At 50.2% G+C, this 541,334-nt stretch overlaps 7 protein-coding genes and 3 non-coding genes across 19 annotated transcripts; 4 read left to right on the forward strand and 6 right to left on the reverse strand.

The window, feature by feature from the left end:
• The first annotated feature begins 9,547 nt into the window (after window positions 1-9,547).
• On the forward strand, window positions 9,548-149,949 carry OSBPL1A (oxysterol binding protein like 1A). Of its 2 annotated transcripts, XM_029068555.2 has the most exons (28): window positions 9,548-9,688; window positions 11,211-11,296; window positions 14,314-14,388; window positions 16,683-16,794; window positions 19,391-19,476; window positions 21,228-21,372; window positions 24,076-24,137; window positions 24,221-24,265; window positions 25,327-25,400; window positions 25,519-25,582; window positions 27,818-27,916; window positions 29,708-29,833; window positions 39,252-39,333; window positions 58,074-58,180; window positions 98,502-98,664; window positions 114,969-115,137; window positions 125,422-125,497; window positions 130,902-131,036; window positions 132,107-132,204; window positions 133,580-133,762; window positions 134,475-134,582; window positions 137,407-137,496; window positions 138,279-138,405; window positions 140,078-140,194; window positions 140,957-141,080; window positions 141,737-141,827; window positions 143,984-144,004; window positions 148,627-149,949. In XM_029068555.2, exons 1-28 carry the CDS (start codon window positions 9,568-9,570, stop codon window positions 148,727-148,729), a joined length of 2,889 nt encoding a protein of 962 aa, XP_028924388.1. In that variant the 5' UTR covers window positions 9,548-9,567; the 3' UTR covers window positions 148,730-149,949. The 2 variants fall into 2 exon arrangements, with proteins under 2 accessions (XP_028924388.1, XP_028924389.1); XM_029068556.2 differs by lacking the exon at window positions 143,984-144,004.
• LOC114813599 lies at window positions 115,622-115,760 on the reverse strand. Its single transcript, XR_003761316.1, has one exon. It is a non-coding gene; the product is annotated as a small nucleolar RNA SNORA7 (small nucleolar RNA).
• Window positions 149,950-150,077: 128 nt separating the features above from the next.
• CABYR (calcium binding tyrosine phosphorylation regulated) lies at window positions 150,078-169,783 on the reverse strand. Of its 3 annotated transcripts, XM_029068559.2 has the most exons (6): window positions 165,375-165,454; window positions 158,480-158,664; window positions 155,772-155,825; window positions 153,923-154,315; window positions 151,336-151,931; window positions 150,080-150,170 (listed from the first exon to the last, which is right to left on the reverse strand). In XM_029068559.2, the coding sequence occupies exons 2-5, from the start codon at window positions 158,625-158,627 to the stop codon at window positions 151,348-151,350; spliced, it is 1,179 nt and encodes a 392-aa protein (XP_028924392.1). In that variant the 5' UTR covers window positions 158,628-158,664; window positions 165,375-165,454; the 3' UTR covers window positions 150,080-150,170; window positions 151,336-151,347. The 3 variants fall into 3 exon arrangements, with proteins under 3 accessions (XP_028924391.1, XP_028924390.1, XP_028924392.1); XM_029068558.2 differs by lacking the exons at window positions 151,336-151,931; window positions 165,375-165,454 and adding an exon at window positions 169,477-169,783 and having other exon boundaries at window positions 150,078-150,170; window positions 153,062-154,315; XM_029068557.2 differs by lacking the exon at window positions 151,336-151,931 and having other exon boundaries at window positions 150,078-150,170; window positions 153,062-154,315.
• A 1,217-nt stretch (window positions 169,784-171,000) lies between these two features.
• Window positions 171,001-253,347, reverse strand: TTC39C (tetratricopeptide repeat domain 39C). Of its 2 annotated transcripts, XM_029069295.2 has the most exons (14): window positions 253,219-253,347; window positions 214,677-214,725; window positions 213,351-213,479; window positions 207,097-207,211; window positions 199,142-199,496; window positions 196,759-196,927; window positions 187,348-187,441; window positions 182,275-182,382; window positions 181,522-181,631; window positions 180,972-181,095; window positions 177,826-177,923; window positions 176,585-176,689; window positions 174,471-174,509; window positions 171,001-173,654 (listed from the first exon to the last, which is right to left on the reverse strand). In XM_029069295.2, the coding sequence occupies exons 1-14, from the start codon at window positions 253,269-253,271 to the stop codon at window positions 173,565-173,567; spliced, it is 1,638 nt and encodes a 545-aa protein (XP_028925128.1). In that variant the 5' UTR covers window positions 253,272-253,347; the 3' UTR covers window positions 171,001-173,564. The 2 variants fall into 2 exon arrangements, with proteins under 2 accessions (XP_028925128.1, XP_028925129.1); XM_029069296.2 differs by lacking the exons at window positions 199,142-199,496; window positions 207,097-207,211; window positions 213,351-213,479; window positions 214,677-214,725; window positions 253,219-253,347 and adding an exon at window positions 199,050-199,116.
• An 8,285-nt stretch (window positions 253,348-261,632) lies between these two features.
• LOC114813654 lies at window positions 261,633-261,770 on the reverse strand. The gene has a single exon (XR_003761371.1). It is a non-coding gene; the product is annotated as a small nucleolar RNA SNORA7 (small nucleolar RNA).
• A 3,180-nt stretch (window positions 261,771-264,950) lies between these two features.
• Window positions 264,951-394,497, reverse strand: LAMA3 (laminin subunit alpha 3). Its single transcript, XM_029069416.2, has 71 exons — window positions 394,420-394,497; window positions 391,932-392,102; window positions 390,593-390,684; window positions 387,368-387,483; window positions 385,376-385,494; window positions 380,700-380,790; window positions 378,293-378,355; window positions 377,517-377,654; window positions 376,754-376,888; window positions 371,114-371,160; window positions 369,528-369,627; window positions 368,747-368,799; window positions 367,752-367,857; window positions 365,258-365,357; window positions 362,926-363,082; window positions 359,105-359,237; window positions 357,416-357,558; window positions 353,593-353,690; window positions 352,066-352,219; window positions 350,418-350,578; window positions 346,477-346,585; window positions 344,375-344,472; window positions 342,647-342,791; window positions 342,267-342,393; window positions 342,010-342,149; window positions 341,197-341,312; window positions 340,402-340,613; window positions 339,191-339,395; window positions 335,999-336,143; window positions 334,745-334,885; window positions 332,344-332,505; window positions 330,288-330,389; window positions 329,586-329,669; window positions 321,548-321,778; window positions 314,956-315,069; window positions 311,669-311,778; window positions 308,933-309,013; window positions 308,220-308,326; window positions 306,837-306,887; window positions 306,278-306,429; window positions 304,758-304,868; window positions 304,526-304,637; window positions 303,736-303,903; window positions 301,643-301,839; window positions 300,776-300,892; window positions 300,164-300,318; window positions 298,693-298,834; window positions 296,611-296,713; window positions 294,985-295,101; window positions 294,699-294,878; window positions 293,400-293,542; window positions 291,307-291,477; window positions 290,135-290,286; window positions 288,509-288,671; window positions 287,630-287,763; window positions 285,407-285,554; window positions 284,202-284,321; window positions 282,088-282,221; window positions 281,816-281,933; window positions 281,267-281,404; window positions 279,849-279,985; window positions 278,634-278,768; window positions 275,618-275,771; window positions 274,077-274,246; window positions 271,950-272,133; window positions 271,508-271,648; window positions 269,193-269,352; window positions 268,961-269,094; window positions 267,041-267,134; window positions 266,083-266,202; window positions 264,951-265,214 (listed from the first exon to the last, which is right to left on the reverse strand). The coding sequence occupies exons 2-71, from the start codon at window positions 392,055-392,057 to the stop codon at window positions 265,069-265,071; spliced, it is 9,162 nt and encodes a 3,053-aa protein (XP_028925249.1). The 5' UTR covers window positions 392,058-392,102; window positions 394,420-394,497; the 3' UTR covers window positions 264,951-265,068.
• Window positions 394,498-431,980: 37,483 nt separating this feature from the next.
• On the forward strand, window positions 431,981-432,118 carry LOC114813369. The gene has a single exon (XR_003761091.1). It is a non-coding gene; the product is annotated as a small nucleolar RNA SNORA7 (small nucleolar RNA).
• A 5,183-nt stretch (window positions 432,119-437,301) lies between these two features.
• On the forward strand, window positions 437,302-464,751 carry ANKRD29 (ankyrin repeat domain 29). 3 transcript variants are annotated; one of them, XM_029069897.1, is made up of 10 exons: window positions 437,302-437,487; window positions 443,061-443,171; window positions 445,100-445,198; window positions 447,058-447,156; window positions 449,676-449,774; window positions 450,727-450,825; window positions 460,216-460,314; window positions 461,233-461,328; window positions 462,134-462,232; window positions 464,269-464,751. In XM_029069897.1, the coding sequence occupies exons 1-10, from the start codon at window positions 437,467-437,469 to the stop codon at window positions 464,350-464,352; spliced, it is 906 nt and encodes a 301-aa protein (XP_028925730.1). In that variant the 5' UTR covers window positions 437,302-437,466; the 3' UTR covers window positions 464,353-464,751. The 3 variants fall into 3 exon arrangements, with proteins under 3 accessions (XP_028925730.1, XP_028925732.1, XP_028925731.1); XM_029069899.1 differs by lacking the exon at window positions 437,302-437,487 and adding an exon at window positions 438,881-439,053 and having other exon boundaries at window positions 443,061-443,182; XM_029069898.2 differs by lacking the exon at window positions 437,302-437,487 and adding an exon at window positions 438,915-439,053.
• Window positions 464,752-472,033: 7,282 nt separating this feature from the next.
• On the forward strand, window positions 472,034-524,694 carry NPC1 (NPC intracellular cholesterol transporter 1). 2 transcript variants are annotated; one of them, XM_039912704.1, is made up of 26 exons: window positions 472,034-472,147; window positions 494,797-494,919; window positions 496,048-496,154; window positions 496,756-496,931; window positions 499,872-500,039; window positions 500,814-501,063; window positions 502,038-502,114; window positions 504,297-504,667; window positions 505,618-505,844; window positions 506,839-506,939; window positions 509,167-509,269; window positions 509,930-510,119; window positions 510,614-510,796; window positions 510,988-511,102; window positions 512,311-512,438; window positions 512,530-512,670; window positions 513,205-513,294; window positions 514,545-514,735; window positions 515,571-515,686; window positions 516,480-516,609; window positions 519,860-520,060; window positions 520,934-521,165; window positions 521,761-521,874; window positions 522,756-522,918; window positions 524,153-524,203; window positions 524,320-524,694. In XM_039912704.1, exons 1-26 carry the CDS (start codon window positions 472,079-472,081, stop codon window positions 524,340-524,342), a joined length of 3,840 nt encoding a protein of 1,279 aa, XP_039768638.1. In that variant the 5' UTR covers window positions 472,034-472,078; the 3' UTR covers window positions 524,343-524,694. The 2 variants fall into 2 exon arrangements, with proteins under 2 accessions (XP_039768638.1, XP_028924174.1); XM_029068341.2 differs by lacking the exon at window positions 524,320-524,694 and having other exon boundaries at window positions 524,153-524,250.
• Window positions 524,608-540,307, reverse strand: RMC1 (regulator of MON1-CCZ1). 3 transcript variants are annotated; one of them, XM_029068342.2, is made up of 20 exons: window positions 540,168-540,306; window positions 537,406-537,482; window positions 536,761-536,845; window positions 535,015-535,071; window positions 533,704-533,790; window positions 532,352-532,492; window positions 531,718-531,821; window positions 531,419-531,508; window positions 531,209-531,314; window positions 529,292-529,403; window positions 529,038-529,082; window positions 528,742-528,795; window positions 528,127-528,255; window positions 527,477-527,583; window positions 526,292-526,411; window positions 525,903-525,980; window positions 525,667-525,771; window positions 525,509-525,577; window positions 525,193-525,418; window positions 524,608-524,788 (listed from the first exon to the last, which is right to left on the reverse strand). In XM_029068342.2, the coding sequence occupies exons 1-20, from the start codon at window positions 540,267-540,269 to the stop codon at window positions 524,709-524,711; spliced, it is 1,974 nt and encodes a 657-aa protein (XP_028924175.1). In that variant the 5' UTR covers window positions 540,270-540,306; the 3' UTR covers window positions 524,608-524,708. The 3 variants fall into 3 exon arrangements, with proteins under 3 accessions (XP_028924175.1, XP_028924176.1, XP_028924177.1); XM_029068343.2 differs by lacking the exon at window positions 537,406-537,482 and having other exon boundaries at window positions 540,168-540,272; XM_029068344.2 differs by lacking the exon at window positions 524,608-524,788 and having other exon boundaries at window positions 525,195-525,418; window positions 525,509-525,555; window positions 540,168-540,307.
• Between the last annotated feature and the right edge of the window lie 1,027 nt (window positions 540,308-541,334).

Here is a 541,334-nt window from a genome sequence, read left to right on the forward strand (position 1 = left end):
TTAAAGGCCAACATACTCGCTGCACCTCCATCTTGTCTATCTCACCACCAACCCCTTGCTCATGCTTCCCTCTGGAACTCCCTCCCCCTTCATATCCGACAGACTCTCCCCACCCTCAAAACCTTATTTTTTTTTAATTTCTCAATAGTATCTGTTAAGTGCTTACTAGGCACCAGGCACTGTATTCAGCACTGAGGACAATACAAGCTAATCAGATGGGACACCGACCCTGCCTCACGGGGGGTTTACTGTCTTAATCTCCAGTTTACAGATGATGTACCGGAGACATAGAGGAGTGAAGTGACTTGTCCAGAGTCACACAGCAGGCAAGTGGCAGAGCCGGAATTAGAACCCACGTCCCTTTGGCTCCCAGACTTGTGGTCTATCCCCTAGGCCACGCTACTTCTCTTTTCCCCCTCAGTTCTCTTCCATCTCTCTTGTCCCCTTTCTCATTCATTCAGTCATATTTATTGAATGATTACTGTATGCAGAGCACTGTACTTAGCCCTTGGGAAAGTACAATACAGCGGGAAAGAGAGACATTCCTTGCCCACAATGAGTTCACAGTCTAGAGGGGGAAGATATACATCAATACAAATAAACACATCAATATAAATAAATAAAATGACAGATATATGCATAAGTGCTGTGGCGTTGGGGGTGGCGGGGAAGAACAAAGGAAGCAAGTCAGGGTGATGCAGAAGGGAGGGGGAGGTGAGGAAAAGTGGGACTTAGTCTGGGAAGGCCTCTTGGAGGAGACGGGCCTTCGGTAAGGCTTTGAAGGGGGGAAAGTGGTGGTCTGTCGGATTGGAGGAGGGAGGGCCTTCTGGGCCAGAGGCAGGACGTGGGCCAGGGGTCGGCAGCGGGACAGGCGAGATGGTGGCCCAGTGAGAAGGTGAACAGCACCAGAGGAGCGGAGCATGTGAACTGGGTTGTAGAAGGAGAGAAGGGAGGTCAGGTAGGAGGTGATGGAGGGCTTTAAAGCCAATGGTGAGGAGTTTTTGTTTGATACAGAGGTTGATAGGCGACCACTGGAAGTTTTTGAGGAGTGGGGGGACGTGTCCTGAACGTTTCTATGGAAAGATGATCTGGGTAACAGGGTGAAGTATGGACTGGAGAGGCGGGAGGCCAGGTGGTCAGAAGGGAGGCTGATGCAGTCATCTAGGTGGGATAGAATGAGTGATTTTATTAACGTGGTAGCTGTTGGGATGGAGAGGAAAGGGGGCAGTTTTTAGTGATGTTGCAAAGGTGAGACCGACGGGTTTTGGTGACGGATTGGAAGTGTGGGTTGAATGAGAGAGCGAGAGGAGTCTGGGATAACGCCAAGATTACAGGCCTGTGAGACGGGAAGGATGGTGGTGCCGTCCACAGTGATGGGACAGTCTGGGAGAGGTCAGGTTTTGGGGTGGGAAGATAGGGAGCTCCGTTTTGGACGAGTGCATACACATTATAAACCTGAAATGGAGAAGAGTGAGAACATAGACACTAATGGTGAAATGGAACGTAAGTATTCAAATAAGTTGGCAGGTAGACGCTTCAAGGCTAAGGTGACTGGTGAAAGGGCATATGACCAGGCAGGAGGATATTAGTCAGTGGTATTATTCATTGTCGTATTTATTAAGCGCTTACAGTGTGCAGAACCCTGCACTAAGCGCTTGGGAAAGTACAGTAATGAACAGTGACATTCCCTGCCCACAATGAGCTCACAGTCTAGAGGCGGGGAGATGGTCAATATATTCAATAGTATTTATTCAATAGTATTTATTGAGTACTTACTATGTGCAGAACACTGTACTAAGCGCTTGGAATGAACAAGTCGGCAACAGATAGAGACAGTCCCTGCCGTTTGACGGGCTTACAGTCTAATCAAATAAAAATAAATATATATAAATATAAATAAATAAATTACAGATATATACTGTGGGGCTATATTACAGATATCTACTGTGTACTGTAAGGCTGGGAGGCGGGGGAAGAGCAAAAGGAGTGAGTTTATCGAGTGCTTACTGTGTGCAGAGTACTGTACTAAGCACTTGGGAAAGAAAACAGAGTTGGTAGATGGAATTCCTGCCCCCAAGGAACCTACAGTCTACAGGAAGAGACAGGCGTTAACATAAATTACAGATCAATTGTATTTACTGAGCGCTTACTGTGTGCAGAGTCCTGGACTGAACACTTAGCACAGTATAACAGAGTTGGTAAATACGTTGCCCTGGCCTCGAGCTGAGCGGGGAGAGAGGGACATGAATGTAAATTAGATTAGGAATTGTGCACAAGTGGTGTGGCGTTGAGAGAGAAGGTCAATAAAGGGAGCAAATTCAAGTGCAAGGGTGAAGCAGAAAGGAGTGGGAGAAGAGGAAAGGAGGGCTTAAGTCGGGGAAGACCTCTTGGATGTGCTTTTAAGGCTTAGAAGGTGGGGAAGAGGGATCCGTCCTTTGGATGTGAAGAGGGGAGGGCCTTTTGGCCAGAGGGAGGACGAAGGCCGGGGAATAGACGAGATTGAGGTGCAGATAGGAAAACATTACCGAACTACGTCGTGTGTGTCTCCCAGCAGAGGATTGAATGATTTTCCCCCTCATGGCCCTCGCTGAGAAGCCCTGACAAACCCGGGCAGACATCGGGAATGCCTCTTGGATTCCCTGTTGGGGCTGGACGATTATAGGTTAGACGGCTTTATGCTATTCTCCAGGCAATATTTTATAATTGCAAGTCACAAACTTTCACAAAGCTTGAAAAGTGATTTATTAAACACAGAAGCCAGAAACAGAGACTGTTCAACTGTTCGGGATTCATAATGAACATAGAATAGCAATTCCAAGAGTGCGATATGATTCAAGTCATGCAATATTTAAAATCATTCCGTGATTTACCGAAGCCGAGGCAAAATCCAGCCCCCAGATTCTGTTTGTCAGTGTCCCCGAAGTTCTTCCAGTATCTTGTGTCTGAGAAGTACTCTTTAGAAACAAGCTGAGTGTAGACTTGTGTCTGGTCCGAGTTGGTTCCCTGTACCCCTGATATTAATGTTTCTTAGTCTAAAGGGATCAAACCACGGTAAAAGGCCAAGTTTCTAAATACAGTTCACTCAGTGTTAGTGGGAAAATTGGCAAGCTCAGCAGTCGAATTCTGTTTTACAGCTTTTGAATTGTTTTGAATTTTGAATTGTTTTTTCCTCTTCCTATTCTGGTGCCTCTAGGCACCAGAGTTCAATTCCTCCCAGATTTAGGGATCTGGGGGCCTAAAGGGTTGCATATTGGCATATTTCAAGCACTTAGTACAGTGGTCTGCAGATAGTAAGCGCTCAGTAAATGCTATTGAATGAATGAAGGGTCATTTAGAACCCACAAAAGGCATGGCTTCCTTTAGATTCACAAACACTTCTCACCTCAGGGTGTCTGGAGATGGCATTGTTCTTTACCATTTCTTATTGAGGAATGGCAGTATTTAGAGTTGGATTTTTTTTTCCTGATGTGCACTGCTATATTTTTGTAGGCATGCTTTTTAGTTTTAATGTTAAGGTAGAATGTGTTGCGCTTTCTTTCAGCACGTAAAATAAATTATTTAGTGGTGCCCAATTCCCAGAGTGCTAAAATGTACTTCAGATAAATTGGTAAGCTTTATTTTGGGCAACCGTCCGAGTGATCTAAAATTTATAGCACATACTTCAAAGTAATCACACTAATTTGTGTGTAAATATCGCAAAGGTTTAGTAATGATAAAAAGCTATATTTTAAGATGTCCTCTAACACTGTATTTGTGATGTGTAATTTCACAAATGTTTTGAAGATGTAATCTGGCATTGTATTTGTGATGTGTAATTTTACAAATGTTTTGAAAATGTACACAACAGTACATAAGGCATGTTGGTGTGTGAATTATTTGTGCCTCTAAATCTGTGTGGGTAAGCAGAAGTTCTGCTTGGGTAAATTTATAGCACATACTTCAAGTTGTCACACTAATTTTGGTGTGATTACTGCAAAAGTTTAGTAACGAAAAAAGTTATATTTGAAGATGTAACCTAACATTGCGTTTGTGATGTGTAATTTTACAGATGTTTTGAAAGTGTAATAATAATGTTGGTATTTGTTAAGCACTTACTATGTGCAGAGCACTGTTCTAAGCTCTGGGGTAGATACAGGGTAATCAGGTTGTCCCACGTGAGGCTCACAGTTAATCCCTATTTTACAGATGAGGTAACTGAGGCACAGAGAAGTTAAGTGACTTTCCCACAGTCACACAGCTGACAAGTGGAAGAGCCGGGAGTCGAACTCATGACCTCTGACTCCGAAGCCCGGGCTCTTTCCACTGAGCCACGAGTACATAAGGCATGTTGGTGTGTGAATTATTTCTGCTTCTAATTATGTGTGGGTAGCTACTTGGGTATTAAGTGCACCTGGAAGATAATTTTATGGGCTTTTGTTATATAAGTAACATTGGCAAGATAATCAGTGGTATTTATTGAACACTTACTATGTTCAGAGCATTGTACTGAGTGACTGGGAGAGTACAGTACAACAGGATTAGCAGAAACATTCCCTGCCCATAACAAGCTTAGAGTCTAGAAGGGGAGACAGATATTAATATGAATAAGTAATTTGTAGTGTATAATTTCAAGATATGTACTTAAGTGCTGTGAGTTTGGGGTGAATACCACATATCCAAAGGAAACAGATGCAGGCAATTGGATGGCACAGAAGGTAGAGCGTGGGTAACACGTGGGAAGCAGCGTGGCTCAGTGGAAAGAGCCCGGGCTTGGGAGTCAGAGGTCATGGGTTCGAATCCTGGCCCTGCCACTTGTCAGCTGTGTGACTGTGGGCAAGTCACTTAACTTCTCTGTGCCTCAGCTACCTCATCTGTAAAATGGGGATTAAGACTGTGAGCCTCACGTGGGACAATCTGGTTACCCCATATCTACCCCAGCGCTTAGAAAGTGCACTGCACATAGTAAGCGCTTAACAAATACCAAACATTGTTATTATTAGAGCAAGCTGGGGAAAAGAGAGCTTAATTAGGGAAGGTCTTTTGGAGGAGATGTGAAATTAATAATACTTTGAAGGTGGAGAGAGTGGTGGTCTGGTGTGTAGGGAGGGGGAGGGAGTTCCTAGCCAAGGGGAGGATGTGGGGAAGGGGTAGGTGATTAGTGAGGTGTGAGGTAGGATGGGGTGAGCTGATGCAGGGCTTTAAAGCTGACGGGAAGGAATTTCCGTTTGATGTGGAGATGGAGGGGCAACCATTGGAGGATCTTTAGTGGAGAGACAGGGACTGAACTTTTTTTTGATCAAAATACGTGCAACAAAATGAAGTATGGATTGGAGTGAGGAGAGGCAGGAGGCTGGGAGGTCGGCGAGGAGGCACATGCAGTAATCGAGGCGGGACAGGAGAAGTGCTGGGACCAGCGCGGTAGCAGTTTGGATGGAGAGGAAAGGGTGGATTTTAGTGGTGTTGTGAAAGTAGAACCGTCAGGATTTGCCGACAGTGAATATGTGGGTGGAATGAGAGAGACGTGTTGAGGACGAGGCCAAGCTCATGGCCTTGGGAGATAGGGAGGATCTTGGTGTTGTCTACGGCGAAGGGGAGGATGGGGTAGGATGGGTGGATGGAAGATAAGGGGTTCAGTTTTGGACAGGTTTAGTTTGAGGTGTTGGCGGGTTCGTCCGAGTTGATACGTCTTGAAGGCAGGAAGAAACGTGAGATCGCAAGGAAGGGGAGAGGTCAGGGCTGGAGATGTAGATTTGGGAATCACCTACATAGAGGTGGTAGTTGAAGCCGTGGGAGCGAATGAGGTCACCAAGGGAGTGAGTGGTGATGGAGAACAGAAGGGGATCAAGAACTGCCCTTCGAGGAACCACAACAGTCGGGATGGGAGGGAGAGGAGGAGCCCACCAAGGAGACCGAGAACGAGAGACCGAGAACGAACGGCCAGAGAGATAAGAGGAGAACCAGGAGAGGACAGAGTCCATGAAGCTGAGGTTTGAGAAAAACATGGCCTAGCGGCTAGAGCACAGGCCTGCGAGTCAGAAGGTCAGGAGTTCTAATCCCGGCTCCACCATTTGTCTCCTCTGTGACTGGGCAAATCACTTCACTCCTCAGGGCCTCAGTTACCTCATCTCTAAAATGGGGATTGAGACTGTGAACCTGCCATGGGACAGGGACTGTGTCCAATCAGATTTGCTTGCATCCACCCCAGCGCTTAATACAGTGCCTGGCATATAGTAAGCACTTCACAAATACCCCAGTTATGATTATTAAGGTTGGGTAAATTTTCAAGGAGAAGGGGGTGGTCTACGGCGTCGGAGATAGCCGAGAGGCCGTCAGATTTGGTGAGAAGTTCATTCACTCGATTGTATTTATTGAGTGCTTACTGGGTGCAGAGCACTGTACTAAGCACTTGGAAAGTACAATTCGGCAACAGATAGAGACAATCCATACCCAGCAACGGGCTCACAGTCTAGAAAGGGGAGATGGACAACAAAACAAGTAGACAGGCAGGTAACAATAGGGATGGAGAAGAAAAGGTGAATTTTAGCGATGCTGTGGATCAGTCAAACAGATTTATTGAGGGCTCATTGGTGACCTTAGGGCTGTTTCTGTGGAGCGAAGGGGGCGGAAGCCAGATTTGGGGGGATGTAGGAGATGCTGATGCAGTCGTAGGAAGCGAAGACAGACATTATTAGCCAAAAGGAGCTAACCCCAAAGTAACTAACCCGGGACTTGTAATTTTTCCAAAGCCCAGCATGGCTTAGTGGATAGATCTCGGGCCTGGGAGTCAGAAAGTCATGGATTCTAATCCGAGCTTCACCACTTGTCAGCTGTGTGAACTCGGGCAAGTGACTTCACTTCTCTGGGCCTCAGTTCCTTCATACGTAAAATGGAGATTAAGACTATGAGCTCCAGGTGGAACAGGGACTGTGTCTAACTTGACTAACTTGAATCTACCCCAGTGCTTAGAACAGTGCTTTGGCACATATTAAGTTTTTAAAAGGCACCATTGTTATTATTTTATCAGTTTTCTTCTCTTCTCCTCTCAAAGGCCCTTTAGAGGTAGTGAGGCAGGACTTGTTCTTCCTGTCTTGGTGATGAGGAAACAGGGCCAGAGAAGTTGTGACTTCCCCAAGGTCACACAGCAGGCCCAAAAGCAGAGCCATGACTAGAACCTAAGGTCTGGCCCCCGGGTCTGGCATCTCCCCACCAGTCCTATTGAGCGATTTTTTCCAGGAAAATTCACAGGCAGGTTCCAGGGTGACTGACTGGGCCTGGGACTCGGAAGGATGTGGGTTCTAATCCCGGCTCTGCCCCCTGTCAGCTGTGTAACCATGGGCAAGTCACTACACTTCTGTGTGCCTCAGTTACCTCATCTATAAAATGGTGCTAAGAGTGTGAGCCCCGTGTGAGACAGGGACTGTGTCCAACCTGATTAACTTGTATCTACTCCAGCGCTTAGTACAGTGCTTGGCACCTAGGAAGTGCTGAACAAGTACCATAATTAGCGTTATATCCCGGTCAGACCAGGAACCAAAAATAGTCTTGTGACCCCCAAACCAGGTAGTTTCTCTACCTGACCATACTGGATTTTCTATGAATATGTGCTCTTTGGGTGAATGTTTACTTAAAAAGCCTAATCCACAAGTTGAGCAAGTATTTATCAGTGTTGATTTAACAGTAAAACAAGCACTACCATTCTCACTAATCTCATTTCTGATAGAAGGTTAGATTAGGCAGAAGTCTAATGGTCATCAGGTGAAACAGCTCAAATTCCCAAAGCTATTGAGTACAGGTGATATTTTAACTCTTGTTTTTGAATAAATTATACCATATAAACTCATGCTGCTAAAATAGCAGTTTTTTTTAAGTGCTATTTGTTAAACTCTTACTGTGTCAAGCAGTCTTCTAAACCCTGGGGTAAAGACAAGATAATCAGGGCCCACAATGGGACCTGAGTCTAAGGAGGAAGGAGAAGAGGTATTGAATCCCCATTTTGCAGATGAGGAAACTGAAGCACAAAGGAGTAAGGTGACTTGCCCAGGGTTACACAACAGGCAAGTGGCTGAGTCAGGATCAGAGCCCAGGTCATCTGGCTCCCAAGCCTGTTTTGTACCTGCTCGGCCACAGGGTCATCCATCATTTGATTTTTTTGTGTCTGTATTTCAGTAAGAGGGTGAAATGATTCAGGGCTCAATTTCTCCATTGTGTGTCAACAGAGAATGAAGTTTGCATTTTCATCATTTTAACATTAATCTGTAAAGAGCAGGTACTTCAGAAATCGGGCATTCAGGAAGAGAAATCAGCTCTCTTCCAAGTGTGAAAATTGCATTCCATGGGCCAGACTTTATTGTGAGTTTTAAAAATGCCCTCCCTTCCAGATATCTTTTATTCATTCAGTCGTATTTATGAAGTGCTTACTGTGTGCTGCACACTCTACTAAGCACATGGGAGGGTACAGTGTAACAATAGAGAGTACAGTGTAACTGTAAACAGACACATTCCCCGCTCACCATGAACTTAGAGTCTAGAGAGGGAGCAGACATTACTATAAATGAAATTACAGGTATGGACATAAGTGCTGTGGGGCCGGGAGTGGTGATGAATAAAGGGAGCAAGTCAGGGCCACGTGGAAGGGCGTGGGAGAAGAGGAAAAGAGGGCTTAGTTAGGGAAGGCCTCTTGGAGGAAATGTGCCCTCACTAAGGCTTTGAAGGAGGGGAGGTGACTGTTATATTGTGCTCTCCCAAGCGCTTTGTACAGTGCTCTACACACAGTAAGTGTTCAATAAATACGACCGATTGGCTTTAGAGAACAACACTTGGAATAGAGAGGGCATACCGATGGAGCGCCCTCCTACCCTGCCTCACCTCACTTGGAAGCTGATCTTTACTTCTGCTTCCTCTCATGTGATATCTCTTCCCATTGGGCGAAATCCATCTGGGTTCTAATTCCAGCCCTGCCACTTGCCTGCTTTCAGACCCTGGGCAAATCCCTTAGCTTCTCTGTGCCTGTCTCCTCATCTGTAAAACAGGAGTTAAATTCCTGTTCTTCTTTATGCCTCTCCCACCCTCCAGAACAGGCCTGGGACCCCATATGGGATGAGGACCATGTTCGATAGTATGCCATATCTACCCCCAGCACTTAGTATGGTGTTTGGCATGTAGTAAGCACTTAACAAGTACCATAATAAATATGGAATTTAGGTGGAAATGCACCACAAGTTCTGAATATTTAGCAATTTCTCGTGGCCACCAAAAAGTGGAGAATCCACTGACCGAGGGAATTTTGTCCAGAATATGACATCCAGGATCCACTGCTCTCTATGGAGAGCATGCCATCACATCCTCCACATTCCTGGGCAGGAAATGTGTCTGTTATGGTCATATTGCACTCTCCCAAGCACTTAGTACAGTGCTGTGCATGCAGTAAGTGGTCAGCAAATATGATTGAATGAATGAATTGAAATGAATGCATGAATTCCCGAGGGATTCTGTGAGCATAAACTTGACTGTGTTCTTAAAGGGTGGGGAAAGAATCATTATTAAAAGTCTTTAGCAAACGATCAGTAATCTGTGTCCTTTCAACTAGAAATGAGCACAGAGGCAGAACAACAACTTCTCCACGATGCCCGGAATGGAAAAACAGAAGAAGTCAGACAGCTGTTGGAAACCGTGGAGAGAAAGGAGGTGGTTGCTAACATCAACTGCAAAGGTGGAGTTAGAGTTCTTTCTTGCGGACAGGCCCGGCGTTTCTGGCCTACACTGTTAAATTCATTTCATGATGGCGACCTCCCTCAATGGATGTAACGTCTCTTGGGCGAGGGAGTTTTCCCCGAGCACATTCTGAGCTTGTTTTCATGGCCTTCCCCGTACACAGAGGGAATCCCCTGTCTCCTTCTCAGAGCCCACAGGGAATTTATGGTCTCCCTGAATACTTGTAGGATCGTGATTTCCCTGAATGCGTCTACGTCTAGCACCTCTCGACTTTGGGCAAACCAGTCCCATCATTTATTGCCTTACCCTGCCTTTTCTTCTGCAGTTGAAATGAAGAGCCCTCATTTCTCTTTTGTTTGAGGGAGAGTTAGGAGAGGGTAAATCCGTTAGTGAGAGGAACTGGCCCTTTGTGTTACCTTCACCTTCCAGGCTACTTTGAAGTTTGATTCTCCACGGTTTGGAAGAGTCTGTGCGTTAGACTACCCCTTTGTAAATTCCCGTAGAGGCAAATATAGTTGGGATAGTCAAACATCCCCGAACCCTGGTTAGTATCTTTAATTGGTTTCTGGGAAAACTGAGGATTAAGTGAGGTGATGTGTAATTCCCATAAGGAATAATGTAAAGTATATTCATGTCTTCACAAGATTCAAAAAAGGGACCAAAACAATATAAATACATGAAAACTTGGCAAAAATGCTACAGTAGCATGGTCAGATAGCTCTGTAGGTATGCACCAATAATAGGTTTTTTAATTAGTTTTTCTCAAATGCATAGATTTTTAAATACATCATTTTCTCCTATCTTTCACTGCCTATTCAGCACAAAGGCACTGTGGTCTAACCAGTTGCCTAGAGTTTCATCATAATCTGTGTTAAATAGATCTGCCATTACCTAATGCCCATTTGAAATGGGCTTTACTCACTTTATTCGAGTCACTGAAAATACTGGAAATATTTAAGGGGAGGGGGAGGGAAGTCTTTAAACCAGAATGGATTGTAAGCTCTTTGTGGACAGGGAGCATGTCTTCATATCTCTATACTTTACCAAGTGCTCAGGACGGCACATTGTACCCAGTGGTTACTACTGTCATCAGTGGTATTTATTGAGCGCTTAATGTATGGAGGGCACTGGAGTGCTCTGGAGTGGACCGACAATGATATAACAAACACATTCCCTGCCCATAAGGAGCTTCTGGTCTAGAGATGAGTTTACAGTCTAGTCCTCAACTTCTAAAGCAAGCTTTGCTGGGTTATTTCAAAGTGAGTTTGTCCTAGAAGAAAAAGCATTAAAATCCAGTCATCCTCAGCCAATCAATCGTACTGCAGTAAAGTGGTTAAAAAAAACAAAATCCCTTTATACTTGTCTCACTCCACCTTTCAGAAAAAAATAGTTGAATCGGCCTTATGGGGACAGATTGTTTGATAAGTACATTTAATTTCTTTTTTGAAGAAAAATCCAACTGTGTGTATGTTTTTTTGGAAATGAGAAACTTGGTTCACCTTGTTTGGTTCCATTTTCAGGTAGAAGCAAATCTAACTTGGGTTGGACACCGCTTCACCTGGCGTGCTATTTTGGACATGGCCAAGTGGTCCAGGATTTGCTGAAGGTACATGGGCCCACTGCCACCCTTCATTTTTACCTCGCAACAAACGTAAACTAGTAGCCTCTGTCCCGAGCTACAAATTCCTGCATGGCCTCATGAAGCCCTTTGCTTTAGTTCGTTTGGATAAAATGTTATGTGAAACAGCTCTGCCTCTCCTCATCATGACCTAGTGGAGGAGACAGATTGGGTGAACCTTATTTTGTGGGAATCTCTCTTAGGAGGGGCCTTAATTTTAAAAGAGTATTAACCCACGCAGTGGCTTGGGACTCATGGACAGATTAATCATCTGGAAGCTTTGCTGTGAAGGGGCGCTTGAGTGGATGCCTTGAATCCAATTATTCATTCTTTCATTCAGTCGCTCTTATTGAGCGCTTACTGTGTGCAGAGCACTGTACTGAGAGTTTGGGAGAGCACACTATAAGAATAAACCGTCGCATTCCCTGCCCACAGTGAGCTTACAGTCTTGGGGGGTGAGACGGAAATTATGAAAAATAAACTACAGATCTGTACATAAGTGGGGCTGGGAGGGGGTGATGAATAAAGAGAACAAGTCTGGGCGACGCAGAAGGGAGTGGGAGAAGAGGAAAGGGGGGCTTAGTCAGGGAAGGCATCTTGAGGGAGATGTGAATGGAGAGAAGCAGCATGGCTTAGTGGAAAGAGCCCAGGCTTAGGAGTCAGAGGTCGTGGGTTCTAATCCCGGCTCCACAGCTTGTCAGCTGTGTGACTTTGGGAAAGTCACTTCACTTCTCGGTGCCTCAGTTACCTCATCTGGAAAATGGGGATTAAGACTGTGAGCCCCAGGTGGGACAACCCGATGACCCTGTATCTACCCCAACGCTTAGAATGGTGCTTGGCACATAGGAAGCACTTAACAAATGCCAACATAATTATTACTCTTATGTGCCTTCAATAAGGCTTTGAAGTGTAGTGGAGAGAAATCGTCAGAGTTGAGGAGGGAGAACGTTCCAGGCCAAAGGCAGGACGTGGGTGAGAGGTCAACGGTGAGATAGAAAAGATAGAGGTACATTGAGAAGGTTGGCGTTAGAGGAGCGAAGTGTGTGGTTAATTCCAAGCCCACCTCTACCTCTTAGGTTTCCAATGATACAATTTTAAGTGGGGGCTGAATCAGGGGCTGCTTCTTGCGTGGCCCACGTGGAGTTCACAAATAGTCCGTAGGTTTCAGGAGGCTCTAAGGATGTGTCACAAACCACGCAAGGCAAACAATCTTTTTTAAAAGTGAAACTCACTTGCAAAAGACCCCCCAAAGAGGTATTTTGGGCAGACTTAAGGATTTTTCTTTCCTCCTTCCCTTTCCTGCATCCCCATCAGTCTCACCAACAAGGAGATCTGAAACAGGGCCCAGCTTTTGCCTTGTTAATAATAAACAATAATGGTGATGATAATTCATTCAATAGTATTTATTAAGTGCTTACTATGTGCAGAGCACTGTACTAAGCGCTTGGAACATACAATTCGGCAACATATAGAGACAATCCCTGCCAAATGACAGATGCACAGTCTTGAGAAGCAGAACGGTCCAGTGGCGAGAGCCTGGGCCTGGGAGTCAGAAAGACCCGGGTTCTAATCCGTCTTGGGCAAGTCACTTCTCTGTGCCTCAGTTCCCTCATCTGTAAAATGGGGATTAAAATTGTGAGCCCCATGTGGGACAACCTGATTACCTTGTATCTACCCCAGTGCTTAGTACGGTGCCTGGCACTTAGTAAATGCTTAACAAACACCATTAAAAAAAATAACTGTGGTATTTGTTAAACGCTTACTGTGTGTCAAGCACTGTTCTAACTACTGGAGGCGACATGAGAGAATCAGGTCAGACATAGTCCCTGTCCCACATAGGGCTCACGGTCTAATTAGGAAGGTGAACAGGTATTGAAAACTCATTTTGCAGATGAGGTGACCAAGGAACAGAGAAGTGAAGTGACTTGCTCGATTTCACAGCAGGCACGTGGCAGAGCCAGGTTGAAAACCCGGGTCCTCTGACTTCCAGGCCTGTGCTCTTTCCACTAGGCCACACTGCTCCATTGCAACCCTGATCTATGGTTGGATGGGAGAGCAGGGATGAACCTACCCCCAAGCCCATTGCGGTCTGGGCTTCGGTGGAGGAAGGGAGGGTCTGGGATCCCAGTTCAGATCCTGGTAGGGACATGAGGGGGACTCCCTCCCTTCCCAACCTCTGACTTCTGCCTGTTGCCTCTGATGAGCTCGGCGGATGGCCGCAATATCGAATTCTTCCGAAATTGCAGTCAGGAGCCGCGGTTGATGGATGGCTGGTGCCCTCTGTGGGGAAAATCGCTCTCCCCAAGCAGTGGTTGTGTCTCTATCTCCAGATCCTCCTCTTCTCTCCTGGGCAGAAGCAGGGATAACCCCAACAGTGTCGTAATAAAATACCAAACAGTCACTTCCTTTAACGTGTGCCAAACCCCCAGTCAGGCCGAGGGGGTTGGCATAGGTACTTCTTTCCTTAGAGCATCCTCCCCATCCATTCAGATTATTCTTGCCCAGTATAAGGAAGATAATCATAATTGTGTCATTTGTTAAGTTCTAAATGCTCAGTACTAAGTTTGGGCTAGATATAAGATGATCAGGTTCCAAAATGGGGTGTCAGTCTAAATGGGAGGGAGAGCAGGTATGGAATTCCCATTTTGCAGACATGGGAACTGAGGCACAGGAAAATTAAGTGACTTGCCCACGGTGACACTGCAGACAAAGTGGCGGAGCCTGGATTTGTAACCCAAATCCTCTGACTCCCAGGCTTGTGCTCTTTCCACTCGGCTATGCTCTTCCTCAGAACAGAAAACAGCGATTAATTAAAAAGAGAAAAACCCTACAGCGACATCTCAGTTCTCTTACCTATGGATTGGGTTTTTTTAATTTTACCCTCACTCTTTGCATTTGCATTTGACTCTTATCTCCTGATAAAGGACATAAGAATGGCATTCCTGCAGACTTTTTACATGAACTGTGGCATTCATCTCATATAGGTGTGTTTCTGTTTTTGCCAGGCGGGAGCAGAAGTGAACGTGCTGAACGACATGGGAGATACTCCGCTCCATCGGGCAGCCTTCACCGGGCGGAAGGTGAGAAGCCTGATCCCGGTGTAGAATGGGACCTCAGCAATTTGGAAGATGATAACATTTTAGATATCCAACTAATAGGAACATACTTGAGGAAGTTGTCTACACTTCCTCTCCTCCAGTTCCCTCCTTGACACCCTCCAATCTGGCTTCCGCCCCCCATTGCCGCAGAAACTGCCTTCTCAAAGGCCACCGATCTCCTTCTTGCCAAATCCAGCGGCCTCTACTCCATCTTAATCCTCCTCAACCGCTCAGCGCTGCTCAACACTGTCGACCCCCCTGCCCTTTCTCTTGGAAGCAACTTTGACTTAACTGATTCGGTCCTCTCCTGGTTCTTCTTCTATCTCGGGCTGCTCCTTCTCCGTGTCTTTCATGGGGGGCTTCTCTGCCTCCCACATCCTAACTGGGGGGTCCCTCAAGTTTCAGTTCTGGGTCCCTCTTCTGTTCTCTGTCTACACGAACACCCTTGGTGAACTCCTTTGCTCCTATGGCTACAACTACCATCTCCATATAGGTGATTCCCAAATCTACGTCTCCTGGCCCTGATCTCTCTCCTCCTCTGCAGTCTCGCAGTTCTTCCTGCCTTCAGGACTTCTCTACTCGGGTGTCTCGCCGACACCTCAAACGTAACCTGTACAAAACTGAGCTCCTTTATCGTCCCATCCAAACCCTGCCCTCCCCCTCATTTTCCTGGCACTGTCGACAGCACCACTATCCTCTCAGTCTCACAACCTGTAACCGTGGCATCGTTCTCAACTCATCTCTCTCATTCAGCCCACATATTCAGTCTGTCACCAGGTTCTGTCAGTTCATCCTTCCCAATGTCGATGAAATCCACCCCGTCCTCTTCATCCAAACCGCTGCCATATTAATCCAATCACTTATCCTACCTGCCTTGATTACTGTACCAGCCTACTTGCTGACCTCCCTCGGAAGAGTATAATATCAACATAAATACAGTGCTCTGCACACACTAAGCCCTCAATAAATACATTTGACTTGATTGACCTAGCCCAGCGCTTAGAACAGTGCTTGGCATATAATAATAATAGTGATATCTGTTAAACGCTTACTATGTGCCAAGCACTGTTCTAAGCGCTGGGGTCGATAGGAGGTAATCAGGTTGTCCCACGTGGGGCGCACAGTCTTCATCCCCAGTCTACAGAGGAGGTAACTGAGGCACAGAAAAGCGAAGTGACTTGCCCAAGGTACCACAGCAGACAGGTGACGGAGCCGGGATTAGAACCCATGTCTTCTGACTCTCAAGCCTATGCCCTTGCCACTAGGCCACGTGGCCTTTCTTATAGGAAGCAGCTAACAAAAACCACAATTATTACTGTCGCCCAACAGTAATGTGCTCTCCTAAGACTCTTGATATGTTCAGATACAGAAATTTGCAACAGCCAAAGTGTTCCATCAGTAGACTCAAGAAAAAAAAATTGGCATTTAGTCATTCGATTCATTCTTCTTTTTCCCTGAGGCGCCAAATACTAATGTCGTATCTCCTAGGTCCAGAGGAGTGAGTTGCTTCTTCCCATATAGTCCCATTTGTTTCAAATGATCGCACAGCCTTAGGGCAAGTTCTCAAGTTAAGTGTCAGGGAAGTCTGTGATTAATTATTCTGCTCGCCTTAGGTTAAGCTGGGTATTTACTGGATTTGGAATCAGTTCTTAGGTTGTGAACTCCCTGAGGGTAGGGGACTCCCCCTCTGAACTGCAAGCTCACTGTGGGAAGGGAATGTGTCTGTTTATTGTAATATTGTACTCTCCCAAGCACTTAGTACAGTGCTCTGCCTCCAGTAAGCATTCAATCAATACGATTGAGTGAATGCATGACTCTTGTTTCCAGGAATAAAAGAGCCAGATGGGACGGTGTTCCATCCAGAGTAGCTGCTAAATCTAAACTTGATAGAGGCTCATGTTGACACCTCAGGTCTCCACCATAGTTTTTTACCATAGTTACTAAATTGGAGAAGTGATATATTGCTAGAATCAATCAATCCATGGTTTTTAATAATTATGATATTTGTTAAGCACTTACTATGTACCAAGCACTGTTCTAAGCGCTGGGGTAGATACAAGGTAAGCAGGTTGTCCCACGTAGGACTCACAGTCTTCATTACCATTTTACAGAATCGATGAGGCACAGAGAAGTCAAGTGACTTGCCCAAAGTCACACAGCTGACAGGTGGTGGAGCCGGGATTAGAACCCACGACCAGTTTAGAGGGTCACTTTCAATACTCTGGTACTTTAGTAATTTTTTCTTTTCTCACTCTTTTTTTGGGGGGGCCTTTCAGGAATTGGTAATGCTGCTTTTACAGTATAATGCAGATACAGCTGTTGTCAATGGGAGTGGACAGACTGCCAAAGATGTTACTCATGACAAAGAAATAAGAAACATGCTGGAAGGTAAGCACCCCCCCCCCCCCCCCCCCCCCCCCCGTAGTCAGGGAAAGTGCTACCGGGTTATTCTCAACTTACCTAGCACCTATTAAGTGGACTTTGTATCGATGTCTGTCTCTCCCATCTCTAGGCTGCGAGCTCCTTGTGGGCAGGGAATGTCACTGTTTATTGTTGTATCGTTTCCCAAGTGCTCACTATTCCCAATATTGCTGTATTGTTTCCCAAGTGCTCAGTACAGTGCTCTGCACACAATAAGCCCTTAAATGCAACCGAATGGATGAATGAATGGACTGCACACAGTAAGCGACATTCGCTAAAATTCACCTTTTCTTCTCCATCCCTATCGTTACCTGCCTGTCTACTTGTTTTGTTTTGTTGTCTGTTTTCCCCTTCTAAACTGTGAGCCCATTGTTGGGTAGGGATTGTCTCTATCTGTTGCCCAATTGTACTTTCCAAGTGCTTAGTACAGTGCTGTGCACGCAGTAAGTGCTCAATAAATACGACTGAATGAATGAGTGTATGAATGGTTACCACACTGATCCAAGCACTTAGCCTTTCCCGCCTTGCTTAGGGCATCTGCCTTCTCACTGACCTCCCCGCTTCCTCTGTCACCACTCCAGATCATACTTCACTCTGCTGCCCAGAACATTTTTCTACCCTTGTCTAGTCCCCAAGAACCTCCAGTGGTTGCCCATCCACTTCCGCATCAAACAGAAACCCCTCCCCGTCAGCATTAAAAGACTCAATCAGTTCGCCCCCCGCCCCCAAAACGTTACCTCAGCAAGCTCCTCCTACAACCCAGCCAGCAGGCTTCACTCCTCCAAAACCAACCTACTCACTGTACCTCGACCCTGACTATCTCGCCACCAGTCTCCCTTTGGCGTGGAACTCCTTCCCCCTTTATATAATAATAATGGCATTTGTTAAGTGCTTTCTATGTGCAAAGCTCTGTTCTAAACCTTGGGGGGGGGGGTTACAAGGGAAGCAGCATGGCTCAGTGGAAAGAGCCTGGGCTTCGGAGTCAGAGGTCATGAGTTCGACTCCCGGCTCTGCCACTTGTCAGCTGTGTGACTGTGGGCAAGTCACTTCACTTCTCTGGGCCTCAGTTACCTCATCTGTCAAATGGGGATTAACTGTGAGCCTCACGTGGGATGACCTGATTACCCTGTATCTACCCCAGCGCTTAGAACAGTGCTCTGCACGTAATAAGCGCATAACAAATACCAACATTAATACAAGGTGATCAGGTTGTCCCACGTGGGGCTCACAGTCTTAATCCCCATTTGACAGATGAGGTAACTGAGGCACAGAGAAGTCAAGTGACTTGTCCAAAGTCACACATCTGACAAGTGGCGGAGCGGGGATTAGAACCCATGACCTCTGACTCCCAAGCCTGGGCTCTTTCCACTGAGCCACGCTGCTTCTCTTTTTTATCCGACAGACCCCTGCTCTCCCCATCTTAAAAGCCTGATTAACATCACATCTTCTCCCAGAGACCTGTCCCGTGTAAGCCCTCATTTCCCCTACTCCCTTCTCCCCTGCCCTGGCACTTGGATCTGACCCCTTTAAGCCCTTGATATTAATAATAATAATAACAGTGGTATTTGTTAAGCGCTTACTATGTGCCGAGGACTGTTCTAAGCGCTGGGGTAGATACAAGGCAGTCAGGTCCCACATGGGCTCACAGTCTCAACCCCCATTTTACAGTTGAGGTAACTGAGGCACAGAGAAGTTATTCACCCCATCCCTACAGCACATACATGTGTCTGTAATGTATTTATCCTAATGTCTGTCTCTCCCCGCCACCTGAACTGGGAAAGTGTCTACCAACTCTGTGATGTTATAGTCTCCCAAGTGCTTAGTACTGTGCTGTGCACACAGTAAGTGCTCAATAAATGCCACTGATTGATTACCAACATAATTGGTAGAAAGCAACACTTATAAAAGTCTTCATGTGGCTTTCCATTCTCTCTTGTTGGGCATTTCCCCCAAGGGATTTGTAAAGCGCTTACTATGCGCCAGGCACTCAACCAAGCGCTGGGGTAATCAGGTTGGACACGGTCTGTATCCCATATGAAGATCAAATTCTTAATCCCAATTTTACAGGTGAAGTAACTGAGGCACAGAGAAGTTAAGTGACTTGCCTTGGCAGCCAAGTGGCAGAGTCGGGATTAGAACCCAAGTCCTCCGACTCCCAGGTCCGTACACTTTCCACTAGGCCACGCTGCTTCTCCATGAACATCCGTGTGTCCGCTAAAATTAGAGAAAATGTTCCTGAGTTTCATTTCTAGCCCTTCTGCTTCTCCTTGTAAACCTGTTCTTTTCAGGGCACGTGTCCGCTAACTGTGTTGTATTGTGCAGTGCTCTGCATATAATAAGCACTCAAAAATACCATTGATCGATGGCTGGATTTCACTGTAGACAGCTCCATCCGTCTGCCCGTTCCAGGCTCAGAAACCACATCTAGAGTGCGTCTTTTTCTTTCTTTCGTTATTGTTGCATTGCATTCATCAACTTCATGTTGAAATTCGCTAGAGTCTTCATCAGTGACAGAAGAGTAGTACTTCTATTGACTTTTCATTTTTTTTTTGGTCCCCAACAGCGGTAGAAAAAACCCAACAAAGGAAACTTGAAGAATTGCTTCTGGCAGCCGCACGGGAAGGAAACACAGCCGAACTCACAGTATTGGTAAGCATCGGCCTCAATTTATTCTGTGGGTTGCGCGGTTAGCGAAGACCGTCCGTTCCCTGGAAACCATCAGCAAAGTAACACTTGGGGAGTGATCTGGGTAGAACGGAGAGCTCTAGAGCAGAAATGCAACAGAAGAAAGAAGGCCCCTGAAGTCAGTTATGAAACGGACTTTTTTTGATTGCCTGGGGTTGGGAGGCCATTCTTGAGTGTGTCTGTAGTGGAAGAAAACTGTTACCTTAATGGTTTGATTTCTTTTTTACTGAGCGCTTACTATGTGCATGACACTGTACTGAGCACTCGAGAGAGTACAGTATCACAATAGATACATTCCCTGCCCACAGCGAGTTCATAGTCTAGAGGGGGAGACATAAATAAATACATAAATTGCAGATATATACATCAGTGCCTTGGGGTGCTGAATGAAGGGAGCAGTTCAGGGTGATGCGGAAGGGAGTGGGAGAAAAAGAGAGGAGGGCTTAGACAGGGAAGGCTTCTTAATAATAATAATGATGGTATTTGTTAAGCACTCACTATATGCAAAGCACTGTTCTAAGCACTGGTGGAAATGCAAGGTGATTAAGTTGTCCCACGTGGGGCTCACAGTCTTAATCCCCATTTTCCAGATGAGGTAACTGAGGCCCAGAAAGGTTAAGTGACGTGGCCAAAGTCACACAGCTGACAAGTGGCAGAGCTGGGATTAGAACCCATGACCTCTGATTCCCAGGCCCGTGCTCTTTCCACTGAGCCACGCTGCTTCTCTTAATGAATCCAGGAATGCTCCTAGTTGCCTGTGCAGGATCCAGTGGATTAGGAAGAGGTGAAGGAGGAAAGTGCGATCCCATCAGTCTTCCCACCTTCTGTCCCTCAGCCCCCAAACTTCCTGAACTTCCCCAAATTCCTGTAGCCATCATATCCCTCTTGGCAACAGGACTCCAGACAGTGTTGGGTCCCGGGCCTTCAACTATTAATCAATCAGTTAATCATATTTATTGAAGGCTTACTGGGTAAAGAGCCCTGTACTAAACTCATATTATTACTAATAATGATTGTGGTGTCTGGTAACTGCCTTCTATGCCAAACACCCACATTTTCAGTCTTCACCAAATGCTGTTGATTCTACTTTTATAACCCCTCTAGAATCTGCCCGTTGCTCTCCATCCTGTCACCACACTGATCCAGGCCCATATCACATCCTACCCGAACTACTGTATCAGCCTCTTCCCTGCCTCCTGTCTCTCCCCACTCCAGACCATTTTTCACTTGGCCGCCCGGATCATTTTTTTTTTTTAAATGGTTCCGTGCATGTTCGTCTCCCCTCCTCAAAAGCCTCTAGTGGTTACCCATCCATCTCCGTGTCAAACAAATGGCATTAAGGCACCCAATCAGCTCTCCCCATTGTACCAACCTCCCTCCATCTCGTCTCTCGGACCGTCAACCCCTCGTTCCCGTCTTCCATCCCCACCTCACCCTCGGTCTGTTTGCCAGGCACCCTACTGAGGGCCGGGGTAGATGCAAGATAATTAGGTTGGACACAGTCCCTGTCCCAGTCTTAATCCCCATTTCGTAGACGAGGAACCCGAGGGCCGGAGAAGTGAAGCCCCTTGCCCGAGGTCTCCCAGCAGATAAGCGGCGGAATCGGGCTCAGAACCCGGGTCCTCTGCCTCCTAGGCCCGGGATCTTTCCACGACCCCGTGCTGCTTCCTTGCGCATTGGAGTTGGTTCCCTGAAACCGCCTCTCTGGTTTGCAGCTGAACAGTGCCACCCCGCCAGACGTGAACTGTTCGGACCCGCTGGGGAATACGCCGTTGCACTGTGCAGCCTACCGGGCCCATAAGCAGTGCGCGCTGAAGCTCCTGAAGAGCGGGGCCGATCCCGGCAGAAGAAACCAAAACGGTAAGTCCCGACAGCTCACTCCTCTCCAGCGATGGCATTTGTCGAAGGGCTCGCTGCCTTAGTGGCTAGAGCCCCAGCCCGGGAGTCAGAAGGTCATAGGTTCTGATCCCGGCTCCGCCACCTGTCTGCCGGGTGACCCTGGGCAGGTTGCTTCCCTTCTCTGGGCCTCAGTTCCCTCATTTGGAAAATGGGGATGAAGAATGGGAGCCCCTTGGGGGGATGGGGACTGGATCCAACCTGATTACCTTGTATCTACCCCAGTGCTTGGCATATGGGAAGCGCTTACCAAATAATAAAAATAATAATGATATTTCTTAAGTGCTTACTGGGTACAGACCACTATACTAAGCGCTTGGGAGAGTACAATCCAACAATAAACAGTCACATTCCATGCGCACAACGAGCTTAGAGTCTAGAGACGGTGAGGCAGACATCAATATAAATAAATCAATTACAGATAGGGACAGAAATACTCTGGGGCTAGGAGAAGGAAGGATCACAGGGAGCAAGTCAGAGAGACGGAGAAGGGAGTGGGAGAAAATGAAAGGCTTTGAATGGGAGGAGAGTAATTTTGGTTAGATTTGAGAAGGGAGATTGTATCAGGCCAGAGGCAGGATGTGGGTGAGGGGTCGGTGGCGGCGGGTTAGACAAGATCGAGGCACAGTGAGGCGGTTAGCACCAGAGGAGCGAATTGTGGGGTCTGGGTTGTAGTAGGACAGTAGCGAGGTCAAGTAGGAGGGGCCAAGGTGATTGACTGCTTTAAAGCCAATGGTGAAGAATTTTTGTCTGATGCCGAGGTGAATGGGCAGCCACTGGAGTTTTTTTTGAGGAGTGGGGAGACTCGTCCCGAACATTTTTGTAAAAAATGATCTGAGCAGCAGAGAGAAGTATGAACTGGAGTGGGGAGAGACAGGAGACTGGGAGGTCAGCCCGGCCGAGTAAGGAGTCCAAGGGAATTTATTGAGCGCTCACTGTGTGCAGAGCACTGTACTGAGCCCTGGGGAGCGTACAATATAACAATAGACACATTCCCTGCCGACAGTGAGCTTACAGTCTAGAGGGAGCTAAGTGTTCCCAATGCCCAAAGGGAACACAATTCTCGTCTAAATATAAAGATCTGAGCAAATTATTCCGAGACTACGTAACACGTTTCAGTTGATAAAGCCAAAGGTTTTGAGTACGTGTGAAGAAACCAGTCCAGACAGCTTCCTGGCGGGGAGTCCTGGGCCCATGATACCCTTGTCCGGGAGCTTGGTCCCAAAGATAGTTCTGAACTCTAGCTGTTGCCCCATGACCGCAGCTCAAAGCATAATCCAACATCCCCCAAAATGGAAAATCAGCGGCTGTGGGGAAGCAGCAGAGAGGCCTCTACTCTCAGGTCATCCCCCCCAAGAAATAGGGTGAGATTAGAGGTGGCAGAGGCGCGGAACTCAGGGGAGGGAGCTAAGTGTTTCTAGACTTTGGAGCCTATTCAGATTTTCAGTAGTCTGCCTGGTTCCCTGGGTCAGTAAAGAAGCAGCAGAGAGAGATGGGTTGTAATGATAATAATAATGATGATGATGGTATTGGTTAAGCGCTTACTATGTGCCAGGCACTCTACTAAGCACTGGGGCGGGGCAAACAAATGAGGTTGGACACAGTCCCTGTCTCATGTGGGGCTCAAAGTCCTAATCCCCTATTACAGATGCGGGAACTGAGGCCCAGAGAAGTGAAGTGACTTGCCCACGGTCACACAGCAGACAAGTGGCAGAGCTGGGGTAGAAAAGGCAGGGAAATGATAGGTGGTTTATGAGGTGGAAAAGAAGAGAGGATTTTTTCGATGGTATTTTTAGGTACTTACTATGTGCAGGCACTGTACTAAATGCTGGGGTTGGATACAAGCAAATCGGGGTGGACCCAGTCCCTGTCCCATGTGGGGCGCCCTATCTTAATCCTCATTTTACAGATGAGGTAACTGAGGCCCAGAGAAGTGAAATGACTTGCCCAAGGTCACACAGCAGACGGGTGGTGGAGGCAGGATTAGAACCCAGGTCCCTCTGGCAATGGGCCAAGCACTGTACTAAGCGCCGGGGTAGATGCTGGATAATCAGGTCCCACATAAGGCTCACAGTCAAAGTAGGAGGGAGCCTGAAGCCCCATTTTGCAGATGAGGGAACTGAAGCCCGGAGAAGTGAATTGACTTGCCCAAGGTCCCTCAGCAGACAAGTGGCAGAACCGGGATTAGATCCCAGGTCTGTGCTCTATCTACTGTGCCACGCTGCTTCTGTCTATACCAGCGTTGTGCCTGTATTGCACTCCCAAGCACACAGTAAGTGCTCAGTAAAAACCATTGATTTAATTCACAACCGAATGTGTCTTCAAGAGTAGTACTAATTGTATTGTTAACCACTTACTATGTGGTAAGCACCGGGATAGACGCAGTCTAATCAGATTGGACACAGCCCCTGTCCCACGGGGTCTCACAGTCTTAAGGGTAGGGAGAACAGATATTTAATCCACATTTTACAGATAAAGAAACTGAGGCACGGAGAAGTTAAGTGATTTGCCCAAGGTCACACTGCAAGTGAGTGATGGAGCCAAAATTAGAGCCCAGGTCTCCCCAACTCCCAGCCCTGCGCTCTCTCCATCAGGTCACGCTCCCTCCCATGAATGCGCATACTGACGGAGGCATAGAATACCGCTGTCTTATCTCATCTCTTACAGATCAGCGGCCCATGGACCTGGCCCAGGGAGCCGAAATGAAGCACATGCTCGGAGGTAGTAAGGTATGTGTGAGAGTGGGCTTTCGTCAATCGCAGATGTTGAGGGAAGAAAAGACACTCGATTAATAGGAAAATGTCTCTTACAGGTTTTCTACAAACTTCTGAGACGTTACGAAGGCCCTCTCTGGAAGGTACGTGTGTTTTAGCCTCCCGCCGACGTATCTGCCGTCGGAAACAGCATTTTGAAAGTGTTTCTGGAGTCTGGGGCGGTTCTGACAGAACTCTTGCTAAGTGGACCTGGACCAGGTGTTTGGAAAAGGAATGTTGTTGGGTTATGTGGTCTGCAATCTTCCTCCATTCTTGGACCCTAACCCAATTTCTCCAAAAGGGAGAACGCCTTTCCTCGGGGTGCATTGAGATGGGATTTGCGCTACCATAGAAATGATTTCCTTCTATTCTCAGGATTAATGTCTCTTCAGAGAAGGTAGTCGAAAGACGTATTTGCTCAAACAAACACACTGAATTTGAAGTGTGATAATGCTGAGGGGGTGTATAATAATAATAATAATGTTGGTATTTGTTAAGCGCTTACTATGTGCAGAGCACTGTTCTCAGTGCTGGGGTAGATACAGGGTAATCAGGTTGTCCCACGTGAGGCTCACAGTTAATCCCCATTTGACAGATGAGGTAACTGAGGCACAGAGAAAATGAAGCTACTTGCCCAAGATCACACAGCAGACAAGTGCCGGAGTCCGGTTTAGCACCCGGGTCCTTCCGACTCCCAGGCCTGACCTCTATCCTCTAAGCCACGCTGCTTCTCTCGTCTTCTGTAGGACTCTAGGAAGCCCCTGGTTGGGCAGCCCTTACACGCAGTTAATTGGAGTTCTTGATGTACTGAACTCTCCAGGATGTCAGAGAGCCAGTTTTGACTATAATTGCTATTGTTCTTTTATGATATCAAAACTCACATTTAGTCCTGGATCACGTGTTAATAAAAACTCTGGCCGACTGACCTCTGCGGAGCCCGCTATTTTGTTGTTAATGATAATAATTACGGTATTTAAGTGCTTACTATATGTGAGGCACTGCACGAAGCACTGGGGTGAATACATGCAAATCGGGTTGGACCCAGTTCCTTTCCCACACGGGGCTCCCAGTCTCAAATCCCCATTTTACAGCTGAGGTAACTGGGGCCCAGAGAAGTGAAGTTACAGATGGCAACTCTAAACCGTTCATCGTTTCCTCCCCACAGAGCTCAAGGTTTTTTGGTTGGCGACTTTTCTGGATAGTGTTAGAGCATGGAGTCCTCTCGTGGTATAGGAAACAGTAAGTTTTGAGACCTCACTGGTCGTGCCTTGTCATTTGGGAACGGAACGCTTCGGACAGAGATTTGATTCATCCCAACTGCTACCGGGAGGTAACAGTATTTCCTTTCTCTCTGAAGGGCTGATGCAGGGAGTAACGCTCACCGCCAAGGCTGCAAGCACTTGACCCAAGCCCTCTGCACGGTAAGAGAGGAAGGAGAGCGGAAACGATTCTACATTCCCATCCGGCCACGCTTTCCCGAGACCGCCGGGCTCTTGAAAACTCCATTCGGCCAAAGAAACTAGATGATCTCACCCACCCGTACCATTTCCAACCGTAATCTTTCCCTGTGGCCCCTTGGTCAATCAATCTGTGGCATTTACTGAGTGCTTTCTGGGTGCAGAGCACTGAACTAAGCGCTTGGCAAATAGACTACAGTAGCCCCTGCCCATATACAGTCTAGAGGAGAAGATTTAGACGTGAAAAGAAATTTCAGAGAGGGAAAGTGGAAGACTCTAAGGATTCGAGTGCTGAGGGGCTGCCAGTGGGATGAGAATCAAAGTGGTTAAGGGGTACAGACCCAAGTGTGTAGGCCGTGGCAGAAGGGAGGGCGAATTAAAGTGGGAATTCATTCAGTCATATTTATTGAGCGCTCACTGTGTGCAGAGCACTGTATTAAGTGCCTGGGAGACTACAGTACAACAGTAAACAGACACATTCCCAAACTAAAATGATCTCAAGGTCTCCAGCGGGTGGGGATACAGATTATTAACATAAAGAAATTACAGGTATGTACAGGAATCTATTTAGATATTTAATACCTATATTTAGATATTTAATACATACACCCATTGGCATCAAATCAACTCAAATGCCTGCAAACACAGACCCTTAGGATAACCAAATTAAAAAGAACGGGAAGGTGAGGCAGAGTACATTAAATCTTTTGAAGGCCCTACTACCAAATTTCTTTTGGGCTCACCTTCATTTTTTTTTCCCCAAGTTCTGAGCATGCGGATAAGGCCTTATTTTGGGGGCTGCTCTATGGCGTATAAGTGTCTCCTCAAGCTAGCTCGGGTTCAAATTTCAGCCCAAGTTAATCACTCAGTCGTATTTACTGAACGCTTCCTATGTGCAGAATGTTGTACTGAGCACTCAGAAGACTACAATATAATAATAATAATAATAATGTTGGTATTTATTAAATGCTTACTATGTGCAGAGCACTGTTCTAAGCACTGGGGTGATGCAGGGTAATCAGGTTGTCCCACATGAGGCTCACAGTCTTAATCCCCATTTGACAGATGAGGTAACTGAGGCATAGAGAAGTTAAGTGACTTGCCCACAGTCACACAGCTGACAAGTGGCAGAGCCGGGATTCAAACCCATGACCTCTGACTCCCAAGCCCGGGCTCTTCCCGCTGAGCCTCGCTGCTCCCGTGACAGAGTTGGTTGACACGTTCCCTACTGTGAGCTTACAGTCTAATTAAAAATGATTTGACATGTTGCCATTGTTCCTGACTAATTTGGGGGGAATTAATCAGTGGTATTTATTTATTGAGCCCATACTGTGTGCAGAACCCTGAACTGAGCGCTTGGGAGAGGACAGTACAACAGAGTTGGTGGGCGTGGAACCCTGCCTTCTAATGTTAGAATAGTCTTTTCTGGAAGTTTTTAAGACTAAGATAAACAGGGACCCGTCTGGGGTAATTCTAGTGTGGTCCCTCCAGTTAATAGACTGAGCTCAAGGATGTTTTCGGGCCTTTGATTCTGGGAATAATTATCTTTTTGAGTTCTTCTAGTGCTTTTATTTGTGCAGCATATTGTCACATAAGATTAGATTCTGTCATCCTCTTGATTCTATTTATCGTGATAATGTTGTCTTGTTTATCTTTCGTTCTGTTTTGCTCTGCCATATGTCTCGCCCGATTAGACTGTGAGCCCATCATTGGGCAGGGATGGTCTCTATCTCTTGCCGAATGGTACATTCCAAGCGCTTAGTCCAGTGTTCTGCACATAGTAAGGGCTCAATAAATACTATTGAATGAATGAATGGATTAGCTTCTTCCTAAGCATGCAGCCTATAATTCTGTAGGGGAGTATCGGATGTGTTTTAAGCCAGTGTTGAACGTGAAATTGTTGTCAGGCCCATGTAGCCAATTTTATTTTCAGATTAATTCCGTATATTTGGGGCCTGCCATTCTTTACTAGAGTGTTGTCAGTCTTCCGGTTAACTTCCATACTCCCCTCCCACTATGAACTTTCATTTTAAGGTTTCCCCTCTTTTTTCTTTCAGCTGTTTTCTCAAATTGTCCAGCAAGAGCAAACTGAAACCCATTTGTATTTCCAGAGTTTCACAGGCAGATATGTTCAGAGATGTACAGTGTTATAAGAGATTGGATGTTTCATGTCTACTACTGTTTTCCTTTTTATCTAAGGTAAAGTCCACTGACAGCTGCCTTTTCTTTGTTAAATGCTTCGATGACAGTATTCATTGTTTCCGAGTTCCTAAAAATAACCTTCAGCAGTCGAGAGAGGTAACTTTTCAGATTCAAGCTCCTTTTTAAAAAAAAAAATAGCTATAAATTTGGGGGCAAACAGAATTTCTCTTGATTTAATTTGAGGGACGTTGAAGTCTTGCTGTGGGGACGTCTCTTGGTCTCGTCAGACCTGGAGACGGTAGAAATGATAAAAAAGTTGTGGTCTTCTGTTTTTTGTCTTTTGTTTTTAATCTAGATCGTGTAGGTAGGTTTTTTCTCCCTTTTTACAGGTATTTTTGGCCCATGGAAAAATCACCATTGGGATCATTACAATGATTTTTTTTTCCACATCTACTTTTTTCCACCAAATGCTTTTTGCAATTTTTAAGTTATTATTTTGGCACTGTAAGGAGCACATCAGTGGTTCTTTCTGTGTTTTGTGCTCAGCAAAGATGTACGGCGGCTAAAGTAACTGGCGACTCAGCGGCAGAGTTAAGATTTAAGGGGTTGGTGGCTCCCATAGACTGTAGTATTTACTGAGCACTTACTGCATGCAGGGCTCTGTACTGAGTGCTTAGGGAAGGACAGTACGGTGGTGTAAGTAGAGACGATCCCTGCCTGCAGGGAATATATAGACTAGAGGGGGAGTATTTTGCCTTCAAGGTGTTGGCTTGGAGTAACTGTGAAAGAAAACCAGACCACATTTAGGTATCTCTGTGCCTTTCACAGTAAAAGTTCAGTATTTTGAGGATTCCAAATTCTAGAATCTCAAATCTTGGCTCTGTCCAGGTTAAATCTCATTGTATATCTGGATTAATCATATTTTACCTCATATTGTTTTTTGAGGTGGTCAGACTCATGTCATCTGTTTACCTTTTTTCATTATTAACCATTGGTTGAGCATTTCTGATGTGCAAAACACCATATCGTAAACCGGGATTATCACATGGAATTCACGAAAAGCAATGTATAAACCTTGATATTATCTCTAAAAGCTTAGTGAAAACACATTCATCTAGTAATTTTTGTCCCTCTGGTAGTCAGTTTCTTTAGGGTGCCTGAATGACACTGTTGTCCTGATAATCCTGTACGACTGTCCTAGGAATGATGAGAATTTGGAAATGAGTTTTCTTTTTCAAATGCAACTAAAACAAATTCTCATCTGAACCAAGGTCGCAAGTCATTTTTTTAAAGTAAACTATTGTTTCTGATGCTGGTATTGATTTACTAATAAAAATAACAGTGGTATTTGTTAATAATAGTGTTGGTATTTGCTAAGCATTTACTAAGTGCCAAGCACTGTTCTAAGTGCTGGGGTAGATAGAAGGTAATCGGGTTGTCCAATATGGGGCTCACAGTCTTCAGCCCCATTTTACAGATGAGGGAACTGAGGCACAGAGAAGTGAAGTGTCTTGCCCAAGGTCACACAGCTGACAAGTGGCAGAGGCGGGGTAGGAGCCCACGACCTCTGACTAAGCTCTTACTGTGTGCCACGCACTGTACTAAGCGTTGAGGTAGATGCACGCTAAGCAAGTCTGACACAGTCCCCCATCCCACATGGGGCTCCCAGTCCAAAAAGGAGGGAGAACAGGTAGTGAGTTTCCATTGTACAAATGAGAAAACTGAGGTGCAGCGCCTTGAGGTGACTCTCGCACGCAGACAGGTGGCAGAGCCGGCGGGATTAGAACCCAGATCCCCCTACCTGCAAGCCCTGGCTCCGTCCATTAAGGCCAGGCTGCTTCCCCGATTTTCGTTCTGCTGCTTGTTGTTTCCTACTCTTCTAGGATGCTCAGATTGCTCTTTCGTTGCTCTGAATGGTTTTTTTCTCAATACTCGGTTTGCTTTCAGAGCTGGATAGAGGCCATAGAAGAGCACTCCGCATACAGTACCCACTACTGCTCCCAGGACCAGCTGAGCGATGAGGAAGAGGACCAGGATGGCATCTCGGCAGGAGATTTGAAAGAATCTCTGAAGGTAAATACCGGGTGGGAATCTGAAATCCATCCGCGCCTCCATCCCTAATTGCGTGCTCTTACCAAGAATTATAAAACCTGTGGGAGTCCTTTCAGATCAGCATTCATTGATTCAATCGTGTTTATAGAGCACTTACTCTACGCAGAGCACTGTACTAAGCGCTTCCCATCACGGGAGTGGAAATGCTATTTCTCTTCTCTTGCTTTATTGTTCCCTTGATGTTTTGGTGGTCTGGATCACCCCGATTCCTTTGTCTTCTTCTGTATGATGTCTTGAAGGTGATACTGATAATAATTGAGGTCTTCATTAAGCATTTACTATGTGTCAAACACTGTTTTAAGTGCTGGGATAGGCACAAGGTAATCATGTGGAACACAGTCTCCATCCTACATGGGGCTCACGGACTAGGTAGGAGGGAGCAGCCCTGTTTTACCAACAAGGGGACTGAGGCCCAGAGAAGTTAAGTGATTTCGCCCAAGGTCACACAGCAGGCAAATGACAGAGGCGGGATTGGAAACCAGGTCCTCTGACTCCCAGGCCTCTCCCCTTTCCACTAGTCCACGCTGTACTATTCCGTCGTACATATTGAGCGCTTGATGTGTGCAAAGTACTGTACTAAGCGCTTGCGTGGCTCAGTGAAAAGAGCCCGGGCTTTGGAGTCTGAGGTCATGGGTTTGAATCCCGGCTCTGCCACTTGTCAGCTGTGTGACTTTGGGCAAGTCACTTAACTTCTCTGTGCCTCTGTTACCTCATCTGTGAAATGGGGATTAAGACTGTGAGCCCTGTATGGGACAACCTGATTCCCCTGTGTCTTCCCCAGCGCTTAGAACAGTGCTCTGCACATAGTAAGCGCTTAACAAATACCAACATTATTATTCAAAGCCCTTCTGAGAGCGCACCTCCTCCAGGAGGCCTTCCCAGACCAAGCCTTTTCCTCTGCCCCTCCCCATTCTTCCTCTCCCTCCCTCTGCTCCCCTCCCCACAGCACTTATCTATATTTCTATATATTATTTATTACTCTATTTTATTAATGATCTGTGATTCTATTTATTGCGATGGTATTGATGCCAGACTGCTTGTTTTGTTTTGCCGTCCGTCTCCCCCTTTTAGACTGTGAGCCCGTCGGTGGGCAGGGATTGTCTCTTGCCGATCGTACATTCCAAGCGTTTAGTTCAGCGTTCTGCACACAGTAAGCGCTCAATAAATACGGTTGAGCGAATGAATAATCGCTGCTTGAACTAAAAGAAACTGTCTGCTCTCCTTCTCCAGTAGAGGGGGCATGAAGCATTTGACTGAGGCTTTCTATAACCTCATGGCCGGTTTTGCGTGTGAATAATAGAACCCCAGTGATGGACCTCCAGATCTTTGGTTATTTAAAACCGCTTGTAATCTGCCCTTTTAAGAGATAAAGCGGTGAATCGGTATTCTGAGATTCCCCCCTCCCCCACCCACTGGGGTCTTCAGTGCCCACATTAATTGATTCATCGATCCGGGGAAGCTCACAATCGTTCAAAGGAAACGGAGCGTTTTGGGGGCCGTGCTCTGGGAAAATGCATCTGGTACACGTGGGAATTCAAACTTGGTGAACCACGAAAGGATGGCGAATCAGAAGTCTGGACCCTAAAGCAACCGAGGCAAGACGAATACGTTGAAACTCATCTTTGGTCTCCGGTTTTTACCTGAAGGAAAATGAGTCGATAACCTCCAGGGCACTTAGGGTTAAATGATAAAAGTTTAAATTGTTTATAGTCATGTCTGTCTCCCCATTTAGACTGTAAAGCCATTATGGGCAGGGAACATGTTTGCTAGGCCTGTTGTATTCTACTCTCCCAAGCGCTTAGTACAGTGCTCCGCATACAGTAAGCGCTCAGTAAATACCGTTGATTGATTGACGTTACACTCTCCCAAGAGCTTAGTACAGCGTGCTGCATACAGTAAGGGCTTAGTAAATACCGTTGATGGATCGATCACATTACGGTCGGACTGAGGACTAGTGGACTTGGTTTATAAAATCATCAAAGCATTTTGTCCAGGGAGTCTGTGGGAGAAATCTAATCTAAGAGGGTGGGCGATGAGAAAGCCTAAGAGATTGTGGCTGTGTCTTATCAGACGTGACCCGTTGACTCCTACAACGATCCAGTCCGTACACTCCGCTTCTCTAACGCCAACCTGCTCTCTCTACTTTGACCTTGATCCCTCACCCGCGTCCTCCCTTGGGCCTTGAACTTTCCCTCCCCCTTCACACCAAACACTCCCGCCCTCGCCTCACCTTCAAAACCCCTCTCGAATCAAATCCCCTCCATGATGTCGTTCCCAACTAAGTCCTCATTTTCCCCCCTGCATCCCCACCTCTAGACTGTAATCTTGTTGTGGGCAGGGAATGTGTTAACAATTAATAATTCAATGCAATAATTGACAGTTATTAACAATAATTGTGGAATTAGTTAAGCACTAAGTGCCAGACACTGTACTGAGCGCCGGATTGGAGCTAACAAGTCAGAGTGAACACAGTCCCTGTCCCATGTAATGCCTCACAGTCTCGATCCCCATTTTACAGATGAGGTAATTGAGGCCCAGAGCAGTGAAGTGACTTGCCCAAAGCCACACAGCAGATAAGTATTAGAGCTGGGATTAGAACCCATGGCCTTCTGACTCCCAAGCCCATGCTCTGCATTGTGCTCTCCCAAGCATTCAATACAGTGCTGTGCACACAGTAAGTTCTGCAGAAATATGATCGACTGATTGTGCTCTCAAGGCACTTCAGATGTGAGACTGTGGGAAGCCTTTCATCCAGTCAAGATTGAACACAGCTACCGACTCTATCATACTGTCTCCTCCCAAGCGCTTAGTACAGTGGTCTCCCGACAGTAAGCGCTCAATAAATACCACAGCCTGATTGATGGGTTGACACAGATGACCTCATCAGATCAGAGTCCAAAATGCACCTAAAAATAGACGTATTTTCAAAACCCTGAGCAGCATAGATTCAGAAACTGGACGAGGGAGATCTTGAGTCCCGAATAAGTAAGTTCTTCCCCCGTCGGGTGATGTAAGGAAGATCTCTTAAGAGGGCAGCTACCAAAATAGGTCAACACCGGCTGACAGATGTGTTGGGAATCCTCCGTGAAAGGGTGATCTGGATGAGGAAGTCGTTCTCTTCTGTCCGCTCTAAGCAGATTTTACGGTCTGAATGGGACGAACATCCACCTGCCCGGTGATAATCTGTCCATTGGGTTGGTAATGGGAGAAGTGATTAAAGAACCTCTCTTATTACACTAATAACCCCATTCTTGTTCTCCCTAAATCCATTCATCAGCTTTAGAGCAACACAAACACTGAATCCAGTGTAAAATAGGCACGACAGATGAATCCCCTGCAACTGACCTAGTAAATATCTTTTCAAACCAGTCACTGATTGAACGGTGAATCTTTCTTAGAGCATGTAAGGCAGTCGGGTATATGAATGAATCAGTCAGTGGCACTTAATTGAGAGCTTTCTGTGTGCTGAGCACCGTATCGACTGCTTGGGAGAGTACAATGCGGCAGGGTTGGTCGGCAGGTTCCCTGCCTACAACTAGCGTACAGCCTTGAGGCAGATGCTAATAAAGCTCAATAATTCATAGATATGTACATAAGTGCTGGAAGGTTGAATAATAGTAATGTCCTAAGGTCACAGATCCAGTATATAAAATATTTGTTTATATTAACATCTGTCTCCCCCTGTAGACTGTGAGCTCAATGTGGACAGGAATATGTCTGCTGTTGTCTCATACGCTCCCAAGTGCTAGGTACAGTGCTTTGCAAACAGTGAATCCTCAATAAATACAATCGAATGAATGACTCCATGCCAAACAATAGTGATTGCCTCAGTCCATTCAAAGTTCATATCCCACACAGAGTATAGATTTTGGCAAAGAAACCATCTGCTTTCATCAGAGAGAGAAAATGAGAAGCTAAAACATGGGTGCGTAGCAGAAATTACTGAGAAATATCTCTCTTCGGTTCAGGCATCGACGGATGAAAGGTGTCATGTTTTGGTTGCCGTTCAGTGCCCGGAGAGTTGCCCGGTCTGGTTCTCTTTCGGGCGGAGTTAAGCGCTCCAGTTTGAGGGGTCAACGTATTGCTGTTCTTTTCCTGTTTTCCGAGAAGGCCTTTGGGGGCATCCCTAACATGGCAGCATGAATAATTCGGCTGCCGCTGAGCTAAGCTGACTTCATTAGGGCTTAAACATTTTATGATGTGAAATTGGAGAGGCTGATGTTCACCTGTGCCCTCTTGAAGGAATCAGATGAAGCCATCCGTCTGACAGGAGAGGACTCCCTGATTGAGCCAGGGGAATCCTGCTTGAGGGTAGATTCTGTGGGCCAGCGTGGGGTACTAGGTGCTCTACGAAGCGCTTGGGAAAGATCAGTACAACAGAGTCGCAGACCCGCTCCCTGCCTACAACGAGCTTACAGGCTAGAGGGAAGCAGATAGGACGCAGTCCCTGTCCCATGTGGGGCTCCCCATATAAGTAGGAGGGAGAACGGGAATTGAATCCCCATTGTACAGATGAGGAAACTGAGGTACAGAGGAATGAAATGACTTACCCAAAGTCACATAGCAGGCAAGCAGCAGAGCAGGCAAGCAGCAGAGAAGGCCATCTCTGGACTGTAAGCTCCTCGCGGGCAGGGAACGTGTCTACCAACTCGGTTATGTTGTGCTCTCCCAAGCGCTTAGTACCGGGTTCTGCACGCAGTCAGCACTCAACAAACACGACTGACTGAAACCCATCGAGCATAATGGTAATAATACTAATGTAGGTATTTGTTAACCCTTACCCTGTGCCAGGCACCGTATTAAGTGCTGGGGGAGGTACAAGCTAATCAGGTTGGACACAGTCCTGTCTCCCGTGGGGCTCACATTCTCAATCCCCATTTTCCAGATGAGGGAACTGAGGCCCGGAGAAGTGAAGTGACTTGCCCAAGGTCACACAGCAGACAAGTGGCGGAGCTGGGATTAGAACCCAGGTCCTTCTGACTCCCAGGCCTGGGTTAATAATAATGTTGGTATTTATTAAGCGCTTACTATGTGCCGAGCACTGTTCTAAGCGCTGGGGTAGACACAGGGGAATCAGGTTGTCCCACGTGGGGCTCACAGTCTTAATCCCCATTTTACAGATGAGGGAAATGAGGCACCGAGAAGTTAAGTGACTTGCCCACAGTCACACAGCCGACAAGTGACAGAGCTGGGATTCGAACTCATGAGCCCTGACTCCAAAGCCCGTGCTCTTTCCACTGAGCCACGCTGCTTCTCTAGTGGACAGTGGGTTCTGTCCACTACTGCACCTCCGCTCTGCTGTGTGACCTTGGTGAGTCACTTCACTTCTCTGGGCCTCCGTTCCCTCATCTGGAAAAGGGGGACTAAGCCTGTGAGTCAGCACAAGGTATCTACCCCCGGTGCTTAGAACAGTGCTTGGAACATAGTAAGCGCTTAAAAAATACCGTCACTATTATTATCAACGGCACATACCCAGTTCTCCCTTCCCCACCCATAGTTTACGTAGCCATTATTTACTTATATAAATATTGGTCTTCCCCCTTTAGACTGTAAGCTTCCTGTGGGCAGGGAACATGTCTACCAACCCTGTTGTATTGTACTCCCCTGTTGTATCATACTCTTCCCCTCTTCAAAACCCTACTTAAAACTCACCTCCTCCAAGAGGCCTTCCGAGACCGAGCTCCTCTTCTCCCTCTACTCCCTCTGCCACCCCCCCTTTACCTCTCCGCAGCTAAACCCTCTTTTTCCCCTTTTCCCTCTGCTCCTCCACCTCTCCCTTCGCATCCCCACAGCACTGTACTCGTCCGCTCAACTGTATATATTTCCATTACCCTATTTATTTTGTTAATGAATTATACATCACCTTGATTCTATTTAGTTGCCATTGTTTTTACGAGATGTTCTTCCCCTTGACTCTATTTATTGCCATTGTTCTCGTCTGTCCGTCTCCCCCGATTAGACTGTAAGCCCGTCAAATGGCAGGGACTGTCTCTATCTGTTGCCGACTTGTTCATTCCAAGCGCTTAGTACAGTGCTGTGCACATAGTAAGCGCTCAATAAATACTATTGAATAAAATACTATTGAATGAATACTCTTCCAAACACTCAGTACAGTGATTTGTACTGACAAGCAGCATGATCTAAGGGAAAGAGCACAGGCCTGGGAGTCAGAGGATGTGGGATCTAATCCTGGCTCTGCCACTCATCTGCTGGGAGACCTTGGGCAAATCACTTTACTTCTCTGGGCCTCAGTTCTCTCAACAGTATAATGGGAGTGAAGACTGCGAGCCCCGTGTAGGACAGGGACTGTGTCCAATCTGATTAGCTTGTGTCTACCCCAGTGCTTTGAACAGTGCTTGACCCATAACGCTTAATAAATACCATAGTTAGTAGTAGTAGTAGTACTAATTCATATTTATTGAGCATTTACTGTGGGCAGAGCACTGTACTAAGAGCTTGGGAGAGGGCAGTACAACAATAAACAGGCACATTCCTTGCCCACAATGAGCTTACAATCCACGCAAAGTGAGTCCTTAATGAATAGCACTGATGTACTATAGCCAGTGGACCCAGCTGATTGGCTAACGTCACCTTGGGCTCATCTTGGGTCCAGCTGGAAATCGGTAATTTCTCCGCTGCAGACTTCTGGTTATGGTGGGAACATTAGCCTGCATTTGATCAAATGGTGTAGAATCGAACAACCAATGGTATTTATTGAGCACTGACTCTATATAGGATACTGTACTAAGGGCCTGGGAGAATACAATCCAATGGAGTTGGTGCACAAGGAATAGTAGCAATATTGTCAGGATTCCAAAAAGCCTGAACTAGGAATTAATTCCCATTTTTGAGATTGTCAGCAGACCCACATGGGCTTGATCTTGTCACTCTTCTTTATAGCGAAACGAGTGTGCTCATTTCCGAGTTATTTCAAGACTAAAACAGTTTGCCCAGTGAACTGGTGGTGCAGTCGAGTTCAATCTGGGACCTCTCGTGAATACGCCAGAGAGAAAACGTGATTCTAGCAAGTCTCTGATGGAAAAGGGAACTCTGGTTTTTGCATCGAGAGAAGGAGTTCTAGAAGGTAGCTAGTCCACTGGCCAAGAGGATGAAATCTCTATTCTTCCTCTTTTAAAATTCCTCCTGGCATGGGAATTTTCCTTATCGGGCCACTTAGGTGAGGGCTGAGAGGAAGAGTTGATTCTCTTTTCCCGACTTCTCGTTCCCCCCTCACCACACCCCATCTTGCCCCTCTCTAGCCAGCCTACACACTCTGCCGTGTTTGCCTCTCTCTTTCTGTCGACCCCTTGCTCATGCCTTCCCTTCTTTCCCGCACTCCCTCCCCTTCCCTTCCCATCCGGCAGACCTCTACACTCCCCCATCTTCGAGGTTCTCCTGAAATCACATCTCCTCCTGGAGGCCTTCCTTGATTCATTTCTTATCTCCCTACTGCATAACCCCACAGCTATCACTTAAGCATGTCTGCATTACCCATGGACCCACTCCACCACCGTTGCACTTTATATACATATTCATTCAGTCGCATTTGTTGAGCGCTTACCATATGCAAAGCGCTTATCTTTATACTTCTTCTCCCATTCTGCGATTTTTGTCTGTCACTTACTCCTCGAAGGTCGGGATCATGCCTACTTACTGAATTATAACTTCTCGGTGCCTCAGTTACCTCATCTGTAAAATGGGGATTAAGACTGTGAGCCCCACATGGGACAACCTGATTCCCCTGTGTCTACCCCAGCGCTTAGAACAGTGCTTGGCACATAGCGCTTAACAAATACCAACATTGTTATTTTACTCTTCCAAGCATTTAGTACAAATCTCTAGACCGTAAGTTCGATACAGGCAGGGAATGTGTCAGTTTAGTAAAATCAATTGCATTTATTGAGCGCTTACTGTGTGCAAAGCACTATAGTAAGCGCTTGGCCGAGTACGCCCAAATGGCAAACAGACTCATTCCAGGCCCACAACGAGCTTGTTATATCGTACAGTCCCAAGCGCTTAGTACAGTGCTCTGCACACAGTAAGCACATAATAAATATGATTAACCGACTACTCTGCACTCGGGAAGCACTCGCTAAAAACTGTTTATTGATTCTCAGATTTTTCAGCTGAAATCTGCTGATGGTTTACCGACGCTCGGAATATGAAATGACGTTTAATGTTTAGAAGGGCATTGCCATACTTTGGAATCGCCGTGCCGGAAACAATCAGTCACATTTATTGAGCGCTTACATGCGCAGAGCCCTGTACTAAGTGCTCGGAAGAGGACGAAATAGAATTGGTAGACCTGTTCCCTGCCCACCATGAACTTACAGTCTAAAGGGGGACTAGGCATGGAATCCATGCTACACGTATTCAGGGGGACCATAAACTCCTTGTGGGCTCTCGGAAGGAGAGGGGGAATCCCTTCCTGGAAAGGGAAGGCCATGAAGACAAGCCCAGATAGTGCTGGAGGATGACTACCTCACCCAAATGACATTACATCCATCGAGGGAGGATGCCACCGACAGTGAAAGCCAGAAACATTGGGCGTGTCCGCAAGAAAGAACTCTAGACTGTAAGCTTGTTGTGGGCGGGGAATCTGTTTATTGTTAGATTGTGCTCTCCTGAGCACTTTGAACAGTGCTCTGCACACAGTAAGTGCTCAATAAATAGGATCGAATGAGTGAACTCTACTTTTGCAGTTGACGTTAGCACCCGCTTCCTTTCTCTCCACGGTTTCCAGCAACTGTCCGACTTGTTGGGTTTTTCCATTCCGCGCATCATGGAGAAGTCATTGCTCTGCCTCCCTGCTCAATCCGCCTCAGAGTGTAGGACCGGAAGGCAAGGGACCCAGGTTCTAATCCCAGCTTTGCTACTTGACTGGTGGGTGACCTTGGGCAAGTTACTTGACTTCTCTAAGCCTCATCTGTAGACGAGACTGTGATTCGTGTTCTCCCTCCCTCTTAGACTCTCTCAACTCCATGGAGGCCAGGTACCCTGTCCGATCTGATTCTCTCGTATGTGTCCCAGTTATTAGCATGGTGCTTTGCACCAAGTAACGGCTTAATAAAGGCCAAGGTTACTAATTTTATGAATGGGTAGGGGACAGTTTAGAGACTCGAAACCACTTTCATATGTAAATCACTTCTAGGAAGTGGAAAGGCTGAGCATAAATCACAAGATTTTTAATGTTCTAACCCTCTTTTCCTTCCGGTATGGAAATCTAGCAATTGGTGTTTAAATTGGCCCTTTCTGCATGAAAATCCTTTGAGTCATTTTAAGACCGAAACCAAGTGAAATTACTGATTGGAACCATTAAGGTTCAGTGCGTGCAAAAGACTTCATTTTTCAGTGTTCTTTACTCTGATTTTATTTCCAGAATGCACAGGCGTGCCAACAGAGACTTGATGAAGAGATTTCCACCTTTCTCAAAATGATAAAAGAGTGTGATACAACCAAAGGTAAAACCAATATTTTTATTATAAAATATTTTAAGAGCTGCTCACTGTTGAAATTCAGGCATAAGCTGTTGCTCAGTATCGTCAAATCATCCAGTTGATTTTTGTTTGTCACTGTTTCATTCCTGAAAACCAAGTGCTTTTTAATAATATTAATTAGGGATGATTATGGTTTAGGGGCTGATAAGCATGCTTTAATTTTCTTAGGAGACTATTTTTTCAAAGAAAGCGGGATGATTGAAACAGATCTCTTGAGGTTTGAATAGTCTACTAGTATTTCCAAGAACCATATACAATACAGAGATAAAATATTGAAGCTTGTGACCCGCCTGAAACTTTGCTAATCTCGATGTCTTGCCCTCTCGGTATTAAGAGTTCGATATAATAGGTGGGTGAATTGCTCCTTTCAAAATCAAGGAAGCTGGTGTAAACAGGAGAAGAGTTAACAGTCCTACCCAATGAAACACATTCATTCATGCATTCAGTTGTGTTTACCAAGCACTTACTCTGTTCAGAGCACTGTACTAAGCGTTCGGGAGAGTACACTATGATAATAGACAGACACATTTCCTGTCCACAAGCATCTTACAGTCTAGAGACCAGCTTAGTCTTAGGCATATGCTCTATCTTCCTGAGCTTCGTACATGGGTAACATAGCTATATTCAGACTTCAGGCATATTCTGAGATCAGCATCACATACACTGATGAAAGGCTGAGGTGTGACCCTAAACTTAAAAGCCACTTGATTTTTCCAAGACCCCAGAATGAAAAAGAGAGAGAGAGAGAGAGAGACCCTTCCAGGGCCTGAATTGAAATGTCTCTTCTTTTTGTCTCTCTCTTGCTTCTGATAATAATGTAAATAATAATAATGGTGATATTTATTAAGCACTCTACTAAATGCTGGGACACAGCATAATCGACGTACACATAAGCCCTGCCCCTCTTAGGGCTCACTCTTAGTAGGAGGAAGAACAGATATCGTATTGTAATCTCCCAAGTGCTTAGTACAGTGTTTTTCACCCAGTAAGTGCTCAGGAAATAGGATTGAATGAATGAGTCCCCATTTTCCAGATGAAGGAACTGAGGTCAGAGAAGGTCAGCGACTTGCCCAAGATCACATAGGCAAGTGGCAGACCCGGGGTGATGATGATGATGATTATTAGTTATGGTATTTAAGCACTTATTGTGTGCCAAGCACTATTCTAAACACTGGGATAGATACGAGATTATCTGTTTGGACCCAGTCCCTGTCTCCCATGGGCCTCAGAATCTAAATAGAAGGGATAAGGACTCAATCCCCATTTTTGCAGATGAGGAAACTGAAGCCCAGGGAGGTTAAGTGACTTTCCCAGGGTCACCCAGCAGGCAAGTGGCCGAGCCCTTGATTAAAACCCGGGTCCTCTGACTCCCAGGCCCGGGCTCTTTCCATTAGGCCACGCTGCTTCTCGGGGAAAGTCCTATGCAGGACAGGCTTGTAGATGATACCGAGGGGGATTTGGGCGTAGCTTAGCCGGGCTCCCGGTTAACCCCTGCTGAAAAGAGGCTCTCTATTCTCCTTACCCTGCGATGACAGTTCAATCTCATGGGACTGTTGAACAAGCTCCATTCCAGAACTGAACTGTAGAAAGACCTGAGGCAGGTCGCACGGATTTCCGAGAACAAAGGAGGTTTGATTTCACTGCCAAGAAACTGTGCCAAAGAACCCAGGTTCACGTGTTCCTAAGAGGAAAACCAGTGCCCACAGCCCACTTCTTCTGGCTGATGTAGCCTGCCGGGGACTTTTCAGAAAGGAAGACCCGAAATAGCTTGTGTTCGCCGGATCTCCTAGGCTCTCAGCCCGAGCTCTTCGGCGGCGTTAGGAGTAAGGAAAACTGTGGGTTCTTAACATCGGGGCAACTAGCCTGAGAGTCAGTACCAGAGACCAGGGTCGGCCCTTCCTCCGAATCGCCATTGGCTTAGGTGTGCCGTCGCGTGCTTGTTTCGGGATAAGGAGAAGAGGCATTTTGGTCTCGATGCGGCCACCAAAATCAGGTCTGGGAAATTCGATTTCGTCTGAAGGATGGCTGTCAGTCAAAGGACCAGATAATGAGAGCTGACTGTGGGTGGCGCACTGTGCCAGGCGCTTGGGAAAGGACAGTACAACAGAGCTGGTAGACAGGATCCATGGCCATGAAGAGCATACACCCTCCAGGGGGAGATAGCCGTTAAAATAGATTACACATAGGCCAGATGGTGGAGCGTAAGAGTATTTACAGAAGTGCCGTCTGGGGACTGGGATGAGTATAACAATGGCAACTAAATAGAATCAAGGCGATGTACAATTCATTAACAAAATAAATAGGGTAACGAAAATATATACAGTTGAGCGGACGGGTACAGTGCTGTGGGGATGGGAAGGGAGAGGTGGAGGAGCAGAGGGAAAAGGGGAAAATGAGGCTTTAGCTGCGGAGAGGTAAAGGGGGGATGGCAGAGGGAGTAGAGGGGGAAGAGGAGCTCAGTCTGGGAAGGCCTCTTGGAGGAGGTGATTTTTAAGTAAGGTTTTGAAGAGGGAAAGAGAATCAGTTTGGCGGAGGTGAGGAGGGAGGGCGTTCCAGGACCGCGGGAGGACGTGACCCAGGGGTCAACGGCGGGATAGGCGAGACCGAGGGACGGCGAGGAGGTGGGCGGCAGAGGAGCGGAGCGTGCGGGGTGGGCGGTAGAAAGAGAGAAGGGAGGAGAGGTAGGAAGGGGCAAGGTGATGGAGAGCCTTGAAGCCTAGAGTGAGGAGTTTTTGTTTGGAGCGGAGGTCGACAGGCAACCACTGGAGTTGTTTAAGAAGGGGAGTGACATGCCCAGATCGTTTCTGCAGGAAGATGAGCCGGGCAGCGGAGTGAAGAATAGACCGGAGCGGGGCGAGAGAGGAGGAAGGGAGGTCAGAGAGAAGGCTGACACAGTAGTCTAGCCGGGATATAACGAGAGCCCGTAATAGTAAGGTAGCCGTTTGGGTGGAGAGGAAAGGGCGGATCTTGGCGATATTGTAGAGGTGAAACCGGCAGGTCTTGGTAACGGATAGGATGTGTGGGGTGAACGAGAGGGACGAGTCAAGGATGACACCGAGATTGCGGGCCTGCGGGACGGGAAGGATGGTCGTGCCATCCACGGTGATGGAGAAGTCTGGGAGCGGACCGGGCTTGGGAGGGAAGATGAGGAGCTCAGTCTTGCTCATGTTGAGTTTTAGGTGGCGGGCCGACATCCAGGTGGAGACGTCCCGGAGGCGGGAGGAGATGCGAGCCTGAAGGGAGGGGGAGAGGACAGGGGCGGAGATGTAGATCTGCGTGTCATCTGCGTAGAGATGGTAGTCAAAGCTGTGAGAGCGGATGAGTTCACCGAGGGAGTGAGTGTAAATGGAGAACAGAAGAGGGCCAAGAACTGACCCTTGAGGAACTCCAACAGTTAAAGGATGGGAGGGGGAGGAGGCTCCAGCGTAGGAGACCGAGAATGATCGGGGTCTAGAGACCCCGTGCTCTACCCCTGGCGGCGTGCTGCCGATCGGGCCTGGAAGTCCGAGGACCTGGGTCCGGCTCCACTGCTCGTCTGCTGCGTGACCTTGGGCAAATCACTTCACTTTGCTAGGCCTCAGTTTCTTTTATTCATTCCCCCATCCCGACTCCACAGCACTTAAATACATATCTGTAATTTATTTATATTAATATCTGTTCTCTCCTCTAGAGTGTAAGTCCGATGTGGGCAGGGATTGTCTCTGTTGCCGAATTGTGTTTTCCAAGTGCTTAGTACAGTGCTCTGCACAGAGTAAGTGCTCAGTAAATGAGATTGAATGGATTGAATGAATGAATGAATGAATCTACCCCTGCATGTAGCGTAGTACCTGACACAAGTGCTCAACAGAGACCGTTATTATTCATTCCTATTGCACGATAGAATGCTGCTCCTCTTCTCTGTCCTCTCTTGGATAAAACATGCATAGTATCCTGTCAGTCGTATTAATCGAGCACTTACTATGTGCAGAGCACCGTACTGAGTGCTTGGAAGTATCCTATTCCAACTACATTTTAAATGAAACCCATTTCCAGCGAGCCATGTGGCTTACCCTCTGATAGCCTGCGATCCTAAATTCCAGTTATGTTGTTGGGGGTGGGAAAAGTCACCTACAAAAGGTTGGGCAGAAGAGTATTTTCTGGGTTGCTTTCTGTAATGCACATGAGTAGAGCCCACAGTCTGATACCCTGACTTAAATTCGCAAAATTGGGTAACAGATGCAGTTGAGTAATTTGAAGGTTAGAAAGCATCCGGCAGTTCCCATGCCTGAAAACCAAACCAATTCCTGGAATGTAATATTCTTCTTAAAAACTAATTAAATGGAAGGTAATTCAGAAGCCGTGTTCACTGAGGTTCGGGGTCCATCTTATAAAGCGGGCAAAGCTTATAAATTCTTCCTCGTGGGAAAAGTTAAATACCAAACTGCGTTGTCATCCGGAGCATTAGAGATCCAATCCAGAGGTCATCCATATATAGAAAGTGGTATCTTCTGGTCAGATCCTAGTTTACTTTTGCCCCTAGGTCAGTAAACCCATGGTCTTTACTGACTGTCTACCGTGTGCTGAACACTGTGCTGAGAGCTGCAGGGAGCACAGAAGAGGTAGAAGGTGTGATCCCCATCCTCAAGGAGCTTAGAATTTACTGAGGGACGCAAATGCAAACTTTCTTTCAAGTATGAGGAAGGAGAGGCTGTTGCAGAGGGAGAGCTGTTGGAGGTAGAGATAGATATGGATAGGCGCTACGTATCACAGGACAGCATTGATAAAAGTTGTAGGAGAGCCTGAGATATTGAAAATGGGTTCAGTCTTGAACAGATTTCCAAGGTCTTACTCTGTTTGAATTCCCGGCAGGGTGCAAACACTATTCGATTTCAGTCGAACCACCTAGTCGGGGGTGTCAAATAGAAGAAGAATGGCCAAAATCAAGGCAATCGGAGAAACGAAGATGGAATAATCTGCCCCGGAAAGTTTCCATAATTAACTTATTATGGTGCTTATTTGTACCAAGCACGGTTCTAAGCGCTGGGGTACATGCAAGTTAATCAGATGGGACACAGTCTCATAACTGCGGCATTTATTCAGTACTTATTACGTGCCAGGCACTGTACTGATCCAGTACAGTCAGGTTTTGCCACAGTCCTTGTCCTAAGACATGCTTGCAGTTTAGGAGGGAGAGCAGGTGTCCAATTCCCATTTAGCAGATGAGGAGCAGCATGGCATAGTGAATAGTGCACGGGCCTGGGAGTCAGAAGGACCTGGGTTCTAATTCCGGCTCCGCATGTCTACTGCGTGACCTTAGGCAAGTGGCTTCACTTCTCTGGGCCTGTTCCCTCATCCGTAAAATGGGACTGACAGTGTGGGCCCCATCTGGTACAGAGACCAGATTAATCCAACCAGATTAATTTGTATCTACTCCAGTGCTCAGAACAGTGCTTGGCATGTAGTAAGCGCTCAACAAGTGCCATTATTATGGTTTTGAGGCTTATTAAGTCTTTAAGTTGTTAAGTCAAGTTTCAAGACAGGGCATTTTTTGCAAGAAGCCAGACTTCAGGAGACTCTCCTAAGGCGGGAGCTTGGATTTTAGAAAGCAAACACGTCTCACCTCTCCTCTCCAAATCCTCGCTCCTTCCCCTCCCACGTTGTTTTTCCGTCTGTTTCTTTCAGCACTCTCACACTCCCCCCACTCATCCTCTTTCTTCCACTGCTAAATCTAGTGACTTGCATTAGCCAGAAGATTGAGTGCGATTGCTTTCTTCCTCAAGGCCAAAGCTTGAGGATTTTAGGGTGACGATCGGGATAAATATCGTTGCTTGTTAAACACTTACTATGTACTGAGCCCTGCACTAAGCACTAGAGTAGAGAGAAGATCGTTGGGTCGGCCGCAGCCCTGACCCTAGTGGACCTCACAGCCGAAGGCAGAGGGAGAAGAGAAGTTGAATCCCTATTTTGCAGGTGAGGGAACCAAGACCCACAGAAGTGAAGTGACTCGCCCGAGGTCACCCAACAGGCAGTCCTGGTGGCATAGCCGTGATTAGACTCCCGGGCCCCGTGTTGTCTCCACTAGGCCACTCTTAGATTTTGCAGTCATCAGGACGGAGAAGGTAGGAGGGCTAAATGAGTCCCCTAAGGGAGGGAGACTGAGAATGAGCGGCCAGAGAGATAGGAGTAGAACCAGGAGAGGACAGCGTCAGCGAAGCCGAGGTTGAATTGTACTTCTAGGAGAAGGGGATGGTCTATAGTGTCGAAAGAAGTCGAGAGGTCGAGGAGGATTGGAATAGAGTAGGGTCTCTTAGGTTGGTTACCTTTGAGAGTGCGGTTTCTCTCCTGACTGGTCCATACTTTATTCTGCTGCCCGGATTATTTTTCTAAAATAATTTTCAGTCCACGTTTCTTCACTCAAGATCCTCCAGGAGTTCCCTGTCCACCTCTGCATCAAACCCCTTACCCTTGGCTTTAAACCACTGAGTCACCCTATCTCCCTTATTACGATAAGATTTACTGATTTACTCACTGATTTCCTACCACAACCCCTATAACCTATCCGTTCATGTTACTTCTTCTGTAAAATGGGGATTAATTAGTTCATTCATTCATCCATTTAATAATGTTGGTATTTGTTAAGTGCTTACTATGTGCGGAGCACTGTTCTAAGCGCTAGGTAGATACAGGGTAATCAGGTTGTCCCATGTGAGGCTCATAGTCTTAATCCCCATTTTACAGATGAGGTAACTGAGTCACAGAGAAGTTAAGTGACTTGTCCACAGTCACACAGCTGACAAGTGGCGGAGCTGGGATTCGAACCCATGACCTCAGACTCCCAAGCCCAGGCTCTTTCCACTGAGCCGTGCTGCTTATCCATTTGTATTTATTGGGTGTTTACCATGTGCAAAGCACTGCAGTGAATGCTTGGGAGAGTACAATATAACAATAAATAGACACGTTCCCTGCCCACAACAAGCTTACAGTCTAGAGAGGGAGACAGACATTAATAAAAATAAATAAATGACAGATATTTACACGAGTGGTATGGGGCTGGGAGGGGAGATGAATAAAGGGAGAAAGTCAGGGCAACGCAGAAGGGAGGGAGAGAAGAGGAAAGGAGGGCTTAGGGAAGGAAGATTGACTGTGAGCCCCTCGGTACAACATGATTAGCTTGTATCTACCCCAGCGCTTAGTACAGGGACTGGAACATAGTAAGCCCTTGACAAATGCCCTAAAACAAAGGCCTCAAGCATGAGATGCCTCTGGAGATCTTTGGTTCAGCATAGGTACAGCCTGGTTCACCATCTCAGGCTTCTTAAGACTGTGCCAATCCACAGTCCATTGCTGGTTCTGAGGATCCATTTATTCCCGTTGGCACTTGTCGTTTTAAATGTGAGTCCTCCCGTATCAGCCACACTCAGAGCTACCCCTGACCGAATGAATCAAGGACTTTAGATGCTACTCAGTCTGAGGAGAAAGGATCAAAGACCTAGCCCTATTTTCTTCATGCTTGATGGGGAAATAACTGGGAAAGCCCTTCCAATTCCTATCAACCAGCCCGGAGGCGGAATGACTGCAAAGTCTTGATAAACTTTAGGACAACCACAGATTTTTTCGTCCAGGTCTGCTGTTGGTGTTAAATGCTTTTATGCCGCCTAAAGACATCACGGGAGGTCTCGTTCCCTGAATTTACCCATTACCGGACTGGCAGCCCTACAGAGTGTTGATGATACATTACGTGTGGCAAGCAGCTTTTCGATGGTAATTAATAATTATGATATATAGGTGCTCACTATGTGCCGAGCACTATACTGAGCGCTGTGGTAGATGCAGATTAATGTCAGCCACGGTCCCTGTCCCACAGAGGGCTCACTGTCTAAGCAGGAGAAAATAGGATTAAATCCCCATTTTATAGGTGAGGAAACTGAGCCACAGGGCAGTTAAGTGACTTGCCCAAGGTCACACAGCACACAAGTGGCAGAGCTGGGATTAGACCCCAGGTCCTCTGATTTCCAGGTCCGTGCTCTTTCCAGTAAACTATGCTGTTTCCCTCCATCCTTCTCTTCCAGCTAATCCTGGGGTTTTCTTAAATGCCATTACCTCAGTAGGAAAACAGACCCTTTAAAATCCCCACGTGGGGTAATATATTCCCATCATTTTTGTCAATTTATGCCCTTAGCAATTTAAAGTGGTTTCACAGTAGATTTTAGCCAAAGTTGGTCAATTCTCAAGCTAAGGAATACACATTTGGTGAGTTAATATTTTCTCATAAAACTGTAGTTTTAACATAATGCAGTGTATTTTGATTCCCATTATTAAAAACATATTGCCCCTTTCTTGAGGTCCAGATTTATATAACTTTTTTATAAAATGTGTTGCGGGCCACCTGATATCAAGTATGAGTATAATTTTGCCTTTCTTACTCTTTGATGCTTAATTTTTTTTTCCATCCCGTGAACTTCAAATTTAGATTTTGGACTTGAATTCATGTTGCCCAAAATAATTTGTCATTGGGGGAAAGAAGAGGATCCTTGGTATTTTAAGGGACTCTAGGTGGCTTTGAGCCAATTTGGCGTAGTCCTCAAGTCTCCTCTGGATTATATCTGTCTCCAGGGAGCGAAATAGCTTGGGGACAGCAGGGCTGACAGACTTGAATAGCTCTGGGGCAGCAGAGCTGACAGACTTGAGTAAGCGCAGCTCCTTACACCTCTCTGTGATGTAGTGCACCAGTAGCTGAAATCCTTAACTTCCCTCTCGGGTTTCCCTCTCCCCTTGACTAACTCTGCTATCGCTTCCAGGAACTAAAAATATCAGTTACGCAAAGAATTAATAAATGGCCGATGTGTTAGGGGAGCCCTCTGGCGTATACTGTCAGTGATTCAAAAGAAACACAAGTTCGTTCAGTCATGTTTATTGAGCACTTACTGTGTGCAGAGCACCGTACTAAGTGTTTGGGAGAGGACAATATAACAGACACATTCTCAGCTGGCAAGGAGCGGCTGAGGGAGACAGACATTAATATAAATAATTGAATGACAGATACGGACCTAAGTGCTGTGGGGCTGGGAGTGTGGATAAATAAAGAGAAAAAGTCAGGGTGACGCAGAAGGGAACGGGAGAAGAGGAAAGGAGGGCTTAGTCAGGGAAGGCCTCTTGGAAGAGATGCACCTTCAAAAAGGCAAAGTAATTCAGAACCTTTTTTTGTCCAGCTGTCAGATTTGCTCTTGGTGAACTCTTTTGGCTGGCTGACAGTGTTTGTATGGGTTGTTCGGATCTCTCTATCCTTTGTCGTGAGTGCATCCTTCTCTTTTCTTTTTATGGTATGTAAGCACTTACTGCATGCCAGGCACTGTACTAAGCACCGGGGTAGATACAAGGGTGGGCACGGTCCACAGCCGTCATGGGGCTGGCATTCTTGACCCCCATTTTACAAATGAGGTAACCGATACACAGAGCAGGGTAGTGATTTGCCCAGGGTCGCACAGCAGACAAGTGACGGAGCTAGGACCTCGGGGTGAAAATTAGGAGGTTGGCCCGAGCGTTGAGGGTTTTCAGAGGCTGTAGTGATGCTTCCAAGAACACGATTCTTCTAGGACTCTAATTTTTGGAGAGCTGCCAGGGGTGGCAAATGGCTATTTGATAACGGTGTGTGAGGGGAGTAGAAATCTGGGTCAGGGAGTTTCGGCGCCAAGCCCACATTGCTCTTCCCCAGTGCAAGGCCGTCCTTGGCATCCAAAGAATCCATCCGGCAAGCTCCCAAAATTCGTTCGCTCATTCAGTCGTATTTATTGAGCGCTTACTGTGTGCAGAGTACCACACTCAGCGCTTGGACAAGTACATTATAACAATAAACAGACACTTTCCTTGCCCTCAACAAGTTTACAGTCTAGAAGGGGAGACAGACATCAAAAGAAATAAATAAAAAGAGATCTGGACAGAAGTGGTGTGGGCCCGGGATGGGGAAGAACAAAAGGAGCAAGTCAGGGTGATGCAGAAGGGAGTCGGGGAAGTGGAAAGGAGGGGCTTTCCAGAAAGGCCTCTTGGAGGAGATGTGCTAAGGCTTTGATGGGGAGAGTAATTATCCGTGGGATCTGAGGAGGGGAGAGCATTCCAGGCCAGAGGTAGGACGTGGGCTAGGGTCTGGTGGCGAGATAGGCAAAATTGAGGCACAGTGAGGTTAGCCTTAAAGGAGTGAAGTGTGTGGGCTGGGTGGTAGAAGGAGAGTAGCGAGGTGAGGTAGGAGGGGACAAGGTAGTGGACTGCTTTAAAGTCAATCTCCCGGGATGATCTAGCCGATAAGAATGCCTTCGATTAGGATGACAGAATGATGGTAGGTAAGCGCTTACCGTGTGCCAGACACTGTACTAAGCCCTGGGGTGGATCCAAGCAAATGGGGTTGGACGCAATGCCTGTCCCACGTGGAGCTCACAGTCTCAACCTGCGTTTTCCAGAGGAGGTAACCGAGGCCCAGAGAAGTGAAAATGACTCGCCCGAGGTCACCCAGCAGACGAGTGGCAGAGCAGGGATTAGAAGCCATGACCCTGTGACTCTCAGGCCCGGGCTCTATCCACTAGGCCTCGCTGTCGAAGCAGTGAAGCCTCAGTGGGCCCAGGCAGACAAGAAGGAGGATATAGAGGAAGCCCTGTTGGGGAAGTCTGCGCTGGCCCTCTCCTCACCTGGGCCGGTAGAGCTGCGGGTGGTACAGCACAAGCGCTCAATACAGCCTTCTGCACCCGGTAAGCGCTTAATAAATATGAACGAACGAACGAGACGTCGCCGCCACGCTTCACCTCCCCTATGCCCCCAGTTCTTCCGGCAACTGATGGCTGTGGTGACTCACTAGCAATCGATCAAACGTATTTATTGAACGCTTATTAGGTGCAGAACACTGCATTAAGCACTTGAGAGAGGACGATACAGCAGAATTAGCAGACGCGTTCCCTGTCCGCAACGAGCTTACAGTCTTGTGGGGGAGGGAGACATTAATATGAATAATTTAGAGTATATCATTTAAAGAGGCACAGAAGTGCCGTGGGGTTGGGAGCGGTGCGAACAGCAAGTGAGATAAGGTGACAGACCAAAGCGTGGAGATGAGACGGAAGGGAGCTGGGGGAAAGAGGGTTTTCTGCCCTTTCCTCTCCACCCAAACAGCTACCTTACTGCTACAGGCTCTCGTTATATCCCGGCTAGACTACTGTGTCAGCCTTCCCTCTGACCTCCCTTCCTCCTCTCTCGCCCCGCTCCGGTCTATTCTTCATTCCGCTGCCCGGCTCATCTTCCTGCAGAAACTATCTGGGCATGTCACTCCCCTTCTTAAACAACTCCAGTGGTTGCCTATCAACCTCCGTTCCAAACAAAAACTCCTCACTCTAGGCTTCGAGGCTCTCCGTCACCTTGCCCCTTCCTACCTCTCCTCCCTTCTCTCTTTCTACCGCCCACCCCGCACGCTCCACTCCTCCGCCGCCCACCTCCTCGCCGTCCCTCGGTCTCGCCCATCCCGCCGTCGACCCCCGGGCCACGTCCTCCCGCGGTCCCGGAACGCCCTCCCTCCTCACCTCCGCCAAACTGATTCTCTTCCCCTCTTCAAAACCCTACTTAAAACTCACCTCCTCCAAGAGGCCTTCCCAGACTGAGCTCCTCTTCTCCCTCTACTCCCTCTACCACCCCCCTTCACCTCTCCACAGCTAAACCCTCTTTTCCCCCTTTCCCTCTGCTCCTCCCCCTCTCCCTTCCCATCCCCTCGGCACTGTACTTGTCCGCTCAACTGTATATATTTCCATTACCCTATTTATTTTGTTAATGAATTGTACATCGCCTTGATTCTATTTAGTTGCCATTGTTTTTACAAGATGTTCTTCCCCTCGACTCTATTTATCGCCATCGTTCTCGTCTGTCTGTCTCCCCCGATTGGACCGTAAGCCCGTCAAACGGCAGGGACTGTCTCTATCTGTTGCCGACTTGTTCATTTCAAGCGCTTAGTACAGTGCTCTGCACATAGTAAGCGCTCAATAAATACTATTGAATGAATGAATGAAAGGGTTTCATCGGGGAGAGCTACTGCTTACTGTCCTGGTCTCCTTTGGCAATGAACTCTGAGACCCGTCGTGTCCCTGGGGGGCTGTGTTGGCCACCTGACCTGGCGTCAACCAGAAAGGAGTTGTCCAAACGTCCAAACCTGTCTCTCTTCAGCCATCTTTTATACCTGCATGTGCGAGCCCCTGTGCGTAGGACTCCCTGGGCGTGCCGGGGGCTGGCCCGGTGCCCAATGGCACTCGCATCCTCCCCTCCCTGCCGGCCACGTCCCCACGGGGCACCAAGGGTGAGGAGGGCGGGGCAGAAACACACGTCAAAGGGTGTTTGAGGGCAAAGCAACCACAACGTGGCGTAGGGGCTAGAGCACGGGCTGGAAGTCAGAGGGTCATGGGTTCTAATCCCTGCTCCTCCACGTCTGCTGTGTGTGACCTTGTGCAAGTCACCTTCACTTATCTGGGCCTGGGCACACAGTAAGGGCTCAGTGAATACCGTCACTGATTTTTTGCTTTAACGTTGCTATGGATCCATACGGAGAATTCCTATCAAGCATTCATATTTTAAATGCCAGAACTGAGGAATGTTACCAGTGAGACACCTGCCATGCGGATGTTACAAGCGAATCCAAAATAGACTTCTCTGGGCCTCAGTTCCCTCATCTGTAGAATGGGGATTGAGACTCTGAGCCCTGTGTAATAATGCTGGTATTTCTTTAGCACTTTTGCCAAGCGCTGTTCTAAGCTCTGGGGGGGGGGGGGGGGGGGGCGGCGGGCTATGAGGTGATGAGGTTGTTCCACAATGGGGCGCACAGTCTTAATCTCCATTTTACAGATGAGGTTACTGAGGCACAGAGAAGTTCAGGGGCTTGCCCAAAGTCACACAGCTGACAAGTGGCAGATCTTGGATTTGAACCCATGACCTCTGACTCCCAAGCCTGGGCTCTTTCCACCATGTGGGACAAGGACTGTGTTCAACCTGATTAGCCTCTGTCTATCCCAGTGTTTAATACAGAGCTTGGCACATAGTAAGCCCTTAACAAATAGCATTAAAAAATCCATCATTCAATGGTATTTATTGAGCGCTTATTGTGTGCAGAGCACTGTACTAAGCAACTGGGAGAGCACAGTAGAACAGAGTTGGTAAGCTTGTTTCCTGCCCACAAGGAGCTTTCAATCTAGAGAGGGTGACAGGCATTGAAATTAATTATGGCGTAGCAGATAGAGCACGGGCCTGGGAGTCAGAAGGTCCTGGGTTCTAATCCCAGATCCACCACTTCTCTGCTCTGTGACCTTGGGCAAGTCTCAGTTCTCAGGGCAACTTCTCTGTGTCTCAGTTACCTCATCTGTGAAATGGAGATTGAGACTGTGAGCCCCATATGGGACAGGGACTGCATCCAACCTGATTTGCTTGTATCCACCCCAGTGCCTAATAGAGTGCCTGGCACATAGTAAGCGCTTAACAAAACCATAATAATTATTATTATTAGGTAAGCATTGTAGGGCTGGGGGTGGGGTGAATAAATGTACTTAAAGGTTACAGACCCAGGGGCAAGGTGGATGCAGGAGGGAGTAGGGAAAATGAGGGCTTAGTCAGGGAAGGCTTCTAGGAGGAGAAAGGATTTTAATAAGGGGGAGGGCGTTCTAGGCCAAAGGCAATAGGTGGGCAAAGGGTGGGTGGTGAGGTAGGTGAGATTGAGACCCAGGGAACAGGTCGGCCGTAGAGGAGCAGATTTCTCCAGCACGTCTCTCACCTTACTTAAGGGCATTTCCCATGAGAAAATAGAAAATCTTCCAAATAGAGTGAAGAACAAAATCACTATCTGCGTTCTCCGTGTAAAAGGAGTCATTGCAGGAAAGAGCCTATGGACTTCTTAATGCCAGCTAGGTTCGAATTGAACCTATTTTTCTCTTCTGCCCTATTAAAAAAAAAAAGTGCATCAAGTCATGAAGGAAACTCTGGGGTAAGCCTGTTTCAGCTCTCTTTTCCTTCAGAATGAAAAGTTTCAGGTGATTACTGGAGACATTTCATTTAGGCAGAAATGTTTTCTCAGGCAAGAATTTTTAGCACTGTAGGGGAAACTAGAGCTAAAAGGAAAGCTTGTTTTTCTTGGCAGCCTTGTCAAATATGGTAATCCAGACATTCCCGTTTAAGTCACGAGGGGCTCGGTCTCACCACATGTTTAGAGGTGAAAGTGTATTTGGAACAGATAAAATGATCATAATCCTATCTGTGGTATTTGTTAAGTGCTTGATCTGTGCCAAGCCTCGGAGTGAGAGTTGGGGTAGATACAAGATAATCAGGTCTCAAATCGGGTTCAGAGAATGAAGAAGGAGGGAGAACAAGTATTGACTCTCCATTATACAGATGAGGGAACTGAAGCCCGGAGAAGTTAGATGTTTTGCCCAAAGTCACCCAGCAGACAAGCGGTTTAAGGATTAGAACCCAGATCCTCCGACTCACAGGCCCACGCTCTTTCCACAAGGCTGTGCTGCTGCAATCTAATTAGGGTTCTCAGTTTTGTTCAAACTGAGAACTGTCACACAGTGTACAATCATAGAGACCAATAATAATAATGATGGTATTTGTTAAGCGCATACTATGTGCCAAGCACTGTTCTAAGCACTGGAATAGATAGAAGGTTATCAGGTTGTCCCACGTGGGGGTCCCAGTCTTCATCCCCATTTTACAGATGAGGTAAGTGAGGCACAGAGAAGATAAGTGACTTGCCTAAAGTCACATAGCTGACAAGTGTCAGAGCCGGGTTTAGAACCCATGACCTCTGACTCCCAAGCCCAGGCTCCTTCCACTAAGCCACGCTGCTTCTCAGAGTAGTAAATTTAATCCTAATAATTGTGGTATTTGGTAAGCACTTACTATGTGTGCTAAGCGCTGTCCTAAGCGGTGGGGTAGATGCAAGATATTCAGGTCGGACACAGTCCCTTGCCCCACGTGGGGCTCACAAACGAAGAGGTAGGGAGAAAAGGTATTGACTCTCCATTGTTCAGATGAGGAAACTGAGGTACAGAGCAGTTCAGTCATATTTATTGAGCGCTTACTGTGTGCAAAGCACTGTACTAAGCGCTTGGGAGAATGCAAAATAACAACAAACACATTCCTGCCCACAGTGAGCTCACAGTCTAGAGGGGGAGACCGACATTAATATAAATAAATCAATCAAATTACAGAGAAGAGACTTGTGCAAGGTCATGCAGCAGGCAGTGGCACAATCCCCGGACTCATCACATGTTCTTTCCACTAGGCCACACCGCTTCATTGGAAATGGCTCCTTTGGCACCGTGCCTGGCTTCCCAGAGGAAGCGTCAAGTCAATATAGACTGTGTTTGGGTGTCATAATCTTCATCTATTTCAGTTCTCCCTCCCCCCATTAAATTTTGGAAATTTCCTCCCAGCCCTGCTACATCTAGTGACGTGACCCAGTGGAAAGGGCACGGGCCTGGGGGGCAGAGAACCTGGGTTCTAATCCCGCCTCCACCACTGGCCTGGTGAATGAGCTGGGGCGAGTCATGTAACTTCTCCGTGCCTCTGTTTCGTCATCTGTAAAAGGGGGACTCATTTCCCGATCATACCTTCTACTGAGACTCTGAGCCCCACGTGGAACAGGGGCTTAGAACAGTGCCTGACACATAGTAAGCACTTATATTCGTCCATTCATTCATTCAGTCGTATTTATTGAGCACTTACTATGTGCAGAACCCTGTACTAAGCGCTTGGAAAGTGCAGTACAGCAATGAAGAGAGACAATCCCTGTCCACAACGGGCTTAAAGTCTAGAGCGGGGGAGACAGACATCAATACAAGTAAACAGGCATCAGTATAAATAAATAGAATTATAGGTATATACATAAGTGCTGTGGGGCCGGGGGTGTCAAAGGGAGTAAGTCGAGGTGATGTGGAAGGGAGGGGGAGCTGAGGAAAAGGGGGCTTAGTCTGGGAAGGCCTCTTGGAGGAGGTGAGCCTTCAGTAGGGTTTTGAAGGGGAGAAGAATGATTGTATGGCGGATTTGAGGAGGGAGGGCGTGGGCCAGGGGTCGTCAGCGGGAAAGGCGAGATGGAGGCACGGTGAAGAGTTCTGCGGCACCAGAGAGGCACAGTGTGCGGGCTGGGCTGTAGAAGGAGAGAAAGGAGGTGAGGTAAGAAGGGGCAAGGTGATGGAGAGCTTTAAAGCCAATAGTGAGTTTGTGTTTGATACGGAGGTTGATTGGCAACCGCTGGAGATTTTTGAGGAGGGGGGTGAAATGCCCTGAACATTTCTGTAGAAAGATAATCCGGGCAGAAAGTTGGGAGGTCAGAAAGGAGGCTGATGCAGTAATCCAGTGGGGACAGGATGAGTGATTGTACTAATGTGGTAGCGGTTTGGACAGAGAGGAAAGAGGAGATCTTGGCGATGTTGTGAAGGTGAGACTGGCAGGATTTGGTGATGGATCGGATGTGTGGGGTGAATGAGAGCGCAGAGTCAAGGAGGACACCGTGGTTACGGGCTTGTGAGAGAGGAGGGATGGTGGTGCCGTCTACAATGACGGGAAAGTTCGGGAGAGGACAGGGTTTCGGAGGGAAGATGGGGAGCTCCGTCTTGGACATGTTGAGTTGGAGGTGGCAGGAGGACATTCAAGTCGAGACGTCCTGAATGCAGGAGGACATGTGAGCCTGGACAGAGAACAGGGGAGGAGATATAGATTTGGGTGTCATCCGCATAGAGATGACAGTTGAAGCTGTGTGAGCCCGTCATTGGGCAGGGATTGTCTCTATCTGTTGCCGAATTGTACATTGCAGAATACAGAGTACTACGGAATGAACGAATGAGTTCTCCGAGGGAGGGAGTGTAGATGGAGAATAGAAGGGGACCAAGAACCGACCCTTGAGGAACCCCTACAGTTGGGGGGTCGGAGGGGGAGGAGGAGCCCGCCAAGGAGACCAAGAATGAAGTGCCAGAGAGCTGAGAGGAGAACTGGGAGAGGACGGAGTCCGTGAAGCTGAGGTTGGATAACGTATCCAGGGGAAGGGGATGGTCGACAGTGTCAAAGGCAGCTGAGAGGTCGAGGAGGATGAGGATGGAGTGGGAGCCGTCGGATTTGGCAAGAAGGAGATCACTGGTTGGATCGGTGCTCGGGAACAGCAGAGCAGCACTTTGGATGGAGAGGATCTTCTCTGACCTACTTAACGTTTCAAAGGTTCAGAAGTAATTCAGATACCTGAAAAAGTATCCAGAAGGCGGAATATCCTGCCCTAATTATCTTGTATCTAACCCAGTGCTCAGTTCAGTGCTGGGCTCATAAGTATTTATTTAGAGAAATGGCGTAGCTTAGCGATAAGAGCCCGGGCTTGGGAGTCAGAGGCCGTGGGTTCTAATCCTGCCGCCGCCACTTGTTTGCTGTGTGACCCTGAACAAGTCACTTCACTTCTCTGTACCTCAGTTACCTCCTCTGTAAAATGAGAATGAAGACTCTGAGCCCCACGTGGGACAACCTGATAACCTCGTGTCTACCCCAGAACTTAGAACAGTGCTTGGCACATAGTACACACTTAAGAAATACCATTATTATTATTATTAGTCTATTTACTTGCTCCTTGGGTTTGGTTATTTTTTGGTAGCATGCCCTGGGCCGCCTTTGGCTTTGAGGATTGTTTTAGGTGATCCTGCATTATAAGCAATGAGAGGAAGTTGGGCTCTTCTTCTTCCCCAACTCCATTCTTTCCTCCCACATCAGTCACTATTAAGAAGACAGTGTCCCAGTGAGAGAGATGCGTCTTATAGCTTCTCAACTGGACACTTTTTTGTGGAGCAGTGCTAAGATTTTCCGTGAGGGGATTCCCACAGGAAGTTTTCGGGGCCAGTTAGAGAAGATTGGAAGATCAAAGTGAAGAAGGCTGATGTTTCGGGCATTGTTGACGTCCATGTCAATTCAGGGTCAGTTGCCTATGTATTTTTTTTTTAATGGTATTGTCTGTGGCCACTGTACTAAGCTCTGGGGTCTTATGCCATCGAGTCATTGCCAACCCATAGCGACACCACGGACACATCTTTCCCGGAATACCCCCTCTCCGCCTGCAGTCATTCCAGTAGTGGTTCTTAGAGTTTTCATAGTAAAAGTACAGAAGTGGTTTACTGTTGCCTCCTTCCGCACAGTAAACTCGAGCCTCCGCCCTCGACTCTCTCCCGTGCCGCTGCTGCCCAGCACGGGGGAGTTTTGAGTTGTAGTAGATGGCCTTCCACTCGCTAGCCACTGGCCCAGCCAGGAATGGCTTGGACAGGCCTCTGCTTGACTCTCCCTCCCGTAGCCGAGACTGGTAGAGGACTGGAAACTCTCCAGGTGCCACCCTGAGAGGGCAACGCTGGGATAGATACAAGCAAATCAGGTTGGACACAGTCCTTGTCCCACACTGGGCTGACAGTCTTAATCCCCATTTTTTTTTTTTACAGATGAGGTAACTGAGGCACAGAGAAGTGAAGTGACTTGCCCAAGGTCACGCAGCACGCACATGGTGGAACCAGGATTAGAACCCATGACCACCTGACTCTCAGACCCATGCTCTATCCACTAGGCCACACTGCTTCTCACTGCCACGCTGCTCCTTAGGATGTCCAGGAAATTTTGAGGAACCATACTTTTTTGCAAATGCGTGAAAACGATGGAATGGTTGTCGGCTACAAAAAATCCCACCTTGTTTTTCTTTGCAGAAATCCTTCCCTCGTTTCTTCAGAAAGTGGAAGTCGTCTCCGAGGCCTCCAGAGAGACGTGTGCAGCTCTAAGTGACTGCCTTAATCTCTTCACAAAGCAAGAAGAGGTAGGTGGCTCACTCGGAGGGATTCTCGCGTTGCAAGCCATCTCGCAAAGTCTGCGGTCGAAAGGTAGGCCTTTGAACTGCTGGAGGATGGGGGCTACCAGTGCAGGTTCCATCAGAGAAAGTAGAAACTCACCTCCCGTTTGGAAAGGATACAGTGTCCTCATCCTCCTTGCCATTGTCATCCAAAGTGATTTGTTTCCTCAGTGTTTTTTGTATTGCACTCTACCAGGTTCTGGAGAAGTAGGGACATTATAAACCTGGCCCCTGCCTCTTAGAGTGCACGCAAATTAAAGGTAATAAAACAAAAAGAGAGAGAGAGAGAGAGAGAGATAGAACAAAAAGGAAGCACCAGCGAAGGGAAGGGAAGCAACCTGTTTATTAATTATAATTAACAATTATGGTATCTGTTAAGCCCTTACTCTGACCCAGGCACCGTACTAAGCGTCGGGGTGGATCCAAGCAAATCGGTCCCTGTCCCACATGGAGCTCAGAGTCTCCATCCCCATTTTACAGACGAGGTCACTGAGGCCCAGAGAAGAGAAGTGACTTGCCCAAGATCACCCGGCAAGCAACTGGCGGTGCCGAGATTAGCACCCAGGGCCTCTGACTCCCGGGCCGGTGCTCTTTCCACTAGGCCGTGCTGCTTTTAAGAGTCCCCTATGTGGGACTCTTAGCAGAATGCGCAAACCTGCCTTCGTTTCCTTTGCCTTAGTCGGTCGAGGTTGATTCCCTTCCACTTCTCATCAGTGCTAAACCCCCTAGCGTCCTAAAATGAGATCGTTATCGTAAGCGTAGATCGAACTGGGCCGAGGAGTTGGAACTCTAAGATGAAAGGAGTCACTCCCTTCCCCGGCCCGGTGACCTGGACCGTCTGAAGGCGCTTTAGTCCGGAATGGGAATTTTTGCTTCTCGGTACTTTATGAGACAGTTAAAATAGTAGTAAATCTGCTCTTGTCGTCAACAGGATGTGTTAGAAGAATTTGGACTTGTGCAGTATGATTCACAGATTCACAGTCAAAGTTGTTAATTTAGTCACCATTCAGATTCATCCAAGAGCTGGTTTTGTCAGACTAAATGAAGGCAACTTTTTATAGCTAATCTTCCAGTCATTCAGTTAGATAACTGCTGAGAGAGAGAGCGAGAGTCTCTATTTAAAACTAATCCCTGACGGCACTCCTCTTTGAATAGGATCCTTCTTTTCCACAGCTTAACGTGCTGCAGAGGAATATAACTATGCGTCGGAATGAAATATTTGTGTCCTCTAACTTTTAAGTGAGAGGGATCAGTCTTGGAGTAGTCGTTTTCAGTGACCGCAGCATTATTATTCTAGTTTACGTAAATGTATCGAGGGGTCAAAAACACCCAGGGCAGTGCGGTGACAAAGAGGGAGAGAGCTTTGAAGAAAGTCCTGTCACGTTTGTGATGTCACCAACCTCCAAAGGATCTTTTTCTGCCCTACTACATGTTCAGCTGATCTGCATAGTTGTCCTTCGTATTAAAAGATGATGCTGGAATCGAGTGATCACACAGTGGAGAAAACATTTTGACTGAAAGCAGCTGGGCCTCGTAGAAAGAGCTCCGTCCCGGCAGGCTCTGCTGCTTGCTTGCTGTGTGAACTTGGACAGGTCGTAGGACTTCTCTGTGCCTCAGTTTCCCCTCTGCAAAATGGGGATTGAACACCCCTCCTCCGTACTTTTAGACCGTAAGCCCCTTGTGGACGGGGGCTAAATCCAACCCGATTATTTCGTATCTACCCCAGAGCTCAGTACAAGTGCTGGGATTTTTAAGTGCTCAACAGATACCATAAACGTTCTTATTATTGTTGTTTCAAAGTAAAATGAAATCCAGGGTGCTCATAAACTAGGTCTTAGAAAAGACTTTTAGTTCCCATAAGTGTACAGTTTCCAGGCGGTTTAAATGTGTGTATCAGATGAACGTGGGCACTTTGATGTTTGGAGATACCTTTCAAATGGCTAGTTATGTAATTTTAAAGATTAGACTCTGAACCGGGCAAACATGTTTATTTGCAGAGGTGAACGCTGATCTTTCTTAATAACTGTGGATTAGGTGGAGTTTAGACGAGGGGTAAATGCAGTAGAGAAAGCATTAATAGGACTGGGGATGCGTTGTATTTTTTTCCTGTCACCACTAATGCCCTTCAGATGCCAATTCTTTCCTACACAATATCGGGGCCCAGGCTTTGGGAACCCAGGGAAGGGTTGGGCGTGTTGATAGGATGGAGGGCTCTTTGTCAGAGGTCTGAAAATCATAGTTTAGGTGTGGCAAGATAAGAAAATTAAAGCCATCCTGAGGGTTAGCGACATCATCGAAGCTAATCTCTGCCGATGTTCCAAAGTATCGGCACGACCTTCGTTTGGGGACTTCGTAAGCGCGGAGACTTTTCTTCCGGTAATTTAATTTTTAAAAAGTTTTTGAACGTCAGCCCGTTTGCGAGAGGTTGGCGTGCAGTACCCTGCTATACCCCAAAAGTGATGACTCCCGGAAAACTAGAGGAACGGTCTAATTTGAAACATACACACGGATGCGGGAGAATGTTAGATGGACGGGGTTGATTGTTTCTTTCTCAGGAGCTTGGCAAACCTGTCCAAAATTCCACCAGGATAACTCAGAAGCATATTTTGGGACATCCCTCTAGTTTCGCCCGTTTTCCGTACCTGAGCGTTTGCTTCTTGGGTGCAGTTTAAAGCGGGAGTGTCATCACAGACAGAACTTGGCTCATTTCTTTGTAAATCTGCAGGCCATGGGGAGAAAGGAAAAAAGGGTTAAGTTCAGCGCAGGGGCTGCCCAAAAGCCAGGCTCGTGTCTTCTGCGGAGAAGTCTAGAATGAGCTTCATGTAAGCCTCCATCAGCGGGATTTGAGCGCTTACTGTGTGCAGACCACTGTGCTAAGCCCTTGGGAGAATGCAGTGTGACAGAGTTGGTAGGCACATTCCCCGCCCACTACTTAATTAATGTTGGTATTTGTCAAGCGCTTACTATGTGCAGAGCACTGTTCTAAGTGCTGGGGTAGATAAAGGGTAATCAGGTTGTCCCACGTGAGACTCACAGTCTTCATCCCCATTTTACAGATGAGGGAACTGGGGCCCAGAGAAGTGAAGTGACTTGCCCCCAGTCACACAGCAGCCAAGTGGCAGAGACGGGATTCGAACCCATGACCTCTGACTCCCAAGCCCGGGCTCTTTCCACTGAACCACGACTAGCAGCTTCCAGTCTGGAGGAGAAGCTTAGGAGTCTCCATAAGGTTGAGTTGACATGACAACGGAGTTGGCCGTTTGGGGAGCTTGTTGGCGAAGGAGATTGATTCCTAAAAGGCCATGTCAGCTGCCCATTTTTAGGGGTTAACTGAGAGTTCTGGGCTGCCGTGCCCACATCCACAAAGGCCCGGGCAGAGTAGAGGGCAGGGGACCGGGGTTTCTTAGTCCTGATGCCGTTTTTAGTGCTTTCTCGTCTATCTGCTGTGGAGCGGGGCCGTCTGGGTGCAAGGTCACCCTCCCACGGAGCCGGTTCGGGGCGGGAACGTCATCGTCGCTCGTCGCGGGCCGGGAATGTGTCCGTTTATTGTTGTGTGGTCCTCTCCCAAGTGCTTAGTACGGTTCTTTGCTCTTACTGAGAAGCAGTGTGGCTCAGTGGAAAGAGCCCGGGCTTGGCTGTCAGAGGTCATGGGTTCGAATCCCAGCTCTGCCACTTGTCAGCTGTGTGACTGTGGGCAAGTCACTTCACTTCTCTGTGCCTCAGTGACTCCCATCTGTAAAATGGAGATGAACACTGCAAGCCCCATGTGGGACCACCTGATCGCCTTGTATCCTCCCCAGCGCTTAGAACAGTGCTTTGCATTTAGTAAGTGCTAAACAGACACCATCATTATTATTATTACTATTATTATTATTATTATTAGTGCTGCCCTGGTGGGCTATTGAGGATGTGGTTGGGGGGGACTTTTCCTCGCGGCCGAGCATGGCCCAGCGGGAAGGGCTTGGGGTTGGGAGTCAGAGGAGGTGGGTTCCAATCCCGGCTCTGCAGACGAGGGTTGCCGTGTGACCTTGGGCAGGAACTTTGACTTCTCCAAAACGGGGATCCAGCCTGAGCGCCCCGCGTGGGACGGTGGCCAGCTTGGTCTGCCTAGAGCCACCCCCCCCCCCCCAGTGCTTAGCGCAGTGCTTGGCGCCTAGCGCTGCACAAAGCAGCGTGGCTCAGTGGAAAGAGCCTGGGCTTTGGAGTCAGAGGTCACGGGTTCGACTCCCGGCTCTGCCACTTGTCAGCTGTGTGACTGTGGGCGAGTCACTTCACTGCTCTGTGCCTCAGTTACCTCATCTGTAAAATGGGGATTAACTGGGAGCCTCACGTGGGACAACCTGATTACCCTGTATCTACCCTAGTGCTTAGAACGGTGCTTGGCACATAACAAATACCAACATTATTATTAAAATACCGTCATTATTATCATTGTTATTATTGTTAGTGCGGTGGGCGGGGAGAACGGGGGGGCGGTGCGGGGAGACCCCGGCAGGGGGCGCCGTGCAGTCCCGCCCAGCGCGCTCTACCGAGCCGCGCCTTCCTCCCGCCCCTCGGGATTGGGGCGCCGGGGGGCGGGGTCGGGTTTGGAAGGAGGGAGCGCGGGCCGGGGATTGGAGGAAGCGGAGCGGGCCGGGGCCGGGGATTGGAGGAGGGAGAGAGGGGCGGGGCCTGGGATTGGTTGGGGGGGGAAATGAGGAGCCGGGCCGGGGATTGGAGGAGGGAGAGAGGGGCGGGGCCGAGGATTGGAGGAGGGAGAGAGGGGCGGGGCCTGGGATTGGGGGAGGGGAATGAGGAGCGGGGCCGGGGATTGGAGGAGAGGGGCGGGGCCGAGAATTGGAGGAGGGAGAGAGGGGCGGGGCCTGGGATTGGAGGAGGTTGAGAGGGGCGGGTCCGGGGATTGGTTTTGGGGGGGGGGGAATGAGGAGCGGGGCTGGCGATTGGTTTTGGGGGGGGGGGAATGAGGAGCGGGGCTGGCGATTGGTTTTGGGGGGGGGGGAATGAGGAGCGGGGCTGGCGATTGGAGGAGGGAGCGCGGGGCGGGGCCGGGGGCGTGTCCCTGGAGGGGGGAAGGAGGAGGAGGAGGAGAAGAGCGGAGCGGCGCGGCGCGGCGCGGGTCGGTGTCCTTGCGGCGGAGCGGCCGGAGCCGGAGCGGGCAGAGAGGGGAGGTAAGGTAAGGTAAAGTAAGGCGGGAATCCCCCGGAGCCCGCCGTTGGGCAGACGCGTTCTCTCCCTGCTTCCCCCCTCGTCCAGCCCCAGCGCTTAGCCCAGCGCTCCGCACAGGGCGGGCGCCCCATCGGGACCACGGGCTGCGGGCGCCAGCGGGCTGCGGGCTCCAGCGGGCTGCGGGCTCCAGCGGGCTGCGCCCCGGCACCCTGGACCGCTCATTTCCCCGCTCGGGGGACAAGAGCCCGGGCTGGGCGGGCCCGGGGCCCGGGGTTCGAGTTCCGCCCCCGGGGGCCGGGGTTCGAATCCCGCCTCCGGTCAGCTGCGGGGGGGGGGGGGGGGGACTGCGGGCAGGGCACTCGACTCCCCTCCCCGGGCCTCGGTGCCCTCCTCTGCCCCGTGGGGACTCCGCCTTCATTCCGTCCCGTTTATCGAGCGCTCACGGCGTGCGGAACCCTGTACTAAGCGCTGGGGAGGCGACCCTTGGGCACCAGAGACAGACCCGGCCCAACAGCGGGCTCCCCGTCTAAAAGGTGAGCCCCACGTGCCACCCGCCGGTGACCTTGGATTCCCCCCGACGTTTAGAACAGTGCTTAGCACATAGGAAGCGCTTGCCAAATGCCATCATCATCATTGTGCCCCGGGGCCCTCCTCTGTCAAATGGAGATTCCTTCATTACGTCACATTTATTAAGCGCTTACGGTGTGCAGAGCACTGTACTGAGCGCTGGGGAGGCTACAGTTGGGCAACAGAGAGAGGCGGTCCCGGCCCAACCGCGGGCTCACGGTCTAAAAGGGGGATGACTGTGAGCCCCACATGGCACAACCCCATGACCTTGGATCCCCCCCTCCCCCAGTGCTTAGAACAGAGAAGCAGCGTGGCTCAGTGGAAAGAGCCTGGGCTTGGGAGTCCGAGATCATGGGTTCGAATCCCGACTCTGCCGCTTGTCAGCTGTGTGACTTTGGGCAAGTCACTTAACTTCTCTGTGCCTCAGTTACCTCATCTGTAAAATGGGGGTTAAGACTGTGAGCCTCATGTGGGACAACCTGATCACCCTGTATCCACCCCAGCGCTTAGAACAGTGCCCTGCACGTAGTAAGCGCTTAACAAATACCAACATTGTTATTAGAACAGTGCTTAGCTCATAGGAAGCGCTTGACAAATGCCATCATCATTATTGTGCCCCAAAGGCCCTCCTCTGTCAAATGGAGATTCCTTCATTATGTCACATTTATTAAGCACTTATGGTGTGCAGAGCACTGTACTGAGCGCTGGGGAGGCTACAGTTGGGCAACAGAGAGAGACGGTCCCGGCCCAACAGCGGGCTCACGGTCTAAAAGGGGGATGACTGTGAGCCCCACATGGCACAACCCCATGACCTTGGATCCCCCCCTCCCCCAGTGCTTAGAACAGAGAAGCAGCGTGGCTCAGTGGAAAGAGCCTGGGCTTGGGAGTCCGAGATCATGGGTTCGAATCCCGACTCTGCCGCTTGTCAGCTGTGTGACTTTGGGCAAGTCACTTAACTTCTCTGTGCCTCAGTTACCTCATCTGTAAAATGGGGGTTAAGACTGTGGGCCTCATGTGGGACAACCTGATCACCCTGTATCCACCCCAGCGCTTAGAACAGTGCCCTGCACATAGTAAGCGCTTAACAAATACCAACATTGTTATTAGAACAGTGCTTAGCTCATAGGAAGCGCTTGACAAATGCCATCATCATTATTGTGCCCCAAAGGCCCTCCTCTGTCAAAGGAGATTCCTTCATTACGTCACATTTATTAAGCACTTATGGTGTGCAGAGCACTGTACTGAGCGCTGGGGAGGCTACAGTTGGGCAACAGAGAGAGACGGTCCCGGCCCAACAGCGGGCTCACGGTCTAAAAGGGGGATGACTGTGAGCCCCACATGGCACAACCCCATGACCTTGGATCCCCCCCTCCCCCAGTGCTTAGAACAGTGCTTAGCACATGGGAAGTGCTTAACAAATGCCATCGTCACTATTAATAATAATGTTGGTATTTGTTAAGCGCTTACTATGTGCCGAGCACTGTTCTAAGCGCTTGGGAAGTCCAATTCGGCAACAGAGACAATCCCTGCCCGACAACGGGATCACAGTCTAGATGGGGGGCGACTCTGAACCCCACGTGGATCAACCTGATGACCTTGGAGCTCCCCCCCTTCCTCCCAGGGCTTAGAACAGTGCTTGGCACATAGGAAGTGCTTGACAAATACCATCATCATTATTCCGCAGGCCTCAATTCCCTCATCTGTCAAATGGGGTTGAAGACCGTGAGCCCCTTGTGCGACAACCTGATGACCTTGGATCCCCCCCTTCCCCAGCGCTTAGAGCAGTGCTTGGCACGTAGGAAGGCTTGACCAATGCCATCATCGTCATTATGATAATTATTATTATCATTATTACGAGGGACCGGCCGGTGGCTCGTTGTTTGCCATTGGAAGACTTTCTTTTTGGAGCCTGGAAGACTTTCTTTTCAGAGCCACTCATCCAGTTGTTATTTATTGAGCACCTACTGTGTGCAAAGGACCGTACTAAGTGCTCAGGAGAGGACTAGGCAACAAAAAAGACACATTCCCCGCCCTCAAGGAGTTTACATTCTAAGGGGGGGTGGAGACAGACATGCAGATAAAGCCATAGCCATGATCATTTTTGGTCATTCGGGTATTTATGGTCAGCTCGGCATTGCCAGCCCGTTGTTGGGTAGGGATTGTCCCCATCTGTTGCCGGATTGTACTTTCCAAGCGCATAGTATAGTGTTCTGCACCTAGTAAGCGCTCAGTAAATAGGAAGGAAAGAATTGCATCTTCTGATTCAGGGGAATCAGATATTTACGGTCAACTCAGTATTGTAACTTCTAATTCAAGGGAATCGGTATTTTGGTCAACTCAGCATTGCGAGCCTGTTGTTGGGTAGGGATTGTCTCCATCTGTTGCCAGATTGCACTTTCCAAGTGCTTAGTACAGTACTCTGCACACAGTCAGCGCTCAATAAATACAAATGAGTGCCGGAATTGCATCTTCTAATTCAAGGGAATCGGGTATTTATGTCAACTCGGTATTGCAGCTTCTGGGTCAAGGGAATCGAGTATTTATGGTCAACTCGGTTTTGCAACTTTTAATTCAAGGGAATCGGGTATTTATGGTCAACTCGGTATTGCAACTTCTGATTCAAGGGAATCGGGTGTTTATGGTCAACTCAGAATTGCAACTTCTAATTCAAGGGAATCGGATATTTATGGTCAGCTCGGTATTGCAACTTCTAATTCAAGGGAATCGGGTACTTATGGTCAACTCGGTATTGCTCTTCGTTTGGTACCAAAAAGATGAGGATGACTCTTAACCTTCCCTTTTAAGTGGCGCGTGGCCTATTTAAAGTTTAATCAAATGCCGTGTGGCGTTTCCCTTCCGTTCTAGTTGCTAGCGTTGCCTTCCTGTCGTTAAAACGCATCTCACCCCAATAGCGTAATTCTCCGGCTACCTCCGAATTTCCAACAGATATTCACGGGGAAAAAATGTCCTAACTCACCTTTGAAAGGTCGGGTTTTATTTCGTCTCTTCCCCTCTTCACCAACTATTTAATTATTCTCTCTGTGCCGCGCAAAATTCCGATCGCCGTTGGAAATGCACCACGTGGAAGTGATCGGACTTGTTTTTTGTTGAAACGAATTCGGACTCGAGAGGAGTTTTGGGTAGCGTAACGGGACCGTCGGTTTCCGGTTCTTAAAATGGAGGCGTTAAAGGGGGAAGCATGCGTTCATAAAATGCCTTGTCGCGCTTGCAGTGCAATTTGCGTGGATTTCAAAATGAATTTTCATAAATTGGGTCCAGTTTACAAAAAGACCCCTGTTTCTAAAATACCTCTAAGCTTGCGCTTTCGGTGGCAGGTGGGGATTCGAACTTGTAAATATGGTTAGTTGCGGGGAGGGTGGATTCTGGGAAATTAGCCTGAATCTGGTTTCAGCTTTTTTTTTAAGGCATCTGTTAAGCACTTACTAGGTGCCAGGCACCGTACTAAGTGCTGAGGGAGTGTAAAATAATCAGGTTGTACACAGTCTGCGGGGCTCACAGTCTTAATCCCTATTTTACTGAGGTCCAGAGAAGTGAAATGACTTGCCCCAGGTCACACAGCATACAAGTGGTGGCACGGGGATTAGAACCTGGGTCCTTTCGATTCCCCGGCCCGGGCTTTTTCCGTCGGACCCCGCGGCTTCTCGATTTAAAGTGCAAACCCGGTCTCTTGGTGTAGTCCGGGAGGCTGTCGGATGTGAACTGAAATGAAAACTGTCCCACTACAACTCAACCCAACACCTGCTTCATTTTCCAGTCAGCCAGTCGTATTTATTGAGCGCTTGCTGCGTGCAGAGCAGCGTACCAGGCGCGGGGGAACGATAAACGGGCACATTCCCTGCCCACGAGGAATTTACAGTCTAGAGGAGCTATTTTTAAAGTCCTCATCTGTCCTAAATGCCGGTTGTTGGCGAGGAAGGGGAATAGATGGAGAAATGAAATTCAGTAAGGAAATGGGGAGGAGCAAATGGTGGAATCCTCCAAGTTGTACATATACAGAAGTCTTAATAGCAAGACCAGTTTTCTGTCCCCAGAATACATCACAACAGCACTGATGACTCAAACTTGAAAGTGAGAGGAAGTTTATTTCCTGATATGGTGTAGAGCCATCTATCAGCTCTTGAAAGAAGGCACTGGGCTGAAACGCACGGCCGTAAAATATGCCCGGCATAGTTATAATAATAGTAATAATGTTGGTATTTGTTAAGCGCTTATTATGTGCAGAGCACTGTTCTAAGTGCTGGGGTAGATACAGGGTAATCAGGTTGTCCCACGTGAGGCTCACAGTCTTCATCCCCATTTTACAGATGAGGTAACAGGCACAGAAAAGTGAAGTGACTTGCCCATAGTCACACAGCTGACAAGTGGCAGAGCCAGAATTCGAACCCATGACCTCTGACTCCCAAGCCCGGACTCTTTGCACTGAGCCACGCTGCCTCACGGTTATCTGTCCTCTCTCTCTCTCGCCTAGTATTTCTTTAACTTCCCTGGTTAGTAATCCCAGCTCCGCCGCTTGTCTGGCTATGTGATCCTGGGCGAGTCACTTCCCTGGGCCTCAGTTTCCTCAACTGTGAAATGAGCATTCAATCCTGGTTCGCCCTCCTTTTCAGACTGTGAGCCCCCCCGTGTGACAGAGATTGGGTCCGACCCACGAGCTTGTCTCTACCCCTGGGTTTAGAACGGCGCTTGACACACATTAAGAGCTCAGTGGGTACCATTAAATAAATAAAATGCGGTGAGAGAGCTGCGGAGGTAGCCGCCCTTTGCCTACAGGGGGAGAGGCCAGCAGGGCGGTGTAGGTGATCAAAGTAGGTGGGGGGCAACAGAGGGTGAATCGATGAGAGGAGGGGGCGTCGAAGCGGGGACCGTGGAGAGAAGAGCCCTTCGGTGATTGTTTACGAGGACCCAGTGAGAGAATAATAATAATGTTGGTATTTGTTAAGCGCTGACTAGATGCAGAGCACTGTTCTAAGCGCTGGGGTAGACAGAGGGCAATCAGGTTGTCCCACGTGAGGCTCACAGTCTTCATCCCCATTTTACAGCTGAGGGAACTGAGACCCAGAGAAGCGAAGTGACTTGCCCACAGTCACATAGCTGGCAAGGGGCAGAGCCGGGGTGTTAGACCCGCCGTCCCCCAGAGAATATTTGGACAGCTCACCTCCGAGACCCTTCTCAGAATCTCCCAGGAACAAGAGTTGGCAAAATCCCCCTTTAAAATATATTAAAATGTATTAAAATGCCGTAATTTTTGAGGAATACATTTCGGGTGGTTCTCCTCGTTCTGATAGCTCAAGGTCAGAGCTGGCGGGCAACAGAAGTTGTCCTGGAGGCAGCTTGGCTCAGTGGACGGAGCACGGGCCTGGCAGTTAGAAGGACCTGGGTTCTAATTCTGGCTCTGCCACGTCTGCTCTGTGACCTTCGGTAAGTCACTTCATTCCTCTGGGCCTCAGCCACCTCCTCCGGAAAATGGGGAATGAGCCCGTGAGCCCCGTACGGGACAGGGACTGTGTCCAGCCTGATTAACTTGTATCCACCCCAGCGCTTGGACCAGTGCTTGGCACATAGTGAGTGCTTAACAAGTGCCGTAATTGTCACGATTCTCTCTGGCTGGGACCTCTCGTGAGTTATTTCTTTGTATCTGCTTTTTCGGGCAGGCGTCAAAACGAGAATAAGAAAAGTGGAACTCCACACATGAAGGTATCTTACCATAGCAGCGACTCTACATTTTTTGTTCCCATGCATTTGGCGCGTTAGGGCGAAAAAAAAGCCATTCTCCTTGCTATTTTAACCAATGTTTATCAGGTTAAGTAAAGATGTGGGGGTGCTCATTTTCCATAAGATTCCCACATCCCACTTGGGTTTGCACTTTTCATTCACCCCCACCCTCAATCCCACAGCATTTATCTACATATCTCTAATTGATTCATTTCCATTAATGGCTGTCTCCCGTCCTAAACGTATAAACTCACTGTGGGCAGGGAGCGTGTCTACCAACTCTGTTCTACCGTACGCTCCCGAGCACCTGCCGCAGTGCTCTGCACACAGTAAGCGCTCTCTAAGTACCACCGACTGATCCGTTTTTTCTGCCAAGTGACAGAAAATAACCCGGCCTCCGTTGTGGGCTGAATCGGTCTGCGGAAGCGCAATGTAATTTTCATCTGAGGTAGTGGAACTGTTCCTTTATAGTTAGTTGAATTTCGGTAAAGAATAAGTTGTTTCATTTCTAGTTTTAAAGGCTACTTCAAGGGCATCTCCAGAGAGGATACGAACGACATTTCACTGTAGACCATTTCTTAGTCCACTCAGCTCCATAGAAGTTCGAGCGTGCCATATTTGACGGTGATAGTCATAATGGTATTGGTCAAGCGCATACTGTGTGCCCAGCACTGGGGTAGATAGGGGATGATTAGGTTGGAGTAACGCCTTTGGTTCCCAGCTCGGGAATCTTCGCTGGAACAAGTAGAGGAAGAGTTGGTCCCAGCCACTCCCCAGGGGTGCACACCCGTGAACGCGGCGCATGATGTCTTCTGGTATTTTTTTAAGGCGTCCGCTAAGGGCTTACTATGTGAGTACCCCGTGCTGCAAGCGGATCAGGTTGGAGGTGGTCCATCTCAGTCCTCATTTTCCAGACGAGGGACCTGAGGTCCAGAAAAGTGAAGTGACTTTCTCAGCAGATGAATGGGGGTGCTGGGGTCAGTACCCAGGGAGTAACCAGTGCTGGCATAAAGTACTTCCTGAGCAGACCGTGTCTACCAACACCGTTGTATTGTCCCCAGTACTTAGGGGAGTGCTCTGCCACCGGAAGGAGTCAATACGTGCCATCGATGGATCGAGATGACTGCGTCAAGCACCCTGCGAAATTCGAGGGTAGATCCAAAGGGATCGGGAAGCAGCGTGGCCAAGTGGACAGAGCCCGGGCCTGGGAGTCCGAGGCCCCGGGTCCTAATCCCGGCTCTGCTGGTTCCTTGCCGGGTGACCTTGGGCAAGTCGCTTCACTTCCTTGGGCCTCAGTTCCCTCGTCTGTCAAATGGGGATAGAGACTGTGAGCCCCACATGGGACGGGGACTGGGTCCAACCCTATTTGCTTGTTTCCACCCCGGCATATAGTAAGCGCTTAACAAATGTTGTTACTACTGTTATGATAGAAGACTGCGAACATAAATTCTGTGGCATATAGTAAGTGCTTAACAAAGACTATAATAATAATGGTGGTATTTATTAAGCACTTCCTATGTGCCAAGCACTGTTCTAAGCTCTGGGATAGAGGCAAGGTAATCAGGTTATCCCACCTGGGGCACACAGTCTTAATCCCATTTGACAGATGAGGTAACTGAGGCACAGAGAAATGAAGTGACTTGCCCAAAGTCACAGAGCTGACAAGTGGCGCAGGCAGGATTAGAACCCACGACCTCTGATTCCCAAGCCTGGGCTCTTGCCGCTAAGCCACACTGCATCTCTAATATTTGTTAAGCACTTACTCTGTGCCAAGCACTGTTCTGAGCGCTGGGGTAGAGACAAGTTTAGCAGGTTGTCCCACGTGGGGCTCAGAGTCTTAATCCCCATTTGACAGATGAGGTTAACTGAGGCACAGAGCAGTTAAGTGACTTGCCCACAGTCCCACAGCTGTGGTGGAGGCGGGATTAGAACCCACGACCTCTGACTCCCAAGCCCGGGCTCTTTCCACTAAGCCACGCGGCTTATTATTATATAAGACTAGGAATGTAAGTTTTCTGGGGGCGGGCGGGGGAGTATTTGAGTGGTCTTAGGCTGAGACCGAGTGCCCAGCGAGGTAAGAGGGAGGGAAAATAGGGTTGGGGGGGGGGCTGAGAGCATGGTCCCAGAAGACTTCCTGGAGGAGACAGCATTTTGGGGGGCCCTGAACGTGGGGAAAATGCCGGTCTTGTCCGATTCGTTCAGTTTCCCCTCACGGTTGACCCAATCCTGAGTTAATAATAATAATAATAATGTTGGTATTTGTTAAGCGCTTACTATGTGCCGAGCACTGTTCTAAGCACTGGGGTAGACATAGGGGAATCAGGTTGTCCCACGTGGGGCTCACAGTCTTAATCCCCATTTATCAGATGAGGGAACTGAGGCACAGAGAAGTTAAGTGACTTGCCCACAGTCACACAGCCGACAAGTGGCAGAGCTGGGATTCGAACTCATGAGCCCTGACTCCAAAGCCCACGCTCTTTGTGAACCGTTGGCGGTGACCGAGCCGGTGAGTCTCCCTTGGGACTTTTGAGCAACACATTCACCCCTAAATGAATCCCAGGGTGAAGGGCGTCTTCACGGAGTACAAAGGACGACTTATGTAGCCAAGTCCCCAGCCTCGGCAGCTGCTCGCCAAAGCGCCACGTCAGTCGTCCACCCGCCGTCTCTGCCGACGCTGGTAGTCAGCGGGGAATTTTTGCCCCTGCTCGCCATGGGGAGGCACCGCGTCTGTTAAATCGTCAGAGTGGCCTCTCCCAAGCGCTTAGTACAGTGCCCTGCACACGGTAAGCACTCGATAAATACCCTCACCTGACTGCCTGACTCTGCCGGTTTAATGGAACTCCCTGCCAATGCCATTTCCCCTAATCCGGGGAAGCGGCTTGGGCTGGGAGCCGGAGGACCCGGGTTCCAATCCTGGCTCCACCCCCCTCCATCAGGTGCCTTTGGGCAAGTCTCCTCGCTTCTCGGGGCCTCGGTTCGCTCGTCTGTAAAATGGGACTTCAGTTCCTGCAATCCCCCCTAAGCAGCGTGGCTCAGTGTAGGGAGCACGGGCTTTAGACCCAGAGGTCATGGGTTCAAATCCCGGCTCTGCACATTCCCCTGTGTCTACCCCAGCGCTTAGAACAGTGCTCGGCACATAGTAAGCGCTTAACAAATGCCAACATTATTATCCTTAGGCCGTGAGCCCCATGTGGGATCTGACAATCTTCTATCCGTGCCCCGGTACTTTCCCCGGCGCTTAGTACAGTGCTTCGCATGCAGTAAGCGCTCAATAAATACAATCGAATGGTCATGTGTGCACTCACGGCTGACACCGGCCAACAGGGTTTTATCCGTGTTGGCCAACGCAACTCCGGATCAGAAGCGGACCCTCAAATCCCATTCACCCCAGGTTCAGATGTAATGGGTTCGAGGCTCCGATAATCATTTTCTGTAAGCTGGTTGTTAAAATAAGGTTTTGAGCCTGTCGAGGTGTGTCGAATGCTGAGAAGCAGCATGGTTTAACGGATGGAGCGCGGGCCTGGGAGTCAGAAGGACCTGGGTTCTAATCCTGGCTCCGCCACGTGTCTTCTGTGACCTGGGGCAAGTCGCTTTACTTCTCTGTGACCTCACTGGAAAACGGGGAGTAAGACTGCGAGCCCTACGTGGGACAGGGACTGCGTCCAACCCGATTGCCTGGTATCCACCCCGGCGCTTAGTCTGGTACCCAGGAAGAGCTTAACAAATACCACAGTTAAGATGATTATCGTTGTTACTCAGCACCTTTTCAGCCTCCGTGGCCTGCACGTCCATCCGGTCCTGCCGACTCCCGTGAGACGTGAAAAAACCACCTCTCCACGGTAGGACCGACCTCGCCCCCTGGCACTGGCTTCTTGCCCCATGGTGGGCTGCGGAGGAACCCAGTGGTCCCTCACCATCCGAAAGGGGCAATCTTGGTGGTCTGCAGCCAGATTATACCACGTGGGGCACCTCTTCTTCTAAAGCCCGTCCCCCCTCCGAAGTTGGAGGTCTGGCCGGCCTGTCATCGGGCAGGGATTGTCTCTATCTCTTGCCAAATTGTATATTCCAAGCGCTGAGTAAAGTGCTCTGCACATAGTGAACGCTCAATAAATACTACCGAATGAATGAGTCAGGGCAACCGGGCATCGTGGCCTGAGATCTGCGGGTGGCTGCCGGTGAAGCGTAAAGCCGTCTGTTCCGAACGAACCGAAGGAAAACCTTCTTCAGTTCTGGGTGGGGGGCAGGCCCCGCCAATCCATTCCTCCAGGAGCAACCCCTCAGAAGCTTCAAGGAGACAGTTCGTTCATTCATTTGTATGTTTTGAGCGCTTAGCGTGTGCAGACCACTATACTAAAGACTTGGGAGAGGACAGCACAGTAAATAATAACAATGCTGGTATTTGGTGAGCGCTTACTAGGCGCCAAGCACAACAGACACATTCCCCGCCCACAACAAGCTCATGGTCTAGAGTCCCTTCGTGGACAAGACGTCTTTAACGGTCCCAGGCCAGGTATCTGAGCAGTTGGCCATTAAGAGATCTGGAGAGATCTCTGCACGCCAGGCTGATGGGTAGCAAGGCTCAGTCGCTGTCCTTGAACTCGGGGAGATTGGGAAGCATCGGACCCCAAAGCAGAGACAGGGCACGTGTCAGATCAATCCATCAATCAGAGGTATTTATCGAGCGTTTATTGAGTGCAGAGCATCATTCAATCGTATTTATTAAGCGTTTACCACGTGCAGAGCAATATCAGTCGTTTGATTGTATTCATCATATTTATTGAGCTCTTAGTGTGTGCAGAGCCCTATACTGAGCGCTTCGGAGAGTACAATACAACAATAAACAGGGCTTTCCCTGCCCACAGCAACCTCTCCGACACTGTACTAGGCGTTTGGAAGAGTAGCGCTTGAGAGAGGCCAGTACAATGGAGTTGGAAGGCACATGTCCCTGCCCCTTACATTCCGGAGGGGGAAACGGTTGTTAAAGTGGAGTATCTTTTGAAGAACACATAATGAGGAGCAGCATGAGAAGCAGTGTGGCTTAGCAGAAGGAGCCCGGGCTTGGGAGTCAGAGGTCGTGGCTTCTAATCCCGGCTCTGCTACTTGTCTGCTGTGACCTTGGGCAAGTCACTGCACTTCTCTGTGCTTCAGTTCCCTCCTCTGTAAAATGGGGATGAAGACTGTGAACCCCGCGCGGGACAACCCGATTATCTTGTATCCACCCCAGTGCTTAGAACAGTCATTGGCACATACTAAGTGCTTAACAAACGCCATTATTATTATTATTATTGTCGGCCTTTTATTGATCTATAAAGCCACACTCACACACAGTGGTAGGAGCTCAGTCAATCAATCATATTTATTGAGCACTTACTGTGTGTAGAGCACTGTATTAAACGCTTGGGAGAGGAAAATATAACAGGCACATTCCCTGCCCACGAGCTTATAGTCTAGAGAAGCAGCGTGGCTCAGTGGAAAGAGCATGGGCTTGGGAGCCAGAGGTCATGGGTTCGAATCCCACCTCTGCTACTTGTCAGCTGTGTGACTGTGGGCAAGTCACTTCACTTCTCTGGGCTTCAGTTCCCTCATCTGTAAAATGAGGATTAAGACTGTGAGCCTCTTGTGGGACAACCTAATTACCCTGTGTCTACCCCAGTGCTTAGAACAGTGCTCTGCACATAGAAAGCCCTTAACAAATACCAACATTATTATTATTAGAAGGAGAGACGGACAGTAATATAAATAAATCAGTGCCGGATATGGACGTAAGTGTTGTGGGACTGAGGGGAGCGGGGGGAATGAAGGGGCAAATCTAAGCCCAAGGGTGACGCGGTGGGGAGTTGGGGAAGAGGAAATAAGGACTTAGTCAGGGAAGGCCTCTTGGAGGAGGAGTGTTTTTAGTAAGGCTTATCAGTGATCTTAAACTGTCAGCAGCTCTGACTCGCTCCTTTTATTTATCTCCCACTCCCAGCCCCACAGCACTTATGTTCATATATCTGCAAAGTGCTTACAGTAGTGTCTGTCTCCCCCTCTAGACTGTAAGCTCGTTGTGGGATGGGAATATGTCTGCTGTATTCTCTCCCAAGCACTTGTTACAGTGCTTTGCACACAGAAAGTGCTCAATAAATACGACTGTCTGAAACTTTGGAAAAGAACACAGATATATATATGTGTGTGTGTGTTATATCTATATATACTCGTACACACATATATCCTAGCCATATCGCTAAACCGTAAGCTCACTGTGGGCGAGGAATGTGCCTACCAACTCTGTTGTATTGTACTTTCCCAAGCATTTACTACAGTGGTCTGCACACATTAAGTGCTCTATCAATAGCATTGGTTATTCATCCCCTCGTATTTATTGAACGCTTACTGGGTGCCGAGCACCGTACTAAGTGCTTGGGAGAGGACAGTATAGCAATAAATAGTTACTGTCCCTGCCCCCAATGAGGTTGAGATGCACATGTCTAGACCTGGGACAACTATATATAAGGAGAGAAAAATTATCAATATTAGGTAGTTTGTTCCTAACATCATTTCTGATCAGTGTGAGTGACTGTTAACAGGAAAATTTTTCTTGAAGATGATTTTCCTGGAAAATGGTTGGGGTGGAAAATGTGATTTTTTTTTTTATTCCTTTGCTCCAAGCCCAGAAGCTGACCCCAGACATCAGAGTGGGAGAGCCAGCAGCAGTTTTAGCGGTCATTCCAAGGACAAGCTGCGTGGGCTCTCAAGCCTGACTCGAAGGTCACTTCCCCTTCACTCTCTGAGAGAATTACATTTCGGGGCTGAATTCTAGGATAAGAAAAGAAGCCGATTTGTCTTGGAACCAACTGAAAAATTGCCTCCCAGAGTGTCGAAGCTCTCGTCCTTACCCGGCTTCTCCAAATCACTCCCTTGGTTGCTTCCCGTGGGTCTAAATTTTCGGGGTGCGGTTTCCTGCTAGGGAAAGGAGCTAAGTGGGGGGAAGCTGTGGGGTTGGAGTCTTTTTGATCCACTTGGAAAATGCAGCCCGGACAGCAGAACAGCCGGAGGCGGGCGGTCTTGGCTTTGACCCAAAGCGTCCTCTTATCAACCTTTCTTTCGGCATCTTGGATTCTCTCTCGGCCACAGACCAAGTTGGCCTTCTTCCTAGTGGGAGTTAATAAGCAACTTTCAGGGACTGCCCTGAATTATCTTTATAGCTCTGGAGGGTGATGACGGAGAAGCCGCATGGCCTAGAGGAAAGAACCAAGGCCCGAGAGTCAGAGGTCCTGGCTTCTAATCCTGACTCTGCCACTTGTCTGCTGTGGGACCTTGAGCAAGTCATTTCACTTCTCTGGGCCTCAGTTTCCTCATCTGCAAGATGGGGAGGTCAGTGCCTGATGATCTTCCTACGTAGGCCGTAAGCCCCACGTGGGATTGTCTGGAATCTTCCCCGGTACTTTGAACAGGGCTCGGCACATAGTAAGCGCTTCCCAAATACCACCATAATCCCTCTAGACGTTAAGTTCCTTGGGGGCAGGGAACGTGTCTACCGACTCTCCTAAGGGCTTAGTACAGTGTGGTGCAAGCAGTGAGGGCTCAATAAATACCGTTGATTGATATGTGGAAGTGACTTTATACCCTCTTCCCGGGACTTTACAGCAGGTTAGCTTTTTTGCTAAATAGTTTCCCCTCAACCTTGCCAGAACTCTGGAGGATCATTTATCCCAAACCTGTTCTAGTACCGTAGTTGCATGCCAAACGTTTTTCAAACATCATTCATTTCTACATTGTGCTTAAGATTGCTTAATCTTAGCAAAGTCAAATGTTTTACCGTTCCCAATTACTCCAAAAAGAGCCAAAAAATTGAGTAATGGATCTAAAGTATAAGCACGTAAATGATCCCGATGGCTTTAAGTAGACTTCCCCTTCTGCGAAATTCATTTTTGGTGAATGCGGGGTGTGATTTATGCTCAGACCTGAAATGTCTTTCAGGCCAGATTTCAGTGCCTGAAAGAGTTAATGAAACTTCCCAACTGCCTCCCTTATAACCAGGGAACTGTTTAAGAGTGTGGGTCGTGGTAGGCAGAGAGTGTATCTACCAACTCCGTTGTATTATCCTCTCCCAAGTGCTTAGTCCAGTGCTCTGCGCACAGTAAGCACTCAATAAAAACCAGCGAATGATTTAGAGGCCAGGAGAATGTCTCAGTATTTTATAAAAGAAGTCAATGTTCAGCCAATAAACCGATCAAAAAGCGGTCTGGGCTTCAAATGGAAGTTAGGCATTTACCGAAGCGAAGTCGTATATGAGGAATGCCGCTGGTTTTCTGAGCGGAGACTGGGAAGCAAAGCTTTTTTTTCTGGTGTTTAAGTACTTTGGGTCTAACACCGTTCTGAGCGATGGGGTAGATTCGAGCTAATCAGGTCAGACACAGTTCCCATTCCTTCCCTTCAATCGTATTTACCGAGCACTTACTGTCTGCAGAGCACTTGGGAGAGTACAATATAACGATAAACAGACACATTTCCTTCCCACAACGAACTTACTCCCTAGAAGATGAACTTACGATCCCAGCCCCTCATGAGACTCACAGTCTAAGTAGGAAGGAGAACAGGTATGGAATCCCCAGTTTACGTTAGAGGAACCCGAGGCCAGGTACGGAGTCCTCATCTGAGGAAACCGAGCACAGAGAAGTGAAGCGATTTGCCCAGAGTCTCTCAGCAAGCAGTCGGCGGAGCCGGGAGTGGCACCCGGGTCCTCTGACTCCCAGGCCCGGGCTCTTTCCACTAGGCCACGCTGCTTGTCAGCTTGAGAGACGGATTTGGTCTGGGGGAGGGATCCTTCTCTTCCCTGGACTGGTTGCAAGATGTCCTAATCCTGGAAAGGTAAAGTCAGGTCAGCCGAAGCTCAGTTGGCCAGAGGGAGTGTTGTGTCAGGGCAGGAACCAAGCTCCCTACTCCTTTCGAGTCTCACCGAGTGGTTAAATAGCATTTCCATTCCCTGGACCTGCTATCTTGGAGTGTGGGGCAAAGTTTAGGTTGAGCCCCAGAGAACTAAACGTGGGTGATCTCACAGAGCTCCTTCCAGCCCGCCCCGTATGCTCTGTTTTTTTTCTCTCCATCTTCTTTCCCCCACCCCAGTAGTATGTATTCACCGTAACTGTGCACTCCTTATGACCGGGAATCGTGGCATTCTGTGAGAAGCAGTGTGGCCTAGAGGATAGAGCACGGGCCCTGGAGTCGGAAGGTCACGGGTTCTAATCCCGGCTCTGCCGCTTGTCTGCTGTACGCCCTTGGGGAAGTCACTTGACTTCTCTGTGCCTTAGTTACTCATCTGTAAAATGGGGATTGAGACTGTGAGCCCCACATGGGACAGGGACTGTGTCCAGCCTGATTTGCTCGTTTCCACCCCAGGACTTAGTACGGTGCCTGGAACATAGTAAAAGCTTAACAAATACCACAACTATTGTTGTTATTACAGTACCTGGCACATAGTAAACACTTAACAAATACCATTATTATTATATAACAAATGCCATTATTATTTTTTTTCCCCTTGATTTACTTACACCATGAAGTTCAAGAAAAGTTGTTGATCCATTTAAACTTTTTGTGTTGACTCAGTGATTTTTTGGGCACTTACTGAATACAGAGCACTGTACTAAGCACTTGGGAGAGTACAATGTGACAGTAAACACATTCCCTGTCCACAAAGAGCTGACAGCCTAGCGGGGGAGGCAATCATCAGATTGTACAGTAGGGAAAATGACCAAAGTATGGTGAGATTGATTAATGTGGGAGTTTTATCAGCAAGTGCGTAGTAAAGTGCTGTTCGCACAATAAATATCATGGATCGATAATGCCGTTGTGACTCAGAATTCCCATTAGCTTCAAGAAGGACTGCACATAATTCATTCAGCTGTATTTATTGAGCGCTTACTGTGTGCAGAGCCTGTACTAAGCACTTGGAAAGTACACTTTGGCAACAGATAGAGACCATTCCTACTCAGCAACGGGCTCACAGTCCAGAGGATCTTGCAGCGGCGGCAGAGATAAGTCAGGGCTCATAATTCTTTTCTTCCATCCCTCTCCGTACGATATCTGTTTTTTGAAGATCAGCCCATCATTGATATTTATTGAGCACTCACTGGGTGCAGAGAACAGAACTAAGGGCTTGGAAGAGCACAGTGCAACAGAGTTGGTGGACACATTCCCTCCCACAAGGAGCTGAAGTCTACCGGAAAAGACCAAAGGTAAAATAAATGACAGAGATGTACGTAGGCACTGAGGGTGGGTGCGGATTAAACGTTTAAAGGCTGCCGGTCCAAGTGCAGAGGCGACCCAGAAGCGAGAGGGAGTAGAGGAAATGAGGGTTTAATCGGGGAAGGCCTCTGGGAGGAGATGCCATTTCAAGTCAGGGAGAGTGGTGGCATTGGATATAAAGCCCTGGAAGAGTCCCCGGTGAGAGGCAGGATGATGGAGAGGGGCCGTTCCAGGAGGAGATCAACGAGGAAAGATAGCGGGCGAGCCGACTGAGTGGCTTAAGCCCTCTGGCGAGGAGTCTCCGCTGGACGCGGAAGTGGGTGGGCAACCCCTGGAAGGTCTTGAGGAGTGTTGTACGGTGTGGACCGTAGGGCAATAGCCACCCCTCTGCTTTGCATTTAGAAGAAAAAAAAAGGCCACAAGTCATTTCGTATACAGCCCCAAAGCTTCGAAAGCTGCAAAAGCCTAGAAGAGGGGAGCGATTGTGAAGGTCGTCTGGGTGGCGTATGCCGGGAGAGCCTGGCACTTGGAAAGAATGAGCTGTTGTCTCTCTCAGTAGCCACGCTTGTCGACGGCACAGGTTCCGTTTGTCTTGAGGGCGAGAGACCCCACTGTGTGCTCCGGTGCCTTTTCTCGAGCCCCATAGGAACGACATCGCAAGGGAAACTACTTTTAAAGCTCATTTTCGAGGCAAACGTTCCGGACTCCAGTGGGTTTTTTTACCGAAAGTATTCAAAACGATCCCCGTGGCTAGTCTTCACCACTTACTACGTGCCAAACTCTTGATCTATGTGCTGAGTAGGTTCAGGGTATTCAGCCTGCTCTCAGTTTGGAGCATGGGGAGTGATGGTTTGATTTTTTTCAAATGGATTTGGTAAGTGCTTACACTGTGCCAAGCGTGGGGTAGTTACACGATGAGCACAGTTTCTAAATTGAGTCTTGGGTGGCGGAAACCCCTTCGAAATGGGTTTTTCTTTACAAATTTGGGTTCTTAGCTTTGTGTTCTCATTCAGCCTTTTTCCTGTGTTTGTTTCATGCAAGTATATGTTGTCTTCAGGACTTTCTGCTTCTTTTGTTTGGCTATCTGTCTCCCCCTTTTTAGACTGTGAGGCCATTGTTGGGTAGAGATTGTCTCTGTTGCCGAATTGTACTTTCCAAGTTAGCACGGTGCTCTGCACACAGTAAGCGCTCAATAAATAGGATTGAATGAATGAGTGAGTGAATGAATAATGAGATGAATGCTTGTGTATCACGTGCCCTGTCTTCTCTCAGCCCCTTCCCCCTCCCACCCTTTCAGTTCCTCAATGCTGAAGACTAGTCTTGTTCTGCTTTTGCAACCGCCCACAGTGCTTAGATCAGGGCTCTGCACACAGGGGCCGCTACTGTTGCTTAACTACTAGCTTGGCATTCACTAGTTTGATTTTTTGGGTTTTTTTTTTTGTTGTTGTTTTTCTTTTAAGCACATAGTGAGCTGCCTTGTTGGGGAAATTGGTTTTGATGAGTATGTCATTTTTACTTGGGAATGCCTTTGGCATTCCCTTTACGGCCTCTTTCATATATGTCTTCCAGTTCCCATTTTTGAACAGCAAAAAGTAAAGATGGTTTTCAAGGAAGCGGCGTGAATGTCCAGGGATCAGAGATCAGTGATTGTTTTAAAAAGCGTTACTTGGTTGCTCGTGGAAAGGATAAAGACAGTCCGGAAACTTTTCAGTATAAGAGGGGTAAGATAGTTATATCATTGTCTGCCTTCCCCTGTAGACCTTAAGCTCGTTGCGGTCCGGGAACGTGCCTTCCGCCTAGTGGAGAGAGCACGGGCCTGGAAGTCACAGGGCGTGGGTTCTGATCCCAGCCCTGCCACACGCCTGCTGTGTGACCTTAGGCAAGTTAACTTCTCTGGGCCACATCTATAAAAGGGGGATTGAGACCGTGAGCCCCTTGTGGGACAGTGATCGCGTCCAACCTGATTACCTCTATCTTTCTAAGCGTATCTACCCAAGCGCTTAGCACAGTGATCTGATGCAGAGTGAAGCTAAGCCGGCCAATTGGCCCCATGGCTGGCGGTGAGAGAGGTGATCAACCTCTGTGCATTCCACTCTCTCAAGAGCAGGGGACATGAATGTCGGTGTGATTGGTTATCAGTAGACGGGAAAAGAGAGGAACAGGAGCAGCCTGTGGCTTGCTCATGTTGAAAACTGGATTGTCCTTACCCGGGGAGGATTCAGCTTCAAGGCCAGTGCGTCCATTTTGGTCGGGGGAGGGATGTCCTCCTTCCCCTCGCCCCCACCAGCAGACATGGAGTTTGGACAGGTGTGTCGTTTGACAGCTCTCCATTCATTAGCTCAGTCGGATTTATCGAGCGCTTACTGTATGCAGACCACTGTACTAAGTGCTAGGGAGAGTACAGTGCAATAGTAAACAGATACGTTCCCTGCCCACAACTTGGAGGGTACTCTTAGAATCCCTAACTTTAAGCTTCTGTTATCGAAAAAGGTACAGCTTTTTGTAGCATCTATTTAACTTGTAGCTTTACCGCTCGAGTCTTGTGGTGATCAAAGTGACTTGAATGTGTTGAGGAAAATGTGAATCGAGCACTAGCAAAATGTTTACTGGCTTTTTTTTGTGTTGCCAGCCATATTTATTTTTTATGATATTTATTAAGCGCTTACCATGTACCAGGGACTGTACTAAGCTATGGGGGATAGATAGAAGCCAATCAGGATGGACACATGCAGGTCCCATAGAGGGCTCACGGTCTTGATCCCCATTTTACAGATGAGGCAACCGAGGCTCAAAGAGGCTGAGGGACTTGCCCAAAGTGCCACAGTAGACAGGTGGCGGAGCCAGGATTAGAACCCAGGTCCTCCTGGCTCCCAGACCCGTGGTCTTCCCACTAGGCCGTACTGCTTATATGCGCTAAGTTGAATGCATGTTTCTACTCTCAACAACTCAGTGGGTGGTCAGATCAGTTTTGAAAATTTAGTTTTTCCCATTCTCAGACACAGCACTAGCTTTGTCACTGTGACTTTTACCAGTAGAAATCAGTCTGTCCGACAGCGGACACAATCTCCCGAGCTAGCTTCCACCATATGGATTATGTTTCTATTTGAACAGAAGGACATCTAGGCTCTATCCATTTTTAAGCTGCCGTTAGCGTCCATTTTTTGTGTCCCAGAATCATTTTTAGACAACGGGCTGGCCTCGGTCCCGAAGAAACAATCGCATCCTGAAAACCGCCTCTTCAGTTCCTTTTTCTGAGATGTATTTCAATGTCTGTCACCCCCACTGGACCGCTGGCTCCTTGAGGGCAGGGATCCAATCTACCAACAGCATTGCTCTGTACGGGCAGGGAACGTGGTTACCAGTTATGATAGGCTGTGCTCTCCCAAGCGCATAATAACAATGCTTTGCACCCGGAAGCGCTCAGTAAATGCCGTTGATGGGTTGATTCAGGACTCGATAAATGCCATTACTTGATTTGATGAAACGTATTTTTCCAAGAACAATGCTATACGTGGAGAGGAGGGGAATTGGTTCCTGAGCCAAGGCCCGATACTCCATTCTTCCCCAAATTACTCAGAATTTTGTCCTCGGTTGATCATAGATGAGCAGCATTAATATATTTCCCTGAACAGTTGTGTATTTATACAGTAGATAGCAATCGTAGAGACGTAAAAATGAAATACAGTATTCTGTGCACAACCACCCTATCTCTACAAATGATAGAAAAGCCAGCCAAATTCCAAACCTCTCTTTTTATTTTTAATTTACAAAAAGAGTGGTCTCGTGGGTAGGTCTGATTGGGGGAAGTTTCCCCTTATAATGCGGTCCCTCGTCACCTGCAGCTTATGAGCACGCCCCACGCCCCCCACCCCCCCGAAGCCCCCAGTACGATGATCGGGTCGGACTCAGACCCTACCCCCTACACAGTCTAAGCAGGGAGAATGGGTGTTGAGTCCCCGTTTTACAGATGAGGAAACCGAGGCCCAGAGACGTTCAGTGACTGGCCCAAGGTCACCCAGCAGTGACCAGCTACCACTACAGAGCCTGCCTCCCCACAGTGGACCACAGACAGGATGTGTCTCTGATTTAGAGTCTAATTGTCGCATCGATTCCCAAGTCCAGTCCCCAAAGAAACTCCACTAGACTGCAAACCCGACAAGTCCTCGAATCCGTCCTGCAGATGTCCTTCTGGACGGATGCCCGGGTCCTGAGAGAGTCCACCAAGCAAATATGCCAAAGCGGTGTCTTCTCGGAGTCAGCAACAGACCGTGAATTGACCCTTAGTCTGAAGGGGATAGAGGTTACATTCCAGCCCGTCCTCTGTCAAATCCTAACACGTTCTCTGGTGACACACAATTGGATGGCGTCATCCAGTGAGGCGAGGGGATAAAAGCCAGATAAGAAGGGCCAGGTAGAAGCAGCGTTACCTGCTGTATAGAGCACGGACCTGGGAGTCAGTTGTATTTAAGGAGAGCTCACTGTGTGCAGAGCACTGTACTGGATCTTGAGAGAGGACCATAGCAATATAACAGGCGCATTCCCTGACGACCTCGAATTTACAGTCTAAAGGAGCTTGCAGTCTACTGAAAGACCTGAGTTCTAATGCCGACTCTGCCCCAGGTCTGCTTTGTGACCTTGGGCAAGTCACTTCACTGCTCTGTGCCTCAGTTACCTCATCTTTTAAATAGGGATTAAAATAGTGAGCCCAGTGAGAGACAGGGACTGTGTCCAACCTGATTTGCTTGAATCTACCCCGGCACTTAGTACAGTGCCTGGCGTATAGTAAGCGCTTAACAAATACCATTAAAAATAAAATCTATGTTGTTCTTTTTAGAGACGGAATGGGATGCTAATTTGACATCGATTCATTTTTTTAAAATTGTATTTAAGTACTAACTCTACAAAAAGCTGGAGTAAATACAAGCTAATCAGGTTGGACACAGTCCGTGTTCTTCATGAGGCTCACGGTCTAAATCCCCATTTTCTAGATGAAGGAACTGAGGCACGGAGAAGTGATATGACCTGTTCAAAGTCCCACAGTGGGTCCGTGGCGGAGCCGGGTTTAGAACCCAGGTCCTCTGACTCTCAGGCTTGCGCTCTTTCTGCTAAGCCACTCTGCTTCCTACTCATCATCTCTCAGGTGTTTGGGTATCCTGGTCCCATCCATTCTCCCCACATTTCCTGGCCAGAGCAGGAAGCATTGCTGGTTGGCTGACAGCACCCCAGTACCTCAGTATTCGTGGTACACTTTTGCCATCTGATAAGAATTTTGCTTCTCCCTCCTACTTAGACTAGGAGCCCCAAGAGAGACCCAATAATCTTGCATCTACTCAGCGCACAGTACAGCGCTTGGCACATAGTAAACTAACGGGTACCATGATTATTATTACCATCATGGGCAAAATCCAGCCCAGTTGACATAAAATAAGGAGAGTTTCCAGTAATCTACCAGTCAGGACTAAGGGAGGGAGAGTCAAACAGAGGCCTACCCATTCCTCTCCTAGCTTGGGCAGTGGCTAGCGAGTGGAAAACCATCTGCTACAAGTCAAAACTCACCTGTGCCGAGCAGCAGCGGCATGGGAGAAAGTCGAGGGCGGAGAGTCGAGTTTACTTTACAGAAGGAGGCGATGGTAAACCGCTTCCCGATTTTTCCCAAGAAAACTCTCTGGATACACTTACCAGAACGATGGCAGGCAGAGGCGGGGCAGTCTGGGAGAGATGTGTCCATGGTGTTGCTGTGGGTCGGAGACGACTCGGCAGCATGAGACAAGAACCCAGCGCCTAGAACGGTGCTTGACACGTAGGAAGCGCTTAACAAATGCCAATAAACGAAAAGTTTAAAGGACCCAGAGAAGCATAAAGGTGACCAAATTGGAGACGACAAGCAGTGGTAGACAACAGTAGACAAGTCGATAGTAGTAGACAGCTGTAGACAACTCAGGGTAGTTGACAGGAATCCGAAATGAGATGACGGTGTTGGGTGGAGCCAGGGATCTGGGAAGATGATGATACCCTGAGAGAGAAGTGGAAATAGCACTAGGCATTTGAGGTAGAAAAAACCACAACAGTGCAGTATCATCAAAGGCTGTCACGTGTTTTTCCGGTCAGCCCCGATAAATCTCCCACCCTGAAAAAATCTCCCTGCCAGTCCATCATTTTTACTCCTGCACTGCCAATTATTTCTAAATAATGAATGTGGTCTCACCACCCTTGTGTGTCTTTTTCTTAATTAAGTTATCCATGAAGCCGAGATGAGTTTTGAGCACTCTCTGGGCGCAGAGAGTTGTACTAAGTACTTGGAAGAGTTCAGGGGACATTGGACAGGCACGATCCCTGCCCTCAAAGCACTTAGAGTCTAGCCGGGGAGGTAGACCCTAAAATAAATAAAAAAATCTGAGGAACATTGGGGATCCATTTGCAGATGAACCCGATTTCTGCATCTGCAGTATTTCATCTGAAAAAAAGACCCTCTGGAGTTTTGAATTGATTTTAATTAAAAGATGAATAGTTGTTCATGCTCAGAGTTAACGGAACTTGTAATGATATTGGTCTGAATATAGGGAAGGGCTTTTCCCTTTCTCTCCTTCCCTTTTCAGTATTATAATAATACTGATAATAATTATGGTGCTTGTTAAGCCCTTACTATGTCCCAAGCACTCTTCTGAGCTTTGGGATAGATACAAGTCAGGCAGTTTGGACACTGTCCCTGTCCCACATGGGGCTCACAGTCTCAATCCCATTTTTACAAATGAGGTAACTGAGGCCCAGTGAAGTGACTTGCCCTAGGCCACACAGTGGACAAGTGGCGGAGCCGGGATTAGAACCCATGACTTTCTGATTCCCAGGCCCGTGCTCTGGCCACTCCACACCTCCAGTCCGAACTGGATCCCCCTTTCTCTGCTCTCTTCCTCTGGTCGGAAAATTAACATTTCAGTTGAATGGCCATATTTTTCTGGAGGTTTCAAGGGGTTATCTAGACTGTAAGCTTGTGGTGAGCGGGGAATGTCTGTTAAATATTTTTCCATTGTCGTAATAATAATAATAATAATGGTATTTGCTAAGCACTTATTATGTGCCAGGCACTGTGCTGCAGTGGATACAAGGAAATTGAGCTGGAAACACTCCCTGTCCCATGTGGGGCTCACAGTCTCAATCCCTATTTTACAGATGAGGTAACTGAAGCACGGAGAAGGAAGTGACTTGCCCAAGATCACACAGCAAACAGGCGGTGGTCCTGGGTTTAGAACTCATGACCTTCTGACTCCCAGATCCGAACTCTATCTGTTATTCCATCCTCTCCCAAGTGCTTAGTACAGTGCTCTGCAAACAGAGTAAGAGCTCAGTAAATACGATCGATTGATGGATTGGTTATCGAGGAGCTCAAGATTTCATCCGGGCCCTTTATACCCACTGAAGCCTCCGTCTCCATTGGATGGGGATCGGGCAGGCACCGGGGCATCCCAGAAGCCGCTCTGCCCCCCCCGGAGTGGGAACCCTTTCCGAGGGGAGCAGCTGGAGACAGTTTCCCCCACCTTGACGAAATCCAGTTTGGAGCGTCACCCCCAGTTGGTACGGGCAGGGCGACCAAGAGCGTATCTCATCCCTTCTCTTCAAGGAACCCAGTGTGCTTCTCAGATGTTGTTGAAGCAGTCCATATGGCAGCCGTGGGAGGCGGTCATTGCGGGACCGGAGAAACGCTCACCGCCTGCCAAGCGCTGTACTGAGCACTGGGGCAGAGGCACTTGAATCAGGTCGGACGCAGTCCGTGGCAGGTAGGAGGGAGCCATCACCCTGATTTTGATATGGGCGAAATGAGGCATGATGTCTGACTTACAAAAGATCTAGGTCGGGTTAAAAGTGGTCAGATGTGCTGGCTTCTGTCCCCCGTTCATTATTATTATTATCATTATTATTATTATTGTTATAATTATCTGTCCCAGCGCTGGGGTAGATACGAGTTAATCAGGTTGGACACAGTCCCCGTCCCACACGGGGCTCAGGCTCTTAGCCCCATTTTTCAGATGAAGTCACTGAGGCCCAGAGAGGAAGCGACTTGCTCAAGATCACCCAACAGACTTGTGGTAGAGCAGGGATTAGAACCCAGGTCCTTCTGACTCCCCGACCCCTGCTCTACCCACTGGGCCACCGCGCTGCCTGCGTGGGAGTCGAACGGGTAGCTTCTTGAAGTTAATCATCGCTCTACCAAAAGGGGAAGCGGCCTTCTCTGGGTTCTCCGCCTGGCACTCTGGTGGCCGTGGAGATGGCCGTGGGGCAGCGATGGATTGACGGGCAGACCCGTGGGCCTCCAGAGAGCCGAGGGTGTGCGGGTCATGGAGGAGAGGCAGGGAGAAGGAACTAGTCAGTGGCAAGAGTGGCAAGGCCCAAGAGGAGGACGGCCACTGCTGGCGAGGGCGTCTGACTGTTGTCGGACGGCTACCACGCTGGTCTGACCACTCATCTTAGTCTCCCTCGACCGCTGTGTCCCAGCTCTCTCCTCTCCGGGGTCCTTCGTACCACTCTGCTGCCCAGATTGCTTTTTTGTTGTTGTTGTTGAAAAATCATTCTGTTCTCACCTCCCCACTGCCCGCAAACCTCCAGGGGTGGCCCAGGCCTCTCAGCATGAAACAGAAACACCTCCTCACGTACAGCTCAGTCAATCCTCTCCCCCAACCGATCCTTGCTCCTCACCCATGGCCACTCAGCCTGTCCATTTCGCTTGAATACCAGTTTTCTCCCTGGGCCTAGCTGTCCTTTCTCTCCCTGTCGACCCTTTGCTCACATCCTGCCTCCTGCTTGGAATTCCCTCCCCTTCACATCTGACAGTCCACCCTCCCCTTCAGTCCCCCCCCACCACCTTCAAAACCCAACCAGAATCACATCTCCTGGAAACCTCTCATTTCTCCACCTTCTTTTCCCTCCCTACTGTTTGACCCATGAACTTAGTCCTGCCCTCTAACCACTTAGGGTCTCAATCCACTTCCCCACTCCTACTGCATTTATGTCCACATGTCCTCACGCCTTGCTTGTCTTACCTTCCTGTCATTGATTTTAATGCCTTTCTCCCCCACTAGACTTTAAGCTCCCAGTGGGCAAGAACTGTGTCCATTCATCAGACTCTCCCAAGTGTTTAGCACAATCCTCTCGTGGTCAGGGAACCTGTCTACCAACTCTGCTACTTGTGTACAGTGGTCTGCACACAATCAGCGATCAGTAAATATGACTGAAAAATCAACTCTACTGTATCGAACTTTTTCATGCACTTAGTATGGTGCTCTGTGCCAGTAAAGGCCCAGTAAGCACCATTCATTCAGTTGTATTTATTGAGGCGCTTACTGTGTGCATAGCACTGTACTAAGTGCTCGGGAAAGTATAATGTGACAAAAGACACATCGATAGGTTAAAGAAATTCAATTGATTGATTAAATGATGGGAGGGGAGGCAGACAGGGGAAACTCAGGTACAGACCTGGGAATTCCGTTAATCGTTTCCTAAAATGCATTATCGGTTTTCCGTGACATCTATGATGGCTAGAGATGAAAGGGCAAGAGGATGACTCCCAAATAATCGGTTTAATATTTGACGTATGAGGTGATGGAAGTTCAGCAGTTTTATTATTGGAAGAGTATGGGAATGAATCGAGCGGGGCAAACATGTTTTTAAAAGTCTAGGGCGTAGGTGGCCTCTGGAAATGTTCCTTAACATCAGTGCAACCTTAAAATTTTAATAGTTTTCATAAAAGCTAATGTGGCAAAATACAACTTCAGTTATTAACGTTGCCCTGAAATCAGGATAGCTAAATTTAAGAGAGGGAGTTGGGACAAGAAAAGCCCTCTCATTAAGTTCCTCTTAGTGCAAGCCTAGTTTTCCATTCCTCCCTGAAAGTCACTCTTGTCTCCCTTCTCCGTGACTCTTTTCAGATCAATATTATACCCGAGAAGATGGCTTCTCAACAGAGACATGACTCACTTTTAATTAGGAATAAAAGTAGTGCATTTGGGTTTCTCCCAACAACCAGCAATTCTAGCTTCTAAATGCTTCTATTAGGACATCTGGGAACCCTCTACCTTCTAGACCGAAAGGTCCTCATGGGCAGGGATTGTGTCTGCCAACTCTGTTGTGTGGTCTTCTCTCAAGAGCTCTATTTAGTGCTCTGCACATAGTAAGCACTCAACAAATCCCTTCAATTGTCCACCCAGATGCTAAAAACATGGGAGGCAATTAGATGACTTCTTCAGCTTCTCTGAAAACAAATGCCTTGGGTCCTTCTTGATTATGGGTGTCCAGCCTGCAATCAGCAAGCCATATACAGAGGCTCCGGCAGCTACCTTCTTAAAAATTTAAACATAAGCAGTTTGGTGGGGGGGGGGGGGTTTGGTACTCGCTAAGCGCTTACTATGTACCAGGTACTGTACTAAGAGCTGGGGTAGATACCAGCTAATAGGGTTGGACACAGTCCCCAACCCATATGGGTCTCAATCCCATTTAATGGTTTAATCCCCATTTTTCAGATGAGGTGACTGAGGCACAGAGAACTTGAGCGAATTGCTCGAGGTCACACAGCCGACGTGTGGAGGAGCCGGGCTCAGAACCCAAAATGCACTGTTTTCCTTTCCCTCGATCAAATAATTCATGTCCTGGGCTTGGACTGGTTTGGTTTAAGCAGTGTCAGTTCCTCCTCTCTCCTCTTAGCATGAATCAGCTCGTGGATTTCGGTTTGCCCTGATTCTCTTCAGTCTAGTTCCTTGTAAGATATCGGTTCACGGCACCTGATGTTTTTGTTATTGCCGTTGTTGTCATCTGTTGCATTTGTTTGTGCGAAACACGGTCCCGTGCACCGGGAAAAGGTACAAGGACAATATTTCAGGCACCATCACTGGGCCGCCAGCAATTCCAAGACGGGAGGGAGCAAGTGGCCGCAGACAGAGAATGAAAGAACGTGAAAAACACGGCAAAAACGACGACTGAAGCGAGAAGCTGCAGTAGGTTACTGTTGGAGGAAAGCTTGGCGCAATCAACGGCCCCAACCGTTCCTGTGTTGCAGACGGTGGGCAGAGAAGTCCAAGCATGCCCCGCTCCCCCTGGAGCTATTCAGCCACCAGTGGTATTTATTGAGCGCTTACTGTGGGCAGTGCACTATACTAGACCCTTGGGAGAGGGCACCACAGCAGAGTTGGTAGACACATTCCCTGCCCACAAGCCAAGATGTCCCTTCTAGAAAGAGGAGCCCCTGGCCGCACGGCTCCCACCTGGCCCTCCCCAGCCGGATAGGACTGCCATCTTGGGTAGGTGGGCGGTCGGGGGGTGGTCCGGCGAGCTGGGGGTTCACCAAACAGCATCTCTGCTAAGAGGGGCAAAAGGACTCGTCGTCGCAAACAAATCAGCCTGAGACCAAGGCCCCCTCTTTATCTCCTCCCACTCCCCGCCTCAGGTCAAAACCAAGGTTAAAATGGCAAGTGGCGACTAAACTCTTTTAGGGCCTCCACTGATGCTCGTTCATATTCTGTTGCCGTCGGAGTTACTTCATCTGCTCAAAGATATTAAAGTCCTGGTCTGTAACCCCCGGGAGAGACCCCTGCTGTCCTCTTTGGAGGAGATAACACCAGAGAGCTGCTGAAATTCTACCATTTCTCTCTGAAGTAACAGAAGCCAGTTCCTGGAGCTTCACGTAGAGAAGCAGCGTGGCGTAGTGGATAGAGCACGGGCCCGGGAGTCAGAAGGTCGTGGGTTCTAATCCCAAGCTCTGCCACTTGTCAGCTTTGGACATTCATTCATTCATTCAATAGTGTTTATTGAGTGCTTACTATATGCAGAGCACTGTACTGAGCGCTTGGAATGTACAATTCGGCAACAGATAGAGACAATCCCTGCCCATTGACGGGCTTACAGTCTAATCGCAAGATGCTTCGCTTCACTGAGTCTGTTACTTCATCTGTAATAATAATAATAATAATGTTGGTATTTGTTAAGCGCTTACTATGTGCCGAGCACTGTTCTAAGCGCTGGGGTAGACATAGGGGAATCAGGTTGTCCCACGTGGGGCTCACAGTCTTAATCCCCATTTTACAGATGAGGGAACTGAGGCACAGAGAAGTTAAGTGACTTGCCCACAGTCACACAGCCGACAAGTGGCAGAGCTGGGATTCGAACTCATGAGCCCTGACTCCCAAGCCCATGCTCTTTCCACTGAGCCACGCTGCTTCTCAATGCTTCTCATGTCCCATCTGTAAAATGGGACATGAGATTGCGAGCCCCATGTGCGACAGAGAGTCTATCCACCCCGGGGCTTAGTACGGTGCCTGGCATCCAGTAAGCACCGAACGAATACCACAATTATTATTCAAAGCCAAGAATCGTAGAGACAAGGCCCAGCAGCCGTCTTCACGAAAGCCACATCAGTTCAAAGGGCCAGGCAGAATCGACCGAATCTCACCTGTCGAAAGAGTGCGATAATTGGACGCAATGTACTGTGAATGGTAAAATATCAATTTCCCGGTTGCAAACTGTTCTTGGCAAGGTTTAATTGTCCGTTATCCTTCTGCGGCCTTTCCCGGGACCTCACCTTGCCAGTGTTCCGTCAGTGTGCACTGCCGGATTTCTCTTCGCGTGGGATTCTGTGAATTATTTCTGCCTCTACCTCCGCCATGTCTCACAGATGGGCGTGTCCGTGCGGTGCTGTCAGCCTGCTGTAGCCACGAAGACACTGGCAGGGTTGGGAGGCATCAGTCAGGCAGCCGCATTTATTGAACACTTGCTGTGTGCAGAGCACTGTACGGAGCACTTGGGAGAGTACACTAGAACAATCAACAGACGCATTTCCTGCCCACAACGAGCTGACAGTCTAAAAGGAGCTTAGAGTCTAGAGGGACTCTCCAGCACCGGGAGACATAAATTAATAGAAATAAAAGAGTTAAGGGGGCCAAGATACAGTTATAAATAACAAGACACTACGTAAAGCAGTAACAAATACAAATGAATGGATTACTGCACAGGAGTGACGTCACAATCATAATCAGCTCGTTGTGGGCAGGGAACGTATCCCTTTGTTGTTGTAGCGTCCTCTCCCCGAGCGCTCAGTACAGTGCTTTGTACACAGTAAGTGCTCAGTAAATGCGAATGAGCAAATAAGTGATTGTGGTCATGAGCTAGATATAAGGTGATCGGGTCAGACGAAGTTCCTGTCTCACCCAAGGCTCACGGTCCAAGGGGAAGACAGACCGGTATTAAATCCCCATTTTGCAGCTGAGGAAAGTGTGGCTTAGAGAAGTTAAGTGACTTGCCCAGACCTGGGATTTGAACCCAGGTCTCCCGACCCAAAGGCCCATGCTCACTCCACGAGGCCACACCACTGCTTCTCTACGTGGAAGACCTGGCCAGGAAGATCGAGGGATCAGTCAGGGAAGAGCCTGTGGAAGAAGTGATGCCTTGGGTGATTCCACATTTATAAAAGGAAACCATTTCTGTTGTATTGTACTCTTCTAAATGCTTAGTACCGTGCTCTGCACACACTAAGTGCTCAAGAAATACGACTGATTGATTGATTAACCTGATTTGCTTGCATCCACTCTAGCACTTAGTACAGTGCCTGACAACATAGTAAGTGCCTAAGAAATACCGTTATTGTTATCATTATTATTATTATTATCATTATTGTTAATATGGGGAATTCTGGTAAAACAGATTGAGTCTTGAAGTAGAGTCCTGCTAACCATTTAGAAGGCCACCCTCCACAGTTTAAGGGAGGTGAAGTCTGTGTGAACAATGGTTAAATAATCCCCAGAGCAGCATTTTAGGACCACTCAAACACAATCGGCCAACTCCCTTATTTGCAGAGAATCAGAAGAGGACAGGGACCCGTTTTCTAATAATAATGTTGGTATTTGTTAAGCGCTTACTATGTGCCGAGCACTGTTCTAAGCGCTGGGGTAGACATAGGGGAATCAGGTTGTCCCACGTGGGGCTCACAGTCTTAATCCCCATTTTACAGATGAGGGAACTGAGGCACAGAGAAGTTAAGTGACTTGCCCACAGTCACACAGCCAATAAGTGGCAGAGCTGGGATTCGAACTCATGAGCCCTGACTCCAAAGCCCATGCTCTTTCCACTGAGCCAAGCTGCTTCTCCGAGCAGCCAATAGAACAGCCAAGCTGTTTTCTACTCTGAAAGATCAATCAATCAGTGGGACTTACGGGTTTTAATCCCGACTCCACCACTTGTCTGCTGTGTGACCTCAGGCGAGTCACTTCATTTCTCTGGTCCTCAGTTCCCTCATTGTGAAATAGGGATTTATTGAGTGCTTATTATGTGCAGAGCACTGTACTAAGCGCTTGAAATGTACAAATCGGTAACAGAACAGGGATTGAGACAGTAAGCCCCATGCAGGACAGGGACTCTTTCCGACCCGATTTGCTTGTATCCACCCCAGCGCTTAGTACAGTGCCTGGCACTCAGTAAGCACTTAACAAATACGTAGCTGTTATCATTGTTATGTCCTCACAGCCTCAGTGGGCAACTTTCAGCCCTCACTGCAGAATATTATCCTTGCATTTGTCATCAGGGCAAACGAGTTGGAAATGTTGAATGAGAAAAATCCAGTTGGAAACGAAACATCGCCAAACCCACTTTTCTCCTTTCCCTCCTCCCCACACCGCCCGATTTTCACTCCCACTCCAGGAACAAGTGAGAACAGATGTAGGTGCCGCATAATTGGAGAACCGTGGGTTGGGTGGTTGGTTGGGGTTTTTTTTTTTTTGGAAGCAGTTTTTAATTGAGAGAGAAGTTGAGTTCTTAGGAAGATGAATTATTTGTTCCCTGCATTTGCCGATACATGGGCATTCTAGGTCAGTATGTTTTTTCCCCTTCATAATTGTTCACCAATCTACCGTAAGATAAATGAATACATTGAAATCCTTCTGTAAGGGCCCGCAATCTGAAGCAGTGTGGCCTAGTGGAAAAAGGCATGGGTTTGGGAGTTAGGGTACCTGGGTTCTAATTCTGCTCCTCCCACTTGCCTGCTTTGGGACCTTGGGCAATTCGGTCCTCTGAGCTTCAGTTTTCTCAGCTGCAAAATGGGGTTTCGATTTCCCTTTTAGACCGCGAACCCCAAGTGGACAAAGGACTATGTCCAACCTATCTTATAGGGTGCCTGGGACGTAGTAAGTGCTTAACAAGTACCATTATCATTAATATTATTTTTTTATTATTATTACTGACTATTCCTTTTGTACCTGAGAGACTAAAATAGACTGCTCTGTGAGAGAATATCGATTTAGATTGGAGTGAGATGGTAACAAGGTCTTTGATTTTTTCTTCTTCACGGGTAAAAACATGATGGCAAACTTGACTCTTTTTTTTTTCCCTTTTCAAAGAGGTTGCCAGTTGCTAAATCCTTCCTCTTGTAGTAGTAGCGCTTGGTACAAAGCACTGGGGAGAAAAAAATACACGGGTGGGAATTAGTTGAGTTGGGGAGCGGTTGGGATGACAGATGCAATCGAAAAGATCAAACCAATATAAATAGAAAATCAGGGTAAAAGATGTGTCGGAATTCAGCTGGTCTGTTGATAATGGGGACGGGGCCCAGTCAGAATGAAAAAAACTTCCTCAAACGTGTGGGATCAAGAACCCTGGATGACGTGGGGGGAGACTTTTCAAGTCTGAGGAATTCCTTGTTCTGAGAGACCCCTTGAAGTTGAGTGGATGTTTGGAGAGGGCCAGTGATTTCAAACTAAAGCTTTCAACCTCACAAAGAGAACGTACACCTTGCTGGTTGCATTGTTAGAGCTGAGGGGTGCAATACGAATGCAGTGGCAGTGTGTCCTGACCTTATTCATTCATTCAATAAATCATATCTATTGAGCGCTCACTGTGTGCAGGGCACTGTACTAAGCCCCTGGGAGAGTATAATGTAAGAATAAACAGACTCATTCCCTGCCCACAGCAAGCTTACAATCTAGAGCGGGGGAGACAGACATTGTATAAAAATGAAGAAATTACAGATCTGTACATCCAGGAAGGGGGAAGATCAAAGGGAGCAAGTCAGGGTGACACAGAGGGAATGGGAGAAGAGAAAAGGGGGAGCTTAGTTAGAGAAGGCATCTTGGAGGAGATGGGCCTTTGATAAGATTCTGAAGGGGGTCGGGGAAGAGCAATCATCTGTTGGATCCGCATAGGGAGAATTAGAGGGAAAGAGGTCCTCTAGGTGGAGGGAAAGAACTGGCACTCAAACACCGATGCTTATTGAGTGTTAATTGTGGGGAGAGCACTGAAATAGGCACTTGGAAAAGGACAATCCGACAGAGTTGGTAGGCACGATCCCTTGTCCGCGAGTGATTACCGACAGTGTTGGGCTTGACCGTTGGAAGCATGTCCAGAGATCTGCTGCCCACCCAAAGCTAGATCATATTCTGGAGTTGAGGATAAAGGTCCTATCAGTAAGCATTCTTATGACTATGGAATTTAAGTGCTTATTATGTGTAATGAGGCTCAGTGTCTTCTTCAATTGGCAGAAACCCCTAGTGCTAAACTGGATATTTTATTAATATATGTATACATATATGCCTCTCTATATATGTACATTTATATGCTATATATATATATATATGTACATATACATGTACGATGTAATGAGAAGATTCTGAGGTCACTAGTTTGTTTATATTCCTGTATATTACCAAATTACACAGACCAATCATTCAATCATATTTATTGAGTGCTTACTATATGCGGAGCACTGTACTAAGTGCTTGGAAAGTACAATTTGGCAACAAATAGAGACAATCCCTACCCAACAACAATCCCTACCCAACAAATTTTGTACACAGTTGACCCTTGTTTAATGCCGCTAATCCCGGTGATAATCATACAAGCGTTACAGGCAGCGTTTGGCCTTTTCGAGTGTGATTTGGTTAAACCACAATGGACAAACAGAGGAACAGGATCCCCACAACATGGATCTCAGTGGAACGTTGCGCAATAAATTGGGTATTGCTCAATGCGGCTCTGCTGGGAATTCTGTGAAAAGCAGATGACGAGATCATGTGGTAACCCTGTCATCTAATCATTAGCACTGCAAAGGGAGCCAGTTGCAACTGGTAAAACTTATTGTTAAAACTTATTTTCTAGAAACCGTCTTTAAGCGTTGGGGAACTTGTTCCTTCTGAGATACTTGTATAGCTGAGAAACAAGTGAAGTTGAGTAGCCTACTTGGTTTTCGCCTTCTAACACTTGATAAAAGCTTTTTTTCATTTTTCACCCTCTTTTGAGTGGCCCTCGATGTGATAGAAGTCATGTATTATTGTTTCAAACTAATTTTCCCCCAGCCCCATTAGTTCCCATTGAAATAGCTGTTAATGAAAGGTGATTTTTTTGAAAAACATGGAGGCTTGCAGGAGTGCAACTGTGCTATTTTAGGAGGAAGACCTGTATTTAAAATATCATTTGAACCATCTTTTAGTAAAAGCAAGAATTTAAAACATAATAGTGATGGTGATGGAATTTATTAAGCATACCCCTGGGCTAGGTACAGAGTTTTTTCTTCATATTGAAAATGGACCGGAACATCAGAGGAATTTTCACAATGAGGACATGTTGAATGGAATGTTGCTTTTAATTTAAAGTCAGTTAGAAAAGAGAGTCCTCAAATTTATAGCTCTAGCCAGCCAATGAAATAATTGAATTTGACTTCAGAATTAGAATTCAGTTTTGGAGTTCCGGTTCTTGGTCTATTTCTGTTGGAGCTGAAGTAAGAAAAGCAATAAGAAAAACAAAATTATAGAATCATTTTACTCATTCACCCATGCAGAACAGGAATACTTTCATTTTTGTCGTTGTCATTGAGCAGAACCCAGTTCAAGGAAGGGGCAGCTCTCAATCAGTGGTATTCATTGAGCGCTGGCTGTATGCAGAGCACTGGACTGAGCATTTAGGAGAGTACAGTATACCAGTCTTGGTAGACACATTCCCTGCCCACAAGGAGCTTACGGTCTAGGGGAGGACAGTGTTGGTAAGTTAAGAGCAATGTGGCCTGGTGGATAGAGCACAGCCCTGGGAGTCAGAAGGCTCTGAGTTCTAATTCCACCTCTGCCACGTGTCTGCTGTGTGACCTTGGGCCAGTCACTTCATTTCTCTGTGCCTCAGTTACCTCATCTGGCAAAAGGGGATCAAGTCCGCGAGCTCCATGTGGGACATGGACCGTGTCCAACCTCATTATCTTGTATCTACGCCGGGGTTTGGTGCAGAACCTGGCACCCACTAAGCACTTAACAAATACCATTAAAAGAAACAAAGCAAAAGCCCTGTGAGCCCTGTGTGGGACAGGGACTGTGTCTGACCCAATTAGCTTGTATCTTTCCCAGTGCTTAATGCACTGCTTGGCACATAGTAAGCGCTTAGCAAATACCATGGTCATTATTGGTAATAATTCCAAGAGAATTTGGAAATTTTTTATAAGGAAAATAAAATGCCAATCCATTGGGCGGTTTGAGCTCCACACCCCAGCCCGTCTAGGAGTAAGGAATAAGAAAGCTGAACACTGGGACCCGTCCCCAACCTCCCCTGCTCGAAGGCACGAGGCTTCATTCAGACATCTGCTTGCTTCTAGGTGAGGAATTTAAAATTGGAGCACGAACAAGAGAAAAACAAGATCTTGTCAGAAGCCTTGGAGACGTTGGCCACAGAGCATCATGAACTAGAGCAGTCTCTCGTTAAAGGCTCCCCTCCTCTCAGCATTCTTAGTGAAGAAGAATTCTATGATGCTCTTTCGGGTAAGTAAAGACTTCCTCCGGCTGCCGCCCTGCCTGAGCACCCGTCTTTCGTTGTCTTTTTAGCCAACCCCCGGTCCTCTTATCTAGCCCCACTAACCTATTTCTTTTTTCTTGGCTTGGGAGCTTCATTTTCCCATACTCGTCCAGCATTCCGTTTTTCCTATAGTGCTGTCTGTTCACTTCTAGAGTGATGTGAGCAAACTGGAAATAACCCAGCGGGGTATAGTTAGAGCCAAAGGCCAGGGAAGTGGAAGAAATGGATGAGGAAGGGCAAGAAAATTTTACCTCGGTGAAAGCAGTGTGGCCTAATGGAAAGAGCACAGCCCGGGAGGTGAGACGACCTGAGTTCTAGTGCCGGCCCTCTCGCTTGCCTACTGTGTTACTTGGGACAAGTCACTTCACTTCCTCTGCACCTCAGTTCCCTCATCCGCAAAATGGAGACTCAGTACCTGTTCTCCCTCCAAGACTGTGAGGCCCAAGTGGGACTTGATTGCTTTGTATCTACCACAGTGCGAATACGGTGCTTGGCACGTAGTAAGCACGTAAATCTCATTATTATTATTATTATTATTATTATTATCGTTATTGGAGCCAGAGAGGGAGTTGGGGAAGAAGACGAAAGCTCTCCCCATCTTCATTGCCCTCTTGAAATCTCCTCTCCTCCAATCTTCCCCAACAACTCTCTCATCTCCCCAGTTTTACTCTCCCAGCTGCCTCTTCACCAGTTCTCTGCCCCCTAAACACTAGTAAACTCACAACAGCCCAGAGTACCCCATCTCAGGAGGCTTATTCCCAAGATAAGTACAACTCATGTACCTTGTCCCCCTTTACCCTCTTCCTCCTGTCTGTAAATGGTTTTAAAGTTAGTCTCCCCCGGTAGAGGGTAAGCACTTTACTTAAAGATAGGGATCATGTCTATCCCTGCTCCCTCCCAAACAATCAGTGGTATTTCTTGAGCACTTACTTTGCACCAAGCACTGTACAAAGTGCTTGGGGGAGAGTACAGTATAGCAGAGTTGGTAAACACGTTGCCCGCCCACAAGGAGCTTCCGGTCTGGAGAGGAAGAAACTCCTACTTAGATTGTGAGCTTCCTGTGCCTACCTGACTGACTTGTATGTACCCCAGTCCTTAGTAAAGTGCTTGGCACATGGTAAGCACTTAACAAGTACTGGTATTATCATTATTGTTTACTCCGTTCTACTCATTCAAGCGCTTAGAACAATTTTGAGCACCCAGGAGGTACTCAGTACATAGTATTGATGATGACTCCTCTCCTGTTTTCGAACCTACCCACATCTCTCATTCATTCAGTTGTATTTATTGAGTGCTTACTGTGTGCAGAGCACTGTACTAAGCCCTTGGAAAGTACAATATGGCAACAGAGACAATCCCTACCCAACAATGGGCTCACAGTCTAGAAGGGGGGAGACGGACAACAAAGCACATCAAGTAGACAGGCATCGATATCGTCAATTTAAATAAATAGAATTACAGATATATGCACATCATTAATAAAATTAATAGAATAATAAAATAATAAATATGTACATATATACATAAGTGCTATGGGGTCCTGGGGTGGGTAGAGCAGAGGGAGGGAGAAGGGCGATAAGGGGAGGAGGAGCAGAGGAAAAGGGGGGCTCAGTCTGGGAAGGCCTCTTGGAGGAGTTGAACTTCAGTAGGGCTTTGAAGGGAGGAAGGCTGCTAGTTTGGCAGATGTGAGGAGGGAGGGTGTTCCAGGCCAGAATACTTCAATACTGCAATGGTCCTTTCATGAACCTGCCACCCACTCTCACCCCATCTCCTTTCTTGCATTCCTACTCATACTCCTGAAATTGTCTGAGTGATCAACCAATTGTACTTACTGAGCCCTGACTGTGTGCAGTGCACTGTACTAAACGCTTGGGAGAGTACAGTATAACGGAGTGGGTGGACACATTCCCTGCCCCCAACGAGTTTACAGTCTACAGTGGGAGGCAGGCATGGAGAGAAATAAATAAATTACAGAGATGGGCCAAGTGCCGAGGAGCTGAGAGATGGGGGTGGATGCCAACTGTCCAGTGGGTTCAGATCCGAGTGCCTCGAGAATGCCGAGGGTCATACGCATCCTGTTTCTTCATTTCCTCTTCCCCAGTTCCGTCCGTGACTCCTTACAATCAGATTTTCGGTCCCATGGCACCGTCAAACTTGTGCTCTCTAATAACCTCCGTATAGTCAAGTCCAAAGATGCTCCTCTCAGACCTTCCCCCTCCCTTTGATACTGCAGACCACTTCCTCCTTCTGGAATCACTGTCGGGTCCCTCTTTTGCTGACACGGTGCTGACTCCATACTCCTCTACTTCTCTGAATGCTCTTTAGGTTCGTTGGCTCCTCGTCTGTCTGTAATCCCCTACCCCTGGATTTTCTGCAGAGCTGTGTTCCTCAGGAGAAACAGCGTGGCGAGTGACGGTCTGCCGTGCCATTTTGCTTCTCTGGGCCTCAGTTACTTCTGTAAAAGGGATAGTAAGACCGTGAGCTCCACGTGGGACAGAGACTGTGTCCAATCTATTTGTATTTACTTAGTACAGTGCCTGGCATATGGCAGGCACTTAACAAGTACCTTAAAAAAAAGCCTCCTGCTCTTCTGTCGCTCACTGTGGCCTAGAGGGTAGAGCACAGGCCTGGGAGTCAGAGGACTTGGGTTCTAATCCCCGTTCCACCACTTGTCGGCCATGTGATCTTGGGCAAGTCACCTCCCTTCTCTGGGCCTCGGTTTCTTTGACTGTAAAATGAGGATTCCAACCCTGTTCTCACCTAGACAGTGGGATTCCTGTGGGGCAGGGACTGTCTGACCTGATTTGTTTGGATCTACCCCAGTGCTTAGAAGAGCGTTGGACACACAGTAGGTGCTTAACAAATACGGTCATTATTGTTACACTAGCTCAGGGAGCTTCTCTGCTCACAAGGCTTCAGCTACAGTCTGTCTGCCGTTGGCCCCTGAATCTCTCTCTCCAGTTGGGATGGGACGTAACTACGTCCCGTTGCCTTGTAGCACCCCTCCGCTCAACTGTCCGGCCCAGCCCACAAATTCTTCAGGCCCAAAACTGAACTCCTCATCTTCCCTCCCCCATCCTCTCTTGCGCCTAGCCTCTCCCAGCACTGCTGGTAACACACCTCCCAAATCCTCAACTCCTCTGTGTCTCAGCTCTTCCATGCCAGCTGCCTGCCAAATCCTGCTGGTTTCTCCCCACACAGCCTTTCCAAGATCCTCCTCTTCCCCTGCCTAGTCCCAGCTCTGATCCTAGCAGGAAAAGACTATTGCTCTCAGTCTTCTCCCTGGTCTTTGTTCTTGTCTGTCCGTCTCCCCCGATTAGACTGTAAGCCCGTCAAACGGCAGGGACTGTCTCTATCTGTTGCTGACTTGTTCATCCCAAGCGCTTAGTACAGTGCTCTGCACATAGTAAGCGCTCAATAAATACTATTGAATGAATGGTCTACTTGCCTCTTTCTCTCCCCAACTTCCCTCCCCACACCACTCTCCCTCCATTCCCCCCAAGCAAACTTTATCTCCCTCTCAACTCTCCCACCCCCAAACTCAAATCTGACACACCATAGCTCTCTCCCTGTTTACAAAGCTCCTCTGATATCCCACCTCCAACGAACCCTCCCCAAAGGATTCCCAAGACCCAGTCCGGCATCATCTCACCAGCTATTGGTGGTGTTTCATTCCCACCCTCTCGGGGTATATATGTTTATTCCAATGTACATCAGTCAGTCTATCGATGGTATTTATCAAGCGCGTACTGCATGTGCAGGGCACTGTACTAAGCACTTGAGAGAGTACTATTATTATTATCATTGTCAAGTGCCATCGAGTCATTTCAGATTCATAGCGACTCTATGGATATATTTTTTCCATAACATCCTCTCTCTTGCCATAATCTGTTCTTTCGTCGTCGTTGTTATGGTTTCTCTCCATCGAGCTGCTGGTCTGCCTCTTCCACATTTGTCCAGGACTTTTCCAAGCATTAGTGTCTTCTCCAGAGAATTAGTCCTCCCAATGACGTATCCAAAATACGCTCATCTAAGTCTGAGTCATATGGCCTTCCAAAGACCACACTGGCTTAATTTTGCTCCCACACCCATTTGTTTGTTTTTCGGGCAGCCCATGGTACAATTATACTGCTGTACAGCGGAGTTAGCAGACACACTCCCTGCCCACAGGGAGCCTACAGTCTACAGGTCTCATTTTGTCTTTTCTGTCGAGTTGTCCCCGACCCATAGCGACACACGGATACATCTCTCCCAGAACGCCCCACCTCCATCTGCCATCGTTCCAGTAGTGTATCCATACACTTTTCTTGGTAAAAATCAGGAAGCGGTTTACCATTGCCTCCTTCTGCACAGTCAGCTCGAATCTCCATCCTTGACTCTCTCCCATTCCTCTGCTGCCCAGCACGGGAGAGTTTTGACTTGTAGCAGGTGGCCTTCCTCCCGCTAGCCTCTGCCCAAGCTAGGAATGGAATGGGTAGGCCTCTGATGGACTCTCCCTCCCATAGTTGAGACTGGTAGAGTCCTGGAAACTCTCCAGCTGCCACCCTGAGAGGGGCACGGTCTTCGGAAACATTCACTAATTTGGAATACTCTCCCCTGCCTGGAGGTAAGCTCCTCTGTGGGCAGGGAACATGCCTCTCTGTTCTGCTGCACCTTCTCAACTACTAAGTAGAAGGCATTGGAGCTGACTGGCTGGTCAGTAATCCCCATCACTGCTGTTGAGCCACAGGATGGGATTGAGGAAACCAAGCAGGGATAGAAGATGAGCACTGTTGGAAACATGAAGGAGTCACCACCCCTCCTGTTGGGAATTTCCATTCTAATCCAGGCCGTGTCTCACCTCATCCTGCCCGCGCCAGTGTGTTTGTTATACTGAACTTTTAGACTGAAAGCTCATTGCGGGCAAGGAGTGTGTCTGTTGTATTGTCCTCCCCCAAGCACTTAGTACAGTGCTCTGCGCACAGTAAGCTTTCCACAAATTCCATGGACTGGCCGAGCCTTGAGTATTTTGCTTCTAGGATGAGATGCGGGTATTTGGGCGGGACTTTCCATTGATCTAATTGCAACAGATGTTTTTCCCGGACTCAGCCCTGCTCAGTGTTAAACGTCGTTGTTGTTTAGAATGTCCCTGTTTTTCAGGGTGGAAGAATGGTCTTTTAGATGGATCAGTGGGGAAGCAGCATGGAAAGGGCACAGGCCTGAGAATCAGAGGAGCTGGTTCCTACTCGCAGCTCCGCCACTTGTCTGCTGCGGGACCTAGGGCAGGTGTCTTAACTTCTCTCTGCCTCAGCCCCCTCATCTGTAAAATGGGGATTAAGACTGTGAGCTCCAGGTGGGTCAGGGACCATATCCAACCTGATTATCTTGCATCTGTCCCAGTGCCCACTACGGTGCCTGGCACATAATAAGTGCTTCATGGGACCGTTGAAGAAAAAAAAATCAATGATTTCCTGAGTGCTCGTACTGTACTAAGTTCAGTTTGGTCGACACAGGCTCTGCCACCACGGAGCTTACAGTTGAATGGAAGAGACGGATGTAAAAATAAATTATGAATAGGGGAAGCAGCTGACTGAGGATATTAGCGTAAGCGCTGTGGGGCTGCGGATGGCATATCAGCGGGCTTAATGGGTCCTGACCCAAGCGTAAAGGTGGAACATGCGTTTGAGTACAGCACTCTGCACATAGTAAGCGTTCAATCAATACCATTGAGTGATGAGGTTGGGGGATGAGAGGTTAGTCAGGGCAGGCTTCCTGGAAAAGGAGGTGATTTCAGTAGGGCTTTGAAGACGGGGGCAAGTCTGGTCTTCTTCGTCCCTCTGTGAAGATCCTTGCAGGGGTCAAAAGGGTCAGGGGTCAGTGAAAGAAGGAACCGGTAAAGAGGCCTTCGTCACCTCTCTGGACTGGAAGCTCATTGTGGGTAGGGAGGATGTCTATTATATTGTTCCGTTGTCCCCTCGCGAGCGCTTAGTACAGGGCCGTGCACAGAGTAGGCGCTCAATAAATACGATTGAGTAAAGGATCTCTCTCAGCAGGCTAAATGGCCTCGTAGCTTCATTGCCCAAACAAGGAACCTCCCTTCCAATTCGGATTGGATCCAGTACGTAGGAGACTTCAGCCGTTCTAAACATTTCTGGAATGCGGTCGGGGTGGCTGTTACTCAACTTGCCCTATTTAACTCTGGGGCCAGAGAGACAGGCCTCTCAGGGTAGCAGAACTCTCCCCGAGAGGTCACCGTGCTGAGCGGAGCGCGAGCCAGAGGAGAGGTGGCCAGCTGGGTTTCACGGCTCGCAAAAGTTGAAACTTCCCGGAAAACGGCGCATAGGATAAATAGGATAGGATAGGATAGCTCGCTTCGGCTGCCCTCCCGAGAACGGTGCCGAGATCCTGGGATGCCAGCTGTCGAAACCAAATTAATTCATCCCGGGGATCCTCGTTTGTGTGACCCGCTCCTTCTAGAGGGCATCTGATGACAAGTTGTCCTTGGAGTTGGAAGACGGTACTGCCCGAGGGTGATGTTTTAAGTGTGCGTGGGAACGGACGATAAGATGAACGCCGGACTGAGAGCATCTTCTGATTGCCCCTTGCTGCCCTGGGGCATTTAATAATTAATAATAGCTGTGGTATTTGCTTAGCGCTTCCTATGTACCAGGAACTGTTCTAAGCGCCGGGGTGGATACAAGGTAATGGGGTCGGACCCAGCGCCTGCCCCGCATGGGGCTCACAGTCCTCATCCTCATTTTGCAGATGAGGTAACTGAGGCACAGAGATGTGAAGGGGCTTGCCCAAAGCAGACACGTGGCAGATCAGGTCAGAGCTCACGTGCTCTGACTCCCCGGCTCGTGCTCTTTCCACTAGGCCAAGCTGCTTCTCTACCCATAATGCCTAGTGCCATTTTTTGTCACTCCTTTTTGTGTCAAGATGTTCCCCAAGCTCAAGTTAGTAGTACACCATTAATCCACTGGCTGAAGATTGAGGGGTAAAGGAGAAACAAGGAGAGGACAAAGGAAAGGGACTCTTCAGTTGATCAACGTAATGTTTTCGGTCCCAGTTTCTGAGCAGCTGGTGAAGACATTTCATTTCGATCACATAATGGTATTTAGTGAGTGCTTGCTGTGAGCAGCACACTGTACTAAGCACTTGGGAAGATACATTACTGTAATAACAGGAATGATGATGGTATTTGTTGAGGGCTTATGATGTGTCAAGGACTGTGCTAGCACTGGGGTAAATATAGGTTAATCATGTTGGACACAGTCCCTGTCGCACATGGGGCTCGCAATCTCAATCTCCATTTTATAGATGAGGTAATTGGGGCACAGAGAAATAAAGTGACTTGCCCAGAGTCCCACTGCAGACAGGTGGCAGAGCCGGAATTAGACCCCAGGTCCTTAAGACGCCCAGGCCCGTGCTCTATCCACTGTGCCCTACTGTAGAGTGGGTAGACATGACCTAGGTTGAAAACCCAAGACCTTATTTACCAAGTCGGCTTGAACACAAGCCTTTGGGACCAATTTCTCGAGAGCTAATCCACGATCAATCAGTGGTATTGATTGAGCTCTTACTATGTGTAGAGCAGTCAATCGTATTTATTGAGCACTTACTGTGTGCAGAGCACTTTTTGAAGTGATTGGGAGAGTATATAATACAACAGAATTAGCAGACACGTTCCCTGCTCTTAACGAGCTTACAGTCTACGGGGGAGACAGACATTGATATGAATAAATAATTCACGATATATAATTTAAAGATACGTACGTAAGGGCTGTCGCATCTGGGGTGGGGCAAATATCAAATGTCCAAAGTTCACAGATCCAGAAGCTAAACCTCACTGTATTTGCTTCTCCAAACCTTTGATTATGATGAAGCTGCCTCCAGCTTGATGAGTGTGGGTAATCTCCTAGTGGTATATATTGAGCACTTACTGTGTGCAGAGCACTCAAGTGACCGCTTATTGGGAATGGGTAGACTTGTTCCGTACCCAAGGGGAACTTACAGTCTAGAGGGGAAAACAGACTCTAATATAAATAAATAGGAGAGGCTGATCGTCTCTTTCCATATCCTTTCCCCCATCCGCATTTGTGATATACAGCTGTCTTGTATCTGCTTGGTGATTTTTAGAAACAAGATGAGATCAGTTGCTAAAGAAATACTTTCTTGCTAGGGTTTCCTTTTAGTGCTATTTTGGTTGAAGGGCTCATAAATAATTCACCATAAGATGCAATGGGGCATCATGGGAATGCCAGTAGAGAGCTCTCAAGTGAAGGAGGTCCTAGACTAGGAAGGCGTTTCAAAGTCTTCGAGTTATCCTCGGGCAGGATATTGTTATCACAGAGCAGAGAGAGGCCGCAATCCATGGGGTAATAATCGCAGGGGTGTGGGGCACGGCGACCCTCATGCCCAGTTGCCGGCACGGCTGTCTTGGCGAATTACCTTTAGTGAGGTCATGTGGATGTGTCGGACGGCCCGCCCGTACCCCGAAGGCCGGAGCGATGATGGCTTCTTCCAGGTGCTAGGCCTCTAGACCGGCTGCAAGTTCTTCATGGGCAGAGAGCTTGACTGCCAACTCTGTTGTAGCGAACCCTCCCCAGTGCTTCGTACAGTGCTCAGTGCGACTGACCGACTGTAAACCTGCTGTGGGCAGGGATTGTCTCTCTTTATTCCTGAATTGTACTTTCCAAGTGCTTACTACAGTGCTCTGCACACAGTAAGAGCTCAATAAATACGATTGAATGAATGAGTGACACACATACCTACACACACAAGCACCTTGATGCCAGGTCTCAACTGAGTGTGATTTTCTATCCCTCCGGAAGAACGGCAAAGGCGGGACGTAATTTGGTCATTAGTTATGGTGGTAAATTTACTGGTCTCCCTGAAGGTTTGATTTTTGCCCTGGGAGTTTCTGGATCTTTGCAGGATAGCCAGCACCCACTTGCCAGTTGCTGTGCTCCTATTTTTAAACACACAAAATGAAACTGTTCCTAGAGTTGCTTCCAGGGATTGTTTGTGCTTTAATTTTGTTTTCCTTATCTATGGAAAATGAGAAGCCAGCGTATCTAAAGGTTCTTATTGTGTAAAGGTTGGTTAGGCTGTATAAAGGATGGGAAGCCTTCTATCTGTATTTTAGGAGAATTCGTTTGAGAGTAAATGATAAATGTTATTTTTCACTTGGGTACCGAAGGTGGTGTTTTCTGCTTCGGTAGGTAAGGGAATTTAAAAACCAATTGAAGCAAACTCCTGTTATAATAACAATGATAATAATGGTGTTGAGTTTTCTACATTCCAAACACTGTTCTAAGCGCTGGGATAATCAGTCCCTGTCCCACGTGGAACTCACGGTCTTAATCCTCATTTTCCAGATGAGGTAACTGAGGCCCAGAGAGATGAAGTGACTCACCCAAGGTCACACGGCAGACGTGTGGCAGAGCCGGGATTAGAATCCAGGTCCGTCTGAACACCCCCAGCCCCGGACTCTAGCCACTAAACCATGGAGTGACTTGGCAACAGCTGAAAGACCCACTCAGTCAATCTGTAGTAATAACTTGAGTGCTTACTCTGTGCAGAGCACTGTACTCAGCAGTGGAGAACAGCAGGGCCTATTGGAAAGAGTAAGGGCCTGGGAGGGGACCTGCGTTCGAATCCCAGATCTCCCGATTGCCTTCTGCAAGTCACTCCCCTCGGCGAGCAAAGGGATCAGTGGTGAAAGACGAGAGCGAGACTTTGATTCAGTCGTATTTATTGAGCGCTTGCCGAGTGTACAGTACTATACTAGGCTCTTGAAAGAGTACAATGTAAAAATAGCCACATTCCCTGCCCAGAACGAGCTCACCTTCTAAAGGGGGAGATAGACGTTAATATAAATCAATTCTATTTATTATTATTAGTGATTATTACTCTATTTAGTCCGGGGATGCCCCCAACCCCCAGCAGACTCTCCATGCTCCAACCCCACCTCGTTGCTATTTTCAGCCGTGTTCTTCTGCTCCGCATTTAAGGAAGAGAGACGTCGTTCACGTCAAGGCCCTTTTCAGGCGACGCTTGTTTGATTCCCAAATTGGACGAAGGCAAAGGTTTCACACAGCCCTAAGCCAAAGCCTTCATGCCCGCTGGGCAGCTCAACCAGATTTTCCAATGAGCCAACTGTCAACCTGGTTCTCGGGTGTTGGGGGAGGCTCTCTCCTGTCCGGTTTTTTTTTTAAAAAGAACACCAAAAAAGCCCCAGAAACAGCAACCGTTGTCGGTAAAGCAGGATGGGAGTTTCCCACAGCCTGTCCCCTCAGATGCTCGGCATCTCGGACAAGAGCCCCTTGTTGTTGCAAATTCCAAGCATCACACCAAATTGGGCTTCAACTCCGTTCAGTCTTGGCCGGCGGAAGCAGCGCAACCCCCTCCCCGCTTACGCTCCCCTTCCCCCCGGGATTCTGTAGCCTGTCCAAGAGTCTGGCTGCAGGGGGATCAGCTGGTCCGTTGGAATGCCAACCCCGTCGAGCCGGAGGGAGCGATTTAGTCTTCAAGAAAGCTGCCCCTCCTCTGTGACGCGTTGCTCTTGGAAGTCAGGAGACCTGGCACCTCCAGTAACTGCTTCTCAAGTGTGACAGGTCGAAATAGTCTGTCGTTTTATAGACCGGGGGTTGTGACCCGAGGGGAATAATAAGTGACAATAGTAACTGAGGTATTTAAGTGCTTACTACGTGTTGAGCTCTGTATTAAGCGCCAGGGTAGGTGCAAGATCATCAGGTCCCATGTGGGGCTCTCAGTCCCGGCAGTGAGGCCCAGAGAGGTGAAGTGACTCGCCCAAGGTCACCCAGCGGACAAGTGGCGGAGCCGGGATTAGCATCCGGGTCCTCTGACTCCCTGGGCTGTGCTCTTTCCACTAGGCCACGCTACTTCTCTAGCAATCGATCGATCAATCAGCGACTATAAGCCTATTATGGACAGGGAACGTCTGCTGATTTCTCTTGTTTCTTGTCTCCTGAGCACTTAGAACAGTGCTCTGCACTTAGTAAGTGCTCAATAAAAACCACTGATTGATTAGTGGATAGAGCACGGGCCTGGGAGTCAGAAAGACATGGGTTCTAATCCTGGCTCCGCTACTTGTCTAATGTGTGACCTTGGGCAGGTCACTTCACTTCTCTGACTGTGAGCCCAATGTGGGACAGGAATTGTTTCCAACCCATTTCGTTTGTGTGTCTCCCCCTACCATCATTGCTTAGTATAGTGCCTGGCACATAGTAAGGGCTGAAAAATGACAATTATCATTATTATTATAGCACTGAGCTGAGTGCTTGGGAGAATCCAGTCCAGCAGAGTAGGTAAATGCTTTCCCCGCCCACAACAAGCTTCCAGTCTTGAAGGCCCAGCAGAGTAGTAGGGCCAAACCGGGGGAATGGGTTAGGATCCTGGATAGTCTGGGAAAGGCCTGGATTGTCTCTATCAGTTGCTGAATTGTATATTCCAAGCACTTAGTACAGTGCTCTGCACATAGTAAGCACTCAATAAATACTATTGAATGAATGAATGAATAATTATCCTGGCAGTGCAAGAAGAGTTTCAGTTGACTCGGAGACCATCAGGTGTCTATCAACTCCATAGTACTCTCCTGAGCACGTAATGCAGTGCTCAGCACACAGTAAGTGCTCAATAAATAAATGAGAAGCAGTGTCATCCAGTGGATCGAGCACGGGCCTGGGAGTCAGAAAGATCTGGTTTCTGATTCCGGCTCTTCCACTTCACTTCTCTGGGCCTCAGTCCCCTCATCTGTAAAATGAGGATTAAAGTTATGAGCCCCTTGTGGGGCATGGACTGTCTAACCTGATCAGCTTGTATCTACCTCAGCGCCTCCCACGGTGCCTGGCACAGAGTAAGCACTTAACAAATGCCATCTAAAAAAGAATAATAAACTAATTGATTGAGAGGGGTTGGGTCTCCCCGGGGGGAGACGTCTGGGTTTTTTTGGGTGGGCTCTGAACCCCAAGAGGACCGACCACCCTCTGGCATTCGGCCAAGTGATTTCTGAGGCGGAACGGGACTAGAGCTGAGCCCCTTCTATTTTTCCCAGAGGGACACCGAGCTAGGGTGGATGGAAGTTAATGCCTTGACGTTCTGGCCATTTAGATCATCTCCGTAGTTTTGTACAAATGTCCGTCTCCCACTCCTGGCTGTCAGCTCCCTGTGGGCAGGGAATGGGTCTACCAACTCTGTCATGTTGTTCTCTCCCAACGCTCTGCTCATAGTAAGCGCCTTAAAAATTGCCACTGGTTGATTAATTGATCAATTGATTCACCCACAGCGACTGGCCTTGTTAATGGATAGGTTGGAATGTCTACCCAAAATGGCCAAGGAAGGGGAAATTGATTCCCAAATATACTCTCCCATTAACTGGATCTTTGGTGTAGGAAATCTACAATTTATTTATATTAATGTCTGTCTCCCCCTCTCGACTGTGCGCTCACTATGGGCAGGAATGTGTCTGTTACTATATTGAATTCTCCCAAGCGCTTAGTACAGCGCTTTGCACACAGTGAGCACTCAGTAAATACGATTGAATGAATGAAGGAAAGAAATGAGAATGCAATCACTGTTGTTCCAGGAAGATTTTAGATCTCAAATTATGCTCACAGGATGCCAAGGTAGCTTTCGTAGCTTTGAAATCATATCCCGGAGGTGTGAAAAAAATCTTTTTAAAATCCTTCAGGCCCCCAAATCCTACGCCAGAGGGTGGTATGTCTGCCATCCATATTCTGGACCACGAATTACTTATTCCCTGTTACTTTAAAGCCTTTTAGAAGAAAGGAAATACCTCATCCCCTCCTCAAAAACCTCCCGTGTTTATTCACTTATTTTACCCCCAACTGATTAGTAGGAGGCAGGGAGGGGGGGAAAGAAAGAGAGAGAGCAATTTGCTGATTTTGTTAGAATGAGTTTCATCAGATTAACATCCAAACGGTTGATTGTCAGAAAATCATTGGCCTGTATTGAGCGCTTAATGTACTCAACACCTGGAAGAGTACACTACAGTATGAGAAGCAGCGTGGCCTAGTGAAAAGGGCACGGACCTGGGAATCAAAGGACCTGGATTCTAATCCTAGCTCGGCCACTTGCCTGTTGCGTGAACTTGGGCAAGTCACTTCACTTGGCTTGGCCTCAGATTCATCATCTGTAAAATGGGGACTCAATTCCTCAATTCAGAGACTCAATTCAGAGAAGCAGCGTGGCTCAGTGGAAAGAGCGCGGGCTTTGGAGTCAGAGGTCATGAGTTCAAATCCCGGCTCAGCCACTTGTCAGCTGTGTGACTGTGGGCAAGTCACTTAACTTCTCTGGGCCTCAGTTACCTCATCTGTACAATGGGGATTAAGACTGTGAGCCCCCATGTGGGACAACCTGATTCCCCTATGTCTACCCCAGCGCTTAGAACAGTGCTCGGCACATAGTAAGCGCTTAACAAATACCAACATTATTATTAATTCCTGCTCCCCCTCCTTAGACTGTGAGCCCCGTGTGGGGCAGAGATTGTGTCCAACCTGATTGTCTTGTATCAACCCCAGCACTTAGTACGGTGCGTGGCATATAGTAAGCACTTAACAAAACCTACCATTATTGTACTGGATTTTGGGAGGTTATTTCCTGCCATCCTTTAATCGATCCTATTTATTGAGTGCTTACTATGTGCAGAGTGCTTTACTAAGTGCTTGGAAAAGTACAACGCAGTGACATAGCGAGCACATTCCCTGCCCACAACGCGTTTACAGTCTAGAGGGAACTTAGAATCCTGGAAATGGATTTTCCCTAGTCAAGCTCATGTTTTACAAAACACTCTTTTCTGGGGTGTTCAGTACGAAGCTTGATGTGTGGGCTCCGAAAAGGAAGAGCATTAATCATTTCCCCACCCTTCTTTTCTGAGAAACAAAGTGGCCCAGTGGAGACAGCCCAAGACTCTAAGTCAAGAGCCCTGCATTCTAATTCCAGCTCTGATGTGTGGCTTCGGACAAGTCACTTCACTTTTCTGTGCTTCAGATTCCTCATGTTGCGCAGTGAGGATTAAATACCCCTTCTCCCGCTGACTTCCTGCCTTCGGGACATCTCTACTTGGATGTCCCACCGACCCCTCAGAATTCACGTGTCCCATACAGAACTCCTTATCTTCCCCCCCAAGCCCCGTCCTCCCCCACTTCTCCCCTGGACTCTCCCAACACCATAGGTGACACCACCGCCCTCCCTGCCTCACAAGCCCGTAACCTTGGCATAATCTTCGACTCATCTCTCCCATTCAGTCCATCACCAAATCCTGCCGGTTCAACCTTCGCAGCATCGCTAGAATCCTCCCTCTCCTCTCCCTCCAAACCACGTTAATCCAAGCGCTATTCCTGTCCCGCTTTGATTACTGAATCAGCCTCCTCGTTGACCTCCCCCCCTCCCCACTGCAGTCCGTGCCTCTCTCGGTTGCCCGGATCGTTATTCTACAAAAGCGCTGAGTTATTCTTACTGTGCCAGAGCCATAGGCCACTGGTCGGTGTTCTCTGTATACTCTGTGGATATGGGGTGGTTCCTCTAGAGCAAAGGCTGGGGCCCGAGTAGGAGACAAGCAGCCCCAACCAGGGCAAGGGTTGCTATGACCTCAATGGCCTTTTCTGCCCCTTGCCAACAGGAGAAGTATGGGTCATAAATAGTGATAATAATTGTAATCATCATAATTAGGGAATTTGCCAAGTGCTTACTGTGTGCCTGGCACTGTAGTCCGGGCTGGGGTAGATCCAAGTTTATCAGGTTGGGCACAGTCCATGTCCTACGTGGAGCCCACAGTCCAAGGGGGAAGGAGAACAGGGTTTTACCTCCCCTTTTTACAGAGGAGGAAACCGCCAGAGAAGTGAACTGACTTGCCTGAGGTCACTCAGCAGGCAGCTGGCAGAGCCGGGATTAGAACCCAGGTCCCCTGGCCCCCGGTCCCGGGCTCTTTCCATGAGGCCCCACTATTGCTGTTGGTTATTGTTTCCTCCCAGGTAACACATGTCACTTTAAAGTTGAAAGCTCTGGTGGCAGGTGGTGTTTAACGTGTTTAATGGACAAGGGAAAAGGAAGCAAACTGTCCTATTGGCGGTAACGTGACGTAGTGGCGAGAGAGAGACCAGTTTGGAGTCTGGGAGCTGACTTAACAATAATAACAATAATAATTGTGGTATTTGTTAAGCACTTCCTATGTGCCAGGCACTGTCCTAAGCACTGGGGTGGATACCAGCAAATTGGGTTGGACACAGTCCCTGTCCCACATGGGGCTTGCAGTCTCAATCCCCCTTTTACCGATGGGGGCACAGAAAAGTGAAGTGATTTGCCCAAGGTCACACAGCAGCAGAGTCAGGATTAGGACCTGTGACCTTCTGACTCCCAGGCCCGGGCTCCATCCACTACGCCACGCTGCTTCTGACCCACTGAGACCCTTCACACCAGTCACCTGACCTCTCGCTGCTTTGTTTTCCTCTCTGGGCACTTTCCTCACAGTGCCTGCCCGTGGCAAGGAACTGTGACACCATACTCGGCTCTTGGGTAGCCCCACAGGCGCATTCCCTGTGCCCACAAGGAGCTTACATTCCGATGAGGGAAGGCAGAGATGAAAATATTTACCAACAGTGAAAATCCGAGTAAACAAAATGGAATGTTCAATCCAAACACACACACACATATACATACGGCGTAGATGTGTGGGACAGGAACCGAGATGGCTGGAAACAAATATATAAGGAGAGGAGGTGGCTTTTGGGTCTGGGTACCGTGGGTGTGGATAATCAGTGGGGGAAGGCTCGTTGGAGGATGGAGGGTTTTAGGAGGAGGATTTGAAGGAGGAGAGGACGGAGTTCCAGGCCGGCGGGTCAGCAGCAGGAGACGGGTGAGGAGACAGCGGGATACGGTTGGGAAGGAACCAGGAGTACCCACTGAAAAGCAGCTTGCGCTCTTTCTTCAGGAACAAAAAAATAACCTTGGAAAAAAGTAGCTGCCGATGGTGTTTTGGCCTCGGTCTGTAAGATCTCCCTCTGCGACTGTCTCAGTCCGATGCCCGGTAGAGAAACCGAGGCTTAAGTGGCAGAGCCAGTAAAATGAAGGCTTAATGGAGGGTCTGTGATCTCCAGCCTTTGTCTGTAAAAAGGGGGTCTTATCCCGGGGTCCGTCAGCAGGGCCGAGAGGCCCGGTTGCCTCTCGGGAGCTTGGCGCGTGGAAGGGGGCATCTGAGCGAGGAGGGTACTAAAGTCGGGTTCGTTCACATCCCCCTTCTTCCCGGCAGATTCTGCGTCGGAGCTGTCGCTGAGTGGGCTTGAAGCGGTGACGACGCACTCATTGGAAGAGGAGGCAGAGAGCGGGAGCCCTCCGACCGCCGGGATGTCGGACGGCAAGGATTCTGGCGGTGGCGGAGGCGGAGGAGGTTCTCTGGCCAATGGCATCAAAAAACACAGGTAGGCTAAACTCCGAAGACACCTAAAGCACAAGGAGAAGCAGCGGGACCTGGGAGTCAGAGGAGCACGTTCTGATCCCGACTCCGAGAGTTACCTGGTGGGAGACCTTGGGCAAGTCCCTTCATTTCTCTGGGCTTCGGTTGCCTCACCCGTAAAATGGGAGTCTGTCCCTGTTCTCCCTCTTGTTTAGACCGTAGCCTCAAGCGGGACAGGGTCTGTGTCTGACCTAATTAGCTCGTACAGCATTTGTCACATCTTGTCTTGTCTCATGCTGTCGAGTCGTTTCCGACCTGTAGCGATGGCACGGACACATCTCTCCCAGAACGCCCCACTCTCCATCCGCAATCGTTCTGGTAGTGTATCCAGAGAGTTTTCTTGGTAAAAATACGGAAGTGACTTGCCACTGCCTCCTTCCGCGCAGTCAACTGAGTTTCCACCCTTGACTCTCTCCCATGCCGCTGCTGCCCAGCACTGGTGAGTTTTGACTTGCGGCAGATTGCCTGCCATTCGCTAGCCACTGGCCAAGCTGGGAATGGAATGGGTAAGCCTCTGCTTGACTCTCCCTCCCGTAGTCAAGACCGGTAGAGTTATTGGAAGCTCTCCGGGTGCGATCCTGAGAGGGGGTTGACACATAGTAAGCGCTTAACAAAGACCATAAAAAAAAATGAAACACCTCTACCTACAGTTCATTTCAGCTCTTGAATGAGAATGTTGCTTCACAGCTTTTCCGTCTCACTAGCCCCTGCCTTCTCTCCCTTTGGTAAAAGAGACCGTTCTCGGTGGCTAGTGTCAAGTGCAGTTTCCCCTCTGAAAACATCACCAGATTTAGGGAAGGGGGCGAGGGGAACGACCAGAAAGGAATCAACTACTGAACAACCCATCAGGCTTTAGGCAATGCCATCTTGGGTCCGCCTTGCCTAAATGTGCCAGCCGAATTGGATCCTGGGTTGTCGTTTCCCTATCCATTATTCATGACCCGGCCTCCGCTTGCCATTTTCGTTTCCAGTCACCCGATCACCCTGTTGATTTTTTGTCAAGGGTGAACAATCAAAGCCGCCAGCCGGGTGACACCGAGTTAAATTTAAACAAAGGCTTTTAATAAGACTTTCTGCGTCCTGCATCTGTTTCATATTGCGTCATAACCTCAGGATCTCTTTTCCTTTGCCGGTACCCAGAGAAGCAATTAAGTCGTAATTCACACTCCCATTCTCCGGTTTCGGCGCACATTTCGGGGACGGTCAAACGGGTCAACATCCATCGCTCTGGGAGATTGTTTTGGAAAATCCGAACTTGACGTTTTATGATAAAAATTTCAATCAGCGGGCAGAGAGGAGAGGGTATGATGAAGACAGTTTCTGAAGGGGGATAATCATTTATATGTGGTAACCTCTGCCTTAGTTATTGGTCTTCTCAATGGAAAAAGCTCACCTCCTGTAGTTTTTTCCTGGATAGCCAAATCCAGAATTTTGCACAGACCCAAAAGGCAAATGAGTTCCCCAAAGAATAGGAATCAGGTTGGGTAACTAAGGAAAGAGACAAGTGGACTTTTGCTTTTTTTCCCTTTTTGAATGGCCCAAAGCCATCCAGTACTTAATCTCTGCCTCCCTAGGGGCAAGTGGATTCCGGTTACCTGGATTCACCTTGTCTGTGTTTCTCTGGAATGCAGCCTCATTGCAAAGTGAGGGAGACCCATTTCCATCAGACTCTAAGGGACAGCTTCCCGACGGCATTTCACTCCCTCCTTCACTCCCTTCCCTTCTCCAAACCTGCTTCCCGCCCAGTTCCTAGGTAAGATGGGACCCTCTCAGCGTCTCCCCACGCTCTACCTGGACAGACATTGTCGGGCAGGGGGCTTCCCACAGCAGGGCTCAGACCACCTCACTCCTAGCCCAACCCACCCACCAAGCCCAGGTCTCCACTCTGAACCATGGGGCCAGGAAGGCAGAGGAGCGAGCTGCCCTCCTCTACTGTGGACAGGAAGGAATAAGTTTCCCAACACGCTTCCCGCTTCCAGTATCGAACCCGGCATCCGAAGAATGGGATGGTCAGGGTAGTGAGCTCGGAGGAGAGGCTTGTGTTTCATCAGGGCTAAGTGAGTCCGTGCGAAACAGTCAGAGCGTTTAATTTGGTGCCGGTCATATTAGCAAAACCTTCTGGAAAGGTTCAGTTGAAATCCTTCAGCTTTAGGAAACAAGCACTTGGCTGGCTTCCCCGAAGGTAACCGTGAACTTCTGTTGTCAGAATTGTAAACAAGAGATGACTGTAACCTCTAAGCCCTGTAGAATTTGTTCCCTGGGATCCCTGGGTCTTGTTATTCTTCTTACCTGATCATTAGAGCTTTTGAAACTTCTAGTAAATATCTTCCCCCTATTTGAATGTGCCTTATAAATCCCGTAGTACTGCAGGATGGGAGGAGGCGGGCCGAAACCTATTTTTCATAAAAGTATTTCCGTGTTCCCAGTCTTACTTGGGGAGGGATATTTGTTCCCAAGACCTCCGCTCCATGTATTGATATACAAAGGCACATTCCCTCCCCTGGGCTCAAGAAATCTCTTTCCGGATGCAGCGAGGTGTTTGGCTGTCAGTTCTCGCCCATATTTCATCCCTTCTCGAAACGCACCAAAGAGATGAGTTTACCTGGCTTGTATTGACCTGGGATTTGGGATCCTCAAATACTCCGAAGCACAGTTTTCCCACTGGAGATAAGCCGGTCTCGCTTTTGCCTTGAAGAGAACACTTCCTCAAGGGAAGAAGAGTTGTTCGGGGTTGCTCGTTCCGCCTTGGGACTCCTGTGCAAATGCTGAAGTTGTCCGGGTTAATTTGTGACATAGGTGCAGTGCACATTAACAGCAGCAGTTCGGCTGTGAGACGTGACAACCAAATAAAAAACAGGAAAAAAAATGGCCTCTCTAAAACAGGCTCCTCTTCAGAGGAGCCTCTACTCTACTCTACTCTAAACTGTGAGTTCTTCACACAAAGGGAAAGTTGGGGACAGTGATGTTTCTCGCAGTTCAGATGGGTCGTGCGGCATGGTGTTTGAAATGAAGATTTTGATCCCCGGAGCTCCCTGATCCATTCCTAAAGACGATCAAGGCCCTCGTGGGTCTCACCATGCTGTTCTTTTTGTGGGCATTTTTCCCTTAACTCCCTCTCCTCTATGTGAAGGTACTTGAAGTGGAGAGAAGGCCGAAACCAATTTCGAGACTGCTTCCTTTGGCAGGCAGAACACAAAATCGAATTTAACACCTCACCGAAGACAGGCGATGAGTGTTTTAGGTGGAGGACATCAAAGGAGACTGGTGACTGGCCGGCCGTGGTTGGTGATTGAGTGGTACTTTCAGCCCACCCTTCTAGAGGGGAATTCAGACATTTGAGGAGTCTTGAGAGCCAGCTTCATTAATCTGAGGAAAAGTCACGAGGGAATGATGTTGGCTCAGTTTTGTCTCGATGTCAGAGGGTGACCGTGATCAGAGCAAGTTTTCTGTGTGAGGTCCTGAAGAGCGCCCGCCTTCGTCTCTTTGAAAGCTAGTGACAGTAATCACCTCAGTCTGAGCTCAGTCTGTTTCCCCGCTGGAAATGGAACAGGGAAAGAGATGCCATTTGATCTATTTAATACCACCTGAGGTGCCGACTGTGTTCTAAGCACTGGGGGATACAGAATGTAAGCAGATTGGATCGTGGGCTGGGAAGCTCGTTGCGGGCAGGGGACGCCCCTGACCTGTTGTTACATTGAACTCTCCCAGGCACTTACTACATCGCTCTGCACACAGTAAGCGCTCGATAAATTCGACTGATTGATTTCCAAATAGTTATTTGGGATTTGTTGTAAAACAGAGTCCATGGAATCCAGCTTCTGAATGGTGAGACTAAATTCCCAAATGAACCTTTTGGGCTTTTGCCTAGGGTAAGTCTCCCAGGGCCATCGGCACTGCAGCAGTAAGTTAGAGCATTTATTGAGCACCCACCCGGTGCTGTGCAATGTATTGAGCGCTTGGCAAATACAGAATAACAAAGTGACACATTCCCTGCCCACGAGGAGCTTTAACTCTAATGGGGAGAGACAAACAAAGGTATTTATATTGGCAGCGTTGTAACTAACTTGAGCAGGCACATATTCACATGTACTTAGGAGGGCGTAAAGAACGTCTTCGGAGCTAGATTTCGCCGAAGGGGTGATGTCCCTCCGGTGCTGGGAGATGAATCGGGGGAAAGTTGGTTGGAGGAGTTGGGATTTTAGGAGGATTTGAATGTGGGGAGGGCAGTGGTCTACCTGCGGGATTTTGAGTGGAGAGACACAGACATAAGAAGAAAGCCCCGAACTGACATAAGGAATCCCGGATACGATCCAAACAGATCCAAACAGCTACTGCATTTACTCCCCGTGCCACCATAATAGGACCACGTTCAACTAGGTTGCTGAGAAAATTCTGCCAGTGTGCCATTCTTGGATGGGTCTAGCAGATGTCTGAGCCCTGGGATATGACTTCTAAGCTAAAAATAGGTCTATGCCTCGGATGTTTCTTAGGTTCCTTTTCTATTGTTCTTACGTGGTTGACAACTTCCTGGCCTCCCAGGGCCTTGGAAAATGTTCTTTTTATATCCATTAATGATAACCTCAGGTGATGAAGTTTCATTTTCTTGTGTGTGAGAAGCAGTGTGACTTAGTGGAAAGAGCACGGGCTAGAGAGTCAGAGGTCGTGGGTTCTACTAACAATAATAATAATAGTATTTAAGTGCTTACTATGTGCCAAGCACTGTACTAAGCGCTGGGGGAGATGCAAGGTAATCAGATTGTCCCACGTTGGGCTCACAGTCTTAATCCCCATTTTTACAGATGAGGTAAATAAGGCACAGAGAAGTTAAGTGGCTTGTCCAAGGTCACTCAGCAGACGTGGCAGAGCCAAGATTAGAACCCGCAACCTCTGACTTCCAATCCTGTGCTCTTGCCACCAGGCTATGCTGATCCCGGCTCTGCCACTCAGCTCTGTGACTTTGGGCAAGTCCCTTCACTTCTCTATGCCTCAGTTACCTCATCTGTAAAATGGGGATTAAGCCTGCATGTCCCACGTGAGACAACCTGATTCCCTTGTATCTACCCCAGCACTTAGAACAATGCTTGGCATGTAGCAAGTGCTTAACAAGTACCATCGTCATCATTATTATTGTTATTGTGGGGGGGCGAGTGGAGGGGGGGAGTTGAAGGAGAGGGCAAAGGTCAACAGCAACCTAAGCGCCCCCTTCCTCCTCCCCCTCCCCAGCAGCACTACCCCCCAAGTGGCTTCCTTCCTGGGTGTCTCGTGGCCTCTTGTGTCTCCTCAGCAGCTGGCCCACCTCCATCCCTGCAGTCCACACTTCTCTTCCACCCTCGCCTTGTTGCCGCCTCGATTGAGCGGGGCAAGCGGAAATCCTAACTGGGAGGGGCTGCTGCCTGCCAGGGCCCAAATCTATTCACTTGTTTCTACCTCAGCGCTTAGAACAGTGCATGGCACATAGTAAGCGCTTAACAAATACCATAATAATGATAGTTGTTATTTATTCAATCCAAACGTTTTCTCCAGTTGGATCAATAGAATTTATCACACGCTTACTTTATGCAGGACCGAGCGCTCAGAAAGCTCACCGTGAGCAGGGAGTGGGTCTGTCGATTTTTGCATTACCCTCTCCCAAGCGCTCATTACTGTGCTCTGCACACGGTAAGCGCTCAGTATTGGCTGACTACCGTAGGGCTAGAAAATACAATCCCAGCCTTCAAGGAGCTGACAGACTAGCGGATGAGAGAGCGTGCGACCCTAAACAGTTTAGCTACGGAAGGAAAGAGAGGCCGGAAAGAAGGTAGCGTGGATGAGTAAGGGCGTAAATTGCGTAGCTAAGGCAGTGCGTTACGGAACACGTCGGTTCAGTAGTTGCCTGCGGAGGGATGGGAGCTGAAGCTGATGAGCTCCCCGAGGGAGAAGGAGACGTAGAACTGAGCCTTAAGGGACGTTCTCAGGTGGTGAAAGGTGGAAAGATGGCCCACAGAAGAGCATGAGAAAGAGTGGCTAAGATAGTGGTAGCAGTGAGAGTAATTAGAAAAAGAATAACGATGACCATGATTGTGGTATTTATTAAGCCCTTGGGATTCATTCATTCAGTCAGTAAAATTTACTGAGTGCTTACTATGAGTAAAGCACTGTACTAAGCGCTTGGGAGAGTGCTATATTACAATAAACGGCCACATTCCTCCCCAAGCGCTGGGGGAGATGATCAGATCGGCACAGTCAGTGTCTCACGTGGAGCTCACGGGCTAAATGGTAAAGAGAACGGATATCTTTTCTCCATTTTATGGAGGAGAAAAGCGAGGCACGGGGAAGGTAAGCGACTTGGAAGGTAAGGTAAGGTCACCCAGAGGGCAAGGGGCCGAGCCACGGAAGAGGACAACCAGCAGAGAACCGTTGATAAAACCAAGATTAGATAACTTTAGTGGGAGAAGGGAGTGGTCTACAGTAACAAACGCAGGTCAGAGATCAAGGAGGGTAGAGTCGAGTCCATTAGATTCATCAAGGAGAAGGGCATCAGTTCCCCGGAGAGGATGAGAAGCAGCGTGGCCTAGTGGAAAGGGCCTGGGCCTGGGAGAAGGACCTGGGTTTTCCGCCACTTGTCTGTTGCGTGACCTTGGGCAAGCTGCTTCACTTCCTCTGTGCCTCAGTTACATCACCTGTAAAATGGAAATTGACTGTGAGCCCCATATGGGACAAGGGACTGTGTCCATCTCATTTTGCTTGTACCCAACCCCAACAGTTAGTACAGTGCCTGCACATAGTAAGCGCTTAACAAATACCATCGTTATTATTATTATTATCCTGGGTTCAATGGAGTGGAGGGGGTGATAGATCATGAAGGAAGTTAGTGAGGGGAAGTGGAGCCAGTGGGAGCGTACAAGCCATTGGTGAGTTTGGACAGTGTCTGGTACACAGTAAGTGCTTAATAAATACCATTAAAAAAAAGAAAAGGAACAGGCGGTGGGAAGATAGCCAGCGAGGGCCGAGGGATCCAGAAAAGGTTTTGTTTTATGGGTGCATTTGCAAGTAAGAGGGGAGAGAGCCACTAGACAGCAAGCAATTGAAGGTGGCGGCCAGGGAGGAAAGAAGAGTGGAGACATGGAGTTTTTACAGGGCGAAGGAAGGCGAGGGAAGGAGTGGAGAAAGTGTTCTGAGGAGACGACCCAGAGCTGCGAGTTGGTGGACCTGAATCGAAGGAGTGATTCAGTGGAGCGAGGGGGTTGTTTGAGGAAGAGAATGGTATTGAGGCCTTGTGCCTCAACTGAGGGAGGCGAGGTTTAGCAGGGAGTACAGCTGAGGCATTGGGATGGCCCGGGATAAGTGGAGGGGTTCTGGAGATGGGAGGCCTCTGAGGGGAGAGCACAGTTTTGCAGGGGTGGGGAGTGGGGGCGGGAAGACGGGTTAAGACGATGAGCCGACGTTTGCTATTTCGCAGTTGGTGAGGTTTTCTTTTCGGAAAATTAGTGCCAAATAAAGCTGTCTGAAGCACTGACTTTAACTGAGTGTTAACAGGGCCTGAAAGCCCCTTCAGAGGAGTGTCAGAAAGGTTAAAAAACAGGTCCAGAAAATGCTTCTGTCAGAGGGAGGCGAGCACCTGGATAAAAAAAAAAACTTGGAGAGGCCAAATAACAGGCTGCACCTCCATTAATTCAGAGGTAATGTTTTTCACTATAGCTGATCTTTGGGATATTAAAAAAAAAATACAGGTTTACTTTTAACACCAACATATTTTAAATCACTCACTCCAACAATCCAGGGGTAATGTTTCTCCCTATAGCTAGTCTTTGGGAGGCAACAGAATTAGGAGACACATTCTATGTCCATAATGAGCTTACATCCTAGAGGAAGCCGTCCTACAACCCCACCTCCTCCAAGCCTTCCCTAGTTAATTCCCAGCACCCCAAGTTGTATGAACTGTAGACGGCAAACTCCTTGCGGGCGAGGTTCGAGTATCCCGACTCTGTCGTACCACGCTTAGTACAGTGCTCTGCTCGCTAAGCGTGCATTAAATGCTAGTGATTGATAAACTTTTGCCTAACACTTTTGTTCTTATTTTCATCCATCCTCGGTACTGCTGTGACACCTTGGGCAAGTTACTTAACTTCTCTGTGCCTCAGTTACCTCATCTGTAAAATGGGGATTGAGACTGTGAGCCCTTCGTGAGACAGGGACTGTGTCCAACCCGATTTGCTTGTATCCACCCCAGCATTTAGTACAGTACCTGGCATGTAGCGCTTGCTACCATAACTTGCTACCATACCAAGAACCATAATTACAATTATTATTACTCTTGTATGTATGTTTATCCAACTGTTCATCAGTTACTTATTTTGACCACTCTATCGGTAAATAGTTTTACGTCTGTCTCCTCCTTTAGAGTGAAAGCTGTGCAGCAGAGGCAGGGCACCTATCACACTTCCGTTTTGTTCCACGTAAATCGCTTAGTACAGTGCATTGCACCCAATAGAGAGTCAGCAAATATGACTTAATATGCTGACAAACAGCTCTTGGTATTGCTTGCCCTTCCCTCATTCCTCTCCCAGGAGGTGTTGCGGGGTGGGGGAGTGCAGCCATCTGCAGCCACTCCGCCGGCGGGCTGGATTGGATAGTTTGGAGCCCCAAAGGAAAGCATGGAGGTGTTAAAGACTTTGACCAGAGAAGTGGCACTTGAGAAGGGAAAACTGGGCTTCAAGACAACTTAATACTGTCTCAAGGCTACAGTAAGTCAGAAGCCCCAGGCAGAGTCGCATCTCCACTGAAACCTGGGCGTCAGTGAGCATAGGGCTGTTGGGGCGGAAGCTTTGTAAGGATCAGAAAACGGGGAGGGCTGAGCACAAGTGGCCAACACAACAGCACAGTAAGAGCCAGGCTGGTTTTGTGGACATCGTGACTGGATAGCGAATCCCTCATCAGCCCCAAACATACATTGGCCTTTTCAGCCACCCAAGCATTCGGTAGGGATCCTCTTCGAGCCCGAAGGACCACTACCTATCCCCTACATCTCTCCCCACCCCAACCCTCTTTCTGAAATTCAAATAATGATTTAAACTTCAGGGATCAGTGTTTTTTCATTGAACCTCTTGAAATCGTTCTGCCAACTTTGTAGTTGGGGTTGGTAGCCCAGGATACTAATAAATAGTAGTCGGGGTATTTAGGAAGTCCTTACTATGTGCCGAGCACCGTATTAAGCAGTAGATGCGAGGTAGTCTGTGTCGGACACAGTTCCCGTCCCACATGGGACTCCCGGTCTAAGTAATTTTATTCCTTTTGACAGATGAGGGAACTGAGGCACAGAGAATAAAAGTGACTTGTCCAAGGTCACACAACCGGCAAGTGCCAGACTCCCAGCCCCTTCCTCTTTCTATCGGTGTTGGTATCAGAGTTAGGGAGGAGTTCTCTAGTGCCCGCGCCGAGCGCCTCCCTGACTCCCTGGGCCCTGCACCTTCTGGAGGGAGAAGCCTGCTGCTTCATCTAGATTTATTTGCAGGAGGAAATAAATCAGATTGGGGGTGGAGTAGAGGCCGCCTAGCTCTCCACCCAGAGGAGAAAAAGGTTTCTTGACCTTTCCTGAGCCAAAGGGTCCTTGGAGCAGCTGAGAGGCTGGTGAGGAGGTGGGTGGAGGTGAGGGGGAGAGGAGGGGTCAGAGCTACATGACTCCGTGATGTTCATTCATTCAGGTGTATTTATTGAGCACTTACTGTGTGCAGAGCACTTTACTAAGTGCCTTGGAGAGTACAATGTCACAATAAACAGATTCCCTACCCACAGCAAACCAAGCAGCTTGGCTCAGTGGATAGATGACGGGCCTGGGAGTCAGAAGGTTCTAATCCCGGCTCCGCCACACATCTGCTGTGTGACCTTGGGCAAGTCACTTCACTCTTCTGGGCCTCGGGCAGCTCATCTGTAAAATGGGGATTAAGAGTGTGAGCCCTATGTGGGACAGGGACCGTGTCCAGCCTGACTACCTTGCATCTAGCTCAGCGCTTAGAATAGTGCATAATAAGTGCCATAATTATTGTCATTACTATTAATTCCAAATGGCAATAAGTGCCAGGGCAAGTAGCAGGTTGGGCTTGCCTGTCCCAGAGCTAAAGAAGCCAGTCACGTCTTCCGTAGCGCTTTCAAAACCGTCTTCAGAACCCACGGCTCCTTGGCCCGAATCCATCTCGGCCATAAATGAGAATGGATCCTGTTTCCTTCAGCGAGGCCACTGAAATGATAACTCTGGCTTGCTTTCTTTTCCCAGAACCAGCTTGCCCTCTCCGATGTTTTCGAGAAATGACTTCAGCATATGGAGTATCCTCCGGAAGTGCATTGGGATGGTGAGTACACCAACCTCCACGATCCAGGGGAGAAAGCGTAGCTGTGGGGATGCGGGATTTTGCCGAGCAAGTTCCCTCTGTCGGGGGCCAGAACCACTGAAACACTTTCAGCAACTCTCGGGCACGGGAAAGGAAACCCGGCTTCCTGGGGCTCAAAATGGGAAAGAGGAAACTTCCAAGATGAGGGATAATAAGAATACTAACCATAATAACTATGGTATTTGTTAAGCACTTACTATGTGCCAGGCACTGTTCTAAGTGCTGGGGCAGATGCAGACTGATCAGGTTGGACCACATAGGGGTCACAGTCTTACTCCCCATTTGACAGATGAGGGAGTACTGAGGCCCAGAGAAGCGAAGTGATTTTCCCTAGGTCACACAGCAGACAAGTGGTGGAGGTGGGATTAGAACCCAGGTCCTCTTGACTCCCAGGCCTATGCAGAAGATAGTTTGATTATGACAGTGTTGGGGTGACTGCAGAGAGTTGATTTTCCTTTCTGTCTGTGTCAGTATTCCAAATTAAGCTTTGGCGTTGGGGATTTCCTTTGTCCAGTAGAAAACAGTGAATGAAGCGAACGAAGGAGCCGGGAGATTTTAGCGGGCAAATCTTCAGTCGTTTTTGTTTGTCTCTCAGAACCAGTGTCTGAATCCCTGGATGGAACTGACTTACCACTACATCAGCCTGTTTGGGGATTCACTTCCACTCCACCCTTCCCCTATCTCGGTCTCTAGTAGAGTCTCGTGTGAATGGGTCACACACTCTGCTCCGAATGGGCTCTACCTACACATCATGCCAAGTCTTTAAAAACTTGAGCTCTGAGCTGCCCAAAAACCCTGCCAGAATGTCCCTGTTTTAACTGAGTGGTTTCTTTGTTCGAGAGAAGCAGCTTGGCGTAGTGGATAGAGCCAGGGCCTGGGAGTCAGAAGGTCATGGGTTCCGATCCCGGCCTCGGTTACCTCATCTGCAAAATGAAGCACGAGACTGTGAGCCCCACGTGGAGCAGGGACAGGATCCATCCCAATCTGCTTATATCCAGTGCCGGGACTCAGTACCGTGTCTGCACTTAGTAAGCGCTTAACAAATACCATAATTATTAAATATTAGCCCGGACCCTTGGCCAGACTTCCATCTCCCTGCGAGATGCTCCCTGGCTCATCCCACAGCTGTAAGCTTCTTGGCTCAGACCCCGCCGCCACGGTCTTCCCCCGGCCACCGTTAGACGAAGCCCAACCTGCCCGTCACTTGGAGCCCAGAAGGCTTGTCTGGGTTTGATGTGGCTCCTGGAGACTCAAAAGCGAAATGATGATGATGGCCAACCTCTGACTTGGAGCAAGTCACTGCCCCTCTTTGGACCTCAGTTCCTCTATCTGTAATGCTTGCCCCACCCTCTTTCCAAGGGTGTGGGAAGACTAAACACTCTCAGCGAAATTTAATCTTGAAAATCCTCTGAGGCCGAGTTAAGAACAGAAGATTGAGTCCATTTAAAGACATATTTTCATTAGTATATTCTTGAGCTTTTGGGTCCTAAGGGAGAATGGTGTTTGATCTTTTTTGAATACCACAAACCTACACAGTCTTCCTTCCCAACCTTTTCCGAGGCCAGTTGTGTAGCGTCGGGAGAAAGCAAGGCTCACCTTGTCTGAAGTAGGGGCCACTCTAAATTTAAAGAAATCAGATGTTAGTCATACTGTGTGTCTGAACCTTCTAGGTGACGGAAATCAATTTACCTCCTCAGTCTTTAATGGATTTTCGTCACTCTGGTTTTGGTAATTTTGAAACAGCATGCTAGCAGTGATGATGATAATAGTGGTGCTTGTTAAGCACTTACTATGGGACAAGAGCTGGGCCTGAAACAAGATAATCAGATGGGACACAGGGCTCACGGTGTAAGGGAGAGGGAGAATTGGTATTTAATTCCCCTTTCAAAGATGAGGAAACTGAGGCACAGAGATTGTGACTCGCCCAAGGTCACATGAAGATGGTTTCTCAAGGTAGCCCCTCGTACTCCCGTGCAATCACCTCTGCATCGTCATCTTTTCCCAACTACCGATTCTGTGCTGTAGAAGCCCTTGGGAACACAAAAAAGAAGAAAAAGTCGTAGTTCTGCCTGCCACACCATTACTGTCTAATGGGAGAAACAAGCAGACAGGCAAAAGAGCAGTATGCACCTGTAGGAATGATAAAAATAAAATTAAGCAAAGAAATAATAGATCGAAACAAGTGTTACCACTTGTTTCGATCTATTATTTCTTTGCTTAATTGGTGACGTGAAGCCCTTTCCCTCTCCTCTCCATCCTCTTCTCTTTCTCCCCCTTCCTCTATCCCCCCACCCTCCTCCTCTCCTTCCCTTTCCATTCCCCGGCTCCTGAGAGCTGAGACCTAGGAGATATGGGGAGGAATGGACCCAGAGGTCATGTGAAAGAGGGTTAAAATAGTCAAGCTGAGAGTGCGTGGGCCCTGCAGAAGCCAAGACAGGGAGCAGTGTGGGGCACTTGCCAGAGAGGCGGCAAGTGAGGCGGGCAGAGGCGGCAGAGAGCCCAAAAGCCAACGGCCAGGAACTCTTGGTCGGTGTGGAGAGGGGTGGGCTGCCCCTGCAGGGCTCTGAGGGAGAGGGGAGATGCCGAGTGACGAGGAGTTGGGAATGACACCGAGGTCCCGGGCCTGGATCCCGGGGAGGCCTGTGGGGGGATCCCGATTAGACTGTGAGCCTGTCTTTAGGTAGGGATTGTCTCTATCTGTTGCCAAATTGTACATTCCAAGTGCTCTGTACATAGTAACCGCTCAATAAATACTATTGCATGAATGAATGGGGAGGCTCCCCAAAGGGGCAAGGGAGAAGTTATAGGTAAGGTAAAAATAAATTCCTTATTTATTCAGATTAATGTCTGTCTCTCCCCCTAAACCATAAGTTTGTTACCGGCAGGTAACTAATTCTGCTAATTCTGTCGGATTGTACTCTCCCGAGCACGCTGCATGTAGTAAACACTCAATTAATACCATTGATGGATAGATTGGTAGCGTGGCTCAGTGGAAAGAGCCCGGGCTTGGGAGTCAGAGGTCATGGGTTCGAATCCCGGCTCAGCCACTTGTCAGCTGTGTGACTGTGGGCAAGTCACTTAACTTCTCTGTGCCTCAGTTACCTCGTCTGTAAAATGGGGATTAACTGTGAGCCTCACGTGGGACAACCTGATTACCCTGTATCTCCCCCAGCACTTAGAACAGTGCTCGGCACATAGTAAGCGCTTAACAAATACCAACATTATTATCATGCCTTAGGAACAGGCCCCTGAGAGCTGCCATTAATGGCCGTTGTCGTCCTGATAGCTTGGTTGTGTTGGATGGGCTACCGGGGCGGTGAAGTAGTCCAGAAGGGACCACGGTCAGCCGGCCTGCACCGCAACCTTCGCCCGGGGCCTCAGAAAGAGTAGTGCAGCAGCAGGGGAAGGCCAGTCTTCAGTGCCGGCATCTCCGGCTTCCTCAGCAACAGGGAAGCCGAATCCAGCCAGACCCTTGAGGGGATTTCCTCTTCAAAACTTGTTTTCGCACCTGGAAGTGCACCATTTCGGCCTGTCGGCCAAGTTTGCTAGCCTGTGATTTTCCAAGGGTTGTTTATAACTTACCTGTCAGAACTCACCTCACTGGTGAATTTGATGCCTCTCCTCGTGGGAGTTTTCTCTTTTTTTCTTCTCAGTTTATCAGGTGGCAGAGAACAATAAGTGTTTCTCCAGTTTCATTACTGGCGGTACTTCTCTTGCGTGGATCAATTTAAACCTTGACCCCTGGCTGGGTCAGGAGTCGAGGATGGTTGACATGAATATTTAATCCTACTGACTGAATGAAATGCTCCATGATGAGACCCCATCCTGGCTAATGTTTCTTCCTGAAACCTGACCGTCATCCAACGCAGTCAGTTCAGTTCTCTGGGCCTCAGGTTCCTCATCTCTAAAATGGGGATGAAATACCTGTCCTCCCCGACTCACACCGCCCTCCTCTCCCCGCATGGAACTTCGTGTGGGACAGGAACTGGGTCTCATCTGACTTTTCTTTATCTCAGCACTTAGGTGCTGTGCTTGGCACAGAATAGGTGCTTAGGAAATACCGCAGTTGTGGTTATTATCATTTTTAACTTTTGGACTGGTTGTGGGGGGGTGGAGTCCCCTAGAGTCATGTTGGCCAGTCTACTCAGGAAATTGGATCGGGACCTCTTCCTGAATCACCCAAAGATTGTGTCGTCTTCCAGGCAGGGTCGGAGAGGGTCAGTAGCCCTGGAGGGTCATCGTATGTAGGAGGATTGTCCGTCATATTTCCGGGGAAGCCTAGGCTGGCTCTAAAAACTCCCAGCCAATCGGGGTGCCCATTCAAGAAATCAGAGTATTGTAGATGGATCATGATGGAAGGAGATTGCTTATAAGTGAACACATGACTACTTTGGTCTCATAATCAGTCATTGATGGTATTTATCGAATGATTGTTAAGCTCTTATTATGCACTGTATTAAGTGCTCAGGAGAGTACAATAGAAGAGTCGATAGACACATTCCTTGCCCTGAACGAGCCTACAGTCTAGAGGGGGAGACAGACATTAATATAAACTACAAATATGTACATGAGTGCTGTGGGGCTGAGGGTGGGGTGGCTATCAAGTGCTTGAAGGGTACAGAGCCAATCGCATAGGTGTCGTGGAGAGGAGGAGAAATCGGGGAAATGAGAGCTCGATCAGGGGAGGCTTCTTGGAGGAGGTGTGATTTTTGAATAATGCTTTTGAAGGTGGGGAGAGTGGTGGTCTGGCGTATATAACGGGGGTGGAGGGGTTCCAGATCCGAAGGAGGATGTGGCCAAGGGATCGTAACAGAGGACTGGGGAGTGAAACCTCCTTTTACGTCCTGCTAGTGGGTCCTGAGGCTTGTGCTGTTTCGGGCAGACTGGGTTTTAAGGATGCAAGATTTCAGTCTAGGTTCCCTGTTTGAGTTAAACCCTGGGTTTTCTAAATTGATGAAGAACCCGGCCTCGGGGTTTCTATGCTCTGTGACCCTGGGCAAGTCACTCAACTTCTCTGGGCCTCAGTTTCCTCGTCTTTAAGGTGGGGATGAAGTTTTATTCCTTCCAACTTAGACTTTGAGCTCCCTGTGGGCCAGGGACTGTGTCCAACCTGATGATCTTGTATCCATCTACTTCAGTGCTTGGCACATAGAAAACAGGTACCATTGAAAAAAGGGTTGAGAGCTTGGTGAGCGAAGCACCTAGGAAGAGAGGGAGGGATCAGTCTGCCCCAAGTCAGAGGAGAGACCCCCTCCTCCCGGGACCTTCCCCCGGCTTGAAGAGGCTGACCTATGCTGGAGCTTCCCAGGCATGCTGCTTCCACTGGGATGATTTTCCATGTGTGTTTCACTGTCATCCAACCTAGGAGCTGTCCAAGATCACCATGCCCGTCATCTTCAACGAGCCCCTGAGCTTCCTGCAGCGACTCACCGAGTATATGGAGCACACGTACCTCATCCACAAGGCCAGCGGCTTCTCTGACACCGTGGAAAGGATGCAGGTGCTGCCATCCTCTCCCCCGGGCCTCCCCTTCAGCCGGCTGGAACCGGGCCCACCAACAGCTTTCAAGCTGTTTGTGGGAGACTTCCTAGGGCCTTGGGGTTTGAGTTTACCATCGCGGGGAGGGAAACGGGCGGGATCTGGGGATCCAGTCCAAATCGGTGTCCCCAGAGAGATTGGTCCCACAAGGGAATTGGTAATCCCCGTTGCCTCCGCTCTCCCTTCCTGTCCTGTCACCGTGGGACATGCATTGTCCCACTCCACCGAGAGCCCAGTTCAGCTCCCTTGATGAAGGGCCCGGCTCATTGAAATCCACCAAAATCTGTAGTTTCTCTGGGCCCGCCACTGCTACCGACCAACTTGGGGCCTTTCCCCAGAACTGCCAGTGCAGAGCCGCATTGACACATCTGTCCCGCCTCTTTTCCCCATCCATTCTCGAGTGCAGTCTTGTAGGCCACAGCAGAGAGGAGGTGGGAAGGTGGGATAATCCACACACCTCTGGCCTGCCACCCACCTCCTTCTTCTCTCTGGAAATTGAACTCTACAGAGTACTGGTCTTCTAACCCAGGAGAACTCAAGGGGTTGTCGGCTTCACCCCAAAGCATTTTCACACCGATTTTCCCCCCAGGGCCTTCAAGCAGCTATCCAAAGAAAGCCAGGCCCTAAGGAATTGAGTTGGATTCCGATTCCGTTTGAATTAGTGCTTTTCTCTTGACCTTGAGGGAGATGGGGAACTGGCAGTGGGTATTGGGGTACCTTGTCCCTCCAAGCCCTAGCAAAATGACCCTCTAAACTGAATCGGTCTCTTCCCCTTGCATGTTAACCTAGAATGAAAATCCGTTCTGTTCCAGCAAAGGGCACGTTTGGCCTCTTCCTGGTCCGTTAACCAAATTAGTCCCCTGTTTTCCCGAAGAAGTGTTAGAACCAAGGGTAATGAAGAAATTGAAAATAACTTCGAAGAAAGTGTCTTGGATGCCATTTCAGGGCTCTGATTTTTTTATAAAGAGGGGGGAGTGGGTTTTGTTTTAAAGAGGTGACATATTCAGTCGTGTGTGAATATTCTGTCCCCAGTGTGTGGCCACTTTTGCTGTGTCTGCCGTGGCTTCTCAGTGGGAGCGAACGGGAAAACCATTCAACCCTCTGCTGGGAGAGACATACGAATTAATTCGGTAATATTTCCTCTCTCCGTAATCTATTTTGTTACCTATCTCCTCCTGTAGACTTTAAATTTCTCTGAGACAAGGATCGTGTCTACCAACCCGATTGTATTGTACTTTTCCAAGCGCTTAGTACAGTGCTGTGCATATAGTAGGCACTCAGTAAATACCATTAATAGATTGATAATAATAGTAATAATGGTATTTATTAAACACTTACTATGTGTCAAGTACTGTTCTAAGTGCTCGGGTAGATATAAAGTAATCAGGTTGTTCCACGTGGGGCTCACAGTCGTATTCCCCATTTTACAAATGAGTTAACTGAGGCACAGAGAAGTGAAGTGACTTGCCCAAAGTCACAAAGCTGACTAGTGGCGGTGCCAGGTTAAAAACCCATGTCCTCTGACTCCCAAGTCCGGGCTCTTTCCACTGAGCCACGCTGCTCTGGCTGCTCTGGAGATGAGGTGGGCACAGGCTGGGAAGTCTCTTGGGCCTTTTGAGATGTGCCTTGGAGATTCTCTACTTCATATCCTACTTATTCCGTGTTCTTCCAGCCCTCTTCTCAAGGGTATCCGGTTTCCTGGGATTTTTCACAGTTTCCTTGGACCCAAATTTTGCCTTCGTCCAAGGAATAATTTTGAGGTTTCCCAATTTTCTTCTACCCAACAAAAGGACCTCCTTTTCAGTGGGTTTCACGACAACATCACGATTAATAAAAGAATGTATTTTTCCCGCATTCTGAGTTCCCAAGAGAGGGAACGGGTTCTCTAGGTATAAGCCAAAAGAGGATCCGCACTGATTGTCGCTTATTGTGGCATTTGTCTTGGCCCTCCTCTGCCAGGTTTAGGGGGTCTCGGCAAACCACCAGAGTGCCCTAGAACTTTCTTTTTTACCAACTGAAAACAAAAAATCCAGCTTATTAAGTGAGAATAGTGGGCGTCTGGATGAGTACAATGGCATTGAGTGTTTCTTCACACCTTCTAATACTGTTAGTTGATTGTTTTCTGAGCCCCTGAGGGTCATGTTTTATCTGCTTTCCCTCCTTTCCCCTAATCCCAGCCTGTCTCCCAGGTCTTCCTCCCAGTTTAGACCCTGGGACCACTGGACGGAAGTATCCATTTTGACAGGATATATGTGAATTGACTTAGCCGGAAGCCAAAACGATAGCACGAAGGATATCATGATCTGATTTTGATTGCCCTAGTTTTATTCTGATGGACTGAGTGGCCAAAACAGTTCCCCCCCCCTTTCCTCGCCTGCGAATGTAAAACGGAGTAAATGTTGGCTGTGTGGTGCCCGTATCTGAGTTCTGACAGCAAAGCACCCCCTGGCCCTGTTCCCCTCCCCAGAACCCGGGTTCACGTCTCTCTGCCCTTCTCCCCCGCAGCGATGACCTGGGATTCCGACTCATCTCCGAGCAAGTCAGCCACCACCCGCCCGTGAGCGCGTTTCACGCCGAAGGCCTGAACAACGATTTTGTTTTCCACGGCTCCATTTACCCAAAACTCAAGTTCTGGGGCAAGAGCGTGGAAGCAGAGCCCAAGGGAACCATCACGCTGGAGCTCCTTGAGTAAGTTGGCCGCTTCCGCCGGCAATCCCATGCCCCGGCCTACTAAAACCAGCTTATGAACGGATCAGACATTCTCCCCTGCCCGACGGTAAACTGGGCTGCCCGGATGCTTCTTAGGGAAGAAGTCTCTGTTAGAGGGTTTAGTGCCAGAAATGGGCTGCGTAAATTCACGAGCAACGGGAGATGGCAGGGGTGTCAACAGGCAACCCAGAGTCCCCGCCCTGTCCTCTCAAGCGCCCCATTCGGGCCGTCGGATATGAGATTCTTAAACTTAGCCTGATCGAGGGGCCTTTCCCTGTGGTCTTTACCCTTTCATCGCCTCCTTCCACCAGGTGGGTGACGGAAGCAATTAGTATCTATGTCCACATCTCTCTTGTGCTCTCCCTTTGGCCAGGGGGATGGCCAGCAAATGCTGTTTGCGAGCAGAGTCAACCCCTCGGTTGTCCTTGCAGGGCGCTAAAATCAGCCCCGTTCTCCCAAATGCCCGGTACCGATCTCAGGCAGAATCTTCCTTCCTCTCCTGCCTCCTCCCAGAAAGCTCAGGTGCTGTCACTGAAGGCCCACAGCCATCCTGGGGTGGCTTTGTTTCATTTGTCCAAAGTCCCAGAGCTGCATGGTGGGAAGGAGATTGGAGGGGTATTGACGCTGAAGCCAGCCCAGGCTATTGGTTTAAATGTCAGAGCCTGACTCCTTTTTTTCCCTACATTTGTAGACACAATGAAGCCTACACGTGGACGAACCCTACGTGCTGTGTGCACAATATCATCGTGGGGAAACTCTGGATCGAACAGTACGGCACCGTAGAAATCACAAATCACAAGTAAGGTCGAGTTCTTTGAACGTTCAAACATTTCCTGAGGCCATTCTCCCTCAAATCACCAGTGACCTCTGGTGGCCACACGTAACGCACTCGACTCGTTCCTGATCCTCCTCCAGCCTTTGGCTGCCTTTTTCTTTAAATGGGATTTTAATCGCTTACTCTTGGTCAGGCTGGGGTGGGTACAAGGTCGAATGCGGTCGGTGTCCCATGTGGGGCTCTCGGTCTTAATTCTCATTTTACAGATGAGGTAACTGAAGTCCAGAGAAGTGAAGTGACTTGCCCCAGGTCACACAGCGGACAGGTTGCAGAGCCTGGACTAGAACCCAGGTCCTTCTGACTGCCAGGCCCGTGTTCTGGCCAGTAGGCCCCGCTTCTTCCCCACGGATCAACCTCTTCTCATGGAAACCCTGTGGTTTCGTTAAAACCCTTCTCTCCTTTCCCTCTGTGGCCGCTCCCTCTGCCCCTGTCACCAGCTCTTCCTCTGCCTCCCATCCCCTAACTGTGGGTGTCCCTCAAACCTCAGTTCTGAGGTCCCCTTCTCTTCTCAAACTACACGCCCTCCCATGGGTAGCTCATCTGCTCAAGTCAATATCTCTGTCAATATCATTGGTATTTATTGAGAGCCTACTGTGTGGTGAGCCCTGCGCTAAGCGCTCGGGAGAGCCCGATACAGCGCAGTTGGTAGCCCCCTTACCTGACCACAAGGAGTCGGCAGTCTGCGGGGGGGGGCACCTTTCAGTCTAGTCCCAGATGACTCCCACCCTGACCTCTCTCCATCTCTGCAGTTGCACTTCCTCCCGCCTTTGTGACATCAACATGTCCAAAATTGCCCTCCTCATCTTCTTTCACCAGTCCTTGCCTCCTCCTAACCTTCCCATCACTGATGACAGGCCCGTCTGTCAAGCCCACAACCTAGACCAAGAAACAGTGTGACTCAGTGGATAAGGCCCAGGCCTGGGAGTCAGAAGGACCTGGGTTCTAATCCCAGATCCACCGCTTATCTGCTGTGTGACCTTGGACAAGTCATTTCACTTCTCTGTCGGTTGCCTCACCTGTAAAATGGGGATGAAGAAAATGGGGCCGTGTCCAACCCGGTTTACCTACTCCAGCGCTTAGAACAGCACCTGGCACATAGTAAGCACTTAACAAATACCACAGTTATTATTATTGTTATTATTATTGACATAATCCCTGTCTCCTCCCTTCCTTTAAAGTTCCATAGTCAGTGTGTCCTCTCAGTTCTCCCTCTACAGCATTTCCTGAATCCGCCCCTCCCTCTCCCTAAGAACTTCCACCGGGCTGGTCCAGGCACTCGTCATATCCCGCCTTGACTACTGTGTCGGCCTGCTCGCTGACCTCCCTGCCTGCAGTCTGTCCCCTCTCCAGCCCCAACTTCACTTTATTCCTTGGATTGCTTTTCTGAAACATCATTCTGCACACGTCTACCGTCTCTGCATCAGTAAAAACTCCTGACCCTCAGCTTCAGAGCCCTCAGTATCCCCTTATGTATCCTTTCTCTTCTCCCAATCTGCCTCAGCTTGCACACTCTGCTCCTCTCAGGCCAACCTCCGTGGCTTCATCCTCACACGCTCCAACTCCCTCCCTTCGGATCGGGCAGACCACCTCTCTCCCCATTGTCAAAGCCTTTCTGAAATCATACCTCCATCAGGCCTTCCCGAAGCAGCAGGGCATAGTGGATAGAGCCCGGCTCTGGGAGTCAGGAAGTCAAGGGTCCTAATCCGGGCTCCGCCACTTCTCTGCTGTGGGACCTTGGGCAAGTCGCTTCACTTCCCTGGGCCTCGGTTATCTCGTCTGGAAATCGGGGATCGAGACTGTGAGCTCCATGTGGGACAGGGACAGTGTCCAATCCGATTTTCACCCCAGCGCTTAGTACCAGGCCTGGCACATAATAACTGCTTAACAAATACCACAATTATTATTATTATCTTTCCACCCAACTCCCTCCCCTGAATGACACTTAGGCACTTCCACGTCACCTAAGCACTTGAGTACTGACACCCCCAGGCCTCTCCAAGGCATTTATGCCTGTATAATTATACTGATGGCTCCTTCTTACCTCTCATTTATTTTAATGTCTGTCTTCCCATCTAGGTTGTAAAATCCTTGAGGTCAGGGGTCATGTCTGTTAATTTAATTGTATTTAGGACAGTGCCCTGCATATACTAGGTGCTCAATAAGTACTATTGATCTGATGGAATTTTTTTTTCACTCCCCCCACCCCAGTTTTTCTATCCAGGTCCTGGACCTTCAGTTCTAAAGACTCTTCATGAATTAGAGTAGCTGGGTTAGGCCCCCAGGAAGAAGCTCAGGTACCACAGAGAAGCAGCTAGAGGCAGTGTGGTCTAATGGAAAGAGCACAGGCCTGGGAGTCAGAGAACCTGGGTTCTGATCCTGGCTCCAGCAGTTACCTGCTGGATGACCTTGGGCAAGTCACTTCACTTTTCTGGGCTTCAGTTTCATCATCTGTAAAATGGGGATTCAGTACCTGCTCTCCCTCTGACTGAGACTGCGAGCCCCGTGAGGGACAGGGACCATCCAACCTGCTTAACTTGATTCTACACAGTGCTCAGAAAACTACTTGATGCTTACTACTCGTAAGCACGTGAGTGCCGTAATCGACTAATCCATCGCAACGTCTTAGCGTTAAGTAAACTGAAATCCAACCCCAATCTAATTTCCACCCTCCCCATCTGTGCCTTCTGAACCTTAACCAGATAAGCGTGGCAAATAGCAACTTCATCTGGTCCACAAGGTTAAGGGAATGTGGAACGATCATCCGAACCTGAGATTTTTTTTATTACAGGACCGGAGAGAAATGCGTGTTGAACTTTAAGCCCTGTGGCCTGTTTGGAAAGGAGTTGCACAAAGTTGAAGGCTACATTCAAGATAAGAGGTAAAGTTCCCCGCTGAGATGCAGACCGAGGGTACTTCTAGATAAAAGTGGTTGGGAGCGGCAGGTGGAGGGTCTCCCCACAACAGAGCTTTGGAAAAAAAGCTTCCTGGGGGTCGGAGGCAGATCTCTGAAGGCTACCCCGATTTCAGGAGCTGAGAATTCAGTCTTCCAGATCCTACCGTTCACCTGGGGAAACTCCAAATGGCTTTGCGTGGGGCTAGTGGACAGAGCACGGACCTGGGAGTCAGAAGGACCAGGGTTCTAATCCCGGCTCCGCCACGTGTGTGCTGTGTGACCTTGGGGAAGTCACCCCACTTCCCTGGGCCTCGGTTACCTCATCTGTAAAATGGAGATTAAGACCGTGAGCCCTATGTGGGACGGGGGACTGTGCCCAGTCCCATTATCTTCTATAATAATAATAATAATGTTGGTATTTAAGCGCTTACTACATGCAGAGCACTGTCCTAAGCACTGGGGTAGATACAGGGGAATGAGGTTGTCCCACGTGAGGCGCACAGTCTTCATCCCCATTTTACAGATGAGGGAACTGAGTCACAGAGAAGTGAAGTGACTTGTCCACAGTCACACAGCTGACAAGGGGCAGAGTCGGGATTCAAACCCATGACCTCTGACTCCCAAGCCCGGGCTCTTTCCACTGAGCCACGATCTACCCCAGCGCTTAGAACAGCACTTGCCACATAGTTAAGCGCTTAATGGGCACCGTAATTATTAGCGGGCAGAACATCTCTCTAACAGTTTGCCAAACTTGCCTTTCTCAACAGCAAAAAGAAGCTGCGTGTGCTGTACGGGAAATGGACTGAGTGCCTGTACAGCGTGGACCCTGCCACCTACGATGCTTACAAAAAAAATGATAAGAAAAACACCGAAGAGAAGAAAACCAGCAAGCAGGTGACTCTGACGGCCACCTGGGAAAGGGAGTCGTGGGCTGCTCTCAAGAAATGATCCCCGTGCAGTTCGCGATGCTTTCTGAACGGCGGGACAGAAGCGTGCATCTGCTGCTTTTGCAGCCTTCTTCCTTATGAAAAAGCTTCCTTCTCATAGGCGGATTGTGGCAGCAGTTGGCGGGGCAGATTTAGAGCTCGGTAGAAATAACAGTAACAGTATCCGTTAGGTGCTTACTGCGTGCAGAGCACTGTACTGAGCACTGGGAAAAAATACAACGGTGGGAACTCCGAAGAAGTCTTTTGTCCCTCATGGGGCTCCAAGTCTCATGAGCTAGTTCAGAACAGCCAGCAATAGGCAGAAGGTTTTCCCAAAGGTGTTTCCAAGCTTCGGGGTCTGAGAAGGCAGTGGATGTTTGGTGAGGTGGGATTGGGGGGTGTTTTTGGCCACCTTGAGGGCACGTCGCGGGCCCACGTTTCTTGGAGTAGAGGCCCTGTGTGCCAACGGAGGGTCTGACGAGCAGCTTCCTGCTCTAAGGTTGGGGGCGCGGTCCTTTAAATTGTAGTGGTTAGTGCGGCTCCTTTACACCATTGCCTTGCTTTACCTTAAACGTCTCAAATGACAACGTTTTCCATGAAAATGAAGTAATTAGAAGTAAAGGAGTCATTGTTCCTTAACGAGGTTCATTATTGCTCACTACCACTCTTTCTACAGCTGAGCCACTTGCCCTCCAGCTTCTCTCTTGCTCCCTTTCCATTTCCCTCCATCTCTCTCCCTTCCCACTCTTCCCCCATCTCTTGACCCATCCCCTCTATTTTGCCCCCATTCTCCCTCCCACTTTCCCTCCTGCCCCCATTTTCTCCTCCCCTTCTCTCCCTGCGCCTCATTCCCTTTGTCTCTCCCCTCTGTCCAACCTATGTGTAATACCACTGTCCCAGGGATTGCCTCGTGGTGTCTCCCTTCCCTCCGTTGCCCGCTCTTAGAGCCCCAACGGTGGTCCGGCGTTGTGGCTTCCCCCTCCGGGTTGGCCGGTGCCCTCCCGGACCTCCTTGGCGTCTCTGTGGATCCGGGAGCGGGAGGGGAGCTCCCCATGCAGCCTACCAGGAGGGCAGGCTGGCTGTTTGGACGGTCTCCCCCCGGACAACCCTCCCAGAACCCGTGCCTATCTTCCTGTCTTTTGTCTCGGGTCGGGGGACTCCCTCTTTCTCTCTCCCCTCCCGCTACTTCTGTGGCATCCTCCAGTTGCCAACCCCAGGCCAGGTCCTCTTCCCTCCGGGGCCATAAAACGGTCATTTTACCGAAACCCTGCCCCCACCACGGACGAGCTCCCGGCAGGGTGTCACACCTTGGCCGAATGGGCTCATTCCCTCCCCCTTCCGTTGGCCAGTTGATTGCCTCAGCGACCCGGGCTTGTGGCAGCCGCTGCATCGATGGCTGCCCGCCGAGGGCCCGAGAAGTCGCATACGGAGTCCAGGCTTGCTGCGGGGCCCGTGGGATGGGCGGGTGGGTGCCGGAGTCCCTTCTGAACACAGACCTTGAGCCGGGGCCCGGCACCGGCCGCTCAGTGAAGGGGGGCCCCAGACCGGCCCTGAGCGGAACGGCCCAGTGGGCCGTAGCGGCCTGCAGGCCGGAAGCTGAAAGTCGTCCTCAGTGGGGCTCCTTTGTCTGCTTCCGGCAGGTGAGCGGCTCGGAGGAGCCGGACGAAATGCCCCTGCCGGACTCGGAGGGCGTCCAGGTGATCCCGGGCAGCGTCCTGCTCTGGAGGATCGCGCCCAGGCCTCCCAACTCGGCCCAGGTGAGACGGCGGCGCGGTGAGAGACCGTGGCACAAGGCTGCGGCCTGGCACCGGGGTAGGGGCCGGGGGGAGGGAGGGGCAGAGAGAGGCATGTAGGCAGGTCTGCTGGGACATGTTGAACTTAGGGTTCCAGTGGGACATCCAGGTAGACATGGTCTGGATGTGTGGATTGCAGAGGAGGAGAGAGGAACATTTGGGTTAGGGTTAGGGTTAGTGGAGCCCTGAGTGGGGACTTTTTTTGGGGGGGTGGCAGGGGAGGGCTCCTCCCTGCCCCGGGCTGGGGACATTTACTGGACAGTCTTGCATCGTATGTCCTGCTCCATCCTTCTAGCTTGCCTGGAGGAGGTTGGGGGGGGAGGGGTGGGTTGCCATGGAGACAGACACCCTTCCCCTTAGGCCAGTGGTTCCAGGTGGTGGGAGCTCATCCAGCTCAACCCCTTGGACACCGCTTAGCCCAGCGCCTCTGGGAAGACGGTGGTCGGAGACATTTAGACCTCTGACCTCGAGGGCCCCGCCCTCCAGGTCAGTCAGTCCATCAGGCGTATATATCGAGTGTTTACTATGTGCAGAGCACTGTACTAAACGCTCGGGAGAGGACACCAGGACAGTATAACAGACGGGCTCCTTGCCCACGACGAGCTTGCAACCTAGAGGGACCCTCCAGTGTAGGACTTCCACTCAGCGAGTGGTTTTCGGTGGTGGGCAGGCCACCGCCCGGGATGGGCGCAGGGACGGCCCGCTCAGCCCCCTTCTTACTTTCAGATGTACAACTTCACGAGCTTCGCCATGGTCCTGAATGAAGTAGATAAAGAAATGGAGAGCGTGATTCCCAAAACCGACTGCAGGCTGCGACCCGACATCCGCGCCATGGAGAACGGAGAGATCGGTAACTGGGCCACTTTTTTTTGTAGTATTTATTAAACGCCTACTAAGTGCCGGGTACTGTACTAAACGCTGGGGTAGATACAAGCTAATTGGGGGGACACAGTCCCTGTCCCCCATGGAGATTGCTGTCTTCATCCCCATTTTACCGATGAGGTCACTGAGGCTCAGGGAAGTGAAGTGTCTTGCCTTAGGTCGCACAACAGACAAGTGACAGAACTGGGATTAGAACCCAGGTCCTTCCGACTCCCAGGCCCGAGCTCTATCCACTAGGCCACGCTGCTTCTTTGGAATTGGGGCAGGGAAGCAACCACCGGATCACACCCTCTCTTCTCTGGGGTTGGCGAGCTCGAGTCTCGCCGCCACCTTGGGGTGTCTAGTCTGGCCGTCCGTCCGACAAGTTAGGGCCACGTGAGTTTGGTGTTGGCGCTGACTGACGCCCCCAGCCAGGAGTTCTGACCCACAAAGCTCCCTCACTGGGTGACAGACCCAACCCACCCTGGTCCAGCCCGTGGGGGCGGGAGCGGGTCAGGAAAACATAGAGTCCTGGGGAGGATCCAGGATGCCTCCAAGCTGAAGGTGGAGAGGGGGCGTCGGGAGGGCGGGTGGGGAAAGCGGGAGAGAATCAGAACCAACAATTGAAAATGGTCTCTCTTTCAGACCAAGCCAGTGAAGAAAAAAAGCGCCTGGAAGAGAAACAGCGAGCAGCCCGCAAAAACAGATCCAAGACCGAAGAGGACTGGAAAACGAGGTGGGGGTCGGGGGCTGTTGGGGTGGGACGTGATATTTCTTTTTCTCTCTCTCTCTCCCTCCCCCGGGGGGTCCTGTCGCCTCTCTGAGCCCGCCCTGGTCCCTCCTCCTCCCACCGGCCACCACCTGGGTCTCCTCACTGACAGGGCCTGTTTCCCCTCTCTGCCCCCAAGAAGGCTTCCTCTCCCTATCTTGAGGTTAGAGCAGACCCTGAGAACTAGTCAGAAGCTCCTTGGGCTTGTGGGAGTCTGGAAGGGCTGGCAAGTGGACGGATTTGGGCCCGGGAGAGGAGGTTGGGGTTGGTTAAAAGGGGGAGAGAGGGGGCAAGAGGGTCCTCTGGCTGGCTGGCCGCCGGCCTCTCGCATAGACTAGGTCGCAAGTTAGAGGGAGAGCAGTATTGGAGGTGTCAGGGTGCCGGGTTTGATCCAGATTGGGGGGTGCGACATCCCCAGTGCTTGAGAACGGTCTTCTGCTCGGACCCAAGGCACCCATGAATCCTTCCTTCGTTGTTGCTCACTCACGCTCTGGTGCTCTGCTTTCTAAGCTGCAGAGACTGCTGTGGATGCATCCTGCTAGCACTAATGCCGCCGCTATTGCAGGTTGCATTTTGTTTCCAATAGAGTGTGTGGGAAAATCTCCCTTTCCAATCACATTTAGGACACTTCACCTCCTGCCTCTCCACCCCACCCCATCTGCGACTCTGCAGTTTCTTGGGCAGCAGGGCGGGGGGTTTGGTATTCGTTAAGCACTTACTATGTGCCAGGCACAGTGCCGAGCACTGGGGTAGATACAAGCTAATCAGGCTGAACACAGTCCCCTTCCCACATGGGGCTCACAGTCAATCTTCATTTTCCGGATGAGGTAACTGAGGCCCAGAGAAGTGACGTGACTCACCCAGGGTCACACAGCAGACCAGAGGCGGGAGCCGGGATCAGAACCCAGTTCCCGATTCCCAGGCCCCTGCTCTATCCGTGCCGCTTTCAAGGGGCGAGATTCTCTCCAAATGCCTCTTGTCCCCTAGCGCCTACTGAGAAGGCTAGAAATGTTTTGAGCTCCAGCACTGGCCAGCGTGTGTGCGAGGAAGCCAGTGATGTTTGTGACCCTGCAGTGCAGCCCCCCTCCTCCCTGCGACCCCCAACCTTCCTCTCCCCGCTCGCAGTCCGGCCGGCCTCACTGCCTCTTTCAGTGCCTCTGCCCGCCCACACTTACTTTCTGGTAGTGAGAGGAAGAGGAGAGGAAGTTTAGTCCAATGGTGAGCGGGATGGGTGTCTTCCGCTCTGGAAGCCCAGGGGCTTCAGTGTGCCTGTTAGGGAGGACTTCCCCTCTTATCCTTCAGAGATAAGACAGGGAGACACTTGTATAATGAAGGAAGGGAAGGAAGGAACAGAGGAAGGAAAGAGCAGAAGGGAGCAAGGAAGAAAGGAGCAGCAGGAAGGAAGAACAGTCGACCCTCTCCTGGGCTTTCTCCGGGGTTTGGGTGGCAGGGTGGGGATGGTTCTTCCTTGCACCAGGGAGGTGCCAGAGGGATGTGTGTGTGGCCTGGCCCAGCCCAGAGGGAGCTTCGGGAGGCCATTTACAGTCTTGGCGAGCCAGGCCTTGGCGAGGTCAGGGATTTTCCTGAGCTGATACCCTGGGACTGGCTGTGCCGGTGGTGGAAAGGGCTCAGGCCTAGCGTGGGCCCCCGGACCGGGCCAGAAGCCCCTCATATGGTGGCTCAGGGCTATTCGAGGGTCAAAGTTCTCTCGAGTCCAGAGCCCACGCTGGGGCCAGGGCTAGGGTTTCTTCCTTTCTCTTTGCATGGGCGTCTGTCTGTTGTGAACCGGGAACAGACCTCCCTTGCCCCGGCCCCGGGGCCTGGGGTGGGGTTGCCGCAGCACCCCCAGACCTAGGGACCCCAGTCCTCAAGCATCTACAGCAGTTGGGCGGACCCAAACTCCTGGATCTTAATGGAACCAGCCAGTCAGATCCCCTTACTGAGGGTGTGGATGGGGTCTCCCCAGGGACTTCCCCATGGGGCTGCAGGTCACTGTCCACCTAGGGGGTCCCGACTCAAAAAGGAGCGAGAACCCTGCCCCCTCCAACCACCCCCATCCCCCAGGGCTGAAACATCTCACCACAATGTGATTTTCTCTTTTTCCTCTCCCGGTGAAATGGAAGAAATCCGGTGCAGGGACCCAGGTTTGACCATTTACACTTACTTTTCGCCTCTCTCGCTTCCGCCTCTCCCACTGCGCTGAGCCTGAACCGAGCAGCGTGTCCGTTGTTAGCGCTTCTGAGAGCCTGGGGGGAACGTGGGTGCTAGGCCTCCTTGGGCTGGGACCCCCCGGGAGAGAGCGGGGACCACCACGGGACCTCAGCCCCTCCAAGGGCTTCTCCCTGTTCTTGGCAAGTCATTCCACTCCACACTTCAAAAAGGAAACGGTGTCTGTCCTATTGTTAGCCGGTGGCTAATGATAATGGTAACCGGGGCAGCTCTGAGGCGCTCACTTCCTGCCCAGCGCCGTCCTGAGCGCCAAGGTAGATACGAGATCCCTCCCCCGGTGCTCCAGGCCGTTCAAAGCCTTGCCTGTGGGGATGTACGGACAGGTTGGCCCATGAGAGTCAAAGGCCCATCCTGAAAACTGGGGAGACCGTGTCAACATCTCGGTAGCGCAGCCTGACCTCTAGCTTCTGTTTCCTTTGAAGCACGGGGATGTATTGAGTGGCCCCTAGAGCTCCTCCCCCAGCCCCAGAATCACCAGTGCCATTTTATTGTCCTCAAAATGACCCCCACCACAGTGAAATCCAAATGCGACGGCTCTGCCCGTCCCCCCTGGGTGAAGGGGGATGAAGGGCCAATTCGGTGGCATGACCTTATATCGACCTGGAGATGGGGCCCCGACAGGTTCCTGGAGGCAAAGCTGGTCATTCTTACGCGACCAGAGCCGTCTGAACCCAGTGCTTTATTTTATGAAGGAGGAGGGGGAGAAGGCAAAGGAGAGGCTCCTTTGCCTTCCTCTACAGTAGAAACCATAAGAGTGGAAGTAGCAGCAGCAGCTTTGAATGGCCTCTGGGTACAGTACGCTGTACTTAGCGTCTGGAAAGTACAGAAGAGCAAGTGGACACACTTCCTGCCCCCAAGGAACCTAGGCTCTTATAATAGGGAAATTCATCCTCATTCCGTCGTATGTATCGAGCACTCACTGTGTGCAAATCACTGCCCTAAGGGCTTGGGAAAGTACAGTGCAAACGGAGCAGCCATATAGACGTGTGCACCAAGGGGAGTATGAGGTAGTTCCCGAGTGCTAGAGTTGGCCAGAGGAATGATAAGGCTCAGGTGTTGGAGGAGATGGATTTTAAGAGGATTTGAAGGTGGGGAGAGCCGCGGTCCGGCTGACGCCGGGAGGGAGAAAGGTTGGGACACCTCTCTTAGGGTGTCATGCCGACACTTCAAACCTTAACTTACCCAAAACTGGGCTCCTCATATTCCCACCCTGATCTCCACCCGACTTTCCCATCACTGTAGACAACGCCTCTACCCTCCCTGATTCACTAGCCCATAACCTTGGCATTATCCTCGGCTCATTTCTCTCATTCATCGTACGTATTCGGATTGTCACGAAGTCCTGTCTTTTTTTTTCTAATGGTATTTATGCGCGTACTATACGCCAGGCACTGTATTAAGCTCTGGGGTAGATGGGGAGCACAGTCCCTGTCCCATGTGGGTTTCAGATGATCCCCATTTTAATCCCCATTTGACAGATGAGATAAAAGAGGAACAGAGACGTTGTGGCTCGCCCAAAATCACACAGCAGGCAAGTGGCAGAGCCGGGATTAGAACCCAGGTCCTCTGACTCACAGCCCTGTGGTCTTTCCAGTAAAGCCATGCTGCTCATTCTTTCTTGACAGCATCACTAGAATCCACCCCTTCTTCTCCGTCCAAACTGCCACCGCAGTAATCCAAGCACTTTCCCCCTTTCTCGCCTGGGTTACTGCACCCGCCTCCTCACTTGACCTCTCTGTCTCGGGCATCTCCCCTCTCCAGTCCGTACGTCACTCCCTTGCCCAGATCGTTTTCCTCAAAAAACAGTTCGGTCCACACGTCCAAACCTTCCAGTGTTTCCACCCTTTCTTTCCACACCAAATTTACCATTGACTCTAAACCCTCGACCGGCTCTCCCCCTCCTCTTTAACCTCGCTCATCTCCTTCTACAACTCAGTCCACACGCTTTGCTCCTCTAACACCAGCCTACAGAGATCCAGCGCTTAGAACATAGTACATAGGACATAGTAAGTGCTTAACAAATACCATCGTTGTCATCTTCTCTGGACCTTGATCGTTCTGGTGGAATTCTGTGGGGAGAAGGGAAGGTTCCCCTGCATCTTCAGGGCACCTGGGACGTTGTGACAGAGCGGGGAAGCGCTCGTCTATGGCCCTGGAATCCGCCTCCCTAAGCCCCGGTCTGTTGGTCATTCAGCTCTCGGGGACCCTCCCCAGCGGACCGTGAATTAGCCACGGGCCAGAGCATCAGCCCGAGGGAAGATAGGGCAAGGCAGTGGCACGTCAGCAGGGGGGAGGGGTCCACGGGAGCGCTCAGAGAGGGACACGCGTGACCGCAGGGAGGAAGAGGGAGATGTCACTTGGCGTGCCCCGGAGGAGTTTGGTGAGCCAGGAGGGGCGGGGCCCCGCTGGGCGCGGGTGCCAGGCGAGAACCGGGTCGCGTTGATGCCCGCTCTTGCCGCTTGGCCCGGCTGCTGAGGAGGAATCCGCCTGCTCCATCCAGCTTGAGCCTAGTCTGCCCCCGTGACCCGGTCCCTTGGCCCGTGTTCGCTGAAACGAGGCGCTAACGCTCTTGTGAATCAGCGAGGTCTTACTCTGTGGGCGGGACTGTACCAAGCGGTTGGGAAAGTACATTGCAGTAGAGTTGGTAGACACAATCCCTGCCTTTAAGATGGCAGAGATGGACACGAATGTAAATTAGAGCTAGGGGAGAGAGCAGAGCTTATCGATGTGGGTCTGGGGCTGGGAGACTATCCAGTGGGTAGAGAGCCAAGTGCATAGGCAATACAGCAGAGGGCAGATTGGATGGGGAAAGGAGGGGATAGTCGTGGAGGGCTTCTTGGAGTTGTGATTTTTAGGCGGTCCGTCAAGGTGCGGAAAGCGGTGGCCCGTTAAGACGTGAAGGGGGACTTGCAGGTCAGAGGGAAGATGTGAGCCGGGGCCTGGCCGGCAGAGAGACGCAAGCTTGAGACACGGCAGGTGGGTGTTCTCCCAAGCGTTTAGAACAGCACTCTGTCTAGGTGGTATTGTTTGGTTGTTGGCCGTTCAGCTTGTCGCACGTCGGTCCCGTGCCGGTCTTTCTTCCCGGCGTGTGCGCGGCCGGTGGTGGCAGCGGCTCGGCCGGTAGCGTTCACCGAGACCTCCGGGCAGCGGAGGGCACCTGACTGCCAACTCGCCGGGTCCCGGGGGCCGCCGTGCTGGGAAGGGGGAAGGCGGGTCCAGGAGGAGGTGTTTCCGGCGAGTCTCGCCGAGGTGGCGGACCCCGAATCTGACGACTTCTCTCCGGGCAGCCACCTCAGCTCTCTCACCTCACCTTCGGACCGTTCGTTCCTGGAGGTGACCGTCCCTGCTGCCACCCTGGCGAGGCGAGGGCCTGCCAATAGCCGCTTTGCTTTCCTCTGGTCACGGTGGTGTAGATGCTCAGGGCGGGGAGCCCAGATCTAGTGATCCGTCTGCCTGATCTCTCTTCCCCTCTCCCCAATTTTCCAGTCCCTTCGAGTGAGGAAAATGACACAGATCGAGGGCCTGCCTAGAGAAGATGCGCCATGAAGGCCCAGTACCATTGTTTGGCGGGAGTTTTCAGGTCTCCAGAGGCGACCCTGCATGTTTCGGTTCTGATAGACGCCCACCACCCCGTCACTGGCCCAGGGTCCCTCAATCCCTCCATTTGGGGTTGGGGTTGAGGGGGGTGGTGCAGGAGATTCAGGCAGCCCACCTTCTTCCCATCCCTGCAGAGCAGTCGCTGGGCTGTGGTCCCGTTAGGGAAGCAGAGTGGCTTAGCGGATAGAGCACTTGTCTGCCGGGTGGCCCTGGGCAAGTCACTTCATGTCTCTGGGCCTCAGTTCCCTCATCTGTAAAATGGGGTTGAAGACTGTGACCCCATGTGGCACAGGTTGTGTCCAACCTGATTAGTTTGTATCTACCTCAGCGCTTAGAACAGCGCATGGCACATGGTAAGTGTTTAAAGAGTGCCAGCTGTACTCGTTCGGTTCCAGCTGTATCAGGGGAGCGTCGAGTGACGCGGGGGAGGGCAGGATGACTTCAGCAAGGCCTCAGAACACGCTGGCTCTTCGGCCATGTTGTCGGCTCTGCCTCAGCCTCTTCTGCTCGTGCTTTGGGGGAGCGAGGCGAGGGCAGGCGGGACCGAGCGCAGCTAACCGTGGGGCCGCTCTGCCTTTCTTGGAGCCGCCCCGAGAGAACCCCCCCCCCAACGCCCCCAGACTAGTTGGGGGTACCTGGAGGTGGGGGGGGGGTTGTGCGCGCTTTAGTGTGTATGTGTGTGTGTCTGGGCAGCGAGGTCAGTGCCCGCGACCTGCCCGGCCGAGCCCAGCTTGCTCCTTCAAACCTGCTCTGAACCCCGTGGGCCGGCCGAGCCCCTCTGCTAGCCGCTGCTGCTCTTCGCGATCCCCGCAGATGGGGCGGGCTCGCCCCTCGTCCGGCAAAACTGGAGATGGCCTTTGCCCCGGGAAGCCCCGGCACTCACGAGCCGGGTGCCGTTGTGTGCATGTACGTGTGTACGTTGTGTGTTTCCTCCTGGCAGGTGGTTCCACCAAGGCCCCAACCCCTACAGCGGCGCCCAGGACTGGCTCTTCTCCGGCAACTACTGGGACAGAAACTACTTCAACTTGCCCGACATCTACTGAAACACAGCCCGAGAGCCGGGCTCACCTAAGACAGTCTTACGCCTCGGGTTTTTTTTTAAAAGGTTGTCTTTCCTCTGTTTCTGTTCGTCTCGAAGAAACCCCCGGCTGCAAAATGACGCTTCTTTCCGGTGCGTGCCCGGTAGTGAACGAGGCAGCCGAGGTGGGAGTTTAGATGACTGAAAAAATCCCTTTTTAGAAGGCAGACTGTGGGTGGGGGAGGGAGGGAGCGAGGACTCCCTGATTTTTCAGTTTGCTGCTGCCAAGGGTGAGAATGAATTGGGGGAAAACGGGTGCCTGCTCCCACACATACCCCTTAAGGCTTTCTACCGCCATCCCACATGTAGGATGGTGTCTTGGAGACATTTAGCCTGCCTCTCTGCCAGGCTGTGGTCAGAGCTAGGGCGGGGAAAAGTTCATTGGTGAAAGAAATACGGGTTTTCCTTGGTGAAGACGCTCCCTCCGTTCACCGCGGGCCCCCCTGCGCCTCCCCCTCACGGTCCTCCCTCAACCCTCCAGAGTAAAGTGCAGCTGGTGGGAGGTCGCTGGCGCCATTTGACCTAAGGTTTTTGGCCTTCTCAGCTTAGCGCCCCGGGAAATACTGCTTTCACGTTTCTCCATAATCAGTCTCAAATGGATCATGAAGGAGTCAAAAGCCATTGAAATCTTGTAATGTTGAATGAAAAATGGATGCAAATAGGACTCTTTTTTTTTTAAAAAAAAGAAAAAACCACCCAGTAACCTGTAAAAAAAAAAAAAATGCACTAGACCCTGTAGGTGCCGGTCCGACTCATTTGGCACGGCGAAACCTTTCCAATGTGTCGGGGTTTCCCTGGCCTCTAGGGACCGGGGAAAGCCAATTGCTCACGTGTAGGTGTCGGAAGTAGCAAAGGAGTCCTTGAGCATCTTCCACGTCCGCAAGGCTCCTGTGCAGTCAGATGGGATGGATGGAGACCAACTGTACAGTAGCTTTAACCCCATTAATTGGGGTGTGTAATCTAATGGTATTTATAGAGATATAAAAAAATGTGGAGGCTCATTCTCTCCAGGTGTGTGTGTGTATATATATATATATATATATAAAATATGATATATATATATATATATTTACCTCCTCTAAATTGAGACCCAGCTCTGGGAGGAAAGCCTGACATTCTGCATAATGTTTTAATTCTGTCAAATCCAATAATTGAACTGCTTCTAAATAAAGGCTTTAAACTTCCCGATTGTGGCCTGTTGTCCCTGCAAACATTCCCCTCAGGGCGGCAGGAGTCCCCCTCCCCGACCCTCCCCCCAGGCCTAACCTCAGTGTCCAGAACAGAACCAGGAACCGGGCGGGGGCGGACAGCGGGGTTGCTTGCATGAAGTTTATTATTAAACCATCCAGGGTGGATGAGTCCACCTTGAATCCTGGCTTAAACAGCCTCATCATCATTTTCAGCATCTGTTGAAAGGAATGGTAGGCATATTTAATACTGAAGCTTAGCCCCAGTGTGAAGTTGTTGTTTTTTAAATTAACTCAAACTAAACTGATGGCACAGGAAGGCCCGTGAACCTGTGTGTGTGTCTGTCTCTCTCTCTCTCGTCCCTTAAGGGCAGCTGTCACTCAGCCAGACAACTCTCCTCTAACTCCTGGCTTTTGAGTCTTGGCTCACTCCAACTGGAGGAGGAGGAGGTGGAAAAAGGTGGCTTTAGATGCCAGTTTGGGATCTTCTGTAATCTCCCTTAGCCACAGTAGCCCTGTCCCCGGAGCCATGGGCAGGCCGCCCCTGAGCAGCGCCCATCTCAGGGTGTGTCATCTCCAGCCTCCACACTTGGACGGGGGAGGAACCCAGGGCCGATCCTGGTGAGTTCTAGAAATTGCAGCAGTCCCGAAGGCAGGAGTCTGCTGCACGATCTCCAGAATGGTACACTGGCTGAAACAGAATTGGATTGGGAGCCGAGCTAGGCTGCACGTGTGCCCCGGGGCGTGAGATCCGAGACCGGCGCCCAGGCTTAAGGGGGCCGTCAGCAAGGGCCGGGCAGGGACTGCATCTACCGACTCTGTTGTTCTCTCCCGCGTGCTCAGTCCAGTGCTCTGCACGGAGGAAGCACTCAATAATAGTGATCGATTCGGGGTGGGGGAGGGCAGGGAGGGAGAGGAGAGAAACAGAACACAGACGCAGGCCCCGTCAGGGCTCCGGCCAAGGTGGCCGGTCAGTTCAAAGGCCGACCTCGCTACCACCTCGGCCCGCCGACCGCCCGTCGCCTATCCGCGGAGCTTCCTTTGAGGTCAGCAGGGAAAGATAGGGTTCTTGACCCAAAACCCAGCCCGCTAGCGGCCGGGACCAGCCACAGTGGTCAAGAATCGGTTCCCACCCCCCTTCCCACCCTTCCCCCCCCCCCCACCCGCCCGGCCCCAGCTCCGGCCCAGCGCGGCCGCCGCTGGCCTTCAAGCCGGCGCCCCGTCGTCCGCACGGAGCCGGCGGCCGGTGGCAGTCCTGCCCCTAACTGGACTCTGGGCCGAACCCGACGAGAGCCACGACTCCCACCCGCCGGGCCGGACTAGATGGGCGAGGGGCAGGGTGGTGGGCCGGGACGGAGGCGGGGAGCCGGGCAGGCGAGCTCACCTGCCACACGGTCTACGTGTCGGCTCTGCGGACGGGGGTGGTCGTCACGGTGATCTCTCCCGCGATACCGTAACTCCCCGCAAAGGGGGTGCGCCCGTCACCGGATCCCGACCCCTTTTTCTTTACGTCCTCTAGAGGGATGGCGACCGAGAGGAACACCGGGCTCTGCGGTCGGGGGGGGCCGTCCGGCCCGGGGCGCGGGGGCCGGGGGCCGCCAGGGTCGGCCGGGACGGCCACGGGCACCTGGACGGCGGCAAATCTCTTGGTGGCGTCCGGCTGCGAGAGGACGGCGTGGCCCGGGAGGGGCTTCCAGTCCTGGGCCTCCTGCCTGTTAGAGCCCACTAGAATGAAGGGCGGGGCGGGGGTCCTCTTGCCGTCGTCCAGCATCACGTAAGTCGGAGAGGTGACCTTCGGCGGCAGCTGCAGAGACTGTGGCTCCTTAGCGTTCGCCAGGTAAAGGGCGGGCTGGGGCGGGGGGGGCGCCCCGGCCGGCGGAGGCGGCGAGGCGTGGCTCGGTTGGTTCAGATCGGTTAGACAATAAAGGGTCCACATGTTAGAGTATGGTGGTGGTTGTCCTGCTTCGCTTGCCGCCATTGCTACAAGAGACAAAAACAACGGGCAGGCATTAGAGGGCTGCTCTGCGGAGGGCCCGGCGGGGCAGGAACGGGGGGGTTGGGGCCCAGCTGGAGGAGGAGGGGGGGTGGAGCCGGGGGGGCCCTTTCGGACCGGGGCCACGGGGGCGGGCGACCGGATGGAGCGAGGGGCCGCGACGTGCCCGGTGGCTGAGGACGGGCCGGGGTCCCAGGCCGGGGCCGTTCCCTTCCCGCGGGATGGCGGGCGGAGGGTCAGGGAACGGGGGGGAGGTCCCGTGCCCGGCTTGGGGGGAGGTCACAGGCTCTGTGCCCTGGAGGGCCGGGCCCGTGAGTCCAAGCCCCGCCAGCCTGCTCTGGACACCCCCGGGGCTGGGAGCCGGGCACCGGGGGCGGGCGGGGGGGCTCGAGCCCCCGGACCCCACCGGGCCGCCGACCCCGCGAAGGGAATGGGCCCTCGGCTTGGGCGTGGACGTCGTCAGCGACAGAGAAAGTTCCAGGACCCTCGGCCCCGTCCGGCTCCTTAGGGGCCGGCCACGGCCGGCCGCGCCCGCCCACGCCCGAGGCCCCGCTGCGGAAGGGCAGGCTGAGCCCCGGTTTCCAGGCCGTGACCCCGACACGGACCCCCGCCTCTCCAGCTGGGTCCCTCCCCTGTCCCCCCGGACCCCCCCGCCGCCCAGATCCCACAGAGCCCGGAGGCGGAACTGGGTTAAGAGAAGTCCGGCAGGAGGGGAGGCAGCCGGACGGAGGGCCGGAGCGGCGAGGAGGGCAGACGCCTCACCCCTCCAGCGCTCCGGCCCTCGGGTCCGGCCTCCGGCCCGGCTCCCAGAGTCCCCCAGCCCAGTGCGAGAGCAGAATCAAACACCACCATTTCTCTCCCTTTCTGTCCCTACGTGTGTGCGGCGGCGACGCTACGACCGTCCGGCAGAGGGTCCTCCCGGCGGGCGGGGGGAGGGGCGGGGGGGGGGGGGGGGCGCCCGGAAACCCCGGCCGCACCCGGCCTCGCCGTCCGCCCGCGGGGAGGAGACCCGAGGCGGACCCGGGTGGAGCCAGCTGGGCCGGAGGTGGGGAGCGGGCGGCGCGGGTGGCTAACTTTACCCGGAATGTCAACTCCGCGAGCCCGCTTCCTTCCTTACCTCCTGTTGGCAAACCTGCTGAAGGGGCCGGGTCCCCCGGTGGGTCGTTGTCTGGGTCGGCGGGGCCCCCGCTAGCCGCGGACCCCGCGGAAGGGGCCGCCTGGACCTCCGCCCCTCCGGCCGGCTCGGTCGGGGCCGGCTTTACGCCCTCCTCCGGGGGCACGGATTGGGCGGAAGGCGCCGCCCGGGGCCCGGCCTCGGGGTGGACCGACTGGGCCGAGGGCACCGATTTCACCGAAGGGACCGCCTTAACGCCCTCGCGCGAGGGCACCGATCTTTCAGAGGACCCGGCGGAGAGCCCCCCACCGGCGCTCTCCTCCACGGGCCCCGGAGGCTTCCCGTCCTCCTCTGGGGCGGCAGCCCCGGGGCCGGCCGACTTGGCCGACCCCTCCGAGGGGGTCCGGGCGGCCACCCGGCCCTGGCCCGGCGACGACGGTGTGGTGTCTTGAAGACGGGCAACCTGGTCAGTGAAGGGGATGACTATCTGTGCGGGGATCTGCTCCACGTAAGCCTCCCCTTCGGCCCCGCGCTCCTCGTCATAGACGGGCGTGATCTCGACGGTGGACGTCACCTCGAGATCGGCCGGCGGCGCGGGGGCTTCGGGGGCGGGTCGGTCGTCCGGCGGGGGGCCCGCCGGAGGCTCGGCCGCGGGCCCCGCCTCGGCCTGGAGGGAGGCCCGGCTCGACACCACCGACTCGCCCGAGACCCCAGAGATGCGGACGGTGGTGATGGCCCCCAGGGCGCTCTCGGCGGAGGGGGTGCCGCTGGACTCCTCGGAGCCGGACGCCACCTCGGGGAGGGAGGGGACGCCCGTGGCCACGTCCACCATTAACACCTCGGAGTGATCCGACGCAACGTTACCTAACATCTGGGCGGCCAGCTGGGCCGGGTCGGCCGGGACGTAGACCAGCTCGGGGGAGGCCGCCGACAGTGGGGGCGGCGGCGAGGGGGAGGGCGGCGGCGAGGACGGCTTGGGGCTGGAGGCCGCTTCCGGCCTCTCCTCCGGCTCCGGCTCCGGCTCCGGCACCTCGGCGTGGAAGGACGGGAACTGGGTGGTCTTGTTGCTGTACAGCGGCCCCGCCATGTTGTCCTCCTCCGTGTCCGTCGACTTCTCCTGCCGCGACACTTCCTTCTTCTCTTCTTTGGGGCTCACGGGGGTCGGCTGCAGCGGCGGCGCGGGTGGGGGCAGCACCTCTCTCGACACCTTGTCCTCCGCTTTCGTCTCTTCCTCTCTTCCCTCTGACCATTTCTCTACTGGAAAGGACACGGCGGGGCGTCAGCGGGGCCGCGAGACCAGGCGGCCCCGGTCTGGGCCGCGGGCCGGCCTCCCCCGGTCCCGGGCGGCTCCGGGGACCTCGCGGGCCGAGACCGGGCTCGGGTCACCAGAGCAGGGAGGGCGGTTGGCACGTGGGGCAGATTCCAGACAGCAGGGAGTGGGGGTGTCGGGCGAGAGTCCCGACCGGCCAACTAGAGCCGGCCGGACCCGACGGACCCTTGTCTCTCCCCGGGGTGGGGGCGGGGGGGCCCAGAGGATGCAGTGGGAGGGAGACGGTGGTGAAGCCTCCCTGACGGCTCTCAGTTCACTCCATGCCCTCTTCCCCGACCTCTGGCCTTCCTCTTCACTTCCGCCGACCCATCCCCGGCCCGCACCCAGACGCCCCTGCTGGCCCCTTCCCAGGAGAGGGGTTTCCCTCAGATGTACTTGAACATTCCCTAGGGCCCTGCCGGCCTCTGCCTCTGCCGCCCATCTACCTTTAAGGGAGGCACGGGAGCCCCAGGAAATCACTCCACCTTGCCAAAAGCCAAGTTGCAGCCCTCTGATAACGAGGGGAGTCGAAGCCAAGGGCCCCTGCACCCACAACCCTTGACTCCGAAGCCAAAGGTCATTTTCTCTGCCCCCTGCCTCCACGCTGGACATTGCAAAGAGCGAGACACACACCACTTCTTGGAAACCTCCCGCTTGGATGGAGCCCAGAGTTGGATGTGCCCCCATCCCTGCCCACCCACTTCCGCATCCAATGGAAACTCCTCACCGGTGGCTTTAAAGCGCTTCATCCCCTTGCCCCCTCCTACCTCACCTTCCTACTCCCCTACTAAAACCCAGCCTGCACACTTTGCTCCTCTAATGCCAACCTCATCACCCTACCTCAATCTCATCTACCTTGCTGGCGCCCTCTGGCCTGAAACGCCCTCCCTCCTCATATCCGACAGACAATGACTCTCCCCACCATCAAAACCTTATTGAAGGCACATCTCCTGCAAGAGGCCTTCCTGGTCTAAGTCCTCCTTTCGTCTCCTCCCACTCCCTTCAGTGTCTCCCTGACTTGCTCCGTTCATTCACCCCCCACCTTCCAGCCCCACAGCATTTATGCCCGTATCTGTAATTTATTTATTTTAATGTCTGCCTCTCCCTCTAGACTATAAAGTCATTCTATTGTGCTCTCCCAAGCGCTTAGTATAGTGCTCTGCACAAAGTAAACGCTCAATAAAATAATAATGATGGCATTTGTTAAGCGCTCACTATGTGCCAAGCACTGTAAAAGCAACTGACTGCCTGACCCGACCGGCAAAGACCAATCCCAGGGGGCACCCGGACCTTCTTCACACGGTGACCACAGCTGGCCGAGGGCCAGGAGCGCTCCTGCCTGGAAGGGGGCGGGGACTGGGGGGTGCCGGGGGCAAGGGAGAGGGGCGTGTGAGGGCCTCTTACCTTTAATCTGGTGGAACTCTTTGACCAGGTCTTTGATATCCAGTGAAGAGTTGGCTGGAAGGGCAAGCGGAGGAAAGCAAGAACCCTCGTTAAAGCCAGTGAAGTTAGCCGTCCCAGGGGGCCGGGGCAAGGCGGGGTTGCCCTCTGGGATCCGGGGACTCCCTGTCCTTAGGCATTCCCAGTCACAGCACCTTTGCCGCACAGGCACACCCCACACATCCACACCTCAGCATAGACAGGATCCAGAGACACAGCTGCACTCACCCAGAAAGACGGACTGCCACAGACGCACTCTCTCGCTCGCTCTCCCTCTATATGTATACTGGGACAAGACCCGCAGACCCTCTCCCCACTCGCCGCTTTCACACACAAAAGACAGGCTGGAGAGACACAGGCACCCGAGGCTGGACGAGGTGTGACTGAGTGGACACCAGGTGGTGAACAGGAAGAGTGACCTGAAAGAGGCAGAGAAGGAAAGGAGGGGGAGACCCGGGGGAGCCACGTCCAGAAGCAAGGTGTGTGGGAGCACGGACGAAGAGCCAGCGGGACCCGGTGGGCCGCTCAGGCCGAGGATGAGAGAGGGCATCCACACGGGCATCGTGTTCCTTTCCCCACATCCAAGGGTGGCCCGGAGCATCCCATTTCCTTGACTTGCGGGCACGTGCCCGACTCGGCGGGCATGTTGAGGCCCAGTCCTGTAGGATGGTCGGGGCGGCAGCGGCAGAGCAAAGCTGGGTGGCTTGGGTGGCCCGGCCCATGCTCGGCGAGAGTCGGCACAGCGGGTACGTCCTCAAAAGGGATCGGGCAGATTCCAGTCCCGTTCTCCAACATCCCTGATGGGTGGGGAGTGGAGGTGGAGGGGGAGATTCCCCAGCCAGCCTTCCCGTCCCCAGGGTATGTTCTCACTCACTGAAGGGGAGATGGCGGCAAGGGGGTTGGGGGTTGTTTGGGAATGGTGGAGCCTCCCTGAAATTCATTTATTTATATCTGTAATTCATTTATTTATTCATTTATGTATTATGTCTCCCCCTCTAGACTGTAAACTCGTTGTGGGTAGGGAATGTGTCCATACCATCACTCATCCTATCCCATCTGAATTACTGCATCAGCCCCCTCGCTGACCTCCCAGCCTCCCGTCTCTCCCCACTCCAGTCCATACTTCACTCGGCTGCCCCGATCGTTTTTCTACAAAAACATTCAGGACATGTCACCATCCCCTCAAAAAACTTCAGTGGTTGCCCATTCACCTCCGTGTCAAACAGAAACACTTCACCATCGACTTTAAAGCACTCCCCCACCTTACCCCTTCCTACTTCACCTTGCTTCTCTCTCACAGTTCGCTCCTCTAGCGCTACCCTTCTCACCGTGCCTCGGTCTCACCTGTCTCACCGCCGACTCCTGGCCCACATCTCATCTCTGGCCTGGAACGCCCTCCCTCCTCAACTCCGACAGACAATTGCTCTCCCCCCTTTCAGAGCCTTATTGAAGGCACCTCTCTTCCAAGAGGCCTTCCCAGACTAAGCCCCACTTCCCTCTTCTCCCCTCTCCCTGTGTGTCACCCTGACTTGCTCCCTTTGTTCTCCCCTTCCCTCCCAGCCCCACTGGACTTTTGTCCATATTTGTAATTTGTATTTATGTCTATCTCCCACCCTCTAGCTGTAAGCTCATTGTAGGCAGGGAATGTGTCTGTTTATTATTGTAATGTACTCTCTCAAACACTTAGTACAGTGCTGTGCACATAGTAAGCACTCGGTAAATATAATTGAATGAATATCATACTCTCCCAAGCACTTAGCACAGTGCTTTGCACACAGTAAGTACTCAATAAATACAATCGAATGAATGAACGAAAGGGTCAGGTGTCCAGGACAGCAACCCTCGCTTCCTCTAAACACCAACGGGTGCGAGCAGACGCAGTCCCGGGCTGGACGGGCCACTGGTCTGAGCCAGTAATGGAGTGGGGCACAGTCGCCCGTCTCGTGTGGGCGAGCTGGGGGACAGGGACGGGCCTAGGAATCAGCTTTGAGACTTTGGGCAAGTCACTTGACTTCTCGGTGCCTCAGTTACCTCATCTGTAAAATGGGGATTAAGACCGTGAGCCCCACGTGGGACAACCTGATTCCCTTGTGTCGACCCCAGCGCTTAGAACAGTGCTCTGCACATAGTAAGCGCTTAACAAATACCAACATCATTATTATTATTATTAGGAATCAGGGGGCCCGGGTTCTAATCCCAGCCCTGCCACTTGCCTGGTGCACTCTTGGGTGGCACCCTGAACTTTGTGCCTCGGGTTACTTACTTGTAAAATGGGGATTAGATACCCAACTCAACTATCCCTCCCTCTTAAAGACCACGAACCCCACCCGGGACAGGGACTGTGTCCAATTTGGTTATTGTTTACCTTCCCCAGGACTTAGTACAGTGCTTGGCACACAGTAAGTGCTTAACAGATACCATATAGTACACGAGTAGATAAATAGAAGAAAGGGAGGTGGGAGGGAGAGAGAGAGAGGATGTGGAGGGAAAAGAGACAACGACGACGACCCGGAAGGAGGGAGAGCGTGGAGGGAGGAGGAGAAGGAAGAAGAGGATGACGAGCCAGAGGAAGGAGAGGAAAAGGGAGGGAAAGAGGAGGAAGGGAAGCTCTGGGCTGTGCCCTCGGCCCTGGGCCTTGCCACACGCACAGTCGACAGGCCGGTGGAACTAACCGTCTCTGAATAGAATCAGCTCTTTGAAATAGAGCGCGGCAAACTGGGTGATGTTGGGTGGGTTGGTTCTGAGGATGGCCCGGCTGACGCCCTCCAGCAGAGTCTTCAGGCCATAGGGCACGACCAGTCTGGGCTTGGAAGGAATCATCCTGGCAGGTGGTGTGGCAGCGGCTCCAGTCTCTCAGCTGCATCCAACAGAAACCAAGTCTGAGGCCCAGCCCGGCCCGGGCCCCCTCGGGAAGCGGGAGAGACGCCTCCTGGGGACCCGCCCGGGCTGCCCTGAGGGGCGGGGTGTTGTGGGGAGAGGAGGGAGGCAGTAGAGGCTGGGAGGCCCGAGTGAGGCAGCATGACCTTCTGGCCTGAAGCTGTGAGAACCCCCCCACAAAAAAAACCCACACACACACCTCTCTGACTTGGTCCCATTCCAGTGTTGTCTACACCCCTCCCAGAGCCCAGTTTTATAAGCCCTTTTGTCTGTTTCCCTCCTGTAATATCCGATCCCTTTTCCTCTCCGTGGAAGTGAAAGGGGATGGCCAAGGAGTGACTCCATGTTCTTCAGGAGAAAGGTGAGCTGGGAGCCCTCGGGCCACGGGTAGGGGACATGGAGAGGGGAGGGCGGGGTGTCCTAAGGGATCGGGACCTCCGGCAGGGCCGATGCCACTTTCCCGGTGGAGCAGGTAGAGCTGCCCCCAACGGAACCAAAAGGGAAACGGTCGGCATCGAGACCGACCAGTTGGGATTGCTTGAGTGGAGGCTGCTGGGTGTCAGCTACGCAGTCGCTGGACAGGAGCAGAGACCAAGGTAAGAAACTTGACTTTGATTTCACAGACGTTTAGAAATCAAGATTATAGCACCCCTCCACACCAAAATGTCAGCCAGTAGTCCGGTCACTGGCTGAATCAAACCCAGCAGACGGAAAACGGGCCAATTGGCAGGGAGAGAGACCTGCTGTCGGGAACTGAGAACTCTCAGCTGTGCAGGTCCAGAAGAGTTGGGAATCAACTGAAAAGCAGAGGAAGAGGCCATGGTCATAATCTAGCAGCAAGTGGTTGTTGACCTCTTAGGGCACCAATCCATGGTGTTTACTGAGTTCTGACTGTGGGCAAAGGATTGCACTAAGTACTTGGAAGAAAATAGCACAAGGGAAAGAAGGGAAAACAAGCAGTAACTTGGAATGAAAATCATAAAAGCATGCCCGGACCAGATGTAAGGATACTCATGCCACTCCACAACCAGCTACCTCCAAAAAAACACACCTCTCAATAGGCAGGCTCAGAAATAGTCTTCTTGAATGATAACAACAAAAATGCTATTTATTAAGCGCTTATTATGTGCCAAGAAGTCCACTAAGCATTGAAATAGATAAAAGAGAAACTTCTATCTAATGAGAATATACCAGCAGCCACGTTGCCTAGTGGACAGAAAATGGGCTTGGGAGTCAGAAGGACATGGGTTCTAATCCCGGCTCTGCCACATGTCTGCTGTGTGGTTCTGGGCAAGTCACTTCACTTCTCTACCTCACTTATAAAATGGGGATTAAGATCGTGAGCCCTTTGTGGGGCGGGGACTATGTCCAGTCTACCTTAGCACTTAGTACAGTTCTGGGCACATTGTAAGCACTTAACGGATACCATAAAAGAGAGAGGAAAAAATCAGGACAGATATATTTCCTATACCACATAGGACTCAGCCTAAGAGGAAAGGTATTTTTCCCACAAATGGAGAAAGAGAGGCCCAGAGAGGTTATGTGACTTGCCCAAGACCATACAGCATGCATGTGATGGACTCCTGGTCCCATTATCTCCCCACTAGGCCAGCAGCCTCCCATATTTCACTGAGATAGCAATACCTTGATATAGGAATAAAACCACATCTGGAAGTAGATATTTATAATAATCAACCAGCAAATGCTCTGACTGCATATTAATCATACTGTTTCAACCCCACTGGTTAGTAGGGTACTTGACACGCAGTAAGCACTTAATAAATATCACCAGTAGTGATTATCTCATAAAAACAGAGCTACTAAAATAATCCTATTAACAGTGAAGGGATGAAAACAGTGGAATGTAAACCTGGAAAGAGAAATGGAAAACTCAGCCCACTCATAGGCACCCTAAAAAGGCTCTCCCGGGACAAAAACAACTTCTGATCAAATTGATTAACCAATAGCATTAACGCCTTGCATCAAATGACTAATGAATACTTGCACTAAAAAATCCCAGGTCAGAAAAGGAGGGAAATACGTTTATAGACTATTCAAACAAATGTTACATGAAAAACCGACAAGAAAAGAATTCTAAAAAAATAATCTTCGTGGTGTCCGTTGGGTGGTTTCTGGGTGCCGACCACAAGACTAAGCGCAATGGTAAGGGTGAGGTGATCAGGTAAAACAGAGTTCCCTGTCACACATTGAGCTCACAATCTGAGGAGAAGGGAGAACCAGAACCGAACAATCTGAGGAGAAGGGAGAACAAGTACTGAATCCCCATTTTAGAGAGGAGGAAATAGGGGCCTTGAGCGGTTAAGTGACTCGCCTTAGGAAACTCAGCAGAAAACTGGCAGAGCCAGGATTAGAGCCAAGGTCTCCCACGTCACGCTGCTCTCTGCTATTACAGACCAGGCTCCCCGCCCCTCTAACTCAAGTGATAATAGTGGCATTTGTTAAGTGCTTACTATGTGTCAGGTACTGTACTAAGCACTTGGGTGGATACAAGCAAATAGGGTAGGACCGATCCATGGGGCTCCCAGTCTTAATCCCCGTTTTCCAGCTGAGGGAACTGAGGCCCAGAGAGGTGAAGTGACTTGTCCTAGGTCACACAGCAGACAAGCGGCAGACGGGCTCTATCCACTAGGCCATGCTACTCCTCCAGGATTCTGAACGGGCTTTTGTGGCCCCAGTTGGCATCACGGCAAGATCCCCTGTTGGACTTGGGGAGCAAGAGCTGACCAGGGAGAGGAACAGGGAAGCACTAGGTTGACAGATGCCTGGCCCAAGGAAGTCGGCGTACAGCACGTCCCGGAAGTGTGTGTTGGGAACAGTGTCTGGCTAGAGGGACCGGGTGCAAACCCAGACCCTTGCTTATTCCCCCTCCAGGTCACAGCCTGACCGATAGCGGGGAGACCCGTGGTGTCCAAACTAAGCGCAACTCCCAGGGGCTCAATTCACACCACGGACGAGGGCGCCACGTTTGGATGGAGGGCCAAATCCAGGCCAACTAAAAAGAATTACCCCGGGGCAGGAAGACAAATCACTGTGGTGACTGTCAGCCAATCTCAAGAAACAACCAAACCTGAGCCTACAATTCAACTGGGAAGCAGCGCGGCCTCGGGCTCGTGGAAGGAGCCCGGGCCTGGGAATCAAAGGACCTGAGTTCTAACCCCGGCTCCGCCACTTGTCTGTTGTCACCCACAACGTCTCTGGGCCTCAGCTTCGTCAACTGTAAAATGGGGATTCAATACCTGTTTTCCCTCCTACTTAGGCTGTGAGCTCCTTATGAGTCAGAGGACTGTGTCCCACCTGATCAACTGGTGTCCACCTCAGGGCTTACAACAGTGCTGGAAACACAGTACGCACTTTAGGACTATCTTTAAAAATAAATTTAAAAAAATAATGATACCAAACATCAAGTAATCCGTTCTTGTGTGGGCAGGGAATGTGTCTACCAACTCTGTTATATAGAACTCTTTCGAGAGCTTCATACAGTGCTCTGCACACAGTCAACGCTCGATAGATATGATTGATCAGCTAGAGATTCTGAAAGTATGCAAGGCTGTTGGGTTTCTAAGGAACCTGACACCTAAATGGATACATCTCAAGCAGAGCAACCCTGTCACATTGAAGAGAGAGACACAGCTGCCAACCCATCAGACACTCTGGTCCTCTTGAAGGAGAAGCAGAACCCCCTAAAGCCCCGAAGCTCATGGCTTCGGGAGGAGACCCGTGGGTGACCATTTGCTCTTCTGTTCTTCCAGGGGTGGCTGAATCTCCCAACCTTGGCTACGGGCCAGCTTCAGCAGCTCTTAAAATGAGTACATCTTGGGGAAATCACCTAAGGATGTAATTTCTAAGTCAATAAAATGGTGACACCATCTTTCTGTATCCTGGAAAAACTGCAGAAAGTTCCAGGCCCAGTGACTTGCCACAATTACACATCTGAGGTACGTAAGGAGAAGATCAAACCTACTGAATGCTAAGCCCAGTGCTGAGGGCTCGGGAGAGTAGGATGACAATAGGTGTGCACTCCCTGCCCTCAAGGAGCTGACGGTTTAATGGGGGGAGCCAGACCAAAATCACTTAGAGACAGTGAAAACATGAGGAAGAAGAACAAGGACAAAGCAGAAAGGAGTTCAAATGCATCAAGATGAAATAACTGGATAGGTGGATATCTAAATCAAATACAGTTCTAAGGATGTGCCTGTGTAAATGAGAAAGCCCTCAAAACTGAGAAGCAGCGTGGCTCAGTGGAGTGACTTGGGAGTCAGAGGTCATGGGTTCTAATCCTATCTCTGCCGCTTGTCAGCTGTGTGACTTAGGGCAAGTCATTTCACTTCTCTGTGCCTCAGTTCCCTCATCTGTAAAATGGGGATTAAGATTGTGAGCCCCACATGGGACAACATGATCACCTTGTATCTCCCAGCGCTTAGAACAGTGCTTTGCACATAGTAAGCGCTGAACAAATACTGTCATTATTAACTGACCTCTCTAAGAAGTCCTACAGGTCATACGTGTCCTCCAAGTGACACGGGTCCGCTTGGAACTACAAAATAGCCCGGGGACAACTCCACAGCCCCCAAGACCTAAAGGCAAGAGGAACTGGCATCAGCCCCCTAAAGCCAGGAAGAGACAGAGGCTCACTGCTTTAGCGGACAAGGCCCGATTCAGTAGCAGCTCCCGGAACGGAGGGCCATGAGAGCTGAGTGGGACAGATTCCCAACAGCAGCCCTGCTTGGGGACCCGGCTGTGCCTAGAGCTGGTGGGCGGCCACAAATGGGCTGAGGGAGAAGGGGCGGCCTGGCGCGCCAGGACAGAAAACCTGACATCAAGCTTGGCGGTAAAGAGGCCTAGAAGCTGCGAGCTAGGAGCTGCCTTTTTCCTGACGACTGTGACATGATCTAAGAAGCAAGAAAGTGCTCCTGTCCCTGCCCCTGTCCAACCGCAGTCTCCATTGTGAGCTGCTAGGTGGTCCCAGGGATGATCTTTGCATGCCTAGGAGACGAGTGGCTTTCCGACGCCCCGACTCATATCTGGTCATTCAGGGGCTGGAACAGAGCGGCCACTGGACTGGTTAGGGAGGGGCGGGCAGAGCTTCTCTCTCAAATTCTCTCCAACTGTGTTGGGACCCAGGCCCACCTCTCCCCACAGTTCCCTGGGGCCTCTAGGAGGAGGGACTGAGTCAGAGGTGTAGGATCAGAGTTAGGATCAGAAACAGAGCCTGAAAGGCAGCAGGGAACACCTCTCCGGCTCTGGCTGGCAGTCTGGCAGACTGCTGAGCATATAACTGAACTAACAGATATGAGCACTGCCCTTAGGGAGTTTAGAGGGAAGTCAGTGTGGTGAGGGTCATCTGGAGGAGTCAGGGCGCCAGTCACACCTCCCCTCGCCCTGGAAAACAGGAGGAGCCAAAGGAGGAGGGGCAGGCAAGGGCTGGGGCCGGGCAGGGGCACAGGGAGGAAGAGCTGGGGGTGGTGGAGGGAGGTTGGAGAGGAGGAGGAGGGCAGGTGTGGTGTGCGTTGGGGGGGGGGTGTAGGCAGAGGAAGGAGGAGGAGGTGATAGAGGACCAGGAGGTGATAGAGAAGAAGGAGAAAGAGGAGGAGGAGGTAGAAGCGGAGGAGGAGGAGGTGATAGAGGACCAGGAGGTGATAGAGAAGAAGGAGAAAGAGGAGGAGGAGGTAGAAGCGGAGGAGGAGGAGCTAGAGGAGGAGAAAGAGATAGAGGAGGAGGTAGAAGAGGAGGAGAAAGGTCGGGGAGGAGAGAGAGAAGGAGGAGGCAGAAGAGAAAAAGGAGGAGGAGGAGATAGGAGGAGGAGGAGGAGATAGGGAAGGAGAAGGAGAAAGAGGTAGAGGAGGAGATAGAGAAGGAGAACGATTAGACTATAAGCCTGTCAAAGGGCAGGGATTGTCTATCTGTTACCAATTTGTACATTCCAAGCGCTTAGTACAGTGCTCTGCACCTAGTAAGCGCTCAATAAATACTATTGAATGAATGAGAACACAGAAGAGAAGGAGGAGGAGGAGAAGATAGAAGAGAAGGAGATAGGGAAGGAGTAGGAGAAGAAAGAGGTAGAGGAGGAGACAGAGAAGGAGAACATAGAAGAGAAGGAGGAGATAGAGGAGATAGAAGAAGGAGATAGTGAAGGAGGTAGAGGAGGAGATAGAAGAGGAGGAGATGGAGAAGAAGGAGACAGAAGGAGGAGATAGGGAAAGAGGCAGAAGAGGAGATAGAGAAGGAGAACTTAGAAGAGAAGAAGGAAGAGATAGAGGAGATAGAAGAAGGAGATAGTGAAGGAGGTAGGGGAGGAGATAGAAGAGGAGGAGGAGATGGAGGAGGAGACGAAAGGAGGAGATAGGGAAAGAGGCAGAAGAGGAGACAGAGAAGGAGAACATAGAGTAGGAGGAGGAGATAGGAGGAGGAGGTAGAGAAGGAGGAGGAAAAGAGGTAGAAGCGGAGGTAATAGAAAAAAAGGAGAAGGCGATAGAAGAGGAGGAGGAGGAGATAGAGAAGGAGAGATAGGGAAGGAAGAGGTAGGGGGGAGGAGAAGATGGAGGAGGAGGAGGCGGCACCTGGCGGTTGAAGGGCGGAGAGAGCAGGCGAGGGGTGGTAGGGCAGGGAAGGGCAGTGTGGTGAGGGCCGGGGGATGGGCTTGGGGGGGGGGTCCCCCGATCCCCTGCTTACGGGCGCGGGGTGCTCTGCGGGCGGCGGGGCGGCTTCTGGGGCCGGGCGCCCCCCAACACCAAGCCTTTTCTAGGGGCCCCCACGGCGCCCGCGTCACACAGACCCCCGCGCGCACGGGGGGGCGGGGACCGAGGCCCGCCGCCAATCACAAAGCGGCGGGGACAAAGGAGGCGTCGGCAGGGCCGCCGGCGGGGGGGGGGGGGGGGGGGGGGGCAGGGGCGGGGGGGGAGGGCAAGAGACCAGAGAAGAGTGACAGATGAGGTCACTGAGGCACCGAGAAGCCAAGTGACTTGGACAAAGTCACGCAGCTGACAAGTGGCGGAGCTGAGATTCATAATAATAATGATATCTGTTAAGCGCTTACTAAGTGCAGAGCACCGTTCTAAGCGCTGGGGGGATACAAGGTGATCAGGTTATCCCACGTGAGGCTCATAGTCTTCATCCTCATTTGACGGACGAGGTCACTGAGGCACCTAGAAGCGAAGTGACTTGGCCAAAGTCACACAGCTGACAGGTGGCGGAGTCGGGATTAGAACCCACGACCTCTGACTCCTAAGCCCGTGTTCTTTCCACTGAGCCACGCTGCTTCCTGTAGCGGGAGAGCTTGCCCCCACGCTTCCTGGCCCCGTCCGGCCCACCCATGCCGCCCGGACGGGTCAGTTGACCCGCCGGAGGTGGGTGACCTCCATCCCTCCGGACTGCGAGAAGGAAGTTTGAGGCAGGGTACCTGCGTTCCCCCCCTCGGTCATATCTTACTCTCTCAAGTGGTCTGTACAGTGCTCCGCACACGGGAAGGGCTCGGCAAACTCCGTCGATTGATTCCTTCCGGAGCCAGACACGATTACCTTCACGTCCTCATGGCCCTCGCTGCAAGAAGAAAAGTGGCACAATAAATAAAGTGCGGAGAGGGGAAATATCACCCGACTGATTGAGACATCTCTCCGGGCGATCGGTGGTATTTGTCGAGTAATGGGTTTAATGTTTCAATGAAGGAAACCCAGGTTGAACAGCAAAGTTTGAACAGCAAAGTCCTCCTTTCCTCTTCTCCCAATCCCTTCCACGTCACCCTGACTTGCTCCCTTTATTCATCCCCTTCCCAAGCCCCACAGCACTTATGTACATTATTTATATTAATGCCTATCTCCCCCTCTAGACTGCAAGCTCACTGCGGGCAGGGAATATGCTTCTTGTTCTATCGTACTCTCCCAAGCATTTAGTACAGTGCTCTGCGCACAGCAAGTGCTCAATAAATACAATTGAATGAATGAATAGTGCACTCTCCCAAGCCCTTAGTACAGCACTCTGCCCATGGTAAGGCACTCAATAAACACCATTCATGAAGATGATGATCCTGATGGCTCTCAGGTGGGTGGAGGAAGGTGTTGGGGGGCAGGAGGGACCAGAATACACCTCCAAAGCCGAAGGGGGAACCCCACCAGGTTGGCAGGTGTCCTTTAGGAGGAAGTCAGGACGAAATGGAAATGTGGGTTTGTGCGTGTGGGTAAGACAAACCCTTGGCCCATTAAAAGAAAGTTGGGGCCAAACGTGTGTCTCTGTGTGTGTTTGTGTGTGTCTGAGAGTTGCTGCCAGCAACAAAACTGTGTGTGATGACTACGGATCAGAAAACCAGAAAAATTCCAACAAAACTAGAAATGTCCAGGTCCCAAGTACACCAGATTTTGAGGACCTCAAGATTCTACTCAAATCTTCAACAGATCAAAGAAACTGATAGATTCTGATCCGTTCCCTCCTAAACCCACTTCTCGTAGCTCCCCATCCCCATCGACGGCGTCACCGTTCTTCCAACCCCGGGATCCCCCGACCTCAGCATCCTCCTTGACGATCACAAAATGGTATGGACTGTGAGCATCCTGTGTGCAGAGCCCTGGACTTGCCGCTTACACACCTCATTCTGTTTCCGCTCTCACATTCGATCAATAGAATACATTGAGCGCTACCATGTGCAGAGCACTGTACTAAGCACTAGGGAGAGTGCAGCAGAATTAGCGCCATGTTCCCTGCCCATAACGAGCTTACAGTTTAGAGGGGGAAATGGACATTAATATGAACATTCAATCAACTGCTGAATGTTGCCAGTTCCTCCTATATGATATTCCCAATCCCGCCCCTTCCCCTTCACCCAGACTTAGACCACTCTGGTTCAAACTCTGGTTACCTCATATCGGCCTCCACCCTCTTCTCCAGGCTTCAGCTTCCCCCCATTTCGGTCTACACTACCTGCTGCTGCCCAAATCATCTTGAAATGTTGCTTGGCACATATCTCTCCAGTTCTCGAGCCTCTCTGGTGGCTACTCATCTCTTTCTGCCTCGTGCAGAAACTCCTCCACCTTGGCTTCGGAGCTGACCAGTTTTTTCTCTTCTATAGCAGCTGTCTTCACCCACGCCTCGCAGGCTCGCCCAACTGTGTCTTGCTCTGCCCACTTCCAAACATATCCCTAAAATTCCCTTCCCTCGGGATCTGATAGATCCCAAGATCTCTCCACCTTCAGAGTAATCCTGGAATCCTACGTCCTACACGGAGCCTTCCCTAATTAATTTCCAATAACCCTAGTCACATCAGCCTGGACAGTCACGCCCATCCAATCAATTAATCAGTCAATCAATGGTATTTATGGAGTGCCTACCGTGTGCGGAACATTGTATTAAGCTCTTGGGAGAGTACAATATCCCTGCCCACACCGAGTTTACGGTTTAGGGGGTCTTTGATCCATCCCTCTCTGGATCAAGCAGAATCTCCCGAGCAATGGGTTTTAAGGCACTCCATCAGCACTCTGTCCCTCTCCCTTTCTCATATCCAGTCTCCTCTCCCACCACACCCATGATCACACCTCTTCATTCATTCCTGTGGCAGACCTCTTGCTCACACCCTCCCCCTGCCAAGAACTCCCTTCTTCAAATCCGGCAGAGCTCAGCTCCCCCTGTCTTCAAAGGCCTTCTGAAATCAAAACTCCTCCAGGAGGTCCCTTCCTGATTCGATCCATCAGTGGTACTTATTGAGCACCTACAGGGTGCAGAGCGCTGTACTAAACACTTGGGACGGTACGATTCAACAGTGTTGATTTCATTTCTAATTTCATTTCTAAACTTCCCGCCTCACGGCCCCAGAGTGGAAAGCCAGAAAGATTGCAATCCTAACTTTATATCCCCTTTTCCTTCTTCCTCTCGCCTGAGGATCATTTTAGTGTCTGTCTATGAAGCAGAAATGATTCGACAGCACTCTATGATGACGATTTCCTCTGCGAGATTTTAAGCCCCTTGAGGTCAAGGATCACATCTTTCTCCCCCAAGCGCTTAGTACAGTGCTCTGAATGTGGTAAGTGCTCAATAAATACCATCGATTCATTGAGGTGGAGGAACTCTCAATCATTTTGGGAGTTTCAGTGGGTAATTATTACTCCCTACTGCTCACTTCCTGGAAAGGAAGCAATCTCTCTGACTTTCCACTCTGGGTCAAGAAGCCTGCAGGGGGTCTTACTCATCTCTTTAACTCCAATGGGACCCCTGGGAAATCCTTAGTGGGGACAAAATAGGACCCCATAAGATTCTTTGAACCAGGGAAAAGGCAAAAGCATCTTGTCTCAACTTGAAACTAAAACACAAAACACCTTCACAGCCACCCAACACCAACATTTCTCAGCATGTCACCTAGGTTTTCTGATTTTTGCTGCTGCCGCTTCTCCAGAAAATCCTTCTTCCCTGCATTTCCGTCCCTCTGAGAGAGGCAGAGTAGTGTTTTGTCCCCAAGTCCCTATTGATCAATCATATTTAATGAGTGCTGTGAGCAGAGCACTGTACTAAGCGCTTGGGAAAGTACAATATAACAGAGTTGGTAGACATGTTCCCTGCCCACAGGCTAGAACCACTTAAGTGTTTATGAACTTGCCTCAAAAGACAAGCGGTTATTTAAATTTAAAGGCATTACATGCTTAACTCCTGCTACTCTCCTCCGTGGCTCAGTTAAAATAGAGTGAAGCAGAAGAAATGAAATACAAACCGAGAAACAGTCAGTCCTCCTAGAACATAGGGTTAATATGGTCCTGACAAACCCTGCATTAAGGAAAACTTGCCCTCGAATACTCACTCTTTTGGAAGTTTCTTGGAAAGCTCTTGGGAAGCACCGTTTCTTCCGACATCACACTGCGTTCTCCCCACTAGGAACAATCCTAGCTCCTTACAGCGTGGTCTAGTGGAAAGAGCACAGGCCTGGGAGTCAGAGAACCTGGGTTCTAATCCCAGCGCTGCCACATGTCTGCTGTGTGAGCTTGGGCAAATCACCACCATCCTCCCTGTCTCGTGAGCCTGTAAATTTGGCTTTATTCGAGTCATCTCTCTCATTCAACCCACATACTCAATGTCACCAGATCCTGTCCGTTCAACCTTCGCAACATCACTAAAATCTGTTCTTTCCTCTCCATCCAAACTGCTACCACATTAATCCAAACACTGATCCTATCCTCCCGCATCAGCCTCCTTGCTGCCCTCCCAGCCTCCTGTCTCTCCTCACTCCAGTCTAGACTTCACTCTGCTACCGGGATCATTTTTTTACAGTATCGTTCAGTCCGTGTTTTCTCACTCCTTGAGAACCTCCGGTGGTTGCCCATCCACCTCTGCATCAAACAGAAACTCCTTCTCATCGGCTTTAAAGGAGTCAATCACCTTGCTCACCTCCTACCTCACCTCACTGCTCTCCTCACCCTTCACTTCTCTAATGCCAACCTTCTCACTGTACCTCCATCTCATCTATCTCGCCACCAAACCCTTCCCTTTGTCCTGCCTCTGGCCTGGAATACTCTCCCTCTTCACGTCTGGCAGACGATCCTCTCCCGACCTTCAGAGCCTTCTTAAAAGCTCATCTCCTCCAAGATGCCTTCATTTCCTCTTCCCACATTTCCTTTTACGTCACCCTGGCACTTGGATCTGCACCCTTTATTCACCCCTCCCTCAGCCCCACAGCACTTATGTCCCTATCTATGATTTATTTATTCATATTAATACCTGTTTCCCGCTCTAGATTGTAAACTCCTTGTGGGTAGGGAACGTGTCCACCAACTCTGTTATATTGGACTCTCCCAAGCACTTCGAGCATTCTGCATACATCACGCACTCAATAAATACCATCAAAAAACCCCAAAACAAAAACAGTGTTCTATCCCAAACTCGTCGTGAGAACAGATGTTATAAGAGAACTGCCCATTTTTTAAAAATAACTGGTAATTTTGAAACAAAAGCCCACTAACCCCCAGATCATAAGCCCAAGAGTTGATATTTGCTCCATAGAGAAATGGGTCACTTTTGGAAAAGGAGAAAGTTCAGAATCTTACAGTGGAAAAGCCAATGCGAGGGGTTGTTCGTAGAGCATGCGCACATACATACAAATACACACAAAAACACACACACACCCCTTCCCTCCCCACAAGGCAACACCAACACCTAAAAAGAATGTATTGTCAGAATACCAGCTGAAGGCCTGGACTTCTCCTGAGTCTAGGAAATAAGGCTCACCAACACCAAAAGTAGTTTTGAATTTCCTGCCCCTCGAGGCTGGCCAGGGCATGGTTAGAAAATTAATCCAGAAAAGGGGAATAGAAAAAAAAACAATCGGGTGTGTGCTTTCCTTAAGCTTTACTCGGCAGAAATATAAAAATGCAAGTTCTGTAAATTAGTGACTTTTACAATACACCACAATCGAGATTTTAATTTTCGGTGCCAGCTAAAAATTCTAGTTCTTGACTCATTAGAAGACTTAGACATAACCGACTGAAAACAGAAAGATACCTGACTAGTAAAAGGAAAACGTTAACTAGATATTATCCAGCAAGATGCAGATTCTATTATTGCTATTAGATCATGCCTCCGAGTGTGTCAGTGTACCCAGTCGATCCCGAATCACACACAAGACATTTTGAGACCTCTCATCACAGGCACCAACTAACATAAAAAAAGAGTGTACATTTATAAATCACAGCGATCCCATTGTGCAGAAAGGGGAAGGTATAAACAACAGAAAAAGAAACACACAAAAGATACAGTCAGTTCCACTCGAGTGATTATTTTCTGGATTGGTGGGAAAAGAAGTGATTTACACAGAACTGAGATATACAGAACAGGTCCACAGTCATAATACATAGGTTGGATAAGTCATAGTACACGGATTGGATAACCCCTTTTAGACATCATTTCAACCCTGAAGGCTCTGTCACGTTTTATGGAGCATTCCTTAAGCCTGACTGTAAACTCACAGTGCATTCTGCTAACCTGGGGGTTTTTCAGAATTCAATAGTGCCAGCACAAGCAATCTGCAGGAGCATTCTAAGGTGAACCTGAGCATGAATGACTTTCAGATTGATACGTGGGGTGTAAAGAAAACCCAGGGGCAAGTGTGTCAAGCAGAGTGGACTGATCCTGAACTTAGAAACAAAAATAAAAAGCATCTGATGCAGAAACAAAACCAAATTCAACTACATCAAAACCACTTCTAAATCACAATCAGGATTATAAGTAATCTTTACACAGAGAATAGTAACCCTACTGCTACTTATCTGAACTGATATATTCAAGGAAGAATAAACACAGAAGCGAGAGCTCCGAGACTTAGAACGCCCATGAATCTGGTCCAAAGAAACACTTTTGCTACCGCCATAGATAGATGATGAGGTGAGGAAAGTCACACGATAGCCTAAAGAGTCAGAATCTTTCCGCCTCCACCTGGACGAAGCCAGGGAATTTCCATTAGGAAAACCAGGTTTGGCTGTGGAATCCTATCGCTTGGTGACTCGACTGCCCTTGTCTTTTGCTGTAGTTTGATGCGGGCTGCAACTGTTGAAGCCATCTGGTGAGGAGCAAAGGCTCCGCTCCAACTCGGGCAGAAACGGAGACGAGGAAATGTATAATGGTGGTTTGATCCAAGGGGGAAAACGGACACTGCATAACCCAACCTCACCACCCCTGCCATTCTAGCGTCAACCCCCTAGGCCTCAATTCACCAACATCCCAGCCAGAGTCTCCTCTTTGCTTAACGTGTTAGAAAAAAAAAATCGACCTTGTATGACCCGATTGCTTCGTGGATAAAATGGTATTATTAAAGAAGTGCTCAGAATGAATTAAAAAGCAAACTTCACTTTGGGCCAAGTCGGTGACACAGTCATGATACCAGGTTCTTAAAATTGACTGAGGTATCTATAAACTTCAATTCCACAAGGGGGCGGGCCTGTGGAAAGAAGTAAGGTGAACTGAAGATTAAAACTTAGTAAAAGAGGGATTTTTACAATGCTTTTGATTCTCCCTTCTCTTCCAAGATTTAGCAACCTGAGGTTAAAAAAAAAAACCAGTTAAATTCTGGTAACATCTATCCTACCAACCTAACTAACCATTTAGAATATTTCCAAGGAAAAATCATGAAAACCCCCCTGAAAAACCACCCATTAATTCAATAAGCCCTACTAAGTAATGCAGAAGAATGGGGTGAAACACTGTAGAAAGGGGAAGATGGAAAGCTATTCCAAAATTAAGGAAAAAATCCTACAAGAACTCTAACATCTCTCCCAGATCAAGCCATTAGGTTAAACCCTCCATTTAAGTCAGCCTAACAGATTGCCCTGGTTACACGATCAACTTCTGAATCCCTTGGCTTGGGTTGGCTTCAGAGAAAAAGAAAATTTCTTTTGGAAAACAATTTGGGGACAATATTTTGAATTGCATTCATTGAGTTGAAAGGTATTTGGGCTTGCTCCAGGGAAAAACACTATTTTCTAAGAGGTGTGAGAATTTTCAATCTACTTAGCATAATTTTACTAGTAAGTATCTGTTAAAGCTATCAGATATGTGCTTAATAGTAGGTGGTTCTTCAGGATTTCAGGTCAACCATATTCAGTTTTGTTTTAAAAAGAAAAATCGGATTTGAAAATCAACAAAAATACAACCTAAAGAATTTGCACAAGGACACTTAACTCTCTCACTGGCTGACTAAATTTGCTTTAAAAACCAAAACAACAAGAAAGGTACTGGTTTAGAAGAGATGTGAATGTGTCAGCCTAACTTCAAAAATTTTAGAAGGTATCTGGCACAGGTGGTCTGCAGAAGAAAAGCCGATCTTTCCAAGAGCTTTTCCCTCTGCTTTTGTCTTAAAGTGCGGAAACTGTGTGGGTGGGAGAAATCCTGATTTCTGGTCTGTCACTGCGGGACCACTTCCTTCATTGAGGCTAAAGCGGCATGAATTCGAACATGTAATCTGTTCTCAAAATCGTAGCCAGTGAATTCCTCCTGCAAGATCAAGTAAGAACAGTTAATTGCATTTTGTTAGGTACCATTTTATAAAAGGACTAAAATTCCCATTTTGACCCGTTGCACGTGGCCTACTCCAAAAGAAAACGTCGGACTTGAATTCGAGAGTTTAATTCCTCTCTGCAATTATCCCCCTAAGCCTCAGGCAAAACGTGCACATCTTTGAGTGCTACCAAATATCAGAGATCTTCATTTCTGGGGTAAGTCTTGCATCAGCACTGGGCACCTTCCAGGAAGGATAGCGCTGGGTGACAATATAGCTGTTCACTTGAGTAAGCCATGCGAACTGGTGGAAAGAGCACAGGCCCTACTAGGAGTCAGGGAATCTCACATCAGCTCTTCCGCCTGCTGGTTGTGTGACCTTGGGCAAGCCACTTAACTTCTCTGGGCCTCAAGCCCCTCTTCTGCAAAATGGGGATTAAATACCTCCTCCTCCTGCGAGCCCAAATGGGAGCTGATGATCTGGTACCTATTCCGGCGCTTAAGACAGTGCTTGACACAAAATAAGCGCTTAAAAAATATGATTATCATCAACACCCAAATAAGCATCCTGAGGCCATGTAGTGTTGAACGTGATAAGATTAAGAGGGACAGAAATGAGTTTTTTCTCCAACAGGGCATTGGCCCACCAAGATTTTAATGGCACATAGTCTACTGCATATCATCCATTAACCTCCTATTAGCAGCTAGTTCATTATTCCTACAAGGCTCATATCCAGAGTACAGAGTAATTTCTGAGGGGAATAAGAGAGCAGAGAAGGCAGAGGAGGAGAAAAATAAGTGGCTTTCTTTTACCTTTGCTTGTAGAAGCAGAGTTCTGCCTCTTGCCGCAGTCTATAAAAGAAAGGAAAATATGTTAATATCGTCCAGTGCAATCGGACCATTTTTAATTGCACCACATGCATTTTAGAAAGGAAAACTGCAATGAAATGAAGTCAGTTCTACCAAATAATATACTCTGGAAAGTTCTCCTATTTCCTTCTGCATCTTTTGCCACCCCACAGCCTCCTCCCCTTTAGCTTGTGAGGTGCCCCAGGTCAGGATTTGTGTCTGAATTACCAACCTTGTATTTTTGTACACTTGGCTCAAAGTAAATGCTTAACCGATTAATAAATACGAAGAAAAATAGGAATCAATCAAATCACTGATTTATTGGAAAGAGAGGGTTTCTGTTTTTCTGCACCAGAGTCGGTTATTTAATATTGAATTCTCATCTTCTCTCCTCTTTCCAAACAGAAGAAATGCATACTACATAGTGAGGATGTGTGGCCTAGGAAAAAGAGCTTGGGCCTGGGAGTCAGAACACCTGGGTCCTAATCCCGGCTCTGCCACTTGCTTGTTGGATGACCATGGGCAAGTCACTTTACTTCTCTGGGTCTCAATTCCCTCATCTGTAAAATGGGGATTCAATATCTGTTCTCCCTCCTACTTTAACTGTGAGCACCAGGGGCAACAGGGACTGTGCTCAACCTGATTATCTTGTATCTACCCCAGCGCTTAGAACAATCGGTCGGTGGTATTTACTGAACGTTTACTGTGTGCAGAACACTGTCCTAAGTGCTTGTGCAGTGCTTGGCACATAGAAAGAGCTTAAAACAACATGCTTATCAATTATTATAGAAAACTTATGCTTTTCTCAAAATCTGCTCTCTATATTCCACCACATCTCTACCATCTTCTAGAGGCATTTCTGCAATTTTTAAATCTTCTTCTGCCCTGAGATTTGAGATAAAGCTCAACTGATGTGGAAGTAGGAAGTTTCTTAAGCTATTAACATGGAGACTTGCTATTTTATGGGGCATCCTACAGTCATTTGTTTCTTACGGATCAAATTAAGCTTGTAGACATGAGGTCCGAAGATGTCACATTCAACAACTGTGTTCCTCAGTTTCGACTTTTGAAAGTAAGGATTTCAGCAATTAATCTCAGAAATCCCATGGCCACCGATATTTGAAAAATGAAGGTACACCTAAGTGCCTTGTCAAATATATTTAGTTTAAAGAAGAAATACTGGTAATGAAAAAAGGACCTTCAAAATGATCAAGGCTATTTCATTACATTCAGCCTTTTAAAATTACCATGAGGCATTAAAACCTCAGTATAGAATTCAAATTCTATCTAAAAGACATCCAAAGTTGAAAAGAGAGAAGACGCAGAGCAAAAGCTATCTCCGCCTCTTCCAGAAGCATTTTAATTTTTAGTAAAGTCCACTTCTTATATTAATTGTATTGCCTTAAAATGTTTGGCTTCCATTATAGAGCCTAAAAAATGCTTCAGGAGAACTTACAAACCTTCAGAAATGCACTAAAAAAACACACTTTAATAAAGAAAGTGCCAATACCATCTCATTTTTTTTAGCTCATTTTCAGAATCTAGCTTTTTGAAAGCAATTTTGATTTCATTTAATGGTTTATTTTAATTTAGGCTTTAGGTTTTCAAATTCAAAAAGGGTCTGAGCCCCGAAAATTAAATACCTTGTTCTAAATCATTCAGTTCCAATTCAGAACATGTTTGAATTAGCAACAAGAGCTAACAAAAGCTATGAGAAGTAACCATAAAAAAAATAGCGTTTGCCAGGAGGCTCTTAAAACATATGGTTTCAAAGAAATCATAGCCTTTTTTCACAGTACTGACCACAGATTAGACCGGCAAAAGTATCGCAGTCCAAAACTGACATGTTTTCTCTTTCAATTCGCAGGAGACGTGTATCTGATTGGCTTGAAGGAGAATGTGGCTTTCTAGATTCTGAGAGATTGAGTATTCTGGCAAAAAGTAGCAGCTAAAAAAAATCCTCTGAATAAGGTTCAATTAAGATATTTACCCGGTATCACTCATGAAATACAATTATTTCCATTATGAATGTTTTAGGTCTGCTACAGGCATTTTTTGACCCCATCTACTCAGCTTACCTCTGGGTCATCTAACAGAAGGCAACCGAGCTCATAGCAAGCATATGGCTGGATATATAAATTATTCTGGCGACACAATTCATCTTTAACAGCTCGCTGAAAGAACTGAAAATGAAAAACATTTTTCTAAGTCAGTTTACGCATGGGCTTGAGAGTCAGAGGACATGGGTTCTAATCCCGGCTCCGCCACCTGTCAGCTGTGTGACTTTGGGCAAGTCACTTCACTTCTCTATGCCTCAGTTACCTCATCTGGAAAATGGGGATTAAGACTGTGAGCCCCACGTGGGACAACCTGATTACCTTATAGCTACCCCAGCGCTTAGAACAGTGCTTGGCATAAAGTAAACGCTTAGCAAATACCATCATTATTATTATTACCTTGTATCTACCCCAGTGCTTAAAACAGTGCTTGGCACACAGTAAGTGTTTAACAAATACCATAATTATTAATTATGATTATTTCATTCAACAATGGAACCAGAATTTTCCATACCAGTTCAAGCTTTCCAGGCCCTCTTCCCATCCACTTCTATGCCCAACTAGCCTTTGAAATGCTTTCTTATACTTGGTAACAAAGTCACTATCTCCTCAGAAGAATCCACTCTTTGCAGACCTTGAGCCTTGGCCTCTTGGTTTCTTTCTCGACGATGCTCAGAAAGTAAGTTCAACTTCAAAATCACCATCGAAATACTGGCTTTTCCCAGCATGGAGATGAATGCTAGGTGAATGCTCCTGCTTTGCAGCTGCTAAACAATTACTGAGAACCCACTTTAAAGTGCCCAAGAAGTGGGTGAGACAAATGCCTTCAGTTGCGAAAATTTTTACCTCTGTTTCTGAGTCTGGAATCTCACAAGGGCTAGGCAAATGTATAACTCTCTTTCTCTCCCTCCCCTCTCACCTGTTTCTTACTCTAAGATTTCCTCTTTTTTTCTCTTCACTTCTAACTCCAACCTCTCAATTCAGATTAGCGCTATTAATGATGTGCTAAAACATTAAACAAATCAATATTATACCTTCTGTTTAAGAATGTAAAACTTCATAAGGAGTTCAGCACTAACTGTATTGAATTACTGATCCTTAGTTTCTTCCTTGCTTTGCTGGCAGTTCCTTACTGAGATCGAAGAACAAGGGAATATGGGGGAGGCTTTTTAATTAATGCCCTTTTCTTGGGCCTGGAAAACAGATTCAGGTATTTAAAGACAGTGTTCTTTTCTCCTGAAATGCAGGTATTCACAATTTACCTGAATAGCATCTTCTGAATTCCCTAAACATTTATGTATGGCACCAAGAAGCAGATTCTTTAATCCAACGGCAGAGGAGTCCACAACTTCATGACAAGCTTGAAGAAATAAGGGGGGGGGGGACATCTGTTGGTAAGACTCAAAAGTAACGTTTTCGGTAAAAACTTTTTTTTAGTTCTTTGACGAGAGATGAACAGCAATTTACACTTCCGCACTTGAGGAACCTTTGCTGCCGAGCCCTTGCACATACCTCTGGAACTCCCTCACCCTTCAAATATTCATTCATTCAATAGTATTTATTGAGCGCTTACTATGTGCAGAGCACTGTACTAAGCGCTTGGAATTAACAAGTCGGCAACAGATAGAGACGGTCCCTGCCGTTTGACGGGCTTACAGTCTAATCGGGGGAGACGGACAGATGAGAACAATGGCAATAAATAGAGTCGAGGGGAAGAACATCTCGTAAAAACAATGGCAACTAAATAGAATCAAGGCCATGTACAATTCATTAACAAAATAAATAGGGTAATGGAAATATATACAGTTGAGCGGACGAGTACAGTGCTGAGGGGATGGGAAGGAAGAGGTGGAGGAGCAGAGGGAAAGGGGTAGAAGAGGGTTTAGCTGCGGAGAGGTGAAGGGGTGGTGGTAGAGGGGGTAGAGGAAGAAGAGGAGCTCAGTCTGGGAAGGCCTCTTGGAGGAGGTGAGTTTTAAGTAGGGTTTTGAAGAGGGGAAGAGAATCAGTTTGGCGGAGGTGAGGAGGGTGGGCGTTCCGGGACCGCGGGAGGACGTGGCCCAGGGGTCGACGGCAGGATAGGTGAGAATGGGGGACGGTGAGGAGGTGGGCGGCAGAAGAGCGGAGCGTGTAGGGTGGGCAGTAGAAAGAGAGAAGGGAGGAGAGGTAGGAAGGGGCGAGGTGATGGAGAGCCCTGAAGCCTAGAGTGAAAAGTTTTTGTTTTGTGCGGAGGTTGATAGGCAACCACTGGAGGTTTTTAAGAAGGGAGTGACATGCCCAGAGCGTTTCTGCAGGAAGATGAGCCGGGCAGGGAGTGAAGAATAGACTGGAGGGGGAGAGAGAGGAAGAAGGGAGATCAGAGAGAAGGCTGACACAGTAGTCTAGCTGGGTTATTACGAGAGCCTGTAGCAGTAAGATAGCCGTTTGGGTGGAGAGGAAAGGGCGGATCTTGGCGATACTGTAAAGGTGAAACCGGCAGGTCTTGGTAACGGATATGACAGACCACCACTCTCCCTACCTTCAAAACCTTCCAAAACTCACATTTCCTCCAAGAGGCCTTCTCTCACCTAAGCCCTCCTTTCCCTTACTCCTATGCATCGCCTATGCGCTTGAACTTTACTCTTTAAGCACTTGATATTGCCGCCTCCCTGAATGCACTGACCCAGGCATGCACGCACACACAAACACTTACAAAGAGACCCTTCCACCGTAGAAAACCTCCCACACACCCTTGGAGACACTGACACACCAACACTATCATCAACAGTATTTACTGAGTACTCACGGAGTGTAGAGTACCAAGACCTCTATACGGTACTTACCGATTGGACAAAACTACCTGACGCCATCAGTAATCTAGCAAGTAGTCTATGGCTCTGGCAAATATTACCAAAATTAATAAAAAAGACACTGAATTCAATAGGCTGAAGCAGCGTGGGCTAGTGGAAAGAGCCCGGGCCTGGGAGTGAAAGGCCCTGGGCTCTAAACCCTGCTCTGCTACTTACCTGAACCTTGGGCAAATCACTTCACTTCTCCTTGCCTCAGTTCCCCCATCTACAGAATGGGGATTCAATGCCTGTTCTCCCACCTAATCAGACTATGAGCCCCCTGTGGGATCAGATTAACTTGCATTTATCCCAGTGCTTAAAACAGTGCTTGGAACATAGTAAGTGCTTAAAAATACTATTATTATCACTACTATGATTATTAATAATAAGATTACTTTTTTAAATTATATGCTGCTCTTATTTTTCCAGAGTGCTTTAACGATTCTTATCTCATTTTCCCTAAAAGATTCTCAGTGAATTAGATATTCTAAAATGACTCATCCAAGGTCACCCCGTAGCCCCCGAGCAGAGCTGGTATGAGACTGTGAGCTCCACGTGGGACAGGGACTGTGTCCAACCCAAATTGCTTGTATCCACCCCAGCACTTAGCACAGTGCCTAGCACACAGTAAGCACTTAGCCAATACCACAGTTAGAACCTAGCTCCTCTGGCTCCCAGAACCCTGTTCTTTCCACTTAGACCATATGGCTTCCATAAAAACTTAATCGATCACTCCACAACCTGTGTAGCTGCCTCAGGGGTATAGGTGTAGAGAAGTCATCATCATCACCATCATCACCAGCATTTATTGAGCGCTTACTGTGTGCAAAGCACTGTGCTAAATGCTTGGGGGAGTACAGTACAACAGAGATGGTGGACTCGTTCCCTGCCCACAGTGAGCTAAGATAAGCAGAGTGGTTTACTAGGCCTAGTCTTGTTCACTGTAATCTATGCAGCCGACCCCTTTCGCTTCACAGTGCGATAAGGAATCAGGAAGTTGGTATTAGGATATGGCTCAGATCAGCCACACTTGCACACACCAATTTTTTTTTAATGGTATTACTATGTGTCAAGCCCTGTTCTAAGCGCTGGGTAGGTACAAGTTCATCAGGCCAGATACACAGCCCTGTCCCACATGGGCTCACAGTCTAGGAGGGAGGGAGAACTGGTATTGGATCCTCATTTTGCAGGTGAGGAAACTGAGGCACAGAAAAGTTAAGTGACTTGTCCAGGGTTACATAGCATGACTTGCCCAAGGTCAAGGTGAGTGGTAGTAAGTAAGGAGCAGGTAAGTGGTGGAGCTGGGTTGTTGCTGAATTGTACTTTTCAAGCGCTAAGTCTGCTCACAGGAAGCACTCAGTAAATACGATTGAATGAATGAATAAATGAAATTAGGACTTAGGTCCTCTGACTCCTTGCCCGAACTTTATCCACTAGGCCACGCTGCTTCCTTTTGCCATCAGTAGCAACATCTTTGAAGCTGGACAGCTCTCTCTCTACATACATTAATGCACATCATATCTCTCTCACACCCACACACACACGCAATGTGCCGAGCACTTAGGGAAATAAAAATCTCATACCTTGACTCATCCTCTGCAGGTTGGGAAAAGAACAGTTAGGAAGGGCCTTCCACAAATACAGCACTTCAATGGACGCCAGCACACAGAGCTCTTTGGTTGGTGTTTGTTTCCGAAACCTCTCTGCCTGTAAAGGATGGAAACAATTACGCCATGCACCTCTAAAACTGCGCCAGGATGTGTGTAAATAATCCAGACGTAGTTCATATATCACAGTGACATCATGCCAAGGATGCTGCAGATGATAGGTTTAGGGAGGTGACGTCTCATTCACTTTCAAATCCTTAATATATTTGTAGATTTGCTCTCGGTTGGGTCGGCGCTGCTTGAGCTGGGGCAGTGTCCTGAGCATCACTCCATCCTTCCATTCGGGGAAGAGGTGTAAAGTGTTGGGTGTGGGAGTCATCTTCTGCTAGCATCTGACATTTCACATCGCTCGCTTAACGGACTGGGCTAGCCACTGGCTTTTCATACATTTCTAGCCCCCGTCCGAAGTCATCCCCACCCCAGTGATGTAGACGTGATGCACTGAATCTTCCCTACCACCACGTACCTTTTTAACTGAGAACTGCTCGATTTGATTGTTTTTCCGTTTGAACAGCTTCTGAACTTCTTTGAAAACAATCTGTGCCCCATCCAGATCACCAGTGGCTCCTTGACACGCTGTAAGAAATGGCAGGGGTATGGTGCACGGTGCCCGAAAACAAACCTGTACACACTAAGGATGCCATACGTACCACTGAATGACTGATTTAAACTTGTTCTTGTAAAAATACTCATTTTGTGAGCTTCCTGAATTGCGCAAACTGACTCTCTTGACTTGGAGCATGATTTGAAACCTGAGGTGAGGGAGCCAGATCTGGCTATTCTTGGGACTCCTGAGCCAGGCTGTGGCGGGGAGCATTTCAAACCGTGCCGACGACGGCTCGCGGTTGCATTATATTTGGCTCTTCTGGTCCAGAAAGGTAGCCACCTTCTGACTTGCAAACCCACCCCCCAACAGCTCTGCAGGGAAACCACAATCTGCTGGAGGGCAGCAGGTTCTCATCGACTAGAACGACTGCTGCAAAAACTAACCAATGTAATAATGATGCCATTTGTTAAGCGCTTACTATGTGCCAAGCACTGTTCTAAGTACTGGGGTAGAGACAAGGGAATCAGGTTGTCCCATGTGGGGCTCAGTCTTAATCCCCGTTTTAAAGAGGATGGAACTGAGGCACAGAGAAGTGAAGTGACTTGCCCAAGGTCACAGAGCAGATAAGTGGCGGAGCCGGGATTAGAACCCACGACCTCTGAGAGTACTCACCTGCAGTTAAGTAGGCATAGTAACACTGGGACCAACGGGACTCATTCTTGAGCCTTTCGAAGGAGTCAAATGCATCCTTGAAGTTCAGTTCTATCATACTGCACCAGCCTAAAAGGAAAAATGCATCGACACGGCTGAGAGGCAGACAACGCTTGTCACGGAAAACTCACTACTAACGACAGAACTTGAGACATGTCACTGAACGTGGCTGCGGGGGATCGCTCCCCTGTGAACGTTTCTGCGGGACTTAAAAGATTCATTTTCCCCCCAAAAAACATCTAACTTCGAAGCTCGGGGCCAACAGCACTGTAAAATTGCAGGATTCGATCAAGCGCGCGACGGCTTGAAAGATTCCGAGACGGAATGCTCTAGTTTTTGAAAGAGTCTTTACGTGGTCTCTCTTGGAGCCTGAATGACAATGGAGAATGCTGTTTCTAACGCTCCTAAACCACGATGTGGATGGCCACTTGGGTGATCAGGCCTACGGGGGCCAAGTTCCACCTTCCCACTAGAGCTCAGTTCAAGCCATTTGGGGAATGGTGGTTTCAGCTCCTCCCCTCCCCCCTGGAGGAGTGTGGCTTAGTTAAGTGCATCACACTTAGTTTGTGCTCTTCCAGCACCCAGGTTCCGGGAACTGGTAAAACAGAGAGGTTGCTTCTGTAAATATTGACATTGCCGGGGACTTTGCTCTTATTACACTGGGGATGAGGGAAGGGAAGGCAAAGGGATAGCTTTCATGTTTTTTTGTCAGTTCTGGGCTGACCTTCCCCTCTCCTCACACCCCTAAATTGCAAACTTTTGGTGGGTGGGATTGTCTTCAATTCATATATTTTGGGCCTTGGTCCACCTGCTTAATACAGTGTGATGCTCAGAGTAGACACAAATAGTAGATTTAAACCAAAGGTCTAACTGAGAGCAATGTAGAGCATCGAACTGTTGAGTGACCAGGTGAATCTCATGCCACTGATGACAAAACTGAGCTGCAGAGAAGTTAGGATGGGCCTGGGAGTCAGAAGGACCTGGGTTCTAATCCTGACCCTACCACTGGTCTGCTGTGTGACTTTGGCCAAGTCACTTCACTTCTCTGTGCTTCAGTTACCTCAGTTGTACAATAATAATAATAATGTTGGTATTTGTTAAGCGCTTACTATGTGCCGAGAACTGTTCTAAGCGCTGGGTTAGATACGGGGTAATCAGGTTGTCCCATGCGAGGCTCACTGTTAATCCCCATTTTACAGATGAGGTAACTGAGGCACGGAGAAGTGAAGTGACTTGCCCACAGTCATACAGCTGACAAGTGGCAGAGCTAGGATTCGAACCCATGACCTCTGACTCCCAGGCCTAGGCTCTTTCCACTGAGCCACGCTACAATGGGGATTAAGACTGTGAGCTCCATGAGGGACAGGGACTGTGTCCAACCTGATTTGTTTGAATCCACCCCAGCACTTAGTACAGTGCCTGGCACACAGTAAGCACTTAACAAATGCCATGATTATTAAATTATCAGTCAAATGATAACTTGACAGGCAATGGGGCCTAGTGGAAAGATCCTGGGCCTGGGACTCAGAGGGCCTGGGTTTTAATCCCAGCTCCACCACTTGTTGATTGGGTGACCTTGGGCAATACTCTCTGTGCCTCAGTTTCCTTATCTGTAAAATGGGGATTAAATTCTACTTCACTCTCCCTAGATTTCAAGCCCCACGTGGGACATGAATTGATTCCAGATGCATAACTTTGCATCTACCGAGGCATTTAGAACAGTGCCTGGCATACGGTAAGCGCTTAACAAATGCCATGATTATTAAATTATCAGTCAAATGATAACCTGAGAGGCAATGTGGCCTTTAGAAATATCCTGGTCCTGGGACTCAGAGGACCTGGGTTTTAATCCCGGCTCCACCACTTTTCGACTGGGTGACCTTGGGCAATTCACTTCATTTCTCTGTGCCTCAGTTTCCTTATCTGAAAATGGGGTTAAATTCTACTTCACCTCTCTAGATTTTGAGCCTCACTTGGGACAGAAACTGTACCTGAATTCATTAATTCATTCAATAGTATTTATTGAGCACTTACTATGGGCAGAGCACTGTACCGAGCACTTGGAATGTATAATTCGGCAACGGATAGAGACAATATGGATAAGCTTGCATCTTACAAAGCATTTAGAACAGTGCTTGGCATACGGTAAGCACTTAACAAATATTATAATTATTAAGTGGTGGACTCTCAAGATCCCTCAGCAATTTAGAGTGAGAGATGAGAACTGAAACTGGGTCTTGATTCTGTTCCTGGCAGTCCCCACTGGACCTGACTCGGACAAGAACTCATCCGCTCTCACGGCTTCAACTATCATCTTTATGCAGATGACACACAGATCTACATCTCTGCCCCTGTCCTCTCCCCTTCCCTTCAGGCTAGTATCTCCTCCTGCCTCCAGGACGTCTCTACCTGGATGTCTGCCTGCCACCTAAAACTCAATATGACCAAAACTGAGCTTCTCATCTTCCCTCCCAAGCCCGGCCCTCTCCCTGACTTCCCTATCACCGTGGATGGTACGAGCATCCTTCCTGTCTCTCAGGTCCGCGACCTCGGTGTCATCTTTGACTCGGCTCTCTCGTTCACCCCACACATCCGATCAGTCACCAAAACCTGCCGGTCTCACCTTTAAAATATCGCCAAGATCCGCCCTTTCCTCTCCACCCAAACGGCTACCTTACTGCTATGGGCTCTCGTAATAACCCAGCTAGACTACTGTGTCAGCCTTCTCTCTGATCTCCCTTCTTCCTCTCTCTCCCCGCTCCAGTCTATTCTTCACTCCGCTGCCCGGCTCATCTTCCTGCAGAAACGCTCTGGGCATGTCACTCCCCTTCTTAAAAACCTCCAGTGGTTGCCTATCGACCTCCACACAAAACAAAAACTTTTCACTCTAGGCTTCAGGGCTCTCCATCACCTCGCCCCTTCCTACCTCTCCTCCCTTCTCTCTTTCTACTGCCCACCCTACACGCTCCGCTCTTCTGCCGCCCACCTCCTCACCGTCCCCCATTCTCGCCTATCCTGCCGACGACCCCTGGGCCACGTCCTCCCGCGGTCCTGGAACGTCCTCCCTCCTCACCTCCGCCAAACTAATTCTCTTCCCCTCTTCAAAACCCTACTTAAAGCTCACATCCTCCAAGAGGGCTTCCCAGACTGAGCTCCCCTTTTCCCTCTGCTCCCTCTACCCCCCCTTCACCTCTCCGCAGCTAAACCCTCTTCTCCGCCCTTTCCCTCTGCTCCTCCGCCTCTCCCATCCCATCCCCTCAGCACTGTACTCGTCCGTTCAACTGTATATATCCTCATTACCCTATTTATTTTGTTAATGAGGTGTACATCACCCTGATTCTACTTATTTGCTACTGTTTTAATGAGATGTTCTTCCCCTTGATTCTATTTATTGCCATTGTTCTTGTCTGTCTGTCTCTCCCGATTAGACTGTAAGCCCGTCAAAGGGCAGGGACTGTCTCTGTTACCGATCTGTACATTCCAAGAGCTTAGTACAGTGCTCTGCACATAGTAAGCGCTCAATAAATACTATTGAATGAATGAAGAACTCAGACAAGAACTATACCATTCTTTGGGGATTATCAGATTACCTCAATCAGAAACAAGAATTACATTTAAAGCTCTCGGCCTCTGGGATCATTTCAGAAATACATCTACAAAATACTAATCTGGCTCGAAAGCAAAATGAGGAAGGGGAAGATGGAAGAGGCATTGAAGTTTGGAAGTACTCTGCTCAACTTCATTGCAAAATCCTTCGGTTCTATTGTGCTATTGCCAAAATGCAAATCAACAAAGAAGTTTATGTCCCGGTTAAATCCTCCTCCTTTGCTCACTGAGAGAACTTTTCCCAAATAAAATGTTTCAACCATTTCTGGAATCATTCTAAACCTTGCAAGTTTGACTGCCAGCCGCTTTCCTTTCAGGAGATTCGGGATTTGGCTGTAAACAGGAAATAAATTGAAAAGTTCCCAGGTGACTAGCAAATCTTTTGGGGCTAAAACTCATGACCCTCACGCCCCTCCCAAGAGATGCTTCTCCCATCTTCCTCCTTCTTTTCCTCTTTGCTCCCTCATCTCTACCACTTCCTTGGGGGACAGGCAAAATGATTGACTGTATGGCTCTTTTAGTATCAAGCAAGAAGCTGCTTTTGCCTCTCCCCATCTGCAAGAACAACAAGAGGATTGAAAATGCCAAGACATCCAACAGATGATCACCCGACATGCTAATTAGCAACCTGAGCTGCAGAGGCAAGGAGATTAAAAGGAACCATGCCATCAGGAACACACCAAGTGCTTCACTTCAAAAGAAGGGCTGACATTCAGAAATGAGCTTATTATAGAAGACAAATTAGCCAGTCTAATTGGACCTGGGGCTACTTTATATGCCAGCTCACTGTGGCTTGGGGACACATCTACTAACTCTGTTGTATTGTACTCTCCCAAGCGCTTAGTAGAGTGCTCTGCACACAATATGTGCTCAAAAAATACCATTGATTGATTAACAGGGTGGTTAACCAGACACTCTTTGAGACGGGGCAGAGCGTTACAGATTAGACTCCCTCTCATTGTGGAATTTACTCTATATTATTTTGTCACTCTTTAGGTAAAATTAGGATAATCTTTTCTTATCTTGAAATTAAGATACACTGATGATAGTACTTACTGAGCGCTTATTATGTGCCAAGCCCTGGGATAGGTAACACAGATCAGACATGAAGTTTACTGTCTACGAAGGGGGCCAGCAGATATTTTACATCCCCATTTCATAGATGAAGAAGCTGAGGCATAGAAAAGTTAAGTGACTTGCCCAAGGTCTCGCAGCAGGCACGACGAAAAGAGTTAAGCTTGTAAAGCTCCTTTGAAACTGAAAATATATCTTAGGGAAAACCTTGTTTCAGTCAGATGAAAATGGGTAACAAAATCTCTTGGGAGGAATATAAAGTAGCAGAAAGGTATAACGGAAAATACCTTGATGATATCATTAATAGACTTAGCGGCTTAAGAAGCAAAGGATGCATAAGACATTCATATTTACCAATTTCATAGAGGCAGACATGCTGAATCTCTCTCTGATCTGTGGCAAGTTCCAAAGCCGTGTGGAAAGAAGTCAAGGCACTGTTGATTTGACACTGAGGGAACAAAAAACAATTAACTCATAAAGACACCTTATTAAAAAAACATACTGTAAATAGCATTTATTTGGCCACAAATAAGTCTAGAATCTAAGCAAGGAGCCAGAGGCCCTTTATATCCAGAATCGATCGCTCAGCTAATCAATGCTATTTATTGAGGGCTTACTGTGTGCAGAGCACTGTACTAAGGGCTTGGGAGAGTACATCACAATATACCGGGAACGTTCCCCGTCCACCACGAGCTTAGGGTCTAGACGGGGAGAAAGACATTATAAGAGTGTAAGTCAGTGGAATGAGGCGGATAGATTCATTCCTAATCGAGCTGAAGCTCTGTGGGAAATGACCTCTTTGATCCTGAAGAAGAGATTTCGGCTGAAGGACGGACCCTTGGGGCCTAGCGCTCCTCCACCACTGCAACTCCAAAATCCAAAGAGGAGGAAGACCACTTCCCCCTTCTGCTGGGCACTGCGGAGCCAAAGTTGTGCCCCAGCCTGGTAGTGTGAGCAGAAATTCCCTGAGCAGCATTTGACCTATTGAAGCGGCGAAGCGGTGTGGCCCAGTTGACAGATCAAGTGCCCGAGAGTCAGAAGGACCTGGTTTTAATGTCGGCTCGGCCACTTGTCTTCTGTCCATGACTGATCCCTCTTTTCCTTTTCTTCAACTCCCTTCTGTGTCACTCTGACTCGCTCCCTTTATTCATCTGCCCCTCCCAACCCCACAGCACTTATACCCATATCTATCATTTTTTATATTCAGGTCTGTCTCTCCCTCGAGGCTTTAAGCTCACAGTGGGCAGGGAATGTGTCTGTTACATTGTACTCTTCCAAGTGCTTAGTAATAATAATAATAATGATGGTATTTGTTAAGAGCGAGCCTCCTATGTGCCAAGCACTGTGCTCTGAACACAGTCAGCGCTCAATAAATATGACTGACCGACCTTGGGCAAGTCACTCTGCTTCTCTGTTCCTCAGTTATCTCACTGCAAAATGGGGACTCTCCCTCCCGTAGTCGAGACCGATAGAGTACTGGAAACTCTCCAGGTTCAACCCCGAGGGGAATGGCACATAATAACACTTAACCAATACCACAAGTATTATTATTATGATTATTCACCCTCATTAGACTGTGAGCCTTATGCGGGCCAAAGACTGTCGGAATGAAAGTCTGTGCATTCTCCCCAGGGTTTCAGTACATGGTCAGTGCTTGATGAATGTCGATCAATCAATTTTATTTACCGAGCGCTTACCATATGCAGAACACCATACTAAGCTATAACAATATAACAGAATTGGTAGACACAGTCCCTGCCCACGATGAGCTTACAGTCTAGAGGGGAAGGCAGACATAAATAAAAATAAGTGAATTACGGATGTGGACATAAGTGCTGTGCGGTTGAGGGAGGGGTGAATAAAGGGAGCCAATCAGGGTGACGCCGGAGTGGGAGAAGAGGAAATGAGGGCTTAGGGAGGGAGGGCCCCTACTTCTCTACTCTCTTCTCTGCTGCTACAACTAGGATCACTGGGGGTCACCGAGGTAGATATAACAAGATGAGTATTCGTGAAAGCTGGTGGATGGAGCCGTTTCAGTCAATCCACTTGCTTCCGTCCTGCCACCTGAGGTGTGGTGACCCTGTTGGAACTGCTCCTGGGGTCAACTGTGGCAATGAGGTCCAAGGCTCACTGCTGCAAGGGCCGACACTCCAATTCCCCTAGAGACTTTCTGTCTGGGCTAAATCTCAATGTCCTCTTGGCATCCATTTCTGTTTTCCTCAGGATCTACTGTACTGACCTTCTGAATTTAGTTTCCTATTTACTTATCCTTGCATCATCGGATAACGTCCTGCCAAAGGTGCACAATTCAGGGACAGCATTCAAATCTGTCACCGAGAGAGAGAGCATTCAAATCCACGTGAGATTTGCCAGATGCACATTAGGTGAAAATACTGAGGTTATGCAAGCAATGTCAGCCCAGAGTGTTTTGCTGAGTGTCACCAGTCCCCTCCCCACTTTCATTTTCAGATTGTGAGCCCCCCAGCCCCCCCTCCCTTCCCCACAAGGGACATGGACTCTATTTCCCACCTGAGTAGTCTTTCCCAGCATTCGGTTTAGTGCTCTGCTCACAGTAAGGGCTTAATGAGAACTCTAACTACAATTATCCTCGACATGTCTTCGTTCTTATGCTTTTGGAGCCTGGACAAGAACAGATCGTACTGACTCAGACTCTAAATGGTGCTCCTAGCCTGTTGTGGAAATTTCTGCTGACGCGAGCCTCCAGATTGCTCGTTGCATCAGCAAGTGGGATTGCGAAGACCAAGTGAAAACAAGGCGAGACCACATTCGCAATTCAGAGTCCAGCTTCACGGTGACGGGGAATGGCTCAGACCCGATCCTGCCAACTCTGATGAGATTTAGCACATCGCTGTGGAGCAAGGTTGGGATGTTGAGAAGCTTTTCAGGGCAGTTAAACTTTTAGAAGGATTAAAACTGTGATGATGTCAATATAAGAGTTGGTAGCCACGTGCCCTGACCACAAGGAGCTTACCGCCTAGAGGAGGGAAGATTCCTCATATGGATTACGAGGAAAATCACCCTAACTCTTCAGTGATAATAATAACAATAATTGTGGCATTTGTTAAGTGCTTACTATCTGATAGGCACCGTACTAAGCACTGGGGGTGATAAGAGGTTACTCGGTTGGGCACAGTCCCTGTCCCACAAAGGGCTCAGACTTAATCCCCATTTTACAGATGAGGTAACTGAGACACAGAGAAGTGAAGTGACTTCCCCAAGGTCACAGGCAGACCTATGGTGGCGCCAGGATTAGAACCCAGGTCTTTCCGACTCCCAGGCCCCTCCTCTATCCACTAAGCCAATGAGAGAGGCCATACTTATACTTTTTCCAGGATGCCGAGTTGTTCCTATGTGCACAGTCTTGTCATCATTCAATCAAATTTACTGAGCACTGTATTAAGCACTTGGGAGAGTATAAGTCAGCAGACTCGTCCCCCACCCACAGTGAGCTTCCCATCCCTCAAGTTGTCACACAGGAACACGTATATTTTAGTGGGAATGAAATGATAGACAGTTCCGTACCTCACACCTTTGAGAGTACAGTTCTACCCCTAAAATCCATGGCTACCACACTAACCTGAAACATCTGAAACCTTCCTCAAACTACCGTTTTTCTTCGTTAAAACAGCTCACTCAAGAATGGTTATATTTGTCTTTGCAAAAGGACCATCTGAAGACTTATGAATTGCAGCTATTTGAAAAAAGACACTATTTCTCCTTTAAGTATGACACACCCAGAAGCAAACACAACAGAGGTTACAACACTCAACGACCCTATCTCCAGTGTCGCTATGATCCTGGCCTCAGATGCTTCTTAAGGAAGCTCTAACAATAGATTCTCCTTCGCTCCTCCAAACTTGGGGTTGTGTTTGTGGAGGGCAAGTAGAAACTGATCCTCCTGTTAAGCTGATAGGCTTTGCGTAGCAGATCACGTATTTGCTTCTGAATCAAATAAAATAGCCTGGGAGTGTATGGATACAAGGATAAAAAAAAAGAGACAAAACTGAAAGGGCAAGAACAATCCCATCTGACACCTGAGCTTATCTTCATCTCTCCGCTGCATCCTAATTAATGAAAGGGCAGTGAAGTATCACCTTCCAGATAGCAAAATGTTAATAATTTCTTGGTTGGTTCCACAGAGGACCGGCCCTCTCCTCTCAGTGAAATCTAAAGCAGCTACCGTTCTAAATGCCTGCAGATGGGAAGATCGGAGGCTGAAAACTGCAATTAATTGAGTTACTCAGGATTATTCCTCGCAATGCGTCGCTCTTATTCCCGATCTATAAATAACCCCATTACATCATGCTGACACAGCAAGCTGCTCAAGTTCAGGAGGTAGGCTTGCCCTTCAACAGATGCAAAAAGCCTCCTGCTACCAAATGGCTCTGCTCCTTTATACAAATCCACTTGAGAGGGTTAATCAAGAAACGGTTCGGTGTGCGTCCTCTGAGATTTCGGCCTCCATGCTCAAGTCGCTGTCCTGAAGGGGTCTGGCCATGTCCTCACTTAATGCATCCTTATTGATTTCTTTTCATTCCTAAAGAGCCAGGGCTCTCTCTCAGTCTCCTCAGCTTCCTAATCGACAGGCGAATACCCCTCCCCAACTCCCTTCCCGTTTTACAGAGGGCAACAAAAACCTGACCCTCTCCACAGCTGTGGTGGTTTTAGCTCAGGAAAATAAAAACCATAAAAGAGAGGGAGGCAGAACCCCACCAGAAAACCCTTCCCAAGGGATGAAAGGCCTTCGGGTCTAGAACTGACTGAGCCTGCCCATTCAATGTTGACAGGATGCATTAGCTGAGGCACAAGGGGAAAAAGACAAAAGCCATGAAAGGGTGCCTTTCAGGATACTCTACTGATGTTGGAGTTTTTGGATCAAACTTGAAAACATCTTTAAAAGACTGTTTCTGTCCTCTTTCTTTCAGTCACCCACCTTTTTGCGGGGCTTGGATCACTCTCATTGCCAAAGTTGTCCTGATAACTGCTGCTCACATAAGTGTCCTGTCCTGTCCGTCTTCCTCATCTATATTGTTGTCTTTCCAGTGCCTTATATTATGTTCTAGATGATGACCTCCCCTTAGTGACGTTTCACAACTTAGAGATGTTTCCTCTAATCATAAGTTTTGGGTTGACAGCTCAGAGTTCTCAAATACTTCAAATGTCTATGACTACCAATGTAGTAAAGTGGAATTTCTTCATCAATATCAGCTTTTGAGGAGAGATGGTTTTCCAGGGGAAATGAGACATGTTCTTAAGTGTCTCAGAAATCTCAACATCTAAGTCATCACCATCATCTCCACCATCATCTTCAGTACCCAGGATTTCCTCTACAAACCAGCAACCTCACTTTGCTCCTCTAAAGCCAACCGACTCACTGTAGCTTGATCTCGTCTGTCTCACCATTGACCCCTTGCTCTCATCTTACCTCTGGCCGGGAACTTCTTCCCCCTTCCCATCTGACAGACCACCACTCCCCACTCCTTCAAACTCTGTTATATTGTACACTCCCAAGATCTTAGTACAGTGCTCTGCACACAGAAAGCACACAATAAATACAACTGAAGTAACTCCCAATCCTTTATATCTCAAGGTGTTGGGCCTTCAGAGACTCTTGTGATAGAGCTTTAAATGTCGCTTTGGAAATCCTATATTTGTCATGTGGCAATAAATTCTGTTGCCTTGCTTTCCACCCTGACCTCTCCAGTTCAGTCTCTCCTGAAGTTGCCTTGGCTTGCCGAGGATTTGTTTTCTCTTCCTTGGAAGGAATATCACTTTGCATAGCATCAAAGGCCTTGGCTTGTGGTCAGGCTGGTGTTGAACCTTTCTGACTTTAACACTGAACTAATCTTATGCTTCCTGTTAAGAAGCAGAAAACACTGGGGTCTCTTTGCCAGCTCAGATGACAGACACCCCTATTGAAGCAGGAGTGGTTGCTCTTCTCTCTCCAGATCAACAGATACTCTTCATCACTGACTTTAAAACACTCAGTCACCTTGACCCCTAGTACCTCACCTCGCTACTCTCTTGCTACAATGCAGTCCGTACACTTTGCTCCACTAATGCCAACTTTCTCACCGTACCTCCATCTCGACTATCTCACCACCGACCCCTTCGCCCACATCCCACACCTCTGGCCTGGGACTCCTTCCCTCCTGATATCAGACAGACAATGACTCTCCCCACCTTCAAAGCCTTATTAAAGGCACATCTCTTCCAAGAGGCCTTTCCCAACTAAGCCCGCATTTTCTCTTCTCCCATTCCCTTCTGCATCTCCCTTGCACTTCGATTTGCTTCTTCTTGAGAAGCAGTGTGGCTCAGTGGAAAGAGCCCAGGCTTGGGAGTCAGAGGTCATGGGTTCGAACCCTGGCTCTGCCTCTTGTCAGCTGTGTGACTGTGGCCAAGTCATTTCACTTCCTCTGTGCCTCAGTTACCTCATCTGTAAAATGGGGATTAGCTGTGAGCCTCACGTGGGACAACCTGATTATCCTGTAACTACCCCAGCGCTTAGAACAGTGCTCGACACATAGTAAGCGCTTAACAAATACCATTATTATTATTATTGTTCTTCTAATCACTGCCCGCTCAGCCCACAGCACTTAGGTCCATATCTGTAATTTATTTGTTTATATGGATGCCCGTCTCCCCCTCTACACTGAAAACCCATTGACGGAAGACAACTCTGTGATACTGTACTCTCCTAGGAGCACAGTATAGTGCTCTGCACATAAGTGCTCAATAAATACCATCAATCAATCAATGGAGCATGGGAGGAGGAAACAGGGAACCCAGTCCTAGCTCAGAAGTGTCAAGGGCCACGATGCTTTTATAGGGACTTGACGTCCTACCCTCTTTGTTCCGTCTCCCGGGAGCAACACCTGCCAATCTAGTGCCCGAACTCCACCCCACCTCTGGATCAAAGGATGGGCAAGAGTAGGTGCAAGGGCTGGGTAAATAATTAGGGTAGGGACTGAAGATAAAGAGGGAAAAGGAGAAGGGACAGAGGAAAGAGGGTGATGTTCCCATATTTTGCCTTTCATATTTAACTGTTCATTTTCCCTACTCTAGACTGCAAGTTCCTTGTGACAATTCTCAGTTAACAATCCTCAGTTACATCATCTTCCTATACGCTCAAATGCCGTGCAAGGAGAAAGTGCTCAATTAGTGTAAAAATTAAAGTAAAAAAAAATCCTCTGCGGTTGTGTCATGGAGTCCACAGGTATTCCTCTTCTGATAATATTGATTCTGTGGCAGCTACTGTTAATATGCCAGTTTAAAGGTCAGAACTTTACTGGTGATCAGTACTGGAATCTTCAGTCCCTAGCAGTCATCATCAGCATCAACAGTGGCAGTTATTGAATGCTTACTGTGTGCAGAGCACTTGGTAGAGCACAGTATGACAGCCGGCAGACACGTTCCCTGCTCAAATTGAGTTTACTGTCACTCCAATGTCCCATCCCGTTGCCTTAAGTTTATTTTCCTGGTGGCAGAGTATTAGTGAGAACCTTGTATGTCTTACACATGTCCAGTTATATCTATGAGCAGTAAACTCCAGATGCTAATTTAAGATTTTTCTTATAACTACTCTTACCTCTCAGCATTTGTGTGCATATATATGTGTTTATATATAAAATTTATATATAGTCACTTTATTCACCCTTCCCTCAGCACTTATGTACATATCTGTAATTCATTTATTTATATTGTCTGCCTCCCGCTCTAGATTATATATACATACACATACATATGTATATTCATTCAATTGTATTTATTGAGTGCTTACTGTGGGCAGACCAGGCTTCTAAGTGCTTGGGAGAGTACAGTATGACAGTAAGCAGACACATTCCCTGCCCACAATGAGCTTACAGGCTAGCGGAGGAGGTGTGTATATATAAAGAGAGAGAGAGAGAGAGAGAGAGATTTGAACATCCAATCTCTGTAGATTCCACTTTTTTATAAATGTGTTTATGCCTGTCCACCCACTGGAGTATAAGTTTCTTGTGGGAAGGGAACATGTTTTGTGCTTCTGTTGTACTTGTACATTTTATTGCACTCATAGGAACCCAGCCCAATAAATATAATTCTGCTACAGATGGGAAAACTAAGACATGGGGGCTTGGGGATAGAGTTACAGGACTTATTCAACATTGTGATAAAACACAGCTCCAATTTTCTGAACTCATGAGGTCTGGAGAGGCCAAACCACTTTGTGGAGCTTTGTTTTCGCTGGACCGCTGCCACTGACGGCTTTTTTTAATGTTGCCTGTTAAGCATTTACTAGGTGCCAGGCACTGTACCAAGCACTGGGGTGGTCAGTTGGACACAGCCCATTCCACATGGGGTTCACAGTTTGAATCCTCTTTTACAGACGAGGTAATTAAGGCACAGAGATGTTAAGTGACTTGCCCAAGGTCACAAAGCACACAGGTGGCAGAGCCGGGATCAGAACTCAGGGCCTTCTATCTCCCAGGCCTGCACCATAGCCACTCGGCCACGATGTCCTAAAATATGAAGGCCTTTTCATGTTGCACATAAATTATGTTCCCAAGGAGTTAAGACTGCAGTCCACTAATCCTTGCAGCCTCACCAGGCCTGACGCTTTTCAATAAGGGGCCTGTGAGAATCATGGACGATACCAGAGTATTGTAGATGGGTGGATCACAACAGAGACCAGGGCTTTGGCAAAAGTATGTTTTCCGCCTAGTCCTCAACCGCTGAATCCCCCGTCTCTTCATCTCCAGGTCCATAATGAAAAGTTAGCTCCCACGTTTGGTAAATATAGTGGTCTTTTTCTGAGAAATTTCCGTGGTGAGGCCCAGCGAGGGAATTTGGAAAATTGGAAGAGGGGATTTGGGAGCAGATGGGGACAATCTCAATATAATCATGTGAATCGTAAGTGTGGTAATTTGGCTTGGTCTTACTGTGTGCTAAGCTCACTGTGGGCAGGGAATGTGTTTTGTTATATTAGATTGTACTCTCCCGAGTAGTTAAGAAAGTGCTCGGCACCAAGAGCTCAATAAACACCACTGGCTGACTGACTTTGGGCTAAGGGTAGGGATAGTTACCCAAGAGAAGTATAAAAAAAGACTGAATATTTGGAAAATCCAAGGCCACTCAAATGATGGGCACCTCTTCAGCTGAAGATACTCTAAGTCTCTACCAACGGGGAATTATCATCCCAATCTTCCTTACCACTCCTGAACAGGAGATAATCAACTGATGGGCTAAAGGCCTGCAATCTCCTTTACCGGTAATGATGCTTCAAAGGAAAAAAGAACAGAATGTTCCCTTGGGGCTTCTCTTGGCGACATTCTGATTCATTCTAATTACACTATTCTCCTACCATGGAACTATACACTCGAGCATCCAAAGAGTATTCTGTCAGGACTTTTCAAGCTTGATCATTCTGATTCTTTGGTTTTACACAGAATCCTTGTTTTATGGTACTTAAGTGCTCACTATGTATCAGGAATTGTACTGAGCGCTGGTGTAGATACAAGCTAGGCAGGTTGGACACAGTTCCCGTCCCTCCTGGGGCTCACAGTCTTGCTCCCCATTTTAGAGATGAGGGAACTGAGGCACAGAGAAGTTACGCAACCTGCCTAAGGTCGCACACGAACCCGGGTCCTTCTGAATTCCATGGGCTGTGCTCTGTCCATTAGGCCGCACTGCTTCGCGTATCTGTCCAAGTCAGTAATTACAAGAATTATGAAATTCTGTAAAACGGAAACTGGAAACGGGCACTACCTCTAATCGCTGTATTCGTCCCTTGAAGAACATAAACAGGGAGGAATTTGGATAAGAGGCTTCTTTTTTCAGAAGAATCTCCTTAGCTTCTTCCAGGCCGGCCTTGTTATCGCTGCCATCCAGAGCGAAAAAGGGACGCACAACAGTGTGGTACCACAGAAGAGCTAATCTATAGAGAAGAGGAGAGAAACATTCTAAGTTTCACCAAATGCTACTTAAAACGGTCTACGCTAAGCAAGGGTGCAGAACCACCTATAGAGTCCTCAGAAACAATAACCAGAGTAAGAATAACTGTGATATTTGTTAAGCACTTACTTTGTGCCAAGCACAGTACTAAATTTTGGGGTATTTCCTCTAAACCCTAAGCTTGTTGTGGGCAGGGAATGTGCCTGTTTATTGTTGTGCTGTATTCTCCCAAGTACTGAGTACAGTGCTCTGCACACAGTAAGTGCTCAATAAATATGACTGAATGAATATAAGATCATCAGGTTGGACACAGTGCCTCTGTTCCACATGGAGCTCCTCCTTAGAGGGACAAGTGATATTGAATCCCCAATTTATAGGTGAGGAAACTGAGGCACAGAGAAATTAAAGGGAATTGCCCAAGTGCAGACAGTAGGCTAGTGGCGGAGCAGGGATTAGAAACCAGGTCCCCTGACTCCCAGGCCTGGGCTCTGTCCACTAGACCCCACTGCTCACAAAATAGCTGTTTAACATTTTAGCAGTATCAATACTCGAAAAGTTTCAGCTAAGCACAGGAGATGAAGGAACCCACTTTTTAAATTTAGATGAACGAAGGGTGAAGGAAGGGAAAAAAATTTCCCATTTTTTGGAGTCCCTTAAACACATTTCTGAATGGACAGCCAACTTGGTCCCATGAAGATAAAAGCTCCTATATGGCCAGGACTGGATTTGTACTCTTGTCTCAGAGGCCTGGGACAGTGCTCTCCCTAGACACAGTGAGCACTCGACCAATCCTAACGAATGAACAAAGTCGATGCCCGTGATTGACGGAAAGATTTAAGTGTCCACAGGCCCATCGATTAGAGCAAAGACCAAAATTTACAGGTCTAGTTCCTGAGAGCACCATCCAAAGTCTCGCTTTTGTAATAGGGTCATCTCATCTTTGATTTTTGTAGTAAACCAAATCCACCAGCCGTAGGCTCAGAGACTGGAAGAGCCAACTGGGCAGCCATGAGCTAGATTTAAGGCGTCTAGAAGGCAAGTGACACTAGAGTAGATGACGAAAAACTAGATTGAGGCAGGGGAGAAGCGGCCCCAAAACAATATAATATCACTTTTCCACCACATTTCATGTAAAGAAATCATCACTACTTGATTCTAGAATCCTTAATAGAGGGTTCTATTTCATAAAAATATGGAATTATTCTATTCCATAAAAATAATAAGAAAGGGTTCGGTTCTGAATCCCCATTTTTCATGTGAAGAAATCATCACTTCTTGATTCTAGAATCCTCTATTAACACCACGTTTTGAAATTCTAGACCTGAGAGAATTGTTTAGCGATCTATAATTTTACCAAAAGAAGAACAACCCCCCCCTTAAAAAAAAAAGACACGAGCCATTTCCAAGTTAAATACTAACATCACCCACACTGGATCTGAAGAGCACGATTTTTTTTTTTAACATGAATATAGCATGAACTTATTTAAGTTCTTTTCACTGACGGTGAATCTCATCAAACCAGCTGGAGCTGCCGGTACAGTTTTCATAGTCAACTGGCGGCCAATTTACCAAAGGCGGATCTTCACCCGGATGCTCGGAAATAGCTGTCTCCACATGGACAGGAGAATATCTTCTTTTCTCTAGCCACTGGTGGAGAGGAGTCCCAGGAGGCCTCCCCTAGCCTATGGCAAGTACTTCTGTTTTAAAATGTGAGTAGGCAGAGCAAAGACAGAAAGTGCATTTGGTTCAAGACAGCGTTGCCACAGATTCGGAAACATCCTAACGAACCAAAGGAACACTAATTAGCCAAACAATATTCCCAAACATCCAGCCTCTGTACAGAAGGGCTTGGTTTAAATGAGCTTTCGCCATTTTAGTCCAGGTGGGAGAGACAAGTATTTCAGCCAGATCATTTATGAGTCATCTGAGGTAGGGCTAGCCCATTCTCTGGCTGAAAAACCTATTTATTATTCACAGTGCTCATTCATGCTCGGGATTTGCTTTATGCAAAAAAAGATCAGAGTTCCCACAACAACACACATGCATTCCTAAGACCGATTTTTAAGTCAGGGCACATCGAATCGCCTCCGACAGCTTCATTTTACCTGTGGATTCCTTTAACGTCTGAGCTCCGATTGCCGGTTACTTACTTTCAACACTATATTATCTACCAAAGCATTGCAATATAGCTACTCACGTAGCTAAAGGGGCCTTCATGTCCTTACTTTCACTTGCATACATCAGTGAAGAAAGCCCTTGTAGGCGGTCTCCAGGAAAACCCAGCAGGTTGATGATTTTGAGCAGGTTTGGGGGTACCATGGATATGCAAAGATGAAAAAGTCCATATCCAAAGCTAACAGCACCTTTCAGTCTGTTCAGAGTCTCCTCCGAAACCCCTTCGGCAGCAATGTGATTCTCATTTGCAGCGTCAGAAGTCAAGGATTCTTCGGTTGGCTTCTTCTGACACATGTCCTGAAGGGCATTAATGTCCAGATAGCACTTATTGTAAATCTTCCAGGCTTTCCTAAGGATCCACCCACCTTTTATGTATGCTAAGGAGAGAGACAATGGAAGGAAAAAAAAAAGGTTCAAAGCCTCCATCACAAGCATTTTGTTTCATTTATTGGGGGGAAATAGCACGGTCTAGTGGACGGAGCACTGATCTGGGAGTCAGAAGGACCTGGGTTCTAATCCTGGCTCTACCATTTGTCTACTGTGTGACCTTGGGCACTTCTCTGTGCCTGAGTTACCTCATCTGCAAAGTGGGGGATTAAGATTGAGCCCCATGTTGGACAAGGACTGCGTCCAACCTGATTAGCTTGTATCTCCTCCAGCACTTAGTGCCTGGCACATGGGAAGCACCTAAATACCATAAGAAGGAAAAGGAAACTGCAGAAACTGCAGCACAAAACCACGGGGCTTTTGTCTGATCGATTGATTTTGAAATTTATTTATATATATATGGTATTTGTTGAGTGCTTACTTTGTGTCAGGTACTATACTTAGCACTGGTGTAGATACCAGATAACCAGGTTGGACATGGTCCCTGTCTCACATGGGGCTCACAGTCTTAAACTCCCATTTCATAGACAAGGTAACTGAGGCACTGAGCAGTGAAGTGACTTGCCCAGGGTCACACAGCAGACGAGTGGCAGAGCGGGGATTAGAACTCAAGTCTTCTGGCTCCCAGGCCCGTGCTCTTTCCACTAGGCCATGCTGCTTGGGTTTTGAATGATGAGTACCGAGGGGCTTCAGGAGAATTACAACAAGAAAGTCAGTAACCCCAAAATCTTCAAGAGAAAAGTAAATAACATTCCATTTCTAATCCCATAGGTAATGAAGAATTAGAATACATTCAACTCTGCAATCTGAAATGTATATATGTACATATTTATTATTCTATTTATTTTACTAATGATGTGTATACATGTATAATTCTATTTATTTATATTGAAGGCTGTCATTTTGTTTTGTTGTCTGTCTCCGCCCTTCCAGACCATAAGCCCGTTTTTAGGTAGGGATTGTCTCTATCTGTTGCCTAATTTTACTTTCTAAGCGCTTAGTACAGTGTTCTGCACACAATAAGAGCTCAATAAATACGACTGAATGAATGAAATGGTTGGATATCTAGTATGTGACTTATGCAAACTTCCTTCTTATCTTTTCAATCTCCTCCCAGCCTTCTGCTTTTTGAATATTTCACTACCAACAATTCACTCATGAGAGGATGGACGAAGGACATTAAAGGAGACATAAGCTCAAGTAGTCAATTGGGTTTCTTGGAAACAACGCTGAAAAGAGCTTGAGTTGGTTTAGGTCAAGATTAAGTAAGATTCTGGAATTATTTGTGGATTTCAATGTTTCACGCTCTCCCTGTAGGCCTAGGGCCTGGACCAAGATAACCAGGGCTAGTGCAGAAAGGGAAAAGGATAAATCAATTCTCAAAATAAATGAAAGCTAATCTATGGAAGATTTTAGAAACCAGGGAATCTTCTTTTTGAATTACGGTGCTATGGGGTCTTCTGAGGATTCAGTTGATGGAGCCAAACTTCTCTTGAGTGGCCAAAAAAACCCAAAACAAATATATTACATAGAGAGAGTGCCTGGCTTGGTGAAATGCAGAAAAAAAAGAGCTTCACCGGATAGTTTTAATGAGTTGTTCATCCTCCTGATTCTATTTATTGCTATTGTTCTTGTCTGTCCGCCTCCCTCGATTAGACTGTAAGCCCGTCAAAGGGCAGGGACTGTCTCTATCTGTTACCGATTTGTACATTCCAAGCGCTTAGTACAGTGCTCTGCACATAGTAAGCGCTCAATAAATACTACTGAATGAATAGTTTTAATGCAGCAGTGTCTATTGGAGAAGTTACAGGGTGGCAGGGGGTACTCTCACAACCCAGGTATAAAGTAATATTATGGTTGATTTCATGGAATGAAGAAATGGAAAAACGATGATCGCGATAATAATAATATTAGTAACAATAATAGTGCTTACTTTATGCCAAATCCAATACTAAGCACTGGAATAGACACAAGATAATCAGGTCGGACACAGTCCCCATTCCATATGGGGTTCCCAGTCTAAGCAGGAGGGAGAATAGGGGTTGAATCCCCATTTCATAGAGGAGGAAATAGAGGAATTAAATTTCTTGCCCAAGGTCACACAACAGGCAAGTGGCAGAGCCGACATCAGGATCGGGGTCTCCTAACTCCCAGGTCCACTAGGCCATACCGCTTCTCAAAACAAAAAACCGACACCTAAGAATAGGATGGGCTACATACCTCGCCCTTCTTCTCTGACAGACCCCACACTCCATCCTCACCACTAGATTGTAAACTCCTTAAATGCAAAGGAAGTTTCTATCTACTCTACTTTACCCTTCCAAGTGCTTAGTTAAGCGCTTAATAAATACCACTGATTGACTCAAAGCCTTATTAAAATCTCATCTCCTCCAGGAAGCCTTCCCTGACTAACGTCTCATCCCCCCACCCTATTCTCCCTTCCTTTTGTGTAACCTAAGCATTTAGATTTATACCCCTAATCTCTGATACTAGCTCCACCTCCATCATACTTACATAAATATCCTTTTACTCTGCCGCTTCCCCTAGATGCATTTTATTTTCATGATCATCTCCCCTGCAAGACTGTAAGCCCCTTGAGAGCAGGAATCGTTCAGCTATGCTCTCCCAAGTACTTAGCCCAGTGCCTCAGTAAGAACCATTAACTGATTAGCCTACTGATTAACCTAGTAAGGGAAAATGAAGAAAGCAAGAGTCTTAAAAAGCACCAACAAAAACTAGGCATCGCAACATAAAAGATTTCCTTGTTTCTAAAAATAATGATCTTATGGATTAAAATGAAGATAAGCCAGTCAAAAATAATTACAAGAGAGAATCCTCTCTTCCCTCTCCAATAAAGGAAGAGTCGTTCTAAAAGTGAAAACCATACGGGAAACTGGATTCTTCACAATTTTAGTGTCCTCGGCTGCCATAGGCAAATTAGGTCTCAGTAAGTTGGACAAAGAATGGGACGAAATGAAATACATTCAAATTTTAGGGATTTAAAATTTATTTCGGTTTTTCAACCATAAGTACTTCTCAAGGCTCAAATAAGAATCCCGCTCCTTTCTCTCTCTCACCTAGTGATGTACCTCCAACCCAGTGGAAAGAGTCCGGAGCTGGGTTCCCATCCTGATTCTGGGCCTAAGTTTCCTCAACTATAAAATGGGGATTCGACACCTGTTCTCCCTCCTACTTTGACTGGGAGCCCCATGTGGGGCCATCATCGTCATCATCATTAGGATATCTGCTAAGCACTTACTATGTGCCAAGCACTGGACTAAGCGCTGGGGTAGGTACAAGATAATCGAGTCCCACAGTAGGAGGAGGGAGAGGAGGCACTGAGTCCCCATTTTGCAGATGAGGAAACAGACCTAGAGAAGTTAAGTGACTTGCCCAAGGTCACGCAGCAGCTCAGTGGAAGAGCCCAGGTCCTCTGACTCCCAGGCCCTTGCTCTTTCCCATAGACCATGTTGCTTCTCTGAGGGACAGTGTCCGACCTGATTATCTTGTATCGACCCCAGAGCTGATATAGTGCTCGGCACAGAGTATGCCCTTAACAAATACCGTAAAAATAATAAGAAAGGGTTCAGCTCTCTATTAGGAGATTAGTGTGGCTTTAAGTCTGGAGCCACCAGGCCAGCTGGCTGAACTGCATATTCGATATCTCTGCAGTTCACTGCAAGAGCAAGGCTTAGCCAATCTGGAATAGCAGTGCAGTAAATGATGTCATGCCAGGGACACGGAAAGCAAAGGGGAGCGCTCCATCCACTATTTCCAGAGGGTCTCCCTGACACCTCAGGTGCACTGGAGTCCCTCTAGAAGCAGCACGGTGTAGTGGATAGAGCCCGGGGCCTGGGAGTCAGAGGGTCCTGGATTCTAATCCCAGCTCTGCCACTTATCTGCTGAGAGACCCTGGGCAAGTCGCTTCACTTCTGTGTGTCTCAGTTACCTCCTCTGGAAAATGGGCCCCACATGGGACAGGGTCTGCGTTCAACTTGATTGGCTCGTGGCTCGTATCCACCCCAGGGCTTTAACAAATACCATTATTATTATCATCTAGACTGTAAGCTCGCTGTGGGCAGAGAATTTGTTGTATTGTCCTCTCCCGAGCGCTTAGGAAAGTGCCCTGCACCCTGTAAGTGCTCCATAAATACTATTGACTGACTGGAGTTCCTTTAGAATGAATTATGTTCTCCCTGCAAGGAGATAAACCACGTTTCCCAAATCCTTCAACTACTTCTCCTAGAAAACCAGAGCTGCTCCCACGTGGCCTCTTCTGTCACTATGAGTCCCCGGAATGGAGAGAGGAATGGCTTCAGGCTGGGTCTGGAGGCGGGAGGGAGGGGAAAGGGGAAAATAAAAATCTACATCTCATCTGTACAGAATCTCATTGGCAAAATAAGGATTGAGCCTGTGAGCCCCATGTGGGACAGGGACTGTGTCCAACCCGATTTGCTTGTATCCACCCCAGCGCTTTGTACAGTGCCTGGCACACAGTAAGTGCTTAACAAATACCATCATTTAAGGGGAGATGGAGAACAGGCAACACAGAGCGCAAGAGAACCTGACACAGTGACTAGATTCCCAGCCACTGCAGCAGCGCCCATCAGACAACTGAATTTACTGTACGCTTATTATGTGCAGAGCACTATACCAATAATAATTATTATTATGTATTTGTTAAGCGGTTACTGTGTGCCAATCACTATTCTAAGCCCTGGGGTAGATACAAGGTAATCAGGTTGTGCCACGTGGGGCTCACAGTCTTAATCCCCATTTTATTGATGATTATAATAACAATAATGTGGTATTTGTTAAGTGCTTACTATGTGCAAAGCACCGTTCTAAGTGCTGGGGGGTTACAAGGTGATCAGGTTGTCCCTCATGGGGCTCACAGTCTTCATCCCCTTTTTACAGAGGAGGTAACTGATGCACAGAGAAGTTAAGTGACTTGCTGACGGTCACACAGCAGACAAGTGACAGAGCCAGGATTAGAACCCACGCCCTCTAACGTCCAAGCCCATGCTCTTTCCACTAAGCAGCGCTGTTTCTCTAGCTAAGGTACACTCAAACAGAGTCGGCAGACGTGTTCCCTGCCCCCAGCGAGCTTACTGCCAAGCACTGGGCTAAGCGCTGGCATAGTCAGTTGGTCAGTTGAATTTACTGGGTGCTTACTTCGTGGAGCACACTACACTAAGTGCTTGGAAGAGTAGAATACAAGAATATACCAGACACCTTCCTTGCCTACAACGAGCTTACAGTCTAGAGGGGGAGACAGAGAGTAACAGAAGTAAATTACAGATATGTATACAAGTGCTGTGGGGCAGGAAGAGGGGGATGAATAAAGGGAGCAAGTCAGGATGATGCGGAAGGGAACGGAGAAGAGGAAAGGAAGGTTTACCATCATTATTATTGTTATGATTTACTGAATGTCCCTTGGAGCTGTGCTCTGCACAGGGTGCTTGGGAAGTACAGAATAACTAGCTTGGCCTAGTGGGTAGGGCACGGACCTGGGAGTCAGAGGACTTGAGTTCTAATCTCATCTCTGCCACTTGTCTGCTGTGTGATCTTGGGCATGTCACTTCACTTCTCTGTGCCTCAGTTCCCTCATCTGCAAAATGGGGATTAAGACTCTGAACCCCATGTGGGACAGGAACTGCGTCCAACCCGATTTTCTTGTAATAATAATAATGTTGGTATTTGTTAAGCGCTTACTATGTGCCGAGCACTGTTCTAAGCGCCGGGGTAGACATAGGGGAATCAGGTTGTCCCACGTGGGGCTCACAGTCTTCATCCCCATTTTACAGATGAGGGAACTGAGGCACAGAGAAGTGAAGTGACTTGCCCACAGTCACACAGCCGACAAGTGCAGAGCTGGGATTTGAACTCATGAGCCCTGACTCCAAAGCCCGTGCTCTTTCCACTGAGCCACGCTGCTTCTCCTACCCCAGTGCTTACTACAGTGCCTGGCACATAGTAAATGCTTAACAAATATCCTCATTATCATTACTTTTATGTCATCATCATCATTAATGATGTGACACACTGCCTGTCCACAAGGAACTGACTCAATAACAGTGGCGACAAACATAAAAATAGTCTAAGTAGAATGATTAATTGGTAATCTGAGAAAATTGTTTCTGACTTGCAGCATTTCAACTTTCAGCCCTTGAAAGAGTACAATATAACAGAGTTGGTAGACGCATTCCCTGCCCGCGACAATCTTACGGTCTACGAGGGGGATCAGCTGTCTACAATTTTTGATACTGAGTTTAGAAAGCCAACAATAAAAAATCACCCCCTATTTTTAGCTCATTCCATACCTGAGGTCTTTAAATTTGAATACTCCGAAGCTCGGCAAGCATTTACTAGCAATGTACTTTTAGGAAAGAGAAGCTATAAATGCAGTAGAGAAAGTGTAAATTAAGGCAAGCGGTCAACTCGGACTAAGCGAGGGACAAAGTAACAATAATAATAACAATAATAATAATAATAATGGTATTTGTATGTGTCAAGCACTGTTCTAAGTCCAGGGATAGATACAAGGTAATCAGGTTGTCCCACGTGGGACTCACAGTCTTAATCCCCATTTTACAGATGAGGTAACTGAGGCACGGAGAAGGTAAGTTACTTGCCCAAAGTCACAAGCAGGCAAGTGGCAGAGCTGGGATTAGAACCCAGTTGAAGTATGCATTTTGGAGGAAAGGAGAGAATTAAAGGTGGAGAGAGCTACATAACTGGTCAGAGGAGTGCAATTAAAGTCACCTCACTCATCATTAAAATTAAACCGAGAATATAAAAAAGAAATATGGCCATTGGTTGAAAGGCAGGGTAAAAAAAATACTCTCGCCCAGTTTGAGGACAAAGAATCCCCTCTCATTTAAAAGATGCCCATAATCAAAACTGTATTTTCGGCTTTATATCCCTTTAATCCCTTTGAGTACTGCATCTTTAAACCAATTCTGTACTTCAGTTAGACTGGCTGTTATTATGACCCTCCAGTTGCCTTGTCTTAACCGTGCAGGCACTAAAAATTACTGGAGGTGGAGCAGACCAAGGCCTTCTTTTACTGAAATGCTATCACCGAAATTCTTTCACTGAAATGGTACCAAATGGTGGCAAGTAAAGAGCTTTTCAAAGGTTCTCAAGAAGGAACAAAAACTACTCCAACAGACAAATTAAGGTCGCCCTCTGAGAAAACTGGCTTTTGGATGAACAAACTGTTAACAATCGGGCACCCTTGGTGATGGTTTCTGACTACCTTAAAAAAAAAGTGTTTTGGATTAGCATTTCTCAGTTTTCAAGCTAGGACACCCACAGGTTCCCTTGGAGCAATGGGAGGCGGAATAATGAGTCAAACGAATTGCCCTGTGATGTGTATGAAAATCAACCAAATTCTCCGGGGACATGGGGCGGAAAACACGTGTCCGGAGGCTGCTGGGCACTGGTTCAGCCTATGAAATTTTACTTTCTCTAGGGCTAAATCAGAGAAACATATTGCTTACCTCCAAGGGATACATGCTAGGGGGACTGATTACTGATTATTCCCACCCTTGCAAAAGGTACATCGATAAGGATATTTCAACATACCTGACAACTCCTGTTTCACAAAAGACAGTACAGCCAGATATACTTGACAGTCAGCTACAATTATTTGTCTCTGAAGTCGATCGACCATTGACGAAGCAGATTTTCGGACATCGGTCTGGTTAAAAAAAATAAATACAGCCTATGAAACCACATCCAATGTTTGAGACTCTTCACGTATAGACAGTTTTCTTCAATGTAAATAACTGCACATGGGAATTGGGAAACAGGGAGGCTTCATGAAAAAAGGGAAAAAGTGAAATATTACATATATATATATATATATATATATATATACTGGCTTGTTCCTCTATTATGTTGTCAACTGTCAGAGACAGAATATTGGGTTGGATGGATAATTGGTCTGACCCAATAATTTTCTGAAAATAGCCTGAAATATTATGACTCATATAGAACAAAAGGGGACATAGAAGAGTCTGCATCAAACCAAAAGATACTATCTTCTTAATAATATATAAATCTGAATTTGAAATTCAATACCACATCCTGAAACATCACTTCCAAAAAAAGAACAAAACCCTCTCTACGAAATTTTGAACCTGACCATATAGGTATTTTATTAAAGCCCAAAATAAAGAGAACTTTATCAAACATGCTGAATATTGCTTTTCAAACACTAAGAAGCATTTTAGCTTTTTTTTCCTAGCAAAGAGATACCCTAGCAATATATCAAAAGTAGTTGGTAATCTTCCATCAAGAGACACTTCTGCTATAACACAAGTCTTCGTTCTAGGATTCGGATATAACACAATGGACGTATTGTGGAACGTTCTTCTCATAACACGAGTCTGTATTGGCTGAAATACGTTCCAAATGTAAGAACAAGTAGATTTGGAGGAAATGTATTATACTTTCCCAAGGGCTTAGTACAGTGTCGGAATACAGTAAGTGCTCAATGAATACGATCGAATGAATATGTCAAGCACTGTTCTAAGCACTGGGGTAAATAAGAGTTGATCAAGATTGGGTACAGTCCCTATTTCACATAGGGCTTACGGTCTTCATCCTCATTTTACAGATGAGGCAACTGAGGCACAGAGAAGTGAAGTGACTTGCCTAAGGTCACAGAGCAGACAAGCGGTGGAGCCGGGTTTAGAATTCAGGTCCTCTGACTTCCAGGCCCAGGCACCATCCACTAGGCCATGAAAAGCTAACCCTCCCCCATGGTTTAAGAACGGTCTAAAGCAGATCCCAGGAGGTGGTTGTAGTTTGTCAAGCCACATTACGAATACTATCCAACACCTGCGGTTCTCCACAGGTGTGAGGTTAACCTGTTATTCATTTATTCATTCAGTCATATATTTTGAGCATTTACTGAGTGCAGCACACTGGACTAAGCACTTGGGAGACTACAATACGACAACAGACACACTCCTTGTTAGGTGCAGCCCTGAACCAGACACCGGGGTGAAACCAGCCATCCCGGAGGTGTGTCGCTCCTGACGACCCGGCCATCTATTCCATCGATAAAATTGGAATCATCAAGTAGTGAACTTCCCCAAATCTGCCCCTCCAAGCCCCTAGTCCGCTATATCTTTCTTCCAAGCCACCGCCTTAGGTACCTCCCGTCTCCTTTCGAAACCTGCATCTTAGCCCTCATCCCTTCACACCTGACTAAAATATTTGCACCCACCATTCTTCCCTTCTTCATTGCTCTCAATAAATATCACTGCTCTCTCTCCCCTTTACTTATCTCTCCCACTATGACCCAACAGGCACACTTCATCTCCTCTAATACCAAACTATTCACGGCCCCTTGCTTTTGTCTCACTCACCACTAACCCCTTGCTCCCTCCCTCTATCCAGAACAAACACTATTGATTGAATGAATGAATAATAATAATAGTGATAATAATCATGGTATTTATTAAGCATTCATTATGTGCAAACTACTGTTCTGGTATAGATACAAGGTAATCAGGTCGGATACAGTCTATGTTCCACATGGGGCTCACAGTCTTCATCCCCATTTGACAGATGAGGTAACTGAGGCAGAGAAGTGAAGTGACTTGTCAGGGTCACACAGCAGACAAGAGGCTTAGAATGTCTTGCCCCCATCCCCATAACTCCAAAAGACCAGCATTCTCCACCATCTTCATATCTCCCTCAGGAAGCCTTCCCTAAGCTCTCATTCCCTCCCAACTTCTCCCCCTTTCGCTTAGTCCACCCGCTAAACACTAGAGTACTCACCCCTCTCCAATCTCACAGTACTTCTGTACATACCCTGATATTCAGTTGCTCCCTTCCCTGTAATCAACTTTTATGGCGGCCTCCCCCGCTACCCTGTGAGCTCTCTGAGGGCAGAGATGGTGTCCACCCACTCTACTGAAACTCTATGAAGTGCTTAGTACAGTTCACTGACAAAGTAAGTGTTCATAACGGTGAGCTGCACAAGGTAAGGGTTCAGTAACTACCACTGTTTGGTTGGCATCATGATGGAGTAATGGCATAGGGAGGCAGGGAAGGAGAACCCAGACAGCCACTAAGGAAAGGAGGACAGACGCCAAGTTACTAAAGGAAGGCAGAAAAGAACGTTTGGATCCAACCAAAGTGAACAGGGGCAAGAAAGGAGATAAAAGCGGAGAGCAAAACAATCGACAGGGGTGAGGGAGAAGGATGGGAGCAGGAGAAGAGAAAACTAGCAGGAAAAGAGCCAGCACCAGAAGATAGAACAACACTGGAGAGAACATCACGGAGCATTTGTGTGTTTCTGCTAGGGAGATGCTATTAGCCGTGGGGAGGAATAACATGAATGGGAAAGCACAGGGCAGGAGTTAAGGGGAGGGATGCTCAGAGGGAAAGCGGGGAGGCATTCTGAGGGGGAGGAAACAATGTTGTTATGAAAGGAAGGGAAAGAAGACTTCTTATACATTCCTTCCCTCCTATAATCATCTTTAATTTTTTCTATTCACTGGCTTTAGTATTCTTTCACCATAAGGGAACGATGACCTAGCAAATTAAAAGCAATCGCTATCAATTGGATTGACCGCGTGCCTAGTTTAGGCATTGGCTTTCATTCAAAGGAAGCATAAGCCATGTCCTCAAGGAGCTGAAGCTGTAATAAGGAAGCCAAACAGACAAAGGAGATTTAGATTAGAGACCCAAGGCTTAAAGATCCCCAGCTGAAAATGGCAATGTGGTCATTCTCCTCTGTCTTTAGAATATAAAGCAAGCTGAATCCATTTAGTATTTCAGAGGAAAAAAGGAACAGGAGAAGAGAAAGGGGGAAATTATGTTGTTGTTTTTTAAAATTCCAATTAGAATATTTCCACTTAGCAAGTGGTCTTGCTCTCCAAAGTACTACTGTCAACCTGGAATGGATTCAAGTTTCCTAATACCATCGACCACGGGCAAAGAGAAGGAAGAAAATGAGAAGTGGAATGGCCTAGTGAAAAGGGCACAGACGTGGGAGTCAGAGGACCAGGGTGTTAATTCCGGCTCTGTCGATTGTTTGCCGTGTGACCTTGTGCAAGTCACTTAACTTCTCTGTGCCTCAGTTTCTTCAACTGTAAAATGGGGATTCAATCCCTGTTTTCCCTCCTTAGACCCTGAGCCCTGTGTGGGGTAGGGACTGTGTCCGACTTGATAGATTTGCATCTGCCCCAGGGCTTAAAATATACAAGGCACTTCACAAACACCAAAATAATAAGAAGAAAATGAAGTAATGCAGAGATTTGGAAAAAGATGATCTTTGGAAAAAGATGATCTCTCATTCATCAGGGTGTGACTTCATTCAGGTCAGGTGTCTAGTCATCACGGAAGGCCCTGGAAACTTGCTAAACAGCTGGACGGAAAAGTGGGATCCAGCCTTTGGATCTGGGGAAGTCAAAATGATTGCTGACCACGACACATGACCCATAACACATGATTCAGAAGGTCTTGGGTTCTACTCCTACCTCCGCCACTTGTCTGCTGTGTGACCTTAGGCGTCACTTCACTTCTCTGTGCCTCAGTGACCTCATCTGTAAACTGGGGGTTAAGGCTGTGGGCCCCATGTGAGCCCCAAGACTGTGTCCAACCTGATGATCTCAGATCCACCCCAGCGCTTAAAGCTTGACACACAGAAAGTGCTTAACAAATGCCACTATTATTATTATCAAAATCAGGGGCCATCCAAGATGAATGAGGCAAAGAATTGGGCCTTTCCTTGAACGAGCCCCCTTCCCAAGGAACTCTTCATTTTCAACCTCAAAACCCCCTTCCTTCCCTCCCTCTCCAAATCCCCTTTATCTATCCTCTCCCTCTAACCACCAGACTCCTTCAGTCCTTCCCTTGGCCCTTTCACCCCTTTTGGTTACCCGCTTCCCCTTCTCCGACCCTTCGCTACGTCCCAGCTTCCTGATGATAGGCCTCAACCAGCTAGTTTATGAAGCGGTGTGGGGGCAGTTGGGATGAGAGGTTTATGATTCAGCCGTAACATGGTCCCCTAAACCTGGCTGTATAGTGAACGACTGTACCCTGGGTTACACCTGTAAGCCCCCCTTCAGTCCTTTGGCTCCTCCATCCCTTTTGCTGTTTTTGGACGATAAAATGGGGTTGGGAGAGAAAGCCAGAATGAGTTCCTCGAAAACAGGGATGCATCAGGAGCGGCGGGTTAGTGTAGGATACATTTGATTCTGCTCCAGGAACCGCCCTGCCATGCTGATAGGACCTTACATCTAAGTAAAAATTACACTGAAAATCCCTTCTAGCAACCCCCAACCCCTCATTCACCTTCCTCCCCATCCCCCAAATTCGGCCCCCTCCTCCCATCCCTCCCCACCCCAACACTCTGGTTAAAGCGTCCCTCATGATACAGCAGGCTTAATTTTCTGGAAAATGTGGCTGTACCACAGGATGCTGTTGTCCCAAAGACTTACATTTTATACACTGGGATCTCTTCTAAAACCTCTGGGGAAAAATAATGGGAAATTCCTTCATGTGCTATGTACTGCTACATTACATGTCATTAAACTATTGTTCAATCTTTATTACGGCGATTTCAAGCATAACGCCAAAACAGCTTTAGAATAATAACAAACTGCTGCAGGAGGCGGCAAAAGTAGAAGCTGATTCTGACTGGGGTAGTAGTCATAATTCAATTAGAGAATAATTTTTCCAATTCAGATGTTTTCACAAAAAAAACCCACCCCAATAACCTTGCAGCAGGCCAGCTCCTTCTGAACATCTTTTCACACTCGTGAACTCCTCCAACTGGGCCTTTCTTTAATCATGTTTCAAGATTCCTCTGCTTGCTTTAAAATGGATGCAAGGCCCCTTAATCCCCCAGTGTTCCCTGGTGGTGGAGAGAACATAGTATCTTCCCGTTTTGGCATCTTGCAGTGATGCATCAGACTGCTTATAGGTCAAACGGTAATGGCTGGATATCTAGGTTGTCTATATATATAGACACATATGTGTCTGAAGCAGTGTGAACCAAAGAATCAATCGATCAGTGCTATTTATTGAGCATTTAGTATGTGTAGAGCACTATTCTAAGTGCTCACTGTGGGCAGGAAATGTGTCTTTTGTTATATTGATTCTCCTAAAAACCCATTTAAGGCACCAGCTTTCATGTAACAAGCAGGCATTTCTACTTCGCAGTACAGGAATGATGGTTCGGAGCTCACCAGTCATGACTTAGTAAAGAGATGTTGAAGTCATGTCATTTGTTCTTTTGAATCATCAGTCCAATAAAGAACATTAGTTTAAAAAGCCAACAATTACTAAGCATCATCAGAAAGGAGAGAGAAAGACCAAAGGCGGTTTTACCAGAGTACGCTCATGGGATGACCCAGCGGAAAGAGTAAACTCAAACAGGCCCAAAGGAAGTAGGCAAAACTTTGGTGCTACCCCCTCAGAAACGAACTCTCTTGATACATAAACCCGAATACCGTCCATTGTGGATAAAAATCAGTGGACATTCTAAAGCATGAATTCATTAACAAAAATATAGTAATAATTATTATGGTACTTGTTACGTGCCCAGCACTTTTCTAAGCGCTGGGGTAGATAGGAGTTAACCAGGTTGGTAGATACCACTTAACCAGGCCCATGCTCTATCCACTACACCATGCTGTGATCGTAATGGCCAAAAGAGCATTTTTGGATTCAGAAATCATTCCAAATCTGAAAAAAACAAGTGGCATCCTCATCAGAAAAAATCTAAATTTCTGTGTCAAAGACAGAGCATGTAGGAATGCCACAGCTAATTGGAAACGGTCCCTTTTCATAACACACAGCGATGCTGTACTTACGTTCTTCTTAATTTTGTTTTTGATCGTTTCAATAACCCCAGCTTCTTCACTCTCACACAGCTTCTCAGTAGTTTTTAAGTCATCACATGCCAGCTGCATTTTTTCTTCTTCAAATGTCATCATAGCATTCTTTAAAGATAAAAATTTTGGAAATATTAAAGCAAAAAATGGGCAGATATTTTAGACAACATGATGCAACAAAACCTTATAGAAAAAAAATCCTAAACAATTTGATCTAGACAAAAATGACCCTCAATTACTAATAGTCCATGAAGAACAAAAAATCTAATAAAGGTTTCCAGATTCCAGAATCATAACTTTATTACCAACTCCCTATTTCCCTTAGCAGCACGACTCCAATTTCATTATATAAACACTGAACACTGCCGCACTTGGGAAAATTTTAACTATTAATAAATATTTTGGTGGAGAATACCTTCAAGGGTTTTAATTTGGGGAGACACTACCTTGAGTGAAATGCTTTGGTTACACTGTACCCACACTAACAAAGCCTTTGGAATTAGACGAGGAGGATCGAGGCCTACTGGAAAGGTCACGGGCCCGGTAGTCAGAGGACCTAGTGTCTTAATCCCGACTCTGCCGGGTGCTGTCTGTGACCTTGGGTGAGTCACTTCACTTCTCTGTGCCTCAGTTTCCTCCTCTATCAAATGCAGGTTTAATGCCTGCTCTCCCCTACTCAGACTGTGAGCCTCGTGTGGAACAGGGACTGTCTCCCAACTGATTAATCTGAATCTGCCCCAGGGTTTAGACCAGTGCCTGACGCATAGTACGTGCTTAACAAATATCATAATAATGAAAAACATCAGTTTTGACCTTGAGCTCAAAATCCTCCATCACGCTGCTGCCTAACCTGCCATTTTGAGTCTTCTTCATTCATTCAATAGCATTTATTGAGTGCTTACTATGTGCAGAGCACTGTACTAAGCCCTTGGAATGTACAATTCGGCAACAGATAGAGACAATCCTTGCCCATCGATGGGCTTAGAGTCTAATCGGGGGAGACAGATGGACAAAAACAAGACAACTTAATCACAATAAATAGAATCAAGATCCAGCAAGAGGTGGACTGTGGTCCCAAGGAAGTAGGAACACAGGACTGTAATACCTCTTTAGAAACCACCTTTCTTTCCAGAGTAACTTGGTTTTGAGATGTTAGTTACTGTTTTTTTAAAGAAACTCACTAATGGACCAGTGTTAAACTGCTGAAAGAAATAACTAGAGAAGCCTACTATCTAATTACCCTCTCCCAACTTGCAAATTAAATTGTTTCTTCCCTTCTCGTTCTTTCCCACCAAATCAACTTACCAAAAAACTGACAAAGCTGGCTCCAAAGCTCATTAATGGACTGTGATTCCTGTCAAAAAACAGAACAAAAAAGGGGAAAAATGTTATTCCTCCATTCGTTCTGATGACCACTTTTTAGAGTATCTTCAAATAACAGGATGACTGAATAAATCTGAAAATTAGATGGAACTAGGAAATCACGCAACTTCTCAGGATAATGAAATTCTCCCTGAAAGAAAAAAAAAGAAAAACATCCCATAGTCGGGATTTTCAGAACATTTAATTTAAACCAACACAACATATGGAGTCAAATTTTTAAACATAATAAAAACCAAATGTGATGAGCTCTAACGATTAAATGCCTGCAGGCAACTATAATGCAGGTGATTATAGGAAGGCAGTGGGGGGCTGATGGAAAGAGCACAGGCCTGGGAATCAGAGAACCTGGGTTTAAACCCCAGGTCCACCACTTGTCTGCTGGGCGACCTTAGGCAAGTCAAATTACTTCTCTGTGCCTTAGTTCCCTTATCTATAAAAATGGGTATTCAAAGCCTGCTCTTTCTGCCCCTCAGACATTTGTCCCGAGTGAGACAGGCACTGTTTCCAACCTGATTATCTTGTATCTATCCCAATACTAAGTGAAGTGCCTGTCACATGAGCACTGAACAAATACCACAGGTATCATGATTATTATTTTAAAACACGTTCGGTCCTCTGCTGTCATGGAAAGGAGCAATTTGGGGTGGTCCAGGGGTTAAGAACCAACTCAAACAAGACACTGGATAGTCAGCTCTTGATGACTCCACAAAAGATTACCTGGATTACGGTTCTTTTCCAACCAGCCCTCCTCCCAACTTTCCTCTCTCCTGGCCCTTTCCTGGCCTGGAGGAATGCAACTTTTGCCTCATCTTACACTCTTCCTTTCAGCCCCCGTGTCCCGTCAACCGCTAAATCTTGCCCATTCTTCCTCCATGACAGTTCCTGGACCCATATCTTCCTTCTGTCCTAACAGCTCCCACCCTGGCCCCAGATCTGTGTTGTGGGCAGAGAACTTGTCTACCAATTCTGTTCCATTGGACCCTCCCAAGTGCTTAGAACAGAACTCTGCAAATAGTACACACTCAATAAATACCACCGATGAAGTGATATCCCTATTAAGCTATTGCATTGGCTTCCTCTCTTCACACCTTCATGCCCTTCTCCACAGATCATCTTTCAGGACTTGACACACATCTTTCCACTCTTTAAAAACATCCAGGAAGCAGCAGCATGGTCTCGTGAATAGAGCACGGGCCTGGGAGTCAGAAGATAATGGGTTCTAATCTCAGTCTGCTACTTGTTTGCTGTGTGATGTTGGGCAAGTCAGTTCACTTCTCTGTGCCTCTGTTCCCTCATCTGTGAAACGGGGGTTAAGACTGTGGGCCCTATGTGGGACAGGGACTGGGTCCAACCTTATTATCTTGTATCTACCCCTGCATTTAGAACAGTGTCTGACTCATAGTAAGCACTTAAGAAATACTATAATTATTATAACTACTATTATTATAGGGCTGTATCGCATAGGGGAAAGGTCACCCATTCCTTTAAGCCGCTTGCAGGCAGAAGATGCATCTATAGACTCTCTTCTACTGTATTCTTCCAAATGCTTAGTACATAGTAATCACTCAATAAATATATTGATTGATTACCTTTCACTATTACCGCCACTACCTGCGGTTGGGGGAAGACTGAGATCTGAAATTCATTCTGGCTGCACCTTTAAGTTGCCCTATCCATGTCCCAGGTTCATTAAATCTAAATATACCCTACCCTGGATGCTGCATAAACCTGCTTCCCTTGCCTGCTCCTACAGTTGATGCTTCTGAAAACCAGCAGCGTATTACCTTCTTGGGAGCTGCACAAAATCGCAAGCTTTTCAGCATCAGCTACTCTGTGAAAACGTGTGGCTAAATGGCCTCAATTTCATGGCATTCTATAGGAAGCTTTCTGTTGTTCAGTGGTTCTTTTCTGCTCGAAAATGAAAGTTGCTGCCTGCCTCATCTCGCGCTGGAACGATGACAGGATGGTAGCCAGTGAGGTGGACTGTGTCCCTAAGACCCAGCTAGAGTCCCTGACAATTCCTGAGAATCGCAGGCCAGGTCCCTCCTTACCTAGGGTTACACAAATGGAAGAGATTTTTAAGAACCTGCTATACCAAGATACCTAGAACCTGCAGTTACTCTAGCTCCCTGCCTCCCAACTTTTAGATCAGGGAAACTCCCAAAGCATGCCCCTTCCACCCCATCTCCCGCTTGACAGAATAATAATAATAGTGATAATAATAATGGTACTTGTTAAGCACTTGCTATGTGCCAAGCACTGCTCTAACCACTGGAGTAGATACAAGTTAATCAGGTTAGACATAGTCCATTTCCCACATGGGACTCACACTCTTATCCCCATTTTACAGATGGGGTAACTGAAGCACAGAGATGTGAAGTGACTTGCACAAGGTCGCATAGCAGACATGTGACGGAGTAGGGATTAGAACGCATGGGGGGAAGGAAAGGAGGAAGAGGGAAGGTGCAGAATGTAGGGGAAGTAAGCTGGTCAACAAGTAGGTACTCCAGCACACGTGCACCAAAATCAAAGAAGGCGGAGCATTGACATTCTCAGGACTCACTGGGTTGGGGAACAATGATAAGAATAACAACGACTGTGGTATTTGTTAAGCGCTTACTATTTACAAAGCACTGTACTAAGTACTAGGATAGATCCAAGGTATTCAGGTCAGGCACAGTCCTTATCCCAACTGGGTTCACATTCTACATGACTGAGAACAGACATTGAATCTCCATTTTACAGATGAGGAAACTGGGGCACGGAGAAATTTAATGACTTGCCCAAGGTCACATGACAGGCAAATGGTAGAGGTGGGATTAGAACCCAGTTCCTCTGGCTCCCAGGCCCGTGATCTTTCCATGAGACCATGATGCTTTTCTGTCTAGGCTTTAAAATGACAACATTAAAGATCAGTCAGTGGCACATATTTCTTTTTGAAAATCGAATGGAAATTACCAAAATTATTCCCCATATTATATACTACTTCTACTTGCTCTGGGTAGGGAACATGTCAACCAACTCTTGTCACTTTGTACCCTCCCAAGAGCTTAGCACAGTGATCTAAACACAGTAAGTGTCCAATAACCACCTTTGACTGACTACCAGAGGCAGCTTCTCTTCCAAATCAGAGCATCTGTTAGAAAGCAATTCCATCTAAGCCAGCTTGTTAGCCTTCAATTCATTTCTCTCTCTCTCTCTTTCAGATACTTTATCAATAACAATTTCTCTGAGGGAATTAATTCCTCAATCCAGTTGGTAGAGCAGAGATCCATGATGAACATTTTCACGCCATCTGGAAAAATTATGGGCATCTAATCTAACTTCCAACACTAAACAAGCACTTTAATGAAGTCAGTTTTTATGAGCCAGCCCTCTAAAAAAAATCATATTAAATCCAAAAGGATCTAGGTTTTCAGTTGCTGAATTTATAGGCAATATTTCCCACATTTTCTTAGCCTAGCCATATACTGGCAGTTTACATTTGACTGTGATATTTTACAACTTAAACGCTGTCGTGTGCAAATTCACAACTCCAGAAGAATCTACAGTTATTGATTTTTCAAGGAAGCACTCTGTCCAAGACTAATGGCAAATTAAAAACTCTTCTGGACCCACTGGTAACTCAAAATGTTATAAATAGCCAGGCCCAACAGAACTCACTAAACACATCAGGAGTTCAAAAATGTTCAAGTTTATGTCTTTAAGGGATTCCAGGCAATCCCTTCACTTAAGGTTGCAATAAAGACACTTTTATTATTTTTTTCTAAAAAAAGATCCATGGGCAAAAGGTAATGGAGGGCTCAGTAAAACGTAAGACCGTTTCGGGATTAAGGGATCACTTCATCGATAACATGGCTAAACCCTGATGGACCCAACCATTTTCCAGAATCAGCAAAAAATATGCCTCTCCAGCATCTCTTCACTACATCCTCACCAGAGGGTCAACAGCAGGGTTCTGTTCAACTGCAGTTGAAGGAACCAGACAAAGGGAAGAATGCCTTGTTCAGTTAATCCTCCTCAAGGCAAGTGATTTTAAGAGGCTGTGCCGTACCAAATAAGGCTGATGCTGTGCTATTTTTAAGAGATGAGGGTTTCGGTTCTCTATCGTTTGAATTCTTACAACTCAATACTCCACACCCCACTACAAAGTCCTAGTGTGTTCCTCAGAAATATGAAAGATCATACTGTGAAGTTCCTTTTCCCCCAGACTTACCTGCCATCTGTTAGGTTCTCTAAAAGAACTAGCCTGGCACCAAGGCCAACTCCTAAGGTTGAGTAAAAATGACGCTTTGGTTTGCCTCCTTGCCATTTGATCCTCTCACCCCTTCCGCAGCCCCTGTACTTAGAGGCTTTCCTGACTCCCGTACATCCCAAAACCCAGTTCCCTCCAACCCTAAAACCCCACACCCCTTTGCTCCCCACATCCCAATATTTGTTTCTGGAAACCATTGCTACGCACAATGTTCTGTTCAAGCCCCACGCCATCACCAAGAGGAGTGGAATAGGACACTGTTACTGAGACTTCTCCAGGTGAGAGCCTCCCTACCTACACTCTCCACTGTGCCCCCAGCAGCTGTGAGCAGGTCCAGCTTGCCATACTTGCTCTGCCAGTTTGCCCACACTCCACACTTACATCAGCCCCCTCACCCCAAACAACCTGGGCACTGCTGTCAGGACAAAAAGGGCAAAATTCATTCATTCATTCATTCGGTCAGTCACTCGTTTCTTTTGAGTATTACTGAGTGCAAAGCACTTGGGAAAGTACAATATAACAATAAACAGACTCATTCCCTACCGACAGTGAGCTTTCATTCATTCAGTCAATAGTACTTATTGAGCGCTTACTATGTGCAGAGCACTGAACTAAGCGCTTGAAATGTACAAATCGGCAAAGGATAGAGACAGTCCCTGCCCTTTGATGGGCTTACAGTCTTATCGGGGGAGACAGGCGGACAAGAACAATGGCAATAAATAGAGTCAAGGGAAAGAACATCTCATAAAAACAATGGCAAATAAATAGAATCAGGGTGATGTACATCTCATTAAACAAAATAAATAAGGTGATGAAGATATATACAGTTGAGTGGGCCAGTACAGTGCTGAGGGGGTGGGACGGGAGGGGGGAGGAGCAGAGGGAAAGGGGGGAGAAGAGGGTTTAGCTGCGGAGAGGTGAAGGGGGGGGGGTAGAGGGAGCAGAGGGAAAAAAGGGGGGAGCTCAGTCTGGGAAGGCCTCTTGGAGGAGGTGAGCTTTAAGTAGGGATTTGAAGAGGGGAAGAGAATTAGATTGTCGGAGGTGAGGAGGGAGGGCATTCCAGGACCGCGGGAGGACGTGGCCCAGGGGTCGAAGGCGGGATAGGCGAGACCAAGGGACGGTGAGGAGGTGGGCAGCGGAGGAGCGGAGTGTGTGGAGTGGGCAGTAGAAAGAGAGAAGGGAGGAGAGGTAGGAAGGGGCAAGGTGATGGAGAGCCTTGAAGCCTAGAGTGAGGAGTTCTTGTTTTGAGCGGAGGTTGATAGGCAACCACTGGAGGTTTTTAAGAAGGGGAGTGACATGCCCAGAGCGTTTCTGCAGGAAGATGAGCCGGGCAGCAGAGTGAAGAATAGATTGGAGAGGGGCGAGAGAGGAGGAAGGGAGATCAGAGAGAAGGCTGACACAGTAGTCTAGTTTACAGTCTAGAGGGGAAGATGGGCATTAATATGAATAAATAAATAGGATAGACTGGTCTTATTGCTTTGGTTTCCTACTTTCCTTTTTATCCTGTCTTGCCGTCAACCCCTTGTCCATCTCCTACTTCTGGCCTATAACACCCTCCCTCTTCATATCTGACAATCACTCTTCCCTCCTTCAAAGCCTTAAGGAAATCACATCTCTTCCCAGAGGCCTTCCCTAACTAAGCCCTCATTTCCTCCAACTTCCTTCTGTGTCACCCTTGTATTTTCAACCTTTATTCACCTTTCCCTCAACCCCACAGCACTTGGGCACAGAGCCATCATTCATATATTTATATTAATGCCTGCCTCTCCCTCTTGACTATAAGCTCTTTGTGGGCAGGGAACGTGTCTGCTAATTCTATTAATAACAATAATAATAATGATGATGGTATTTGTTCAGCACTTATATTGTGCCAGGCACTGTACTAAGCGCTGGGATTGATCTAAGTAAATTGGGTAGGAAACAATCCCCGTCCCACGTGAGGCTCACAACCTTGATCCTCTTTTTACAGATGAGGTAACTGAGGCCCAGAGAAGTGAAGTTACTTGCCCAAGTTCACACAGCCGACAAGTGGGGAGCCGGGATTAGATCCAATGACCTTCTGACTCCCAGGACCGTTCTCTATTTACTAGGCCGTACTGCTTAGAGCATAACAATCAATCAATCAATTATATTTATTGAGTGTGGACTATGTGTAGAGTATTGTTGTAAGCACTTGAGAGAGCACAATTCAACAGAATTAGCAGATATGTTCCCTGCCCCCAAAGAGTTTACAGTCTAGAGGGGAAGACAGACTTTGACAGGAATTTAATGTCATAGTATCGTAGTCAAAACTAAGGCTAACTATAATTCACTCTTCTGCCCAGATCATTTTTCTAATAAAATGTTCAGTCCACATTTTTAATTAATGGTAGTTGTTAAGTGCTTACTATTGGCCAGGCACTGTACTAAAAGCTGGGGTAGATACAAGATAATCAGGTTGAACACGTGGGGCTCACCATCTTAACCCCCATTTTACAGATGAGGCAACTGAGGTCCAGATAAATTACATGACTTTTCCAAGGTCACACAGAAGACATGTGGCAGAGCCGGGATTATTCATTCAATTCATTCAATAGTATTTATTGAGCGCTTACTATGTGCAGAGCACTGTACTAAGCGCTTGGGATGAACAGGTCGGCAACAGATAGAGACAGTCCCTGCCGTTTGACGGGCTTACAGTCTAATCGGGGGAGACGGACAGACAAGAACAATGGCACTAAACAGCGTCAAGGGGAAGAACATCTCGTAAAAACAATGGCAACTAAATAGAATCAAGGCGATGTACAATTCATTAACAAAATAAATAGGGTAACGAAAATATATACAGTTGAGCGGACGAGTACAGTGCTGTGGGGATGGGAAGGGAGAGGTGGAGGAGCAGAGGGAAAAGGGGAAAATGAGGCTTTAGCTGCGGAGAGGTAAAGGGGGGATGGCAGAGGGAGTAGAGGGGGAAGAGGAGCTCAGTCTGGGAAGGCCTCTTGGAGGAGGTGATTTTTAAGTAAGGTTTTGAAGAGGGAAAGAGAATCAGTTTGGCGGAGGTGAGGAGGGAGGGCGTTCCAGGACCGCGGGAGGACGTGACCCAGGGGTCGACGGCGGGATAGGCGAGACCGAGGGACGGCGAGGAGGTGGGCGGCAGAGGAGCGGAGCGTGCGGGGTGGGCGGTAGAAAGAGAGAAGGGAGGAGAGGTAGGAAGGGGCAAGGTGATGGAGAGCCTTGAAGCCTAGAGTGAGGAGTTTTTGTTTGGAGCGGAGGTCGATAGGCAACCACTGGAGTTGTTTAAGAAAGGGAGTGACATGCCCAGATCGTTTCTGCAGGAAGATGAGCCGGGCAGCGGAGTGAAGAATAGACCGGAGCGGGGCGAGAGAGGAGGAAGGGAGGTCAGAGAGAAGGCCGACACAGTAGTCTAGCCGGGATATAACGAGAGCCCGTAATAGTAAGGTAGCCGTCTGGGTGGAGAGGAAAGGGCGGATCTTGGCGATATTGTAGAGGTGAAACCGGCAGGTCTCGGTAACGGATAGGATGTGTGGGGTGAACGAGAGGGACGAGTCAAGGATGACACCGAGATTGCGGGCCTGCGGGACGGGAAGGATGGTCGTGCCATCCACGGTGACGGAGAAGTCTGGGAGCGGACCGGGCTTGGGAGGGAAGATGAGGAGCTCAGTCTTGCTCATGTTGAGTTTTAGGTGGCGGGCCGACATCCAGGTGGAGACGTCCCGGAGGCAGGAGGAGATGCGAGCCTGAAGGGAGGGGGAGAGGACAGGGGCGGAGATGTAGATCTGCGTGTCATCTGCGTAGAGATGGTAGTCAAAGCCGTGAGAGCGGATGAGTTCACCGAGGGAGTGAGTGTAAATGGAGAACAGAAGATTAGAACCCACGTCCTCTGACTCCCAGGCCCATGCCTTTCTACTAGGCCATGCTGCTTCTCTACCTCACTGCCAACTCCTTGCCCTCTGCTTCCGACCCGGAACTCCCTCTCCCTTCATATCCAAGAGATGACAACTCTCCTCAACTTCAAAGCCTTATTAAAATCCCACCTTCTCCAAGGGCTCTCTCTGACGAAGCCCTCATTTCCCCTATTTCCTCTCCCTTCTGCATCAGCCTTGCACTCGTATGCGTACCCTTTATTCACCCCATCCTTAGCCCCCAAGCACTTATGTACCTGTCCATAATTTATTTTAATATCTGTCTCCCTCTCTAGACTGTGAGCTGCTTGTGGGCAGGGGAAAATGTCGACCAACTCTGTTATACTGTCCTCTCCCAAGCACTTAGTCAAGTGTTTTGCACACCCTAAGTGCTCAATAAATGCCACAGAATGACTGGCATATGCTACATCAATCAACAGTACACACACACACATATATATACACACACATATGATACTTACCAGAGTTTTATAAATGTCAGAATTTCTATTATGTATTATGTATACGCTACATCAATCAGTAGATAGTAAAGATAGATTATATAGCTTTGGAGAGAGACATAAACCTGGACTGATTAAGAAACGAAGCAGAAGCAGAATAGGTAATTCTTTCTGGCAACCGAAGACCAGTTCCGGGCAAGGGATTACATAACCCAGAGGCCCTTAGGGATTTCAGACCTTCTGGGAGGAAGTGGCCACTAATTAACAGCTCTAAGACCAATAAGAGAGTGCAGAAAGAGAAATTACTCAAGACTTGTAGAAATCTCAAGCCTCTCCGGGGTCCTGGCTCACACTTTTTCCTTCACGTGCATGCAACGATTCAAATCGTTGCCCATGCTTTGGGCCACGTCCAGCTATTTCAATTGTGTAATTAATTATTTTACTCCCTCTGCTGTCTGCCTTATATTAGAAGTGTGGGTATGGTACTGTAATAGAAATTCTGACATTTATAATACTCTGGTAAGCATCATTAACAACTATGGCATTTATTAAGAGCTGATTTGTGCTAATTGTTGGGACAGATATAAGGTTATCAGATCAGATAAAGTCCTTGTCCCACTTGGGACTTACAATCTACCTCAGGCCCATTTTATGGATACGAAAACTGAGGCCCAGAGAGGTTAAGTCATTTGACCAGGGTCACACAGCAGACCAATAGCAGATCTGGAATTAGAACCCACATCTTTTTTTTTTTTTTTAAATGGTGTTTGTTAAGCACTTACTATGACCCAGGCTCTGTACTAAGTGTTGGGGTAGATAAAAGCTAATCAGGTTGGACACAGTCCAAGTTCCACATAAGGCTCACAGCTTAATCCCTGTTTTACAGATGAGGTAACTGAGGGGCCGAGAAGTGAAGTTACTTGCCCAAGGTCACATAGCAGACAAGTGGTGGAGCCTGGATTAGAACCCAGGACCTTCTGACTCCCAGGAGACATGCTCCATCCTCTAGGCACGCTGCTTCTGCTATAGTATTTTCAGGATCGATCTCTTCCCCTCTCTTCTTATTGTTATTATATTGCTTCATGTCGCCATACCTTCCAGCTAGATTTCTGTAACAGCCTCCTGTTACAGATTTCCCCACCTGAAGCCTCTTCCCTCTTCAAATTATCTGACTTCCAGTGAGTGGCATGTCATTTGGAACACATCATTCCTCTCCTCAAAAACCTCCAAGGACTACCCGTTTCTTCTCACAAAATAAAAACTACTAACAGCTTCAAGGATTTCCACACTCTGTCTCCCTCTTATCTATCTGCTCTCTTCCCCCACTGTATCGTAAAAACTATATATATCGAATACTTACTCTGTGAAGAGTACTGTACTAAGTGCTTAGGAGAGTACCACAGTTGGTAGATGCAATCCCTGCTCTCAAGGGGTTGACAATCTAGCGGGGTCTATGGACACGGAAATAAATTACAGGAAGGGGAGAACAAAATAGTTTAAAGATGAGCATGTAAGTGCTGCCAGGAGGAGAGAAAGTGCTGAAAGGGCCGTTGTTGAGGGGGAAGTAGGGTGGGGAGATGAGAAACTATTCAGGGAAGACGTCCCGGAGGAGACGTGATTTCAGGAGGGCCCAAAAGATCAGGGAGAGCAGTGGTCTGCCAGATGTGAAGGGGGTAAGAGGGAGAGAGTGAATAAGAGGTCGGCATAGATAGCGACGAGAACCAGCAAGTTATCGCCTAGTTGAAAGAGCACAGACCTGGGCATCAGAGGATCTGGGTTCTAATCCCCTCTCTGCCACTTGTCTGCTAAGTAACCTTGGGCAAGTCCCTTAATTTCCCTTTGCTCCAGTTTCCTCATCTGTCAAATGGGGATTAAGATTGTGAGCCCTATTGGGGACAGGGACAGTGACCACCCCGATTATCTTGTATCTACCTCAGCGCTTAGTACGGTGCCTGGCACATAGTAAGCACTTAAATGCCATTATTGTAATTACTGTTATTATTGAGTAGAGAAGGGTGAGAATTGGGGTGCGGTGGGTAGGAGGGATAGAAGAGAAGGAGGCAGGATGCCTTCAAGCCAATCAATGGAAGTCTCTGCTTGATGTGGAGAGGAATGCAGAGCCGGTGGCAAAGTTTTTGAGGAGCGGGGAGATGCGTGTCATGGCAGCAAAGTATGGACCGGAGAGGCTGGAGGCAGGAAAGTTGACAAAGAGGCCGACGCAGTAGTTGAGTAGCGACAATTTCTTGGACTACCGTGGTGTCAGTCTGGATGGAGAAAGGGTGCAGGCTTAGCTACTCCCAACTAACTTCCTAACCTCACTTACGTCTCTCTTGTCTCCCAACCACCGCTCGTATCAGTTGGCACTTCACTGCTGCAAATAGCCAAGCCTCCCCACATTCAAAATTGCTTCCCCCAAGAAGCATTCCCTAACACCCCCACCTTCCAAGACATGTCACTCCATCAGCCACCTTAGTAATCACGTACGTATCTGTTTATTATCTATTAACTGCTTGTGCTTTTTCTTTATCCCTTGAATCTTCGCTGTTCCTTGTTGAAGGGTGGGTGATTTATATCTGCTTCTCTCACCTATTCGATTTGAAGCTTCCCAAGAGTACAGACGGCCATTTATTTTTTCTATTTTATGTTTGTTCCTAAAAGCCTAGAACAGCACCCTGCAAGTAGTAGGGGCTCAGTAAGTGCAGTTCATGAGGGTGACGGCAGGCTGCCTAGCAATATTCAACTTAAAGGTCTGTAACATTTTTTCTTTTATTTCTGCGGGAAAGGAGTAGTTAGATCTTCCATGGAACTAACTAATCCACAGTTCTGGCCACTTTAACATTCAGGTATATATGTGAGAGCCCTTATTTGAAAAAACCACTGAAAATCTGGCACCACCAGACCAAACACAGAAAACAAAGACTAGAATGACAACTCAATCAATCAATCAATCAGTAGTGTTTAGGGGAAGCAGCATGGTCAAGCAGAAAGAGCACAAGCCTAGGAGTAAGAAGATTTGGGTTCTAATCTCAGCTCTACCAGCTGTTAACTGTGTGACCTTGGGCAAGTCACTTCAATCCCTGTTCTCCCTCCTTCTTAGACTGTGATCCTCATGTGGAACAGGGACTGATTAACTTGTATCTACCCCAGTGCTTAGAACAGTTTTTAGCACAGAGTAAGCATTTAAGAAATATCATTACTGTTATTTTTCCTATTACTATGATTTCCTCAGTACTTGTTTGTGCAGGTCACTGTTCTACGCCCTTGAGGAATACAATGCAGTTACTAGACAGAATCCCTGCTCTCAAAGGAGCTTACAGTCTTTCTCTTCCATTAATTACAGGTAGGGAAAAAAAAGGAGCATGATATACTTTACATAATCATAGTCTGATCAGCACTCACTGCATTTTCAATTTGAGTTGTTCAAAAAGGAGTAGGTATTTGCTCAACTGAAATTGTTTCCCAAGAACCATTCATTCATTCATTCAATAGTATTTATTGAGCGCTTACTATGTGCAGAGCACTGTACTAAGCGCTTGGGATGAACAAGTTGGCAACAGATAGAGACAGTCCCTGCCGTTTGACGGGCTTACAGTCTAATCGGGGGAGACGGACAGACGAGAACAATGGCAATAAACAGCGTCAAGGGGAAGAACATCTCGTAAAAACAATGGCAACTAAATAGAATCGAGGCGATGTACAATTCATTAACAAAATAAATAGGGTAACGAAAACATATACAGTTGAGCGGATGAGTACAGTGCTGTGGGGATGGGAAGGGAGAGGTGGAAGAGCAGAGGGAAAAGGGGAAAATGAGGCTTTAGCTGCGGAGAGGTAAAGGGGGGATGGCAGAGGGAGTAGAGGGGGAAGAGGAGCTCAGTCTGGGACCCTATCTTCTGTTGTATTTAAATGACTAGAAAGGGGAAGAAATATGTGCAGCCCGGTGGCTCTTCTACCTAGATCAAGGATTATATCAAGGGTCAAGGGTCATATTTGGTTAAGTAAGAGCAAATCAAAACAAAACCAGAAGAAGGAAAAAAAAACTATCCTTGCTAGTCTATATGGGATATGATCCCTGGCCACTGCCATGATTAGTCTTTGGATTTTGTGCGAAAATTCAAAAGCAGCAAATTAAAAACCTCATTTGAAAGGACTACTTGAGAAATACATACTGCATAAATTTAGCTGACTTTTACTAGCGCTTCTCCATTTTCTGACTGAACGTGACTCATAATATTCAAACACTGACACACTCGTTTACAGCATATGTTACCAGCCCAGTGCCTTATTACCAAAAAAGTACAGTTTGGACTTCAATTCCCTTATCTATTAGGCATCTGCTGAAATGTGCAAGTTGGAGTACATTTAAAAAGGACCAATTTATGCCACAATGCAAATACCTGGTTAAAGATCACTGTTACCTGGGAATTTTCACCAGAGCGGTCATGGAACCTTAAAATAATTAGCAAGCCTAAGTTTTAGGCATGGTGGTTAAGCTTTGCAAGTACTTGTCATTTCCTGATTTGAGTGCATCGGCCTCCTCACTGACCTCCCTGCCTCCAGCCTCCACTTCAAAGAAGTAGCGTGGCTTAGTGGAAAGAGCCCGGGCTTGGGAGTCAGAGGTCGTGGGTTCTAATCCTGGCTCTGCCACTTGTCAACTGTATGACTTTGGGCAAATCATTTAACTTCTCTGTGCCTCAGCGACCTCATCTGTAAAATGGGGATTAATGCTGTGAGCCCTACCTAGGACAATCTGATAACCTTGTATCTCCCCCATCGCTTAGGACAGGGTTTGGCACAGAGTAAGCACTTAACAAATACCATCACTATTAATGTTATTATTTTTCTGAAACATCCTTCAAGCAGATCCTCCCCCTCCTCAAAACCTCTAGTGGTTGTCCATTCATTCATTCATTCCAGTTGTATTTATTAAGCGCTTCCTGTGTGCAGAGCACTGTTCCAAGCACTTGGAAAGTACAATTCAGCAATAGAGACGATCCCTGCCCACACCGGGCTTACAGTCTAGAATGGGGGAGACAGACATCAAAACAAGCAGAGACTCATCAATATAAATAGAGTCCATTCCTCTCAGCATGGCCACTGGCAGCAATTCCTGGCCGCTGGCTTTAAGGTAATCAATCGGTTCTCCCTTCTCAATCCTCGCTCTTCTTCTACAACTCTTCTTGCATAAGCATTGTTCTCAAACTCACAGTTCCTCATTCCTGTCTCTCGCACCGCGACCCCATGCTCATGCCTTCCCTTCAGCCTCTTCATAACTGGCAGGCCACTATTCGCCCCCCCTTCAAAGAACTTCTGAAATCACTTCTCCTCCAGGAGGCCTTCCGTGATTAGTCTCACCTTTCCACCCTATGATCTCCACCTTAAGCACCATGTCATCTCAGCACTTGGGTACTCACTTCACCTTTTTCTTTCACACACCCACCTTTAGCACTTGGGTATTTATCTTTACATTCTGCTGCTTCCTCCTTCCTGCAACTTCTTCCCCACCAGACTGCATATGCTCCTTGAGGACAGAGAACAGGTCTACTGTTTCTACTGTGCTCTCTCAAATGCTCAGTACAGTGTTTTGCACAAGGAAGAAGCAGTATGACCTACTGGAAAGAGCAAAGGACAGGGAGTCAGAGGATCTGGGTTCTGATCCTGACTCTGCTGCTTACCTGCTTGGGCAAGTCACTTAACTTCTCTGTACCTCAGTTCCCTCACCTGCGAAAGGGGTTCTCCCTCCACCTTTGACTGCAAGCCCCACATCAGATCTGATTATTTTGTATCTTCCCCAGTGCTTAGTAATAAGAAGGATGGTGTTTGTTAAGCGCTTGCTACGTGCCAAGCACTGTTCTAAGCACTGGGATAGATACGAGGTAATCAGGTTGTCCCACCTGGGGCTCACAGTCTTAATCCCCATATTACAAATGAGGGAACTGAGGCAAAGAGAAGTTAAGTGGCTTGGCCAAGGTCACACAGCAGACAAGTGATGGAACCGGGATCAGAACCTGCATCCTCTGAATCCCAAGCCATTGCTCTTGCTATGCTGCCTCTCACAGTGCTTGGCACACAGTAAATGCTTAAAAAATACCAGAATTAATATTATTATTTGAACAGTGCTAGGCACATAGTAAGCACTTAACAAATACCGTCATTATTATCATTATTATTATTTGAGCTCCATAAATACTGACTGACTTTAACACGATGCATGCAACACAGAACAGTTAAAGGCATTGGCTCTTTTAAGGTTTGTGAGAGACAATATTCATCTGCCCTCTTAAATTTTCATGGCTCTATTTTTAGAAAAAAAAAATAAAGCTATGATCTTGCCCCAGCTATTAGTTTGTGCACATTCCAATTTCTGGCAGCCTCATTGTTTCCTTCTCCAAATTTTTTATTTTAATGTGTCATGTCAACAAAGCTAACAGTGGTTGCCCTGTTGGGCTGAGAAAAAAAAATTTTATTTTCTGATGCAGTCTTAGGATTTCTGCCTCCACCATCCCCCACTCAAAAGCACTACCAAGCCACAGTCTAAGAAATGAGCCAGTGTCAGGACTGGGGAAAAGAAGGAGATGTATTGTAAATATTCAGGTTGAGCGAGAAAGACTCTGTGTACTGAAAAACAAAAATTATGTTGACTTTAGCATCTGTCCTAAAACCCACCTTTCAAGAAGCTTAAGGAAGAAATGTCTTCACAACTTAACAAAGCTTAAACTATATGCATTAAATGAAAGCATTCAATGCTAAATAATGCAAGCTCATTTTCTGGCTATTTCTTTAGGTCTGAAATAAAAAGATGAAATGTGAAAATTGCCTGTTTTCTACAGAAATAGATTAGCGTGGCAAATTAACCACATCTAATCTGATTGCCTTATGCCACACTTAGCACAGTAGGACTTAATAAATACCATAACTAAGTAAAACCTTAATTAAAAATTAGTAAACCACCATTGCCATGACAGTCTAAATCAATCATATTTATTGAGCGCTTTCTGTATGCAGAGTACTCAGCGATTAGGATGTGGCAGTATAACAGAGTTGGTAGAAATGTTCCCTGCCCACAATGCGCTTTCTGAATGGAAATTGCACTCCAAAAGTAAGCATCCCATGTGATTAATTCAAAACATCATCAACAGCATTTATTCAGCCTCCAACTTCGTACAGAGCAGTGACTGCGAGCTCTTGTTGGGGAGGGATTGTCTCTATTGCTCAACTGTACAATCCAAGCGCTTAGTACAGTGTTCTGCCTATAGTAAGTGCTCAATAAATACGACTGAATGAATGAAAAATCCTTTCCTTCACAAAGCTCTCGTGCAGTCATACAGGATCAGTTCTCTTAGCCTTCGGAAAGCATGCAAACATCAATGCTGCATTCAAACTGTTCATCATAGACACCATCCATCAATCGATTAATTGCATTCATTGAGTGCCGTCGGCAGGGCACCGTAAGAGGCCCTTGGATGCATACAACAAAACAGAGTTAGGAGATACGGTCCCTTGATGAGAATGACGAGCACTGTACTAAGTGCTTGGGAGAGTGCAACAGAACGGAGTGGATAGACATGTTCCCTTCCCACCACAAAGGGGTTGGGGAAATTGAGAAATTAATTTATTATTAAGGAGTCTACAAACCCAGAAACCATAAAGACAAAGCCTGGAACTAGAATAATCTATCCCCACCCTGGCTGTGGATTTGCTTGTCTTTCCAGACTTGGGCCCAAATCCCTGCTCAGATGTGCCCACAAGCCTTTCCTGGTCCCCGGGTCTCTCCACCCATTTGCCTGTGTTCAATCCTATCGATCCAACTTCTGACTTTCCACTTGTCTGAACATTGGCCCATCCTCTTGAAAATTCCACCTCACAGCTGCTGTCCTATCAGGGGGTCCTCCCTACGAGACCCACCCCCTTACACCTGGAGAGACTTTAGTATAGGACTATTCCACAATTCGGCCACAATGTAGACCTTGCAAATACGCATGTAATGTGAGGTTCGTTTTCCCACAGACTTCTATGTAATTTGTTGGGTTCTGTTCCAGGACCAAGCCCAACGGGAGGCCCAGGCCCTACAGGGAAGGAAAAAACAACACTCTGAATCCCTCCCTGCTGTCCCTTTCCCCTCGTTTATTCCCCTCCTGCGTTCCTAGGAGGTCAGACCCCTCTTTCCCTGTCTCCCTACTCCCATGCTCAAGTATCTTTTGTCTCCCTGCCCTTCTCCATCCCAAACTGGGAACAGAAAAGGGAATGGGAGGAAAGGACGGGGAAAGAGAGAGTAAAAACATCAGCAGCAGTAACCATAGCATGATCTGCTCCCCTCTCCTGTTCCAATCTGTTCCGGGCTCCAACCCCAGAGCTGGGACTGGGAAGGAGAGGTGGGGGCGACAAGCCGGAAGGCGGGGCTGCATCCCATGAGATTGTGGGGTAAAGGGAAGAGCGCTTCACCCAGCACAGGTGTGGAGGAAAGCACGCTTGATCCAGCTGGGCTCGCCATCAGCTTTCGGCAGGGATGCAGCAAGACCTTGTGGAAAGAGTGTGGGCCTGGAAGCCAGAGGACCTGAGTTCTAAACCCAGCTCTGCGCCTTGTCTGTAGGATGATCTTGGGCAAATAGCTTAACTTCCTTCTCTGGGCCTCTGAGTGCAAAGCGGGGATTTAATACTGTGACCTTTGGGCATTTCATATTTGCCACAACCTCAACCCCAAAAGGCTTCTATACATATCTATAAATTATGTATTATACATTATTTATTTGTATTCACGTCTGCCTTCTCGTCCCGACTGCATGCTTGTTGAGGGAGCGATCAGCTCTAACAACTCTCTTGTACTGAACTCTCCCGAGTGCTTAGTAGTTCCCTGCACATATTAAGTGCTCAATCAATACCAATGATAATAAAATAATAATAATAATGATAATGGTACTCACTAAGCACTTACTGTATGCTAAGCCCTGTTCTCAGTAGATACAACTTAATCAGGTTAATCCCCATTTTACAGACAAGATCACTGAGACCCAGAGAAGTTAAGGGACGTGCCCAAGGTCCCACAGCAGACACGTGACAGAGCCGAAGTTAGAACCCAAGTCCTTGTGACTCTCAGGCCTGTGCTTTATCCACTAAGCCACGCTGCTTCTCAATAAGATATAGCTGTTCTCCCTTCTACTTAGACTGCAAGCTCCATTTGGGACTTGACTATCTTTTATCTACTCTAGCACTTAGTACAGTTCTTGACACAGTGTAAGTACTTAAATATCCGAATTGCTACTATTATTAGGGACAGGATCAGTGGCGGAGAAGGGCAGTTACACTGGGGGCTGCTACAGGCAGACTGGAGAGTGGTGAAGAGGAGCAGGTGGGAAGCCCAAGGGGAGAATGGCTGAAGAGGGATTTGTCTGCTTCAGCCGAAGGCAGAGCAGAATTGGGGTGAGGTGGGAAGGGCAGGGGACCCCACTAGTTCAGTCAGACATAGCTCCCACCTTCTCCCTACCCTTTCCCTCCTTCCTCTTTTGTTTCCCAGTAAATGGCACCCCGCCACTTCTGACAGAGTCGCCTAGGCACGTGGGAAGAGGGCAGAAGGTCGAAGCTTCAAATCGCTGGCAAATTGGTAAGCGGCAGGGTGGAGGCAGGGTAAGGGGTAGAAGGAGCAGGGAGTGAATTGATTTCCCTGCGGCAACTGGATACCAGGCCGGATTTGTTCGTGCATGACATTAGCTCCAGATTCTGTGTATTGTGATTGTTCAGAGCTGAAGGAACACCTGTTCAAAAAAGAAAAATCCTCTCCTCCCTCGCCACCCCGGCCAAATCCCGTCTCTCTGAGCTTCAACGTCTCTCCCCCTCTTTAGCCTTGATCCCTCCTCCCTAATTTCCACGTTACAGTGTTTCAATACCCCAGGGGGGTTGACAGGACTACATTCTACACCTCACAGAGGTCACCTGATGAAATGTAGCCAGACTGGGTACTCTTGGAAAAACTGGTGAAACCCAAGTTTTAATTAATGGCTCAAGCACGCCTGACCTACCCTCTCGGAAATCAAGAGAAGAAATCCTAGTTTCCTAAATGCCTTTTGGGGGTTCTATTCCAACAGTTTCAGGGACCATCCCCTCAACTCCCAGGAGATCTGCTATTCTAACCCACAAGAGTTTCTGCGTCTCAGATGGTTCTTCCCTGGCCCAATCTGCCTTGTCTCCTGTAGCCCTTGCCACTGTTTGGAAATCTGCCTCTTGGTATCATAGGATTTCCTAATGCCTCTGGCTCAAGGAAGCAGTCTGTCTCCTGATTACCACATGCAGGCTGGCACTTGCGATGTAACTGGCTCCTGAATACTGGGTCTTAAATCAAAAAGCTTTAAGACCTAACTGCTCGTCTCACAGGATCCACTATAAATGTTAATAATAATGATGGTATTTGTTAAGCGCTCGCTAAGTGCCAGGCACTGTACTACTCGCTGGGGTGGATACAAGCGGTTTGGGTTAGACACAATCCCTGTGCCACGTGGAGCTCACAGTCTCGATCCCCATTTTAAAGAGGAGGTAACTGAGGCCCAGAGAAGTGAAATGACTTGCTCAAGGTCACACAGCAGACAAGCGGTGGATTAGAACTCCTGACCTTCTGACTCCCAGCCTGGTGCTCTATCCACTACGCCGTGCTGCTTAGGAGGGGAGTGGTCACTTCCTGAACCAAGGTTGTATCCCCCATTTTCACCCAAATTACCCAGAATTGTGGGTGACAACTATAGCCACATTAATTTCTACTGAGTCGGAGAGGTTCCATGCCAGGGAGGCCACTGTTTTCTGGAATTAAAACAAGCTGACTTCCTCGGCCTCTCCCGCTCCACCTCCCCACCTCCTTTAAGCTGCCTTCCCTTACTTCGCCCCCGCCACAACTTTTGAAATGGTTTCCTCATTTCTCTGCAGCTCTCACCTCACCACCTCAGCCCTGGAGCTGGTGCCGCAAAGGAGGCTAGCCTCCTTACCGGTGAGGGGCAAGGCTGAAGCGGGGTGTCAGTTTAGAAATGTTGGGTCGTTGGTCTCAAAGTCTAGGATTTCCCGAACAGCACGGTAAGACATTGTGCCCTGAAGACCCGATCTGCCCTCCCTACTTGGAAATAGCCTATTTCGGCTTGCCTTACAAAATGTCGGGCTGTCATCCATTCCCTCACTATACGCTTGCCCACAGAAGCTGCTTCACTGAGTTTGGCCTCGGTCCTGGTGCCTGATTGCATTCCACTATCTCACTGTTCATGACTCTCTCTTACCACTTGATGCTAAGTATGTAAGTAACTGGCAGTGATAAAGAGATACCGGAGTAATTCTCAAGGCAGCTCTCTCACTTTTCTTCCTGAAGATAGTGATTGTTAGCAGCATCTTTTGACCTTATGACTAACAGCCATACTGAATACTGTATAGAACATATAAGAGGCATGCATCTCATATTGTGTATATTTGTATATATTATTTATTACTCTATTTTATTAATGATGCATGATTCTGTTTATCTATTGTGATGGTATTGACGCCTGACTACTTGTTTTGTTTTGCTGTCTATCTCCCCCTTTTAGACTGTGAGTCCGTTGTTGGGCAGGGATTGTCTCTCTGTTGCTGAACTGTACATTCCAAGCACTTAGTACAGTGTTCTGCACACAGTAAGCGCTAAATAAGTATGTTTGAATGAATGAATGTGTCCTGCCTTCAGTGAATTCTATCATCATAAGACCTGCAGCCAAACACTTCTTTTCTACCTCATCTATCTCTCCACCAACCTTTTGCCCATGTCCTGCCTCGGGCTTGGATCGTCCTCCCTCTTCACATCTGACAATCACTCTCCCTACCTTCAAAGCCTTATCTAAAAGCACATCTCCTCCAAGAGGCCTTCCCTGACTAAGCCCTCATTTCCTCCTCTCCCACTCCCTTCTGCATCACTCTGGAACTTGACTTGCACCCCTTATTCACCCCTCTCTCAGCTCCACAACCCTTATGTACATATTCACAATTTAAATTAATGTCTCTCCACCTGTAGACTGTCAGCTCATTGTGGGCAGGGGACATGCCTACCAACTTTGCTATAATGGACTCTCCCAAGCACTTAGTAAAGTGCTTTGCACAGATTAAGTCCTCAATAGACACGATTGATTGATTCTTTTATTCAGAGGAGGGAGAAGATTTCTTCGACCTAACTGAAAGAGGATCAAGATCATCACTCCTTCACTGCACAGTAGAATTTATGGTGCATCAACAAAGTGCCCGGCATGGAGATAAGGACTCAGAGAGGTATGATAAAAATAAAAGACACAGCCCCTGCCCTAAAGATGTTTACACCCTAAAGGGCTTGGGTAACTTTAGCCCTTCTGGAAACTGTTAGACCTGTCTCCACGTAGGAAGTATCATCATTTGAGCTCTTCTTTGGAAAGCAGGGAGTAGGTCCTTTGCAGATAGGTTCCACATGCAGAAGGGGGTTCCCCAAGATCTGGAAGAAATTCTACATGGCTTTTTACAGCTCTACAAGGCTCCCATCCTAAGGCTCCAGAGAACTGGCTTCTGGGCTCCTGAGCTCTTCTTATAAAAACTCTGCTTCAGATAATGTTTCATTTGAACTTCTGCCGTGAACAAGAGCCGCACTGTTGGCTCCAGTGGAAAGAGTGCACAGTTCTGAGGAGCGAGGTCTACTGGAAAGAGTGTGGGCCTGGAAGTCAATGGACATGGGTTCTAAACCTGGCTCCTCCATTTGCCTGCTGTGTGACCTTAAGCAAGCCACTTGATGTCTCCGTGCCTCAGATACCTCATCTGTAAAATGGGGATTAAGACTGTGAGCCCCATTTGGGACAGGGACTGTGTCCAACCTGATTAGTTTGTATCTACCTAGAGTTTAGTAGAATGCCTGGCACATAGTTCATAATCCAGCAGTGATATTTATTGAGCACTTACTATATTAAAGCACTGTACCAAACACAAGCCCTGACCTCAAGGACTGACAATCTAGTGAGTTCTCAGTCCTGAGGTCTCAGGATGACCTACCCAGCACGTCTCCTCTGGTTAATCAGAAGGATCTTTCAAGGAAAAAGAACTGCAATTTCACGGTTTTCCAAACACTGCCTGATTCAAATGGACTAGCAGAAAGCAGGAGTTTTTTGTAGCGTGTGTCTCAACCAGGATGCTATCACAACTGCTTGCTGTGACCTTGGGCAAATCACTTAACTTCTCATTTGCCTCATCTGGAAAATAAGGACTGAATACCTGTCTTCCTTCCTACTAAGACTGTGATTCCCCATGTGGAACATCTACCCTAGTGCTTAGAACAGTGCTGGACACACAATTAGCGCTTAACAAACACTACCGTAAGAGAGAGAGAGACAGAGAGACTGAAGTAATACTGAATCAGGAATTGGGTCATGGATGGTGACCAGAGAAAGGACTATATAGAAGGAAAAGAGTCTCTTTAGAGAAAGTGAGGTTGCCAAGAAGCTCACAGGCCTGGAAAGCCAAGACCTGAACTGAGAAGTAGCGGATGTCTGGAATTGGTAGATATTTTGTTCTGTAATCCAAGCAAAACTCTACCTTGGGTTTGAACCTAGCGAAAGAAAAGACTGCATCTAATAACTGGATTTTATGGAAATATTAATAGAATTGTTGCTAAATAATATTTTCTTCCTGGAATCAGTGTGGGCCTAGTGAAAAGGGCATGAGCCTCGATGCCAGGGGACCTGGGTCTAATCCTGACCATCACATGCTTGCTGTAGGACCTTGGGCAGCTCACTTAACTCCTTGAGAAGCAGCATGGCCTAGTGGATAGAGCACGGGCCTGGGAGTCAGAAGGATCTGGGTTCTAATCCCAGCTCTGCCACTTTTCTGCTATGTGACCTTGAGGAAGTCACCTCAGGACCCCTATCAACCAACTCTTTGCCGGTCCGAAGAAATTCTTGGAAAGTAATAATAGTATTGGTGATATTTGTTAAATAAGAATAGTAAAGGTGATATTTGTTAAGCCCTTATGAAAATATGCCAAGCAGTGAATTAAACCCTTGGTTAGATACAAGATCATCAGGACCGACACAACCCCTTCCCTCATGGACTGGCAGTCTAAGTTGGAGGGAGAAACAGGTAGTCAATCCCCATTTTACAGATGAGGAAGATGAGGCACCGAGAGGTGCAGTGACTTGTCCACAGTCACCTAGCAGACAGGCGGCGGAGCTGGGATTAGAACCCAGGTCTTCTGACTCCTAGGTCACTGCTTTTTCCATGATGCCATGCAGGGACCTGCAGAGCTTAGAGACCTCTTGAATCACCTCAGAGTCTCCACTTTGGTTTGGGTTGCTGTCTCTTGGCCTTAGGAAACTGGATTTAAAACAGTCAACTGAGTTCAGCTTCAAAGCCACAGAATTTTCCACTCACCACAGAGCTCATTTGCATCCCGTCTAGACTGTAAAGGCTCGGTGTGGGCAGGGAATGTGTCTGTTGTATTGTTCTCTCCCAAGCACTTAGTAGAGTGCTCTGCACACACTAACTGACTGACTGAATCCCCTCTATTTCCAACTAGAATTTAGTCAAATCGTGTCATGCTTTGGGGCGGGGAAGGTGTTGAAAGTGAATCGACTCTTTGTGAAAAGAACAAATGAAGAAAATCTCCACAAATGAACCTTTAAGGTTGTAAGAGGTCAGTGACACTTAACATTAGGATGGGGCACGTGATAGCAATGATCTTTTCTTCCCGGTTTAATCACGACGTAAGATTTCATGTTTGAGAGAAATCTATCTGTAATCCTTCCAGAGAGTTGAGTCAAGATCTTAACTGTCTGCCTAAGCAAATGCAGATTTAGACAGGTATCAAGCCCTCCTCACCAGGTAATCACGGGCCTGTTTGCTTTTGCTCCTTTCATTCATTCAGTTGCATTTGAGGGCTGGGTGCAAAGCACTGTACTAAGCACTTAAGACAAATTAAGTTCCTTTACCGGGAATCGAACCTGGGCCGTGGCAGGGAGAGGGCAGGATCCTAACTACTAGGACACCAGGGAACTGGTGTGCTATCCCCTAGGCCTCACTGCTTCATTGGTCCATGCCCCGGCGAGCCCATATCCAGTAACGATAGAAAAGGGAGGACCACGAGCTCTGGAGTTGTGGAGCTGGAATTAGAACCCATGACCTTCTGACTCCCAAGCCTGTGGTCTGTCCACTAAGCCATGCTGATTTTCCATCACAGCCCCGTTGGAGGCTGAGTGCACCATTTTCAACGCCCATAGCTCTGCTATCCCCCCAAAATTGTATATGCTCTTGTTTATAAGTCATCTTATTATTTTTTCTGAGATACCAGTTGGACACGATGATGCAAGTCATTAATGAGCAGAGATCCTAAATCATCAAATACTTCAAATGTTCAATCTGTCCCTGCCCACACCCTTCGTGACCAAATGGGTAAACTAATCCAAATGAATCCATTAATAACCTCTTTCTGGCAGACGGCTTCAACCTCCACCCCCACCAAGCCTTGAGTAAACCACGCAGTGGTATTGATTGAGCGGTTAGTATGCACACAGCACTAAGCGCCTGGGAAAATACAATACAAAAGAGTTGGTAGGCATTCCCTGCCCACAACAAGCTTACATTCTAGAAGGAGAGGTCGACAATAATAAATAAATTACAGATATATATTTAAGTGCTGTGGGGTTGAGGGTGGGGCAAATATCAAGCGCTCAAAGGGTACATACAGATCCAAGTGCAGAGAAGACACATTGTGGGCAGAGACTGTGTCTGTTTACTGTTGTATTGTACTCTCCCAAGCACTCAATGCAGTGTTCAGCACACACTAAGTATGACTGAATGAGAAGGGAGAGGGTGTCGGGAAAAGAAGTCTTAACTGGGGAAGGCCTCTTGGAGATGTGACCTTAATAATGCTTTGAAGATGGAGAGAGTGGTGGTCCGGTGTACATATGGAAGGGGACGGTATTCCAGGCCAGAGGCAGGACGTGGAAAAGGAGTCAGTGGCGAGAGAGACGAGATTGGGGCACAGTGCGCAAGCTGGCGCTAGAGGACTGGAAATCAGTGAGGTAAATCTGTGATGGAAGGTCGGGGGGTGAGTTGATGGAGCGCTTTAAGGGCCATAGTAAGGAGTATCTGTTTGATGAGACGGTGGAAGGACAACCACTGGAGGAAACTGATGAGTACGGAGATGGGAACTGAACCTTTTTTTTTTTTTTTCCAAAACATGACCTGGGTAGCAGAGTGAGGTATGGACTGCAGTGGGGAGAGACAGGAGGCAGGAAGGTCAGCAAGGAGTGAGATGCAGTAGTCAGGGAGTTCTGTCTGGGGCATGTTTCATTTGAGAGAAACCATTCAACCAAGCAGCCAAGTTTCATCTCTCTCTAAATCTCCTCTCTGGTGGCGATGCTAATGGTCATAGAAGAGCAAAATGGCCAGAAGACAGGCAGTGAGGAGGAAGAGATGCCATGTTCCACACGGGGATCACACTGGCAGCATGGCCCAGTGGATAGAGCTCAGGCCTGGGAGTCAGAAGGTCATGGGTTCTAATCACGGCTCTGCCACTTGTCTGCTATGGGACCTCAGGCAAGTCACTTCACTTCTCTGGGCCTTACTACCTCATCTGTAAAATGGGGATTGAGACTGTGAGCCCCACATGGGACAGGGACTGTGTCCAACTCTATTTGCTTGTATCTACCCCAGCGCTTAGTACACAGTAAGCGCTTAAATCCCATCATTATTATTATCATTACTATTATAAAATCCCTATATAAATGAGGCAAGTGAGGTACAGAGAAGTTAAGTGACATGCCCAATTGTAGGGTAGACTGAACTCACATTAGAAGAGGAGCAACACTACGTATCTATTTTTCAATTAAAAGACATTTCAATAAAGGACATCGCAACTAAATACTGCTGCTTTTAACTCATTTTTAGCAAAGACTTGTAAGCCTCCCAAGAAGTTGTCTTTCACCAACAGGCAAACAATAGACCGTTAGTTATGTGGTAGGAGCCAAGCCCAAACCAATATGGTCTGGTTGATCTCCCTGTAACGGCATTACTCATGTCAAGTTTCCAGCTTGAGTCATGCCATCGCTGCACAATTAAAGTGCCAGCTTCTCTGGTACTCAGTGTGAGAAACTCTGATGAAATCAGTCTCATTTCTTACCATAGTTATCTGGGCAATCTTCCCAGAACAGAAATTTCTTTGACGTTGACTTACTCCCCCGACCAATTCAAAAACATTCAGACGTGGCTATACACCAGGACCGTCTGAAGCAATCAACCAATTCTATTTATTCATCACTTACTCTGTGAAGAACACTATATTAAGCACTTGGTAGTAATAAGAATAATGGTATTTATTAAGCCCTTACCAGTTGCCAGGCACTGTACTGCAACTTAAATACCGTTAACAGCATAAATATCACTATTGTTTCTTTCCTTTCCTAGTCAGTACTTCAAATAACCCGGTTTCTAGTATCATTGATTATTTGATCAATCACAGAATGAATACCCAGGGACTAACTGAAAAAGGTCCAAAATGCAACCCGATCTTCATGATATTTGAATAAAATGACCTTTGGGCTATCAACAGCAGGCAAATTACTACATAGTTACAGGTGTACTTCAACCCTGGGGAAAATCAGAGGAAGAATAATTCTAATGAAATTCCACAAAAGTGATCATAAAAGGTTTGTTGTTCCTGGTTTAACCCTTGACCAATGTGTAGCTGAAGAATCCGAGTTCCTTTTTTATCCAGATTTGAAACAAAGAAATTGAGTAAGCAAAAATGCCACGTGGACTACTGAGGATCCAAAAACATTGAGCTTCTTTCTCATTCAAAATACCAGTTCTCAATACGAGGCGAAGGCTTTCCTGATTCACAAAAGAGAAAAACAGAGCATTAACAGCCAAAAGAGTGACTCACTGCATTAATACAGGAATCCTAAACAATATATTCAACTTCAATTTTAATTTGAATGCAGCTTTTTATAATTGAGAATTGGACCCGTCAATTTCCAAATTCGCTACGGTTTAACCGAAAAGTTGGGGTCTAGGTATGTTCTGAGGGAAAAACTTAAAGGTCCAACGTGTCTCAGTGGAAAGAGGTTATAGTAGACCTGGGTTCTGCCACTTGCCTCTTGTGTGACCCTGGGCAAGTCATTTAGTTACTCTTTTGCCTAAATTACCTCATCTGTAAAATGGGGATTAAGACTGAGCCCTACGTGGACTGTGTCCAACCCCGGCGCTTAATTCAGTGCCTCGGAACATAGTAAGAACTTAGATACCAATAAGAAACCCATTTAGGATGGGATGCTAAGAGAAAGGGTCACCGGCTAAGGTTCTCAAATTTTTTTACTGATGTAATAGTAACGGTATTTATTAAGCACTTACTAGGTGCAGAGCACTGTACTAATTCCTGGAAGAGAATACACAGGTAGGAATTAGACACGGTTCCTGTCCGGCAAGAAGCTGTGTCAAATGTGCATTCATAGGCATTTGGGGATGGAGAAAAAGGCTCTGATTAAATCAGAATAGAAAGCCAATGTTTCTCATTTTCCCCATCCCACAGGACCTGGGAATCAGACATTTTGCTAGTTCTCAGGGCTGCACTCATCTTCTGCTGAGTTCTCTCTGACCTCAGCGTAGCTTTCCAACACACCAGTGACAGGGATAGGGAACAGGTCTGCCAATTCTGTGGTTCTGTACTCTCCCAAGTGCTTAGCACAGGGCTCTGCACAGAGAATGCACACAATAAATACCACTGACGATGATGGTAACTAGCAGCTCTGGGTGGTGGCTGTCCACATGGCTCCGGGAAGAGAAACACTGAGCCCCTCACACTGGCCTGTCGAGCAATCTGAGGGGTTCAAGGGGGAGAGAAAAGAGGGAGCCCCTAAGAACTCAGAATTATTTCCTTCCCCCACCCCCAAGATCTATGCTCAGCTGGCATTCTTCAGTGTCCCCCCGGTTTGATTTCGATGCTGGAATCAAAGCAAGAGAGATGTTCCAATTTGTCTCAGAAGAAAATTTCTAAAACCCTCTTTCGTTGGTTACCGCCCACCTCAAGCTTTCTTCTGCACAATCCTATCAACCCCAGTGGGAATTTCTCAATCTCTTGAGTGATGTCACAGCTACGTGGAGGCGGGTTCTTGATGATGCTCAAGCCATAATGACTTGATTTTCAAGGATGTGCTGCCTGAAGGAGGGAGGAGCTTGGAAACCTGTGTCGGCCGCCACCTCGTATTCACTCGGTCGTATGTATTGAAGTGCTTACTGTGTGCAGAGCACTGTACTAAGCGCTTGGGAGAGGGCAATACAAAAATAGACAGACATATTCCCTAGTTAAGTAGATATGAATAATCCCTCTGCCCTCTAAAATTAGGATCAAGAAAGCTGAGTGGGCTGTTTCATACTCTGGGAAGTGACCCGACTATCCATTAAGGGCTTTCTGAAGGACTGGGGCATAAAAACTATGATAATGAAATCAATAATGGGACTCTAATGGGTGAAAACAATAGAAGTCAAAGGAATGACCTCATCCTGCCGCCTGGAATTTCTAGAGGGAATAATGAATTTTTAAAGCTTGTACAGCCCGTTCAGAAAAGGTCGCCCCTCAACGTCAACAGGCTTCTGGTTCCCACTGGGGCGTCATCTTCGGGAAGATGCTTGCTCTTCCCTTTGGTTGTATTTCAATACAGTTTCTTGCCCAACAAGCACACCCGTTGTGTTTAAATGCCCACAGCACAGTTGTGTCTCCAGGAAAAACAAATTTATAGCAGAGAGCTAACTAAAACTAGACTCAGAAGGCAATAGCTAACACAAACAAAAAACAAACATAATAATAATAATAATAATGTATGTCACTGTTTATTGTTGTACTGTACTTTCCCAAGTGCTTAGTAAAGTGTACTACACGCGGTAAGTGCTTAATAAATACGATTGAATGAATGATACCAAGGATACTAAAAATGGAATTAAGCGCTTAACTCTGTGACAAGCACTATACTAAGTGGTATTTGTTAAGTGCTTACCAAATATCAAGCACTGCTCTAATCACTGGGGTAAATACAAGTTAATCAAGTCCCACACAGGGCTCACAGTCTAAGTAGGAGGGAGAATGGGGATTGTACCCCCATTTTGCAGATGAGGAAATGGAGGCACAGAGAAGTGAAGTGACTTGCCCAAGGCCATGCAGCGGGCAAGTAGCAGAGCCGGGATTGGAATCCAGGTCCCCTGACTTCCAGGCCCATGCTCTTTCCACTAGGAAGGCTGCTTCCCATGCTTCTGAGAAAGAAAAAAGAATCATGTTGGACACAGTCCCATCCTATATGGGGCTCACAGTCTAAGGGCTGTTCTTTTGAGAGTAATGCTGGAACCAATAATTAATCAGACTTTTGCTCTGATACACTATTCTTGACTCAAGATAAAATGGACTTAAATCAGCATCAAACATTAAAATTCCAAACAAAAAAAAAAAAAGAGAATTCTCCAAGGAACTAGTCCCTTCATGATTTCACTCTTAGTTTTTAAGAACGCCCTTGGCAAATCAACTCAGAAGTGAAAAGTCCCTCTTGATTGTGAGCTCATTGTGGGAAGGAATCATCGCTCTTTATTGCTGAATTGTACTTTCCCAAGCACTTAATACAATGCTCTGCACACAATAAACTCTCAATAAATACGACTGAATGAAGTGAATGAATGAAAAAAAAATCCTTTTCCAAAGTATCTAGATCTTTCAAAGTATTTCAGGCAACAACTGTCTGCGGGTACAGAAGACAGAAGTAACATGAATACATGGAATCCACAATGGTTTCGATAGCCAAACACTTGATTATGTACATTTCATTTTTCCTTGAGAATGCTTTGACATCGCAGATCTCACTTTATCCTCACAACATCCCTGGGAGTAGGGAACAGCCGATATTATTCCTACTTTACAGATTAGGAAACCAAGGCCAACAGAAGCCCCTCTGGTCTGCAAGAGAAGGGATAATGTCTACCAATTCTATTGCAGAAATAATGGTATTTAATATGAGCATACCGGGTGTAGAGCAACGAACTAATAGCCGAGAGAAAAATCCACAGTTGGGAATTAGAGACAGTCCCTGACCCTCAGGGGATCTCACGCTCGAACTATACAGTGCTTTTCAAACAGTGCTCAATAAGTACCACCGTTTGATCCATTCATTAGGTGACTTGCCTAAAGTTCCAAAGCAAACTAGCAGCAGAAATGAGATTTCAGGTCACTATTCGGACCTGCCCTTTCCCCTAAGGTCATGCGGCCTTCCCTCAACCGTGGAACTGGTTCTAATCCCGGCTCCATCGCTTGTCTGCCGGGTAACTTTGGGCAAGTCGTAATTTCTCTGGGCCTCAGTTACCTCACCTACAAAATAGCGTTTAAGACTGTGAGCCTCACGTGGGACACACACTGTTTCCAACCTGATCATTTTCTATCTAGCCCAGCACTTAGTACAGTGCCTGGCGCATACTGAGTGCTCGACACCATAAAAAAAGGTGAAAAAGCACCAAAAATGAAATGATTTTGTTTTACCTTCTTCCCTCCCTTAGCTACTTTGGGAGGCAAATACAAAATAACAGTTGAATGCCTATAGGGGAGCTGGAGAAAAGGAGTAAAGGAGAAGTTGATCATCTTAATCGTTCAGAGTAGGTTGGAGTGAATATTTACGCCAAGACTGATAAGACTATCAGGGGCAGAACTGAAAACTCGGACGTTAATCGTGGCGCTCGTCTCATGAGACTTAGCCGACGACGACGCTTGGTGGGATCTCCTGCTGAGAATGAAGGCCAAGTCTCGGCTCTTGGACTCCAGGACGGAAGTCCGTGTGAAGAGACCGATCGTAACGACGGTGGTTTGGGCCATGACAGACGCACTCCCTCTCACCCGGGCCGGTGGTAGTCCCGCTGGGGCACGGGGGGCACGAGCCAGCAGGCAGAAAGCCGGGTTGCATACTGCGGAGTACACACAAAGGCTTCCTTTGCGCGGGATCCATTTATGGCCGACAGGACTGCAGTGTTTTGCTGATATATTGCCGATTATTACCAGGCTGCAGTGCTATAACCCCAGCAAGCGGCTGGTTGGCTTAGGGAGCCGCTGTGCTCTCTCTGCCCTTGGCTAAGCAGCGTGGCCTAGCGGAAAGAGCCTAGGTCGGAAGTCAAAGGACCTGGGTTCTCATCCCCCCTCTGCCATCTGCCTGTTGTGTGACCTTGGGCAAGCCCCAACTTCTCCGGTCCTCAGTTCCCTCATCTGGAAAATGGGGACTTAACATCCGTTCTCCCTCCTACTTAAAATGGGAGTCCCATGTGGGACCTGATGATCTTGTATCTACCCCAGTGCCTAGTTCAGTGTTTGGCACAGAGTAAGGACTTAAAAATACCACTGTTATTTTTCAGGATTCCTAACCAACCTGTCCATGTTGCAGAACATCCTAGGCGGCGGCTTTGAGGAGTGACCTTTATCATTGATGACGAAACCCCACTCATTCAATCATATTTACTGAGCGATTATTGTGTGCAAAGCACTATACTAAGCATTTACCCCAGCAGACATTCCCCTACCTACAAATCACAACTAAAAGCGGGGTCTCCTCGTACCCCAAACTGGACCGACATCGGGGCTACTAGTCAGTCTCACGTAACAAAGGGGACCTTACTAGAAGGTGTCTTCCTACATGGCAGGTCCTGGTTAAGTATCGGCTCCTTTCAGACTTCAAAAAATAACGTCTTTTAAGAAGAAGAGCTGCTGCTGTCACGGAGTAGTTCCAGGGAAATGTGACACGCCTACTCCTTGAGAGTTGAGAGCCACCGGGAAGGAACCCAGGGGTGCCCCATTTAAAACATTCATTCGTTCATTCAGTCGTATTTATTGGGCGCTTACTGTGTGCAGAGCACTGTACTAAGCTTTTGGGAAGTACAATTCAGCAACAAATAGAGACCATCCCTGCCCATAGCGGGCTCAGTTGTTAAAGGAAATCCTCACACACCAGATCAGAACCTGGAAAAAAAATTTAGGTTACATGGATAATCAGGCGGCATGCCAAAAATGAATTCAATATCCTTTGTTTCGTCCTTTTATTTCATTTGGGTTTCCCTTTGCTGAAAGCCTCGGTCCAGGGTATTCTCAATGCATCTGTTACGTGCTGTTATTTATATTCTCTTAATCCAGCAAAGTAGTGCATTGGTAAATGTGTACAGGACCAGAGCAGGGTGTTGTTTTTTTTTTAAATAATAATGGTATTTGTTAACCACTTACTGTGTGCAAGGCACCGTACTAAGCACTGGGGTGGAGACAAGCAAATCAAGTTGGACAGAGTCCCTGTCCCACATGGGGCTCAAAGTCTCAATCCCCAATTTACAGATGAGGTAACTGTGGCGCAGAGAAGTGAAGTGACTTGCCCAAGGCCACTTAGCAGGCAAGTGGCGGAGCCAGCAATGATTTCCAACACCCACTTGGCAGAAAGGCTTTCTTTTGCCTGTGCTCCTCTTGTTAGATTTGGTAGTCAAAAGGAAGACTTATGATGGCCAGGTCACATGGTCAGTGTCCATCAGTTCGTGATAAAATTACATTTAAATCAGAGAAGATTCTAGAGATAGGACTGTGTTGCTTTCCCTAATGATGCCTTCACCCACACACATAGATGATAAAGTAGGAAGAGAACAAATAAAAAGTCAGCAAAATGAACAACCGGCCACAAAAAAAGTCTTTTAAAAATTCCTTAAACTGGCTCAAGGAAAAGTACAGGAGGAAACACCCTAAAAGCCTATTGTTTGATTGCTTGCTTTGATTTTTCCTCTCCGGGTGATTCCCATGTCTCCTGGTAGGTGCAGAAATGTAATTAAGGACCTGAAATTCAATAAATTCAAGCAATCCTGAAAGGAAGCCAGGCCATCTGAATATACTACACACAGCTTCCAAGGATTCGAAGCCGTTTCTAATTTCTGCTTTTGCTCTTTCCCTCGGGAGGATTCTCGGTGCTATGGGATATGTGAGAACAGCCCAAAAGGCCCGCAAAATGTTGAATATCATATGGAAGGGTGAGGAAAACAAAAAAGGCACGCTTTTGCCGGGATATGAAACCATGCTGTATCTCTGTTTGAATTCTGTGTGCAGTGTGGTTCAGTTCGATGTGCCTCGGAAAAGACCTAAGATATTTAGATTTAAAGAGGGGCAACCAAGATGATGACAGAGACAGAGGAGCTTCCGAGAGGATTCCTGGAAAAGATTAGGCCCAGACAGGGCACCATTGACACTTACAAAATCAGGCAAGGGTGGACAAGGGTACACCTCATCTACCACAACCATTGAAGCGGACAGTGCTAGATTCAAAAGAAGAGGAACCACTTTTTCATTCAGTGGAGGGTAGAATCCGTTACTACAGGAAGTTATGCACATGAGAAGTCGAGGGAAGGGGGAAAAAAAACCAACCAAAGTCTGAGATGTTAGACGGACCATCCCCAACCATTAGGACACAACGTCAAGGATGGTAACCAGCCGAACCGTCACCCCCAACATCCTGTTGCCACAATTCGTTGCAGAATCCTGAGCTGGAGGTATCAGTAATATATTTCCTCTAGTAATAATAATGGCATTTACAAAGCGCTTACTATATGTCAAGCACTGCTCTAAGCATGGGGAAGATATAAATTGGGTTTTGTTGGGGTTTTTTAACGGTATTTGTTAAGCACTTACCATGTGCCAGGCCCTACACTAAGCGCTGGAGGAGATACGAGCTAATCAGGTGAGACACGGCTCACAGCTCACATGAGGCTCAGAGTCTTAATCCCTGATTTTCAGATGAGTTAACTGAGGCAGAGAGAAGTTAAGTGACTTGCCCAAGGTCACGCAGAGTAGACAAGGGGTGGAGCTGGGATTAGGACCCAAATTAATCAGGTTGGATGCAGTTCCAGTCCTACATGGATACACCCACTAGGCACAGACTAAGAGGGCGGGGAAACAGGTATTTTAGTCTCCTCTGTGCTTTCCTTGGACGCAGGGATTGTTTCCGCCTACTCTATTGTATCTTACTCTCCCAAGCACTTAGTACAGAGCTCCACACAGAGCAGGCGCTCAAATGACATCGATTCAATCAATGGTATTTATTGAGTGCTTATTGTGTGTGGAGCACTGTACTGAGCGCTCAGGAGAGTTCAACACAACAGACACATTGACTGATCGATTATGGTCTAACACATCGCTCCTTTAGGTGGTGTCCCAGTAGTTCCACCCTGCACCCCCCCAATATTCCCTTCGGAGTCCATGAATATCGTCAGTCTGACGATGTTTCTTTGGGTGTCTGGAGGAGCAGAGGGAGAAGAGAGGCAAGACAATACTACTGAAACGCCGCAACTTGAGAGACTGAAATAGACACCAGGACTCACAAATGTCAGCACGTTTGTAAATCATAAATCCTGCCTAAGCTACACGGGGGCAAGCCTGTTTGTTGAGGTAGCGTGACTCACTCCCCTCCCGGCTTGGTTTGCTGACTTGACCTGTTAAGGGATAAAGCCGAGATTCAGATGGTCGCTTCTGTACAAGATGAGGAAGACAATCGTTGATACTGCGCTTCTCCTATTTGAAAAAGGCCAGGAGTTAAGTAAAAGGCCCTCATTTACCCTGAAAAGCATTCGATCATTGTTCCTATACAACAAAATAAAAGTTGAACGACTGAACCAGCCAAGAGGATGCCTTTAACAGTGATCTGCCTAATATTAGGTTGGAATGCAAGAGTAAGTGTGACACTGCCTATTCCTGGTCTGTTCTGCAGTTCAAAGTCATTGCCAGAAAAGGAACAGTTTAACAGGTCTTGCCTCGTAACTTTTAAATATAACATTTTCTAAGTTTAAAGAGAAAAAAACTAGCCATCTCCCTCCCTCTTCACATCCAGCCGACTACTACTCTCCCCACTTTCAAATTCTGAAATCTTCGGAGGCAGCCCGGAGGCCTTCCCTGATTAAGTTCTCCTCTTCCCATCCTCCATCTGCCCGTGCTACCACTTCACCCCTTCCAATTCACCCGGGTTCTTGGGGGCCCCGCACCCCACTCCCAATCAATCTCTTCAATCTCTGGGTTGCTTCCTCCTACCTGTATTTCATTCATTCATTCGATCGTATTTATCGAGCAGTATCAGTATTGGTCTTCCACCTTCGGCTTGAGCCTCTAAGCTCCTTGAGGGCAAGGATGGAGCCTAACTCGATTCTCTCCCCTCCAGAGCAGCTGCTACACTGTTCTGCATTACCCGACGCGCTCAATACTGTTGATGACCGAGGACACATCTTCCCATCTGGCCACCATTACCTAGTAACCTAAGATTTCTGTCCGACTAAAAATCAGCCAGTTTACGCTGAATGAAAACAAACATGTCAAGGTACATGAGACACTGGGCTCTTGTGGCAACAGAGCCGCTTTAGAAACAAGCCACCCCCCCTTACAAAACTTTTGAATCAGCATAGGAACGGATGAATCACAATGCACGGGAGAGATCTTACTCCTCACAGGAGCCGCTGTGGCCCCTGGAATGAGGGGGAGGTGGGCCGGGCTTTGGCCCAGGGGCCCTCCTGGGTGCCTCAGTTTCCCACAGAGGAGGCAGCAACCTCCCCTTCCCCCATGGGGGTGCCCCAAGGGACCAGGCAACAACAGTCGGGCACGGATCAGAGTTGGTGTTTGGGGAAGGGCAGACGTTTCCTTCCAACAGAGTCCTCTCCCCTCCTGCTCAGACACCAAGAGGGAGGCTTTTGATCACCTGCCCTAGTAGGAAACCAGCCTCTGGACCAAAAGAAATTCCCTCCTTTCGCCTGCCTGATTTAAAAGGCTATTTTTCTGAGCAGATACCATTAAATTGCCCATTCTCTGTCCATTAAAAATGTGGCAGTTCTACAACCAGGGAAGAATTTAATATCTTTCCAGAGGTTAGGCTACTGAATATTTTAAAAAAAATTATCTCCTGTATAATTTATTACATTTAATTGTTCCCTGCTGGACTGTGAATTATGGGCATAATAATAGCACACACTGGTTGGCTTTTGTTTCCATCTATCATTTCAACAAAACCAACTGCCATGACAATATAAGTCTAGAGCAGCTGTTTCACTGTCATTGGCATATCTTCTTAGAGTACAAGTGATAAGTGTGTGTACGTGTGTATAGAGCAGCTAAAATTTTTCATAGGGATTGTTAATCAACAACTTGCATAATAATTGATTACTGAGTCACTTCAAACCTTTAATACATACATTAAAGAGATAATAGGAATTTATGGTCAAAATCAAACACCCTGAAAGCTCTAACTTGCCCTGAGAACGGGCCCCCAGTTTGGATTAACTACTTTTTGCTTCAGAGAGTCACGATAGACCTTCAGAACCTCCAGCTTCTTTTTTTTTTACCCCTCAGATTAAAAATAAGGGATGAAAAAGGAAAGCCTCATGTAAATATGTACATATTCAACATAGTAGTCTCATATCTCAGTTTGCTAACATAAGAAAATACCAAAGTCATTTGAAAGAGAAATCCCAAAACCCCACTCATCAGTTCACTTTTTCTAAAACCACAGATAAGTAAACAGACTCTTGAAAAATGTCCAGCACAAAGTACTCCTAAAATTGATCCATGGTATCGATTGAGCGCTTACGGTCCACAGAGCATTGTACTAAGCACTTGGGAGAAAGGGTTGGTAGACACATTCCCTGCCCACAAGGAGCTCACATCTAATTCACCACGAATGCCAAGATTTTGACAAAAATGACAACAAATGACAGGCGTTTTGTTTACCGAACTTGAACTTTTCTCAAGTAGTACCTAAACAACACACAAAAGGGAAACCGGGCAAAGGGACGGGGTGGAAATCACTGTGCACTTGAAATATAAAGTAATGCCCCAAGGCTGGGTAGAGTGGGGGAGAAGGGGTTTTAAGGAAATGTGTGGAGGGGGTGGGGGAGAGGAAACCGAATTAGCAGAGCAGCCAGAGAGAGACATTTGAAAGAGAACTAGGACAACCTTGGGCACATGATTTGGGGGAAGGAGAAGCAATTGCTAGCCGAGGCTGGGGACCAAAAAAGAGAACAGGGGGACTCGGTCAACCAAAGGCGAAGGATGTGGAAGGGAGGGTTGCCAACCTCCCGGCTCGGGACAGAGAACGGGGGCGAGCCGGGATGGGCTGAGCTTGGTTAATGGAGTCTAGGCACAGACACAAAAGGCATCTGGGCAGGTCAGGACCCATTCAAGCAGCTTCCTAGGCACCCCTGGCATCCCCCTGAGCCATCCACTTGCATCCTCAGACCCTCTTCTGGTGTGCTTCACAGTGCTACTGGTCTTGCCTGGGCCCTGGGTTTCTGTCCTATGTGGGGCTCCAGGTAACTGAGGCAGGAAGGAAAAGAAAACCTGGGATGGGGCGAAGGGAGCTAAAGTGATCCAGTTGGAGCCTGCCCACCGGTTAGGGAGTGAATCTGTTTACTGTCCTCTCCCAAGCACTTAGTACAGTGCTTTGCACATAGCAAGTGCTCAATAAATTCGACCGAATGAATTACTACAGAGAAAAGCGCAATATCAAGAGCAGGACGAAGCAGCAGGGCCTAGTGGAGAGAGCACAGGCCAGGGAGTCGGAAGAAGCCTGGTCCTACTCCTGGCTCTACCGCTTGCCTGCTGTGCGACCTTGGGCAAGTCACTTCACTTCCCCGGGGCCTCAGTGACCTCATGTGGAAAAAGGGGATTAAGACTATGAGCTCCATGTGGGGCCTGGACTGTTTCCAAACCTGATTAGCTTGTGACCACTCCGGGAGCTCAGGTCAGCACCTGGCACATAGTAAGCGCTTAACGAATGGTGGAAGGGAGGGGAAAGAGGGCGGTCTGGTGGCGGATAATGGGGAAGGCCATAGGCTAGGAGAGCAGGGTGTGGGTGGGTGTTGGGTGGAGAGAGGGACTTTGTGCAGGTTTGAGAGAGAAAGTGGGGGGGTGGGGGGTGGATAATGAGGGAGGCCATAGGCCAGGAGAGCAGGGGGTGGGTGTGAGGAAGGTGCTGGGTGGGGAGAGGGGCTTCGTGCAGCTATGGGAGACAAAGCGGGGGGCAGGAGGTGGTGGATAGCCCGTCACTGGGCAGGGATTGTCTCTATCTGTTGCCAAATTGTACGTTCCAAGCACTTAGTCCAGTGTCTGGACATAGTAGGCGCTCAATAAATACTACTGAATGAATGAATGAATAATGGGGGAGGCCACAGGCCAAGAGAGCAGGGGGTGGGTGTGAGGAAGGTGTTGGGTGGGGAGAGGGGCTTCGTGCAGCTATGGGAGACAAAGTGGGGGGGGCAGGAGGTGGTGGTTAGCCCATCACTGGGCAGGGGTTGTCTCTGTTGACGAAGTGTTCATTCCAAGCACTTAGTACAGTGTTCTGCACATAGTAAGCGTTCAATAAATACTACTGAATGAATGAATGAATAATGGGGGAGGCCACCGGCCAGGAGAGCGGGAGTGGGGGTGTGGGGGTGGGGTGTTGGGTGGGGAGAGGGGCTTCGAGCAGGTATGGGAGAGAAAGTGGGGGCCAGGAGGTGGTGGGCAGCCTGTCACTGGGCAGGGGTTGTCTTTATCGGTTGCCGAATTGTCCATTTCAAGCGCTCAGTACAGTGCTCTGCACATAGTAAGCGCTCAATAAATACGATTGAACGAACTAGTAAGCGCTCAATAAATCCTATTGAACGAATGAATGAATAATGGGGGAGGCCACGGGCCAGGAGAGCAGGGGACGGGGGTGTGTGGGTGTTGGGTGGGGAGAGGGGCTTCGTGCAGGTAAGGGAGACAAAGTGGGGGGCAGGGGGCGGCGACTAGGAGGAGAAGGGGCTTCCAGGGGGTCGGGTGGGGTCGGGTGGGGTCGGGGCGTCACCTGTATTGCTTGAAGAGCCGGTCGGACTCCTTGAAGCCGTTGTTGAGCAGCATGTTGATGCCTGCCAGGGCCAGCTCGGCGTCCTCGGGGGCCACGGGCGGGGACCCCGGCCCCACCCCCGCCCCGACCCCCGGCCCCGCAGGATCGTCGTCCGGGCGGCGGGGGGGCGGCGGGGGCGGCTGCTGCTCCGCCCCGGCCATGGCGGAGGGGAGGAAAAGGGAGAGGACAAGGAGAGGGAGAGGGAGAGGGAAAGGCAGAGGGAGAGGGAGAGGGAGCGGGCCGGTCCTGGGCGGCGGAGCCCGAGCCCGCAGTCCCGGAGGCGGCGATGACAGCGGGGCCGGGGGGCGGGCCCGGGGGGCGGGGGGCGGGCCCGGGCCGCCGCCGCTGCGGCTGCGGTGACTTTAGCTGGGGTCGGGGCCGCCCAACGTGTCGCAGCCGGTGAGGACCCCGCGGCGGGCGGAGGGCGCGGGGGGCTCCGCCTGGACCCGCAGGTCCATGCCCTCAGCCGGACCCCCGCCGCCCCGCCATCGCCGAACCCCTGAGCAAAGCGCTCTGCTCGCCCTCTGTCTCTCCCCCCCCCCCCGATCTCTCTCAGTCTACCGCCCTCAATTGATGTCTCCCCCCAATCTCTCCCCCCTCGATCTCCCTCTGTCTCTCCGCCCCCTCGATCTCTGTCTCTCCCCTCTCGATCTCGGTCTGCCTCTCCCCCTCAACGTCTCTCCCTTTTCGATCTCTCCCCCTCCCTCGATCTCCTCAGTCTCTCTCTCCGCCCTCAATCGATGGCTCCCCTCTGTCTCTCCCCCGTCGATCTCTCTCTCCCCTCTCGATCTCAGTGTCTCTCTCCCTCAATCTCTCTCCCCTCTCGATCTCTCAGTGTCTCTCCCCCTCAATCTCTCTCCCTTTTCGATCTCTCTCTCCGCCCTCAATTGCTCTGTCCCCTTTCTTCTCTCCCCCTCAATCTCTCTCCCCTCTCGATCTCTCAGTGTCTCTGCCCCTCAATCTCTCTCTGTCTCTCTCCCCATCGATCTCTCTCTGTCTCTCCCCTCTCGATCTATCTCTGTCTCCCTCCCCCTCAATCTCTCTCCCCCTCGATCTCTGTGTCTCTCTCTCCACCCTCAATTGATCTCTCCCCTCTCGCTCTCTCAGTCTCTCTCCCTTTTCGATCTCTCTCTCAATCTCTCTCCGCCCTCAATTGCTTTCTCCCGTTTCTTCTCTCCCCTTTCTTCTCTCCCCCTCAATCTCTCTCCCCTCTCGATCTCTCTCTCTCAGTCTCTCTCTCGGCCCTCAATTGATCTCTCGCCTCCCTGTCTCTCCTCCTTCGATCTCTGTCTCTCCCTCCCCCCCCCCCCCGTCTCTGTGTCTCTGTGCCGGTCTCTCGCACGCGGGGGGGGCGGGGCGGGAGAGGCCGCTCCCCCGCCTCCTGCCGCAGCCCCGCCCCCCCGCGCGTGCGCACGCCCGCCGGCACGCGCCCGGCGCTGACGGAAGACCGCCGGGGAGCCCCCGTGCGCCCGCACCACTCGGGGCGCGGGGGGGGGGGGACGGGGCGGCCCACCCCCTCCCGCCCGGACACGGACGGCTAGCGATGACCGTTCCACCTCCCTCCCTCTTCTTCCTATCGGCCCTCAGAGGCGGGATCCCCCGCCGGTGGGGGCGGTGTCCAGGCTAGCCTCCTCCCCGACTCCCCCCCCCCCGCCTTTCTGACAGTTGGGGTCGTCCGCGGGGAGGGGATTCCCGAGCACGTGCCAAGCCGGGAGCTCGCGGGGGGGAGGTCATTCATTCATTCATCATTCACTCATTCGGCCAGACGCATTGACTGAACGCTTACTGTGGGCAGAGCACTGTACTGAGCGCTTGGAAAGTACAATTAGGCAGCAAAGAGAGACCATCCCTACCCAACAAAGGGCTCACAGGGTAGAAAGAGGGAGACAGCAAAACAAAGCAGGTGGACAGGCATCAGTGGCCTTAATGGAAATAAATAGAATGGTAGATGTATACGTGTCATTAATAAAATCAATAGAATAATAAATATATATATATACACACACAAGTGCTGTGGGGAGGGGTGGTAGAGCAGTAGGGGCTGGGCAGGCACGCACTTCGGTTGGGGGGGCAGCAATACCTGCGTGACTCAGTGGAAAGAGCCTGGGCTTCGGAGTCAGAGGTCATGGGTTCGACTCCCGGTTCTGCCACTTGGCAGCTGTGTGACTGTGGGCAAGTCACTTCACTTCTCTGGGCCTCAGTGACCTCATCTGTCAAATGGGGATTACCTGTGAGCCTCACGTGGGACAACCTAATTACCCTGTATCTCCCCCAGCGCTTAGAACAGTGTTCTGCACATAGTAAGCGCATAACAAATACCAACATCATCATCATCATACCTAGGCCATCTTGGAACTCTCAAGCACCAAATTTCTCATTTGAGGGAGGTTAGAGCCATCAGCGGTATTTATTGAGTGCTTACCCTGAGCAGAGGACTGTACTCAGCATAGCACCTGTCCATATATATTATTTATTACTCTATTTTATTAAAGGTGTATATCTATGATCCTATTTATCTATTTTGATGGTAGTGAGGGCTGTCCATTCATTCATGCAATTGTATTTATTGAGCACTTACTATGTGCAGAGCACTGTACTAAGCACTTGGAATGTACAATTCAGCAGCAGATGGAGACAGTCCCTGCCCATTGACGGGCTTACAGTCTAATCGGGGGAGAACTACTTTTCTTTTGCTGTCTCCCCCTTATAGACTGTGAGGCCGTTGTTGTGCAGGGATTGTCTCAGTTGCCGAATGGTACATTCCAAGCACTTAGTACAGCGCTCTGCACACAGTATACGCTCAATAAATACGATTGAATGGAGTGTCACTGTCAGCCGTGTCATCTTCAAACCGAAAGACGACTTCTTCATCTCTGGAGGGGTGCCATTTGGACCTGGGGCTTTCCAAAGGACGTTAGATATATGTGATAGTAATAAAAATAATTATAGTAATAAAAATTAGTAATAAAAAATGAGAGTATTTGTAGAGCACTTACTGTGTGCTAAGTGCTGGGTAGAGACAAGATGATAGGTCGGATACAGCCCGACCCACACAGGGCTCACAGCTTCTAGACTGAAAGTTCCTCCTCCAGACTAGAAGCTTCTAATGGACAGGGAACACATCTAGCCACTCTGATTAATCGTACTCTCCCAAGCACTTAGTACAGAGTTCTCCACCTGGTAAGTGCTCAATAAATCCCATTGATTGGTTGCCTGACTGATTGGTAGATAAGGGGGAGGAAGGACCAGTGGTATGGAATCGCCATTTGAAAGATGAGGAAAGTGAGGCACAGAGAAGTTAAGTAACTTGCTCAAGGTCACACAGTAGGCAAGTATGGAGCACCCACCAAAAGTCCTGGATGCCCCTCTCAGAAATCATAGGTAGTTTCCTACAATTAGCCATCTCACGTTTCTGCTCTAAGCCTTCATTTGCCCTACCCCATCTCCCTTCGATCAATGTCAACCAATCATGTTTACTAAGTGCTTACTTGTGCAGTGCACTGTACTAAGCACTTGGGAGAATACAAGATAATAGAGTCGGTAGACATGGTCCCCAAAGCAATTCTATGCATATTCGTAAGGATCTTTTATCCTGTAGTCTTCCAAGAGCTCGGTACATTGCTCTGCACCCAATAAGGGCTCAATAAACAAGATTGATTGATTGGTTGATGCTGCAATCCTTTAGAGAAGAGCCAGAGGTCCTGGGTTCTAATTTCGCCTCTGCCACTTAGGACACATTCTTCTGATAACTCTGAGAAGCAGCATGGCTCGGTGCAAAGAGCCCGGGCTTGGGAGTCAGAGGTCATGAGTTCGAACCCCGGCTCTGCCACTTGTCAGCTGGGTGACTGTGGGCAAGTCACTTAACTTCTCTGTGCCTCAGTTACCTCATCTGTAAAATGGGGATTAATTGTAAGCCTCACGTGGGACAACCTGATGTCCCTGTATCTACCCCAGCGCTTAGAACAGTGCTCTGCACATAGTAAGCACTTAACAAATACCAACATTATTATTATAACTCTCATGCACTTAGATATGGTGCACTGCATTGCTAGAGGAAACAGTTGTGCACTTGTGTGGTGTCAGACACGGGGTGCTGTAGCACGTGTTTTCCTTCTCATGGGGTTCGTCCCGGTTCTGCCACTTGGCTGCTGGGTGACCTTGGGCAAGTCACTTCACTTCTCTCTGCCTCCATTCCCTCATCTGTAAAATGGGGATAAAGATGGTGAGCCCTATGTGGGACAGGGACTGCGCCCAACCCAATTATCTTCTATCTCCCCCAGCGCTTAGAACAGTGCCCTGGCACAAAGTAAGCACTTAACAAATACCACAGTTATTATTTCAAGAAGAAAATGTCCGGTGTTAGAGGAGACCTGACTGTCTTGCTCTTCTAGCCTCCATTGGCCTTTGGTTCAGCTCACACTGAAGGAAAGATAGAAGGGATGGTTTAGAGTGATTTTCCTGCCACTTCTCAGGAAAGTGTATCATACTTGACATAAAATTGCATCCAATAAAGCCAATTGAATTGCCAAGATGTGGTTTCAGAGGAGCTAATTTTACTGCCATTTTCAAAGCTGTCCCTTTTTTTTTCATTTTAAATGCAGTCAGCATCTGGTCGGGTGGATGATTGTCCACGAAGAGGAGCTGGGGCAAAAGGTCAGGTCTGCTGCACTTAGAGGAAACCCTGGGAAACCACCTGGATTCGTTAAAAACCCTTCTCCTGCAGCCACTGACCAAATATTGCCGCCAATTTATGTGGAAAGATTTCGACCTGGGGAATAATACAAAACTGCCTCAGTGTGTAAAATTTTTGCTGAGACACAGCCCACTCTCAATATTTGGGTACAAAGCACCCGGGTCATTCGAGGCCGATTTCCCAGCGGGGATGTTCAGACTTAGTTGTGTTCAGTGTATCCACTGGGCACTGTGGAGTAAGATGACGACGGAACGTGATAATTGAGAAGCACTATGGTGTAACAGATAGAGCACAGGCCTGGAAGGCAGAAGGTCATGGGTTCTAATCCCCGCCGACTGCCCTTGGTTGCGGAGCTAGTTTCCTTGGGGTTGAATGACCGGCAGCTGCCTTTTCCTCCTGTGTTTGGCCTTGATCCTCTGCTCCTTGTGAGATGCCCCTCAGCAGCTGCTTACAGGGCACTGCTTTCATTAGAGGTGCATGACAGGTGAGAAGCAACCCTGAACCAGTGCCTCCAGTGAGCAGAGCACTGAACAAGATGCTTACTGCATGCAGAGCACTGGATGGGTTTATTATCTTATTGTCATTATTGTAGTATTTGTTAAGCACTTACTATGTGCTGTCCCACATGGGACTCACAGTCTAAGGAGGGAGACCAGGTACCGAATCCCCATTTTGCAGATGAGGGAACTGAGGCCCGGAGAAGTGAAGTGACTTGCCCAAGAGCACTGGGCAAAGCACTTGAGAGAGTACAATACTACAGAAGTAGCAGACTCGTTCTCTGCCCAGAATGAGTTTTGCACCTGTGCCATCTGAAAAGGGGCTCCGAGCCGGCTTCCCGCTGTAAGGGCTCACAGCATTGGCTTAGCGGAAAGAGCGCGGGCTTGGGAGTCAGAGGATATGTCTGCTTGTCTGCTGTGTGACCTTGGGCAAGTCACTTCACTTCTCTGTGCCTCAGTTCCATCTAAAAAATCAGACAGAAAATTGCTCTCCTGCACTTCAAAACCTTATTGAAGGCACATCTCCTCCAAGAAGTCTTCCCTGACTAAGCCCTCCTCTCTTCTCCCACTCCCTCTTTACCTCTTACTTGCTCCTTCATTCATCCTCCCTCCCATCCCCAGAGCACATATGTATATATCTGAATAAATATGTAATTCATTTATCTATTTATTTATGAATATTAATGTCTGTCTCTCCCCTAGACTGTGAGCTCACTGCGGGCAGGAATGTGTCTGCTTGTTATACCGTACTCTCCCAAACACTAAATACAGTGCTTGGCACACATTAAGTGCTCAATAAATACGATTGAATGAATGAATGAATAAAATGGGGATTAAGACGGTGAGTCCCATGTGGGACAGGGACTGTGTCTAACCCGATTACCTTGTATCTACCCCGGCGCTTAATACAGTGCCTGGCATGTAGTAAGCACTTAACAAATACCTCAGTTATTATTCTGAGCACCTCACCACCTCAACAGGGGAGGCAGAAGAGGCAGGGTATGGAAAGCTAGCTCAGTGATTAATTACTATTTTCAGCCAGAGCCATGCTTAATTGTCTGTTTCAGGCAAGAGAATTTGGTCAGCAGGCTCAGGACGGCTAATTTTACCTTGCACCGAGCAGCTTCCTGCTGGGACCGTGAACGTGCAATCTGGGGGCGGTGGAGGAGGATGGAGCCAAGGTCTGTATGAGGCCTCACAGAAATGCAGCTCTGTTATATTCTCGTCATGGATTGAGCTGAAGCTGAAGCTTTTTTGGCTTTACGCACTAAAACAGGGAGGAGATCGTCCAGAAAACAGACAGGAATGATGGCAGAACTTACATTCAGGGACGCTGGCTGTATTTCACCTGGAGAAATGGTCTAGTGGACAGAGCCCGGGCCTGGGAGTCAAAGGACCTGAGTTCTAATCCCGGATCCACCACTCTCTGCCCAAAGTGACTTGGGGCAAATCACTTTGTACTTCAGTTACCTCCTCTATTAAGACTGTGAGTCCCACGTGGGACCTGGACTGAGTCAGTCAGTCGATCATATTTACTGAGTGCTTACTGTGTGCCTGGCGCTACTAAGCACGTGGGAGAGTACGATATAACAGCAAACATACATTCCTCTAGACCGTGAACTCGTCGTGGGCAGGAATGTGTCTGTCTGTTGTTATATTGTATTCTTCCAAGAGCTTAGTACAGTGCTTTGCACACAGTAAGCGCTCAATAAATACGACTGAATTGAATTTCCTGTCCACAATGAGCTTAGAGCCTAGAGTCCAACCTGATTAGCTTGTATCTATCTTAGTACAGTGCCTGGTACACAGTAAAGGCTTAACGAATACCACAAAAGAACCCACCAAAAAACACTGTTCTGGGGAGAGTTTCAAAGAGGGGTGTCTGAGTAGCAATCTGGGGGCAGTCAGCTTCACCAAGAGTTTTCTTTTTGCCTTCCAAGGTGACATCATGGTAGTAATAGGTGCATTTAATGAGTGATTTACTAAGCACTTGTACAGAATAACAAAGTGACACATTCCCTGCCCACAAGGCACTTCCAATCCAACGGGAGAGCATAAAAATATTTCTACTAGAATCGTCAAATAAATCATTGGACATTTATCTATACAAGAGTGCTAAAAAGGGTGTAAATTAGTTGATAGAGCACAGGCCTAGGAGTCAGAGGACCTGGGTTCTAATCCCCATTCCACCGCTGGCCTGCTTTGTGATTTTGGGCAAGGCACTTAACTCCTCGGTGCCTCAGTTTCCTCGACTGTAAAAAATGTCCTCCCTCCTACTTAGACTGTGAGCCTCATGTGGGGCAAGCATTGGGCCCAAACTGATTAACTTGTATCCATCCCAGCACTTAGAACAGTGCTTGACACAGAGTAAGCACTTAACAAGCACTAAAAAAAAAGTGCTTGTGTTGGCTGGAAGGGTATTGTGGCTAGAGAAGCAGCATGGTTCAGTGGAAGGAGCCCGGGCTTGGGAGTCAGAGGGCATGGGTTCAAATACCAGCTCTGCCACTTGTCAGCTGTGTGACTTTGGGCAAGTCACTTAACTTCTCTGTGCCTCAGTTACCTCATCCGTAAAATGGGGATTAGCCTCATGTGAGCCTCATGCGGGACAACCTGATTATCCTGTAAATCTACCCCAGCGCTTAGAACAGTGCTCTGCACATAGTAAGCGCTTAACAAATACCAACATTATTATTATTATTATTAAATCCCGGCTCAGCCGATTGTCAGCTGGGTGATTTTGGGCAAGGCACTTAGCTTCTCTGTGCCTCAGTTACCTCATCCAGAAAATGGGGATTAAGACTGGGAGACCCATGTGGGACAACCTGATCACCAACATGATCCTCCCCAGCGCTTAGAACGGTGCTTTGCAAAGAGTTAGCACTTAACAAATGGCATCATTATTACTATTATTATTATAGAGGGTGCTGGAAAATCAATTCAGGAAAGCTTGTTGAAAGAGGTAGGATTTTTGTCTTGTCTTATGCTGTCCAGTCGTCTGCGACCCATAGCGACTCCATGGACACCTCTCTCCCAGAACGCCCAACCTCCGTCTGCAACCGTTCTGGTAGCGTATCCTTAGAGTTTTCTTGGTAAAAATATCCAAGTGGCTTCTTCCACACAGTAAACTTGAGTCTCCGTCCTCGACTCTCTCCCATGCCGCTGCTGCTCAGCACGGGTGACTTTTGACTTGTAGCAGATGGCCTTCCACTCGCTAGCCACTGGCCAAGCTAGGAATGGAACGGACAGGCCTCTGCTTGACTCTCCCTCCCATAGCCGAGACTGGCAGAGGACTGAAAACTCTCCAGGTTCGATCCTGAGAGGGGCTAGTACTTATGTACATATCTGTAATTTATTTCCATTAATGTCTATCCCCCTCTCTAGACTGTAAGCTCACTGTGGGCAGGGAATATGTCTGTTATATTGTACTCTCCAAAGTGTTTAGTACAGTGCTCTGCACACAGGAAGTGTTCAATATATACAATTGACGGCACCAGCAGAAATGAATGTGAGAGGCTTGAACAACAGAAAGGGATGGAGTGCACTGAGGCTGGGGGCCTTCTGGGTCAGGGTCACCTTAGAGTGGGCTTCAGACCTTTCCTGCCCTTCCTGGCTCCCCTCACGATCGGCTGGGTGTTTTTTGGAGGTTCACACCCACGAGGTGATGGTGTGCCTCTTCTGCTCAATTTGGGGTTTTAGGATGCTTGCTGTGGATCTTTGTGAAGTGCTGGGCATCCACCATCTTTGTGATGTCCCAGGCAGTTGACATCTTTGTGACGTCCCGGTCGGCCACCATCTTTGCTAGGGCCCACGCTGCGCTCACCTTCATTGCAAAGGGCGGTGGCCCTGACCACTCTGGCCTTGAGCCCCGAGGCGATGGCCCTCCTTGCCTACCGCCCGAAGCCGACCCCAGAGGGGGATCTAGGAATCAGTAGCCCCCAGAGAACAGAGGCCGCCCGGTTAGCTCATCGACACGGGACCCAGCTTTCATACTGGGTTGCTCCCAACACCTTGGGTGACTGGGCGGAAAAACTAGGTCCTGGGCATCTGCTCAGAGCCATCCTCAAATAGACCCTGCTCATCCCCTTCAGTTAAACCCTCCCTTTAAATGTGAATCCTGAAAATGCTGAGCAATAGAGCCTGGGCTTCAGAGTCAGAGATCATGGGTTCGACTCCCAGCTCTGCCACTTGTCAGCTGAGTGACTGTGGGCAAGTCACTTAACTTCTCTGTGCCTCAGTTACCTCATCTGTGAAATGGGGATTAACTGTGAGCCTCACGTAGGACGACCTGATTACCCTGTACCTACCCAGCCCTTAGAACAGTGCTCTACACATAGTAAGCGCTTAACAAATACCAACATTATTATTTAGCTCAACACTGACAGAGCCAAACAACTCATTTCAGGGGTCCAGAGGAGAATTATTAGCCAGTGTAATCCAGCTCCCAAAGCAGGAAAGGGAATGGCAGGTCAGGTCTTGCTGACCTCTACACAGAGCACTGTAGCCGGTACCTACAGTGTGAAGAACACTGTACAAGTCACCTATTGTGTGTGGGACATAGTCCTGAGAACCTGTTTATTATTATTATGCTATCTGTAAAGCACTTCTGTGTGTCAGGCACTCTAAGCACTGGGGTAGATACAAATTAAGCAGATTGGACACAGTCCCTGTCCTACACAGGGCTCACAAACTAGTAAGGAGAACAGGCACTGAATCCCCATTTTGTAGATGAGGAAACTGAGGCACGGAGAAGTGAAGTGACTTGCCCAAGGACACACAGCGGGCAACTGGCAGAGTCAGGATTAGAACCCAGGTCCTCTGACTCCCAGGCCCATGCTCTTTCCAGAGCACCGTATCAGGCTGTGAGCAGAACACTATGCAGATGTCCTTGAATTTGTAGAGCTTATTTTTCCAAGGTGCTTTCACACTTTTACCTGCCCAATATAACTTTTCCTGGGGGAAGGGGGTACAACAGGGAGAGGCAGGAATATCTCCATTTTGCAGATGGGGGAACGGAGGCTCAGATATGTTCAGTAATTCATCCAAAGTCACATGCAGGCCAGAAACCAAATAACTCCTGCCTAGCAGGCACCTGAAGAATGAACAGCTTAATGGTCCCACCTCTTTTAAAAAAAAAAAAGGTGTCTGTTAAGCACTTACTTTGTTCCAGGAACTGAACTGGGATAGGCACAAAATCATTAGGTCGGACACAGTCCTCGTCCCACATGGGGCTCACAGTCTAAGAAGAAGGAGTAGGATTTGATCCCCATTTTACAACTGAGGTAACTGAGGCCCAGAGAAGTTAAGCGACTTGCCCGAGGACACAGAGCAGACATGAGGAGGAGCCGGGGCTAAACGCCAGGACCTCCGAGTCCGGGGCCCGTGGTCTTTCCACTGGGCTGTGCTGCTTCCCATCTTGCCGGAGCTGGGACTTCTCGATGGAAGGAGGCACCATCCATCCAACGCTGTACATATGAAGGGACGACCCTCCATTTGGTGCATCAGGGCTGTGGCAATATCAAGATGCAGAGGGGAAACGTAACCAACTCCCTGGCTCCGACTGGGATGGAGAATTTTATTGGCAGTGCTAAGCCTGGAGAGCAGGGTCCAGCCTGAATTAAACCAATTGCTTCTGGCTTTCCAGTTTCAGGTCTCCGTTCAGCACTTGTTTGGGTAGCGGCAAAACAGCACGGCGGAATGACCTCGGAGTCAAGAGGGCCTGGGTTCTAATTCTGGCTCCGTCACTTGTCCGCTGTGTGAACTTGGGCCAGTCACTTCGCTTCTCTGGGCCTCAGTAATCTCAACTATAAAATGACTGTGAGCCCCACATGGGACAGGGACCGTGTCCCACCCAATTATCTTATATCCGATCCAGAGCTTAGTACAGTGCCTGGAACATAGTAAGTACTTAACTAATTCCACAATCATTATTATTATTATTATTACCCTGTTGTCACCAAAAGCCAGCTGGATAGAGGAAGCGTTTTAGGGACACGGTAAAACAAAGCCTCGGTCATTGCTGCATCCAGCCTGAAAATTGGGAGTCAGTTCCTGAGAAAAGATCAGCAGGATGCACCGCCATCAAGGAGGGGAGACGCTCCCTTAGAACCAAAGGGAAAACAGCACCAGGTGCTGTAAACATTAAACACAGCAACGCAACAAGGGACAACCATTTTGTCTGCACAATGCAGCCGGGGCTGCGGGCCCCAAATTGGCCTTTTCAGAGAGACACACACTTGCAGAGGAGGGGAGGGGGGGAATTTATCATCACCGGTGTCTTCTTCGAGTGTGAAGGACAAAGAAAATTAAATTGAGAGTGAAATTGGATCTTTTATGCACGTGGGCCCTCCAGACGGTAGCCCCAACACCAAAGCTGTGTGTGAAGAGGTGCTTCCGGCTCCGTTTGTATTCTTTGTCACCCGTAAGAAATTACATTTTGGCCCATCGGCCCCAAGAGGCAGGATTTTTATAGACCAATTCCCCCCAGGAATCACAGCGGCGGCCAATCGGGAGGGCAAGCCGGCCACGTTTTAATCGCCTCCTCCTAACATCTCTGGGGAGCGGTGGTGAGAGATCAAGGCGCACGGGTGATTACGAGCTCGCCCCACGCTGGGGCCGGAGGGGTCAGTGAGCGGGGCAGCCCATTAGACTGACTTCCCCGTGGATCTGTGAGGTGGCGGGGACAGAGACTGGGGCCCTGTTGACGGCGATGTCCCTCAGGCAGCCGAAGTACTGGTCTGACACAGGAAGCGACGATGGGTTCGAGTGAACTGAGAGAGAAAGAGACACACACTCAGTCCACAGCCAGGGAGTGAAAGCAGGGTAAAAAACCCACAAACTTTGCGGGGGAGGAGGTCTCTTGAGACGCTTGTGGAAAGACCGGCTGAGCAGTACCGCCCAGAAGCCTGGAACCCTTCGTCTAAAATGTGGCACACAAGTGAGTAGCCATCCCTCCTGACCTAGGTGGACTCCAGAGACTGGACTCTAATCTCCACCCGTTCTCGTCCCAGATCTCAGCACCCAACGACACTAGTGCACGACCCATGAGTCTTATGCTGCCTTGGGTCAAAAGCCCATCTGATTGGCATATCTCCTATCTATCCCAGCGTATTGTGCAAAGTAAACGCTGAATCAAGACCCTACCTACGAACCCTTCCCCAGCACACCACCGAACCAGCCAAAAAAAAAAAAATAGCCAATGACAAAAAGGCAAAATGGTGGGAAGCCCACCGATACTGAATCCTTAATATGGTTCATATCTATGAACGGCCTTGCTCTTTCGGCAGTGTCGTTCTTGGCTCCTGATCCCTCCCCCAGTACCGTCTTTCCCCAGGATTGGCGGGAAGAGCACAGCCATGGAGGGGGACAACCCCCCCGCCAAAGAACAGTTAGTGAAGCAGTGTGGCCTAGTGGCTAGAGCACTGGCCCAGGAGTCAGAAGGACCTGGGTTCTAATCCTGTCTCCGACCCTTGCCTGCTGTGTGACTTTAGGCAAGTCACTTCACTTCTCTGGGCCTCGCTTAGCTCAGCTGTCAAATGGGGATTAAGAAGGTGAGTCCCATGTGGGACAGGAACTGTGCCCAAATCTATTTGCTTCTTAATATAGGGCCTGACACTTAACAACTGCCATTATTATTACCTGGGATTCCTCCAACGTAGAGGAGCTGGCCCAGGCCGGAGGGAAGGGAGGCTCGAGGGACGGTGACCTTGCTGCTGTCTGAGTCCAGCTTCAGATGGAGCATGTTCTCCTCCAATGTGACTGACAGAAAGAAACAAGTCAGACTATCTGCTGGCCACCCCCCACCCACCGCTATTGCTTGGCTCCACATTCCCTGCCCATAACGAGCTTACAGTCGAGAGGGGGAGGCAGGCATTCAAATAAATGAATAAATCACAGGTATGGACATAAGTGCTGTGGGGCTGGGAGCGGGGGATGAATAAAGGGAGCAAGTCAGTGCGATGCAGTAGGAAGTGGGAGAGGAGGAAAGGAGGGCTTAGTCAGGAAGGCCTCTTGGGGTGGCTTCAGTAAGGCTTTTAAGTTGGGGGAGCGTAGCTGTCTGTGAGATATGAGGAGGGAGGGTGTTCCTCGCTAGAGGGAGGTTGTGGGCGAGAGGTTGGTGGTGAAATAGAGGAGACTGAGGTACGGTAAGAAGCAAAGTGTACAGGCTGCTCGAGGGAAGGGAGCATGGCTACCAATTCATTTATATTGTACTCTCCCAAGCACTTGGTACAGCGCTCTGCACACGGTAAGAGCTCCATCAGTGCTACTGATCGATTGATTCCCGGCCCCTGCCTTCTCTCACTGGAGCCTGCCTTAGATGCGACGACAGCCCAGGATGGGGATCGGGAAGGAGAAAGGAGTGGGGGTTGTTGGCAGAAAGTCCTTCCCTCCCACCTCTGGCCAAGACAGCTCCCTGGGACCAAGTTTCCTTTCTGAGGAGCAGATATCGAACGTAGGCCTCTCCAGCAAAGCTGGGGGTTTATTTGGCCCCCTTGTTCTGCTCCGGATAGGAATATTTCTTTTCCCCCAGGGTCATCCAACCCGCCGCTGGCACTGCCCATCCTCTCCCCGGAAGCCCGGCCCGCAGATCCGGTACCTGCCACCGAGTGCCAGCGCCCGTCACACAGGGCCCGCTTGGGGCTGACCGACGTCGTGAACTCTTCCGAACCGCTGCCTGCAGTCGCGATGACCTGAAAGACAGATTCTTTCCTCAGCCACCAAGAAACGTCCGTTTCCCAGGGGTGGGAAGGGAGGAGGAAGACACCATCCCACTCACTGTCCGCAGTCTGGCAAGGGAGCCAAGTGGTCCAGCTCCAAACCCACCAGCCCATCCTCCCCCTCTCGGCTCTCCCTGTGCCTCTCTCATTCTCCACTCAAAGCGGTCACCCCGGTCACTCGCCCTCAAGGGAGGGCAGGAGGGCAGGAGGAGATGGGCTGGATCCTGGCCCGGGAGGAACAACGCATCATGGGACCAGGGCCACCCACTATGGTTTTGAATGGCAGCCTTTTCTGCTCATCCCTTCCTGTCTCCTGAGGCCCGGTCCCTTGTCCGAGTGGTCCGTGGAATGGATGAAAACTCAGCTTCCGGTCCAGGATCCCTCTAGACTGTGAACTCACCATGGGCAGGGACTGTATCTGTACACTGTCGTGCTGTACTCCCCCAAGAGCTTAGTACAGTCCTCTGCACACAGTAAGCGCTCAATAAATACTACCGAACGAATGAAAACCGCAGAATGAATGAAGGACATGGGGTCGGGGGGCACTTGTTGATTTGCGTTTCCTTTGCCTATCATCTGCACGCACCTTAAATAGGCAGGCTGTTTTCAAGTTACAACTAATACGAACGCATCCTTGCAAGTGGCCGTGACCCTCTCCTTCCTCAGCCCCAGAACCGCAGGGGCCGGGGAGATAGAGGCAGGTGGCATGGACCGGACCACGCCTCGGACCTCACGACTTGGCTCCGGACCCTTGGGGGACGGTGCCACAGTACGGGCCACGGGGCATTCTGTTGGGTTTTTGAAATGTCACTTGAAATGTTGAAATGTCAGAAGGCCACACCCTGCCTTTGAACTGCCTCAGCTGGGCCAGGATGCCTTAGGGGGTCAGCTGTGAAGTGGGCCTTCGGTGAGGGGAACGGGATGGGGTGTTGGCCCAATTGCACTGGGTGGGTGCCATATGGCAAGGGAGCAGGAATGGGTAGGAGGTGGAGGTGTGGGGGTGGCTCAGCAGGAACGGTCTGAAGGGAAATAGCAGATCAGATCATTTATCTGTACCTGTTTCCTCTCATCTGTAAAAGGGGGATATCTGTTCTACTTCCCTCTTAGACTTCTGAGCCCCATGGGGGACAGAGACTGTTTCTGATCTGACTGGGCTGCATCTGTCCTAGAGTTTAGCATAGTGCCTCGAACTTAGTGAACGCTTAACAGTAGGGAAGCAGCATGGTTTAGTGGAAAGAGCACAGGCTCGGGAGTCAGAGGATGTGGTTACTAATCCCGCCTCTGCCACTTGTTTGCGGTGTGACTTTGGGCGAGCCACTTCACTTCTCTGTGCTTCTGTTACCTTGTCTGGAAAATGGGGATTAAGGCTGTGAGCCCCAGGTGGCGCAACCTGATCTACCCCAGTGCTTAGAACAGTGCTTGGAACATAGTAACGGATACCATCAATCCAGCGCTTAGAACAGTGCTTGGCACATAGTAAGCACTTAAATACCATAATAATAATTATTATTATTACCACTATTATGACCATTATTGTTATTGATGAGTGTTCCTGTCTCCTCCCTTGCCTGGAAAACTACGATCAGCTGGAAAAGCTGGCGTCAGAAGAGCACCGCCAAGGCACCCGGACTCATCCTTGGGTATCCAGGCCAACTGAAGGGAATGTCCCGTTTCCCGGGATCGGAACATAAGGGGCCGTGGGGTCCCGGAGGGAAAAGGGGCCGGGAGAGAAGGTGGAAATGGAACCCAAGACTGGCATGGCGAGCCTCAGGGCGCTGCGGTGGACTGTGCCCGCTCACCTCTCCGTCGCGCAGGTACAGGCTGAGGTGCCAGCCGGCCTGGCTCCCAGTGTGCAACAGGACCCCTTGGAGGCTTCTGGGACGTACGCTCAACTCCACATGGAAGGCCTTCCCGCCTGGAATGGAGGGGGGCTCTGGAGAGAAAAAGAAGCCAACTCTCAGGGCTCAAGCCCCAGCCCTTAGCCCAGAGGCCCTGAGCCCAGAGGCCCCGAGGTGGGAGGCGAGGGTTTACCGAGGGCAAGGTGGCCTCCTCCTGGAGAGAAGTAGATCCCGGGCTCCAGCGGGCCCTCCAGGCAGGGGCTGACGCCAGAGTTCTCCGTCGGGGGCACCGCAGGCTTCCCGTCCACTTGGAAGTTCCTCAGGCAGCCCACGAAGCTGGGCTGGGGGAGGTGCTGCAAAACGTACACACGAAGCCTGGGTTCTTCATGGGGGAGAGGGCACGTGGGGACGCAGGAGGCCCAGCACCGGGACGGGTGGGTTGGCAGGAGCTGGACGCCCACACTACAGCCCCCGTCCCTACCCCGGTGCCCGCTCGGGTGGCACTCTAGCTAGTTTTTTCAGACTGTGGGGCTCACGGTCCTAATCCACATTTTGCAGTTGAGGTAAGTGTATCGCAGAGAAGTGAAGTGACTTGCCCCACGTCACGCAGCAGACAAGCGGCAGAGCCAGGATTGGAACCCAGGTCCTCCCGATCCCATCCCGCTCTGATGTTTGACTGCAACCCGAGAACCCGTTCGGCCCAGCCATTTCCCCCTTGGCAGCGGGAGAAAGAAGCCAGGGTTCCCTAAGAGGCAGGGAAGTCACGATAACAATAAATATTATTACTATGTTCATTCTTCAGTGTTCACTATAAAGCCAAGCATTGAACTAAGTACTGAGATTGATTCAAGATAACCAGGTCAGAAACGGTCCTTGTCCCACACGGGCTCACGGAATAGGTAGGAGGGAGAACAGATATCGAATCCCCATTTTACAGGTGAGGAAACTGAGGCACAGAGACATACCCAAGGCAAGCGGCAGAGCCGGCAAGCGTGAGAAGCAGCACGGCCTAGCACAGGCCTGGGAGTCAGAAGGACCTGGGTTCTAATCCCAGCTCTGCCACTTGTCAGCTGAGTGACCTTGGGCAAGTCACTTCACTTTTCTGCATCTCAGTTACCTCCTGTGTAAAATGGGGATTAATGCTGTGAGCCCCATGTGGGACATGGACTGTGTTCAACCTAATTATCTTGTATCTACTCCAGCGCTTAGAACAGTGCCTGTCACATAGTAAGTGCTTAACAAACACCATCATCATCACATCGGTCGGGTTTAGAACCCACGTCCTTTGTCTTCCAGGCCCGTGCTCTTTCCATTAGGCCACAGTGCTTCTTGAGTCCTCCCAGACTCCGGGCTGCAATCTGAACTCCCGTGGGGACCCTGGGTTTGGGGATCTGGTCCGAGGTGACAGAGCTTTTCTGGTTTCACCCCAAATGCGGGGAATTCAGTCAAACTACCTTTGGGCTGTGTGCGGTCAGGGAGCCGCGTGACCTGGAGAAAAGAGCCCAGCTGGCGAGTCAGAAGACATGGGTTCTAATCCCGACTCCACCACTTGCCCGCTGTGTGGCCGTAGGCAAATCACTTCACTTCTCTGTGCCTCTGTTTCCTCATTTATAAAATGGCACCATAAGCACCGTGGACCATAAGCCTCAGGTGGGACAGAGACTGTGATTGGATTGAACCTACACCAGTGCTTGGCAAACAGTAAGCACTTAAATGCCACAATAATAACAATCATCATCGTTGTCTTTACTATTATTAAGAAGCTGAGCAGAGGGCTTTCGAGTCCCCGAGCACCATCCTTCCCTCACACCAGTTCCACCCACCTGCTGGATTAGGGACAAGAAAGAAGGCTTATTCTTTGGACTTTGGGAACAAGCCAAGGCAGAGAGTCCAGGCAGAAGCATTGTAGTTTAGTGGCTAGAGCCCGGGCCTGGAAGTCCTTCTCACTCTAATCCCGGCTCTAAATCCCGGTTCTAATCCCGGCTCTGCCACATGTCTGCGGGGTGTCCTTGGGCAAGCCACTCCACTTCTCTGGGCCTCAGTTACCTCATCTATAAAAATGGGGATTAAGAACATGAGCCCCATGTGGGACGGGGACCGTGTCCAACCTGATTGACTTGTACCTACTCCAGTGCTTAGAACAGCGCTTGGCACAGAGTAAGCATTTACAGGTACTGTTCTTAAACCAGGGAAGGGGCAGCTAGCAGTCACCGGGGGCCCTGGTACCCCTGTCCCAACTGCCCCGGCCAGGACCACCTGCAGAGGAAGAGGGAGGCTGGTAGGCTTCCTTGCCCTCCCAGCTTTGAGCGTCCCTCTTAGGAACCAAATAATAATTGGGGTATTCGCTGACCGCTTACTATGTACCAGGCACTATACTAAGCACTGGAAAAATGCCCAAGACTTTGAAGCCTGCCGAGGGAGATGCTGCTCGCCCCATTGCTCTCGGGGTGACAGTAGGGAGGGGTGGGGTGTCTCTTGGATGTGTCCCTCCCAGCCAGCGGTCCTCACCTTTATTTTCGGCAGCAGAGGAGAACCAAGGTAGAAGGAGGTGTGGGGGTGCAAGGTGGAATTTCCAGCCCAACGCCCTTCCGGGGCACTCACACCATCGATGACAAGATGCCCCTTATTTCCATTCTGCCCGAATGCCACCTGGGAGACAAGAGATACCGTTCTAATTAGAGCCCGGTGACACCCATGCCAATAAGCCCTGACAGACAAGCCGCTGCAGCGACCATTTGGATAACATCCTATCCCGCTGCCCAACCACGGTCCAGCGTCCTGAGGCCAATGTGTGTCCATTACCACATGGGGGGAGAGAGGGGTTCAATGGGCCCAGAGAGCATGGCTGCCCGTGCTGGACCGGACCCTGGGCACCAGCCTTTCTCTTGCACCAGAGCAGGGAAGCGGGGAACGTGCCAATTTGATGCCGAGGGGGAACTGGCTGCCCTACCTTGTGCCATTGGCCATCACTGAATTGGTCTCTGCTCTTCAGCTGGAGGGGTCTCTTGCCCGTCTTCAGGAAGAGGACCAGGCGCCCCTTGGAGAGGTACAGGGCCATAGAGGACCTCTTGGTCCCCATGAAGAACACCAACCCGTCCAGGGAGGTCGTCCGCAACTCCAATGCAAACTGGGACCTGGAAGGGCTGAAGACGAGGCAGAGCAAAGAGAGTAAATGTCGGCCTCGGTGCTGTTCCATCCCTTGGAACCCTCAGAGCACTGGGCTCTGGCTGTCACTCATCTCCCCATCCCCCTCCAGCTGTCAATCTCCCCATCCCGCTGTGGCAGTCACATCTCCCCATCCCACTCCGATTGTCATTCACTTCCCACCCGGCTCTGATTGTCACTCATTTCCCCACCCTCCTCTGGTTGTCACTCACCCCTCCACCCTGCCTGGCTGTCACTCATCTCCCAACAACTATTCCCTGCCTCCACATCTCCACTGAGTCCCCTGGTCACTTGAATCGTCCGCTATGCAAGTAGATATCCACTCTACTGCCTCCTCACACAGCCCTTACGTATCTATACTTATACTTTCTGTCACCAAATCTTGTCCATTCCACCTTCGCGACATATCTAGAATCCATCCTTTCCTTGCCATCTCGATTACTGCATCTGCCTCCTCACCCACCTCCCTGCATCTTGTCTTTCCCTACTCCAGTCCTTACTTCATTCTGCTGCCTGGATCATCTTTCTAAAAAAACAAACAAAAAAAAAAATCATTCCCTATCTCCTCACTGCTCAAAAACCTCCCATCGTTGCCCATCCATCTCCATATCAAGGAGAAACTCCTTACCATTGGCTTTAAGGCACTCAATAAGCTCTCACCCTCCTACTCTACACTGTAAGCTTAGGCAGGGAATGTGTCTGTTGTTATATTATACTCTCCCAAGCTCTTAGTACAGTGCTATTCACACAGTAAGTGCTCAATAAATACGACTGAATGAAGGAACTTGATATTCACCCTATCCTCCAGCCCACAGCACCTCTGTGGCTACTTATGTCCTTATACTCAAATTTCCCTATCTGAAATTGATTTTAAAGTCTGTCTCTCTCTATAGACTGTAAGAGCCTTGTGGGCAGGGATCATACCTATCACCTCTATTGTGTCGTACTTTCCTAAGCATTTAGTACAGTGCTCTGCACACAGTAAGCGCTCAGTGAATATAATACCAATGATGGTATTTGTTAGGCGCTTACTATGTGCCAAGGACTGTTCTGAGCACTGGGGTGGATACAAGGTAATCAGGTCGTCCCACGTGGGGCTCACACTCTTAATCCCCATTTGACAGAGGAGGAACCTGAGGCACAGAGAAGTTAAGTGACTTGCTCGAAGTCCCACAGCCGATAAGTGGCAGAGCCAGGATTAGAACCCACGTCCTCTGACTCCCAAGCCCACGCTCCTTCCACTAAGCCACGCTGCTTCTCGGATCAATATCGTTGATCCACTGATCATTCGCCCCAACCTGCAATTTTTTTTGGTGTCTGTCTTCCCTGCTCTTTGAGGGTAGGGATCATGTCTGCTTACTCTATTGTGTTCTCCCAAGTACTTAGCCCAGGGCTCTGCACTCCGTAAGTACTCAATAAATACCACTTACTGATACTGACTGTCCAAAGTGCACTTGGTGCCTGTCCCTCACTGAGAGGGAGCCCCTCCCCACTTCACCTGCATCCAGCGTGGACAAGGTGGGCTGCGTGATGCCAATTTCACTAGGGGACGAATGGCCCACTCCCTCCCGCCCAAGGAGCCCTCCTGTGTGCTCCACGGACCAGAATCATTTCCGTCAGCTCTGCTTTCCCTTTCCTCCCAAGGCCCTGACCACCTCCAATCTCACACACATACACACACACAGACAATTCACGCTCATTAAAATACCTCTGAACCCCTACATCCCACCCTGGCCTTTCATCCCGCCGACAGCCCCGGACATCAAACACCCTGGCGGCCTTCCAGATTCTCCCCCTTCTGACCCGGCCATCCCAGGGAGTCTCCCGCTGGGAAGTTGGGGGGAACTCCCCGGCCCCACATCGCATCCCCTGGGGTCCTGCGTTTGGATGAGGTGGAAAAGCCACCGGGTACCTGGCTCTCTGCCCAGCAGGAAGGAGGCTGAACCGCAGGTGGCTGGTAGGACTTGCTCCAAACTGCCAGGCCCCATGTCCCTCCTGGGGCCGGGGCTGCTGGTGACAGCTGTCGGGGTGGGGCTGCTCTCGGGTCTCCATCGGGGGTTCGGCGGGCATGTCTCCCTGGAGCTGCACAAGCAGCACGGAAAAACCGGTCAGTCGCGGGCAGCACGGATAGCGCCGCTGGACATTTCTAACATCGTCCCGCTTGCTTTCATTCTTCTCCGCGAGACGGGGGCTCAGAGAGGTCAGCAGCTGGCCCACGGCCACCCAGCCACATGGAGACAGACTCCTCCGTCCCCGGTGCCACCCAGCCAGTGCCCAGCCGAGGGATCCAGGGGAGCCGCCTCCTCCAGGAACCCTTCCTTGATGCTGTTCCAGGAGCCCCCAGTCTGACTGATCTTAATCCTAACCTTGTGTGCCCTCGTGTGACCGAGGGGAAGGAGCCTGGGAGTTATGAGCCCCGAGTTCTAGTCCCAACGCCACCCCTTGCCTGCAGTGTGACCCTGGGTTCGTCATTTAGCTTCTCTCTGCCTGTCTCCTCATCTGTAAAATGGGGATTAAATCCCTGCTCTCCCTTCCTCTGAGACTCTAGACCCAGTGTGGGGTGGGGACCGTGACTGATCTGATGATCTTGCATCTACCCCAGTGCTTAACACACAGTAGGTGTTTAATAAACACCACCATTATCGTTAGAACAGCCCAGGAAAGTTACTGGGGAAAGGGAACGTTACACTGCTGTTCCCTTACCTTCTAATTTGTTTCAGAGTCCATCTCCCCCATCCTCCTTGAGGGTGAGGGGCTTGCAACTCTATTGTGCTCTCTCAAGAGTTTAGTAGAGTGCTCTGCACACAGTAAGCACTCAATAAATGCCATTGATTGATCTACTGCTGCAGAATTTTTTTTTTTTACTCTAAAGCAAACGACATTCTCTTTGAATGGAGGAAGTCACGGCTGCATCATCTCCCCTGAAGGGGCCAGTACAGGGCCAAGGAGGGGCCGGTGGTCTCCGAGGAAGTGGGAAGCAAGGGCAAGCAGGGGGTCAGGACACAGGAGCCAGAGCCCTGGAGGTTTGGAGAGGCACTAGTAATAATAACTACGGCAATTGTTAAGCGCTGAGTGCCAGGCACCGCCTGTACTAAGCGCTGGGGTGGATACAAGCAAATGGGGTTGGACACAGTCCCTGTCCCACATGCACGCTCTCAATCTCCATTTTACAGATGAGGTCACTGAGGCCCAGAGAAGTGAAACGACTTCCCCAAGGTCACAGAGCAGACACGTGGAGGAGCTGGGACTAGAACCCCATGACTTGTGACTCCCAAGCCCGTGCTCTATCCATTATGCCATGCTGCTTTTCCCGGAGGTCAGTGAGGAGCGTGTGGAGTAGCCAGGACCTCCCCTTCCTGCTCGCAGGCCCTCCCCGGCCCGGGCACCTCCCCAGAGCAGAGGCGGCACAGGGGCTGGTTCAGGTCTCCCCAAGCATTCGACCAGGGTACCTACCCACTGGATGCTGGAGGCCATGGGGTTGCTCCGCTTCAGGGGCCCTTCTAGCAGCAGCGGGAGAGGTGGCTCGTTCACCCGGCAGCCCCCCAGGGACACGTCTAACTTGTCAGTGTAATTAATGAGGTTCTGCACCTCTGGTCTCTGAGACTCTCTGGAAAGACAAAGACACCGGGGAAACGTCCAGAGATGGTCGGACCCTCCGGGAGGAAACCACCGACCTGATTCAATCTCCAAACCCGCTGACGGCCACATGCTGTAAGAGACTTGGGGTGCGGTTCGCCGCGGCTCGTAGCTCCAGCCAGGCAGGGCTGCAGCTACGGCCATGGGGGTGGCATTCGGAGGACGGGGAAGACTGGACGGGGCACGTGGGGAACTGACCTGGGGTGGTCTAGCACTTACTGAATTATTTAGACCCTCTTCAGTGTGTGTGTGTGTGTGTGTGTGTGTATATATATGTATAGGTGTGTATATATATATATTATAGTAAGAATAATAATTGCGGTATTTGTTAAGGGCTTACTATGTCCCAGGCCCAGTATTAAGTGCTGGGGTGGATACAAGCAAATCGGGTTGGATACGGTCACTGTCCCACGTGGGGCTCACAGTCTCAATCTTCATTTTATAGATGAGGTAACCGAGGCCCAGAAAAGTGAAGTGACTTGACCGAGGCCACACGGCAGACAGATGGCGGAGCCGGGATGAGAATCCAGGACCTTCTGACTCCCAGGCCCATGCTCTAGCCACTAAGCCATGCTTAATGTACTCACGTGCTCCATTTATTTATTTGATCCTCTGAATATTTTTATACTGGACTCTCACGTCAGAGTGGAAGCTCCTCGCAGGCAAGAACTGTGTCATTTGGTTACTCTGCGCTTCCGCAGCGTCTCGTACAATTTACTGCACCAAGTGGGAGCTCAGTAAATGCCACTTTTATCACCGCTCCACGCAGTATTACCTCTACTGCCATTCCTACGACTAAGTGTGTTTTTCCTGCACAAAGGTGTGGAAAATCTCAGGTCCCCGACGTGGCAGGGCGACGTGCCTGCTCCCTGCCATATCTGCGGGGCGAACCTCAAGTGAGCTGCCTCTGAGAGGGGCCGGTACTGAAGCCCAAAACTCCAGTTTCCCCGCTCAGCTACAGTGGAAGTTCCTAGAGGGCAGGGATCATGTCACATCTTTTGTACCCTCCCAGGTGCTTAGTACACTGCATTGCACATAGATGGTGCTCACTATATATTGACTGATGTTTAAGAGAAACTAATTAATGAATTAATGTACGGTTTCGTGATTCCTTTCATATATATGTCACCACTCCCCATCTCCTCCCCTCCTCCTCAATTTATTCTTAGGGAATGAACCCCTTATAGACCCAGGACCCTGCCTAATTCTCACCTGTTTACTCTTTCCCCAGTGTTTATCCCAGTGTTCTCCACACAGTAGGCTTTCATTACTACTAGAACTATTAGTACCATTATTATTAGCACTACTCAGGAGAAGTAGCATGGCTCAGTGGCAAGAGCCCGGGCTTGGGAGTCAGAGGTCACGGGTGGCTCACAGTTTTAATCGCCATTTTACAGATGAGATGACTGAGGCCCACCACCACCGATCAGCTGTGTGACCGTGGGCAAGTCATTTAACTTCTCTGTGCCCGTTACCTATCTGTAAAATGGGCATTAAGACTGTGAGCCCCACGTGGGACAATCTGACCACCTTTTATCCTCCCCAGCACTTAGAACAGTGTTGGGCACATAGTAAGCGCTTAACAAATGCCATCATTACTGCTACTATTAAATAATAATACTGATGGCATTTGTTAAGTGCTTATTATTACTAATATTACTATTAGTACTACTAGCATTAATACTGATATTACTGCTGCTATTATTAATAATAATGGCATTTGTTAAGCGCTTACTATGTGCAAAGCACTGTTCTAAGCTCTGGGGGGGGGCATACAACGTGATCAGGTTGTCCCATGTGGGCTCCCAGTCTTCATCCCCATTTTGCAGATGAAGTCACTGAGGCCCAGAGAAATGAAGTGACTTGCCCAAGGTCTCACAGCTGACAAGTGGCGGAGCCAGAATTAGAACCCATAACCTCTGACTCCCAAGCCCGGGGTCTTGCCACTTCCTGTTACTACTGCTATTTCTACTAATGATGAGGATAATAATAACGATAATAATAACGGTTGGTATTTGTTCAGCACTATGTGCCAGGCACTGTACTAAGTGCTGGGATGGAAACAAGCAAATCAGATTAGACACAGTCCCTGTCCCATGTGGGGCTCAGAGTCTCATTCCCTACTACTCAATCCTTAGTAAGCGCTTAACCAATACCATCATCATTATTATAATAGTAATATTAATAGTAACAGTAATAATATCATAATAATAGTAATAATAATGATGATGGTATTGGTTAAGCGCTTACTACGTGCCAAGCACTGTTCTAAGCACTGGGGTAGATACAATGTACTATGGGGAAGCAGCATGGCTTAGTGGAAAAAGCATGGGCCTTGGAGTCAGAGGACCTGGGTTCTAATCCCAGCTCTGCCACTTGTCTGGTGTGTGATCCTTGGGCAAGCCGCTTAACTTCTCTGGGCCTCAGTTATCTCATCTGTAAAATGGCGATTAAAACTGTGAGCCACCTATGGGACAACCTGATGACCTTCTACCTATCCCAGCGCTTAGAACAGTGCTCAGCACATAGTAAGCGCTTAACAAATACCTTCATTATTATTTTCATTATTACTCTTACTAGTTCTATGATTACCCTTACTATTAAAACTGCCTGCCAAAACCCCAGGTGTGGGCAGTTGGTGACTACATACTTCTTCTCTGACAGGTGGAGGTGTCTGAAAGTGGGTCACTCAATGGGGTCCCACTGGACACAGATGACGGCCGGGAGGTCGTCATCCAAGCACAGCGGCTAGGCCAACCTGGACCACAGAGCAACGGAATTCCTCCTCCTCCCTCCCCGCCCCGGTGTCCGCCCCAAGTCCGGAGTCACCCACCTCTCGATGAACACGTTGGTGATACACCCCTCAAAATTAGGCCCCCCAATTAAGATGGACTGCTTGGAGTTCGGAGAAGAGATGGAAGCCTCTTCATGGATCAACTCCAGCTGGTCATCGATCAGAAGCTTCAGTCTGTGGACAATCAATCAAGCGATCAATCAATCCATCGAATTCATGGAGCACTAACTCTGTGCAGAGCACCGTACTAAGCGCTTGGGAGAGTTCAATATAACACTACAACAGATTCATTCCCTGCCCACAGGGAGCTTACAGTCCGGGGGGGGAGACAGACGTTAATATTAATAAATTACAGATATGGACATAGGTGTTGTGGGGCTGGCGGGGGAGGGCGGGGAGTCCTGATCCATGCCAGCAGGGTGAGATATGGACTGGAGTGGGGAGAGACAGGGGGCAGGGAGGTCAGTGAGATGGCAGATGCAGTAGTCAAGGCGGGATAGAACAAGGCTCGGATTAACGTGGAAGCGGATTGGATGGAGAGGAAAGGGGGGAATTTTAGCAATGTTGTAAAGGTAGAACTGACAGGATCTGGTGACGGATGGACTACGTGGGGGGAATGAGAGGGGGATGAGTCAAGGACGATGGCAAGATCATGGGCTTGTGAGATAGGCAGGATAGTGGTTTTGTCTACAGCGAGGGGAAAGACAGCAGGAGGACAGGGTTTGGGTGAGAAGACAAGGAGTGCAATTCGCACAGGGGGTAAGAGGCAAGGCTGGGACCAGAACCCAGCCTCCTGACTCCCAGTTCTGGGCTCTTTCTACTCCTCCACACAGCCCCTAATGAAATGGGAAGCTTCTGCTCCTCCATCTCACCAAGCAGGACTCCAGATCCCCCTCCCTAGGCAAGTAGTGATGCCCTACTCCTGATCCTCTAACAGATGTGAACTAGTGGTAATAATAATAATTGTGGCATTCGTTAAGTGCTGACTATGTGCCAGGCGCTGTACTAAGCACCGGGGTGGATACAAGCAAATCAGAATGGAGCCGGTCCCTGTCCCACGAAGGGCTCACAGTCTCGATCTCCATTTTATTGATGAGGTAACTGAGGCACACAGAAGTAAAGTGACTTGCCCCGGGTCCCGGTGGAGCCAGGATTAGAACCCATGACCTACTGACCCCCAGACCCGGGCTCTACCACTAAACCACGCTGCTTCTCATCCCCGACATGCTCACACTCGACACACCCCACACTCACCTGCCGTCATATTTTATCACGGACACGTAATGAAGTAAACCATCTGTGTAATTCCTGAATGATGTCAGTGGACGATTTGAGTCCTTTGTGGTCACTTCGAGGAAGCTGCCAGCCAGTGACACTGTTAACTTACTTTCCTGGATGAAACCCCACCCCCAAGGCAAGCACAGTTAGCCGAGATTCAAAAACACTGGTGTTTTGGGTTTCCACCACGACGGACACCGTTGTTGTCTGTTATCTCAAGGAGGAAAGATGTGGCCTCTATTGATTTACAGTCAGGGTGCTGGTTTGTGCCATTCCCCGCCTTTCCCACCCCGTTTTTCATTACGATATTTGTTAAGTGTTTCCTACGTGTCAAACACTGCTCTAAGCACTGGGGTAGAAACAAGGTAAATAGGTTGGACACAACCCCTCTCCTACATGGGGCTCACAGTCTTACTCTCCATTTTATAAATGAGGGAACTGAGGCCCGGAGAGGTGACTTGCTCACGGTCACACGGCAGACGAGTGGCAGAGCTGGGATTAGAACCCAGGTCCTTCTGACTCCCAGGCCCGTGCTCTAGCCACTAGGCTACGCTGCTTCTGTCTTTGTTTTTCACTGTCTGCGCCCAGAAAGAGCTGAAAGGCTTCTGGGACGATCCAGTCGAGCTGGGAACCAGGACAAAGGCCCAAATAAATGGTGGGGAAAATGACAGTTCCGCAAATTTGAGAACAGGCTGAACTCCCACACCTTGAGGTACAGACCCTGGGAAGGTGAAGGAAAACCTCAACTCATTGCTTGAAGGAGAGAATTGAAAAATTGGGCTGCGAATTAAACCTTTTGAGTCCTTATGTCCTAACCACCACCTCCACCTCCCACCACACTCATGTCCAGAATTTACCACTTTGTTACTTCTCCTCCCTGTAATTTATTTTATCCCCGGCTAGACAGGAAGCTCCTTGCGGGCAGGGATCGTGTCAACCTACTCTTTTGTACAGTATGGCCTAGTCGATAGAACCCGGGACTGGGAGTCAGAAGGACCTGGGTTCTAATCCCAGCTCCATCGCTTGCCTTCTGTGTGGTCTCGGGCCAGTCACGTCCCTTCTCTGGGCCTCAGTTCCCTCATCTGTCAAATGGGGATTAAGACCGTGAGCCCCAGGTGGGACAGGGACTGTGTCCCACTTGATTTGCTCGTATCTCCCCCAGTGCTGAGAACAGGCCTTGACACGTAGGACGCGCTTAAGAAAAACCATCGTTATTCAATCCAACAGAGTTGGTAGATACGTTCCCTGCCCCGCATCAAGCTTACGGTCTAGAGAGGGACATGGACGTTAATATCAATAAATCAATTACGGCTTTGGACGTAAGCACCGTGGGGCTGAGGGAGGGGTGGTTATCAAGCGTTTAAAGCAGCTCGGGCCCTCATGGAGATACCTACCCCAGCCTGGTAGGTGAGCAGCAGGCCCTCTGGGTGCATAGTACGGAAGCCAAACGAAGCCTGGAAGTTGTTGGGGAACGGGAATCCCGAGGAGCTCAGTTTCAGGGTCCCTCGGTTGAAGGAGGCTGACCGCACCAACTGGAACAAAATCAGAGCGCTCGCCGGTGCCCTGGGCCACCCCGCCTGGGCTTCCCACGCCCACCCGGGCTTCTGTGACCCTCGGCGACCACCCTCGGGGGAAGCTCCTCCCTCACCCAGTCGTCCCAGAAAGGTATCCAACGGCCTGGGCCCCGCGGGTCGGCGAGGGGCATGTAGCTCAACGGTTCCCGCCAACCCCATGGACGACGGCCCCATCGGGCTCATCGCCCACGTGACTCCCGCTCGTCAGGGGTTCAAATTTGACACCTCGAGTCGATAGGCAAGTTCGGGGAGGGCTGAGATGGAGGAATCCAAGGCCCGGGGAGGCGGGCGGGCTGGGGGGGCGGGCAGCGTCCGGGTTTGGGGGAGGGGGTTTAGGGAAGTGGCAGAACAAACATTTCGGCAAATCACCTGCCAGTCTTCTGAGCACTTCTTGGTGACCCCGACGGTGTCATTTAAATTGATGATCTTGCCACTGCTTTTCAGGTTTTTCATACAGCCCCGGAAGGGAGGGGTGGAAATGTTGTACCTGATTTTGGGAAGAGAGCCGTGCGATCGGTTGACCTGTCCCGGCCGCCAAGTGGCCCGGGGCCAATTTTGCTCCTTTGCTGGGGGCCCCTCTCCCGGATCCGAGGGAGAGATCAACAACGGCCACAGCAGACTCAATCCCACTCCTAACTCACCGCTTCTGGAGCAGAGTTGGAATCCCTCCTAGGTAGTATGTGGTAAAATCCAAAGTGACGTTTTCGATCCTGACTTGAAAGTTCTTCGTATTTAATCTCACAGAATTGTTTTGTGGAATCTTCATTAACCGGATCTGAAGCAAACGAGGTGAGAGGAGCGGGTGAGCACCAGGGGTGTTACAACTCCCTAGACCAAATGCCTAGTAAAGTGCAAAGCATTCATTCACTGATATTTATCGGGTACTTACTAAGTGCAAAGCATTCACTCAATCATTTAACCTTTTTTTTTTTTTTTGAGCGCTTACTGTGTGCACAGCACCGCTTAAAAAGCACAGTACAGCAAAAAAGAGAGACAATCCCTGCCCACAATGGACTTACAGTCTAGGGCGGGGGAGACAGGCATCAAAACAAGTCAACAAGTATCACCAGATCTTGTCTTCCCTCCTCCTCCCTCCCCACACCATCCCGGCCTCCTCCTATTCCCTCTTCTTCCTCCTCCCTCACCACCCGGGCCTCCTCCCCTGCAGTGCATTAAGTACTTGGGAGAGTACAATACAACAACAAACAGATGTCTTGGGGCCTTTTCTTGCCGTAAACTCCAGTGCTCAATCAGTCGATGAATCGCATTTATCGAGCACTTACTATGTGCAGAGAACTATCCTGTGTGTTTGAGAGAGTACAGTATGAGATCTGGTGGTTAGGTTCCCTGCCCACAGTGAGCTTATGGTCTATTGTTGAAGTGGTTTCAGGGTATTTCACGTTGGGGTGTCAGTCGGTGACTTTAAGGCGTGGAAAGAGCCCGGGCTCGGGAGTCAGAGGTCGTGGGTTCTTATTCCCGCTCTGCCACTTATCAGCTGTGTGACTTTGGGCAATGTGTGACTGTGGGCAAGTCACTTAACTTCCCTAGGCCTCAGTTACCTCATCTGTAAAATGGGGATTAAGACTGTGAGCCTCATGTAGGACAATCTGATTACCCTGTATCTGCCCCAGCGCTTAGAACAGTGCTCTGCACATAGTAAGCGCTTAACAAATACCAACATTAAGTCACTTCACTTCTTTGTTACCTCATCTGTAAAACGGGGATTAAGACTGTGAGTCCCAAGTGGGACAACCTGATTAGTTTGTATCTACCCCAATGCTTAGAACAGTGTTTGGCACACAGTAAGCACTTCACAAATACCATCATCATCATCATCAATCAGCTCTTTCTCCCCACTACGTCCCCTCTCTCTCCCACTACAATCCAGCTCACACACTTTGATCCTCTAAAACTAATTTCGTCTCTGCACCTCTAGACTGTGAGCTCTTTGTGGGCAGGGATTATTATTATATCGTACTCTTCCAGGTGCTTAGTACAGTGCTATGCACACAGTAAGCACCCATTAAATACTATTGAATGAATGAATGAATGAACCTCACTCTCACCTCCCTCATCCTTGACCCCTTGCTGACAACCCTTACTTCCACCTGCCTGAATCTCCTGCCCCTCCACCTTTTATTTATTTATATTACCGTCCATCTCCCCCTCCTCTAGAACGTAAGCTCCATGAGGACAGGGAGCGTGCTTACCAACTCTGTTGTACTGTACTCTTCCAAGCGCTTATTACAGGGCTCAGTACACAGTAAACGCTCAATCAACACCATCGATGGATTGATTCGCATCCAAAAGACCGCCACCCATCTTCAAAGCTCTACAAAAATCATTTCTCCTCCAGGGAGCCTTCCTTGATAAATTTTTTTCATCCAGCTTTCCCACCCTCCTGCATCACCAACACAATCGAGTGCCTACGCCCTAAGCCGTCAGGCACTCATCCGCCACTCCCATAGCATTTATGGAAATATCCTTAATATTCGATTGCTTCCCCCACCGGTAATTTCCTTTAACTTCCATTTTCCCGGCTAGCTCGTAGACTGCTTGTATTCTCTCAAGCACTTAGTACGGTGCTCTGCACGCGGGTTGTGCTCGATAAATACCCGACGGTGCCTCCGTTCCACCAAGCCAGAGGCCCCAGCCTGTACTCTCCGGTCACCGGGCCAGAGCAGATACTTGGCTCTGGCTGTCGCCCGCGGGCCAGATCCCAGATGGGGGTGGGACTTCCACGCCTCGACCGTACCCTCTTGTCCGTGCCGTCGCTTATGAGCTCTTCGTTTCTGGCCTCTTTTGGAGGTCCCGAATCCAGTTTGTATCTCAACACCAGAGAGCCATTTTCGATGTTCAAAGAGATGTAGGAGCTCTGCAGGGGAAGGGAGCTCAGATCAGAAAGGTGAAACCCCGGGGCGGGTTATCGCCACCCCTGGAAACCCTCTCTGGCTGCCAAGTGGGAATTTCACGGGAAACCCTGCCCAGGCTCAGTCTGCTTTCATAGTCAGGCCAGCCCTGTTCTGCTGTCCCAGGCCCACTGGTCGGGGTCTGCATCTCTGGGTCCCTGCTGGGCTGAAGCTCTCTGGCCCGGGGATGGGGCTATCTGAGCCATCTGCAGAAGTTCCCCTGTCTCCTCCGTGCCGCTGTCCCGTCCGGCCGCTAGTCAAGGCCACGTCACTCGTGGCTTGGTGGGGAGAGCCCGGGGCCTGGGTGTCAGGGGACCTGAGTTCTAATTCCAGCAATGCCACCGACTGGCCTTGTGACTGGGGGTAAGTCACCAAACCTCTCTAGTTGAACTGTTCCCTCAGTTTTTTCACTTCAGTCCTCAACCTCAGTGTCCTCTTCTGAAAACTCAGCACCCTCGATTCACCCAATTCCCTGGGAGCAGGGGCTGGGGAGGGTATCCCATCGACCATCCTCTCCTAGGGTCCCTTTCTCTTCCTCCAAATGGGCACCGTCACCTCTGCCTGAGATCTCACCCGTCCCAAATCGGCACCTCGGTGTGAGAAGCAGAGCGGCCTAGTGGATAGAGCCGGGCCTGGGAGTCAGAGGACCTGGGTTCTAATCGCGGCTCTAACCTTCGTCTGCTATGTGACCTCGGGTAAGTCATGGAACTTCTCTGTGTCTTAGTTACCTCATCTTTAAAAATGACGATAAAGACTGTGAGCTCTATGTGGGACAGGGACTGTGTTTGACCTGATCAGTACAGTGCCTCGTACATAGTAAGCGCTTAACAAATACCTTTAAAATTAAAAGAAAAAAGCAGCTCATCGCCTAGGTTTGGAACAACTGTGACCCCCGTGGCAACCAGAGGGGACACAGCCGCCCTCTTCCCTTATCACCCCGCTCCCACTTGAAACCTTGTGCCTCTGTTCCCGAAAACAAAGGTCCACAGGTCCCGCATGTTACGGACCCTTTGGGTGGGCTTGGGGGCTCGCAGGGCCGACCCCACGCTACCTCGTTGGCTCCAAAGATCAGCAACCCTTCGTCAACTGTGGTCTGGATAATCTGCTCAAAGCTTTTGGGGAATTGTTTCCCGAGCTGTTTCGAGATGTGGGCATAGCCGGTACCTTCGAAGAAATTTTTGTCGGACTCCTCTTTGCTCCTGGAAGTGCAAAGCAACCTCGGTCGGCCTCCGTGGCAGCCCCCACGGTGGCTCCCGCCTCCCCTGCGGGGCCTTGCCGCTTGCGGGCCGGCAGGCTCTCCGCAACCTGAAACGAATCGCGGCCCACTCCTGCCCTGGGGGGGGGGATTAGAACCCAGGCCCGGGATCTTCCTACCAGGCCGTCGATCAGTCCATCGGTGGTATTCATTGGGAGCTTCTTGTATGCAGAGCTCTGTACTAAGCACTTGGGAGAGGACAATCCACAGTCCCACACTGGGAAGACCAGAACTGTGAACCAACTCCGGAGGCTTGAGACCCCCAGCCGCAACAGGATGTTGGCATAGACTGTCTTCCAGATCCCCCTGCCAGAGACCCCCGCTTTCTCATTGCAGGAAGACACTGCCTTACCGGGCTATTTCTTCCCCCGGCCTGGAACTCTCTCCTCTTCTCTCTGATACCACAGCTCACACTCTTTCCTCCCACAAAACGACCCAGCCTTACTCTACTCTGCCTCATTCTGGTCTCTCCCACCTCTGCCTCCTTGATCCCAACCTTCCTCTTGCCTGAGATCCCCCTCTCTCATCAAGTCTTCCAGACTGCAGCTCTGCCCATCTTCAGAGAAATTCTGCAATCACATCTCCTCCCGGAAGCCTTCCCTCATCAATTTCTCTTCTCCCCGAATCACCTCAGCACTTATGCCCCCTTAGGACTTCTGCACTCACCAACCATAACATTTAAGCATCCGCTCACTTACTTAGCCACTGTTGCATGCCCTTCTTCTATCTGTACCTTATTTTATGTCTTCTCCCCTTATAGACTATAAGCACCCTGGGGACGGGGATCGTCTAGTCCCACTATCGCGTGTCCGGCTCCGCCACTTCCCTTAAGGGTGACTTTGGGCAGACACTTCCTCAGGTCTTCGGTCTCCTCAGCTACAAAATGGGGATCAAATGCCTATTCTATCTCCCTCTTAGACCGGGAGCCCCCATTTTAGCAGGGACCTTGCCAGATTTGATTGTATCTACCCCACTCAATCATCTTGCCCCTTCTTACCTCACCTCGCTACTCTCCTACAACAACCCAGCCCGCATACTTCGCTCCAATAATGCCAACCTTCTCACTGTACCTCAATCTCATCTATCTCACCGCCGACCTCCCCCACATCCTGCCTCCGGCCTGGAATGCCCTCCCTCTTCCTAGCCAACAGATAATTGCTCTCCCCAATTTCAAAGCCTTACCGAAGACATATCTCCTCCAAGAGGCCTTCCCTGACTAACTCCTCCTTTCGTCTTCTCCCACACCTTTCTGTGTCACCCTGACTTGCTCTGCTCCCTTTATTCATCCCCGCTCCCAGCCCACTGCACTTTCTTACCTATCTGTCATTTTATTTATTTAACATCTGTCTCCCCTTCTAGACTGTAAGCAGGGAATGTGTCTGTTATATTGTGCTCCCCCAAGTGCTTAGTACAACGCTCTGCAGACAGTAAGTGTTCAATAAATACACCTGACTGACTCACTACCCCAGTGCTTAGCCCGGTGCTCGGCACAAAGTAAACATTTAAATACTACAGTAATTAATAATGATTGTTGTACTCTTCCAGCCGCTCAGTATAGTACTCTGCACAGAGTAAGCGCTCAATCAATATGACTGGTGGATTGGTCCGGAAATCCCACCTCATCCGGGATTTTCTCTGATAAATGTTCCTTTTCCCCAGTTACATCCTGCCAACGACGACTGCCATCCTTAAGGGTTCCTGGCCAAGTGAAATGTTTCTGCTCTGTACAAGTCGACTGCCAAGTTCTGCTACTGGAGCATTTGATTTTTCCACCAATCCGGCTCATCGGAAAATGATTCTATCTAAGCTCCTTGGGGGCAGGGATCGTGCCTCTTACCGCTGTGATCCTTTCAATCAATCAATGGTATTTACAGAGCACTTACTGCGTGCAGAGCACTGTACTGAGCACTTAGGGCCGTGCTCTGCCCTCAGTGGGTGCTCAATAAATCCACCTGCTTGATTAACCACCCCCGACCCGTGATTCCCAGGGCCCCGTGGCCTGGCTTAGCCGAGGTTAACCTGCGGCACGGCTCCTCTTGGATCGTGTTGAGGTTGAAAGTCCTCCGGAAGTTGTACAGGCTCAGGACTTTCTCGTTGAGGTCTTCCAGCTCGAGGCAGCCTTTGTACTGGGGCACGTTCAGTCTCCCGGGAGGCTGCAGGGGCAAAACGGAAAATCCCTCTGGACCCCCCCCCCCCGGCTGATAGGAGCACGGGGACAATTACCGGGAAGCCCCTGGAGCAAGGCCCTTCACTGGGGCTTAGTGCAGAGATCCCGGGGCTGAGAGCCAGAAGACTTGGGTTCTGATTTCCACTTGCCTGCTGTGGGACCCTGGGCAAGTTACTTCACTTCTCTGGGCCTCAGTTTGCTCCTCTGTAAAATGGGGATAAGATCTTCCTCCCTCTTAGAGACATGGGGCTGGGAATGTGTCCGAACTGATTATCTTCTTTCTACCCCAGCGTTGAGTACACCATTTGGCACACAGTAAACGCTTACTAGAAGTGGCGTGGCCTAGTGGAAAGAGCCCGGGCCTGGGAGTCAGAGGAGCTGCGTTCTAATCCCGGCTCCGCCGCTTGTCTGCTGTGTGACCTGGGGAAAGTCATTTAACTTCTCTGTGCCTTCGTTCCCTCATCTGCCAAATGGAGATTCGAAACCCGTTCTCCCTCCTCCTTAGACTGTGAGCCCCATATGGGACCTGATGATCTGGTATCTACCCCAGTGCTTAGTAGTACAATGCTTGGCACAGAGTGAGCGCTTAACAAATAACATAATTGTTATTAAGGAATATATCGGTACTCTTGTGATTAGTCTGATGGGAAGGGGTACTTCAATGAGACGCGGTGGGGATGGAGACCCTTCAGACAAAGGGGGGTCAGGGCCCGGGGTGGCGAGGCACTGACCTTGAAGTCCGAGGGGTAGCCACCCACGTAGAAGACGATGTCGTCGGGGTCCAGGTCGAAGAGGACGTGGTGGCCCTCGCTTTCCTTATGGCTAACTTCAGGAAGTCTTGGCCTGTTGCTGGTGGCCTCTTTCGTGTAGCTGAGCTTTGCAAACTGGTAGATCCTAAGAATAATAATAATGACAATGATCATACGATTTGTTCAGCGCCTACTACGTGCCAAGCACTGTACTAAGCACTGGAGTGTAAGTTGGAGGGAGAACAGGTATTGAATCCCCATTTGCAGACGAGGGAGAGGAGGCGCAGAGACGTTAAGTGACCAGCCCAAGGTCACGCAGCAGACAAGCGGCAGAGCCGGGATTAGCACCCAGACCCGGGATCTTCCCACAGGGCCACGCTGTTTCTCTAGCGTCAATCAACCAACCCATCGATGGTATTTACTGGGTGCTTCTAGGAGGCAGAATGCTTTACTAAGCACCAGGGAGAGCATTTCATTCATTCATTCATTCATTCATTCATTCAATCGTATTTACTGAGCACTTACTATGTGCAGAGCACTGTACTACGCGCTTGAGAGTACAATTCAGCAACCGATAGAGACAACCTTACCCAACAACAGCCTCACAGTCTAGAAGCGGGGAGACAGACAACTAAACAAAGCAAAACAAGTAGACAGGCATCAATGGCATCGATATAAATAAATAGAAGTGTAGATATATACACATCATTAATAAAATGAATAGAAAAATATATATGTACCTGTATATACAAACAGAGAGAGGGAGTCGAGGTGATGAGGAGGGAAGGAGGAACAGAGAAAAAGGGGGGCTCAGTCTGGGAAGGCCTCCTGGAGGAAGTGAGCTTTCAATAGGGCTTTGAAGGGGGGGATTGTGTTAGCTTGCCTTCACATAAAGCAAAAACTCCACACTCTTGGCTTCAAAGCTCTTCATCACCTTGCCCCCTCCTACCTCACCTCCCTTCTCTCCTTAATAATGTTGGTATTTGTTAAGCGCTTACTATGTGCAGAGCACTGTTCTAAGCGCTGAGGTAGATACAGGGTAATCAGGTTGTCCCATGTGAGGCTCACAGTTAATCCCCATTTTACAGATGAGGTAACTGAGGCACAGAGAAGTTAAGTGACTTGCCCACGGTCACACAGCTGACAAGTGGCAGAGGCGGCACTCGAACCCATGACCGCTGACTCTCAAGCCCGGGCTCTTTCCACTGAGCCACGCTGCTTCTCTCTCCAGCCCAGTCTGCACACTCCGCTCCTTTGCCGCCGCTCACATCCTCACGGTGCCTCGTTCCCGCCTGTCCCGCCGTCGACCCCGGGCCCACGTCCTACCGCTGACCTGGAATGCCCTCCCTCCTCACCTCTGCTAAACTAGCTCTCTTCCCCTCTTCAAAGCCCTACCGAGAGCTCACCTCCTCCAGAGGGGAAGACAGAGCACAACCCAATAGAGGGGGTAGGCACAATCCCTTCTCTCAAGGAGTCTAGTTGGGAGGTGAGATCACAGGTCAAAGGTCAAAAGAGGCCACAAAACACAAAGGAGGAATTGGAGATGCCCTGGAGTGGGGGGGTGGAGGTAGGGGGGAGGAGCTGATGGCAGAGCCGCTGCTCTCTCACCTCTGAAACTTCACCCGGTCCATTACGGCCTCCTCCTCTACGCTCTCCGTTACGTACTGGTTCGCCTGGACTTCGACCTCCTGGCCCCCCAGTTTGTAGACGCAGATGAGCCTGCCCTCCCTCACCGCCATGCCCATGTAGTCCTTCGAGATCTAGACCAAGAGAAGCGGAGAGGAGCCTTCTGTGAGCCTCCCAGGTGGGGAAGCAACTGGGGAAATAGATTCCGGCTCAGAAACGGGTGTCAGGCAAGAGCAAGCCGGGCGCAGGAGAGGCAGTCGGAGGGTAGCACGGTCTGAGGTGACTGTGATAAAACTGGGGTGTTGTGGGGGTGGTCAGGTACATCTTGGGCAGGCTTGATTCTGCATACTTCATCCTCCTCATCTCATGCCAACAGCCCTTATGTCCATATCTTCAAACTCTACTGCTTCCCTCTACTTGGAATTTATTTTAGTGTCTGTTTCTCCCACTAGACAGTAAGCTCTTTGCTGGCAGGGATCTCATCTACCAATTCTATTGGATGGTTCTCTCTCAATCCTTTGGTACAGCGTTCCGCACACAGTAAGTAAGCATGGTAAGTGCTCGATAAATACCACTGAGTGATTTATTCCCCCCTGCATGACGCTCATTATATTCAAAGAGCACGCTTCCGATATGGGATTTCATTCTCAACGAATCATATGCCCCTAAAACCCACAACTTCTCTCTCCTCCCACTATTTCTCCCCATAAGGTGCTCTGAATTTGGAGAAAAATTTTCCCTCAAATGTTACCTTTCAAAATTTGGGATCTGGCTGTTTTCTCCACGAGGCCCAGGCAGGTTGGGTTCCAACACTGGCTGGTTGGGAGGGGGGTGTCCCGGCATCCCCCCACCTCGAATGTCCTCACTGAGGTCCCCCCCTCCTCCGCCTCAGCTTTGTAGTTCCGTACTAGAGCCGCTCGGCCCGGTCAGTGGTGTTGGCCAAGGGGCTTTTGGAGGCAAGCAGAACCACTGACTCCCCAGTGGCGCTCCAGAATCTGACTCCTTCCAGTTCCCCCGAGGCCGTGAGGCAGGGTGGCTAGGAGGAAGGGAGGCGGGAGGCCGATCGAGCCGGGTAAGCCGAGCGCCTTCCCTCGTGGCAGCGAAGGGCCCCCCTGCCCTCCAAACCGCCGCCCAGGACCTGAGGCGATACTTACGTTTCGACTCCCCAGGAACATCACGAACATGTTGTCGACTCCGCTGTCCGCTCTCGGCTTGGGTTTGTGGAGGAACAGAGACAGGGACATGTACCCTTTCAAGTCATCAAGGTCGCTCGGCGGTCGGACCTCCACCCCGGAACGCCCGTTGAACTTCATGGGCACGGCCACCTGGTGAGGGGGAGGGAGGAAGTAGAGACAGTGCCGTGATGACCACTCGGCCAGATGACGATAAAGATCATGTCGCTTTACTATTATTAAATAATGATAATGATGATGACAATAATAATAACCATATGGTATTTGTTAAGCGCTTATCATGTGCCAAGCACTATACTAAGCACCGGGGTGGATACAAGCAAATCGGGTTGGACGCCGTCCCTGTCCCACATGGAGCTCAAAGCCTCAATCCCCGTTTTAGAGATGAGGGAACTAAGGCCCAGAGAAGTCAGGTGACTTTGCCCAAGGTCACCCAGTGGACATGTGGCGGAGCTGGGATTAGAACCCAGGTTCTTCTGACTCCCAGGACCCTGCTCTATCCACTACACCGGGCTGTTTCCCCATTATAATAGCAACATAATATAAGAATAATAATATAGTAATTAATAATAATGGTATTAGTTAAGTGCCAAGTTTGTGCCAGGCACTGTACTAAGTACTCACTGTGTTTACCAACTCTGCTGTATTGTACTCTCCCAAACACTTAGTACAGTCTCATAAATACCACTGATTGATTGAACTGTGAGAAACCTGAAATTCTGCACACCTCTAGTCACAGTATCCTATTGTATCTAGACTGCAAGATCGTCCTCTAGACTGTTCACTCATTGTGGGCCGGGAACGTATCTGCTATTTCTATTGGACTGTACTCTCCCAAGAGCTTAGTACAGTGCTCTGCACATAGTAAGTGCTCAATAGAAAACCTCCTCCAATACCTAAGGTTAAGGAGTTGGGGGCATTTAGCTGGGGAAGAACCACATTAGATGAGCAGTATGGCCTGGTGGAAAGAGCACGGGCCTGGGGAATCAGAAGACCTGGGTTCTAAACCTGGTTCTGCCACTCATCTGCTCTGTGACCTTGGGCAAGTTGCTTTATGTCTCTGTGCCTCGGTTCCCTCATCTGCAAAATGGGGATTCAATCCCTGACCTACCTCTTATTTAGACTGTAAGCCCCAAGAGGGACCTGATGATCTTGTACCTACCCCAGCATTTAGTACAGTGCTTGGCACGTAGTAAGGGCTTAACAAATACCACAATTATCATTATTATAATAATGATAAGGCCTGGGTTCTAATTCCTGCTCTGCCACATGACTGCTTGGGCAAATCACTTAACTTCTCTAGGCATCAATTATTTCATCTGTAAAATGGGGATTCAGTACCTGTTCTCCTTTCTACTTAGACTGTGAGCCCTGTGTGGAACAGGGCCTTCGACTCGATTATCTTGTCTCTTCCCCTGTGCTTAGAACAGTGCTTGATACATAGGAAGTGCTTAAAAAATACCACAGTTATTATAATTATTGCTTTCTATTTAATCCTTTATGGGAAAGAGACTGCCCTCTTGTTCTTCCAGGCCACTGGAGCCTGGCAAGGGAAAATGGGCTTAGATGAAAGCAGGAGAGATGCTGTCTGGACACAAGAAAGAACTTTTTACCTATCTGGGCTCCTGAGGGACAGGGTGGAGTATCCATCTCTGGGGGGAAAAGCAGGAGGCTGGACCAGAGGACCTTTTGGGGCCCCCTACAAGCTCTGGGGTTCTTGTTCATCCTCACAAACAATAGGACTTTCCAAGGGCTCATCTGGCGGGAGGTATTAGACACACTCCCAAAAATCAGCCCCGCAGAAGGGACCGTCGTTCCCACTGGGTCCTGCGGGTAGCGGCCCGCTCTCTCCCAGAAGCCTCCTGGGCTCAGAGCGGTGTGCAGCTTTGGAAGGTGAAAGGAGAGGGATGGGGGTAAGGGGAACAGACCACGGCGTCTGGCGATTCCGAGCCCTCAAGAGCCCGCGGGTGCCGAGAGTTGCCTCTTGCTATTGTCTGGCAGAGCCTCTGAGGCCCGAGCCAGCACCAACAGCTTCGGGATGGGGCAGGGCCTACCTTGTTGGCGGCATCTCTGGCCTGCTGGATGAGCTCTCGGATTCGGTCCACGTTGACCGAGATGTTGCTCTGCGACTCCAGTTGCTGGTTGATGCTTTCCATCTTGCTAAAGATGTCCGGGAGGTCGTCGGTTAGCTTATCGACTGTTTAAAGAATCGGGAAAGAAAATGGTTTTATTATTCCAGCTGGCACGGGATAAATGGGTCAGTTGGAGGCAATGGAGAGGAATTTGGGTTGCTGAGCCATGCAGAATTATGAATGGAGATTTGTAAGGGGTTTTACACAGGCTCCTCACTGAAAGAGATCCCAGCTAATACCAGTGTAAACTTATTGGTTGATTAGGAAAACATTCCCTTAAAGTCATGGGAGGCAGTCAATCAGTGGTATTTATTGAACGTTTACTCTGGGAAGAGCACTGTAGTAAGCGCTTGGGAAAGTAGTCAGGGTGACCCAGTGGAAAAGGTATGGGTTTAGAGAGTTAGGAGACTAGAGCGTGGACCTAGTGTCAGCTCAGACCCCAGCCTGCTTTGTGGCTGTATAATCTCTTTGGGCCTTAGTTTTGGCACTGTAAAACGGGACTAACGTAGCCATTCTCCCCGTCTCTTAGATTGCCAGCCCCCGTGGGACAGGGACTGTCTCCAAAATCCCTTTCTTGGATCTACCCCCAGTGCCTACAGCAGTGCTTTACACTAAATAGGGCTTTTATTTCACACTTCCTCTGCACCGAAGCACTACATCAACTTCTGGGAGTCATGGGTTCTAAACCCAGCTCCACTGCTTGTCTGCTGTAGCTTCTTGGGCAAGGACTTGGACAGGGACTGGGTCCAACCCGATCTGCTTGTATACACCTCAGCAGTCAGTGTGGTGTTCGGCGCACAGTAAGTGATTAGCAGATATGACAATTATTATTATTATTGTTCTCTAGGGACCGGCTAGTGCCTGTTGGTCTCCCCTCTTAAGACTGTCCACTCCATGGGGGCCGGGACCGTGTTGTCCCTTCTCTGTTTCACTCTCCCGGAGCACTCGCTCCGGGGCTCTGCACGCTGCAGGGGTTCGATATATCCCCCGGTTCCATCGCCGTGGCCACAGTCGCTCTCCTTCAGGGAAGACTTTCAACTAGAGCCGGGGCCCAGACAGTGGAGTCAGTCAGTCGATCGTACTTACTGAGTGCTTACTGTGTGCAGAGCACCGTACTGAGCTCTCGGGAGAGTATGACACAACAATAAACAGACATTCCCTACCCACAACAAGCTTAGGTCTAGATGGGGAGACAGTGGGTGGCGCGGGCCTGACTCTCACCGGATAAGCGGGCATCTCTGAGAGCCTGGTTGAAGTTTTCGGTCTGGTTGCTTTTATAGGTTTCCTTAAGTCGCTCCACATCCTTCTGGATGGGGTCCAGGTCATTCAGCACGCTGTCGGTTCGTTCCTCGGCACGGCGAGCTTCATCGCGGGCAGCGGCGATCATCTGCTCCACGTCATCTGGGCCCACAGGGGACGGACAGAGGGACGGGGGTGAGGTGGAGGGGAGCGGCCGGGGTAGGGCACAGCGCAAACAGGGAGGGTGGGACTGTGGGAGGCCACTAACCGCGGTTGATCCCCTGGAGATCACGCCGAACTGTGCCCAGTGTGGTTTCCAGGTTGTGCTTGAGGTTGCTCACTTTCTCCAGGCTGCTCTTCAGCCCGCTAAGGTCTGGACCTATTTCTGGAAGCCAAACGAGATCCGCCATAGACATGGGCACATACGTATACACACACACACACACACACACACACACACACACCCCCCCACAACCCACACACACTTGCTCCCTGCTGACCCCCCAGCCTCCTGTCTCTCCCCACTCCGGGCCACATTTCACTCTGCTGCCTGGATTGTTTTTCTACCAAAACCCTCAGGCCACGTTTCCCCTCTCCTCCAGAACCTCCACAGGTTACCCATCCACCTCCGCATCAAACAGAAACTCCTCATTATTGCCTTCGAAGCACTCAATCCCCTCGCCCCTTCCTACCTCACCTCACTACTCTCCTCCTACGACCCAGCTCACACACTTCGCTCCTCTAATGCCAACCTTCTCACTGTACCTCCATCTCACCTATCTCACCACCCACCTTTTGCTCACTTCCTGCCTCTGGAACGCCCTCCCTCCTCATAGCTGACAATTTCTTTCCCCTCCTTCAAAGCCTTACTGGAGGTCCATCTCCTCTAAGAGGCCTTCCCTGACTAAACCCCCTTTCCTCTTCTCCCACTCCCTTCTGTGTGACCCTGACTTGCTCCCTTATTCATCCTCTCCCTTCCAAGCCCCACAACACTTAGGTACCTATTTATAATTTATTTATATTAATGTCTGTCTCCCCCTCTAGACTGTAAGGTCTTTGTGGGCAGGGAATATGTCTGTTACATTGTACTCTCCCAAGTGCTTAGTACTGTCCTCTGCACACAGTAAGCAAGCGCTCAATAAATACGATTGAATGAATGAATGTGCATAATAAATGCAATTGACTGTCACACAAAAACACACACACACACAGAGTTAGTGCTCAATAAACGTAATTGATCAATTACTATGTGCCAGGCACGTACTAAGCACTGGGGTAGATACGAGCAAATCAAGTTTGACACAGGCCACGTGCCACACGGGGCTCGCAGTCTTAATCCCCATTTTCCAGATGAGGAAACTGAGGCCCAGAGAAGTGAAACAACTTGCCCAAGGTCACTCAGCAAACAAGAGGCAGAGCTGGGATAGAATCCAAGTTCTCTGACTCCCAGGCCCATGCTCTTCTCACTAGACCTGGCTGGTTCATGTGTTGTGCAAGGGTAAACATGGTATTCTTTAAGAACCTGAGCTGTGTGCTGATTGCTGGGACAGATACAAAATAATTAGTTTAGACACAGTCCCTGTCCCACGTGGGGTGCTCATTTTATCTACGAGGGAGACGAGGTATTGAATCCACCTGTCACAGGGGAGGAAACTGAGGCTTGGAGAAGTTAATGACGTACCCACAGCAAGGTCCCACAGCAGGAGAGTGGCAGAGTCAGAATTAGAACCCAGGTCCTCTGGGTGCCAGGTACAGGCTCTTTCCGCTAGACCATGCTGCTTCCCCAGCTTTCCCCCAGCTGTTTTGGGCCAAGATTTAACGGGAGCATTTCCCCACTGACACATTACCCCATTGGCTCCCGCGTGGCTTCCTCTCAGTCGGGGTCACCACGTACCTTGCTGAATCTCATCCTGCTTCACCTTGGCTTCGCTGAGCAGCTTTTCACTGTCAACATTCAGAGTCTTGGCTTTTCCCGGCAGGTCTTCCTTCTTCACAGTCTGCGGATAAAGCACCAGCACAGACCCTCTTAGAAAATGGACCTCCTGAAGATACCTGTTTATTGTTATATTGTCCTCTCCCAAGCGCTCAGTACCGTGTTCTGCACACAGTGAGTGCTCAATAAATAGGCCTGACTGACTGAATGAATAAAACAGCTTGGCAGTAATTTCAGTGGGACTTAGACTGTAAGCCCCATGTGGGACAGGGACTGGGATGGTGTCCAACCTGACTTGTTTCTCCTCCAGGGCTTAGAACAGTGTTTGGCACACAGTAAGTGCTTAACAGACACCATAAAGCCAACACGGACAAACAGGTACTCGACCCATAACGGGAACAGCGGGGACTAGGGGATAAGAGCCCGGGCCTGGGCTCCCTGGCTCCGCCGTCCGACCACTGTATGAGATCTTGGGCAAGTCGCTTAACTGCCCCGTGCCTCAGTTGGCTCATCTGTCAAATAGGGATTCAATATATGGGGCTTCAAATAATGGTATTTGTTATGCGCTTACTATGTGCCAGGCACTCTACTAAGAGTTGGGGTAGATATGAGTCAATCGGGTTGGACACAGAAAGCTGGCAGTGCTAGATCCAAAACAAAAGAAACTAATTTTTCATTCAGTGGAGGGTAAGCACTCGGAATCTGCTACCACAGGAAGTTAGGCAGATCACGGGAAGGAAAAGAAGTTTGAGGTGTCAGTTGGACCATCCTTAACCACTAGGCCACAATCCCAAGGACTGTCACCCCCAACATCCCGTTGCCCCAATTTATGGAAGAATTCTAAGCTGGAGGGCCGGTAATACGTTTCCTCTAGTAATAAAAATAACAATAATGGCATTTATTAAGCACTCGCTATGTGCCAAGCACTTTTCTAACCGCTGGGAAAGCTTTAAGTTTTGTTGTGGGGAGGTTTTATGGCAATTGTTAAAGGCTTACGTGGTACCAGGCACCTTATTAAGCCCTGGAGGAGATACAAATTAATCTGGTTGGACACAGTCCAGGTCCCCCATGGGGCTCACAGTCTTAATCCCCATTTTACGGATGAGGTAATTGAGGCACAGAGAAGTCAAGTGACTTGTCCACAGTCACGCAGCAGATAAACTCCCAATAAATGCCACTGATCGATGGATTGAGTCTGAGGGCTCGCACCAGAAGGATTCTCCCAAAGAGTGGCACCAGTGTGCTGAGGGGGAACCCTGCAGCCATCCTATCTTCGTTCTGAAACAGCATGGCCAAGTGGCAAGAGCACTGTGGGAGTGAATGGTCGTGGGTTCTAATCCCGGCTCTGCCACTTGTCTGCTGTGTGACCTTGGGCAAGTCACTTCACTGTTCCTCAGTGACCTCATCTGTAAAATGGGGACTGAGACTGTGAGCCCCATGTGGGACAGGGACTGTGTCCAACCTGATTGCCTTGTATCTACCCCAGTGCTTAGAACAGTGCTTGGCACATAGTAAGTGCTTAATAAATACCATTACTATTATCAGTGGAGGAAAACACCGCCCTGCCTCCCGCCCTTCACAAGCGGCAGCTTATGTAGCTGGGAATAGCCCCTCCAGCTGGGTTTGTACATCTTCAGCCTCTCCTTACAGGCCACATCTGCCGAGCCTTTGCTCGGTCTCCACTTTCAGGTGTGCCGGGGGCACGATCTGGATCTCGATCCCTTCCTGGCCGGGCGGGTGAGCACCTCGCCAGAGAACAGGTGAGCAAACGCGGCCTGCCAGCCCCCACCGGGAACCATCAGCAAACACAGGGGGACAGCTCTGGGCTAGGAGACCAGCCAGCTCTTGGCCGGAGGCTTCGGTAACCAGTTTAGACCCATCCGGGCTACGGATCACTGCTAATTCGCGATGCGCATAGCGGGCCGAGGCACGACCAGTCTGGGCCGGACACTCCCCAAGAGGAGTCAGGGAGGCAGCTGCCACATCTGGGCGGTTAATGAGCTTCCCTCAGCCCCAGGTGCCGCGCCGGGCCGGGCCACCCACCTTCAAGGCTGCGTCCGAGGCTTTCGTGGCCTTGTCGGCCGCGTCTTCGGCGGCTTTTACAGCGTTGATGATGTTCTCGTAGGCCATGGCGGCATCCACGGCGCAACGCACCAGCTCGTCCCCGCTAGTGTTCCTCTTTATCCTGGGAGGACACGAGAGAGGATGTGAGAGCAGAGCCCCCGTCCCCAGCTCTACCCCGGCCCGGTGGGGAAAGCAGGGTGGCCTGGCGGTCAAAGTGCGGGTCTGCCAGGTGTGTGACCTTGGCCGAGTCACTTCGCTGCTCTGAGCCTCAGTTCCCTCACCTGTAAAATGGGGATTCGACACCTGTTTCCCCTTCTCCTCAGACTGTGAACCCCATGTGGGACAGGGACTGGGTCCAACCTTTATCTGTTGCCAAATTGCACATTCCAAGCACTTAGTACAGTGTTCTGCACACAGTAAGCGCTCAATAAAAACGATTGAATGAATGAACCCGATTGGCATGTCTCTACCCCAGTGCTCAGTACAGTACTTGGCACAGAAACACCACAGTCATTATTATCAGCACCCGCTCAGACGACTGAAAGCCAGGCAGTGGGAATTGGGAGCCTGTTTCCTTGGGATGCCGTACGGCTGGAGATGTGAGCCGATGCCACGTGGGTTAGGCTAGATCCGGGGACGAGGGGTCCCCGCTGGGTTACTGGGCGGAAAGTTAGGGAGGGAGGGGGAGAACTGGGGGCGGCGGGGAATTGGGTCGTTCATCCCAAACCATGAGAAAGGATGGTCAGGAGACCAGTTGTCACCTGATCCTTCCAACCATCCCGAGGGCCCTGCTGGACACGGAGCCCCGGCTGGGCGGACCGCCGGTCTCCATCCATCATTCATTCATTCTTCCATTCAGTCATATTTATTGAGCGCTCACTGTGTGCAAAGTACTGTACTAAGCGCTTGGGAGAGTACAGTAGAACAATGAACAGACACATTCCCTGCCCACGAGTTTACAGCCTAGAGGAGGAGACAGATATTAACACAAATAAATGAAAGATCACAGTCATTCAGTGAATCAATCAATTGCCTGGTCTGCCCCAGTACCGATGTCACAAGGGGCCTGATGCTTTTGTGGTGACTGGGCCCTGGATTGCGTTTGTCAAGGGGGCTACGGTGGGCAAACCGGAGCCGAAAATGGCACTTTTTTTTTTTTTTTTACGGTATCTGTTAAGCACCTTCTATGCGCCAGGCACTGTACTAAGCAGTGGAGGAGATACAAGCTAATCAAATTGGACAGAGTCCCTGTCCCACATGGGGCTCACAGTCTTAATCCCATTTTACAGATGAGATAACTGAGGCCCAGAAAAGTGAAGTCACTTGCTCAAAGTCACACAGCAGACAAGTGGCAGAGCCGGAATTAGAACCCAAGTCTTCCGGGGTTCCCCAAGAACGACCCATCGCTGGCCACCCCCGGCCCTGGCGGGGCCCCGTGCTGATCACTCACTCTTCCAGCTGCTTGGCAAGATTTTGCAGAGACTGGGCATGTTTCTCGGCCTGTTCCACCAGGGGGTTGTGATCGCCCGCTCTGGAGAGGTCCTTCATCTTGGTGCTCAGTTCTCTCTTGACCTCATTTAACTGGGTGGACGACTTTTTATACTCCTGTGGGATGGGTGTAACACCAACATGTTGGTCTTTCCGGGAGGCGGCTCGGAGGGCAGAGTTGCGCTTTTTGACTCTGATAACCAGACTTAGTGACCCACGCTGGGCTCCTGAAAGTGGACTCCTCCCTCCCCCGCACCGCCACCGGGGCCCCCGCCGACCCCAGCGGGGATGGACTCTGATCACGTCTTCTACCACAGTTGGCTCCGGGGAAGCACTGGCCCACTTTCTCCAAGCTGGCCAAGCACCCACCCCCAGCCCGATAACTACAAGGAACGGGCCCATCAGCCCCGAGTTCTAGCCCCACCCACTTTCTATCCAACCGGGGCTCAGTCTGAGCCCCTTCCCCCCGATCGGAGACGTGCGAGATGAGAGCCATCAAGCGCCCCTCTCTCTCGGGCCCATCTTCCCAGCCCGAGAGGGGTCCAAGGACTTAAAGAAAACGCCTCAGCGATACCTCCTGGCTCCCCTCCATCAGGCGGAGCACACTGCCGGTCTGCCGCAAGGATGACTCGGCCTCACTGAGGATACGGTTCATCTGGTTCTGCTGGGAATTGGCTTTTTGCATCCGTTTCTGGGGGAGAAGGAGAGAACGCTTCCTGAATCTTGGAGGCCGGGCCAGTCACAGCGGTTCCCTGGTTCTCGGCATTTCTCTGGAGGCCGCGTTGGCCAAAGGGAAGGCCAAGTTTGGCGAGTTGCCTCTTGGAGACCGAGGCTACTTTCTGGAGAGAGCAGGCCAAACGCTGTTGGGGGCTTCCCAAGTGCCCCTTGTTGGCCTGGGGTCATAGGCAATGGGCGGGTTACATAATAATAATAATAATAATGATATTTGTAAAGTGCTTATTCTGAACCAGGCACTGAACTTAGCGTTGGGTAGATACAAGATAATTGGGTTGGACTCGGTCCCTGTCCCTCATGGAGCTCACAGTCTTTATCCTCATTTTTAAAATGAGGCAAAAAAGGCACAGAGAAGTTAAGTGACTTGCCCAAGGACACAGCAGATAAAAGGGGAAGCCGGAATTAGAACCCAGGTCCTCTTGATTCCCAGACCCATGCTCTATCCACTTGGCCACACTGCTTCTCACCTGGCCTCAGCAACATAGCTGACGCCCTACAGACGAGATGTTCTAGACTGTAAGCTCGTCGTGGGCAGGGAATGCGACCGTAATATCGTATCATACTCTCCCGAGTGCTGAGTATACTGCTCTGCACACAGTAAGCGCTCAACAAATGCAATTGACTGACTGACTGATGAGCTGGGGAGTTCCCACAATACCCTCAAGCCACTATAGGACAGATCAAAACGATCCCACTGTGAGATTACCTCAATGTCGGCCAGGGCCCGCTCATTCACTCGGTTCAGACCATCTGCCTGCTTCGTATGCTCAGCTGCCTCCTGGAGAGCTTTCTCCAGGTCACTGATCTGGGCTACGTATTGGTCCAGCGAGGCCTGGATCGTCTGAGCCGTCCTTTGGTCTTCCGGCCGGTGGTTTCCGAGCCCGGCCCTCAACCGCTCCAACACTGGGAAGTTTCAGAGAAAGGAAGAGAGAGAGAAAGAGAGAGAGAGAGAGAGAGAAACGGGTCCACAGAGAATCCCGGAAAGGAGGAAGCCGAGCCAAATTTTCACCAGCTCTGGACGTCGGCTGGTTCCTCTCTGGCTTGCTGAATGTCATCCAGAAGGAGAACCAGGAAACATCAGGTTTATCTATGTGGGGACCGGCTTGCTGAGGGTCCAGGCGAGCCCCGAAGAGAACAGGTCCCAGAGATGCCGCAGCCAGGCTGCAACCCCATCGGAACTGAGTTCGAGAGCTGAGCTAGCTGAAGCTAGATGGGAAGTCTCCTCCTTCCCCGCTACCGAGCCCCTAAACAGAGCAGATTCCTCTGGACTTCTTCATATTGGCTCCAAAGGGAATCACGGACCTCCAGGATATCGGGGCGAAGACCAATTCTCTGAAGCCTAACAGTGGATTCTGATTGGCTTTCCTGGGCTTTTAGTAAAAGTGACGACCATCCACGAGGTTGGGTGGGGCTGTGGCGGAGGCAGACAAGGAGAAGCAGCGTGGCCCAGCAGAGAAAGAGCACGGACCTGGGAGTTGGGAGTCGGGGAAGCGGGTTCCAATCCCGATCCCACCATTTGCCTGCTGTGTGATCTTGGGCAAGTCACTAAATGTCTCTGGGCCTCAGTTTCCTCATCAGCAAAATGGGGGGGGGGGGGTAAATACCTTTTCTCCTTCCCCATTAGACTGTGAACCCCGTGTGGGATGGGGACTTGGTCCGACCTGATTATCTTGGATCTACCCCAGTGCTTAGTACAGTGCTTGCCATATAATAAATACTTAAATGCCCCAATTATTATTAGTAGTAGTAGTATTAGTATTAAGGAGCAGGGGTTGTAGCCCCACTCCTGACCTTTTGCCCCCACAGAGTTTCTGACCATCCCATGAGCCAGACCAAGCCATATCGAGCCAGACCTAGCTGGACGGGGCAGGGCACCAAATTCGAATTGGAACTCAAGGAAAAGCAATTCCCTGCTGAAGGACCTGTGGCTGCCAGCTCACCGTCTTCCCATTTGGCACGGTCATAATAATCATCGCCATCATAACAATCACTGTGGCACGTGTCTTAACCACTTACTACGTGCCAAGCACTGGGCTACGCGTTGGGGTAGACATAATACAATCAAGGCAAAGTCTTTGTCCTGCATGGGGCTCGCTGCCTAAATGGGAGGGAGAGAACAGGCATTTAATTTCCATTTTACAGATGAGGAAACCGAGGCACAGAATCCAAGTGGCTGGCCCAAGGTTTCCCAGCAGGCTGGTGGTGGAGCTGGGATTAAGACCTGGGACTCCTGACTGCCAGGGCCCACAACTTTTCCCGATGCATGTGGATGTGGGTGTGTGGGGACGGGGAGGCATTTGCTCGCAGATCCGATGGGGTGAGATCCAGCGGGGCACCGTCCCGGAGCTCTGGCAGCTGGAGCAGGGAGATGGCTGGAGCTTAAGTGTTTCCCTCTCCAGGAACGTCTTTGTGTCTGGCCCCGTGGACACTGGTTGTCCCACTAGGGAAGGATCAAAACCTGCCCCCCTAGACTGTAAACTCATTGTGGGCAGAGAACGTGTCTATTTATCGTTGTACTCTCCCAAACGCTTAGCACAGTGCTCCGCACATGGTAAACACTCGATAAATACGATTAAAGGAATGAATGAATAACTGAATGAATTCCTTCTAGGCTAACAAGGGCCCTTCTAAGCTAGCAGCCCGTGCCACCCCCCGGTGGCCCCGAAAGACCACCGCCCTCCCCTGGGCTGAGACGGCGCTTGGACGCCGGGGCCGGACTGGGGGCTGGATGCCGGCTGTGGGGGAGGCGGCCGCGGCGGGCAGGGTGGCCCGTAACTTGGTGGGGCAGGACGTCCTTACAGAGTTGCGCCTCTTGCTTCTCCGCTTCCACCTTTTTCAGCTGCTCCTTCAAGTTGTGGGTCTTCATCTCCGTCACCCTCTTCTTGGCATCCTCCAGCTGCCTGGAAAAGTCGCCAGAGGGAAGGTCGCCCCTTCCACCGTCCACCTCGGATATCTGGTTTAGGAAGACTGAGAACAGAGAGATGCTCGTTACACGGGATTCAGCTCAGACAACCCGCCGCTGCACACTTCCTGTCCTGGGGGGGAAGCTGGCTGACCCACACAGTGATTCTGGTCCTCACTGGAAATAATAATAATACTACTACTAATAATGATAATTGCAGTATTTGTTAAGTGCTTACTATGTTCCAGGCACTATACTAAAGCACTGGGATGAATACAAGCAAATCAGGTTGGACACAGTCCCTATCCCATGTGGGGCTCACGGTCTCAATCCCCAGTTTACAGATTAGGTAACTGAGGCCCAGAGAATAATAAAATAATAATGATAATGGTATTCGTTAAGGCTTAAGCATGATTCTAAGCTCTGGGACAGATACAAGCAAATCAGGTTGGACACAGTCCCTGAGGTAACTGAGGTCCAGAGATGTGAAGGGACTTGCCCAATGTCACACAGCACACTAGTGGCGGAGATCGGCTTAGAACCTAAGACCTTCGGACTCCCAGGCCTGTGCTCTATCCACTACGCCATGCTTCTACGCATTGAGAGATCCCAGAACACCACTCCCGCTACACTGCCGCTGTGGGGTGAGGAGGAGGAGGATGAAGAGGAGGAAAGTGGCCCTCTCACCATTAATGTCCCTAGAGAGAGTATTTATCTTCTCATCCAATGCCTTCAGCTCCCGGTTTGCCTGAGCCATGGTGCTGTGAAATACCTGTGCTTTCCTGGAATTCACTTCGGCCTGAGGGAAAATGAAAAATCAAGGTGGCAAATCGGAGGGACGGACGGAAAGCGCAGCTTGCGGGTGGCCCCGTTTGACCTCAGAGCAAGGACCGGCTGTATCTGTGGTCTCGACCCTTACCTTTTCCTGCAGGGTGTTGAAGTCCCGGTTCAGGTTAATGAAGTCTTTCTCGAGGGTGTCTATCTTCAAGCCATGTCTCGAGGCCGCCGCCTGATAGTTGGTCAGTTCGTTCTGAAACCAAAGGCACGAGTCAGAAAGACCTACTAAGAGTGCTTCGTCCGGGAAGAGAAGAGCGTGGCCTGGTGGAAAGAGTGTGGGCCTTGGGGTCAAAGGACCTGGGTTCCAATCCCAGTTCCACTAGTTGTCTGCTGTGTGACCTCAGGCAAGTCACTTCACTTCTCTGGGCCTCACCTCAATCGTAAAATTGGGATTAAGACTGTAAGCCCCATGTGGGACAGAGACTGGGTCCAACCTGATCATCTTGTATCTACCACAGTGCACAGTATGGGGCCTGGCCTATAGTAGATGCTTAACAAATGCCATTAAAAAAAATAAAACAACATTTGGTAGACGTGATCCTTGCCCACAAGGAGCATACAGTCTAGAAGATTTGGGAGTTCAGAGACCTGCATTCTGGTTCCAGTTCTGTAAACCCAGACAAGTCACTTCATCTTTCTGGGCCTCTGTTTCCTTACGTGTAAAATGGGGAGAATAGGAGCGAGGGCCACACTCCCTGGCCTCTGGACCTAGTTTCGTTGCAGTGAATGCCAGGGTCAGGTAGGGAGAGGAGGCTGGAAGGACGAAGAGCGGGGAAGGGGGAGGAGGTGACCGAGGGAAGTGCCTGGAAGAATAAGGTGATGGAGAGGACAAGAACTGGGTCCAACCCAATTTCCTTGCATCCACCCCAGCAATCAGTACAGTGCCTGGCACACTGTCTTGCCTTATGCTGTCGAGTCGTTTCCGACCCATCGCGACCCCACGGATGCATCTTTCCCAGAATGCCCCACCTCCATAGAAGCAATCCATAGAAAGTGCTTAACCAATTCCACTAATGTTAGTATTATTAGCATTAAGCTGGAGGGGGAGGAGGATGCTGGGAGATAGGGTGATGGGTGGAGAATTGACCTGAGTTTGAAGTTATTATTATGGCATTTCATTTTGTTAAGCTCTTCCTATTAAGCTCTTCCTATGCATCAAGCGCTGCTCTAAACACTGGGGTTGATAGAGGTTATTCAGGTTGAACTCAGTCCCCATCCACATGGGGTTCACAGTCTAAGCAGGAGAAAGAACAGGAATTGGGTCTCCATTTGAAAGTTGAAGAAACTGAGGCACGGAGAAGTGAAACGACTGGCCCAAGGGGAGAGCAGGCAAATGGTAGAGCCGGGATCAAACTCTTCTTTTGTTGACATGTGCCATCTGAGTGGCACTGTTTTTGTCAGCTTGGGATGGGCTTCTGCCAATAATCAAAGGTGCCGGGCCCACCATCTTCCAGGCTGGCTGCCAGCACACGAGAGAGTTTATGCAGCAGGAGGTGTGTTGCAATCTGGGGGGGGGAGGGGGCGGGGGCGGCCCCCACCGGGACCCCCCGTGAAGCTGCTCCCCCGGATCCTCCTGTTAGCTGCCCTTGGGCGGACACGTACCTGCACAGCCTTGACCCGGGCCTCAATCTGCTTCACCCGTTCCAGCTCCTTGGCACTCTCTTGGAAACTCTGCAGCTCGGCCTTCATCCACCTCGCTTCCTCACGCAACACATTCAAGTCTTGCAGGAGGGTCGTGACGCAGCTGTTGCAGTCTGCCGGGGGTGCACGTGGAGCAGATGGTTGGAGCACCGGGGTCAGAGAGGGGGCACCGGAAATCTCGGCCCTGGAAGGGCCGGGCCGCCCCGCCACTCCTTCCCGACCCCGTTTCAAGTCCTCCGGCAGTCCTCGCCGCAGGCCCGACCACAGCCCTCCACCGCAGGACTCTCTACAGCCTCCACCACTGCCCCCTGCTACAGCCCGCGGCACAGGCCCCGCCAGAGCCCTTGAAGGAACACGTGTTGCCAGCCAGAATTTCTGACTCAAACTGTTCTTTCCGCTATGCCCACTCCCTGTTTGCCTGTTTCGTGGGGCTCGGGGCGGTTCCGCTACTGCTCTCCCGGCATATGGGCTCCCCCGAGAAGGGCCTTCCGGCACAAAGCTGGCACCACCACCTCCTTACCGTCACAAGCCCCCTCCGGTCCGCTGTCCTGGGGTTCTCTGCTTGGGCAATCTGAAATGAGAATGCCAGCAAAGGAGACATTGGGTGAGGCTTTCCCCAGCTTTCCCTCAAATCCGTCCCTCCTCTCCATCGCCCCACTCGTGGTACCGGGGCAGGTCATGACCCGCTGGCCCCTGGCTTTGGGCTATATTGTGCCTCCCTGTTTCCACTACCTCTTTCCCCTCCGCCAACCTCGTCCTCCCACCCTTCAGGAACTTTCCAGACTGGGCTCAGGTGATGCTCGGTGTGGAGTAGGTGAGGGAATTAGGGCTGCTTCCTGCCTTTCCTCTCCCCGATACCACCCCCACAAACCACCTGGGGAGGGGGCCGGGAAGGGAGGGGCAGACCGGCACCGCCAGCAAAACCACTGATGACCCGCATCCCCAGGGCCAGGCCCCAAAGACCACATGCCCTTGGAGTGTGCCTGCTTTAAGGATGGAGGACGATGGGCAGGAGGAGCTCAATCTTCACTGAACATAAGCTTGCCCCCCCCGACACACACACACTCTTCCCCACTCCCCCCCACTCCGTGAGGGTGCCTCTTTACTAACTAATCCAGCTCTTTTTCCCTGTGCAATGAGGAAGGTCATGGCATCCAACGCTGGGTGAACAGGCGAGAAGAGGACCAGAAAGAGCAAGGCCAGCCAGCAAACGAGAGCGCCAGACCGTTCGGAGCGGCTGAGTCGAAAGAAGCAGAGTGGATGTTTCGAAAATGAGCTGACCGCCAGCTCTCAGATGCCGAACCAGCTGCCCTCTTGACAAATCATATTTCTCAACAACCCCTGCAGGTCTTGGATAGTTCAGGAACTTCCAGAAACCGGGGTTCCAACGTGACATCTTCTCAGGAGGTGTCCTCCTTGGGCCCTTTACAGCTCAGTCTCCCCGCAAGCCCCAGGCCACAAAAGGCCAAATTGGCTGGAACCATCCGGGCCTTCTGGGTCCACTCCCGGCAGCCCGGAAACTAGACGGAGACCCACAGGAGCCAGAATCCTTCCCCCGGCAAATCTCCCGGGCCGGGGCCCCAGGATTGCTTTCAGTTGGATCGACTGGCCCAAGCGTGAAGCCTAACTCCATGGAGGGCAGAACCCAGCCTGGCTGTGGCAAAACCTTCTCACCCCGTCCCCCAACTCCATCAATCCGTCAATCCATTGATAATATTTATTGAGCGCTTACTGTGTAGCAAGCACTGTAGTAAGCACTTGGGAAAGTAAAATACGATAGTTTGGTGGACAAGGAGATGCCAGTCTACACTCTAGATGTGCCCATCCTATTTTCAGAGAGAAGAAAGGATGGTGAAGACAAGAAAGGATAGGGGTGGTAAGGGGTGATAAAGGGGCAGCCTACCTCCAGTCTGTGGGTCACAGATGACTGGCTGACCGTTGCTATAGCAATTGCATGGCTGACAGCTGTCACCGTACTTCTGGGGATTTCCAAAGTACCCTGGAGCGCAACTGTGAAAGAGGAGGAAATGTCGTCAGGTGTGCAGATATACTCGTCCATCCCTGGACCTGTTCTGGATCAAGGGCCTCCCACCCTATTCACTAGGCCCCTGATCATTATCAATATCTACCGAGCACCTACTGAGGGCAGACCACAAGTCCAACCTTCTAACATGTACAGAGTGCTGAACTGAGCAGCCATTGTGTTGAGACCCACACCAGGCACTTGGGAACCTAGGATAACCTATAAAATGGGGGTTCAATCCCTGTTCTCCCTCCTACTTAGACTGGGAGCCCCATGTTGACAGGGGGTCTGGGGTTGACCCAATTATCTTGGATCCACCCCAGTGCTTAGTGCAGTGCTTGGTACATAGTAAGCGTCTAACAAAGACGACAGTTTGTCTGATTCAGCTCTGCCCACGGAAAGCCGGCGAGTCTCTTTGGATGTGGTGAGGCAGCGAGATCACTCCCTGCTTCCGCCAATAAGTTTTCTTCCACTCCTGCAGCGGGAAGAAAGGCCAAAACCCACATCCCTGCCATGGTTGGGGGGCTTTAACAGTGCTCCTCAAGGATCCCCTTCCCTGTTCTCCACCTGCAGATTCGGAAGAAGCCACTGACCTTTCACAATGTGTGCCGGTGTAGCCGGGTTTGCAGAAACAGTGTATACTTCCATTATTCTCTTCGCAGCCAGTAGCAAAACTTCAAGATCAGAAAGAAAAGCCCCAATTGAGACACCTAACAATCCGGTTATTTCTTAGCTATCCAGTTCATAATCCAACCCTCACACAGGTGCTCAGGTAATTTGCACTAACAACACATCAAACCAAATATCAAAAGACTTTCCAGAGCACGAACCTGAGGGTCAGGAGCATCTGGGTTCTAACCCAGGGTCCACCACTCATCTGCTGTGTAAACTTGGGGAAGTCGCTTCACTTCCCCGGGCCTCGGTTACCTCATCTGTAAAATGGGGATTGGGACTCTGAGCCCCATGTGGGACAGAGACTATGTCCAAGCCAATTCACCTGGCATGCAATAAGTACAAATGCCATTTAAAAAAAAAAACCCTTGGTCACAGACACAGACTAACAATGGACAGATTTAGGCAGATGAGAACAAGACTTTCACCTCTCCCACTGCTTGACTCCCAGATGCATTTTTCACCTTGAGGCGTAACAAAGAAACTATTTTGGGCAAAAACTAACTATGGGGGTTGGGGGTGGCGGGGGGGAAAAAAGAAAAAATCAAACTAACCCAGACAGAACCCATTTCAGAGACTGAGCCAAACAATTCCAAGTTAAAATAGGGAGAGTTGAAATTTGGTTTGAAGATACTGCCAGCATAATATAGCACAGGGCACCACACCAGGGGGGCTTTCAGGAAATTCTGCCGCTTTTATTTCTAGAATGGTGACACAGTGCCCAGGAGCGAGTGTTGTTGAGATTCGTTTGCACACGGTACCAATGAAAATACCGCTGGGCTCATTTTCTGGCCCCTTGCCATCCTGGGTGGGAATTTTTCAGACACCAGGGGTGACGACGGGAAAAGGTATGTTCTACCCCCAGGAGGGCATGCATGTGCTTGAAGAAGAATGGTATTTCTGAAGCGCTTACTGTGGGTCAAACACTGTTCTAAGTGCTGGCATAGATACAACCTAATCAGGTTGGACATAATCCCTGTCCCATTTGGGGCTCACAGTCTTAATCCCCATTTTGCAGATGAGGTAACTAAGACAAAGAAGCGACTTGCCCTAGGTCACACAGCAGACAAGTGGTGAAGCTGGGATTAGGACCCAAGTCCTTCTGATTCCCAGGCCCAAGCTCTATCCACTAGGCCATGCTGCGTCCCTATATCCCTCCGGCCCTACTAGTGAAAGATTGCACTGAGCCATCTTCTGGCCCTGATTTCATGCTCATTCTCATGCTGAGAGGAGAGGGACCTGGCCCTGACCTTCTTCCTTCCCCTCATCATGGGACATTAGAGAAGATGATTTCCTCTGGGATTAAAAAAAAAGAGTCCTCACAAAGGCTACTCTCTCTCTCTGCCCAAGGATAGGCTCCAGGGAGAAGGTTCCTCTCTCTGACTGCCACTCCTGGGTCTACCCAGGGTGACCCCTTGAATGAGGATCTTGGGGTGCATCAGAAGGCAGAAAGGACAGGAGGGAAGAGCAGGAACAGCGGTGCGGGGTCTCAATTCGGGGCTCCTTCACTAGCTCAGCTGATGCAGATACCTGCTGGGAACTCCCCTGGCTGAACTTCTGGCCATTTTACAAGACTTGTAAGACTTGCCGAATTGTACATTCCAAGTGCTTAGTACAGTGCTCTGCACATAGTAAGCGCTCAATAAATACTACTGAATGAATGAATGATTTCAAAGCAGAAGATGAAAGGTCTCTGGGATTGCCCAAGGACAATCTCACTGCATGTCACTCTTTAGCCCCCAAGGATGTCTTAATCCCACGCAGCTCCCTTAGGACAGGAGTCCTCTTGCTGGTGGGTAGGTGGAGGGAGTTCAGCCATGCGTTTCCACTGAGTCAGAGGACCTGGGTTCTAATCCGGCTCTGCCATTTGCCTCTTGTGTGACCTCGGCCAACTCACTTAACTTCTCTGTGGTTCAGTTCCCTCCTCTGTAAAATGGGGATTAAAACCGTGAGCCCCAGGTGCATCAGGAACTGTGTCTGACCCAATTATCTTGCATCTACCCCAGTGCCTAGTACAGTGCCTGGCACATAGTAAGCGCTGAACTATGACAATTATTACTATTATTTGGATCGGAGTGAGGGTCGGCAGTGGACCACTGCTTGTGGTCAAAACAGCCAGGCCTCCTTTGCAATCCCTAAACCTCCCCCGATATCATGAAGCACTGGGGTGGGGATGGGAGTTCCAGGAGCATCTTGCCGAGAGGTGGAAAAGTGTGGCGAGCCATCACACCGTTTCTGTTTCGAGTACTATATTTTCGGTGGGGACCACTGGGGAGTCAGGCCGGGAACAGAGAGCAGCTTTTCAGGGTCCCAAAGTCAAGTCAGTGGAAACAGTAAGGGGAAAACCAAGTCTCCCCAGGAACAGAATAATAATAATAATAATTTCAGTACTTGTTTAGCACTTACTATGTGCCAGGTACTGTTCTAAGTGCAAGTTAATCAGGTCCCTCTCCCACATGGGACTCACTCTCTTAGTCTCCATTTTACCGATGAGGTAACCGAGGCCCCGAGAAGTTAAGTGACTTATCCAAGGTCACACAGCTATGTGGAGAAGCCGGGATTAGAAGCCAGGTTCTTCTGACTCCCAGGCCCGTGATCTATCCACCGAGCCACGCTGCTTCTCAGAATCCTTGCGGTCTCACTGCGGGATGCCGTACCTGTTCGTAAATGGACAGGGGCAGATGTGACAGGAACCTCGGTGGGCATTTCCAAAGTAACCCTCTTTGCAGCGCTCGCAGTGGTCTCCTGCGGTGTTATCTTGGCAGTTCTTAGGGACAGGAGGAATGGAAACAATTAGCAGCCTGTGGTTGTACCAGTTTATGAGTCTCTTGCTTCCACTTCCAAATGGAGTTTCAACCTATCGTATTTAATAGCATTTCCTGTGTGCAGAACACTGTAATAATTGCTTCAAAAAGTACAATAGAGTTAGCAATAGTAATGATGGTATTTGTTAAGCGCCTACTATGTACAAAGCACTGTTCCAAGCACTGGACATGTTCCCTGTCCACGAGAAGCGTACAGTCTAAATAGTTGCATTAACGGTCCCCTGACCGGCTCGGGTGATTTCTAGGGCCTTTTGTTGTCCATCATTCATTCAGTCTTATTTATTGAGTGCTTACTGTGTGCAAAGCACTGTAGTAAGCATTTGGGAGAGTATAATTTAATAACAAACAGACACATTCCTTGCCCACAAAGAGCTTACCGTCCAGAAGGTCCTCAGTGGAATCGTTAGACCAGAATTTCAGTTTGGAATGTCTAAGTTTTACGTCCTCCACCTGCCTCCAGTAAGAAGTCTTCCCAGATTCCCAGATTCCCAGCCCTCTTTTCCCGGGCTCCCTCTCCCTTCTGCACAGCACTTAAATACATATCCATAATTTCTATTAATGTCTGCTCCCTTCTTTAGACTGTAAGCTCATTGTGGGCAGGGAACACGTCCACCAACTCTGTCGCATTTAGTACAGTGCTCTGCACAGAGGAAGCACTCATGTACCACTGATTGATTTATCAGGTTGTTATGGGAACAGTAGCTTGCCTACATATATGGCTATCTGATATACTGTAGCTTTACTGAACCTCAGAGAATTCTAGACACACGTTTGGTAACCTTAAAATGTGCAATGGAGAAAGTGGCAAGCTCAGCTGGGAATTATGTCTTGATGTAAGAAATGTAAGACATGCATAAAATGCTCTTGAAAATGGAAAGCTTCTTATCACGGCATCAAAATGAGAGGTATGCAGAAACATTTTCTTCGGCAGACGTTCTTGGGTTTAATTAACTCATCCATCCATTCATTCAGTTGTATTTATTGAGGGCTTACTGGCGCAAAGCACTGTACTAAGTGCTTGGGAGAGTACAATATAACAATAAAAAGATACATTCTCTGCCCACAATGAGCTTACAGTCCAACCATGCTGGAATTCTGCACTATAGTATCAGGCCCAAGTCAAAGTCAGAGGAAAACCTATGAGAGGAGCAGCATGGCCTAGTGGATAGAGCACAGGCCTGGGAGTCAGAAGGACCTGGTTTCAAATCCTGGTTCCACAATGTGTCTGCAGTGTGATCTTGGGCAAGTTATTTAACCTCTCTGTACTTCAGTTACCTCATCTGTAAAATGTGGATTAAAACTGTGAGCCCCTTGTGGGACATGGACCATGTCTGATTTGATTAGCTTGAATCTACCCCAGAGCTTAGTACAGTGCCTGTAACATAGTAAGGGCTTGACAAATACCAAAAAAAACCCACCCCAAAACACACGTTCCCATAGTTTCCCGCCCGCTTTTTGTGCTTGACATACCCTGCCTGTGCTGCAGGCCTGGAGATGCGGAAAATGAGGCTGAGATCCCCAATCACTCTTCTACCGAAACCACCCACCTGGCTATTTTCTAAAATCAATCAATCAATCATATTTATTGAGCGCTTACTATGCACAGAGCACTGTACTAAGAGCTTGGGAGAACACGATACCTCAGAATTAGCAGTCATATTTCCTGCTTGCAGCAAGTAAAACTCAATGGACTAGGGCTGGCCCAGTTAACGGGTCTAGGTCAGCCAGGAAAAGTGGCACTTCTTGGTTCCCCAATTCCTCAGTGCTAGAAAACGGCCTCCGTCAGTGTCTCCGTAGCAAATCCACCTAGCCTGACCTGTCTCGTCTTGCTTGGGGACCATGACTCATTCCCCGGGACATGCCGAATGGACTCAAAACTCCCCAGAAAAGAGGATTTTGTCAAAACAAAAGGCTCTGGGTGTTGGGTAATGCACCAGAACGCAGTGGAGGTAAAGTGCATAGATGGGCTCGTGGCCAGTGTGGCCGCCTCACCCAGAGATTGGCATGCAGTCTGCGGGGCAGGGGGGAGGTGGAGGAGGGGGCCTGTGCCGGAAGGAGACATGACTTGCAAGCACTGGCAACAGGGCTCAGGTGAGGCCCCACCGTGAACTCCAACACAGGTCTGGATCCAGGGATGTCTCTGATTCCCCAAGGAAAAAGCCGATATTGAACTTTCTGCTTTCTTCTTTTGAAGCAGCATTGCCTAGTGGATAGAGCCCAGGCCTGGGAGTCAAAAGAATATGGGTTCCAATCCCGGCTTCTCCACTTGTCTGCTGTGTGACCCTGGGCAAGTCATTTCACTTCTCAGGGCCTCCGTTACCTCATCTGTAAAATGGGGATTAAGACTGTGAGCCCCACGTGGGACAGGGACTGTGCCCGACCTGATTACTTTGTATCTACCCCAGTGTTAGAACAGTGCTTAGCACTTAGTAAGCGCTTAACCAATTTCCAAGTGCTTGGAACAGTGCTCTGCACACAGTAAGTGCTCAGTAAGTATGACTGAATGAATGAACGAACCAATACCAAAATTATTACTATTATTAGGCCCGATCGGTGGTATTTATTGAGTGCTTACTGAGTGCAGAGCACTGTTCTAAGCGCTTGGGAGAGGAGAACACGACAGAGTTGACAGACACGTTCCCGGCCTACGACAAGCTTACAGTCTTCAGTGGGAGGCAGATCTGAAAAAAAGACTTAAAGCTATGGGAAGTAGTAAGTAGAAGGCTATGGATATAAGCCCCGGGGGCTGGGGTGAGTGACCAAGTGCTTTAAGGGGTGAATAGTTGATGCAGAGGGGAGGGAAGACAGAGAAAATGAGGGCTCCGTCAGGGAAAGACCAGAGGCAGAACAGAGATCGCTCATCCACTCTGCGGTGCAAGAAGCAAGCAAACTCCAATCGGTCAAAGCATCTAGCCTTCCCGACCCCACCTCCATCGCTCACACCTTAGTTGGCTAATTCAAGCCCACAACCAAAGGATGACAACTGCTCTTGTGAAAGAATTCAGGACAATCAGACCTTCACCTCCATTGCTCTGAAGTCAGGCTGGGCCTTCCGGCTTGTGCTAGGAAGCTAGGAGAAAGCCCACCGCCCGTTTGGGCCCCAAGCCAGGTGTACTCACGATGCATATGCCGGAACCATCCTGACACCGAAGGGAGTGGTTGTGGCAGTTGCAGCGAATACATGGTCCCGTAGGTGACTCTCTGTTCTCCCGGTAGTAACCGGGGCCGCAGTCCTGGGTTGCGTGCGAAATGAAGAGTTGGTCAGTGCCACAAAATCTTTCTGTTCTGTTCCTGTGGCCCTTAGATCTCAGGACCACCTGCCACCCTCGAGGGAAGAATCCAGCCTCGGAAGCCTGAGGCTCCTGACTGTGTCCCAGAATTGGCCTTACAGAAGGCCAAACGAGTTCAGCTGCAGAGGCAGAGGGAGTCCTTGGGGAGGGGAGTGGTGGCAAGAACTGTGCTTCCATGATCCTTTGCTCGTCTCTCTTCTTTTCGATTTGCACGGCCAGGGCCCTCTGGGATGGAGGGATGGGCTGAGAGGTGACGGCTCATTGTGTAACAGTGGCCCTAGTTGGGGGAGAAGGGGCCGCGAGCCAAGGAAGATTCATAGGCCACTCTACCGCTCTTTAAACTCCCCTTCCTCCAGGGTCCAGTGGGGCCCAGTGCTGGGCTAGTGGCTTCAGATTCCCCCCAACCCCCCGAGATAATCTTAAATGTTTCAAATGCTGCACTGTCCCGAGTCAGAACGGATTACTGATTGCTTAGATGGGGCATCTACATGGAAGACTATGACTGGGCTCGTGGGGAATCTTTGGGCCGGATAGGCCATAAATTCGATGTGGGTAGGGGATTTGTTTGTTTCATTGTTATACTGTACTCCCCTTAGTGCTTAGTGAAGTGCTCTGCACACAGCAAGCACTCAATCAATATGATCGATTGATTGATTTGGTGGTGGTGGTCCCCAGACTGGATTAGTGGCAGTGTTCCTGGTGTCTCAGGGCTGGATTAGTGGCTGGGGCCCGGGGGTGATCTCAGGGCTATATTGGTAGGTGCAGTCCAGGGATTCTCTGGGCTGGATTAGTGTCTGCGTTGTGTTATCTACAATGTAGACTCATGGCGGTGGCGGGGTGACAGCGAGGGTGAGTTTCCTTCCCGCATCACACTAATCAGCTGCTCTGAGACATAGCGGGTGGAGAACAGGAGCAGGGGAGGAGCCAGGTGTGCCCTGGGGCATAAGAAATTCCTGTGGCGGTTGAACTTTTCTGCCTCCAAGGAAATGGGGATTTCCACTTCCATTAAGGGGGCGTATCAACGGCCCGTCTGTCTCTCTGCCGTGCGGACTTGTCCTTGGCATCGAGCCTTGCTGGTCTGCCTGCCCCCCACCATGGGGAGCCCGCTGGGTCTGGATTGTGTCCCTGCTCTCTCTGGTACCTACAAGGTCAGGACTTGTCCCGGGATTTGTTTCAACAGCTCAGGAAGTGTTTCAAAACTCGGAAAAGCTCGCTGGGGGTGCGCTGGACAAAATGGCAGCCAGCGTGTTTCCCAAAGGGCAAAGAAATGTTCTGGTGCCCATTACAGAAATAATTTGGGTTTTGCCCATTTCCTAGATTCATAAACATCCAGCCCTGTAGCTCTGGATATATATCCACAATTTATACATCTGTAATTTATTTATTTGTATTAATGCCTGTCTCCCCCTCTAGGCTGTAAGCTCACTGTGGCAGGGAACGAGTCTACCAAGTCCGTCATTTTGTACTCTCCCAAGCACTTAGTACAGTGCTCTGCACTCAGTAAGCGTTCAGTAAATACCATTTGATTGATGGTAGCTACAATCAATGCCTGAATTATGGGCAATATCACGCCAATTTCCTTTGTTTAATAACCTGGTATTGGAACATACGGTCAGTCAATGGTATTGATTGAGCACTTTCTGTGGCTGGGGCTCACGGTACTTAGCGGTAGAGGGAGTGCGGTAAAATAGAGTTGGAAGGAAAGATCCCTGTGCTCAAGGAGCTAACCATGTAGTGGGGGCTGGGATTAGGGGGAGAGGAGGGGCTCCTATAAGATACAGTGAGGGTTTGGGGAGCGTGGGAGCTTTGGGGAGTCTGGAAAAGGACATACACCAAGGTAAAAGAATGACATCGACTTCAGGGTGAGAACGTCTAGTTGCCACCGTCGGAAAGCTTGTATAATATAAACCTGACCCTGGAATTCCGATTGGCTCGGTGGCAGAAATCCCACCGCCTGCTAGAGCGACATTATAAAATCCGTGGGTCCTAACTCTGGATCTCAGTCTGATGACACCCTAATTGCAAACTAGAGACTCCAAACCAGATCATCATTTCCAATAAAACTATCCCAGAAGCAAGGTGGAGAGCTCATTTTTAAAAATCAGAGGTTGTTCTGTGAGTTGAGGCTTGCCTGCGAAAGTATGAAAGGAATGTCCCACTCTTGAAAGGTGAACGGCATAGTTTAGTTTCAAGTGAAAAGCCTTCGGCTTTTCCTGCTCTGGCTGGGAGGAAGGCTCCTGAGGTGGGCTTGAGGAAATAACTCTCCAGGGGGCTCAGGACCTCTCCTCTCTTCATTGGTTGCAACCAAACCACTTGGAACCGGAGGAAATAAGCCCGTCTGTTTGGTTCTAGCAAGCGTGTCCGAACAGTGAAAACTGGGATCTGACCAGCTTCTTACAAACAACGAAAACAGAATCTTACACTTGACCCTAACGAAACTGGTGAAATTTCCTTCTGGCTGGAGAATGCAACCTTTCTTTTCAGGCAAGAATTACCTATGAGAGGGCTCTCGATGTCACCTTTGCCAACAACAACAAAGTTTTTTACCATCTTCTACATAGCTAACTTCTTGCTTATCCAAAAACAATTCCAACGCTGTCATATCCCTTCAACATAATACATTCTGATACCAATTCTATTACCTTGTTTCTCTTTACAAAGAAACCCGCCCGTTTAAAGAGTGGGATACCGAATCTAAAAAGCCTAATCAGACTGTTCCCCCCAAATGTGTCCTTTAAATTGCTGCAATTTATCCAGCGCTACTGAGGAGAAAGTTCATATTGTCCAAAGGCTTGTTTTGGCCACTCTGTAGCCTGTGGGATATAGTTTCCCAAAGTCTGACGGGGACTGACAGAGCTGGGAAGAGGGGAATCTTCTGACCGAGGAAGAACCACGCAGACGTGCCCCGCTGCTGGCCCTCCACTGTGGCACATTCACCCTGAACCATGGCCGCCCCTCCCTCCCACCTAGTCAATCTTCCAAAGGAACCGCGGGCGGCTGGCGGGCCAGCGCGGCCCCGAGATGTTGGAGACTTCTCTCTGGGGCCGGAAGTTCTTCTCCTGGCTGCCTGCAGAAACCTCAGCCTCCCGGGAAGACCCCGGCTTGGCTTGGGAATAGAGCAAGAGGGGCCGGGCTGGGAGCGATTCCATCATCTCACGCTTCTGAGGGGGAAGGCAGCGTAAGAGGGAAGAGGCGATTACCTGACTCAAACGCAGAGGTGAGGGACCGAAGGGGCAACCACCAGACTCAAATCCAGAGACGAGGGGCCAAAGGGGCAATCACCTGACAAATTTGGAGGCGAGGGGTCGAAAGGGCAACTACCAGACTCAAACCCGGAGGTGAGGGGCAATTACCTGACTGATATCCACAGGCAATTGCTGCTGCTGTTGCTGCCACCCTCTGTTGGGATGGGGAGGAAGCTCCACTATCTGTTGCTGGACGGAAGCCACACACGGCCCCAGGGCCACCCCAAAAACCAGCAGCCAGCCAAGGCCCAGGCCCCTCTGCCCAGCTGCCATCCTGGGGTCCGCAGAGCCCGGCTGTCAGGCACCTTGTCCCTCCCCCGCCCGCACCGCCTCTTATAGCTGCCGCTGCCGCCGGGCCTGACTCAGTTAGGGAGGCAGCAGGCCGCGACCGGCCCCGCCTCCTGGCTGCCTACGTGAGTCACGGTGTGCAGGGAACACCGGGCCGGCCCGGGCCGGACCCAGGCCTCCGCGCTGTAATTCCCCAGAGGTGCGGCCGACGGCCACTCCTTCCCTCTCACCGTGCCAGACGGCACTAGGCAACCGGCTCAGTAAATCGTGGGCTGAGTCTTGGGCCCAGGACGGGCCCCGTCGCCCAACAGAGAGCTCTGGGTCCCCACCGTCTCCTCTGGCTACGCGTTTCTTCGCCTTTCCTTCAAGGAGTAATGGAGCGCGGTGGGACCGAGGCCTAGTGACCCCCCCAAACACTGAGCGCCCCAGAGAGGAAGTACCACCCGTCTTTTGAGGGTCCTCCAAGCCATGGCCCCAGTCCCCCAGGGGCAAGAGCTGCCGTTTCCTGGTAAGGCCAGGGAGGGAGCTGGACCATAACAGCAATAATAATAATTATGGTACTTGCTAAGAGCTTACCATGTGACAAGCATTGTCCTAAGCAAGGGGGTAGATATAAGTTAATCAGGTTGGACACAGTCCCTGTTCTCCCCTTCTGTAAACTGGTTTGGGGCAGGGAACGTGTCTGTTTATTGTTGTTTTGTACTCTCCCAAGTGCTTAGTAAAGTACTCTGCACACAGTAAGCACTAAATAAATATGATTGAATGAATGGATGGATGGATGGATGGATGGATGGATGGATGGATGGATGGATGGATGGATGGATGGATGAATGAATGAATGAATGAATGAATGAATGAATGAAGAGGGTGACAGATCCCGGGTGTGGAGAGAGAGCTTTGACTGGCCAATGAGCAGGGTGTTTAGAGAGCCCTTTTGAGGAGATAGGAGGTTACGATTTTGGACACATAGTCCCTTTGTGGCCCAGCGGAAAGAGCACAATCCTGGAAGGCAGAGCATCTGGGGGGGTCTGATCCCTGCTCTGCCGCTTGCCTTGCTGTGGCACCCTGGGTGAGTCACTTCACTTCCTTGTGCCCCAGTTTCCTCATCTGTAAAATGGGGATCTGATGCTTGTTCTCCTTCCTAGTTAGATTGAGAACCCCAGAAGGGGCAGACACTATGTCCAACCTGATCAAATTGCCCCAAGCCCAGTGCTTAGCAGAGTACTTAGTACTTAGTACAATGCTTAATAGAGAAGCAGCGTGGCTTACTGGAAAGAGCCCGGGCTTGGGAGCCAGAGGTTGAGGGTTCTAATCCCGACTCCGCCACTTGTCAGCTCTGTGACTCTGGGCAAGTCACGTAAGTTCTCTGTGCCTCAGTTACCTCATCTGCAAAATGGGGATCAAGACTGTGAGCCCCACGTGGGACAACCTGATAACCTTGTATCTATCTCAGCACCTAGAACGGTGCTTGGCACATAGTAAGCGCTTAACAAATGCCATCATTATTATAACTTGGCACATAGTAAAAGCTTAACAAATACCATCCTTAACATACTTAAATACCATACAGATACCAGTATTCGTATTCACAAATACAAACGATTATTATTATTGTCCCACATTAGTTCATAATCTCTCTCATCCCCATTAAATAGTTAAAAAACGGTGGCCCAGAGAGATGAGATGCGAAAGGTCACCGAGTAGGCCAGGGACCAAACCTAGGCCTCTTGATCCCAGCTCCAAGCTGCTTCCAGTGGACCACGTTGCTTCCTTGCTGCACGGTAGTGGACAAAAACGTGACTGGCTTGAGGAGGCAAAAAGACTCCTCAATTCCTAACCGAGCTGTGACAGTGTGATCCTGTTCCCCCTGCCCCCTCCAATCCCCGGGACACTGGATAGTGGAGTCTGGGTGGGCATCTGGTAGCTTTGTCCGGCCCCTGCCGTGGTACTTCCTCTCCGGGCACTAGACGGCGGGTTCTAGGTGGGCATTTGGAAACTTTGCCTGACCCCTGCCTTGGTGCTTACTCACCTCTTCAGAGGAAAAGGAGTCTGCTTTCCAAGGTGGAGATGGTGAAGGCTTCCTCTATGGCAACTCCACAGCCCCCCACCCAAAGGCCTCTTCCCGACCTCCTTGGGCTGCCCCCGGCCAAAACCCTCCCCACCCTTGCTGACATCTGTTCCGGGCTGGGAATTTGGGTTCTTTTCTAGCGGGAAGATCTCAAAGGACCAGACAATCCACAGTACCTCATTGCCCCTGCTCCCCAAGGCACACGAATCTCCATTTTAGGCCCCCAAGCTCAGCTGTCTGCCTTGGGGAATCTGGCTCCGCCTGGCCCCTTCCCCACCCATTGACAATAATGACAACTGTGGTGTCTAAGCGCTCACTGATAATAATGAGGAGAAGAATTGTAGTATTTCTCAAGTGCTTACTATGTGCCAGGCATTGTACTAAACACTGGTGTAGATGCAAGTAAATCCCGTTGGACAGAGTCCCTGTCCCACATGGGGCTCACAGTCGTAATCCCCGTTTGACAGATGAGGTAACTGAGGCACAGAGAAGTGAAGTGACTTGCCCAAGGTCACACAGCAGACGAGTGGCGGAGGCAGGATTAGAACCCAGGTCCTTCTGACCCCCTGGCCCGGGCTCTCTCCACTAAGCCACGCTAAGCCAAGCACTGTGCTAAGCGCTGGGGTAGCCAGGCAAGCCGGGTGGGGTTCGGCCTCTTGGAAGGAAGGTCTGAGAGGCCACAGTCCAGAGGACACTGTCTCTCCCCCGGCCCCTCCCAGGAAGGGCCGGGCCCCAGCGGTGAGCCCCAGCCTCTCTCCCCACCAGCTGCTGGGTGAAGATGCGGACTATGCCTCACCCGTCAGCCGGGAAAATATCCCACCTGGCATGAGTCACCGGCCGAGTCACTGGGGCAGAAGCACCGCTCCACTTGAGGGGCCCTGCTTCCGCTGCCCGAGCTGCTGGCTTCCTCCAGCCCCACCTCGCCCAGCGATAACCGCTGCGTCTCGGCGAAGTAGAGCCCTCTGATGTGTAAGCCGTCCAGTCTAGACAGGATCGTCATCAGTTCTTCTCTAGAGACCCGGTTATTGCCGCTGGCGTGTCGGAAGTTGTCCTAAAGAGAAAAGATCCAGACCTATTGTAAATAACTCCCCGGGAGAGGGAGAATTCCAAAAAAGTCCCCGAGGCAGAAGCCCAGCCCCGATAATCCCAGGAGTTAAACTGTAATCCTCTTGTGAGTCCCGTGAGGGACAGGGATTGTGTTTAATTCTCATCTGTATATTTTCTCTCATCGCTTAGTGCAGTGCTCTAACAATAATGATGATAATAATTATGGCACTTCAGTGCTCACTCTGTGCCAAGCACTGTTCTAAGCACTGGGGGTACATACAAGCGAATTAGGTTGGACACAGCCCCTGTCCCACATGGAGCTCACACTCTTAATCCCCATTTCACAAATGAGGTAACTGAGGCACAGAGAAGTGAAGTGACTTGCTCAAGGTCACACAGCAGACATACAGAGGAGCCGGGATTAGAACCCGAGTCCTTCTGACTCCCAGGCCCGTGCCCTATCGGCTAAGCCACGCTGTTTCTCAGTAAGCATTTAATCTTCAGGCTCGTATCTCCTTCTGCCTCCAGGATGTCTCCACCTGGATGTCTGCCCGCCACCTAAAACTCAACATATCCAAAACTGAGCTCCTTATCTTTCCTCCCAAACCCTGTCCTCTCCTTGTCACTGTGGACGGTACGACCATCCTTCCCGTCTCTCAAGCCCGCAACCTCGGTGTCACCCTTGACTCAGCTCTCTCATTCACCCCACACATCCAATCCGTCACCAAGGTCTGCTGGTCTCACTTTTACAATATCGCCAAGATCCGCCCTTTCCTCTCCATCCAAACGGCTACCTTACTGGTACGGGCTCTCATAATATCCCGGCTGGATTATTGTGTCAGCCTTCTCTCTGACCTCCCTTCCTCCTGTCTCTCCCCGCCGCAGTCTATTCTTCATTCCGCTGCCCGGATCATCTTCCTGCAGAAACACTCTGGGCATGTCACTCCCCTCCTTAAAAACCTCCAGTGGTTGCCTATCAACCTCCACACGAAACAAAAACTTCTCACTCTGGGCTTCAAGGCTACCCAACACCTTGCCTTCTCCTACCTCACTTCCCTCCTCTCTTTCTACTGCCCACCCCGCACGCTCCGCTCCTCTGCCGCTCATCTCCTCACCATCCCCCGTTCATGCCTATCCCGCCGTCGACCTCTGGCCCACGTCTTCCCGCTGTCCTGGAACGCTCTCCCTCCTCACCTCCGCCAAACTGATTCTCTTCCCCTCTTCAAAGCCCTACTGAGAGCTCACCTCCTCCGAGAGGCCTTCCTGGACTGAGCTTCCCCTTCTCCCTCCGCTCCCTCCGCTCCCTCTCTGCTCCCCCTCTGCCCTCTGCTCCCTTCCCCTTCCCCCCTTCACCTCCCCTCAGCTAAGCCCCCTTTCCCTCTGCTCCTCCCTCCTCTCCCTTCCCCTCCCCTCAGCACTGTGCACATTTGTATATATTTTATTACCCTATTTATTTTGTTAATGAGCTGTACGTCCCCTTGATTTCATTTATCGTGATTATGTTGTCTTGTTTTTGTCTGTCTGTCTGTCTCCCCCAATTAGACTGTAAGCCCATCACTGGGCAGAGATTGTCTCTATCTGTTGCCGAATTGTACATTCTAAGTGCTTAGTACAATGCTCTGCACATAGTAAGCACTCAATAAATACTATTGAATGAATGAATGAACTACTGTCACGACTTGCGGGCAGGGATTGTGTCTACTAACTGTTGTATTCTCCAAAGTGCTCAGTTCAGTACTCTGCACGTAGTAGACTGCAAGCTCCTTGAGGGCGGGTTTAACAACTTTCACACTGTACTCTCTCAAAGCAAGGGAAGTAGCATGGCCTTGTGGAAAGAGCTCAGGCCTGGGCGTCAGAGGACCTGGGTTCTAATCCCAGCTCTGCCACTTGTCTGTTGTGTGACCTTTGGCAATTCATTTAACTTCTCTGTGCCTCAGTTACCTCATCTGTAAAATGGGGATCAATTCTGAGCATCATGTAGGACATGGAATGTGTCCAACCTTGTATCTACCCCATTGTTTAGTTCAGAGCCTGGCACATAGTAAGCACGTAACAAACACCACGGAAAAAAGCATTTAGTACAGTGCTCTGCACATAGTAAGTGCTCAATAAATACAACTGATCAACTGACCGACTGATTAGCCTATAAACTATTTCTCTCTCCTTCTTCAAAGCCCTTCTGAGATCGGACTTCCACCAGGAGACCTTCCCTGAAGACTCACCAATCTCCTTATTTTATAACCCCCATTTCCAGTGAAATTACGTGAAATTAGCATTTACGGACCCATCTTACATACCCTACTACTTCCCCTTCCTGGAGTTATATAAGTGCCTATCTTCTCTTCTAGACTAGTAAGCTTCTTGTGGGCAACGATCAGGTTTTTTAAGCCCTATCGTACTCACCCAAACGCTTAGTACAGTTGCAAGCAGTAGGTGTTCAGTAAAGGCATGGATGATGAGATAGGGGACAGGGTGAAGGCAGGAGGGACAAATCAATCGATTGTATAGTTGTATTTATTGAGCACTTACTGCGTGCAAGAGCACTGTACCAAGTCCGTACAGAGCTGGTAGACAGTTTCCTGCCCATGGGAGTGACCGCTGTACCCAAGCCTGTCTGGGCTTCAAGGGAGGAGGCGTCCATCTGACAGCACGGGAGGGTGCAGCTCAGAGGCGCTTGAATGATCTCTTCTAATAATAATTGTGGTATGCAGTAAGTGCTTCTGACTGTGTGCCAAGCGGTATACTATTTGTATATTTGTACATAGTTATTCTATTTATTTTATTAATGATGTGTATACATAGAGAAGCAGCGTGGCTCAGTGGAAAGAGCATGGGCTTTGGAGTCAGGGCTCATGAGTTCGAATCCCAGCTCTGCCACTTGTCAGCTATGTGACTGTGGGCAAGTCACTTCACTTCTCTGTGCCTCAGTTCCCTCATCTGTAAAATGGGGATTAAGACTGTGAGCCCCATGTGGGACAATCTGATTCCCCTATGTCTACCCCAGCGCTTAGAACAGTGCTCGGCACATAGTAAGCGCTTAACAAATACCAACATTATTATTATCTATAATTCTATTTATCTATTTTGATGCTACTGATGCCTGTCTACTTGTTTTGTTGTCTGTCTTCCCCATTCTAGACTGTGAGCCCGTTGTGGGGTAGAGATTGTCTCTATCTGTTGCTGAATTGTATTTTCCAAGCTCTTAGTATAGAGCTCTGCAAACAGTAAGCGCTCAATAAATACCATTGAATGAACGAATGTACCAAGCAGACAGACAATTACTCTCCCCCCCACCTCAAAGTCTTATTTAAGTCCCACCTCCTCCAAGAGGCCTTCCCTGACTAAGCCCTCTCTTCCTTTTCTCCCACTCCCTTCTGCGTCACCGTTACTTGCTCCCTTTATTCATCCCCTCTCCCGGCCCCACGGCACTTACGTACATATCTGGCATTTATTTATTTATATTAATGTCTGTCTCCTCCTCTAGACTGTAAGCTCATTGTGGGAGGGGAATGTGTCTGTTTACTGTTGCATTATACTCTTCCAAGCGCTTAGTACAGTGCTCTGCATACAATAAGTGCTCAATAAATATGATGACTGACTAAGCCATACTCAGTTCACGATTGCAGGCTAGTTCCGGAGGCTGCCGAGGCCCTACCGCGCTTGTCATCAATTAGTCAATCACTGGTATTTATTGAGTGCTTACTATGTGCACATCACTGTACTAAGCGTTTGGGAGAGGACAATATAACAATATGACAGACACATCCTGGCATTATAGCCTGGGCCTCACCCTTGTTAATCAGTTGATCATATTCACTGAGCACTTACTGTGTGTAGAGCACTGTACTAAGCACTTGAGAGTACAACAATAAACAGACACATTCCCAGTCCACATTGAGCTCACAGTCTAAAGGAGGAGACAGGCATTAATATAAATTACAGATATAATAGAGTACAGCTAAATTCCAGTCCTCCCCCTGGTTCTTGGGGTCTCCTCCCCGCCATCTACTTTCAGGCCAGAGAAGCAGGGTCAGCAACAAGAGCCAGGCAAGGACCTATGGGACAGGGACTTTGCTCATCCCGATTTGCTTGTACCCACCCCAGCTCTTCGTACAATGCCTGACACATAGTAAGTGCTTTACAAATGCCATGATAATAATAATAGTACAATATGACAATGATTCTTTTAAGGGCTTACTAGGTGCCAAGCACCGTAGAAAGTGCCGGGGTGTTAGACCAGCTAATCAGATTGGACTCAGTCCATGTCCCACCTGAGGCTCACAGTTTAGATTTGTCTGCCATGGCAGGCTCTGAATGGAGGCTCAACCAATCAAGAGTGTGGGCCTGGGAGTCAGAGGACCTGGGCCCTAAACCCAGCTACGCCACACATCTGCTATCTTATCTTTCACTTTCTCTGTACCTGAGTTCCCTTATCTGTAAAATGTGGATTTTGGATTAGAGTCCAGGTCCTCTGACCCCCAGGTCCCTGTTCTTTCCCCTAGGCCATGCTGACCTTTGAACCCAAAGGTCAGCTGGGTCTATTTGGCACCTACTGTTGGTCATATAATTGCTTCTCAAATTGAGGCAATATTTTTAAAAGTATTTCTTTTCCAACTGGGAATTCCTTCTTCCTTTCCAGCCATTCATTCCTGAGATAACCAGGTCGGACCCAGTCCCTGCCTCAAGAGGGGATCATCTTCCTGTTTTATTCCGATTGTACAGGTCAGAAAACTGACACAAACGGGAGGGTGACTTGCCCAAGGTTAACCAACAGACAAACGGAAAAGCCGGGTCTTCTGAAAGACCCAGGTCTCCTGGAAGACCCAGGTCTCCTGGCCCCCAGGACCATGCTCTTGCCACCCTACCTTCCAGTACCCCGAGAACACCTCTGTGAACAAAGGTGCATAATAAAAGCACAAAACATGACCCCCTTGCCCTGAGGAACTTTCTCTAAACATATAATGGAAGAGAGAGAGATCTGTAGAAACAACAGGGTTAGAAGGAAAAGCAGTGCTTATGTACATACAATAGGGGCGGGAACCAGAGGACCTGGGTTCTAATCTTATCTGCTGTTCGACACTGGGCAAGTCACTTCACTTCTCTGTGCCTCAGATACCTCATATGCAAAATAGGGATTAAGACTGTGAGCCCCATGTGGGACATGGACTGTGTCCAATCTGATTATCTAGATCTAACGCAGGATTTAGTAGAGTGCCTAGCACATAGTGAGTGCTTAACAAATACCATAAAGCGAAACAAAACAAAACAGAAAGTGCAGATATGGCCCATAACAACCCAATATAGGAAAAAAAACCTTGGTGTCATCCTTGACTCAGCTCTCTCATTCACCCCACACATCCAATCCGTCACCAAGGCCTGCAGGTCTCACCTTTACAATATCGCCAAGATCCGTCCTTTCCTCTCCATCCAAACGGCTACCTTACTGGTACGGGCTCTCATAATATCCCGGCTGGATTATTGTGTCAGCCTTCTCTCTGATCTCCCTTCCTCCTGTCTCTCCCCGCTCCAGTCTATTCTTCATTCCGCTGCCCGGATCATCTTCCTGCAGAAATGCTCTGGACACGTCACTCCCCTCCTTAAAAACCTCCAGTGTTGCCTATCAACCTCCACACGAAACAAAAACGCCTCACTCTGGGCTTCAAGGCTCTCCATCACCTTGCCCCCTCCTACCTCTCCTCCCTTCTCTCTTTCTACTGCCCACCCCGCACGCTCCACTCCTCTGCCACCCACCTCCTCACCACCCCCCGTTCACGCCTATCCTGCCGTCGACCCCTGGCCCACGCCCTCCCGCTATCCTGGAATGCCCTCCCTCCTCACCTCCGCCAAACTAACTCTCTTCTCCTCTTCAAGGCCCTACTGAGGGCTCACCTCCTCCAAGAGGCCTTCCCAGACTGAGCTTCCCCTTTTCCCTCTGCTCCCTCTCTGCCCCCATTTCACCTCCCCTCAGCTAAGCCCCCTTTCTCTCCTTTCCCTCTGCTCCTCCCCCCTTTCTTCCCCTCCCCTCAGCACTGTGCGCATTTGAATATATTTCTATTATCCTATTTATTTTATCACCCCATTTATTTTGTTAATGAGGTGTACATCCCCTTGATTCTATTTATTGTGATTAAGTTGTTTTGTTTTTGTCCATCTGTCTCCCCCGAATAGACTGTAAGCCTGTCGATGGGCAGGGACTGTATCTGTTGCCCAATTGTACATTCCAAGCGCTTAGTACAGTGCTCTGCAAATAGTAAGCGCTCAATAAATACTATTGAATGAATGAATGAAAAAAATGAATAAATGGGTAATTAACAAAGTACATTCACTCATCAACAGGTGCTTGGGCTGACTGTTGCAAAGACATGACTAGGGAAATGCCTCCTGGAGAAGGGGGACTTTTCAGTCAATCATATTTATTGAGCACTTACTTTGTGCAAAGCACTGTACTAAGTTCTCGGGAGAGCACAGGGTAACAGCATAATGGACACATTCCCTGCCCACAACAAGTTTACAGTCTAGACGGGGAGACAGACATTAATATAAATGAATTAAATGACAGATAGGTTACGTACTTAAGTGTCTTGGGGCTGGGAGAGGGGGTGAATAAAGGGAGCAACTCAGGGTGAAGCAGAAGGGAGTGGGAGAAGAGGAAAGGAGGTTTCCGGACTTTTGAAGGTGGACGAGAAAGATTTGAGAAGCGAGGACATTTTTTGGAAGAGGGAAAGGCATTGCAGAAGGGAACGAGGGGCAGAAAGAAGGTTTTTTGGGAGGAGGAAAGTATATGAGCTTGGGTACAGTCGATAGAATCTCTCAAACACTCAACATTACTTCTTATTCTGTGCAAGAACTAAGTGCTTGGGAGAATTAAACGGAGTTAGTAGACACGATTGTTGTTTACAATCCACTTGGGGAGACGGACGCTGAAATAAATTACAGGTGGGGGAAGCAAATGAGTTGAAATCTATGTATGTAAGTGCTGTGGTGGGGAGGAGGTGGGGTGAATACCTAAGGCCTTAGAGGGTGAGGACCTGAGTGAATAGATGAAACAGTAGAGGGGAAAATAAGGGGAAAAGATGAGAGCTTCATCAGGGAAGGAGGAGATGGGATGTTAGTTTCGTCTTGTCTTTTGCTGTCGAGTCATCTCCGACCCATAGGGCTTTGAAATTGGGGAGAGCACTGGCCTGTCAGATGTGAAGGGGGAGGGAATTCCAGGTACAAGTCAGGTAGATGGTGAGACAGAATGAGGCCCAGTGAGTAGACTGGCATCAGAGGAGCGAAACGTGTGAGCTGGGGTATAGTGGGAGAGGAGGCTAGAGAGAGGGGAGTGAGCTGATGGAGTGCAGATATAAGGACCGAATAACTGGAAAACCTCTCCGGTCCAGTGCTCCTGCCTGATGCACAGGCAAACGATCAGTACAATCAGTACAGTGTAGTCTTTGATGGAACTGCCATTTTGGATTCAACAGAATCAAACAGGCACGCCAACCTGAGGGGCGGCATGGCCTGGTGGAAAAAGCTTGGGCCTGGGCTCTGCCACTTGTCTGCTGTGTGGATCCTTGGCCAGTCACTTCAAGTCTCTGTGCCTCTGTTTCCTCTTCTGTAAAATGGGGATTCGGTGCCCGTTCTCCCTCCTACTTAGACCGTGAGCTCCATGAGGAACAAGGGCTGTGCCCAGACTGATTAACTTGTATCTACCCCAGCACTTCACAAACGACTTAACTATAATAATAAAATAATATTAATAATAATAATGATGATGATGATGATAAGTGAGTCTTAATCTTCAACCGAGCCATTCACCCATTCCTTACCTCGAGCAACTGGACACGACCATAATACCTCCGGTCTGGCAGTGGATGGTTTGGGTCTAGGTAGGCGATTTTCATCTGCTGCCCCTGTTTAGAGATGAGCCAACGGTTTAGGACATTCCTCCCTGCCTTCAAAGTCTTATTGAAAGCGCATCTCCTCCAAGAGGCCTTCCCTGACTAAGTCCTCCTTTCCTCTTCTCCCACTCCCTTCTGTGTCGCCCTGACTTGCTCCCTTTAACCCCCAACCCTTCCCCTCAGCACTTATGTAATGTCTGTCTCCCCCTCTAGACTGTAAGCCCATTGTAGGCAGGGAATGTGTCTTTTTTTGGTGTACTGTACTCTCCTAAGCGCTTAATACAGTGTTCTACACACAGTAAGCACTCAATAAATAAGATTGACTGACTGACTGATTCCTGTGTCACCCAGACTATCCAAACGGGGACCCGCCCTGCTGGATGTGTGTGGTGGGTGGGTGTGTGTGTTGTGGGGGGACAGAGGGCGGAGGGCCTGGCTAGAAGCAGCCCGGCCGTCCAGAAATATTCCCAGAGAGGATGGTCTGAGTTACAGCGGCGAGTGCCTCCCCCAGGGCTGGGATGACTTGTCATCTTCCGGCCAAGACAACACAGCTCAAATGTTGTGGCCAAACCTCCCTGGCCTGGGAGGGTGTGTTGGGGGAGAGACCACCCCGCCGCCGCCGCAGCCTACCGTGAGCAACACGTCGGGCCTCTTTTCCAGAGGAACCATCCCCTCGCTGGGCAGGCCGAAGGACTTCACTTGGTAGGTGAGGAAACCGCCGTAGGAGGAAACCTAGAGAGGTGGGATTGGGATAGGCAGTTGTCCCCTCCCTGCCTCTGCCCCTAACCCACAGACCCCTCCACTGACCCTCACTGCCCACCTGCCACCCGGTGGCACCTGGCTCAGCCAAAACCGGATTGTGATGTCTCGGCAGGGATCGAACCATATTTGGAAAATGAAACCCACACTGTATTAGGATTTTGTGGGAGTACAACGGTGTTGGTAGCCATGTTTCTTTCCCACAAGGAGCTTAGCGTTTAGAGGAAACAGGTCAAATGGACTAAGAAGTCAGAAAAGTTCTGTCCAAATTCAACAAGCCAATAACTATAAATTGTTGTTCAAGCCCCATTTGGGGAGACCCCAGTTTTTGTGACCCTGACAGTCTCCCTGGAGTCTGGGGTGGAGAGAGAGCAGGAGGGGGACAGGGAGGGAGGGGGCTGCAGAAATGGCCAACTCCAGCCATCTTCCTCTTCATTCTGCTTCTTCCAGATGCTTCCACACCTCGATCTAGACTTGAGACCCCAACATTGGCCCGAAGTCTGGCCAGGGTGTCCAGGACCAGTACAGGAGAGAGGGAAGGCGAAAAGCAGTACGGCTCTGGGAGTCAGAAGGACCTGGGTCTGCCACTTGGCTGCTATGTGACCTTGGGCAAGTAACTTCCCTTCTCTGTTCCTCCGTTACCTCATGTGGAAAATGGGGATTAAGACTGTGAGCCCCACATGGGACGGGGACTTTGTTCAACTCAATTTGCTTGTATTCACTCCGGTGCTTAGTACAGGGCCTGGCACATAGTAAGCACTTCACAAAAACCATCATCATTATTATGTGGGACACGGACTGTGTCCAACCTGACTAACTTTCATCTCCCCCAGCATTTAGCACAGTGCCTGGCACATAGTAAGTGGTTAACAAATACCATTTATAAAAAAAAAAGTGTCACCGAGTCCTCTAGACTGTAAACGCCTTGTGGGCAGGGATCGTTTCTACCGACTCTGTTGCACTGTACTCTCCCAAGCACTTAGTACAGTGCTATGCACTGGGTAAACGTTCAGCAAATACCAATGATTTACTGATGCATGGAATGGGTAGGACCAGTAGGGTCAGAGTAGGGGGTGAGGGTTCCCATGAAGGGGACTTGCCAGTCAAGTGTTACCCTGAGGATATGGGTCATTCAGGCCTCTTGGATCACCCACTGCCCCCAGAGCCCAGGGTGACCCTGTTGAAGAGTCCATCCCATGCTCCAATCCCTCCCTCGAAGCTCCGCTTTATCAAACTTAATATCTATCTCCCTCTCTTATAAATGGCTATCTCTCTCTCTAGACTGTAAGCTCACTGTGGGCACAGAACATGCACTGCACTCTCTCACAGTAAGTGATCAATAAATCTGATTGATTGATCGAAATCCCAGCCCCTCAGACCACTGCCCTCCATTTGGCCTGTCCCAAGGGCCCATTGTCTGACAAGATCAGTGTGATTGCCCTAGGACGAGGCTAGGCAGTTTCCTGAAATCAGCCCGTGAGTCGCCACGACAGGGCCCAGCTTTGCATTTTCTTGGGTTTGGGATCACAAAAGCAAGTGCTGGCCCGGACTTAAAGCCGGACTTAAAGTGTTGGCAAGTAAAGGCTGATGCATTAACCACCATGTGAGTGGTCATTTTCCCGGGGCAGGGGAGAGAACAGGCATAGCATGTACTTTTGGGAGGACTGGAGGCCCCTGACCTGACCAAGAAAATGCTCCTCAGTTCCTTCCAAATAGCTGCAAAATGGCAACGCCCACGTGGCACAAACCAACATTCTCAGAATTCTCCCAGGGAACCAATATCATTAAGTCCCTTGGGCGGGCAAATAGAGTTCCTTTCCCTCGACATTCTGGGAAAGACTGCCCTGGATCGAGCCTCTCCCATCTCGGTGACGGTGGCCACGGCCAGCCCAGGCCCCAGCCTCCCCGCCTCCCACCGGGGCCGTACCTTGTCCCCCAGGTAGGACGGCGGGGCCATCCAGTAGACGCTGCGGGCGGAGGCGGGCAGCTCCTGGACGTCGGCCACCACGCTGCTGCTGCCAGGGTTGAAGGTGGTGGGGATGTCTGCCTGGTCTGCCAGCTTCAGGCGCCAGCCCATCATATCCACAAACTGCTCACGAGACACCAAGGCAGGGCGTGAGAGGCCGGCTGGGCCCCGACTCCCAAAACGGATTCCTATGTCCCCGAAAGACTGTGAGGTGGCACGGGGCTGGCTCCCTGTCTTCCCAGGAGGCCTCAGGACTCCCCTGAGGGGCTGCTGGCAAAGTTGCTGTTCCTCACAACCCCCATTTACAGCTGTGAGGACTGTGCAGACAACAGTCTCTCTCTGTCTCCCAGAGTCTCCTTGGAGGAGTCTGGGCTACACTAAAGCAGGCTGGACCACTTTTCTATGAGGCTCAGGCGCACCCCAGTCCATTTTATGGGGGCAAGAAGCCACATTAGTTACGTTCAGGTAATACTAAAGCAGTGCAGCCGTATTTCCCACGGAAGTAATAATGTTGGTATTTGTTAAGCGCTTACTATGTGCAGAGCACTGTTCTAAGCGCTGGGGTAGACACAGGGGAATCAGGTTGTCCCACGTGGGGCTCACAGTCTTAATCCCCATTTTCCAGATGAGGGAACTGAGGCACAGAGAAGTTAAGTGACTTCCCCATAGTCACACAGCTGACAAGTGGCAGATCCGGGATTCGAACCCATGACCTCTGATTCCAAAGCCCGTGCTCTTTCCACTGAGCCACACTGCTTCTCTACGTGAATAGCCTCTGGATGCCGCTCCTGAGGGGAGGAAATTGTGAAACTGGATGGAAAGTGAAAAGCAGCATGGCCTAGTGGAAAGAGTCTAGGCCTGGGAGTCAGAGGACCTGGGTTCTAATCCCAGCTCTTCCGAGTGCTTGCCGTGTGACCTTGGGCAAGTCTCTCAACGTCTCTGTGCCTCAGTTTCCTCAACTGAAAATGGGGATTAAATACCTGTTCTCCCTCATGCAGGACAGGGACTGAGCCCGACTTAATTAACTTATAATAATAATAATAATGATGTTGGTATCTGTTAAGCACTTACTACGTGCAGAGCACTGTTCTAAGTGCTGGGGTAGATACAGGGGAATGAGGTTGTCCCAAGTGAGGCTCACAGTCTTCATCCCCATTTTACAGATAAGGGAATTGAGGCCCAGAGAAGTGAAGTGACTTGCCCAAAGTCACACAGCTGACCAGGGGCAGAGTCAGGATTCGAACCCACGACCTCTGACTCCCAAACCCGGGGTCTTTCCACTGAGCCATGCTGCTTCTCTGTACTTACCTGTACTTACCTGAGTGCTTAAAACAGTGTTAGACACATTGTAAATGCTTAACAAATAACATTGGAAAGGAAGGACGTGAAAAGCATGAGAAGCCTGGTTCCACAGGTTGATGGGAGACTGTAAGCTCCCTATGGGGAAGGATCATGTCTACCAACTCCCCCTTACTTTCCCAAGTGGTTTTAGTACAGTGGTCTGCACACAGTAAGCGTTGAATAAATAAAGACAGTGTGAGTTTGACTGGCTCATGCCCCCGTACACATCAGAAAGGTTGAGCTTGATGTTTCGTCTCACACTGGCAAAAGCAGGGGTGGGAAGTACTGGGTTGGGGAGGAGAGGAAGAAGTGAAGAGAGGAGAGGAAAAGAACAGAATAAAGGCCATCATCTGTTCTCTCGGAGTATTTTCCTCACTCATCTTCGAAGGAAACAAGTGAGGCAGCCTGACTGCTGGAGAGGGCGAGGACATCTTCAAGGAGAGAGAAGCAGCAGGGCCTAATGGAAAGAGCACGGGCCTGGGAGTCAGAGGAACCGGATTCTAATCCCAGGTCCGCCACTTGCCTTCTGGGTGACCTTAGGCTCGTCCTCTAGACTCTAAGTTCATTATGGACAGGGAATGTGTCTGTTTATTGTCATACTGTACTCTTCCGAGCGCTTAGTATAGTACTCTGCACACGGTAAATGCTCAGTAAATACGGCTGAATGAACTTCAAGACTTCTCTGTGCCTCAGTTACCTCATCTGTAAAAATGGGGATTAAATCCTACTCCTTCCTACTTAAGACTGTGAGTCCCATGTTCTCGTCTGTCCGTCTCCCCCGATTAGACTGTAAGCCCGTCAAACGGCAGGGACTGTCTCCATCTGTTGCCTACTTGTTCATTCCAAGCGCTTAGTACAGTGCTCTGCACATAGTAAGCACTCAATAAATACTATTGAATGAATGACAGGGACTGTGCCCAACCAGGTGATCTGGTATCTGCCCCAGCGCTGAGTACAGTGCTTGGCACGTAGTGTTTAACAAGTACCATAAAAAGAGAGCGGCAGCTGCCGTTTCTCATACCTTGGTCCTCCGTTTATCTGAGCTCTGACAAGGCACGTTGGCTCCAAAACAAAAGCAGTTGGTACAGCCCTTGGGGTTCTTGGGGTCCAAGTAAAACGACCCATTCCTGCAGATGTTACATTCTGCTCCTTCCACGTTCTCCTGGCAGGGAGGAAAGGGTTACAATCCACCAGTGAATCTTGACCGAGTGACAGCTTGGGTCAGTTTGCTGCTTTGATTTTCCCAAAGCTCTTTCGCACCAATCGCCTTATTTCAGCTTCACCTTGTGAGGTAGGTATTTAATGCATCCCCGTTCTACAGTCAAGGCCTCAGAGGTCGTGAAGGTCATGGGTGGGGCCGGGAACAGAATGGAGGTCTCCATTCAGCCCCCAGGGGCTTTCCCCCCAGACCACGCCGCCTCCAGGCTCACGGGCACAGCAGCCTCATCGTGTCTGCTTACTGTTTTAATACAGTGCTCTGCACACAGTAAGAGCTCAATAAATACGACTAGCTGCCTGATGGGCAGAGCCAGGCTGACTGGTGATGTTCTCCCCACACCCTCAGGGTGGGCTGAACCCACTTGATGGGGCCACCCCCCCACCACTCGTGGGCATGGAGGCCTGTGAGAATGGGCAGAGCCAGGCTGACCTGTGAGCTTCTACCACGGGGGGAAGGGTAACTTGATGCCTGCCTACTTCATTGGTTTTGTTGTCTGTCTCCCCCTTTTAGACTGTGAGCCCGTTGTTGAGTAGGGATTGTCTCTCTCTGTTGCCGAATTGTACTTTCCGAATGCTTGATACAGTGCTCTGCACACAGTAAGCACTCAATAAATACGACTGAATGAATGAATAAATGAACTGTATTCCACCAGGCCACTTCCTTGCTCGTGGGCATAGTGATCTGAGAGGACGGGCAGATCAAGGCTGACGGGTGAGCTCCCGCCCTCCGAGGATGGACCGACCCCGCTCAATCAGGCTATCACCCGGCTTGTGGGCACAGCGGCCTGTGAGGACGGGCCGAGCCAAGGTGACTGGTGAGGTTCCTCCCATAGGGGTGGGCTGACTGCGTTCCACCAGGCCGCTTCCCAGATCATGGGCACAGTGGCCTTTGAGAATGGGCAGATCCAGGCTGGCTGGAGGGCTCCCGCCCGCCGGAGGTGAACCGACCCTCTCAACCAGACTGCCTTCCAGCTCGTGGGCATAGCGGCCTGGGGGGATGGGCGGAGCCAGGCTGGGCGGTGAGCTCCCACCCCCTGGGTGGGCTGACCGGGCTCACCTTGCAGAGGCAGGCCCCCGTCTGGGGGTCGCAGACGGCCGGCTCCGTCCCGCCGCGGTGGCAGCTGCAGGGGGCACAGTCCGGGAAGCCGTAGAACCCAGAAGCGCAACGATCGCACCGCCGCCCCGCCACTCCGGCCTTGCACCTGGGCCCGGCCCCGACGAAGACGTGGAGAACAAACCATCGTCAAGTTCATCACGAGCCATGTGTTCGAACCCTCCCCTGGGCCAGGTTTCCAACTGGGGGCCATTCAGAGCCAGTTACGGGAACCCAGTTACAGATGCACAGTCTGGGTATTTTGTATGGTGTAGAAAGGGAGTGGAAGAAATTTGGGATCAACGATAATAATAATAATAATGAGAGTAATTGGGGTACTTGTGGAGTGCTACTATGTGCCACAAACACTGTCCTAAGTAATGGGGTAGATACAAGATCATCAGATAGGGTAAGGTCCCTGTCCCACATGAGACTCCCTAAGTGGGGAGGGGAGAGCAAAGCCACAGGTGAATTTCACTGCTACTGGCATCTCCTTCGAGAACGAAAGAGACTCCATCTCGGGCCTCAAGAAGCTAGGGTGATCGGGATTCAGGATGGCCAGCAGATAAAGGATACGTTAAGACCGTGGTTAGCCTTATGACTCTGCTCACAGTCTCAATCCCCATTCTACAGATTAGGTAACTGAGGACTGGTAACTGGTAATAGGTAACTGAAGCATGGAGAAGTGAAGTGACTGGCCCAAGGTCATACAGCACACAAGTGGAGGATCCGGGACTAGAACCCAGGTCCTTCTGATTCCCCGGACCATGCTCTTTCCCCTAGGCCACGCTGTGTTCAAATCTATTCCTGCAATGGCCTCTCTCCTTGAAATCGACAGACAATTCCTCTCCCCCAGTCTCAAAGCTTAAGTAAAGGCCCATCTCCCGCAAGAGGCCCTCCCTGCCTAAGCTCTCTTTTCTTTCTCTCCCACTCCCTTCTGAGTCGCCCTGACTTGTCCCTTTATTCATCCCCCCATCCCAGCCCTACAGCACTTATTCCATATCTGTAATTTATTGATTTCTATTAATGTCCGTCTCCCCCTCTAGACTGTACTCTCCCAAGCACTTAGTACAGTGCTCCACGCACAGTAAGCGCTCAATAAATATGATTCAATGAATCACTGAATGTCAGGTGCATACATAATGTTTGCCCTTCAGGGTCTCCTATTTTTGTCTCCCATCAGCATCTTTATCTTATCTCCCATCAACATCTTTGTGAAGGTTCTCCCTCCAAAGCAGGGAAGAGGTGTCTGGGGAGGTGTAGTGGATAGAGCACTCCCGACTCTGCCCCTTGTCGGCTTTGTGACTGCGGGCAAGTCACTTGACTTCTCTGTGCCTCAGTTCCCTCATCTGTAAAATGGGGATGAAGACTGTCAGCCTCACGTGGGACAACCTGGTTACCCTGTATCTATCCCAGCGCTTAGAACAGTGCTCTGCACGTAGTAAATGCTTAACAAATACCAACACTATTATTATTATTAGGGCAGGGGCCTGGCAGTCAGAAGGTCATGGGTTCTAATCCCAGCTCTGCCACTTGTCTGCTGTGTGATCTCGGGCAAATCACTTCACTTCTCTGGGCCTCAGTTACCACATCCTGCAAAATGGGGATTGAGACTGTGAGCCCCACGTGGGACCGGGACTGTGCCCAACCCGATTTGCTTGTATGCACCCCAGTGCTCAGCACACTGACACACAGTAAGCGCTTAACAAATACCATGATTATTATTATTATCATTCCTCAGAATCAGGTCCCGGTATAAAACCCAGCTCTCTCCCCAGCTCTGGCGACTGGCTTCCTCCCAGAGGCCGTGAGCCCCTGTGGGCCAGAGTCCCGATTTCTATTACTCCCCGTGGATCCATCCCAGTGCTCAGCACAAGGTAAGCAATGGCTCGGTATCTCTGGGCCTACCCATCGCTTAGCGAGAGAGTTAGAACCTCACAGCGTCCTCTGTCCTTCCGGCCCATGTTTGATTGAAAGGTTGCCTGGACACAGAACAGCCTGGCCTAACAAAGCCTATACCATGGCCTCTTTCATCCTTAGCCACAAACCCAGATAGCCCAGTAGCTGACTGCAAACAATATGGACTTGGAACTTCCTGAACACACCCAGTGAAAGTCAATCTAAGTGTTTCTGAGTCTCAGTTTCAATCTCTCTCATTTCCCCACTTTCTCCCAGTGTTTACTATGTGCCAAGCACTGCACTAAGTGCTGGGATAGATATAATAATAATAATAATAATAATTGTGGTATTTTTTAATACCCACTTCGGGCTCACACTCTCAATCCCCATTTTACAGATGAGGTAACTGAGACACAGATTGAGAAGCAACGTGGCTTAGTGGAAAGAACATGGGCTCGGGAGTCAGAGGTCAGGGGTTCTAATGCCAGCTCTTCGCTTGTCTGCTGTGTCACTTTGGGCAAGTCACTTCACTTCTCTGTGCCTCAGTTACCTCATCTGTAAAATGGGGATTAAGACTGTGAGCCTCACATGGGACAACCTGATAACCTTCTACCTACCCCAGTGCTTAGAACAGTTTTTGGCACATAGTAAGCACTTAACAAATACCATTATTATTATTATTACCCAAGCTCACACAGCAGATGTGTGGCAGAGCCTGGATCAGAACCGACAACCTTCTGACTCCTGGGCCCACGCTCTATCCTCTATGGCATAACCATGTTGGATATAAGCCCCCGAACCACGTGGGGCTCAAAATCTGGGGGTAGGAAAGAACGGGTAGGTATTTAATCCTATTTTACAGACAAGGAAACTTTGGCCCAGAGAAGTTAAGTGATTTGTCCAAGGTCACACAGCAGACAAGTGTTGGAGGTGGGATTAGAATTCTGGTCTCCTGACTGTCAGGTCTGGGCCCTTTCTAATAGACCACGCTGCTTCCGAGCTGGGTACAGCCCCGGGTGGCCCCAGTGGGGATGGGCAGGGCAGAGTCGAGATCCCGGATCTTGTTTGACCGGCGCGACTCCTCGTTTCACCCGCGGCCAAGCATCGGAGAGAGCGAAGCCCCGCAGCTCCCGCTGGCTGGCATCATGAAACGATGTGCGGCGGCAGGCGGCAGAGGGCCCCCCCTGGGCCCACCGGCCTCTCTCCTCAGGGGACCCTCCCCAGGTGCCCTAGGCCAGGGGACCGAGCGTCACTGACCGGCACTGACCGCTGCTCCTGTCACAGTCGGCGGGGGCCGACATGCTCGTGCCGGCCTGAGAGCAGTTGCAGGCCAGGCAGCCGGCCTGCGGGTGGTAGCTGAAGGAGTTCGGCTGGCAGGTTTCGCACCCGGGTCTGACCGTCCCAGGCGGGCAGAGGCACCGGCCCGTCACCTCATCGCAGAGCCGCCGGCCACAGCTGCACGCTGGTCGGGGGACAAAAGTTTCATGTCTTTAAGTTTTGGGTGGGGTGGGGGGGTTTGCGGTAAACTTTCACATTTTGTGGTAAATTAATTTCATCAAAAGGCCAGGCAGTGGGAACACAGATGGGTAATAATTGGTAGCAAGAAAAGTCATAATGATAACAACAGTAACACCTGTGGTATTTGTGAATCAATCAATGGAATTGATTAAGCCTCTACTGTGTGCAGAGCACTTTATTAAGCGCTTGGAAGAGTACGACAGTGTTGATAGGATCATTCCCTGCCCACAGTGAGCTTAAGCCCTTAATCAGATCCCACGTGGGGATCATATTATAAGTAGGATGGAGCACAGGTACTGAATCCCCATTTTGCAGATGGGGGAACTGAGGCACAGAGAAGTTCAGCGACTTCCCCAGGTTTACAAAACGGGTAAGTGACGGAGCTGGGATTGGAGTCCAAGTCTTCTGACTCCCAGGCCCACGCTCTTTCCACTAGTCCACCCTGTTTCCCATTAGTGAAGTGAGCGTAAGGGTAACACGAATTAAAAAATGCATACGTCTAAGTGGAATTAATAAACTATTATATGCTGAGCAGAACGGGGAAGAGGAGGGGGTCAGGAGTCAGCGAAAACCTCCGTCAGTAGTATTTACTGGGTGCTTATTCTGGACAGAGTCGAGCTCCTGTCCTCAAGGGGCTTACACACGAAGTTTACAATCTAGCCTCTTGAAAAGGTGGTGTTTTAGGAGGGCTGTGGTTTGGCAGGAATCACTGCCTTATCGTGGCAGGAGAGTTTGCGTACGCCGCCGAAGCTTAGAGCTGTGCCATATAGGGATACCCATAATGGAAAGGTCTAAGCCGAAGCGTCGGACAAAGGTGATTCACCTCGGCTGGGCGGCAGCGGCATGGGAAAGAGTCAGAGGCGGATGATCAAGTGATCAAACGTTGGATCTTTGAGGAAAATCCCCCACCGTGGAGGCCGGCGTCACCCCGGGCCCCTCCGGCCACTCACCCTGGCAGGACGGAAAGCCGTAGTAGCCGGTTTGGCATCGGGTGCACTGCCGGCCGATGACGTTGGGTCGGCAGGGGCACTGCCCCCCTCGAGGGTTGCACTCCAGGTCAGTGGTCCCCGCTGGGTGGCACTGGCAAGGCACGGCTCCATCGTGGTAGGAGGCCACCAGGGAGGTGGCGGAGTCCCAACAGAATCCGGATGCGGTCGAGGGGCTGGGGGAGAAAATTAACAGGGCTACGCTGTCGACTCGGTCCTAGGCTTGGCTCACTCTTGGGAGGGAGCAGAGATGAGGGGGCTGCTTTAGGGGTGGGGGACGGCAGGCCACAGACCATGAGTGATGATGATGACAGTGACATCTGTTAAACGCTTACTATGTGCCAAGCACTGGTCTAAGCATTGAGTGGTCCAGGGCACTTTTGACCCTGCTGACTCATGCAGCCATGCGCTTCGGCAGCCGATACGACGGTCAGGTCAGCGCCCCGATATCGTCTCCTGGCAGTGTCCCCATCAGCCATTAGGAGGGTTGCTCGGCTGCTTCCGTTCTGGCAGGGGATGGGGTGCAGAGAGAGCCAGAGAGGAGAGCTCCCTCTAGACTGTAAGCTCAGTGTGGGCGGGGAACGTGTCTGCTTATTGCTGCATTGTACTCTCTCCAGTGCTTAGTACAGTGCTCTGCACACAGTAAGAGCTCAATAAATATGAATGAATGAGCGACGGGGAGCGGTCCCACTTCCACCCCAACAATCTAACCGGCTCAGCCCGGGGCGGTGGGGAGGAGAGAGGAGGGGAGGTACTCACTCAATATAAAAGCTGTTGCCCCCACAGCTGCTGATGAAATCCACCGCCTTGTCCACTGGCTTCTCGCGGAGAAGCTGGTAGCTGTAGCTCTCGGCTGGGACGGCGAGAACATGCACCTGGAAAAGCCAGAATTCCTTGCCTGAGCCAACACAGTCCGTGGACTCTCTCCCTGGCTTCGGCCGGCCTTGACCCGCCACAGGCTGGGCTTCAATCTATCCCTGTGGTTTGCCTGCCCTGGCAGGGTCAGGGCAAGGGCACACAGGGCACAGTAGCCCCTCACCAATGACCTGACTCCTTTGGCTTAGTGGAAAGAGCACGGGCCTGGGAGTCGGAAAGACCTGAGTTCTAATTCCAACTCCGCCACGTATCTGTTGTGTGACCTTAGGCGGGTCACTTCATTGCCCAGTTACCTCATCTGGAAAATGGGGATTTAGAGTGTGATTCCCCTTGTGGGACAGGGTCTGTGTCCACCCTGATTAACCTGTTTCTACCCCAGGGCTTAGAACAGTGCTTGGCACAAAGTCGGCACTTAAGACGTACCATCATTATTATTATTGTTTTCACAGGCTAGGCCTGACTCGGCCTCCATGGCTGGCGGGTAACTGATCGGGCCGAGGAGTGATGGGAAATGGCAAGTCAAACGGGAAGGTCTCAAGCAACCGCCGCCAGCGCGCCAATTAAGCTCTCGCCGAGACCCTTGCTCGTTCCCGCCTTCCTTCCCCAGCTTCTCTCTGGTTCGCCCTGCGGCGGGCCTTGGGCTCCCCATGGTGACACCAATCTCAAAACTCGACGGGTGGCGGAGGGCGAGCGTACCAGCACCAAGGACTTGCCATCCGGGACCCTCACGGTCACCGACACGTCCGGCTCCGGAAGGTCCAGCTCGACGCGGCCGTCCGCCATCACCTGGTCCCGGCAGCCGAAAACATGCGGGCAGAAGGCCGCGCTGAAGGAACCTGGATGCAGACAGACGAGGGGCGGAGGCCGGGCTGAGGGCGGAGAGAGGGCAGGAAGACTCGGAGCACCCTCCTCCGCTGGGGCGGGGAAGGTACGGAGGGGCTCCGGCAGCTCACCTGTCCAGAGGCGACCGGCGTCCACGGCTACACTTGCCGGAAAGGTCGGGTGGTCCGGCTGGTAGAAATGAACCACAAAGACGTATCTGCCGAGACGCGACACTCTTCCCCGCAAGGTCATCTGGCTCTGGAAATTCATTCATTCGTTTGCATTAATTGAGCGCTTACTGTGTGCAGAGCACCGTACTAGGCACTTGGAACAATATGATATGACAGTAAAAAGACACATTCCTTCCCCACGACGAGCTTACGGTCTAGAGCGGGAGACACATTCATAGAAATAAATAAAAGAGGAAAGAGAGAGCCCTTCGGTCCCAGTGGCCACCGAGGTTAACCATCACTGCCTGGATCGGGATGGCCGTTCCCCCAGGGTGGGCTACCTGGGGTGACTTCAAGGTGGCCCCGAGGATGGGCTGGGCGGAGGGCGGGAGTTCCTGTGGGGTGAGGGGCCGGTCCCCACCACGCCGGGCCTCCAAAAGCAGCGTCCCCGGGGGCGTGTGGTGCACTGACGGGATGCAGGACACACTAAGGAAGAATGGAAAAAGGAATCGTCAGATCCTAGGAGGGTGGGGTGGCACCCCGTGGGGAGATGAGGCTGATCCCTCTGTTCCTGGTCTCCCCTGGAGAGATGGAACTGGCTCCCTGGAGAGATGGAACTGGCTCCCTGATCCTCATTCCCCTTGGGGAGACGGGAATTGTCTGCTGTGTGACCTGGGGCAAAGTCACTTCACTTCTCTGTGCCTCAGTTCCCTCATCTGTAAAATGGTGATTGATACTGTGAGCCCTATGTGGGACAGGGACTCTGTCCAACCCGATTATCTTGTATCTACATCAGCGCTTAGAACAGTGCCTGGCCCATAGTAAGTGCATCACAAATACCATCATCATCAAAAGGTGTCATTGGCGATGGAAGGCCACCAAGCACCACTACAGGAGGTCGAGAGGAGGACGAGAGTGACAGAGGTCCAGGGGGAGGGATAGATGAGAAGCTGAGAACACCAGACCAACACACATTTGGCCACAGCAGATTTGAAACAAGGCCTCCATCACGCAACCCGCTTCCCCGGCCCAGAAGGCCACCGTGGTCCAAGGTGACAGTGCCAGGCCTGCTGGTCTCTCAGGATAGAGAGATTCCCTCGGCCATGATGTCACTCTGAGATCCCCAGTGCTATCCCAGAGTTCCTACAGCTTGGTTCCTTCTGCCCCCCGATGTTCAGATGAGACTGAGGACTTGGGAAAGATATCTAAAAAATTTTCCAGTAATAATAATAATAATGTTGGTATTTGTTAAGTGCTTACTATGTGCCGAGCACTGTTCTAAGCGCTGGGGTAGATACAGGGTAATCGGGTTGTCCCATGTGAGGCTCCCAGTTAATCCCCATTTTACAGATGAGGTAACTGAGGCACCGAGAAGTGAAGTGACTTGCCCACAGTCACACAGCTGACAAGTGGCAGAGCCGGGAGTCGAACCCATGACCTCTGACTCCGAAGCCCAGGCTCTTTCCACGGAGCCATGCTGCTTCCCCGTCAATCCCCTCATCCTCCTGCGTCTCCTTCCTTCACCTCCCAATACACCAAAAAGTGTTACTTCTCAAGTGCTTTCTGTGTGCAAAGAGCTTTACTAGATGCTTGAGAGAGCACAATATAACAGAGTTGGTAGAGAAGCAGCGTGGCTTAGCGGATAGAGCACGGGCGTGGGATCAGAAGACCCTGGGTTCTATACCTGGCTCCACCACATATCTGCTGGGTGATCTTGGGCAAGCCACTTCACTTCTCTGGGCCTCAGTTACCTCATCTGTATAATGGGAATTAAGAGCGTGAGCCCCAGGTGGGACGGGGACTATGCCCAACCTGATTAACTTGCATCTACCCCAGCACTTAGAAGAGTGTTTGGCACATAGTGAGCGTTGAACAAGTACCATAATTATTATAATAATTATTAATAGACCTGTCCCCTGCCCACAATGGGTCCAGTGGAAGACCCAAACCATCGAGCCATTACCGAGCACAATACAACATTTTGGCTGTAACATTACATCAGAGTGTTTCACCACTGACTTCCACAACTCCTGTCACCGGGCTGGAACAGGAGAAAGGAAGCCAATTACCTTTGGTTAACGAACGGTCTGTAACTGGCGACACAGTGGACACTGGGTTTCACATATTCAGTGGAGAATTCTTCCGCTGGTACAAAGCAAATCTTGTGCTGGAGAAGGATGATGCACAAAACGCCCATGATCTGTCATGAGCTGCAGAACTACAAGAGGCCCTTTGAAATGACCACCAACCCACTTCATCACAGACAGTTTTATAACAAAAGCCCATTGTTATCCCAGAAACCATTTGGATTCCAGTTTATGAAGTGTCACCAATTTGGTATGCTCTTGTATAAACTGTGGCCTAGTGGAGAGAGTATGGGTCCGCGAATCAGAAGGACCTGGGTTCTAATCCTGGCTCTGCCAAATGTCTGCTCTTTGACCTTGGGCAACTCACTTCACTTCTTGTGCCTCAGTGACCTCATTTGTAAAATGGGGATTAAGACTGTGAGCCCCATGTGGGATATGGACCGTGTCCAACCTGACTGGCTTGTATCTGTCCCACTGCTTAGTACAGTGCTTGGCACATAATTAAATGACTTACCCGAAGTCAGACAGCAGAAAATGGCAGAGCTGGGATTAGAACCCAGGTCCTCTGACTCCCAGGCCCATGCTCTTTCCACTTGGCTACACTGCTTCTCAGGCCATGCTGCTTCTGAATCAATCAAATCAATCGTATTCATTGAACATTTATAGCATGCAGAACACTATACTAAGCGTTTGGGAGACAATATAACAGAGTTGGTAGACACGTTCCTTGCCCACAGCAAGCTTATGGTCTATGAGTTCCAGTTGGGCCCCTTGCCATTTAGGAGAGCCTGGCTCAGATACCAACAGTTAAATTGAGAAAGATAGACGTTCTAATGCCAGCAGGATGTGCCCGAGTCATGTGTGTAGTGATGGTGAAGGCGGGCGTTGAGCCATCCCCACTCTCTCCTTTGGTCTCCTGATGCCCGGCGGCACACTTTCTAAGACGGCAAATGAGGAGAACGGGTGTGGTGACGACCCAGAACGAAAAGCCTTTGAGATGGCCACGGTGGCAGATACAATTGTGACTCTCCATTCATAAAGCACCCTGGAAAGGGCTTGCCCATCTCCTGGGCAGAAGCTTGAAAAATGGCAGAGAGAGAGGGGCATTGGGCTGGGTAGGGTTAGCCCAAGAGGAACCAGAGGGCCAGAAAGCCACACAGAGATGATCAGAACCACCCAAAACCCCCGATGGAGAAACCTTCACCGCCTTCCTTGCCTATCAGGGGACCGAGGATCCCACAGGCCATCAGCCGAAGAGGGACAGAGAGGGCTCGGCTCCTTCGCGGGGAGCCGGGAAGCCCAGAGAGGAAATCCAGACCTAAGCAGCAGATGGGAAGGACGCTTTCTCCTCTAAGAAGCAGTGTGGCCTAGTGGATAAAGCATGGGTCTGGGAGTCAGAAGGATCTGGTCCTCTCTGCCACTTGTCCGCTTGTGACCTTGGACACGTTACTTAACGTCTCTGTGCCTCAGTTACCTCGTCTGTAAAATGGGGATTAAGACTGTGAGCCCCTAGTGGGACAGGGACTGTGTCCAACTTGATTAGCTTATATCCACCTCAGCATTTTGAACATCGCTTGGCACACAGCAAGTGCTTAACAAATGCCATCATTATTACTACATTTATTATTATTATTATTATTAACCCAATGGCTCCCAGGGCTTGTGTGAATGTCAACCCCAGGGTTAATTTTCAATGGGCCTCTCCAGACTCTAGAAAAATGCTGACATTCCAAATGGCTATTCCTGAGTTCATGCGTTCCCCCCTCCCCAATAAACAAACCCCACAGATCCAACTGCTTGGTCTCTCTCCATTCCCAAGCTTCAGATGGCACCTAGAGAACTTCTGCCAGGGCAGGATAGACTATCTAGTCTGGGAACTTGACTGTGGCAGGATCTTTGAGCTATAGACACCTCCCAGTGTCTGGCTCTCTAGGAATCTAGTGGGGGCCCCAAACAACATTCTTGGAAACCCTCTCACTCCGCCATGCCACCCCAAGTAGGATGACTCCCTGGTTCACTCTGAACCACTCTCGAGGCCGAGGGGTGAGGGACACAGTCACAGCACCAAAGCAGGAGCAGCTTACCAGGAGGAAGTGGGCCACGGATGCCTTCAAGTGGATTTTCGCATCTTCTAGCAGCTCAAACACGGCAATGCGGCCCAGGTCATCAACCACCACACTGCGGCACGGGAAGCTGAAAGGGAAAGAGAGCCCAATTCTGAGTCTAGAGCCTCACCCAAAACACTATCCCATAGCCTCCCTGCCCCACATTCTGCCTTTCCCCTGTTGCTTCTAAACTGGAACCGGACAGGTGCGCTGCCAAGGCCTTGGCCTCCATGAAAGCGTTCTTGGGATTCCTGTCAGGGAAAAGGCTTCTGCCTATTTCAAGGGAAGAAGTTGGAGAGGCCCAGAGCCTGAGAATATGGCAGCTTCCTTTCCAGAGGTAAGTGTGGTGTCTGAATCATCTGAGCTCATATCTCCATAGCTGAAGGAAAGGAAGAAGGAAACAGTCTCATCAGATCATCTACTGAGTTAGGTCATTAACAATGGGCTCAGCTTCCAGAGGCCAACAAGGAATTCACCGAACACTTAAACTGAAGAGCCCATCTCTACTCTGCCATGCTGAGGCGTTCACCCCAAAATAGGACATAATAAATACCTCCATGATTATCTTGTTCAGAAAATGTAGAAGGAATGAAAGAGAGAGTTTCCCTGGTACTCTCTGCATGTTGCTATCAAAGAGGAAGTCAAAATGGCGGCTTTGGCAGGCCAGTGATTTTCACAATGGATCTCCCTGGTCTGGACTGGGCAGGTGAGGAAATGCTCTCAGTATGGTTCCATAAACAGGCCCCCTGATCTGAACATTTGGCAGGGTTTTTTTTGAAATATTCTGTTAATTTGATAAAATACTTGTTCAAAAATATATTTGGCAGCCTGTTCTTCCTCCCTCTTGGAGTGTGAGCCCCAAGGGGGACAGAGACTCTGTCCGATTTACTTAGAATGTATCTACCTCAGAACTTAGCACAGTGCTTGGCACAGAGTAAGCGGTTAACAAATACCATAATTTATATTTTGATCACCTGGAACACTCTGAGAAGAGAAGATGCTCAGTTTCTGATCATTACATACAATACCAAAAAAAATGTATGCAGGGAGACCTCAGTAACTCGGCCAAAAGGACTCTGAGCTGAACTAAGGACCAGCCTAATTTGGAAAAGTCTTTTCTAATAAAACTTAACTTCAGTGTGGTGGATGTATGTCTCCTCCAGGTATGCATGTGTCTGAATGTGCTCTTAATTTAGATTTCGTTTCCTGGGGAGACACAGAGCAGCCTCTTTAGATCTGCTCTGGATAGCTGAAAATTCAGGAAAAATTTCTCTCTCCTCCCACCATGATCTTCCTACCTCTGCTGCTCCTACAGTTTAATAAGACTTTGCAAATCATATGGAAAATGGAAAACAATCTTCTTTAGATCAAAGCCTGCTGACCAATGCTAGCAGCCAGGGAACACGGTTGAATTACTGAATTGGAAGCAGTGTGGCCTAGTGAAAGAGCATGGGCCCAGGAGTCAGAGGACCTGAGTTCTTATCTAATCTAGTTCTAGAATAATAATAATGGCTTTTGTTAAGCACTTGCTGTGTTCCAGGCACTGTACTAAGCATTAGGATAGATACGAGATAATCGGGTTGGATACAGTCCCTTTCCCACATAGGCCTCAAAGTTTAATCCCCATTTTACAGATGAGGAAACTAAGGCCCAGAGAAATTAAGTGACTTGCCAAGGTCACATAGCAGACAAGTGACAGAGCTGGGATTAGAACCCGGGTCCTTCTGATTTCCAGGCCTGTGCTCTGTTCACTAGGTCATGCTGCTTTTCCGTCTTTCCCATCACTATACACAACACAACTACCCTCTCTGCCTCCCAAGCCCAAAACCTAGGCATTATCCTAACTCATCTCTCTCATTCAACCCACATATTCAGTCTGTCACTAAATCCTGTCAGTTCTACCTTTCCCAACATCGTAAAAAAATCCACCCTGCTGTGGGACCCTGGGCAGTTCACTTAACTTCTCTGTGTCTCAGTTACCTCATCAGTAAAATGGGGATTAAGACTGTGAGTCTCATGTTAGGTCACGGACTGTGTTCAACCTGATTATCTTGTATCTACCCCAGCACTTTGTACAGTGCCTAGCACATAGTAAGCACTTAAATGCCACAACCAAATCATAATTGCTGGATTACTGGTACCTGAAATTTGTGTGGGCTGTTTTGTAGTAGGAAATCCATGAGGTAAACTGGGAGGGGACAAGCTGATTAAGTGCTTTATAGCCAATATTTAGAAGTTTCTGTTCGATGCAGAGGTGGATGGGCAACCACTGAAGATTTTTGAGGAGCGGGGAGATCCGTTATTGGGCAGGGATCGTCTCTGTTGCCGAATTGTTCATTCCAAGTTCTTAGCACAGTGCTCTGCATATAGTAAGCACTCAATAAATACTATTGAATGAATGAACTGAAACTTTTTTCAGAAAAATAACCTGGGCAGCAGAATCAAGTATGGACTGAAGTGGGAGAGGTAGGAGTTAGAGAGGTTAGCAAGGAGACTGAGGTGGTAGGCAAGGTAGGATATGACGAGTACTTACATCACCGGAGTAGCAGCTTGGGTGGTGAGGAAAGGGCGGATTTTAGTGATGTTGTGAAGGTAGAACCAACAGAATTTGGTGACAGACTGGGTTAAATGAGAGGGATGAGTCAAGGATAATGCCAAGGTTTTGGCTTCTTGAGGCAGGGAGCATAGTGATTTGGTGTACAATGATAGCGAAGGCACGGGGAGAACAGGGATGGAAGATGAGGAGCTCCAGTTTGGACATGTTAAGTTTGAAGTGTGGGTTGAACAACCAGAGATATCCTGAAGGCAGGAGGAAACGTGAGATTGCAGAGTAGAGAGATCGGAGCTGGAGAAGTAGATTTGGAAATTACCCACGTAGAGAGGTAGATCAAGTTATGGGAGTGAATGCGTTTTCCAAGGGATTGGTGTAAATGGAGAACTGAACCTTGAAGGACACCCACAGTTAGAGGGTGGGAAGCAGAGGAGGAACTTACGAGGTGACCAAGAATGAACGTCCAGAGAGACAGGAGAATAGGAGGGCAGTGTTGGGGAAGCTAAGGTTGGATGTTTCCATGAGAAGGGGGTGGTCCACAGTGTCAGAGGCAGCTGAGAGGTTGAAGAGGATTAGGATGAGGTACAGTCCAAGGTCAAGCAGCAGACAAGTGCTGGAGTAGGTATTAGAACCCATAACCTTCTGACTTCCAGGCCCATGGTCTATCCACTATGCCATGCTGCTGGGAAAGATGGGAGAATCAAAGAGGTACCAGGAGGAGGGAGTGACCGGGGAGGATCAGGGGAGATTTTAGGGAGCTCACGCCTTATGGTTTCAATTTTGTCAGGAGTGTACGTGGTCAGATCACTGAGGCAACAAAATGGAGGGATGGGTCAGGGGGGTTGACGGGGAGTTAAAATCATAGCATAAGCAAAAGTGATGTTCCAGAAAACAGGCGTGCATCAATTATGGAGCTAAACGGAAAGGGGGTTATGACACCCTATGGTATATGACACCACATTCAAAACCCCGTCAAAATGATCTTTTTCAAGCCATTTGAAAAACCTTAATGAGGCCAATTTGCACCGCAATAGGGCAGGTGTGGCACAAGCTGCCATTATTATCAATAATACTGTTATTACGATGGTACTTGTTAAGCGCTTACTATATGCCAAGCACTGTTCAAAACACTGGGGGAGATAATCAGGTGGGACACGGTCCCTGGCCCACATGGGGCTCACACTCTTAATCTCCATTTTAGAGATGAGGTAACTGAGGCCCAGAGAAGAGAAGTGACTCTCCCAAGGTCACACAGCGGACACGTGGAGGAGCCGGGATCAGAACCCAGGTGCCAAGTGACCAGCCAGTTCCTCTGCAGACAGTCCGGGCTCCCAGAGTGGACGGGCCTTCCACTCCTCCATGACGCTACCTGTATCTGCAGCTGTATATGTTCACCCGGCCAGCTGAGACAGAGCCAGGATCATTCACCACCACGTCCACAGGATACAGCCGATTGTCTTCATTGGCGTATTCAAGGATAACCACATACAGGCCAGCCTGAGGAACACTCAAGCTCAGCTGCAGCTCAACCTGTGGTGGGAGGTGGGGGAGACAACTGAATGAGGAAGGCTTATTACAGTGCTCTGCTCACAGTGGGAGCAGAATAAGGACCAGTGGTTGATTAAAAAAAAGGGGCAGGCAAACAAGACTCTTTCCACCCACTTTCATTTACAGGAAGAAAATAAAACCTCCCCATTGTTCTGAAAGCCTCTAGAGAGCAGAGACTGAGTCTTCTGTTTCTAGTGTACTCTCTTTCCTAAGCATTGAGTACAATGCTCCACTTAGAACAGGTGCTCAATGAATACCACTGCTGATGATTAGTGAAATTGGCACATCCAATACACTAGTAACTCTTTGAGGGCAAGGATTGCATCTTTAATTGTATTCTCCCAAGCATATAGTACATTTCTCTCCCACAGTAATACTAACTGTGCTATCTATTAATCACTTACTATAAGCCAAGCACTGGACTAAGCTAATCAGGTCTCACATGGGGCTCACAGTCTAAACAGGAGGGAGAAGGTTCCAGTTTTGCAGATGAAAGAACTGAGGCACAGAGAAATGAAGTGACTTGCCCAAGATCACCCAACAGACGAGTGGTGGAGCTGGGTTTCAAACCCAGAGCCTCTGACTCCCAGGCCTGTGATCTTTCCACTAGGCCAAACTTCTTCTCTACAGTACAGGGAGGGAAGGCGAGGAAAGTTCGAGCAAGGCAAGGGAAGAAGGCGGGCGTGCAGGCTGGACAATTCAAACTCAAGCTGTTTTTCTCAACGTTTTCCCTTTCTCTCCATTTGTGTCAGTGCCAACAGAAACCATCACTGCTAAAGAAGGAAAAGTGTGAACTTGAAAGGGATTAGTTAACCCTGAGGGGGTAAGTGATCAAAAACAGGGTTCGGAAGCCAACAATAAGGATGAGAAGCAGCACGGCTTAGTGGATAGACCATGGGCTTGGGAGTCAGAGGATCTGGGTTCTAGTTCCAGCTCTGCCATTTCTCTCCTGTGAGACCTTGGGCACATCACTTCACATCTTGGTGCCTCAGTGAGCTCATCTGTAAAATGGGGATTAAGACTGGGAGCCTCATACGGGACATAGATTGTGTCAAAGCTGATTCCCTTGAACCTACCCTAGTGCTTAGAACAGTGCCTGGCACATAGCAAGCGCTTAGCAAAACCCATTTCAAAATAAAAGGTTTTTCTCTGGAGAAATCTGGTGCACGTGTCTGTGGGGCTGATTTGGAATGGCACTGCCTTGACCCAATCCCTCCCCAGGGGGCGATTCTGAGGCGAGTTCTCTCAGACACTGCGCAGAGAGGATCGTCACTGATAGTTGAGTTGCCGCTTCGGCCTGTATTCTGTCCCCCAGACCCCATTGCCTCTCGTGAAGCCCGAAGCAGAACTGTGGCTGGCTCAAGCAAACCCAATTCTAACACCAGTGCCTGCCTTCCTGCTTCTCACACCCTGAAAGGATTTCTTCCCGAAGCTTCAAGGTCAGTAAGAAAACGAAAGAGGAGTCCTACCTCTCTCCCGCTGACGTCAACCATGGCCGGGAGCCCTGGGGTGCTCTGACGGAGGACTAATTTCCTGGGTTCTCCAGCGACGAGGAAGTGCGTGCTCTCACACGCGAAGAGGCAGCCAAATCTGTCCACTGGCAAATGCTGGTAAAGCAAGCAGCTTCACAGGAAAACACACACAGACATTACTCCTAGGGGCAGCCTACCGCAGGAAGTCCGCATGGTCTCCTGACACTTCGGGGCCACCTCTAAGAAGCCCACGACCCCACAGGGCCTCATATTAAGAGAAGAGCATGGGCCTGTGAATCAAGTGATCATGGGTTCTAATCCCGGCTCTGCCACTTGTCTGCTGTGTGGCTTTGGGTAAGTCACTTCACTTCTCTGTGCCTCCGTTACTTCATCTGTAAAATGGGGATGAGTCTGTGAGCTCTATGTGGGACAGGGACTGGGTCCAACCCAATTTGCTTGTATCCACCCTAATGCTTTGTGCAGTACCTGGCACATAATAAGTGCTTAAATACCACAGTTATTATTATTAATATTTATAACAATAACTGTTGAATGGGATTTGGGATTTGGGATTTTGACGCTGAACACCAGGAGACTGGTTTTTCTTTCCCACTGTTACTATTATTACTGTGGTATTTATTAGGCGCTTACTATGTGTCAAGAAACCATAATGATAACGGAAGAACTGTTAGAAAGGTTCTGGATCATGGCAGAAAACAAGACATTCTGGAGAAAATATATCCAGAGAGTCACTATGAATCAGAAACGACTTGATGGCACTTTATAATACTGTGTCAAGCATTGTTCTACGCACTGTGATACATACAAGTACATACACGTCTCTGTCCCACATGGGGCTCACAGTCTAAGTAGGAGGAGGAGGATTTAATCCCCATTTTACACACTCTTCACTTATACAGACTCAACGGCATTTAATTTAATAATCACAAAATAAAAGTAATTATAGTTGAGGAAACTGAGGCCCAGGGAAATGAAGTGACTTGCCTAAGTTTTCACAGCCAGCAACTGGCAAAGCCAGAATTAGAAGCCAGGTGCTCTGACTCCCCAGCCTGGGCTATTTCCTCTAGGCTACACTGCTTCTCTAGTTCTGACACCAGATAATTTTGGGCCTGAAACTCTTCGTCTCCATCTCGTACGGGAGCTCATCATCATTATGACCCAAATCTTGGGGTGTGCCATCACCTTTAATGTAAAGATCTCAGACACATCACTGAATCTCCTCACTTTCCTGGAACATAGGTGGAGCTCAGTCTGCCGACATCTGGTCTGCTGCGGGAAAAACTGTGGCTCAGAGCAGTTGAGTGACTCACCTAGAGTCACCCAGAGGTGGCAGGCCCAGAGCCAGAACTCCAGTTGCAATGCTTGCTGAGAGCGTGGAGGTTTCTGGAGGAGGATTGCCTTGCTTTGGGGGATAGGTTTCAGAGGCTCTCGGCACCCTCAGCTTCAAGTCTTTCCTGCCAGGGGAGCATCTTATGCTTTGGGGTGGGCATGGTGTCTACTAACTTCTCTTCCATGGGTCCTGAATGGGCACAAGGCTGGGTGACTCGCCACTGCAGGATCGGAGCTTCGTAGTACTCGCTGGGGATCAGCACCAGGTAATCCTGATCGAAGGAAGGGAAAGGTGATTTACAATTCCAATAGGCTCTCCGTGGGCCCAGTACAACAATCACAACACACCCACTCATCCATCACAGCTGGAAGGCTGCGGGCCCCTGGGCGAACCATCCTTTCAGAGCAGCGTGGCTAGGGGTCAGAAGGTCATGGGTCCTAATCTCTGCTCCGCCACTTGGCTGCTGGGTGACCGTGGGCAAGTCACTTCACTACTCTGTGCCTCAGCTCCCTCATCTGTAAAATGGGGATTAAGACTGTGAGCCCTACATGGGACAGGACTGTGTCCAATCTGGTTATCTTGTATCTACCCAGTGCTCAGAACAGTGTCTGGTACAAAGTAAGCACTTAAATACCATAATTATTATTAGTAGCATTAATAACAAATACCATTATTATTATTATTATCAATTTGGGTATTCTCCCCCCTGACTTTCCCCGAAAATACCAAGTTTCCCATCACCAAGTCCTGGGCAACGTATGCAAGTTACTGGGAAAATTTTCCCAGCTCTTTCGACTTTTAAAGAAAAGTTACCTAAATGTGGCGGTAGTTGTTAAGCCTTTGCTTTGGGGCAAACATTGTACTAAGCGCTGGGATAGACACAAGATAATCAGGTTGGGCACAGCCCTGGCTCTCATGGGCCTCACAGTCTCAAACAATAAACCAAGCACTTTGGGTTATAGAGGAATAAAGGCAGTGACTTGGTAAACAGGATTAAAAGCACACAACGGCTATCTTAATTGCCCTTTGTTTTTCAGGTGGCGTGGCCTAATGGGAACAGCCAGGGCCTGGGAGTCAATCAATCATATTTACTGAGCACTTAGTGTGTGCAGAGCACTGTACTAAGCGCTTAGAAAAGTACAATACAACCAAGTTGGTAGACATATCCCCTGCCCACAAGGAACTTATTTATCCATAAATTCTGTGGGGCTGAGGGAGGGGTGAATAAAAGGTGAAAATCCAAGCGCAAGGGTGATACAGAAGGGAGGGGGAGAAGAGGAAATGAGGACCTAGTCAGGGAAGGCCTCCTGGTGGAGATGTGAGTCAGAGGACCTGGGTTCTAAATCTGACTGACAGCTGCCCACTGTGTGACTTTGGGCAAGTCACTTACCTTCTCTATGCCTCAGTTACCCATCTGTAAAATGGGGATTCAACCCTACTTCTTCCCACTTTGACTGTGACACCCATGTGGGACAGGGACTGCATCCAACCTGATAGACTTGTAGCACTCCAACGCTTAGTACAATGCCTGGCACATAGGAAGTGCTTAATAAGTACCATTAAAAAAATAATAACAACAATGAACAATTCAGACTGTGAGATCTCATTCACAGACCAACATATTCCTGACATTCCCTTCCTGCACGTAGAGCTAGTTGCTTGGGTGGTGATGTGTCTGCCATTTGCAGGAATGTTTTGGAATCTCTCTCCATTCATTCATTCAGTGGTATTTACTAAGTGCTTATTATGTGCAGAGCACTGTGCTAAGCGCTTGAGAGAGTACAATATAACAATAAACAGACACACTGACTGCCCATCACAAGCTATCTTCCCAGAACCTCAGCCCAAAGCATTGACTGGCTGGTGTCCAGCTGCTGTTTTCCAGGGACCAACTACTACGTCACAACCCACACCGTGTGGACCTCTGGAAAACCAAGTTCAAGCTCTGTCATATGGCCCTCGACTGGCTTCCAACTGGTTTTCAGCAGTGAGGATCAGGATCAGGTGAACCCAGAGGAATGGCCCAGATGAATATTCTAGCTGGCTTAGCTAGCTCTCTATTGGGAACGGAAGAGCCTTACATTTTTCTCCTTAGTTCCGGCCTAGCACCTAGAGCCACGCTAAATCACTGCGCTACAGTTCACGGTTTTGAAGGACATGATGAGAGTCCATGGAAAGAGAGCAGCTCTTTGCAAAACCATCACCCATCTTAGCCCGTGGGGCCAAGCTCCATAGGCTGGGCCGAGCGGGCAGCCGGTCTGTCCCCGCCGTCAATCCTCGCCGCTCTTCTGCTCGGCGCATCCGAGAAAGGCCCCACAACTCAGTTAGGGGAGCTGTTTGTGTCACTGTAGATTACTTATACGAGTACACCGGCTGTCCCGGCAGAAAGAAGGCTAGATAGTGCCTGATCGTTGGCGTTCCTGCTCGCCACCTAGAAACCACTTGGAGGAAGTTGCTGGTTTTTTAAAACTCCTCTGAACAAAACTGAGAAGTAACGTGGCCTACTGGAAAAAGCCCGGACCTGGGAGTTAGAGGAGCTGGGCTCTAATCCTGGCTCGGCCACCTGTCTGCTGCATGACCTTGGGCATCTCTGTGCCTCAGTTACTTCATCTGTAGAATGAAGATTAAAGCTATGAACCCCATGTGGGACAATGTCCAACCAGATTACCTTATATCTACCCCAACGCTTAGTCCAGCGTTTTACACATAGTAAGCACCTAAATAGCATAAAAAAAATTCTTCCCCTGGGTTTTCAGAGATAACCTGCTCTTAGAACTCTTATGAGAGATATCAAATAAAGTATCAAGAGCCTTCTGGGTGCAAATCACTGTGCTAAGTGCTGGGGAAAATACTCGGGTGAGAATTAGACATGACTCCTGGTCCTCCCCAGCCATTTTCAATCTAAGACTAAGTGGAGGAGGGCTAACAATGGATACAGAAGGAAAGGTGAAACAGTGAAAACACAAAGATAAAAGGCAGGCAAGATCATCGGTCACAGAGCAGTTGGGCCAGAGGCTGGAGGAGCAAGTTCAGACCCCACATGGTTCAGAGTACAGGGCTTCCAGAGGTAGCCACATGGACTTCCAAAGTATTCCCAACACTCGAAGCTTCGTGGAGGACTCAGGCTGCCACTGCTTATGTCCTTCCTGGCTCTGCTGGTACAGGGCAGCTTGGGAGCGAGGCTTTTGGGATGGCATGGAAAAGGGGAGGCTGGGTTTTCCAGCAGGGTAGCTCAGCGGCCCAGTCTGGTGTGAGGTTGCTTGAGGCCCTTCCCGAGTCTCTCACAAGCTTTTGGCCAGTGATTGGAACTTCCTTCCTGATCCTGCTTGTCCCATCTCTTTTCCTTGAGGCCGATGAGATAAGGGAGGCTGCTTATTTAGAATGCTGGCTTTTGGGATGGCATGGAAAAGGGGAGGCGGGGTTTTCCAGCAGGGTAGCTCAGCGGTCCAGTCTGGTGTGGGGTTGAAGGTGTACCTTGCCATTGCTTGAGGCCCTTCCCGAGTCTCTCACAAGCTTTTGGCCAGTGATTGGAACTTCCTTCCTGATCCTGCTTGTCCCATCTCCTTTCCTTGAGGCCGATGAGATAAGGGAGGCTGCTTATTTAGAATGCTCATTCCCCCTCCTCCTGGCCCGGTGACCTTGCGGGTGGCTTAGGAAGGGACCTTCTAATTGTTTGAGAAAAAGCTCAGGCGAATTCAGGAGGCCACAGAGCTCTCTTTGATGAACCGATTTCCCAAGAGGGTTTGCAAGCCACCCGCCTCTGGGGAGGCCAGGAGGGGGGTCTTAAAGCTGGGGAATACGGAGGGACGGGTAGGAGAGAACCCCCGAGCTGACCCTGGACAAGACAGCTCATTTGAGTGGACTCAATTCTCCTGGCCTCTGAGGCCCACAGCGACGGAAGGGAACTGAGGGTGACCTAAAAGAAAAAGCCAGTTTTCCAGGCTCTGGAAAGCCAGAGTCACTTGGAGTCTTGACTTGGCGTCATGAGCCTCTTACCAGGAGGATGCCCTCTGCCATGACACTGATGACCCATGGTCCTGGGCTGAGAGAGAATGGCTCGGCGAAGCCACTTCCTGGGATGGTGACAAAACCGGGCTCTTCAGTGGGTGGGAAGATAACCTCTTTGCTTTGAACAGCCCCTGTCATAAGAAAAAAAAGAAAAAGGATGAATGACTTTTTCAACTACAGGCTGCAGAAGCAGCATGGCCTATTGGATAGAGCATGGGCCTGGGAGTCAAGGATCTGGGTTCTACTCCCAGTTTTGCCACTTGTCTGGGTGTGCTTTGAGATTTTGGGCAAGTCACTTCACTTCTCTGTGCCTCAATCATCTCATCTGTTAAATGGGGATTCAATACCTGTTCTCCTTCCTACCTAGGACTGTGAGCCCTGGGTGGGACCCAGACTGTGTCTCATCGGATTATCTTGTATTTTCCCCTACGCTTAGAAAAGCATTTGACACATTGTAAGCACTTAACAAATGACACAGTTATTATTATTATTAAATTCTTCTTGGCCCTGAAGACCCTTCATTCTTGTTCTCTTTTCTGGAGGATCCTTTCATCCTTCTTCATTGGCCCGCCTTCCATCCTTGAGTCATTGTTGTCTTTCCTGAACCCACTCCTGTATCTCCACAGTCTGCCTAAACGTCAGTGTCTTCTGCCGGCACAGTGACCACAGAATCTGACTGAGCACACATCAATCACAGAGACACCTTAACAAGTGGAGAGTTGCCTAGGCTTCTAGAAAAAAGAGTCACAAAGAGATATCTCTTAAGCCCCGCTTGGGCCTGGGAGTTAGAAGGACCTGGGTTCTATTCCCGGCTCTGCCACTTGTCTGCTGTGTGAGCTTGGGCAAGTCGCTTCACTTCTCTGGGCCTCAGTTACCTCATCAGTAAAATGGGGATTAAGACTGTAAGCCCCATGTGGGACAGAGATTGTATCCAACTTGATCAGTTTTTGTCTACCCCAGAGTTTAGTACAGTGCCTGCCATATAGTAATGATAATAATAATAATTGGGGCGTTTGTTAAGTGCTTACTATGTGCCAGGCACTGTACTAAGTACTGAGGTAGGTACAAGTTAACTGGGATGTGCCTGCCCCACATGGTGTTCACAGTCTTAATTCCCAGTTCACAGATGAGGTAACTGAGGCACAGAGAAGTTAAGTGACCTGTCCAAGGTCACACAGTGGCAGAGCTGGGATTAGAACCAAGTCTTTCTGATTCCCAGACCCCTGCTCTATCCACTCGGCCACATTACTTCCCCATAATAAGCGCTTAACAAATACCATATAAAAAAAGAGACCGATAGAGAGGTTTGATTAGCTTGCATCTATTCCATTGCTTAGTACAGTGACTGGCACACAGTAAGTGCTTAAATATCACAAAAAAAGGATGACCAACAGAAATGTTTAAATAACGATAATTAAGGTGCTTGTTAAGTGCTTACTATGTGCCAAGCACTGTTCTAAGTGCTGGGGCAGATACAAGTAATCCAGTTAATCTGGGGAAACACAAATCTGGGACGGGATAGTTACTATTAAGAGAAGTTAGTGCTATTTCTGAGGATCCTTAGAGTAAAAGCTCTCCACAGGATTCACATTAATATGAAGAAAAGAGGGGGGAAGGTTTTTCTTCAGGGATGGATGGCCCTGTCTCCTCGCCGGGCTTCCTGGAGAATGCACCCACCTCCTTCGGGCAGAGACGGATAAGCGGTCACGCGTCCCAACACCGTTTCCATTCCAGGGTTCAGATATCTCAGGATAACCAGAAATAAGTGGAGGCTTGACTTTTCCACCTTCAAAGTTATCTTCACTTCGTTCTATAAGTGGAAGTTAATAAACACACAAAATGTCATATGGTTTAGTGAGCCCTTTGTGGGCAGGGATTGTGTCTATCAACTCTGCTGTACTGAACTCTCCCAAGTGCTTAATACAGAGTTCTGCAACCAGGAAGTGCTCAGTAAACACTACTTATTGATTGATATGATCTGTAAGCTCCTTGAGGACAAGACCACATCTTTAAGTTCACTGTATTTTCGAAAGCTTTCGGTGAAGTGCTCTGCCCATAGTAAGTGTTCAACGAGCCCTTTTGTTTGAATCTGAATAGAAAACTGGCCAGAAACCAGGCAAGTAAAATAATGTCTTCATTCATTCACTCAATCGTATTTATTGAGCACTTACTGTGCTCAAATCCCTGTTCTAAGCACTTGGGAGAGTACATTATAACAATAAACACATTACCTTCCCACAACGCGCTTACAGTCTAAAGGCGGAGACAGACATTAATATAAATTCCTTGTTCACAAACCACCCACACACACACACACACACCCCTCCCTCCCACACCCCGCATTCCCAAATGTGGGCAGCGAACGTGTTTTTCAATTCTGTATTCTCCCAAGTGCTTAGCAGAGTCCTCTGCATATAGCAGGTGCTCAATTATTACCATTGAAGATGATGATAATGCTAATGTTAGAAAGGTGTAGACAGACCAGCAAAACAGCAAACTAAAATCACTTCCTCGCAAAGTGAGAATCACCAGTATACTGTCTTGGTGACATACAGTTTTACACCAACCCCATTCCCATTCCCCCAACCCAGGAATTTTAAGACTGACTGGACAGAGAACAGGAAGGACTAAGGGAAGATCTTGGGTATTAACCACCCGGGGGCAGGTAAATTCCTCTCCCACTTCAAAGCCTTATTGAAGGCACATCTCCTTCAAGAGGCCTTCCCTGACTAAGCCCTCCTTTCTTCTTCTTCCACTTCCTTCTGCATCACCCTGACTTGATTGATCCCTCAACTGATCCCCTACCCCCCAGCCCCACGACACTTATGTATATACCTGTAATTTATTTATATTAATGTCTGTCTCCCACTGTAGACTGTAAGCTCATTGTGGGCAGGGAATGTGTCTGTTTCCTATTATTTTGTACTCTCCCAAGGGCTTAGTACAGTGTTCCACACACAGTAAGTGCCCAGTAAGTACGACTGACTGACTGATAGAGAGGAGGGAAAGGGAAACACAAAGGAGTCTCTCCCGGAGGGAACAGTTAGGGCCATATTCCAAATGGAAGGTTGCTGTGGGCTACTAAGGACTGAATATGCGGATAGAAATAGAAAAGGAATTGTGGGACCACAGGAAAGATGTAGAAGGAAAAGATCCAGGAGGAAAACCCGAACCCTTCGGACAACAGCTAAAACTGGGAGCAGAAGGCAGGGGGTTGATTCTGGAGCCCCAAAGTGAGGACTGAAACCACTTTAACCATGTTAGCAAGAAAATGAATAGTAAACGGGGACAGGGTCTAAAGCACATCATCTACTCTCTCCCTTTCAGAAGCAGCATGGCTTAGGGGAAAGAGCCTAGGCTTAGGAGTCAGAGGACGTGGGTTCTAATCCCAGCTCCGCCACTTGTCTTCTGTGTGACCTTGGGCAAGTCACTTCACTTCTCTGTGTCTCAGTTACCTCATCTGTAAAATGAGGATTAAGACTGTGAGCCCCAGTGTGGAACAACCCGATTACCTTGTATATGCCCCAGGGCTTAGAACAGTGCTCGGCACATAGTAAGCACTTAACGAACAATTATTATTATATCAATTTTCTTTTTCCATACTCCTCAGCTCCCATTCTTCATTCCTCCCCAGCTCCTTAAGGCTCATTACTGATTTTTGCTCACGCCCTTTCTCCGAACTGACTCTCCCTCTCCCCTCAAATCTGCCAGGTTACAATTGGATGGGAAGATGAGGAGTTGTTTTGGACAGGTTAAGTTTGAGCTGACAGCAGGATATCCAAGCAGAGATGTCCTGAAGGTAGGAGGAAATGCAAGACTGCAGAGGAGGAGAGGACAGGGCTGAAGAGGTACAATTAGGACTCATCTGCACAAAGATGACAGTTGAAGTCTTGGGAGCAAATAAGTAAGATAATCTCGTATCTATTCTAGTGTGTAGCATATAGTAAGAGTTTAATAAATTATCATAATTACTGTAATCATGATAGCCATCCCAAAATGGCCTTAGGGAAGCAGTGTGGCCTAGTAGAAAGAGCAGAGGCCTGGGAGAGTGCTCTGTACACAGTAAGCGCTCAATAAACACGACTGAATGAATAATCCTGGCTTTGCCATTTGCCTGCTGTGTGACCTTGGGCGAGTGTCTTCACTTCTCAGTGTGCCTCAGTTTCCTCATCTATAAAATGGGGATGAAATATCTATTCTCCTTCCTCAGACTGTGAGCCCCAAGTGGGAGAGGGGCTGGGTTAGGCATAATTACCTTGTGTCGGACTGAGAAATAGTCTTTATAGATGCTTTGTATGGGGCTTGGCACATAGTAGCTGTTTAACAATCATCACTATTATCTGCTGCCACGTGTACATGGGAGAGCACTGTGTCAGGAGAGTGAGCACCCAGGGCCAGAGGAAGAAAGGTAGTGACCTCAGTGTTTGAGGGATTCATGGTCCCTGAGACCAGGATCTACACTGAGCAGGGGAGAGCGAGCGAGAGAGAGCAAGAGGGAGTGAGAGAGCAAGCGAGTGAGAGACAGGGCGAGACAGAGAGAGCAAGAGAGCAAGCATGAGAGCGAGCTCGAGCACAAGAATGCAAAAGACAGCATGAGAGAGCGTGCAAGAGAGCACGAGAGAGCGAGAGAGTGCAAGAGAAAGCACTACAGAGTGTGCAAGAGAGCATGTGAGAGAATTAAACAAGAGGAAAAAGAAAATTTGCTTTCCTTCCCCTTAGTGGCAATTATCTGCCACGTCTCTGAACCTTCACAAAGAAAATCGCCTCTGCAACTAGGAGAAACTCCTTGCTACCTGCATTAAGGCAGTCAGTCAGCTCTCTCTCTCCTACCTACCCTCGCTGATCTCCCACTACCATCCAGCCCCACACGCTTTGCTCCTCTTACACCAACCTTCCCTCTACAAAGTGCTCTCTCTCTGTCTCTCTCTTTCTCTCCCTTACACCTTTAAACCATGAGTCCCACGTGGATTGTCCCACAGGCTGATTATCTTGAATCTATCCCTTTGCTTAATAAAACACTTAGGTAAACACTTAACAAGTATCAGTTAATCAATCAATGATATTTATTGAGTGGTCACTTGCCAGTGCGGAAAGAGCCATCTAAGGCTTGGCAGAGTACAATATAAGCAGACCTGCCCCCTGACCTCCAGGAGCTTACGATCCAGAGGGGGAGACAGACGTTAAAATAAATTTTGGATGTGTACATAAGTGTTGTGGGGCTGAGGATGGGTGCATATTCATTCATTTGATCGTATTTATTGAGGGCTTACTGTGTGCAGACCACTGTAGTAAGCGCTCGGGCGGGTACAGTATAACAATAAACAGACACATTCCCTGCCCACAACGAGTTTACAGCTAGGGGAGAGAGATCAGAGCTAGAGATGCAGGTTTGGGAATCATCCTGAGAGAGATGGTAGTTGAAGCCACGGGAGGTGGGAGGGAAGTGAGGCAGCTGACGGGGCCACTATTTCCCCGGTCCGTTTCCGTTCGGAACTTACCTGAACCGGGGACATCTGAACGTAGCCTCGCCAGCTGAAGGCGGGAAACTCCAGAGGATCAAAGCCGAGCCGAACTTCTCTCCCGCCGGGCGTCGTGCCATCTTCAGCCTCAAACTTCATATGGTGCAAGTCGGGGAAATAGTACGTGCTTTCGGGCCTTTCGCGAATGAAAAAACGAACAGGTCGCCAGCCAGCCAATTCGTTCCCCGCTAACTGCCAGCTTCCCACCCAGTCACAATTTCCCTCTCCTTAACAATTAATAATAAATATGGTATTTGTTAAGTGCTTACCACGTGCCAGGCACTATACTAAGCACTGAGGTGGATACAAGCAAATCGGGTTGGACACAGTCCCTGTCCTGTATAGGGCTCACGGTCTTAATCCCCATGCTCTATTCACTATGCCATGCTGCTTCTTTAATAAAGAGGCCTGGAGTGCGGTGACCTAGTAGAACAGCGCTAACAATCATCAGGTGTTGTGCTCTCGTTCCTGGGTTCAGCAGGGGAAAAAGAGAACAGGATAGAGCATGGGCATGGGAGTCAGGTCACGGGTTCTAATCCTGTCTTTGCCACATTTCTGATGTGGGACCTTGGGCAAATCACTTCACTTCCCTTTGCCTCAGTTACCTCACCTGTAAAATGGGGATTGAGACTGTGAGCCCCACATAGGACAGGGGCTGTGTCTAACTTGATTTGCTTATGTCCACCCCAATGCTAAGCACAGTGCTTGGCACAGAGTAAGTGCTTAACAAATACCACAATTATTATTATTACATTATTATTATTATTATTATAGGGGGGAAACCACACACCAGGGCAGCAATTCTGCTGCTTCAAACGCCCCTGTCCCCTACCCCCAGGCCAGGCCTGGTTCCTGGGGGCCGGTTCTCCTGGACTGAACTGCTCGGCCATTTTTCTGTCTTTTTCAATGGTATTTGTTAAGAGCTTACTTTGTGCCAGGAACTTTTCTAAGCACTGAGGCAGGTACAAGCTAATCAGGTTGGACACAGTCCATGTCCTAAATGGGGCTGACAGTCTTAACCCTCATTTTACAGATGAAGTAACTGAGGCACAGGGAAATTAAGTGGATTACCCAAGGTCACTCGGCAGACAAGTGGCGGAGCCGGGATTAGAACCCAGGTCCTTCTGGCTTCCGGGCCGGGGTTCTATCCACTAGGCCATGCTGCTTCTCTGAATGCCCGCTTGATGGGGGACTAGGGCGATGGCCCCAAGTCGCCCTCCCTGAGGAACCCCTTCTCAGGGGCTGACCGGCAGCGCACCAGGTCTTGTAGTCTCCTATAGTGCTCAGTCCAGTGTTCTGCACACAGTGAATGCTCATAATACCCTTGCTTGATCGACTGAGTGGGCGGACTTCAGAGGTTCCTAGCCCCGGCCCCAGCTGTCTTCATCTCAGCCGTCGCTGTGCCGTGTCCACTGGGTGGATCCTCTGACTTGGGTGGAGGACAGAGGAGGCCCGGTGGTGGTCATTATAAGCTATTTTACCCCTTCTATGTCCTGAAAGCTGGAGAAAGGTGATTTGGGAGGATTGCTTTCCACCGATATATAATATAAATATCATTATAATTGAACATTAATAAATAAAATATTATATATATTATATATTATACATTATTTATTCCTATTGTCTCTCTCCCCCTCTAGACTGCCTGTTTTAGGCAGGAAACCTGTCTGCTAACTCCACTGTACTCTCCCAAGTGCTTGGTTCAGTGGTCCACACACAGTAAGTGCTCAACAAACACGATCACACAGTAAGTGCTCAACAAGCACGATCGACTGACTGGAGAGGGACATTGTCCAAACCAATTATCTTCTATCTACCCCAGCGCTTAGTACAGTGCCTGGCACATAGGAAGCAACTAAAAAATAGCATTAAACAAAACAAAATGAAGAAAAAACCCAGGATGACTGGGTCCTGCTCTTTCAATAGTGATAATAATTTGTTAAGCACTTAAGATGTGCCAAGCACTGTACTAAGAGCTGGGGGCAGATGCAAGCAAATCAGGTCGGACACAGTCCCTGTTCCACTTGGGGCTCACGGTCTCAATCCCCATTTTACAGATGAGGTAGCTGAGCCCAGAGAAGTGAAGTGATTTGCCCGAGGTCCTACAGCAGACAAGTGGAGGAGCTGGGATTAGAACCCATGACCTTCTGACTCCCAGGCCCATGCTCTATCCACCATAACATGCTGCTTTTGGCCCTGGACAACTGTAGGAGGGAAACTCCTTCGCTCCCTCCCTCCCCTAGGCAGCCTCCCTCCTCCCATCCCTGCCAGCGCCCACCAGCTCAAAAACAAGGCAGCGGGCAAGACTCACCGCTGGCAGGCCGGCCCCTCGACGTGGGCCCTGCACCGGCAGGCTCCCGAGGGTTCTTGGCACACGGGGGAGAGAGACCCTCCGACGTCACATTGACAACCTGAGGACCCAAAAGGCAACCCTCATTTCAAGCCACCCCGCACCCCCTGCCCCCTCCCCACATCCTGACACCCACAAAACCCTCCTCAAATGTGAAAATAAACAACAGCCCTCCTCTACACTGTAAGCTCGTTGTGGCCAGGGAATATGTCTATTTATTGGTGCATCGTATTTTCCCAAGTACTTAGTACAGTGCTCTGCACACAGTAGGCGCTCAATAAATATGAATGAGTGAATGAGTGAATGAATGAATGAATGAATGAATGAATGAATGAATGAATGAGCAGCAAAGACACTGGCTCTTGGAGCCCCACGGGTATATTCTCCATCCAGGAGGTGTGTCAGGTCAGGGACCAAAGAGAAAGAAGCAGAAGGCCTGATGACAATATAATGGTTTCTGAGAGAAGGCCTGCAACAATGGTTAGGGTATTTGTTAAACGCTAAGTGTCAAGCACTGTTCTAAGTGCTGTGGTAGAGTCAAGAGAATCAGGTTGGACAGAGTCCCTGTCCCACACAGAGCTCACAGTTTTAATCCCCATACTACAGATGAGGGAACTGAGGCACAGAGAAGTGAAGAGATTTGCCCAAGGTCACATTGCAGACAAGCAGCAGATCCGGGATTAGAACCCATGACCTTCTAACTCCGGGCTCATGCATTATCCACTACACTCTGCTGTCCCAGGCCCACGCTCTTTCCACTAGGCCACACTGCTTCTACGGTACTTGGGGAAACAGAACAGGGAGAGTAGCACAACGAACTCTCAGTTCACAGGGTAGTGAGAGCAGAGAGTCGGAGCTTTATCATTAGACAACAGCTTCGCCCCCAGCTCAAATCTTATTCCAGAGCTGGGGGCACAAAGCAAAATGGAACAGTTTGATTTCCACTCCCCCCGTCTACCGGCCCCTGCCCCTTCCCATTGAGGAGCTGAGAGGAAGCAGTAATGAAATCAAAAGGAGAACAGGGGTGAAGGCACGTGACCACGGTCAAGGCCATTCCTGGATCCGACCAATGGCTCATACAGCCCTGGCCCTCCCGGGTACTTAGAGACCACTAACTTCCCCCTCTTCACCTCTAAGAAGCAAAACCCCGGGTAGTCATCCTATGAAAAATGGATGATGGGCATCCCGGGGACTGGATTCTAATCCTGGCTCAGCCATTTACCTATTCTATGTGACCTCGGCCAAGTCTTCAACTATTCTGGGCCTCAGCTTCCTCATCTATAAAATGCGAATTTAATACCTGCTCTCACTCCTCCTTAGACTGTGAATCCAAGGAGGCACAGGGGCTGTGTCTTCTAAGATTGTATTGGATCTAACTCAGTGCTTAGTACAGTGCTTGTCACATAGTAAGCAATGAACAAACACCATTATCATGCGCCGGCTGTTAAGCGGGCTGGATCTAAGAGGGAATACTTCTGATACCCTCAGAGCTGAGGAGACTCTCATCTGGGCTTTCTGTCCAGTTCAGGGGATCACTGTGAAGGTGTGAACAGTCTACTTCCAAGGCTAACGATCAGAATAAGTGCTACATAGGAAGTACTTTCTAAGTGCAAAAGCTACGCTAGGTACCAGACAGTCAGAGCAAACCCAGCCCCTCCTGTCCCACATGGGGCTCACAGTCTAAGGGGGAAGGAGGACAAGGTATCGAATCCCCCCTTTTAGAGATGAAGAAACTGAGGCCCAGGAAGTGAAGTGTAAGGTTACCCAGCAGACAAGAGGAAGAGCTGGGATTAGAACCCATGTCTTCTGACTCCCAGGCCCCTGTTCTTTCCACTAGGCTCTCTGGGTTAGGTGTGCCCCTGTCTGGAGACGAAGGGATGGATGGATGGATTAGGCCACCTTTCAGGCCCCAGTACTGAGAACAAAGGCCCCATTGCTACCCCTAAGAATCAGGAACAATTTTTGGCTAGAACATGGGAGAGGAACCTGATTTTGGTGACAGTTTGGTCTGCGGTAAACAGATGATCAGCTGTGTGGCAGGGGAAAGGGGAGGAGAAAGGAAGGGGAAGAAGAGAGAGGGAAGGAGGAGAAGGAGGGGGAAGAGGAGGGGGAAGAGGAGGAGGGAAAAGGGATGGAGAGAGGGGAAGAAGGGAGGGGAGGGAAAAAGAGGAGGAAGAGGGCAGGAAGGGAAGCAGGTTAGTAATAGGTCCTGCTCCTGACAGCGATCACAGAGGGCGAAGGTGTGAAGCTGGAAAGACAGGGCCATCCCTGTTAATTCACCAGACACTTCTCTCAGGGCTGTGGGTTAAGCATGCACAAAGCCAGGAGACCACCCAAATGCTGCAAATCCTGCAGCAAAGGTTGGCCTGAAACCTCCCCTCTCCTCCTCCCCCGACCGGGGTCCCACTCTAGGCAGAAAAACATCCTCCCTGGGCATGTCTGACAGCTAACCAACCTTGACATCCAAAATAATTCCCGTTTTCCAGACCAAAGTAGCCGTCTTCACAGGTATCGCAGGCATCCCCACAGACGTTAGCCTTGCAGTAACACTCCCCATCTCTCTGCAGAGAAATGAGGCAGACGCTTGACGCAACCATAACAGTAACAATAATAATCGTGGCATCTGTCAGTCGCTACTACGTGCCAGGCACTGTGCTGAGCACTGGGATAGGTACAAGACGATCGGGTTGGGCACTGTCTCAGTCCCGCATGGGGCTAACGGTTAAGGAAAGAGAGAAGTAAAGTGACTTGCTAAGGTCACACTGAAGGCAAGTGGTGGAGCTGGGATTAGAATCCAGATCCTCTGACTGCAGGCCCATGCTCTTTCCACTAAGCCATTCTGCTTCTACTCCAAAAAGCCTCATTCTTTGGATGAAATAGGACCCTTGCCAAGCCAGTAAGACATTGGCTCCCCCAAACAATTATTACATATGGTATTTGTTAAGCAGTTACTATGTGCCAGGCACCGTACTAAGCAATCTAAAGCAGTAAAAACAGGATCTCAAAGGGCAAAAGGGACACTGGGATGGACTGAGTCAGTCAACGGAATTCATTGCGCGCTTACGGTGTGCCGAAGACTGAACTAAGAACTTGGGTGAGTACAGTTCAACAATAAAACAGACATATCCCCTGCCCACAAAGAGCTTAAGGTCTAGAGGGGGAGAAAGACAATAACTTCAGAAAAATACACAAGTACTGTGGGGCTGGGAGGATGGGATGAATAAACCAAGTTAGGGTGACCCCGACGGGAATCGGAGAAGAAGAAAGGGAAGGGAAGGCCTTTTGGAGGAGATGTGCCTTTAATAAGGCTTTGAATGGGAGGAGGTGGTGAGGAAGGGTAACTGTCGGACATGAGGAGGGAGGGAGTTCCAGGCCAGAGGCAGGACAGGGACGAGAGGTCGGCGGCGAGATTAGACGAAATCGAGGTACAGTGAGAAGGTTAGCACTCACCTGCTGGCACTCACCCACACCGCTCACCACTCCAGCCGAGTGGCACTGGCACTCTGTAGAAACAGACGGGCACAAATTTGGTCTTTGAGAGGACTAAATTCAAGGAATTTTCCAGGTGTCCGGAAACTTGATACCAGCTCTTAGCTGGGCTCCTCCTGAGTCTTCCAATCTCCCCGGGAAAGGTACGAACCCAGCAGCCTCCAGTTAGGAGTGGGTTCTGAGCTAGTGAGTGTGAGAAAATGGCAGGGAATCGGGGGGAAAACACCAACAGCGGTCTGGATTGTCAAGACGGTGGCACCGTCTTGGACCGATTCCCCGGGTCCTTGGGGATGAGGACCCGATGGTCCGGCCGCTGATGAGATGCTGAAGCCGCAAGGAATCTGGCTCACAGCCGGGTGGTTCAGGGGTGTCGGACCCAGAGCCAACACAAATCCCGGTCCCACCTGGGAAAAATGACTGATCGACTGTGATTGGTTGACTTACAAAAGAGCACAGAAACCCCTGGGAACAGGGAGGGGAAACCCCGCTGCGTTCATCTCCAGCCTTCTCTCGCTCTCTTTCCCGGGGGGGCAGGGGAAAGGCAGGGACCCCAGCAAACAACATTAATAGAAAGTTGGGGGGAAATCAATCAACCATACTTAATTGAGCACTTACTGTGTGCAGAGCTCTGTACTAAGCACTTGGGAGAGAACAATATGCCAATATAACAGACACATTCCCTACGCACACTGCGCTTCCAATCTAGAGGGGGAATACAACCGGTGCGGGGGACCAGTCCTACCTGAACAACCCTCCAGGTTTTCCTCCGCCAGGTTCCAGTAGAGTGGTTTGCAGACGCTGCAAGTGGGACCCTGGACGTACAGCTGACACCGGCAGTAACCCTAGAAACCAGACAGAATCAGGTAACAGCATCAAATGGGAAAACAGGGGGGAGACACATTCAGCACTCAGACAATCCTTTGCCTTAGGGCAGCAGGAATAAAGGAGCACAGCCCAGTGGATAGGGCACAGGCCTGGGAGTCAGAAGGACCTGGGTTCTAATCCCAACTCCACCTCTTCTCTGCTGTCTGACCGTGGGCAAGTCACTTCACTTCCTGGTGACTCAGCTATCTCATCAGTAAATTGGGGATTAAGACTGTGAGCCCCACATGGGACAGGGGCTGTATCCAACTTGATTAGCTTGTATCTGCCCGAGCGCTTAGTATATTATCTGGCACATAGTAAGCGCTTAATGACTACCATTAAAACAAACAAGAAAGATCCCAGGCTGGAGATGATCAAAGCTAATCTGGTGGGGCTTGAAAAAAAAACTTTCTGGAGCACGCGGTTGAGTGCCAGGTCCCGAGTCTGCTAAATGACATGACAATTTACAGCTCAAGGACGAAGATTAGTGCTCACCTCTGCTGACCAAATCAAGGTCCAAGGGACACAAACTAAGCCCTGAACAGGTAAAAGGACCTTCAGGAAACTTGGGAATGGAGGATTTTTGTTGTTTTTTAAAAAATGGTATTTGTTAAGTGCTTACTCTGTGCCCGGGACCATACTAAGCGCTGAGTAGATAAAAGATAATCAAGTTGGACGCAGTCACATTGGTCTCACAGACTTAACCCCCATTTTACAGATGAAGAAACTCAGGCACGGAGAAGTAAAGTGACTTGTCCCAGGTCACAGAGCAATCAATAAATTGTATTTAGTGAGCACTTACTTTGTGCAGAGCACTGTACTCAGCAGACCAGTGGCGGAGCCAATATTAGAATCCAGGTCCTCTGACTCCTAGGCCTGTGCTCTACCCACTTGGTCATGCTATTTTCCTGTGCTGAGGTTGGATCAAAATCCAGCCCATCATCGAGGAGGGTGAAATTCCCAGTAAATCACACACTCTGGTCGCATAGTTGGCTCAGAGTGCATTTCTTCCAAACTGTTTGCACGTCAGACAGATGGACAGTCCCCAGAGACCCCAGTTGATGAGACACTTCTCTGGATCGAGGAAAACGTTTTCCAATGGATAATTTGGGATGAGATTATAACTGTGAGGTTAACCTGGGTGGCTCCCAGTGGAATCAGTCCCTATCGGGCTCAGACTTGCTACGGCCTGCAGGCTCGGCAAATTCTGGGAACAACGGGCAGTACTTCCAGGCCTGAGGCCTCTGGGGATTGATGAGGCCCGGAGTGAGGATTCTTGAGGATGAGCCGAGGAGGAGGCTGCTGTTGCTGCTGTGCAAAATGCAAAATAGCTTCATTTGTCCCTCAGACCTGATGGAAAATGCCCAACTACCCTCTGGGGCAATCCAAACCTGACTTCTAGGGGCCTGGAAGGCCCAAATGCCACCTCTCCTGAACTCCCCAATGGGAAAGTGACACACTTACGGACTGAGAATCGATGGTACCCACAGGGTCACATTCGTCGTCGGAACCTGTGTGGAATTTAGAGGGAAAAATGTGTCAGTGCCTCTAGTTGAACAATACGGCCAGCTGGGCTAAAATGTTTAAGATTTATAAAAATAATAACACTCTTCACTTCCGATCAAATCGACTGCATTTATTGAGTGCTTACTGTGTACAGGGAACCTTACTGTTTGTGAGAGTTCAGAGTTGGTAGACATGTTTCCTGACCTCAAGGAGCTGACAGTTAAGAGGGGAAGACAGACATAAATATATATATATTTACACATATATATGCATACATATGTATATATACATACACGCATATGTAAATGTATGTACATATATACACATATATATCATGGATATGTACATAAGTGCTATGGGGATGAGGGTGGGCTGGGACTGAAGGTGGGATGAATAAAGGCTACAAATCCATGTACAAGGGGCAACACAGAATGGAGCGGGTGAAGAGGAAATGAGGATTAAGTCGGGGAAGGCCTCTTGGAGGAGATGTACTTTTACTAAGGCTTTGAAAGTGCGGGGAGTGATGATTTGTCAGAAATGAAGGGGGAGGGAGTTCCAGGCCAAAAGCAGAACGTGGGCGTGGGGTGGGCAGCAAAGGCCGATGAGATCGAGGTACAGTGAGTAGGTAGCGTTAGAGGAGAAAAGTGTGTGGGCTGGGATATAGTAGGAAATCAGGAAGGTGAGGTAGGAGGGTCAAGGGGATGGAGCACTTTAAAGTCGAAAGGGGTTTCTGTCTGATGTGGGGATGGATGGACAACACTGGAGGTTTTGGAGGAGTGGGGAAACATGGACTGAAGACAGTTTTAAAGTAATCTAGGGCTGGAATCTCTTGGAATAGAGGTTTCAAGGGCCTTGCACGCCCTCCACCCAACTTCCCCCAGACCCTGGGCATGAGGCCCACAGTTGTGCCCACCTGACCTTCCACCACATCTCCAGCACCACCTGCCCCTACTAGTAGGTTAAGGGAAAAATGGGAAGTATTTGACCAGAGTAATTCTTAGTTCTACTCACAGGAGGGCAGTAAATGCACACAAATTTTATTTGTTTTTTACCATATTTGTTAAGTGCTTACTATGTGCCAGGCATTGTTCTAGGTACTGAGGTAGAAACGAGCTAATCGGGTTGGACACAGTCCATGGCCCACGTGGGGCTCACAGTCTTCATCCCCATTTTACAGATGAGGTAACTGAGGCACAGAGCCATTGTGACTTGCCCAAGATCACAGAGCCGACAAGAGTCGGAGCAGGGCTCTAACCACTAGACTCGCTGCTTCAGAGAATTCAGAGAATCATGGAGCTGAAAGGGGAGGCTAACCATATAAATGAAAGGGAAGCAGCATGGCCTATTGATTGATGATTGAATGACTGATTATCCTCCTTATTGGCACTGGGGGATGTACGGAGGCAGTGGAGATGGGGTAAAATACTATAAAATCTGTGATGGGGAAAGGAAGGAAGGAGGAAATGGAGGGGGAAAGCTGAAAGAGGGTGAGGTGAGGTGGGGCAGGGCAGGTGGAGCTGGTGAGGCTGGGGGCAGGCCAGGACCGGCGAGATGAGCTCTGCTTGTGGATGGGATCATCTGGGAAAGTGAAAGTGTTCATCTCACTTCTAAAAAAATCCAGATTGCACTCAAGGAGCCAAGCAGTATGGCCTACTGGTAAGAGCACATGGCCTGGGAGACTAGCGCCTCTCTGAGTTCTAGTCCTAACCCTACTCTGATTTATTCGGTGACTTTGGAAAGTCATTAAGAAAAGCCGTGTGGTCTAGTGGATGGGGCCTAAGATTCAGAAGGATATGAGCCTCGCCAATTGTCTGTTGTGTGTCCTTGGGAAAGTCACTTCTCTATCCTTAGTTTCCTCAACTGTAAAATGGGAATTAAGACTGTGAACCCCATATGGAACAAGGACTGTGTCCAACCTGATTAGCTTGTATCTACTGCAGCGCTTCCTCAGTCAAGTCACTCAAACATATTTATTGAGCACTGTGTGCAGAGTACTGTACTAAGCGCTTGGGAGAGTACAATATAACAAACAGACACAATCCCTGACCACAATGAGTTTACAGACTAGAGGAGGAGACAGACAATAATATTAATAAATTACAGATAAGGATATAAGTGCTGGGGGCCTGGGAGAGGGAATCAATAAAGGGAGATGCAGAAGACAGTAGGAGAAGAGGAAAGGAGGGCTTAGTCAGGGAAAGCTTCTTGGAAGAGATGTGCCTTCAATAAGGCTTTGAAGTGGGGGGAGAGTGTCTGCTTGATTTGATGAGAGAGAACAGTGCCTGGCACATATTAAACACTTAATAAATACCTAAAAAAAAACCTCTGTGGAATGAGAGAACGGAGTCAAGGACGATGCCAAGGTTACAGGCTTGTGAGAGAGGAAGGATGGTTGTGCTGTTCACAGTGACGGGCAAGTTCAGGAGAGGACAAGGTTTGGGAGGGAAGATAAGGAGCTCTGTCTAGGACGTGTTAAGTTTGAAGTGATGGGAGGACATCCAAGTAGAGATATCTTGAAGACGAGAGGAGATGCAAGCCTGAAATGGGAACAGGGAAGGAGATATAGATTTGGATGTCATCCACATAAAGATGATAGTTGAAGCTGTGGGAGTGAATGAGTTCTCCAAGGGAGTGAGGGTAGATGGAGAAAGGACCAAGAACTGACCCTTGAGCGATAGACCCTTACAGTTAGGGGATGGGAGGGGGAGCCCGCGAAGGAGACCGAGAATCAACGGCCAGGCAGATAAGAGGAGAATCAGGAAAGGACAGAGTCAACGAAGCCAAGGTTGGATAATGTATCCAGGAGAGGGGGACGGTCTACAGTGTTAAAGGCAGCTGAGAGGTCGAGGAGGATTAGAATGGAGTAGGAGCCTTTGGATTTGGCGGTTTCAGTGGAGCGGAAGGGACAGACGCCAGACTGGTGGGGGTCCAGGAAAGAGTTGGAGGAGAGGAATTTGAGTCAGTGGGTGTAGATGACTTGCTCAAGGAGTTGGGAGCGGAAAGGTAGGAGGGAGATGGGGTTATAAGTGGAGGGAGCTGTGGGGTCAAGGGAGGGCTTTTTAAGGATGGGGGAGACATGGATATGTTTGAAGGCAGTGGGGAAGAAGCCTCCAGAGAGTGAACAGTTGAAGATGGCTGTTAAGGAGGGAGGGAGGGAAGGGGTGAGAGATTTTATAAACTGAGAAGGAATGGGGTCCGATGCACATGTGGAAGGGGTGGCATTCGAGAGGAGGCAGGAGATCCCCTCCGGAGATACTGCTGGGGAGGATGGGAAAGTTGAAGAGGGGGCCGGAAGGAACGGTCCAGTCTGGGGGAATGTAAACTGTAAATTCTAGACTGTAAACTCGTTTAAGACTGTAAGCTTGGGGGAATCGAGACTGTGGGCCTCACATGGGACCGTGTCCAATCTGATTTGCTTGTTATAGCCACTTCAGTGCTTAGTACAGTGCCTGGCAAATAGTAAGTGCTTAAGAAACACTACAGTTATCATCATCATTATCATTATCATTCTCTGTGCTTCGGTTTCTTCAACTGTATGATTGGAATTCAATCCCTTTTCTCCCCTCCTACTCAGACTGTAAGCTCCATGTGGGACAGGGACTGTGTCCGATTTGATTAACTTGTACCTACCACATGCTTAGAATAAGCTTGACACAAGGTAAGCACCAAGGCATCACAGTCTTAATCCTCATTTTACAGATAAGGTAACTGAGGCCCAGAGAAGTGAAGTGATTTGCCCAAGGTCACAGAGCAGACAACTGTGTGACCAGTTAGCAGGATTAGAACCCAGCTTTATCCACTAGGCCATGCTGCTGCTCCAATTTTTTTAAGATTTTTAAATCCATTCCTTTTTAAATCCCCCACACAATCATGCTGAGGTCAGGGTGCAGCTTGCTACAATGCAGACACTCAATAAGGTCTGGTTCACGCTTTCCTGCAGGGCCCCCCGGGCAGTTACCATTGTCTGAGCTCCCCATCACTCATCTCCCTGGAGTATTTCTCAAACACTGGAATTGCCCAGAATCTCCCCGCTTTGCCTTGAGGAGAGAAAATGCCTCTGTCACTGAGCAAGAAGGCCTAAGTGAAGCCATGAGCAGGCCTGGCGTCCAACAGAGCCTCTAATGGGAAACAGAAACCCAAGAGGTAAAGAGGACTGGATCCTGGATGGGACCTGGTGGAGGGGAGGGATACAATCCATGGAACCCGAAGCACATACGGCTCTGGTTTACTGTCCCAAGATCTCAGAGGCTGCTTCCAAAATCCACAAACCTAGTGAGGGAGAATGAGACCAGGCTGCAGACAAAACCACTTTCATTCATTCAGTCTTATTTATAGAGCTCTTACTGTGTGCAGAGCCCTGTACTAAGCGCTTGGGAGAATACAATCCCTGGGTGGGACAGGAATTCTGTCCAACCTAATTATCTTGCATCTACTCCAGTGCTTAGTACAGTGCCTGGCACATAGTAAGCACTTAAACACCACACACACACACACACAGAAATTTTTTTTTTTTTTTTTTTAGAAAAGAGGACACCCAGCTAGGCCATTTTGGCTATATCCGTGGCAGAACAGAAGCATTCTGACTGGAAATCCCCCATCCCTAAAATGGAAAATAGCAGGAAGCACCCTCTGACTGGCAGTGGACTTTAGGGATGTCTCGTTCTCTTCTGCTTCTTCTGCATTCCGCATTCTACTCTCTTGTACCACTGCTTTTTTTTTTAAATGGCATTTAATAAGCACTTATTATGTGCCACATGCTAAACCTAGCACTGGAGTCGATACAAGATCATCAGGTAGGACACAGTCCCTGTCCTACATAAGGCTCACAGTCTCCGTGAGTAGGATTTAATCTCCATTTTACGAATGAGGAAATTGAGGCACAGTGAAGTTAAGTAACCTGCCCAAGGTCACAGAGCAGATGAGTGGCAGAGCCAGCCTGAGCACCCAGGGCCTTTGACTTCCAGCCCCATGCTCTTTCCACTAGGCTACACTGCTTCTCTGTTCTGTCTGTCTTGATTTCCATGCTTAGAATGGGAGCTCCTTGGGGCCACTGATCAGGTCTTAGCTGAGTTTCATGGAATCACTCCCCCTGCCCACTACAGAGTACAGTTCTCTGCCCACAGAATCACTTAAAACCCAGCTACCCTGGCCCAGAGACATCAGTTCACTTCCTACCTGCTCTCTCCCTGATCCTGAGGGCAATTGCCCTGGGGTGAACCACTAGCCGCCCACTGGTCACTGCCCTGTCTGACCACATGACTGCCCCACAAAAGCTGTGGGAGAGGAGCCATGTGGTCTCTTGGGGGGCTGGCGAGGGGGATCAGGACGACTGTCCCATCCAGCTGTGTGGCCTGACGTTTGCTTCTTCCAGTCAGAGTGTCTCTGTCTTTAAAATGGACATGACACCACTCACCTCCTGTGGGCCCCTCAGCCTCACTGGGAGTCGAATTCCTCACACCAAACTGCTCAAGCCCAAGCAAAGCCCCATTTTAAGTGCTCAGCTAGTAAAACTGCAGGCCTCCCAGCTGGAGGGCTGGGGACCCCCACCCCTTGCCCAGAATTGTTTCCCCAACCAAGTCTGCGTGGTGTGGCACATACCTTGGCAGGCGGGGAACGAGTGGGATCCCGAAAGGCAGCTGTCACAGTGGGCCCCGCCAACCCCAGACCGGCACAGGCACTTCCCCAAGAAGTCACAGATTTCCGGGACGACCCCGGCTGGGTCACATTCACACTCTGGAAAAAGGAGATGGTTTTCAGGGGAATCCTGTTTCCTTCGCTGTCCTCTGATCTCATCCCACCCTCTGCCCTCCTCATCTCTGAGTGACTGGTTCATCTCTCTCTCTCTCTTCCCTCTCGTCCCAGGGAGCCTGGATTCTCGTGCTCTTTGAGCTTCACGAGCAGTCCTAGACCAACCTCGCTGCAGTCTGAATTATCACCAATTATGAATTTGCAGAGTCTGAATTATGGATCTGGCCCATTCTTCAAAACTGGGAGAAAAAAGGAAGCTGAAGAAAAGGACCAAGTGGCCCAGCTGCTGCTCTTTGGGCTTGCATGGCAGTGGCGAAATCAGTGGTCCTTGGGCTCACAGCCAACTTGGCTTTCTACACCATGAACTAGCAGTCTCTCCTGGGCATCTCACAGGGGAGGAGGAAGATGCCTAATTACTAGTGACAAGTCGCAAGCCTCCGGGCTGGGCTTGGAGCCAATGTGGGTGTCAGTCACGTGGTTTCCAAAAGCCCATTTTCAGTGGAAACATGAAGCTTTATAGCTCTGAGGCGGGAGAGGGGGAAATTAGACTCACCAAACACGACAGAACGAAACAATACCCTGGCCCGGGCAGAGGCTGAGCGCTGGTACTTACGCTGGCAGAGCGGGTAGTGGAAATGTCCAACCTCGCACTCCTCACAGGCGAAGCCCCGAAACCCTCGTTGGCACAGGCAGTGCCCCGTCTCCCGGTGGCATCGGCCATCCAGCACTCCTGCGCCGTGGCACTGGCACGCTGAAAGCATCACGGCCCCGTGAGAGACACGCACAGTTACCCTCTTGCCCGCTCTCGCCACCGTGTTGAATTTGACACCCAACCCGGCCACCTAGGACCTCGGTGGGGCAAGCCGGGAACCCGCTCACCTTGGCACTGACTTGGCCAAGGTCAAACAGCAGGCGAGTGTCAGAGCCTGGATTAGAACCCAGGTCCTTCCGACTCCCAGGCCCGTACTACATCTTGCTCTCAAACTCACCACTGGAGAGCCAGAGAGAGAGCTAAGGAGTTCCAGCAAAAGAACATTCTTACTCGGCACCAAAACCTCCCAGTGTCCCAGCCAGGAGCTCCAACCTGCTGGGAATCTCTTGGAGTTTGGCGAAGCTAGAGATGGGATGTGAAATTGCTCAACAGAACATCCCAAAGAAGTCCACTGCTCTAGTCTGAGGTTCCCTCCTCAGGGCTGACACAAGGTTGCCTTTCTAGCACACTGGACACTCGGCCCCAAAGTAACTTCCCGGTCTTGGTCACTGGAGGAGAAGGCTCCTGGGGCAGCTGGGTGGACTAAAGAAGTGACAAGTCCATGGCACATGCTGACCCGGGGGCTCTTGGGGGCGGGGGCAGTGCCCGAGACTCCTCCCAAAGAAGGGAATTCTTGCCTTGAATATGTCCAGCTTCAGGAGCTCCTGGTCTGTGAGTGGGGGTCTGATATATAGGGATTCCTGGAAAAAAAGCAAAAGAAATGCAGATTTACAGGGGGTCTCTTGGCTTTCAAATGGTAGTACCCACAAAAATAATAATGATGGCTTTGTTAAGCGTTTACTATGTGCCAAGCATTGTTCTAAACCCTGGGATAGATATAAGGTTATCGGGTTGTCCCACGTGGGACTTAGAGTCTTAATCTGCATTTTACAGATGAGGTAACTGATGCACAGAGAAGTGAAGTGACTTGCCTGAAGTCACACAGCAGACAAGTGGCGGAGCCGGGATTAGAACCCACGATCTCTGACTCCCAAGCCCGGGCTCTTTCCACTAAGCCATGCTGCTTCAGATACATATACTGACATTCAAACACACAAACACATACAACCAGATTTTCTTGCACAGACATACAAACACACACAGATAGACTTACACACTTGCACCGATGCAAACACACAGCCCAGTCACACATACTTGTACCTACACACAACATACTTGTACAGACATGCTAACACATCTATGCAGACACATACACATATACATAATTGCACATATAAACACATGCTTGTACATGCAAACACATATCCCGACACACTCAAACACTTAAGCCTTTCCAGACTTAGCCACCCCATGGAGTGGGTCCCTAGGTCCGAGGCCTCTTCTCCCCATCCCGATTTGCTTCTTCCTAGTTTGCTGTTACACAACAACAGAACACAAGCCCCCCACTGAGCGCCCAAGATAAACAGGAGTAAAGGGAAAAAGTTGAAAGGCAGAGGCCTTAGGGGTTTGTAGCTTTGAGCCCATCTTGGATGGTCCAGGGAGGAACTATAATAATAATGAAGATAATCATAATAGTAGGATGGTACTTGTGAAGCACCCACCATGGTCTAAGGGGGAAGGGAACACCAGAAAGTCACCCCTTAGTAGTAATAGTACTTATTAAATGCTAACTTTGTGCAGAGCACTGTACTAAGCACTGGGAGAGAATAAATAGGAATTATTCATTCATTCAATCGTATTTATTTAGAGCTTACTGTGTGCAAAGCACTGCACTAAGTGCTTGGAAAACTACAATATAACAACAAACAGACACATTGCTGCCCACAACGAGCTCACAGTCTAGAGGGGGAGAGAATTAGACATGGTCCCTGTCCTTCAGGGGTTATATCTGGTTGTCAGGAGGCAAGCAAAAAAAAAAAAATCAAAACTCTGCTTTTATTACAGTGGTGCCCTACTGAGACGTGACATTCAAACTTCCTTTGGCTTTATTTCCTGAGGGGTTGCTGGTCCTCTAGAGACCATAAGCTCTTTGTGGGCAGGGAATATTGTACTCTCCCAAGCGCTTAGTACCAGTGAGCACTCAAAAAATATGATTGACTGACTGGTGGACATGGAGATAAAGGGTCTCTCCCTACCTCAACCACCTCGCCCCTCAGAGGATATGACAAAGACATTGAAGGGTCCTTGGAGGGGTCTAAAAAGAATCTGATGGTACCAGGAACTTCTGGGAAACTGAGCCCTTTCGGTGGGGCAAAGAAAGCCTGGGACAATGAATAAGCATAGGGATGAGGCAGAAAGATGGCAGGCCCCACAGCCTCCAACCCTCTTGCCGGCCCAGCGAGAAAAGAGGGGAAGAATTAGCCAGATTAGCTAAGCAGACCAGCTCCAGTGGGGGTGGGGAGGAGGGAAGGGGGAGGAAGGGAGGGAAGGAGAAGAGAGGAAGGAAGGGAACGGGGAGGAAAGAGGGAGGAAGGAGGAGGAGAGAGGAGGATGAAGGGAGGGAAGGAGGAAAGGATACATAATAATGGCATTTGTTAAGTGTCTACTTTGTACCAGGCACTGGTCTAAGTGCTGGGGAAGATACAAGGTAATCATGTTGGACACAATCCATGTCCCACAGAGGGCTCGGTCTTAATCTCCATTTTACAGATGAGATAACTGAGGCACAGAGAAGTGAAGTGACTTGCCCAAGGTCGCACAGCAGACAAGTGGCGGAGCTGGGATTAAAACCCATGCCCGTGCTCTTTCCACTAGGCAATGCTAGCAAGTGGGAGGAAGGAAGGGAGAGAGGGAGGGAGGGAGGAAGAAAGGGAGGGGGAAGGATGGAAGTGAAGGGGGTGGAAGGGAGGAAGAAAGTGAAGGGGGAGGAAGGAAGCAAAGGGGGAGGAAGGAAGAGAAGGGGGAGGAAGGAAGCAAAGGGGGAGGAAGGAAGTGAAGAAGAGGAAGGAAAGAAAGGGAAGGAAGGAAAAGAAGGAGGAGGAAAGGAGGAGGGAGGGAAGGAGAGAGAGAGAGAGAGAGAGAGAGAGAGAGAGAGATAAAGAGAGGGAGGGAGAACCTGCATGCACCGGGAGGGTGAGGACTCACGGATACAGCCGTGGGGCGCTTCTACGGGAACCCCTTCAGGGCGGTAGTAGCTGTGGGCACATTTCTCACAGTTAATGCCAGCTGTGTTGTGCTAGTGGAAAAAAAAAAAAAGAACTCTTGAGAGGGAAAGCAGTTGTGTGGGATCCCTAAGCCACAGCAAAGTGGCTCCCACGGGGATTGGCAGGAAAATCAGCCTCATTTCACTCTAGACCGACTGCAAAGATTTGGGTAAAGACTCCCAGCAGAGAGCCAGCTACCACCACCCCCCAGGAATGATCTCTCTTTCTGGCTTTCAACCTTCCGCATCTCACAGTTCTGATCACCATCCCCTGCTGCTGGTAAATAAATAAAGCATTTCAGGTGGATGGAACCGAAAAAAAGAACACGGACCATCTACATTATTGTCAGTTTCCCAAGAGGCTATCCCGTGCAAAGCCTCTCTCTTGTTTTCCTCCTTTCTGAGTTCTTCATCCATGAAAAGATTTCCATTGCGCAAGTGGAAAAAAAAGGAGGTTAATCTTCAAGTGTGTCATCCACGGAGTGCCAGGACCTCTAATTAGGCTTTCTGGATAATGCTCGTAAATTCCTGCAAACCAAATTAGAGACAGGCAGTGCCCATTTTTTCAAAGTAAGCGTGGCACAGGCCAGCTCAGCCCTGTTTTCTCCATCTTCTGGAAAGGAGTGGAGACGGTGGGTGTGGAGTGGTGACAGAATCCACAGGTGATACATGATGAAATGGGCCCTGTTCCACCCTGAGACATGGGGATGAATTTAGTGATCTTTCCTTCCCCCTGTGCCCTAGGATCAGTTGTTTTTTGGGTGTTTTTTTTTTAATGGTATTTGTTCAGCACTTACTATGTGCGAGGCACTGTACTAAGTTCTGGGGTAGATGCAAGCTAATCAGTTTGGACCCAATCCCACGTGGGATTCACCATCTTCCCTCCCCATTTTCCAGATGAGGTAACCGAGGCCCAGAGAAGGGAAGTGACTTGCTCAAGGTCACAAAGGGGCCAAGTGGCAGAGCCAGGATTAGAACCCAGATCCTCTGACTCCCAAGCTGGTGCTCTTTCTGCTGCTCCTCCATTTGATTTACCCTTGGCTCTACGGGGTCCACCAGGGCTTTTTAAAGTGAGGGAAAATGGTGGTGGATTTTGTCCTCAACCTGAAACGCGACCAGATGATGCTTTGTAGCAAGAAAAATAAATTTACCCTAGACTTTTCGGCCCAGCAAACCTCTAACCTCAGCCCAGGCCCTCATCGACTGGTCTACATGACCCTATATCGGCCAGGTGCCCATGAGCGTCAGACCATGCAAGATGCCATCATGCCATCCGGGGTCAATCCCTTAATCCATCAGGGACAGGACACTTAGAAGGACCACATGCTGGCCTTTTTGTTTTTAATGGAATTTGTTAAGTGCTTACTATGTTCCAGGCACTGTATGCGGCACTGCAGTAGAGACAAACTAATCAGTTGGACACAGTGGAGGAAGCAGGATGGGGTAGTGGATTGAATGTGGGCCTGGGAGTCAGAAGGTCATGAGTTCTACTCCCAGCTCCGCCACTTGTCTGCTGTGTGTCCTTGGACAAGTCCTTCACTTCTCTGTGCCTCAATTACCTCATTTGTAAAATAGGGATTGAGACTGTGAGCCCCGCAAGGGGCAGGGACTGTTTCCAACTCGATTTGCTTGTATCTACCCCAGTAGTTGGAACAGTGCCTGGCACATAGTAAGTGCTTAACAAATAAATGAATCAAAGGGCAGACTCCCTCCCAACTGCCCTCACTCTTAATCCCCATTCTACAGATAAGGTAACTGAGGCCCAGAGAAGTGAAGTCACTTGACCAAGGTCATACAGCAGGTGAGCGGCGGGCCCAGGATTAGACCCGGATCCTTCTGACTTCCGGGCCCATGCTCTATCCTTAGGCCACTCTGCTGCCCTTGGAAGGAGCTCTGCCTCTTTGAGTTTCTTGCTCCAAAAGGTTATATTCACCTCTTCCCATCTACCTATACACCAGCCTCCTGTCCTTGCTTCCCGACCATCCTGCTCAACACTAGCGGGGGGGTTTATGGTGTTTACTAAGCACTCACTATGAATCAAACACTGTTCTAAGTGCTGGGGTAGATACAAGCTGTTTGAGTTGGACGCCATCCCTGTCCCACATGGCATTCCCATTCTCAGTTACTGGAAATTGTCCCCTGGCAGCAAGTCTTTTAGGATTCCTTCTGCTCTCCTTGCTGGCATACACCCCAACCCAACTCAACTGTCCAAAGAGGAGGCGTTTGATGATCCTGTCACCGTCCTTTGACTGAGCAATGACTGACCCACGCTTTCCTCTTGCCCAGCCCAGCAGGGACAGCAGGGTCAGGAGGGTCAAGCTGCAGCCGAGAGAGTGGCGATGTCAGAGCCGAACAGCCCTCGGGCCTTGGTTCTTGATGAGCCCATTTGCCGCTTGCTGTTGAGCCCAGCCACCGGCCAAATGGCTGAGAAAGTTGGATGGGCCATCTGTGGACCAAGTCCCACAGCTGATGCCATTTCTTGGTTTTGAGAAGTAGCAAGGCCTAGTGGAATCAGCACAGGCGTGGGAGTCAGAGGACCTGGGTTCTAATCCTGGCTCTGTCACTTGCTTGCTGTGAGACCTACGGCAGGTCAAGTCATTTCATTTAGCTTCAATTTCCTCATCTGTAAAATTGGGATTCAGTTCCTGTTCTCTCTCCCCCTTAGGCTGTGAACCCCATGGGGGACAGGGACCGTGTCCAACCTGATTACCTTGTATCTTGAATTGATTATCTTCGTTCAGTGCCTGGCACATAGTAAGTGATTAACAAGTAATAATAATAAAGATGATGATGATGATGATGATGTGCTCTTTTCACCCACTACCTTCCCTCTCTTTGTTCCGCCCAATCAACCAATTGTATTTATTGAGCACTTACTGTATACTCCTACGTCTGTGCTTTATCAATTCTCACATATCTTCCTTATCTCATCTCAGGGTTTTGTGATATTTAAGTGCTTACTATGTGCCAGGCACTGTACTAAGGTCTGGGGTAGACACAAGTTAATCAGATTGGACACAGCTCCTGTCTGACATGGGTCTCAAAATCTAAGTAAGAGGGAAAACAGGTATTGAATCCCCATTTGACAGATGAGGAAACTGAGGCACAGAGGTCATACACAGAGGTCCGCCACCTGTCCACTATGTGACCTTGAACAAGCCCCTTCACTTCTCTGTGCCTCAGTTACCTCATCTGTAAAATGGGGATTAAGACTATGATCCCCACGTGAGACAACCTGAATACCTTGTATCTATCCCAGTGCTTAGAACAGTGTTTGGCACATAGTTAGCACCTAACAAATATCATAATTATTATTATTATTATACAGCAGGCAGCTGGCAGAGCCGGGATTCGAATATGAATGTAAGGTGAGGGTGAGACGGTAGAGAGCCTCGAACCACGTCGGGGCTTTTGTTTGACGCAGAGGGATTCGAGGATCCATTGGTGGCGAGTGACACTTGGGGAAGATGATTCTTGCAGTATTGAATAATCTAGATGGGAGGTGGGAGAGGCCGCAAGCAGGGAGGCCAGTGAGGAGGCTGACACGACGGTTTGAATCCAAGTGGCAGTTGTTTGGGTGGTGAGGGAGGGGAGGATCCAGGAGATGGTGTTGGCAAAAGGAAGAACCAACAGGATTTAGAAGTAGGCTAAACGTGAGAGTTGAAGGAGAGCAAGGGGTTACGGGTCACACCATGGTGGAGGCTTCCGGAACCGGGAGTAGTGCAGTGACAAATAACCATAACCATCCTGAGTAGAAAATGCTCAAAGGACACGGGGAGATGGAGCCTCACAAAAGGATCGTGAGAAGCAGCGTGGCCTAGCGGATAGAGCGCAGGCCTGGGAGTCAGAAGGACTTGGGTTATAATTCCCGCTCTGCCGTTTGCCTGTTGGGTGGGCAAGTCACTTTGCTTTCCTATGCCTCACTTGCCTCATCTGTAAAATGGGGAGGAAGACTGTGAGCCCCATGTGGGACATGGAGTGTGTAGAACCTGATTAGCCTGTATCTAAATCAGAGTGCCTGGCACATAGTAAGTGCTTAACAAATACCATTAAAAAAAAAAAAACACCTCACATGAAGCAAGGAAGATCTGACTTGGCCAAGGAAGATCTGACTTGGCCAAGGAAGATTTGATGTGGGCAAGAAAGGTCTGAAGTGGCAAAGAAAGATTTGATGTAGGCAAAAAAGATCTGATATGGGAAGCAGCGGGGCCCAGTGGATAAAAAAGGGACTGGAGCTAGAGGACCTGAGTTCTAATCCCAGCTCTGCCACTTGCCTGCTGGGTGACCTTGGATAAATCACTTGACTTCTCCTTGTCTCCGTTTCCTCAGCTGCAAAATGGGGTTTTAATACCTATTCTCCCTCCTACTTAGACTGCAAGCCAAAAGGGTGATTGACTGTGTCTGACCCAGCGCTCAGAACAGTCGCCTGGTGCATAGTAAGCGCTTAACAGATACCACCGAAAAAATAGACACAGAGAAATCAATGAGACCATGTGAGTCAGGCAGGGTGGAAAGTTGCTCCAGACTTTCTCTTCCTCAAAAAGAAGGGTGAAGGTGTGAGCTTCATGGGGCACTGCTTTTCAGAATTCACTGACTGGGAAAGGGTCACTTGGCTTACCTGGCAATTAATGCAGACTCCGCCCCCTTCGTAGAGCCCGTGGACATTCAAGCTTTCTCTGCGCTGCTCAACCTCTGGGTCGTAGTAACAGGCCGTGCTGTGTCCGTGACAGTTGCAAGCTGAGGGAAGGGATACACTCCATCAATTCTCCGGTTCGCCTGCCATCATCTCATTCATTCATTCGATTATATTTATCGAGCGCTTACCATGTGCAAAGCACTGTACTACGCACTTGGGAGAATACAATAGACAATAAACAGACACATTCCCTGTCCACGATGAGCTCATCTCCCACAAGCAACACTGTGAAAACAAACATTTCCGGAAACAGAAACCCCATGGGCCATTTGTGCATTTATCCCAAGGTGCAACCTCAAACTGAAAGAGGACCGATTCTTAGAGTTCAATGGTAGGGGTTCTCTTCCCTGTTCAAAAAACAAATCTGTCTCAATAAAAACATATCACGTCACAGGTTCAGAAAAAACAACCAAAAAACCCACAATTATTATTTTTTTCAGAAAATAGGTGCAATTTTACCTTTAATCCCAGGAAGGAACACTTTTATTTTTCATCGAGGAAAACTGTATTCCCTTGAGGAAAAGGCAAAAATGTCACCTGGAACAAATCTGCTAACTTCCCTAAGTAATTGTTGTGTACATATACACGTAGGCACATACATGTGTGACTTTGGGTGAACATCTCTTCCTCTGTCTCTCTGTATGACTCTATGCCTAGGTGTTTCTAAGTAACTACTGTCTATATGTATCTTTTGTGCATTAACAAAATTGCTTATTGAATTATGAACTCAAGGGGAGAGGTGAATAAAAGTATAAATAAATAAAAGCATTTTCTGGCTTCATGACTTTGTGTTTTGAAAGCTTCTATGCTGCATATTTTACTTTCTTTTCAGCTCTTTCAAAAAAAAAAAACACCCAGAAAAAGACTCGAGTTCTGTCCTTTTTACTTGTCACCTGTTTCTGAGGGGGCACCTTTTGTCTTTCATACAGTGAGATTCCACAGGAATTCAGCTAAGCTCTAACATGCCTAAATTCCATAAGGTGTTTTTCTAATTTTTGCAAGACTGAGGTACATTCTGCCAAACCGACAGATGGGCAGACTTTACCATTCCCCAGGAAAGATGCAGAGCCATTAGTCTTGTCCACAATGCACATAAGCCAGCATTATCTTTTGACTTGGAGTGAGCAAATTCATCCACCAGTTCATTCATTCAGTTGTATTGAGTGCTTACTGTGTGCAGAGGACTGTACTAAACACTTAGGAAAGTACACTATAAAAAACTGGGTAGACATGATCACTGCTCAAAAGAAGCTGACAGTGTACAGCATGGGCCCAGTAGGTATTTGTTACAGTCAGAGTGCAAAGCCCTAGCATCGGGAAAGATCAGTGGAGGATCTTTAAAGAGGAGCCAGGCAGTCAGTTGTATTTATTGATCACTTACTGCGTGCAGAGCACTGTACTAAAGCGCTTGGGAGAGTCCAGTGTGTAACAGTAAACGACTCAGCCCTGGAACGGTCACCCACCCCGACTGTATTTTCTTGATACTACTTTTACTTTCAAAGGTAACATTTCTACGTGATGAAGAAATTTTGGTTACTACAATGTGTGATCAGTTGTTTGGGAACAAATCTGTTTTTCATTTATCTTTCCTTTATAGGCAGCCCTTAAGTTTGATACGTGGTAGTAATAATTGCTTTTCTGGAGCTGTGCCTTTGAGAATTTGCACCCGTGAGCCCCATGGAGGACAACAGGGACTACGACCGACCCGATTTGCTTGTATCCACCCCAGCGCTTAGTAAAGTGCTCGGCACATAATAAGCGATTAACAGATATCACAATTATCATTCCCTATTATTATTATTACTGTGCCCTGCACACGGTGGGCACTTGATAAATACCACCGACTGAACCGGCACCAGCTGAACAGTTTGGAAATGCCAGGTCACTTTCTAATCGCTTCCGGGGGCCACTTACGTTCACAAGCGTTGGTATGGCCGGACGAGGCGGGTTGCCAGGCCTTCTGGTGGTACCCGGGGCAGCAGTGCTCACAGCTTTCTCCGCAAGTGTTGTGTTGGCATTCACACTGGTACCTGGTGGGTTGGGGAAAGGAAGCTGAATCCAATTCATTCACTCAGTCACATTTATTGAAAGCTTACTGTGTACTAAGTGCTTGGAAAGTACAATTTGGCAACAAATAGACACAGTGAAATAATAACTATGACAATAAATCATTATGGTACTTGCTAAGTGCTTACTCTGTGCCAGGCACTGTTCGGAAGCGCACTGGGGTAGATTCAAATTAATCAGGTTAGACACAGTCCCTGCATGGGGCTTGCAGTCTTAATCCCCAGATAAGTAACTGAGGCCCGGGGAGTGAAGTGACTTGCCCAAGGTCACACAGCAGACTAGTGACCAAGCCGGGATTAGAAGCCACATCCTTCTGACTTGCGGGCCCGTGCTCCATCCACTAAGCCCCGCTGCTTCTCAATGAACAAATCCAGCAAGCGCTTTTTGCCCGCTGAGAGGTGGTTAGGAAGGGCTGGGAGGCACACGGATGTGGCCTAGTGGAAAAAGCCTGACCCCGTGAGTCAGAGGACCTGAATTCTAATGATGATGATGATGGTGTTTCTTAAGCACTTACTTGGTGCCAAGCACTGTTCTAAGCACTGTTCTAAGTAATCAGGTTGTCCCATGTGGGGCTCACAGTCTTCATCCCCCTTTTTTCAGATGAGGTAACTGAGGCACAGAGAAGTTAAGTGACTTGCCCAAAGTCACACAGCTGATAAGTGGCAGAGCTGGGATTAGAACCCACAACCTGGGACTCCCAAGCCTGGGCTCTTTCCACTAAGCCATGCTGTTCCCAAGCCTAATGCTGGCTCTGTTACTTACCCGATGAGTACCTATGACCAAGTCACTTGACTTCTCTGTGCCTCAGTTCCCTCCTCTGTAAGGAGGGCAATCAATACCTGCTCTCCCTTCTACTTAGCCAGGGAGTTCCATGTAGAGTCTGATGATTACCCCTGGCATTTAGTACAGTGTTTGGCACATAGTAAGTGCTTAATAAATATCATTATCTTCATCACTATTATTATTAATATTATTTGTTGAGTGCCTGAATTTGTAAACATGATTCCTGCCCTGAAGGGCCTTACAATCTAGCAGGAGGGGCAAAACACTAGAATAATAATAATAATAATAATGGTATTTGTTAAGCACTTAATATGTGCCAGGCACTGTATTAAGCACTGGGATGGATTCAAGCAAATCGGGTTGGACACAGTCCCTGTCCCACGTGGGGCTCACAGTCCCAATTCCCATTTTATAGATGAGTTAACTGAGGCCCAGACAAGTGAAGTGATTTGTCCAAGGTCACACAGCAGGCAGGTGGCGGAGCTGGGATTAGAACCCAGGACCTTCTGACTCCCAGACCTGGGCTCTATCCACTATGCCATGCTGAGAGGAGGAATAAAGAAAAGGAGAAATATGGAAAAGTTAGAGTTAAATGATTAAGGAAGGTGAGATTTATAAACAGAATGCTGTGGGAGGTAGTGAGGTCACAAGCATATAGGTACAAGTGGGTAGGTAGTGCCAAAGTGTTGAAGGATCAGTTGCGGGGGGACTCAGAAGGTACTGGAAGATGCTTCCTAATAATCATAATTGGGATATTTGCTAAGCACTTACTATGTGCCCAGCACTGTATTAAACTCTGGGGTAGATACAAGCTAATCAGGTCCACATGGGCCTCACAGCTTAAGTAGGAGGGAGAATGGGTATTGAATTCCCATTTTGCAGATGAGGGAACTGAAGCACACAGGAAATGAGGTGAGTGGCCCAAGGTCACACCATGGACAAGCGGCAGAGCTGTGATTAGAACCCAGGTCCTCTGGCTTCCAGGACAGGGATCTTTCCACTGGACCCCGCTGCTTCTCCTTCCCTAAAAGATCCGTTTAAGAGAGTGATGAGAAGAGAAGCAAGAGGATGACTAGGAGCACCTGCTCTCAGTGAGCCTGGCACCTTCTTCCCATGAGTCTCCAGACCCAGGGAGGCCGGCTCCGTCACTTGGATCTTCAGAAAATACAGGTCCAACAGAGCCCCAGCCTTCAGGAATTTGTACGTTCAGGAAGCCAGAAAGCGTTCGGCTACAAGTCCCCTGTCCGATTTGCTTTCCATTTTCGACTCATAACAAAAGTCATATTTACTCAGTACTCTTTTATTCTCCTGAATTCAGATTTCTGGTTTATCATCAGTCCAGAAATTTTCAAATGAGACATTTATGGAAACCTCAACACCCCCTTAAAAGGCAGTCTTCTCAGAGAAATACTAGGCACCAACTAATACATATGCAGAAGAGGGAATTATATGGCTAACCGACCGCTCGCCACGGGTCTGCTGTTGTGACTCTGGTCAAGTTATTTAAGTTCTCTGTTGCCTTGCCTCAGTCACCTCATCTGTAAAATGGGGATTAAATCCTACTCCCTCCTACTTCAACTGTGAATCCCAAATGGGACAGGGATTGTATCTAACCTGATTAACTTGTATCTACCCCAGCACCTAGAACAGCGCCTAGTCTATAGCAAGTGTTTAACAAGTATCATCATTATTATTCTTATTATTACCGGAGAATATCATAAAATGCTGAAGAATAAATACATTTCTATAGATGTGACTGCTAAGATTTACTGATGGAATGAGAGGAGAATGAGCCTGAGAAGGCTTCCTGGGGGAGGTGGATTTTCAGGCAGATTTGAGGGTGAAGAGGGAAGTTCCATCAAGGGGGGAGGGGGCGGGGGTGCAGTAGGTCGGAGCTGAGAGAATTGAGAGGGGGTACAGTTAGGAGTTTTGGTTGGGAAGAGCAAAAAGTTACATGTTGGGGGTAAGTGGGAAGATTATGGATAATTAAGAGGGAAACAGCAAGAGAAGAACTTGGCCTCGTGGATAGAGCATGGGCCGGGGAGTCAGAAGGACCTGGGTTCTAATCCTGGCTCTGCCACTTCTCTGCTGCAAGTCGCTTCACTCTTCAATGTTGCAGTAAATGGGGATGAAAACTGTGAGTCCCATGTCCATGTGTCCAACCTGATTAGCTTGCATCTATCCCAGCACTTAGAACAGTGCACATAGTACAAGCCTGACAAAATCCTTTGAAGCCAGCAGTCAGGGGCTTGGATTTTGTCCGAGAGGCAGACTGCCCGATTTACTTACAGGTTTTGGGAGTTCTGGGCACCGCAGTCTTCAGCATGCCCATTGCACACGCATCGCCCTCCAATGCTGATGTCCTTGATGCTGTAATAGTACTGGGAGACAGAACAAAGATGGGCATGGGGCGGGGAAGAGATGTGAGGAGGGGTGGGCGTGGATACTCAAGTCCCAGCCTTCTCCCTTCTCTCCTCCATCCGTCCAGCACCTTCCCCCACCTTCAATCTCCCCACCCCAGGGCCCGGCCACTCAGGTGGATGCCCGTTTCTCTTGCCAAGAGGGCAGCTTGTTCCCTGACTCTTGGCCACCAGATTGCTGTGTGTGGTCACAACCACCCAGGGGTCTGCCTCCCCTCACCAAGTCTCATCAGGAGAAAACCCCCCACCACCCAGATTAATGAACACTGAATTTTTAGAGGACTGTGTATCATTCCTATCTTGAACGCAGTCACCTTAACTAGCCCTGCTCTACTGTCTGCATATAATAATAATAACTATGGTATTTGTTAAGCATTTACTATGTGCTAAGCACTGTACTCAGGACTGGGGTGGATACAAGGTAATCAGGTCCCTCATGGGGCTCACAGTCTAAGTGGAAGAAGATCAGGTATTGAATCCCATTTGGCAGTTGAGGGAACTGAGGCACAGAGAAGTTAAATGACTCACCCAAGGGTTTACACAGCAGACAAGTGGTGGAGCCGGGATTAGAACCCAGGTCCTCTAACTCCCAGGTCCGTACTCTTTCTTCTAATGCTCCTGTTTCCCAGCTCCGCTCTACCTCACCGTGAGGATTATATTTTTTTCTCTGGTGGTTTTGGTTTTATTTTTTGTATCTTGTTTAAAGCACATTCTGGACAGAGAACATGTCTACTAATATTCTGTTGTATTGTACTCTCCCAAGTGCTTAGTACAGTGCTCTACATGTAGTAAGCTTTATATAAGTACAATTGATTGATTGATTAAAGAAAATGGAAGTCCCACACCTTACTAGGCTACTTTGAATATCACAGGCAATAATAGCTTACCAAATGGCTGAGGGTCTGTTACTGTCAAGGTCTCTCCCTACCTGCTCACGACGCATGCCGTGGGCATGGGGTGGGGGGACTGGGGCCATCTTAAAAGTGCTGGGTGGTGGCCTTCTTTTTAAGGTTCCCCATGGGTTCCTGAGGTGACGACTTTACCTCATGCCCCATCTGAAGCCAGCCCTACTCCTGGCTCTCTGCCGGACACTCACCACCAGGCAGATCATTCAGGCCGGCGCCTTCGACCGCAAACCTTTGACATCAGATCTGGGTGTGAAGAGCTCCCGGGAGCACATCGGCAAAGTCCTGAAAGAGCATACTCACCCGCCGTGTGACTGTTGGGTCTCTCTGAGCTTTGGAGATTAGGTGACCGAGCAGGGTGTTGGTCCTGAGAAAACGCAAGCGGATGTTTGTGGCCTTTGTAAACTCTCTCAGCGTGGGCGATAACATAAAGTTTCTTGCCCCAGGGCGGCCATTGACCAAGGACACCACCACCTGTTGTGTCAGAAAGGATTTAATTAGGGATGCATGGACTTAGGAGAAGGGGAACTTGGGTTCTGAACCCAGCTCTGTCATTTGAGGAGGAGAAGCAGCGTGGCTCAGTGGAAAGAGCACGGGCTTTGGAGTCAGGGCTCATGAGTTCGAATCCCAGCTCTGCCACTTGTCGGCTGTGTGACTGTGGGCAAGTCACTTAACTTCTCTGTGCCTCAGTTCCCTCATCTGTAAAATGGGGATTAAGACTGTGAGCCCCACGTGGGACAACCTGCTTCCCCTATGTCTACCCCAGCGCTTAGAACAGTGCTCGGCACATAGTAAGCGCTTAACAAATACCAACATTATTATTATTATTATTATTTGCCTGATGGGTGACCTTGGGCAAGTCACTTATCTGTGCCTCAGTTTCCTCATCTTTAAAATAGGGCTGCAACAGCTGTCCTCCCTCCCTCCCCCTTAGGGATTGTGTGCGATCTGCTTATCTTGTATCTACCCCAGTGCTTGGTACAGTGCTTGGCACGTAATTGTCTTGTCTTATGCTGTCTTGTCTGCTGTGATCTGCTTATCTTGTATCTACCCCAGTGCTTGGTACAGTGCTTGGCACGTAATTGTCTTGTCTTATGCTGTCTCGTCTGCTGTGTGATCTTGGTCGAGTCAATTCTCTGTGCCTCAGCCAACTTAGCTATGAAATGGGTATTCAGACTGAATACGTCTGGTCCTCACGTGGGACAGGGACTGTGTCCAATCCAATTTGCTTCTATCCACTCCACCACTTAGTACAGTGTCTGGCACAGAGTAAGCACTTAACAAATGCCACTTATTATTGTCCTTATAATTAAAGATTTTAGAAGCCTCCAGAGAAGCAAACTGCAACCACCCCAGGTTCTAGGCAAGGAAAACATATGAGAGAGGAACAAAAAAAGCTCAGTACAGTCTATAGCTCCTCTCAGGATTGCACCTGGAGAGTTTCCAGTACTCCATTAATTCATTCTACTGTATTTGCTGAGTGCTTACTGTATGCAAAGCACTGTATTAAGTGCTTGGGAAAGTACAATACAGCAATAAAGAGAGACAATCCCTGCCCACGATGAGCTCCCAGTCTGCTGGGGGGAGACAGACAACAATACAAGCAAACAGATACTAAGGCACCAATACAAGTAAACAAGCATCAATATAAATAATTAAAATTACAGATCTATACATAAGTGCTTTGGAGTGGGGATGGGGAGAAGAGAAAAGGGAGAGAGTCAGGGTGATGTGGAAGGGAGTGGAAGACGAGGAAAAATGGGGCTTGGTCTGGGAAGGCCTCTTGGAGAAGATGTGCCTTCAGTAAGGCTCTAAAGGGGGGAGAATAATTGGCAGATTTGAGGAGGGAGGGTGTTCCAGGCCAGAGGTAGGACTTGGGCAAGGGGTCAGCAGCGAGACAGGCGAGATGGAGGCACAGTGAGAAGGTTAGCACCAGAGGAGCAAAGTGTACGAGCTGGGTTTTAGGAGAGAAGGGAGGTGAGGTAGGAGGGGGGCAAGGTGATGGAAAGCTTTAGAGGCAATGGTGAGGAGTTTTTGTTTGATACAGAGGTAAATAGTCAACCACTGCAGATTTTTGAGGAGAGGAGAGGGGTGACATGCCCTAAACCTGGTAATCTGGGTAGCGGGGTGAAATACGAACTGGCTTGGGGAGGTCAGAAAAGGGGCTGATGCAGTAATCTAGGCAGAATAGGATGAGTGATTGTACTAACATGATGGGGAGGAAAGAGCAGGTTTTAGCGATCCTACAGAGGGAGAGTCAGTCAGAGGCCTACCCACTCCATTCCTAACTTTGGCAGTAGCTAGCGAGTTGAAGGCAACCTGCTACAAGTCAAAACTCACCCGTGCTGGGTGGCAGCAGCAGCATGGGAGAGAGTTGAGGGTGGAGAATCAAGTTTACTGTGTGGAAGAAGGCCATGGTAAACCGTTTCTGCATTTTTACCAAGAAAACTCTATGGATCCACTACCAGAACGACTGCAGGTGGAGAGTGGGGCGTTGTGGGAGAGATGGGCTCATGAAGTCGCTAAGGGTTGGAGATAACTCGAAAGCATAAGACCAGACAGTCTGAGTATAAGCAGTCCATATTTCACCCTGCTACCCGGCTTATTAGGTTTAGGGCGTGTCACCCCTCTCCTCTCCTCAAAAATCTGCAGTGGTTGACTATTTACCTCTGTATCAAACAAAAAAGGCATGATTTCCTTGCCATGGTGCAGCTGGTTGCCTTCAAACACAAAAATCAGAGCTGGCCTGGCAATTGCAGCATATTTCTCTCTGCACCTTCAATATACTCACCTCCCCATTTTCCAGGGGCAGGATCCGAGAATATTCTGTGGTACAGATGACATCATCATCCTGGGTGATGGGGGTGTGGACATCTTTCCCAAACTGTTCCAAGCAGTCCAATCTGGAATCTAGTAACACAACATTCTCTCACTGCCCAGTGAAACAGCGAGGGGAGGCCGATGCCGGAGACACCATATCCCCTTCACCAAAAGGATGAAAACCACCAACAGCTGGAAAACATTTTCAGTGAATCTGCTAAAAAGCACCCCAATTCCAAGGTTCCAGAAGAAGCTGGTGTCGGCTACAAGGACTAAAAAAGTGTGTGGGTGTTGTGGTGTACTGTAAAAAGGGTACAAGGGTCACGAAGAAGCCTTAGTTAAACCCCAGGCTGGGGAAGGCCCAAAATTCACCAGCCAGCATCTGCATTAGAATCAATTATCAGCTGAAAATTGTATAAGAGGGAAGTTTACAAGTTGGAGATGATAACAACAACAATAATAATAATACTGAAGCAGTTTGGCCTACTGAAAAGAGCCCGGGTCCGGGACTCAGAGGATCTGGGTGCAATCCTGAGAGGGGCTGTAGACTGTACTGAGCCTTTTTTGCTCCTCTCTAATATGATCTCCCCTTCCAGAACCTAGGATGATTGCAGCTCCCTTCTCTGGAGGCTTCTAAAACCTCTAATTATATTAACAGTAACAGCTGTGGCATTTGTTAAGCACTTACTACATGCCGGGCACTGTACTAAGTGGTGGGGTGGATACAAACAAATCGGGTCTTGGGCAAGTCATTTCACTTCTCTGTGCCTCCGTTCCCTCATCTGCAGAATGGGGATTCAATACCTGTTCTCCCTCCTACTTAGGCTATTGGTCACATGTGGAGATCACCTTGTATCTACCCCAGCTCTTAGTACGGTGCTTGGCACATAGTGAGCACTTAACAAATACACAATGATTATAATAACAATAATAATAATGATGGTAATTGTTAAGAGCTTAATCTGTGCCAAGCACTGTTCTAAGTGCTGGGGTAGCTACAGGGTAATCAGGTTGTCCCACTTGGGGTTCATACTTTTAATCCCCATTTTACAGATGAGGTAACTGAGGCACAGAGAAGGTAAGTCACCTGCCCAGGGTCATACAGCAGACAAGTTGCGGAGACGGGATTAGAACCCACGTCCTCTGACTCCCAAGCCCTGTGCTCTTTCCACTAAGCCATGTCGACACCCAGGTGCAGGGCCAGAATAACTGTTCTGGAGGCCTATCAGATTTTTGGAGGGGTTGGTGGGGTTGAGTGGGCGGTTCTGAATATCAGTCGCGCACCCAATTTAAAACAAAATGACAACAATTCTGGCATTGAGTTGTTAATGTTACATCAAATTAGTCTTTTAAACAACATAAAACTGTTGTTTGGCTCCATTTCAGGAGAAAAACATGTAGCATATGGTTTAAATTCCAAATACCAGCTGCCACGTAACTCCCAAACTATGGATCATCTATTTCTTAGAGACCTACAGATACCCCTGAATATAATTCTGGATTTCTTCTTGTGGCAGTTCCCCTTACTTCCCCTTGCGGAGGTCTTGGGCTGCCTCCCCAGATGCTCCTGGGTTCGTGTGGTCCAAACAAGTGCCGAGCAGAATCCGAACAGCCACTGAAGCCAGAGGACAGCCAGCCCACCATCAATGGGGAGCCATTAACCAGTGGAGACACATGAGCCGGTCTCTCTGCTCGGCGTGGGGATGGGGTTGGGGAGGGCGGGGGTGTCTGGTGGTAGGCGGGATGATGCCAAAGCGGGTCTCGTGGTTGGGTCAGAGGCAGTGGGTCAGAGGTAGGGCCAGGCCCAGGGAAAGGTGGCCAGAAGTGGGAGTATTGATACATAGAACGTGATAACAAAAGCAGCCTGGTGTAGCGTAAAGAGCACGGGCCTGGGAGTCAGAAGGTCGTGGGTTCTAATCCCGGATCCTCCACGTGTCTGCTGTGTGACCTTGGGCAGGTCACTTCACTGGGCTCAGTTACCTCATCTATAAATGGGGATGGAGACTAGGAACTCCATGTGGGACAGGGACTGGGTCCAACGCCCAATTTGTTTGTATTCACCCAGTGCCTGGCACACAATAAGCACTTAACAAATACCACTATTATTATTATTATAACAGGTCACTTGGAGTCACATGACATCTTCCGCCGGGCCATTTTCAATCAAGAGGGTCGTCATCATCGATTGCCTTCGCTGGGTATCTAATGGGATGGGAGATGGCCATTTGGGAAGGAATAGCAGCCGGGGTTCGGTCCAGGTGCGGGGGGCGGGGGGGGGGGTCCATGCCTCTCCTTGACTCCAGTATCACCTCCCAGGGTCTGCCCATCCAGACCGTAAGCTCGTTGAGTTTAAGTGTTAGTACAGTGCTCTGCACGCTGTAAGTGCTCAATAAGTAGCCAGTCAATTGTAGAGAAGCAGCGTGGCCTAGTGGTAGAGCATGGACCTGGGAATCAGAAGGACCTGGGGTCTAACCCCAGCTCTGCTACTTGTCGGCTCTCTGATCTTGGACAAGTCACTTCACTTCTCTGTGCCTCAGTTACCTCATCTGTAAAATGGGGACTAAGACTGTAGGCCCCATAAAGGATAGGGTCTGTGTCCAACCTGATTGGCTTGTATCTACCCTAGTGCTTAGACCAGTGCCTAATAAGCTCTTAACAAACACCATACACAACAACAATTGTACTTATTGAGCACTTACTGTGTGCAGAGCACTGTACTATGCACTTGGGAGAGTACAATATGACAGACACATTTTTTGCCCACAACAATACCACTAATGATTATGCACCACTAGCCCGGGGTGGGGTAGTATTGCTCAGACCTTTGGTGAGGGGAAATTCTGGTTCGACAGAACAAAGTTTAACCTTTTCAAGGGAAATGCCATGGCACTTCTCCAACTCACTCATTCTGCCTTTCCCCTTACAGCTTGGCCAAACCACACGGCCCTCCACCACCCCCTGCCACCTCTTTAAAACTCTCCCCAAACGCCAGCTCCTCCACCAGACCTTCTGGAATATCCCCTCCTCCCTGGCCATGAAATCCCATCAGCCTCCTCAGCCCTCATTCAATAGTATGTTTTTTTATTGAGCGCTTACTATGTGCAGAGCACTGTACTAGGCGCTTGGAATGTACAGTTCGGCAACAGATAGAGACAATCCCTGCCCACTGACAGGCTTACGGTCTAATCGGGGGAGGGAGACAGACAAAAACAATAGCAGTAAATAGAATCAAGGGGATGTACATCTCATTAACAAAATAAATAGGGTAATAAAAATATATACAAACGAGCAGACGAGCACAATGCTGAGGGGAGGGAAAGGGAGAGGGGGAGGAGCAGAGGGAAAAAGGGGAAAGCCATTACTTCGGCAGGGATTTTTTTCTCCACCTTGGGTTTATCACATATCTACTCTTGCACTCTTTTAACCATCTTATATTCACCTATGTACAGTGGCTTGCCTCTTACTCTGCATCACTACCTTCTGGAGGACAGGAACGGTGCCTTACGTTTTGTCGGCATATTCTTCAAACAATTAGTACAGTGCACTACATAAAGTAAGCACCTAGTAGAGCGCTCTGCACAGAGCAGGGGCTCAGTACAGTGCTCCACAGACAGGAGGGGCTCAATACAGTGCTCTGCCCAGAGTAGGCTTCGATAAATACCGACAAAACTGATCCCGATGATACTATCCCTTAGTCTATCTCACTTAAATCCCCACAGCATAATTATAACACTCAACCTAATGCTTAGAACAGGGCTCTGCACATAGTAGGTGCCCACTGAACACTACTGATTTCTGTGATTTTTCTTTTCCTTCTTAGGCACTGAACTAAGTGTTGGGGTAGATACAAGATAGTCAGGTTGGACACCATCCATCATAGAGCTCACAGTCTTAATCCTCATTTTCCATATGAGGTAACTGAGGCCCATAAAAGTGAAGTCACTTCCCCAAGGTTACCCAGCAGACAAGTGGTGGATCCGGGACCTCCTGATTCCCAGGCTCTGGCTCGGATCCACTAAATTGTGCTGCTTCTCACAGCAGCATGGTGAGCAGCATGAGGTTTCCTTCAAAGGGTCAATTGGACCCTTCCCTACTTCCTCAGAGCCCGGAGGAGGGACCCGAGGAATTCCGTCGGGAAGGAACTTCAGAGTTGGTTCACAGGAGACCCCCCACCAGCAGGGCTGTTACTGCCTCGAACATTAGTGCTTCTCTTCGCTCGTGAGAAGATGGAAGCCAAAAACAGAGCCACTGAGACAGAGCTACAGACCGCATGACCCGGAGCCTTCTGGGGAGAGTAAGTAGAGGTAGGAAGTCGGGACGCAGCGTAGCCTAGTGGACAGAGCCCGGGCCTGGGTGTCAGAAGAGCCTGGGTTCTAATCCCGGCTCTGCTGCTTGTCTATGTGACCTTGGGCAAGTCACTTCACTTCCTCTCTGCCTCAGTTCCCTCATCTGTAAAATGGAGATTAAGACTGTGAGCCCCAGGTGGGACAGCCTGATAGCCTCCTATCTACCCCAGCGTTTAGAACGGTGCTTGACACAGAGTAAGCGCTTAACCAATACCACCATCATCATTATTGTACCCAGAGGAGAAGGAAACATCCCTGCTAGAGGAATCCCTGAAATGATCACACAAGAATAATAATGACTGTGGGATTTGTTAAGCACTTATTATGTGTCAAGCACTGTACTAAGTGCTGGGCTACGTAAAAGGATAATCAGGTCCCATATGGGGCTCTCAAGTCTAAGTAACAGGGAAGTAGTAGGAAAGAAATGAAGTGATTCGCTCATTTCACACAGCAGCCAAGTGGCGGGGCTGGGATTAGATCTGTATTGATGTCTGTCTCCCCCTCACTAGACTGTAAGCTTGTTGTGGGCAGGGAATGTTGTTGTTTGTTATACTGTACTTTCCCAAGAGCTTAGTACAGTGCTCTGCACACAGTAAGCACTCAATACGATTGATTGAATGAATGAATGAACCCAGGTCCTTTGACTCCCAGGCCCATGCTCTTTTCATTAGAACACACTGCTTAGCACAGACTCCTCACTCTTGGCTTCAGAGCTCTCCATCGCTTTGCCCGCTCCTACCTCACCTCCCTTCTCTCCTGCTACAGGCCAGACCGCACACTCCGCTCCTCTGCCGCCGCTAACCTTCTCACTGGGCCTCGTTCTCACCTGTCCCGCTGATGACCCCTGGCTCACGTCCTACCTCTGGCCAGGAAAGCTCTCCCTCCTCAAATCCACCAATCACACTTTCCCCCTTCAAAGCCCTAATGAAGGCTCCCCTACTCCAGGAGGCCTTTCCAGACAAAGCCCCACTTTTCCTCAACTCCCCTTCCCATCGTCCCAACTAGCTCCCTTCGCTCTACCCCCCTTCCTGCCCCACAGCACTTGGGTTTATATGTACATATAACTCTATATTAATGCCTGTTTACTTGTTTTAATGTATATAAATCTATAATTCTATTCATTTATATTGACGCTACTGATGCCTGTTTGCTTGCTTTGATGTCTGTCTCCCCCCTTCTAGACTGTCAGCCCATTGTGGGCAGGGATTTTTTCTCTTTGTTGCTGAACTGTACTTTCTAAGCGCTTAGTACAGTGCTCTGCACGCAGTAAGCGCTCAATAAATACGACTGAATGAACTGCATCACGTGATCTGTATCCAGTCAAAGTCACACATGCGTTTCCTGATTACTTCCCAGTATCCCAGGTCATGAAAGCCCATCGGTCACTTTTAGCTCTCACAAATCTACTCTTATCGCCCCTCATCACTTAGGTGCATATACATATATGTATATGTGTATGTATACATAGATATATTTAAATGTTTATTTTGATTACTCAGCTAATAGTAAAAATTATGCTACTTGTTAAGTTCTTCCTATGTTCCAAACACCGTACTGAGCACTCAGATGGATACGAGTTAATCAGGTCAAACGCACCCCCTGCCCCCCACGAGGTTCATAGGGATCGTGTCCACTTGCTCCATTCTACTCTCCCAAGAATTAAGACCAGTGCTCTGCACTTCAATAAATATCTCTGATTGATTGATTGATTGACTGTCTTAACTCGGTCTCCCTCCGCCCCCAACTGCTATGACTATGGAGGAAGCAACTTCCTGCAGGCAGATGTACCTTCTGGCTCCTGGTGAATACCGTGACCTCCAGTGCCTGGTACAGAGCCTGGCACAAAATCAACACTTAAATACAACAACAAAAACCCCAAAAAGAAACTTCCCTGACCTCTGGGTTGCCCATTAACGACCCTGAAAGCTCACTCCCACAATCGACCCAGGCCTCTGGACTGTGCCGGCGGGGATAACTCACGTCGGGACCAGCTTGCCTTAAGCGAAAGGGAGAAAGAGCGCAGAAATCACCTAGTGCGGTGGCTCAGTAATAATAATAATAATAATGTTGGTATTTGTTAAGCGCTTACTATGTGCAGAGCACTGTTCTAAGCGCTGGGGTAGACATAGGGGAATCAGGTTGTCCCACGTGGGGCTCACAGTCTTAATCCCCATTTTACAGATGAGGGAACTGAGGCACAGAGAAGTTAAGTGACTTGCCCACAGTCACACAGCCGACAAGTGGCAGAGCTCGGATTCGAACTCATGAGCCCTGACTCCAATGCCCATGCTCTTTCCACTGAGCCACGCTGCTTTCATTCAATAGTATTTATTGAGCGCTTACTATGTGCAGAGCACTGTACTAAGCGCTTGGGATGAACAAGTCGCAACAGATAGAGACAGTCCCTGCCGTTTGACGGGCTTACAGTCTAATCGGGGGAGACGGACGGACAAGAACAATGGCAATAAATAGAGTCAAGGGGAAGAACATCTCGTAAAAACAATGGCAACTAAATAGAATCAAGGCGATGTACAATTCATTAACAAAATAAATAGGGTAACGAAAATATATACAGTTGAGCGGACGAGTACAGTGCTGTGGGGATGGGAAGGGAGAGGGGGAGGAGCAGAGGGAAAAGGGGAAAAAGAGGGTTAAGCTGCGGAGAGGTAAAGGGGGGATGGCAGAGGGAGTAGAGGGAGAAGAGGAGCTCAGTCTGGGAACGCCTCTTGGAGGAGGTGAGTTTTAAGTAGGGTTTTGAAGAGGGAAAGAGAATCAGTTTGGCGGAGGTGAGGAGGGAGGGCGTTCCAGGACCACGGGAGGACGTGACCCAGGGGTTTGACGGCGGGACGGCTGCTTCTCACAGTAGAGCCGGATCAACCGGGCCAAAGGCCCAGGGCCCTGGACGGGTACTCACGAGCAAAATATTGCCACGGCAAGTAGGTCCTTCCGAAGTCGGCGGATCTTTCCAGCACCCAGAGGTCGGGGCGAGGAGAGTTCGCAAATTTGATGAGGACGTAGGCCACGTGGAAGAGCTGGTGAGTAAAGATAAGTACTGTGAGCACACACATCTGAGACACCAGTAAAGGCAGGGAACTACCTGAGGGACATAACATCATCATCCCCGACCCCTCAGCACATATGTACATATCTGTAATTTACTTATCTATTTATTTAATATTAATGTCTGTTTCCCCTTCTAGACTGTGAGCTTGCTGTGGGCAGGAATGTACACAGTGGCCGCTCAATAAATACTATCCAATGAATGAATGCATGAATGACAGGCACTGTCCGTCTAATTCCCACCAGCATAGTCTCTCCAAGTGCTCAGAACAGTGCTCTGCACATAGTAATTACCATCATCACAAATACTGGAAACCCATACAAATCTCAGGCTAGGTCTTCCTGCCTTGTTGCTCTTTGCAACCTGGCTTCCGCTCCCAGCCCTCACCCCACTAGGTTCCCCATCAGTCCTCTCCGCCGCTGACTCCACGTTTATACAGTGCACACAGTAAGCGCTCAATAAATACCACCGATTGATGGTAAAGAGTCTTGCACCTACTGGACACTCCATAATAACTACTACTAATATAATTACTATTATTATTTCTACCACTACAAAAAGAAGCTGGGCAGGCAGGAGGGAGAATAAGCAATTTTAGGATACAGTCTCCAGCACTGCAAAAGAGGAGTGAGCAGCTGGGAGACCCCTACGGCACCCAGCCCAGCCTGGCAGCCAGCACTCAGAAGAGGAACTGTGAGTTTGAGCAAAGGTTTTGCAAAACTCTCTTGACAGGTGAGAAGACAGGCCCGGAGAAGTTAAGCGAGTCATCCGAGGTCACACGGCAGACGGGAGGAAGTGGCCGGGAGTGCTGGAGGGAAAAAGCGAGTTGGGTGATCTCCCAGCTCAGTCGTCCCCCGCCAGCTGCGGCCGACCATGGGAGCCGCCGGCCAAGGGGGAGGCCCAGCCCCGGGGAGCAGCATTCCAGGGGAGGCCCATTCCTGGTAGTGCCCCCCACCCCAGGAAAGGCCAATCCCCTGGAGCCCAGAAGACAGCCAGTCTCGGGGATGCCTGACCCCAGGACCCGAGGACTTCAGGAGAGGCCCGGCCCAGGAGTGCCCCCTCCCCCAACAGGACAGGTCCAGCTCTGTGAGAGGACCAGCCCCTGCTGGGGTGGGAGGGATGGAAGAGGCACATCCCCAGAAGAGACCTGGCCCCAAAAGCACTGTCCTCAACCCTCGCCATCCCGGGAGAGGCCCAACCTCTGGGGAGGCCCAGTCCCAGTAGCGGCACCCCAAGGAGAGGCCCAGCCTCGCGAGTGGCCCCGCAGGAAGGACCCAGCCCCAGGAGCTCAGGAGAGGCTCAGCTTCAGAGGAGGTCCAGACCCCCAGGAGATGACCTGTCCTGCGGGAGAACCAGTCCTGGCAGCCCAGGAGTCCCAGCCCAGAAGTGGTCCCCAGAGAAGCAGCCCAGACCCAGGAGAGGCCCAGGCCCAGGAGTGGCCCAGCTCTGGGTGGCGGGGAGGCCCAGCACCAGGGGAGAGGCCAATCAGTTGGGCGGTGGGGTGGAGGGAGAGGACCAGCCCTGGTCTGGGAGGCCCAGTATTTGCAGATGTTTGAGCATGCCCGTGGAGGGCTGCAGTTCTGTCTGCTTGATTGGAAACATGAGGACACAGCACGAGTTTCTCATAATCAACCAGTATCTTGGCTGCAATAATAGAGTGGAAACTAACTGGACTCTAAATCATCGACGTGGCATCCGTCGTGAACGTTAGGGCTGTGTGCTTCGGAGCTGGGCGGCTGGGAAGGAGCGGGGAAGGCAAGCGGAGACTGAGACCTGGAGAATCTCAACCGCCGGGAGCTCCTGGGCCATTCAGTTGTCCATCCGGTCCAGGACTCCGTCCCAACAACTACAGACAAAATCTGAAAGGCTGACTCCATCATAACCCCATTGCCCCGCCTCCCGACTCTCTTTCCTTGCAGACAGAGCGGCACTCCACTCTTCCGCTGACTCTGTGGTCCTATCGCAATGGCAGGACTCCTGGGGGTGGGTGGAAGGAGATGGGCCATGCCCGCAGCATGGCCTAGTGGACAGAGCAAGGGCCTGGGAGTCAGAGGACCTGGGTTTTAATCCCAGCTCCTCCACTTGCCTGCTATTCATTCAATCGGATTTATTGAGTGCTTACTGTGTGCAGAGCACTGCTATGTGACCTTGGGCAAGTCATTTCACTTCTCAGTGCCTCAGTTACCTCGTCTGTAAAATGGGGATTAAGACCATGAGCCCCACGTGAGACAGGGACTCTATCCAACTTGATTAGCTTGTATTTGCCACAGGGCTTAGAATAATGCGTAGCACATAGTAATAAATAATAATAAAAATTATTATGGTATCTGTTAAGTGCTTAACTATGAGCCAGGCACCGTAAGCACTTAAATGCCACAATTATTATTATTACTTCACTTCTCTGTGACTCATCTGGGATTAAGATTGTGAGCCCTGTGAGACAGAAACTGTGTCCAACCTGAATATCTTGGATCTACCCCAGTGCTTAGTACAATGCCTGGTATATAGAAGGTCTAGAAGGTATAGAAGGTCTAGAAGCAGCGTGGCGCGGTGGAACGAGCACGGGCTTTGGAGTCAGGGCTCATGAGTTCGAATCCCAGATCTGCCACTTGTCAGCTGTGTGACTGTGGGCAAGTCACTTAGCTTCTCTGTGCCTCAGTTCCCTCATCTGTAAAATGGGGATTAAGACTGTGAGCCCCACATGGGACAACCTGATTCCCCTGTGTCTACCCCAGCGCTTAGAACAGTGCTCTGCACATAGTAAGCGCTTAACAAATACCAACATCATCATCATCGTCATCAGAAGGTGCTTAACAACCATAAAAATTGACTTTTTTTTAAAAAAAAAAAAAAGATCCAAGGTGACCAGGAGCCCCCGAAGCACAAATTCTTGCTCTGGGACTGGCAGACAGGGTAGCAAGGGGCTTCATTCATTAGTATTTATTGTATGAGCACAGTGCTGAGGGGAAGGGAGGGGGGAGGAGCAGCTTGTGGGGAGGGTCTGTCCCTGGTGGAAAGAAGATGAAGGAGAGGGGGGAGGCTCAAGTCCCCTCCACCTCAGGGGCACTGGCTAATTAGCAGCGAAGGACCAGATGGACAGTAGGACGCACATACATATTCATTCTCATTTTCTCTTTTATTTTTCTCTCTTTCTCTCTTTTTTTTCCTCCCAGGGAAGACCATGCTGGGAGCCACCCAGGGCGCCGAGGCCTCTCCTCCCGTCCACCCACACTACAGGCTGCAGTTGTGCTGAGCCGGAAGCAGAGACGCTTCCTGGAGGACGGAGGAACCCGTGGACCCCGACCCGCTGTGCTCACTCCCCGGTGATCCCGGCCTAAGGTGCTCGTTCCTTGGGGAGCTCCGCCGCAATCAAAGGGCAGACATCCTGCCGGCGGCCGGGCCGCCCTCTAAGTGCCGGCGTGCGTGGCCGTGCTCCACTGAGGCTGGCGCTGAAGAGGTGGTCAGGTTAGGGGGCTGTGCCATTCAGTTCAATACCGGCCCGTCCAGTGTTCAGCTGGTCTGCCCCGTCTGGCGGGGATTCTCACTGCCCTCCCTCGCTAACCTCACTGTGCCTCAGTCTTGCCTATCTCGTCGCCGACCCATAGCCCGGGTCCCGCCTCTGGCCTGGAACACCTTCCCTCCTCAAATCCGACAGAAAATTAATTACTCTCCCCCACTTCAAAGCCTTATTGAGGGCGCATCTCCTCCAAGAGGCCCTCTCGGACTAAGCAGTTCCTTTCCTCTTCTCCCACTCCCTTCTGCTACAACCCCGACTTGCTCCCTTAGTTCTCCCAGCCCACAGCACTTATGTCCATATCTGTCATTTATTTACTTGTACTGACATCTGTCTCCCCTCTTTAGGCCATAAGATCGTTGTGGGCAGGGAATGTTGTATTGTACTCTCCCAAGCACTTAGTACAGTGCTCTGCACACAGTAAGCACTCAATAAATACGACTGAATGAACGAACCGATACCACACGGCTTATTGTTATTGTTAGGTAGGTCATTGGCCTTTTCCGGGGTGAGGTTGCTGATAGTCTTGTGTTTTTACAGTACTCAGAGACCTCCTGAAATCCCACCTCCTCCGAGTCTGCCCCATTTACCCCCCCAACACTCCAAGTGTACAGGTCCACCAGTCACTGCCAGCACTTATGGAAGCAGCGTGTCTTAGTGGACAGAGCCCGGGCCTGGGAGTCAGAGGTCATGGGTTCTAATCCCGGCTCCACCACTTGTCAGCTGGGTGACTTTGGGCAAGTCACTTCACTTCTCTGTGCCTCAGTTACCTCATCTGTAAAACAGGGATTAAGACTGTGAGCCCCACGTGGGACAACCTGATTACCTTGTGTCTACTCCAGGGCTTAGAACGGTGCTTGACACATAGTCGGTGCTCAGCAAATACCATAATTATTAGTTACTATTTAGATCCATCCTGAGCACTCGGGGGCATATACAAATACACGTATGCACTCTTCAAGAAAGAACATGCAGTTGTTGGCCATCCACCTCCGCATCAAACAGAAACTCTTTTCCTTTGGCTTAAAAGCCACTCAGCTTGCCCCCTCCTACTTTACCTCTCTGATTTCCTACTACAAAACAACCGGCACGCTTCACTCCTCCAACACCAACCTATTCACATATCTCCATCCCATCTGTCTCACCCCCGATCCTTTGCCCACGTCTTCCCACTGGCCTGGAGCGCCCTCCCTCTTCATATCTGACAGACCTCCACTCTCCCCACCTTCAAAGTCTTTTTAAAATGACACCTCCTCCAAGAGGCCTTCCCCAACAAAGCCTTCATCTGCCTCACGCCCTCTCCCTTCTGCATCCACCTAGCGCTTGGATTCACTCCCTTCATTCACTCCCCTCTGGTCCCCACGGAACTTACATACAAACGCATAATTCATTTTACTCTCTCCCTCTCCCTGCAGACTGTAAGCGCCTTGTGGGCAGGGAACATGTCTACCAACTCTATTGCACTGTACTCTCCCCAGTGCTTAGAACAGTGCTCTGCACACAGTAAGTGCTCAATAAACAGCATTTATTGTTGGACTGATTCTGGAACTCTGAAGCAGGTTGGCTTAGTGGATAGAGCACGGACCTGAAAGTCGGAAGGACCTGGGTTCTAATCCCGGATCTGCCATTTGTCTGCTGTGTGACCTTGGGCAAGTCACTTCACTTCTCTGTGTCTGAGTTCCCTCACCAGTAAAGTGGGGATTAAGACTGTTAACCCCATGTGGGACAAGTACTGTCTCCCACCTGATTCGCTCGTATTCAGTAGTATTTATTGAGCACTTAACTATGTGCAAAACACTGTACTAAGCACTTGGGAGAGTACAATATAACAACAGAAACATCCCCTGCCCACAATGGGCTCACAGTCTAGAGGGGGAGACAGGCACTGATATACATAAATAAATAAATTACAGAAATACCAGATATATACATACGTGCTGTGGGGATGGAAGGGAGGATGAATGAAGGGAGCCTATGAGGGCGACACAGAAGGGAATGGGAGCAGAGGAGGGTTCAGTCAGGGAAGGCTTCTTGGAGGAGATGTGCCTTCAATAAGGCTTTGAAGTCGGGGAAAGCAATTATCTGTCTGATAATTGTATCTACCCCAGCGCTTGACACAGAGTAAGCGCTTAACAAATACATAATTTTACTCACCTCATACTCTTCCTACCTCTCGGGCTGCTCCTTCACAGTCTCATCTTCACACCCCAGCTGTGGGCATCCCCCAAAGCTCTGATCTAGGTCTCCATCTCTTCTCATCTGACACTCGTTCTCATGGGGAGCTAATCAACTCACTTGGCTTCAGCCCCCCTCCCTTTGCGATTAACTCCCCAATCTACCCGGCAGCCCTACCCCTCTGACCATTCCACATTCCCTCTGGCTTCCAAGATATCCCACCAACCTTAAACTCGGGGTGAAAACAGAAGAAGGCTTCCCCTCTCTAACCATTCCTCCTCCCAACTCTCCTCTCCTGAGCTTCAGCTTGATGCTCCGGGACAGCTGGGGAGCAACTGATTGGATCTCTCCCACCTGTGAACCAGCCAGGAGGTGGTGGAGAAAAATCCTTAAAAAAGTCTCATCTGTGCAATCACCACCACCCGAGCTTCAGAACCTCCTGCATCTCGTGCCCTGAGCAGACATTGGACGGCAGCTGATTGGATGTACACATCTGTAATTTATTTATATTAATCTCCATCTTCCCCGCTAGACTGTAAGCTCGTTGAGGCCAGGGAATATTGTCTGATAGAATGTACTCCCACAAGTGCTTAGTACAGTGCTTTGCGCACAGTAAGCGCTCAATGAATATGACTGACTGACTGGATCTCTCCTGGCTGTGAAGCAGCAGGGGGGAAGTGGGGAAAAAGTCTTAAAAGGTATCATCTGTGCAAACCCCAACCACCTGAGCTTCAGAACCTTCAAAGCCTTATTAAAAGCACATCTCCTCCAAGAAGCCTTCCCCACCATCTCCTCCAAGAAGCCCTCATATTTCCTCTTCTCCCATTCTCTTCTGTGTCAGCCTGGCACTTGGATTTTCACCCTCCACACATCTCTTACGTATAAACACAAAAACATATTTATATTAGCGTCTGTCTCCCCCTCTAGACTGCAAGCTCACTGTGGGCAGGGATTATATCTATCAACTCTGTTATATTATCCTTCCCCAAGCACTTAGAACAGTGCTCTGCACACAGTAAGTGCTCAGTAAATACCACTGATTGATTTTAGAGCCTTGGGGAGGCTGCGGGTATCTCAGCTACACATTGCACTGAGGAATCTATCATTTAATAATAGCATTTGAGAGCTTACTGTGTGCAGAACACTGTACTAAGCACCTGGAAGAGAACACTATAAAGAGTTGGTAGACCCATTCCCTAACCAAAATGAACTTACAGTCTGGAGGGGAAGATAGACATGAATATAAATAAATTAAGTTACAGATGTGTACATAAGTGCTGTGAGGACTATGTGGCTATCAGTGTATTAATGATCACTACTTAAAACATTTATAAATTTCCATGATACTCTCAAAGATAAAGGCAATTTTCCCTCCACTTAATTCTTTATTTGCACTTACCATCAACCTAAGAACTCATTAGTTTGAATTTAGAAAAAAAACTAAAACAAACCACTAGAATCCACTTTAAAAGATGGCCTTCTTCTGTGGTAATACATTTATTTAATGGAATAAAAGTACGTATACATTCATTTGAGAAACCCAGGTGACAGGACAATATTCTGTGGGCAGGACAAAGTATAAAATTTAAATCCAATGCTTACTCTGTTAATAATTTATAACAATTATTACTATGGTATTTGTTAAGCGCTATGTGCCTGACACTCTGACACTCGCTCTCATGGGGAGCTAATCAACTCACTTGGCTTCAGCCCCCCTCCCTTTGCGGTTAACTCCCCAATCTACCCGGCAGCCCTACCCCTCTGACCATTCCACATTCCCTCTGGCTTCCAAGATATCCCACCAACCTTAAACTCGGGGTGAAAACAGAAGAAGGCTTCCCCTCTCTAACCATTCCTCCTCCCAACTCTCCTCTTCTGAGCTTCAGCTTGATGCTCCGGGACAGACAGCTGGGGAGCAACTGATTGGATCTAAGCGCCGGGGTTGGGGTTGGACACAATTCCTGTCCCATGTAGGGCTCACAGTCTCAATCCCCATTTTACAGATGAGGTAACTGAGGCATAGAGAAGTAAAGTGATTTGCCCAAGGTCAGAGAGCGGACGAGTGGTGAAGCCGGGATTAGAAGCCAGGTCCTCACCAGGCCCGGGCTCTATCCACTAGGCCACGCTGCTTATCTATCTTGCTTTAGGCATCCGCTGTCAACCTCCTCTCCAACCTCACCTTAGACTTAGACTCACCTTAGACGCGGGAGCCGCGTCTACATCTCACCTGTGTACTTCTCGGCCAGCGCTCAGTAGGCGATTTAGCCAACGTTATTCTTACTACTCCGCGCCCCACTAAGACGGACAGCAATCCTCCTTCGGCAAAAGCCAAGCTGGGCTGCACCGCGGAGAGACTTGACCGCGGAAGAGACAAGTCAATACTTTGCCAGCTCAGCCTAAGGACAAAGCTGGGTCGGGTCCGTTTTCATTCCGAGACGGCATTCTTGACTCGGGCGTCTCTCGGTCTGGCATGGGAGGTCCCTGGAGGTAAGCCAGTGAAGAACGCAGAGAGCCTGGCACCCGGCCATCTCCCCTGTATGCCTGCCTGGCATGCCAATCTCCCAGGGGTGACTTGCTGCCACACAACCCTGCCAGCCCTGCCTCGACTAAGGGCACGGTGGAGGCAGAGGGCAAGGAGAACGGCACAGAGTTGAGGCTTCCTCAACTGGAAGAGGAGGCTATCAGGCTCCAAGTGCAAGCCACCCACTCTATCCGCTGGCCTGGGTCAAGCCGACTTAGTGGTTTAAGATGCCGCAGGAATGGTGGATACAAGTAACAGTGGCGGGGAGGAGGAGTCAGGCAGAGAGAGAGCTTCTCAAATCATCACCTTCCCTTCACCGTTCCAACTCCCTCCCTCGAGACAAGGCCCTCAAAATCTTCCACTTCCTGGAGATCCTCCCAACCCGGCCCTTCTCACCTTTTTAAAACACTTGTGCTAACTTTTCTTCCCCCCACACTCCAACTGCCATCTTCAACCCCTCTCTCTCTCTCTCTCTCCCCCATATCTCCTTTTCCTATCCTAAAAGACCCTTCCCTTCCCCCCAGCTATGGCTCCGTCTTCCTCCTCCCCTTCAAACCCAGCCTCCTCCAGGGGTCGACTACACCTGCTGCCTCTATTTCCTCTCCTGTGACTCCCTTCTTGACGACCCTCTCAGTCTGCTTTCCGCCCTCTTCACTCCACTGCGATCATTCTCTCCAAGGTCACTCTTTCTTGCCGACTCTGACTCTATTCTGTCCTAATCCCTCTCGACCTCGTGGCTTTCAGAGACCTCTTGTCCTGAAAATACTTGCTTTTTCTCACGCATTTCTCCCTCGGTTCTCTAACATTACTGGTGGTTCCTCTTAACCTAACACTCACTTGCCTTGTTCTCTCCTGCCACTGAATCTACGGCTCATGCCCTTCCCCTGCCTAGAAATCCCTCCCCTCGACATCTAACAGACCACTGTCCCTACCATCTTCAGAGCCCTTCCCAGTGCACATCTCTGCCAGGAAACCTACTTTCATGATTTCTAATCTTCCCACCTCATGTCCCCACATCTGCTTCTTCCGCACCTCTGGTTCACCTAAGCCCTTCAGTGCCCTTATCACCCACCTCAGTCGGTAATAATAATTATGGTCTTTATTAAGCGCTAACTATAATAATGATGGTATTTGTTAAGCATTTACTATGTGCCACGCTGTTCTAAGCACCGGGGTGGATACAGGGTAATCAGGTTGGCCCACTTGGGGCTCACACTTTTAATCCCCATTTTACAGATGAGGGAACTGAGGTACAGAGAAGTTAAATGACTTGCCCCAGGTCACACAGCAGACGAGTGGCGGAGCTGGGATTAGAACCCACGGGAGCACTCGTGAACACATCACGTGTGGACCGCTTATGTTTATTGTTTTTTTGTACTCTCCTAAGCGCTTAGTTCAGTGCTCTGCACACAGTAAGAGTTCAGTAAATACAACTGAATGAGTGAATGTGGCAGGCTGACAGTCAGCTGGAACATGGGTCAGCATCAAATCAATCAATGGTATTTCTTGAGCGCATACTATGTGCCGAGCACTGTACTAAGTGGTTGGGCGAGTACAATACAACAGAATCAGACAACAGAATCAGCAGTCGCGTTCCCTGCCCACAGGGAGACTTTCGGTCTAGAGGGGCTACAGTCGTTCCCTAGGAGCCGGCATCCCCCCAGCCCTGCCTCTCAGGCGGCGACGAACGATGAGTTCTGAGTTCCGGGGATGGGACGAGGAGGTCAGAATCGACATGAACCACCCCGGGTCCGGGGAGGACCGGACACAGGAGGCTGGGAGGGACGGTAGCTGCATAAGCCATCCCAGGGCCCAGGATCAGGAGGAAGATGCTGCCCCTTCCCCTGCTTACCCAGTGCTTACTGTGTGCAGAGCAGTGTACTGAGGGCTTGTGAGAGAACAACATAATATACCACACTCATTTCCTGCCCACAAAAAGCTTACAATCTAAAGAGGAAGAGAGACATTAATATTAATAGAAATAAATAAATTACAGATATGGACATAAGCGCTGTGGGGCTGCGAGAGGGGATGAATAAAGGGAGCAAGTCAGGGTGATGCAGAAGGGAGTGGGAGAAGAGGAAAGGAGAGTTTAGTCAAGGAAGGCCTCTTGGAGGAGATGTGCCCTCAATAAAGCTTTGAAAGCGGGAAGGGTAACTGTCGGATATGAAGAGGGAGGGCATTCCAGGCCAGAGGCAGGACGTGGGCGAGAGGTGGGCGGTGAGATAGACGGGATCGAGGTACAGCGAGAAAGTTGGCATTAGAGGAAGTGTGTGTTTGATGTGGATGTGGAACCACTGGAGGTTCTTGAGAAGTGGGGGAAGCATGGCCTGAACATTTCTGTAGAAAAATGATTCAAACAGCAGAGGGAAGTACGGACTGGAGTGGGGAGAGACAGGAGGCAGGGAGGTCAAAGAGGAGGTTGATTCAGTAATCAAGGCGGGATAGGATAATTTCTACTACTGCTGCTGCTGTGAACTGCCCTCTCCCCAGCTGGCACCCAGCCTGGGCAGGCTTCATACCCCAGTCGTCCAGCCTGGACAAGGGGCCCCCTCATCCACGGAGACCGATCATCCGGAGGCACACCACCCCTTCGCTCACCAGGCCCAGGTCCACCGTGACGTTGACTTCATTGTAGCGCGAGCCCGCAGACAGCGGGGGACTCTGCCACCAGCGTTCCGTCCCGTCCACGGCGTTGGAAGCAGGGTGGGCCTTGTCGGGGTCCTGGGCATCGCAGTAGTCACAGGACTGCCCCTGTGGGAGAGAAAGGGAGGCTACGTGGGGGGGCGTGGTTTCAGGAGGGGGCCGCGGGCGGGAGCCTTGCTGGGCCGGAGCCTCTGTGGGGGTATTTTGGTCGGGGGGAGCCTCGATGGGCGAGAGCTCCCTCAGGCCTAGGACCAGATGCGGGCGACCCTGGGGACCTCAGAATCAAAGTCGTCTGTTGCCCTCGGAGCTGCGCGGCCGGGGATTTCCTACCCCAACCCATCGTCTCAGTGCTCCTGTGCCCACCTTGTACACAAGTCCCTCCCTCCGCCTCCAAAATCACCAGGAGCAGAGTTGCCTAGTGGAAAGAGTACAGGCCTGGGAGTCAGATGACCTGGGATCTAATCCTGGGAGAGTCTAGTACAATAGAGTTGGGAGACATGATCCCTGCCCACGAGGAGCTTACAGCCTAGAGGGAGAGTTACGCCAGTGAAAGAAACTGAGAAGGATTGGCCAGACAAATAGGAGGAGAACCAGAAGACAGCGTCAGTAAAATTATGATTAGATAGGTTTCCAGGAGAAGAAAGCGGTCCACAGTGTCAGAGGCAGGTGACGGGTCAAGGAGGATTAGATCAGGGTAGAGTCCCCAGGATTTGGAAAGAAGAAACCCATTGGTGACCTCGGAAGGACCACCAACACTGGCGCGAAGGGGTCCGAAACTAGATTACAGACGGGGAAGTAAAGAGATGAAGGAGAGCAAGTGGAGCCAGTGAGTGTATATGACCTGTTGGAGAAGTCTGGCAGGAATGGGAGGAAGGAGATGGAATGACAAACAGCTGGATGTTACAGAAGATTTCAGAGTAGGATTTCTTAGGGCAGAAGACATAGAGAGGCAGAGGGGAAGGAGACATCAGAGTGAGCGGTTGAGGATGATGGTCAGGGAGGGAAGGAGAGTGGCTGCGAAGTTTTTAGATGAGGAGAGCTAAGGTTGGAGGCAAAGGTAGAGAGGGTAGATTTTGAAAGGAGGACAGGACTCTCAGGATGGCAGAGAAGGATGTCAGTCAGTCAATCGTATTTATGGAGCACTTCCTATGTATAGAGCACTGTATTAAGTGCTTGGGAGAGGACAATATAACAATCAACAGACACAGTCCCTGTCCAAAGTGAGCTTATAGTGCAGAGGGGGACAGACATGAATATAAATAAATTACAGATACGAACGTAAGTGCTGTGGGGCTGGGAGAGGGGGAATGAAAACAGGGAGCAAGGCAGGGCAATACAGAAGGAAGTGGGAGAAGACGAAAGGAAGGCTTAGTCAGGGAAGGCCTCTTGGAGGAGATGTGCTTTCAATAAAGCTTTGAAGCAGGGGAGAGTCATTGTCTGTCGGATATGAAGAGGGAGGGCATTCCAGGCCAGAGGCAGGAGGTGGGCGAGAGGTTGGCGGCGAGATAGACGAGATCGAGATACAGTGAGAAGGTTGGCATTAGAGGAGCAAAGTGTGTGGGTTGGGTTGTAGTAGGAGAGTAGAGAGGTGAGGTAGGAGGGGGCAAGGTGATTGAGTGTTTTAAAGCCAACGCTGAGGAGTTTCTATTTGAAACTCCTGTTTGAAAAGGATGAGGGAATGGGCGTGAAGTGGAAGGAAGTGGGGATGGTCTCGGGAAGCTCACACCAGATGAGAGGGAGTTGGCAAAAATTTCAGGGCAAAGATGGGAGAGGAGAGCACATTGGGAATTTCAGGAAGGAGTTAAAGGTCCACAAGTATTTGGTGTGGGCAAGGGCATGGGAGTCTCCGAGGGAGGAGAGGGAGTGGATCCTGAGAGGAAGAGAGAGGAGAACTATAAAACGCGAGGATAATCTGAAGTAGTCCGAGTCGGCCCGGTGCCCGGATTTCTGCCAACAGCGTCGCGTGGCATGAGGACGGAGCTGGAGGGTCATCTACAGGAGATAAACGGACATTGCCAACCCCAGATTAACTTAAGGACCATTCAGGCAGGCCTCAGGCTAAGACACCATTGCTTCCTGAAAAGCGTCGAGTCAAAATGAGATGAATCAGATCCACTGATCTACAATCGTATTTATTGAGCTCTCACTATGTGCAGAGCACTGTATGAGCACTTGGAGACCACAGTATAACAGAATTGGCAGACACATTCCCTGCCCACGAAAAGCTTAGAGTCTAGAGGGGGAGATTGGTTTCGGATCCAAGAGGGGCTACCCCAGTCTTACCAAAGTTATCCAGAATCGTATCCCCAATCTTAGATGATTAATCGAGCTATATTAATGTATTTCTACTGAGTCAGAGAGGTTCACAAAAGGGTAGCCAACTTTTACTGCATTGGAAATAAAAGGAATGTGTTGACTCTCCCTAGTGACTCCCCCTGGCAATCAAGTAACTTCCCCTCCCACCCCCTGGACTTTCCCATTCCACCCTTCTAACCTCTCTAAACTTTCCCTTCCTTTCCCGGATTTTAAATTGTTCCTGTTTCCCAGAGGCTCCTGCTTGGTCCCTTCTTGTGAGCCCCTTGGAGCCCCTCACCTATGTGCTGCGTTTCCCAGGACTTAGGCAAGTGCTCTGCACACCGTAAGGGCGTAATAAAGAGTATCGCTGCTCCAGGGAGCTCTTGCCACAGAGGAGCTAGTGCCGTGAACCCGAAACGGAGACTCCGTAAGCTGCAACAGGCTGGTAGAGTTTGAAACTTTCAAAGTGTTTTTGTCTTTACTCAGGCGACGTCTTGAACCAGGCTAGCTGTTAAACCAAGATTTTGTCTCGAGTCGGGACTCCAGTCAGGAACGATAATGATGGGCCAGCTTTCACCCGGACAGGAGCTCCTACTGGAAGATTCTGGCCCACCAAGTGGCTTAGATTCACCCAGTGACCTACTGCTAACCAAAGTCCGGCATAACTCGGGGTGGACTGTAGCTCCCAGGGAGGAGGGATAAATGAGGAAGCAATTCCCCGAGAGATGGGCTTTGGGGTCGGTGGATCGCTTTAGCTGCGGAATGTTCTCAGCAGGCTCGATGATGAGATAAGAGCTTCTATTTCATCCCTTAGAAATCAGAACCCAAATATACATATTTGAAGAAACTCAACTGGAAGTTTGGCCTTTAGGAAGTCTCGTCTGAGGAGAATTTCATTTTTTCCCTCCCTGAAGTGTATTTGAACTTGGATGGAGTGCACGATAACCAGTATGCACAGGGCAGGGGGTAACACATTTTTCTTGATTGGAACTCTCCGGCCCGAAAAGAAATATTAACCCCGAGGGCGCCATAACATCAGTTGGTACACTGCAGCGTGAGCAATGTGGGGCGGTCTGAGGATTCAGTAAATCAGGAGAAAGATGGGCCAGAATGCTGGGAAGACACATCACCTCCCCTTTGGGGTTTAGTGGCAGGTTGCTTGAAAGCAGACAGTGTGGGCTCTAGAAAATTTTTTTTTTCTGAGAATTGGGCGACAACAAAGAGCCTGCAAGGTAACATGGTAAATATCCACCCCTTTAAAGACTTACTGAAGGCACATCTCCTTTAAGCGGCCTTCCCTAAGTCCTCCTTTCCTCTTCTCCCACTCCCTTCTGCATCGCCCTGACTTGCTCCCTTGATTCATGCTCCCTCCCGGCTCCTCAGGCACTTATGCAGGTATCTGTAATTCATTTATACTAATGTCTGTCTCCCCGTCTAGACTGTAAGCTCTTTGTGGGCAGGGAAAGTGTCTGCTGATTGTTACATTGTCCTCTCTCAGGTGCTTAGTTAAGGAGAGCCAGAGAACTTGGAAGAGGTCTTAATGGGGCTGGCACAGAGAGAAGGACCCCGGGGGCTCTTTGGCCTGAGTTAACATCCCACCTCCTCGCAAACCCTGGATCGCCAGCTCCATTTCTGATGGGCTGGGGGGAGGGACGGAGAGCGCTCAATAAATTCGATTGGCAGACTATTGCTTACATCTACTGCCCTGGGTATCTGTGTAATTACACACCCACATGGACACGTTATCCACGTGAATACGTTACGCACATGGACACGTTACCCAGATGGACACGTTACGCACATGGACACGTTACCCACATGGACATGTTATTGGAGGGAGCATTGTTGGTCAACCCAGGGTGAGCTGTCAGCTCGGGGAATCAGGCACAGACTCATTATCTGGTCAGTGCCACTGGAAGCAACCCGGAAGGGGCCAGCACTCGGTTTCAGAGAAAAGTCCCAAGATGACCATTCCAGTTTGGAAGTTGTTCTGGGGTGGCGGTTCTGTCCCCACTCCCGTGGGCACCAGAAACTGCTCCCATTTTCGATCCACCCGAGGCCTGAGTTCCCCGCTCGGTGCGCGATGGCAGCCAGAAGGGACAGGGGTCGGTGGCGCAACCAAGATGGCGGCCCCACTCACTGCCCTCTCTCGGCAGGAACACACCGTGCCCTGCCCTGTTTTTCCTCTGATGATAATAATAATAATGGCATTTGTTAAGTGTTTACTGTGTGCCAGGCACTGTACTAAGCACTGGGATGGATACAAGCAAATCGGGTTGGACACAGTCCCTGTCTCACATGGGGCTCACCGTCTCAATCCCCATTTGACAGATGAGGCAACTGAGGCCCAGAGAAGTAAAGTGACTTGCCCAAGGTTACACTGCGGAGCCGGCAATAGAATCTATAAGCTTCTGACTCCCAGGCCTGTGCTCTCTCCACTTTGCCGTGCTGCTTCTCCTCTCACTGCTCTCCAGTTAGAATTTCGGTATAAGCTTTCGCTCGGGGTCCCAGTTACCCAGATCTGCCCCAGAGCACCCCATTTCGATGGATATCATTTGCATCTGCTTCTACATCCCTCCCCCGTTTAAATCTCAGTCCCGCAGAAACCGCAGGGAAAATCCTCCTCCCCTTCCCTCCCGTCGCCCCATCAGAAATGGAGCTGGCGATCCGGTGTTTACGAGGAGGTGGGACGTTGACTCGGGCCAAAGAGCCCCCGGGGTTCCTCTTCCCCGTGCCAACCCCAGCAAGATCTCTTCCGAGTTTTCTGGAGTCTCCTTAACTCTCTGGATGGAAACCCCAAATCTGGGCTCTGAAGAGAGTCAGATTTTTGTTAAGTTCAAAGACGTGACCCGCCCGGCTCAAAGCCGCCAGGGCCGATTGGAGGCCGCCCAGCCCTCCGTGCCTCTCCCCTTCTCCAGAGACAAGTCCACACAGCTGCTCGCCAAAGGGCGGGCAACAGTCCCGTCCGGCCCCCTCCCCTCCCCCAGGCTCCACTTTTCTCCCGGTTCGGTCAGTCGGTCCCACCGCCGCTCACACCCCCTTGGGCAGCCTGAAGCCCCCCGGTGAGGGGCGAGGGCTGGGAGAAGCCAGCAGCCCCTCTCCGGGATAGGCGACGCCGGGTTTTAGGGGGCCTCGGCGACAGGGAGAGGGTTGGATGCTCAAGGCCGTGGGCTCGGTCTCATCTGGAATTAGGATCGGGAAAGTGGCTTCACTGGGGCTTAAATCCGACCCCCACTCCAGGACCCCCAGCAGTCAGGTGAGAGGGGGAGGAAAACAATAAATAATAACAATGTTGGAATTTGTTAAGCGCTTCCTATGTGCAGAGCACTGTTCTAAGCGCTGGGGGAGATCCAGGGTAATCAGGTTGCCCCACGTGAGGCTCACAGACTTCATCCCCATTTTACAGGTGAGGGAACTGAGGCCCAGAGAAGTGAAGTGACTTGCCCACGGTCACCCAGCTGCCAAATGGCAGAGCCGGGATTCGAACCCAGGACCTCTGCCTCCCAAGCCCGGGCTCTTTCCGCTGAGCCACGCTGCTTCTCTAACAAGCGGGGTAGGGGATGGAGGGGGGACAAGGGGGGATGGGAAGAAGGGAGGAGGAGGGGGAGAGAGAAAGAGGGAGAGAGAAGAAAGAATGGCACATTTTGTATTTCACATTTTCCTCCAATCTGAAAAAAAATTGAAGTGCCTGCCTTCCACTATTACAAATTCCTTTAGGACAGAGATCATGTCTACTAATTCCAAGCTGTCCCGTCCCAAGCGCTCAGTACAATGTTCTGGCCTCGGATACTCTTAAGTCAGAGAGCAGAGAGGGGGAGAGGCGAGGGGAGATCCATTCATTCACTCAACGCTATTTTATTGAGCGCTTAGTGTGTGCAAAGCACTGTACTAAGCGCTTGGAATGGACAATTCGGCAACAGAGAGAGACAATCCCTAACCAACGACGGGCTCTAATGGGGCAGGAAGATCACTGAACGGATGATTTTATTCCAACCCGTCCCCCTGCCCCTTCTGGGGCTCCCTTCATTCATTCAATAGTATTTATTGAGCGCTTACTATGCGCAGAGCACGTACCAACTGGGTGGCCCCCATCCAGCCAATCGTACTAATTGAGCCTTTACTGTGTGCCGAGCGCTGTACTAAGCGCTAGGGAGAGTACACTTTAACAACGGTAGAACCACCAGCACGTCCTACGGGAGAGAGCAGGGGAGGCCTGGGCGTCCGAAGGTCACGGGTTCTAATCCCCGCTCCGCTGCCGGGTGACCTTGGGCAAGTCACTTCACTTCTCTGGGCCTCAGTTCCCTCCTCTGGAGAACGGGGATGAGGCCCGTGAGCCCCACGGGGGTAGAGTGTAAGGAGAGAAGCAGCGTGGCTCAGCGGAAAGAGCCCGGGCTTGGGAGTCAGAGGTCATGGGTTCGAATCTCGCCTCTGCCACTTGGCAGCTGGGTGACCGTGGGCAAGTCACTTCACTTCCTCTGGGCCTCGGTTCCCTCATCTGTAAAATGGGGGTGAAGGCTGTGAGCCTCACATGGGGCAACCTCATTCCCCCGTATCTCCCCCAGCGCTTCGAACAGTGCTCTGCACCTAGTAAGCGCTTAACAAATACCAACATTAAGTGCTTAACAAATACCAACATTATTATCATCATCTCCCCCAGCGCTTCGAACAGTGCTCTGCACCTAGTAAGCGCTTAACCAATACCAACATTATTATTATTATTATTAGAACAGTGCTCTGCACCTAGTAAGCGCTTAACCAATACCCACGTCATTATTATTATCTCCCCCAGCGCTTAGAACAGTGCTCTGCACCTAGTAAGCGCTTAACCAATACCAACATCATTATTATCATCTCCCCCAGCGCTTAGAACAGTGCTCTGCACCTAGTAAGCGCTTAACCAATACCAACATCATTATTATCATCTCCCCCAGCGCTTAGAACAGTGCTCAGCACAGAGTGAACGCTCAAGAAACACCAAGATCATTCTTATTATTATTTCTTCCCCGCCCCGGACAGGGGGACCGGACAGGGGGACCGGGAGCCCCCGGCTCGGCGCCGGGTCCGGCGGAGAGCGGAGCTGGGGCTCACCTGCAGGCCGAGCCCCCCGGGGGCATCGGGGCCGCCCACCAGCTTGCAGAAGAGGTCGGGGCGGCCTCGCTCCCCGCAGGTGGCGGTGGCCCACACCCGCGCTCCGCCCGCCAGGCTCCGGCCGGGGGCTCGGGCCGGGGGCGCCGCGGGCACCGCGGGCACAGCGGGCGGCGGCGGCAGCAGAAGCAGCAGCAGAAGCAGAAGCGGCAGCGGCAGGAGCCTCATCCCGCCGCGGAGAGGCCGGCGGGCTCCGGACGGCTGCCTCTGCCCGCCGCCCGCACCCCCACGTGCACCCCGGGACACGCCCCCCGCCGCCCATTGGCCGGCTCTGGGCCCCGCCCACCCCGCGGCCCCGGGCCCCGCCCCTCCCGCCTACCGGGCCCCGCCCCTCCTCGTTCATTGGCCGACACCGGGCCCCGCCCACCTCCTCCTCGCCCGAGGCCCCGCCCCTCCCGACCACCTCGTGGCTCCGGGCCCCGCCCGGCCCCGCCCCCTCGTACGATCGAGACCACGCCCTCCTCTTTCATTGGCCGACACCGGGCCCGCCCACCTCGTTGACCCGCCCCCGGGCCCCGCCCCCTCCCGCCTACCGGGCCCCTCCCTCCTCGTTGATTGATCGACACCAGACCCCGCCCACCGCGTTGCTCCAGGCCCCGCCCCTCCGTTCGACCTCGTGACTTTCGGTCCCGCCCCGCCCCGCCCCTCCTGCACAGCAGGCCCCGCCCTCCTCGTTCATTGGTTGACGACAGGCCCCGCCCGCCTCCTGCCCCGCCCCTCCAGACGACCTCGTGGCTCTAGGATCCTCCTGGCCCCGCCCCCTGCCCAGCAGGCCCCGCCCCCTCGTTCATTGGCTGGCACCAGGCCCCGCCCCTCCGTTCGACCTCGTGCCTCTCGTGCCCGCCCAGCCCCGCCCCCTCCTGTGCAGCAGGCCCGCCCTCCTCGTTCATTGGCTGACACCAAGCCCCGCCCACCGCTTTGGCCGCAGGCCCCGCCCTCCTCGTTCATTGGCTGCCGCTAGGCCCCGCCCACCGCCTTGACCCAGGCCCCGCCCCTCCATTAGATCTCGTGCCTCTCGGCCCCGCCCGGCCCCGCCCCCTCTTGCACAGCAGGCCCCGCCCTCCTCGTTCATTGGCTGACACCAGGCTACGCCTCTCTCGTGCGCCCCGGCTCCGCCCCCTAGCCCCGCCCCTCCAACCAATCAGATCCCACCCGCTCGTGACGTCAGGCCCCGCCCCCGTCTGCACACCAGGCCCCGCCCATCTCATTCATTCATTCATTCATTCATTCATTCATTCCATCCTATCTCTTGAGCGCTTACTGTGTACAGAGCACTGTACTCAGCGCTTGGCCGGGTAATAATAATATAATGTTGGTATTTGTTAAGCGCTTACTCTGTGCAGAGCACTGTTCTAAGCACTGGGGTAGATACAGGGCCATCAGGTTGTCCCACGTGAGGCGCCCAGTCTTCATCCCCATTTTACAGATGAGGGAACTGAGGCCCAGAGAAGTGAAGTGACTTGCCCACAGTCACCCAGCTGACAAGTGTCACAGTCGGAATTCGAACCCATGACCTCTGACTCCCAAGCCCGGGCTCTTTCCACTGAGCAATCGAGACCGTCCCGGCCCACAACGGGCTCACAGTCCAGAAGGGAGGGGGAGACAGACACCCAAACAAAAAAACAGGCATCAGCAGCATCGTTATCAATAAATAGAATTATAGATTTATACACATCATTAATAAAAATAAATAGGATTCTCCCGATAAACATGTACTTAGGCACCCAAGTGGATTGTGCTTTCTGAGCGCTTAGTACAGTGCTCTGCACACAGTAAGCGCTCAGTAAATAGGACTGAATGATAGAGCAATAGGGAGGGGGCTAGGGCAAAGGGAGAGAGTGGGGGCGATGGGGAGGGGAAGGGGAGCAGAGAAAAAGGGGGGGCTTAGTCTGGGAACACACCAGGCCCTGCCCAGCCCCTCCTCGCCCACCAGCCCCCGTCCCTCCTGCCCACTTTGCGCACACCTTGGCACTCGATCCCCTCGCCCCCTCCTACCTCACCTCGCTATTCTCCTACTACGACCCAGGCCGCACCCTCTGCTCCTCGATGCCAACCTTCTCACTCTACCTCCATCTCATCTACCTCACCACCAACCTCTTGCCCTCATCCTGCCCCCGACCTGGAAGGCCCTCCCTCCTCATATCCACCAGACAGTGCGCTTAGAACAGTGCTTTGCGCATAGTAAGCGCTTAACAAATACCATAATTCATTTATTTATTTATTTTATTTCGGTGAGGTATGCCGGACAGAGAAAACGGGGCCTAATTTATTGCCGTTGTTCCTGCCTGTCTGTCTCCCCAGCTTAGACCGTAAGCCCGTCAAAGGGCAGGGACTGTCTCTATCTCTTACCGATTTGTACTAGTAAGCGCTCAATAAATACTATTGAATGAATGAATGAATGACTCTCTCGCTCTTCAAAGTCTTATTGAAGGCACACCTCTTCCGAGAGGCCTTCCCTGACTGAGACCTCCTTTCCTCTTCTCTCGCTCCCTTCTGCGCCGCCCTGATTCGCTCCCGTTGTTCATCCCCTCTCCCAGCCCCACAGCACTTATGTCCATATCTCTAATTTATACTAATTTATACTAATGCCCATCTCCCCCTCTAGACTGTAAACTCGTTGTGGGCAGGGAATGTACTCTCTTAAGCATTTAGTAGAGTGCTCTGCTGACAGTGAGTACTCAAAAAGTAGGAATGATTGATTGATGTCTGTCTCCCCACCTCTATAATAATGTTGGTATTTGTTAAGCGCTTACTATGTGCCGAGCACTGTTCTAAGCGCTGGGGTAGACATAGGAGAATCAGGTTTGTCCCACGTGGGGCTCACAGTCTTAATCCCCATTTTACAGATGAGGGAACTGAGGCACAGAGAAGTTAAGTGACTTGCCCACAGTCACACAGCCGACAAGTGGCAGAGCTGGGATTCGAACTCATGAGCCCTGACTCCAAAGCCCGTGCTCTTTCCACTGAGCCATGCTGCTTCTCCATCTCTAGACTTTGAGCTTGCTGTGGGCAGGGCATGGCACCATTTACTGTGGTATTGTCCTCTCCTAAGTGCTTAGTATAGTGCTCTGCACACAGTAAGCGCCGCTCAATAAATACAATTGAATGAATGAATGAATGAATCTCAGCAGGGCCGGTCCCGGAGGTGACCCGCGGCGGACCCCCTCGGGGCAGGGCGTCTGGGCTGTCGAGCCCCAGATCTAAATGGCGGGCCCAGAAACCGAGCCCAGAAGCAATCAGGGTTGGCACATCCTTCTAATACCTCTGGACTGACTCACGCCGAGCTCGGCACCTCAGGCCCTTGGGCCAGGAGAGCTACGTGCCACTCTTGAGCAACAGGGATTTCCCCAGAGGGAAGTGCCAGGGCATGTCTGCCCCAGCATTTTGACTTCAGCTTGCAAAGCCAGATTCTTCCTCTTAGGCCAATGGGAATAATTTTCTGCCCTGACCTCCTGGGAAGGGGCTGACAGCTTTCTTTCCTGAAGCGGTATGGTGTGGCGGACAGAGCACGGGCCGGGGAGTCAGAAGGTCAGGGGTTCTCAACCCCAGCTCCGCCCCTTGCCTGCTGTGTCACCTTGGGCAGGTCGTTTCACTTCTCTGGGCCTCAGTTACCACATCTGGAAAATGGGGATTGAGACCGCAAGCCCCACATGTATCCAACCTGATTTGCTTGTAATCACCCCAGTGCTCAGTACAATGTCTGGCACATAGTAAGCGCTTAATTTTTTTTCTTACAATATCACAGAATTAGCGGACACCTTCCCTGCCCGTAACGAGTTTACAGTCTAGAGGAAAATGTTCCCGACTATTAACTCACAACTACCGATCCAATCCCTCTGTTGCTGAAAGTAGTTCAGAAGTACAAAGGTTTTTGTGTGTTTGCTTTTCTGATGGTATTTGTTAAGCACTTACTATGTGCCAGGCACTCTTCCAAGCACTGGGGTAGATACAGTGTAATCGGGTTGGACACAGTCCATGTCCTGCATGGAACTCATAATCTTGACTCCCATTTTACAGATTAGGGTAAACCGAGGCCCAAAGTACTCAAATGACTCGCTCAAATGACTCGCCCGAGCTCACCCAGCAGAGAGGTGACAGAGCCCGGTTTAGAGCCAATGTCCTTCTGACTCCCAGGTCCGTGCTTTATCAACGAGTGCCAGTGTTGTTTTAAACCTGCTTCTCCCCAAAAATGCTGGGCTGGGTCGGGCTTGTGGAGGGAAGGCAGCAGAGGGTGACATGGATGGGTGCTCCCTTATTTACCAGTGGTGACATGTGGTCAGTGCTTACTATGTGCCAAGCACTGTATCAAGCCCTGGGGTGAATGCAAGATAATAATGGTGGATAGAGTCCCTGTCCCACATACAGCTCACGATCTAGGTAGAAGGCAAGATAGCTATAAAATCCCCATTTAATGGATGAGGCTATGGAGGCTGTTGCGGACCGCCTCAAGATGGTGCGGACCGCCTCGGGATGGTGATGGTGAGGCCAGCCTCAAGCCGCGTCATGGGACCTGCGCCATGTGAACTGTAAAATGGCTGCGCCACTGCCTGCGCCATGTGGACTGTAAAATGGCCACACCATGTGAAACTCCTCCACCATGCGCCACTTCAAACCTCACGCGCCACTCTCGCGCGGGCCGGTCGGGTGTCACGGGATCGTGAAAGTGCTTACTGATTGACTACTGTTACTACGTGTGCCTAGCCCCGATTGGGCGCCCTGCACCGGCGTGGGGTTCCGCCGTACCAATAAAGCTGGCAGGGCAGCCCGGGAGCAGGGCGCTGCGGTCACTCAGACGCCCACCGGGGTGAACGGGCCGCTCGCCGCTTTCCTACTGTCTCGTTCTTTGACCCTGTTCTCTCGGAGTCTTTCGTCTCTTCATCGACTAAACGAACCCTTCCTAATTTGTCTAATTTTTGTCGTTAACGGTTTTGGCAACCACGAAGGGACCCTGTCATGTTGATTGACTGATTCCGCACGAAGGAACATGGGTCGGGGAGTTATCCCCGCTCTGACGAACGCCTACTAGGGAAAAACCGCGGTTACTGATAAGCCCAAACCCCGCTTTTAGGGAAGCCCTGGTAGTCCTTCAGTGGGGAGGCTCCTAAATTTAAATTTTGGTGTAACGTCGAGGGTTGAGGACCCGGGCGGACGTTGGGAAAACTCCTGCGCAGGTGGAGTCGAGGGGGGTCACGGACCCTGGCCGACATTGAATACTGAGAGCCCCAGTGCGGCTGTCCAGTGGGACTGTCCAAGCGTCCTCATTGGTAGGGCTGTCTGGACAAAATGGGGAGTAGTCACCCTGAGCCGCATCGCTGCTTTGCCCGTGTTTTGGAATCATGGAACACGGGTTGCCTTCCCCAAGAGAAAAAGAGAGAAACAGAGAAAAAGGAAGAGATTTAAAAAAAAAAAAAAGGGAGTGACCAAGGCGAAACTAATTTGGTGCTGCCCAGACTGGGAACTTGTAACCGATGAAAAGCGTCTTTATTTTTGGGCAGAGGGGGGTACTTTTGACCCCTCGGCCCTAGAATCGCTTCTTGCCTTTCTCCCCCCTCGTAACTTTCCTCAGGCCCGCCGACGGCCCCGCTATCCCGGCTCTCCTGTCTCTTGGACCCTCGGGCCCGAATTTTCCACGTGGAGCGTGTTGTGGCGTGGCTTTGTTTCGGTCCTTGGGATGAACCCGATGATCCGTTGGATTAATTACCAGAACGAGTCGAGTGGCACTGAGAGGGCTTTCCACACCTTTGCTGCTGCGGTGTGCTCTCCCCTCTGCTGGCCCCAGGCGCCCGGGGCTTGTCCCAGGAATGGTGGGACTGGCTGCTCAACTCCTGGGGGCATGGAACTCTTCTCTTTTGTCTTTCTTTTTCTCTTCCTTGCTGTGTAGTCGCAGCCTCTGAATTTTGGGGTGAGATTAAGATGGGGTCTAAAGAGAACTCATCTGGCATTCCACCTTCTCACTGTGCCCAGAGTTCTTTTTGTTTAAAAGATCCACTGTTGATAGGGCTATTCGTTCAATATTGTCATTAAAAAGGTTTGGGAAAAAAAAGGCAAAACAAATCACGAGCTTTATGGGGGTTTTGAGGATAAAAGCCCCTTTCACTTCAATAACTACCCTTTGGTTCACATTTTGTTGTTGCAAATAGGCATTGAGCTCAGGAAGAATTGAAAAAAACACCACATTTCTATTAACTAATCTCTGTCCAGGAAAGTAGAAAAACTTCCCTTTTAGAACAGTTCATCTTTCTCAGGAAATGCAGTATTAACAAGATTAGAAAACAGGTATGTGACCTATGACTAAAGGTTCCTTGAGTAAAGGTTCTTTTCCAATGGGTTTAGGTACCAGGCCACCCCTTAGGAGTTCATCGTTCCCCTTTCCCCTAACTTGGTGGAGGGTAAATATGCTCAAAAGAAAGTGACTTAATTTTCTTCTTCATAACTTAGAGGAAAACTATGTAACAATTTGAAATATTCACAAAGATTTTAGAACCAAAATCTGTACATGATCCTTGCCTTTTGAATTCATCCTTACTTTCCCCTGGCATGAGTCTCCTTAGAAGAAGGATGTTTTGGGGTCCAGAAAATATACCAGAAAATAAGACAGTCAAATGTTGTCTCTTTGGTGCACCCCAGTTTAAAGAACTTTAAAGAACAATTCTGTGCTTAATAACAAAGCTAGCAGAATTTAATGTCTATATTTTGTAATAGGTAATCCAGTGGTAGTAGTTGACGGCATAGAACCTTGGTTTTGTCTGTTTTTTTTTTTAATCCCACTGTTAATATACTTGTAACTGTAACTGTGATGCTGGAAGTTTGGTTTGGGTTTTTTGTAAGTTCAATTCAGGTGCCAAATGGAACTTTATCCTAAGCAATGGGACTAAGAAAAGTATAAGGGATTTTTAAATGTACATAAGTCTGATAAGCGAATCTAGGAAAACAGTGGGGTGAAATTGGAATTGCAGAATCTTATCATTTGACCTACCAAATTTCCTACCCACATGGTTGTAAGGAATCTGTGTTTGTGTTGTTTTTGTTTCCTCTTTGTACCAAACTAATTGAATGTAAATGATCCAAGCTTTACAACCTTGGAAGTATAGTTGATTGAAATTGTATAGCTTTTTAAAGGTGCAGTTTCTTCAAGTTGTTTGCATAGCAAAATGTTCACTTCCCAGGAAGAGGTTGTGTACTGTCCTTAGTGGAATATTCACAAGGAGAAACTGCATTTGGATTAAGCATTACTGTAAATTTGAAATGTATAGTCTTGCCACAGAGCGTTTAGTTTAATCTAAACAAACTTCATGTGGTGGTGTTGGGAAAAATTCTTGAAATGTAAAGCTGGACAGTTCTTGAAAGGCAAAGATGGGTATCCTAACCTGCAATACTTTGTAGTTGTACAAAAAGCTGTTTGGGAAGAGAGGTTTGGAAGTATCCATGTGTGTGGGTATGCTTTCTGATAAGGTGAGTTCAGCAATTCTGTCTTTAAGGCGGGGTAAGGTATTCCATTATTCCTGGGAGCGGTAGGTTTCTGTCACTCCTGGATCCCTGAATTCGGCCTTCTCACCAAACCCTTATATGTCCTTCTGACAGCAGGGACCCCAGAGCCCCTCCCGTGGGATGCCGAGACCCGACAAGCTTTCCATCATTTACATTCCGCATTAGGAACTGCCCCTGCCCTTGGGCTCCCTGATTATTCAAAACCTTTCTACCTGTTCGTCCATGAGCGAGTTGGGGTGGCGTGTGGGGTCCTCTGCCAGTACCTTGGCCCTTCCCTTCGTCCGGTGGCACACTATTCCCTACAGTTGGATCCCGTTATTCAGGCTCACGTCCCCTGTATCCGTTGCATTGCAGCTGCCTGTAATATCCTTGATCACGCCCAGGATTTGCTTCTTGGCCACCGGGTCATCCTACGTGCCCCGTACGACATTGTAGCCCTTCTTCGTTCCCTGACCACATAGGCATTATCCGCTGTCCATATGACTCATTACAAGCTCACCTAGATTGGTAACCCCACTGTCACTGTGGAGCGCTGCGGTGCTTTAAACCCCGCCACCCTACTGGGAGCTGGGTCGGTAGACCCAGTGGTTCCAGCTGAGGGACCACATGATTGCGTCCAGGTTGCTTCAACAGTGGCCATGGCCCGGCCGGACTTAACGGACGTTCCTCCCCCGGACCCTGACCTTGAGCTCTTCACGGTGGTTCCTCCTACGTGGAGGATGGGGTCCGGTTCTCCGGGGCCGCAGTTGTTACCTCCACGGGCACCCTCTGATCGACCACCTTACTTCCTCCCTATAGCGCTCAGGCTGCAGAACTAGTCACTCTTACTCGGGCGCTCCTTTTGGGGGCAGGCCACCTTGTGAATATCTACACGGACTCTCGCTATGCCTTTAGAGTTTGCCATGCCACTGGGGCCCTTTGGCGAGCCTGTGGTTATGTCACTTCAGCTGGATGGCCTATTGCCCACATCAACCACATCGCGGGGCTGCTTCCGGCTCTGGCAGAACCTGCTGCAGTGGCCGTCACCCACGTCCGGTCTCACACAGGGTCCCGAGATGCTATCAGCCTGGGTAATGCCAGGGCACACCACGCCGCTAGGGCGGGTGCTCGGGACCCTGTCCGAGACCAAACGGTAGCTTGATGCAGATGCGACCCTGTTGACTACCGCCCCGCCTGTTACAGCACTCCTACTGCTGAGGAGAAGGTCTTGTGGTGGACCAAGTATGAGGCTACCCAGCGGGGTGGGTACTTCTGGGTCCCTGACGGCAGCCCCGTCCTCTCCCGTTCAGCCCTGTTCACTGTTTGTCAGTTGATCCACAAGTCTTCCCATTTTGGGGCTGGGGCCTTAGCCGAGAAGATTCTCCATTACTGGTTTGCCCTGGCATTCACCCGGTGGCACGTCGAGTCACAGGGACATGTCCCATCTGTCGTTCGTTTAATCAGTTCCGTCCTCTGGTTCCACCCCGTGCAGGGCAGCCCTGGGTTCATCTCCCTTTTGAGGGGCTCCAAATTGATTTAATTACCCTTCCCCGAACTGAGGGCTTCCGCCATGCCCTGGTTATTGTGGACCACCTGACGGGCTGGGTTGAGGCTTTCCCCACAAGGACCTGTACTGTCCTCGAGGTTGTTCGTATTCTCTCTTAACCACTTTCTCTGCAGTTCGTGTTGCCAAGTGCTCGGTGTGGATCCATCATTCGTAGGTGAAAGCAGCTGTTGTGGACGTCCCTGAAATGGTTCCCAGAGGACCTGAGCCGTCGCCTCCCGCGCTGACGGCCGCCCCGTGCCTTCCTTCAAAGCCTCTGTTCCCGCAGGCCACCCGTGTTCCACCTCTACGGCTTCGTCGATCCTCATCTGAATGGGCTGCGCTTCCTTGACTGCCCTGGTTGTATATATTTTTTTGTGTGTTTTCCTGGTTGTGTCTTCTTCAGGGTGCTCCAGGGTGGGTTACAGATTCCGGCTGCTTGCCCATCCTCGCCCCAATAACAGCTAGGATCCCTGGTGCATCTCTCGGGGGCCTCTTAGCCCCTAGGATGCAGAGGGGGGACTGTTGCGGACCGCCTCAAGATGGTGATGGTGAGGCCAGCCTGAAGCCTGCGTCATGGGACCTGCGCCATGTGAACTGTAAAATGCCTGCGCCATTGCCTGCGCCATGTGGACTGTAAAATGGCCACGCCATGTGAAACTCCTCTACCACGTGCCACTTCAAACCTCGCGCGCCACTCTCGCACGGGCCGGTCGGGTGTCACGGGATCGTGAAAGTGCTTACTGATTGACTACCATTACTACATGTGCCTAGCCCCGATTGGGCGCCCTGCGCCAGCGTGGGGTTTCGCCATACCAAAAAAGCTGGCAGGGCAGCCCGGGATCGGGGTACTGCGGTCACTCGGATGCCCACCAGGGTGAAGGGGCTGCTCGCTGCTTTCCTACTGTCCCCTTCCTTGACCCCATTCTCTCGGAGTCTTTCGTCTCTTCATCGACTAAACGAACCCTTCCTAATCTGTCTAATTTTTGTCGATAACAAGGCCCAGGGAAGTTAAGTATGTTAACTTGTAAAGTTAACATACTTATGAAGGGAAGTTAATTTATGAAGGCAGACGTGTCAGATCTGGATTAGAACCCAGCACTTAGTACAGTGCCTGGCACATAGTAAGCACTGGCTTAACAAATACCATCATCATTATTATTACTATTATTATCACTATTTGGAGATGCAAATGGCCATTTTATAGCATCACCCTAGGCTGGGTTCCATAAAAAACAGGAACAGCACTTCAGAAATTTTAGGCCCCAAATTCACACCCAGAGAGTCAAGCTTTCTCTCAGTACTTTTCCTTCTGCCAGTTCAAATTTCCACCCAATTTTCCCTTCCTTCTCAGCCAATCAATCAGCTGTATTTATTGAGCCCTTATCGAGTGCAGAGCATTGAACTAAGTGCTTGGATGGAGACAAGCAAATCGGGTTGGACACAGTCACTGTCCCACATGTGGCTCACAATCTTAATCCCCATTTTACAGATGAGGTTACTGGGCCCAGAGAATAATGTTGGTATTTGTTGGTATTTGTTAAGCGCTTACTATGTGCCGAGCACTGTTCTAAGCACTGGGGTAGACACAGGGGAATCAGGTTGTCCCACGTGGGGCTCACAGTCTTAATCCCCATTTTACAGATGAGGTAACTGAGGCACCGAGAAGTGAAGTGACTTGCCCAAAGTCACACAGCTGATTAGTGGCTGAGCTGGGATTCGAACCCATGACCTCTGACTCCGAAGCCCGTGCTCTTTCCACTGAGCCACGCTGCTTCTCTAAGAAGTGAAGTGAAGTGAAGCGCCTTGCCCAAGGTCACAAAACAGACATGTGGCGGAGCTGGGATTAGAACCCAGCTCCTTCTGACTCCCAGGCCTGGACTCTCTCCACTAGACCACGTTTTGTAATAGCTATTTGCATGCCAGAAGAGGTGAGATATTGTGTCTTGGGATCAGACACGTTTAGATGCCTTGGGAGAGTTTGAGGTAAGGAATTTGGATGAATTTGGCTCAGTAGCAGACTTCATTAGAAGCAAAGAAGAGAAATTCCATAAAGAGAAGGGCAGAGCCTCTCTCAAATTGCTCAAATGATATTTGAGGCTTTCCCCAGTTTATTCCCACTTTCCCAAGTTGCGTCAACCTACTAGCCATCCTTAGCATTTATGTACCTAGACTTGCACTCAGTACTTCCAGGCGAATTGCTTTGTAAACCAGGGTTCTGTAAAATTCTACTCATTGCTGAGCTCCTGCTCACACCATCCCACCTGCCCCTTAAGACCTGGCAGACCACCGCTCCAGCCGGCAGACCGCTGTTCTCCCTACCTTTGAAGTCCTCCCTGATTATTCTCTCATAATACTTGGGATCGACATTTTGATGGTAATGATAATCATTTATCCATTTTTATCCCCCACCTGCCATGTCAGTCCTTCTGGGTCTCCTAAGCACTTAAGTACTCACAAACTACACTTATGTACATCTATTTGTAGTCTATTATTTCCTCCTATGTGCCATTTCTGAAATAATGTCTGTCTACCCCACTAGACTGTCAGCTCCTTAAGGGTAGTTATCATGACTTCTAACTCTTTTCTCTCCCAAATGCTTAATACAGTGCTCTGCACACTGTAAGCACTCAATTCATTACTTCAATCAGTCCATCGTAGTTACTGAGCGGTTACTAGTTGCAAAGCATTAGAGCAATAGAACAATAAACAGACACATTCTTTGCCCTCCACCAGCTTGCATAGATACCATTGATTGTGGAGATTCTACATTCTCCACTTATTTATTCACTTATTTACTCATCTGTACACTTGTTCTTCCCCTCTCAGGGTGGCACCTGGAGAGTTTCCAGTACTCTACCAGTCTCAGCTACAAGAGGGAGAGTCAAGCACAGTCCTGTCCATTCCATTCCTAGCTTGGCCAGTGGCTAGCGAGTGGAAGGCAATCTGCTACAAGTCAAAACTCACCTGTGCCGGGCAGCAGCGGCACGGGAGAGAGTCGAGGGTGGAGACTCGAGTTTACTGCGCAGAAGGCGGCGATGGTAAACCGTTTCTGTATTTTTACGAAGAAAGCTCTCTGGATCCACTACCGGAAGGATTGCAGATGGAGAGCGGAGCATTCTGGAAGAGACGTATCCATGTTGCCGCTCTGGGTCGGAAACGACTCGACGGCGTAAGGCAAGACGAGACTTTTTCTTTCAAGTTATATCCTTGTTCTTTATGGCTGCCTGCCCCCCTCATTAGATTATAAACTCCTTAAAGGCAGGGACTGTGTCTTCTTGTTTTATTGTACTTTCCCAACTACTTAGTACAGTGCAGCGTACACGGAAAGATTTCTGAAAATAATAATAATAATAATTATGGTATTTGTTAAGCGCTTACTATGTGCAGAGCACTGTTCTAAGTAATGGAGTAGATACAAGGTAATCAGGTTGTCCCACGTGGACCTCACAGTCTTAATCCCCATTTTACAGATGAGGGAACCGAGGCACAGAGAAGATAAGTGGCTTGCACAAGGTCACAAAGCAGACAAGTGAAGGACCCGGGATTAGAACCCACAACCTCTGACTCCCAAACCTGTGCTCTTTCCACTAAGCCGCGTTGCTTCTTAACCAAATACTCTTGGTTGATTACTACACACCCTAGAGAGGGGAAGGTTGAGGGTGTGGGTAAGCCATTCTCTACCTCCACTGACGGAACCAGAGGAAATTTGCAGCATGAGGGATTTAGGTTAAACCTAAGGGGAAGTTTCCCAGCATTGAAGAGTTGTTAAACACTGGAAAATTATGGAAGGATGTTAGGGAGTCCTTGCTTCTACTGAAACCTTTAAAACCAAAAAGCTGCTGGATATCTTGAGAGTTGTCCTACCTGGTGGCAGGGGGTTGGCCCGGATGACCTCCCAAGGCCCCCGCTGTCCCCAGGCAACTGTGAATCTATGAGGCGTTGGCATCCAGTTCGAACCCAGATGAGAAGGCAAAGTGTATGAAAAGAGAGAATTCTGCCCCCCTTCCGCCCTTCCCACCCAAGAGGCAAGATGTAGCCTGCATGGCTCTAACCACCCTAAGGGAAGTGATCGAGCCCAGTTTGGGCAACTCAGCAGAAAAACTACATTCTCAAAGACTAAAATTAGCCCAGTTTGCTCCACCAGCACCTCAGCTGAACTCTGTCCTAGGGAGACAAAACTGCGGGAGCCAGGAGCAGGGGGGAAATGGTTGGTTTCACAACACGAACCGAACATGGAACTACTGTCTTGTGAAACAGGAGGGTCACGGGAAGCGTTAGCCACCTATGCATCAAGGATATTCACTGAGTACTTACTACATGCAGAGCACTGTGCAAAACACGTGGGAAAGTACAATACAACAGAGTTTGCAGACAAGAACTTGACAGTCTAGTGGAGGAGACAGACAACAAAATGAATTACAATTAAGGGACGTAGTGGAGTATGAAGAGATGTACATAAGTGCCACGAGGCTAGGGTTGGGATGGTATGAAAGCGCTCGAGGGACTAAAATGGGAGTGATGGGGCGGGTGTCCGGGGAAGGGCCAGCAGGAGATGAAGAGAGCAAGGATTGTCAGCCACTTTGACTGGGGAAAAGGATGACTTGGCTGCCGCCTCTCATGGCCGGATGACATTTCCCGTGGATCAGTCAAAAGGTAAAGCACATGAAAGTACTGACATGTACCTGGGTCGCTCAATTCAAGGTCATGGGAGAGGAGGGGTTAAAGCTCTCAGTATCTACACGGATCTTTTGGAGAGCAAATGGGCATTTATGTCCTCAGCTGATGAGGCAGTGAGACACTGAAGTGGAAAGAAGATTGTTTTTCAGAAAATGATGCCAGGAGTCAGCCAGAGAAATAGATGGAGAGCTGTTTTCGCAGTTGCAGAAAGATCCATAGTTTCTGGAAAGATCCAAAGGAATTGGAGTTCCGATGGCTGTTCTGGGCAGGCCAGGCTGCAGACAGTTGGTCCTTCAGGGATGCCCAAGGCAGGGGCAACAGAAAACCTGCGATCCACTCAAGATGGCTGCCACGCAGGGGCCGAGTCCCCACCATTCCCCTCTGCTGCTGTTGTGCATGTGTGGTGGTCATATTTGTTTGGTGAACTTCCTCCCCTCTCCTGCTGTCTCCAGAAATAAAACTGCCTCGCCATATGGTTGGTTTGTTTTCCATTTTATCTTTATTTGGGCAGCCAGACAGGGAGGCAGAGTTAAATGGCACGGTGCCCTGGGCAGGTGGTGAAGGGAAGCGGTTGGAGGAGTGGATGAGAGGCGGAGCCCAGGGTAGTGAGTGGCAAGGGATGCAAGTAGCCAAAGCCTGGTCCAAACCCCAGCCCCGGAAACCCGGCACCGAGGAGTTCATGAAGCCCAGAGGAAACCCCATCTCTGCGCATCTAGATCTACCTCAGGTGCTAACTCATCCGGCCTTGATTATTGTATCAGCCTCCTCGCCTCCTGTCTCTCTCCACTCCAGTCCATACTTCACTCTGCTGCCTGGATCATTTTTCTATAAAAACCGTTCAGACCATGTTTCCCCACTCCTCAAGAACTTCCGGTGGTTGCCCATCCACCTCTATGTCAAACAGAAACTCTTCACCCCTGGCTTTAAAGCAGTCCTTCACCTCTCCCCTTCCTACTTCACCTCACTACTCTCCCACCACAACTCAGCCTGCATCCTTTGCTCCTCTAAAGCCAAGCTTCTCACTGTTCCTCAATCTCGTCCATCTCCCCACCGACCTCTTGCCCACATCCAGATGGGGAGGGGGACCAGGGAAGTTTCGGTAGGAGTCGAAGCCATGGAGAGCAGGGATGGTCAGCCGAGTTGATGCGGGGAAAGGGAAGGCTTGGGCTCAGTCTCTCCTCAGGGCCGGCGGGTGTTTTCTGGAACTGAGTGGATACAGGGCTGAAGTCTACAGAATCATGAAGGCTAAGGACCTAATAATAATAATAATGGAATTTGTTAGGCACTTAATACATGCCAGGCACTGTACTAAGCTCTGGGGTGGAAGCAAGCCGATTGGTTTGGTCACAGTCCCCGTCCCCCATGAGGTTCACGGTCTCAATCCTCCTTTTACAGATGAGGGAACTGAGGCCCAGAGAAGTGAAGTTTCTTGCCCAAGGTCACACAGTAGACAAGTGGTGGAGCCTGGATTAGAACCCATGAGAAGCAGCTTGGCCTAGTGGCAAGAGCACAGGCTTGGGAGTCAGATGGCGTGTGTTCTCTGCTGCTGTTTCATCAAAAATTTCATCCCAAAATTTAAAATTAGTTTAATTTAGTCTTTTGGGAAGGACTAGTGTTTGTTCTTCCTGGGGACAGTCAAAAGGTTTTGGATTTAAAATTCATAAGAAGGCAAGTCATTCGTTCAACCCAGGGCAAGCAACAAAGAGAACTTAATATGCAGTATGTTATAGAATAAACTGAGTCCTGTGCGAATTTACAGAATCTAATAGTCACTGGGAGTTTAAAAATAAGAAGACCAGCCATCAAGGTATCTAGTGCTCTGTGTGTGTGTGTGTGTGTGTGTGTGTGTGTGCGTGTGTGTATGTGCAGGTGCATGTGTATGTCACATCTGTGGTATTTCTTGAGTACTTACTGTGCAGGGCAATCAATCAGTTGGTACTTACTGAGCACTTATGATGTGCACTGCACTGTACTAAGCGCTTGGGAGAGTACAGAGTTGGGAAACACGTTCCCTGCCCACAAGGAGCTAACAATCTAGCAGGGGACACACACAGATGTTAGTAGAAATAAATAATCAATACTGTCTAATGAATGGCTATGTCCATAAGGGCTGTGGGGCTGTGTGTATCTAAGAGAGAGACAGAGGGAAAGAAACCAAGAAGCCCCCCGTGATGGTAGGGAGTGGTTGGGGGGCGGTGGTCGGTCCCAGGCCCGGAGGGAGCATGTGCGGCCCTGTCTTGTCCTGCCCTGTCCCCGGCTGTCCACTAGCTCACTGGCCCGGCCCACAGCTGCAGGATTGCTCTTGGAGCACTGACCAGTGAGCCTCCTGCAGCATCAGTGCCCAGAGGACTGGCTGGGAGCAGGAGAGGCCGCAGCTGGAGGAGGAAGAGGAGGAAGAGGAGGAGGAGGAAAGGAGGAGGGGAAGGATGAGGAATAGGAAAAGGAGGAGGAGGAAGAGGAAGAGGAGGAGAAGGAGGAGAAAGGAGGAGGAGGGGGAGGAGGAGGAAAGGAGGAAGAGAAGGAAGAGGAATAAGAGAAGGAGGAGGAGGAGGAGGAGAAGGAGAAAGGAGGAGGAGGGGGAGGAAGAGGAGGAGGAAAGGAGGAGAAGAAGGAAAAGGAATAGGAGAAGGAGGAGGAGGAGAAGGGAGAGGAGGAGGAAGAAGGGGAGGAGGAGGAGGAAGAGGAGATGGAAGAGGAGGGAGAAGAGAAGGAGGAGGAGAAGGGAGATGAGGGAGAGGAGGAGGGAAGCAGGAGGAAAGGAGGAGAAGGAGGAGGAAGAAGAGGGAGAGGAGGAGAAGGAGGAAAAAGAGGAGAAGGAAGAGGAGAAGGAAAAGGAGGAGGAGGAGGGGCAGGAGGAAATGAGTGGGAGGAGGAGAAGGAGGAGGAGAAGAGAGAAGAGGAGGAAAAGGAGGAGGAGGAGCAGGAGGAAAGGAGGAGAGGAGGGGGAGAAGGAGGAGGAGAAGGGAGACGAGGAGGAAAAGGAGGAGGAAGAGGAGGAGGAAGAGGAGGAAAAGGAGGAGAAGGGAGAGGAGGAGGAAAGGGAGGAAGAGCGGGAGGAAAGGAGGAGGAGAAGGGAGAGGAGGAGAAAGAGGAGAGGGGAGGAAGAGGAGGAGGAGCAGGAGGAAAGGAGGAGAGGAGGAGGAGGAGGGAAAGGAGGAGGGAGGAGAGGAGAAGGAAGAGGAGGGAGAGAAGGAGGAGGAGAAGGGAGAGAAGGAGAAAGAGGAGAGGGGAGGAAGAGGAGGAGCAGGAGGAAAGGAGGGGAGGAGGAGGAGAGGAGAAGGAAGAGGAGGGAGAGGAGGAGAAAGAGGAGGGGGAGGAAGAGGAGGAGGAGAAGGAGGAGGAAAGGAGGAGAGGAGGAGGGGCAGGCGGAGAGGAGGAGAAGGAAGAGGAGGGAGAGAAGGAGGAGAAGAGGAGGAGAAGGAAGAGGAGGAGGAGGGAGGCGGGGGGTGCGGGGGTGCGGAGGAGGGGAATCGTCGTGCCGCTCGGGGCCGGGGCCAGGGCCGGGGCCGCCGCTGGGTCCGTCGGGCAGGACCGGCCCTGCTGCAAAGGCGCAGCCCCCGCCCCCCGCCTCCGCCCCCAGCCCCCTCGGCCCCCCGTGCTGGCCGGGGGCCCCGCAGCTGCGGACATGTGCATGATGTCCTTCAAGGTGAGCGGGCCGAGCCGGGCCGGGCCGGGCCGGGCGGGGCGGGGGGCTGCGGGCAGGGTGGGGGGACCCTCCTCCGGCCCCGTGGCAGGGCGCCCACTCGGGACCACCCTCCTCCTTGGGCTGTCCCATCCCCCCCCCTTCCCGTGACCCCGCCGCCGTGACCCTTCCCCTCGACCCCCCACCTCCATGTCCTCCCATCCTCCTTGGCCTCTCCCCCTGCCCCGCAGGGTCCAGGCCCTGTGCCCTCCCCCGGTGCCCCCTGCCCACCCTGCCGGCCCCTCCCCGGGCCCCACGGTGCCCGCCCCCACGGTCCCGCTTCGAACAGTGCTTGGCACAGAGTAAGCACTTAACAGCTACCATCATTATCACCCCCCTGTGCCCACTCCCCCAGTCCCTCCCTGCCCGTCCAGCCCACTCCCGTGATCGCTCCCGGTCCCTCCTGCCCACTCCGGCAACCCTTTGGGGGAAGCGGCGTGGCTCGGTGGAAAGGGCGCAGGCTTGGGAGTCCGAGGTCGTGGGTGCGAATCCCGCCTCTGCCACTTGTCAGCCGTGTGACTGTGGGCAAGTCACTTCACTTCTCTGGGCCTCGGTTACCTCATCTGTAAAATGGGGATTAAGACTGCGAGCCTCACGTGGGACAATCTGATGGCCCTATATCTACCCCAGCGCTTAGAACGGTGCTCTGCACGTAGTAAGTGCTTAACAAATACCAACATTATTATTATTATTACCTGTACCACCTGCCCGCTCTCGCAGGCCTTCCCCGAACCACCTGCCCACTCTCAGGTCCTTCCCCATACCCCCTGCCCTTTTTTTCCCGATTAGACTGTGAGCTCGGCACTGGGCAGGGATTGGCTCTATCTGTTGCCAAATTGTACATTCCAAGCGCTTAGTACGGTGCTTTGTACATAGGTAGCACTCAATAAATGCTATTGAATGAATGAATAAATGAATGAATGAATGGTCCCTCTCTGCACGCCCTGCCCACTCCCGTGGTCCCTCCAAGTGCCCCCTGCCCACTCTCGCAGCCCTTCCTTGTACCACTTGCCCACTCGCAGGCCTTCCCTATACCACCTGCCCACTCTCATAGTCCTTCCCCATACCCCCTGCCCTCTCCCGGGATCCCTCCCTGTCCCCCCTGCTCACTCCTGTGGTCCCTCATATTTCTCCATGCCCCACACCCATTTCCCTCTCCTGATCCCTCTGCCCCTTGCCTCAGATCTCCCCTACCCCACCCCAGGCCCTCTGCCCTCCCCACGTGCCCCTCTTAGTGTCTCCTTTGCCCCCATATGCCCACGTCCCCATGCCCGTGCCATGGACCCTCTGCAAACCCACACACCTGCCTAACCGAGTCTCCCCCCTCCCCGGGTGGCAGGGAAGAGAAAAAGTCCACCCGCCAGCGTCCGGTTAACGGCTTCTGGGGGATTGCACTCGGACGCTCTGCGGCCTGGCGGATTTTCACCGTGTCACCCTGTTGGCTCTGCCGAGGACTGCAGCTATTTCAGGATCGCGCCCTCTTTTTTAACTTTTTCGACCTAATTTTATGCAGAAGTTCTGTGAAAGTAGGTGAGTTTTCAGGACCGTTTTAAGGAGAAAGAGCCCTTGTGTACCTCTTCCTATATTAGCTCTTACCCGCCCTGTCAGTGTTAGTGATAATAATTTGGTATCATTTAAAGTGCTTACTGTGTGCCAAGCCCTGGGCTAGATGCAGCTATGGAGATGGGGCACCGTCCCTGTCCTACACGGGGCTCACAGTCTAGGGGGAGGGAGAACAGGTATTTCATCCCCATTTTACAGATGAGGAAAATGAGGCACAGAGAAGCCAAGTGACGCGTAAGGTCACAGGGGAGCAGAGTCGGGGTTAGAACTCAGGTCCTCTGACTCACTGGCCTGCACTCTTTCCTCTAGGCCGTGCTGCTTATCCCCACCCCCGTCCCCTACCCCAGGTTGCTGTAGTGTGTTTGATCTTAATTTGTTTCCAAAATGTCTTCCTTTAAAGAGAGACCCATATTTTCCCCTCCCTCCCCTTTTCCTTCAGCTTTCCAGTATCTACAGCAGAGTGTCTCTGCATTGGCCTTTTCCCAATCTCTACGCCCACCCCCTGACTCCTCGAGTCAACTCCTAACTTCACATTGGGAACACAGGCTTCCCGATGACAACGACGATGGTGATGATGGTATTTGTGAAGCGCTTACAACGTGACAGGCACTGTTCTAAGCTCCAGGGTAGAAACAGGCAAAGCCGGTTAGATGCAGTCCCTGTCCCATGTGGGGCTCACGGTCTCAATCCCCATTTTACAGATGAGAACTGAGGCACAAAGAAGTAGAGTGACTTGCCCAAGGTCACACAGCAGACAAGGGTGGAATCCCAGGCCCGTGCTCTATCTGCTACTCCATTCCTGGTTTCGAAGCATTTAGTACAGTGCCCTGCACCCGGTAAGCACTCAGCAACTACCCCTGATTGATTTAAAGCAGGGTCAATCAATCCATCAATCAGAGGTATTTTCTGAGCACTTACTATGTACAGGGCACTGTACTAAGCGCTTGGGAAAGTATAGTGCAACAGAATCAGCAGACACGTTGCCTGCCCGTAGCGAGCTTACAGTCTAGAGGGGGAGACATTAATGTGAATAAATTATATTTATAATATATAAAGATTTGTACATAAGTGCTGTGGGGTTGGGGCAAATATCAACTGTCCAAAAGTCACAGATCCAAGTTCATAGACCACGCGGAAGAGATAGGGAGCAGGGAAAAGAGGGTTCAATCCGGGAAGGCCTCTCGGAGACGCTGTGACCGTAATAATCCTTTGCAGGTAGAGAGCGTGGAGGTCTGGCATATATGGCGTGGGAAGGAGCTCCAGGCTAAGGGGAGGATGTGGGAAAGGAGTCGGTGGCGAGATAGACGAATTTGGGGCACCCTGAGTAATAGTAATCGGGGTATTAGTGAAGCGCTTACTACGGGCCAAGCCCTGTACTAAGCACTGAGGTGGATACAAACAAATCAGATTGGACTCGGTCCTTGTCCCATATGGGGCTCCCAGTCTTAATTCCCATTTTCCAGATGAGGTAACTGAGGCCCAGAGAAGTTAAGTGACCTTTCCCAAGGCCACACAGCTGACAAACAGCGGAGCCGGGATTGGAACCCGGATCCTTCGAGGCCTCTCTGCTTCTCTGTAAGGGTAAGCTGGCGCTAGAGGAATGGAGTGCGTGGGCTGGACCGGAGTGGGAGAGGACCTCGATATTCTGCCCCTGCCAAACGGATAGAGCCGGGGAAGCGGAGTCAAGGATTTTAATCCCAGAGTCAGCGAGTTGGGGAGAACCAGGAGCACGGCACCTGCCGGCAGACGCCGATTTAATCCGAATAACCGCCTCGCTGTTGCCAGCCTGCCTCCCTTACTGGAAGGGGCTGTCGGATGCCAACCGTGACATTTGTCTCGACCTCCAGGTTGAAGCAGGATCTTCCCCAGCGGCTGGGAGAGCGACTGCTTGCTAACAGCCGTCTCAAGTGGAGAGCGTTCGAAGTGGAGAAACTGTAGTGAAAGGAAAGTTAATGAAATCCAGTCCTAATGAAATGAAGTTGTCTCACAATGGGGCGTGTTTTCCCTCTTGCTGTAATGAGGTTCTCACTCTAAGTAGGCTGACCCTTTTATTTTTGACAAACAGCAGCTCGGCCTAGTGGAACGAGCGTGGGCCTGGGAGTCAAAAGGACCCGAGTTCTAATCCTGGCCCTGCCACGTGGCTGCTGCGTGACCTTGGGCAAGTCCCTGACTAAGCCCTCTTCTTTTTTTCCACTCTTCTGCGTTGCCCTGACGTGCTCTCTGCATTCATCCCTCCTACCCCAGCCCCACAGCACGTATGTACATGGCCTTAATTTATTTCAGTCTGTCTCTCCTTTTAGACTATAAGCTCTGGTGGGCAGGGGACATGCCTACCAACTCCATTGTATTGTACTTTTAGTACAGTGTTTGCACAGAGTTAACTCTCAAAAAATACCACTGATTGATTCCCTTCTTCCAGATTTCTCGATCACCCTGCTTGTTTCCCAAGCCTATCCACTCTCCTCCTCGACAAATTGGCACGTCAGCTTTCCCGAGGAATATTCAGACCGGGGCCTCTTTTCTGAGGGAAATAATTCAGAGAAAGGATTTGGGGATAGATTGGAGAAAGCAGAATCAAAGATGATTCCAGCGTTATGAATTTGAGGGACCAGGCAGTTGGCAACACCCGAACCAGAGAAGGAGAAGCAGTGTGGCCTAATGAAAAGAGCCCAGGCCCGGGAGTCAGAAGGACCTGGGTTCTAATCCCGGCTCGGCCACGTGTCTGCTGTGTGACCTTGGGCGAGTCTGACTCCCGGGCCCGGGGTCTGTGCATTAGGTCACGCCGCTCCGAGGAAAGGTAGGTCGGCTCAGGTGTCCCAGCGTCGGAGGGCAATGGCTGGGAGACGTGGGAGTCCAAGGGAGGGGCGGAGAAGGGGCCGAGAGGTCCGAACGTCCCCTCTCCCCCTCAGAGTAGCCAGCCAAGGGGAGAGAGGGATTAGCGGAGGGAGAGGCCCAAATTCATCAGGAGCATCCAGCCCCGCACCAGCATGTCCCTGTGACTCATGCTCAGCCAACTGGGCCACCAGCCAAGGCATGCTTAGCTGAGCCCTGCATTAATACGCCCCCTTCTCCTCTTCCCTTCCCTCCCCCAAGGCATGCTTAGGTGATCCCTGCATTTAATGAGCCTCTCCCCCGCTTTCCCGCCAATCTCCATCTCGGATGGCTGCATTTTTCGGCTGGGAGAAACTCCTAATAAGAAGCAGTATGCTGTGGAGATTTGTCCCGCAGATGCCAGTTCTCTCGATTACAGAGTGATCCCAGGCTGGGAGCCCCATGTGGGACAGGGACTAGTCTGACCGGATTACCTTGTATCTAGCCAAGTGGATAGAACACGGGTCTAGGAGTCAGAAGGTCATGGGTTCTAATCACATTTGCCTGCTGTGTGACCTTGGGCAAGTCACTTCATTTCTCTGGCCCTCAGTTGCCCCATCTGTAAAATGAGGATTAAGGTCGGGTGCCCCACGTGGGACGGGGCCTGTGTCCAATCAGATTAACTTGTAACTACCCCAGCATTTAGAAGAGTGCTTGGCACATAGTAAGCATTTAACCAATACCATAATTCTGTATAGTAGCCCGCTGCAACGGGGTCCGCTGATTTTTTCAAGTGGCAGTCCTTTAGACTGTTAGATTATTGTGGGCAGGGATCGTATCTGTTTATCGCTGTATTGCACTCTCCCAAGCAGTGGCCTGAACACAGTGATCTACAGTGCTCTCTACAGTGCTCAGTAAATACGATTGAATGGGGCACCCCCGAGTTCAGGATATACATGGAGGTGACAAGCTCCTACGAAGGCTCTGTCCCTCCCACCTGCCTGCCTGTCACCCAGCCCTTGAGCCCCGCTGGCCGATGGTGACGTCCTGTCCCCCCACAGGCCGAGTGGGTGGGGGTGGGGGAGAGTCAGGCGGCTGTCGTCTGGGGGCTGAGATGACCTCTCCGAACGCCCGCGTCCGACCCTGCCGTTTTGTTTCACCAGAAGGAAACCCCGCTGGCCAACGCGGCATTCTGGGCCGCCCGGAAAGGGAATCTGGCGTTGCTGAAGCTGCTGCTGAACAGCGGGCGTGTGGACGTGGACTGCAGAGACAGTGTACGGACCGGGTAACTGCATGCCCACAGCACCCTCTTCACCCGCCTCTTTGCCCACCCGCGCTGGCTTCTCTTCCCTCATTTTTTTGTTTTATGGTATTTGTGAAGCACTTACTCCGAACTGGGCGCTGGGGTTGGACACAGCCCCTGCCCCACATGGGGCTCACAGTCTTAATCCCTATCCTCCAGATGAGGTAACTGAGGTGCAGAGAAGTGAAGTGTCCTGTCCAAGGTCACACAACAGACAAGTGGTGGAGCTGGGATTAGAACCCGGGTCCTCTGACTCCCAGGCCCAGACTCTAACCTGCAGCCTCACTGCTTCTCTACCGATTGCGGTGTTGTGTCAAACACTGGGAGAATCGGGGCCTGCCCCAGGCCCACAGGGGCGGGGGGAGATCTAGAAAGGTGGTTGTGGGAGCAAGGTATAGAGGTTGGTGTTACAAGATATAAGTAACAGGAAAAACAACAAAGAAGAAGGCAGGAAAAGAGATCTTGCCTTGAAGAAACTGCAGATGCTTCATCCAGTGGTGTTCATTTGGACGGTGCAGAGTTTAAGCCAAGTTCTGAAAACTATGTGGCTGGTTTTGTTTCCAATAAGGGTCACTGGAGGGTGGCCCACCCACAGCGGTCTTCGAGTCGTAGGCAACTTTCCTTCTTGTGTATTTTGCCGCCACACTTCCTGCCCCCTGCCCCGAGTTTGAATTTAAGAGGGAGACTTTACCGCACTGATTTGTCTTTAATTAAAGGCCTGGGGCCCGAGTCACATTTTCTGTGATTCACTACATGACGTCAACACCACCAGCCACCCTTTGTTCAGTAACTGTGTCTCCTTGGCCAGGGTTTCTGCCTCAGAGGAGAATTTTTACAAGTGGAGATTCTAACCTCCTCCTTTTGAGCGTGTCCAACTAAAGTTCTGAGAGGCGGCGTGGCCTAGGGGATAGAGCACAGTCCTGGGAGTCGGAAGGACCTAGGTTCTAATCCTGGTTCTGCCACTTGTCTGCTGTGTGACCTTGGGCCAGTCACTTTACTTCTCTGAGCCTCTGTTACTTCATCTGGATGATGGGGATTAAGATTATGAGCCCCATGTGGGACTCTGTGTCCAAATGATTAACTTGTATCTACCCCAAGGCTTACTAATAATAATAATAATTTTAATTATGGTACTTGTTAAGCACTTACTGTGTGCCAAGCACTGTTCTAAGCGCTCGGGTAGATACAAATTAATCAGGTTGGACACAGTCCCTATCCCACACCGGGCTCGCACTCTTAATCCCATTTTTTACAGATGAAGTAACTGAGGCACAGAAAAGTGAAGTGACTTGCCCAAGGTCACACAGCAGACAAGTGGTGGAGCTGGGATTAGAACCCATGACCTTCTGACTCCCAGGCCCGTGCTCTAGCCATTGCACCATGTTGCTTCTCACTAAAAAATTCCTGTGTTTCTATGTGGTGCTTTTATTACCAAAGCGCCTTACATTAATCTGTTATTTACTCTTCCCAAAACCCCTGTGAGGTAGGGTTCAGATATTATTATCCCCGGTTTACAGATGGGGAAACTGAGGCATGGGAAGGTTAAGTGACTTGCCCAAGGCCACAGAGGAAACAGGTGTCAGAGCCGGAACCTGAACCCGGGGCCTCTGGCTTTCAGGATCGTGGCTCTCCCATCACACCACACTACAGGTGCCTGAGACAGAATTAAGCGCTTAACAAGTAGCATTAAAAAAAAATGTTTTGAACGTTTCCTCACACAATCACATTAAAAAACACCCACCGTGTGTCCCTAGCCTTGCAGTAAAAGTCCCTTTGGCAGTCGGACCTTCCCTGGGGTTGGCTGGGCCCAGGGGTTGAGCCGCTGAGCTGACGGGCTAACGATACCGTGGAATGACAGCTTGAGGTTGGATCGATGGTCTTTCTGCTCCTTCCCTCCAGCACGGCACGACGGTCCTGATGGTGGCTTCCTACGCCGGCCACATCCAGTGCGTCCGAGAGCTCGTGTTGCAAGGAGCCGACATCAATCTCCAGAGAGAGGTGGGTTCGGCCGAGCCCCTGCCGGGTTCCGAATGAAGGAGCGGCATCGGGGAATGGAGGCGGGAGCTGGGGAGGGGCGTGAGGATGAGGTGGACGCAGTACAAGCTGGGCCTTGGGTTTTTTTGTGTGTGTGTTTGCTTTATAGTATTTGTTAAGCACTTACTATGTGACAGGCGCCCTTCTAAGTACTGGGGGAGATGCGAGGTAATCAGATTGTACTGTATTCTCCCAAGTACTTTGTACCCTGCTGTAGACTGTGAGCTCCTTGTGAGCAGGGCATGTGTCTGTTTGTCGTGGTAGTGTACTCTCCCAAGCACTTAGTACAGTGTTTTGCACACACTAAGTACTCAACCAATGCAGTGGAGTTGAATTGAATTGTTCTGCACACAGTAAGCGCTCAATAAATACAATTGAATGAATGAGTGACGCAGTCCATATCCCATCTGGGGCTCATTCTCTTAACCCCCAATTTTACAGATGAGGTAACTGAGGCCCAGAGAAAAGTGAAGAGACTTACCCAAGGTTACGCAGCAGACAAATGGCGGATCCAGGACTAGAACCCAGGTCCTTCTGACTCCCAGGCCTGTGTAAGCTCCATGTGGGACAGGGACTCTGTCTGACCTGAATCATCTTATATCTACTTCTGCGCTTAATACAGTGCTTGGCACGTAGTAAACACTTAACATCACCATCAGTGGTATTTATTGAGCGCCATCTATGTACAGAGCACGGTACAAAATGCTTGGGAAAGTCCAGTACAACAGTTGTCAAAAACGTTCCCTGCTCACAAGCTTACAGTCTCGAGGGGGTGACGAATATTAACATAAATTATTCTAATACATAATAATAATAATAACTGTGGGATTTATTAAGCACTTACTATGTGCCAGGCACTGTATTAAGAACTAGATAATTAGGTTGGACACTTCCCTGTTTCACATAGGGCTCACAGTCTCAATCCCCATTTTACAGATGAGATAACTGAGGCCTAAAGTTAGCGTGATGGTGAGAGAGGCAGGGGTAACAGGCGTGCGTATCTGAATTTCCACTTCCTTGGGCTGAGAAAAGAGGAAAGAGCACGGGCCTGGGAGTCAGAAGACCTGGGTTCTAATCCCAACTCTGCCACTGGTCTTCTCTGGGACCTTGGGCAAATCACTGCACTTCTATGAGACTCAGTTCCCTCATCTGTAAAATGGGGATTAAGACTGTGAGCCCCATGTGAGGCAGGGACTGTGCCTTACCCCAGCACTTAAGAAACCTGACACATAGTAAGTGCTTAACACATGCCACAGTTAGTCACTTAACTTCTCTGTAATTCAGTTTCCTCAACTGTAAAATGAGAATACAGTACCTGTTCTAATAATAATTATGGTATTTGTTAAATGCTTACTGTGTGCCAAGCACTGTTCCAAGCACTGGGGTAGATTCAAGGTAATCAGGTTGTCCCACGTGGGACTCACAGTCCTGATCCCCGTTTTACAGATGAGGTACCTGAGCCACAGGGAAATTAAGTGACTTGCCTAAAGTCACGCAGCTGACAAGTGGCGGAGCGGCATTAGAACCCGCAACCTCTGACTCCCAAGCCCGAGCTCTTTCCACTAAGCCACGCTGTTCACTCTCCTACTTAAGACTGTGAGGTGAGAGATGGGCAGTGATAGAAGTTTGAATCTGAATTTCCACACCCGTGGGCTGGGATGAGAGAAGAGCAGGGCCGCCCACCTCCAACTCATGATCAGCCCGTCTCCAGCCCGCGTCCAGGCCCACAGAGCCGGTGCCCGGCCCGGGCGGCCGGAACCTCCCTCCCGGCGCCAGCGTCCGAGTTCGGCCGAGCGCTTGGACTGACCCGCCTCTCTCTCCAGTCAGGCACCACGGCTCTCTTCTTCGCCGCCCAGCAGGGCCACAACGATGTCGTCTGCTTCCTCTTCCAATTTGGGGCCTCTACGGAATTCAGGACGAAGGTAAGAGGCGCCGTCTCTGCTGCTGGGTGTCGGGGCAGTGGGTGGGGCGGGGGGCAGCCGGGTCTGGGCAGCGTTGGACGGGGGAGAGTCCGTCTGGGTGAGCTGAACAGAGCAGGACGGAAGCAGCGTGGCCTAGTGGACAGAGCCCGGGCCTGGGAGTCAGGAGGACCTAGGTTCTAATCCCGACTCCGCCACGTGTCTGCTGTGTGACCTAGGGCAAGTCGCTTCACCTCTCTGGGCCTCAGTTAACTCATCTGTAAAATGGGCATTAAGAGTGGGACAGGGACTGTGTCCAAACCGATTAACTCGTTTCTGCCCCAGCGCTTAGAACGGTGCTTGGCAAATAGTAAGCGCTTAACATGTACCACAATTATGAATTATTAGCAGAAGGTTCCCTAGGCCCTATGGCCCTGAACCCTGAGTTTCTTTAGCATGCCCCCTGGGTATGTGGTGGAAGAGTCCCAGCCCCCCGGAGCTGAACCTGGTTTCGGGGAGCCAGGTTGAGGGTGGATTAGGATTCCCCAGCACCCCATCGGTGGGGGCCAAAAGGCCCAGGGGCCGGGAAACGAGTAAGGGGCTTCCAGCCGGAGGCAGGTCGAGTAAGAGCCCCAGCCGGAGGCAGGTCGAGCCTGGGCCTAGAGGCGACTGCCCCGATCAGGTATCCAGAGATTTGGGCAGACTGGCAGGCAAGGGGATAAGAAGTGGCCCGGACAGAGGGCATCGTCGTCAGGCTAAGTTCAGGGCGAAACTGTCACCACCACCACCACCACCATCATCATCATCATCATCATCGTTATCATCATGGGTTCTGTGAGCAGAGCACTGTACTTGATGTCTACTGTGTGCAGAATATTATATCGGGTCTGTCCTGACCTCCTACTGTGGAGAAACCATGGTGCCGGACACCCGTTGCGGGCGGAGCATGAACTGGACACCAAATGTGGGCCCAGCTATGTTCTAGGCACTTACTGTGGGCAGAGCACTGTGCCGAACGGCCACCTGGTACAGAGTTCTCTACTGAAAAACGATGTGGCCCAATGGAAAGAACACGGACATGGCTTCCGATTCCAGCTCTGCTATTTTTCTGCTGCACGACCTTGGATAAGTCACTTCGCTTCTCTGTGTCTCAGTTCCCTCATCTGGAAAATGGGGATTTAATCCTCCTCCCTCCGACTTGGAACGAGAGCCTCATATGGGTCACGGACACGGGGGATTAAGACTTTGAGCCCCGTGTGGGACAAAGACTGTGTCCAACCTGATTAACTTGTATCTACCTCAGCACTTAGGACAATACTTAGCGCTTAGTAAGCGCTTAACAAGTACCATTATTATCATTAATAATTATTATTATTAAGAGATTTGATGGATTTCAGAGGGGAGGGTCTTTGTTTCTTTATTCTTCCCGAGAGATCGCTGAAGGGAAGCTGAACGGCCCCTCTGCTGTTCTCCGATTAACCAAAACCAGGAGGTTACCAAGGGGCAGTGGGCTTTTTTCCTAAGAGGGCGTTCCTAACTCTTTGGGATGCTGCAAGTACAGTCCCTTCGATGTATGTCTGCATTCGGCCCAGACAGAATGAATAGTTCAGTGAGCTGTGCGGACCTGGACTTCTTCCAGACAAATCAGCCTGGCCCGGCCTCGGGTTCCGGCGGGCACGTGGCCGAACCGACCGGCGTTCCACCCTGGCAGTGGTCAGGAGGGCAAAGCCGCGGCTGTTCACGGCACGGTTTGTGGGGTGGGGAAGGGGCTCCTCGCCCCTGAGAAGGGGAAGGGGGAGGAGGAGGAGGAGAAGTTCCACCCAGCTCCGGGCGCCACCAGGGATTTGCAAGAGAGCAGGAAGCGGTCACCCCACAAACCACAGTGACCCAAGGTGTTTGAAGGGAGTCAGTGGTGGCGGGTAGTTTTCGGGGGAAATAATAATACTAGTAGCAGTTAGCAGTACACACGAGCCTGCAACCTGGGCATTAGCCTTGACTCCTCCCTCTCATTCAACCCAGGTATCCAATCCATCACTGAATCCTGTCGGTTCCACCTTCACAACATCGGTAAAATCCACCCTTTCCTCTCCGGCAAACTGCTTCCACGTTAATTTGCTCGTGGATTTGTTCGTATCCACCCCAGCGCTTAGTACAGTATCTGGCACATGGGAAGCTTTTAACAAATACCACAGTTATTCTTATTATTAAATACCGTCCTAAGGGCTGGTAGATAGAAGCAAATGGGGTCGGACACAGTCCCTGTCCCCCATGGGGCTCACAGTCTCAATCCCCACTTTCCAGATGAGGTCACCGAGGCCCAGAGAAGTGAAGCGACTCGCCCAAGGCCACCCAGCAGATGAGTGGCAGAGCCGGGAGTAGGACCCCTGACCCTGTGACTCCCAGGCCCGGGCTCTGCCCACTACGCCGTGCTGCTTCCAGGGAAGGCGCCTCGCGGGGGGCCGGTTGTGGGGCGACGGTGCCGGGAGGGACGTGCTGGCGTCCACCGTCCGTAACAGCCGTCCTCTCCTCGGGGGGTGGGGCAGGACGGGGGTTCGGCCCTCCTTGCTGCCAGCCAGTACGGACACCGACAGGTGGTGGAGACGCTCCTCAAGCACGGCGCCAACATCCACGACCAGCTCTACGTGAGTCCGGGCTGCAGCACGCCGGGGACGGGGGCGGGCTGTCTGTCTCTGGTAGTCGGGCGGGTGCGTGGGGGCCGGCGTCTGTCTGCGTGTGCACGTGCAAGCCCTCTTTGGAATGAGTGATAACAGGAGTTGTGTCCGCCGGTCTGCCGGGTGGCCTTGGGCAAGCCTATTGACTTCTCTGGCCCTCAGTGACCTCATCTGTTAAATGGGGATTGGGACGGTGAGCCCCGTGTGGGGCAGAGACTGTGTCCGACGCCGTTGCCTTGTGTCTACCTGCTCTCAGAACAGTACTAATATTAATAACTGTGGTATTTGTTAAAAGCTTACTATGTGCCAGGCACTGTACTAAGCGCTGGGGTGCATACGAGCAAATCGGGTCGGGCACAGTCCCTGTCTCACGTGGGGATCGCATTCTTACGCCCCATTTTAGAGATGACTTCCAGACCTGTGCTCTTTCCACTAGGCCAGGCTGCTTTCGTCTTTTATTCCTCCCAATGGAGACATCTTCTGTAATTTAATTGATTTATCTTCAGTCTGTCTCCCCCTCTAGACTGTAAGCTCCTTGTGGGCAGGGAACGTGTCTGTTATATTGTTCTAGTGTACTCTCCCCAGCGCTCGGTATAGTGCTCTGCACACAGTAAGCGCTCAATAAATACGACTGACTGACCAAATGCCAGGAAGGGGAGAGAAGCAGAGGGAAAGAATCTAGTGGGAAAGCAGATTTTGACTCTCGGATTATGGGCCCCAGTGTAAGTCTCCTGCCCCGCTAGGATAGCCAGCCGGGAAGAGCTGTCGAGTGGGAGTGATCTTTTCTGCAGGCCCCCCACCCCGTCCCCCTGCACCCCAAAATGTTGGTCTTCTCACCCCTCTGCCTCAGATTGGATTTGCTTCTTTGGGAACTGGGACTAATATCTTGATTTCTATCCTCCCGCGACTCGTCCCAATTCAGGATGGAGCCACCGCGCTCTTCTTAGCGGCCCAGGGAGGCTACCTAGATGTCATCCGATTGCTGCTGTCTTCCGGGGCGAAAGTGAACCAGACGAGGCAGGTAATGTCCGTCCGTCCACCCTGGTTAAGAGAACCTGTCCGGCTTGGGGCCCCTCTAAACCCTGGAGGCTTGTCCCCCTACAATTAACCCGTGATTCTGTCTCCGTTTACCGTGTTTAATAATGACAACTCTGATGTTTTCTAAGCGCTTACTATACGCCACACATTGTAACAGATGCACTACACTCCAAGCAGACACAGTCCGGCCCCACATGGGGCTCACGGTCCAAGAGGGAGTTCCAGATGGGGTTACTGAAGCACAGAGAAGTCAAACGAGTCGCCCGAGGTCACACAGCAGGCAAGTGACTAGGTTGAGGACTCAAGTCCTCTGACTCCCAGACCTCTTTCCACTGGGCCGCCCTGCTCGGTCCTGATGGAGCCCCTCGGGTAGCAGGCGGAGTCCTTGAAATGGCTGGGTCTGGAAGCCAAGTCTACCCTCTCCTGCCTCTTGAGCCATCAAATCCGGAAGGAAAGTGTGCGTCGCACCAGGGATGTGAGGGAAAAGACAGACCTAAAAAGGCAGTGTGGCTCAGTGAAAAGTGCACAGACCTGGGAGTCAGAGGACCTGGGTTCTAATCCCAGTTCTGACAGTTGCCTGCTGCGTGACCTTGGGCAAGTCACATCACTTCTCTAGGCTTCAGTTACCTCATCTGTAAAATGGGGATTAAGAGAATGAGCCCCATGTGGGATATGGACTGTGTCCAACACAATTAACTTGTATCTACCCCAGTGCTTAGAACAGTGCTTGGCACATGGTAAGTACTTAGCAAGTACCATAATTATTATTATCATTATTATTGTTCTAAGTCACTTAACTTCTCTGTGCCTCAGTTTCCTCATCTGCAAAATGGGGATTCGATTCCTTTCTCCCTCCTACTTAGACTGTGAGCCCCAAGTGTCCAGACTGATTAACCTGTATCTACCCCAGCACTTGGATTAGTGCTTGACACACTGTAAGTGCTTAACAAATATAATAATGATAATAATAACATTTCACGAGCACCTTGAAGATGGGGAGAGCCAACATCCTGGGGGCTCTGTCATGCAGTAACAAAATTCCAGACGGCCGCAAGACTCCATAGACAGGCCGATCTGAGCTTTGCCCTTGGGCATCTGGACCAGAGGATCCCGGGAAAGTAATAATAATAATAATTGTGGTATTTGTTAAACGCTTACTATGTGCCAGGCACTGTACATGGATGTTCAGGCACAGTGGGATGGATATAAGCAAATTGTGTTGGACCCAGTGCCAATCCTGCATGGAGCTCACAGTCTTAATCCCCATTTTACAAATTAAGTAACTGAGGCCCAGAGAAGTGAAGTGACTTCCCCAAGGTCAGATAGCAGACAGGTGGCGGAGCCGGGATTAGAACCCAGGTCCTTCTGACTCCCAGGCCCGTGCTCTACCCATTCTGCCATGCTCCTTCTAAACCCTCATTTCACCTACTCCCCCTTCCTTCAGCATTGCCCTGGCATTTGAAGCTCTACCCTTTAATCAGTCCGTCAATCAGTCAGTCATATTTACTGAGTGCTTACTCTGTGCTAACTGTTCGGGAGAGTACAAGATAACAATATAGCAGACATATTCCCTGCCTACAACGAGCTTGCGGTCTAGAGGTCCTTGCTATTCCTCTCGTCCTCAGCCCCACGACATTGATGTACATATCTGAAATTTATTTTAATGCCTGTCTCCCCTTCTGGACTGTAAGCTCACTGTGGGCAGGGAAAGTGTCTGCCAACTGTATTATATCGTACTCTCCCCAGAGCCCAGCACAGTGCTCTGCACACAGTAAGTGCTCAATCACTCACTGAATGATAAGTACCGGGTCACAACAGGAGAGTAAACCCCTAGGCCAAAGAAAAGCTCGTGGGCCTAGCCGCCTGCCCCCCTCCCCAAGCTCCCGGCTCTAGGAGTCTTGTGACCGAGGGGTCTGGGTCCTTCTTAGCTCCCTCCCAGGTGTGGATTCATTCAATTCATTCAATAGTATTTATTGAGTGCTTAGAATGTGCAGAGCACTGTACTAAGCGCTTGGAATGGACAGTTCGGCAACAGATCTAGACAATCCCTGCCCCTTGACGGGCTTACAGTCTAATCGGGGGAGACAGACAAAAACAGGAAGCTGTCCATCCTGGGACCCTTTATGCAGGTCTCCACTCCAGTTGTATCCACCCCAGAGCTTAGTACAGTGCCTGGCACATAGTAAGCGCTTATAAACACCCCAATTATTATTATACGGCAGCGTGGCACAGTGGATAAAACGTGGACCTGGGAGTCAGAAGGTCCTGGGTTCTAATCCCCTGCTCCGCCGCTTGTCAGCTGTGCGACGTTGGGCAAGTCACGTCGTTTCTCTAGGCCTCAGTTATCCCATCTGTAAATTGGGAGTTGAGACTGTGAGCCCCACATGGGACAGGGACTGTGTCCAACCCGATTTGCTTGTGTCCACCCCAGCGCTTAGTTCAGTGCCCGGCACACAGTAAACGCTTGACAAATACCACAATAATAATTATAATGATTCACGGTACCCCACTGCGGCGGGAACTGAGCCTCATCAGCCTGAGGGTCTGCTCTTGCCCCCGTGAATCAATCGATCAATCCCTGGTATTTATTGAGCACTTACGCTGTGCAGAGAACTCTACTAAGCGCTTGGGAGAGTTCGATGCAATACAACGAGTGGATGTGTTCCCTGCCCATAATGAACTGAGGGTCTGGAGGAGGGAGAGCTGGATTGAGCTAGCTGAGCTCCCTGCCCTCACCTGAAACCGCTCTTTGATCAGAGATTAGGACCCAGCAGGGCTCGGGGTGCAAATCATCCCATCTCTGGGAGTCCTACAGGCCAGGTGCTGGTCCAAATCTGGGTGGCCTGCACCCTCTGCTGGAGGAAAAGATCCCAAACGACAGACCTGCAAAAAGAAATCCTAGCGAGCCAGTCGGTCACTTGTATTTATTATAATAATAATATTCATTCATTCAATAGTATTTATTGAGCGCTTACTATGTGCAGAGCACTGTACTAAGCGCTTGGGATGAACAAGTCGGCAACAGATAGAGACAGTCCCTGCCGTTTGACGGGCTTACAGTCTAATCGGGGGAGACGGACAGACGAGAACGATGGCACTAAACAGCGTCAAGGGGAAGAACATCTCGTAAAAACAATGGCAACTAAATAGAATCAAGGCGATGTACAATTCATTAACAAAATAAATAGGGTAACGAAAATATATACAGTTGAGCGGACGAGTACAGTGCTGTGGGGATGGGAAGGGAGAGGTGGAGGAACAGAGGGAAAAGGGGAAAAAGAGGGTTTAGCTGCGGAGAGGTAAAGGGGGGATGGCAGAGGGAGTAGAGGGAGAAGAGGAGCTCAGTCTGGGAACGCCTCTTGGAGGAGGTGAGTTTTAAGTAGGGTTTTGAAGAGGGAAAGAGAATCAGTTTGGCGGAGGTGAGGATAATAACTGTGGTATTTGTTAAGCACTTACTATGTGTCAAGCACTGTACTAAGCGCTGAGGTGAGCTTCTTCTCCTCCCTCATCGACACCCATGCCCGTCACCCCCGCCGATTGTTCCGGACCTTTAACTCTCTCCTTAGGCCCCCTGTTCCTCCCCCTCCCCCATCTCTCACCCCCAATGATCTGGCCACCTATTTCCTCACGAAAATCAACACGATCAGGTCTGAGCTCCCCAAAGTCACCCCTCCGCCTCTCCCCTCCCCCCCAACGACCCCCTCCCCTACTTTCCCATCCTTCCCTGCAGTATCCTCAGAGGAGATCTCCTCCCTCCTCGCAAGTGCCACCCCCTCCACCTGCGCCTCGGACCCCATTCCCTCTCACCTTCTTAAAACCATCGCCCCTGCCCTCCTCCCTTCCTTAACTTCTATTTTTAACCACTCAATCTCCAAGGGCTCCTTCCCCTCTGCCTTCAAACATGCCCACGTCTCCCCCATCCTAAAAAAACCCACTCTTGACCCCACTTCCCCCTCCAGTTATCGTCCTATCTCCCTACTACCCTTCCTTTCCAAAATCCTAGAACGAGTCGTCTACAATCGATGCCTAGAATTCCTTAACTCCCATTCTCTCCTAGACCCCCTCCAATCTGGCTTCCGTCCCCTCCACTCTACTGAGACTGCTCTCTCTAAGGTCACCCATGACCTCCTTCTTGCCAAATCCAATGGCTCCTACTCCATTCTGATCCTCCTTGACCTCTCTGCTGCCTGTGACACTGTCGACTATCCCCTCCTCCTCCATACCTTATCTCACCTTGGCTTCACGGACTCTGTCCTCTCCTGGTTCTCCTCTTACCTCTCTGGCCGATCATTCTCGGTCTCCTACGCTGGAGCCTCCTCCCCCTCCCATCCTTTAACTGTTGGAGTTCCTCAAGGGTCAGTTCTTGGCCCTCTTCTGTTCTCCATTTACACTCACTCCCTCGGTGAACTCATCCGCTCTCACGGCTTTGACTACCATCTCTACGCAGATGACACGCAGATCTACATCTCCGCCCCTGTCCTCTCCCCCTCCCTTCGGGCTCGCATCTCCTCCCGCCTCCGGGACGTCTCCACCTGGATGTCGGCCCGCCACCTAAAACTCAACATGAGCAAGACTGAGCTCCTCATCTTCCCTCCCAAGCCCGGTCCGCTCCCAGACTTCTCCGTCACCGTGGATGGCACGACCATCCTTCCCGTCCCGCAGGCCCGCAATCTCGGTGTCATCCTTGACTCGTCCCTCTCGTTCACCCCACACATCCTATCCGTTACCAAGACCTGCCGGTTTCACCTCTACGATATCGCCAAGATCCGCCCTTTCCTCTCCACCCAAACGGCTACCTTACTATTACGGGCTCTCGTTATATCCCGGCTAGACTACTGTGTCAGCCTTCTCTCTGACCTCCCTTCCTCCTCTCTCGCCCCGCTCCGGTCTATTCTTCACTCCGCTGCCCGGCTCATCTTCCCGCAGAAACGATCTGGGCATGTCACTCCCCTTCTTAAACAACTCCAGTGGTTGCCTATCGACCTCCGCTCCAAACAAAAACTCCTCACTCTAGGCTTCAAGGCTCTCCATCACCTTGCCCCTTCCTACCTCTCCTCCCTTCTCTCTTTCTACCGCCCACCCCGCACGCTCCGCTCCTCTGCCGCCCACCTCCTCGCCGTCCCTCGGTCTCGCCTATCCCGCCGTCGACCCCTGGGTCACGTCCTCCCGCGGTCCTGGAACGCCCTCCCTCCTCACCTCCGCCAAACTGATTCTCTTTCCCTCTTCAAAACCTTACTTAAAAATCACCTCCTCCAAGAGGCCTTCCCAGACTGAGCTCCTCTTCCCCCTCTACTCCCTCTGCCATCCCCCCTTTACCTCTCCGCAGCTAAAGCCTCATTTTCCCCTTTTCCCTCTGCTCCTCCACCTCTCCCTTCCCATCCCCACAGCACTGTACTCGTCCGCTCAACTGTATATATTTTCGTTACCCTATTTATTTTGTTAATGAATTGTACATCGCCTTGATTCTATTTAGTTGCCATTGTTTTTACGAGATGTTCTTCCCCTTGACGCTGTTTAGTGCCATTGTTCTTGTCTGTCCGTCTCCCCCGATTAGACTGTAAGCCCGTCAAACGGCAGGGACTGTCTCTATCTGTTGCCGACCTGTTCATCCCAAGCACTTAGTACAGTGCTCTGCACATAGTAAGCGCTCAATAAATACTATTGAATGAATGAATGAATACAAGCAAATCAGATTGGACACAGTCCCTGTCCACATGGGGCTCACGGTCTCAATCCCCACTTTACAGATGAGATAATTGAGGCCCAGAGAAGTGAAGCGACTTGCCCAAGATCAAACAGCAGATAGGTGGCAGAGCCGGGATTAGAAACCATGACCTGTTGGCTCCCAGGACCGTGCTCTATCCACTGTGCCATTATTGAATGCTTACTATGTGCAGAGCACTGTACTAAGCACTTGGGAGAGTGGAGTATAACAATATAACAGACACATTCACGGTCCACAAAGAGCTTATAGTCTAGAGGGGAGGCAGGTATTAATATAAATAAATAAAATAAAAGCACATAAGTGCTGTTAGGCTGGGAGGGGGGATGAATAATGGGAGGGAATCAGGGTGATGCAGATGGGAGTGGAAGAAAAGGCTTAGAGTGCACAAGCAAGGAAGAAGGCAGGAGTGCAGCACACTGTGATCCTCATGCTAGAATTTTACATACAAAATCAACGCCATAGACGTGCTAACCATGTATCCCAGTTACTCTCAGGAGCTGGTCCACCTCACAGAATGGTTTGGTTCTTCATAGTTCTTCCATCGGAAACCTTCATCCCTGGTGTCCTGGCCCCTTTGAGCCTTCAAGCCAGCTTTCAGTCAGTCAGTCGCATTTATTGAGTGCTCACTATGCGCAGAGCATGTACTGAGCGTTTGATAGTAGTATTTGTTAAGCACTTACTGTGTGTCAAGCACTGGGGGAGATACAAGATAATCCAGACCCATATGGGGCTCACAGTCTAAGTAGGAGGGAGGACAGATATTGAATCCCCCATCCGTAAAAAGATGGGGGAATTGAGTCCCAGAGCAGTGAAGTGATTTGCCCAAGGTTACACTGCAGGGAAGTGACGGAGCTGGGATTAGAACCCGGGTCCTCTGACTCTCAGGCCCAGGCTCTTTCCACTAGACCATGCTGCACACCTCTAACACGCTGCTGAGATGTGGGAGGCATATGAGGGGAAAGGAGAGGGGAGAGTAGGGCCAGAAGAGGGTGACAAGGACCTAAGGAAAAATCTGAAAAGTGATTTTAGAGAGATCAGTGTAAACTGAAGAGGATAGGGCAAAACCAGGTTATCTGCTCCCCTGATTAAAGCTTGCAACAACGAGCTTGTGGAAATGGGAATAGAGACCTCACAGAAAGTTAGAGAAGGGAAGTTTAGACTAGAGGTTAGCAAGTTCCCAGGGCCAGGTGATCTGTGTGAGATTCCCTAACTTGGAGGGGAAGTTGAGAAACAGCGTGATCTAGTGGGTAGAGCATAGGCCCGAGAGTCAGAAGGAACTGAGTTCTAATCTAATCAGGCTTAGAACTCAGTTCCTTCTGGGAACTGAGAAGTGAGAATTGGGAAGGTCACTTAACTTCTCTGGGCCTCAGTTATCTCATCTGAAAAATGGGCGTTCAATACCTGGTCCCCCGCCTAGTTAGACCAGGTGGTCCGGGGACTGTGTCTGACCCGATTATCTCGAATCTTCCCCATTGTCATCATCAATCATTTATTGAGCGCTCAGTATGTGCAGAGTACTGTACTAAGCGCTTGGAAGAGTACAGTACAACAGACTTAGCAGACCTGTTCTCTGCCCATAAAGAGCTTACAGCCTAGAGGGAGCAGTAGACATTAACATGAATAAATAAGTAATTTATAAAATAGAATTTAAAGACATGTACTAAAGTGCTATGGGGCCGGGGGTGGGATGAACATCAAATATCCAGAGGTCACAGACTGAAGTGCAGAGACGACCCAGAAGGGAGAATGAGCTGGAGAAAAGACGGCTCAATCGGGGAAGGCCTCTTGGAGGAGGCGTGACCGTAATGATGCTCTGAAGGCGGAGAGAGTGATGGTCTGGCGTATATGGAGGGGGAGGGAGCTCCGGAGGACGTGGGGAAGGGATCGGTGGCGAGGTAGACAGGATCAGTTTTGTTTCCTGTCTCCCCCATTTAGACTGTGAGCCCGTTGTTGGGCAGGGATTGTCTCTATCTGTTGCCGAATTGTACATTCCAAGTGCTTAGTACAGTGCTCTGCACATAGTAAGCGCTCAGTAAATACGATTGAATGAATGAATGAATGAATCAGGGCACGGTGAGGAAGCCGGCGCTAGAAGAGCGGAGTGTGTGGGCTGCGTTGCAGTAGGAGAGCAGCCAGGTGAGGTAGGAGGGGGCAGGGTGATTGACTGGCTTTAAAGCCGATGTGAAAAGGTTCTGTTTGACGCGGAGGCGGATGGGCAACCCCTGGAGGTTCTCGAGGAGTTGGGGAGACGTGACCTGAACGTCTCCGTGGATGAACGGAGCAGCAGATTCCAAACCTGTCGTCCCTCCAATATGTGGGGCAGAGACCGTCCGATCTGACTATCTTGTATCTACCCCAGTGCTTGGTACAATGCTTGTCACCTGGTGAGCATTTAACAGATATGTCCATCATTATTAGTAATAGTAGGTGCTCGATCCAGTGCTCGACCCTCCGCAGAGCCTCAGCTCCCTCATCCGCGAAACGGAGATTCAATCGTGCAGTCATTCGTTCAGTCGAAATTTACTGAGGACTTACTGGGTGCAGAGCCCTGTACTAAGTGCTTGGGAGAGTACAAAACAGCAATAAACGGTCACGTTCCCTGCCCACAGTACGCTCACAGTCTAGAGTGGGGGGGGGGCAGACATCAATACAGATAAATAAAATTATACCTATTCTCCCTCCTACTTAGATTGTGAGCCCCATGTGGGACCTGATTATCTTGTATGTGCCCAGCATTTAGTATAGTGCTTGGCACATTGGAAGTGCTTAGAAAATACCACAGTTATTATTAGTAGTAATAGTAGTATTAACAGGTGACCAGTCCAGTGTTTTAAATACAGTAGGCACCTAGTACAATGCCAGGCTGCATGGCTCCCAATGCCAACAGTTGATGCCTTCTCGCTGTATCTCAATCTCATCTATCTCGCTATCGAACTCTCGCCCGCATCCTACCCCTGGTCTGGAACACCCTCCCTCTTAATAATAATAATAATGTTGGTATTTGTTAAGCGCTTACTATGTGCCGAGCACTGTTCTAAGCGCTGGGGTAGACATAGGAGAATCAGGTTGTCCCACGTGGGTTTCACAGTCTTAATCCCCATTTTACAGATGAGGGAACTGAGGCACAGAGAAGTTAAGTGACTTGCCCACAGTCACACAGCCGACAAGTGGCAGAGCTGGGATTCGAACTCATGAGCCCTGACTCCAAAGCCCGTGCTCTTTCCACTGAGCCACGCTGCTTCCACACAGATAATTCCTCTCCCCCCTTCAAAGCCTTATTGAAGGCCCATCTCCCGCCAAGAGGCCTCCCTTGACTAAGCCCTCTTCTCCTCTTCTCCCACTTCCTCTGTGTCGCCCTGACTTGCTCCCCTTATTCATCCCCTCCTTCCAGCCCCACAGCACTTCTGTCCATATCTGTAATTTTATTTATTTATACTAATGTCTGTCTCCCCCTCTAGACCGTAAGCTCATTGTAGGCAGCGAATGCGTCTGTTATAATTGTGGTGTCCTCTCCCAAGTGCTTAGAATAGTACTCTGCACACAGTAAATGCTCACAGTAATCGTACTAATTGACAGACTCGGCCCACAGGAAATGCTCATTCCATACGATTGACTGATTGACTAACAGCGGGTATCTTTTTCCTGCAGGACGGGACGGCGCCTTTGTGGATCGCATCTCAGATGGGGCACAGCGAGGTGGTGCGGGTGATGCTCTTGCGAGGAGCGGACCGTGACGCTGCCCGGACGGTGAGCGCCGCTTCCTGTCGGGATGCGGAGCGGGCAGGCCGTGATGGGGTTCAGGTCGGGTCAAAAAACAGTGGCGTCTCTGGGGACGCCTTCCAGGGTGGCGTGCCCCGGGAGAATTGCCGTTAGCCTGGTCTCTCATCAGCCTGTCGCAGCTTCGTCTCCTCACTTTTCTCTGCCACGCCGCCCGGATGATTCACTTCACCAAATCCGAGTAGGTCTCTTTCCGGCCGTCACTCGAGTAAAGTGAGGCAGAGGCGTGCGGCTTCCCTTTCTTAATTTTTGTGGTGGAACTAGTAGCACCGTGGCCTAGTGGAGAGAGCCCGTGCCAGGGAGGCAGAAGGATGTGGATTCTCATCCTGACTCTGCCACTAGTCTGCTGTGGGACCTTGGGCCAGTTATTTCACTTTTCTATGCCTCAGTTACCTCATCTGTCAAATGGGGATTAAGACCGTGAGTCCCATGTGGGAGATTCATTCATTCATTCAGTTCATTCAATCATATTCATTGGGCACTTACTTTGTGACGAGCACTGTACAGTACAACAATTAACAGACACATTCCCTGTCAACAATGAGCAGGGACAGGGATTGTGTCCAACCCAATTTGCTTGACTACCACCCCCCCCCAGTGCTTAGTACAGTGCCTGGCACATAGGAAGCACTTAACAAATACCAGAGTTATTATTATTATTCTAATCCCGACTGCAAGGTTGTAGCTCCAGCACTTCAGCGCATGCTCGTCTGCTCCCGGAAGGATCGCCAGGAAGCCGTGTGGTTCTCATTTCAGGCCCACGGAGAGGGTGGAGGGTTGAATTTCAGGATTTCAGGTCCGTGGAGAGGGCCGGGACCGCAGGAGGGCTGGATCAGGGCATCGAGAACGCCGCTCCTAACCGGCCTGCGTGTCCCCGTCTCTGTTAAGGATGGCACGACGGCGCTGCTCAAGGCAGCCAACAAAGGCTACAACGACGTCATAGAGGAGCTTCTTAAATTCTCTCCCACCCTCGGCATTCTTAAGGTCAGTAGGGACGACCTTGGGGCCCGGACACTCAGGGAACGGTCTGTGGGCCCCAGTTGGAGAAGGAGTGAGGCCCAGTGGAAAGAACCCAGAGCTGGGAGTCAGAGGACCTGGATTCTAATCCTGGCTTCGCCATTTGCCTGCTGTGTGACCTTGGGCAATCACTTCACTTCAGTGGGCCTCAGTTTCCTCATCTGTAAAATGGGGACAAGATGCCGCTCTCCTTCCCCAGCTGACTGTGAGTTAGAGACTGAGTCTGAGCCAGTTATCTTGGGTGTACCCCAGTGATGCCAGGAGTTGGGGGAATCAGGGGGGATCGCTGAGTTAGATCGGGGCAGGGGAGAGAGCAGAACATTGAGAAGGAGCCTGTGTTTCCAGGAGCCACCAGACATCCAAATCTGTGTTTGTGATGCTCCTCCAATGTCCCCCGTCCACACACACACACACCAAGGGACAGAGACCAGATCCAATTCCCACCTGCGTATTCTCTCTCAGCACTCAGTAAAGTGCTCAGCAAGTACACAATAAGCACTTACTAAATAGTCTTACTCAAGTTAAGTCAGTCAGTCGTATTTATCGAGCGCTCACTGGGAGAGTAAAATACAAAGATATAAGACACCTTCCCTGCCCACAATGAGCTTACAGACTAGAGGGGGAGACAGACATGAATATAAATGAAATTACAGATATGTATATAAAGTAGAGTGCTGTGCATGCAGCAGGCGCTTACTAAAGATGACTGATTGATCGACTGATTGACTGAGGCGCCTCTCTGACCACTGACTGTCTGTCGTCTTGCTCCTAGAATGGCACGTCGGCCCTGCACGCTGCAGTTCTTAGTGGCAACATCCGAGCGGTGACTCTCCTTCTGGAGGCGGGGGCCGATCCAGCCCTCCGAAACAAGGTACCCCAGCCCCCACCCCGTCTAAGGTGGCAGGAGCTCCAGTATCAATCCGTCAGTGGTATTTATTGAACATTTACCGTGTACAGAGCCCTGGAATTAGCCCTCGGGAAACTAGAATACAACAGAATTGGTAGACTCCGGTCCTTCCGACTCCCAGGGCCAGGCTCTATCCACTGGGCCACGCCGCTTCTCGTCATCATCCTCTACATCCTCATCGAAGGTATTTATTGAGCGCTTACCGTGTGCAGAGCACTGGACTAAGCTCTTGGGAGAATCCATTACATCACTGTGGGAACATCCAGGGAGGGATACCTAGCACACTGATAATGCAGTGGGTAGTTTAGAAAGATCCCGGGCCTGGGCGTCAGGAGAACTGGGTTCTAATCCCGGTTCTGCCGCTTGCCAGCTGGGTGACTTGGGGCAAGTCACCTCCCTCGCCCAGGCCTCGGTTTCTTCATCTGTCTAATGGAGATTTAGTATCCGTTCTCTCTCGGACTGGGAGGTCTGAGTGGGATGGGGGCTGTGGCTGATCTGATTAACTTACCCCAGTGCTTGGTATAGTGTTTGGCACTTGATAAGCACTTATCAGATGTCACGATCAATGCCACAGTCCTCTAGACCGTAAGCTCATTGTGGGCAGGGCGTGTGTCTGTTATACTGTACTCTCCCAAGCGCTCAGCACAGTGCTCTGCACAAGCAAAAGCTCAATAAATACCATTGACTGACCGCCCAGATACATTCCCTGCCCACAGTGAGCTCACAGTCTGGAGGCAAAGAAGTCAGATTGAAGTAGTCAGATGATCACTCAATTAATGGCATCTCTTGCATGTTTTCCATTTGCAAAATAGTGGACTAAGCACTTGGGAGAATACACTTCAATAAAGGTGGTAGATACGATCCCTGCCCACAAAAAGCGGACAAGTCCAGTGCTCCGCACGCAGCGAGCGCTCAATAAATACGATTGAATGATAGAATAATCATTAGCTCCCTTGGTGTGTAAAGCACCCAACTAAGCAGGGCAGAAGAAACAACGGATGGGATTTAGACACGGTCCAGCACACGATTATTTATTTTGTAAACATTTTTATGGTTCTTTTCTCCTGTTTTGAGGGTAAGCTTCTTGCGGGCAGGGGACATGTCACTCTGCTTTTTTCTCTACTGCCCAAAACGCTTAGTTCAGGGCTCGACACCAAGTGAGCGTCCAATAATTACTAGTGCTGCTGCGGTTTCTCCGCCTCCTCCTCCTAAAACCATAGCTACTATGAGAGGTTCACAGACCGAGAATGGCAGAGAAGGCTGGCGACATAGACACATAAGGAATGGTGAAATTACAAAAACAACTTTAAAGACAGGGCCGATGATAAACACAATGAAAGCAACGAGTGCACAAGCGCTTATTGTGTGCAAAGCAGTGTACTAAGTGCTTGGGAGAGTACAATATAACAAGAGATGCCCTCTTTGTAGCCCCTCTACTGTGTGCTTTGCCCATCCTAATTGATGAGGATGATGATGCTCACTGAAGCAGCACAGCAGAGGAAGTAGCGTAGCCTAGTGGACAGAGCGCGGGCATGGGAGTTGGAAGGCTCTGAGTTCTAATCCCGGCTCCGCCACTTGTCTGCTGTGTGACCTTGGGCAAGTCACTTCACTTCTCTAGGCCTCAGTTATCTCAGGTACAAGATGGGGATTGAGACTGTGAGCCCCATATGGGACAGGGACTGTGTCCAACCTGATTAGCTTGGGTCTACTCCAGTGCTTAGAACAGGGCCTGGCGCATAGGAAGCGCTGAACAGATACCGTTATTATTAAGCATGGCTTGAGAGGATGAGAGGATGAGTAGTCAAGGTTAACTCTCCACTTCCCAGTGAACCCCAGGATGTTGGAAGCCGACATTTAGGAACGGCAGTGCTGGATTTTCCTTTTCTTGAACCATGGGTAAATCATCGTTTGGGCTTTGCCAGTTTCAGGCTGAAATCCAAACTAAGGCCTTTGGGCCCTCCTGCGTCCCACAGACGTGCATTTTTTTGTTGTTGTTTCAGGCCAATGAACTGCCAGCAGAGCTTACCAAAAATGAGCACATCCTGAGCCTCCTCCGAACAAAAGAAACCCCCTGGAAAACCTAATGCGGCTCTACGTCCGAGAAGGCCAGCCCCGTCCACAGCAGAACCGGGACCGAACTGGGCTGGAAAACGGATTGGGATGTGGATCGGGAAGCATTTTTGAAAGAGCTCGCTCGTGAGCGGGATTGATCTGGCCCCTGGGTGCTGCGGGAGGGTCTGGGCAGTTTCCGGGGTCTCTGATGAGCACAGGGTCTCCCTCCCCACTGGCCTACAGCTAGGCTCTCGGGTGGGTGCCCATTTGCATGGTGTGAACTAATCCTACCTACTCTCAAGCCAAGATGACTGTTGGTCGCGTAGCTTACAGGTCCAAAGGTGGACAGGGCTCTAAGTCCCATGGAGGGGGGGTGGTCTTGGACTTTGGTGGACTTTTATATAAAGGCTGCAAGTCTGAATTTGGCTGAATCGTCGCACTGTCGCTTTGGTTTTGATATACAGAAATATTCACCAACATTATCGCTCAAAGGCACGTATTTCACTGGGATGCAAAACTTCCACCCAAGGGTCAAAGCCGTGAGAGTTCCCAACAGGAAAACAGTAAATGAACCCAGATTTTGATCTCAGCCACGGTCTATGCTCGATGGTTGTGCTTCTCAGAGTGGGATAGGCGGCCAGGAGAAAAATTGGCCCTCAGGCTAATTGATCGGCTTCTAATTATCGATCAATCGGTGGTACTTATTGAGCACGGACTGTGTGCAGAATGCTGCACTATAAACCCTTGGGGGAGGACGGTACTACAGAATCGGTAGACATTCTCTGCCCACAAGAAGCTTACAGTCTAGAGCGGAAGACAGACGTTTAATACAGATATGTTTGCGAGTCCATGTTTTAACTTTGAACAGAGCGTAGGAAGGATGATAGGATTCAACTGATAAATCTGGGGTGGATGTTTTAGCTCTGATGAGAGGGATTTACAAACAAGTCAGAGTTCACACCGTACCCCACTGAGCTTCTATCCAACATTCTGCCCATGGGGAGAGCATTAATGCATTTACATTGGGCTTTCCATATCCGCTGAGGGGTTTGGAAAATCTCGCATAGATGTTACGTGGTGCATAAGCTTTCATACCCTTCTGGGAGAGGCGGTCTTGGCATCCAAAGTTTAATCACTTCCTTTTGGAACGAGGTTATCTGAATGCTACCATCAAATAGTATAACAAAAATGACCCACCCGTGACACCGTGCAGGTTGATTTCAAGGTAAATCTTTCCTCCTCCCCACCCCCAAAGCTCCCCGAGGGAGTTAAGATTGATATCAAATGCACTTTATCAAAATGGTGTCTAACTGTCCACAGTGTCCAGCTGCATGCATCGAAAAAATCAACTTCCTTCTCTCTTGACCGAAACCAACACTGAGTCACTTCTACAGTTTTAAATATCTCTTGAGCTTTCCTTTAGCTGTCACGCTGGATTTCCGGGGCAAATCCGAGAGAGGGAGATATTTAATGGTGGGATCTGTCCCGGTGCTAGGTGGCTCCTCAATTTGCCTCTAGGCAAAAAGCACCATCTTTAGGGATTATTAGAAGATGCACTTGACAAACTCAGCATAGAGACCCTTTATGCCCAGGGGAAACCGGCATCATATCTGAAGAAATCTGGGTCGTGATGGTCAACCTCACCAACCCTCCTCAGTTGGATTTTGTGTCCTCAAGATTTTGAGGATTATTCCAGAAGCTCTCTCACAAGGGCGAAGTGGGAACACTTAGTGCTGGATTGTACTTTCGCAAGCACTTAGTACAGTGCTTTGCACAAAGTAAGCGCTCAGTAAATACGACTGAATGAACGACTGGATGGATGGAACACCCCTGTGACCTTTCATCAGCCTGGAGATCTGGAAGGGTAGTCAGAGGCTGTTGGGCTGCTCTGAAGAGGTTTAATATTCCAGTCAAAACTGTGAGTGAAAATGAATATCAACTCCTCTAGCCCAGAAGAATCGCATTTGCTCTTGGGAGAGTGAATTCATGCATTCCTCCTTCCACTGACCAGCATCTGAACTGAGGACTGCACTCCTCATTTGCTGGATCAACGTGCAGGTAAGCGATCAATCAGTGGTGTTTATTGAGCGCTTACTGTGCGCAGAGCTCTGTCTTAAGTGCCTGGGAGAGTTCGGTACAACAAAACGGGGAGGTACGTTCCCCGCCCACAAGGAGCTCACAGTCCAGTAGGAATGTCAGATGAAGTGGCTGAATAACTGAATGTACAAATGGAGACACTTATGTACCCAAGTGACGAGGCTGAGAATAAAATCCATATTTCAGATCATCGTTTTCCAGTCCCGTCAGATTCGCTTCCCCGGGCACTCGCAGTCAAAATCTTGGTGGTCTTTTCAATGCATCTGGACTTTCAAGGTTTTGCGCAGGACGTCCGTGCCGTCTGGTAAAACATTTCACAGGCCGCAATTCACGTTAAAAGAGCACACTCCCCAGTTTGTCTTCTGCACTGTTTCATATTCAGAAGCTGTTTACTGCAGCACTTTTATTTCCACGTGGTCTGACAACAGAATTCAAATGGGAATGAGTCATTCTCCTTCTCACAGCACTGTTAGGTCATTAACGGATCAGTGGGCTGCCTTTTGCTGCCTGTGCCCTGAAAGCTTACTACTTCTGCCGAGGAGGGGCTGAGTTCTGGGGCTGAGTTCTGACCCCCTTCCAAACACAATTTGTAGTTATTGTTTACCTAGAGTGTCTTAGCTCAGGTGGCTCATCATCAGTGGTGCCTACGGAGCATTTGGGATAATAATAATAACAATCATGGTATTTTTTAAGCGCTTACTATGTACCAAGCACTGTTCTAAGCACTGGGATGTGCAGAGCACTGCACTAAGCACTTGGGAGAGTACAGTACCAGAGAGTTAAGAGACACGTTCCCTGCCCATAACGAGCTTACAGCCCGGAGGGGGAGAAGGATATGAAAAGGGTCAGCCTTTATATTTTTGATGGTCTTTGTCAAGCGCTTCTTATGTGTCAAATACTGTTCTAAGCGCTAGGGTAGGGACAGAGTAATCAGATCAGTTACAGACCCTGTTCCCAATGGGGCTCACAATCTAAGTAAAAGGGAGAAGGGGTATTTAATCCCCGTTTTACAGTTGAGGAAACGGAGGCACAGAGAAGTGAAGTGACTTGCCCAAATTCACCCAGAAGACAAGTGGCGGAGTCGGGATGACTCCTGATCCCATCTGGGAAGCCTGAGGCCGTTCGATCAACCGCAGGCTTTCCCTAATGGGAAATGGCCCGGGCCGGCTCCAGATTTCCCATTGCCCAGCCAAACAGTCAATCACTATATTTAGTGCACGCTTACCATGTGCAGAGACCTGAACTAAGCACTCAGTTTCCCAGTTGGCATGGATTTCCGTAGCAGCAACGCCAGAAGATGTGTGGTCCCCAAGAGTTTTGAAGAGACCCCTCCTCTCAAACCCCTCCCTCTCCGCCCCCCCCATTTGCCCCACTCTAATAAAGAACCTCAAGGGGCTAGCATCTCCCTCAGAGGCCCCAAGCCCCCAACTCCCCACACATAGGCTGCGCATGAACAGAAAAGACAGAGATTTGTTAAACCTCTTCATTTTGCTCTCTTGTGGGGCCTAACTGAGGGTGTCCGAGTGATTGTTAGAGAGGATGGGAGAGAGGGAGAGACTGAGTTGGGTGGTCAGTTACAAAGAGGTAGAATGTGCCCCTCAATTCCGCTGCTTCGCGAGGACTTGGTGGAAAAAATATGCACCTGGGAGGCAGGAGATCTGGGTTCTAATCACCACTCTGCCCCTTCCCTGCTGAGCGAACTTGGACGGGTCACTTCACTTCTTATTTCCTGTTTCCTCCTCTGTAAAATGGGGATGAAATGCTTGTTCACCCTCCTGCTTGGGCTGCGAGCCCCTGAGGGAAAGGGACCGTGTCCAATTTGATGATCTCCCTATTCATTACTAGTAATAATAATGGCGGTATTTGTTACTCCCCTGGGACTAATAATTAATCATTAATTCCACGGGAGGCAGCGTGCTGTAGCTGAAGTGCGTTGGTCTGGAAGCCGGAGGACTCGGAATCGAGTTCGAGCTCAGACTCCGGCCTGCTGGGTGACCACGGGCTGGCTCCTTAATTTCTCTGGTCCTCAGTTTTTCCATCTCTAAGATGGGGATAATAATACCTGCCTTTCTTTCTTCCTCCCGGGATTGTTGTGGAGGGCAGAAACGAGATAACGTGAGAGCGCTTTGGAAGTGGTAGAAGCACTAGATAAAAGTCACGCTAGCGGTTTGAGATGAAAAGCCTGACACTCGATCCTTCTAACGTCAGCTAGTCAAACTGAGGTACCACTGGGTCTTGGAAGAAACAAGAGCAGTCTGTAGAAAAATTGAAGTTTACCCTCAAAGACGAGGCCGAGGAGTGAGCTGGGCTCTTAAGGTGCCGGGTAATAAATTCCTGAACCACTCCACCACCTAAAAAAAAAAAAAAAGTGTGAGCCCCAACTGGGACAATCTGATTACCCTGTATCTACCCCAGCACTTAGAACAGTGCTCAGTGCTTAACAAATACCATAATTATTATTATTATTACCTCACCTCATTAGTCTCCTTCTCCAACCCAGCCCCCACACTTTGATCCTCTAATACCAACCTTCGCACTGTGCCTCGATCTCGCCTATCTCGCCGGCCAACCCCAGCCCACATCCTGTCTCAGACCTGGAACGCCCTCCCTCCTCATATCCGATAAACAAGTACTCTCCCCTTCTTCAGAGCCTTACTGAAGGCCCATCTCCTCCAAGAGGCCTTCCCTGACTAAACCCCCCTTTCCTCTTCTCCCACTCCCTTCTGCATCGCCCTGGCTTGCTCCCTCTGCCCCCCCCAAGCACTTATTGTATGTATCTGTAATTTAATTATTATTTTATATTAATGTCTGCCTCCCCCGCTCTAGACCGCACACCCGTTGTGGGCAGGGAATGCATCTGTTTATTGTTGTATCGTACTCTCCCAAACGCTTAAGTACAGAGCTCTGCACACAGTAAGCACTCAATAAATATGATTGAAAATGGAATGAATGAACCACTGGCATTCCTTAGAAGCGAAGTGTTGCACACCAATTCTTTTCATTTTTTTTGTGAAAGGGGAGGGACTTGGTAGAGACTGAATGAATCACTCACTTATGAGCTCAGTGACATCCTGTCCCCGACCCCACAGTACTTCATGTTCACAAGTATTATTCTACCTCTTGGGAAAAGTAGGATTCTTGTAACTATACTTACCTCCAAGCCTCTGGCTTGGTGTCAACGGGTGGTGGGATTGTTGGGAAGAAATTGTTCCGCAGGCCTCCGTGAGCCAAAATAAACGGGGACACTCCTGCCGAGGAGCCGCGGTGGAAAAATCCACCGTGCGTCAGATATGAAGGGGAAGGGAGCTCCAGGCGAGACGGTCTTGTCAATAGTAGCACTAGATTCATTCAATCGTATTTGCTGAGCGCTTACTTGTGTGCAGAGCATCGAGCAAGGGGTCAGTGGTGTGATAGACCAGATGGAAGGTGCAGGGGCTAGGTTGGAATTAAAGGAGTAGAGTGTTCGGGCTGGGTTGTCATAGGAAATCGGAGAGGTAAGGGAAGAGGTCGGGGGCCAGATGATTGAGGGCTTTAAAGGAGTAGGGAGTTTCTGATTGATAAAAAGAGTTGGCCGGGCAGGTCCTGGAGGTATTGGCGGGGAGTGGGGAAACACAGACTGAACAGTTTGGGAGAAAAACGATCTGGGCAGCCGAGCGAAGTAAGACCTGGAGTGGGGCGTCCTCAAGAACCTCCAGGGGTTGCCCATCCTCCTCCACATCGAACACAAACTCCTGACTGTTGGCTTTAGAGCAGTCGATCCCCTCGCCCCCTCCTACCTCACCTCGCTCCTCTCCTGCTCCAACCCAGCCGGCACTCTCCGCAACTCTAATGCCAACCTGATCACTGGGCCTCCATCTTGAAAAGCATCATAGCTCAGTAGAAGGAGCTCAGGCTTGGGAGTCAGAGGTCATGGGTTCGAATTCCGGCTCCGCCACTTGTCAGGTCTGTGACTGTGGGCAAGTGCCTTCACTTTTCTGGGCCTCAGTGACCTCATCTGTAAAATGGGGATTAAGACCGTGAGCCTCATGTGGGTCAACCTGATTATCCTGAATCTCCCCCAGCGCTTAGAACAGTGCTTTGCACACATAGTAGGCGCTTAATAAACACCAACATAGCAGCGTGGCTCAGTGGAAAGAGCCTGGGCTTGGGAGTCAGAGGTCATGGGTTTGAATCCCGGCTCCGCCACTTGTCAGCTGTGTGACTGTGGATAAATCACTTCACTTTTCTGGGCCTCAGTGACCTCATCTGTAAAATGGGGATTAACTGTGAGCCTCAAGTGGGGCAACCTGATAATCCACTTCAACCCTATAGATTCAGAGTCAACTTTGACAAGTCCAATTTATTGTTATTGTCTTTGTCTGCCTGTCTCCCCCGCTTAGACTGTAAGCCCGTCAAAGCGCAGGGACTGTCTCTATCTGTTACAAGCGCTTGGTACAGTGCTCTGCACATAGTAAGTGCTCAATAAATACTATTGAATGAATGAATGACCTTGTATCCCTCTGGTGCTTAGAACAGTACCCTGCACCTAGTAAGAACTTAACAAATACCAAGATTATTATTATTATTGTCTATGTCACCTTTGACCCCCGGCCCAGGGCCCGCCTCCGTCCCCGAAGGCCTTCCCTCCCCCGTCCCACCGACAATTCCTCTCCCCCCTTCCATCCCTTATGAAAGGGCCACCTCCTTCCTCCAAGAGGCCTTCCCTGACTAAGCCCCCCTTTCCCTCCTCTCCCCCTCCCTCTATTCCTCCCACCCCACCCCCCTGAGCTCCATCTCTGAGAAGCAGCGTGGCTCAGTGGAAAGAGCCTGGGCTTCCGAGTCGGAGGTCACGAGTTCGACTCCCGGCTCTGCCACTTGTCAGCTGGGTGACTGGGGGCAAGTCACTTCACTTCTCTGTGCCTCAGTTCCCTCACCTGTAAAATGGGGATTGAAAGTGTGTGAGCCCCACGTGGGACAACCTGATGACCCTGTATCTCCCCCAGCGCTTAGAACAGCGTTCGGCACCTAGTAAGCGCTTAACAAATACCAACATGATTATCTCTGTCATTTATTTATTTCCACCCGCGGCTGTCTCCTACAGCCCCAGACTCTGTTTGTTGTGGAAAGGGACTGTGAGTGTTAAGAGTGCTGTTGTGTACTCTCCCGAACGCTCGGCACAGTGCTCAGCCCTCGAAAGCGCTCGATAAATACGCATGAATGAATGAATGCATGCATGCCTGAATGAATGCACGCACACCCTCCGCGTGACTCAGGCGGCGGAGGCGAAGGCCGCCGGCCGCCGGCCCCGCCCCCGGCCTCTGCCGTCAGGCCCCGCCTCCACCCCACAGGCCCCGCCCCCGCCCCTGACGTCACTCACCGCCCACCCACCGCTCCCGCAGACCCCGCCCCCTCCTCTGACGTCAGGCCCCGCCCGCCAATCCTCTCCGCCCGGCCCCGCCCACCACCCGCCCTCCGGTCCCGCCCCCTGTCCCTGACGTCATACGCCCCGCCCCCGGCCCCGCCCCCTCGGGTGAGGCTGTGCTGTGCGGCGGCGCGGGGCCGAGGCGGGCCTGGCCAGTTGGCGGCGGCGGTGACGGCGGGCGCGCTCGCTCCCTCCCTCCCTCCCTCCCTCCCTCCCGAGCCGGTGCCCGCGCCGAGCGGCGGAGGAGCCGGAGGAAGAGGATGCGGGGTCCGGCGGGGTTGCGGCTGTTGGGGCTGTGGGCCGGGCTGCTGGCGCTGGGCCCCAAGCCGGTGAGTGCCCGCCCATCGGCGCTCTACTCTGCGCGGTGCGGTGCGTCCCGTCCCGTCCCACTGCTCTCCCGCCTTCCCAACTTCCCGCTGCCGCTTCCTCTCTGCCCCTCTCCCCCGCTTCCTTTTCCCTTCTCCTGCTTTTCCCTTCTCCCCCCTTCCTCCTCCTCTTCTGGCCTCTTTTCCTCCTTCCTCTCCCTCGTCCCCTTCCGTCCTCCCTCCTCCCTCTCCCGTGATCTCTTTCCCCTTCCTCCTCTCTTTTCCTCTCCCCTCTTTCCTCCTCTTCACTTTCCCCTCCTTTCCCCCCTCTTTCCTTTTCCTCCTCTTCCCTTTTCCCCTTCCCCCTTCCCCTCCCCCTCCCCCTCCCCCTTTTTCCCTCTCCCCCCTTTCCCTTCCTCCCTCCTCCTTTTCCCCGAGCTCCCTTTCCCTTCCTCCTTTTCCTCTCTCCTTCCTTCCCCCCTTCCCTTTTCCTTCCTCCCTTTCCCCGTGCTCCCTTCCCCCTCCTCCCTTTTCCTCTCTCCTCTTCCCTTTCCTCCCTCCTTCTTTTCCCCATTTTCCCTCTCTCTCCCCCCTTCCCCTTCCTCCCATTCCCCCTTTCCCCCTCTCCCTTTCCCCGTGCTCCCTCCCCCCTCCTCCCTTTTCCTCTCCCCTTTCCTCCCTCCTTCCTTTCCCCATTTACCCTTTTCTCCTTTCCCCTTTTTCCCCTTTCCCCCTCCTCCCTTTCCCCCATCCCCCTTCCTCCTTCCTTCCCCCTGCTCCCTTCTCCTGGCCACCTGCACCCCTCCCCGCCCCGTAGGCCAGTGGGAGTGAGAGCAACAATCGATCACTAGGAAACTTGTCGGGCTTGACCTGCAGGAGCCCAGCCCACAGCTGGTGGAGGAAGAGGAGGAGGAGGAAGAGGTGGCCCAAGTGATGGGGGGAGGGGGATGTCCCTTTTCCAGGCAAACACCCCGCAGGGAGTGTCGGTGCTGGGTGCCGGTGTGCGCCGGCAGGGCACACGGCAGGGCACACCTGATCTCATCTTTGCCCCTCCCTGCAGAGCAGGTGGCAGCCCTGGCACCGGTGGAGGGACGGGGGGCCAGACCTACCCATCCTTGCCCAAAGGACGCCCCAGGGAGGGAAGCCCCTGGGAGAGAGTGGGCTCTGAGGAGGAACCCACCTGTTCCTTAGTGGAAGGCAGACCTGGAGAAATCCTACCAGCCCTCGACTTGTTCCTCCAAAACAGTTTCCCCGACGCTGACTGCTGAAAAGACAAGGCTGGTGGGTGGGAGATATTTGTTGTCCGAAGTACTTTATCCCTTTGCAACATTTTGACCTCCCCCGCCCCATTTTTAGGAAAAAGTACAGTTCCACCTTGGACACTAAACTGCTCTTCTGAAGGATCCTAATTCTGGTGGGTTATAAGAGGCCGGGGTCTCCGGGACTCAGGCACACATACATACGCACACACACGCAAAATCCCTCTCTCCAAAAGATTTGGTAACTCATATCCCCACCTGCAGTCGCACTTGTTCATGCACACCTACATCGTATACAGGAAAGATGATGCAGGCTAGGTTATGGGACCATTTTAAAGCTGCATCTGAGGTGATGGTGGGGGAAATCATCTCGCCCCTCACCCACCACCTCGGATGCAGCTTTAAAACGGTCCTATAACCTAGGGTCAATGCAAGGGCAGGTTCCATTCATCGGTGGTATTATTGAGGGCAGAGCGATTCATCCTGGGCCCGGAGGTGCCTCCTCAGTGCCACCCTGAAGGTTTGGGGCAGTCAGATGGGGATGGGGTGTTTGCCCGCCGCTTGAGGCCTTCCCGAGCTCTCTGATCCCTCCAGAGCAGCCGTCCTGCCGTCCTAAAGTAACTGAGTCACTGCTCAGGTGCCTTTGCGGTCAGAGGAGGAGAGCACGTTGCAAGCTAGGCTCAAGTAGCAGTTTGGCTCAGTGTCCCTTATGGACGGCCAAAGTTTCATCTCCTTGGACCCAGGTGGCTTTTAATGACATGGCCGGTGAGGCATTAACTCCAGCTCTCCACCTGGACTTCAGGCTGACCTCTCTCCTCCGTTTAGGGCCGGGAGGGAGGTGGCCGAAGCTGTATCTTATCGGCCAGAAGAAAAAGAGCTCATCCTCCCATCCAGCAAGAGAGACCTCCCTGTGTTGGGAAGAAAGTGAAGGGGAAGGCTGGGAGCCCAACGAAGTAAGGGGAGAAGGAGGGGAAGAGAGCAGTCCTGTTGTTAATCTGGTTTTTCCCTCTGGCCGGTTACAGGGGGGATATCCTCTTCGTTAAATAGGATATCCCCAGGCCAAGATTGAGCTTTTAAATGGGGGGAGGGAGGGAGAAGAATGGCTGAATGGGCTGATTGTCATCCTTCATTGTTTGTCTCCCCGGAAGAACAAAGGCCCTTTGCTTCTTATCTTCACAACCCTATCTCTGTGCTGGGGTATCAGGGGCCTCCCCCCTCGTCCCCTCCTTAATTTAGGGACGAATGGGGTGATTTTTGTGTTTTGAACTATCTTCGATCTTGCTCTTAGAGTGTCTGGAAATCTACAGTCTCCCTCACTAAGGTTATGTATAGTTCATTCAGTCGTATTTACTGAACGCTTAGTGTGTGCAGAGCACTTTACTAAGTGCTTGGAAGGTACAATTCAGCGACAAGTAGAGACAGTCCCTGCCCACAACGGGCTCACAGTCTAGAAGGGAGACAGGCATCAAAAGAAGTAAACAGGCATCGATAGGGGCAATATAAATAGAGTCGTATACACGTCATTAATATAAATAGAATTATAAATATGTTCATATATTCGCAAGTGCTGTGGTGGGGGGGGAGGGGAGTAGAGCAGAGGAAAAGATGGGCTGATGGTGGTAATGATGACTTGGAGGATGTGAGCCTTCAGTAGGGCTTTGAAGGGGGGAAGTGTGAATTGTTTGGTGGATTTGAAGAGGGAGGGCATTCCAGGCCAGAAGTAGAACATGGGCCAAGGTTCAACGAGAGGACAGGTGAGGACACAGTGAGAAGATAATAGTTATATTGCACTCTCCCAAGTGCCTAGTACAGTGCTCTGCACATAGGAAGTGCTCAACAATAATAATAATAATTGTGGTACTCCTTAAGTCCTTTCTCTGTGCCAAGCACTGTTGTAAGCGCTGGGGGTAGTTACAAGTTAGTTTGGACAGAATCCCTGCCTCACATAGGGCTCACAGTCTTAATCCCCATTTTGCAGATGAGGTAACCGAGGCACAGAGTAGTGAAGTGACTTGCCCAAAGTTGCACAGCGGGAGTAGTGAAGTGACTTGCCCGAAGTTGCACAGCGGGCAAGTGGCGGAGCCGGGATCAGAACCCATGACCTTCTGAGTCCCAGGCCGGTGGTCTATCCACTAAGGCATGCTGCTTCTCCAGCCACACTGCTTCTCTGCAATAAATAGGACTGCCCGACTGACTAAGGTATTCTTCTAGCCTAGCTGCACATTTACCCACAGTCCGAGCCCCTCCGCTGGAGGCATTGCCCTAAAATCATCAGGTTCCGGGGGAGGCGGGATGAGAAATGAGAAGAGACCGTCTTCCCCATGACCAGGAGCACAGCAAACTTTGAGTGACAGTGTGGGTTCAAATTCCATTTTGGGGCCGTCGTTGGTTCTTTCAGTATTTCCGTTGCAAGCAAAGTAGGAGAGGACACAGGCTCTTTTTGAGTGAGATACCGTCATTAAATATCACTGGTACAAAACCACAGAGCAGATCGGTGGTCTGTCTCAGGCCCGTTGGTGCTTCAAGGTGCTCGCCTAACCTCGTGAGCATTCCTTGGGTAAGCGGGGAAAAGTAAAATGAGCTCAGGTACTGGTGTGCTTGCAATTTCCCCAACTTCCAAAAAGAAATCCAGAAGGTGGCAGGCCAAAGAAGAGAATGTACAAAAGCGAACACATGCATGGTGCAAGTCCTGGGGCCCGAAGTGAGGACGATGAGGATGACAAGAATAATAACTGTGGCATTTGTTGAATTGCTGGGGTAAATACAAGAGAATCGGGTTGGACATGACCCCTCTATCTCAAAGGTGATGGTTTAGGCACCGGGGGCCTGCAGTGAGCTGGACAGATGATCGTCTGCAGGGCCAGCTGCTGGGCCAGCTGCCTCGTCTCTCGGGCCAGAGACCTTCACAGAGACAGTGGCCGGAAAGCCTCTAGACGCTGAGCTCGTTGTGGACAGGGAATGCGTCTGTTCTGTTCTATTCTCAACCTATTACTACGGTGTTTTGCATAGAGTAAAGGCTCAATAAATACGATTGAATGACTGACTGCCGGGCTGCTGGCCTGTCCCACGGGACAGGCCGAAAACTGGGCTTTCCAATGGTTCTGTGTTGCTAGTTTGCCCTCTTACCCCCTAGGATAAACTGCTTCTTCCCTCGGGTTCTCTTGCCAGAAAGGCTTACAGCTGCTGATCTATTGCAAGAGGTCGTACTGACCTGACGGTCTAATCCTGTCCTTGGAAAGCTGGCATCTAGTCTGAAGTAGCTGCATTCCCAAACTGAAGTGCTCTAAACCCTGCAAACGGGCCGCCCGGTTCTAAAGCATCCCCTTCAGGACGTGTCTGAGCTGATGATTTTTCCCCCAGTGTTTAGTACAGTGGTTTGGCATATCGTAAGCGCTTAACAATCCCAATATTATTATTTTTGCTTGGCCTCGATGCCAAATTGGTGGCATGCTTTTCAACCTACTCACATAATTATTGTCGTTTGTTAAAAGCTTACTGAGCTCCAATACCGTACGAGACGCCGGGGTAGATATGATCCGAATAGACACAGTCCCTGTCCCAGGTGGGATTCACAGTCTGTGGGAACAAGTATTGAATCCCCTATTTTACAGATGAGGAAATCGAGGCACAGGGAAGTCACGTGAACTGCCCAAGGTCACACAGCAGGGAAGCATCAGAGCCGGGGTTAGAACCCAGGTCCCCTGACTCCCAGGGCCTTGTTCTTTGCACTAGGCCATGCTGCTTCTCCATGTAAAACTGTAGAGTTTTCCTCCTGCCGCCTCTTTTCCCCACTTTCACTGGGTTTTGCAATGTGGGTGGGCCCGAAATGGTCTGCTTGGTTCGAGTGGGGAATGGGGCTGGAGTGGAGGTGGAGGAGGGAGGTGGGGAAGGGTACTGTGTGGAGTCCTGGAGTCCAGGAGCAGGAATGCAAATGAAACGTGAGAGGCCCTCGAGAGGAGATGGAGAGGCTCCAAAGCAGTGCAGTGACATGATCGGAATGATGGTTGGAGAAGTTGATTTTCGCTGCTGGAGGGAGGAAGCCCGCCTTGCTCCGAGCTACGTTATTGTGAAAAGTACTAATAATAGTGCTGATCATTCATTGAGCATTTACTGTGAGCAGAGCACTGAACTGAGCACCAGAAGGTAAGTTCGTTGTGGGCAGGGAATGTGCCTGTTTATTGTTGGAGTGTCCTCTCCCCAGAGCTTGGTACAGTGCTCTGCACACAATAAGTGCTCAATAAATACGATTGCCTGAAAGTACAACAGAGTTGGTAGACGTGTACCTGCCCACAATGAACTTACAGTCCAGAGATGGTGCTATTTGTTAAGCCTCTACTCTGTGTGAATATTGAATCCCATCCCTGTTCCTGACCAGCCTGGGATTCACATTCGAAGGGGAAGAGTAAACAGGTGTATACTTCGCTCCCTTAGTGCTAACCTTCTCAATGGGCCTCCATCTCGCCTGTCTCGCCACCGACCCCTGGCCCACCTCCTACCTCTGGCCTGGAACGCCCTCCCTCCTCAAATCCGACAGACAATTTCTCTCCCTCCGCAGCCTTATCGAAGGCACATCTCCTCCAAGAGGTTTTCCCAGACTAAGCCCCACTTTTCCTCATCTCCCACTCCTTTTTGCGTCACCCTGACTCTCTCCCTTTGTCCTCCTTCCCCCCTACCAGCCCCACAGCACTTACATATAGATCTGTAATCTTCTTTATTTGTTTTGATGCCTATCTCCCCGTCTAGACTGTGAGCTTGCTGTGGGCAGAGAATATCACTGTTTACTGTTGTATTGTATTTTTCCAAGCACTTAGTACAGTGCTCTGCACACAGTAAGTACTTAATATGAATGAATGAATATACAGTCCCTATTTTACAGATGAGGAAACTGAGGCCCAGAGAAGCGAAGTGATCGTCCCCAAAGTGACCAAGCAAGCAAGTGGTGAAGCTGGGGTTAGATCCCAGATCACCTGACTCCTGACTGTTCTTGCCGCTGGGCCTTGCTGCTTTATAACTTCCCCTCACTCCCTCTGCCCCAACCCCCTGGCACAGAGATACTACAAAGGATGGTCACTGCACATTCCTGGCGATTAGACTGACAGTCAGCTCTGTTCCCTCCTTTGTATATGGGTGCCATCACAACTCAGCAGCCATCAGAGGTCCCTTGCATGGGCAGTAAACAACAATTTGGCAGTCGGTTGCAGGTGGCTTGCTGGCCTCTTCCCCCTCTGGTTTGAGGTTACCTTGTGGGGTAGATGGATGGGCAGGTCCTCGGGCCTCTGTCCACCACTTACTTCAAACGCCAGAGAAGTTTCTCATTCATGTTTTTCATGCCTCTCCTTGCCCCCTGACCCCGGTGATCAAAGCAATTAAGTGTTTTGCTTTGGGAGGAAACCTACTGAAACCCCCATCCCACCCCTCAGAAGATATATCAATTGTATTTATTGAGCGCTTACTCTATGCAGGGCACCATACTAAATGCTTGGGAGACTTCCATAAGCTTAGGGTCATAATCCCCATTTTACAGAGGAGGTAACTGAGGCACGGGGAAGTGACTTGCTCCCTGCCCCCTGCTCGGAACAGAGAGTCACCTCCTAACCCTACCACCCTCTGGGCTCCGGGCACCGTGGCCGCTTTACTCACCCCAGATGGTCGGGTTGGTGTCCAGCTGGGTTGGCATTAATGGGCCTACTGGAGCCGGGCTCCTTCAGCGGAGCGGCAGCTACTGCTATTGGTGAGAATCCAGTCCTGTGACTCCTTGAAGGGAACCCCACGTTTTGAAATACCATTGTGTTGTCCTCCCTCAAGCTCTGAGTTCAGTGATCAGCAAGTAAATATCATTAGTTCATTCAGTCCTATTGATTGAACATACACTGTGTGCAGAGCACTGTACTAACCTCTTGGGAGAGTACAGTGCAACAATAAACAGATGCATTCCCTGCTACAGTGAGCTTACAGTCAAGGGGGCGGGGAGACAGACATTAATATAGATAAATTTCCGATATGGACATAGGCCGTGTGGGGCTGGGAGGAGGGGCAGAACAAAGAGAACAAGTCAGGGTGACGCAGAAGGGAGTGGGAGAAGAGGAAAGGGGAGCTTAGTTAGGGAAGACCTAAGTAAGGAGATGTGCCCTCAGTAGGGCTTTCAAGCAGGGGAGAATAACTGTTGTTTGGAGTAAGCATGGCAATTTCTTCCAATACCCCCAACCCGGCCCAAGTTTCGGAAAAGATTTTTTCCCCCCAAAGATTTTGTTTTTTTTCATTGACATCCCACTTCCCCCCCAGTGGGTGGAGGGGACGATGCCCAGGGGTCCCCGGCTGGCACCATGATGCCAGGATTGATCTTGATCTCAGTTGGAGACCCTGTCTACCCGGGCAGACGCCCTCCTTTCCCCATAGGAATCTGGGAAATCGGGTCTCTCAACTGGTGGTCTGCATGGGCTCTGTACCAACTGGTGGGCCTGTTGCACCGAGGTAGGGACATGGTTTGGTTTGGGAGGGCAGAAAGAGGGCGAAGAGCTACGTGGTCTAGTGGGTAGGACACGTGCCTGAAAGTCAGAAGGACCGGGGTTCTAATCCTGTCTCCGCCGCTTGTCCACTGTCTCTCCTCAGTCAAGTCACTTCACTATTCTGGGCCTCAGTTATTTCATCTGTAAAATGGGGATTAAGACAGTGAGCCCCATGTGGGACAGGGACTGTGTCCAACCTGATCACCTTCTATCTACCCCAGTGCCTAGAACAGTGATTGATACATACTGGGTGCTTAATAAACATTGTGGCTTAGTGGCAAGAGCCCGGGCTTGGGAGTCGGAGGACGTGGGTTTTTATCCAGAGAAGCAGCGTGGCTCAGTGGAAAGAGCACGGGCTTTGGAGTCAGAGGTCATGAGTTCGAATCCCAGATCTGCCACTTGTCAGCTGTGTGACTGTGGGCAAGTCACTTAACTTCTCTGTGCCTCAGTTACCTCATCTGCAAAATGGGGATGAAGACTGTGAGCCCCACGTGGGACAACCTGATTCCCCTATCCCTACCCCAGCGCTTAGAACAGTGCTCTGCACATAGTAAGCGCTTAACAAATACCAACATTATTATTATCCCGGCTCTGCCGCTTGTTTGCTGTGTGACCTCGGGCAAGTCAGTTAACTTCTCTGTGCCTCAGTTACCCCATCTGTAAAATGGGGATTGACTGTGAGCCCCACGTGGGAAAACTTGATTACTCGATTGATGGATTACCTGATTACAATTTGATTGTTATTACGCCAGTATTTAGAACAGTGCTTGGAACACAGTAAGTGCTTAACAACTACCATTATTATTATTATTACACCAAATTAAACCGGACAAGTATCTCTTGCTCGCAGAACACAGGCATGGCTCCCAGCCTGGTCAGAATTTGGACAGACACTGGGGGAGGGGGATGTGAGTTCTGACTGGATTAGTTCCTTCTCCTTTCTATTCTAATGAACCTGCTTGTGTTGCAGAATATCTGGTGGCCCCATGGCCCCATTCATTCAGTTGTATTTTTCGAATGCTTACTGTGTGCAGAGCTGTATACGGAGCATCTGGGAGAGTACAATATGAAAATAAGCAGACACATTTCCTGCCCACAACAAACTTAGGATCGTCTTGGGAAGGCATGGGCTTCCGAGAAGGGGAATGCCGCGACTTTGACCACCTGGGTGTTGGAAGGGGTGGGAGTGGGGGAGGGAGAGTAGTCTATCCGTTCTGGAACTTTCCCCTTTTAACTTTGGTGGAAACGCAAAGGGATCCTTTTGGGGTCAAAAATATCATCTTAGGGTGAGATTTGCCCAGATGTCCTCAAGTTTTTGGCCACTTGCCAGGAAAGATGTTGCACCCGGATTTACCTGGTCAGTGGGTTAATAATAATAATATTAAGCGATTTGCAAGCTCTGGGGTAGACGCAAGGTGATCAGGTTGGACACAGTTCCTGTCCCACATGGGGCTCACAGTCTTAATTGGAAAAGTCAGGGAAGGCCTCTTCTGTGCCTTCAATCACATTTTGAAGTAGGGGAGAGTAATTATCTGTCGGATATGAGGAGGGAGGGCATCCCAGGCCAGAGACCTGACGTGGGCGAGAGGTCGGCAAGATAGATGAGATCAAGATACAGGGGGTAGATGAGCAGTAGAGGAGCAAAGTGTGGGCTGCGTTGCAGGAGAGGAGTGAGGTGAGGTAGGAGGGGACAAGGTGATTGAGTGCTTTAAAGCTAATGACGAGGAGTTTCTCTTTGATGCGGAGGCGGATGGGCAACTACTGGAGGTTCTTGAGGAGTGCGGAAAAGTGGCTTGAACTTTTTTGTTGAAAAATGATCTGGGCAGCAAAGTGAAGTATGGACTGGAGTTGGGGAGAGAGAGGAGGCTGAGATGGTCAGCAAGGAGGCTGATAGAGTAATCAAAGCAGGATAGGATAAGTGATTGGATTAACTCGTAGCAGTTTGGAGTGGAAAGGGCGGATTTTAGCAATGTTGGGAAGGTGGAGCCGACAGGGTTTAGTGATGGTTGAATATGTGGGTTGAATGAGAGATAGGAGCCAAGGTTATGGGCTTGTGAGACAGGAAGGTTGGTGGTGACGTCTACACTAATGGGAAAGTTGGGGTGGACAGGGTTTGAGTGGGAAGATAAGTTCTGTTTTAGGCTGAAGAAGCTGACAGTCTCATGGAAAGACCAGGATAAAGCTCATTTGAACTACTGAATGTAATACTAATTATTGTGGTATTTAAGTGCTTGCTGTGTGTCAGACACTTTGCTAAGCCCTGGGGTAGATAGCCGGGTTGGACACAGTTCCTGTCCCATGTGGGTCTCAGTCTTAATTTCCATTTAATAGATGAGGTAACTGAGGCACAGAGAAGTGAAGTGACTTGACCAAGGCCACACAGACAAGTGGCGGAGCCGGGATTAGAACCTATGAACTTCTGATTCCCAGGCCTGTGCTCTCTCCACGATGCCGGGCTGCTCCTCCAGGAGGGAGAAGCCCACGGAATCATCTTTTGTACTCATCTCCATCTTTCAATTCTTAAATTCGATCTACTGCCACATTATGCCATTTCCTCTTACACAATTACCCCTTCATCTTCCACTCCCTTGCCGCCCGAACAGCTTTCACTCCGGGAGAAGCACTAGCCATATAATAATAATCACTGTTGTGTTTGTTTAGCTCCTACTATGTGCTAAGCTCTGGGGTAGATACCAAGTCATCAGATCCCAAATGGGGCTTACAGTCTAAGTAGAAGGGAGAGTGGGTATTGAATCCCCATTTTGCAGGTGAGGGAACTGAAGCACAGAGAAGTTGTGACTTGCCCCAAATCAGCTTCCTTGCTGGGCTCCTTACCTCAGACTCTTCCCAGGCACTGCGCTAAGCCCTGGAGTAGATACAAGGTAATCCGGTTGGACACAGTCCCTGTGCCATGTGGGACTCGTAGTCTTAAACCCCATTTTACAAATGAGGAAACAGAGGCACAGAGAAGTGACTTGCCCAAGGCCATACAGTACATAGCTCTCCCCACTCTGATCCACACTACACACTGCTGTACAACTCGGTTTTTTTGTTGTTGTTGTTATGGTATTCATTAAGCGTTTACTATATGCCAGGCCCCCTACTAAGCACTGGTGTAAAGAGAAATTAATGAAGTTGGACCCAGTCCCTGTACCACATGGGGCTCCCAATGTTGATCCCTAACTTTACAGATGAGGTAGCCGAAGCCCACAAGTGAAGTGACATACCCAAGGTGATACAGCAGAGCCGGGCTTAGGACCCAGGTCCTCTGACCCCCAGGCCCTTGCTCTTTCTGCTAGGCCACGTGGCTTCTTTTCCTGAAGCCCCACCTGTTCCTCTGAGGTGCTCGAGCTCAGCCATTCCTATCTGCTCTCTTCACCTGCTACCTCCCGACACGCTCTCTTTGTGCATCCGGCCAACCTTCCCACCGTTCCTCACTCGAGCTGTTCCCTGAGCTTGGATTCCAGATCTGTCCATCCAGACCGCCTGCCTCAAATTCAAAGTCTTTCTGAAAACCCACCTCCTCCAACATTCCTTCCCGGTCATATAAACCGTCCTCAGCGCATGCATACGTACATTTATCCAGTCATTCAGTTATTTATTGATTAATCTCTAAATACCTTTCTGTTCTCTCCTCCCAATTTAGAGTGTAAGCTCCTTGTGGGCAAAGGAATATGTCACTTGTTTTGTACTTCCCAAGCATTTAATCCGATTACTACCGCTATCATCGACCACTTCTACCACTACTTGATGAGAAAGTTGAGAGGAGGGGAGAATGAAAAAGCCCAGTTTTAGTGGCCCGAGTATGTGGGTTGTCTGCAGGTTTCAGTTTGTTTGGGGCTCGCTGGCCAGCCTAATGGTATTTATTGAACGCTTCCAGTGTGCACAGTACTGTTTTAAGTGCTCGGGAGAGGACAATGCGACAGAAACATTATTCATTGGCAGCAACTCTTTATGAAGTCTGAGGCTTAATGAAGATTCCCAAGCCAAACCAGGAAATGTTTAGAAGACTTTGATCATCTTATTCATGCATTTTGATTCTTTTCCTTCATCAAATCCCTTCAATTTATTCTGTGGGGAAAACTACTCTGAGGAAACTCATTTGCTCCCAAAGCTTCCCATAGTTTCAACTCCCACCTCTGTGGGGATGATTCTCAAATCTTCATCTCTGGCCCTGATGTCTCTCCTTCTCTGCCGTCTTCCATTTCCTCCTGCCTTTGAGATATCTCAACTCCGGGTGCCCGGCCGCCAGCCTCAAATTTAACATATCCAAAACAGAACTCCTCATCTTCCCACCCAATTTCTGTCCTCCTCAGACTTTCCCATCCCCGTTGACAACTCCACCACGCTCCCTGTCTCACAGGCCCTCAACTTTGACATAATCCTTGATTCGTCTCCTTTGACCCCCCAATCACCCAATCAGTCACCCAATCCTGATGGCTCTAACTCTACAGATGCGCTAGAATCCACCCCCTCCTCCCCACCCTCCCTGCTTCCGTGTTTATCCACGTACTTATTTCTTGCCTCCACTGTTGCATCAGACTCTAGCCTCTCCTCTCTCCAGTTTGTACTTCACGCTGCTGCTGCCCATATCCTTTTTCCAAAAAAAATATTTGCACACACATTCATTCAATCGTATTTGAGCGCTTCTTGTGTGCAAAGCACTGTACTGTGCTCTTGGTGGAATACATCTCCCCACTCCTCAAAAACCTATCCTTGCTCTGCTCTCAGGACACTCCAGCTCACCCACCAGGTTTCTCTACCACTACTAAGGGTGGCTTAGTGGATAGAGTATGGGCCTGGGAGTCGGAAGGACCTGGATTCTAATCCTGGCTCTGCCTCATGTCCGCTCTCTAACGTTGGGCAGGTCACTTAGCTTCTCTGTGCCTCACTTACCTCCTCTGGAAAACGGCGATAAGAGGGTGAGCCCCATATGGGACAGAGTCCTTGATTAACTTGGATCTACCCCAGCGCTCAAAATAGTGTTTGGCACATAGTAAGCGCTTGACAAGAACTATTTTTATTATTATTATTGCCAACCCGCCTGTAGTGCCTCCATCTCTTCTCTCTTGCTACTCTTCCCCAGCCTGGAACACCCTCCTCTTTCATATCGGACAAACCGCCACTCGTCCCATCTTCAAATCCCGGCTAAAATCACATCTCCTCTAGAAAGGCTTCCCTGGCTCCCTCTCCATCTCCCTTCTGGGTCACCCCTGCCCTTGAGTCCCTACCTCTTTAAGCGCTTAGATACTCTCCCCCACGCCCTTCTCCACAGCACTTAAGTACGTATCTTTATACTGTGTTTCCCCCACCTATAATTTATTTTAATATGTCTCTCCCACGCTAGATTTTAAATCCCAGAAGGCCGGGTCTCTGTCTACTGCCGCCTTCTACTACAGAGAAGTGGTGCGGCCTAGTGAAACGAGCACACGGGCCTGGGGGTTCGGAGGTTTTAGTCCTGGCTCTGCCACCTACCTGCCGTGTGACCTTAGGCAAGTTACTTCACTTCTCTGGGCCTCAGTTTCCTCATCTGCAAAATGGGGATTCAGTCAACACTTGTTTTCCCTCCTACTTAGACTGTGAACCCCATGTGGGACCTGATATTCTGGTATCTACTCCAGCGCTTAGTACAGTGCCTAGCACATAGAAAGCGTTTAACAGATACCAACATTACTATTATTATTACCTCTTTTGTACCCTCCCAGGCGCTCAATTGATCCCACTGACTGATTGATTAATTTGCCGAATCTACCAAACCAGAAGGATCAGAGTAGATCTCTCTCCCCGAGCCTGTGCTTCTGGTGTCAGGAAGATTCCATGGCAGTAACTGTAGTTGCAGCTGAATGAATCCTGTGGGCGATGAGGATTTCCTTTTTATTTTTATTTTTTATAAATGATGTTTGACAAGTGCGTACTATGTGCCAGACTCTGTACTGAGCACTGGGGTCAACGCAAGATATTCAAGTTGGACACAGTCCGTGTCCCACAAGGGGCTCACAGTCTTAATCCCCATTTTACAGATGAAGTACCTGAGACACAGAGAAGTTAGTGACTGGCCTGAGGTCACACAGCAGACAAGTGGCGGAGCAGGGATTAAAATCCAGATCCTCTGACTCCTAGCCTTTGAGAATTTGAGTAGTGGCTATACCTTTAAAAAGGCATTTGGTGAGAGACTCAACCAATAGTATTTATTGAATGCTTACTGTGTGCAGAGCACTGTACTAAACGCTTGGGAAAGTACAATACAATGGAGTTGGTAGACCCTATTCCTTGCCCTTAAGGAGCATCCAGTCTTGAGGGGGCTTACAGAACCCCAGACGTGGATTCCGATTCTGGCTCCGCCACTTGTCTGCTCTGTGACCTTGGACAAGCCACTTAACCTCTCTGTGCCTCAGTTACCTCAACTGTTAAATGGGGATTAAGGCTGTGAGTCCCGTGGGGGACAACCAGATGACCTTGTGCCTACCCCAGCGCTTAGATCAGTGCTTGGCACATAGTAAGCGCATAACTATTCTCGGTCAGTTCAAGGGCCACCTCCTCCAGGAAGCTCTCCCCTGCTGGCCGCAGAGGTCAGCAGCACAACCCAGCCACGGGCCCGCGGGCACCGGTGGAAACCCGCACCCCCCTCTGCTATCTCCAGTCCCTCCCGGGGGCCCCCGCCCCTGGTGCTTGTCGGTGCCCTGCACGTGTCCCAGGGCTGTGAGCCAGGAGGTGGGGCGGGTAGGGGTGGGCACAGCCGCCGGGGCGGAACGTCTCGGCCGGGAGACTTGAGTCACCCCGTCTCTCGTCAGCGTAGCACACACAGCAGCTGCGTGGCTCAGTGGAAGGAGCCCGGGCTTGGGAGTCAGAAGTGGTGAGTTCTAATCCCGGCTCTGCCACTTGTCAGCTGTGTGACTTCGAGCAAGTCACTTTGCTTCTCTGTGCCTCAGTGACCTCATCTGTAAAAGGGGGATTAAGATTGTGAGCCCCACGGGGGACAACCTGATTGCCCTGAATCCCTCCCAGTGCTTAGAACAGTGCTTGGCACATAGTAAGCGCTTAACAAATACCATCATCATCATCACAGAAGGCTCTCCTCCTGGGTTTCCTCCAGGGTCCTTCTCTGTCCCTGCTTCCCGGCCTAATTCCGGCGGGGGCAAAGAGGGAGCTGTCTGCACCATTGGGAAATGGCAGGTCCAGGCTTGGGTGTGAACCACCACCCTGTTCTGGCTTCCTCTTGGTTATCTGGTGGTTCCTTTGGGACATCTTGAAGAGAGGAACTAGGCAGTTCTCCCTTATCTGGCTGACTTCCTACAACAACCTGGCCCGCACACTTCACTCCTCTAACGCCACCCTACTCGCTATACCTCGGTTTCATCAATCCCACCCCCAACCCCTTCCCCACTTTCTCCCTCGAGCCTGGAACCCCCTTCCCCTCCATATCTGACCGACCCCCACTCTCCTCCCCTACAGAACCTTATTAAAATCCCCTCTCCTCTTCCAGGCGGCCTTCCTTGACTAAACCCTCATTTAATAATAATAATAATAATAATCTGGGTATTTAAGTGCTTACTATGTGCAGAACACTGTTCTAAGCGCTGGGGTAGATACAGGGGAATCAGGTTGACCCACATGAGGCTCACAGTCTTGATCCCCATTTTACAGATCAGGTACCTAAGGCACAGAGAAGTTAAGTGACTTGCCCACAGTCACACAGCTGACAAGTGGCAGAGTTGGGATTCGAACCCATGACCTCCGACTCCCAAGCCCGGGCTCTTTCCAGTGAGCCACACTGCTTCTCATTTCCCCTACTCCCTCTCCCTTCTGTAGCACCCGAGCACTTGGTTCTGCACCTCTTAAGCACTTGATCGTCACCCCACCCTCAGCCCCTCAGCACTTCCGCGCAAATCCGTAATTTATTTATGTTACTGTCTCCCCTTCTAGAATCTAAGCTCATCGTGGGCAGGGAAGATTCATTCAATCGTATCTGAGCTCTTACTGTGCGCAGAGTACTGTACTGAGCGCTTGGGAAGTACAATACGGCAAGAAACAGTCACATTTCCCTACCCCCGACGGCCTTACAGTCTAGAGTGGGGGAGGCAGACGTCAAATAAATAAAATTACAGATATGTACATAAGTGCTGTGGGACTGGGCGGGAAGATATCTGTCAACCCTTGTATCATACTCTCCCAAGCACTTAGTACATTGCTCTGCACAAAGTAAGTGCTCAGTAAATACCACTGATCGATTTAATGTACGTTCCGAGTGCTTTAAAACCCTGCTGCCCTTTGTCCAACATCAGTTTACCCAGATGGGGCTTTTGCAGCACGAGAACGCTTCGAGGGAAATGGATTGGCGATTGACTGAACTAGTGGATGAGGCCAGCAGTCTGGATTTGAGGAAAGATGACAGAGCTGAGTGAGACTCAGGAGACCTGGGTGTCTGTCCCAGTCTGCCATGGGTTTGCGTTGGGCCTTGGGCGAGTCGTTTCACCTCTTGGAGCCTCAGTGTCCTCATCTGTAAAATGGGGATAAATACCCACCACTCACTACATCGCTGGGAGGCTGTGATGATTAAATGGGGTGATGGCGCTTGGGGAAAGAGGCAAAAAGCACCATGGCCTTATGCATAGAGTACGGGCCTGGGAGTCAGAAGGACCTGGGTTCTCATGCTAGCTCCGCCACTTGTCTGCCGTGTGATCTTGCAGTGTAGCTCAGTGGAAAGAGCACGGGCTTGGGAGTCAGAGGTCATGGGTTCGAATCCCAGCTCTGCCACTTGGCAGCTGTGTGACTGTGGGCAAGTCACTTCACTTCTCTGTGCCTCACTGACCTCATCTGTAAAATGGGGATTAAGACTGTGAGCCTCACATGGGACAACCCAATTACCCCATATCGACCCCAGCGCTTAGAACAGTGCTCTGCATATAGTAAGCGCTTAACAAATACCAACATTATTAAGTCACTTCATTTAGTCTGTGCCTCAGTTGTGAGACTGAGCCCCCAAGTGGGGCATGGACTGTGTCCTAACCGATTGCTTGTATTCACCCCAGCGGTTAGTATGGTGCCTAGCACAACGTAAACACTTAAATACCAATATTATTATTGCATGTTGTGACGGCACTTTACCAATTTAAGGAGTCATTATCCGGTCGGGGGGGCATGAATGAGAGCCTGCTGTATGGGGAGCAGTGCGGCCTAAAGAAAAGAGTACCTGGGTTCTAATCCTGTCTCTGCCACTTGTCTGTTGTGTGAACTCGAGCCAATCACTTAGCTTCTCTGGGCCTCAGTTTCCTCATCTCTAAAAAGGGGATTCGATATCTGTCTCTCCCTCCTACCCAAACTGTGTCCTCCGTGTGGGACAGGGCCCGGTTCCGACCTGATTACAGTGTCTGTACCCCAGAACAGTGCTTGACACATAGTAAGCTCTTGACAAATACAGTGAGCCAGGAGGAGATCCTGTGCTTGGAAGGGGGTGAGCCCTAAGGGGCCTTGGCAAGGAGTTGAAAGAAAGGAGAGCTTGGCTTTGGGGAAATGGGTAATTACCTGAAGGAATCTCATGATGTCTATGTGCATAAACGAGGTGGGCCCTTAAGGAGCTGTGGCCCAAGCCAGGCCGCCGCTGGGGGACATAGGCTTCATTAAGGTTGGGTGGCACCTTCTGCCCCTGTGCTTGGTCAAGGTGAAGGCAACCTTTAGGGCCAGCGTGCCCCCACCCCTGCTTAGGCAATGTGGAGAGGAGAACTCCTCAGGAGACCCAAACACCCCGTTCTCCCCAGCAGCTGGGTGAGGTGGTGAAAAAGCTGAGCTGGTGAGGGGGTGAAAAAGGAACCCCAGCCTCAGCCGGTGCCCATTGTTTCTGTATGGGGAGGTGGAGGGCTGGGTCGGGCGGGGATGGGCACAAGTGGTGCCAGCCACCCGTCGAGACCCGGGCAGTGAGCAAGCCCTTTGGGGCGGCTGGGCTCGCGAAGCAGCACGACGTGGGGGATAGAACGCGGGCCTGGGCGTTAGAACGTCATGGGTTCTGATGCCGGCTCTGCCACTTGTCTGCCCTGTGGCCTTGGGCAAGTTACTTCACTTCTCTGGGCCTCGGTTACCTCATCTGTAAAATGGGGATTGAGACTGTGAAGCCCACGTGGGACAGGGACTGTGTCCAACCCAGTTGGTTTGTGTCCATCCCAGCGCTTAGTACAGTGCCTGGCACTTAACAAATACCACAGTTATTATGTAATTGCTGACTGGTCTGTTTATTATTATTATTAATCATTATTAATCATGATTGATAATAACAACAGTAATGGTATTTGTTAAGCACTTACTTTGTGCCAAGCACTGTTCTAAGCTGTGGGATAGATACAAGGTAATCAGGTTGTCCCATATGGGACTCTCAATCTTAATCCCCATTTTACAGAGGAGGTAATTGACAGAGAAGTTCAGGGACTTGCCCAAAGTCACCCAGTTGACAAGTGGCGGAGCTGGGATTAGAGTCCACGACCTCTGACTCCCAAGCCCAGGCTCTTTCCACTAAGCCACGAGTCTGGGAGGAGGACTAGGAGGAGGACGAAGGCTGGATGCCTTTCCCTTCAAGCCTCTTCGCCCCAGGCCGGTCAGCTCCCCCCCTCCCACCTGATCTCCACACTTCGCTCCTCTAACACCAACCTACTCTCTCTACCTCCATCTTGTCTGTCTCGCTGCCAACATCCTGCCCACGTCCTGCCTCTGGCCTGGAACTCCTCCCCTTTCGTGTCTGATGGATGATCATTCTCCCCATCTTCAGAGACTTGTTAAAATCTCATCTCTTCCAAGAGGCCTTCCCTGACTAACTCCCTCATTTCCCCACTCTCCCCTCTGCCTTGCTTACGCACTTGGGTCTGTACTGGCTACTCACCCCACCCCCAGCCCCAGGGTACTTACATCCAGATACTTATTCTCTGCCACTTCCCTTTTCTGAAATTTATTTAAATTTCCATCTCCCCATCTCTCTGGACTGTAAGATCCTTGAAGGCAGGGATCGTGCAGACCAACTCTTTTGCACCTCTCCCAAGTGCTTAGTATGATAATCTGTCTGCGCATAGTAAGCAGTGCGGCCTAGTGGATAGACACGGGCCTGGGAGTCAAGAGGACGTAGGTTCTTATGCCGACTCTGCCACTCGTCTGCTGGGTGGCCTTGGGCGGGTCTCTTGACTTCTCTGTGCCTCACTTACCTCATCTGAAAAATGGGGGATTAGGACTGAGAGCCCCATGTGGGACATGGACCCTATCCAACCCGATTAGCTTGTTTCTACCCCAAGACTTAGTTCAGAGCCTGCACATAGTAAACACTTAAGAAATACCACTTAAAAAAAACAAAAACCAAAGTAAGCACTCAATAAATACCACTGGTTGAAGAAGCATAGAATGTTCCTTTCACCCACCTTTCTATTCAGGCTGTTTGGGGTGTGACGTTTGAGGGATGGGCGGGGGCGGGTGGTGTCTGTGAAAGACTTCAGGTGGGTGGTGAATGACGGTATTTAGTATGGTGTTCATTAAATGCTTCGTACCCTCCAAGCTGTTCGGGTGAGCAGTGGGGAAGGGGAAGATTGCCAGTGTGGACGTTTGCCCGTCCCGCAAAGGGCTCTCAGTTGCAGTGGGGATAGCAGGTGTCTTGTCCCCATTTTACAGATGAGGAAACCCAGGCTCAGAGAGATTGTGACTTGCCTGAGGTCACACAGCAGGCAAGTGGCAGAGCTGGGATTGGAACCCAGGTCTCCTGACTCCTGATTGTGCGTTTTTCCCACTGGATCACACTACCCTTTGAGAAGCTTTAGTATAAATGAATGCCCTCACGTCATCTCCCAAGGACTCCAGACCAAAGGACAGACACGAAGTGATCATCGCAGCCAAGCGGTGTCAGGAGGGCAGAGGCCGGGCCATCCCAAGGCCTCCCTACTTTATCTGCCCATCGTACAAAAACATTTGACAGGATCAGCAGACCAGGGATTTGCCAAGTACTAAGCAGATTTGTTTATCTCAGAGAAGAAAATGAAAATCCTAAAGCAAGCCCGTGATGGGGTGCCTGGGTGAGTCAGGACGGCAGCTTCCTTGGGTCACTTCTTCCCCTTCACTGTTAGCATCAGCAGCTTTGGGAGCATGTTCCATCTTAGCCGATTTTATGCCGCCTTATCTGAGGATGCAACGAGAGCCCTGGAATCAAGAGCCTAGGCCTGGGAGTCAGAGGACCTGGGTTCTAATCCCGGCTCCTCCTCACGCCTGCTCTGTGACATTGGTCAAGTCACTTAGCTTCTCTGGGCCTCAGTTCCGTCATCCCTACAATGGGGATCGAGGGGCAGACTCTTTAAACTCCTCTGGCTCTGATTAGCCTGTGTCTACCCCAGCGCTTAGAACAGTGCTTGACCAGTAAGAACAGCGCTTAGAACAGTAAGCGCTTAACGAATACCGTACCAAAAAGAGTTATAGCAGTCATACTAGAAATCCGCATGCCTAGTGGATAGAGCTTGAGCCTGGGAGTCAGGGGACATGGGTTCTAATTCCAGCTCGTTCATTCATTCAGCCATATTTATCGAGCGCTTGCTGTGTGCAGAATGCTGTGTCCTAAGTACTTGGAAGAGTGCAATATAACAATAAACAGACACGCATTCCCTGCTCACAATGATTTTACAGCCTAGTACTTACTCGCCTGCTGTGTGACCATGGGAAAGTCACTTCGTTTCTCTGGGCCTCAGTTACCTCATCTGCAAAATGGGGATTGAGACAGTGAGCCCCTTGTGGGTCCTGGACTGTGTCCAACTCGATTATCTTATATCTACTCCAGCGTTCAGTACAGTTCCTGGCACCTAGAAAATGCATAACAGATACCACTGAAAATCTAGTGAGAGTACAGTTGCTAAACCAAGCCCTGTATTCTAGATACAAGATAATCAGGTTGGACAAAGTCCCCGTCCTCCACAGTCTAAGTAGGAGGGAGAACAGGTACCGAATCCCCATCTGACAGATGGGAACTGAGGCCCAGTGAAGTGACCTGCCCGAGGTCACACGGCCGGCGAGTACAGAGCCGGGATTATAGTCCGGGTCCCCCGACTCCCAGGCCCCGGGCTCTGTCCCCTGGGCCGTGCTGTTTCTCAGTAAAGTCGCAGGGAAACCCGGTGTCTAATCCCGGGTTGGGAGAAGGTCACAACCGACAGGCCGCCCTGCCTTTGGGCCGTCAGGAGAGAGGCGGCGGTCCTTCGGGGAGCTCGGAAGACCGAGGGGCAGGTGCGCAAACGACTACAGGGAAGAGCTTGGCGGACGCCCAGCGTGATGGGCGGGGCGGGTACAGCTCTCACCACCGGTCACCTGGATGCCGGCTCCCTTCCCGAGTGGCTGCCGGGCGGTGACGTCCTCCCGCGGGAGGGGGAGGTCGGGGGCCGCTTTGGGCCGAGGTCAAGGGCACGCGGACGCCCTGGGAAACGAAGTGCTGACGGAGTGGCCCTCCCCACCCCCGGGATGACTCTGCCCGGCCCTTGTGAGTGTCACAAGGCGACCTCATGGAGCTCTTGTGAAATCTGCCCGGGATGTTTGGACTGCTCTCTCCTCACTGTTCAGTTGCTCGCCCTGAGTCAGGAGCAGCTGGAAACCCTCCAGCAAGGCAGGCAGGAGACAAGAATTCTGAGTAGTCCAAAAGCGTCCCCGCAGAGAGAGGCCTTCCCGACAGGACTGCCCCATTCGGGGCAGGGGTGGGGGAGGTCAGAGGTCAACCATCAGTTTCCTCCACCCCAGCGAGCAGAGAACTCCCGCTCCTCACAGTGATCCTGGGATAGTTTCCCGAGATCTTATCAATCGGCGGTATCTGTTGAGCGCTTCCTGTGTGCAGAGCAGGTTACTTGCTAGCTCTCTAGCTACCTCTCTGAGCAGCCCCCAGATAGCAGTGCCCTCCCCTCCGTTTAACGGATGAGACGTAGCACGGCCTCGTGGAAAGAGCCCAGGCCTGGGAGTCAGGGGACCTGGGTTCTAATCCCGGCTCCGCCTCGCGTCTGCTGTGTGACGTTGGCCAAGTCACTTAACTTCTCTGTATCTGTAGAGTGGGGCTTGACGTCGTGAGCTCCATGTGGGACCAAGAACTGCCTCCATCTGTTTAGCATGTATACATCCCGGTGCTTAGTACAGTGTCTGGCCCGTAGTAACTGTTCAACAAATATCATTGTGAAATAAACCACGAAAACAAAGCTCTCTCTCTCTCCCTTATTACCTGCAAAGGAAAGGGGGTCTTTGTGCCCAGCCCACAAACTTCGCTCCTCTAATGCCAGCCTTTCTCACTGTACCTCCATCTCGGCTATCTCGCCGCCGATCTCTCGCCCACATCCTGCTTCTGGTCTGAAACCCCCTCCCTCCTCCTATCCGACAGTTTCTCTCCCCCGCTTCAAAGTCTTATTGAAGACCCATCTCCTCCAAGAGGCCTTCCCCGACTAAGACCTCCTTTCCTCTCCTCCCACTCGCTTCTGTGTCACCTTGACTTGCTCCCCTCTCCCAGCCCCACGGCACTTACGTGCATGTCTAATTTATTTGTATTCATGTCTGTCTCCCCTTCCAGACTGTCAGTTTGTTGTGGGCGGGGAATGTCTGTTATTATCGTACTCTCCCAGGTGCTTAATACAGTGCTGTGCACACAGTAAGCGCTCAGTAAATACCACCGACTGACTGACTGCCCTCCGGGAAATTTTTTTGGCCATTTCACAAGCGGCGGCTAGCGTATCCTGCTCCGTGAAGGCCGCGAGGACGAGCGTTTAGGCTTTTCAGAATAGAGATGCTGCAGTCCGGACTTGTGTTGTGACACCCGTGTGGCAGAGGGTCTTTTATGTTTCAGAGCAGAGCTCTCAAAGGATCCAACGGTTTTTGGACCCACCGGCTCTGCTGGATATTTTTTGGTTACTGACACTTCACTCTCCTTCCTGTCTAGGTATTTTCCCAATCGTGCATTTGGTATGGGGAGTGTGGGATAGCCTCTGGAGACAAGAGGTATAACTGTGAATATTCCGGTCCACCGATACCATTGCCAGAAGATGGATACGACTTAATCCAGGTGAGTTTCCTGAGTTTACAGTGCTCTGCACATGGCAAGTGCTCAATAAATACCATTGATTCCGCCCTGTGGTATTGTGGTATTTGTTAAACGCTTACTGTGTGCCAGGCACTGTTCTAAGCACTGGAGTCGATCCAAGCTAGTCAGGTTGGACACAGTCCCTGTCCCTCGTGGGGCTCGCGGTCTTAATCCCCATTTTCTCTGGGCCTCAGCTTCCAACAGAGGTGCGTGGGGGGAGGAAGAGACACCGGTGGCGCCATTCTATGAGACTTCAAGCACCTCTTAATGAGAACTCTCTTCAGGGAGGATGAAAACAACCCCTCCAGTCAGTGGCATTCTTTGCACTTGCCGCATGCCAGACTTGGAAGCTCCCCGCCTCCCCCGACTGCTAATTCTGGGTCCCGTGTGTTGTGCAATGGAAACTTGCAAGTTCTGCAAAGGACCCCATCGAACCAGTTAGACTCCCTAAGCCGGGACTTTGAAACGGGTTTCCGGAAGGCTGGCTGGGGACTGGAGTTTCCCCCCCGTCGGGATCCCCCCTGGGCTTTCCCCCCGGCCTCCCACCGTTGCCCATGAAGCCCGCCAGGACCCCTCCTGACTATTCGGTGCCCCTCGCTGCCACGGCTGTGCCCGCAGTCCCAAAGTGGGAGGAAGTGGTGGCCGTGCCTCCGCAGTCCGGGAGATGAACTGGCCTCGGGAAGGAAGCTGGGTTGCCGGAAGAGGGACGACGATGATGGTGTGAGAGTCAGCGCTTACTTAGATCCCGGTCTAAGAGGGAGAACCGGTATGGGATCCCCATTTTACAGATGAGGAAGCTGAGGCCCAGAGAAAATGGGGATTGAGACTGTGAGCCCCACGTGGCACAGGGACTGTGTCCAACCTGACTAGCTCGGATCTACTCCAGTGCTTAGTACAGTGCCCGGCACACAGTAAGCGCTTAACAAATACCACAATTATTATTATTATTATTAGAAGCAAAGAGACTTGTCCAAGGTCACCCATCAGGCAAGTGGCAAAGCCGGGATTAAAACCGGGTCTCCTGACTGGACGTCTGCTTCCTCTTTAAATGCTGAAAAATCTATTTCCTTTTTTTTTCTTCCTTTCCCCCCTCCGCCGCCTTCCCTAAAGGAACTCTGTCCAGGTCTTTTCTTCGGTAACGTTAGCCTTTGTTGCGATGTGCAGCAGCTTCACACCCTGAAAGACAAGCTGCAGCTGCCGCTACAGTTCCTGTCCAGGTAGGCTTCGTACCCCAGTTGGTCCATCAATGAATGGCCTGCATTGAGCGCTTCTTGCGTGCAGACCCCTGCTCTGAGCGCCCGGGAGCGCCCAGTGCCCCGGAGTCGGTAGACACGCTCCCTGCCCGCCACGGAGAATAGGAAGAGCTGCACCACTGTACTGTGGGGTCCTGCTCTCACCTTTGACCTCTCGCCCATGTCCAGCCTCTGGCCTCAGACGATCACTCTCCCCCTCTTCAAGACCTCATTGAAGGCCCATCTCCTCCAAGAGGCCTTCCCTGACTAAGCCCTCTTTTCCTCTTCTCCCACTCCCTTCTGCATCACCCTGACTTGCTCCCTTTATTCATCCCCCCCTCCCAGCCCCACACACATATATATATCTGTAATTTATTTATTTATATTAATGTCTGTCTCCCCTTCTGGACTGTGAGCTCTTCGTGAGCAGGGAATACATCTTGTTGTATTGTACTCTCCCAAGCGCTCAATACAGTGCTCTGCACACAGCAAGCCCTCAATAAATGCAATAGACTGACTGGCTGACGGGGAAGTCTGGGCCGGGGGCGGCGAGGGGTCCATTCCACGCTCTCGGGGCTTTCCGCAGGTGTCCGTCCTGCTTCTACAACCTGATGAACCTATTCTGCGAGCTGACGTGCAGCCCCTACCAGGGCCAGTTCCTGAACGTCACCACGACGGGAGACTTCGTGGACCCCGTCAGCAATATAACCAAAAAGAACGTCGAAACCCTGGAGTACTACATCGGGAAGAGCTTTGCCGACGGTGAGCCCATCCAGGAAACCTGGGAGTCGGGAGCCGCCGGGAAGCGGCGACGGGGCCCCGCTTCCTGTTCCTCGCTCCCCGCCCCCCTGCTCTCCCCCTCCTGAGTGGAAACACCTGTGAGGGGAGGGAAGGGTGGGAAAAGGTATCCTAAGCACCGGCTGGGAAAACTGCCGATACTCAGGGGCCGCCTCAGTCAGTCGATCGTATTTCTCGAGTGCTTTCTGTGGGCGGAGCACTGTACGAAGCACTTGGGGAGAGGACAGTATAAGAAAGACATTCCCTGCTGGCAATGAGCTTGCACTCTAGAGAGGGAGACAGCAGCCCCCCGCCCAGCGGGCGTTGGAGGGAGGGGGGTCTCATTCAGCAGTGTCGTCTAGAGAATTGCCGGACTACTTGTCTGCAAAGATGTAGGCTGCAACGGAGTCTGAGCCAGGCAGAAGAGGGCTGCCCAGACACCATTCGGGGGTGGCCTACCCGAGGGGCCCCGTCTGTGACTTTGCCCCAACTAGCCTCAGTTTTCCAGGCAGGAGACCCCTCCGTGGGCGAGGGGCACAGGGAGGGCAGCCGGCCGGGGCCACAGAGAAGTGACTTGCCCAAGGTCACACAGCCGGGAGCCAGGATCAGAGCCCACGTCCCAAGTCACTGCTGGAACAGAGGCGGCGAGATAGACGAGAGGGAGGCACAGTGAGAAGATTAACATTAGAGGAGCCGTGTGTGAGGGCTGGGTTGTAGTAGGAGAGTAGCAAAGTGCGTTAAGTGGGGGTAAGGCGATGGACTGCTTTAAAGCCAATGGTGAGGAGTTTTTGTTTGATATGAAGGTGGGTGGGCAACCACTGGAGCTTCCTGAGGAGTGGGGAAACGTGTCCTGAGCGTTTTTGTAGAAAAACGATCTGCACAGGAGGGTGAAGCGTGGACCGGAGTGGGGAGAGCTCTCATAATATCCCGGCTGGATTACTGTGTCAGCCTTCTCTCTGGTCTCTCTCCGCTCCAGTCTATTCTTCACTCCGCTGCCCGGATCATCTTCCTGCAGAAACGCTCTGGGCATGTCACTCCCCTCCTTAAAAACCTCCAGTGGTTGCCTGTCGACCTCCGCACGAAACAAAAACTCCTCACTCTTGGCTTCAAGGCTCTCCATCACTTGCCCCTTCCTACCTCTCCTCCCTTCTCTCTTTCTACTGCCCACCCCGCACGCTCTGCTCCTCTGACGCCCACCTCCTCACCGTCCCCCGTTCTCGCCTATCCCACCGTCAACCCCCGGGCCATGTCCTTTCGCGGTCCCGGAAAGCCCTCCCTCCTCCTCACCTCCGCCAAACTGATTCTCTTCCCCTCTTCAAAACCCTACTTAAAGCTCACCTCCTCCAAGAGGCCTTCCCAGACTGAGCTCCCCTTTTCCCTCTGCTCCCTCTCTACCCCCCTTCACCTCCCCTCAGGTAAGCGCCCTGTCCCCCCTTTCCCTCTGCCTCTCCCTTCCCCTCCCCTCAGCACTGTGCTCATTTGTATATATTTTTATTACCCTATTTATTTGGTTAATGAGGTGTACATCCCCTTGATTCTATTTATTGCGATTAAATTGTCTTGTTTTTGTCCGTCTGTCTCCCCCAATTAGACTGTAAACCCGTCATTGGGCAGGGATTGTCTCTATCTGTTGCTGAATTGTACATTCCAACCGCTTAGTACAGTGCTCTGCACATAGTAAGCACTCAATAAATACTAAATGAATGAATGACAGGAGGCTGGGAGGTCAGCAAGGAGGCTGATGCAGTAATCCAGGCAGGATAGAATGAGTGACTGTGTTAAGGTGATAGCAGTTTGGATGAGGAAAAGGGCAGATTTTAAAGGTGTTGTGAAGGTGGGTCTGATGGGATTTAGCGATGGATTAAATGTGAGTTGAATGAGAGAGAGAGGAGTCAAGGATAACTCCAAGGTTATGGGCTTGTGAGACAGGAAAGACGGTGGTACCGTCTACAGTGATGGGAAAGTCAGGGGGAGGACAGGGTTTGAGTGGGAAGATGAGTCCCAAATGGGGCTCACCGTCTTAACCCCCATTTTTCAGGTGCGGAAACTGAGGCACAGAGAAGCAGCGTGGCTTGGTGGAAAGAGCACGGGTTTGGGAGTCAGACGTCGTGGGTTCTAATCTCGGCTCTGCCACTTGTCTGCTAGGTGACTTTGGGCAAGTCATTTCACTACTCTGTGCCTCATCTATAAAGTGGGGATTTAGACTGTGAGCTCCATGTGGGACAACTTGCTTACGCTGTATCTACCCCAGTGCTTAGAACGGTGCTTGGCACATAGTGCTTAAATACCATCATCATTATTATTATTATTATTATTATTATTTACCCCCACCCCAATTCCTGGGCCTTCCGGCCCTGCTTGGAGCCAGTTCTGCTTTGGCTCCATCTCCCAGAGCTCTCCTTCGTAGAACTCTAGTAATAATGATAAATTGGGGTATTTAAGGGCTTACTCTACACCAAGCACTGGGGTACAGTACAGTCGGATCAGACCCGATCTCTATCCCCCAGGAGGCCCACTGCCTAAAGGGGAGGGAGAAGAGGTCTCTCATCCCCGTTTTGCAGATGTCAGTCGTATTTATCGAGCGCTTTCTGCGGGCAGAGCACTGGGCTAAGTGCTCGGGAGAGCCCAGTATAACACTGTATCAGACACATTCCCTGCCCATGACGAGCTTAGAGACGGAGGGACCGAGAAGTGACTTGAGGTCACACAGCAGGCAGGTGGCAGGGCCCAGATTAGAACCCAAATCCCCTGACTCCGGAGCCCAAGCACTTTCCACTAGGGCCTCGCTGCTTCCCCAAAGGGGAACCTCCGCCGGCGGTATTTAGCATCCTGGCCGCCGCCTTCCACCGTCATCTCAGGGAAGGATCAGCTGGGCAGAGCGAGCCTTCTGACTGACGCCCTCTGACCTTGTCATCCGTCCCTCAGCCATGTACGGTGCCTGTCGCGACGTGGAGGCTCCGTCCAGCAACGACAAGGCCCTGGGGCTGCTGTGCGGGAGAGACGCCAAGGACTGCAACGCCACCAACTGGATCGAATACATGTTCAACAAGGACAACGGGCAGGCGCCTTTCACCATCACGCCCATCTTCTCCGGTAAGAGACCCCGCCTCCCCACTCCCCGAATCCCACCCTGGAATGGACATTCCGTCCCCCTGATGGTGTCGTGGGGGTGGTTCATTTCCTGGGAGGGCAGGTGGGAAGTGACTCTGACCATCGGCTTTAAAGCAGCCCATCTCCTTGCCCCCTCTTACCTCGCTTCTCTCCTACTACAACCCAGCCTGCACACTTTGCTCCTCCAATGCCAACCTTCTCACTCTACCTCCATCTCATCTGTCTCACGGCTGACCTCTCACCCATGTCCTGCCTCTGGCCTGGAACGCTCTTCCTCCTCATATCCAACAGACAATGACTCTCCCCCCTTCAGTGCCTTCTTGAAGGCACATCTCCCCCTCCAAGAGGCCTTTCCCGACTAAACCCTCTTCTCCCATTCGCTTCTGTGTCACCTTGATTTGCTCCTTTTATTCTTCCAGCCCAGGGTATTTATGCATATTTCTCTAATTTTATTTATGTTGTCTGTCTCCCCCTCAAGACTGAAAGCTCATTGTGGACAGGGAATGTGACTATTATGTGGGAGGGGGAACAGGTATTGACTCCCCATTCTCCAGATGAGAAAACCGAGGCACAGAGAAGTGAAACGACTTGCACAAGATCACACACAGCTGGCACGTGGTAGAGCCAGGACTAGAACCCAAGCCCTCTGACTCCTAGGCCCGTGATCCTACCACTAGATCGCGCTGATCCTCCAGTAAGTTTCTTGCGGAGGATTTCAATTCGAACCCAGTTCACCATCCCCCTTTGCTCCTCCAGACGTTTCCATCCGAGGGATGATCCCCATGAGCAACGCAACCAGAGGCTGCAACGAATCCGTGGACGAGACCACCGGACCGTGTAGCTGCCAGGATTGTTCCATCGTGTGCGGTCCCAAGCCCCAGCCCCTGCCCCCTCCTGTCCCATGGAGGATCTTTGGTTTGGATGCCATGTATGTCATCATGTGGCTTTCTTACATGGGCTTTCTGTTTGTGTTCTTCGGAGCGTTTTTTGGAGTCTGGTGCTACAGGTAAGGAGGTGTGTGTGCATTCCCCGTTTTTGTTTTGTGAAGCGTGTGTGTGTGTGTTTGTGATGGTCCGACATTAACAGAAGAGTGTATTATTTGCCCACTGGCAGAATGGAAATACTTCCCAGAGAGCATTGCCGTTCCACTTTCTGGATTCTCGGAGGGTCTCTGGATTCTTGGAGCACGGAGGGTGGAAGCAAGGCTTCCCCCGCCATTCTCCAGTCCACGGTACCGTCAGCCTTAGACCCCCAATTTAAAGATATCCTCAACCAGGGAACTGCAGCCGAGCTTTCTGGTCAGAGAGCCCCCAATGCCTCACCTTTCCGGCTACTACAAAACCGTGGTTAGCGGCTCCCGATGGCTCCTCTTTTGATCCGGTCGGAATGACAGCGTCATGAAATTGGATTCGAGATCAGTCTAAGAATTATCCTGTTCAACTTCGGAAAAGCAATTTAACGTCCAAGGGTGTTTTTGCCAAGAAATGTAATCGCACCTCTGTTGATTTAAAGCAGTCGGCTCTTCCCCAATTGAGAGCAGGCCGGTCGTTACTGGAAACAATAAAATCTGGTGAGGAAGCCACTTAATTCAAGTGGCTTTTAGTCTCTCACATCACAAACCGAGGTTTTGCCACCTTCCTTTAAGAGGGATTAACGTCCCAAACCGGGAAAACGTAGTTCGGTTGGGCGGGCCGAAGACTCGGGAATGGCTAAAGATTTGGAAGCAGAGGCTGTTGTTGTCTAATCTCAGGCCTGGTTAACTTTACGAGGCAGATGTGGGGTGAAGGGACGGGGCAGGGAGAACCAGAAAAGTAAGCATCCCATTACTGTTGTACTCTCCTGAGCGTTTGGCACAGCGCTCTGCATACAGTAGGTTGCTCAATAAATACGACGGAATGAATACGTGTGAAGACCGGCCAGCTCCAGAGTACTTATTGAATGGGTCTTGACCCTGATATCCCATTTACTTCTGGTTTTCAGGAAACGGTATTTCGTCTCCGAGTACGCACCCATTGACAGCAATATAGCTTTTTCGGTCAACGCTAACAGTGACAAAGGTAGGTTTGGGACCCGAATGAGCGGGATTTTGACTCTCTGGGTGGGTGCTGGTATCAAGAGTTCAGATGGACGGAGAGAGCTGGGCGAGGTGCCTGGGAGATGGCACCGAAAGATGTGTTAGGCAGATCCCTGCCTTGAAGAGCCTAAATCCAAATGGGACGGGACAAATAGTAATGTAACTTGAGGCCCAGATGCCCAAATACTTGAGTAAATGAACGACTCTGTCCGTCTTCAAAGCCCTTCCCCCACTAGTCGCTCAGTCCGCTCTCCCCTTCATTGTCGTCTTTACTGATCACTTACTGTGTGCAGAGCACTGTCCAGAGTGCTTGGGAGAGAACAATCCAACAATTATCAAACGCATTCCTTGCCCCAAAGGAGCTTTCATATCTGTGACGTATTGATTTTTATTAATGTCTGTCTTCCCCTCTAGACTCTAAGCTCACTGTGGCCAGGTGGTGTCTGTTATATTGTTGTATAATGTATTCTCCCAAGCGCTTAGTACAGTGTTTTGATCACAGCAAGTGCTCAATAGTACAACTGACTGACTGAACCCAGCCCGTGCACTTCGCCCTTCTAAAGCCAACCTACTCGCTGCACCTCAATCTCATCTTCCTTCTGGCCTGGGTCTCCCTCCCCCTCCACACTCAACGGACTACAACTCTCTCCACCTGCAAAGCCCTGCTGAAGTCACACCTCCTCCGAGAAGCCTCCCCTGACTAACCTTGTCATTTCCTCATCCTATTCGCCCTCCTTTTTATTTACCCCCAATGTCTGTTGGATCTAAAGGCCTTCAGGACGCTCCACCCCCCGCACTGCCAAACCCTCGGCACTTCAGGACACATCCTTATTCTCTGCCACTTCCCCTATCTCTAAGCAACAAGGTCTACTGGAAAGAGCGTGGGGGCCTGAGGTTCAGAGGACCTGGGTTCTAATTCCGGTCTGCTGTGTGACCTGGGGCAAGTCACTTCACTTCTCTGGATCTCAGTCCCTCAACTGGGGATTCAGTACCTGTTTTCCCTCCTGCTTAGACTATGGGCCCTATGTGGGATCTGATTGTTGTATATCTACCCCAGTGCTTAGGAGAGTGCTTGGAACGTAGTAAGCGCTTAACAGATACCCGCTGTAGTTATTCCTAATTGATTTCCTTGTCCTTCTCCCCTGACTGGACTGTAAGCTCCTTGACTGAGAGCAGGGATCATTTCTCCCAACTCTATCGTATTGTTCTCTCCCAAGTGCTTAGTAGAGTGCTCTGCACGCAGTAAGCACTCAGTGAATACCACTGATTGATTGTGGCTTAGTGGAAAGAGCCCGGGCTTGGGAGTCAGAGGTCGGTGTTTCTAATCCTGGCTCCACCACTTGTCTGCTGTTTTACGTTGGGCAGGTCGCTTAACTTTTCTTTGCCTCGGTTCCCTCATCTGTAAAATGGGGATTAAGACTGTGAGCCCCACATGGGACAACCTGATGACCTCGTATCTACCTCAGTGCTTAGAACGGTGCTTGGCACATAGTAAGCGCTTAGCAAATACCATCATTATTATTATTATTATTATTGAAATTTCTCATCTTTTCACCCCACATCCCCCTCCCCATCAGCGCTTCTGCGTCACCAGTGCACTTGAATGTTCAGCCCCATAGCACTTGAGTAATCGCTATCCCCACTGCCTCCCAAATGCCTATTGTTAAACTCGGTTGTTTCCCCCACCTAGTAATTTATTTTAGTGTCGTCTAGATGGTAAACTCTCTGAGGGTAGGGGTCACACCTCCTAACCCTACTGTACCCTCCCAAGGGCTTAATACAGAGGTCTGCGCAAGCGAGCACTTGAGAAATGCTATTTCTAGGAGGTAGCTGAGGGGACGACATGATGGATGAAGTGGGGCTCTTTATGATCATGAGAAAGGGCAGCTTTTTAGGAACGAGGACAAGAATCTCTCCGTTCCTCTGTGGTTGGTTTTAGGGAAGTGGGCAGAATTGTTTTTCCCTCCCACATTTCTAGGAAAAGAATGAGTCTGGGCAAATCCCCCTCTGCGTGGCAGTGAAATGGGATTTTCCGCCGCCTGAAGTAGTCGGTGTTCTCCCTGCCGACGTTCAGAACCGTGGTTCAACTTCTTTCACAATGTGGTGCCCCTCATCCCCACATCCTCCCCTCCTCTCCCCTCCTGTCCGCTTTTCTGGTCTTGCAGGTGAGGCCTCCCGCTGTGAGCGTCTGGGGGAGATGTTCGAGAGCGGCTTGAGGTGGGCATTTTCCCGGTGGGGGTCTCTCTGCGTCCGCCACCCGTTGCCCGTCGTGGTGGCATCCCTGGCGTTCATCGCGGCCTGCTGCTCGGGCCTGGCGTCCGTCCGGATCACCACGAATCCCGTGGACCTGTGGTCGGCCTCCGGCAGCCAAGCCCGCCGGGAGAAGGAATACTTCGACACGCGCTTCGGCCCCTTTTACCGGACGGAGCAGCTGATCATCCGGGCCCCCAATACGTCCCGGCACACCTTCTCCCCGTACCCCTCTGGTACCGACGTGCCCTTCGGGCCGCCGCTCGACAAAACCATACTGCACAAGGTACCGGCGGCGTCCTCGCCCTCGCCTCTGCTGCGGGTGGGCACCCACTCGGCTGAGCGGACGGGGGCACCTGGTTGGGCCGATTCAACCCATCGATGGTATCTACTCGTTAGTTCTGGTGCAGAGCACTGCGCCTAGCGCCTGGGAGAGTATCGTTATATTTATCAAGTGCCGTCGAGTCGTTTCCGATTCATAGCGACTCTGTGATGTACTTTCTCCAGAACGTCCCGTCTTCTGCCGTAATCCATAACCTTGCTAACGGTTCGTCCGTTATCGTTGTTATGGTTTCTGTCCATCTAGCTGCCGGTCTGCCTCTTTCAAGTTTTCCTTGAACTTCTAGCATTAGTGTCTTGGCCAGAGAATTAGTCCTCCTAATGATGTGTCCAAAATACGCTCATTAAGTCATTTGGCCTTCCAGAGGCCATTTGGGCTTAATTTGCACCGAAACCCATTTCTTTGCTTGGGTATAATGAACTCTCTCGAGTGCTTAGTACAGTTCCCTGCACACAGTAAGCACTCAAATACGATCGAAGCAACGTAGCCTAGTGGTTAGAGCACGGGCCTGGGAGTCAGAAAGACCCGGATTCCAATCCGGTCTCCGCCATTCGTCTGCTGGGTGACCTTGGGCAAGTCGCTTAACTTCTCGGTGCCTCAGTTCCCTCATCTGTAAAATGGGAATTGAGAGCGGGAGCCCCATGTGGGACACGGACTGTGTCCAACCTGATTACCTTGTATCTCTACCCTGGGGCTTAGTATATTACCTGGAACTTGGTAAGCGCTTAACAGATACCATACAAAAAAGACTGATTAGGCCCAATCCCTACCCTCGAGGAGAATAGCGAGAGTTAGGCCCGGGGTTCTGTCTGACGCCGTCAGGGAAGTGATTTTTTCCCTCCGGTCGGCCCAGGATCCTAGAGCAGGTTGAGATGGGCCGTGGTTTTCTCTCTTAGGTGCTCGACTTGCAGACGGCCATCGAGAACATCACGGCTTCCTACGGCAACGAGACCGTCCGTCTCCGAGACATCTGCCTGGCTCCCCTGGCCCCCTACAATGACAACTGCACCATTATGAGCCTGCTGAACTTCTTCCAGAACAGTCACTCCGTCCTCGACCATGAGAGAGGGGATGGTTTCTTTGTCTACGCAGATTACCACACCCACTTTCTGTACTGCGTCCGGTGAGCAGAGCCTCCTGGGAAATCGCCCTAGTGGATGACGGGGGCGGCGTGTTGAGCATGAGAGCAGCGGGGCCGCTAGCTTAATAATAATAATAATGACGATAGTGGTTAGGCACTTACTATGTGCCAGGAACTGTACTAATTGCTGGGGTCCAAGCAAATCGAGTTGGACACAATCCTTGTCCCATGTGGGGCTCGCAGTCTCAATCCCCATTTTACAGAGGTACAGAGAAGCGAAGTGACTTGCCCTAGGTCGCGCAGCAGACAAGTGGTGGTCCCTGCGTGTCCGCTGGCTGAGGGCAGCTTTCCGCTGTCTCATTCAGACCGGGGGGGGGGGGGGGGGGGGGTGTCTTCCGTCAGAGCCCCGGGTCCCGAGGGCTTAATTTCTGTGTCCCGTTGGCCGCGGCTCGTGGAGCGGGCTGGGTGTCCTCACCGTCCTCTCACCGAGTTACCTGTGTTTCCTCTCGAGTTTTCTGAAGGAGCAGACCCGCTGCTCGCCTAGCCCGGGCCCCGTCTCCTTCCAGCCCCTTCCCTTGGATTTGGCCCTGGGGGACTGAAAAGTTCTCGGTCTTGGTTGGGGGGCGGGGGGCTTGATGAGACCCACCCTGACCGGATGGTATCCCCAGCCGCCCCTCCAAGCCCCGCGGCGAGTCGGCTCTTTGTAGCGGGATCGTTCTGACTCTCTGTGTTTCAGCGAGGTCCCGCTGTGGGTGGGGCGTAGGAGATCCTGTAGGGTGGGGAACCCCGGTTTCGGCCAGGACCGCAACTCAGGCTCTCTGGGACTCACAGGGGTAACTGTTATATCTGCTAAGTGCTACGGGCTAAGCGCTGGGGTAGCTAGAGGAGGAGCCGCTCGGACACGGGCCCTGCCGTTTGAAGTCACCTCTTTGCTGAGGTCACTTTTTCATGTAGTCGTAGCCCCCTCCCCGTGCAGGGGCGCCGGCTCCCCGGGTTTCCGGTTGTAATGGCGTTTGCTTCCCGGTGCTTTTGTCAGGGCCCCCACGTCCCTGAACGACACGAGTTTGCTCCACGACCCCTGCCTGGGCACGTTTGGAGGGCCGGTGTTTCCCTGGCTGGTGTTGGGGGGCTATGATGGTGAGTACCCAGAGCGGGGCTGGGCCTGCCAGTTTACCCTTTTTCTGTTGTTGTTATATGATGGTATTTGTTAAGCGCTTACTGTGTGCCAAGCACTTTTCTAAGTGCTGGGGTAGATACGAGGTGAGTGCTGGGGTAGATACGAGGTAATCAGGTTGCCCCCCCGTGGGGCTCACAGTCTTAATCCTCATTTTCCAGATGAAGTAACTGAGGCACGGAGAAGTTAAGTGACTTGCCCAAAGTCACACAGCTGATAAGCCAAGCCGGAATTAGAACCCACGATCTCTGACTCCCAAGCCCGTGCTCTTCCCGCTTGCTACGTGCCAGGCACTGGGCTAAGTGCCAGGGTAGATACGAGATCGTTGGGTGGGTCACAGTCCCTCTCTCCTACTTAGGGCTTCACAGTCTCCATCCCCATTTTACAGATGAGGTAAATGAGGCCCAGAGGAAGGGAAGTGACTTGCTCAAGGACACCCAGCAGACAAATGGCGGAGTCGGAATTAGAACCCAGGTCTTCTGACTCCCAGGCCGTGCCCCACCCCTAGACCACGCTGCTTCTCTTTTCGTTGGAGCAGGACTGGCGTGTTCTACAGACAGCCGGGACCGGATCTTTTGAGGGCTGAGCCCATCTCTTTGGCCGCTTTATTCACCGTTCCCTCAGCCCCACAGCATGTTATGTCCAGATCCGTCACTTTCGTTTATCAGTCAGTCGTATTTATTGAGCGCTTACTGGGTGCAGAGCACCATACTGAGCGCTTGGGAGAGAACAATAAATCAGAACATGGGGTTCGAGAAACCAAGGGATTTGACTCAAAGAGGGAGCCATCGGGCTGAGGCTAACTGAGGCAGTAAAACGACGAGAGAGATTGATTCTGGACATTACATTCCCTGTGGTCCCCGGAGGCCCCGTCCCGCAGACAAGCCTTATATTAGTGTCTGTAGACTGTAAACCTGTTGTGGGCAAGAAACGTGTCTACCGACTCTGTTGTATAGTGCTTAGTACAGTCCTCTGCACTCAGTAAATACCACTGATTATTTGATTCTCTGTTTGTTGTGGACTCTGGCCAGGATAGGGTGTGGGCGGGTTTGGGGAGGGAGGGATAGGGTTTGGCACCTTGAGGGGACTCGCGGGGACACACCTCTGCTCCCTATCCCCAAAACCTGCAGGGCAGCTCTTGGGAGAGTTCAAGACAACAGAGTTGGGAGACACGCTTTGTACTCTCCCAAGTGCTTAGTACAGAGCTTTGCACACAGTAAGTGCTCAATAGATATGAGCAAATTAATGAATGGGTGAACGAGTCTACAGGGGGAGACAGGAGTTAATATAAATAAAATAGAGAAGAAAAAAAAGGAACCCGTTTCTTTTCCTTACTCTTCCCCTCCTCCTCCTCTTCTATCTCTTTTTCCTCTCCCATTTCTGTCCCCCACCCTCAGCCCCTTAATGCCCCAGCCATATTTCAAGAGCAGGTGCTGCCAGGCTGCGTCTCTTCCTTTCAGAATTGAACACTGTGTGGGGATGAGGAGTGTTCAGCTGCTGCTGTGGGCAAAGCACTGTACTAAGCCCTGGGAAAAATTCCCCGGGTGAAAATCAGACCTGTTTCCAAGCCCCTAAGGGGCTCGCAATCGCCGAATAAAGTGGGGAGGGGCGTGGGCAACGGGCACATGAGGAAAGAGGTCACGAGGACAGACAGGCAACACGAAAGACCTCCATCTCGTCTATGTCGCCGTTGACTCCTAGCCCACATTCTGCCTTTGGCCTGGATTGCCCTCCCTCCTCATATTAGACAGATAATTGCTCTCCCCCACTTCAAAACCTTTTTGAAGGCCCATCTCCTCCCAGAAGCTTTCCCTGACTAAGCCCTCTCCTCTTCTCTCACTCTCCTGCGCCACAGCACATCTGTAGATATCCGTTATTTATTTGTTAACATGTGTCTCCCCCTCTAGTCCGTGAGCTTGTTGGGGACAGGAATGTGTCTATCCGTTGTTATGTTGTACTCTCCCAAGCTCTTAGTACAGTGCTTCGCACCCAGTAAGAGCTCATTAAATACGATTGAAAAGACAAGGACGACGATAAATCCAGAAAGAGCGGCAGGATTCCGAGGCTAAAGGAGCAGAATTTTGGACTCCCCTCGATGTCCAAGTCCGTGGTGCGGGACCTACCCCAGTCCACTCCGACGAGCCGCGGCGGCCTTCCCGCCCGTACTCAGCCCGCTCTTCTTGTCCTCAGACCAAAACTACAACAACGCCACAGCCCTGGTCATCACCTTTCCCGTCAACAACTACCACAACGACACAGAGAAGCTGCGCAGAGCGGAGGCGTGGGAAAAAGAGTACGTTTCTGCCGGTGGTTGGTAAGCGGCTCGGATCGCCCAAAGCTGCCCGCCCAGAGGCCCCGGAGGCGCTTCCGAGACGGGGTCTCCCCGACCCTGACCCCGGCCTTCCCCCTTCGGCTCCGGACGGTCGTCCCTTGGCCGGCACTCTTGGAAGGCCCATCTGTGACCGTGAGCCTGAAGCCTGGGCCCGCCCAGCCCACCCTGCTGAAAAGTTGGGCTTCCAAGCTGGAAGAACCCTTATGATAATAATAATAATATTATTAATAGTTGTTAAGAGCCTATTTGGTGCCAAGCACTGTTCTAAGCCTGGGATAGATAAAAGTTAATCAGGTTGGGCACAGTCCCTGTCCCACATGGGGCTCACACTCTTATGCCTGTTTTACAGATGAGGTAACAGGCCCAGAGAAGTGAAATGACCTGCCCGAGGTCATCCAGTGGACTTGTGGCGGAGCTGGGATTAGAACCCTTGTCCTTCTGACTCCCGGTCCCTTGCTAAGCCGTGCTGATTTTCCAGTGGAGTTTTCCCTCAAATCTTGCAACTTTGATGTTGCCAATGAACAGGCATCCCAAGTGACATTTTTAGAGGTGGAAAGAGGCCTCATGTGAATATTCGTGATTTGTCCTCCCCTAACACCCGATGACGGGATCTCTCTTCAGATTCATCCGCTTCGTCCGAGACTACAAGGACCCAAACCTCACCATCTCCTTCTCTGCCGAGCGCAGCATCGAAGACGAGCTGAACCGAGAGAGCAACAGCGACATCTTCACGGTCGTCATCAGCTATGCCGTCATGTTCCTCTATATTTCCCTAGCGCTGGGGCACATCAAGAGCTTCAGCAGGCTTCTGGTAGGAGGGAGGAGATCCCAGCTTTTGTTCGCTCAGTGGGATTTGTTACGCGCTTAGTATGTGGCAGGCACGGTACTCAGCGATGGGAAAGACACAACTCTGTCAGGTTGGACAGGGTCCTTGCGTCACGTGGGGCTCGCAGTCCGAACAGGCCCTGAGCCCCCATTTTACAGATGAAGTAACTGAGGCGTAGAGAAGCGAAGGGACCTGCCCCAGGTCACCCAGCAGACAAGGGGTGGAGCCCAGCATTAGAACCCAGATCCTCTGACTCCCAGGCCCGCGCTCTTTCCACCGGGCCCTGAGTTTCCTACAAACCACACGCCCTTCCCATCGTTGATCTCCCCTCCCGCTGTCCGCAGAGGTTGATGTGGGTTTTGATGTGAAAACAGATAAATCGATTAGAAATAAAAGGGTGCCAAAGATGAAAATGCAGACACTAAAGCGGTAGCGATGTATAGTTCTCTAACCACCGCCGATCTGGGGTACCTTTGCAGGTGGATTCTAAAATCTCTCTGGGCATCGCTGGCATCCTGATCGTGTTGAGCTCGGTGGCCTGTTCCCTGGGGATCTTCAGCTACGCGGGAATCCCCCTCACGCTCATCGTGATCGAAGTCATCCCGTTCCTCGTGCTCGCCGTCGGAGTAGATAACATCTTCATCCTCGTCCAGACGTTTCAGGTACCGGGGGTCCGGGGGACCCGGGCTCTGGGGTGGGCGGCCCGGACTGCTCTCCCGGTTGAGGGTCTCCGGGGTGCCTGGGACAGGGAAGGGGGAAGTAGGCCTTGGCTGGTGCCTCTCTGAGGTGCCTACTTGAAATCGGTGGCCTCGGGGAATTGTCTCTCACTCCGGCTCTTCTTCCTCGAGCATAGCGAGACCAGCGCCTTCAAGGGGAGACGCTCGATGCCCAGATGGGCCGGATCCTGGGAGAAGTGGCTCCCAGCATGTTCCTGTCATCGTTTTCGGAGACCGTGGCCTTCTTCTTAGGTGAAGCTACCTCTCGGCCTCCCCCTCTGGCCGACCACCCGGAGATTGAGTCGTTGGGGGTAGCCTCTCCCCCTTTCCCCCACCACTCCAGGCCTGCTCTTCCAAGAGCGGCAGTAGGGGATGGGAGAGTCAGTCAATTGTATTGATTGATCACTTACTGTGTGCAGAGCACTGTACTAAGCGCTTGGGGGAGTACAATTCAACAATAAAGACCCACATTCCCTGCACATAATGAGCTTACCATCTAGAGCAGGGGAGACAGACATTAATGAAATAAATAAATTACAGATACATACATAAGTGCTGTGGGGCTGGAACGGGGGAAGAACAAAGGGAGCCAGTCGGGGTGATGCAGAAGGGAGTGGGAGAAGAGGAAAGGGGGCTTTAGTCAGGGAAGGCCTCTTGGAGGAGATGGGCCTTCAATAAGGCTCTGAAAAAGGGGAGAGTGCTTGTCTGTCAGATTTGAGGAGGGAAGGGCGTCCCAGGCCAGAGGGAGGACGTGAACGAGGGGTCGGCGGCAAGATAGACGTGATGGAGGCACAGTGAGAAGGTTAGCATTAGAGGAGCAAAGTTTGCAGACTGGGTTGTAGTAGGAGAGCAGCGAGGTGAGGTAGGAGGGATGAGGGGATTGACTGCTTTAAAGCCCATGGTGAGGAGTTTTTGTTTGATGCAGAGGTGGATGGCCAACCACTGGAATTTTTTGAGGAGTGGGGAAACGTGTCCTGAACGCCCTTTGTAATATAACAAAGTAACAGACACATTCCCTGCCTGCAAAGAGCTTGCAGTCTAGAGGACTATTTCTTCCAGGAGTGTGGCAGAAAGGGAGGAGATGGGGAGGTCTGTGAGTATGTGTGAGGTCACGGGGCTACGACCCCCCCCCCCCCCCCCCCGCCCCCTGTTAGCCGAGATTCCCTGGAATAAGCGTGGGACTGGGAGTCCCAGCTCTGACCCGAGGCTACTGGAACCCTCGACAGGTCGCTTTCCTAGCCCGGCTGGGCCTGGGAGTACTTGTCTGTAAAATGGGCAGAGGTGGAGAGTCCTGGCCAAGACCTCTCACGAGGGTCTCTCGAGAACCCGAGACACCTTTTGGGAAAGTGGCTTGGAGACGGAGAGTTGAACTGGGGACAGTTTTCGGGCGACGGGTCTCGATAATACGGGCGAAAAGCCTCCGAGTTCCCTGACCTGAGCGTCGTCTTTCCGACCCCCAGGGGGATTGTCGACCATGCCAGCGGTGCACACCTTCTCCCTCTTTGCCGGAATGGCCGTCTTCATCGATTTCCTCCTGCAAATCACCTTCTTCGTGAGCCTCCTGGGACTGGACGTGAAGCGTCAAGAGGTGAGTCCGTCCGAGGGGCGGACGGAGGGCCGTGAGCGGGGACGCCGGCCCCCGTTCTGTGGAAATGAGCGTGGCGCGGGTGTGCTTGCAGAGAAACCGTCTGGACATTCTGTGCTGCGTCCGAGGTGGAGACGAGGCGGCGGGCGGCCAGCCTTCCCAGGGCTACTTGTTTCAGTTCTTCAAAAACGTCTATTCTCCCCTCTTGCTGAAAGACTGGATGCGGCCCCTCATAGTACGTGCTGGGTTCCCCACCCCCCCGGAAATCCCAGGGCCTGTCCGCCTCAGTTTTTCCCCTGACAATATCCAGTGTCCGTCGTACAGCCAACTGCTTCTAAGAAAGCCGAGGTCCGGCTAGGTGCCGTTCTGGATGTTTCAGAATGGTTCTGCCTATGGAAGGAGCCCTCGGTTGGCACACTCAGTACTGCCCTGGGTGGGGAAGGAGGGACGGCTGGCATTTCCATGCCCTCACTAGAGCAACCGTCATCACGGGATCGTCGTTAACTCTGTCCGACTGCCTCGCAAAGCCCCGCTCTGGGGCTCAGAGGTGGTGGGTGAACTCTTCCAGGGAGAGGAATGTCTCAACCAACTCTGAGGGGTTGAATTCTCCCCAGCGCTTAGCGCAGTGCTCTGCACACAGTCAAGCGCTCGATGTCCCTTGGTCGATATCAATTCCAATATCAAATCCATTGATGGATTGATTGGGGATGGAGAGGGATCATGTTGCCTTCGAGACCTGAACTATCACGTCCTCTCTTTGCTTGGGCAGATATCCGTATTCGTGGGCATCTTGTCATTCAGCATAGCCGTGCTCAACAAGGTGGAAATCGGCCTGGACCAGTCTCTCTCGATGCCGGACGTAAGACTGAGGGACAAAACACTAAATCCAGGGGGTTGGGCAGCTGAAGGCCGTTTCCAGAGAACACTGTAGAAGAGGGTCCCCGGAGTTTGGGGAAGGGTTGGGGGGGGTCGGCGGTTGGTCCACAGATATCTCTCGGGGGGGCACCAAGGGGCCGGGAGTCGGCAATGCCCCCATCCTTTCCCCTAACGGTGGCCTAGAATAGTTAACTTCCTGATCCCAATAAAGGTATTTAGTAAGGACCGTTCCAAGGGGGTGAGGAGGAGCGAAGCCTAGTGGAAAGAGCACGGGCCTGGAAGTCAGGAAATTCGTGTTTTAATCCCGACTCCACTACTTGGCTGCGTGTGACCTTGGGTGAGTCACTTCATTTCTCTGTAGAATGGATATTAGATACCTGCTCTCCCTCTGTGAGCCCCATGTAGGGCAGGGACTTTGTCCAATCTGCTTACCTTGTCCCCACGCCAGTTGTTAGTATGGTGCTTGGCACCTAGTAAGCACTTAAATTCCACAGTTATTATTAGGGTAGATACGTGATAATCCGATCACAGCCTGGCTGGCAGAAAGACAAGAATTTGAGGAATTGAGATTGAAGGACTTCTCCGAAATGTTGGGATTCAAAGCTGAGAGATTCTAAGATGTTGGGGTTGGGCTGAGGCTGGGCAGCCTCTTTAAAAACTTTTTTTTTTTAAATGGCCCTTATTTTCAGCACTTCGCATGTGCCAATCACAGTACTAAGTGCTGGCGTAGATACAAGTTAGGTTGGACATGGTCCCTGTTCTACTTGGAGCTCATAGTCTAAGAAGGAGGGAGAACAGGTATCGAATCCCCATATTACAGAGGGGGAAACTAAGGAACAAAGAAGTTAAGTGATTTGCTCCAGGTCCCCGGCAGGTATGTGGTGGAGCCAGGATTTGAACCCGGGCCTCTGACTCCCAGCCCTAGGCCCTTTCCATTAGGCCAGACTGCGCTCCAGCCCCTCTCTCCAGAACTTTTCCCAGCCCCAAAAGTGGACCTCCTGCCGCGATCTATCGCATGCCTCTCCCATGAACAGTCCGATCCTGGGCGTCCGTCACTGGCTTCCGAAGTATTCTTAGAGTCATGGGACGTGAGGGAGGGACGACGGCACCCTCCATTATCCGAGGGTCCCAGCCGCTAGCATGTTCGGGGTAAAGGCGCCCCCCTTTATAGCGCATTCTGTCCCGCCAGTTACCTGAGCTTCGTTCTTCTGTCTCTGTGACCGTCTCTTCAAGGACTCGTACGTGATGGATTACTTCAAGGCCCTCGGTCAGTACCTGCACGCGGGCCCCCCGGTGTACTTCGTGCTGGAAGAAGGCCATGACTACACGACTCTGGAAGGCCAGAACATGGTGTGCGGTGGAATGGGATGTAACAACAACTCTCTTGTGCAGCAGATTTTCAATGCAGCAGAGCTAGACAATTAGTAAGTACCGGGAGAGAAACAGCGTGGACTTGAGTTCCGGCCCTGGCTCCTCCACATACCTCCTGGGTGACCTTGGGCAAGTCACTTCTCCGTGCATCGATTCCCTCTTCTGCAAAATGGGGATTTCAGTACCTGTTCTCCCTTCTACTTAGATTGTGGGCCACACGTGGGACCCCATTATCCTGTATCTACCATAGATCGTAGTACAGGGCTTGGCACATAGTAAGCGCTTAAGAAATACTATTATTTTTGTCATTATTAGTAAGTGCTTAACAAATTTATGGGAAGAAGCTATATGGGAAACATAATGGAGAGTGTGTGGGCCTGGGAGTCAGAAGGGTGTGGGTCTAATCCCAGCTCCGCCACTTGTCTGCCATATGACCTTGGGCAAGTCACTTCACTTCTCTGGGCTTCCGTGTCCTCATCTGTAAAAGGGAGATTAAGACCGTGAGCCTCATGTGGGACTGTGTCCAACCCAATTTGTTTGTATCCACCCCAGCGCTGCGTATGGTTAATAATAATAATAATGTTGGTATTTGTTAAGCGCTTACTATGTGCCGAGCACTGTTCTAAGCGCTGGGGTAGACACAGGGGAATCAGGTTGTCCCATAGTAAGCACTTAACAATTATCAGTTATTAAATACTAATTATTATTATTATTATTATCAACGCCATCATTATACACCGTGCTCTCCTCCCCGGCCCCCGAGCACAACCAGTGGTGATAGTAATAATAATACTGGATCATCAGGTCAGATCCAGTCACTGTCCCACATGGGGCTTCAGGTGTAAGGGAAAAGGCCTGGATCTGATATTCCCTCTCCTCGATTCGCAGTACGAGGATCGGCTTCGCGCCCTCTTCCTGGATCGATGATTATTTTGACTGGGTGAAGCCCCAGTCTTCCTGCTGCAGAGTCTATAACGGCACGGATCTGTTCTGCAATGCTTCAGGTACCGGCCCGCCCCTCCCCAACTCCCTCCCTCCACAGCCTCTCCCCTACCGCTCAACACCTCTTGACGGCTCCCAAGTGGGGGAAAAAGTGAACCTTCCCAGCCAGTTGTTCGTTGCCTGGGTGTGTCTAAGGGCGGGGAGGGCTGTGTATTTACATGTTCAAAAACGTCGGGTCTGACGGAGCTGCTGTGAGGACCGAGGTGAGAGCAACCCCCCGCTCGCCATGGTGGCGTCCCCGGGGCCCCCTGGTGCCCTGCCATCCCCCTCTTCCCCGCCACGGGACTCCAGGCTGGGCTTTGCTGTGGCTCTAGGACGTTTGTTTGACCCTCCTGGCCTGACTCACACATGCCCCTCTCCGCTCGCCCCCTAGAAGTTGTCACCTCTTGAACGAGTACGTTCCGGCGGGTGCCGAGGCCACTGAATTCCTGTGGTGGGGCAGCAGGGCGGAGGGGAGGAGCCCCGTGGGCGGGGAGGGCCATCTTTGGGTCGACGGGCTTCTTAACCCCGGGCAGTCGCTCCCGGTGGTCTTCCCCGACCTCCCTGGCCTCTACAGACCCCGCTGGCTCCTGCCATCCTGTGGCTGTGAGCCATGGAGGCCGGGGGACTCCGGTCCCGGCTGCCGGTGGACCCGAGGTGCCGTTTCTAGCGTGAGAGGCGTTTGCCCCCGGAAGGAAAGACCCCGCCCCTCAAAGTGGCAGGGCAGTCCCACAAGGGGGTGGGATGAGGGGGCGAGCTCATTTGGGTGGGGGGCTGAGGCAAACTCGAGACCCCTCCCCGCTCCGTCTGTTGTAGTCGTCGACCCCTCCTGCGTCCGCTGCCGCCCCTTGACCCCGGAAGGCAAGCAGAGGCCTCAGGGGTCCGACTTCCTGCACTTCCTGCCCATGTTCCTCTCGGACAACCCCAACCCCAAATGCGGTAAAGGGTAAGAGCTCCCCGCGGACTGCCTCCAATCTCCTCCCAGCCCGGGTCGGGGGAAGGGCAGTTGGGTAGCTGGGGGGGGTAGGGGGCGTGTCCATGCTCAACACAGGGGCGGGGGGGGGGGGGGGGGGGGGGGTCGGTCACCGTCAGGTCCGTCTTGCCTCCGGGCCTTGTACGCCCACAACCAGCCTCTGGAGTCAGGTCCGTCTTGCCTCCGGGCCTTGTATGCCCACAACCGGCCTCTGGAGTTCCAGGTTTGTCACCTAGAGTGAGCCGTGCTTAAGGGGGAAGGGTTGATGGTGTAGGAATGTCTCAGGATCCAGGGGGACCTGAATGAGTGATTGATCAATCGATGGTCTTTACTGAGTGCTTACTGTGTGCGGAGAACTGTACTACGTGTATTAAGTGCCGAGATCTTCTGTCTTCTCTCAAATCCACCCCTCCACGTGCGCATCCGACCCCATTCCTTCGCACCTTATCAAGACACTTGCCCCTTCCCTTCTTCCCTCCCTAACTGCCATCTTCAGCTCTTTCCTTTCCAATTCTTCCCCACTGCTTTCAAACATGCCCATGTCTCTCCAGTCCTAAAATAACCCTCCCTTGACTCCACGGCTCCCTCCACTTATCGCCACATCTCCCTCCTTCCTCTCCAAACTCCTTGAGCGAGTTGTCTGCATCTGCTATCTCAAGTTCCTCTCCTCCAGTTCTCTCCTTCCCCCACTCCAGTCTGGCTTCTGTCCCCTTTACTCCACAGAAACTGCCTTCTGTGGTCCCCAGAGATCTCCTTCTTGCCAAGTCCAACGGCCTCTACTCCATCCGGATGTTCCTTGACCTCTCAGCTGCCTTTAACACTGTCAACCACTCCCTTCTCCTGGAAATATTATCCAGCCTCGGCTTCGGTGACACTGTCCTAATAATTGTAATGATGATAATAATGGAATCTGTTAAGCGCTCGCTATTTGCCGGGCACTGTTCTGAGCGCTGGGGTAAATACAAGCTGATCTGGCTGGACACAGTCCCTATCCCACATGGGGTTCACAGACTTAATCCTCGTTTTATAGATGAAGCACAGAGGAGTTAAGTGGCTTGCCCAAGGTCACGCAGCAGACAAGTGGCGGAGCTGGGATTAGAAGCCGAGTCCTTCTGACTCCTAGGCCCATTCTCTATCCACTAGGCCATCCTGTCCTCTCCTGGTTCTCCTATTTCCGTGGCTGCTCATTCTCAGTCTCCTTCGTGGGCTCCTCCTCTGCCTCCCACTCCCTAACTGGGGGACGTCCCTCAAGGTTCAGTTCTGGGCCTCTTTCTATTCTCCATCTATACCTACTCCTTTGGAGAACTCATTCACTGACGTGGCTTCAACTACCACCTCTATGCAGCTGATTCCCAAATCTCCAGCTCTCATCTCTCTCCCTATTTGCGGTCTCACATCTCCTCCTGCCTTCAAGACATCTCTACTCGGATGGTCCTGCCGTCACCTCAAACCTAAGATGTCCAAAAGAGAACTCTTTATCCTCCCACCCAAACCCTGCCCGCCCCCTGACTTTCCTATGACCGAAGACGACACCACCATCCTTCCTGTCTCGCAAGCCCTAAACCTTGGCATTAGCCTTGACTCCTCTCTCTCGTTCAACCCACATATTCAGTCCATCACTAAATCCTGTCAGTTCAACCTTTACAACATCACTAAAATAATCTTCCCTTTCCTCTCCATCCAAACTGCTACCGTGCTAATCCAAGCGCTGATCCTAACCCACCTTGATTACTGTATCAGTCTCCTCGCTGACCTCCCAGCCTCCTGTCTCTCCCCACTCCAGTCCATACTTGTCTCTGCTGCCCGGATTATTATTCTACAAAAACATTCGGGCCATGTTTCCCCACTCTCAAGAACCTCCAGCGGTTACCCATCCAACTCTGCATCCAACAGAAACTCCTCACCATCGGCTTTAAAGCGCTCAATCACCTTGCCCCCTTCTACCTCACCTTCCTACTCTTCTTCTACCACTCAGCCCGCACACTTTGCTCCTCGAATGCCAGCCTTCTCACCTACCTCCATCTCGTCTGCCTCGCCACCGACGTCTCACCCTCGTCCTGCCTCAGATCCGGAACGCCCTCCCTCCTATCCGACAGGCGATCACTCTTCCCCTTTCAAAGCCTTATTGAAGGCACATCTCTTCCAAGAGGCTTTCCCTGCTTAGCCCTCTTTTCCTTTTCTTCCACTCCCTTTTGTGTCGCCTTGACTTGTACTCTTTATTCATCCCCCTCCCAGCCCCAAAGCACCTCTTGCAGATCTGTAATTCATCTATATTAATCTTTCGCCCCCTCCAGACCATCAGCTCGTTGTGGCAAGAGTTTATTGTTATATTGTACTCTCCCAGTGCTTAATATGGAGTTCTGCACATAGTAAGCGTTCAATAAGTATGAGTGCTTGGGGAAATGCAGTATGAGACAGTTGGGAGACACGATCCCGGCTCCCAAGGAACTCACCGTCGAACCCTGGGTAGTCTAGGGTGATGAGATGAATCCCAAGTGGTCCAGGGTGACCAGCTCCTCAACTTTGGGAGCTAGCGGCTGGGGCCAGAGGTCAGCATGGCCGGCCGGAAAGCCCCCGTGTCCCCGTCTGGTGGGGACCCTGGCTCCCCGGCCAAGTCGGCCCGCTGACGCTTGCCACCCTGGGCCCCCACCCCACCCATATTCATGGCGGGGGGTTCTGACTACCGACACGCTCATCCGGAGGGTCCCCGGGATAGAAGAGGTGCCCCGCTGAAGCCCATCCATTCTGGAAACCCAAGCTGGGCAGCCAGCCCGCACAACCTCTCTGAGCTATCCCAATCAGTCGATGGTATTTACTGAGTGCTTATTGGGTACAGGGCACTGTAGTAAGCACTTGGATTGCAGCCTGGCCTAGTGGAAAGAGCTTGGGTCTGGGAGGCAGGGTACCTGGGATCTAACCCCAGCTCGGCCACTTGTCTGCTGTGTGACCTCGGGCAAGTCATTTCACTCTCTGTACCCCAGTTTCCTCCTCTGTAAAATGAAGAAATGCCTGTTCTCTCCTCTTTAAACTGTGAGCCCTGTGTAAGACAGGGACTGTGTCTGATCCGAATGACTTGTATCTACCCCAATGCTTGACACGTAGTAAGCCCTTTCCACCCGGATCTTGAGGCAGTGAGATGCAGGGGGTGGCGTCCCAGGGTCTGGAGATTGGGGGCACGGAATCGGCCAGCACGCTCTGTCTCCCCTCTCGCTCCCGGATCCAGGGGCCACGCAGCCTACTCCTCCGCGGTCAACCTCGCCAACGGCAGCACGAGCATCGGTGCCACCTACTTCATGACCTTCCACACCGTGCTCAAGACCTCCTCCGACTTCATCGACGCCATGCAGAAAGCCCGGACCGTCGCCCAGAACATCACCGAGTCCGTGGGCCTCCCGGAGGGTGGCTATCGGGTCTTCCCTTACAGGTAGAGGGTGCGCCCTCCCCTCCGAGCGGGTCTCCGTGGGAGCGGGGGGTGGGCGGGAGAGAGGGCTCGGCGCCGTCTCTCGGAGTCGGTGCCGGGTGGAAGGACGGATCGGTGGTGAGCGCGTTCCTTGAGAGACCCGGGGCTGTTTCCGGAGCCCCGACCCCCACCCCGGGGTGATTGGTGACCACACGGGACCTCGGGGCAGGCAGCAGAAGCTGCCCTCAAGGAGTGTACACTCCTCGGGGGGGAATTAGACACAGACTGCTGGGCTGTGCTAAGAATCGGGGTAAGAGCGGAGGTGGGAGGGGGTAAAAGCCAAATGAAACAAATACCTGCAGGACTGCCCCTGTGGCCCGCCGGGAGGACTGAATGGGATGTGGCTGGGTTGGCTCGGGGAATCCCCCTGGATGAGGGGGCTCTTCAGGAGGCTTCGAGCAGCGGAGCGCGTTGGCTCCCGGAGGAGAGGAGGGGGCGGTCCCAAGGGGCGGACGGTGGGTTCAAGAGCCAGGGGCTGTGAGGTTGGCTTGGGAGGAGCGGGAACTGCGAGCTGGGGTAGAGTGGCGGGGGGTGTGGACAACTGGCCGAAGCCACGTAGATGGTGGTCTTCAGGGGGTCGGACCGGTCGGTCAGAACCATTTCCCTGTCCCCCGGCCCCACCCCCAAATGAGCACAGGCTCCCCATGCTGGGACTGACACAAGGCCTGTCCGGGTCAACCCTGTCGAAGGGCTGTCGAATATCCCCCTCTCCCCACCGGGAAAAGTGCAGGAAGCAAGTCCCGGGCCCATGACGTTTGGAGCTGCCTCTCTGAGGTGGTGGTCCTCCTCCTCCTCCTCCTCCTCCTCCTCCTCCTCCTCTCCCCTTCCTCCCCGCAGCGTGTTCTACGTCTTCTACGAGCAGTACCTGACCATCGTGGGGGACACGATCTTTAACCTGGGCGTGTCCCTGGGGGCCATCTTCCTGGTGACGGCGGTGCTCCTGGGCTGCGAGGTGTGGGCGGCGGTGGTGCTCTGCCTCACCATCGCCATGATCCTCGTCAACATGTTTGGGGTCCTGTGGCTCTGGGGCATCAGCCTGAACGCAGTGTCGCTGGTCAACCTGGTCATGGTGAGTCCGGCCCCCTCTCGGCGGCGGAAGTCGGCCCGCAGCGGGAGGGACCGGGGAACGGGTGTAGCTCGTCCCATCTTCCCATCCGCGCGCCGTTCCCTGGAGGAGCGCCAGATTCTCCCCATCGTACAGGCCCACAGACGGCAGTTACTGGCCCGCGGTTGCTAAGTAGGCCAGGGGGCTGCCGGGATTAGAATGCAGAGCTCTTGACTCCCGGACAGGTTGCAGGAGGGGTGAGGGGGGATGGGTGTAGAGCTGGGCCTGGGACTCGGTTCCCTTCCTGCCCCCTCCTGAAACACACACAAGCTTCCATCCCACGTCAACTCCTAAAACTGATCCCTCATGGTTGGTAACAGCCTGCCTCCCTCTACCCCCATCCTGCTCCCCCTCCATCGGTCCCCAGGCGGTGTGAGGGTCCGTTTCACCGCTGAGGAGGGGGTCTCTATGGCCCTGGGATGGAGCCCGTGACTGGCACAAAACTCCAGCCCCTCCGAACCCTGTCCCCGCGGGGATCGGGCGGAGGGTCGAGTGGAAGGATTCCCGGGACGTGGCCCTACCCACCCCCCGCACCGGTGACCCGAGCGTCTCGTTTCAGAGCTGCGGGATCTCGGTGGAGTTCTGCAGCCACATCACCAGGGCGTTCACCCTGAGCACCCGGGGCAGCCGCGTGGAGCGGGCGGAAGAGGCGCTCGCCAACATGGGCAGCTCGGTCAGTCCCGGTGCGGCGGGTGTCTCGGGCCCGGGCGCTGCCCGCAGAGTCGGCTGGCACACGCGTTCTCGTGCGGTGGAGCCCCACGGGCGGCCGGTCGGCTCTGAGTCGGTTCCAGACTGGGGTGATGGGGGCCGGGGCGGGGCCCGGAGAGGGGCCGGGGGAGCGGGCTTCGCTCTTGGTCGGTCTTAGCGCTCTCTGTGGCTTCATCCCAATTCCACCTGGGGCTTAGCTCTTCCCAGGGACACCAAGCGCAGGTGGAGCCGTGTGATCTATGTTACCGTTCTTGGGAGGGGTAGGTGGGCAAGAGAGAGGATCCGTGGAAGGAGGGGGTCAAGTCCACAGGGTAGGTCGGAGGGCTCTGCTCCTTCCGGTCCACTCGGGCCCGGTGGGGATCCCTACACTGCACCGCTTTCGGTTTCGTGCAGCGGGAGATGGAACTAGGGGTCCAGTGGTCAAAACTGGACGGAGCTCGACATTGTTTCTGTCTGTGGCCGGGAGGGAGGGAGGAGGGCAAGTTTTAAAAAGGCAGATGGGATGGCTGTGGGGGCGATCGTCTGGTCCCTCATTCATTGTTGAGTTTATTGAGTGCTTACTAAGTGCAGAACACTGTACTAAGCCTCCCTCCTCCTTGGGTCTCTCCCGCTCTGGTCGCCGCCTCCCTCCCCTCCCCTCCCTCCAACCACTGTCACCCAGAGCTGCTCCAGAAGCCACTGGAACCCCAGTCCTGCGCCCTGGCCGCTGGGAAGCAACGTCCCACTTGGCGGGGGCCTTGTCCGTTAGTGGAGGATATAGGGAACGGGAGCCAAGCGTTTTTTTTGTGTGTGTGTGTGTCCGTGCTCTGTGATGGACCGGGTCCTCATTGTCCCCCTCTCTTCTAGGTATTTAGTGGGATCACACTGACCAAATTTGGAGGGATTGTGGTGTTGGCGTTTTCCAAGTCTCAGATTTTCCAGATCTTCTACTTCCGGATGTACTTGGCCATGGTCCTGCTGGGGGCCACCCACGGCCTCATCTTCCTCCCGGTCCTACTCAGTTACATAGGTAAGCGTTGGGGTGCTGTGCTGGCCGCGGAAGAGGAATGGAGGCCCAGTCTGCGTTAATCGTCTGCAGGCCTGCCGGCTGCCCCGTTCTCCGTCCTCGCCGGGCCTGGACCGGAGGGCCCCGGGGAGGTGGCGGGTGCGGCTAACCCCGGGACTCAGACCCTCGCCTGTGGGTTGGGGGTTGCGGCAGCCGCCGGGGCCCTGGCCCCCCCGTTGGGCTGAGCTGCTCGGTCAATCAGTGGTACAGAGCGGGTGCTTACTCTGAGCAGAGCATTTGAGTGAGCGCTTAAGAAAATTCAATACATTCGAGTTGTACTGATCACTGCCCGCAAAGCACTTAAGCTCTACAGGAGGAGATGGACATTAAAATCAACTCGGGCATGGGGCCCGAATAATAATAATATGCTGATGGCATTTGTTGAGGGCTTACTAGGTGCCAAGCACTGTTCTAAGCGCTGGGGGGAATACAGGATGATCAGGTTGACCTACGTGGGGCTCAGTCTTCATTCCCATTTTACAGATGAGGGAACTGAAGCAAAGAGAAGTTAAGTGACTTCCCAAAGTCACACCGTTGACAAGCGGCGGAGCAGGGATTTGAACCCATGATCTCTGACTCCCCAGCCCGTGCCCTTTCCACTGAGCCACGGATTGGTGTTGACCAGCTCTTTTTGGCCTTAATGGGGGCTGGGATGGTTTTGCAGCAGCGTTACAGGAATCTGAAAACGCTCTGGCGGAGGGACCTGCTTGCTTTTTTGTTTTAATATGGTATTTGTTAAGCACTTACGTGCCAGGCACTGTTCTGAGCGCCGGGGTAGATATGAGATATTCGGGTTGGACGTGGTCCCCGTCCCTCGGGGGCTCCCCATTTTCCAGATGAGGTAAGTGAGGCCCAGAGAAGTGAAGGGGCTTGCCCAACATCACACGCAGGAGCCAAGCGGCGGAGCCAGCATTAGAACCCAGGTCCTCCTGACTCCCGGGCTTTATCCATTCGGCCGCGCTGCCTGCCGGGGGAGAGGGGTGGGACACTGCTCCTCAGAGGGATTTCGGGGCTTCCGCTCAGGTAGGGCGCCTGACCTTCCTGGGGTGGAGAGAGAGAGAGGGAAAGAGGAGGCAGCAGGCGAGGTGAGATGCATCCCCAGCCATTGGGCTAAAGCAGCAGACCCCACGTGAAGAGGATTTTATCGGCAGTTGTGACGGTTGGCGATGAGCGATTCCCCTTCTTTCTCCCCGCACAGGACCTCCAGTAAACAGAGCAAAATGCCGCGCCGCCCAGGAGCGATCTAAAGGTACTGAGCGGGAGCGGCTCCTCTACTTTTAGCCCCAGACCCGGGGGCCCGGGCCCGCCGCGAGTAGCCGCCGACGGCCCGGCCTAACGGCTCCGGCCCCCGGCTTCTCCCCTCAGGCAGGCCCGGCCCGGACTCCTGAGCTGCCGCGGAGCGGGGGGCACCTCCGCACTAAGGGACCTTCCTCAGGGCCCCCGGAAGGCACGACCAGCGGGCACGGCGGGCGCGGGACGCTCTGCACCGGGTATGAGGACCCACCCCACCTCCCCCTCCCCCCCCGACCGCCAACCCAGCTAACTTACTGACACTTTTTAAAGCAAACCAATGCAATCTTCTCCCCTCCAGGGAAAAGCCCTCCGGCACACGGGTTGTACCATATTTTTAGTAACTTTCCAGAAATGTGCGTGTGTGTATATATATACATACTTTATTATGACTTTTGTAGGTAAAATCTCTATTAATCCAATAAATGAACTTTGTACACTTTTGTAAAACACTCACATCCGCCTCAGACAGCTGTGGGCTTCATCAGGGCTTGGTGTCCAAAGAGATGTTTGAAAAAAGCCACGTGTTCCTCGCAGTGTTCTCCTGAAAGAGAAGACGCAGGCCCGTGGCAGCCCCGCTCCCGGCCGCCTTCCTCCTCCCCTCCCCCCCCCCCCCCCCCCCCATATGCTGGGTTTTAACTTATTTTCTGGAATAAAAACGCTTCTTTGAGTTCCTGGTTGTTCCCTTTTCTAAGCGCCCTCTCCTCTAGCCCTGTTGGGGTGGTGGAGTGGATCTGGGGCGGGGAGTTGTGAGAAGCCTTGCACGCGAGCCTCCGCACCCACGCTTTCTTGAACTCGGAGCCGACGGGCCGAACCAGCGCGGAGGCGTGAAAGGTGGGGGAGGGCGAAGTTGGGGCCAGCTCCCCTCCCTTACGGGGAGGGGAGAAGACCGTCTCCGAACCCCCCCAAGTTGGGAGCGGGAGCCGGTTCCGCCGTGCCCCCCCTTACCCGGTGCGAAGCTGGGGTTCCCCCGTAAGCGCTGGTTGCGTTGCTCGAAGAAGCGGAAGATGGTGTAGAAGAGCATGTTGTCTTGGGTCTGCTTCGCCGCGTCGAGGAACTTGCGGGCGGAGACGGGGTCGTGTCCGCCCAGGCCCCGCAGGAAGCGCAGGGCGGCCAGCACCTGGTGCTTGGACAGCAGGACTTCCACGATCTCGTCGTTGGCCGTCGACAGTCTCTGGGGTGGGGGACGGAGGGGTCGGGGGCCGGAGGGGACCCCCGGGGGTCACACGCCCCCCCGCCCCCGCCCCCGGGCCGCGCTCCTTACCTTTAGCATGTCCAGGGCCAGCTGGTGGGCCGGGGGGTAGATGCTCTCTAAGGACAAGAGGAGGCAGGCCTGCGGTAGCGAGGGAGACCCACCGCGTCAAGCGGGCCGGGGGTTCTCGGCGGGCGGTCGGGAGGAGGGTCGGGGGGCGGCGCACCTACCAGCGGCTTGGAGTCGCTGAGGACGTGGTACTGCAGGAACTGGTGCAGCACGTAGAACAGGTTGTGCTGCACGAGGGTCTTGATGACGAGCTCGTGGAGGTAGTGCTGGGTACAAGCGCAGAGCGGGGTGACGGCCCCCGGTTAGCCGGCGGGGCCCGCGAAGCGCCTCGGCCGGCTCCGGGCTCCTTGGGCCCCTGCCCGCCATCCTCCGGGGGCTCCGAAGAAGCGACGGGTACCTGGACGGTGATCTGGAACTGGTTGAGGGAGCGGAGGTACTCCATCAGGACTGCCGTGATGAACTTCGGCGGCAGCTCCTGCGGGAGGACAGATGTGACGATAATCATTATGGTATTCGTTAAGCGCTGGGGTAGATACACTCGAAGGGGGTTAGATGCAGTCCCCGTCCCACGTGGGGTTCCCGGAGACGAGATGGGGTAGCCGAGGCTTGGAGAAGTAAAATGCCTCGCCCGAGGTCCCACGGCAGACAAGTGGCTGGGTCGGAGGGGGCGGCTCCGGGGAGCCGGAGGCCGGGGCCGGGGCCAGCCTACCCGAGGAGCGGCCCCTGACTAACCCCCCTCCCCCCCCGCCAGCCCCACATTTTGCCCCTCGGGGAGGGCCCGGGCACCTTCTTCTCCGTGAACTCGGACAGGACGTGCGTGTACATGTCCGACTGGTCGATGACGGCCTGGGTGCGGACGGGCCGCTTCAGCAGGGGGCTGCTCCGGCTCTGCCCGGTCTCCACCGCCTGCGGGACGACCACGGCACCGCCCGGTGAGCGAGGCCCGGAGCCCCCTCTCCCCGCCCCGTGCTGCCGCTTGGCCCCCGCCTCCATCACCACGCTGGTGCCAGGCCCTGGGGCTGTTAAATAATAACAATACCGTATTTGTCAAGCGCTTACTCTCTAGCGGGGACTGTACTGAGCTCTGGGGTGGATACAAGCAAATCGCTTTGGACACGGTCCCTCCCCAACACGGGGCTCACAGTTTCAATCTCCATTTTACAGATGAGGTAGCCGAGTCTCAGAGAAGTGAAGCGACTCGCCCGCGGTCGCAAAGCAGACGAGTGGCGGAGTCGGGATTAGAACTCACGACCTTCTGACTCCCGGGCCCGTGCTCCATCTACTATGCTATCGTGGGAGGTGATCGTGGCTGACGCCCCTCTCCCCGGTACCGGCGCCGCTGCGAGCCCGCTGTGTGTCGGCAGAGGAGCCTGCCGGTGACCGGCGCCCAGCCCCACCCCCAGAGCGGGCACGAGGCAGCTGGGATGGCTGCTGGCTCCATCTAGCCCCCGGGAAGTCCCGGTCACAAGGCTGCCCAAACTGGGGCCCGGGGAGGGGTGACCAGTATGTTTCCTGGGTTCCAAGGCCCGGGGCTCCGTCCAGCCGCCAACGAGCCCGTGGCAGGCGCCCGCGGCCCCCGAGGTGAGCTCTCCGGGACGAGAGGGAGGAAGGGGACAGCCGCCACTCGCCCGACCGAAATCCAGAGGATCGAGTCAGAGCGAGGAAGGAGCCCGGGCGGGAGCTTCTAAGAGCCAGCCTGGCGCCTCACACCCAAAAGCGGGGATTCAAGCCCCGCAGGCGAGGGCAGGACCACCCCCAAATCACTGCATTCCTGGACTCCAGCCAGCAAAGCAGCTCTCCCCGGGAGGGTGCTTGGGGCGTCCCGAACGAGCCCCCCAGATGGGGAGAGAGACCCCTCCCATCCCTTCCGCTGGCCGGGGCTCAGGTTCCCGGGTCCCGGGGAGGGCCCGTGGAGATCCAAGGGTCGGACCGGTGCCGGCCCGCCACCCCCATCCCCGGCTCCCTCCTCACCAGGGCATAACTCTGCTCGGCTTCCAAGTACTTCTTATACTCAGAGTTGAGTTTATCGAAGACCGTGGCGATGACCGGCAGCGTCCCTCTGTCCGACACGCTCAGCACTGGAAGAGATGCGGCGATCCCATCCGGTTCCAGCGGCGGCCGGCCGGTGGTCGGGGACGGGGAGGCCCGACGGACGAGTCCCGAGCCGGGTGGTCCCGCGGAGCGGCCTTGTGGGACTGGACTCCCCGAAGGGCCGTTCCCCGGGGGGAGCGGCACCGGAGCAACTGGTCCAGCCCACGGGATGACCCCTTCTACGGAGGCTGGGGGTCCAGCCCCAGCCTTGGGGATTCCCGGACTGGGCCCGTGGCTGTGAGCGGCTACGCGGACTCGTCGGCCGCCAGCCAGAGGCGGGCCAAGGCAGAGGGGGCGGCCGACCCCGCCCCGGGGTCAGTGACGAGGCCGAGGAGCTGGGGAGAGGCCGGGGGGTTCCCTGCCCCATGGGTGGGCACAGGGCGGGGCTGCTCTCCGGCCCGGGGCCCTCTGCCTCCGGGATTAGCCCTGCCGGGTTTCTGGGTGACGGAGCCATGGCCCGAAGGAAGGTCGGGGACAGCCCTCCCCTCCGATCCACATGGGGCCGGGGCAGCGGGCAGATGGTCACTTACTCTGGGAACACACAGCCAAGATGACCGGCTTGCAGTCCTTCCGCTGGAGGAGGAAGTCCACCAGCCGGCCCTTATCTGGGAGGAGGGCCACCACCGGCGCCAGCTTGACCTGGAGGTTCCAGAGGTAGCCTGGGGTCCGGACGGAAACAGATGCCGTCGGGAAACCTGCCCCCGCCCACCGAGGCCAGCCACACACCCGAGATGGCCGCCTAGGTCCCGGCCAGGACCGGGGAGCCCGGACTGGATGGCACAAGCCTGCCGGGGGTAGCTTCTGCCCGCCGTTCCCACCTCCTGCAGGGCTCCCTCCACAGGGACACCCTCTCACCCTCCGGGACTCGGGAGCGCCAAATTCCCCGCAGGCACTGAAGCCCCTTCAGGCTCGTTTACCCCCAGGCCGGGCACAGTGCCAGGACCTGCCCTTCCCCATCTAGAATCAGGAGCCTCAACTGCCCCTCCTTGGGATTCCCCGAGCCCGGAACACTGCCGCAAACATTTGGGGAAGTGTTCTCCCTCCGAACTCTCTGGGCCTTCCTTCCTCACCTCCCGATTTCAACTCCCCCCTCCGGCCCCGCCCCCCGCCGGCGCCCTCAGGGCCACGGGTGTCCCCCGGCCTACCCTGGCTGGCACTGATGATGATATCGGGCTGGAAGACGATCCAGGAGGACGAATCTGCTCGTTAAAGAGCCTTCGAGAAGGAGCGGAGTGACCCCGGCCCGGCCCCGGCCCTCCCCGCCCCAGCCCGTCTGGAGTCGACTGGGCTCGCGGCAAGCTCGCCTCCCCCTCCGGAGGACCCCTCCCCCTCCTCCTCCCACCCACGCCGGAGGGCTCGGCGGGAGACCCACGCGAGCGAGGTCCAGGCAGGACGTGGACGACTGGCAGGTCGGGAAAGGGCAGCTTGCGGTCAGGGATACAGAGCTTGCAGGGGACCGGAGAAGGGCTGGTCACGGCAGCAGGCCCTGTACCCGGCGGGGAAGAGGCGAGGGATGAGTCGTGAAGGCTCCAACCCGGGGACGAGAGCCCAGCGAGCCGAGGGCCCGGAGTCCCGCCCCCGGCCGAGGGGCGGGGACCACCGTTAGCGCAGGCGAGGGCCGGTTCCCGGTGGACAGCCCGCCCCCTCCGCCAAGGGGGCCCGGACCGTGGCTCCCTCCCGCCCCGACCGTCCCACCTGCTATGGGGATCTGGCAGGGCTGGATGGACCGGGCCGGGAGCACGGGCTGATGGAGGGTCACTGTGCCGTCGGACTCTCCGCGCAGCCTGATGTCGAAGATCACAGACGTCTGAAAGGTAAGGAGAGACGGGGGCGGCGCAGGGCGCCGCCGCCGTAGTTTGGGCAAAGACCTGGAATCACTATTAATAATCATCGTAACTATGGTATTCGGTAAATACCGAATACTCTGACTGGGACTGTGAGCCCCACGGGGACAGGGACCGTGTCCGACCCGATTGGCTCGTATCCTCCCCAGTGCGTAGTACAGTGCCTAGTACGTATTAAGTGCCTAATAAATATCACAATTATTATTGTTGTTATATCTGACGTACACATCTCCTCCAAGAGGCCTTCCCTGACTAAGCCCTCCTTTCCTCTTCTTCCATTCCCTCTCGTGTTGCCCTGACTTGTTCCCTTTATTTATCCTCCCCTCCTTGCTCCATAGTACCTGTGTACATATCAATAATTTATTGATTTATATTAATGTCTGTCTCCCACTGTACACTGTAAGCTCAATGTGGGCAGAGAATGTGTCTGTTATATTACTGGATTGTACTCCCCAAGCGCTTAGTACAGTGCTCTGCATACGGTAAGCATTCAATAAATACAACTGACTGCTTGGGAGGGCTGACAAAGAGACCAGGCCCGTGACAACGGGGGCCCCGCACGGGTTGCCAGCCTGGCTCCTCCCCACCCCCAACCCGCCACTCGGCCCTGCCCGGTTCCCCCAAGAAGCTTCTCCATCGGGGTCCTGGTGTCTGTCCAGCCCTCCGGAATCCCGGAAGCCTATGAACTTCCCAGTTTTGAAGCCCTCAAACATCCAGGATGGTCATTTCTCCACCAGGAAGAGCGTGTCCTGCAAACCCCTAAGCTGCTCAAAGACCCCCGACATTCACCTTATGTCACATGTTTCGGTGGGAAACAAGGGGTGAGGATTCAAGGGTGCCTATCACCCCTGGTGAAGCTCAAAATGGTGCTTCAAGACAGAATGAAAAAGGCTTGCTCAGCTGGTTTTGAAGTTCATAGGACTCAAAGTTGAACTTTTCTACCCCCCGGTTTCTCGGACATTTCTTTGACCCTTAACAGTTGTGTCACTTGCCCCTCACCGGAAACCCATCCAAGCTATTCAAAATCAGCCCCTAGGACACTTCGAATTTTAAATCTCCAGACTTGGCTCCCTGCACAATGCTGATGAAAGGCTGACAGCTCATCCAGTCAACCGCTTCGAACAGCATCAGCGCAGCCTCGTCAATTCACAACAGTGTCGGGGTAACTCTGTTTCCCATTTATAGCCCAATTATGAAATGGAAAACCCACACCGTGAAAGATATGACTTTATGGGTTTTTTCTTTTTTTTTGTGGTACTTGTTAAGCACTTATCCTGTCTTAAGCCCTGGGGTAGGTATGAGCTACTCAGATTGGACACAGTCCATGCCCCGTGTGGGGCTCGCAGTCTTAATCCCCACTGTATTTTATTTTATTCAATTAATTTGATTCATATCCTGCCTCCCCACCCTGGACTGTAAGCTCGTTGTGGGCAGGGAACATGTCCGCTAATTCTGTTGCATGGTGCTCTCCCAGGCGTTCAGTACAGTGCTTCACTCATAGTAAGTGCTCCAAAAATACAACTGATTGTACAGATGAGTTAACTGAGGCCCAGAGAACTGAAGTGACTTGCCCGAGGTCCCCCAAAGGCCAGCGTTTTGCCCCAAATAATAATAATAATGTTGGTATTTGTTAAGCGCTTACTATGTGCAGAGCACTGTTCTAAGCGCTGGGGTAGATACAGGGTAATCAGGTTGTCCCACGTGAGGCTCACAGTTAATCCCCATTTTACAGATGACTTGGGATCCCCAAATCCCGCGCAGCTCCTACCTCGGTGTCCTGATGATGCACCACCACCAGGTTGTCCACCACATTGAGGGCAAACTTTCCCGTCCTGTTCAGCTTGAGGATGTGCAACTTCCTACAGGGGCCCTCCCTGAGGCGGCCGCGCCGGGGGCCAGAGAGAGGCAGGATCAATGAGCCGCCCTCCGGGGAGAGGTTGGCTCTTGGGCTTCGGTCGGAGGGGCCGGGGAAACGTACCGTGGCAAGTGGTACAGGACCACCTCGGCTCCGGAGTTGCTGGAGGCCCGGGAGTGGTGTCTCAGGAAGAGGACGTAGAGCTGCCCGTAGCTGCCGGAGGAAGGGAGAGGCCCGCTCGCTCTGTGGCTCTGAGTCGCCTGCAGGCCTGCCTACCCTGTGTGAGTGGCACGCTGGGAGCCACAACGCACCCTCCGCCCGTCTCGTCTGACCCGCGTCTTGTTGCCTGACGGGGATGCCCGCTCTCCCTATCCTTGATCGGTAAAACCGGCCCGAATAGCATTTCCTTGCCCCGGACCTACATGGTAGCCATGGCGATGTCTCTTTCGGAAAGGCTCGGTTTTGTTGCCTTGGGAGTGGTCGGTAATTCGATTTCAAACTTGGACAGCTTCGACATGGTTCCGGTCTAGTCAGAAACACAGAGAAGGTGGCGGCTCGCTCTTGGGAAGAGTTGGTGGCCATGGCTCCCTGGCAGCGGGTCCCCCTGAGCGCTGGGAACTCCCTCTAGATTCTATGCTCGTTGTGGGCAGGGAATGTATCTTTTATACTGGACTCTTTCAAGTGCTTAGTATAGTGTTCTGCAAACAATAGATGCTCAATAAATACTGTTGACTGACTGTCTCGGGCCTGGCGGTGAAGAGCCAGGACAGTACTCCCATTGAGGGGACACCTGACTTGTAGAATTTTAGGATTCAGTCTGACTTCTAATGCTCGAATGAATCGGAACTCCATCACACCCTCTAATCGTATTTTATGTCCCATCTCGGTGCCAGGGTCCGGGCGGGGCCAAGATCAGGCGGGGAAAACGGGCGTGGAGACGAGCGAGAGCCCACGACAGCGTTTTTCCCTCGGTGGGGGCTCCAACCCAGGGGACGCGGATTGGAGAGAAAACGAGGACGAGAAGGGGTTGGAAGGGGCCCTAAGCCCGTCTCTTACCCTGAAATGGAAAGGCTGAAGGATGTTGCCCAGGACTGTGGTGGACAGCAGAATGACCGAACTCTCGGGGCAGGACATGTACCAGTTCACGTTGATATTCTGATTTTTCAGGAGTTTCAAACTCCGTTTCTCTGGCAGTACCTGAAACGAGGGTAGGAATCAACTTGTCCCTTCAGAAGGACGGGCATAAATGAGAAGGCTAAGCAGGTGGGTTTCTGTGAGATGAGTTAATACATTCAATAATACAGAAAGTGGGGGGAGAAGGTTTGCCTTTGTCTTTGAACTCTTTTTCCCAGTTCCATACAGGCCAGAGACTCCAGAACAGCATTTCTACTAATAATAAAAATAATGGTATTTGTTCAGCGCTATGTGCCAGGCTGTGTATATACGAAGTGCTGGAGTAGATACAAGATAATAGGGTTGAACAAGGTCTTAATCCCCATTTTACAGATGAGGAAACGGAGGCACAGAGAAGTTCAGCCCAAGGTCACAAAGCAGACAAGTGGCGAAGCCGAGATTAGAACCCAGGTCCTCTGACTCCCAGACTCGTACTCTTTCCACGAGGCCATGCTGCTTCCCAAACACACTTCAATCAATCGATTGATGGTGTTTATTGAGTGCTTACTCTGTGCAGACCATTGTATTACGCACTTCCACATTAATCCCAGTAGCCTTTAGGGGAACGGGCAAGCCGAGGTTGGGGGGAGGTTCTCTAGGCTAGTCGAAGGCAACAGATTCACCTGTTTTTGTTTTTTTTCCTGAGTAAGTCCCATTGGCCTTTAGCCCAAGACTGGGCAGAGTTTAATCCTTTCCTCCAAACTCTAGAATGTCATCTTCTCTTGCACCGAGTCAACCCATCCGATATCGCAAAAGTATAGCTCCTTCAGCCATCAATCAACCAATTAATCAATGGTATCTATTGAGCACTTACCTGTGTGCACAGCAGTGTCGTGCGCACGTGGGAGAGGACGAGACAATCGAATCTTGCCCACATCGGTCTGGCCTGCCTCCACCCCGGTCTCCCTGGGCCCAGCCCTGGACTGAACGACCCCCTGGGGTGCCACTCCCTCCGGGCACCCGCCGCCTGCCACTTCTGCAGGAGCCGATAAGCGAGCGGCCCACGCCAAGTCAAAACCACCACAACATGCTCTGACGTGACGCATTTGCGCCTGAGGGCAAAGCCCCAGGCCGTCCCTCCTCGGCGGGGTTGCGGAGGGGGTCCGCGAACGGTGACCATCCCTCCTCTTCGGGGCTGCTGGGGGGTCCGCGAGCGGCCCGGGCCGCCACAGACAAGACCCTCACGGCCCCGACGGGCACACGTCGGCTCCCTCCGGAGCCACGGCCGGCGTTACCTGGTAAAACTCGATTCCTTGATCTGTGATGAAGACGATTTCGGTCGAGCTGGTCCAACAGAACCCCAAAATGTTGGCATTCTTGGTCTTTGAGAGAAACCAAGAGAAGGCGTCCATTCAAGTCTCCCTCCGCTTTCTTGTTCCACTGCTCCTAATTCCCCCGTCCTGCTACCCGGGGCCAGGGTCGGGGCGAGTGAGGGGGAATCAATCTCAGCTCCTTCCCAGTTGAGCTCCCCTCCCAGCGGAGGCCTAAGAATCGTGGGTGGCTTGCCCTCCTGTGGCTGCAGCCTAAAGGCAGGACAGCCGGCACCCGCTTCCCAGCCACCCATCTGCCCGGTGAGCTGGCCGCCGGGACATCCCCCGGCCCCCGCTGGGTCCTACCCCCCGGGGTCTTGCAAAGAGATCTGGCACCGGGTGGGCAATTTCACCTGGCAGGGTCAGGGTGTAGTGTTTGGGCTTCCCTCTCCACTCCTACCCGGCAAGGAGACGGGACACGGTACCGGGCCCGGCTCTGATGATCCCGGCCCCGGGGATGGGAAAACCAAGCGGTGCTGCCAGGCCCCAGAGACAACTCAGATCCACATGGAATGGGGGAATGGGGCTCCGGGGCCCAATCTACGGGAAAGGAGGAGAAGGCAGAAAACCCCTCCTTGGACTCTCCAGGGCCCGGAAGCACGGGTGGGGCGGTGGGGTGACAAACCCTCGTCCGAACTGTGTCGGACAAATCTGCCCGGTGCCCAGTACATGACATTAGTAGGTAAGACACAACACTCAGTGAAGTACTGTGGCCTAGTGGAAAGAGTATGGGCCTGGAAGTCAGAAGGACCTGTGTCCCAGGCCCCGATCTGCCACTCCTCTGCTGTGAGGTCTTGGTCAAGTCACTTCACTTCTCTGGGCCTCAGTTACCTGATCTGCAAAATGGGGGTTAATAATAATAATAATAACAATGGTATTTATTAAGCACTTACTATGTGCCAGCGACTAAAACCTGGGGTAGAAACAACCACATGGGGCTCACAATCTTGATCCTCACTTTACAGATGAGGTAACTAAGGTACAGAGAAGTGCATGACTTGCCCAAGGTCATAAAATAGATGAGTGGTGGAGCCAGGATTAAGATTGAGCCCCATACGGGACAGGGATTATGTCCAATCTGATTAGCTTGTATCTATCCCAGTGCTTCGTACAGTGCCTGGCACAGAATAGGTGCTTAACAAATACCACAAAAAAAAAATACTTAATCTGGGGCTTTGCATGCAGTAGGGAGGGGATCAACAAATAACATGAGGGATTAAAACTGCTCACAGCTACCTTGCATTCTTGGGTGTATTCCAGTTGAGGGCTATCGGGGATGAAGTTCAAAAAATCCTGAAAGAGAGAATCAACAAAGAATCAGTTGACAGCAACATTTCTGGATGATTTACAATTTGTGAAACATCTTGTTGGTCCAGTATCATCTCCTCGGCCAGCCTTAGCCCTTGAAAGGGTCTCTGTGTCTCTGTCTCACTTTCATCGTTCTCGTTTCAACCTACAAGGTTCTTGTCGTAATGCTCACAATTAGTATCCACCTGTCCACTTCACTACCAGGCAGTCGATTGTATCGAGTGAGCGCTTACTGTGTGCAAAAGCACTATTCTGCTGGGGAGAGTACACCAGTAGAGTTGCCATAATCCCTTGCCTCAAAGAGTTTCCCACTCTCTTCCCTGCTCCCAGCCCTCAGCTTTTATATTACCCTTGCGTCGTATATTCATTCATTCAATAGTATTTATTGAGTGCTATGTGCAGAGCACTGTACTAAGCACTTGGAATGTACATATATGCACTTGGATCTGTGCCATTGGGTAGGTTAGCCCTAGAGGAACGAAGTGTGTGGGTTGGGTTGTAGGAGAAGAGAACCTAGGTGAGGTAGGAGGGGGCAGAGTGATTGACTGTTTTTTGAGTACCAACGGTTAAGGAGTTTCTGTTTGATGTGGAGGTGAGTGGGCAACCAACGGACTTTGTTTTTGAGGAGCAGGGCAACAAGGCCTGAACATTTCTGTAGAAAAATGATCCGTGCAGCAGAATGAAGTACTGACTCAGTGCTCCAGTTTCAACCGCCCTGCCCGACCTGCCCAACCCTCCAGCCGATGACCCGCTGCCCCTGACGATGCTTTACCAGGGACCTGTTGCTCCGTGAGAGGGGTTTGGCCGAGGAAGGGTAGCAAACGCAAAGCCCTGCCTCAGAGTTCTGGCTGGAATACCAGAAGCCGGAAGGGCAGCGAACATTCGTTCGTTCAATCGTATTTACTGAGCGCTTACTGTGTGCAGAGCACTGTACTAAGGCCTGTGGAGAATACACGACGACAACAAGCCGACGTATTCTGGGCCCACAGCGAGCTCGCTCCGTCCTGCCTCGCAATTCTGGCCGGAATAGGAGAGGCTGGAAGGGGCGGGTGGCGGGGAGACAGACAAAGGGCGTCATATGCGCTCCCACCCCAACCGTCCGGCTGGCTGCCTTACAGCTTAGAACAGTGCTTCATGTATAGTAAGCACTTAAATACCACCATCCCTCTAAATTCATTATGGGGCAGGGACTGTGACTGTTTCTGGTTCTACCGTACTCTCCCAAGTGCTTAGAAGAGTGCTCTGTACACAGAAAACGCTCAGTAAATCCGATTGAATGAATGAGCTCCTTTCACTTCTCTTCTCAAAGCCGTCTTCCTCCTGCTCTGCCCTCTCCCATGGAGATCTCCGTGATCCAGAATAATGACAATAATAATTGCAGTATTTCCTCCCCCGCCCGCCCTCCCTCACAGAGACCCCCGGCTATCCAGAATAATGATAATAATCGTCATCATCAGGATCCCGCTCGCCTCTCCTCAGCAGCCCCTCTGCTTCTCCCCACCCCCTCCCCCCGGCATCCACTCCCGTCTTTCCCCGTTCAGCGCCCACTGTGCCCAAGTGGTGCGCTTCACAGCACGGGCGTGTGACCACAACCCCCAGCCGGGAGCGGCGGGAGCCTGGCCGGGGCGCAGAAGGAGAAGGCGAGGGAGTGACACACCCAAAGGCGACTCTTACCACAATCTTAGAGGTCCTCTGAACGGCCAAGATCTTGTTTCCCAAGGAAAACTTGATGCATTTCACTTCCCCTTTGTCTTCCATTCTTAAGAAAAGGGAGAAGGCGAGAATGAATAGCTCTAGACTGAAAGCTGCCCTCCGGACTGTACGCTCGTTATGGGCAGGAACTGCGGCTGCTGGTTCGGTTCTACTGTAGTCTCCCAAGCGCTTAGCACAGTGCTCTGCACATAGTAAGCGCTCAATAAATACGACAGATTGACTGATTGAGCGGGTGGTTCTCCCTGTTCTGTAGCCATCCACCATTTAGAGCTGGGAGGCTGGGAGGAGGGAGTGGGGGGATGGTAGGCAGGGAACGTGTCTGTTTATTGCTCTCCTGTGCCCCACCAAGCACTTAGAGCCGTGCTCTGCACACGTTAAGTGATCAATAAATACGAGTAAATGAATGAGGAGGGAAAATTTCATTTGGGGCTGAGGGGAGGAAGAAGGCTCTGCAGCTGACATTAAAACAGCGCTTAGAACAGTGCTTGGTACATAGTGAGCGCTTAACAAATAGCATCATCGTCATCATCAACAGACACCCCATTTTCAAGCAACCAAATCCACCCAACAGCAACTTTCCTCGTACAGGGTGGGGTCGGAGGTTACCTGAAAGAGATGGGGTTCCTCTCCTCCGGTCCTTTAACCACCACCCCGGTAGCTCCGCCCGACCGGACGGCAAAAACCTGAAAATCGGAAGCCATTTCTTTTAATGGGATTTGCTAAGCAATTACTATGTGCCCAAGGCACTGCACTAAGCGCTGGGCTAAATACAAGCTAATTAAATCGACACGGTCCCTGTCCCACTTGGGGGCTCACAGTCTTCAGCCCCATTTTCCAGATGAGGAAACCGAGGCACGGAGAAGTGACTTGCCCCAGGCCTCGGGGCTGGGAAACGGTGGAGTCAGGATTGGATAGAGGCTGATTTCGTTCCACTAGGCCGCTCCACTTCTTAGGCCACTCGAACTGGAACCCAACTTTGACTAGTTGAGCGAACAAGGGGGAGAAGCAGTGTGGCCCAGTGGATAGAGCCCGGGCCTGGGAGCCGGAGGACCTGGGCACTTCATCCCGGCTCCGCCACTTGTCTTCCGTGTGACCGGGGGCAAGTCGCTTCACTTCTCTGGGCCTCAGTTACCTCATCTGTAAAATGGGGGTGAAGACTGTGAGTCCTATGCGGACCTGGAACCGCATCCAACCCGATTTGCTCGTATCCGCCCCAGTGCTTAGTACAGTGCCCGACACACAGAAGTGCTCAATAAATACGACTGAATGAAGGAATGAATGAGGAGTGAGCGCTTAACCAGCACCACGATTATTATCATTATTCTCTGGGCTTCAGCCATAATAACTGTAGCATTTTTTAAGTGCTTACAATAGAGAAGCAGCATGGCTCAGCGGAAAGAGCCCGGGCTTGGGAGTCAGAGGTCATGGTTTCAAATCCCGGCTCAGCCACTTGTCAGCTCTGTGACTTTGGGCAAATCACTTCACTTCTCTGGGCCTCAGTGACCCCATCTGTAAAATGGGGATGAAGACTGTGAGCCTCACGTGGGACAACTTGATCAGCTTGTATCCTTCCCAGCGCTTGGCCCATAAGTGAGCACTTTACAAATGCCATCATTATTATTATAATTAATATGCCAGGCATTGTAGTAAACGCTGGGTTGGATGAAAGCAAATTCAGTACCCGGGTTTCCACAATTATTGTTATTCTCTGGGCGTCAGTTTCCTTATTTGCAAAATGGGGATTTGGTCATAACTGTAGCATTTTTTTACGTGCTTACCACGTGCCAGGCACTGTAGTAAGCTCTGGGGTGGATACAAGCAAATTCAATAACTGGGTTTCCACAATTATTATCGTTATTCTCTGGGCTTCAGTTTCCTTACCTGCAAAATGAGGATTGAGTCAAAATAATTGTAGCATTTTTTAAGTGCTTACCACGTGCCAGGCACTGTAGTAAGCGCTGGGGTGGATACAAGCAAATTCGATACCCGGGTTTCCTCCTACTTAGACGGGGGTGGAGGATGGGGTGGGGGGGTCCTGTGCGGGACAGGGGCTGTGTCCAGCTGACAAGCCTCTATCTCCCCACCCCCGGCGCTTAGTACGGTGCCTGGCACACAGCAAGCGCTGAACAAATACCATCAAAAAAGAAAAGAACAACCCCAAGTGCCGCCTGCCCGACGTGGAGGGCCCAGAAGGGGTCCCGGGGTGGCCCTCCTGGGTGCGGAGCACTGGGCTGAGCGCTGGGCCTCGCGTCAGGGGTGGGAGCTCAGAGGGGTGAGGTGAAGGGGGGTGAGACGTGAGGTGAAGCGTGAGGGGGGGTGAGGGGGTGAAGGAAGTGGGTGAGGGGGGTGAAGGGGGTGAGGTGGTGAGGGGGGTGTGAGGTGAGGGGACTGAGGTGAAAGGGTGAGGGGTGAAGGGGTGTGAGGTGAAGAGGTGTAAGGTGAGGGGTGTGAGGGGCTGAAGGGGTGAGGTGGTGAGGACTGTGAGGGGTGAAGGGGTGTGAGGGGGTGAGGGCGGTGTAAGGTGAAGGGTGAGGGGTGGGAGGGGGTGAAGGGGTGAGGGGGGTGAGGTGGTGAGGGGGGTGTGAGGTGAGGGGACTGAGGTGAAAGGGTGAGGGGTGAAGGGGTGTGAGGTGAAGAGGTGTAAGGTGAGGGGTGTGAGGGGCTGAAGGGGTGAGGTGGTGAGGACTGTGAGGGGTGAAGGGGTGTGAGGGGGTGAGGGCGGTGTAAGGTGAAGGGTGAGGGGTGGGAGGGGGTGAAGGGGTGAGGGGGGTGAGGGGGTGAGGGGGGTGTGAGGTGAGGGGACTGAGGTGAAGAGGTGGGAGGGGTGAAGGGTGAGGGGTGTGAGAGGTGAGGGGTGAAGGAGTGTGAGGTGAAGGGGGGTGAGGGGTGTGAGGTGAAGGGTGAGGGGTGTGAGAGGTGAGGGGTGAGAGGTGAAGGGTGAGGGGTGAGGGGTGAAGGGGGGTGAGGTAAAGGGGGGTGAGAGGTGAGGGGTGAAGGGGGGTGAGGTGAAGGGTGAGGGGTGTGAGAGGTGAGGGGTGAAGGGGGGTGAGGTAAAGGGGGGTGAGAGGTGAGGGGTGAAGGGTGAGGGGTGTGAGAGGTGAGGGGTGTGAGGTGAAGGGGGGTGAGGGGTGAGAGGTGAAGGGGGGTGAGGGGTGAGAGGTGAGGAGTGAAGGGTGTGAGGGGTGTGAGGCGAAGGGTGTGAAGGGTGAGGGGGGTGAGAGGTGAGGGGTGAAGGGGGGTGAGGGGTGTGAGGTGAAGGGGGGCGAGGGGTGAAGGGGGATGAGGGTGTGTGAGGTGAGGTGAGGTGAGGAGGGCGGGTGGGGTGGGGTGGGGTGGGGTGCGGCCCTCGGCCCCCGGCCCCGTCGGACCTGCTTGTTGGCCTCATCGAAGAAGACGCAGTTGACGGCGTTGGCCTTCTCGAAGTGGACGGGCCGCTCGCACAGCTCCAGGTAATAGTCCTCCACGCTCATGGCCGCGCCGGGGCCGGGGGCGAGCGCGGGGGGCGAGCGCGGGGGGCGAGCGCGGGGGGCGAGCGCGGGGGGCGAGCGCGGGGGGCGAGCGCGGGGGGCGAGCGCGGGGGGGCGAGCGCGCATGCGCGGCACCCGGGGCCCGCGGCCCCCTCGACGACCCGGCCGCCCGGAACTTCCGGTTCCTGGGCCCGGCCCCGCCCGCCCGCCCGCCCCCGGCACGTGACCCTGGACCCTCGGCTCTTAAAGGGGCCGCGCCGCTCAGGCCTGCCTTCCTCTTCTAAGAAGAAGAATGGTATTTGTTAAGCGCTGAACGAGGTGCCCAAGCGCTGGGGTAGAGACAAGGTGATCTGGTCGTCCCCCGTGGGGCTCACAGTCTTAAACCCCATTTTACAGGCGAGGGAACTGAGGCACAGAGAAGTTCAGTGGCTTGCCCAAGGTCACCCAGCAGACAAGTGGCAGGGCCGGGATTAAGAATAATAATGTTGGTCCTTGTTAAGCGCTTCCTCTGTGCCGAGCACTGTTCTAAGCGCTGGGGGAGATACGGGGTCATCAGGTGGTCCCACCTGAGCCTCACAGTTAATCCCCATTTGACAGATGAGGGAACTGAGGCCCAGAGAAGTGAAGCGACTCGCCCACGGTCACCCAGCTGACAAGTGGCGGAGCCAGGATTCGAACCCATGACCTCTGACTCCCAAGCTCGGGCTCTTTCCACTGAGCCACAACACTTTTCTCTTCTCCTCCCTTCTCTTCTTTGTGTTCCCTTCCCAGGTTCCCCTGAACCCACAGGCACCACTCCCGAGCCCCGGCACTAGGCAGCTGGACATGCAGTGGAATATCCAGGCTGGCTAAAATCCCAATTGTCCCTCTCCTCCCTCCATCCCCCACCTCCCCATCCCTCACCCACCCAAGCTCCAATGCTAGCAATAAAATACCCAAGGCCTACCATGGTGTGAAGTTGGGGGAGGGTTCGTGGTGATGTGTTTTTTAGGAAGGCTTTGAAGTTGGGGGGTTCAACAGGCCGGTGGGTGTGGGGGACGACAGTTCCAGGCAGGGCAACAGTTTGAG

Source organism: Ornithorhynchus anatinus, chromosome 7, assembly GCF_004115215.2.
Source record: "Ornithorhynchus anatinus isolate Pmale09 chromosome 7, mOrnAna1.pri.v4, whole genome shotgun sequence".
Classification (NCBI taxonomy): Eukaryota; Metazoa; Chordata; class Mammalia; order Monotremata; family Ornithorhynchidae; genus Ornithorhynchus; species Ornithorhynchus anatinus.

Bases quoted from the DNA above. Each gene is read 5' to 3' on its own strand.
- NPC1 (XM_029068341.2), top strand. From the start codon at position 472,079: ATGCGGGGTCCGGCGGGGTTGCGGCTGTTGGGGCTGTGGGCCGGGCTG. The intron at 512,439-512,529 runs GTGAGTCCGTCC...GTGTGCTTGCAG, and splicing joins TGGACGTGAAGCGTCAAGAG to AGAAACCGTCTGGACATTCT. The intron at 512,671-513,204 runs GTACGTGCTGGG...TTGCTTGGGCAG, and splicing joins ACTGGATGCGGCCCCTCATA to ATATCCGTATTCGTGGGCAT.
- LAMA3 (XM_029069416.2), bottom strand. From the start codon at position 392,057: ATGTTATCGCCCACGCTGAGAGAGTTTACAAAGGCCACAAACATCCGC. The intron at 342,394-342,646 runs GTAGCCCACCCT...ATGAATTTCCAG, and splicing joins CCACCTTGAAGTCACCCCAG to AGCCAGATGACCTTGCGGGG. The intron at 341,313-342,009 runs GTACGCTCGCCC...TGGCTTTTCCAG, and splicing joins ATGGCAAGTCCTTGGTGCTG to GTGCATGTTCTCGCCGTCCC.
- OSBPL1A (XM_029068555.2), top strand. From the start codon at position 9,568: ATGAGCACAGAGGCAGAACAACAACTTCTCCACGATGCCCGGAATGGA. The intron at 21,373-24,075 runs GTAAGTCCCGAC...CATCTCTTACAG, and splicing joins CGGCAGAAGAAACCAAAACG to ATCAGCGGCCCATGGACCTG. The intron at 134,583-137,406 runs GTAAGGTCGAGT...TTTTTATTACAG, and splicing joins GTAGAAATCACAAATCACAA to GACCGGAGAGAAATGCGTGT.
- ANKRD29 (XM_029069897.1), top strand. From the start codon at position 437,467: ATGTGCATGATGTCCTTCAAG. The intron at 449,775-450,726 runs GTGAGTCCGGGC...GTCCCAATTCAG, and splicing joins ACATCCACGACCAGCTCTAC to GATGGAGCCACCGCGCTCTT. The intron at 460,315-461,232 runs GTGAGCGCCGCT...GTCTCTGTTAAG, and splicing joins ACCGTGACGCTGCCCGGACG to GATGGCACGACGGCGCTGCT.
- CABYR (XM_029068558.2), bottom strand. From the start codon at position 158,627: ATGATTCCTTCCAAGCCCAGACTGGTCGTGCCCTATGGCCTGAAGACT. The intron at 155,826-158,479 runs GTTAGTTCCACC...TTGCCCTTCCAG, and splicing joins GCTGATTCTATTCAGAGACG to CCAACTCTTCACTGGATATC. The intron at 154,316-155,771 runs GTAAGAGGCCCT...TGTCCTTTCCAG, and splicing joins AGAGTTCCACCAGATTAAAG to TAGAGAAATGGTCAGAGGGA.
- TTC39C (XM_029069295.2), bottom strand. From the start codon at position 253,271: ATGCTGCTCAACAACGGCTTCAAGGAGTCCGACCGGCTCTTCAAGCAA. The intron at 214,726-253,218 runs GTGACGCCCCGA...GTTTTTTGACAG, and splicing joins CGGCTCTTCAAGCAATACAG to GAATCACAGTCCATTAATGA. The intron at 182,383-187,347 runs GTAAATATGAAT...TTTTCCTTTTAG, and splicing joins TGTCTGCCTCTATGAAATTG to GCTGGTGCAGTATGATAGAA.
- RMC1 (XM_029068342.2), bottom strand. From the start codon at position 540,269: ATGAGCGTGGAGGACTATTACCTGGAGCTGTGCGAGCGGCCCGTCCAC. The intron at 535,072-536,760 runs GTAAGAGTCGCC...TCTCTCTTTCAG, and splicing joins AGAGGACCTCTAAGATTGTG to GATTTTTTGAACTTCATCCC. The intron at 524,789-525,192 runs GTAAGGGGGGGC...CTTCTCTTTCAG, and splicing joins GAACCCCAGCTTCGCACCGG to GAGAACACTGCGAGGAACAC.